At 41.9% G+C, this 576,716-nt stretch overlaps 3 protein-coding genes, 1 non-coding gene and 1 pseudogene across 9 annotated transcripts; 4 read left to right on the forward strand and 1 right to left on the reverse strand.

Annotated features, from left to right (window-relative positions):
- Positions 1-22,768: 22,768 nt before the first annotated feature.
- On the reverse strand, positions 22,769-22,841 carry TRNAG-ACC (transfer RNA glycine (anticodon ACC)). The gene has a single exon. It is a non-coding gene; the product is annotated as a tRNA-Gly (tRNA).
- Positions 22,842-35,427: 12,586 nt separating this feature from the next.
- LOC105070250 (large ribosomal subunit protein uL29 pseudogene) lies at positions 35,428-38,641 on the forward strand (annotated as a pseudogene).
- A 75,342-nt stretch (positions 38,642-113,983) lies between these two features.
- On the forward strand, positions 113,984-358,664 carry TIAM1 (TIAM Rac1 associated GEF 1). Of its 6 annotated transcripts, XM_074360724.1 has the most exons (28): positions 169,918-170,067; positions 174,651-174,826; positions 206,840-206,920; positions 220,806-220,983; positions 243,986-244,433; positions 248,838-249,010; positions 263,974-264,198; positions 266,118-266,303; positions 271,651-271,797; positions 274,165-274,239; positions 276,851-277,021; positions 283,127-283,231; positions 289,496-289,577; positions 296,520-296,606; positions 301,496-301,720; positions 315,516-315,619; positions 325,150-325,329; positions 326,643-326,711; positions 327,018-327,143; positions 332,007-332,115; positions 336,193-336,372; positions 336,465-336,583; positions 342,195-342,303; positions 346,364-346,422; positions 346,928-347,030; positions 349,884-349,971; positions 352,350-352,522; positions 356,211-358,664. In XM_074360724.1, the coding sequence occupies exons 4-28, from the start codon at positions 220,930-220,932 to the stop codon at positions 356,678-356,680; spliced, it is 3,867 nt and encodes a 1,288-aa protein (XP_074216825.1). In that variant the 5' UTR covers positions 169,918-170,067; positions 174,651-174,826; positions 206,840-206,920; positions 220,806-220,929; the 3' UTR covers positions 356,681-358,664. The 6 variants fall into 6 exon arrangements, with proteins under 6 accessions (XP_074216829.1, XP_074216825.1, XP_045373797.1 ...); XM_074360728.1 differs by lacking the exons at positions 169,918-170,067; positions 174,651-174,826; positions 206,840-206,920 and adding exons at positions 113,984-114,059; positions 115,028-115,194; XM_045517841.2 differs by lacking the exon at positions 206,840-206,920.
- Positions 358,665-524,253: 165,589 nt separating this feature from the next.
- Positions 524,254-525,207, forward strand: KRTAP11-1 (keratin associated protein 11-1). Its single transcript, XM_010956597.3, has one exon. It carries the CDS (start codon positions 524,321-524,323, stop codon positions 524,810-524,812), a length of 492 nt encoding a protein of 163 aa, XP_010954899.1. The 5' UTR covers positions 524,254-524,320; the 3' UTR covers positions 524,813-525,207.
- Positions 525,208-566,482: 41,275 nt separating this feature from the next.
- On the forward strand, positions 566,483-567,212 carry KRTAP7-1 (keratin associated protein 7-1). Its single transcript, XM_010956598.2, has one exon. It carries the CDS (start codon positions 566,556-566,558, stop codon positions 566,817-566,819), a length of 264 nt encoding a protein of 87 aa, XP_010954900.1. The 5' UTR covers positions 566,483-566,555; the 3' UTR covers positions 566,820-567,212.
- The last annotated feature ends 9,504 nt before the right edge of the window (positions 567,213-576,716 follow it).

Here is a 576,716-nt window from a genome sequence, read left to right on the forward strand (position 1 = left end):
GGCAATCAGATGGCCACTCTGAGGACTCATCTGAAGCTCACCTTGCAACAATGTTACCACCTTAAAAGGAGGGCCATGATGGCAGTAGCCCTCAGAGAGCGAGAGAAAGAATAATTTTTTTTGGGGGGGGTGGTTTGCAAGCAACAGAAACTCACTATATTATTTAAATATATTTTCAGCTGCTGTATCAGAGACCCAAGTATAAGAGGCATAATAAAACAAAGATTTATTTCTCTGACATGCAACAGTCTTAGTGTTAGGATACAAGGGTGTGTGTGTGTGTGTGTATTTTTTTTCGTATATATTCCCCTTCCAAGATGGTGGCTTGTAATAGGTTAAGAAATTGCTCTTTCTCCTGGGATGAAAAGCTTCACAAAGGAATGGCTCTCCATTGAGAAGCATGGGCAAGGTCTTGGCTGAGATGAGGTCATTTTTTGAAAGAGTGTCTTTTGGAAAATCTCTCAAACTTCACTCAACATTCCTGCCATACCCATTATGGAACTTGGTGGACACATCACCCAGAGGTCTACTATCCTAACCATTCTTCTCAAACTGATGTTTTAGAAACACTTCAGATCTTCAAAGCTCTTACTTCTCTTTTTGCTCCTCTATAATTCATTGCTTAAATATTTTTGAGTGCCCCAAATGTACCAAGTACTGTGCTAGGTGCTGGGATACAGGAGAGAACAAGATAGCTAAGGATCTGGATCCAGTGGAGTGCTGTGCTGGTGGTGGAGACCATAATTAACTGGGATTGCAGCCTCCTTTAATACAGGAGTTGGTGGGATCATGGTGGGGAGGAGATATGGGTATATAACCTTAACTGGATACAGGAGGTTTTCAGCATCTACAGGACTGTCTGCTGCAGTTGGAGTTTGGCAAGAGTCTATTGCACAAATGCGTTGGTTGCTAAGCTGTAATCTGGAGAATGGGTGGGAATTAGTCAAGTGAGGGGAAAGTTTGGGGGTGGGATGGAGGACTGGGGTGGGTTCTGGGCCAAAGGAGGAGACCCAGAAGTGAGAGAGCAAAATGAGATTTTTCTGTTTAGAAGGATGATTCCACAAAGTGGAGAGCAGGTTTCAGGAGGTGAGGCCTGGGATAGAAAGAGATGAGGCCTTTGATGTGGCCTGGGGAGAGAGGACTGGGAGGAGGGCATGGATTTGGGAGTTAGGCTAGAACAGATGGGAGAAGGAGGAGGGAGAAGTCAAGGGTGACTTTCCGTTTTCCAGTTTAGTTTCACCCTCTTTGACACAGGCAATTCTTTTTGCAGTTTCCTTTTGTTTTCAACTAGATAACTCTGGGATGGCTCAGGCCTCCCCAGCCCCTCAGGATGAAAGGGTCCACCAGGTCAGGCTGCAATGCATATTCACCCCAGCCTTTGTTCTTAAAGGTGGTGTCCAAAGCTCGTAAGGTGAGGGGGACTCACTGGCGGGTGTGGGGAAGAGATTTCATTAGTCTCTCCTGTCAGCGTCCCTTGTCCCTCACAACCTTGCGAAAGGTAAATCCGTTTCCAGATTTTACAGAAGAAACCGGGAGGTCTACGTGAACCTAGCACGAGTCGCGTACTGCCCAGTAGGTGAATGTGAGACTGTGATTTCAAGTGTACTTGCTGTACAAGGTGAGTCAGCCCGGTGAGTCTTGCACTCCCCAGGATCCGGTTAAGGCCACCGTGCCCGACCTGGAGCTTGGTTAGCGCCTAACACAGTCCCCACTCCCGCCTCCTCCCCAGCAGCATCCATAGGAAGGGATTACGTTAGCGTTTTTTTTTCCTAGTAAAAGTTCCTGTCTCCCCTTAGAGTCAGGCACACGCCTCCAAAGCCAGACCACGTGTCTCAGGTACAACTTTTTTTTTTTTTTTTCCGGTCTTCCCCTCCCCCGTTCCGTTCCCCTTTCCTCTCTGCCTTAGGTGGCAGGAAAATCCTTTACCTCCGACCAATCCCACTGATGCCGAGCCGCGCGCGCGCGCCAACTCAAGCTCCTTCTCTCTACGTCATTGGCCACCTCCACCTATGCACAGTGACAGGCAGTTTCGCGGGCCTATTGCGGGAGGAGGCGGAGGCCGCTCGGCCCTCCCAGAGCTGCTTTGTTAGGGGCTTCCTCGCTGTTCCCCAGCCTGTCGCGCCTCAGCTGCCTGCCCCTGCTCTCCTCAGCCCGCTCCGCCGGAGCCTCGTGGGAAAGCAGTCCCGGCGAGCGTGGTGCAGGCATCTCTTCAGCCGCGCGCCCAGGGTCGGGATGCAGCCCGTGTACCCAGCGTGCGCCTGTTGTCACTTTTGAGCCCAACTCTGAACGCCCCGCTCCTGTATCCGCCATCTCTGATTGGTCGGTCGGAGGCGGAGCGATTGTCAGGTGGCCCAATCAGAGCTCGGTTTCCCACGGGCTCCCTAGGCCCCGCCCCCGAGGCCGCCGGCCGAGGCACCCTGACAGCTCCCATTGGCAGACGGCGAGCGGGCCGGAGCGCTACCGGGCCGAGCAGCGCCGCCGCCGTCGGGCGCTCAGCTCTGCAGCGCCGCGAACGCCTCGGCGCCCGCAGCCCCTGGAGCCCGGCGGCCCCGCATTGTTTCTGGCCCCGTGGAGGAGATCCGGGACTAGCGTCGGGGGTGAGTACGGGTGGCCTAGGGAGCGCAGGCCGGCTGGTCGGAGCCGCCCCGAGGGACGGCGGTGAGGACGCCCGGAACCCTTCTGTCCGTGACGGGCACGTCCTGACCCCCGTCTCCCGCACACTGGGGCTCCCGGTGGGTCCTAGCTCCCCCCGATTGGGTTTTACTCGTATTGTTTTCTCGTTTCCACACTTGGGAGGTGGGGAGCTGGCGGGGGGAGGCAAGGGGACACATCTCTCGCTCGAGGGAGCAGTCGGGGAAGAGGAGAGCCAGTGGCGCCCGGGTGCCCGGCGCCGAATGGAAGTGACAGTGTCCAGGCGTTGGCATTTGGTCTTCCCGGCAGCAGGAGGTCAGCCGTGACCCGCGGTAGCCACGATACTTTGTATTTGTCGGCTGATTTTTATCAACTTCGGGGAGGGCGTGCATGTGCTTGCATGTGTGTCTGTGTGTCTCCATCCCTGACTTGGGCACCTCCAGGCCTGGGTTTTCGGCGATGCTGCCTGGGCGCTCACCTTGGCGATCGGTACCACGCTCGGGACAGGACACACGGAGGGGAGAGCCCGGGGGTCGGCACACAGGGCCAGAGACCCGCGGCAGACCTGGGAGAGGGCATTTAAAGCGGCCTCCTGCGCGCGCGCAGACAATGACTGGTCCCGGCTCGGGGTCCTGAGGGCCGTGTGTTGGGTCCCGCACCGGATCTGAATCCCGCCTCCCTTTCTCGTGGGCTCCGCGGCTCGGATGCTGCAGGGCCGAGCTGTTCATCGCCCCGCGGGAGACCCGCGTGGGGCCCGCTTTTGTTTACAGACCTAGCCATTGGGCGAGAGCTGCGCGTTGCGCTCCCCCAGCCCCGGCCGCGGCCGCGCGCCCCCTCCAATCTGGGAGAAGTTGGTGCGTGCTGTCAGGTGACGCCCCCTCCCCGGGCCTCCTGGCGTGATGCTGCAGGGAAAAGACGCCCAGACGGCGCCTTCGCGCCCAGTCTCCGCTGCCCTCGGCGCCCCCAGACCCCTCCACTCAGAGGCCCTCTCAGATTGGCGGCCGTCGGGGCGCTGACTGAGCCACTCTCACCTCCCTTCCAGTAACATCCTCTGGCCTTGTCCCCAGTCAGCCCAGGTTGATTCTGAGTCTGCCTTTTCCTGTGTTGGTAAGTCTTGGAGGACGTGCGCGAGCCCTTGGGGATGCTGGCCAGTCTCTGCCTGTTTCAGTGGTACCCACGCGGCCCCGCAGAGCAGCTGTGGGACATTCTTGAGTCAGAGCGATCAGGATCGGGTTACCCACGCGTGCTGACTTGGCGCCCACTTTGTTTGAGCTGGAGCAGAGGTTGAGAGCCTGGGCGCTAAGGTCAAACAAACCTGGCTTCCAGTGCCTGCTCAGCTTCACTCACGAGCTGGGTGATCTCTTCTGGGCCGAGCTGCTTAATCTCCCTGCGTCTCAGTTTCCGCATCTGTTAAGTGGGGATAACGAGTATCCCCATTTGTGGGGGTGCCGGTGGGAGTAAGGGTGAAAGGACAATATAAATCAACTGCTTAGCATAGTAACAGCCGCATATGAAACACTGGAATGTTTCCCTGTTAGAGAGACTCTGTTCCAGAGGATGGCCCCAACGTCTCTTCCCCTTTCTGCGGTTTTTCATTCTCCCAGCTCCAGTTTTATTTTAAAAAGCCCGAAGGTTTGCTGTTTTCAGCTGCAAACAGGGCTTGTTTTACTTGGCCTTAGGTTTGACTATACTTATCTAATCGCTTACAGCTCCTTTTTATGCATTTGAATTTCCACTAGGTTTTAGTTGTTTCTTCTTCCTTCCTTATTCCTTAAGGCTATGCTGAGACCGGGGCCTGGGTTTGGAGGAGGAAACCTCGTCCAGGTGGGAGGCGGTTGCCGGTGAACCAATGGCCGCCGTGCAAAGTGAATAATACCCGGATGGAGGGAGGTTTGAACAAAGAGTTACCTGGAGGCAAGGAGGGAACACTTCCTGGTAGAAGTGAAATCTGAGCTGTGCCTTGTAGCAGAAGTTTGGTAAATCGCTGGTTTCTAGAATATGATCTTTCGAACCCCACCGCCAGGGAGGTTGTCTTGGAGTGGTAAGCACCGAAGTTGCTAAGTAATTATCTTTGAATAGAAGAGAAATATACCTAAAGAGGAGGCTGTTGACTAACAAGGGAAGGTAGAAGAGGAGAATTGATTTCACTGAATATCTTCAAAATGCCATCAATGTGTTTTGACTTGTTTTTCCTTCGCTGCACCAGCTCAGTGCTGCTAATTTCCTTCAGGCAAAGGGAGAAACCAATTTTCTATAGGAAAAACAAAAACAAAAACAAGAAAAGCTCCTCAATAACCCATAATCAGAAGAATGAATAGTTTGGAAAAGACAATCTCAGGCTTGGCTACAGAATAAGATATTGGAAAACAAATGCTTACTGCTTCGACACCCTTTTGCCTGCAGGGGCAAATTACTGAGCTGGGTCCACTAACACATCCTTTGAATGTAGACCCCAGGGGACTTTACTGACCACGGCAAGCAAGCAAGGAAACAAATAAACACATGAAAACTAGGTGAGGGATTTGTAGTCTGTCCAGTGGGGGCAGAAGCCCACAGGGAGTGTTCCCCATATCCTCTGTTCCCCTGAGACTGCCTGGGTCACCCCAAGTGGAGGCTGACTCCTGAGGGCTATGGGGCGGATAGCATTACTGCTAGATGCCAATGAATAAATGTGATAACCTATTTAAAATTCCACTCCCAGAACGGATTCCGATCCTTCCTGCACTTGTTCTGGGAATTCTCTGGCCCTTAGGGATGCTTGAAGGCAGCTTTGCCCCCTGCTGCTGTCTGGGGATCAAATCAGTTGGGGGCCTAGACTTGAAAGGGAGCACGTGGTTAGGAAATCTCATTAGCTGACAATTTAACTCCACTCTAATGCGCATCTAAAGAGCCAGGACAAAGACTGCCCCCCCCACCCCACAGTTGTCTCTCCCCACTCCTCCCCTCCCCCTCTAAAGCCAGAAAGAAGTGGTACTGGCCCTGTCCCCTGACCCCCGTTCCCGCAGATTGGGCCAGCAGACGGAACCCCAGGCATTCTGGAGCGCCTGGGCAGGAGTTCCTCCCCCAAGGCTTTGCTGGGGTCTGCTAGGTTTGCATGTTAACACCTCCTTTCCTTTCCGCGAGGAGCTTGCTTACTTAAGCCTGAAAGGGAAGCATTTTGTGAGAAAGAACTTTAATGGATGCAGGTTCAAGTCTCTGCTTTCCCAAATGAGGAATGCAGGTAAGAGCCCAGGAATCATGTCCAGGCCTCACTTAGAAGTCAGTGATGGCAGGGAGCTTCTGCCTGAGACTACAGGAGGTGTGAGGGTGAGAAGGCAGAAAGAGAACTGGGGTTCCTGTGGGCCTTGTACCGGGAGTCCTGTGGGATTCCTGAATACTGCAGATTCAGGCTGTGGTTGAGCAAAATCCTTATTTTCACTGTGTCCAGGCATTTGGACTCCTGTATCTAAAGTATTGTTTCCCTGGGGATGTGTGTGTGTGTGTGTGTGTACATACATGCATATACACTATTTATTTTCCTTTCTAAATTAAGCAAATAGAGTGTATATTTATGAGTATGTCCCCCTCATTTTTTTCCCCTCAACATAGGACCAGAGAAAACAGATTTGCAAGGCCCCCAGCAAAGTTTTTCCACTTTTCAAAATTCTAAACTTCAGATCATTTCATCTTTAAATATTCAGTTTTATATAATTCATAATTCCTGTGTTAAAAATAATTCTCTGTCTTCATTGTAGGCCAAATCTCTTATTAAATTTTTTTAATTAAATAAAGGAGGTACTTAAAAATAAAGCAGTATTCAGCCAGGAACAGAGTTTTTTTTGAAAATGAAACAATGCTCTAGTGTAAAAGGTACAAAATATTAATAGTTAGGAGAGTTTTCCCCTTCCATCCCCTTCCCAACCTCCACACCCCTCCAGCATAAGACTTTCACTGTTCCGTGGTCTCCAGGGACCTCATTAAGAAATTCATAAAGGCCTGGACTGTGGATATGGAGAGTCCTCCTGGACTCGGGAGGTTCTTCTGGGAGGCCTTGGAGCTCTTTTGCTCGGTGGAGAGAGATTCCTCTCTCGCTGAGCTGAGGCTGAGCTCGGAGGCCTGCATTTGGCTGTAAGTGGGGTCTCAGTTCATTGAAACGACAGCAAAAAATAGCGGCATGATCTAAGAGCCGATCAATTGTGTGCATCCAGAGGATGTTGAACAAAGAGCGATGATTCAGTGCGGACCTCTGTGGGAGGAAGGCGCCTTCAGTTGAGCGCATCCTCAGTTTCCGAGGATGCCAAGGCCCTTTGAGTCTCTGTGCTGTCACAGAGTTTCCTTCTGTAAATAGAGACCTGGGTGTAGTTGCGGGGAGGGGGGTCTAGCGTTTTGGAGCCCAGCAAGACCGGTATAATATGAAAGGTACCACATGTGTTCTGGCTGGGCCACTTTCAATTCAGGAAGGAGGAGAAATGAAAGGGAGGGGGAAGTGTCTTTGGTTAAAAAACAAAACAAACCAACCCCCCCCCCCCACATTATTTAATTCCAGCTTCCGCCCCCTAGAGCAAGATTTTATTAAAGACCAAAGGATGAGGGTATAGGTATACAGGGGTGTGAGGAGATACGTGATTGGCAGACAGTGGACCTGGGACCAAGCTTGGCTTGGGATGGGCAGGGAGTGGATGGGAGATTAGACTAAGAAGAGTCAGTTGTTTTTCCTTAAAAATCCCAGACTTCTCTGTGGTCAAGGAGGAGACAGGATACCCTGCCTTAGTAATGGCTGGTCTCCTGCTTAGCCAACCGCTGTGCTCCTGGGTTGGGAGATGGTAACCTTGTAAACAGATCAACTCCAGTTCCTGCTCCTGGTTTCCTCTACCGAGGTGATCATGAGCCCTGGAAAGTCACCAGCTCAGCCTGGGGGAAGGGCACTCAAGGTGAGTCACAGACCTAGGGATCCTTGCTTTGGAGTTGCCAGGACCACGGAAATGGAGTGGATGAGATTTTTCACCCACTGATCGCTTTTCAGACAAGGGGCTGATAGTGAGCCTGAGGTCTGCAGGTTGAGTCTGTGGGACCCTCAAGAGGTGGTCTGCTTTGCCTCCCCTTTCTCGCAACCACCTTGGAGCCCCGCACCCAGGTCTGTGAGGGAGGGATGCCAGCCCCAAAGCCTGACCATCCCAGGGCTTCTCAGATTCTGAGGACAAGATCTCTTTGACCAAACTGTATCTCCTGTGGTGAGCGGGGAGTGTTTGGCTGAATTCCGGGCAAAAGATTTCTAGCAGGAAAGTCTAGGCAAGTCAAGAACTCATTAGCTAGTTCCCAGTTGACTTGAGGGCAGCGTTTTAGAGGCTCAGAACTGTGGGTTTGGCCTCGACATGACCTTCTGATGTGCATTTTGGCTTTTTTTGGACTTACTAGGAGCCTGACCCAACTAATATGTTAACTTTGGTCTTCTTATTTCTTTTTTTTTTCCAAAATATGCATCTCAACCTCTTCACACAAGGATGTCCTTGGAAAGTGGGAACCTGGGGTGGTGGCAAGTTCTTTATCATGACGCTGTAGCTCCTCAGATTCTGATAACCATGGGGTCCCTTTCCATGCCTGTAAGGCCCTTGGATCTCTGGGGTACCCTGGTTACTCCTGCTCATGCCTCTTTCCTAATTCTATCACTTGACATTCTCAAAGGTGCCCCAGTTTGCCTCCCTGGAATCCTGAGTCCCAAGGGTCAACACTGTCACCCTGATTATGTCTTAAATAACTGTGTATAGTACTTTCCTGATGGCAAATCCTGTTGTGTTCTGGGGGTGAGCAGCCTCTATCTTCACCTTTTTTTTTTTTTTTTGAATGTTATTTTATTAAAAAATTATTTTTCTTTTTCTTTGTGGGGAGGTAATTAGGTTCACTTTTTTATGTTTTAGAGGAGGTACTGGGTGATTGAACCCAGGACCTTGTGTATGCTAAGCATGCACTCTACCTCCCCACCCACCCTCTCCGGCTTTTGGTTTTTAAAGTGTGTTCAAGCTGTGCAGAGATTGCCACATGTGCCTTCTTTCATCTAAGATGTCTTAGGATCCCAAAGTTGTTAGGACTTTTGAATATTCTTGCCATGGTGAAGCTTTGACCTATGACACTTCTTAACTGTCTGCCACAGAGAGGGTAGGAGATCTGTCCGCATTTCTTGTTCTCTTGAGCATCTAACCTGCATTTCCAAGCTATCTTATGAGGGATGCAGTCTTTGGCCATAAAACTTGCGTCAGCTTTGTGTAATATATTTAAATCACTGTTTCGCTCAGTGGTGATGATCCACTTTAATATTTTTCCTGACATAAAGTATATTCTTATTTCACATGAATTCTGCAACTCCAGCAGTGCCATGTTTGATTTGTGTCTAAAAACAAAGTGCAAAGTAATAATTCCATGTAGTATTAACACACTGACAGAATGGATGGTATTATCGAGAGAAACACGTTCTGTCCTTGTTTTGTTTTCTTCCCGCCCACTCCTGTACTCTCCAGAAATAATCACTTTTGTTCATTTTTGTTTTTAGTTCTTCTGGTGATTGCCTTTATATCTCTAAATAAGATGCTTATGCCACTTTTATTTATTGGCTTTCTATTATGACAAATGATAATTTACCTTACTTGTTGCTTCTTCCTTCCTTCCTTCCTTCCTTTCTTCCTTCCTTCCTTCCTTCCAGATTTTTGATGATCATATTTATAGTGCAAACTTTCTGTTGCTTATATAGACTAACTTAGTTCCATCAACCATTGACAGTGACTTTGACCCCCCCCCTCCTTTGGAAGATGAGCATATCAGTGTCCTTAGCTGTCTTTCCTTTCAACTTTCCTTCATCTTATGCCTCCTGCTTCTGTCACCTGTCAGGGTTGGGGAGTTGGTGCTCTGTAAGCATGATGAAGTCTTGCTTCTGTGCCTTGTTTGTGTTTTGATAGCAGGTTTATTAAGATATTATTTACATACTGTACAATTCAGCTCTTGAAAGTGTACAATTCAGTGGTTTTCGGTAGATTTACAGAGTTGTGTAGCCATCGTCCTAATCAATTTTAGAATATTTTCATCACCTCCGAAAGAAACCCATACCCATATCACCCACTTCCCTTCGCCATCCATCCTGCTAGCCTCCAGAAACCACTAGTCTGTTTTCTGTCTCTACAGATTGACCTGTTCTGGGCATTAAATACGAATGGAATCGTATAACATGTGGTCTTCTCTGACTGTCTTCTTTCAGTTAGCATAATGTTTTCAAGGATCATCTGTGTTATAGCATGTCAGTACTTTTTTTATTGCTGAATAATATTTCATTGTATGGATAGACCACATTTTATTTATATCCATTCATCAGTTGTTGGGCATTTGGGTTGTTTCCACCTGTTGACTATTGTGAACGGTTACAGCTTAAACATTAGTGTATAGAGGGGAGAGTATAGCTCAGTGGTAGAATGTGTGCTTGCATGCTTGAGGTCCTGGGTTCAATCCCTAGTACCTCTATCAAAATAAATAAATAAACCTAATTACATCCCTCACCTCCCCCCCAAAATAAAAAAGGGATCATCTCAGTCCCTTAAAAAAAATAGTGTATAAATACCTATTTGAATTCTTGTTTTAAATTTGTTTTGGTATCTACCTTGGAGTGGAATTGCTGGAATTGCTGGGTCGTGTGGCAATTCTGTGTTTAATCTTCTGAGGACCTGCCAGAGTGTTTTCTAAAGTGGCTGCATCATTTTACATTCCCACCAGCAGTGAATGATGGTTCCAGTTCCCCCATAGCCCTGCCAGCATTTGTTACTACCTGTCTTTTTGGTTATAGCCATTCTGGTGGGTGAGAGAAGGTATCTCCTTTTGGTTTTGATTTGCATTTCCCATATACATAAAGATGCTGAGCATCTTTTCAAGTGTTCCTTGGCTAATTGTGTATTTTCTTTGGAGAACTGTCTATTCAGACCCTTTGCTCACTATTAAGTTGGGTTTCTGTCTCTTTATTAAATTATAAGGATGATTCTTTGTGTGTTCTAGATGTAAGCCCTTTATCAGATATATGATTTGCAAACATTTTCTCCACTCTGTGGGTCATATTTCACTTTCCTGATGGCATCCTTTACCTATCATTTGCTTTTGAAAAGCTGAAGATCAATTATTATGACTGTCAATAACTAAGTCCACTTTTCACTCCAAAGCCAGGTGGGATACTAGTTTTATGACTGCATGACTTAAGTTATAGACTAAGAAAAGAAGCACTGGAGACATTTTCTTTTAACTAATTAATTAATTAAATACTACAACTTAAAAAAAAAATTGAAGTGTAGTTAATTTACAGTGTCAATTTCTGGTGTACAGCATAATGTTTCAGTAATACATATATGTACATATATTCATTTTCATATTCTTTTTTATTATAGGTTACTACAAGACATTGAATATAGTACCCTATGTTATACAGAAGAAACCTGTTTATCTATTTTATATATACTGGTTAATGTTTGGAAATCTAGAACTCCCAATTTATTCCTTCTCACCTCCTTTCCCCCCCAGTAATTATAAGATTGCTTGCTATGTTTGTGAGTCTATTTCTGTTTTGTAAATAAGTTCATTGTCTTCTTTTCTCTTTTTTTTAGATTCCACATGTGAGTGGTATCAAATGGTATTTTTCTTTCTCTTTCTGGCTTCCTTCAGTTAGAATGATGATTACCAGGTCCATCTGTGTTGCTGCAAATGGCATTATTTTATTATTTTTATGGCTGAATAGTATTCCATTGTATAAATACCACAGCTTCTTTCTCCAGACACCTGTTGATGGACATTTAGGATGGTTCCATGTCTTGGTTGCTGTATATAGTGCTGCTGTGAACATTGGGGTGCATGTATCTTTTTGAATTAAGAGTTCCCTCTGGATATATACCCAGGAGTGGGATTGCCGAATCATATGGTAAGTCTACTTTTAGTTTTTTGAGGAATCTCCATACTGTTTTCCACAGTGGCTGCACCAAACTGCATTCCCACCAACGGTGTAGGAGGGTTCCCTTGTCTCCACACCCTCTCCAGCGTTTATAGTTTGTAGACTTTTTAATGATGGCCATTCTGACTGGGGTGAAGTGATACCTCATCGTAGTTTTGATTTGTGTTTCTCTGATAATTAGCGATATTGAGCATTTTTTTCATGCTTATTGGCTATTTGTATGTCTTTATTGGAGAATGCTTGTTTAGGTCTTCTGCCTATTTTTGGATTTTTTTTTTGTTGTTGTTATTAAGTTGTATAAACTGTTTATATATTTTGGAAATTAAACCTTTGTCAGTCTCATCATTTGCAAATGTTTTCTCCCATTCTGTAGGCTATGGAGACATTTTATTTTAAAGCTCTGATTTCACATTAAAAAAAAAAGAGCAATATTTCTTTTACTTTAAAAAGGCTGCATGAAAGACTCTATTTATTTACCAAAGCTGCAGAAGAGTGTATTTGCAAAGTAAGTTGAAAGGGAGCTATCTTTGGGTATCAGCTTTTGGGTGATACATTTTTGCTGATTGATGTATTATTTCTTTATTTATTTTTAAAATTTTGTTTTTTGATTGAAGTGTTGTTGATTTACAATGTTAGCTTCAGGACAGAGATTCTTAACTGGGACCAATTTTGGTCACCAGGTGACATCTGGAAATGTCTGGAGATATTTTTGGTTGTTACACTGGAGAAGTATCTAGCACGTACCTGGATACAGGGAGATATCTGGCATCTGGCTGGTAAGGCCAGGGATGTTGCTAAGATCCTGCAAGGCGCAGGGCAGTCCCCCAGACAAAGAATTATCTGGTCCATAGTCAGTAATGCTGAGTTTGAGAAACCCTGCATTCAGAAGACACAAACACTACTAGAGATCACATATTTGAGTTTCTTTACTTAGGAAAGGAGCTTATGTTTTCTAGATATTTGGAAATGAACTATCTGGAGGCATCAGATTATTTTGGGTATTTAAAACATTTTGGTTATTATTTTAGTAGGAATTAGATTAATAAATTATCTTTCTTTTTTAGGATAGAGAGTTAAAAAAAACTGGATAATAATTTCAGGCATTTTGGGCTTCTCAGTGCTTAAGCAAGTTCACCTAGTTAATGACTTCTGGATATTGCTAATAACTGTGTCATGAATTCTTCTGTGGTTCATACTATGGTAGGAAAAATATTTGCAAGCTGATCATTACAATGTTACTCCTCTTAAGCAGTTTATTGAGCATGAAAAATTTTTTAGAAGAAATGTTTCAAGTGCAGTGCAAGATCTACTGTGAGGATTTAGAAAAGTTTTATGAATGTTAGACTAATTATCTCACCTTGAAATCTCTGATTAGAAATTATTTCGATTCTGCAATTATGTCAATTGAACTTTAACATTTCATTGTGATTAAAAGAATTAAAACCTCATAACTATTGTTTTCACTTAACTACACAGTTTAACAATCTAATTATTTTAAAATAGATTTAAAAAATTCACCCGGTGGTTTCTTTCCTTTTTTTTTTTTTCTTTTCTCTAAAAGTTAATTGCTTTAATTTGGGGATTGAATGCTTTAAATGCCTGCAACCTTGGTCCTGTGAACTCTGTACCAATTATAGCAAACTAGTTAAATTACCTTAAAAAAAAAAGGTTTGTGGGAGCCTGTTGCCTGATTTCAACTCACTTTGAATAAGAAAGCCAAGTGACCTTCTCTTTCTTCGAGGAAATGGGGTCAAAACCAGATGGACTTCTTTTGTAGACGTTGCAGGTTAGTCTTATGAAACCTGGAGTCTTCTTGACAAAGACTTCAGAGATCCAAATGAACGGCCCATTCTTTAAACCAGGACTAGTTAACGTGGCTTATTTGAGTAAGGAGGGCCAAGATGATTTCTCTTCATTTTAATTGCAGTAATCCGTGTCTTCTGGGCCTATGACACAGCAGTTCTGAATCCCATCCAAGTCAGGAAAAGTGAATTTGTGGGCCTGCTAACAACTAGCAACTAGCAATGTAGAGTGTCTGGACTTTGTCACAGCACACAGGGCCAGCTCCTCCAACATTCTGGGGCCTGGCCTCAGCCAAGACAGCCTCGAGTTACACCTGCAGGCCTATACATACAGGTCTTTGGGGAGGCAGGTACCAAGGACATAAGATGTGGTCTTGGTTGCTGTGTTATGGTTGCTAGAAAACTATAATTTGCAAAAAAAAAAAAAAAAAAAGTAAAATGGAACTCTCTCAGGGAAATATTAAGGTACGGTTTTTCCATCTTGGAAAAGTTATTTGGTGGAATTCTCAAATGGAGAGCTTAATTAGGACGTGAGTCAAATTTGATAGTTTGATATACCCTGAGTGTTATAACTGACTTGAGGATGCTGTGAGAGTCATATTTTGAATTTCTTCCTTTAATTTGAATAAAATCTCTCTGACCTCTAGCAATGTTAAAATGGTTAATGGCCTTTGATTACCTGGACTCATTCTTCTCCATTTTTCTCAGACATTCTGTGTGTTTCCCCCCCCCCCCCGTGTGTGTGTCTGTGTGTGTGTGTGTCTATCTGAATGATTCTTCCCAAATAGCTCATCTTTAAAGTTTTTTTCTTTAATCATAAAGTATTTCTCTTAATTACATCAGGTACCAGTAGTAAATACAGCCAGATACCAACAATGAATATCTTTTAGTGTTGAAATTAAGGGGGAAATTTTATTTTCTCATGCATAATTTTCTTTAACTGAAGGATTTTTACTATGAGTAGGGGTTACTTTTATAATCGGAAAAATTTTATTAATTAAATACACATTCATCCTTGGGTAGGTGGTGACTAGTGGAAACTTAATCTCGCAAGTCATATTTTTTTGTTTGTTTGTTTTGCAATCCACTTACACATGGGGATTAATAGCAAAGTGTCCTCTTAAACAATAAGGACCACAGGAAGAATAAAGACTGTGTGGATTCTGGCCCTGGAATGAACAAAGATGAGAAAGCCCAAGGGGGCAGCCCAGAGGCCCAGGGATTAAATATCAATGGAAAGATTAGGCCCTTTGTTGACTGATCCTTTCTGATAAGATTGAACCTAGACCCTCAGTCATTAGAAAGTCGTTGACCTTGGAGGGCTGACTGCATTCCTTTCTTTTGCTTCTTTCCCTGTAGATAGTGGTCTTACATCCATAGTTCCAATCATGATCCGTGCCTCAGGACCTCAAGGTCGCCTCCTTGTTCGTGAACCATCCCATCTTCTCTGAAGGTCCTAAAACATTGATGAGTTTCAACTCATGCTTAATTCATGTCTATGTTCTTTTTCTAGGGCTGCTTCTAAAAGGTACCTCCCACTGGATGACCTAAGACAATAGAAATTTATTCTCCCATGGTTCTGGATGCTATAAATCCAAAATCAAAATGTTGGCAGGGCCATGCTCCCTCTGAAGGCTGTAAGGTAGAATCTTTTCTTGCCTCTTTCAGCTTCTGTTTCTGCTGGCCCTCAGCATTCCTGGTCTTGCGACACTATCAATCCAGCCTCTGCCTCCTTCTTCCCATGGCTGTCTTCTCTTGTGACTGTGAGTCTGTTTCCAAATCTCCTCCTCTCTCTTATCAAGACACCAGCTATTGGATGTAGGGCCCAGCCTAATTTTACATGACCTCATCTTGACTTTATATCTGCAAAGATTCAGTTTCCAAATAAGTTCAGATTCATAGTTCCTAGAGTTTAGGGCTAAAGCATATCTTTTTGGGGGACACAGTTCAACCTACAAGTGTGTCTAACCACTCCTGTGCAGACTGCCTGTTTGAATCACTTGAGAACTTATAATATGGATGTGTACTTACTGCTAAGAATTCTGACTTTCCTAAAGCTTAGCTCTGATATGCCCCTATTTGTTTTTGTTCTTTTAATGAGGGGAGGTAATGAGGTTTATTTATTTATTTACATTTGGAGGAGGTACTGGGGATTGAACCCAGGACCTTGTATGTGCTGAGCACGTGCTCTACCGCTTGACCTATACCCTCCTGCCATATCCTCCCCCACCCCGATATGTCACTATTTGTTTTAAACTTTAAAATGCTCTTTCCAGCCCTTTGGTCCCAGCCCTGCTTCCCCATTTCATCTCTCAGGACTCCTTTCTCAAATACTTAGAGCCAGTGAAGCGGGAGTCCCATTTACTCTGGAGTATATCTCATTTTCTCTCTTATTTTTTTGGCTAACACTGTCTCTAGATATGGACTGTACCCATTTTTTCTTGCCCTTCTTGGAGGTCTGGTTGAAATCAGCAATCCTTATGCAGTTTCCTTGATGTCCCAATGTTTAATGGCTCTTTTAGATGCGTTATCATAGTCAGCCTGTGTCTCTGTGAACTCTTTTCCTAGGATTGCAAACTCTTTTTTTTTCCTCCTGGGAAGTCTTGAGAAATTTAATGTTATTTTTGATCTCAGAGTCACTTCAAGAAGAGTCCTACTAAGGGCACTCTAGTCAAGAAAAATTGTGGCTTGGAAAGTTTCATGCTTAGCCCAAAGACACCAAGTGGAGAGGCCCAGCTGGAAATCTCATTAAGTCTTCAGGCACCAAATGGCAAGCAGTTGCCATGGTACTGGGGACTGGAAGTTATCACATACTCCCAATAGCAACTGGAGAGAAGCCCCAAAGACAGAACAGTTACCACGTTTTCCTGGGAAAATTTATGGATCCTGGGATCTACTGAGAGGACATGAGTTTGGGGTTGACCCTCGATGGCAAGCCCTTTGAGGGTAGCGTCTCAGCCAAATTTATCTTGGTTTTGCCCATGGTTACCCCTGTGGGGAGGGGAGCTCGAAATATGTTAGGATAAGCCTTCCCCCAGCTTCCAAATCAGCAGGCAGTATGTAAGCATGGTGCCCTGGCCGTTGCCGAGACGGTGGGCTATGGAGGGTGGCAGCTAGGGGATGAGAAGCCTAAGGTACAGAAGGTCTGTACTCCGGAGAGACGAGGGGCAGGCATATTCCCTAAAGGCCCACTGGCCAGAGGAAGGTGTCCTGGTCGCTGGTGAGCAGTCTTTAGCCAGGATGAATGTGATACAATAGCAGAAGCCAAAATTAGGCGTCACGCACTCTGAGGGCGAGGATGGGTGGGTGGTGGAGCTCTTACTTCAAGTTGCTGTAAGGAAATAGCATGGACTGGGTGGAGTAAACAGCAAACATTTACTTCTCATGGTTCTGAAGCCTGGAAGTCCTGAGATCAAATTGCCTGAAAGGCCAGGGTAGAGCCCTCTTCCAGGCTGTGGCTTCACACGGCCTTTCCTCGGTGCATGCACACACACACACTGACAGCTCGCATCTTGTCCTCTTCTGATAAGGTCATTAATTTCATCATGGGGGCTCCACCATCTTGACCTCATCTAATTGCCTCCCCAGGCCCTTCCCCTCATCACATTGGGGATTAGGGCTTCACCATATGAGTTTTTGGAGGATACAAACATTTAGTCCATGGTGGTGAGCAAGTAGCCAGGCACAGAGTTGGGAACCAGCAGATAAACAGGAACCAGGAAACAAAGAAAGGGTCAAAGAGCTTTGACCAATATGCTTTCTTTTGAGGGGGGTGATGGTGAGGTAATTCGGTTTATTTATTCATTTTTATTAAAGGTGCTAGAGCTTGAACTCAGGGCCTCCTGCATGCTGAATTTGCACTCTACCACTCGAGCTGTACGCTCCCCGGCCTCCCCCTAGTATGTCTTTAATTCCAAAGCGAGCTATTCTGTACCTGGGCTTTGTTGAGGATCACAGGGGCTTGGTGCTAGGCAGCCCAGGACCTAGCCTGCAGATGGATGGGGGAGGAATTTGTACCTGGATACTGAGAGTCTCTGGGTAGAAAATAAGGGAAGAGCCTGAGGGTGGTAGTGAGAGGTGGGGGCAGGTCATCCCACAATATAAACAGAGAGACAGAATAGGAAAGGGGATCTTCATGGAGGGTGGTCCCTTGATGGATGGTTTGTAGCATGTGGTGGGTGCAGGGTTGGGAGCAGAGCACATCACCGCAGAGAGAGGGATGATGGCCACTGACTCTAAGGAAAGTGAAATCTCAAATTGCTGACTGAGATCAGATAAGGTCCAGGCGTTCCCAGTCTGTTTGCTAGTCTGGGCAGCAGGTAGAGCTGGATAAACACAGGGCTTGTGCTGCAGCTTAGTCTTTACAAATGTATTTTTATTTACTGTATGTTTGTTGGGAGAACGATCAAGTGCATTTAAAAGAAGACATTCTCCATATCTACTCTATTTGCTTTTGGGTTTTCTCTGTTCTTTCTTATCTATATTTTCATGCCTTTTTTACACATTTGTAACTCTTGCATAGATACAGCTTTGTAGTTTGTTTCTTTTCACGTAACATTGCATCATCAATGCCCATGAAGTAGCCACATGGACAAATCTGGAAAGAAGAACCGTACTTACACACGGGTGTAAACTTGTAGGTCAGATGAACTGAGGATGACGTTTGTTGTCTGCAGTGAGTGTGGAGATGGATGGAAGTTCTGTTGAGCTGGAAGAACTGGCAAAATGTCCGGACCATTAAGAAAATGGATTTTGTGATTAGCTTTAAAACTAGGACAACCATCTAGTACTCCTGCAGATCAGAGTTTTAAAGTAACATATATCCCTTGGGTTGGATAGTCTTTGTTTTTGACGTCACATCCCTTCCTTAAATGCCTTTAAGTTCCAAATCAGTAGGGAGACCACATAAGAATTTGTATGGTATCTGTTTCAAAACATTAAAAAAATTTTTTTTATAAGTCAGTTGATATTAAGCTTTTGTCAACTAAAAAAAACAAACTTGTGATGGTCACATGTTCCAGTGAGCTGATCATTTACTTAACCATTCTCCTGTAATGTAATTGAATATTTATTGTTTCTTTTTCAGTCACTATTTTAAGATTCTTTTGAAGTTCTTGATATATATTTTGCCTTTCCTCTTTCTTTTAAAACTTGTTTTTTTCAGGATAAATTCTTAATGTGGTATCTATATTAAATACGACATTAAAAAATCTCTTGATGTGAATCGCCGAATTGCATTAAAAATTCTTGATCAGTTCATATATATGAGTGTATTGGCTTCACCACAGCCTAACCTGCGCTAGGTTTTAATTATTTAATTTTATTTTGTTACTGTTCATATAATAATAAAGAATGTCCCTTTCTTTGCTTTTCAGGTAGACTGAACTTTTGGGGTTTACTATCTTGAACATTTTTTCAAGCTTTCAGAAAACCCTGTTATTGGCTGTCTCTTAAATCCTTTACATTCCTTGGAGCAAAATAAGTTAACTAAAACAAGGAGCAACTTTCTTTGGATTTGTCATCTGTGAGATGATGAGGTTGAAGCAAGTTGTTCTGAGGGCCTTTCTAAAAGCTTCTCAGGTCCGTGTCTTTGGGTTTATGAACTCAAAGTTTAAAAGGCTAATGGGAGGCAGCATTAAGCGTTCTGATGTACAGGCTGGTGAAATGATCGTAGGTGACCTGTTGCAGCTGTTTTTGGTTTTTGTTTGTCTTTTGTTAATATATTTTAGTTTATAAAGCAGTTTGAGTTCCTTGCAAAATTGAGCAGAAAGTTCAGAGAGGTCCCATCTACTCCCTGTCCACACACAAACACAGCCTCCCCCACGATCAGCAACACCCCCCTCCTTCCGCCCGCCAGAGTGGTACCTTGGTTACAATCTATGCACCTGCACTGACACATCACCACCCAGAGTACATAGTTTACATTAGGGCTCACTCTTGGTTATTGTACATTCTCTGTGTTTGGATAAACATACAGTGACATGTATCTACCATTATAGTGCCTTATAGTAGTTCCAGTGCCCTAAAAATCCTCTGTGCTCTGCCTGTTCATCTCTGTTTTCCCCCAACGCCTGGCAACCATAGATCTTTTTGGCATCTCTGTAGATTTGCCTTTTCCAGTGTGTCACATAGTTGAATTGTGCCTGGTTTTGAGGAGGCTGACATCACTGTTCCCTCAAGAGTCTTTCCCCACCATTCCCTGCCCTTCTACTGTGATTGCCTCTAGCTTGGTATTTTAGAGCTGGAGGGATAGATAAGCCCCTCCCAGTCTAGGAATCTTCTCTGTGACACCTTGGCTGAGGAATGAGTCTTTGCTCAGTTCTCAAGGTGGAGCCGAGGGATGAACAGAAGACCCAGAGGCAGAGGGTCTGGGTTCCAGTCCTGGTGCTCACTTGGGTTAGCTAAGTCACTGGACCTTTCTGAGGCTGGCCCTCCCGACCCTCTGGGGAGTGATGATAGAGCAGTGCCTGTTCCCAGGTTGTAGGGGTGACACGAGATAAGTGTGGGCTTTGTTAACACCAAAGGAGGGTATGAAAGGCAGCTTGAAGAGGCTGACGCTGGACAGCCTGGTCCTTGGTTGAGCAAGTGAATTGTTACAAAGTTGTTCCTTGCAGGGAATAGAGGTCTTCCTGAAACTTCCTCCCATCGTGCTGACTCTGTCCTGTGGGGGCATCAAGTCAACCCCCTTTGCCCCACAACCACTTGCTGCTGGCTGTCACACCTCTGCCCCCCTCATCCCAGCAACTCCTTCCAAGCCAAGCTTCTCCGCTCCTTCATCTGTTCTTTGTATCACACGGATTCTTTCCTTTCTTTTTTTTTCAGACTCTAATACATTTTAATAGGAAGGTGGCAATTTAACTTAAAAAGCATGAAAACCCTTGCTTTCTTTTTGCAATTCATTTTGCTTTTTTAAAAATTGAAGTATAGTTGGTTTACAATATTGTGTTAGTTACAGGTATGTAGCAAAATGACTCAGTTTTATGTATACATATATTGTGTTCTCAGATCTTTTTCCATTATAGGTTATTATAAGATGTTGAATATAGTATCCTCTGCTATACAGCAAACCCTTATTGCTTGTCTATTTTATGTATAAGAGTTTGTATTTAGTCCCATATTCCTACTTTATCTGCCTCCCCCCACTTTGGTAACCATAAGTTTGTTTTCTATGTCTGTGGGTCTGTTCTGTTTTGTGTATAGATTCATTTGTATTATTTTTAAATTTCCATATGTAAATGATATCGTATAATATTTGTCTTTCCCTGTCTGACTCACTTCACTAAGTATAATATTCTCTAGGTCCATCCGTGTTTTTCTGCAAATGGTAATATTTCATTCTTTTTTACGGCCGAGTAATATTCCATTATGTATCTATACCACATCTTCTTAAACCAGTTGTCTGTTGATGGGCACTTGGGTTGTTTCCATCATGTGGATTCTTTAGTTCTATGAGTACCCAATTCAGCATTTCAAATTTTGCTGTAGGGAGGTTTTGTGGGCTGAATTCTGTCCCCCCAAATTCATATACTGAGGCCCTAATCCCAGAACCTCAGAATGTATTTGGAGATGGGGCCTTTAAAGAAGTGAGTGAGAAAGAGCTCATTAGGGTAGGCTTTGATCCAATCTGACCGGTGTCCTTATAAGAAGAGGAAATTTGGACACACAGAGGGCCACCAGACAGAGGGAAGGACATGTGAAGACACTGTAAGAAGGCAGCCATCTCCAGGCTGGGGAGAGAGGCCTCGGGAGAAAGCCACCCGTCAGCACCTTGATGACAGACTTCCCAGCCTCCAGAGCTGTGGGGAAACACATTTCTGTGGTTTCAGCCGCCAGTACCAGTCTGTGGTACTTTGTTATGGCTGCCCTAGCAAACCAGGATTAAATTCAGTTTTATCTCCCTCTTCCCACCTCTTTTCATCCTCAGTGTCTTCTTGCAGCCTCTGCTACACTTTTCTTATTGAACTGTTTTGGAGAATTAATGAGACTTGCAGGCAAATGCTGTCCTTCATCTTGTACTTTCTTCTGGGCAAAGAACGAGGAGTCCCTTTTTCACAAGTACACAATGAATAGTTTTATAAGTGGTGTTCATGACCATGACCATTAGACTGGCTCCCTTTTATAGATTCTTGTGCTGGGCCTTTTTCCTACTTTATCCGTCCCCATTAAGAAATCCTTGCAAGGTGGGGATTGTCATCCCATTTGACAGATGAGAAAGTGGGGAAGCAGGGAGAGTAGATGGCACGAGCAAGGCCATGCAGAGTGGGTTTTGTGGACCCACAGAAGCCACGCTTATCAGCTGATGACAGCGCTTGGGCAGTTATGGGGGCTGGGAGAGGCTGATTCCACTCCCCATCCCAGTAGTCACCCCCTTTCAAGGCTGCTGCATTCCCCAGCCCCCTTCTCATTTCATTCCCCTCCTTGGAGCAGCCCAGGGTGTCCACGTGACCCTGCTCCGCGGAGCAGACTGTTTATTGTGGCTTAACCCGCCCATGCTCCTTTCTCCTGTCGTTTAATGCAATCCAATAGCTCAGAGCACTCCGTCCGAGGGATTTTATTCAGGCAAGACCATTTAAGAATGGAAGAAATTTCCTGTTGAGCGATTTTATATATGTGGTGTGTGTGCGCTCGTGAAGGCAGATGGATGTTTAAGTGTGTGTGAGGCGAAGGACGGCAGACTCCGGAAGTCTGGGGACCACTTAGGGCTGTAACCCTCACTCCTGCACCAGCTGTCCAGCTCCTCTGGGCCTTCTGCCTTTCCCATTTACGGGGCCCTTTTACTGTTATGACACCTGTTTAAATCTGGTGTTTCCATTACGCGGAGGCATGGTAGGTGGCTGGAGCCGGCAGCCGGGCAGGGACCGTGTGTGCAGCTCTCGAGCTCAGGCAGCCACCCCTCCTCCCTTCAATTCTTGTGCAAAATCCATTTTTGGTGTTTTGTTTCAGTGTGAAAACTGTAAAAATATTTTCAGGGACCGCCCCCCCCCAACCTTCTTACTTATAGCTAAAATTTCAGCCTTTGATAATGGGGACATCTTTTGAAACAAAGAAAGCACTCATCCAAACATTTTGTAGTCACATTTCTTTTGGGGGAAAAAAAAGATGATTTTTGAAGCATAGTGTGTGGACGGTGTTCCATGAAATTCCATGACATTAAATTTGCATGGAGACAGCACTCTGTGTCACCTCCCTTAGGATTATTGACATCATCAGGCCAGGAGAGCTTTGCTGTAGACCGAGCGGCATCATCTCCAGTTAGCAGATAGGAAGCTATTTCCCAACATTTGTGTGTATAAGTGCTTATTTAAAAAAATATCAAAATTGGAAGGTAACGTACATGAAGCATACATTAAGTGTATAGCTTGATAAATTCTTTTTTTTTTTTTTCAAATGGAGATACTGGGGATTGAACCCAGGACCTTGTGCATGGTAGGCACGTACTCTATCACTGAGCTATACCCTCCCCCAGCTTGATGAATTCTTACAAACAACACACCCTTGTAACCAGTGTTCAGATCCGGAATCAGAACGTGCTGAAACCTTCCTTGCGCCCCTTCCTGTCAGCACCCGTTAAGAGCAGCCCCAATCCTGATTTCTGACGCCGCAGAATATAATAAAGTATGCCCGAAGAAGTCTTGCTTTCACTCTATCCCTGTTTACTCCATTTTTTCTTCATCCTCAGATAACTCTTGTTTTTTTTTTTGGTGAATTCTTGCAGATTTATATGCTTATGTAAATAAAGCTGTGTTTCTAATTTTTGCACTTTTCTAGAAGACGTCACCCCATCCTCACTGTTCTACACAGTTTAAAAAAAACTTTTTTGAAATTATTAAAAATTTTTTTTCTAATTTATAATTTTTTTCTTTTTTTAGAGGAAGCAGTTGGGTTCATTCATTTATTTTTTTTAGTGGAGGTACTGGGCATTGAACCCGTGACCTCGTGCATGCTAAGCAGGCACTCTACCACTGAGCTATACCTACTCCCCCTGTTTTCTATCTTGCTGTGTCTCTTCCCTCTGTCTCCCCACTGAATCCGGTTCCCCTGCCATGGCTCAGGCCCTGCATATTGGATTGAGTAGTGTCCCCCCAAAGCTCATGTCCACTGGAAACTCAGAATGTGTCCTTATTCGGAAACAGGGTCCTCACAGATGTAATTACTTAAGAGAAGGTCATACAGGAGTAGAGCGAGCCCTAACTTCAGTGTTTTCAGATTCAGAGACACAGACACAACGGGAGAAGGCTGGGACAGTGGAGGAAATTGGACTGATGTAACGACAAGGTGTGGATTGCCAGGCGCCACCAGAAGCTGGAAGAGACAAAGAAGGATCCTTTCCTAAAGCCTCCCAGGGGATCCCTTCACTGTGGACCTCTAACCTCAGAGCTGGGACAATTGGCCTCTATTATGTTAAGCCACCCGGTTTGTAGTACTTTGTTTTGGAAGCCCTCAGAAACTAATACATGCTCCTTGCCCTCTCTCCTGAACGCTTGCCTTCCCCTCCCTACCGTCTCATCTTTACACCCCAATGCATTTTCCCCGTGGAGTCAGCCACCCCCTTGATAACCTGTGGGATCATGTCACTCCTGGCTTAGAACCCGTCAGAGTCCCCATTGTCTACTGGATAAAGTCTAGGCTTCTTGGCCTGGTGTCTGTCCCCTGTGCTGTCCCTTCTACCCCACATCTTGCTCAGCCCAGTCTTGTCCACTCAACCTTGAGGTGGACGCAGATTGGCAGCTGCCAGTGAGATGGCTATGTTTGGATTAAAGGGCACTGGGATGACATTGAACTTGATGCATGTAGATGGCTCTTCTGGGCTCCAGTGGTCCATCACTGTCCGCATGACTCCCTTCATCAAAAGGTTCTTGCATTTAAATTACTCTCCTGCCTTCCAATGTGGTCCAGGTTTCAGCTTTTGCTGAGAAATTGACAAACACAGCTTACTCTTGTGTATGCAGACACTGGGGCCCCTTGGGAAGGGCAGTAACCCAGAGTGGGACAGTTTGGTTCACACTGTCTGCTTGGCCACTTACTAACAGAATGACCTTGAGTAATCTATTATCTTGCTCCATGCCTCAGTTTTCTCATCTGTCAGGTGGGGAGGGTAATAGTACCTGCCTCGTAGGGCTGTTGTGAGGAGTAGATAAGTTAATTCCTGTAGATGTTTCCACAGGGCCTGGCACCTGGTAAGAGCTCAAGAAGCTCTTTGCTTAGCCGAATGTCTCCCTTTCTGCTCTAGTCTTGGTTACTTTTTTAACCAACACAGGCACCGTCTTCTCTAGAAAGTCTTCTGGGACCTTCTCTGCTGGCGTAATGACCTGTTGTCTTCTATTTACCCATTTGTGTGCCTCCCTGTCGAGGCCCTGAAGTTCTTGAGGGCAGGACCATTCTAGGCCTCCGTCACCCCCATTCCTAGCACTGGGGCTGGCACCCTGGTAGGCCTTCAGTTGGGTGCTTGCTCGGGATAAGAAGGAATAATGAGTTGACTGTTCCCCCCCGCCCCTTCCACCCCGCCAAGTGTCACACAGTGGATTGTGCCAGGGCTGGACCTCAGCCTCTCCTGTCAGCTGAGAACCCTTGTCTGGGGGCTTTTCTGTGCCCACAGGAGGGGTGAGGAATAGCTGAGCTCTGTGGAGAAATCAAGGTGATGGGAAGGAGGAAAAGATCTGGATAGAGAACCAGCCTGTCTTAACAGTGAAAGGGACTTGCCACCATCCAGAGCTCCAGTGGGATCTGAGAGACCCGGGCCTTTTGATGCGCGAGCCACGCTCATTCCCAACCCCACAGGGCCTCAATGGGGCCGTCCTCCCACTGTAAAGCTCGAGGTCCATACCTTTCATGAATTTTAAGGAATCAGAGCTGAGTTTTTAAAATTGTGCCTTCCTTTCTTTCCTTCCTTCCTTGTTACTTTTTGATACAGGTACTGGGGATTGAACCCAGGGCCTCGTGCATGCTAAGCCCACACTCTACCACTGAGCTTTACTCTCTGCCCTGGGCTCATTTAGATATGCTTCCATTTTAAGGTGATATAAAAAAAAAATTGGGTCAACAAGAACTTCCTAGGTCAACTTAGGGCAACAAGGACCCTGAGGAAAGAAAACCTCAAGAATTGCAAATACTCTGACAGCCACTGTTCTTTTAGGATTCTTTGGGTGGTGAAGACTCAGTGACGGGCAGGCAGAAATTAAGATTGATGCTTAAGTGATGACTCTGGAAGCTTTGATTTGTCCTGGAACTTAGAACAGGCTGTTAGCGCAGGGGGCTCAGTTTCCTGTCGTTAGAGACACTTGCTTTCTCAATGCAGGCACTGAGACGCAGTGACTTTTTAAGGCCTGGCGATCCACAAAAGAAGCCCCACCCCGGCCAGTCTCTTGGGCTTAGAAGTTAATTGTGAGTTTGGACAGGTTTTGTTTCGGCCCCTACTGTGGTTTCTTGCAGCTAGGAGGTACTCAATAAACATCCTGTATTTTCTATTCTATTGAGGGGTGTTTGTTAGAATTTTGGATCTGAGGCTCAGGACCCTGGAGAGGTTCTCCTGATTCTAGGCAGCTATTTCTGACAGACCAAAGGGCACTTTTGCCTCTTGAAGGAAGGCTCTATGAAAGAAAAGTTCAGCGTGTCCTGTGATTAGGCATTTAAGAGATCAAGAATCCTTCATGCTTCAGAAATCCTTTATCTAACCTCATTTCTTCCTGGGCACACATTACAACCAGAGCATCTGTAGGTGTAATGCCCACTACAGTGGCCACTAGCCACGTGGGGCTACTGAGCCTTTGAGATGTGGCTGGTCTGAATTAGACTGTGCTATAAGCATAAGCTATACCCAAATTTCAAAACTTAGTGAAAAAGAGAAGCTAAGACACCTCATTAACAATTTTTTTGTATTGATTACATGTTGAAATAATATTGGTGATATACCAGGTTGAATAAACTGGGTTACTAATTTAACCTTTTCACTTTTTAAAAAATGCAGCTACTAGAAAACTTAGAGTTATGTTTTTTTATTGGATAGCCCTGTTCAAGAGACTGGCTGCTCACTTATCTTCCCAGGATAACCTGCTAGAGTGGGTGGAGTCTCTCTTATTTCAGGAATCTCTTCATTCTGACAGGCCCTCCAAAGCATGTTGGAAGCCAGAGTGTGGGCAAAATGACACATGGATGGGAGAGTGAGTTACGCACAGTGCATTTTCTTCACCAGCTCCCTGGAAGGACAGAGGAATTTTCTCTGCAGCAAATTTAATTTAAGCAGATTTCGATGATCAGGTAGACATGATCCCAGCACTTATTATGAGTAATAATAGCACTGCATATTTAATTGCCTGACTTCCTTTTAAAAGCTTAAGAATAAAGCAGAGTAGTCACAAACCCTAAAATAGTTTAAGACAAATTAATGAAGAGCGTAAGGAGGGGAGGTGCGGCTTTTCATAGTGAGATCTCGCACGTGGCTTTGCTGTATAAGTGATGGTCCATCAGTGTGGGGCTGTTTGGGTATGGGCATTCAGGACTGTGCCTGGTTTTTGCTGGTCCAGAGGGCTGTTTCTTCATCATCTCCACTCCTGCTCCGTAGCCAGAATGATTTGTGAGTCCTTGCATCATTAAACTGCTTGTAGAAGAATGAACTTCATGCCTGTTTGCATGGCTTGCCAGTTTCATATTTATTTCCTTTGCTGTTGGTTGCTGATTTGTTTTCCCTGACAGATGCCAACCAGAGTCCTTGCGATGAGAGATATTTTTAATTCCTGTCTGGTTGAACATAAAATGCATGTTCAGTTTGTGTGTGTTAATGGATAGAGTTAGTGGCTCATTAAAAAAAGCGGATTGTGCACTTTGCTTCTCTCCTGCTCTCTTCCCTCTGGGCCCGTCCTCTTCATTTCTTTCACCACCTCTCTTCCCATTTTCATCCCCCCCCCTTTTTCCTGGTAATATATAGGTCACGTGAGAAGTCCTAAAAAAATGTGTTCAGCAGGCCTGTCTGCACCACCCTCCTTTTTTTTTTTTTTTGAAACCAATAAAGCCTTGCCTTAACTGAGTGTCGCTTTATTTTATTTTATTTTACTTTTTATTTGACCACCTTTGCCCTTCCTCCTGCATGGCCTCCTCTCACTCGGGCAGCCCCAGGGCTGGAAGGCCCTCACGTGGTACCCAGCGGCTGGCTCGCAGCACAGACTTGCCTTGGACAAGGGCCAGACTCAGGGTTGGAGCTGGGCAAACACGCCTGCACCAGGGAGCTGATTGGAAGGAGGCCCAGGGTGGAGTACCCATGGGCTCAGTGGAAACCTGGTTTTACTTAAGATATTCCAAACAGTGAAGGGGGAGTAAACAGTCTGCTAATTAAATCTGGAGGTGGCAGTAAATTTGGAGGTGTTGCAAAGCCTTCTGCACACAGAGGACGTTGGGAAAACACAAAGCGCTGTAGAAAGGTGAGGCAAGGCTTGGGGAGATGAGATTTTGCCTGGAAAAGTACAAGCCGCCATCTGGAGAGAAATTAGCCATGGTAGCGTGCTCTGTGGGGCGTAAGTCAGTGGTGCTGGGATTGACTTGGATCCAGAACTGTTCAGTTCTGTTTCTTGTTCCTGATAGTCAGTAGTCATTGTTTATTTTTTTAACCCCTAAATTTATTACTCAGGAGTAAGCCAGATCCACTGGGTTTGTAAGGCTCAGCCTTAAAGGTGAACTGATTAGAAGTGTGTCCCTCCAAAATCATTTGTCCGTTTGCTCACATTTTCTTCGGCTCTGGACCCCAAGGGTGGCCAAGGGTCCCAGGATCTTAGAGGTTGGTTCTGGAAACTAGAGATGTGGCCAGCCAGCTGGTGCGGGCAGCTGCCTGCTCAGTGTGGACCAGGAGGCGCCCTGCTTCTGGGTGTGCGTCCACCAGGAGGGCTCCTGCCGTCGATCTCTGGGGTAGCCTACAGTTTATAGGTTTAGAGCTCTCCAGCCTTTGTGGCCCTGCTGCCTCTTTGAGCCCCATAATCACACAAAGATGCTTCAGTGCTCTGAGCCCGCTTCCATTTGCCAGTTTGAGAACCTACACTCTTATGATGGGAAACAGGATGGCCTCGAGGCTGAAGAGCAGCGATTTTTGGAGTTAGATGTCTGTTCAAGTCTCTGGGCAACCTTGGTCAAGTTGCTTCATTTCTCAGCCTCAGCTTTGTCTGTAACATGGCTCAGTAAAGCTAAAGAGATCTAGATAGGGAACTCTGCTTGGGAGTGAACTTCAGCTGCATGAACGTTAACTCTCCCTGAAATAAGTGTAGATCATATTCAGAACCTTTTCACTGTGAGTTCAGAGGGGACCCTCCCAGATGAGGTTGCCCTGGGAGGTGGCATTGACACTAGACAAGAACTTGGAGGAAAATGATGGTATCAGCCCCCGCAGAGCTGACCAGGGACAGAGGTTCACGTTTGAGTTTCCCGACGTGGTTGTTTGAATGCCGCATTCTCTTCTTGCCTTCTGACATGCTAGAGTAAATAAACATTTGTAGGGGGTTTACAGAAGCAATGATACGTCCTTACTTAAGCAAAGACGGTGACTGGTAAATGATGTGACGTTCTTGACCCAGGTGAGAGAAACTGACAGGGGCCACAGAGGGTCGAATCTTCCTGCTGACAGCATCTTGCATTGTCTCCTGTGGACACTCCCCTGCGGAGGAAGGGGCATGAGAGAGGCTTTCCGTGGAATTGAAGGAGGAAGGATGACTAGGTTGGAGGTGACAGACTTTAAGCTTATAAACACACATCTGTGCAGCTGCTTTGCAACGCCTGTCACTCTCTGTATTTGAGGAGGAACTGTTTAGGGGAGAAGAGCATTGCTGGATGGGTGACCTGATTTGTTTCCTTTGTTTCCTTCTGGCCCAAACTGGGCAGGTAGCCCTGACCCACAAGGTCTTAAACTGCCTGAAAGGAAATCCATTTGCTGATAGAGAAGATACACTTAGAGATAAAGAAGAGAATGTTTTGTTTACTGCTTCCCCTGCTGCTGGGCCCTGGCTTAGTCAGAGTATTAAAGAGCTGGTGACTGGACCACACTCCTCCTGTGTCTGAAATCTTACCCTTGGAACTCAAACCGGACCATAATTAGAGTGGTTATTGTTTTCTAATTGTTTTATCTGCATTCATTTTTCTCTCCCCAATCCAATGGGACTGAATTTTACTCATTGAGGACAGAGTTCATGACTCCCCTTTCCACCACAATTGGACTCAATAAATATCTGGCTGAAAGAGAAAGAAAAGTACCATATGATATCACTTTTATAGGGGATCTTAGAAAAAGACAAATGAACTTATTTACAAAACAGAAACAGACTCACAGACATAGAGAAAAAATTTATGGTTACCAGGGGGTAGAGGGGGTAGGAAGGGATAAATTGAAAGTTTGAAGTTTGTGGATACTAACTACTACATTATAAAATAGATATACTGTATAGCACAGGGAACTATGTTCAATATCTCCTGGTAACCTATAATGAAAAAGAATCTGAAAACGAATATATGTATGTATGTGTATGACTGAAACATTATGTTGTACACCAGAAATCGACACAACATTGCAAACTGGCTGTATTTCAATAAAAAAATGCAAAAAAAACCCCATAAAAATTAAATATCTGGCTGAAGGATTAAAGAGGGATTTCATTTCCATAATTTATATTCTTCCTCTTTCTTAAAAGGATGTGATGAATATAACTGAATTTTTATTTTGAGAAATATTTTAAATAAAAGTCATACACCTAGTGCATTGGTATTCCTGCTTACTCTGGAAGAAATATCTGTATCAATTGTCACTCTTCTCATCCCCCTTCAGTCCCTACTCTCATCTATTTCTCTCTGTGAATGAATGCCTGTTGGTGTTTAAGTACTGAGGTCTCATCCACCTCCTTGTGAGCTGGGATGTTTAGAATCATCCGTCTGGGGCTTCCCATCTCAGATGTATTAACACTGTAGTGTGTGTATCAGCAACAGCCTGCCAGACTGTTGAAGGAACAGACACGGAGCTTCCACTCTTGTTTCTGTTTGTGTAGGTAGAGGAGACATTTCCTTGGGGGAGACTTGACAACTTAAGAGGGTGGAGACTGGGACTTGGAAGTTATTGAGGAGATTCCAGTTCTGGGTTGGACTTGGTGACCTCTAAGATCCTTTCTGTATCTTCAGATTTTGTGATAAGTGGCAGGGTGGGGCGTGGTGGGGGTCTGTGGCTGACATGGATGATTTCAGCCCCATCCCTTACCTCTGGGAGTGTCAACACCTGGCCAGGAGTAGGTGGGAGAGTCAGCTCTGAGATACATCAGGGTGAAGGGGGAACTGGCAAAAGTGCCTCCTTGTTTCCCCTTGGACCTTCATGCTCTTTGAATGTCTTATTCATCTTTGTCTTGATCTTAGTAGATACTCAGTGTTTGTTATTTGAATAATAAATTGTCTGTAGCTTAAATTCCCTCTGCTGGGAGTCTTTAAGACCCTTTATTTTTAGAACTTTCCACTGCGCTTTATAAGTATGGCACAAACTTTCTAGAAAGTTGAGAGGCGGGAAACCTTCCCGAAGAGTCTAATAACCTGGGTTTCCCCCACCCTCCCTCTCCCCAACCTTGCTTTCTAGAAAATGCCTGTGTCAGCATGAATACGTTCCAGTGGGTGTGAGCAGTTTCAGTTCAAGGTGAGGCCAGGAAGCCTAGGCTGCTGGGTTAATAGGCAGGAAGTGTGAGGAATCTGGGGGGAGCTTATGGGTGTGTGGAGCTAGAGGCAGCTGCTGCCGGGGTGACTGTATCTGAGCAGGAGTGTGTCAGATGGATCCTCTGTGCCGGAGCCTCAGGGGTCTAGTCCTGAGTGGGTGACCTGGAGAGCTTTGGAAGTTCTTGAAAGCTTGACAGACGATTAGGATCAAGAAACATCGAGACGACAAGCTTTTGCGACTCTCACAGGGATACTGTGAAGGTCAAGTACATGATGAGCTATGTGACCCCAAACTCGCTGGAAGGATTCCCTTGTATGGAGCTCGAGGTCTGTGTGAGAGTTGGGAAGTTATCATATCATCTTAGAAGGAAGGGGAGTCATGGGACATTCCCCGGGGAACCTCCTCTCCAGGTGATATGCCTGGATTTCTCTATTCAGATTGACCTAAAAGGTTTAGAAGGTCATTAATTTGCCAATTGAACTCAGTGTATACAGCCCCTGACCAGAGACAAAATAGCTGCATGTAAACTGGCCTAGGAGTTTCCAGAAGTTTCTGCTGTGCAGTGTGCATTCATCAGAGCCAGTTGAAACAGGTGATTGGGCCTTTGGCCTCATTTGGTTACGCCGTCCGCTCTCCAGGCCTCCACCTGCTTCCCATCTTTCCCCTCAGTCTGCAGCTGTAGGTCTGCAGATCTAAGCCTGTTTGCTAACTCATCTACCCAGGCCCCGGGGTGCTGTGTGGGCATCACCTCTGCCAGCCAGGCCTTAAAGCTTGCATAGCACGGTGGGAAGTGCCCAGGTGATGAGGTCAGGTGGACCAGGTTCTGAGTTACCAGGTGAGAAGGTCAGGTAGGCAGGATCCAGTGTTCCTAGGGGATGAGGTCAGGTTAAGCCGGTTCAAACTGATCAAGTGATGAGACCAGGCAGACCAGGTTCCCTGGGAGAGCTACTTAACATCTTGCCTCCTCAGTTTCTGTCTTCACATGGAAGATGGGTGGTGATACGTGTCCCTGGTGTAGGGGTTAATAGCACAGCTCTGACTTCAAACTGCCTGGGTTTGAATTCTGGCCCCATCAACTACTAGTGGTGTGACTTCAGGCAGGTCACTTCATTCTGCCTCAGTTTGTTCATCTGTAAAATAGGCTTAAATAGTGTGTGTCTCGCCAGAATGTTGGGGGAAGTAAATGGCTTCTCCCATCTATGATAAAAGCCTAGTAGTGCAAGGTGGACACCAAGTGCCATGTAAGTTTTGGCTCTAATGAATGATCTAAAGGGGCATTACACAAATAAAATTAATATAAAACACTTGGGCAGAGTTTGGGCTCAGTACGCTTTACCTCATTTGCTGATTAACCTTGGCAGAGAGTAAACTCTGATTATATTTCCTGACTTCCCATTGGATCTTCCATTTTCTTGTTTCAAAGCTCTCGGGATCAAAATCATCATCAGCAACTGAAGGGAAATCTTGGTGCTCGTTGCCACCTAGCAAGGGAAGAGCACTGAGCTTCTGAGTTAGACAGGATGGACTTCTGGGTCCTGGTTCTGGTATTGGCTAGCCATGGAATTTGACCCTGAGTCTTAGTGTTTTTTCATCTGAGCAATGGGAATTAGGATGCTGGGAGGTGAATCCTGGCATATATTATTATCTCCACTTTATTAATGAGCACACAGGTTCAAAGATTTGCCCACAGTCACACAGTTAGTCTAGAAGCTCTTCACATTGTCCAGGATTGTCATAGAGTTTTTCATGCGATTGCTCTGAAATGATGGTCTTTTTTCCTTCATTTTCAAAGTCCAGACATCCTCCTTAAAAGAGTCTTAATTGAGTGGTTCATGTGACTTGTCCTCCGTTGAGAAGAATTTTCTGTTGCTTATAGAAATCCATTGTGTTCCTGTAGATCTCTCTTAATTGCACTATCTGGGATTTTTTCTGCAAAAGCATTTAACTATTCAGTTCATTAAGCTATATTTAACAAAAATTGCATCTAATAAAGTTTCAGGGCACCCTTTTTATGTCTTGGTGCTGTATCTCTGTTGTTTGGTAACATTTGTAGAGAGGAATTAAATATAACTTAGATTGTTTTATTTGATTTACTTCCCTTTGTAGGTACCTTTTGTAAGGTGTGAAAAGTTGCAAAGAGAAATCTCATTTTGCAGAGGAATTACTGCTGTTTAAAAACATGGTATTGGGTGCCGGGACAAAGCTGTTTAAAGCCTTGAATGATGACAGTCCATTGAAAATGATTGAGGATGTGCTAAGATTTGTTTTACAGATGGATGGTGAATTATAGCAGTTGCTCCTAAATTTAAACAATGGATTTTGTGGTTGTAGCTTAAAAATGTGTCACATTAATATACTGGGTAGTATTAATTTCTAGGATAGGGAAGCAAAATCTTAATTTGTTATTTAAATTGTTTGAAGTGAAAGAAACGTTCTAGTTATCACTATTTTCAGCTCTTGCTATGTTATTTCCAGTCATCCCATTTGGATAAAACTATTTGCAAAGGACTACTTTGGTTGAAAAAATGGGCTTTTCAGATGTTGCCGAACACTTGTGCTAGAAACATCCTTTTAGAGGACTGGTGGTCCAGTTCACTCACTGCCGATGGGGAGCCTGAGGCTCAGTAACCATGGCTTCTCTAGAATATGAACAAGTATGTTTAATAATTTCATAGTAGGGATATGTTTAATAATTTCTTAACATTGGGAGTTCTTGCTCACCTTTACTTTTTCTTTTTCTTTTTTTTGTAAACAACAGAAATTTATTTCTTACAGTTCTGGATTTGGAAATCCAAGGTCAGGGTGCCAGCATGGTCAGGTTAGAGTGAGGGTCCTCTTCCAGGATGCAGACTTCTCAGTGAGTTTTCACCCTCACCCTGCAGAAGCAGGTGAGGAATCTGGAGTGCTTCACCTTTACTTCTTAGAGGATCAATTGTGAATGTGTGTTTCACATCACATTTGTGATGTGAAAACCAAGGCTCAGAGAGGTTAAGTAATTTGCTCAAGGTAACACAGCTAGTGAGTGTTGAAGCCTTAGGTTTTCTGAAATTCTAGAATCTGATCTTTAAGAAAAATCCCAGAACCTTTTAATTTTTGGTAATTTAAACTAAGACATCCAGCTTGATATTTTGTCAACTTTTTGTTATTTCCAGTTATCTGGCCATAAAATAGAAAGTCTAGTTCGTACAGGGAACTATATTCAACATCTTATAGTAACCTATATGAAAAAGAATATGAAAATGAATATATGTATGTATATGTATGACTGAGACATTATGCTGTACACCAGAAATTGACACATTGTAAACTGACTATACTTAAATAATTTAATAAAAATTACATAAGAAAAAAAAAAGAAAGCCATCCTCATTAAGAATTTTAGGAGGAGGGATTCTTTTTAGAGAAAGTGGCAGAGTTGAGGTAATTAAGAGTAAATCTAGCAATCTATCCCTTCTTAAGAAGTTCAGGAAAAAGCAATCACAAAGCCACGTGATGTGTGAGCTCACGCACTTAGGGAAGGAGAGAAATTGAGCATGGATCATTTATTAAGCACCTGCTCTGTGGCAAGCTGTGTTCTTTCACTCATGCTGTGTATAAACCCCTGACATTAGTAAGGCATGGGTCCTTTCCAGGATTTACTGTCTCGTTATGAAGCAGGTGTTCCTTCACCTGTGGAAAAGGCGGCAGAAGCCTGGAGAGTTTTTAATTGGTCCAGTGCGGGGAGTTGGTGGGCGAAGCCAGTCTTGAATTCAGCTTCTGATGCCAAGAGCAGGGTTCTTTCTCCTACCCCACAGCTTATGTTACACAATGTTTCTTTATGTTTATATGCCATATAAATCTCCAGTCGGATGGCTGGGAAGTGCTTTTGGCTGGCTTTGTTGCTTCAGCTGTCTGGAAGGAATGGCTTTCATAAACACGGAGAGCGAACTGGATTTTCACTTTGGGATAATTCATATTACAGAAGTGGGAAAGGTCATTACCACGGGAATTCCATTAATCCCTGAAGCAGTGGGTCCTAAATGAGTTGGCCTGCCCTAGGATGGTCACATTTTTTTCACTGTTGGTATTAAATACCACAGACACTTTTTTAAAAGAAAAGTTCAATGAACGTAAATTTAAACTCAAAAAGAAGGGAAAAATAAAACGTTACCCATAAACTCATTATTCTTAAACAGCTATTGCTAGTGTTTCTGTTTTTAAAAAAAATTTTTGTGGTATTACACATAGCATAAAATTGACCATTTTACACATTTTTAAGTGTCCAGTTCAGTGATATTAAGTACATTCGCATTGCTGTACAGCTGTCACCAATATCCATCTCCAGAACTTTTTCATCTTCCCAAACTGAACTTCCATACCCATTAAACAACCACTCCCCCTTTCTCCCTTCCCCAATCCCTGACAACTGTTATTTTATTTTATGAGTTTGACTATTCTAGATACTTCATATAAGTAGAATCATAAACAGTATTGGTCCTTTTGTGACGGGCTAATTTCTTAGCATCATGTCCCCAAGTTTCATCTATGTTGTAGCAGGTCATAATTTCCTTCCTTGCTGAGGCTAAGTAATATTCCATTGTATGTGTATGCTATATTTTGTTTATCTCGTCATCTGATGATGGACACTTTCATCGTTTCCCTGTCTTGGCTGTTGTGAATAATGCTGGTATGAACTTAGGTGTACAAATATCTATCCGAGTCCCTGCTTTCTGTTCTTTTGAGTGTGTACCCGGGAGTGAATTAGTGGATCATTCATGATAATTCTGTATTTAAGTTTTTGAGGAACTGCCACACCGTTTTCCACAGTGGCTGCACCAGTGTACGTGCCCACCAGCAACGCACAAGGGTTCTGATTTCTCCCCATCCTTGCCATTACACGCTATTTTCTGTATTTTGATAATGGCCATCCTAATGGGTGTGAAGTGATACCTCATTGTAGCTTTGATGTGCATTTCCCTAGTGGTTAGTGATGTTGAGCATCTTTTCATGTGCTTGTTGTTCGTGTTCTACAATACTATTGTTATTATTTAACCATGTTATTGTTAGTATTTTCCTTCTGGTGTTTACCTTGGCGTCTGTTTTTCTTTTTTCTTTCCTGAATGTAATCATGGTGAACACAAAACTATGTTCAGAATATTCTATATTTTCCACCAACTATCTTCATCAACAGGTTTCGTGTGGCAGCAATGTGCGAAGGTATATCTCAAACCTACCCAATTGGTGCTATTTTTAGTGGTAATTTTCGCCACGGCAAATTCTTCTCCTTAGGAAACCCAGGAACACTGGGATGTTAGCAGCCATCTGTTGGTAATATTGCAGGGCCAGGCACACTGTGGATTTCAAATAGAAGGCTCTGGGGTTTATTATGAAGTGAAAGGAGTCTTAGGACCAGTTATAACTTTTCTGATGCCTGGAGGTTTGGAGACAGCCTGTCCATGATATGTATGATATGTAACTTGGACCCTCAATGAATGGGTTAATTGCATTGCTTTGATTCCTAAACAGAAAATAGTGTTTGTGGGATGAGCAGACCTTTCTCTCCCAAGGTGGTGTTCTAAACTTCCTTTTGTCTTTTATTTGGAATCTGGAGTGTTTTTCATAGAAACAATGACTTTCCCAGGCTGTCCCTGAGGACCATAGAACCCACATGTCTATTCACTGGAGCTGGCAAGGCATGCTGGGAAGATCAGACTGATGGAGTCTGCACTTGGCTTTGTCCCATGCCTCTGACTGCCCGTCCCGCTGAGCCCAAGTTTCCTAGTCCATACCATGGAAATAGGACCTGTCAGCATGTGTTGTTGTTCAAAAAAGAAGTGAACTGATTAATGAGTGTATTAGTTTCCTAAGCCACAAATTTGATGGCTTAAAATAGTGCTAATTTCCTTCCAGTTCTGGAAGCCAGAAGTCCAAAATCAGCCTCACTGGCTCAAAATCAAGATTGTCGGCAGGGGTACACTTCCTCCAAGACTCCAGGGGAGAATCTGTACTCTACCTCTTCCAGCTTCGGGTGGCTGCCCGCGTTCCTTGGCTTGTGGCCGCATCACTCCCGTCTGCCTCTGTGTGCCTTCTCCTCTTATATCTTTGAAATCTCCCTCTGCTTCCATTTTATTAGGATACTGGTGATTGCATTTTGATTAAGATCCTTAACTTATATCTTTTCCCATGTAGAGTAGTATTCATAGGTTTTGGGAATTAGGGTTTGGGAACATCTTGGGGGGGGGACCTTTTTTAGCCTTCCACAATGAGGAAAAATCGTAAGAGTATTCTCCACCAGAGGCTGTATGTGATTGTGATTGTCTTAGCTCCTTACACAGGTCACCTGCGATCACGTGGTGGAGCAGGGAAGAGTTACGGCCTTAACCCCTTCACTGTGAGTATGTGGGCGCCTGGCACGGTGCCTAGCAGAAGACAGGAGCCCAGTACATACCAATTTTTTATGTTTCTAAGAAGTTTCTGCTACACTGCCCTGACTTTCATTCAGTTTTATTTTAATGTCCTTTTGTCCATTTCTTCTTCTCCTTCATTTCCTCCTCCTCCCCCCTCTTCTCCTCCTCCCCCCCTTCTTCTTAATGCTGGATGAGCTTAGTTGGGTAGGCACCAAGAGCATACTGAGTTTTACACGGCTGGGACTTGGGATCAGGAGGTGAGAGGACAGGGTGCCACATATTGTGGGTTAATCACACGAGGGTGGTTTCTTCCCTTTGGGAGCCCATGGGGATGGTTCCCGTGGAGCCAGTGAAGACCCCTTGTGAGACACAAACCCCTGTCATTCCCAACATTTCTGAGTATGTTTTCACTGCCCAAGGGATCTTACGTTGGACCATGGTCATGACCGGGAGCCCTGCATTCTTTTCTGTTAATCACTTGCTCCATGGAAATCGTGACCAGCTCCAGTTTCGTCCTGTAGGAATGGGTGTTGCTGTCACTGTGTGCCTGAAAGTATGTGGTGGTGGACAGCTGATAGCCTGTGAAGCTGCTGATTTCACACTGCCCTCTCTGATTCTAAAAGAGGTTCCTTAGGTTAATTCAACAAGCATGTGTTTATCGGATACCAGACTCTGAAGGGCTTGTAGGACAGAGGGCCTAAGCTTAGTGGGTAGAGGTGGAATAAGGTATTGACTTAAAGCTACGGCAGTGGGTGCCAAGCTTGAAGGGACGTCAGAATTTGCTTTAACAAGAAGTCTTGTTACTTTCCCTCCAAGAAGGGGGTGGCAGCAACTTGTACAGCCATGACCAAGATTAAGGCTCGAGACCTTTGCATCAAGAAGAGGGAGCTGCTGAAACCCGTGGAGGACCTGAAGGTGTAGCTGTCCCAGCTGCGTGACACTAAAGTGACAGGCGGTGTGGCTTCTGAGCTCTCCAAGATCCGAGTTGTTCACAAATCCATTGCCTGTGTTCTCACCGTTATTAACCAGATTCAGAAAGAGAACCTCAGGAAGTTCTATGAAGACAAGAAGTACAAGCCCCTGGATCTGCAGCCCCGGGAAACGCGCGCCACGCGCCGCCAGCTCAGCAAGCAGCAAGAGAACCCGAAGACCCAAGGCTGAGAAGCAGCAGTGGAAGGAGCAGCTGGACCCACCGCCACGGTCTGCAGTCAAGGCCTGAGCATCCAGGCGCCAATAAAACAGACTGGGTGGGGGTGGGGTGGGGTGGGGTGGGGGAGGTGGGAGGAAGCCCTGTTAAAGCCCAGAGTTTCTGATTTAGCAGGTCTGCGGTGGAGGGCAAGGATTTTGATGTTGGTGCTGCTGGTCCAGGGACCACACTTTGAGAAGCGCTGTACCCGGGGCCTGGAGGACAGAGTATGTAACCCGACCTAGAGGTCAGAAGGGCTTCACAGAGGTGGGGGTGGTTCCAGCTGGCCTCGGAAGGATGGGTCGGATTTTCCTAGACGGGCAAAGGAAGATGGGGGCGTTTCAGGGAAATGAGGTGTGTCTGGCGGGGTGGGGGTTGGTGGTGGGTTGTGATTTTGGAGGGCTGGCCTGTAAGTGGAGAGTGAAGAAAGGGGCAAAGGTGGAGAATAAACTCTCCTGTGCCCATGGAGCCAGCGTCCACCCCTTGGAGGGTCTTTTGGTCTCGGGTTTCTGTAAAAGTGCCATCGCGTCTACGGAAATCTCAGGGTGCTCTTTGGCCAAGAGTTGCCAAACCCGGTGAGGCTGTTCCACCCACTTCTGTGTCGGAATCTCGAAATGGGTTTGGAAGCTGCTGTACGTGTGTGATAGGAGTAAAGAGGGTTGGAAGCAAGAAGAAATGTGGCTGCGTCTCGCTTTCCATCTCTCCCAACTTAGAACACAGGCTTTCCGGTGGAACAAAGTCGGCTTTGTCCTGGGGCCCCACCGGCTTCGGGCGCCAGGAGGCCTGCTTTTTGCGGAGAGAGGGCAGCTCAGCCACACGGGCAGGGACCAAACCCAGACCTACGGGCGCGGGCTCTGCAGTTCAAATCCTGAAGGATTTTAGGGCTGTGGTTGGATCAAGATTGAAATCAAAATGAATTTTTTACTTTCTTTCCACCTTGTAGCTTAACATTTTTAGCAGCCGTATTCCTGACCCTGAGCGTGGGTGGCTCACCTTTAGACTCCTAGAAACAGGAACCTAGAATTTGCATTCTCTCGTTCAACCAGTTTGGTTGGATAATTGCCTTTTCAGTTGAAAACAGTTTTTACTTTTAGTCCTGGGTTTGTATTACATTTTGAGGCAAACATCTTTGATTTTACAGTCAGTGAATCTATTCTTAATTTCAAGTCTTAGATCATGAGGTGGAGGGAATTTGGGATAAGGTGGGGGGGGGCGGTCAGAGCAGAAGTACAAGGGGATTTTTTTCTCCCGAGTAATGCCCCTTTGTTGCAGTCCTTTGGAGAAATGTGCTGGAACATTGGTTTTGCAAGTAAATTTGGTTTGATGTAAAGACAGCAACTGACAGGAGTGATTCCTATATGAGAGACTTCTTTAAAACAAATTCAGTTTCAGTTTTTTGACAAGGGTGTGTTCTAGTTTCCAAGGAGCTTATTTTGACAGTCTTGATTCTTTGCTAAAGAACACGGAAGAATGACTAGTGCTGAGAGGGTGGGAGTTTGGGTTATCGACCCTCCTGGTGGCTACACTGTAGTGATTAAGAGTCTATATTGTGGTGATGGATGCTAACCAGACTTATTGTGGTGAGCATTTGCAATGTATACATATATTGAATTAATATGTTGTATATTTAACTAATATAATAATGTTATGTTCAATTAAATCTCAATTAAAAAATGATTATGAATGTTTGCATTTTGCAAGATGGTAGCACTGAAACTCAAAAGGAATTTTGCTTAATGATGAACACAGGCATCTGAAATACTGAGAAAATTGACTAAGAGATTAATTCTCAGCTGCACGGTCTAGTGGGGGAAGAGCACAGAGCTCAGTTGCCTGAGCTTGAATACCAGCTCTAAGACCCTGAGAAGCCACTTGTCCAATGTTAAGTGACTTCTCAGGGTCTTAGTGTCCTCACCTGTAAAATGGGCATATTATATAGTTCATCTGTCTTACAGGGTCATTGTGAAGATTAAATGAGTTAATATCTGTGAGGAGCTTAAAGCAGTGCCTGGTGCATGGTACATGAGTATGTATGGAACATATATGTGTGCATGTGTGTAAATGTTTATTAAAATAAATCGCTTTCCACAGACTCACAGACATAGAGAACAAACTTATGATTACCAGAGCGGAAGGCGGTGGGAAGGGGTAAGTTGGGAGTTGGAGATTTGTAGATACTAACTACTGTATATAAAATAGATAAACAACAAGTTTATGCTGTACCAAGCACAGGGAACTATATTCAATATCTTATAGTAACCTATAATGAAAAGGGATATGAAAATGAAAAACAATCACTTTTTAGATAAGAATGATGTTGAAAAAAAATGTTAAACTTTACTGACTTTTTAGCACAGAGCTATTAGCCCTCTTGAAACCCTACATAGTCTTTAATGTTCAATTTCTAGTTCTAGAATGTTCTCATTTTCTCTGTGTTTAGAGAAGATTATCTTAGACTTTGGAAAAGAGAAGAAGGCACTGGGGGTTTTCCTCAGAATTTAGTCCCTGACTGAAGTTAAATAGTTTGAGGGAAAAAAAGAGCAGGAAGAGTCTTCTAGAGGGTTGGTTCTGTGGTTTATAACTGTGGGTTGTAAGGCATTTGCTGGTTTATTAAGGGCTGTCTTGATAACATTTAAAAATTGCAGTAAATGTATATAAAATAGATAAACAACTAGTTTATAATGTATAGCACAGGGAACTATATTCAATATCTTGTAATAACCTATAATGAAAAAGAATATGAAAATGAATATATGTATGTATATGTGTGACTGAAATATTATGCTGTACACCAGAATTTGACATAACATTGCAAACTGACTATACGTTAATAAAAAAAGAAAGGAAAAAAATTGCAGTAGAATAAAAAATTTCAGTGCACCTCACCTGATAAAGGTAGGTGTCATGTAGGACATTGTGTTACATACTTGTGGGCTAGGTTTATCATTGGACCGTAACTCACTGCCCTCCTTTGTATCACCTGCCAGGATAGTGTCTCTTGTCTGCCTCTGCCAGTCAGTTCCAAATACCTATCAGTTTCACATGGGCTCTCGAATTAGATTTTCTAAAAAATATTTTCCCCCTTGCCCTAGCAACCAGGTGTAAGCTTGGGGTTTTAATACTTTTGGAATTTTTTTTTAATATTAAACTTTTCCTCATGGCACTTTGGTGAATTTTGAGGTTGCACATGATCAGTCCAGGGTCGGGGAGGCCTGATCCAAGAGTTTTAGGGATGTCATGCACAACTGAGAGAAGCATGCTTTGGTGTCATAACTCTTTGTTAGGATCAATCAAACAGTTTTATAACTTTGACTCTATGCCAGACATACAGTCTTTATAAATATTACCTCATTTGATTTTTATAATAGTATGAACTAGATGATGCCATCATCATCACCCCCCATTTTACAGATAAGGAAAGCTGAGGCCCCGAGGGCATGACTTGGCCAAGGCTGGGTGACTGGTAACTGACAGAGCTGGGATCTGAGTTCAGGCATTCTGGCTATAGAGACAGTGTTGACAGTCACTCTGCTGCATTATAAAATAAAACTTTTGAATTTTATTTAAAGCTAGTAATTAAAAAAATTGAAGTATAGTTGATTTACAAAGCTAATAATTTTGATTGAGGCTTTCTACTCATTGCTAAGTGGCTTCAGAGTTCAAACCTTCAGTGCCATCCACCTGCTCAAGCCGGGTCCTAAGGTTGGTTCTTAGGGTTGCACTAACAAAGTCCTACAAACTGGATGACTTCAAAGAACTCAGATTTATTCTATCACAGTTCTGGAGGCTACAAATCCAAAATCAAGGTGTTGGCAGGGCCTGGCTCCTTCTGAAGGCTCTGGGGGGTAGTCTGTTCCTTTCCTCTCTCCTAGATTCAAGGTCGCTGAAAATCCTTGGTCTTCCTTGGCTTGTTGGCTTGTCACTCCAGTCTTTGCCTCTGTCAGGACACCAGTCATATTGGAGTAGGGGCCCACTCTGTTCCAGTGTATCCTCATTTTAACTGGTTACAGCTGCAATGACCCAACTGTAAAATGTACACGTTTGCCAGATAAGGTCACTGTTATGGGCTGGACTGTTTATCTGCGTCCCCCACCTTCACATGTTGAAGCCTCAGCCCTCAGTAGTACAGAATGTGACTGTATTTAGAGGTGGGACCTTTAAAGAAGCAATGAAATTAAAAATGAGGCCCTTAGAGTGGGCCCTAATCCAGTCTGACTGTTGTCTTTATGAGAAGAGGAAATTTGAACATGCACAGTGACATGCATGAACGTAGAGGGACCACATGAGGACACAGTGAGAAGGTGGCCGTCTCCCAGTCAAGGAGAGAGGTCTCAGGAGAATCCAGCCCTGCCAAAGCCTTGATGCCAGACTTCCAGCCTCCAGAGCTGTGGGACAATAAATGCAACTTGTTGAAGCCACCCAGTCTGTGGTACTTGGCTATGACAGCCCTAGCCGACAAATACAGTCACACCCACAGGAAACAGGCTTAGGACTTCAGCATAACCTTTCTAGGGGACACAACTGAACCCATAGCGTCAGGGTTTGATTTCACCTTTCAGGTTAGGAGGGCCTTCAATGACCATCCTCAAAGAATGCTGGTTCTGGTCTCGGGGTATATGGAAGGGCAGCTTTTCACATCGTTCCAGCCTGGGTACTAATAAACATGCCTCCTGCGGCTTGGGGAGGCCCCTAGAGGCGGAGCTCAGCGGCTGACTCATCCTCCAAGTCTGCGGCTTTGAGAAGCACATGGGAACTTGCTGGTAGCAAGGGTTGTCATTTTAGGTAGTGCGCCGCCTAGAGGAGAACAGCGCCGCCTTCACCACCAGGGAAGGGCCGCTGACTTCATCCCTTTTAGAGATGATCTTCCTCTGACAGCCCGGCCAAAGCACTGGGGGTGGGTCTGGCGAGCACTGCTCGCCCCTCCCCTCCTGCTGGCCACGCCCCTCCTGCTGGCCCCTCCCCTCATATGGCCCCGCCCCTCCTCTTCCCCTACCTCTCTGGACTCTCAGGTCCTCCAGGGGAATGGGAGAGGCACAGCTCCCCTGGGGAAAGGGATGAGGCATCGCTATGAGGCGCCAGGTTATTTTTGCTTCCTTCCTGGGTGTGGGTGTTTGTGTTAACAGCGGCGGAGGAGGCGCGGTGACGGGCGCTGGAACACTTGGGTGCTGGCGGAGCGGGTGGGAGGTGGCGCCTGTGCCAGGCAGGTGACTTGGCGTTCACGTGGCCCCGGGGGCTTTGCAGGGCTCTGGGCGAACCGGATTTGCTCCTCTGTGCTGGGGATCCCATTCGGTCCTCCATGTCATATGTGGGGGCGCTGCCTGACCGTGGAGTGGTGGCCCCTTAATGGTCCCTGCGGGGGACCCCCATCTCAGCAGGCAAACTTTGGTGGCATTTCTGAGGAATCGTTGTTCGGGGTGCTTTCCATCCCCCCTAATCTCCATCAAATATCCCCCTGGTGTGTTTAAACAAGAAAATCTTGGGGAAGACAGTGTGCTCGCTCCCACATCTCTGGGGTCCAGTCTCAACTCGGCGCTCACTCCGCTAGAAGTACGTGTATGCATTATGTTGGAGGGGGCAGGGTGAGTTATTAGCAGTTAGCCCAGTTTGCTAACTGTTCTGTGATGTGTCATACCCCGAATGCCAGTGGTGTCCCCGTTGCCCTTCTATGGGGACAATCTGGAACTGTCCCGGTGGGGGCAGTTGGAAAAGCCCCCGTGGGATATTGAAACCCAGGCGCTTGTTTATCCAGCCCAAGAAAAGATGCACAAGATTGCTAGTCTAGGGCTTTTCCCACATTCAGCCCTGTGTTAGTTTCCTGGGCTTCAGTAACAAAATCCTCCAAGCTGGGTGGCTTAAACAGCTTACAGATTTATTCTCATAGTTCAGGAGGCTAGGAGTCTGAAATCAAGATGTTGGCAGAGTCCTCTCTTCTGAAGGCCCTAAGGAAGACTCCTTCCTTGCTTCTTCCTAGCTCCTGGTGGCTCTCAGCAATTCTTAGATTTCCTCTGCTTGCAGCTGCATTGTTCCAGACTCTGCCTCCTTTTTCACATGCCCTTTCTTTGGGTCTGTCTCTGTCCCCAAATTTCCCTCTGCTTGTAAAGATATGAGCCATTGGAATAGGGCCCACCCTAATCCAGTGTGACCTTATCTTAATTCAATCATCCACAAAACCCCAATTTCCAAATAAAGTCACATTCCCAGGTTACTGGGGTTAGGACTTCAGCATATCTGGGGGGCCTATTTGACGGACACAGTTGGGCCTACAACACCCCCCGCCATGCCATTGCGTTGCCACTCTAAAATGCCTTCCTGTAGTATGATTAATGTTACAGGCACTGCTGCCGGCATCAATTTTATTATTGTCTTTCTGTTTCTTTCCCTCTTATTTGAGCTCAGAGTCATTCTTTTTATTAAGTGTTCCCTTCTGCCCTCCCCTGATAAATCTTTTTAGTCATTATTTGCTTTGTCAGCCTCTGATGACAGCACACTTCTATCTGGACATTTCTGTGCCTTTCCAGGGAGGTGCACACTCTCCTTCAATCCTGCAGAGCACTCACCATGGAGACAAACAGGTATTTGCCTGTGATCCGATTCCTGTCTCTCTGTCTCACTAAATTGCAAACCCCAACAAGACGGGGGATCATGACTTTAGCTCATAATTGATTGTGCCCCTGGTACCTAGCCCGAGGCTGAGCATATAGCTAGTGTTTTTAAATATTAGTCAAATGAAAAAGAAAACTTGCTTTTCTATTAATTATGGTTAGGGAGAAGTGTGAAGTAATTTTAAAGAGATACACTTGCCTCCCCCCAAAATTAAAAATAGGATTACCATATGATCCAGCAATTCCACTTCTGATATATATCCAAAAGTATTGAAAGCAGGGACTTGAAGAGGTATTTGTACACCCATGTTCATTGCAGCAACATTCACAATGGCCAAAAAAGTAGAAGCAACTCAAGTTAACATTGATGGATGAATGGATAAATGAAATGTGGCATATATATGCAATGGAATATTATTTAACTTTAAAAAAAGGAAGAAAATTCTGACACATGGATGAACCTTGAAGACATTACATTAAGTGAGATAATTCAATTACAAAGAGGAATTCTGTATGATCCCACTTATATGTGGTACCCAGAATACTCACATTCACAGACATAGAAAGTTGAGTGGTGGTGGCCAGGGGCTGGGAGGAGAGGAGAATGGGGAGCTCTTGTTTAATGGGGACAGAGTTTCAGTTTTACAAAAAGGAAAGAGTTCTGGAGATGGATGGGGTGATGGTTGCACAGCAATGTGAATGTACTTAATATCTCTGAGCTCTGCACTTAAAATTGGTTAAGATGATAAATGTTATATTCTGTGTAGTTCCACCCTCCTCCCCGAGACCAAGTGATATGGAAGGATGCAAAAAAAAAAAAAAAAGCCCCAAAAAACCCCCAAAACAAAAAACCAAACCCACATTTCTGTGCATGTGCTATGTGTGTGAAAGAGAGTGAGTGGGTTTGGAGAGTGTTACAGAGGAAAGGAGGGGAGAGGTGAAAGGGGAGGCAGCCTGGGGAGGGGAGAGGGGAAAGCATCTGAGTGGTTACCAGTGCATCTGAGTGGTTACCAGTGCCTAGGGCAGTAATCTGAGCTCTGTCTCCAGCTAGCTGTGGGATCTTGAACAAATCAGTCATTGCCTGTTGTGGGCATCAGCTTTGAAAGGGAGTGGGGATAGTAACCTGGGAAGATCTTTCCAGCTCAAAAGACTTCAGAGGTTTTTAGCATCTGACCAGGTAACGCTGATGCACTGATTTTTTTCCCTCCACGGTTCTCTGCAGTGTCTGTCCTCGGTGGGGACTCTCCCAATCCTGCTGGCTCCAGAGGGTCCCAGTTTGCAGGAATTATCTTCCAGTCAAGAATTCCCAGTCTTTTTAATGGCACCCGTTAATTTGGTTTAAAAAGAACACATGTATTTTTTTTTTTCTCTCAACCTCTCTGCTTCTATCCAGTTGCCAGGTCTCCTACTTTTAAAATTTCCTTGGCCCCTTATCTTTCTTTTAACATTTATATTTGGTCTTCTTGGCTTCTAATTATTCATGCTACTCATAGCAAATTGTGTGTATAGCTAAGCTTTTTTGCATGACTTAGATCATCAAATCCTTATGTCAACACTGAGGTAGATTCATGATCTCTGTTTTATGGACAAGGAAACTGAGTGGTTAAGTAGCTTGCTTGGCCTTGAGGTCACCCAGCTAGTCAGTGGTCTAGTTGTGTTTGAACCTTGTTTGTTCTGAGCTATGTACGCACCGTGGATACTGCTCTAGGCAAATGCAGTCCTTCTGTGTCCTAGGTCCCTTTATGGTAGGGACAATATCTTTTTTATTTTTGGTACTTCTGAGATCTCCAGTACCGGCCTGTCAGGGACTAATACAATTTTTTCGAAGGTACTCGCTCATTTGAGTGATGGTTCCTGTCTCTCTGTGTCAGGGAAGTCATATCTCTAGTGCTGAGCAGACACAGTAGTCAAGTTCTTAGCTTCTGGGGAGAAGAATTAGTTCCTCTACAAGTTTCCTTTATGGACTAAAGGGCAGTTATTAGCAAGTGTGGTGTCCTGTGAAAAATGCAGGCTAATTTAACATCTGAAAGGATGACTCCGGAGCTGAGCCTAGGAAAGCCCAACGGGGCTCCCGCGTTTCCCCTCCACCGCAGAACCTCCCAGCAGCCTTTTTCCGCACCCGGAGACCCACACATGCAGAACTAGCCTTAGGTCCACTGCTTTGAGCTAACAGGGAAGTAGGAGGTTTCCCAGCTCTGGAAGCTTACATGTTGCAGTCTTCTCAAAACTAGCAGAGAGAGGCTCTTGATCCTAGCTGTACATATTACTTCCATTTCTTAAGCCAGCATTTGGGAGCTTGGAGGGATGGGGTTTGCTCTCAGGGTGGCCTCCAGTAGGGAACTCGCATCATCAGAGCCACCTTCTTTTTGATAAAGTGGTAACCCATCCCTGGAAAGTATAAGGAGAGTGAGTTACCCCAAAGGAGTGGATTCTTTGCTCTCCGCTGACATACCCACTCTTCTGGATGTGCCTTTGCGTGTCCATGAAGATTAAATCAATCTGCTCCTTTGCCAGCAAATGTGGCTAATCTCAGGCTGATCAGTTTCCCCAGCAGGGCTGTTGTTCCTGTAGTTCTGGGTTGCCCCATAGTGCAATTGTAGGCAAGTGAGAACCTGTAACTCCCTTAGCAAGTCAAGACAGACAGCAGATCAACCATCAGCGTGCTCATACGTTGCTTGGAAAGGGGTCACGCTTCCTTTGGAAGATTCAGGCTCTTGTTTGCTGTTGGATTGGGCACAGGTCAAGAGGAGAGATGGTGAATCTTTTATCCATTTGCAAGGGATACCAGGTAAGCATTCGAGATCTGCTCTGGGAAAGTGGATGGGCTGATCCCAACTCTTCCATTGGAACACCTGCAGTACTTAGTGTACTGAGTCATCCTGAGAATTGTAAAGTTGGCAGGGGCCATAGTTCGCCCTCCCATTTGATAGTTGAGAAGACATCAGCTCTCTGGCAATTTGGCAATAAGTTCTTCCATGGAGTGGGCTGGAGTAAGATCTCTCCAAAGTTGTGCGCCACCTTTGCTAGAATGTCCTGGTCTGTAGTGGTCATGTCCTCAGCTGTGAGGTGACTGAGATGGAAAAATGGCCTTCTAGAAACTCGGGGCGGGGGACAAAGAAGAGGCATGTACATGAGATTCAAATAATACAGAAAGGACTAAGCTAGAAGTTCTTACACAGAGAGACCCTTGAGTCACCCTTTCACGTTGGCTTCATGCTCAGTGAATCTTGGTTTCTTGCGCGGAGTCTGGGTCCCTCCAGGGTGGTGTGTGGAGTTGCTCATCCAGAGGGTGTATTCACACCACCCGCACTCAGAGCAGGTGGTGCAGACCGATGGGGTGAGGGCAAGCCCTTGTGGTGAGAGCACTGGGAACAGGGGCTGCCTCTCTGTGGGGTGGGGTGGTGGGAGTTGGTCTGCCCCATCTTTGAAAGCTGAGTGGTAGACTTTGCCGTGTAATTGATTTCATTGCTTCCCTCCCGGAATGCATTTGATTAGGACCCAACTCTTGTACTCTGAGTGGACCACCGCTAGCAAAGCCTTTTGCAATGTTCATTTTGTCTTTTGAAGACTCAACTTGCAGGAGTTTGGTCCTGAGTTGTGAGCAGGTCTCCTGCCTTACAGGTGTTCATCGTTGTGGGTGGAACAGTGTACGGAGTGCCCTGTGGGGGCAGAAGGCCTGGTCAGTCCATTAACAGGAACAATTTTTGTGATTTGGGGTCATTCTCAGTGCCAGTTTTCTTGTCTATAAAACAGGTCGAGCACCCAGATGATCTCTAGCAAAGAACAGTTGTGACTGTAAGATTCCTGGACTTTCCTCTCTGAGATCTTCCTTTTCCTCTTCTACAATTTTCCCTGTCCCATTTTTCAATTGTTTCTTGCCAAGGCAAATTCAGCATCCTAACTCAGCGAAGAGGTTCGAATGTGAGGATTCCTCGCTTGACTGATTGCCTTTCCTTAAACTTCCTTTGCTCTCCCTCAACAGGAGAGGCTCCTGAATAGAAAAATGGCAGGCAGCCAAAGCTGGAGATTTCCGCCACCTGGATTAGAAATCCTTGAATAATTAAGATCCGAGTGTTAAGAGAAACTTTGAAATGCATTAGAGGGTGCACTCCAGGGTGAACCAGGAAACCAAAGACAGATGATGTAGGCAAAAACCATCTTAAGACAGCTTCTTGAATTGAGCAGAAGCTCCTCTCACCTGATCCATTATCTCAGTGTCACAGTTTTCCTCTTTCCTCCAGATGGAATCCTATCCCTAATTCTGTCTTCTGCCCTAGTGCTCGGTGCTGCCCCGGATGGGTGGTGGTGGTGGTGGTGGCAGAGGAAGAAATCAGTGCCTTTTTATTGCTTCCTGGCAGTGATAGTGGGTCCCGGAGTGTCTGGTATTTCTCCCTTTACTGTTCTCTTAAGACATGTCACCTGGTGGACTGGTTTGGTGACCTTATTAGAACCAGCACTATGGAGTCATTAATTCCGCAATTACATTCCTTGACACTGGAAATTTCCCATGAGCTCTCAATACAGCTAGGTGAAAGCTAGAAAATCTGGTGGAATGGGGAAGAGAGGGGAATAAAAACAGTGGTCGAAGCTGTGCCCACTCTTAGTGAGTCTTACTCCAGTTGAATTTTATCAGATAGCTGATAACCAGGGCACACCTATCCAAACAAGTGGCTTTTTTGTTACTGGTTCAAACCACTTAATGGATTTTGTGGATTCCAGTGAGAATGCTCTTTGTGTTGATGGAAAAACAGGTTGTCTTAGTCCATTTGGACTGCTCTGACGAAACACCAGAGACTGGGTGGCTTCAAAACAACAGAAATGTATTTGGAAGCTGGAAGTCCAAGTTTAGGGGCTGGCATGGTGCGGTGCTGGTGAGGGCCCTCTTCTGGGTTGGAGGCTGCCAGTGTCTTGCTGTGTTCTTTCCTGGTGGAAGGGCTGAGGGGGCTCTGTGGGGTCTCTCTTACAAGGGCACTAATCCCATTCATGAGAGCTCCACCCTTGTGACCTAAGCACCTTCCCAAGACCTCACCTCTCAATACCATCATCTTAGGCATTAGGAGGATTTCAATGTATGAATTTTGAGGGGACAGAAACATTCAGACCATAGCGCAGGTAGAGATGGAAGACCAAAGAAAGGTCTGGGCTCGGGCGACTTTGGCTGGGTAAAGTCAGACCCGGGTTTCATTTCCATTCCTTCTAGCTACAGAGTCACCTCGAAAGTGATTTTCTATTTCGATTTGACTCTTTTCATCCTGATTGACCTGTGCTCAGCTGCTAGCAGATTGTATTAAAAAAGATCAGGGCACCCTCCCGACCCCCAACAAGAAGTAGCCACCAAGCTTTTTTTTAAAGTACAGTTGATGTATAATATTATATAAATTACAGGTGTGTGATATTTGCAGTTATCAAAGTTTATACTCCATTTAAAGTTATTAAAAATACTGGCTGTATTCCCTGTGTGCAATGTATCCTTGTAGCTCATTTTATACCTAATAGTCTGTACCTCTTAACCCCCTCCCCCTATCCTTCCCCCTCCCCCTTCCCTTTCCCCACTGGTAACCACTAGTTTGTTCTCTGTATCTGTGAGTCTGCTTCTTTTTTGTTATATTCACAAGTTTGTTGTATTTTTTAGATATCACATATACGTGATATCATAGAGTATTTGTCTTTCTCTGTCTGACTTATTGCACTTAGCATAATGCCCTCCAAGGCCATCCATGTTGCTGCAAATGGCAAAATTTCATTTTTTATGGCTGAGTATTATTCTACTCTCTCTCTACACACACACACACATACACACACACACACACACACACACACACACAATGAATCTTCTTTATCCATTCATCTGTTGATGGACACTTAGGTTGCTTCCATATTTTTACAATTATAAATAATGCTGCTATGAACATTGGGGAACTTGTATCTTTTCGAATCGGTGTTTTTGTTTTTTTCAGATACATACCCAGGAGTGGAATTGCTGGATCTATTTTTAGTTTTTTGAGAAACCTCCATACTGTTTTCCATAGTAAATGGCCAGCACTCTTACGGAGGGGGCATGTTTCAGGGTCTCCAGGGGAAGCAGACTGTGTGTGGGGTGTGAGCCTGTCTCTGCCATGGTGGGGTTCGTGGTCCTGACCTTCGGGACTATATTAGAAGATCTTTCTTTAGCTGTGTCTTCCTCCTTCTGGGAAGAATGAAGAATGCGCATGGTGGCTGCTTCCAGCAGGAAGAGGGCAGGGAGGAAAAGGAGGCAAAAGAGAAAAAAACCTGAGAGATACCTGTGTATTTCTCACATTTCTCCGTCTTCTGCAAAGGCTTATTACTGGAGCTCACCTTTCCTGGGATGTTATTTATTACTTGTATTTGTAAAAGTGTCCTACATCCTCAGGCGAGTCAGGAATTTCAGTTTTCATTACAAGAGGGAGTGGAAGGAGGATGTGTTAGTTCTCCAGGGCCGCCGCAACAAAGTACCAAAACCAGATGGCTTAAAGCAACATTTATTCTCGCAGTCTGGAGGCTAGAATTCCAAAGTCGAGGTGTCAGTGGGGTTGGTTCCCTCTGGAGATTCTGTGGGAAAGTCTGTTCCATGCCTCTTCCCAGCTTTCGGTGGTTGCCAGCAATCCTGGGTGTTCTTGGGTCGTAGGCGCGCCACTCCAGCCTCTGCCTCCAACGTACATTTTTGGCACGTTCAACCCATAACCGAGGCTTTATGTGCTGAGTGTGATGTCAGCAGATGAAGCAGGAGGGCTTTGCTGGCTGAGGGTCCGCTACATGGCAGGCGCTGTGCTAGGTACTTCGGTTTCACCTGCTGCTTTGTGAGGGCAGCTCTGAAGGTAGGTGGTGTTTTTTCCATTTTGTAGATGAGGAAACTCTCAGAAGATCAGTCACTGGCCCGATCACTTAGAGCCCGGCAGGGAGAGCTGGGCTGGAATCCAGGTTTCTGACAGCAAGATGCTCTTTCCGTGTACTGTGCCCTTTCTTCTCTGCCGCTGCCTGTCTGTTAACGTACGTCACCCACACGTGGACGCACCTTCTTAGGACACTGGAGTAGCACTCGGGGCAGAAGGGAAGAGTGCATCTTTTGTTATTTGTAATTGATGTTCATCTTCCTCCACTAGTCTGAGAGTTCCTTAGTCTGTTACCTTTACGTCCTGGGAGAGAAAGATCCTTTTTCACTCAACTTATACTCTGCTTTCTTACTATCCCCCTACCCCTATTCAAATGCAAATGTCAATTAAATTTCTGATTACAGTTATGTGACAGTTTCAGACACAAACACACACACAGGTGTGGCCACCCAACTACTCCCCCAAAGCACTAGAGACTGAGTAATGGAGCCAAGATCTTGGCCCTTAGAGCAGCTATGGGTTTCCTTAAGGGAGAGAAAGGTGTCTTGGGGTCCTCTGCCTGGTGTTCTGACAGCCAGAAAGCCAGATGAGCTCTGTCCCCCAAATACCCTATCCCACCTACAGAGATGCTCCCTACTCTCTCTGGCTTCCTCAGAGCTGGTATCTTCTTATCTTCCTGTTGTTGTCTGAGAACTTGCTCAGTCCCCATGAAGTTTAACAGAGGGTGAGTCTAGACAGGTAAGAAGGTCCATTTCCCTATTCTGAATTGCCCTTCACTGAAATCCTGTATGATCATCTCAGAAAATCTTAAAAATGTTGCATAATCATTTACAATAGCCAAGACATGGAAGCAACCTAAATATCCATTGAATGATGACTGGATAAAGAAGATGAGGTGTAGAAATACACTGGAATATTACTCAACCATAAAAAAGAAAACATAATGCTATTTGCAGCAACATGGATGGACCTGGAGATTGTCATACTAAGTGAAGTAAGCTAGAAAGAGAAAGAAAAATACCATATGATATCACTTACATGTGGAATCTAAAAAATGAGACAAATGAAGTTATTTACAAAACAAAAACAGACTCAGACGTAGAAAACAAACTTATGATTACGGGGGGAGCAAGGGAAGAGGGTAGGGAGGGATAAATTGGGAGTTTGAGATTTGCAGATAAATACTACTATAAATAAAACAGATAAACAAGGTCCTACCATATAGCACAGGGAACTATATTCAGTACCTTGTAATAGCCTATAATGAAAAAGAATATGAAAAGGAATATCCACACACACGTTTATGTGTACAACTGAATCACTATGCTGTACACCAGAAATTAACACAGCATTGTAAATCGACTATATTTCAATTAAAAAAAATTGTGTAGATTCAAGACTGGCTTTCCTTCAGTGACACAACCACTTGAATTGGCTTGAAGGCATGATCTCCAAGGGCGGGCAGCTGCTGCTGAGGGCAGTTGGACATTGTTTATATTTGGGTCTGCGCTGTTGAGGGGTGGGTTTCCACCAGCCCCCAGAGCTGTTCACCAGGGCTTCACAGGCTGTCCTGGTCAGACACAGGGCAGATGGACTGTGTGCCAGATGATTAATTCTTAGAATCACATCACACCAACGTGGAGAACAGGGCTATGGGGAATGGTCTGTTGTAAGTAGATTACACAGTTTATTTTAGGGGAAATTTCTATCCAATTTATGTTGAAACTTGATAGCACATACTTTCCAAGCCCCCAGCTCTGCTTGTCTGGAACGCGCCCTTTCTAAACAGGCAGCTCTCCAAGCACAGCGGCCCGTGGGGTCACATCTGGACAGCACCCTGCCAGGTGGCTTTAATTCTGTTTTCTGTGTTTCTTTGGGCTGAGCTACCCCAAACCAGACCCTTGCACCATCATTTTCCTTAAACATTGTTTTCAAGGTAATTTTCTTTTGTTTATGTATATATTTGAATAGGTAATATATTCACGTAGTTCAAAATTAAAAATATACGAGTTTATAATAAAAAGTTTCTCTTCCATCTCTGTCCCCCAACTACCCTATTCCTCTACAGACAAGCTACTAATGTTTCCAGGTTCTTATGTGTCATTACAGATATATTACACGGAAATTACTACATATCTATGTGTGTATAACTATCAATATATGCCTATGTAGCTATATATCTTTTTTCCCCTTTTCCTTGCTGCCTTTTACACAAATGGTAACACTCCATACTTCCCATTCTGCATCTTTTTTCCCCTCGTTTAACACTGGATTTTAAAGATCTTATCAATACATAGCTTCTGCCTTCTTGCAGCTATTTGTTTTGATATTATTTCAAACTTACAGAAAAGTTGCAAAAATCATACAAGCTTTCATTATACCTTTTACCCAAATAGCCCAGTTATCTGCATTTTGCCCCATTTGCTTTTATAATTCTCTCACCATGTATATAAATATACATCCACACATTTATCCATATATAGATGGAAAAGTATATATACATTTGTCCATGTATATGGATAGTCTGTTCACATTTATCTATATATCTATCTCTCTCTCTATATATACACACACACACACCTGTTTTTCCTGATCCGTATGCGAGTAGAGTGCATTGGAAACATCGTGTCCCTTTGCTTTGAAAGTACTTCAGTGTGTCGTCTCTAAGAACACAGACACCCTCTTACATAAGCAGAGAACCTTTAATCACGTTTAACTGCTCTTTTCTCCAAGTCTGATTTTATGTTGATTGTGTGGGTAAGTGTTCTTGTTAATTTGGGGACCAACATGCTGTAACTTCTCTGTTGTAGGAGAGTAGGGGGGTAAAGCATGTCATTTCATACTGAGCCTAGGAGATGTTCTTTCTTGGACCTGTAGCCCTTCCCCGCTCTGGCCTTTCTGGTGGTTTTTGCTGGTCAGCCCTCCCTCTCTGCGGGCTCCGTATCTGCGGGTTCTGCACCCGCTGATTGAACCCCTTTGAGCTGCAACGGATGTGGATCGCGCGGATACGGAGGATTGACGATACTACGCCATTATACATAAAGGACTTGAGCACCGTGGATTTTGGTATCTGTAGGGGTTCCTAGGACCAGTCCGCCATGGCTATCGAGGGACAGCAGTACTTTCCTCGTCTTTGCTCCGGGACAACGAGCAGCCTTTATTGGGACCAGGAGGATGGAATGTCCCTCTTAAAGATGTGCCCCATCTCTCTCCTTCTTGGATCACTTGTAGCAGAAGATGGAGGCAGGAGGAGTGTCCTGGGGACGTTTTACGTTATTATTTAGTTGCAGTGTGCATTAGGAGCCTGTCAAAAGTACAGAAAAAATTAGACCTGCCCAATCTCTTCGAACAAGAAGTGTAATTCAGTTTAACAGGTGTTTGTGGAGCTGGCCACTCCGTGCCAGCTGAGCTGTCAGCCCTGGGTCCATACACCGGGCTCCTGCCCCCAGCTGGTGCAAAGGTCTCCACTGTCCCTTCTCCAGCTCCAGACCTTCACGCCCACGGCTGCTGGATTCGTTTTTCTAAAGCGCAGCTCCAGTGTGTCACTGCAAAATCACACTTCACTTAACCTTCCCTCGCCTGTCAGCCAAGGCAGGTGCCTCAGACTGGCATCAAGTCTCACCAGGTCTCACTGTTTAGTTTTCTTTTTTTTTGGTTGTTGTTTGTTTGTTTAACTCATGGGTTACCTGTACATACTCTGCCTTTCAGCCCAAATGGATACTAAACACTATTCCCAGAATTATTCTTACAGTTTTCTGTTTCTTTGCCTTTGCTTAAGCTGTTCCAGCTCTCTGAAAATGCCAATCCACCTAATTCTTCATCCGTCAAGAGCCGTTTCCAGTAGCAGCTCTCTCTTGACCCCTTTCTTGAAATTCTCAACTCAAGCTCTCTTCCTCTTTTAAAGCCTTCTATTATTTCGTGTCTTTTTTAAATCATTGGTTGGTTATGTGCCTTAGATGTTTGCGTATTTAGCCCTGTCACACCCCTGTCCCTCTGATTAGATTACAATTCTTCAAAAGGCTGAAATTCACCCTCCTTCCCACTCTCTGTCACTACCCCTGTTCCAGAAAGAATTCAAGGCTGTTGAATTTTCCACAGACCTGCACTGCACCTGGCATGTAGTTGGCGCTCAGATATTTGCAGGATTCAGCTTAATGAAAGGAAGAAGGTCACTGAGCGGTTTTGGTAAATTTACACTTGTAAATACTGGGGATGTCTGGGAGTGTGCATATATCCATTGCCAAACAACTTCGTTTAAAAATGTATACATATTAACTATTGACTTCATTAAAAACGCAACTTCATCTAAACACACCTTAAGGATCTTTATCTAGCCAAATTCAATTTTTTTTTTTTTTTTTTTGGCTGAGGGGTTAATTAGATTTATTTATTTATTTTTGGAGGAGGTACTGGGGTTTGGACCGAGGACCTTGTGCCTGTTAAGCATGCCCTCTGCCACTTGAGCTATACCCTCCCCTCCTCTAAAGCCAAATTTAATTCTTGTTTTCTCACTGAGCACATGTGCACTTATTTTAGAATCGGTATATATGTAATGTGACACATGGATATTTTTTCACTTAACATTTCATATATACACATATTAATTATTTTAAATGCTTGAGTAGTCTCAGGAAGCTAGTTCCTGAAGAATAAATCTACAGGCATATAGAAGAGATGTCTTCTGTCTCGTCAGATGGTGTTATCATTTGTTACATGTCTATTTTCTGAGGCTAGAAAGCCTTACGTGAAATTCATATCTTTAAGAAGATGATTTATGTACTATTATCTACTGCTTGTGCTTCTCACTCAGCTCCATTCCTGAAAAAATTGCCCTGAAATTTTTCCTTTCTCCAAGTCTTATAGATTCATGAGTCAGTTTATTTAAAGTCTAAATTCAGAGAAGACTTTCAGCAGCTGGTAGTCTATGAATTGCTAAAGCTGAAGAGAGAAATGTATAAGATCTTTCAAATCCTCGCTTTCATTGTGCTTCCCATGTGGCCTCAGAGCACCCATTTTCTACCTCTTGAATGTGTCTTGAAGGGTATCAGCTGCTTCACCTTCTGTTTGGATTTAGCTACAATCAGGGCACAGAGGAGGCAGAGTTGGGAAACAGATTGGTAATTGACAGGAAGACATTATGAAGGTTCTAGTCACGTGTCCTGTTACTGCCTTGCTGGGGATCTAGTCCCTACCATCTGACACATTCTCTTTCAGCATTAAGGAGTTGGTAGGATCTCAAACACTTAGTAGTGAACCTTGGTATAGGATTCTATCAGTGAGGATGTTTTTGATTGCTAGAAACAAGAGACCTAACTAAAAGTATCTTAAAACAATATGAGGGATAGTATCTTACATTGATGGTTCCAAGGTTAATTTGACAATTCATGGATGGCATCAGAATTGAGTTCTTTGGTCCCATTTTCTTGCTCCACTATCCTCAGTGTATCTGCTTGATCCTGGGGTGATTTCTACACAGTGGCAAGGATGGCATCTGGAGTTGGAACATTGTAAGTAAGTGCAACAGTACTTTGTAAAAAAAATGGCAGGCATTTCCTCCAGCTTGCCTTTTTTCCCCCATAGGCAATGAAAAGTCTTCCCAGAGCCACCAGGTGATGTCTCCTCTTGTTCTATTGGCTAGCGCTGGATCACATGGCTGGCTGTAACCCAATCACAGGCAAGAATGCCCCTGATTGGTTCATGTAAGGCCTAATGCGGGTTGGGGGAGGCAGTTCTCCAGTCCACTTGGCCTTGAGAATGTGCACCTGAACAGTGAGTATTCTGTTGGTAAGGAGGGCGGCACCCAGAAGTGGCTCTTGGGATGACAACTGTTGACATATTGTTAATTTTTAAAGATCGGTCTAGGCCTGCTGATGGCCTTCAAAAATTTCTTTTGTACACCAGAAACTAGCACAACATGGTAAATAACTATACTTCAATTAAAAAAAATTTTTATTCCTTGCCTTACCCAAGGGTGATGCTTGGATATTTTGAATTTCTGCATTACTGGGTATGATATCTTCCTGAAACCTTAGGCTATCTGTAAGAATTTTTTATGGCTATCAAACTACTTAATCATTTTACATGAGGTAGAGTTAGAGGGGCCCTCACAGTGACCCCACGTCATGCTAAGAGGGGGAGAATGACCTGCCTTTTTTTAGTTAACAGGAAGGATGACAAAAAAGGTGCATCAGATAATGGGCATCTGTGCATTGTGTAGGTTTTTTGTGCTTTTTGTTTTGTTTTGTTTTGTTTTCAATGGTGGGAAGAGACTTTAAAATAATGCAGATACAAATTCTTTGGGAAAAAATAGGAAAAGCAAACTTTTCTGAGTCCCTTAGAATTCTTTCCCTTTTTTCCCCCCATTAAGACAAACATTCACACAAGGCCCTGGATTAAAAAAAGTCTTCTTTTTCCCCTCAATCCTATTGGTTAATAAAATTGTTGAAAGGAAATTTCAGTGATCTGGAAACCTGATTTTTCTGGAAGCCGTCTTTGAGCCATTCCAGCATGGAAACAGCCATGCGTGCCGGGGGGCTGACCTCACAGCCCGTGGCTCTTCCCCTCTGAGCACTTTCCGCTGTGAGATGGATGAGGAGCTGACAGGCCGTCTCCGACTCAGGGCAGCATCTGTACTCAGGAGCAGATCCCTTGCAGGTGTGCGGTGTGCGTGGCCTCTTGGGGGTGGCTTCCCCACACCGGCTGTCATCGAACCAGGATGTCCCCTCAAGTCTGGCAAGCGGGGTCACCGCCTCTTTCCTCGGCACAGTTATTATTACCTTAGAGATGGATACGTACCCGGCGCCAACGGCAGTCTTGAAATCTGTGCTTGGCAGGAATTCTTTTTTGTTTATTATTTCTTTCCTGTCCATAAAAGGTATTTTTGCTGGTGAGGATGTAGAAATACAGGAGGGTGCAGGGAAGAAAACAAAAGTTGCCCAAATTCCACCACTCGCGAATAACTGCTGTTAACATTTCTGTCTTTTTACCATCTTTTACCTCCTGCATCTCTGTCCTTCCTCCTTTCTTTCTCCCTTTTTCTTTCTCTGTCAGCACTTAATGAGGATCGCACAGAATATGGATATAATTTTGTATTTTTACCCTAGTTAATACACTGTCTGGAGTCAGATTGGTTGGATTCAAGATCTCCTCTAAGCAATGTGTGACCTCTATGTGCCTCAGTTTGCTAATCTGTGAAAGGGGGCGAACGCTGTTGAGGGTGCATTGTGAAGATATCCATGGAGTGGTCAGTCTGGTGCCAGCGTTAATGTCACCTTATGTCTTGGTGACCAAACCCCTCACAGCTTTCCGCAGCCCCGACCCCTGATGCTGTACAGTAGGACTGAAAACCCTGGCTTCTGGCAAAGGGAAGCAGGACATCCTGGGCAGCTTAGAGCAGGGTTTCTCAACCTTGGTACTGTTGACCTTGCAGGTCCTAGGCCTTGCAAGGCTTTTCCCACTAGAGGCATTAGCACCCCTCCTCCAACTCCAGACATTGTCAAAATCGCCGTGGGTTGAGAACCACTTGACTACTAGACTACTCAGAATTTATTGCCCGTGGCCACCCGGAACAAAAGTGATGGGCGCCTTTGAGGGTCAGACACTGGCTTCTCCCACCTGCTTTCCCAGTCTCTGAATATCTGTCATGCATTTGGTTTGAAGGGTTGAAGCTGCAGGACCCAGCTGTCCTAGAACCCAAGGAAAGACCTGCCTGTGGCTGAGACACCATGTCACAGCCAGGGCCACTGCCTGTCCTTTCCTGCCCCAGATTGAGATGCCCATCAGGTGAAGGGGCCGCACCACAGGAAGGTCCCTGAGCAGCGATGTGACTCTCGTTCTGTCTCAGGCTGTGGGCAAGGCAGCGTCTCACAGTGTGCTTCTGCTCCAAGACTCCTCTAAATCAAAGACCACTGGGCTCTAATGGGCCTCAGGCCCCCCATGAGGAAGCACAGCCCAGCCCCTTCCCTTTTCCACCGAGAGCACGGGAACAGGAGCCCTCTGTGGGGCCAGGCTGCTGAGCTCAGTCACGAGGAGCAGTCAACTGTAACCTGCATGGTTCAAACACCGCCCCCAAGCCCTGGGCTGCAGTGAGGACACAGAGCATTTGTCAAACGTAAATGAGGTGCTTCGTAAATCTCTCAGCGGATGCTCCCTTGGCCCCTCTTGTCCTGACTCTGAAGGATGTCCTGGCCCAGCAGGACAGTCTTTTCACCTGCCTGTGGTTCTCCTCGGACTTAGTGGCAGGATGATGGTGGCACCGCTGGCCTCCAGGGGGCGGTGGGGAGTTTTCTGAGGCCACCGACCAGCTGGAAGAGGGCAAGGGTTTTCATTCTTTCCCAGAATGATTCAAAGTGGAAAATGGTGATGATCCAGTCTGGATGGCCAAGAGGCTCCCCATCCTCTTGTGTTGGCAGTGCAGCCAGGCGCCTCTCCACGCGCAGCCCAGGTGGTCCGGGGGTGAGACTCGTCCTGAGGTGTGGATCATCGGCAGGTAGAGGACTGGAGCTGATTTCCACGCGTTGATGCGCAGCTTATCCTGATGGCGTGACGAGGACGGCCCCTCAGGGTAAGCGAGTGAGAGCACCTGGAACCTACGTGTGCTTAGGCGGCAGCGCAGAGCTCAGAGGACTGGCTCTGGAGTGGGCTGTGACTTCCCCTCCCCGACAGTGTGACCTTGCATGGGGAGACTCACTCTCTTTGTGCCTCAGTTTCCTCATCTGCAAAATGGGGGTGATAGTAGCTCCTTCCCCTCAGGAGTGTTCTGAGAATTGAATGTGCTTAGATCCATATCTGGCCCATGGTTAGCAGTCAACTGTTGTTGAACTCTTGGCTCTGTGCTACCTCCCTGGGACACAAAATGTGCATCGTGTGCACTGGATAAAGGGCAGGCTGTCTTTGGGGCTGTGGGAGCTGCACAGGCCGACCTCAGCTTTGGCTCCAGACCACCGCAATAAAGTGAATATTGCAATACAGTGAGTCACGTGAATGTTTTTGTTTCCCAGGGACTAAAAAGAATGGTTATGCTCTACTGTAATCTAAGTGTGCAAGGTACATACCTTACGTCAAGAGTGCTTTTTTTGCTAAAAAATGCTAACCATCACCTGAGCCTTCAGTCGGATGTGTCGCACTAGTAACATCAAAGATCCATGATCACAGGTCACCATGATAAATATAAAAATGAAAAAGTTTGAAATATTGCAAGAATTACCAAAACGTGCTGCAGGGATGTGAAGTGAGCAAATGCTGTTGGAGTAACGCTGCCGATAGACTTGCTCGACCCGGGGTTGCCACAACGCTTCCATTTGTAAGAAATGCAGTGTCCGTTCAATGAAGCAAAGCACGGTAATACGGGGCGTTATTATAAAACGTCTGCACTGAGGCTTCTGGTGCAGCGGCGGCTGCTCGTCCAGTACAGAGAATAATGTCCTTAGAAGTTTGCGGCTCGAGGTGTGGAGAAAAGGGAACCCTCCTACACTGTTGGTGGGAACGTAATATAGTGCAGCTGCTATGGAAAACAGTATGGAGGTTCCTTAAAAAAATTAAAATAGAGTTGCCAAATGATCCAGCAATCCCACTCGTGGACGTGTATCTGGAGAAAACTGCAAGTTGAAAAGATACATGTAATGCAGTATTCACAGCAGAGCTATTTATAATAGCCAAGGCAGGGAAGCAACCTAAATGTCCATCAACAGATGAATGGAAAAGGAAGATGAGAGATATATACACAATGGAATCCTACTCAGCCATAAGAAGAATGAAATAATGCAATTTGTAGCAACGTGGGTGGACCTGGAGATTATCATACTAAGTGAAGTAAATCAGACAGAGAAAGACAAATACCATATGATATCACTTATATGTAGAATCTTAAAAAAAATGACAGAAATGAACTTATTTACAAAACAGAAACAGACTCACAGACATAGAAAACAAATTTACGGTTACCGAAGAGGAAAGGGGGTGAGGGAGGGGTAAATTAGGCATGTGGGATTAGCAGATACAAACTACTATATACAAAATGATAAATAACAAGGTCCTGCTGTATAGCACACGAAACTATATTCAATAACCCGTAGTAAACCATAATGGAAAAGAATATGTATGTATATAGATGTGTAACTGAATCACTATGCTGTATATCAGAAACTAACACAACATTGTAAATCAACTGTGCTTCAAGAAAAAACAAAAAGAACTGTCAAAAAAAAAAAAAAGAAGTTTGCAGCTCGAGGTCTAAATTTTGACTTGTAATTCCAGAGTTAGCCTTTTGGCTTCTCTCTGTCTCCCGTCTCCACACTCTCAGGCCAGAGTGATATTAAACATTTCCACTTTTTTGTCTCGAGATTGCCACCTGACTTTTATAGGCTCCTAGAAAATGCCTCAATGACTTGTACAGTGTTCACCCAACAGTTCAGCCTCTTGATATCTGCATCCCTGTCCGGTCTCTACCGTAAAGACGTGAGGATGAGGACAGCAGGGTCAGAGAACCACTTCCTGGGACCGGTTGGAATATGCATGGACTATGGAGTAAGGAGGGGGAAGCTTGGTGCCCTCGACTTGTTCCTAATTCTCTGTTCCTCTGTGGCTTTATTATCTCAAAGGAGGCCTTCATGGCACACAGCCTGCCTGGCCACTGTGGCCCCTTCTCTGTCTTAGAGATGTGGTGTTACCTGCAGGCTCTGCCCCTGGGCCACCATCCATGGCAGAAGAATGGAGTGTCATTGACCTGGCTGTGCCTGGGGACGCCTTGGATCCTGAGGATGCCATGGCTGGGGGCAGGGTCTTCCAAGTTCCGTAGAGTCCCCATCCTGGGTGAGTGGGAATCTGACATGTCAGGACGCACAGTGCTGTGGGCCTCGGGGCCTGGCTGGTAGCTCGGCCTTGAGTGGGTTTACCCATGAAGAAACTGGTGGATGAAGGATTTGGAACCCACACAGTATTTTGCTTCCCAGACTTTGGCAGATTCTTTCTCTCCGTTCCTCTCCTTGTTCACACTGGTTAGAAGAGCTGATACGCAAGTGAGATCCTTGTTCGGGCAGCTGGATTTGGAGACCACCCACAATGCTCACTGCATGGTGTTAATTCAGTAATCGGATACTGAAGTCTGCATGTCTTGGGCTCATACCTGTTGGGTACGTGCCCTTAGACGGAGCAGGGAGCAAAGCAGACACAGCCCCCCACCCCCCGCAGCCTCCCGCTCGAGTCCGTGGGGGTGATGGAGACTGACAGGTGGTTGGAGTTCAGCGTGCTCAGTGGGTTTCCCGACTCTTTTCTCAGCAATGATCAGGGGTCTGGAGCTCCTGGTTCACTTCCATTTTCCAAGACTGCCCTAGTTCTGCTTAGGAGTTCCCCGCCTGGACTCTGTGTTCCCACCTGCTGGGGACAAGGGACATTGTCTCTGGTTCTCTGTGCAGATCTGTCATGCTGCTCCTCGGCGGCGTGTGCAGACTCTCACAGCATTGACTAGAGTCACAGTTACCTCTCTGGTTCTTGACTGTGCAGTTCTCTGGAGAGCTGGTAGGGCCAGCCATGCTGCCGCCCTGGATGTCACATGAATCTTGGCCCCTCGAGATTCTGATTGTCCCAAAATGAATGGAAGAGGCTGTCACAGAGCAGCTGCTTCTGCACTGAGGCATCCACAAAGCGAGAAATGAGTCTCACCATGTTGAAACTGTGACATGTGTTTGAAAATAAAGTTTTAATTAGAAGGAGCATTTCTCAGCCTCAACCTGGTGCTGGCTGTTTTAACACTGAGCCTAAAATAAACCAGCTCCAACTTCTTGGCACAAGACCCACTCTGCCATTTACACACTGACTCTTTTGGGCGGAAGCATGTGGTGTAGTTGTGTGTGTGTCTTTTCAAGACCTCAGATTTCATAAAACAGAAGAGAGGAATGGTGTTTGCTCCCAGAGTGGTGGGGTCTGCAGCAGCATTTGGTTTGGACTTGATGGTTTTGGTCTACTTATCTTCACTTACGTTTATAAAACACCTCCTTCTCTCTAAACATAAGTCTAAGGACATGATAGAAGGAGCCAGCACGAGAGGCAGCGTGGCGTGGTGTGAGGCCAGGACCACAGCCTTGGAGTCAGATAGACCTGGGTTCACATCCTTCTTCCTTGACCAACGGCATGGCTTTGGGCAGGCCACTTAATCTCTGAACTTTGGACCCTCATTTTAATATTTGTATGACACCATCGTTACCAGTTTGACAGTGATGCTCATAGATAATATATGCACAGAGCCTGGTGCAGTAGTAGCTTGTTAAAAGGTATCCATTATTATTATAATTTAATGGTTGGCACCATCCTTACTTGCTCTGAGTCACTGCCAAGGTCTCCCACGATGTTTTCTGCATTAGGGTGGCCTTGCCTGGGGTGCTTCTGGTTGAGTTAAGGACTGACAAGCCTGCAATTAACTTGGCCAGATGCACTCAGGCTGGCAGGTGGGTGTGTCCCCGAATGTCAGCTTGCATGTTGCGTCACCCTTCTGTTGCATTTCTGTGCTCCCGCCTTGCGTTCTCTCCTCCCACCTCCCAGCAAAGCCATCACCAGACGGAAACAAAGCAGAATGGGTACAGCCTAAGGACTGAAAAACAAGCCCTTTCTGGATTTCCTCGTGCCAGGTGCATCCCAGGTGACTAGAAGGGTGGACCTTTTGGTTCATATGCAAGTCGAGGGGTGTGATTAGTGAGAAGTGCCCCATGGCTCTAGTTGGAGGTATCGACTGTGCCCTTCGGGTCTGGGTCGGAATTTATTGTTGAGCTGAGGAGGACACTGACGGTCATCCAAATTCCCTTTCTTCTTATGCAGAAACCCCTTCATGCAGGAACACCTGTGACCTACGGGCCTCTATCTGTCCCTCCAAATACCACTGGAGATCAAAATTCTGTCACTAAGCAGCCTCGTTCCATTTTGGCAGGGGTGTGTCTCTAATTTTAATTATATCCTCTTCCAATGCCTTCACCAGTCGGCACCTCAAGTATCTGAAGATCGTTGCTGTGTCTTCCCTTTCTCTCTCTCTTTCCAGGTTAAACGTTACCGTTTCCTGTAGCTCATTCCTGGGGCTTTGTTCTTAGACCACGCAGAGTTCTTCTGCTTTCTTTTCCGAGTCGTTCTGCAGACTGTCAACGACCTCCTTGGAGTAGGTTGTGTTTCCTAGAGCTGATCCCATTATTCCAGCTGTGTTTTGATCACAACCTTCATTTTTCTAGATCCCTTCTTAGCTTTTACAGCATGTAGTTTTTTTTTTTTTTCTTTCTTCTGCAGCCACATGACCCAGTTGTCTCCTTGACCTTTCAGTTATCTAGATGGTGTGGAACCACATGTGTACCCGTCTTCCCCACCAGTTCCTGTCTTGCTGATCGTATTTAAACTTAGGTTTCTTTACTTTCTTTCTTTCTTTCTTTTTTTTTATTGAAGTACAGTCAGTTACAATGTGTCAATTTCTGATGTACAGCAGAATGTCCCTGTCATGCATATACATATGTATTCATTTTCATATTCTTTTTCATTAAAGGTTATTATAAGATATTGAATATAATTCCCCATGTTATACAGAAGACATTTTTTTAAAATCTATTTTTATACATAAACTGGGATTTCTAATAGAAGTTTGTATGGACCTAGATTAAATTTTATCTTTAGTGTGTCTGGATCTTTCCATTGCCTCTGTCAGGTCAGTTAGTGAGGCGACAGCAAAGGTGTTCTTCTGTCCTTTAGTTGGGACATAGGACGGTTTCTTAAGAAGCCAGCCATTTCAAAGTACTCCCACCTCTTTAACTCTGATGTTCAGTGATACCAGCCACCACCAGCAAGTCTAGATTATTGGAAAGTACAAGGAAAGAAGAGACGAAGAGAAAAATTGGGTCTATCATGGGAAGTCGTGAGTTCCCAGAATTTTGTTTTGTTTTGTTTTATTCTATTCTATTCTAGTGGCAGCTCATTGGAGTCTACAGGTCAACAGACATTGCAGTAGATGTTGTGTCCACTTTCAAGTGGTTCTGCCTTGATACTTAAGTAGGCCTGTACTTCAGCCAGCCCTATGAATAAGCCTAAAATTGTCAGTTTCCCCCCAGCGTGGAAGAGCTGTTCCTCTTGGGCAGTTCGGTAGGTGACTAAGTGCTGTTTGGCTTGGAGGAGCCCAGGCCTCATCACTTTTACTGGCTCTCACTGGTAACCAACTGGGTTTTCTCTTCTACTTCACTTAAGATCGTCAACAAAGACTTTTACCTTATTTTTTCTTCTTCTTGTTGGATGCTTGACTTGCTATGAGAAATCAGAAGAGTGATTTTTATTGAAAGAAGGTAGGATTTGCTGTCACAAAATGTGGGTTGGACTCCTGGCTCCCCACCCAGTAGTCCTGGGACTGTGGCCAAGAGACAAAACCTTCCTGAGTCTCAGTAGCTCCCCTTGTACACGGAGAGCACAGGGGTGTCATGAGAATTCAGTGGTGGAACTCTGCGAAGGGCACTTTCGTGGTTTGAAAGGTGATAATTAATCACCCCCTTCTCTTCCCAGATTTCAGCGCCAATTGATGACTATAACCGAGAATTCAGACAGATGGGAGGTCAGGATACCAGCCTTATTACAGAAGGAGCCGGTGGGAGAACAGGCTTAGAGGTGAGGGCCAAATGGGCTTGCTCACCACCCTTCCCCATGCGCAGGGCTGGCCAACCCTGGGAACAGGGCAGAGGAGGAAAAGGTAAGTCTTGAAGGTGGTCGGCTCCAGAAGACAGAATCCAGAAGGCAACAGGCATCACGTGTTCAGTATCTTCTTCCAATTCACCAACCAGGGAAGCCCTTGTCTTTCCTGCGAGGAATGAGTTAGGGGTGTTGAAAGAGAAGTGGTGTTAGTTTCCTGGGGTAGCCATAACAAAGTGTCACAGACTGGGGAGCTTAAACAGCAGAAATGCCTTGTCTCACAGTTCTGGAGGCTGGAAGTCCAAGGTCAAGTTTCCTCCTGATGCTTGGAGGGACAATCTGTTCTATGCTTCCCCCCACCCCTCCCAGCTTCTGGCAGCTGGCTGGCAATCTTCAGCCTTTCTTGGCTTGGGGAATTGCCACCCCAATCTCTGCCTTCATCTTCACATGGTGTTCTCCCAGTGTGCTCCTCTGTGTCCAAATTTCCTGTTTATGAGGACACTGGTCATATTGGATTGGGGGCCACCCTCCTCTGGTATGACTTTATCCTAACTAATAACATCTGCAGTGACCCCATTCCAAATAAGACCACATTATGAGGTTTGGGGGGTTGAGACAGTGACATGTGAATTTGGGTGGGGGACATAATTCAACCCAGAGTTAGAGGTCTGCTTTTTTTCCTTCCAGGAGGATGGAAAAAGATTCTTCCCACCGTGAGGAGTAGTAGGTGTTAGTACACAGTAGGTGCTCAGTAGTTTTCTGTAATGGACTAAACTGTGGTCCCCCCACCCCCAAATTCGTATGTTGAACATGTGAATTCACCCCCACCCCGGCACCACCCCCGGTGACTACATTTGAATATAGGGCCTTTAAGGTGATAATTAAGGTTAAATGAGGTCAAAGAATAGGGCCCTGATCCCATAGGGAGAGTGTCCTTCTAAGAAGGGCAAGGGACACCAGAGTGCCTTCTCTCTTCTTTCACGCAGAGGAAAGGCCTTATGAGGACACAGTGAGAAGGTAGTTGGGCTACAAGCCCAGGAAGAAAGGTCTCCCCAGAAAGCAACCCTGCCAACACCTTGATCTTGGACTTCAGCCTCCAGAGCTGTGGGACAATAAATTCCTGTTGTTTAAGCCACCCAGTAGGTGGTGCTTTGTTATGGCCACCCAAGTGGACTAAGACATTCTCCTTCCTTCCTAAGATGCCAGCTGTGTGCAGTTCTGTTCACGGTAACGTTGGCCATTAAAAAAAAAAAAAAAAAAATATATATATATATATATATATATATAAGATTTTTTTTTATTTTTAAATTTTTCTAATGGAGGTTCTTGGGATGGAACCCAGGACCTTGCACATGCTAAGCATGCGCTCTATCACTGAGCTATACCCCCATCCACCCCTGCATTGGCCATCGTTGAGGTCAGGGTTGGTGAGCCTGCCTTTACTCTGACACAGAACAGGGTGGTAGCTTCTGGTCTGTGTTATTTCCAGTCTTCTGTCTTCACTTAGTGGATTGGATCGTGAAGGATGAGAAAGCTGAAGCAGTTTGCTCAAAGCCACTTTAGTAGATTAGGCAATGGAACCCGAGGGCGAATCCCAAGGCTGTCAGAGCTCGCTTGGGTAAATCCAGAGCAAATATACTTAATTCTTTATTTAAAAATGCAATTCACAGTGACATGGGAATGTCATTGAGTAGCAAAGAAATGAAATAAAGTGGGTCAGTGACACACTGCACTGTTTTATGATAAATGTAGGTTAACTGATTTAATGGAAAACCACAATCTAAGGGAAAGTGGACTTGAAAAGCTTAAGCCCTTGAAAAATCTCCAATTACCCAATTATGACTGGGAGAGAGTAAGTGCAGCTCTTTGAGGCTAAACCTTTCATCCACAAACACTTCTGCTCTGCCTTGCAGTTGAAACTGCTGCTTTAATTCAAAGTATTCTTATTGGATGGTGACTGTGTACCTGGGTTTGTGCTAGGCATTAAGCACTGAGAGATAAAATGTGTAGGTGCTGTTCTGAATTAGCAGAACGTTTAGTGGACAACAGCCACTAACTAAATGGACAGTGGCCACACAGCATTGCAGATGTTGCCTGAGAGGGCAGAGAGAGGTCATCACAGCACCCTGTGGGGGAACACTGGGGGCAGGGGGGCATCTCACATAGACCAAGGGCAGACATCAGGGATGGCTTTCCTAAAAGAGGCAGTTCTTGATCTGAGTTTTGGGTTACTCAGGCAAAGCTGAGTAATGGTGTCTCAGGCAGAGAAAAAAGTAAGTGTACCAACATGGACATAATGGGGGGGATAGCCTCCTGGAGGACTGTGTACACACAGATACTGCCTCTTTGTCTCCTTCTCCCCCTTCTTTTCCTTCCTCCTTCTATTACATCGTGGTGTTTTGGTAAAAAGACTTTAGGGGCGGATAAAAAGTCCTGATTTGTAGTGTTTGCCAATTTCCATGGTGTAAATATTCCCACTGTGGTAGATTCCAAGTTACCTAGATAATGTTGACTGGCCCAGAACATTTAAAAAACTTTAGCAATTGGTCATAAACCTGTACAATCTCACTCAGTAGACTACTGTCTCCCATCTATCCTCCATCATTCATACATCATCCACCCACTCACCCATCCATCCATCCATCCATCCATCCATCACTCATCCATCATCCATTGATCCACCTATTCATCTATCACCCATTCATCTATCTACTCATTTATTCATGCGTCTATCCTTTCATGATCTACTTATTATACATCCATCCACCTATCCATCCAGCATCCATCCATCCACCCATCTGTCCATCCATTTATCCAGTCTGTCCATCCATCCATCCATCCATCCGCAAGCATAGTTTTAACCAAACAGCATCATAGGAATAAATCATGTTAAAGATTTTAGAGTTCCTTTAGTCAATTCCTCTCATTTTATTTTATTTTTTTTTCTCTCATTTTATAGGCAAGAAAACATATCTAGAGAGAGGAAGTGACTTTCTTAAAGTCTATTTGTAGAACTGAGATTAGGAGTGTTGGCTTCAGAATTTAAGTCTGCAGCTGCCTCCCTTAAGGAAAGAAAACACAACCTCAAATATGGCTTGGTAATTCCTGAGTTGGAACAATGTGGAATTCATGTTGCACACACCACAGTTCTGTCAGTCTCTGCTTTTCTGTGACAGTCCTAATGCTTATGAAAGTGTTTTTGTTGTTCCTTGTCTCAATAGTTGCTGCTCCCAGCAGGCTCACAGTTTCCCTCGCAGGGGGTTGAAACTGTCCCTGTTGAAGTAACATTCTTCTCCCAGCTTGTAGCAGTGGGCTTCAGAATTTAATTTAGCAGTTGGCCCTTGATATTTGTTCAGTCTTGGATGTTTCTGGATTTCATTTCTCTCTCTCTCTTTCTCACTTTTGTGATACAGACATCTCTCCTTTGGGACTCCAGCTCAAGCCACTCACTAGTGGTGCTAACCAGCTGCTTCTTGGAAGCCCCATTTGTGTTGGGATGAGCTTCCTTGGAAGTAACTACAGATTTAAAATTTTCTTTTCTTCTTCCAGGACTTCTAGAGTGTGTCTCAGAGCTTTGGGGAGATGAATAATTGATACTGCTTTTGATGGTCTTTGTTTTTTTTTTTTTAACTGAAGTACAGTCAGTTTACAATGTTCTGTCAATTTCTGGTGTACAGCATAATGTTTCAGTTATAATATATGTACACATACTCACTTTCATATTCTTTTTCATTATAGGTTACTACCAGATATTGAATATAGTTCCCTGTGCTCTACAGTATAAACTTATTGTTTTGATGGTCTTTGTTTTTATCTATCTGTTTATTTATTCTTTACTGAAGTATAGTTGATGTACAATATTATATAAGTTTCAGGTGTACAACATAGTGATTCACAATTTTTAAAAGTTATATTCCATTTCTAGTTACTATAAAATTTGGGTGTATTCCTTGTTGGTCTTTAAATTGATGTCAACTCTGGGAGAGTGGGGGTGGCTCTTAATATCTGAGAAGCTTTATTTTGAGACTGCGGACAAATTAGCTGATGAATCAGATGTGCCAGAGGACTCTGTTTAAAACTAGCTTAAATGTTGTGATGCTGAGTGACAAGAGCAAGTTGCTGGGAGATGCCTTAGGGTGCTACTTCTGTTAAAAGTAAGTGCGCAAATTGGAGGTTACCCCTGGGGAATGAAAATGAGGGTAGTAATGACTTGAAGAGAAAACGTTCCACCTTTTAACTTCGTATGTTTCTGTATTGTTTACTTATTTTTTCTTTTTAATTATAAGCATGTAAGAAAGCAGCCTAAACAGAAAGCCTGGTTACATTTTAATAGGACTCATCTGGGTATGGGCAATCAACTTTCTAGTATCTTCTTAAGATAATTTGACATTTGCCAAATGTAAAGTCTATGTGTGTCTAGTTTATAAATTGTAATTTAGCAATTTTAGATACAGTTAATTTTGGCTGCTAGAAAATCATAAGATGTATTCAAACTTGCTCAGTAAGGGCAGAAATTTAAACTTAAACTTCACCGTGAATTCTCCCTTCACCTGATAATTTTTACCAATTGTTGCTTAATGAGATTAATCATCTCCTCGGTTGCACTGCCTGAGCTGGTCATTTTTCAGGACTTCTTACAGAGATTCTAAACTCTCCTGGTGATAACTCTGCGTGCTGACATGGGGCCATTACGTTTTTCCAGTGCTCCTTGACCGTGGTGCTCTCGGCTGCCTTGGATGAGGGGAGTCACTTGATTTCACTGTTTTTGCAGAAGATCATCATGTTCTGTGATCCCAGCAATCATGCCTTCCCTCCTCTTTCCCCTGAAATGAACTTTTCCCTGTACTTGACAATTCTGTCTTCATCTTTAGGATGTCCTCTGGTGTTCTGATCTCAAATTAGGAAAAATAAATTGAGTCCCATTCCTGGTGGCTCTGAACATTTGAAAAGGCAGGGAATGTCTGCATATTGTACAAGAAGTAGTCAGATCAGTTTGTCATAGGCTAAAATGGAAAAATAAATGTGACTGCTTATTCAGACATTTGCAAAACGATGCAGGCTGCCTCTCCCAACTGTTTTTTTTTTATTAAAACCATTTTCAGGAATGTGTGGAGTAGGTAAGTGATATGTTACTGGTACAAAGCACAATTGTGATTATATTAGCAGGGGATTGTGGTTCCTCTGTCTTCCAGTCTCTGCAAACCTCTTCTGAGTTATTAAGTTGGACTATATGAATCACGAAACTGAGCTACCAAAAGGGCAGTTTCATCCAATTCGACCTAAGGGAGCTTATTTTCTGAGTTGTAAGACATGGGAAATACGTGTCTACATACATGAGATGGACATGTTTTTAGGAAGCGCACATTTTTTTTTTTTTTCAGTTGAACCTGTCTCTAATGGTTAGTGTTCACTTGGTTGACACTTGTTGTTTCCTCACTACCTTTCAGAAAGTATCTGGAGCAAAATTGGTTGCCTGGCAACATGTTCTAGCCCAGGCGGGTTGGAGAATGGGTCAGTGATTAACAATTATGTACAATCAAGTTTAAAAATGTGTAGCAGCCTGCAGCATTAATGCTCTGACCACCAGGAAGCATCAGCGTTCTGCTGGCCTGGGTTTATGACTATTGTATGTGGATTTATTGCAGTTGTGATCTGGACCTCATGGTTGCAATTCAGAAAAATGTTGCTGTGGACCGAAATAGGCTTCTGGTGCCCCTCTGTCCATTGGTCCATTTTGCAGAAGCATCTGACACCCATCATTTGGTTGGCTGCTTCTCTAGACACTCATCCCTTTGAAAAGTGAAAAGAGAAAATGAAGAATTTGGATCTTTATGATTGTTGTCATCTCAACAAATTGGCCCCTATTAGTGAATCTGTAATTTGCCAGAGAACAAGTACACACGAAATGCGTGCTGACGGCTCCCTCACTCAACCCAAATCATTCTTTCAAGAGTTATGAATGCTGGGCAGACATTCTTCCTGAAGTGGCCCAAGCCCTTAATTGTTTCTTTTCCTTCCGTTCCAGCAAAAGAGAAGACACACTTTGTATAATCTGGTCCTCACTTAAATCTTTCTGTCAGCACAAATATCAGTGGGGTAAATCCTGCAAACAGCAGTAAAGCTAGGAGGTTTTTTTTTTCTTTTTTTTTAAATAACTCTGGCAAAGCTAATAAAAGCACATTTCATTGTGGAGAATCATTGAGTTTAATTGGCCAATCAATTTTTAGGCCTTTTCCATTTGTATTTTGTTTAATCAACAAAAATAAATCGCCCTGCCAACCTTGAAAGCTCCAAGTCGGAGAACAGTGGCAAATATTTTGTTGGCCCTGCCAAAAGTGCTTTCCAACAGAAATGTCTTAATTGAAGATGATTTATATTCAGAAGCAGGGACGTTTTATCATTTGTCTGAAGAAGGAAAAAGCTGTGTAAGCAAGTAGTATGCAACTGTTTTTTTTTTTTTTGGCATTGTTTTTGACATTTATCTACACTCTTTATCTTTCAGATGTTTATAGAAAAGTGACCGTCCCTGCCCTCCGTGTCGGTGATTCGGGCTCCATGTCCTCGTGTAGCTGTCAGATAGCCCCTGTACTCTTTGATGGGAGGTTTTTTGTTTTTTTTGTTTGGCTAAGGAGGGCTTCTAAAGCCTTTTCCCTGCTTCTGCAGGGTTTTGCTGACCCTGAACCCTGCTCTCTGGGCCTTTGGTGGGAAATGGCTGACATCTTAGTTGGGAGGCAGGCCCCACGAGCGTGCCCCAGGGATGTAGTTCCATCTTGCTTTGTTGGTAGGAAGACCTCCTTAGCCACACGGACCACGAGGTCTCAGGGGACACTAGACTGCTGTGATCTGGGCGGGTGATGACCTTCCCTGAGGGCTGCGGGAATCCACTTTTGGCTTTTGCTGCCTTCTCTGCACTCCAGGGAAGGGGGAGAGATGACAAGAAGTACCATTTACTTCCTGCCTCCACGGCGTGTTTTTGTTTCTCAGGACAACCCTGCGAGTGAGGTCGCTCGACCCCATGTGTCTGGTGAGGAAGCTGAGGTTCCAAGAACATCAGTAATGGTTTGTCTGGGGAGTGGCTGTGGTCGGAATCCTGTTCCGTCTGTGTCTGACTGTCTTCCATTTCACTGGTGCTGGAAGCCAGAAAAGATACCCCCCACCCCTCAATACACCAGTTTCACTGACCCGGGTTTCCCCTGCAGGGCTCCTGGGACGCAGGTGCTGTAGGGTGATGGTGGCCGATGGTCTGTGAGTGCCTGTTGTGTGCCTGGCATGTTTCCAAGAGCTTGTGGCATCCTCACTGTCCTATTAGCTGCAGCTGTTCTCATCTTACCAATGAGGAAACTGGGGCCCTCAGTGGTTGGGGGACTGGCAGGGCTCTGTGTGGGATGGAGGCTTTTGTCCCTGTTAGGTGACCTTGCTCAGGTGGCTGTCACTCCCTTTTGGCATCTGCCCTGGTGTGGAATTGGAGGTTGATTTTATAGGCTTCTGTTTGTGCCTGAGATCTCTGCATTAGTGGAGGAGGTGGAGAAGAGCTCTGATGTCAATTCTAAAACAGACCCGGGAAGGCATTTACTGGGTCTTAGAAACACTTTCTCAATGACAACCCACACAATGCTATGAGGTTCATACTGAATGGTATAGGGGGAAACTGTAACTCAGAGAGGGTGAACCACCTATCCTGGGTCACACAGCAGGTGAAGGGCAGGGCTGGGCTCAGGCCACGTGTCTGTAAGGTAAGAGCTGACTCCTCGGTAGGGGCTCGCACCTGCCCCCTCCCACCTGACCCCGGACGGGGCACCTGCTGACTTTCTTGTGGGATCAGCTCTGCTAGCCTCCTGCTCCCCGCTCCCCCGAAACCCCCCCGCTCGGCTGCCTGCACACTCTGCCTTGCCTCTGCGCCCCAAGCTTTTCAGAACAACAGGACGAGATTTTCCACGTCCCGGAACTGTTTTTGCTATTGCTTGTGGATCCGAGCACCTGCTGAGCTGATGAGCTTTTGCAATGTCACTTGACTGTTGGGAGGGAGCTGTGAGCGACTTGCAGGAACACACCGTCCCAGCTGCCTCCCTCGGGCAGGCGGTGGTGGGCGGCACGGAGGCGGTGGTTCCTCCCCCGGCCCCGCCCCCGGGAGAGGGCAGGAGGCGGTGTTCCTGGGCTGCGGGCGGTGGCGGGCGCGGCTGGCATGGGGTACCCATCGTCAGCCCAGCCGTCTCTCTTCCCCTGGGCAGATGGTGGCTGTTTTTGTGCTGTGTTTCTCTGACGGCTTTGGCTCTCCATTTTGGGGTCCACTTTTGAGAACACAAGTCTATTTTTGACCTTTTTCTTTCTAGATTTCTCTTTTTAGAGAATAGCCCATGTATACCAAATTCTGTATACAAATTCTGGATTTTCATGGGAACCTTTACACTTAGAGCCTCCTCGAACATATGCCTCATTCCCTGTACAAATGCCATGAAATCTCGCTTAAAAATTGTGTCTGCTCGCCCCCACCCCAATCTCACTGCCCAAATGAGAGTAAATATGGAAAATTAAATTTGTGATTCTCTGTCCATCCTCTCTTTTCATTGCTGTCAGAGGCTGGGCAGGGACATATATGACACGCTCAAAGAAGTGGCAGAAGAGAGTTTAATGAAGGTTGTCATGGAGCGGAGAAACAGAAAGGGGAGTAGGGCAGACTGGTGCAAAGGGAGGGGCCCTCTGTCTTAGTGCATTCAGACTGCTAGACGGGGTGACTTATACACAGGGTACATCTCTCACAGTTCTCAAGGCTGAGAAGGCCAAGGCCAAGGTGACGGTGGATTCAGTGTCTAAGGAGTGCTCACGTCTTGGTTTGTAAGATGGCTGTCTTCTCTGGTGTTGTCACATGGTGGACCCCGTGAGGGAGCTCTCCGGGGTCTCTTTTATAAGGGCACTAATGCCACTTGTGAGGGCCCCACCCTCGTGACCTGATCACCTCCTAAAGGCTACCTCCTGAGACTATCACCTTGGGGATTAGAGTCCAACATACAAATTTGAGGGGGCATAGTCTATGACACCCTCCAACCCCCAGAAGTAAGCGTAGAGGGAGAGGGTCGCCCGGAGAAGCTGGGACCTGTGGTGGAGAGACCCCCCCCAGGTGACCCTGCAGGCAGGAAGCAGAGGGATTCATGTTCCTTCCTCCCCTCCTCTCCTTCTACTCTCCTGGCTTCTACTGGTACTTCCCAAGGGGCCAGAGGGCAAAAGAGCCCAGCTGACACCGGCCTCAGAGGTCAGCCTCCCAGGACACAGATTCCAGTGAAAGAAGATGGGAAGTAGTCTGAAGGGCAGAGAATATTTTTTGCATCGCACTTCTGAGTCTTAAATCATTTTTATCCTGTAGGTGGCGCTTTCAAGAGTGCAAGAAGTCACTCTGTCATCCTAAAAGACTCTCCCCGGGGATTGAGCATCACGGGAAATTATGTAGCCAGAGCTGTGGAGGTTTTGTAATCCTGCTAGTGATTGGAAGCATCCTGTTCTTTTCAGATGCTTTTAAACTCAGTCTTTTATTTTTTTTCTATTTTATTTGTACGCCTGTTATTACAAAACCACTTTAAAAGGCTTCGTTATACCTCATGATGATGACTCAGTCTGCCTCAGTATCACAGGGGATTGCACATAAATTACTTCCATGGCATTGTGTTCAGAGATAGTTTTCCCCTATCTCATGATAGCTTGATGTATGGAAATGGGAATTTCTGGATTGTGCAAACAGAAAATTGTGTGGGGAAGCAATGGAGAAATGAAAAAGTGTTACGTAGTGTAAGGTGTTAGGAGGCAGTGGGTGTAACTGACATCACTGAGCTTGGATCCGGGAGGTCTGGAATCTGTTGCTGGCACCAGCTCACACTGGCTCTGTGACCTTGGACAGCACCTCTAGGCAAAAGCATTTCTCTTTGTAAGGTGGAATTCTCATTTACTAAAAAAGACCTCTCTCCTTAAGCAAGCTTTAGTCAGGCTCCTCTGAGTCCTGTTTTTGTCTTGACCTGGACCTTGGTCCCTGTCCTGTTTCTGGTGTCTGCCTAGCCCAATTGTAGCAGGAATCCTGCTAAGCCAGTTTAGAGAGAATCCCCCACCCTTGATATGTGATTGTCCCTGACATCCGATCACTTCACTAGGAATCCTGTTGTCTGTGTAATGACTCCTCTACCCTCAGTGTCTCCTCTTAGTAATTTTCTGTCCACTGATCGTCTCATTCTGCTTGTTCACTGTAAATGCCCAGGTGTCTTGGCTATATTTGGAGTTGAGCCCCATCTCTCTCCATTTTTGCAGTAGCTCTGAAAAAAAAGTCTTTCTTACCATTAAAAAACACATTTATTTATTTATTTACGTTATTTATTTTTATTTTTATTTTTATTTTTATTTTTATTTTTATTTTTATTTTTATTTTTATTTTTATTTTCTTTCTTACCATTTGAACAAGCATCAGAATAAATTTTTCTTTAACTTTACCCATCAGAAAACCTTGGAATTGTTTAGGATTCTCAAGGACCTCTGATCCAACCTCACCCAATGCCGAGAGCCATGTGGAGCCCCCCGTGAGAGGTCCAGCATCTCAGGGTAGCAAACGAAAAGCCCATTCACTCCCTCAGGGGCTGGTTCTCCGCCTTCATTTCAAGCTCAAATCTCCCCTCCCTTTTACGCACTGATCTCAATTCTGATCTCCCTTTCCTTGAAACCTGTTTCCTCCTTCATTAAGCAAATAATTGAGCTTCGTAAACTGTAGCCATTTTAATGAGGATAATTTTAAGCAGTGTCTACATTGCTCTTCTTGCGTTAACAGGACTCTGAGCATGCTTGAACTTATGTTGCCTTTACTCTGGGATATGGTGTCCAAGGCTGCATTAGGGTGGTGCTCTGGGGGTCTACTCTGTGTGGACTGTGTCTTTATTTTATAAACTCTTGGACTGCCCTGCTCCTTTGCTTCTAGTAAGTCCTTTGTTTTTTTCCTTTGCTCTTAGCTCTTGCTGAGATACAGTTGTTTGATACAATTTTATAAATGACGTGAAGTGCTTCTTTTTCTTTCATGGAGTAAAGTGCATCATGGGCTTTGTGAAAGCTGTGTATCACTCAGAAGTCTTTTTCTTTTCTCTTTTTCAAATTTCCAGATTGATGGCTATTTTTCAGATGTTAACATTATCAGAAGCCTGACCTCCACGTGGTATGTATGCTTTGAAGGACTTTCGAGGTGCATCAAGGGTATATAAATACATTACCTTTTTCATTTATTTGTTTATCATTTAGCCCTAAATCTCTGCCTGGTTTTTGTTGATTTTCAGCCCCATTCTTTCTGCGTCACCTCATTCATGGGTATATTTGGAAAGCAGTGACTTCCATAGCATCAAAACAACCAAAGTCATTTTCTTGGGGAAAGAATTTTAGGATGAGGGTTTAAAAAGAAAATCAGATTTAGTTATAAATCTTTCAGTGTGACTCTCTGAAAAGATAAGGATTCTTTTTGTTAAAACATCAACACAATACTATTATAACATGTAGAAAATGGGCACTAATTAATTTCTTAATATTACTGAATGTTCATGTCCAGATTTCCCTGATGATTTAAGAAACAGTTTTTCACAGTTAGTTAAAAATACTTCAGGGGAATCAAAGAATTTAAATAAAGTCCACACATTGCATTTGATTAATATGGTTCTTAGGTCTCTTTTAATATACAGGTTTCCTGTCCCTCTCCTGTTCTCTCTTGTGATATATTTGATGAAGAAGCTGGATCTTTTGTCCTGTGCAGTCCCCCAAAATGTAGATTTTCCTACCAACATTCCAGTATTGTCATTTAACATGTTTCATTGTCCCCCAAATGTCCTATAAACTAAAGGCTTAATCAGATTTAGGTTTAGATTTGGGGGCAAGAATATTTCATACGTGATAGCGTAACTTCCATCGGGTGATCTATTCTGTCTTTTTCTGAAACATTAGTACTGACAGGTGCTGTTAGTCTGACCATCTGTTACTAGGGTCACCATCAGCTTTTCCCCTCATGGTGGTAGGAGCCACTCATGACCAATAATGGGAACCTAGATTCATTCTTGATTTCAGGGTTACAAAAATGTCATAGTCTCATTCTGTCATTTCTTCTGCATGTACTAGCTGGAAAATTTCTGTAAAGAGGAACTTTATTTCAACCTTTTTTAAAAACAATTACCTTGAGGTATAGTTTGTATATAAAAGGCAGATTAGTGACCTGATTCTCTCCTTTTCTTTACCAGAATAATGATTTGGTTCTTTTCTTTCAAAGATGATCAGTGAGTTTTTTTTTTTTTTTTTAAAGATACTACGAACTCTTGAATTCCTAACATATTTGACATGCGGGTAAGGATTTGGTAAAAACACTAATAAAAAATAGCCTCTTTTTTAAAATGTCTAAATTCTACTTAATAAATACCTCTAGATAATAAGAGAAAGGAGGGAAGGAAAGATGTGGAATGAAAAAGAAGAGACTAAGAATCTCTAAGTATAATTGAAGGAGGTTGGAAGTAGGATAAAAAATAAAGATGCTAAAAGAAAGAGATGGAAGGAAAGGAAGAAGGAACCACCTCAGATGCAGACAAATAGGAAGGAATTAATTGACTCAACAGATGCTTTTTAACTTCCTACTCCCTGCCTGTCTCTGCTCTGGGCACTGAGGACAAAATTCCTGCCCTTGCAGAGCTTACATTCAAGCATGTGTGAAGTCTGAAGTAAATACCTATGTAGTATGTACAGCGTGTCAGATGGTGATTCATGCTGTGAGGAGAAACAGGGCAAGGAAAGGCGCTGGAGCATCCTGGGGGCAGGGTTAGGGGATAGGGCTGTGATTTCACAGGATGATCAGGGAGGCTCTCTCCCAGGAGACATCTGAGTAAGAGAGGAAGGAGGTGAGGGAGTGTTCTAGGTGCCTTTCTGGAGTGTTCCAGGCCAAGGGGAGAGACTTGCAAAGGCCCCGAGTTTCAGAGTGTCCAGATGGGTCCGGTGTGTTTGAAGAACGACAAGGAGGCCATTGTGGCTGTTGCAGTGGGAATGAGCAGGAAAGGACTGAAGGTCAGTGGTGGAGCGCATGGGGATCCAGACTGCATGGGGCTTCGCAGGCCATCACAAGGACTTAGGGGACCATCGAATGGAAATGACCTTACTTATTTTTTAACACGAGAATATACCGTTGGAGGTGGCAAGGGGAAACGGCGATCAAGGGCAGAATCAGTGAGAACAGTTAGGAAGTGACTGGAGTCTGGGTGATGGAACTGGTGAGAAACAGCCAACTTCTTGGTACATTTTGAAGGTGGAGCTTTGGAGATTGGCTGATGGCCAGGGTGTGAGGTGTGAAGGAGAAGGGGGTTCCAGGAAAGGGAAGAACCACGTGTATTTGGGGGATGTGAGCTGACAGTGGTGGACCCTGGCTGTTCCAGGCTCCCTGGACCCTTCCTTGTGCTTCAGCCCGTAGGAGGAGTCCAGTTTGGCGAGTGGGAAGGCTTGTCCACTGAGCGATTCATTCTCTCTCTCTTTTTTTTATTTTCAGTTTTAATATATTTTTCTTGAAGTATAGTCAGTTTACAATGTTGTGTCAATTTCTGGTGTACAGCACAATACTTCAGCCACATAGGAACATACATTCGTTCTCATACTCTTCTTCACCATAAGTTACCATAAAATATTGCATATGGTTCCCTGTGCTATAGAGTATAAACTTGTTTATCTATTTTATACATAATAGTTAGTATCTGCAAATCTCAAACTCCTAATTTATCCCTTCCTCTCCCTTCCCCCTACCCCATAACCATAAGTTTGTTTCCTATGTCTGTGAGTCTGTTTCTGTTTTGTAAATAAGTTCGTTTGTCTCTCTCTCTTTTTCTTTTTCTTCTTTTTTCTTTTCTTTTCTTTTTTTTTTTTGAGCGCTTCATTCTTGAGTGGTGTGTGAGTTGCTGGGCAGGTTCATTCCCTTGTAAACCCATCACTGCTTTCAATTTGGGGACCACAGCCTGCAGTCCTAGCCCTGGCCGAATGCCTGATACAAAAATGGCCAAGCAGCTTGGGGAGGTCACACCAAACCTCTAATGGACAGAAGAACAGACCCACCATAGAGTAGAAGCTGCTTCTGTGAGGGAGACAGACTTGTCTCCTTGAGAACAAAGGGTGTTGAGAACTGATTCCTACCCCGTGGATCTAGACTGGATTTTGGTCTTGGGTGTGAAGGACTGGGCTCGGTGTCTGGTGGGTGGTTTGGGGTCTCCCAGTTCCCTTTGCTTGTTCCTGCCGTTTCTTACAGGAGAGTCTTCCACTTGCCCTGCTGCACCCCTCCTCTCTGGCCCTCTGAGGACCAGAACAGGGGTAGGCAGATTACAGACCGTGGTTCTGTTTTCGTAAATAAATTTTTATGGGAACACAGCCACACCTGTTTGTTGACATATCATCTGCAGTTGCCGTAGTGTTGAAGCAGCAGAGTTCAGTAGTTGCCTGAACAAAGCCTGAAATATATACCCTTGGGCCCTTTACAGCAAGGAAGTTTGCTGACGTCTGGTCTGGAAGGCAAGGGGAGGATGGATAAGGCTTTAGCGTGTGGAGCAAACAAAAATATTCCTCGGCACTAAATGCCACTCAGCCTTGGTACCTGTGAATGTGAAATTCTGTGGCTCACAAATTGTGGCTTAAATCATTAAAATAATTTCATCTTTCTCTGTTCATTTTTCTACCTGTTGGTGACATCATCCTCATACTTGAATGGAAATAGAATTCAGCATGGATAGGTTCACATTAAATAATGGCTTCATTTTATGGGGCAGATAATAGACTATTCGTAATCCCCAAATTCAGCATTTGGGTCCTGATTGGCTATACCCTCTTCCGTAGATAGTGTAAACTTTTCTCTTCCATCCGTGTATTGCTATGTGGTTCGTTCTGCCTCTGTATGATGAAGAGTTCTCCATCCTTTCAGTGAATGTCTCGTGCTAAGGGTTTTCATAATAAGTTTTCCCCCTAAATGGAACTCAGCTAGTTTCATCTAAGCTGTTCATTCTGTCTGTTGGCTATATTGTGTGCTACATTATTACAGATAGCTTTGGAATTCTTTATGTAAAAAAAAAATAAAATAGATTTAAAATATAAAGGATTTTTCTTTTTTAATTACATCTTAATGTAATAAAAACCAGAGTGTAATTATTAAGAATGATGGAAGGAAAGAATTAAAATAATAAAATTGCTTAGCAAAGATCCTGGTTCGTAATGCATTCGGCAATAATTGGAATCATAATGTGTAATTAACAATCTTTCTTTGAAGTGTGAAGCTTAAGCTTGGGTGCGCAGGGGACCTCTTCAGATGTGGTGATGTCTGAACTGGTTCCTACAGTAGCACTTCTGCATCTGTGCACAGGTTGAGCATATTGCTACCTGCCTCATTAAGTGTTTTTTTTTCGTGGTAGAGAGAGATACTGTAAGAAGGGTAGGACAGAGATTCCTCTGATGCTTTACCAGACACCTACTGCTGCCCTGTTGATTAGGGAAGAGAGGAGAGGAGAAATGTCCTTAATCTGGGCAGTGGCTTTAGCTCAGACCACAGGTTAATTTCCTATGAGTTTCCTGGAGTTGATGTAGACCAGGGGGAGGACTTTTTTGCCCAGCATCAAGTGCGCCTGGGACTTACGCTTCAAACGGGCTGAGCAGCCTCCTTGGCTCATTTTCTAGACCCACCCCCTCATCTGGCCCCGAGGATCTTATTGCTGAGATGGCCAGGGATGATGAGTCCAAGAAAAATCACCACCAGGAAAAAGAGGGGAAGGGAACGGACTCCCAGGCTCGGAACCTGAGCCTCAGTTTCTCCCTGGCCACCTTGGGGCCTGTCGGTTTGAGAGGTCTGGGAGACCAGAACACACAAGGACTCAGATAAGAGCACTGGGAGAGAACCTTCCAGGCAGACTTCTTTGATTCGCTGCTCCTTTGGTTCAAGTGTTTCTTGCACGTGCCTGCTCCTTCTCAGAGAGGTGGTGATGGGAGGGGTGGGGGGCGCTGTTCATCTTCCCCTCGTGCTGAGTGCCTGTTGGGGGCAGTTTGCTCTGTCTGCAAAGAGGCTGAGGTCAAAACAGTTACACCCCAGCTTATCTTCTGAGAGTTGTATTGGGGGCGGGGGTCTGGGAAGGCAGCACTGCCCAGTACAGTTATTTGAAAGAGGCTACTGCTGTTCAGGAATTTTGGGCCTATTCTTTGAAAATAGCTTTCAGTGTCTTGAGTGTTTTCTTTGGAATAGCTTCATTGACAGCCGGTCTTCCTCTTTTTGGATGGCTTTGGTTTTTGGTAGAATTCTTTAAAAAATTTTTTTAAATTTATTATTGTATTATTTAGTTATTTTATTTGGGGGGGGCAAGATAATTGGGTTTATTCATTTTTAGAGGAGGTACTGGGGATTGAACCCATGACCTTGTGCATGCTAAGCATGCGCTCTACCACTTGAGATATACCAACCCCTTCTAGAATTCTTTTTTTTTTTAATTTAATTTTAGTTTTTTTGGGGGGAGGGGTAAAATTCAAATGTCACCTTTCCAGGCAAGCCTTCCCGAGAATTGAATACGAAATGGCAGCCCTTCACACACACCCTCCCTACCCCTTCATCACCTCCCGTTACACTACTCTGGTCTCATCCTAGAACGGGGGCCCTTGAAAATTTCTTACTCACTGGTATGTTCATTGCTTGTCCTTCTCAGGGTCACCCGTGGCCCGTGGCCTCCATCAGAGGTGCTCTCATTCAGAGACAAGTTTGCTAGGCAGGGTAGTTCTTCAGTTGGATAGCATTTTAAAAATAGTTTTCCAGGATGACTACATTGAGGGAGCAGTCGAGATTCAGAAATGTGTATTCTGATCTGCCTCGGTAATAAAAGCAAACCAAGACAGTTTTCCTAATCAAATCTTATGTGTTGGCGTGGTCTGGAGTGTGGTGTCTTAGATAGGGTGCAGGGTGTCTATCTAACGTGGCTTTAGACCTTCGTGGCCCCCCCACCTCCAACACCCCCAGCACAGTTTCACTTGGGTAACTAGGAGATTCACCTAGATTAGAGTCTCTCTACCTCACAGACACTTAGGACTGGGTACTTCCTGTGATGTAGGCTGACCTGAACTTTGTGGGATGTTTAGCAGCATCCTCTGCCACCCAGATGCCCCACTTGTGACAACCGAAGTGTCTGCAGACATTGCCAGTTGTCCCTGAGGAAGCGGAGTAAAACTGCCCTGGTTGAGAACCACTGGTCTAGTGATACACTCTCGCACCCAAGATTCTATCATTAACCTTTTACCCCATCCTTTATCATTTATCCATTTGTGTGGATCAAATTTGCCAATGTGTAAGAAAGCGCTTTGAAACAATGGCATATTGTTCAAATTTGGATTGTGTTGATGACTGAAGTTTTGTTTTGTAATCCACATTTTTGGTCTCAGTTTCTCTGTCATCATTGTCTCGAGTTTTTCACTTTTCTCCTTTGTCATTTATGAAATACTCTCCTCCACTCCCACTCCCTCCTTCCTTTACCCAACCAAGAAGGATGTCGTCCTTTGCTAATGCGTTGTGTGAGTTAGATACCAAAGACCACAGTCATGGCTGGAAGGAATCTTTAAAGATCTTTAGGCAAGAAATGTCCGATTAATGTCAACACCATCGTTGTCATCTTGTTCATTCCCGTTATTCTAAAGATGAAGAAAGGGACAGAGAGGGACAGGGATTCATGCAAGTTGTGGTTGCTGGCAGAGCGATGACTGTCTGGATGTTTCCGGGGAATTTTCTTACACTTTGTTGTTTTCTGTGTGGTTGATGCAGTGATCGGCAGAGTCCTCTGCGGGTTCTTACATCTCCTGTGACCTCCCTGCCGGAGCTTGAATATAAAGTGTTTCCGTTATAGGCTCGTGGAGGAACTGCTAACAAAAAGATGCTTTTAAAAAGATGATCAGGGAGGAGATTAGGGGAGTCAGAGGAAGGGAGGGACGTAGGAGTACAGAGCATAGACATTTAACAGAAATGGGGAAACTGTGCAAAACAATGCAAAGAAAATAAAAAGAGAAGAAAGGCGAAATCCCTGATTAAGAACCAAAGAATTCAATCAACAAATGCAATGTGTGGATCTTGTTTAGATGTTGATTTGAAGGGACCAACTCTGGAGTCAGTGTGTGTGTGTGTTGAAACAGGGTTGAATAGTTGAATTGGATTATGGGTACATGGTGATTATGTCCTCATAATACAAACTTCCATAGTAAAAAAGAAATGGAAAAATGATCAATTTCAGTAAATTGTAAACTTCTTTGTAATGACAAAAAATATAAATGAACAGTGTGAGATACTTGTTCATTTTAAAATCTTATCTTAAAGAGGCTCTTCTGAGCCCAGCAGACACTCTCCATGTTTGCCTGCCAAAGTCCCTTTGCCTGGAGTGACGGGCAGATGTAGGAAGAGGAGCTGGAGGAAACTTGTCCTCATCAGGAGGACAGGGAGGCTGCCTCTCTGGGTACCACTGGGTACCCCTCTCTGTGTGGACAGAGAACCTGCAGTGTCCCTGCAGGGGAGTTGCGATGCCCTTGGAAACGAAACACGAGGGCCTCCCTCCCTGACCATCCCTCCATCCTTTCTGCCCCCTCCCTGAAATGGTCTGTAGACCAACTTCTTTTTCCCACATATATTTTACTATTTAAATATTATATAAATAAGATATATTTTGTTGTAAAAACCATTTGGAGTGAAAATGAACGTTCCTGTCTTCCTTTCTTTCCCTCCCATGGATTTCATAGCCCTTTCCAAAAATACATAAATATTTATAATAAAGTGATGGTATCTTTTTATCTTCTTTTTTTGTTCTTACCACCATGTCAGAGTTTTATTTTATTTCTTTTATTTTTAATAATGCAAATAAAATGTTTAGGTAGTCACAGAAAGTTGAGAGTCCAGCCCAAAAGAGCTTCCTTTCCTCCACCCTAACTGCCTAATCAAATTTTGCCTATGTTCTCATAATGTCCTTGATAAGCAAAAGAAGCTAGTTCCGAATGATACATTGCATTTAGGTGTCATGTCTCTGAGCACCTGTTATGAGTGATGCCTTGTTCTAAACCCTGGGAATTTATCAACAAAAATTATAGACCAAAATCTGTCTTTGTGGAGCTTGCATTCTAGCAAGGGAGACAGAAAAACAATAAACATAACAAATACTCAATCTTGTAGGATGGTAGAAGAGGATAAATGCTGTAGATGAAAGTTTAGCACAGCGCAAGTTCCCTGTGGTGCGAGTTGAAATACGTTGGTCAGGAATGGCCTGATGAGAAGGGGCTTTAGGGCAAATACTGAAATGAAGTGTGGATATCAAGGAAGAACATTCAGGAAGAGATGGTAAGAGTCAGTGCCAAGGCTTTGGGGTGGGACTGTCCCAGTGTGTTTGAACAAGAAGGCCAGGCGGCCAGGTCATTCAGTTTTTGTAGGCCTGTTAATCTTGCCCCCATTTTTTGGACTTACTCCTTTTTTTTTTAAACTGCTATTATTTACTTATTTATTTTTTAATGGAGGCCCTGGGGATTGAGCCCAGGACCTCACGCATGCTAAGCATGCGCTCCAGCACTGAGCTCTACCCTCCCCACCACCCTTCCGATTGCTTTTTCACTCATGGAAATGTCTTCATTCTACTGCTGCCCTTCCAGCTCATGACTTTTCCTAAGCTCCAACTTTTCTTATCTTTCCTGACATCCTTCTGCTGAGGTTCTCTCTTGCCATGCTGTGTGAGATCTTGGACTCTGATTTTGTTTGTTCTCCTGGCCACTTCCTGTCTACTTCTTCCCTTCACCCTGGCCCATCTTCTTTCCTCCCTTACTTGTGGCTTTGCCTTTCTAGGAATCATTTGATGCGCTTAACAGTTAATTTAATCATGGGGAGCAACTTTGGGCAATAGGTACTGTTGTGTTCTCTGTTTTATGAATGAAGAAATTGAGGCCGGGAGAGAATACGGAATTTGGCCGTAGTCACACAGCTGGGAAGCGCTGGGGCTCAGCTCCTGGCCCCTTGCTTCTAGCATGTGCGCTCTCACCCACCACGTGATGGACACATGTCCACACCTGACCTCTCTACTGAGATTTAGCCCAGCCACTCTGGTTTCTGAGGGACTTGGAACAAATAACCACAGTCTTAGGGTCTTAAAACAACACAAGCTCACGATCTCACAGTCCGGTGAGTCAGGAGTCTGGGTGCACTTGAGTGGGTCTTACAAGGCTGTCATCAAGATGTTGGCCAGGCAGCATCCTCATCTGGAAGCTGGACTGAGGCAGAAACTGCCTCCAAGCTCATTCACGTTGTAGGCAGAATTCATTTACTTTCAGGTGTGGGACAGAGAAACCTGGATTCCTGCCGACTGCCAGCTGGAGGGCACTCTCAGTTCCTAGGGGCTGCCCATAGTCCTGGCCACATGGCCCCCTCCACAGGCAGTTCACAGCCTGGCAGTTTGCTTTTTAAAGGCCCAGCCTGCTGAGATGGACTCTTACATAATGAGATGTAGCCAGCGCAGTGACATCCCATCACCTTTGCTCTATTCCACTGGTTAAAGTCAAGTCACAGGTCCGACCCACAACTGAGGGGAGGGGGCTTGAACAAAGGCCAGGATCCTTGGGCCCCCTGAAGATGTCCCCTCCACCACAGGGCTCACTGATCTGCGAAATTCAGCCTGAAACCAGAACTCACCATTTTCCCTTCTTTAACTTCTGACATCTATGAGTGTTACCACTTTTGGTCTGAGTGTTAGCATTGATGCCTCTTTTTCTTCGTCATTTTCATTTCACTTGTTTTACCTTATTTTACATTCCACCTTTCACTTTTTAAGTCCTCTCCAATTTTCTTTGAAGTGTCCTTTGAAATCTGTCTTCTTATACACTGACTTGTGTCTCTGGGTCTCTGGGTCTCTCTGTCTGTCTATCTCTCTCTCTCTCTCTCTCACTCACACACACACACGCACACACACACACATGCTCTCTCTCTCTCTCTGGTATTGTGTTTCCCCTAGAGTCTGGTGTTAGTCTAATTGTCCAATCTTTTCTTGATGAGTAAGTTGCTTCACTACTTCGTTTTCGTCCTGTTGGCTCAGAGCATGTCTGTCCCTCCTGGACTGTCCCCAGCATCCCTCTTCCATTCTTCTCCAGCAGATTCCACCTCACCCCTCACCTCTCAGCCCTGAGCCTCCTCCATCACTCCTTTCTCTGAACCCCACTTAATGCCTGGTGCTTTCCACCCAGGCTTCCTGTTAGAATCAAGGTCACTTGAATTGGATTACTCAACCATGTATAGACTTGGCTGACTTCCCTATACAAGGTACATATATATTTTTTATTAAAGTAATGTTGGATGGATTATCTGAATTTAAAAATGCATGAAAAAAAGTATGATCTATTAAATCAAGCATGCGGTCTGTTTGGCAGTCTGAATCACCCGGTCGGCCCATCCCCTCGGCTGGCTCTGCCCGGGGTTGGGTACCCCGGATATCAGCAGGCGTGATTGATGGCCAGCGCCAGGATGCCTGTGGCCCAGGCGACTGGCCGCTCTTGCTGCTTGAGGCCTGATTAATGCTCACCTCAGAGCTACAAATCACCTCGTGGTATAACACAGATGACAAGGCCTGTCTTAGCTTGTGGGGCCCCAGCCCCATCCATCTTGCGTGAACTTTTTTCCTCTTAAATTCTCAGTTTGGCTTCTTAGCTTAATTGGCGTCTGGATGGATGAGGTGCTATTAAATGATGTCTGAGGCCCACAAGGACTGTTTTGATGGACTCTCAAAGAGGAAGAGGCCGTTGCCTCCCCCTGGCTTCTCTGTGGGTCAGCACTGTTCTTTGTTGGGGTCTTTTGGGTGCACGCTGTGTGCTCTGCACGGTCCTGCGCCCTGGGAAGCAAGATGCAGAGAGAAAGTACTGATTCTGCCTTGAAGAAATTTAGATCCGGGTGGGAAGCCGGGCACCCTTGAGAAAAAGCAGACTTCCTAACAGCAGAGTCAGAGGGAGAACTGTGGTGGTGACGTGGAACCTGCTTCCTGCAGGGTCAAGGAAACATTGGAGAAGTATCTTGGACTTGCTTCCGTGGAGGAGGAGAGAGGCTCTGTTGTTTGTGATGGGGAGGTTGGGAGAGGCCCCTTTGAAAGGACGTGATTTGGAGGCATTCCAGTTCTTCTGGGGGGTATGGAGTTACCTTTATATTCCGAGAAGAAGGGAGTTGAGTCCTGCTTCTGTCTAATAACAGTCACTGGGCTGAAGGGCAGCCGTGCTCCCCAGGGACCAGGGGGCCCTGCTTTCTGCAGCTGCAGTGTCCGTGGGCAGCTCCTTCCTTCATCCTGTAGATTTTGTGGGGAGGGAAGAGGCTGGGTGTGTGGTTGCTGCCTGATACCAGATTGGTTGCCCAAAGGGAGTCCCCAGGCTCCATGCACTTCCCTTCCTTTTCATAGCCTGCCAGATGCTTGCTTTTCTGCCTAATCCAATTATGCCTAGGCATGGGCATTTTTTGCTTAGTCTTGGTCAATTTCCAGGAAGCTTTTCCGGTGCTTTATCTAGCAGAGTGCCCTGATGCCAACCAAACCCAGTCTTACCCAAGAAAGAAAAGGGAGGCCCATCTACCTGCCTGTGATGATTGCCAGGCAGGTTCCTCTGTGGAAGTAGCTGGTGTTTTCTGCGCGGAAACTTTATGGAGGGAACTAGTAGTTAATTAAAAAGCAAAACAAAACAATAGCTACTATTATTTTTGAGTACTTACTATGTCTGGTTAATGATGTTGGAGTAACTCCTTAACATCATTGCTTTGTTAACTCTTCAGGACAGTCTGAATGGGAGGATGCTTTTAGCACATTTGCTATTGTAGATGGGGAAACTGAGGCTGGGAGAGGTCCAGTGCCTTGGTCACTGGGATTTTTAGGAGTGGAAGTCAGGGGACTCAGCTGAGTAGAGCTCTGGACTCTCTGACTCAAGAACTCAGACCCAGAATTTGGGTATCTGCCAGCCTGTCTGGTAGAGGTTGTCCATGCCTTCTGAGAGCTGCCACGGTTCTGAATGTGGAATCCTGAGCGATTCCACAGAGAAGCCTGTATCCTGAGTTCAGAAGTGGACTTGAGAATGAATGTTTGCAAACAGCTCGTTCTTTCTTCCTCCTTTTCCAATTATTTTCCAATGAAGTTAAGAAAAATTCTTCCCTCTTTCTCTACTTTCTCCATTTTTTCTGCCTTTTTTTTGATCATTTTCTCTCCCTATCCACCTTGCTTTTCTTTCTTACTATTATCCTGTTTAGGATCCAAAATGGCCTGAATATTTGTAGTTCATAAGGTTCAAGGTAGTATTGGTATCTTTAGTTTTTACATGAAATTCTTTTTTTAAAAATGTATTTCTATTGAAGTACAGTCAGTTTACAATGTTGTGTCAATTTCTGGTATACAGCACAATACTTCGGTCACATAGGAACATACATACATTCGTTCTCATATTCTTCACCATGGGTTACTACAAAATACTGCAAGATATTGAATATGGTTCCCTGTGCTATATAGTATAAATTTGTTGTTTATCTGTTTTATATATATATATATATATATATATATATATATATATATATATATTAGTTAGTATCTGCAAATCTCAAACTCCCAGTTTATCCTTTCCCACCTCCTTCTCCCCCTGGTAACTGTAAGTTTATTTTCTATGTCCTTACATGAAATTCTTAATAATTAAACAAGACCACCAGTCTTCCAAGAATGTCTCCAGCCACCCTGTTTTCTTCTGGTTCAATCTACTTTCTATTTAAGTACCATCTTTTATGCTGAATAAATGGCTTTCTTTCGAACTTTATTGTTTTGCTTTAATTTTACTGCAAAAATTGCAACTTTTCTGTTTTTGGCATTTGTTCATGTTGAAGATGTGCAGCAAACATCAGTTTGCAACATCAGTGCAACATCAGTTACATTTTGGATTGAAAGGGCCTTGTGGGCTGGCTGAGCGTGGCCGGGCTGCTGCCACGGGGCCTGTTACTGTAACGTGAGACCTTCCTTGGCTCATTTCCTGATTGTGGTGAACGAATATCTCCCGTTGGTATGCTGGGGATGCTCTATATTTCTCTTCTATTTCCTTTGCCTTCTCTGCATTTTCCTTATTATACTTCACCATTGCCTGGTCTGCACTCGGTGATACACAGAAACTTTTCCTTGATCACGTGGTCTTTGTCCACCATGAAAGCTAGTGTGTAAGTTTCCACTGGAGGCCCAGTGAGCTCGCTGGAAGTGAGCATTGGTGAGTCTTAGCACGGGACACGAGGAATTGCGCTTGGCTCCTCTGCCCTTGGAATGGGCGTCAGGGTCGTGAGGTGTGGTATAGCCAGAACTCACATACCAGTCTGCAGTGGATAACAGCACAAGAGGTTACTTATAATTTTCAGCTGCAGAAATTTTGGCTAAAGGCATAGTTAGTTTAGACAACATCCCCTGCCCCCAAACCACCCTCTCCAAAACCCAAACCAAAAAATGCAACTAACAAAACCCCAGTCTTTCCTTCATTTCTCTTTTCTCTGACTGCAGTCATTTCTCTGTGTCAGGTAGGGCTAACTAATAAAGTCAGTGATATATTCCAACTCGGGAAGGAATGGATGGTCATCTTAAATTAAGTCCTGGATTTTACAAGGATTTGGGATAGCCTAGGTCTCCTGTGACGAGAACATGCTTTGGATGTTGCCAGGAGTTTGAGTTCCTGAGATCTTTGCCGGGTAGGCTGCGGTGGGGCAGCGTTTGTGACAATAGCCAGAATTCCATGCAGTTGCTAAAGGTCTGAGTCTCTTTTGATTGAAATTATGGACAATTTCCAGAATGGCAAAGGGAAGCTTAACATCTCCTTGATCTTCCACATTATGTTCCACAACATTTGCATCTTAAATAAAGGAGTCTTTTGCAGTGAGCACTGCCTCTCCTTCAGCAAAACCAAAATGTAACATGAAAGAACTGTGGTTAAAGAACATTCTAGAAGACCCTTGTACTAACCAGAATGAGGCCTGTCATGGCATTACTGAATGTTAAAGCCGGCAGGAGCATAGTAATAAAATGAATTCAAATCTTTCATGTTGCAGATTAAGAAATGGAAGACCTGGATTAAGGGTTTTGCTCAAAGTCAAGATTCACTCATCACCATAGACCGTTTCTCACATTGACCTGTGACATTTGGTGTTGCATTCCATATGCCAGGTGACGTTTCCCACAGAAACATTACCTACATAGAATTGTCTGTAGCAAAAGCAGTAGTTGTGTCTGCCTTCTCTCATTCTTGGAAAGGGTTGCTGATATATATATTTTTAATTGTTAAACAACATTTAATTGAAGACTCCAGTTAATTTGGATATTAGATCATTATTTGAGATCCTGCTAAACAGTCCAGCTTCTTTTTCCTCAAGCTGAAAAATTTCACTTCAGTGCTTGTGGGGGATATAAATATGAAATTAATATTGTAGCAATTAGTCGTGTATTCTGAATTTTTTCCTTGTAAATTCCCAGAGCGTACGCGTGAAATTTCATTAGTCCAGATCCCTTATGCTTTCAAACCATCGTGGCGTTGTGGATATTTCTACCCCTCCTTTGAAATTTAATGCAACAAGGAATTTAGTAGAAATCTGCCTTTATTAATTTATTATTTGTAAGTCAGGAAGCTGTAAATTCCTCAGTTGCTGTTTTCCTGAGCTGATACAGGCTGACTCAGCGCCACACTTTTCAGTGACAGGAAAGCCGGTGCAAATTCTAAACGGTAGTGCCTCGACTTCAAAGAGCATATTCAAGTTGTTTGATAACTGCTGTTGTAATTTCCCTGGGGTAGCTTATCATTAATACTGTCCTTATAAATACAGGTCCCACTGCTGGGCGCTAAAGATGTTAGAATTGATTTTCATGAAGTTTTTCACTTAGTGAAATCTCATCAATCTCTCTCCTCCCGGCTGCTTTAATTTGAGACCGAGGAGGGTCTAGGCATGAACAGTTTACAGACTGTGGCTTTTACCTTTTGGGAGGCTACACTGCATGAAGTCCTGTTCTTATGAAATATGTTCTAAATGACATGCATGGCAACCAGGTCCGTCTGATGTTTTATATTACATAACAGGTCAGATTTATGTTGCCTGTCGTGAATTCCAGATCCCAATTTTTAGGGATTTGCAAGAGGGGTAGGCATACTGTTGGCCTATTGGAGAATGAAGACTTGGAAAGCCATAATAATTCAAAGGTCGTAAAAACCACGGCTGTAAAATATGATTCTTTTTGTCCCTAATCGGCATATCAGAAATGACACTTCAAAAGCTGAAAGAGATTCATGACTCGGACCATAGGCATCTCAGATCTGGGGATTTTATTCCAACGGTGATGGAGGGGAAATGAGATTATTTTATAAGACGGAATTTAAACTGGTCAAACAGGGCTTGATGGTCAACTAGGGCTTCAACACCAGATTTGCAAGGCGAGACAAGAGGGGCTAGAAGCAGGAGAGTGCGCTGGGGGAATGTTAACACTTAACTCTGCATGATTATTTTCTTAAAACCATTTTCCAAATAATCTGGCCCTTTATTAACGGATTAATAGACTCTGCCCAATTCTGAAAAGTGTTTTGAGCCATGGGAACATCTTTGTATCTCAAAGGTAATTGTCTTGTGGGAAACTTGCCCTCCCCTGCTCCCCATAGTTTTGTAATGTCTGAGGAGCTGGCCCTGATATGTCTGCTCATTTTCTTGCATGTTACTAACTAGAGGGTCTAATGATTTCTAATGACTGCAAGCCATTGGGGGATCTGACAGGCCTGGCCATGTCCCACATTGGGCTTTTGGTAACCCATTCCTTCCCGTCCTGCCTTTCTTTGTCTTTCAGAGCTAGAGCTGTGAAATGAAAGGTAAGCGCTCACTTTTTCTATTTTTTTAGGCAGGGATGCTTTCTGCCTAGATTGCTCCAAGGTTGTTAAAAGTTACTTTTAATCCTGGATAACATGTATGTATAGAGATATATTTGAATTTGGTATTTAATTATTGGCTTATTGAAACACTGGTAAAAAAAAACCTGACCGATCTCTGGGGACTTCTAGTCCTGGCTGTTTTCAGTATTTGCCTGGATGGCCTGGCATAGGGTGCCTCTCCTCTGGCCTGTTTTCCTGCATAACTCTTAATGAGGTTGTTACAGTGCAGAACTCCGGGGCCCTACCTTGACAAAGTCTCTCTCCTTGACCAAACTTTAGTCAAGCTCCTCTGAGCCCTGTTTTCAACTAGGCCTTAATCTTGGCCTTGTTGGTTCTCCTTTTGGCCCGCCCAACCCAGTCTTAGCAAAGAATCCTGCTACAGTATTTCCCATCCTTGATATCTGATCACTCTTGATATCTGGTCAGGTTCCTTATCCTCTACCTTTGATGTCTATATCCTGGGCCTGTCTTTAGCAAGAATCCTATTAGGCAAGTTTAGCAAGAATCCCCCTACTCTGATCTATCTATCTATCTATCTATCTATCTGTCTATCTATGAATTTTAACCCCCCTACTCTTGACGTTTTCCCTTAGTAATTTTATATCCACTGTGACCCCCTCACCCTGCTCCTTGGCTGTACATCCCCACTTGTCGTTGTACTCAGAGTTGAGCTTAATCTCTGTCCTCTATTACAATACCCTTATTACAATAGTCTTGAGTAAAGTCTTCCTTACTGCTGTAACAAGTGTCAGAATAACTTTCTTTAACAAGACTCTAGATTCTTACTTGTTAATGTCTGAGTTGGGACTCTGTGCATTAGCTTGGACCTAGTCTCCTTCCATACTGTGGCTCTGCCATCTGTAACATGTGCCTTCCACGGTCACCATCAAGTCAAGTCATGGAAAAGGAAAGAGTCTGAAGGCTTGTATGAAGGAGGGCACGTCTCTTCCTCTCATATTCCATTGGCTAGAATCAAGTCACATGGTCACATTTCTCTTCAAAGGAGCCTGGGAAATATAGGCCAGAGGAAAAGGGTTGGTTTTCAATAAATTGAAATAAATTGAAAACCAACCCATGAACCTGCATTTTAAACAGATATCACATGTCATTCTGATGTAGGGAGATACTTGGATCACACTTTGAGAAGTGCTGTACATAATTATTGCCAAGTGTTTTCCACTCCCTATGTTCCATGCTTCTGTGGTGCTGGGACTTTTTACATGGGAAAAAATGCAAGCAGGTCCTTCCAAAGTAAAAATGGAAGCTGAACAAACAAAATCATACTAGATTTTTCTGTCCATATTCTAGGTTTGGAATTGCATGTTGACCTGTTCGGATCAGCTGATTAAAAGGTCAGTGTTACCATCTCTCCTTCCCATTGCCCATAGTCATCTTGCTGCAGCTCTTCTGCTTTGGGAACACATCAGGATATTACTTACGGTGGTGCCTCATTACCTAATGAGGTGCTGGGTACCAGAGTGAAGAGCACAGGAAATAGGCTTATTTCCCTTAGCAACCAACTATAGTGGATGGTTTGCATCTTTTATTTGTCTCTGTAAACTCACTGAAGACATGAGGATTTTCCTGATCTCTTCTGCTTAGAATCACTGATCTGGGACCATGAAACCTCTGATCGTATCTGACTTGGTCATTTATGTTGTGATCTTTAAAAAGACCAACGATTTTGGTTTATTTTGTGTCAGGAGTGTTGCTAAAAGCAGACATGTGGCTGGGGAAGGACAGCGTAGTGGTCAGTTTTCCTGAACTCCATCAAGTTAGTGGAGTAAGAAGAAATATGTGGATCTGTGATCTGCATGAGATACGGTTTGAGCAAATTGCAGTTGTAAGGCGAAACTGGATTGTGAATACAGAAGCTCTGAATGAGACTTTTTTGGGTTTCCAGTTTCTGAAAACCATCAGTTGCTAAGCTACTGGCAGATGTGACAGAGGCTAGTGGCTACTTTTCTAGAATGAGTGAGTATAGTACTGATGCTGAATAATATTAACTAAAGTAGGATACTTACTGTATGAGGCCTTTGTTATTAGCTTGTTTCCTCATCCTGACCACAGAAGGTTTTCTCACCAGATGAAGGAAACTGAGGCTGAGGCCCCCAGAGGTTTGGTGATCGTGTGAGGTTAGATTGTGGGTCATCAAGACCTTATTGATAATCAGAAGCATAAGTAACCCATGGCTTTGTTCCTTCTCAGTCTGGTTTGTTTTACATTAACCATCATATTCTCGGACAACCAGTGGTTTTTGGAGAGCGCCGTCTCTTTCTTTTTACATATAGATTACATGGTATAGAAGACAGTGGTTCCATTTCCTTTCATGAAAATTATGGTTTCTGGGTTAGTATTCAATACTGCCAGCTTTTGGAGGCTGTGGGTAAAGTCAGCTCTATTTTTTACCAGCCTTTGATGGTGTACAGCATGCTCAGATACTATAGGAAGCTTATAAATATTAATGACTGGCCAACTATATGTTCTTTCAGGGGTCATTTTATAGAATGTTACCAGTCAGATGCACTTGAAAGCCAAGAATGCTTTTAAGGTTTCTGTTGTTCTTATGGAGTCAAGGGAAGATGGCATTGCAGCCAAGTCCAGTTTTAAGGGTTGTGCTGACCCCTTCTTGTCCAGCGGCTTCTGATGGGTTAGTGGAGATGGCAAACTACCCTTTCCTAATCCACAGCAGACATCACTAACCATCTACAGGTGAACACTACCAGCTGATCACAGTTAGCATGTTAGCTGTAACTCAGTTCTCAACCCCGCTTGACAGTTTACCTGCCTTTATTATCAAATAACTAAATGATTAATTTAGATCAGTAGTTCTCAACTGGGGATAAAGTTGCCCTCCAGGAGACATCTGGCAACAACTGGGGTTATTCTTGGTTGTCACAGCTACAGGGGTTGCTACCAGCATCCAGTGAGTAGGGGCAAGGGATGCTGCTAAACATCCCAGCAGTGCACTGAACCCCTCATGACAGAGAAGTAGCTAGCTTCAAGTGCCAACAGTGCCAGGGTGACAAAGCCCTGAGTTGACTTTCAGAGGGCTTCTGAATGGCTAATCAGGAGTAAGGAGTTGGATACAGAAGAGGGCTTGGGAGAGAGACCAGGATGTCTGGAAGAAAGGAGAGAAAGCATTTATAGCTCCATGCATAAGCTGAAGGTAGGTCTGTGCACAGATCTGTTCATTCCTGCAGTGCCCTGTTTGAGAAACACAACTTAGAGTGTCAACTCATGTATGCGTCGTTTGGTAACATGGTCATTTCTTGGACCCTTTGGTTGTCTGGTGTTAAAGGAGTTAGTAAAGGGTAGCTGGTGAGGGAAACTGATCGACTCATAAGCACCTGCGTATTCACTTTCAAAAGGCTGATCATTTATTAACAAAGCAGCCTGAGATCTGGACAAAGATCTATCCACATAAGGTCCATTCCAAGCTATTGGAAGCAATCTAACTGTCCCCAAACCAAGAAATGGTTACATGATGGCATATCCATATAACGTAATTTGAATATTTAAAAAATGACATGGGAACATTTTTAGGACACATTGCATCAAATATGTTAGATAAATAACTGTATATATAATATGATCTTGTCTGTTCACTAAAACTGGACTAGCAGGCTTACAGTTTCAACAGTGAAGGAATGTTTTCTCTATACTTTGATATGTTTTCCAGATTTTCTTTAAAGAAGACAGGTTGCTGTTGAGGTGAGAAAAAAGTAAATATTTTAGAGATAGCTACAAGTGATGATGTCTCTGTGTTTAAAAGAAATGCATTTATCTTTTGGGACAAGAGTCATTTATCACGTGGCGGCTATCTGCCAGAGACAGTGCTGGATACATCACAGGCTGATAAATGAATGGATACAGCCCACTAGGGGAGTAGGGGCTGAGGTAGGGATGGGAATCAAGTTATGTGGGACGACAGAGGGCAGAGTAGACAAGTTTCTTTATGGATATGAAGGAAGGCTTCACTGGAGGTGGCATGTGAGAAGGATCTTGACGGCAGGGTAGGAGTTTATGAGCCAAAGGTGGGCTGAGAAACAACAGGCCAGTTTTAAAATTGCTTCCTGAAAGGTGAATGGGAGTTGTTGGTCAGTTCTGTCCTGTAATCTGTAAATTGTGATGTGAATGAAAGTTATTATTATGCTTTGTAATAACATCATTATACATAGAAAATAAATTCTGGGTACCAAGGGGGAACAGGGTGATGGTGGAGGGAGAGATAGATTAGGAGTTTGGGATTAATAGATACAATTACTATACATAAAATAGATACACAACAAAGACCTACTATATAGCACAGGAAACTATTTAGTTTCTTGTAATGAGCTGTAATGGAAAAGAATCTGAAAAAGATATGTATGTATATGTATCACTGAATTGCTTTGCTATACACCTGAAATTAATGTTGTAAGTTGACTACACTTCAATAAAAAGTAAGAATTAAAAAAAAAAGTCATTATAATGCTACAGGTAGCAGAAATGTGTGACTCAGGGCTTTTTTTTTTCCCCTTCCTACTGGTCCTTTTTATATGATAGTCAGATCGATCATTTTCCATAAATTAATTACAATTTTGTTTGTATTACTTGGAAAGGCATTTTGTGGCTTAGAGGCACATATCTTCAGAGTAACTTTATATTCCTAGGTCCATAAAACAAGCCTTTTCAAACCTTGTTGTGTTACCGTGTTGCTTTAAACTCTAGGACTAAGAGCCTTTCAAAGGCTAACTTGAATGAAGTTGGGTATTGGTTTTAGACATTAAGACTGTTTGAAGTCTGAAATTGCTGCTGTGGAACATAGATTCCATTGTTCCTCTAAAAATAGCTTCAGTACAGGTAGTGGGGCCCAAAAGTTCTTGGTGTGAACCTTGGGGCTCGCTCTCAGTGAGGAAGTGAAGAGTTCATCTGCTCAGTCCCAAAGATCGTCTTACTGGTCTGTTTAGGTTGATCCAAACGTGAATAGATTATGAATTTAGAAAAAGAGGTAGATACATGCTGCCTGAGATTTTAACCATATATGTTATTCATTCCCCAACTGATGAATTAATGAATTTAGTAGTTGTTCATCTCATGCCTACTGTGTGCCCGACAAACTCTACTCCCCAGAAGAACTCAGACATTCTGAGAGGTCAAGCTGTTAACACAGATGCCTCAACAGCCCTGGCACCAGTGCTCTTGGCTTCATTCTGGAGAGTCGCTGCGGATCTGAAACAAGCCTACCCTGCCGTCTCCCCCGGATGCTGTGGAGTTTGGGAATCGGAAGAATGGAGACACTGTAACCACGATGGAAGTACATCATCTGAGGGCTGATGTTAGGGGTGGTAACCACCTGTTAGGAAGAGAGGAAATCCAAAGTCATTATAAGCACACGCCTGAATTGAAAGACTTTAGCAGTGTTGAGAAGAAATCTTTCCAGCTCCCAACTGTGGTCTTCACAGTATTAGAGCATAACAGAAAAACAGGTCACCATTTGTCATCAGGAAATGAATGGTTCTGCATTCAGTGAATTCTTTGCCATGTTCGTTTCAAATGGCAGGGCAGCATGTAATCTGTTTCAGCTCCCCTCCTCCTCCCTGGGAGACCTCAGGGCTCCTTTTGGGTTCCCTCTGCTGGCCATCGTAGGGCTCACCTCCTTTGTATCCAGTCTGTTAGAGGTCACTGTCCTGTGTTTCTGCTGTTCAGTGTCTGAGAACCATTGTTTCGTGTATTTTGTCCGTTTCTAAAAATTGTTTCAGTTGGGTGTATAAATCTGGCTCCTGTTACTTCATCTTGGCTGGATATCGAAGTTCCGCAATATATTTAACAGTGTGTTACGTTCCCTTTCAAAACAGACTTTAAGAAATTAAAAAAAAATTTGAACCTTCAGAAATATTAAGCTTCAGTTACACAGTAAATTCACGTGAAATACCGTGTTACCTGACAGTCTTTTTGATAATTGTTTCTGTGTATGAGCTTGGAGTTATGATAGATCAGCATATAAGTCAATTATCACCTTCATCTCAAAGCATAATTAAAACCTCTCTTCTCAGCCATCAGGAGATTGATCCCATTTTTCAAATTTGCTGCCTCTTCTTCATATGTTTAAAGAAATTGTTCTTAAAGAAAGGCTTGCGTTTCCCAGGTTTGGTGGGTATTGCCGCCACCTTGGACTAAAAGTGTGGATTGTACAACATAATTGCAGTTGAAACAGATACTGAAGTACTTGATCTGTTTGCAGAGGTTGTATTCACAAATGACATAACCGATGTGTGTGTTTTCTTTCTCTTTCTACCCGGTTTGCCCAGTCTAATCACCGGAATGCTGTTAATTTGGGATTAAAGTGCATTTTGGAAGATTGTGGCTTTTGAAGAGCACGGTGGTAAACTGAACTCTTCTGCAAAGCCCCTCGTGGTACCAGTAGCTATAAATGGCACCGTTCATCCCGGTGAAGTCTTTCGTACCTTTTAAAGGTCAGGATCAAATCTCCGAACCCTTGCCTGACTCCCTTGCTCTGAAGAGGTCTGGCTTCCAATTTCGCTGGTACTTATTGCTTCAATTACTTATTTACCTGCCTGAAGTCGTTTTTGAAATGAGGTGAGAGAGAGAATGGAAGGAGAACATAGAAGGCCTTTACTTCACTGTTGGATCGAGATGCCCACATGAATTTTGGTTTGTTTCATGTTTCCTTTGCGGGTTCACCTGGCATTTCTCTGAGTATCAGTAAAACAGAGCACGTCTCCCCCAGCGCCTCCTTATCGTCCATTCTGCCACCAGTGTCCCTTCCCAGCATGTTGGGCTGATCACTGTTGCTCCCTTTTGACAGGAGTTACTGCCTGCGCATTACAGACCAATCTCGGTGATGTGGTGTTCAAGGCCCCGAATTCTCTCCCACTTCTGTCTCCATCCCACGGGCGTTATGTTTGGCAGTTAGGGCCCTTGCCTTTGCTGGGACATGCTGTGTGTTGTAACACCACCGTGTATTTGCCTCCGTTGTTTCCCTGGAGGATCCTCCTCCCAGTCCCCGCCCCTCCCAGAACGTGCATGTTGGGACATCTTCCCAGTCTGCTTCTTCTCTGATCTGAATTCCTCTAACTCTCTCACAACCTGGCTTGAGGCTGTGTCTGGGAAGGTGACGGTCACTGTTACCAGGAAGGTCATGTCTAAACCTGAAGGTCAGATTCCCCGGGTCCTGCTCCTGGGTTTAGTACTGCCAGTCCTCCTTGTCATTGTGCAGGTGGGAGAGGAGGGGTGGCAGTAACCACGCTGAAGGGCAAAGTGGGGAGGGTACAGCTCAAGTGGTAGAGAGCATGCTTAGCATGCACGAGGCCCCAGGTTCAATCCCCAGTACCTCCTCTAAATGATAATAAACCTAATTACTCCCCCATTAAAACAAACAAACAAACCAACAAAACAAAACAAAACAACCCTGAAGGGCATTTGGGAAAATAAAATGATGTAGGCTTTACCACTGAGAAGTTGGGAGCAAAAGAGCAGCCAAGTATTCTCTGTCCATCTCCTCCTGTTTCTGGCTTTATTTCTTGTTGCCTGGAGCAACAGAGAAATGACAATGATTATGTAAAATGTGGAGAGCTTTTCACAAAGTGTGTGTGCGCGCGCGTGCTCGTGCGTGTGCGTGTGTGTGTGGCAGGGGATCTTGGATTTTTGACATTTTCACCCCATGTTTATGAAGGTTTCCAGATTTCACAGAGGTATAAACAAGAAAATAGTTGTCAGATTCCAGGTAACTCTGCACATCATGTTTCACTGCATTCTAGGGAGGTTAGCCACATGTGGGGGAAAGGACTTTCTTTATTTAAAAAGTAAAATAAATAAAAATATATCTAAGCAATCCTGAACACCTGTTAAGTGCCAGGCACCGTTCTTGGGCCTTTGAGATGCAAGAATGAATAAAACATAGCTTGCACCCCCAAAGGTCTCCGTCCCAGCTCAGCCGTTCTCACACTGTTGTTCCCAGACCACCAACATCAACACCAGCTGGGAAACTGTTAGGATGCACATTCCTGGGTCCTATCCCAGACCTACTGAATTGGGCACTCTGAGGGTTGGGCCTACAATGTGAATTTTAACAAGCCCTCCAGCGGGAGAGAGACTCTTTCAATACAGTCTGGTCGGAGCCACTGAACGCATGTTGAGTCTGTCGTGGGGAGGTGAGGTTGATGCCTTCGAAGAGTCAGGGAGGTCGTCAGATGAATGAAGTTCAAGTTAAGTCTTAATTGGTGAGTGGTTTTTCTTCAGGTGAATATGGACGAGAAGGAGAGCATTTTTAAGTCAAGAGAACCACGTGCAAAGTACAGAGCAATCAAAGGACTTGGTCACCTCTGGGGGTCATGATCATTATTGTCATTACGTTGTGATTTTTACTATTATTCCTATCGCGGGGTCACAAGAGGAGCTAAGCTGGCAAGATCAATGGCCAGATCCTGCTGAGAAGTTTGGCTTTTCTCCTGGAAAAAAACTGAATGGTTTTTCAGCAGTGAAGTGAAATAATATTGAATTTGCAATTCTGTTGGATGTACACAAAAAAACAGAGGCTTTCTTAAATTAGCAAAAAGTCTTTGTGATGTATTGAAAACCTAAGCTGAGAGTGAAGGAGGAAAAATAAAGAATTCAGAGTTTAATTTTTACTATTTATAATAATTTTTAAAGAATTAAAACAATTTAATAGACTATTTTTTTACAGCAGTTTTAGGTTTACCATGATATTGAGCAGAAGGTGTAGAGATTTCCCATCTACCCCTTGCCTCCACACATGCATACCCTCCCCCTTCATCAACATTCACAACCAGAGTGGTAATATTTGTTGGAGTTGGTGACCCTGCACTGACACATCATTATCCTCTAAAGCCCATAGTTTACATTGGGGTTCACTCTTGGTCTTGTATATTTTATGGGTTTTGACAAATTTATAATGACATGTATTTACCATTGTAATTATCATACAGTATAGTTTCGCTGCCCTAAAAATCCTCTGTGCTCCACCTGATTATCCAGCTCCCTCCCGCAAACTCCTGGCCACCAACGATTCTTTTACTTTCTCCATAATGTCTCTTTTTCCAGAATGTCATCTAGTTGGAACCGTATGGAATGTAGCCTTCTCAGATTGGCTTCTTTGATTTAGTGATGTGCATTTGAGGTTCCTCTATGTCATTTTGTGGCTTGATAGCTCATTTCTTTATAGCATTGAGTAATATTCCATTGTCTAAGGTACCACAGTTTATTTATCGATTCACCTACTTGGATAGGATATCTTGGTTGCTTCTTAGCTTTGGCAGTTATGTATGAAACTGTTATTGATATCTGAGTACAGGCTTTTGTGCGAATGTTAAGTTTTCAACTCCTTTGGGTAAATACAAAGGAGTGTGGTTGCTGGGTTGTATGGTAAGAATACATTTAGTTTTGTAAGAAACCACCAAAATGTCTTCTAAAGTGGTTGTACCATTTTGCATTCCCTGTAGCAACACATGAGCATTCCTGTTGCTCCACATCTTCGTCAGCATCTGGTGTTGTCAGTGTTCTGGATTTTGGCCATTCAGATAGGTAGTGGTATCTCATTGTTTTAGTTTGCCTTTCTCTGCTTATTTACCATCTGCGTGTCTTCTTTGGTGAGGTGTCTATGAAGGTCTTTGATGAATTTTTTAACTGGGTTGTTTGTGTTCTTGTCATTGAGTTTTAAGAGTTCTTTGTGTATTTTAGATAACAGTCCTTTATCAGGTGTCTTCTAGCTTGTGACTTGTCTTCTCATTCCCTTCAGATTGTCTTTGCAGAGCAGAAGTTGTAAATTTTAATGAAGTCCAGCTTATCAATTATATCTTTCATGGATCATGCTTCTGATGTTATATCTAAAAAGTCCTTGCCACATCCCAGGTCATCTAGGTTTTCTTCTACGTTATCTTTTATAGTTTTGTTTGTTAGTTTTCTGTTTTTACATTTTACATGCAGGTCTATGATCCATGTTGAGTCTATTTTTATAAAGGGCCTAAAGTCTGTGTCTAGATTCTTCTTTTTACATGTGGATGTCCAGTTGTTCCAGCACCATTTGTTGAAAAGACTATAGTTCTAATTTTAAACAATTTTAATTCTTAAAAAGATACAGAAAACATATAGAAAATTTAAAAATTAGAAAATACTGGAAGAAACAAATACTAACTCCTAGATCAAACTGTTGTAATTTGATGTCGTCTTTTCCCCCTCTTTGTCTTGTGTTTATTTTATATAGAATGAATAAAAGATAAATTTAAATTCTAGCTTGACATTTCCCCCCATTTCATGGGAAAAATGGTTGTGTTACAAATGTCCTTAAGTACTTTGTAAACATCTGTTTTAACAAATGTTTAACATTCCATGGAGTGGTGTACTGGGATTTACTTGAATCTTATTTACATGTATTGATTATGTCTCAGTTAGGGTTTGGTGAGTGTATTAGTCAGGGTTCTCCTGAGAAACAGAACAAACCAATAGAATATCTTTATCCATCTATCCATCTATCTACCTATCTACCCATCCATATGGGGGGAAGAGAGAGAGGAGGAAAGAGAAAGAAAGAAGAAAGAAAGAAAGAGTGGGAGAGAAACATTCAGGTTTATTATGGGAATTGGTTCCTGCAGTTGTGATTGCTGAGAAGTCCCATGATCTGCCCGCTACCTGCACACCAGAGACCAGGAAAGCCAGTCGTGTGGCTCAGTCTGAATCCGAAAGCCTGAGAACCAGGACTGCCAATGTCCTGGGGCAGAAGAAGATGAATGTCCCCGCCCAGAGAGAGAGAATTCATGCTCCCCCCACTTTTCTGTTCTCTTCGGTCCCTCAGTGAATTGGATGACACCCAACCACTTTAGTGAAAGCTAATCTCATCTATAGACACCTCACGGACTCACCCAGAAATAGTTTTACCAATTGTCTAGGCATCTTAGCTAGTCATGGAGACGCGTAAGGTGAAGCACCACAGTGGGAGGTGAGGAAGAGGGATTTCTCATGGGAAGTTGAGCCCAGGCCCTTGTGGGAGCCGGGAGAAGTCTGTGGAAGGCTCTTGTCTCTGCCTCTGGCTGCACATGTCGGGCCGAACAGCCGCAGGTTGGTGCTGGGAGAGCCAGGGCACACTGAAGCCCGAGTCTCTCCTCCCGCCTCCTGCCTCCATGACTCGGGGTGACTTGCAGAGAACCGCTCTGCCTCTGCCTTTGGAGCTGCACACGAGTCTGGCTCAGGAGCTAAAGGGGCTGTGGCCCCCATGCGGCACCGAATGGACTCACGACCCTGACCCCCACCCGCTTCTCCACTTGTGCTTCCAAATCCTGGGCCGGCTCCCCTCGTGGCCAATCCTAAACCAGTACCGCCCGGGAGAGGGGATTCTGGGAAATGTAGTTCCCGCTTCGCTACAATGACAGGGTGCAGACCCCCAGGGCTCATTTCACATTCTTATTCTATCGTGACTAAATACTGCAGAGGATGTCTTTATTTCCAAAACTTCCAAATTTTGGATCATGTCTTTAGAATAGATCCTCAGAAGAGGAAGCATTAGATCAAAGAGTCTAAACATTGTAAAAAGTTTATATGTTGCCTATTTACTTTACACTAAAAAGATTTTACCAGTGACACCACCAGGGCAGAATATGAAAATTCTTATTTTGTTGCACTGTGGTTAGTACTAAGCACTGTATTCGTTCTCCTTTAACATCTTGAGGTTTTCATTTGAATTGTTGATGCCTGTCCTTTAAGGTGAAGGTTGTGTTTTGTTTTGTTTTGTTTTGTTTTGTTTTGTTTTGTTTTTAATTAAGTTGGCTTGGCAGCAAGGAAACACTGGTAAAGTTTGTGAGCTTTGAACCTTGAGAGAATCACTTAATGGATATTATGAGTAACAGGTAAACCACCGTCTCCTATGGGGGAGTTGCTAATTGCAATAGCAATAAAATGAGGGCTAATCAGTTGTCACAGATACGGGAACAGGTATTAGCAATTGCTGTGAAAGTGAGAAGCTCATTTGGTGCAAAGTTCTCTGTAGTCGCACTCAGTTTCTATAGAGTATTTTGGATTAGTTTTTGCTTGCAAAGATCCAATTATTTGCTTTCTCTTTTTAAAAGTAACTGCCCCCATATGATTACTTTTTTTTTTTAACATTTTTTATTGATTTATAATCATTTTACAATGTTGTGTCAAATTCCAGTGTTCAGCACAATTTTTCAGTTATTCATGGACATATACACACTCATTGTCACATTTTTTTCTCTGAGTTATCATAACATTTTGTGTATATTTCCCGTGCTATACAGTGTAGTCTATTCTACAATTTTGAAATCCCAGTCTTTCCCTTCCCACCCTCCACCCCCCTGGTAACCACAAGTCTGTATTCTCTGTCTGTGAGTCTATTTCTGTCCTTTATTTACGCTTTGTTTTTGTTTGTTTGTTTGTTTTTGTTTTTTAGATTCCACATATGAGCGATCTCATATGGTATTTTTCTTTCTCTTTCTGGCTTACTTCACTTAGAATGACATTCTCCAGGAGCATCCATGTTGCTGCAAATGGCATTATGTTGTCGGTTTTTATGGCTGAGTAGTATTCCATTGTATAAATATACCACCTCTTCTTTATCCAGTCACCTGTTGATGGACATTTAGGCTGTTTCCATGTTTTGGCTATTGTAAATAGTGCTGCTATGAACATTGGGGTGCAGGTGTCATCCTGAAGTAGATTTCCTTCTGGATACAAGCCCAGGAGTGGGATTCCTGGGTCATACGGTAAGTCTATTCCTAGTCTTTTGAGGAATCTCCACACTGTTTTCCATAGTGGCTGCACCAAACTGCATTCCCACCAGCAGTGTAGGAGGGTTCCCCTTTCTCCACAGCCTCTCCAGCATTTGTCATTTGTGGATTTTTGAATGACGGCCATTCTGACTGGTGTGAGGTGATACCCCATTGTAGTTTTGATTTGCATTTCTCTGATAATTAGTGATATTGAGCATTTTTTCATGTGCTTTTTGATCATTTGTATGTCTTCCTTGGAGAATTGCTTGTTTAGGTCTTCTGCCCATTTTTGGATTGGATTGTTTATTTTTTTCTCCCATATGATTACTTTTAATTTTAATTCGTGACCTCTAATCCTAAAGATATAACCTGTCATTTTTGCTTCTCTCAGTGCTTGTCTTTTCCTGTAGAGTATCTGTCCCGTTGACCGCAGGCTCAAGCCATTACAAACCTCTCTTAACTTTGCAGACGACTTTTCTTCCTAGCTAATTTTCACTAGGGACTGGCATGAAAACCAAAACTTCATGAAAATCAAGGTGCAAAAAACACGTCGTCTATGACTCTTTGTAAAGCAGGATGTGTGGGCTCTCTGTGTTGTGGCTTTTGCCAAGATGGTTTCTCAAGGGATCTGAACAAGTGTCTGAATCAGATTATTAGACCAGATTCTACCGACTGCTGAGTTTTAAGTCCTATTTAGTGCTCCCTTTAAAGAATGGGACCACAGTTGTTTTTTCCTCCCCCCAAATCCCCCAATCAAGCAGTCAATCCACTGACCCAGTTTTAATATAAATCAAACTTCCGTTTTCATAAAGCATAAAATCTGAATATGTATGTTTTCTAACGCCAGCTAAAATGAGCTGAGATATGTCGACTTGTGATGGTGTGCTTAGTTCCATTGCAAACTGAATGATTCCGTGGAGTTCCCAGCCCGTGAAGGTAGCTGCTCATCTGGGGAGAGGAATGTGGTGTGGAGTTTCATCTCGACCCTGGCTGCCCAAAGCAGTCAAGAGTGGTCCCTGGGACCAGCATCGCACCTGTGTCATCTGGGAGCCTGTTAGAAATGCAGGATCTCAGGCCTCACCCAGGTGAACCAGAATCTGCATTTTCTGAAGATCCCTGGCTGCTTCTGGACCCAGTTCGGTCTGAGACGCTCTGTCCTGGAGAAAGCTGTCTGTCCTGCTGTGAGCCCATTGCCGGCTACCTTTGCAGCCTCCCACTTTCCTTCTGGCAGGGCTTTGTTCCAGGAACACTCCGACATGTGGCGTGGCTTCTACTTTATTGATCTGTATACTGATCAGGGCTGCTGAGATTTGTTAAAATTCTTGGAATTCCCTAGAAGCAGTCTCTTGGAGGGACTGACTGATTTCTCTATGAGTGAAGTCTGAGTGTGTCTCCTTTTTATCTGGGTCTGGGAGGGCCATGCAGGAGATTGTGGCTAGGGTAGGAGTTAGGAGGCTTGAGCTTGGATCTCTTTAAAAAAAAATTATTATATTGCTGTACACCTGAAACTAACAACATTGTAAATCAACTGTACTTCAATGAAAAAATTAAAAACATTTATAGTAAATTGTGATAAAATACACAGGACACAAAATTCATCATTTTAACCATTTCTAAGTGTACCGTTCAGTAGTGAGTACATTCACATTGCTGTGTAATCCATTTGTAGAATTATTTATATGTTGCAAAACTGAAACTGTACCCATTAAACAACAATTCCCCATTCTCCCCTCCCCCAGTCCCTGGCAACCACCAGTCTGTTTTCTGTTTCTATGGATTTAATAGAGTCTAGGTCCCTCATATAAGTGGAATCCTATAGTATTTGTCCTTTAGTGACTGGCTTCTTTCACTTAACATAATGTCTCGAGGTTCATCTTAGAGGGTTCCCTTCCTTTTTAAGGCTGAATAATACTCTCTTTTGTATATATGTCCCATTTTCATTAACCAGTTGTCCGTCCATGGATGCCTGGGTTGCTTCCATCTTCTGACTGTTGTGAATAACGTTGCCGTGATTGAGTTTGGACCTTAAGCTGCTACCAACTGGATATGAGATCTTAAATCACTAAATTTCTCTGTCCCAGTTTCCAATACTTTATTAATAAGAAACTCAAAGCAGATGCTTTCAAGCATTCTTTTAAGTTCTGGTTATAAGATACAAAATAAGATCAAATCTGTATCTATTAAAAATTTATCTGTTTTCTGAAGATTTCCATGGTTTCTGCTAAGGATACCATTTACCTTTGAGCAGACTTAGTTTTTGAATATCCTTGACAGCAGAACTTACACAACTTTTTCTTGGAGAACAGCTTTATTAAGATACAATTCACATACCATGTGGTTCACCATTTCAAGTGTACAAGCCAGTGATTTTTTTAGTATATTTTCAGGGTTGTGCAGTTATCACCACAATCAATTATAGAAGATATTTATCACCCCCAGAAGAAACCCTGTACCCAGCAGTCACTACCCCTTTCCCTCCAGATGTTGCCCTCACTCTACCCTAGACAGTCACTAATCTACTTTCTGCCTCTATAGATTTGCCTATTCTGGACATTTCATATAAATGGAATAAAAAATTTGTGGCCTTTTATGACTGGCTTCTTTCACTCAGCATAATCTTTGCGAAGTTTGCGTGTAACTTTCTAAGGTGTCAACTCATCTCACTGGTAAGGGATTTGTTTATCACCATCTGATTGCTCCTATTGCCAAGGGCCAGATGTAGGGCTGGGACCCAGAGATACGGCGGTAAATACCAGACACATCCCCTGGCTCTAAAGAGCTATTGATTTTGTGGGGAAGATGGGCATTGAGTGAATTTCTACATAGATATTAATCACAAAGTACTAATTTCTGTAATGGAGACACCTTGGTTGCTTTGAAAGTGTCTAACGAGCAGAAGATGAGGGAGCCCCCTCTGGCTTAATGCTCACATTTTCAGGATGGTTGCTGTCCACAGATCTCACAGTGGGATAGCCTCCAATCAGCGTCTATTAAGTGACTCTGTTGGCGATGATGATGTGGTAAAAAGTGAGACTCAGTTTGTGTCCTTGAGGAGCTCACCCTGTCATAGGACAGAGAGCCATCCATACTGATGGATGGTCCAGAGTCTGGACCATGGTGGTGGAGCATGGGTGGTTCTCTTTGAAGTATTCAAGGGAATCTTTAGGGAGTGACGACGATGCCTGATTGGGATTTTGATAGGTGAGTAAAAGTCTTAGGAAGCCACCATGCACATGGAGGGAAAGCAGTTTCTGGGTTGAGGTCCCGAGCAAAAGTGCAAAGGTCTCAGTTTGTTCATGGGGATGGGGATTCAAGGAGGCTGCTGTGACCACGGTGGGAGGAGCGGCCACAGGAACCAGGTGGGGAGGGCAGGTTACTTCCAGGTTGTAAAGCATCTTAAAGCAAAGGTTGGAAGCTTTATCTTACAGACTTCAGATTTTCATCTTTTAAGTCCAAGCACCCCCATCCCTATGTGGGGCGGTCACTGCATTCCCCTCCTAACTGTGACTCACCAGGAGTGGAAGTGGAGGTGGTGTGTCCTCTCGAGGCCTTTCTAGAGGGCACTAGAATCTTCTGGAGGGAGCTGTCTCCTCTGAAGTGTCAGTGCTGAAGGCATCAGAACTTTTTTAATCAGTAAATGATCAGGCAGTTCGTTTAGATTCACTGGGACATAGGAACATAAGAAATTCGGAGTTGGGCAAGAAGGAGCTGCAGGGTATAGTTTTTCTGGGTCCAAACTTGCAGGTGGAGCGGGCTGCTGTCATTATGGATAGTGCTTGTCATGGCTGGTAGATGTGGGACCGTGGACAAGTCTATCGTGGCTTTAGGGCCTATTTCATCATACATCACCCACCTTGATATCTAGGATTCTACAAGGTGACCAAAAATATGGCATGTAAGGTCCAGCAATTACCATTTCCAGGCAATCTAACCATCACTGTGTGTGTGCGTGCGTGCGTTGTGTGCATGTGCATGCATGTTTTAATTTCAATACAGTTGATTTACAGTATTATATTAGTTTCAGATATATACCATGTTGTATGTTTTTAAAACATTTTAAATTTAATTTTAATTTTTTTCACGCCTTTTTTTTCAGGAGTGGTGGTGGTGGTAATTAGGTTTCTTTTTTTTTTTTTAATTCACTCTTCTACTGAGCTATACCCTCTCCCTACCATGTCTGTTTTGATGCTTTATGACCCAAGACCATTTGTAGGTTTGTTCCTCTATTCATCCAGCATTACATTTAGCGTGTGCCCTCGCTCTAGTTCGTGTGCATTCAGAGACAGATGCATCCCCGACCCTGGAGTACCTAACATGGTAATCGGAGACATAGCCCAGGGTTACAGACTTAGAGTTCCAATGTCAGCAGGCCTCCCCAGCATGTGGGTTCCATGCTGTCGCATTGGCATTGATAATTAACATTGCCATCCTTGCTGCTCTCTGGGCCTGTGGAACTCTTATCACCAATAGCGTCTCTCATAACTTCTCTGGATTTTCAAAGGATGGCATCAGAGGTACCTGAGGCTGATCACAGTGGTCACAGCCACCAGGAGTAACCATCTTGTCCTTCCTCTCTTTCTGGGCCTCCGTCCGTCAGCCCCACTGCTCTCAGAAATGCTTAAAGGACTGTCTCACTCAAATCTTTATGATGAAAATAGCTCAGTCCTTGCCAGGAGGCACACTGCGTGCAGACATGCTGGAGAACAGCTCTCTGATCACTGAGATTTTGTAGTCTGAGAACTAAAATGTTGGATCCCCAAGACTGGCCAAGCCTTATGACACAGCTCCTTCAAGGTTTACCCTAAATAACCCTCCCCTACCCCATGATGTCCTCCCCATGATAGAGAACCAGTTACTGTATCACGGTACCCTGTTCATTATATAGTACGTGTCAGAATCTGAAATGATCTTGTTTATTTAGTAGTAACGATCTCTTCCCGCACTCTTACAAGTATTGACTCGCTGGATCCTGGCAACAGCCCCGTTGGGGTGAGGTTGGGGATTGAGCTTGTCTCGGGATTCCAGGAGAGGCAGTCTGGCTCCAGAGTCCAGCTCCTAGCCACTACGTGTGTGTTTCTTGTGTCTTTACCTATAAGAGTATCAGTTCTGTGGGGGTCATTTTTCTTGGTACCAAGAACATTGGTTCTTAGTAGGCTCTGGAGAGATGGTGAATGAATGAGTGAGTGATCAGTGTGCAGTCAGGGAGATTTCCTTGAGGCAGCCAGGCCTGTGCTGATGAGTCCAGGAGCAGCCAGGCAAAGGTGGGTGCAGGTGGAGGTGCAGGACATCCCCGGCAGCAGTCACGGATGGTGTGAGCTCAGGCAGGAAGGGGCCATGTGCTTTGGGGTTGCTGGAGAGGGACTTGAGAGCCTAGGCTGGAGAAGTAGGTAGATGGGCATCTCTAAAGAGGACTTTAGAGATATTCATGTTGAATCGCCAGTGGAATCTTTCTAAGTGTGACCAGGAAGCCAGCTTTGTTAGAACATGAGGGTACTTGTTAAAAATACACCCTCTGTTGCATCAGAGACTAGGGTGGCGGCATGCATAGGGGTCTGTATTCTAATGCTCTTGCCCGGTAACGCTTATACACACAGATGTGTAGGGACCACTGCTTTGAGAAACAAGACAACTGCTAATAATGTCTTAGCATTATTTTCATCTTTCAGCATTTCTTTGCAACTATCTCCCACCCCTACACCCAGTCTAAAATGAAGCTGTAAAGTAACATGCGTCTTTAGCATACTTTCCTTCTGGTCATCCTGTCTTAGTCAGCTCGGGCAGCTGTAACAAAAACATTGTAGCCTGGGTGGCTTCAACAACACGGCTGGGAAGTCCAAGGTTAAGGCACTGGTGGATTTGGTTTCTGGAGAGAGTCTTCTTCCTGGTTTGTAGAGGGACATCTTCTGCTGTATCCTCATATGAAAGAGAAATTCTCTTTCTTATATCTCTTCTTGTACGGCCACTAATCCCACTCATGAGGGCTCCACCCTTATGACCTGATCACCTCCCCAAAGTCCCCCTCCCAATACCATCACACTGGAGACTAGGGCTTCAACACATGAGTTTGGGGTAGGGGGTGGGTGGAACACAGGCATTCAGTCCACAGCAATCCTTTGTGTGTTTACGTTCTCTTGTCTGTGGGGCTGGTGCTTGTACACTGTACCAGTGTTCTAGGGCTGTTACAGTAAATCACCACCAACTTAGTGGCTTACAACAGAATTTCATTCCTTTTCATTTCTGGAAGCCAGAAGCCCAAAATCTAGGTGTTGGTAGGGCCATGGTTCTTCTGAAGGCTCCAGGGAAGGGTCCCCTTCTTAGCGTCTAGTGGCTCCTGGCAGTCTCTAGCATTGCTTGGCTTCTAGCTGCGTCAGCGAATCTCTGCCTCTGTCTTCACATGACCTTCTTCTCTTTATGTCTTCTCCTCTCCTGTTTTTAAATTGACGTATCGATTTACAATGTTGTGTTAGTTTCTGGTGTACAGCATTTTGATTCAGCTTTATATATATATTTTCTTTTTCATATTCTTTATCATTATAGGTTATTACAAGACCTTCTCTTCTTTCAGTGCCACCAGTCACTGGATTTGGGGCTCATTCTCATCCACTGTGACCTCATCTTATCTTCATTACATCTGCAAAGACCCTATTTCTAAATAAGACCACATTCTGGAGTTACATGGACATAACCAGGTGGACATGAATTTTCAGGGACACCATTTAACTAACTACTTAGAAGTTTGAGTTCTGAAGGCAATTCTACTTTGTCAAGCAAAGATTTGAGAAGTATAAACTTGGTCGAAAGCACCTCCACCAAATAATGGTAACAAGAACAAAACAGCAAGTCAGGCAGTCCTTTCAGTTCTAAATTGGTGCCTCATTTTGGACAATCTTGCATACTTTACTGAGAACCTATATTGAATTCATTTGTCTTCAGGGTCTTTAAGTTGACTTGCATACAGGATGCTGGAAACATCTTTCACAAATGTCCCTTAATAAGCCTCTCCAAAATAGTTTTTCACACTCAATTCCTGAAGATTTTGGGAGCCCATGTTCACTGGCATCCAGAGGGGGTGTCAGGAAAGTGGGAGGCTCTGGCCCCTGGGTCTGTCCTTGGGCACTGTGGCTGATGTCAGCATCCTGAACCATGCTTGCTGGCTTAAAGGAGTTTTGTTTTTCCTTTCAAATCCTGTTTTCTGTACCATGATATATTATTACGTGACAAAGGCAGGAGAATGCTTGTGGCCCAGTCTAATCCTTTTACCATGTTCTCAGGTAGCTCAGCCTCTCCTGATAGATATTTCTCCTAAAGTCGCCCCTTTTGAAAATTGCATAGTAGTTCCTTATAAGGATGTAACAGTTTAACTCATTTCCTCTGGCTCAATATTTAGTTTTCCAGTTTTTGGTTTTCTTAATTGTGGGGCTTATGAACTTCCTTATATATAAACCTTTGCATCTCTTCTTATATCTTTAAAAATTTTAGATGCAGATTTACCAGGTCCAAGGGTGTGAACCTTAAATACGTCTAATGCATTTTATTGCTGAATTAGTGTCCTGAGAGAGTGTTTTCAAGTGTTGTCATATGGAACGTATGTAATTGTCTTCACAGTTCCCTTAGAAGCACTGAGGAGGTTTATCTGTTCACAAAGGGTCAAGGTCTTCGGGAAGGTGGCACTTAGCTCAAGGTGGGTCTTCTTTTCTTTGAATACATGCTTCAAATGGCCCGTCTGACCTATAGGATACTATGTTTAGCGAAATCAGTTAGAGAAAGGCAAGTTCTGTGTGCTATCACTGATATATGGAATTTGAAGAATAAAAGGAATGAATAGAACGAAACAGAAACAGACTCACAGATATAGAGAGCAAGTGAGTGGGGAGAGCTCTGGGGGCGGGGTAAGATAGGGTTAGGGATTAAAAGGTCCAAACTACTATGTATAAAATAAATAAGATACAAGGGTATTTTGTACAGCACAGGGCATGCAGCCAATATTTTATAACTTTAAATGGAGTATAATCTATAAAAATATTGAATCACTATGTTGTACCTCTGAAACTGATATGATATTGGAAATCAACCATACTTTAATAAAAAAATTTAATCAGACAAAATAAAATAAAGCATCCCCCCCCCATTTTTATTCCTCCGTTGTTTAATGATGCATCACTTACTTCTTGGTCCTGGTGAACCTTTTCATCATTTTACTTTGCTTCCAATACATAGATTTCTTACGCATTCATGGACAGGTAACAGAATTAACAGTAATGATTCCAAGAATAATTCCCCATTGTTGAGTGCCATCCAGGTACTGGGTGCATTCATGAACGATCTCACTTAATCCTCATCGTGCAGAGGAGGACGGAGGAGGCCAGAGGTGTTTAGTGACTTGCTGGAGGCCTCAGACATGGTTGGGGCTGAGCTGGTTCCAGAGTGGGGGGCTGAGGGGTGGCTCCTGGCCAGGATGCCGTGGGGCGCTGGTCTGTGCTCTGGGCCCGGCCGGCCGTGTCTGGGGAAGACCGAGGGAGGGTGCAGAGAGCGGTATGCTTGTACCTTCAGCCGTGACTCAACTCAGTGGAGGAGCTGGGAGGCCAGGGACACAGCTGGGCTTCAAAGCCACCTGCGTGTGTAACCTTGATCCCCCTTTCTTTTGTTCAGCGGCAGGTAAAGAAGGGACAGTTCTCAGAGGCCTCGCCACGCAGCTGGCTGCGAAGGGCTGCCCTTTGAGACCGAGTCCTGTGCGGAGTCCTCAGTGCTGGCCAGCTGCCTTTCTTCTCTGGCGGTGTGTGTTTTCTCCGCGTTTTCTGGGGAGCTCCCACGAGAAGGTGGGTCTCAGTCTCCTTTTCATTTCGGGTGACCTCTCTCACTCCCTGGGCTTAAAGCTGGACTCTTGCTTGACTGGCCGCTCACATCTGCTGTGGAGATGACCTGAAAAGCCGCAGAGACCTCTTCTTTCATCTGGAGTCACGTGCTCTCCCTCGCTGGGGCCGCTGCTGGGCTTCTGTCCGCAGCCGCTGGGCCGGGGGAGGTGGACATCCCTGGATGTTCTTAAATCCATGCTGGTGGCCGGTGCCTAAACCGTAACTCCAGACCGCAGCTGTGTGGTCCCTGCGTGGATGCTGGAGAGCCTTTTCCGGCATGGCCCCTCTGCTCCTGTCTTGCTCTCCCACAATCTGTCTCAAAACAATAGCCAGAGGGCACCTTTTAGATCAGACAGTGTCACTCTGCTCAAAACCTTCCCGTGCTTTCCCGTGCACGCTGCCGCCCCCACCCCCACCCCCATCAAAACCAAAGTGTTTACAGTGGTTTCTGGGGCCCCAGTAGGAGCTGCCCCCTCCCCTCTGCTGTTCCCCTCTTACCTCCTCCCCTTGGCTGTGGCTCAGACGTACCAGGCAAACTCCAGCCTCAAAGCCCTCGTCCTGACCTCCCCCTCTGCCTGGAGCTCTCTTTCCCTGGGAGCCATGGGGGGTCCCCGCCACCCCTTCAGGTGTGGGTTCTAGCGTGTCTCCTTTTCAGTGAGACTGTCATCCCAGGTCACCCTTCTGAAAACCACCGTGAACACGTCCTCCACCTCCCTGACTCCGTAGGTAGAATGTGGCTGGGAGTGTCTGCAGCATCCGTGGGGACCGTAGGTGTGCTGACCTGCAGGTGTTCTGGGATGTCCTCGCCTCTTCTCTGCCTCCTTGGTGGCAAGAGGTTTCTTCTTGCACGTGGCAGCAGAATCCCTGTTACAGACCGTGCGTTTCATTTCTGTGATCTGTGGCAATTCAGCTCCAGATCAGGGTCTTTGCTTGCGTTCTGTTAAATGTTAATTTGATTCACTTTAGAGGCTGCTACCAGGTTCCTCAAATCGTCCGCCAAGTTCAGAAGCATCAGAAGATCCTTGCAGTTCTAGCCATGAAGCCCTCTTAGGCTATTATGTCTGTTTGTAGAATTTAACTGTCTAATTAGTGATGGATGGTGGTGAAACATGTATGAAATAAATCCTGAAGTGTATCTTGGCTTTATGGAAAATTCTAGGGCTCACAAACCAACAGAAGGTTAGTACTCCTTGGTTTGGGGGCCTAGATTTCAGATAGAACGTTTGTTTACAAATCCCCAATAGCTGTGAAAGTCCTCACTCTGCTCCAAGCAGCTGTTTGCAGGGGTCTGACGAGATTCCAAGGTGGAACAGAGGGTGCATTTGGACTCCCCACGCTTTCCCAGTGTTTTAATTGAATTTACTCATTTCTGATGTGGCTCTGTATCCAGTGATTGTTTACGGTGGGTGGAGCAGCAGAGTTGCTGCTGGGGATGCTGGGGATGATCACTGCGTTGAGTTCATAATTTGCTGGAGAAGACTGATGCAATGATCAATCATTATAACTTAAGCCTTAATCTGTGTCAAAATGTAAGCAGAGTGGGGTGAAAGCACTGAGCAGGGAACCACTTTTGTCCAGGGACTAAAGATCACTTTGTGGGATACACAGCCCTTGAGGTTCGGATCCTGCAGGGTGAATAGAAGATGAGCAAGAATTTGGGGTAGGAGGAGGCAGGGAAAGCGTGCAGGACTAGGGGAGCAGCACGAGGGCACTGGTGAAGCAGGAGGATGCTGGGCTTGAGGGGAGAGGAGGACTGGTCCCATGCGGTGGCAGGTGGGGTTTGTGAGGGACTATGTGGACGGGAAAAGGGAGAGTTCAGTGGGGGTCCTGTGGTGGAGCCCTTTTTAAAGGTAGCATGAAGGAGTTTGAATTGTACTAGCAGAAAATCAAAACCCACTGAAGAGTCTTTGGGGATGGGAGGATGACACCTACCATCTGTCTTGTAGAGAAATCCCTTGGGTGGCATCAGAAGGCCGGTTGGTTGGTGGAGCCAAACGCGGAAGAGACAATGTGAAGAAAGCATCCTGTTGGGTCACGGCCAGAAACAAAACAAGAGAGGCCAGTATTCTCCCCAAGTCACTCAGAGCTTAAAAGACCAAATTCCCTTCCCCAGCAGTAAAATGCACTCACGGGGACCTTGAAAGGAAAGCAATATGAAGAAAAGGGAAGGGATGCTGAGAGTCTAAACCCAGAAGAGGCAATGTCAGTCCCATCATCCCAACATGGGATGGAGGAGAGAACAGTCTGGGTACCGAGAACAGCAACCTGGGAGCAGGCAAAGTAGTGCATTTTAGTTGCATTGGTTTCTAACATCAGTAATTGATCACCCACGCGCCTGATTCCTGGATTAGAAACGGGAGGGAGGGTAGGGGCACACACCTCTCATTTTTACACACTAGTGTATGGGTTTTGAGGGAACATCTTGAATGGCTGTGATCGAAGAAAGTGGTTTGTTAACTAACTCAGTGGGTTTGCTTGATGGTGACTTAGTTTTCATCTTTGGGAGGAACACATGCTTCAGCAACAGCCGTGAATATGATTACTGATGCTGTTAATAAGATAATCAATACTGTAATATTACTGTCAATTCCAGCTAACTTTGCTAAAAATTCCCAGCCTTGTGCGAAGCGCACTGTAAAAGTGTCTTAGATGGAACGAGATCCTCTTTTACTGAGCTGAAGGGTAAGGAGACCTAAAACCGAGGCTCTCCCATGTGTTTTGTATCAGGTGCTAAGTTCACGTTAGTTTTAGTTTTACTGGTGGAGGGAGTCGCTCATTGCTGGAAGAATCACACAGAACATTCCCCATCTCTCTGGGGTGCACCTTTCCTCGTGCCTTCCTGCCTTCTCGGACCCGTCTGACCAGCTGACCACGTCGGGCTTTCTCGGAGCCACTCGCGGGAAGGCTTCTCAGAGGAGCTGGCTATTTCGAGTCAGGGCTTGCTTTCCCCTCCTCTTGTGGGCGGTGTCTGTCCGCCAGCACATTCCAGGACTGAGTTTGGATGATAGATTTGTTTGGACGTGACCTTTCCCAGTTCCTCTTCCCTGGATTTCTGCCTGCTGAGGAAATGATCCTCAGATCCCATCCATCTGCACTGGTGGCAACAGAAGAGAGGATTTCTCTTTCCTGTGGTCCAGGTCCAACTGCGCAGACACCTGTCCTTCAGAGGCTCGTATTGTTCTGGTTGGTATCCCCTCCCGCCGCAGAGACTTGTTATATCCTAGTTCTGGAAGTCATCAAGTTGGACGTGAGACGAGGAGGAGGCGGCGGAGGGTCCTCGGCTGACCTGGGAGGCTTTTATTGATTGCGCTCGGGACACATAGCAAGAGCTGTTTCTCCCACCTCCATCCCTCCGTAATTGGTCCTGCTAGGAAGCGTTTCCCATTTGCGGTTGATTTATCCTGAGAGCTTTTCATGTCCTTTGGGATGCTTCACTGTTGGATTTGAGAAGGAAAAGGACAGCTTCTCTTTCAAGTCTGATGAAAACCATCTGAGCCAAACATGTGGACACAGGCAGTAGATTTATGCTTTTCTTATGGACACTCAACTACTCCCCTGGCTGTTAAGGAAATCCACACGAGGAAGGGGGGCTGTACATCGGGATTCTCAGATCGTGCGTCCTCGTGTTACAAAGCAAATGAATCCTGACCATTTCTGAGGCTTGTCAAAGTTTTTCCTCCGCGGCTCTGGAATTTTCTCTCTTGTGCTTTCAGAGTGGCCAAATCCATGGGCTCCCGGGAGCTTCGCTCTGGAGAGATGGCTGATGTGGGGTGAAGTGTGGAGGTTGAGGAGCCAAACCATAACTCTTCTTTTAGGCCTTTGCCATCTGCCCAGTGTCTTGTTTGCAGTCTCCGTGAACTTGGAAGAAGGCTCCCTGAGCACTGCTCCCATCCATCCACCCCGGTCGTTCTGCGGATTTCCAGATGTTGAACTTGGGCAGGTGACGTAACCCCAGCTGGCGTTGCGGCGGGGGCCGGCCAAGTCACACTCCCGACTTTGGGACTGGATCTCCATCTCATCTGGAGGCAGGAACCCTGTGGGGGAGGCGGTGCCTGGTTTGTCTGTTTGCATGTTCTTTGCCTGGGCCTTCCCTGAAACTGAGCTCTGGCCCTGGTGTCAAGTATAAGCACGTGTGATGAGCAGATGCCAGCTCTACACAGTACGTTTCATTTCATCTGCTTATTTTGAAGAAGCAGGATGATAATCCGTGTTGTAATAGCCCTTTCTCAGGCGTACACAGACGGGGGCCTGATGGGAGGGGGGACGATGTCCTCTCCAATGAGATGGGTGAGGAAGGTACCACCCAGACACAGGACTGAAGAAGGAATATTATTATTCTGATGATCATCATTTTTTGTTTGTTTTTGTAATTAGGTTTATTTATTTATTTACATTTGGAGGAGGCACTGGGGACTGAACCAGGACCGCATGCATGCTAAGCATGCACTCTATCACTTGAGCTATACCCGCCCCCTGATCACCTTGTTTTTTGAAAAGAACGGATGCCACACACTTTCCAGTGCTGCCCAGTTCTGCGTTATGCACATACTTAGACGTGATACCCAGGAGTTGGCAAACCACAGGCTGCAGGCTAGATCTGACCGGTCACCTGTTTCTGTAAATAAAGTTTATTGGCACATGGCTCCACCCATTCAATTACTTCAGCGGCTGCTTTTGTGCTTTGTGTGGCAGGAATGACGGAAGGAGCTCGAAATAGTTCCTCCCTGGCTTCTTAAAGAAAGTTTGCTGATCTTTGCTTTCCATCCACCCTTACCTAGACAGAGAAATGTAGGACATCCCCTTTTATTTAAAATCTCTAGTTTTTAATATCTGCTGCTTTTTCTTATTATTATTTTCAGTTTAGCCCACAGCTCCTCCTCGTCCTTCTCCTCTTAGCTCTCGGATTATTTCAGGAGTTCCATTTTCGGTGGAATGCTGTTTCCCTCTTGAGGACGTTTGAAATTATGGGGTGAGGAGCTTTTACCACTGGGAGCCACCTCTGGTATTGCAGAGGCTGGGAGAGGTTCTCACTGATCCCCAGACTGCAGGACAGCCCCACCCGAAGTGCCAGAGCACAGTCACTTTGAGAATGACTTACTTAGTTTTTGGTTTTGTCCACAATTTAAAGTTTTTCACGGTGTCTTTGTAACATCTCCCAGTGATGAGATGGTCCTTAATACTTTACATTTCAGATGCTTTTATGCTCTTGTGTAAGTTACTGTCAGACACAGGAGACCGTTGGGTAACTTACCTGCCTGCTGATGATGTGGGGAACTCAGCTGGACTGCTGTCTCTCTCTGTTTTTGTTTTTTTTCTCTCTGTCTCTCTTATGAACACACGCCTACACCCTCCACGCCGCCTTCTGTCCACCCTAAAGACTCTGCTTCAGTCAATTCCCAGGACAGGATGTTCCTTTCATTTCCCTGTCTTGTGTAGTGCTGGAGAAATCTTGGATCTCATTCTCTCTCTCATAGGAATTACCAGCCTTTGTAAATCCTGCTTTAAAAAAAATAAAAAGTCTTCTTAACTCTTCACCCTCCTCCCCCCGCACCAAGCTGGCCCTCTTTGCTTCTGGGACCAGGCTTATAGCTCTCAGCCAACAGAAGCCAGCTGGGCTCCCCCTCTGATGAAGGAGGCCTGGATAGATGTGTCCTACAGCCCAGAGACAGCAGCAAGGCTCCCCGAGAGATGGAGAGAGGGGCAGGGGTGTGATTGTAGGAGGGAGGGGGTTAGCAGTGTCTCACAGAGTATCTTAGGGTGGAGTTTGGTGGTGGCCCACGTGTGGAACTAAGAGCGGAGGACCATCATGCTTGGTATCCGAGTAGCACAAAGTCAGTGCAGGGTGGCAGTGGACCGTGGAGCCTCCGTCATCCTAGAGAGATGTGGGAGCAGGAGCTGAAGCAGAGCTGGGCGGCCTGTGAGAGCCCAATTCTGAGACGTTCAGAGAGACCTAGGAAGGAGAAAGTCTGAGTTTCTGCCATTTGCGTGAAGGGTGATGGACATGGGTGGGTGAGGAAGCAATGTGTTTGAGACATCCTTAGGACCACCACCCTGCTGAAGTGTAGGGGACACTCGAGTAACACACACAGTGGGTCTCCTGTGGCCTAAAGCGTTGGTGTGCAAACTTTAGCATGTGTCAGAATCACCTGGAAGCCTTGTTCAGATGAAGATTGTCCCGCCCCTAGGGTTTCTAATTCAGTAGGTCTCCAGTGGGGGTTCAAGAATTTTCATTTTTAACAAGTTCCCAGGTGACGCTGATGCTGAAGTTCTGGGGACCACACTTGGAGAACCACTGGCCTAAGCATGGAAAAGCAACTGTGAAAGCCATCCACAACGTGGAACTAAGCCAAGACATGATTGTAAGATGGAGAGCCAAGCTGACTGTACCTCAAAAACAGTAATTTGGTCCCCATCAGGTGATCACTGTGTCTGAAGTTCTAAGTTCTAAGAAGGGTTAAGAGAGTTTAGCCAAAATGCGATTGAGCAATAAAACACACTGGTAGAGACTTTCATTAAAATCTAATTCCTCTGCATTTTGGGAGTTTATTCACTATAAACAGGAAGAGTGTTTCAGAACTGAGTTTTGGCTCTTTGTAATTTTGAATCCTTTTAGCTGACTCAGTAAAGAGAGCCCCTCATTTGAGCTTTTATTTATGAAAGAAGATAATTCAAGGGCCTGAGTGGCCACCTGCTTTCACTCTCTGGCTTTGTCTTCTCAATATCAGGGTGGCTGTTTGATGTCAGTGGGCCTACATTTTCACTTGACAAACTCTCGTTTCTCCTCTTTTTATTTTTGGTTGTAACAGATACTTGATATAAGATTTGTACACAAATGTGAAAATAATTAAAATGTAAACAAAGATGACAGATAGTCAGACACATAATAAACAGCATAACCGTGCGCTTCAGAAAAATCCTGACCGCTCAGGATTGATCTGGAACAAACTCTAGGTCTTTTTCTTTTTTTTTTTTCCCCTCATGGGCTGAAGATTATTTACTGGGAATTCAGAAAAACTGCATCCTTCACATGACCCTCAGTTCAATTTCCTTTGTACTTCATTTGGCTTCGTTGTGCTGCAAGTTTTCTGTATAATTTTAGAAATACACCTAATACGCATTTTGGCTAAGTACCAAGTGTTAAAGTCAGTTTTCATTTGAAGCAAATACTGCAGCTGAATATCACCATTAAAATTTGAATGCTAGGCCTCAAGGTCAAATAAAAAATTATCAAAACATTTTTAAATTACAATGACTAAAAATTGTAATTATTTTGTTAACATTTGGAATACTATAGGATTGTAATTTTTTAGTACTCTCAGCTACTCAGCACTACTAAAATGATCCCCAAGTTCAACTGAAACTGTAGGTCTTTAAAAGAACTGACATCTGTGCCCTAAGTTAGGATTTACTTTCTGTGAGGGGGAGATACAGCAAAACTGCCAGGAGCCTTTTAAAATGCAAAAGTGAGACTTCCTGAAGATCTCTTATTTACTTCTCTGTTCACATTAGGTGGATCTGTCATTCACTGAGTCCTTAAAAATCATGATGAGGATTGATTTGAGTGCAAGCAACTCATCTGAAAAGGAGGATATTGAAAACCTTGACCTTGAACTTGGAGCCTGCTTACCGGTGGCTCAAGACATTGACTTTCAGGTTTACCCTGGGTCCTGCCTCAGCCCCAGTGGTAGCCCTAGGGCTTGGGGCTGAATAAGACTCTGGGTCCTTCGGAGCTACATTTATTTACACATCGTTGGGATTTTGGCCAAAGTTTTCAGACTTCTCCATGTGTGGGTCTCACCATCTGTGAACCCCATTGATGGTGTGTAAATTAATAAAGTGCTCTGTGAGCCCAGGATGAGAGACTTTTGGGGTGCCAAGGGGAATCATAATAAATAATATTAAACAGCTCCAGGGATTTTAGCAATATTTACAATTTTGGCTTCACACACACAGGGATTTGGAATCGTTTTTTATAAAAGCGGCTTGAAAGTCATACATCAGGCTTCCTTTGTGTGATTGGCAACATTTCAGACACCACAAGGATTCCTGCTTCTCAGCCTTGTTTTGTGTGAACCCTGTCTGTATGGGCCAGAACTCTGCCCCCAACACAAGTCCTTCCTTTGCTGGTCATGCCTCTCTCCACCCCAGAGATGTCGGTAGTGGGTGACCATGAACGTGTCCTCCGGGGATGAGCGACAAGTAGGAAAAAGAATGGCGTAGCCAGTAGTTTCAGTGTTGTTGGGGTGGCTGGTGTTTTGATAGAATCATCTGCGGAACTTGAAAAACTCGTCCGGTGGCCCCGGGTTTTGCGAGTGACTGTGCACTATTTTGGGGAATTTGTTGATTTTTCAGGTGAAAGGTGAATGAGGGAGGGGCAGGGTGATACATTCCACTATGACTGTCATGTGTCTGCTCTGCTGGGGTTTTGTCCAGACCTTTAGATTGCTCAGTCTCAGTCTTTCACCTTCTATGACTCAAGGTCCTCCGTGAAGCACTCAGGCTAAGAAAAGTGTTTCTTTGGGCTGAGGACCCCCGTGTGGTCTAATCCTTTACTCTCCCTAGACTTGATAATATGTGGATTATTCTACAATTATAACAGCAGCTTCTTGTATCTTAGATTCATAAAGTTTGGGACATAGGTGCTCAATAAAAATGTATTGCATTAACAATAACAGTAATAATAGACAACCCTTGAAGGGTGCTTGCTAAATATCGGGCACTGTTCTGCACCTTTGACACATATTAACTTACGTAAATCCTCACGAGCATCCATCCTGTGGCAGGATCCTAATTATTATCTCCATTTCACAGGTGGAAACTGCCACTGAAAATTTAAGTAACTTGCCTGAGGTGATGTGGGTAGTAAATGGTGGGCTATGTATACAGGGAGATGCTACAGGGATTCAGTTCCTCCCATCAAATTCTTTGATCTTAATTGTGCTGCAGGCCCAGTACTAAACTTCCCACAAATCGAAGAGATTATAGAGATGCCTGGATTTTGTCTTAGAAACTGCTCAAGAATGCCAATATCAGAGACTGTAAAAGTTTCTTTAACAAGTTTAACTCTTAAGCCAGGGGCTCAATTTGTGTTACCTGACACTTTGAGGTGGGGTGAGGGTGGAGAATATGTATATATTATATATTATATAATATATTATAATTATATATGTATGTAAAGCAGTGTGATCTCCAAGGGGATTTACATGTCTGGGCACCTTCGAGAAGAGTCTAGGATGACAATCTTTTTGAGTACTCCCTGTGTTTTGAATTTCATAGGAGCTAATTCTTTAGACTTTTATAGCCAAACTAGTTGAGGTTCATTCAAGTTAAGTCTTGGGAGGACGGAGGTGAGTTTTGTGGGTGAGAGATTCTGCTGGTTTTGCTTTTCCTTAATCATCTTCAAATGTCCCTCTGTTACGTGTGTACTGGGGGGAGTGGGTTGGGGAGGGGCTATTAGTGGCACAGCAGAGCCAGGAGTTCAGCAGGGAACTGGTCCACGGTGGAATTAGGCTGAGGAAATTAACTGCCTTGGACTCCTTGAAGAGAGTATAAATTCTGGTGGGGACGCCCCCTTCCAGGCTGCTACTCCCAGGACTAGGGTGATGTGTTCTTAAAACTGTATCTGGAAGTTTTGAGGATCGATATTAGAAGTATTAGAATCTAGGAGGAAAAGGGAACTGCTAATATGGGCAAAGCCCTGCAAAACTAGCAATAAATGTGATAAATGACTTTTCTTTTTGACCTAAATTACAGGTTATAGACTCACAAGACTCACATTATTTTTCAGTAACACAGACGTCCTGTGTACCCATCACTCAGTGGTGACATCTTGCTTAGCTAAAGTGCATTATCAAAACTAGGAAATTGATATTGGCACCGTACAATTAACAAAACTACAGATCATACTGGAATTTCACTAGTTTTTACATGTACTTAGTTTTTCTTTCTTTCTTTATTTTTTGCCAGGACTTAGTGTATATAATTTGACCAGTGTTTCTTGACAGGCAGGAGGACCTTTGACTAAGACTGTATTCAATATTTTACAACAGACACATGCCTTTTAATTTAATGCTGTTCGCCTGTTTTTAACCTGGCAAAGGGATGAATGGAATGTGAATTTCAGCAGCCGGGTTATGGAAGTGAAACCAAGCCATTTGGTTATTTTCATTTATGACCTTGAACTCTTTGAAGGATGTTATCTCCATTTCTGTTGCCTTTACAGAGGGAGGAGGATATTTTCTAGAGAGAAAGGATAATTCAAGGTCTTGGTGTCGTACAAAGAGCTCTTGGAGGGAATGATAAACAGACATTGTTAACCCGGGAAGAACGGGGAGATTTTGATTAATCAGATAAAAGGTATGGGCTGATGGGACTCAAAGATCATGGATGCAATTTCATAGTAACTGTTAGAGTGGATTTACTTTTCAGATGACAGCGCTGGAGGAGTTGGGGCTACATGGCAGCTGCCTGGCTGACCGTGATTAATTGCTCCTGCCTCTGCAATCCCATCGTGCTTTGCTGAGGCTTCCAATTAGCCTCCGTCACTCTCTGCCCTGGAGCCGAGCTGTTTGTGGGGGCGCCTGTCTTCCCAGACGAGGGATGATTCTTTGAGGGCAGGGACTGTCTCATTCAGTTTTTGACTTTTCTCCTCTTCCCTTTCTCCTAGAATCGAGCAAGATGCTAGCACACAAAGGCTCTCTATTCCTGTGCCTCCAGATTATTCCTTATTCTAGCTTCACTTCTTTATGTATTTAACCAGGCATCTATCTGCATGTTATGTGTATTTTAAACCCATAAGGCTTAATCCATGATAGATTATTGTGTAATTTGGGGCCATCATGAGTCAGGCTGGCCTTGGTTCTCTTGGAACAGCATTAAACAGCCTGAAAGCTTAGTTGATTTTTGTCTACAGAAAAGCAGTGGAAAGTTCTTGTTGGTTGTTTTCCTTATAGCATAAAAGTTTTGAAAAAAAGATATTCATCTTTTCTGCTTAACTGTTAACACCTGGGAGAATTATTTAACATTTTTCTGACTCATGGCCGCCTTTTGGGGTTGGGCTTTTAAGGAGTTGGCAGTGGTCTGTGATTGTGGCCTCTCCAAATTGTCAGCGCTGCTGTGGGCCTTGTCTTCTCTGAGACCTACAGGAAAATAAGGTTTGCAGTCACCTTTTCTAGTAGAGCAGTAACAGGGAGGCAAAATAGTATGTCTTGGGGATTATATGGTTATAACGAAATGGAAAGAAGTTCTCAAATAAACTCATGGAAACACGGCGTTACTGAAGAGAGATGAGAAAATACTGTGGGTAGCCAAGGACGGCAGTAGAAAAATCAGGAAGGGATGCCATTCTTACATTTTTCAGAGGCCCGTGTAGTCTATAAATTTTGCTTTTCTCCACGAGACTCTGCTGTTCTCTTGCCTCTACTAGCAGACTGGCTTCCTTGATCTCTGGTTTCTCAGATTCTCAGATTTACTGCCTGCTGACTGGCTTTGACTTGGTACGATGTTGCAGCACCGCATGGTCTTTACCGTAGATAGCTGTCTTGGTCTCCCAGTGTCTCAATTCCAGATTTTTCAGTGAGAGTCTGTTTGGCACGTACGGAGTCCTGTATCCATCTCTGGTCTACCCAGCTGTTGCTGGGATGAAAGGGTCATATGTGCTTTGGATAGTCCCAGACACGTCCAGGCAGGCTCTCAGGAAGGCAGAGTTGGTGGGAGGCAGTGATTGGCATGGCTGTCATATCCCAATCAGGGAACAATTCCCCATTGTTTCTGTTTGGCTCTTGGTTGCATTAGAAAAGCAGAGCCCATTTCTTTTTTGGCTTTGTCTTAGCCTCCCACATTTCCCAGTTGGAATTTCAGGTCTAGGCAGCTGACCGAGGGACTGTTTGTAGGCAATGAAGAGGTGATTACTAACACTAGTTAATTCCAGGGGTGGTTGGATCCCTGGCATCACCAATCAGTACTTTTTAAGAAATACTTTAATTCATGCCTTTCAAATAAATTAATGCGTTTGAATTTATGTTTCTATTTGCACTTGTTTACTTTTGGAGTTCTTAACTTAGACTTAAAAAAAAATTCGTACTTGTGGTTCAAAGATTCCAATTTTATAGCCAAGAACTTCTGGTGCATGTTGAAGTCTTTGAATGACAAGGGTACAGTGACAGGATGACAAGAAGGAGAAGAGGGGTGCAGAAGATCTGAAGGCCTCATCTCCCCACTAACTAGCTGTGTCACCTTGGTAACTTAGTTCTTTGAAGCTCAGTTTCTTTATCTGTAGAATGGAGTAAGAAAAGCATCCATCTCATAATGTTGTTGAGAGGATTATTCAATATATTATCTCATTGAATTTTATGTCATTAAATTTTATATTGAATTTACTTTGAATTACATTGCATTTACATTGAATTTTATATCATCAAGTATTATATTATTTGAAGGACAATTTTCAGACACTCAAGATGTGGGAGTGAACAAAATACACTAAGATCTTACCCCCCTGGAACTTATATTTCAGTATGTGCTGTCATCCCTCTAATTTGTAAATCAAAGAAGCGTGGTATACTTACCTTTTTTCCAATTTTATCAAAATTTAGTTGTTTTTTTTTTTTAAAGATAAGGCCATATAACAGACAGATGGGCTTATTTGTCTTTTGAGAACCCAGGTATGGGAGTGTATGTGTGTGTAAGTACCATCAGGAGCCATCAAAACCCAGGAAAATGTCCACATGTTTTGAGAAAAGGTTTGTTTCTCAAGGCAAAAGTTAAATGAGTTTTATTTAAGTTAAGGGAATAAATCAAACTTGCAGGAGACCTTTATGAGCTGGTATCTTGGCTTTGATGACCCAGGGAAAGACATTTCTACTTGTGCAGGGGGGTAACTCACTTTGCTTTTATGAAACCAAAGTTGAAAATCTTAATGGGTTTTAATAACCCTAAAAGTCATATTGAAGCTTGGACAATTTCAGATAACACCTCTTTTTAATTGCTATGGGTTACTCATCTCTTGGGCTATAGCATATATCTCAGGAGAGAAAATCCTCCATTTTTCAAATTTTCACATTTTGCAACCTTTGTCATGAGACACAGAAACTTTTGGAGATGAGCTGTTTTAGATGGAAAGAAATTTCCCCCCACCCAGTGTATCCAAACAAGTCATCCTATGTGCCAAAGGAAGCAATTTCTTTTCTTTGCTTTGTGATTTGAAACAATAGTGTATTATATACAATGATTTAAGTTAGTTGACCTAAGCTTTAATTTCTTCTTTGTTTAGCATTTATAGATTGTTATTCACCCTAAATCCACTGCAGTTTGAAGTGGTACAAAGAATTTAACGATCCACTGGTTGAAATTTTAAAGAGAGAATTTATTCAAGCCAGTATAAAAAGGAATTTCATTGCTTTATAGATAAACTGTATGTATATCTGCCAATGTTGTGTCTAAAATATTAGAGGAAGATCTATAGTAATAGAAAGTTAGTACTTTTTTTTTTTTATCACACGGAGTATTAATGAGGCAAGCAGCCAATTCCATCTTGTGGAATTAACTTTGGCTTTGCTGGTTCTTTGTAGTTTCTGGCAAAGAGTGTCTTTAATTGTTTGAGAAAAGACAGAGCTTGGTGACAAGAGATATGGATGTTTACATCTCTGTCAATGACACAAGGTAAGTGATAAGTTCCATATTGTCATGTCCCACCAAGTAGTTCCCCCATGTGGCCAAGGCCCTTGTCATTATAATTGGTCATAATTTTTCTCCTTCACTGAGGGAACACCGAGTAGTTATCGGACCCAGGAACCATGAACATTGCTTTGAGGATGGTAGAGTTCTGCCTCGGCAGGATTTCAGGACTGATGACAATCCCCCCAGTTCCCCTTGTGCCCAGCTACATGCTTAGATGTTCAGATGTGAGAAAGAATAGAAAAGATGCGGGCTCCTTCCAAGGGTGACAGTAGCTTTCGTTCTTCAGTGGATTACCATCACGTGGTGCTTTATTTGAAAAATCCGCCGATTTCCATCAGTCGCGTAAACCATTACCCTTGTGTGGGAACCCGGCCAGGTCTCACGCAGGCCCACCTCCTCCATAGTTTATTCATCCAGAAGGATGGCGTCAAAAGTAAGATTGTTTAGAAATTTTCCAGGCCATCGTGAAAACAGGTGCTTCCTTTGTGAGTTCAAGTTAGTGAACTGATGTGGTCATTTCAACCCAATTTCAACCCTGGTTCTAAAGAACAAAGACATTTTCTCTGCCCTGAAGATTGACATTTGCTGGCAGAGATTAGGCACTTCCTGTGACCCTGGGTCCCATTCTGCTGGTGTAGCTGGAGCTGTGGAAGAGAAGGCGTGGCCTTGCATTGCAGTGGGCGGGGCTCCGCATCCGCTCGTATCTGCACAGAGGCAGGCTGCAGCTTGCTTAGATACTTATCAGGAACCTTCTGGTGCGTTTATTCTCTAAGTTAAAAGTGAAAAAGGCTGCCAGTCAATGACCAGTGGTGAAACCTGTTGCCTCTGCCCCTTCTGAGCTCCCTCTCCCGTCCTTTTTCCTTTAATTCTTTCACTTTCCCTGCCAGAAAGCAGCCCCGGCATCGTCACATTCTGACTCCGGGAGTGGAATGAAAGGGTTCCTTTCTGTATGGAGAGGTTGGTTTTACACAGAGCTGCCTTTGACGGGAAAGGCGTCCCTCAACAGATTTAGAACGTAAAGTGTTGGCACCAAGCCAGAGAGGACAGTCGTAAGTTGTAATTTGAACGAGGTTTCATCAAGTCTTTGTCATCTGGCGTGGAACATTGGGCATCCTGTGATACCCAGAGTTGCTTTTATGATTGTCATACTTTCAATTAGATTCACTGCTTTGAGATCTACAGTATGAGGTTAAGGTGTTCAGTTAACAGAATGTTCTGAAGAGTAGGAATAATGGTTCCAAATTGAGGCTAAGGAATGCTTTTAATTTATACACAGCTCTAGTTTTCCAAGTGGTGAGATGTCTTGCCAACCTTTTCTTTGTATAAACTTTTGCAAAGAGAAAAGGTGATGTGATTTCTGGTTCATTTAGACATTGATCTTTCTTGGCAGTTTTTAAATTTTTGGTTGGAAAAAAAGGGTGACCTGAAGCAAATCTGACAAAATGTAATGCTCATTTCGGGTCGCCAGGATAGAGATATTTGTATATTGATTTCCACTTTTCTGATTTTTTTTTTTTCCAGAAGAAAGGAAACAAATTGGGAGGGGAAGGGAGGAGAGAATGGAAGCAAGCAAACAAATTAAAGCATTTGTTTTAACAGCATTTGAGAAAAATTTATTTTTATTTTATTTTTATGTTTTAATGGAAATATAGTTAATGTACAATAGTACATAAGTTACATATGTACAATATAGTGATTCATAATGTTTAAAGGTTATACTCCATTTACAGTTACATAAAATATTGACTATATTCCCTGTGCTGTGCAATACAGCCCTGTAGCTTATTACATAATAGTCTGTGCCTCTTACTCCCCTACCCCTATCTTGCCCCTCCTCCCTTCCCTCTCCACACTGGTAACCACTAGTTTGTTCTTATATCTGTGAGTCTGTTTCTTTTTAGTTATATTCACCAGTTTGTTACAGTTTTTAGATTCCACATATAAATTATATCATATAGTATGTCTCTTTTTCTGTCTGACTTACTTCACTTAGTATAATACCCTCCAAGTCCATCTGTGTTGCTGCAAATAGCAAGATTTCATCCTTTTTTATGGCTGAGTAGTATTCCACATCTTCTTTATCCATTCATCTGTTGATGGACACTTAGGTTGTTTCCATACCTTGGCCATTGTAAATAGTGCTGCTATCTACATTGGGGTGCAGGTATCTTTTCAAATTAATGTTCTTGCTTTTTTGAATATGTATACCAGGAGTGGAATTGCTAGCTCATATGGTAGTTCTATTTTTAGTTTTTTGAGAAACCTCTGCATTGTTTCTCACAGTGGCTGCTCCAATTTACATTCCTACCAACAGTGTATGAGGGTTCCCTTTTCTCCACATCCCCATAACAGTGCTTTTTGATACAAAAAAGACCTGTGTAAGAACTTTGTCCTGTCTGTGTGGCTTTGGCCATGCCAACTTCTCTGCCCCAGTTTTTGTCACTTATTATATGACATTTATATATAAGCATGATAGTCCTTGGTTAAGAGATAATATTTCTTAAGAGCCAAACATGGCACCTAGTTCATAAAAGATACCTCAACAATCTTAGTTTCCATTCATTACCTTTTCAATGTAGCATCACAGATCTTTAGTTGAATTGAAAGCAGACCCTCATCTGCATGGTTTTCATATCGGTCATGGCTAAAATGTTGTTCACTTAGGTGAAGTGGATAGAAAAGGTTATTTCCACCTCTCTCCCTTTAGTTTGATCAGATTTATTGAGGACCAACTCAGAACCGGATACAGTGGGAGTAGGGTGGACTGAATCACTGCTTCTGTGGAGCTGATATTATGGGGGAACACAGATGGTAAAAAAAACAAGTGTCAGGTGGCAAAAATCGGTTGAAGACTAAAGCAGGTTAAGAGGACAGATGTCGAGCCATGGTGGGTATCTGTTTTAGGTAGGGGGACTGAGGGCTTCACTGAGGAGGTGTCATTGCAAGGTTTGCATGGACTGAGGGAACAAGCCTTGTAGAAATCTGGGGAAAGAACATTCCAGGCAGAGGGAAGGAACTAGGGAGAGGTTGAGGATCTACAAGAGGTTGTGTGGGGAAGGCAGGAAAGAGAAGGGAGTGAGTCCACGGGCTAAATCACCCGTAGGAGGGTCTTGCTTGGGTTTTATTTGCCCGCGGTTGGAAATGACATTCTTAAACCACAAAACCGGCCGCTCTGCTACTCTAAAGAGACTTTGTGAGATGTGTTTTGCAGAGAAGATGGAAAATAATAGTGTATCTGTTACTTTGATTACAGTTCCCATCATGTAATAATTAACTGCTAGCTGTAATTATAGGACTTCCTCTAATTTCGTTTAGCACCCTTGGGACCTCTATTAGCCTATATCTCAATCAATTTCGCAGCCATTAAGGGGGAAAAAGGCATATCCCTGTTGAATTTTAAATCTAGTGGGAGAATGTTCAGTCTCTTTGTTTGTACTCTGCTAGACTGTCTTATTTTTTCTTTCCGTTTGTACGGCTCCCCCCCGCGCCGGTCTCTCCTCCGGCGTGCTGATGCAGGCATGTAGCATGTCGCTTCCTAATTAGGATGTCCTTTCACAGATAGTTGTTAATGAATTCCATGCATCCCACGTCCTTTTGGTAACCTCTCAACAAAAATTTTCAGCTGACAACCAAGGGAACACGTGGTCCCCTCCCCACGATTGATGTCTTAGTCAATATTTATTCTCACGTCTAGCACCTTTAACTACTCTCGCATCCTCTACACAAGTTCATTTATGTAGAGAAATGTTATGTAGAGAAAAGTCCATTTATGTCGAGAAATGTAACCACCTCTGTCTTCTCATTTGAGTTGAACAGTAAGTTCTCCTGTCATAGGAAATTCAGGGAAGTTTCTCTCCTTTTGGCCTCTTTGGCATCATCGGGTGACTTGCAGTGTGTAGATAACCCCGGATTCTCTCTGCTGCTCTTGGGAAAGCCCTCCTTACTGTCACATCACTGCAGAGGTGTGCATCACCGTCCCAAATGGGTGGCTTCTCTCTGGAGGCAAATAGAGGTCTCTATGTCGGGCCGTTTGTTACATCACTATCCGTAGCCCCTTGAGAAGCAGGGCCATCTCCAGACAGCTCAGTCTTACTAGTTTTGAAATAAGGTCTGTAGCTTGTTGGTAGGAACTGGGATCATGCCACACCATAGAAGAAGCCAAGACTTAGGGACAAGCAAGGACGTGGAGGGAATGGTTGCCCAGTGTTGGTGGCCAAGTCATCATCAAAGGAAGCCCTGAATTTACTCGTGTGTTCCGACTAACGTGTGTGTGTGTGTGTGTGTGTGTGTGTGTGTAACTGAATAGAATTATTTTTTAGAGTGGTTTTAGATTCACAGCAAAGCTGAGCAGAAAGCACAGAGAGTTCCCACAGCCTTCTTGTCCCTGCATCTCAGCCCCAACCCCCAGCCTCTCATCATCATCAACATCCCTGCCAGAGTAGTACCTTTGTTAGAATCTGTGAACCTATGTCAACATGTAATTATCACCCAGAGTCTATAGTTACATTAGGGTTCACTCTTTCTGTTGTACATTCTGTGGGTTTTGACAAATATATCATGATATATATCCAGCATTATAGTATCATACAGAATGGTTTCACTGCCCTAAAAATCCTCTGTGCTCCACCTAATTATCCCTTCCTCCTCCTTATTCCCTGGCAACCACTGATCTTTTTATTGTCTGTAGTTTTGCCTTTTCAAGAATGCCATATAATTGGAATCATGCGGTATGTAGCCTTTTCAGATGGCTTCTTTCACTGAGTAATATGCATTTAAGGCAATTCCATGTCTTTTTGTGGTTTGATAGCTCATTTCTTTTTAGCGCTGAATAATATTCTATTGTATGATGTACCCTAGTTTATTTATCCAGTTCTAAAATGAAGAATGTCTTGGTTGTTTCCTGGTTTTGGCAGTTATGAATAAAGATGCTATAAACATTCATATGCAGATTTTTGTGTGTGGACATACTATGTATGGATATTTATTTATATTATATATATTTAAGGAAGTTTTATTTTTTCTGATTATAAAAAATATGTGCTCAATGGTAGACCATTTGGAAAATATAAAAAAAGAAGAAAAATTTAAAAATTCAGTACAAGTCTATTTATTAATTTAATGTAATAAAATACATGAAATTGGAGCTGTCTTGGAAAATGTAGGACATATGGTTATGATATCCTATAATAGTCAGTGGTAAAGACAGGAAAGATTTAGGGCGTTCTAACTGCTAGTTCTGTTTCCATGAAAATTGCCTCTTAAGTGACTTTTTATGATAATCAACCTTCAAGCAAACACTGTCAGCTTTGCAAAATAGCTAACTGAGGAGTCCCTTGAACAACTGACCTCCAAGGAGGTACTGAAATTCTGCCCTGAAAAAATCCAAATGTACATTAGTGCCGGGTGAGGGGAATCATTCGTGTGGAATCCAGTGGATCGGATGCGTGCATATTTTATGATGCCTGTTGTGACTGCTTCTGGTTCTAGGCGTGTTCACGTCTCCTGGGTACCTTCTGGCGGAGAGGTGGAGGATGCTGCGGGGGTGCAGTAATGCCTGAAGAGCAAGCCCAGAAGTGCTTATAAGTTGACCCAAGCATCTTGTCGCTTCTCATTGCTTGTTTTTAACAAGGCAAACGACCCATAACTCAAAAAGATCTTTTCATAATTTCTGTGAATGGAAGTATATGCCTAACAACTTAAAAAAAATTAGTTTTAAATATCTTTTTTTTTTTTTTTTGGTGGAAGAAAGCTGATCTCGGGCAGGAGTACAAATGAAGGCTCACAAAACCTACGTCTAAATATAGAAAAAGTTGTAAGTCAAGCTAATAAACTGTAAAATAAAAGATGGCTTATTCGCCTACTTTGACAAAGAAACTTTCATCATGACCTGGAAATCCGGATTCAGATTTAGAAAGATTAGACTTCTTGAAATATCACAAGGGAGCATAGAGGTAAAGGATGGCCAGCCCCCAGCCCATGGTCCATCCTTATCCTCCTGCCCCTGGCTCCATCTTGGACCATGGACCCTACAACCTACAGGAGCAAAGCCCACAAATGGCTGCCCTTGGGCACGAGTGCACAGCCTCTCCCCCAACCCACGGTAGGACGGAAGTAAGAGTCTCTGGAAGGGCCTGGCTGGGGGCACTAGGGCCAGGGTACCTGGGTGTGTTCTGGAGAGGGCCACGGCTGGCCTCTGTGTGCGGACATCTGCTCGTCTTCTGTGAAGGGCATGGCTGGTGTTGGGCCAGAGAAGTCCTTCTGATGAGAGTGCCCAGGTCTGGGCCCTTCTTTCCTGGTATGAGAGATGATTCTGGAAAAGGAATCTGGAGTCTTTGAGCTTTGGTTTTGCTCTTAGTAAACTTAGCCATTACTCTTACCTTAATGAAAGTAGAGTGAGAAGCATCCACTTTAAAGTATGTTGGGATTCAGCAGCATGCGGTTCAAAAGTTGTTTTTAAGAGGTGGTATCATCGTATTCTGGCATAGGTTCATTTAGAAAGCTCTAGGCTTGAACAAATAGTACCATATACATTTATGTAATTCCTCCCCCCCATCTTTTCACTTTTTAAGAACCATAATGAAGTTTTGCCTAAAAACTGACTCCTGCTGTTGGATCCCAGGAATCACAGTTTCCTTCTGAGCTAAAGTAACGATTCATCTCCTGGAATCTCCCAGGTGGTGTTCTTAACGCTCACAACATCTGTGACTGTGTAGATGTTCCCGTGTTCTAAATTCTTGCTTTGAAGAGGTTGCTCATGAGATGAGTTAATTTCCATACACAGGAAAGGTCAAAATCGAGGTCAAGTTTAAACTGGAAGGGGTGTTTCTAAAAGGTAGGATAGTGAAATTCTCACACATACTGATGAATCACTTGTCATTTTTGGTAATGATAATGTAAAGGTTTTACACACAGTTTATTAGCGAGGGTCTCAAAATACTTTAGGGATTTGTGGACAGTGAACAAAGTTGGAGTCCTGAGGTTCTGTTCTCCAGTTGACTCAAGCGTATTAAAGTAATGCTTTGTTTTTACATCACTAGCCATTTAATCAAGATGGAAAATATGATGTCCATTGGTTCCCGTATCTAGAGAGGTGTGTACCGAGGGTGAGAGGTATGACCTCCGCCCAAGGTCAGTATGCTCACTTACCTGTTCTCTCATTCTTGCTTTGGAAAGTCTGTGCTCTCTAGAAAAAATTTTCCAATAAGATTAAAAAAAAAAGTCTATTGAAGGTGAAGAAGCTCATACAGATAAAGAGATATGTTTCAGAGTTGTTTTTTTCCCCACTGTTGGAAATATTCCTGATCACTGAATGTAATGAAATAAATTTGACATGTCGGGTGTAGTATGTGGTTGGGGCGCAAAATAAAGAGCCCGAAACTCAGAGTGGAAGCCCGACGTTTATGGTTATAAATGTGTACTTTAGAAAGTGATTTATAAAGAGGAACACCAGTGCCAAAATAGATAAATTGAAGCTTGTTCTCATTTAAGTAGGTTAGACAGTTCATCAAATATTGCTTAAAATTTCTGTCTCTGAAGGTTGGAAATAAGAGATTAAATGTCAGTGGCCAAGGCAGGGGATTTTGGAAGCCCAGCTACCCGGCAGTTTAGATGGAGATGAAATGCAGTTGGGCCAAGTGAGTACGCCTGGTGCTTAGCACAGGGCCCGGAGACCTAATCTGATCTGCTGCCTCTTTTGTTTGTCCCTTAAGGTAGGAGTGGGTTTTACATTTTTAAATGGTTGAGAAAAAATCCTAAGAAGAGTAATACTTTGTGATATGAGAAAACCATATGAAATTCACGTTTCAGTGTCCATGGATACAAAGTTTTATTGGAACGTGGCCGTGGCCGTTTGTTCATGTATTGCCTCTGGCTGCTTTCACACTGCGGTGGCAGAGTTGAGTAGGTGTGACAGAGACCATATGGCCCGGAAAGCCTAAAATATTTACTATCTGTCCCTTTGCAGGAAACATTTGCTGAACCCTGGCTGAGTTAGATGCTGCTGGCAGCCTGTGCCCTCTCTTCCCTCCCTTTATCTTTTTTCTAATACATGAATGAATGAGTGTTTAATTATGTTGATCGGCAACACTTATATAGTGCTTACTGTTTTCCCATTCTTTTAGCCCATAATAACTCTGTGATGTGGGTACAATTATTATTCCCATTTTACAGATAAAGAAATGGAGGCGTAGAAAACACAGACGACTATACAAGTCAGCAATTGAGATGGACTTTTGTTGACTCTGATTTTCTTTTTGACAGAAGTAAGAAAATTTATTTTTTATTTTAATTGAAGTATAGTTGATTTACAGTGTTGTGCTAGTTTCAGGTGTACAGCAGAGTGATTTGGTTATACATATACATATATTATGTATATTTCATAATCTTTTCTATTATGGTTTATTACAGGATATGGAGTATAGTTCCCCATGCTGTATAGGTAGGACCTTGTTGTTTATCTCTTTTATGTGTAGTAGTGTGTATATGCTAATCCCACTCTCCTAATTTATCCTCCCCTCCTCCTTTCCCCTTTGGTAACCATAAGTTTATTTTCTATGTATTGACTCTGATTTTTATATTTAAAACAAACACAGACAGTCCTGAAGTACCAAATAAAATCTAGAATAACTCAAGGAAGTTAGAAAATTTAAAAACAATTTGGGCACCTTCCCTTTTGATGTTTGACACTTTTTTCATTTGATGATGTGTTTCTTTGATTACTTTTATTATTAAAGCCCCTTTGGTTGTTATGTATTTCCTTGAATATCCTAATTGTTTGATCCATTCTCTCAACTCAAAATTACTATGTGTCCATGCTGGCTAGACACTCTGGGGGCACATCTGTGAACACAACAGGATACTCGGCCCAGAGCGAGCTACAAGAATATGGTCGTCCTCCAGCAATTTGTATCACTTCCTAGATGTTCAGCTGCATAGGGTAATTTGGAAACAGCAGATCCCAGCAGATAGAGGTGCAGCTGTCAGATCAGGAAGCCTGTCTGTCCACTGGCCCAGATTGTTCTGATGATTTGTGGCATGACCTTGGAAACATCTTTACATTTTGCATTCCAGATTTTCATTCTGGAAAATACCAGCAAATTAAGCTGGTCTTAACAAAATCTGGTGCCCCCACATGATGTAATGAGTTCTGCTTTTTTATATTTCACATGCTTTCCTTGTTTACATGGATACAGGTTGTTGGTCTATAACTTGATGATGTAAATATATCCATAAAACATGGTGCACACAATCACATGTGGATACAAGAACTCTTGTTTCCCAAGGCATACCTGAACTGCCAGTGGGTAGGACAAGCTGAACTAGGTGGGGGTGCAGTGTGGACAAGTCCAGGGTCATTTGGGGGAATTTGCAAAAGCACATTTAGAGCGTGTTTGTAAGGCAGAGCGAGAAAACTATGGATGTGTGAAGAGGTGTGGGGACAGTGTTCACTTTATCCATTATTTTGAGTTCCTGGTGAGTTACATATAGCCCAGGGTCAGGCACAAATAGGTGTTCACTAAACATCATTCTACAAAGTCTTTGTACTGCCCAGTGGCCCTGGCACTTAGAGAATCACTGTATGTTTAGACTGAGGGAGCTAGGATTAAAACAGTTCATTCTAAGTGTTCTAAGTTTATAAAAAAGGTGATTATGTTTTATACTTTTTTTTAAATTGAAGCACAGTCACTTACAATGTGTCCATTCCTGGTGTACAGCACAATGTCCCAGTCATGCATATACATACATATATTTGTTTTCATATTCTTTTTATGTTTCATACTTCTTAAAGATGTGTATGATACTGAGAATTATGATTTAAACATATAGTCTACTATAATAGTTCACAGAGGTAAAAATGATTAATTTCCCATATTAAAGACACAGAAGCATAATTCTTAAACCAAAAATGTTGCATGGGTTGCTATTTTATGTTAGTTTGAACCATACACTTTATTAACTTTTAAGTTTATTTGCTGTGCTTTTTATAGCAAAGACCTTGACTTTTTATTTTCCCCCAACTTCACTGAGGTAAAATTAACAAATAAGAATTGTATACAGTTAAGGTATACAACATGATCATTTGATATATGTATGCATTGTGAAATGATTACCACACATCACCTAACAGAGTTATCTTTTAAAAATTTAAAAAATTTTTTTGTGGTGAGAATACTTAAAATCTGCTCTCTCAGCAAATTCCAAGTATAGAATACAGTGTTATTAGCTATAGTTACTGTGCTGTGTATTAGATATCCAGGTCTTAATCATACTATATGGCTGAAACTTTATACTCTTTGACCAGCATCTCCTCATTTTCCCCACCCCCTGCCCCAGGCAGCCATCATTCTACTCTGATTTTTATGAGTTTGACTCGTTTACATTCCACATAAGTGAGATCATGTGGTGTTTGTTTTTCTGTGTCTGGCTTATTTAACTTAGCATATAATCTCCTCCAGTTTCATCCATGTTGCACATGATAGAATTGCCTTCTTTTTTAAGGCTGGGTAATATTCATATGTATGTAAAATCTTATTTTCTCTATGCATTCACCTGTTGATGAACACTTTAGCTGTTCCATATTTCCATATCTTGGCTATTTTGAATAATGCTGCAATGAACATGGAGGTGTACTTATTTCTTCAAGATCCAGCTTTCATTTCCTTTGGATATATACCCAGAAGTGGGACTGCTGGATCATATGGTAGTTCTGTTATTTATTTATTTATTTATTTATTTATTTATTTATTTATTTATAGTGGGGAGGTAATTAAGTTTATTTGTTTGTTTGTTTGTTTATTTTAAAGGAAGTACAGGGGATGGAACCCAGGATCTCATGCATGCTAAGCATGTGCTCCATCACTGAGCTATACCCTCCCCCTCTATTTTTAATTTATCAAGAATCTCCACACTGTTTTCCATAATGGCTGTACAAATTCCCACGTGGTTTATAAGGATTTTCTTTTCTCTACATCCTTGCCAACACTTGTTATCTTTTGTCTTTTTGATAATAGCCATTCTAACAGGTGTGAGGTGATATCTCATTGTGGTTTTGATTTGCATTTCTCTGATAGTAATGTTGAGCACCTTTTCATATGCTTGTTGGCCCTGTGTATGTCTTCCTTTGAGAAATATCTATTTCAGGTCTTTTGTCCATTTTTCAATTGGCTTATCTCTCTGTTTTTTTTTTTTTGTTGTTGTTGTTGTTTGTTTGTTTTTTGCTATTGAGTTCTTTGAGTTTCTTGTGTATTTTAGATATTAACCTCTGGTCATGGCTTGAAAATATCTTCTCACACTTCCTAGGTTATCTCTTCACTTTGGTGATTGTTTCCTTTGCTGTGCAGAAGCTTTTTAGTTTGATGTAGACCCACTTGTTTATTTTTTCTTTAGTAGCTGTGTCAGATTCAAAAAATCATTGCTCAGAACAAGATAAAGAAGCTTTATTCCTATGTTTTCTTCTATGAGTTTTACAATTTCAGGACTTAGGTTTAAGTTGTTAATTTTGAGTTGATTTTTATATATAGTGTGAGGTAAGGGTCAGTTTCATTCTTCTGAATGTGGATATCCAGTTTCCCCAAAAACCATTTATTGAAGAGACTATCCTTTCCTTGTTGTATATTCTTGACTCATTTGTCATAAATTAATTCACCATATATGTGTAGGTTTATTTCTGGGCTCTCTGTTTTGTTCCCTTGGCTTATATCTCTATTTTTATGCACATACTGTACTGCTTAAATTACTGTAGCTTTGTAAAATATTTTAAATTCAGGAAGTGTGATGCCTCTAGTTTTGTTCTTCCAGCTCAAAATTGCTTTGGTTATTTGGGATCCTTTTTGGTTCCGTATGAATTTTAGTTTTTTTTTTTTTTTTTCCTATTTCTGTGAAAAATGCCACTGAAATTTTGAAAGAGACAGTGTTGAATCTGTACATCACTTTGAGTAGTTATGAGACATTTTAACAATATTAATTCTACCAATCCATGAACATGGGGTATCTTTCCATCTATTTGTTTCTTCAATTTCTTTCATTAATGTTTTATAGTCTTCAGTGTTCTGATCTTTCACCTCCTTAGTTAAATTTATTCCTAAGTATTTTTATTCTTTTTGATGGTATTATAAATGAGATTGTTTTCTTAATTTCTTTTTTGGATAGTTCATTGTTAGTGTATAGAAATACAACTGATTTTTGTATGTGTAATTTTAACAATTTTTTTGGTGGAGTCTTTAGGGTTTACTGTATATAAGATCTTGTCATCTGCAGAGACAATTTAACTTCTTCCTTGCTGATTTGGATACCTTTTATTTCTTTTTCTTACCTAATTGCTTTGGGTATGATTTCCAGTAATATGTTGATAGAAGTGGTGAGAGTGGGCATCTTTGTCTTAGAGTTGTCTAAAGTTGCTGATCTTAGAGGAAAAGTTTTCAGTTTTTCACCGTTGAGAATGATGTTAGTTGTGGGCTTGTATATCTTTCTATACTTACTTAAACTGTTGAAAGGTTTTATCATGAAAGGATGTCAAATTTTGTCAAATGCTTTTTCTGCATCCATTGAGATGATTGTATGTTTCTTCCCCTTCATTCTGTTACTGTGTTATAGCACACTTAATGTTTATATTGAACCATCCTTACATCCAAGGATAAATCCTAACTGATCATATTTTATGAGCCTTTTAATATGCTATTGAATTTGATTTGCTAGTATTTTGTTGAGGACTTTTACATCTATTTCATCAGGGATATTGGCCTGTAATTTTCTTTTCTTATAGTGTCCTCGTCTGGTTTTGGTATCAGGGTAATTCTGACCTCATGAGTTTGGAAGTGTTTCCTCCTCTTCAATTTTCTGGGAGAGTTTGGGATGGGTTGGCATTAATTCTTTAAATGTTTGGTAGAATTCACCAGTGAAGCCATAGGGAAAGACCTTGACTTTTATTATCTCATTTTACATATTATCAATTGACTGACAATTAAAAATTTGTTTTATACAATATAAAAAGAAAGAGCACAGATACTTCAAGTCTGTCTTACTCAGTATTCTACTTCTCACTGGCTACTCTTTCAGAGAACAGTGTCATTGGAGTTATTCTGTATTTGGGAATAAAGAGACCAAAGAGCTGTTAGGAAACCTCCTGACAGGCTTTATGATAATTTATTTTACTTGATTTTATGTCTTTAATGAGATACAGAGGAATCTGACAGCTAGTGGGCAGAAGTGTTGAGATTAGAGATTTTATGTATTTGATTTGCTGTTGTGACTTTGTCAAATATATAGTTAATCTCTCTGCTGTTGATTTCCTCCTGCCATTAGGTTGGTAGTAAACAGGGTGTAAGCCGGCCTAGTCACCTGTGCTTTTGGGCAGAGGTTTGCGAATTTCCTTGTGGTTTTTTTGTACAGAAACACAATTCACTGATGAGTGCTAAGACTTCTAGCCACAGGAGTCTCTGCTGTTTGTGTATGAGCTCACAGAAGTATTGCATGTGTGAGATGTTTACCATTTTGTTCCATTCCTTCTCTCTTTTAAATTTCTGATTCAGGAATTTCCACTTGGCCCAGTTTAAATGTCTCCTGCATAACTCTCTTCTCATAGTGTTTTACTGGTATGCTTGATATGATATTTGAAGACGGGGACTGTGTTATCTGTGTCCTCTCAAAAGGCTTGGTACATTACACATGAGAGCTCCTTGGTTTTGTTGTTAGTTTTACATATGTATGTATTTGTGGATTTATAAAGTTATTATTGGAGTGCTGCTTTATGCCAGGTCCTTGCTTAGCAGTTTATATGAGTTATTTCATTTATTTTTCACAACAACCCAGTAGGAGAGGCACTATAATTTCCCTCATTTTACATATAGGGAAACTGAGGCTTGGAGAAGTTAAATGGGGCACCCAAGGTCATTCAGCTTTTGAATGATGGGGTTGGGATTCAAACCTAGTTCTGATTCCAAAGCCCCTGTTCCTACCCATTCTGTTATAATGCAAGTGGTATTGAATTAAATATATAGACTGCTTTATGTTGTGTGTCTGTTAACTTTGGGATTTTGACCAACATTTTAATGAACTAGAAAAATTATGGTACCAAGTACATTCCTTTTCTTTATACCATGACTAGTAATGGGATTGATTACCTTCTAATGGACTTTTTCTTTTAAACAACTTTAGTTAGCTATAATTTACATACCATACAATTCATCCATTTAAAGTGTACACTCCAGTAGTGTTTAGTATATTCACAGAGTTTTACAACCATCCCTGTAATCATTTTTAGAACAAAAGAAACTCTGTACCGTTACCAGTCCTTCCTCATTTCTCCCCAACACTCCCCACCCGTCCCCAGCCCCAGGCAACCATTAACCTAATTTGTCTCCAGATTTGCCTGTTCTGGACATTTCATATAAATGGAATCATGCAATGTATGGTCTTTCGCATCTGGCTTTTTTCACTTCACATCATGTTTTCAAGTTTTATCCACATTGTGGCAAGTATCAGCACTTCATTTCTTTTTATTGCCAAATAATATCAACTTTGTCTGGACTTACATATTTTATTTATCCATTCATCAGTTGATGGACACTTGGGTTATTTCCACTCTTTTGCTATTGCAAATAGTGCTGGTGTGACTCATTCACATACAAGCTTTTGTGTGGACATATGTTATCATTTACCTAGAAATGAAACTGCAGGGTCATATGGTTACTCTAGGTTTACTGTTTTTAAGAACTACCAGACTGTTTTCCAAAGTACCTGCACCATTTTCTATTTGCATCAGTGACATATGAGGGTCCTTTATTTCCTTGCTAATACTTGTTATTATGTATTTTTTTGATTATAGGCATTCTTGTGGGTGTGAAGTGGTGTCTTATTGTGGTTTTAATTATTTTTGTCCCCTAATGGCTAATGCTGAGGGTGCATCTTTTCCTGTGTAACTGACTTGTAAATACAGATTTTTGTGTATATATTCTTTCTGAAGCAAGTCACACCTGTGCTGGTGTTGACATTTTCTCATCTCCTTTATTGTAATCAATTTGGAATTGTATCTAGAGTTGCAGCTAACTTATCTAAAGTCTCACCTTGGGTGATTCTTTGGCCAAGGGCATGGCACAGCGTTTTGGAAGCAGAAATTATTCATTAATTCATTCACATCAATCTATTGGCCAAATTATGTGGCTGAAAACGTGCATGGGAGAAGGAAGGGCTTCAGGGACTAGAGGAACCAACTAAAGATGAGCCTAAAACATTTAAAAGTCTGGAGGGTTAAAAGTTCAGGTGTCCTGGACAGAGAATGAGATACATGTGGGCTGGATTGGAGGCTGGTTGAAACACACTAAAAGAATGTTAATTAATGAATCAGCACCAAATTGGGAGGATGTCTGTAGTTTAAACCACAAATTGCTCAATACTTGAAGAATCACTGGCATGGTAACTTACATGGGATTCTCATTTCTTATATGAGAATACAGTTTCTTTGTTATCTAGGACTTATGTTTGTAAGTATCAGAAATCAGCTCAAGAACACAGAAGTTTTGTTTTGTTTTGTTGAGTTTATATTTGGTTTTTAAGGAGGTTGGCAGGAATTTTTTATAAAAATACAGAATATCTCCTGGACCGTTGGTAGTTATGTGTCTGTCTAGGGATTGTGCACACTGTGGAGGTCATCAGTATTCTGGATTCCCTGGCACACTTGGTTCCTCTTGTCTCTGCTAATCTGTCATTTTTTTCTCCTTTCCTGCAGCCTTTAATTATTTTTTTATTCCTCTTGTTCCTGAATTGACATGACCAAAAATGTGTCTGCCAACAGTTTCTGAACTTGAATATCACATCTGAATAGAAGAGTGTTCAGTAGGGTGTTCAGTACACACTCTGAATAATCTCAGCTGCCCCAGGTGGCAGGCAGAACCTGTGACATATTTAAAAAGCAGTATGCGATGTTCTGCAGAGAGTTTGGGGAAAGAAGAAAATAGATGAGACTTGTACACACATGGAACAGGGGAGGTAGGGCTTGCAGCAGTGCGTGTCCGTAAGCACGGTATGGTCATGAGAAATGAATGAATCCATTCGTGGGCTAAAGGATACGTTGTGTCCTGGTCCCCCTGGTCGTTCATCAGGTCAGCCCAGTGCTTGAGGACCACATCTACCTCCCTGTTCAGCATTGTAAAGAGAACTTTGAGAAAAGTAGTCAGAGGAGCAGAACTGAAATGATATTAGGAAACTTTGGTGGCAAAACCGTAAAAAGGGGACAAGACCACCTCCTTCTGCCATTTGAAAGCTTAGCATACAGAAAAGATAGAGATTTGGTCTCGTTTCTCCAGCAGATCGGTGTTACAGAGAGGCATCTTTTAAAATTCATCTAAGAAAAAAATGTCTAACTCTTAACAAACAGAGTAAGGAGTGGCCTACAGTTCTGAGTTTTCTGTTAGTTACCACGCATCCAGGATATTAGAGATGTAGATGGAGTTTGAGATTTCCTCTATACTTTTAATGCCTTTTGATCGTGGCATTAGCCAGCATTGAGGCACTACAATTGGGCCACATGGCAATGTAATATGTAGATGGTAGCTCTGGGAGATACAATACACACATATTTGGACCTATATTGTTTTCTATACCAACATCTCTCAGTGTTGCGAATGTGGAAAACGTTCTTTCTGTGCTATTTAAGACTTACTTTACATTTCAGTCAGTTCTCTTCATCACCCAGAAATCTTATAGTTGTCGTGTCCTCCTGCTGCTGCTGCGTGTGTGTTTGGGGGAACAGTAACTAATTCTGATGGTAGTCTAAGCAAAATGCAGTTAGGGAAATCTCGTGCCAAACACGCATCTGCTCTAATGTTTGCCTTCATTAGTGTGCATAATCGGGAGTTTGCTTTAAATACTGTACGACCTTTAGCGTGAAAAAGTGAAATAGAGAGAGAGATGCAGGAGGCATTGGAGTTTTGGGGAGAATCATTTTATGGTCATCACTATTACCATCCAAGACTCGTATGCATGTATGAGGTATGGCGCCTGAGCGTGCGTGCGTGTCTGCAGGCACGCGTGCGTGTGTGCATCCCTGCGGGCATCCCTGCGGGCTGCGCGTCTGAACTGTACGGGGGAAGCACCATTAAGGAAACAGAGAACAGGAGAACTAAGAAAACAAAGGGATGGATGTGGCATTACAATTTAGGAGACAGATAATTAAAATTCAACTATAAAACCGAAAGACACTTGGAGGATATAGATAGTAATATTGGGGCTATCATACAAAAGGGCTATCATTTCTTTCTATTCTTAGGAAAGAGATTTAGAAAATGAAGCAGAGTTTTTCTTTTTTCTTTTCTTCTTTTTTTATTATGTGGGTTATTTTGGAGCTAGAGGGTGTGTGAAACTTGAGATATTTAGTGTTTGGCTTTTTGGATATAAGGAGATAAATGCATGTTGTGAAAAACAAATCTTCACATATGTGATGAAAATAAAGTTACTTATTTTTCCTTTTATATATATGAGTGATTATGGTGGGAAATTTGAAAAAACAGAAACATATGAGGAAGGGGAAATAATTGCCTGTTTACTCACCAATAAAAATCATGCTCATACTGTGTTTTTTTCCTATTCTTGTTATTATTTTAACATACATATATATAATATGTACATACACATGGTATGTATTTTTTCACACAGTCACCTCAATTATCTGGATATAGATGGTGCTGTGTTAGTGACTTTCAGTATGTTGCTTTTAGAGCTGTTGCTTCTGTGACTGTGGCTTTCAGGGGACTGGGGGTGGGCAATAACTAGGGGGGATTGTAGGACCAAAGGAGAGGGTTTTATTTTAGAAAATAAGGGAGTACTTAACATATTTATGTAGCTGAATGTCTAAAGCCGATCATTTCCTTGAATTAGCTCGAGTTATTTCTGCCTGTTAGACTTTGCCTCAAACTTAACATCTCTCTGAATGAGCTGACTGTTCTCATCTCTGCCTCTCCTTTTCAAAAAAAAAAAAAAAAAAAATCCTGACACCATCCTGCTTCTCTGTGTTCCCGTCTTAATTCTGTTCTGCTCCCCATTGCATCCCCAGGGTTTTGCATAGTCCTTGTCACACATTAGATGCTCAAGAAATATTTATTATTATGAATGAAGTAAAGGTTGACTTCTATCTTTATGTCTTCTTGGTTTGTGGCATCTCTAGCTACCTAGTTTCTCCTCCTCCCCCTCTCTTTACTTCTCTTCCTTTCATTCCTTCTCTTCATCTCTGTGGCTACTGTCTCAGCTTAGACTTTTGCCCTCTCTTGCCAGGCTGATTTCCGTGGCTATTCTCCTAAAGCTCTCAGTGGTTCTCAACCTGGTTGGCCAAAGATACTCCCTTGAATTCCCAGAGCCTCCATGTTTCATATAGAGATTCAGTTCCAACCTTTTCAACTTACAGTGGTGGTGAGCAAAGGATGAGTCATAACCTGTACATTGATCAGAATAATGTAATAGAACCATGGACCGTTGGTTCTGAAGGATTTCTTCAAGTCCAGATGCTGAGAAAGCTAAGGAATCCCAGCCAGTGATTGCTGTGGTGTCTTTAGACCTTGGATGGCGAAACTGGATTATGTTTTCCTACATTTTTACTGGGAAAAAAGACCTGCTACCTTTAGGTACATTAGAATTTATGAGCAAGTGAACGCAGTGTGCCAGTGTGTGAGGGCTTTCTGGAGGATGAGGAGAGCTCCCTGTTGGACCACTGGGATGATTACTTGTCCACAGTCAGAGCACATATATATATTGACCCGGATTGTTTTGATTCTTCTTCTTTTGAGTTGTCTGCAGCTGAATTAATTAAATTTCAAGAATAGTCTATTGTTAGCTGAGTAAGCTCACCTTGGGAAGAACCCAAGGTCACAGAGGGCCGGATCTGCAAATACAGCAGTCACTGCATGACTCTGGGAACGTCTTTGGACTCAACTTGGTGAAGCTGGGTCCCTGGAGTGAATGAGTCTGGGAGCTCTTCCATGAGAGAACCCAGGGTCTGGGTCTTCAGAGGACCTGAGGAGTCTGAAGGACTTACCTTCTTTGTTTTGTTGCCTGATGAGATGGCAAGTAACGCTCCAAGTGAGGAATGTCGGTCAGGTGCTGGGGAATCCTTAACGATCATTCCACCTAGGCTGGTTAAACAGGAAAGCCCGAGTCCAAGTGGTTCAGCAGTTCAACGCTTTTCCCCCCACCTCCCCCACCTAGGGAAACCTTGCACTTGTTCCACTGTCACACTGGAAAAGTATTCTGAAGGGACGAAAACATACAGGAACAAATTGTCATCCAGGAACCCTAGAGTGTGTCTCACATCACATTTTCATCCCCGGTCCTTTCCCTCTGATGACCCTTTGGAAAACGATTGGGTGAATGACTCACCCTCCGTTGGCTGGACCCTCAGCTGTAAGATGAGGGGGAAGGGGAGGCACTAAATGAGCTCTCAGCCCCCCTCTTGCCGTTGCTTTCCGGGGGGCCGTGGAGCCAGACAGCAGCCGATCCTGGGGCCTGAGTGATAAGGCCAGCCGGCAGAGCTGGCCAGGGGTCCCAGGGCAAGTCAACTAATGACCTGCAGCATTTTCTTTTGCCGCAGCTTGACTACCCATATGTTTCCAATCACTGCTTCGTGTTAATAGAAACTAAATCTCTCCAAGCGCTTGTCTTGAAGTTATTGTTGGGGACTTTTGGTTAATGGTCAGAAAACAAATTTCTAGTGGTTTGGGCTGATAGCGGAACATGTTAATTCTGAAGACTCTGGCCCTCGTGTTGGCCTGTGTTACTGCTCTGTAGAGCCCTGTACGAGGGGGCCAGACTCAGATGACCCCGGACCAGGGAGGCTGTCTCGGTGGATGAGTGCCAGCGCGACCCAGGGTGACTGACGGCTGGCAGGCCACCCTCCAGGGCTTGTTGCTGTGGTCCAGTGTCGCCAGCTTTTTCTATTTTTAAAGAGGAGTTGGAACCCCTGATTTGCCTGTGATGTCTTTTCAGTTTTAAATGTTGGACCAAAAAGGGAAAAACATTTTTTTTTAAAAACAGTCCCACCGTCCAAACAAAATATGTCTGTAGGCCACACACACCCTCAGGCCACCCAGAGGCAATTTCTGAGCGTACAGAGCACAGTATTTCTTGTGCGTACTATTTCTTATTGGCAGTTTCAAACATTCACAAGTGGAGACTAGTATACTGAACCCCCATCTCTTGTGTTACCCAGCTTCAAAGATTAGCAGGTCACACACACACACACACACACACACACACACATCCACACACCTATCCTGGATTATTCTGATGTAAATCCCAGACACTATATTATCTCATCTGAAAATATATCAGTATGTGTTGCAAAAAGATAACATGAAAAACCATACTGCCTATAACTCCTTAATAATATCCAATATCTAGTCAGTTTTTAAATTTACGCTTCTGTCTCATGATTTTTTAATAGCATATCTTTTTCAGTCATGATCCATATCACCCATATGTTGCCACTGATGGATACATGTCTTAAGTGTCATTTAATTAGTAAGTTCCTCACTACTCTCTCTCTTTCTCTCTCTTGTCTTTTCTGCCTTTTACTTTATTTGTTGAAGTGACTTAAGTCTTTGACCCATCAAGTTTTCCATGTTCTGGATTTTGCTGATTGAATCCCTATGGATTTGTTCAAAATTTACATACTAATTTAGTATCTTTAGTTTTATAGTATAAAGGAGTCTAGATACCTGTATTTTTGGCAGTTTTGCCTGTTTTTTTTAGCAGTTTTTCTCCTGCTGCTGCATAGTTTAGACAAATTCCTGCTTTACAGGGTCTTTCTCCTGGAAATATGATACTATTAAATGTCCTTTTTTAAAAAAATTGAAGTTTAGTCAGTTTATAATGGGTCAATTTCTGGTGTCCAGCATATATTTCAGTCATACATGTACATACATGTGTTGGTTAATGTCTTTTTGCTTTTACAAATAAGAATATGGTGGGGATGATCAGATCTAAGATCATGTCAGCCTATAGCTGGCTTTGGGATCTGTTGATGAATTTATTTGAAGGCTGTATGCTTTCCTGAAATGCTCGGTGCTGCCTCGTGATGCAAAAACTTGGTTCCTATTTTTAGCTTTTCAAACTCCAGACAGCAAATAGGAAGCCTCCAGAATCATTTTGGAGTAGAATACTTTGGATTTGAAATCAAGGCACACACTGTGGCACTCTCATTAAAAATGGTATGTATGTAGTTCAGCTCAAGTGAAATAATTTGTTGAGCTACAAATAGTAATAAATTGCAAAAGTGATTCACCTGGATTTTTAGGAAAGGTTATTTGGAAACCTGAAAATCGGTTGTTTTGAAATAATTAAGCTATTTTAAGAATGAAGCCTAAGATACAAAGTAGGGAGTTATTAATACTAGTCTTAAATGTTTTCCCTTAAAATCTTTCATGAAGTTAAAATAATTGGTGAATTTCTTTTGTCAACGTACTGTCAGGTTGGTTCAGATTCCTTTAACGTAATACATAGAACTCAGTTTGAATTCAGAGAAAGGGTTTCAATATTAATTCTTTTAATATGAATCTTTATATGAAGTGTCTGTTATGACTGAGATGAGCCTCCTGTGGAAATTTATTGGTGGACTGTTTCGGGGTTTCAGCACATTGATTTGTTGAAACTTAGCATCTGATTTTGTTCTTTAGGTCTTCGTTTGTGGTCCACAAAGCTGTTCAGAGAATTCAAACAGCCAATGAAGTTATATTGATAATATGATGCCAAGTAAGATGTTATTTGAAGTAAAATATTATAATGGCCCATGAGGACGAGAAAATACCAACACACAAGGGCAAATGTGTACATAATGTGAACAGTGAGCTGACTTAAGGCTGCAGCGTGATAAATGATGGAATTACTAAACTGTGAAGAAACAGAACGTTGTCATCTCGGTTGAGAAACAGGAGAGTGTCTCTTGGTTGTCTGTTTTCTAGCCTCAGGAAGGATGCACGAGGTGCATTGGATTTTCTGGCGACCCTTAACTGCACTGTGTCTTTAGCAAGAAGAAACCATTCTTACCAAATTCATTGGGCGGGTAAGCTTGGGTTGAATACCAAGGTATTCAGGTTTAGTTGCTATGGAGATTTTTTCACAAAGAAAAAGAATTCGAAACCACTTAAAATGAGTAGCTAGCGAATTTTTAAAAAATGTATTATGTTATTTTGATCTGTCTGCCTGGTACGTCTAGTTCCATTCTGTTGACTAGGAAACTAAGTCTTAGTGCAACTCGATTTCAAATCTAGCCATTATGGACAAACCTGAAAATAGAAAAGTGATGTCCACACTCTTTTAAGCTCTGTGCTCTGTTTGCTGTTCACAATACTTATAACCCCAAATGCTGTCGTGTCTCTTTGTAAGGGGAGGGGTGGGTGGAGGTGAGGGTCATTGCTGAACTAACCTGAGCTACACCGTTGATGTCCTCTTTCCTTCCATCCTCCCTTTGCTCCTTCCTTCTCTTCTTTCTTTCCTTCATTTCTTGCTTGTCTGTCTACCTGCCTCCCTGCTTTGGATTACAGTTCTGTCTCCAGAGCCATACTTTAGGATCTGTTCAAATCTGAAGAGTTGTGAGTCATTTCCATATAGATTCTCCCGTGGTTCTTTGTATTCCTCTTTTGTATGCAGACTTGATCCCTGGCACACTTCTATTCAAGATTTCCACTTATTTAAAAGAGTACCCAAGCATCATCTTTTTAATAGTCTGTCTTCCAGGGAAACATACAGCTACTGTAGAGGAAGGCTGTCTCAAGGGTCCAACTTCAAGATGGTTATTGTGAAGCTGACATTGAGCTTTCTTTTGATGGGTGGCCTGGATTGATGGATGGAAGAAGAAGGGAGGTGCTATTGTGGGTTCATTGCATGCTGATCCCCAAACTCCGGAGTCCAGGGCTACGTGATTTTCGTCCTCTGTAAAGAGAGGAGTGTATTTCCTTTCATTCAGGACCTGCCTAAGTTAAGTGACGTCTACAGGGCCATTGGGAAGAATAAGATAACTAGTTTTCTGCCCTTTTTAGTGTGACAAACAAAGAGTTGCTTTTGATAATGGACAAAATCCAGCTTCAGGAAACTGTGCAATTTACTTTCTGTGTCCTTTGTCGAGCATCCCAAGGGAACACTATTCATGGCTGTGATATCCCACAGCAGGAGGCCTGGTAACTGGGGCAGCTCTCCCTGGATTGCTCCTTGGGTTCCACATTCACAGCGGGATCCTGTGATGCTGGGCAGCGCGGTTTGATTCAGGGAGTATGTATCAAGCACCTGTTAATGTTCTAGGGACTCTGAGAAGTGCTAGAGATAAAAGAATATGTGAGACACAAACGCTGCCCATCAGGTATTCACAGCCCAGTGTGTGAATCAGACACGTAATCACACACGTGGAGAACAGTGTGAGATGCAGGCAGAAGGAGACGTAGACACAGAGCCCAGAGTAGAGAAGTGCCCATCGTGTTGGGATTTCTTGGAGGGATCTTCTCTCTTCATGAGTGTTTGGAGACTGGATCCCAAATCCTCAAACTACAGTCTAAGGGCTAAATTCTGCTTGCTTCTTGTTTTTTAAGCCCCTTACATTTTATGGTTGGGGAAGAAAGTCGAAAGAAGACTAATAAATCATAATGTGAAAGTTACATGAAACTCACATTTCAGTGTCTAAGGTGAAAGCTTTATTGGAACAGAGCTGTGTTGTTTGTTTCCGTGTTGTCTGTGGTTGCTTTTACATTACAGTTTCTGAATTAAGTAGTCACCATGGAGAATGTATTGCGCACTGTGTTAGTCGGCCTGGCTGCTGTAACAGGGTACCGTGGGCGGGGTGATTTAAACAATATAAATTTTGTTTTCTCACAATTCTGGAGGTTAGAAGTCTGAGGTCAGGATGTTGACAGGCTCGATTCCTTCTGGGGCCTCTCTGCTCGACTTGTAGGGGCCATTTCCTCCCTGCGTCCTCACATGGTCTTCCCTCTGTAACTGTTTCTGTCTTAATCTTCTCTTCTTACGAGGACACCAGTCATACTGGATTAGGGTCCACCCAGATGAGCTTATTTTAATCTAACTACTTCCTTAAAGATATTATCTGCAACTACAATCGTATTCTGAAGGACTAGGGGTTAGGACTTCAATGTATAAATTTTGGCGGACCCAGTTCAGCCCATAATACCCATATTTCCCATCTGCTCTTCATAGAAAAAATTTGCCCACTCTGGCCCATTCCATTGCTCGACAATTTGGTGAGCTCCTTCCTTTCCCCTCCATCAGCATACCATTCTCTTCTCAATCTGTCCATCCATCCTTCCATCCCTTCATCTGTGGTTCTTGGTCACCATGGCATCAGCTGCTCCAGGACTTGTTTATGGAGAATACAGAACTCTCACCAACAATTCCCGTAGGTTGAGCTCTGCATTCCTCTTCATCCATGGCCGATGTTCCAGTATTTTCTCAGTTCCATTATTCCACTCTCAAACAGCTTCCTCCGCCCCTCAGCACTCAACTCCAGCAGCTGGTTACAAGGCCCACAGAGAGGGTATTCAGGAGAAACCTTAATTTTTTTTGTGTGTGTGGCCCATTGAAATGTAAAACAATGCAGGGCTGGGACCTCTGTGCAGTGAAGCTCAGCACGGAATTACTTAAGAAAGCTATTGGCTGGCACAACAAGGAACGCATTTTTACCTTTCTATAAAATGCTGAAATTATGTACTTTATTATCGAGATGATGAAGAGATGTATGAAGTCAGTGCAAAGGACTCCCACAGCCGTAAATTTTCTTCCCTGTTGTCATGGAGCTGTTTTGCTCTATGCTTTTCCTTGTGGTATTTCTTTCTTAAAATTGAATATTACTGATCTCATTTTAAGCAAAATGCTCAGGAAATATACAGGAAGAGGGCTTTTTTTTTCTTTCTTTCTTTCTGTGGTTCCACTGCATGTTGTGTGGTTTCAGAGGCACTTCCTTTGGTTGCCCCAAAGGTAGCGTTTCCTCAAAACCAGAGAGCTTTCTTTTGGAAGCATTCTAAGATAATAATCTGGATCTGGCAAAAACATCTCCAGCCACTGCTGCGTTTTCAGTTCTTGATGTGGGGTTGATCGCCATTCTCACAGAAGAGAGAAAAATCTCAGATATTCACTATGTGGTCATTCAACATTTGGAAAAGAAAAAAAAAACCCAGAGATTAAATACAGAAATCAGTAACAAATTCATCAGGGAGAAGACACATATATATAGGGTCCAGTTTTAAAAGAAAGAAAAAGAAAGCTTAGGGGCTCACACAATATGTTTTCAGGAGCATGTGGTGTGGCGGTGTACTGCGGCTCACAGGGCCAGATCTTTGCTTCTCACTCTAGTAAAACAGCAGTATTAACAATAAAACCATTAAAAAAAAATGTGAAATTGCAACCCCATTAGTTAGAACTTTGTGCTGCAAAGTTTAGAAACCCAAGATGATTTAAGGCCAAAATGGGAAAGTATTGGCCCCCTGTAAGGATCAGGATAAAGCCAGGCTTAGGGGACAGTTTGACCCGGGGACGTTAGCATGTTGGGCCTCTCTTTTATCGCTGTTTTTCCCTGAGTCCGATTAGCTTTTCTCAAGTCTAGCTTGAACCAGAGGCATGGCTGCCAGCAGCTCTAGGCTGACTTCCTCAGTTTTAAAAATTATTCTCAAGGAAGTTCTCCGATTGGCACACATAGATCATTAACCCACCTCTGGCCAATCACTGTGTCCAGGGGCTTGGGGTTAATGATGATCCCAGCCTGGGTCATGTGCTTATCTTTGTCTGGGGATGGTGGAAGTAGAAGGTATGGAGGTGCTGTGCAGAGAAAAATAGTAACAAATAAAAGAGGAAAGGCATGGTCCCCACCACCACTCCTAAGCAAAAAGAGACATCAGAGAACTTGATATTCCTATTCCATAGGCTGGAGACTAATCAGAAAATAAGGTAATTAATGCCCCTGAAATATAGGTAAGAAAGATAGAGTGCTCATTGCCCCAAGAGGTATTTATAGGTATTTCTTTAAAAATAAAAATGTACCATATTCATGGGTCATGACTCATCATGAGGACAAAGGCTAACACTCTTGGGTGGGTGGCTCGACTCTTTGGTCTCGATGTGGGATGAACACTGTACCTTTCCAACTCCCTTCTGGTGACCCTGGGTTGTAAGCATCAGATCCATAGCTCATCCTGTCCAGTGAGTCCAGAGAAGTGGGGGAGAGGGTGGGTGTGCTGAGCCCACTCTTATATGTTTCTTTCATCTTAAAGGAAAGTTATGGCAAGAGGTATACTCTTATGCTGGCCACATACAGAAACATGTATGTATATATATATATATATATATATATATATATATGTGTGTGTGTGTGTGTGTGTGTGTGGTTATATACATACATAAATATGTGTGTCATTTCTTTTGATCTATCTGCGTATCTACATGTCATCTATCAATCATCTAATCAGTCATCTTTCTGACAATCTTCCTTGAAGAAGAATCACCTGAATCTACAACCATGTGACCTACTATCAGTTTAACGGTTGGAGGAGAATGCCTTCATGCACTAAGTATCCCTTTAGAACAAGTATGTTATCTTAAATGTCGTTAACTGTTTTATTGAACTTCACAGAGATTGTATGAAGCACTGCTGCTCATATAGGATTTTATATCTATAGCCTACAGTTAGAAAGCTTGCGTATTGGGGAGGAGGTTAATATTTGGTGGGAAATATTTTTCTCCAAGGTAGGTAGTTTTCATGTGGATTTTATTAGGTCTTTTGAAATGGTGAAACATGCCACACATCCAGAATAGCACATAGAACTTGAATGGACAGCCTCCTGGCTGGTGTGGTCATCACCAGCTCAAGAAATGGAACATTGTCAGCCCCCCAGAAGGCCTCCCCTTCCATCCTCAATCACAGCCTCCTCCTGCCTCCTAAGGATAACAGCTGTGCTAGACTTTCATGGAATCATGTTTTTGTTTTTCTTCACAGTTTTATTACTCAAGTATGTATCACTGAGCACTTTAGTTTAGTTTTGCTTATTTTTGAATCTTAAATGAGTGGAATCAGCTTCATTTACTATTTTAGGTCTGGTTTCATTTGCTCACTTTTTAAAAAATGAGATTCATTTCTCTTGTGTCTACATAGATCTGGTTTGTCCATTGTCATTATGACACAATTTTGTTGTATGAATAGACTAGCTGATGTAGTCATTCTACCACTGATGAAGTTTGAGTTAGATCTAGCATTTGGCTATTATGAATAGTGCTGCAGACAACCTTGGGGGACATCTTCCCCAGTGCACATGTGCATGCATTTCTTGGGGTTTATCTCTAGGACTGGAGAGTCTTTATCATTGATGGATAAGGAATTGAGCCAGTTCCACTCTCCCTGAGAGGATAGAGGTGTTCCTATTGTTTCATGTCCTCAGGGACACCTGGCATTATCACTCATTTGAATTCTAACTATTCTGGTAATAAGCGTATTTCCTGGTTTTAATTTACATTTTCCTGATAGCTGATAAGGCTAAGCTCCTACTCACAGGTTTCTTGACCATTTGGAATATCCTGTTTTGTGGCCTGCCTCTTCAAGTCACTTATCATTTTTCTACTTGGTAGTCAGGTCTTTTTCTTATTGATTTATTGTATGTGTGTGTGTGTGTGTGTGTGTGTGTGTGTGTGTGTGTGTGTGTTAACATATTCTGGATAACATCCTTATGTTGGTTATATGAATTGCAAATATTGTCTCCTAGTGTGGCTTCTCTTTTATTCTCTTATTTATGAAAGAAAAAGAAAGAAAGAGAGAGAGAGAGAGAGAAGGAAAGAAAGAAAGAAAGAAAGAAAGAAAGAAAGAAAGAAAGAAAGAAAGAAAGAAAGAAAGAAAGAAAGAAAGAAAGGAAGAAAGAGAGAAAAGAAAGAAGTTTTTAATCCTGAATGTAATCGGGATTATTAGTTACATGCCTTTTATGTCTGTCCTATTTAAATAAAATCTCTTTGTGACCCAAAATTACCCATAGTTACCTGAGATACAGCATCTTATATAAACTGGTATTTTTATCCTTCCCAGATAACACCAGCGCATGAGAGTATTTTAATTCCTTTTACCCCATCTGGTTTATAGGATATTGTTCTGGTATAATTATGTTAAACCTCCTAAGACATTATTATTTTATCTGTCTCAAATGGCCTTTGTTTTTACTCAGTATGGAATTCGAGGCTGGCAGTTCTCTTCCTTGCCCACTTAGAAGATCCCCGTTCACCCTCTGCTGGCTTCAGTTGTCCTGTGAGAGGTCAGCTGCCAGCCCCGTGGATGCTCTGAAAACATCAGGCAGCCTCTTGCTGCCTGTCCGACTTTTCTCTCCATCTTTGGCTTTTGCAGTTCTACTGTGACATGTCAAGGTGTCAGTATCTTTTGATTTCTTCTGCTTGGGGTTCATAGGACTTCTTGAATCTGTGGGTCTGTGGACCTTGATTTTATGCATTTTGGGAAATTTCTAGTCTGCATCTCTTTTGCCCAGTTCACTTTTTTTCCTTCATATTGGACCTTTTTACTGTATTTTCTGTGTCTTTTACCTTGTCTTTCTCTATTTTTCATATTTTTGTCCCTCCATTCTGCCAACTAGTGTTGTGAAAAAGAAATACTATTTGCTCACTCAAAATGGTCTCTTTGGTCCTACTATGTGCTAAGCACTGTCCTAGGTGTTTGAGATACTTCAGTGAACAAAAGAGACAAAGTCCCTGTCTTTGGGAATTACCATTAAATAGTAAACAATTGTTTATTAATTGTAGTGGATTAATTATTATTAATATTTCTTCATTTTAATTCATTAAATTGAATGATATAGTATGTTAAGGAAAAGTAGAGCTGCTTTGGGAAGAGGGGCAGTTTGGTGGGGAAAAGTGGGCCTAATTAGGCTACAGTGGTCAGAAAGTACCATTTGAACGAAGACTTAAAGAATGTCAAGAGATTCGCTAATTGCATATCTGGAATGTTCCAGAAAGTGGGAGCATGTTTGGAAGGTTCAGGGAGCATCAAGGAGGGTAAAGTGGTACGAGTGAGGGGAGCTGGAGCAGGGGACGAGGTCGGAGAAGGAACGATGAGGCCCAAGCAAGACGTGACAGGCTTTGTAGGGCCCTCCCAGGAGTGTGGCTTTTACCCCTGGATTGAGCAGGGAAGGGATGTGGTCCCATTTTCACATTGAAAGTTTCCCTCTGGCTCCTAGGATGAGAATGGACTGTAGGTCGGCAAGTGTAGAAACAGGGAGACTTGTTGAGAGGCCGTGCTATGGTCCGGTAGGGAGTGGATGTGGCTCAGACTTTAGTGGCAGCGGTGGAGGTGCGGAGAATTGACTTAGATTTAGAGTAGAAAAAAGAGCGCATCTTCATGCCTACAAAAATGCTGCAGCAGAGCGAGAGAGTTTGAGGATGTAGAGGAGAGAGAGGGAAATTGCTGGAACATCGTCCTTGAGTGGAGGGTGGGGTTGCGTGGGGTCTAGTCACAGGTGGAGGAATTGGTCTTAGGTAGGATGTGATAGTTATCTAAGGTCACAAGCAGGAGGTTGGAGCATGTGGGTGCAGACAGATACGTGTTGGTGACTATGTGTAGCCTTCAAAGTGATGGGTCCTATGTGACCACTTCAATTTTCTCAGAGAAGTATGATGAAAAATCACCAGCTGAGAGAAAAGGTGGGGAGAAATTATTGGGCATCTGGGAAGAGAAGAATAGATGTGAACTTCATGAGTGGGTATGAGTGGACTGGGAATTTTGGTGTGAGATCACTGATTTCATTTAAAGGGACTTGACAGTAGTGGTCATGGGATTAAAATAAGACCAATAGATTGTTTGGGTTTTTAAAAAATTTTTCCTCAGAGTCAACTGTTTGGGTCTAGGCAGTTTGTTGGATTTAAGCAGGTTGATGTCTTTGCCAGGCAGATGTGACCAAGTAATAGAGGGACAAGGAAGTTCAGGAAGGGAAATTAATGATAAGCCAAGGAGGACTGTGAGGCAGCAGAGCTGTGAGGATCAGTGAAAGGTGGAGGGATGTTTGGGTTAGGGTCTGAGAGGGAACGGTCTGTCTAGACGGGAGGCCGTGAACTGAGGGTGGGGTGCATGGTGTTGGCTGTATGGAGGGTTTATTGGTATCTTTCCCCCTTTTGGTTAACAACTCTATGTATTTCAGATATTTAGCATGCAATGTCTTGAAAATTCTTAGTAGGTGTTATAAGTTGAAAAGCCCAAGTATTTGTGTATTATTGGAATAAACGTATATATCCCCCCATCTCCCCGACCCTGGTCCCTATTTCTCTTCTTGCTATTTGGGATTCTAAAAGGAAGTGGCAGAGGACTTTACTCTGTGTTTAGGAGAGATCTCAGGCCTGGGTGGTTTTGGTCATGCTTCTGGTCTTGGTTATCATCACAAGGGTGTAGTCCATTTAAGTCAACAGATATTTTTTGAGGGTTCACCATGTGCTAAATACTCTTCTAGGTACTCGAAATAGAGTTGGGAGCAAAGTAGATAAAAGTCCTTACTCTGGTGGAGCTGATATTTGGTTGAGGGTGGGGGGTGGGAGGGAGAAACAATAAATAAGACAAATAGTAATATAAGAAAATGTTTAGTGTGTGTATAAAGCGGGGGGCAACCTAAAGCAGGGAAGTGGGGAAGGAAGTGTGCCAGGGGAGAGAGGTGATGGTGGAGGGTTGGGGGAGTGGCTCAGAGGACCTAACTAGCAGGTACCTTGAACAAAGAGCTCAAATCTAAGGTCCATGTATGCCCAGAACAAAGGCAAGTCCCCACGGGAGCAAACAGCACAAGCTGGCACCATGTCCTTGTAAAAACAAAAATCCATGCTAATGCCAAAGCCAAGAGTATTGTTTTTGGTTATTGAAGTCGAATGAGTCAATAGACTCCCTGGATGTGGCAGTATCGTCTATGAGACCAGGGACATGGGCAGTTCGTTTGCAGCTCTATTTGATTTTTTGGGAGAGGAGGCTGTCTGGTGGGTGTTCCTTCAGGAGGCTGCTGACCTCAGACCTGGCCAACCTGACTAATTTTTGCCAATGGAAAGTTATGTGTGTAAAGGATTACAGCTGTTCTTTAACGGGCTGAGCTCATCTGTGGCTAGAAAGAAGAACAGAGGCTTTGGGAGGAGTGAGGAGTGTGAGTCATGGTCTCCAGCCTTAGCAAGGTGTGTGAATGCACTGAAGCTGAGATGGCTTATCTTGGTCACAACCAGCCCTCTGCGAGGATTCTCAGCCTGGAAGGTTAGCATTGCTGTGATCCAACGCTGAGAAATTCCTTTTCGTGGAAGCCAGGCAGCTGGGAGCAGAAGACTGAGCTTGGGTGTTTCAGGTGATCTGGGGAAACATTCATCAACCTGCTTGCGTGATCCTACCCCACACCGACCGGTTAGCGTGTGTAACTCTTGGTGCCTCCACCAAGAGCAGTGTGTCATCCTGTGAGTCACCTGCTGTGTTTTACTGGGAAGTCTGGGAGAGCGTGAGCTGGTTGAGCTCGAGCAAAATTCCGTTCAGTATGTATTTCTTGACTGTGAACCAAAATCACAAATAGGTTAGTATGAAATACCCACCCAGTGGTTACTTATCTCAGCCCAGATCTTGAACTTGGCTCTGGCAGGAGACCTTGGTTCTGCGAAAGGACCTGGTGAATATATTCGTGAATTTCCTGTTCACGCATGATGCATATTCTTTGACGATTGCCCAGTTTGATTTGCTCACCTTAGATAACCTTGCTCGGTCATCTTTCTCAGATGGTGTGATGACTACCTTCCAGGAGCTTCATGACAAGCCCTGAAATCTTGCCTTGGTTGCCTGCCTGCCACATTTGGCCTTGAAAGGGAGATGAGGTGCCCCGTGAGTAAGCGCGGGCTTCGGGAGTCAGACTCAGCCCTCTGGCTTTGTGAGCCCAGACCCTGTGAATGCTAATGGTGATGAGAACAATGAAAACAAATTCACTGCACGTGAGGATGCCCAGGTCAAAGATGATGACAAGGCCACAGGCCAGTTGGAGCAATGAGATCAGGGAGAGATAGGGTCCCAGCCTCAGTGAGACCAAGTTAGAATTTCAGACCTGCTTCCCATTTGTTGAGTAGCTTCAGGCAGTTCATGTAACCTCTCTGTGCCTCAGTCTCCTTATCTGTAAAATGGGTCTAGTCATGGTACTTTGTTGAACTGTCATGAGGACAAAGTACAAAAATAGATGAGCAGCCCCCAACCTTGTGCTTTTCACAAAGTGCTCGGGAAATATGGCCTCACAAGCGCAATACTGTTATAGCCTGTTTTACAGATGAGGGACAGAGGCTTTACAAAAATTAGGTGATAGGCTTGTGACTAGAAAAGGAATTCATGGCCAGTCTAGGTCTGTTAAATGGGATAAATGTATAAATCGTGGTCTGTTTAAATATGTGCCATTTCGTATTTTCAACTGGTAATTGGAGTTTGATTTATTTCCCCTCCTTATGGTTTTGGAGTCAGATCCCATCCTTTCTGGTTTCTTGATCTGCTTGGAAATTTGGGGTTGGGATGGGTTGGTGGACGTGGATCTACGGTGAGAGATGTTCCGTACAAGTGTGACACCTGGCACACTGTGGAAGCTCTTGGTGTGCCAAGGTGTGCCTCTTTTCATCTTTATAATCGCAAGAGATTTAATTTTACAGGTTAGACAATTCCATTTTATCACTTACAATTGGAGAAAAATGCTCTTTTAGGCGTGTGATTGGGATCATGGTCATGCAACAGGGAGAATGGGCACATTTTAAAGCTTGGTTAATGTGCTTAGATTAAAGTTTTGATTCCTTTTGTTTTTGGCAGCAGTAGTTTAAAAAGCTACACGTACCTGAGCCAGTAGGTTGAAAAATATGTCTTTTTTATCAATCAAAGGTTTTATGATGTGAGTTATTCAAATACAGTAATTACCTTGGTTGTCCATATGTAAATATTTTTGCTCTTTCTTCACCAACATAGCTCTTTCTCTATCTGAAGGCACAGGTTTGATGGCTTTGCCAATGGCCCAATGAATCTTTTTAGTCCTGTATTTCTTACAGTCATATATCAATTGATCTAAGAGACTCAACAGGTACTCCTATTTGCATCAGAACATGCAAGTCTCTTAGAAATCAGGACTGCAGTTTCTTTCTTTTTTTTTTTTAAGTATATATATTTTTTATTGAGGTATAGTCAGTTTACAATGTTGTGTCAATTTCTGGTGTACAGCACACTGCTTCAGTCATACATGAACATACATATATTCATTTTCATTTTCATATTCTTTTCCACTGTAAGTTACCACAAGATACTGAATATAGTTCCCTGTGAAAATATGTCTTTTTTGACTCTTTAAAAATTGTGGTAAAAATATATAACATAAAATTTGCCATTTCAACCATTTTTATTTGTATGAGTCAGTGACAGTAGTTACATTTACAGTGTAGTACAATGATCATCACTGTCTCTGTCCCAAACTTTTTCATCACCCCAAGAAACACTGTAACCATTAAGCAATAACTCCCCGGCCCTTCTGGTAACCTCTAATCTCCTCTTTATCTTGATGAATTTGCCTATTCTAGATATTTCATGTAAGTGGGATCATTTAGTAGCTGTCCTTTTGCATCTGACCTCATCACTTAGCATAATATTTCCAAGGTTTGTCCATATTGTAGCATGTATCAGAACTTCATTCCTTTTAATGGCTGAGTAATATTCCATTGTGTGGGTCAGACCAATTCTGTTTATCCTTTCACCTGTTGATGGACACCTGGGTTATTTTTCACTTTTTGTCTATTGTGAATAATGCTGCAATGAATGCTCATGTACAAGTGATAAGTGATGCTATTTTGTGGCATCTGTAGAGACATATTTTAATTTCTTGGGACTCTAGGAGTAGGGCTTTCCTAATTGGGGGAGTCCTTGTTTTTGGCCTGGGTGCCTGCATGACCCCCTGGCCATGTATGAATATATGAATGTGTCCCACATCTCTACCAGGCTTTCCCCGCAGTCTTGTTAAGTTTACCACTGTAATTTGTTTGCGAGGATGCTGGCTGTTGGTGAATCACATCGCCTTCAGCCATCCTGGCTTGACTACATCCTTGCATCCCAGGTCTCTGAGCCTCTTGTTTACTTGTCTGGGGATGAGCCAAGAAATTTCTCACGCACGCAGTTACTATGGCTTACTTACTAGTTTTAGATGGGATCAATTTGTTTCATTTTTTATTTACATATGCCTTTTGTAGTATGTTGAGGTACAGAATTATATATGCATATACTGCCTTTAATGTTTATTTTATGGAATTTTATTTAAGGAGGTAATAATTGAGTTGATGGAACATACAGCAGATTTGTTTCCATAGATCTGGCTTCTAGGCTGATTCTGCCATCATTTTATTCAGTGAGCCTGAACTAGTTACTTAACTCTTCTGATCTCAAATGAACAAGTGATTTGTAAGTGTCCTCTGCTCTTACCTATGTGAGGGTCTGTGACTCTGCATGTGTCTGTTGCCCTACCTTGGGCCATTTAAAATTTTGAGATCGAGGCTTGTTGTATTTCCTGATTGAAAATAATCTTTGCATGTTAGGTTTTTGTTTTCATTAGGGAAAATGGCACCATGTGCTCCTAGAGACCCTCAGATCGAATGCCCGTGTCCTTGGCAGGGGAAAGCAAGACAAGTTGGTTGTCATTAGCATGCTCCCCTGACATCAGAAGTCCCCTCATTTTAATTGATTGTGTCCCTGTCACTAGCAGAGAACTCTGTAAGGTGCCAGATGTTGGAAATGCACCTGTGGGTGTGGTCCTTTCCACTTCACCGTCGTACCCAAGTGCTAGGTGTGTCACTCCTGTCCGGGTTCACCTGGATATGTTTTGGTCCAGAAATGTGAAATGACAATCACTGATGTATTTTAATATAAATTAAAAATTAAAATTAAAAAAACTATTCTCACTCATGAGAAACAAAACCAAATACTGTTATACAGGTTGTCCTTGGTGAGTGCCACGGGCCAGCGTGGCTGACATGGCGACCCTCGCCAGAGGACTTGCGCTTTCCCACGATAGAGGCTCAGTGTGGAGAGTTAGGAGGTCTCTCTGTGGCCTGGGGGTCTTGGAAGGGGTCCCCTCGCTCAGCCGGCATATAACTAGTGTCTGAACTGCACTTTATTCATTACTAAAATAGCAATATCAACAGGAAAATGTCAAGAACATTGTAAATGCTAACGTAGTTTGAAATATAGGCTTGGCTTATTTCCTGGTTGGAAACCGTCTTTGCAGGTATAGCATCCTTCACTACTTAGGGAGAAGGTCGAGCGTGTGCCTGGACAAAGCCCGTTAACCCATTGTCAAAGGCATATATTTCAGCCTCCCGTTTTACTGATGGGGACACTAGATGGCTTGCCCTGAGTTATTCATCTGGTTGTTGGTGGAGCCTGGACTTGAACAAGGTCCTCTTACTTCATGTCCTTGCTTCTCCCGTGACCAAATGAGGTCTCCCCAACAGGAACGTTCCCTGAGCTGGCTGTTTCCAGAGGCTGCAGTACAGAGGACCGTAAGGCTATCCTGGCTACATGTTCTTTTGGGAAGAAGGCGGGACTAAAATTAGAACTTGACTTCTTATCTTTGTACATTCGTTGTTCAGCATGACCTAACTCTTAGTGCCAGTAATGATTATGATTGTTTATTGCTGCTGAGTGGAGAGGTGCCTGGAAGATCCCCCACCAGTGAAAACCCAGATGCTCTCTCCCCCGCGAACCACATGTACCTCTTGTGCAAGGTGCCCAGGACACATGGACGCGGGCCGCCGCCCGGTGTGTGTGGGCAGGACAGCATCTGGCCCCACGTGGTTGATTGCAAGTAGGTGCTAAGAGTTCACGGACTTTTCCTCTGTCTTCTTTGTTACCCTTACCCTCTGTTTGCCCTTCCTCCCCTTCACCCTTCCAGTCACCAGCCTGGGTTGGGTTATAAGTATGTGGGCCACCACTGAGGCCTGAAACTCTTGATCTTGGCTTGTGAGATAAAAGTTGTTCTGTAAGGAAATGTAATTTGAGGCAATGAAAGCCATGGGGGTTTTAAAATCATGGAAACATATAATTGAAAGATGGAGCTGGAAAAAATTAATTTGAACACCATCATTTAATGGTTGAGGAAATTGAAGGCTCCGGATTTTAAGGAACTTGCCACACACTTGGTCACCGCAGTGTGTGCTGGAGATGGCGTTGAAAGGCTATCAGAGTTTTCTTGGCCTCTTTTCAGCAGATACTGTATTTTCAGGAATATTTCTGCTTATTGTGTTTTCAGACAGAGAAATCTCTGTTAAGAGTCTCTAACTTTGGTTGATGAAGAATTTAATTTTAAGTCGCACAACATTCTTGCATCAAATCGAATTTAACGAGGGCTTTGCACACCAAGGCCTCGCCTGAAAGGATGAAACTTGTTTTTTTCTCAGGGAGAAGGAAGGCTTTGTCCTGGGTGAATCGAGGGTTTTCAAACACGTCAGTATTCCTGAGCAGATCCTCAGATCACCAACCACAGGAGTGGGTGGGATGGGTCCATATTTAGACTTTCAGTCAGTTTCAAATATAAGAGATTGATTTTGGCAATCAGTGGCAGCCAACTGCAAAATGTATTCATGAAAAAAGCTTCTGGATTTCCAGAGTGACATCCCAGGATTAACGGGATCTGTGTTTGGATCTGTAATTATGCTGGGGAATCATCTTTTTATTTGGATTCAGTTAATTTGACTGTGTTAATTAACACCCCTGTTGGGCTTCACCTCACTGCAGGAGGAGGGGGCACGTCCTCCCCAGCTTTGTTGCTGACAGTTGACATGGGTGATGGCAGTTGGTGTGAGTGCGTTTTACCTCATTCGTGAGACCCCTTCTCACGAGCTCCACGTGCAAGCTGGGAAACCAGCAGCAAGCTCGGGTGCAGGCGCAGGCATCCAATTTGCAGACCTTGTCAGCTGAGCTGATGGCAATGCTTTTGGGTTAAGCTGCCTCGCGATTCCTGATCTGCTTGGTTTTGCAGACCACTGAACAGAAATCCAGAGGGTTCTTGCTTAAGGAAGGCATTTGTGTAACTGAGAACACAATTTAAAAGGAATTTTAAAAGCTGTCTATTGTAGATCTAATATAGAAAACAGCAGGATAAAGACTATGTTAAAAGCTTTGGGGAAGATAAACTCTCCATAGTTTTTGTTTGTTTCTGAGTGTAAATTCAATGGACAAAGAGAAAGAACTTTCTCCCCCACGTGACAAATGTTGTTTTCCAACTTGCCTGTGTTTCTTTATTACACAGCCCTCTTAGGTCTGTTTAGCTAGTTCTTATGTAAATATCCATTGACAGTACAAATGCCTTATGAGGGTGTCGTGGTTTATAGTTTTCCAAAGTGTTTTATGTAAATCTTTTCCTCGGTGGGAGTGCGTGATTATGTCTGTAACTTGTATCCTTTAACATCGTCCCCAGGTTCATCCTGATCGTGGGAAATTGTTAAAAACAAAAGTCAGTTGTGCTCCCTCTACTGGCTTCATTTCTTTTTCTTTTTCTTCTTTTCTTTTTAACATTTTTTTAAAATTGAGTTACAGTCATTTTACAGTGTTGTGTGGCTTCATTTCTTTGGAGCAGAAATACTGTACGTTCGTGCCTAAGTTTATTGCTTTTTGGTTGGGCTCAGAATTGTGCTCACATTTTCCCTCCTAAATTCATATGACCTTTAAAAAGCAAAATGAATGGTTTTAAAACTGCAGGTTAAGAAGCAGGTCACTTAAGGAGGGATCAGTGTCATCCTCACCACCAGTTTGTCAAGTGGTGTGTGGAGGGGACCCCCAGCTTGGCACTCTTCCTTCTATTGTAGGGGTGAACGCTTTGGTGTAGAGATGTTCCTCTGTGTGGCAGTGGCCACTGCCTGGGCGCCTCCTGGGTGCTGACCTTGGCGAGCTTTCATCTGTGTCAGGTCTTCAGCAATCTGTCAGCCACTGAATGAGACTAGCAGGTTTTATGTGTGCTCACAGGTCATTCAGACTGTTGGACTCAGGTGCCCTGTGGATTCCTTTGGAAGCAACTCTAGGGAATTCTTTATTTCCTCGCTTGAGAAGTGGGCATTAAAGTGGGGGCTCTTTTGGTTTAATCCCACATGCATTTATTGAGAAACTACTCTCTGTTAGGCTTCAAAGGGGATTCAAGATGAGGAAAGCCACTGCCTCCTGGGAACCACCCCCACAAACCCAACCAAGAAACACTGAGCAATAGCAACAAAACTCTTCTTCTTCTTCAAGAGAAAAAAAAAACCATAGCAGTCCAGTTAAAAGAAATAGTGCTTACACAGAAGCAAATTAAATGTCCATCAACAGATGACTGGATAAGATGTGGTGTACGTGTGTATACACACACACACACACACACACACTCACACACACACTGGAATACTACTCAGCCATAAAAAAGAATAAAATAATGCCATTTGCAGCTTACGGATGGACCCGGAGACTGTCATTCAAAGTGAAGTAAGCAAGAAAGAGAAAGAAAAATACCATATGATATTGCTTAAATGTGGGATCTAAAAAAAAAGGGCAAAGTTTAAAATTGAACTTATGGGACAGATACTTGTGATAGACAATAATAAAAAGTAAATTTCAAAAAAAAAGGAAATAGTTCTTAGTTAATGATGAGATCAGAAAAACTGTAGAGAAGATGTCTCCACGTTGTAAGTCCTTCACCCCGACTGGTCGACTTTGTGATGCTTGCATTCTTTTTCCTGTAAGTGATTTGTAACTTTCTTTCTGATAAGCTGTAATGAGGTTAAACATCCTTCCTGTTCTCAATGGAGTGTCTCCAGCTAATGACTGTCGATGACTGATGTGGCTGTGATAAGCCCGCCTCTGTGTGTATTTCACTCCGCACACCATGCCTCCTTCCCCCAACCTTGCGATGACTCTAAAGCTCTACACATCTTCCACCCTTTTCTTGATCATCTTCATCCAATTTCAACATAAGTTGTTGGCTTAGTGTGTTGCATGGACCTGAGGTTGTGCCCCAAACTACTGACTGCTTTACTGCTTCTGACCCCAGTGCCCATTTTCTCCTGAGCCCACACAGATGGTTCACAGCCATCAGCTGCTGTACAGTGGAAAGGAAGGAGAAATGCTATCCTGTATTTTCATAAGTCCCTGGAGAGTCTCTTTAGAATGTTGATGATCATAGATGGAATAAATCAGTTAAATGACAGTTGATAGAGAAACTTCCATCTCAGAGTTTCTCACTAGCAGCACTGTTGGCATCTTGGCTACATAATTCTTTGTTGTAGGGGGCTTTCCTGAGCATTTTAGGATAGTTAGCAGCCTCTCTGACTACTTCATAATAGATGCTAATAGCACCCCCAAGTTGTGACGACAAAGAATGTCTCCAGAGACTGCTGTTGTGTTCCCTGGGGGCAAAGTCACCTCCTGTTAAGGACCAAGGCTCTATCCAAACATTCCTTTCTGTTTTCATTGGGCGCCTTCAGCCTTCAGCCTTCAGAAGTCTTCACGAGCACTCTTTCGTTTGTTTGCTTCATTCATTTATCAAATAGTTATTACATCTCTACTTATGCTGGCCTCTTTGCAAGGTACTGGGAATATAAAGCTGAACTAGGCATCTACTTTTTTTTTTTTAAACGGAAGTATAGTCAGTTACAATGTGTCGGTTTCTGGTTGAATCCATTTTGAATGTATCATAATTTCCACCATTTTGATTTTTATCATTATTATCTTGAAAAGTTCCCTTTTCTGAGGACTGCTCCCAGCCTATGACTCTGGCAGGCATGTGAACAATTAGGACTTCTTTAATAATAAATGTTGTGTTTCTATTTCTGTAGCCTGTTTGTTTGAAAAAAGCCCCTTGCAATGTGGGTCAGTATCCTTGGCTTTTGACACAGCTATTAACCTTGTAAAATGATAGTACTCTATTAATCTATCAATTTCATCCATGAATGCTTCATGCATTTCAGATATGGCCTCTGCTTGTCATTCCAGAAACCCTATTTTCTTACACTGTGATTTCTCTTATTCTCTTCAACCAGCCATCTGAGGCTTCATTTAATGTGTGGTCCTTGTTAGGTTTATTTAATGAAACTTTTGTTTGGGAACCAAGAGCAAGTCCAGCTGAAGGATACTCATTGGATTGCCTTTAGCATGTGTCCTTTAGAGTTTTTGGAAACTTATAAAAATAGCTCATGGGAAATCAAATTTACAGCAGTTATATTTCAAAGAGGAGGGAAAGAGGGATGTATTTCAGAGAGCAGTTTAAAGAAGGCTTCAACAATATTGGTAATTTAAATTTTTTATGTTTCGTGATGGATACTTGGGGGCTCATTATATAATTTTCAAATATATTTTTGTATATCTGAAATATTTTGTAATAACCTTTTTTTCAGTTCTTTTTTATTGAAATTTTGTTGATTTACAGTGTGTTAGTTTCTGGTGTACAGCATAGTGATTCAGTTATACGTATATATATTCTTTTTCATTATAGGTTGTTACAAGATATTGCATGTAGTCCCCTGTACTATACATTAGGACCTTGTTGTTTATCTGTTTTATATATAGAAGTTTGATCTGTAATAAGCTTTAAAGGAAAGATAGCTAGCTGCAAGTTTGTTGGTTTTTTTTTTTTCCTCCTGTCCTCCGTTATTTTAAACTAGATGTTTAGGAATTAGGTTTTCAGTTGCTGAACTACCCTGCCCCGGGGAAGAGGGGTTGCCGAGCAGTTATTTAAAATTTATAGCATGTTAAATTTGGTGAGAGGCACTGCTTTCTTGGCTTGTGCTAGTCGAATAATAATTTGACAGAAACTCAGGCTTTCTGCAGGGCGACCAGGTTCATCTGTAAAATGGTTAAGACCTGTTAGGAATTAATTTCCCCTAAGGATGCGAGGAGCTGAGCGCTGGGGAGTTGGTGGCCTTGCGAACGCCAAAGGAAAGAATTAAATTGGAGGAGGCGGAGAGGAGGGAGGCGCCGGTGGGCGGGGAGGAGCCACAAACCCTCTCCAGCACACCCAAACGACCAGATTCATCCTAGCACGAAACTTCACAAGTTACGCCCACTCCCACTGCCAGAAGCCGGGGAAGGCTGCTGCTTCCTTATTTCTGTTACTGGAAGTTTGAGAGATGGGAAGCTAGACGGGGGAAGCATGTGCGCCTCGCTGAGCACTGGTAAGCTTGAATTAAAAAAACCCCTTCTTTCCACCGGCGAATTTCTTTGTGCTGGATGGTGAGGGCCAGCCGCGACGGTGGCTTTGGACCGGGAGAGGCGGGATGAGAGCCCCGGGCTCCGCTGCTGCGGCGCGTGGACCTGTGCGCCCCGAGCACGCCGGCCCGGGATCGGCGGGCGCTGTGCCGGGGCTGCCCGGGGAAGCCACCCATGTGGGTCTGGCCCCTGGGGAAAGGGGTTTAGGCTTTGAAAGGGCTTCGCCTTTTTCCCCTTGCCTTCTGTAGCCTAGGATCGCACAGAATCCGGGATCGGGGAAGGAGATTGTGCACCAAAGATGCGCCCAATCCCCGCTGTCCTGCTGCGCGTTCAGTAACAACAGGTCAATGTCTTTAAAAGTGAACCCCATGAACGTCTTGGGATCTAAGTGACAAAAACTTCCGAAGGAATGTTCTGAAGCTGTGGCGCCCAGCAGGCTCCTGGATGGGAGTTCTGGAGTGAGGCATGGGGAAGTCTCCGCTTCTCATTAATTTTGTGTGGTTAAGTGAGTTCAGCTCAAGGCTTCCTGGTTATTGAGGTGTTATTTGTTTATGTGGATCTTTTTTTGTTGTTGTTGTTGCAAATGTTAGTGTTTCTATGGCAGCTGGTTTATCTTTAGACTGATTGCCTAAGTCAATTTCGGGTGGGGTGTGGAGAGGAACTTTGGGTGGAGGGTGGCACTGGGGTTGGGGTGATTGCAAAAGACACTTACTATGTCTCAGCAAATGGTTAACTTGGCCAAACTCAAACATTCTTTAGATTTTATTTGGAGCCCCTCAAGGAGCTTTCATTTGGCATGTGTGGTGTTTGCTCCCTGCAGAGGGGTTAGATGGAGTCTTTTGGGTTAACTATTACCTGTGTCATCTATGTTATATCTGATCAAAAGGTTAGTGCAGAGCAGTGGGAGCTGTGTGTGTGTGTGTGTGTGTGTGTGTAAGCTAATCCTTCATAAGAATTTTTAGAGAATTGTCTTACTTTTAGGGCAAGAAGTGAAAGTGAATAAATGTGTGGCTCTTATATTTACAGAAAATCAAATTTCATTTTAACCACTGTTTCTCCCAGTTCTGGGCTGGGTGCAATTACAAGGATGTTAGTAACCGATTCTGTCATCCTCCAATACTGGAATGGAAGAGCCTGGCTTTCCTCAGCCCACCTGCCACTTGAACTTCGGGGCTTAGGGCACAGGTTTCTGTGGCCACAGTTTCACTTAGTTTGTTTTCACCCTCCAGCTTCCCTGAAGTTAATGATAATGGAAGGAAAATGGAATTACTTTTAAACCAATCTAGACAAATCCCAAGGAAAAACATCAGGTTGCGCGGTCCAGGCTGTCACACTGCTGGAGCCCTGAGTTCTAGGTCTTTGTGGGCTCAGGAAAGAACATGGCAGGTAGATATGAACTTGGTGCTGATTCCTCCCACCCGCTGGGAACCTTTGGTAACTCACTCAACAGGAAAGACAAGCAGACCGGTTCTCGTGACAGTGCTGGTGAAACTGACTAATGGATCCTTGCTCATGGAGTTTTATGGAACAGTAATCCTCAGCTAGAGAAGGGCGAGTATGTTATGCATAAAGGTTTCTCGACACTGTTACATGGGACTGTTCAAAGACATCATCATGCAGACATTTGAAATTGGGTTAATTCTACTATATGACCTTGAAGGTGTTATAACTTTGGTGTCTCCTTTTTTTTTCTTATGGTCCCTTTACCTCTACTGTAAATAACCTGGTTTGGCTCTGGCTATTTGAAAGTTTTTAAAATTATAATTGCAAATTCAATTTGTTCAATGGAAATAGGACCATTAAGATGATCTTGTTTTAGTATCTCTTTTTTTTTAAAATAGGAATTTTCCTATTTTATGTAAGGTTTTAAATTTATTGATACAAAATTGCACTGAGCATCCTTTCATAATATTTTTAAAGACTGTATCATCTGTAGAAATGTTTTCATTCCTGGCTTGGTTATCTGTGCCTTTTTCTCTTTTCTTCTTGATCAGTTGTGCTAATGTATTACCAGTTTTATTGGTCTTTTGGAAGACCCCACTTTGGTTTTGTTTGTATTTTAAATGAAGCAAAAACAAACACTACTTCTTTTAAGTTGATATGCATTTAAAAAATTCTATCCTGTGGAACTCTGTCAAAAAAGATTTTAAGAGCCTTTAAAACTAAGGAACTGAGTCTCCTAGCTGTATGGCAGAAGACATTATGTATTTATCTTTATGGGAAAAACATCGACATAATGTTTTTCAGCTTTATTAAAATAAAACATACCTTGTGTTCTTGGGTATCACACACATTGGATTAAATTGTTCTAAGGTGGGTTTTGTATATTCACTGGGACACACCCTGTGAAATTGCTTTGGAAACATCTAACTGAAATTATATAAGACTTACTGGTAATTTAATGTGAACTGGAGGTGCTTTCAACCCACCTGACAATACAGATTTACTTTGTACCAAGGCAGAGCAAATTTGCTGTAATGATGGAGGAAGAATGTCTCATTTTGGTTCACATTCAATGCATGAGCCTTGGCATTTTAAAGTTTTCTCAGAAAAATCTTCCTGGGTATGTAGCAGTATAAAAACAAGAACTTTGGAGTCAGAAAGAGCTGAGTTGGAATTCCTGTTCTGTCACTTTTAGCTGTGGGGCCTCAGGAAAATTGCCTAACCTCTCTGAGCATGTATGTCCCCTCCTGTGAGATGGAAATCATGAAAACTGCTCTGGGGGTGCTGTTGTGATATTTCTGCATGAGTATTCATGTCAGGTACCTACCTTGTGGTTTGGCACAAAGTAGACACTTAATAAATCGTAGTACCTTGAGTGTTTCCCTCTCCTTCTCTTGTTCAACCTCACAGCTGTCTGTGTCTTCCTTCCAAAAATGTGAAAGGTTATTGCAACAGAATAAAACAAAGCCTCTTCTTTCAGTTGTTATCTCTTCACTATGGGCAGGTGGGATCACTAGCTTCCATAGCTTCAGCGTCTTCATCTTTATCCTAGTTGATTGGTAGTAAACTGGCTGTACATTTTTCCCCTCCACTTTTTTTTTGGGGGGGGGAGGGAGGATTAATTTTATTTATTTATTAAAAAATTTTTTGTCTTTAATGGAGGTACTGGGGATTGAACCCAGGACCTTGAGCACGCTAATAAGCACATGCTCTGCCACTGAGCTATTCCCTCCTTCCTCACCTCCACTTTTTATCTTACCTTCCTGGGATTGTTGTTTTTTCCCTTCAGTCCATCTCACCACCTTGAGGGTCTCACTGCTCTATTCTGATTCCCTCCTTCCCTCCCTGCCTCCCTCCCTCCCTCCCTTCCTTCCTTCTTCCCTTCCTTCCTTTTTTTTTTGCTGTCCTTAGGGTACAAATGAAATGGGTACAAAGCTTAATACTTGGCAGAAGCTGCCATGGAAGTTCCTGGGGTTGCTTCTGTGAAGGCAAAGTTTGTTAAATTTAGTTACTCCAGAGTTTAACTGGGAAGTAGGTGGTGCTGATGATTACTGTATCAATTTTGTATTGTCAGTGTATTTTCTGAGAATATTTTTCCAGAGCTTGGAGTTCCTCTGCGCTTTAGGGGGAAGGGTGGATTGTTTAACGCTATAGCTGACCTCGTAACCAAGAAGGGAAACAGGGAGCCTAGGGTGGAGGAGGTTGGTTGATTAATATTCCTGCACAAAGGTCTATAGCTTTACTGAAGTCAACCAGACTTAAGCTGTGTTCTCCCTGGGGTGTCTCAACTGAAAAGATCCTGGAGAATATTTGGAAAAAAATGGTTAAGATTTATTTAGGTGTCCAGTGTTGCAAAGGGCTGAACTGGGCACAGGAAAGGATCTGAGCTGGGAAAAGGCTTTATGGTATGGTGCCAGCATCCGTTCTGCGCGAGGAGTGAGACTTGGTTTATGTTTTGTGGAGTTATTTTCTAAGACGGCAGATTGATGAACTGGCTGCCCTGCGTCTGGCCTGTCCGCTGTGACCCCGAGCGCTGAGTAACAGCGCCAGGGCTGCTGTTTGTTTTAGTTGGTGATTTTATGAGCATGGAGAACAAGAGGACTGTAGTCTTCCTAAGTGTTTTGCAGCACCACTTCCCCAGTTTATTTTGATTCTCTTGCTTGAAAACAAAGTGTCAGCGTGGGGTTTACTGGTACGACTTTTGGGGGAAGAGATCATCACTTTTGGAAAGTTGTATTTGTTTAGTGATTAGGGGTGCATTTGTGAGATCTTGTACTGGATCCTAGAGCCTCGTGTGGTCCCTTGGAATTGTGTTTGCTAGTGTTCGGGAATTCCGACTTCCATAAATTGTGAGATTTGGGTGGGCAAGAATAACCATGGCCAAAGTGCTATCTTCAAAGCCATAATGCAATGAGGGCCTGGTAAGATGCTTCTTTTACTATTAAAATACGAATACTAATAAACACTGATGTATTGAGTGTCTGCAACATACGAAGTCCATTTCCGGTGTTATCTCACTAGTATTTCAGAGGATGATCTTGCAACCTCTAGAGGAATATAAAAAATGAGCGCAAAACCCATTATTTTCCTGTGTCTGCTCTTGTAGGCAGAACCACAGTGGACTGAAGCCCACCTTTCTAGACCCGAAAGCCAGGAGGAGGAGGAGGAGGGGTGGTACCATGGGATGTGCTGCTGACTCCTAGCCTGTCACCTGGGACGTGAGCTGCCCCTGCGGACGGCACATTTGGAGATCTTGAGAAGCTTCTTCTGTTTTGGGATGGGGTAAGTGGGGCATTTGCAGACGCTGGGAAATAAGGAGTCAAGCTTTTAAAGTCCTTGTTGCAGGATCCTGCCCAAAGCCTCCTGTTCTGGGAATACAGGAGATTCATTATTTGTGACTGTTGTTTCGGTGGGAAGAGGGATTCTGATTGTCCCCGCTCCCAATCTGAGGCTTTGAAATTGACTTCCTGGGAACCTTCTGTTGCTGAGGGTCCCTTTCTCCTTGGGTCATTGGCATGGACAGGCCAATCTTCTGGAATTGGTGAGGAGAGGGTTGTGGTGACCCCCACGTCAGGGCCCCCGTGAGCTGAGTGGGTCTGCCCCGGTGGACTACCACCAGTTGGCACACAGTCCTCATTCCTGGAGTCATGAGGAAGAAGATTCCCGTTGATTCTCAGATCATGTTGTTTTAGAGACTTTCCAGGGTAACCTTCCTACCTTTGTCTTCCTGGATTTTCTTTTGCCTGCCCTCCTGACACCGGATAAGGGGAAGCCTGGTATCAGAATGGGCTTTTTCTGGGGCACTCGGACATGAGATCATGTTACTTTTAACACAGAGGATGAGCCCTCGTCTAAACTGGGAAGTGGGTTTGGGTAGAGAGCAGTATTTCACTTGGGCATCGCTGCTGTGCTCAGATGGGGTGCCGTCATTGCTTGCTGGGCAAGGAGCTGCCCGTTGAAAGGATCCACTCGCAAAGGTGCACGATTTGCAGGCACCTGGAGAAGAGAAATCGGCTGCAGTGACCCCTTGCCTACCTCCCGTGTGTGGCACGAGGCTCTTCTTGGGAAAAGTCCAGTGAAAAAGGGCTTTGTGCTCTTTTGTTCCTTCTGCCACGTGGGGACAGTGACATGTGCCCTGAGCATCCCCGCTTCACTTCATTGGGAGAGAATGATTTAGACCCAAAGGGGCTTTATAACTCCACAGAGTTGAGTTATCCTCTTCAAGCTTGCCTTCCTCCCGCGAACAGAGCCACACAAGCCTTGTTAGTAGGTGAGAAGCTGCTGTATTATTGAACATTGATCAGATTTTGGTCGTTTGCTGGCTGGTCCAGAATTTGAACAAAATACCTGACTCCTGACTTGATGGAGAGGCAGAATCACAGATGCTTCCTGAGGCAGGAGCTCTGCAATTCAAACAGAGTTTCCTGTAGTGAGAACACTTAATGTGAGATCTCCCCTCTAATCAGATTTTTAAATGTATGATACAGGATTTGCATTAGCAGTAGGGATGGTATTTTACAGCTGAGCTCTAGAATTTACTCATCTGGCGTAACTGAAATTTTATACCTGTTGATTAGCAATTCCCCATTCCCCCTGCCCCCAGCCCCTGGAAGCCAGCATTCCATCCTTTGTTTTCATGAGTTTTGACGATTTTAGAGACTTCGGAGAAGTGGAATCATGCCACATTTGTCTTTCTGGGACTGGCTTATTTCACATAGCACAGTGTTCTTAAGTCAAGGGTCATCCGTGCTGTCGCAAATGGCAGGATTTCCTTTTTTTTTTTTTTTAAGGCTGAATAATATTCATCTCTGTGTGTGTGTGTGTGTGTGTGTGTGTGTGTCTGTACACACTGCATTTTTTTTCATCCCTCCATCGATGGACATTTAGGTGGTTCCTACATTTTGGCTACTGTGAATAATGATGCTGCAGTGAACATGGGAGTGCTAGTAACTCCATGAAATCCCTGCTTTTTTTTCTTTTGGATAAATACCCAGATGTGGGGTTGCTGGGTGATACGGGAGTTCTGTGTGTGACTTTCTCCCAAACCCCTTCACGGTTTGGCACTGGGATCCCTGCAGCTTGTGGTTTCCCACCGGCACTGCAGGCCCTGCTCTGCGGGCCTTGCTGTGACTTGTTCCTCCCGTCTTACCTGCTGCTCCTGGCGGCCTCGATCCCGGCGGGCAGCCGGGGCCACTCCTCTCTCCGCCTGCACACGGCAGTCTGGGGACCTTGATCTTTACATCCCATGGTACTCCTATAATTGGGTTTTGGATTTTTTTTAAGGGGTAAAGATAATATAAATGATAATAATACAATTGTAGATCATAAAAATGATCAGTCCCTTGTAGCGCAGTGCAAGGAGCCACGTTACCTTTCATGCACATAAGCCTCGCCCACCTGCTTTCCCCCGATGCAGCCAGCACCGCCTTCCCTTTGTTGGAAAGCTGGCTTCAGGAGTTGATCCCTCTTGGACTGAGGAATCCTTGCACCCCCAGAGCCGTCTTTAGCCAAGGCTAACCATCAAGAGGGCACAGGTATTTCAGGACAACTCTGAGGTGTCCCCCGTCCCGTCTCCAGAGAGCCCTTGTGGCTTCGTTCCCCACCCCACAACTGGTTTTCTCTGGAAGTGCATCCTAGTAAGTCACTTAAACGCCAGTTCTTGTCTCTGACTTAAGTAACTTGTTCCAAGCTGCAGAGTTAGAAAGTGGGGGAGCCAGGATGATCTGAACCCCCCTCACCTGACCTGCTGTGCTCTTAACCGGAATGCTCCCACGTGTTTCTCCAAGGCAGTGCTGCGTGTCCTTTTCTGTATATGTGCCTCATTGTGGATTACAGTGACTGCCACGGGGTGTTCTGTAAATGCTTGCTTAAAGTGGCTGAACCGCCCGGCTGACCTTTGCACTATCCCCAAACAGCCGCACTGAGTCCTGTCTCTGGGCAGGTGTCCACTCGGTTTCCTGCTGGATTGACCATCCCCCAGCTCTTTCAGAGTCGGCGCAAGCTCACCTCCCCCTCGCTGCCTTTCCAATCTGTTCCAGCCCAGAGTCATTTTTCCCCCTCAGAACCAATATTATTTGTCAAATGTTGCCTTTTATATCTTCTCTCCTCCCAGCTCGATGGTAAATCCTTGAGCACCGTGCTGGTGCCCAGAACCACATTGTAAGTGTTGGGTGATTTGATTCTTTAGGGATTCACCAAAACCTGGGCCGAGCTGTCCAAAGAAATGCCATGGTAGTTTCTGGGTTCTGTGAATGAATGGAAATAATGAGGTCTGGGAATAAAAGTGAAGAAATAAAAATAAAGTAAGTGAGGGGGCAAATCTTGAAATCGTTCTCCCATTTTTGGGTGAGCCCGTGTGTGTGCTTTCACGCTGCAGCTGTTCAAGTTGAATCACAGGGTGGATGTATCATCTCTTGGCTTCAAGCACAGTGGCTAACTGTCTCCTCCTCCGGGGGAATTTAAGCAGATTTATGTGATGAATAATGTGAATTCACTTCCAATGCTTGGGATGTTGTTTGACAAACTTCATGTAAATGGTAGTTGAATCATGTTGCGTCCCCCCCTCCCTCCCTAATTGGAAAGATAACAATGATGTCCCCCAGCAGAGTCTGTGTGTTGAGTTTTAGCCGATGGGCAGCCTCACCGTCCACAGTGACCTCTCCTTTTTGGCTGGCTCAGACGTGCTTTACCTCCTGCGTGTGAGTCCACCGTAAGGTCTTGGGCTGGAACTGAAGATGCTGAGGAACAGAGACCACATACATTGAGCACCTCCTGTGCGCCTGGCATTCTGCATGGTGCTCTCCAACAGAGTACGTGACTGAACCTCACACCCACCCAGGGACACATGCTGTCCTCTCCAAGTCCAGCTGATGAACCCACGTGACTTTACCAAAATCCTGCCACTGCGGTGACCCTGGACTTGAACTGTGCTTTATCTGGCTTGTAATCTCAGGACCAGTCTCAGGACCTTCCATTCCAGGTATAAACAGAGGTGTTGAGATGAGGATTCTAGAATTCTGAGACTCCTGGTTTGTTTCTCATCTCTACCTTTTCTACCTTGGCCAGTTCCCCTTGGTGTTTCACTGCTCATGAAGTTATCCAAGTCAGGATTGCCCGGCGTACCATGTTTAGTTTTGGGGGTGGGTGTGTAATATTTGAAAATTATTACAAAATTAGGGGTCTGACTTTATTTTTAGATGCCCACCTGCAGCTGAAACATATCAAGCCCGTTCTTTGCATACCCTCAGGAAAGTTAAATAATTTCATCCTCCTTTTTAAGAAGAAGGAGCCTGTCCGGGCACACTAAGGGCTTTCTTGTCCCTGTCTTGCTCTGCAGCACATGTAACCTGGGGTGTCGTTGCCTTGGGGTATAATGCAGCAGGACTCCCTGGAGTCTTCGGTTGTCCTGTTCCTCTCCTGCCCACATTGCATAAACATTGGCATGGCAGGGACAGATGGCCACTCCGGGGGCTCCTTTGATGTCACATTTGGTTGCCTGGGTGGGGGTTGGGGTGGTTGCTACCAGCCTCCATGGGAGGAGAGGCTGACTGGGAAATACCCACTTGACAGCAGGTAAACAAAAGCTTAACTCCGGGAAAGCTGGGTGCCCTGATACGTGTGCGGGCTGGGCGGTAATGGAGTCAGGTTTACATAAGTGTGTTTAGCTTGGGAAGAAGCCAGTCGGCCCTGAGCGTGGGCTTCGTTCTCTGCTCCTAACTGATGCTCCCTGGAGTCCGGTTTTATTATGAGAAAGTGAATGGACTGAGGTGGGGGTGGGCTGGTGACAAGAGAGATGGGATTGCAGATAATTACTTTCAGAGCTAGAGAAAGGTTCGTTCCAGAGGCCTGGGTTCTCTTTGCTGGAGGTGCAGGTGAAGCATCTGAAATCCCAGGAGAGTCAAGATGAGGTGGCGGGGGGCCCTGATCAGTGGGACTCCTTGCTGGTCAGACAGCATCAATCTGTGTAATGAGAACCAAAGGCTGTGATGGAGATGGGAAGTCTGGTAATGACTATCACCCAGACAGGAGGTCGTGAGGCAGCAGTATCCCATCTGGAAGAAAAATCAAGGGTTGACAGTCTGCGACAGTCCAATAGTTCTTTGTGGGTTTAGCTTTGGAAGGAATATGGGAGGTAATTGCAGTTGGCTGCATGCAAACCAAGCATGGAGTTCAATCCAAGTGGAAAAAGCAAAAGCCACAAGGGTTGATTGAAAGCTTTTCCTGGTCTAGCCTCTGGGTAATAACTGTTGATATATTTTTTTCCCCTCCTAATGCATTTACAGAAGTCCCAACAAACCACATTGAGATAATGTATTCAAGTTAACAGAGTGACATCTAGTTACTAGACTTCGTATTGATTGGGATGTGGGGAAGGGAGTTCGTTTATTTACTCATTTTTCCCCAAAGTCACTCATTGGGTGGCTCTGGGTCTTCTCTTCAGAGGTGTCCTGGGGGATTCATTGAGGTGTGAGCACAGCTCTCATGCCCTCAAGGAGCTTACCGTGTAGAAGGGAAGATATTGTCTAGAAGCTTGGTACATTCGAAGGGTCAGGACATTTTGCTGTTCAATGGTGACATGATTGGGAAAATCATTAATGATAATATTATTATTGATTCCTATTGCTTATGAAGAGCTTGCTCTCTGCCTGGCACAGGTTTAAACGCTTAACATGCAGTAAAACCTCTAATCTTCCCAATGGCCCAAGGAACTACTATCATCCTGGCTTTACAACTGAGGAAACTGAGGCAGGGAGATGTAAGGGGACACAGCCAGTGCACAGCAAGTTCAGGCCGACACACGGGCAGCCGGCACTCCCACGCCCCCCACGCCTCTGTGCCTCTTCCCAATTCTGATTCTCCTGTGAGGCTGGAACAGTCAGTGCATCTTCAGTGTTTATTTCTAAGAGTCAGGGGCAAACAGACAAAGTGGGCACTTAGTTTCTGCTCTACTCTTTCAATAGTTAGAGGAATCTAGCTTGTGCAGATGCCTGATGGACCATTTAGCCTTGAAAAGATCTAACCAACTGACCTTTTACGTCCTTGGAGGGTGATTTTTAATTATCATATGAATAGCGTGAATATGAGCGTGAAGAGTTTCCTTACTCAGTTCCTTCATGGTGGGTTCAAAGGTTTTCTTTAGGTGGTTCCAGTGTCAGTGTTGATACTGGTAGAAATTGTTTCCATCTAGAGCACAGTGATTTTTCTCTTTTAGTGAATGTTCTTCTTCTTTTTCTTTTTAATTAGATGAGGGAGGTAAGTAAACTTAGCTATTTGTGTTTAAACAAAATGATTCTCGTTATTTGCCACTTAGTGTTTATTCCATAAAATAAAAGAGAAGAGCGTGGGGTTAGAAGTCAAGAGACCCAAGTTTTCTTTTCCTTTTTTTTTTAATTTAATTGAGGTATAGTCAGTTTACAATGTGTCAGTTTCTGGTGTATAGCATAATGTTTCAGTCATCCATATACATACATATATTCTTTTTCATATTCTTTTTCATTATAGGTCATTACAAGGTATTGAATATAGTTCCCTGCGTTGTACAGAAGAAAACTTGTTGTTTATGTGTATTATAGATAAGTTTTCTTGACTTGAGTCCTTCCTAACTCTGGGACGTTAGGTGAGCCTGTTGCCTGGGACAGCAAATTATGTCCTTGGGGTCCTTGCGATGTACTGAAGTTTCTCTCCATATGGTAGAGCCTGTAATAGGGATGTTATGCATCAAGACTCCACTGCATTATTTATTTAAACGTGTTATTTTAGACCCAGATGCCACAGCTAAATTTTATGTTTTTGGTGTTATATTTTAAAATATTGGGTTATCATCTGGTTGTGTTTTCTTTTCTACTCCAGGAGTAGGGGATTTCATATAGGAAGCAAATGGAAACTAAAGAAGAGATAGGATCTGGAAGTAATTTTCAGCAGTAGAGAAATTAACCAAAATGTGAAAACACACCATTTTGTTGCTAGCCGGACAGACGGAACACAGGAGGACACACTTGCTTTTTCTCAGTATTGGATACATTATATGCATGGATTACTTCTTCATGGGGACTTTATGGTTAAAAGAAAGCAAAAAGCAGACCTGAATGTTAAATATTCCCCTCTTTTCAAGAGCACTTCAAGTTGGCATTTAAACTCTGCCTGCCTGTTATTTCTATGATTTGAGATCAGATTGAAATCCTGCAAGTGGGAACCATGGCTCAGGTGACCCCTGTCTGTTCACCCACCTGGCCTCCTCTCGGGGCCTCTTTTTAGCTCACCGACGGGAGTGGGTGTGAAGGCCCAGGAATACTCTGAATGTAATAAATCCAGGATGTGGGAAATTCGCCTGCGAAATGTCAGCCTTGAGTGGCCCTGTTGTAAGTGGCTGCATGTACGAATGTAAAGTGGAAGAAGGCCTTCTGAAGTGCCTTGGGATTTGACTGGGGCTTTTCAAGCCCGTTTGGTGTGGTGGAGGATTTCGGCTCTGAGTGGTATGCTCATGTGGGCTCTCGCATAGGGGGAATACATTTTGCTTCTAGAAATTGTTGAGAATGAACTTGGATTTTAGAGATCTTTGAGAAATGGTATCTTCTGGTGTCTCGTGTCTTGACACACGTGGATGCTTGGACATCATCTTGCCTCCCCTTTTCCCGGGGAGGCGTGCTGGCTGGTGATCCTGAGGGCCTGTTGTCTGTATTTGGAGGTGGTGGGCTCCCCTCTTCTAAAGAGACAGGTCTCTCTGACTTGAGATGCCCACCTTTCCCTGGGGATTGTTTAATAGTTAGTATGTGGATTTTGACACAACTGGTTGATGCATGCTTACTTTTCTAACTCATTTCTATACCTGTGTCCAGGAACTGTTATGACTCTTCGTTTTGAAATTTGTCATAATCTTGGTTGAACACTTGGTTGAATGTTCAAAATGCATTGAGCAATCAGTGATTTTTTTTTTAGCACCTGCTCTGTGCCTTACTCAGTGAGAGGCTCGTGGAATTCAGGTGTGGATTTGGCAGGTCTGGTAGGTCTCTTGAGTTAGTGGTACCCACTTGGGGAAAGGAGCTAAGTGAACTGATAACAAAGTTCTGCAGAGAGGTTTTATTAATAGGGCCAAAATAAAATATTCAAAACATATATTACATTTCAAAGTTTATAAATTCATTTGAAGTGCTTAGAGGAAAAAAAAACATTGTGTTGGAAATGGTTTCATGTGTGTGTAAAACTAAAAGCAGACTTCTCTGACAAATATAACTTCTCAAAAATATTCTTAGAAGGAGGGACTTTCTTCGAGAGTGTGAAGCCTATTTTGTCTTCAGCTCACTAAGGTTGCATTTCTTTCTCTTCCCCTAAGATGCTGTTAAAAACATACAAGCATCCACGCAGAAACCCTGCCCATGGATGTCTGTAGCAGCTTTATTCATAACTGCCCAAACTTGGAGGCAACCAAGATGTCCTTCAATAGGTGAATGGATAAATGAACTGTGGAAAATCCAGAAAATGGAATCATATTCAGTGCTAAAACCTATTGTTCAAGCCATGAGAGACATGGAGGAAACTTAAATGCATGTTACTAAGTGAAAAAAGCTAATCTAAGAAGTTGTATACTGTGTGATTCCAACTATATGACATGCTGGAAAAGGCAAAACTATGCAGACAGTAAAAGGACTGCTGGTTGCCAGAAGCTTGGGGGAGGGAGGCAGGGATGAAGAGGCAGAGCACAGGATTTTAAGGGCAGTGAAACTATTCTGTGTGATCATTATCATGGTAATTACATGTCATTAGACATTTGTTAAAACATACAGAATGTACACCACCAAGTGAGCCCCCTCATGTAAACTATGGATTTTGAGTGGTAATGTGTCAGTGTAGGTTAAGCAACTGTAACAAGTGTATCACTGTATGGGGGGTGTTGACAATGGAGGAAGCTATGTGTGTGTTTGGGGGGCTGCAGGAGACATGAGAACTCTGCGCTTTCTGCTCAATTTTGCTGTGATCCTTCAACTACTCTATATAATAAAATCTGTTAAAAAAAAAAAAGCAGCAGTGTATAAGCCTAAATTGACGGAAGAGCTGTGAATACTCTTCATGGTATCCAGTAAAATGTCTCTTGACCTACATAACTTCCCAGAGTCCTTTACTGCCCTTCCGCTTGGGCAGCGGTTGGCAGTCAGCATGGAGAACCCCTCATCAACCACGAGGCTCTGATATTCAGAGAACTGGGCTGTGATGACAATGGGGATTTCCCCTGGTGGCTTCCAGGTTAAGAAAGCATTGATTTCAAGTTCCTGTTCTCTTCCTTCTGATCACGTATCGTGCTGCTGTTGTTGGTCCTTAGGATGGAGTTTTTGATGCACTGATTCCTTTGGTGGATCCCACGTGAGCTAGCCTTGCCTGCGTGGGGCGGGGTTAGGGAGGAGGTGGGCTTTGATAGTATCTGAAAGTTCTGTGTCCTGGGGACCAGAAATAGCCAGATTCCACCGTGATGCTATTACCTTTCCCGTGGGGAGCTGCCGGGGGGGTTATGTGCACAGGGCACATACACAGAACTGAGCGAGTACAAAGACTTTTCTGGAAGTTTTCATCAGTATTTCCTTGCAGGTTGCCTTTGACTTTTTCGAAGTCATCATTCACGTCTTCAACACTCATTTACTGAGCACCTCACTTTGGGCCCCACCCACTCGCAGGTACCAAGGGCACAGAGGTGAGCAAGACCCAGAAGAACCTCTGCACGCGTGTGTGGACATTCTGGTGGCGAAAGATAGATGGTGATCAAGTAGTTAAAATGTGGAGCATGTTGGCAGGTGCTCATTGCCATGGAGACCCAGGAAGTGCTGGGGATTTGAACTTTTAAATAGAGGGGTTAGGAAGGCCCCACTGCCTGGATGACTTTGTAGCAAAGATGGCGAGAGGTCGATGGAGTGAGAGCTTTTGCTGGCAAGTGGGGGGTGATCAAGGTAGAGAGCAGAAGGCTGGGCCTGATGAATGGAGAAGCAGCATGGAGGCCACTGGGGCTTGGCTGGGGGGAGCAAGAGGGGAGACTCAAGGAGGTGAGGTCAAGAGGAGTGTGGTCAGGGGAGGAGCCAGTAAGGGCTTGGTGAGATGCGAGGCCTTTGGAGGGTTGTGGGTGGGAGACATAATGTGACTTAGGTTTTAATAGGCTCCTTCTGCCTGCAGTGTTGAGAGTAAGCTAGGCAGCCTTCTCGTTCTGACCCTGCGGCCAGGAATGCTTCTGTCTGAGCAGTAATTAGACTTTATGGCTCACACAGCTGGTGCTGTTGGGTCTTTATTAAAACGTTTCCCTCCGTGACTTCTGTAGGCTCAGATCTCTTTCTTTATAGTTGCTGAGTAGAGGACTTTTATCAGGCCCGGGTGGTTAACTGGTGAGTTCTGTGAGTTCAAGATGCCCGAGAAATGTGGGAAGACAATTTAGGGTTCTCTGCGGTTGGTGTTTCATCCACCTCCAAACCAGAACACTTCTCCTCCTACAGTGAGCTCTGTTTTGCTGCGAGAGCCCCTTTCTCACCTGAAATCGGGTTCGACTCTCCTTTCCGCTTCACACGCCCCTTGGGGGTTCAGCCTGCTCATCGTTGTGGTTCTAACAGAAGTGAACCATTGGTCGTGTGTGTTCACTTCTCCTCGGAGCCGCCTACATAATGGCCTGAACACAGCTGGCGGGTTCTCTGAGCCTTTCAAAAATCCCAGTCTGAATTCTTTGATATTTGACCCTTGTTAGCCCATTTTAAGTGGCACGTGGTAAACCTGCCCACAGATGTCCGTTTACTGGTGTACTTTGAGTGGAATAATAATGACTTTCACATCTGGTCCTCTTTTCATCTAGGGGATCTTAAAACCCCAAGTGTGCATGAATTAAACCTCATGTCACTTGAAGGTAGGGAACGGACGGAGGGGGACGGCTTTAATCACCACTGCAAAGAAGTTGGAGGGACAGCCTCTGGGCCCACGACGATAACAGGCATTTTGCCTTCTGCGAGTGCCTTTCATCTAGCGTCTTACATCGTGGGCAAGTATTACGTGGTGGGAAGTGTGTTACCGTGCACATCTACAGGCAGAGGGGTGTATCCTGGGCCATAGGGACTTGCCCTAGCTTTTCAGTGTTATCCTTTCAGAGGACTTCTTTCCTGAGTTCTTACGGCTTATTAAGGATTGTCTGGAGTCTCCTAGTGTGGACAGAATCATGCTATAGTTGGCTGATAAGGATGTTTGACTTTCTCTTCATCTTTCTGGTTTGGCGTTCCGATGGATAGGGAGGTCTTTTTTCCATTTCAGCTGCCTTCCAAGGCAGGTTGGTACAGGGTGGTTCTCATTAGGGGCTCCTTCACCTTAACCCTGTTCTTCCGCAAAGTTTCCCAAGTGAGTTGGGTCAACAGAAAGACAGGAGAGAGCCATGTCTTTCTCCAGAAGAAACTGCTTGAGTTCATTCCTGATAAATGAGGGCATTGATTTAAAAAAAATAGAACAGAATTAAAAAAAAAAACACACGGGAAAATGTTACGGTCATGCCATTGATAGGTGGAGAATTCAACTGCCAACCTGTGGGAGGGGAGTTAGGGATCTGGCTCTTGCCAAGATCAGAGTGTTTACGTTCACAGCCACAGTCCTTCTGCGGCTACAGCCAGGGGTCGTTTCTCAAGGAGATGCTGCATGGCTGTTGGGAAGGGCGAGCCTTGGCAGCTCAGGAGAAGGATGCAATGTGCACTGTCGGTTTGCAGAGAGATGAGCTTCTTTATTTTAAATAGAGTCTTCAGCTCTATTTTTTAAAATTCCCAAATGCCAGTGCAAAATATTTTACTGATTTTTATAATGTAATATTGCATATTTAAAGTTGCATGTGGAAATAAAACAAAATAATGGAAAAATGTTAAGAATATGGGTTCTTTGCATATATGGGAGCAGAGCACTTCTTTGACAAGCACACTCTGGGAAACAGTGGTAACCAGAGCTGGCTTCCTGTAGCCACAGGGCTGACTTCTCTGGTCACCAGGGCAGGGCATGCATGTTTGGGTTATCTTTACCTTTTCTATAAGTTGTACCAAACCATCTAATTATATTCTTTCCTTAGTACCATTCGTTTAAATAAAGTAATTTGGTACCCCCTCCATGCTGCCCCAAAATGCCCCTCTATGCAGCACCTCCAACTCACTGATTTTCCCAGTTTTGTTCCATCTTCCTGACTTAAAAGGTAGAAAGATAGCCATATTTCCACAGATAAAGGATCAATGTTTGTGTCATTTTAGACAAAGCCCCTTGTGAGTAAATTGCAAAAGCACACCCTGTGAGGATGTATGCCCCCATGATTGTGATCTAATACCATTGAGCTATCAAAAATACATGTGTTCTTTCATTTAATTGTGATCGTATTGGTGTGTTCTTCGTTTACTTTGGTGGAAGTGTAATGGAGGGATCATCTGTTCTTAATACGCGGTTGTGGGATTTCCTTGTGCTGTGGGAGCCCTAGTTGGCGAGGACATTCCTGGAACATTCCTTAAATACATAAATAACTGCAGCAGAGAAATGGCATAGAAATCCACTCGGTGTCTGGAAGCCAAAACAAGCAAAAAGTCTTTGCCTTCAGCAGGGACGTCACACTTTCAAGTTGGATCATTAATCCCTTGGCTTGTGGCAATGTCAGAGGCTCCACAGATGGACTCCTGGAATTCTGAGGTAGCTCTCTGAAAGGTAGAGACAGGGAAGGAGTCCAAGGGCAGCACACTGAGAATAAAACTCATAGTTCTACCATTTACTAGCTCTGTGTCCTTGGGATGCCACTTAAACTCTGTGTGCTTTGCATTCCTCCATTTATAAACTGGGGATAAGTGCATTCCTTCCAGAACTCTTAAGAAGATTAATATATTTCTCCAGTATCTAGAGTCATGGTCAGTCCCCCCAAATTGTCAACTTTATTGTCATTGTCATCATTTCTCTGCTCTTAGGCAGGAGTCAAATGAGTAATGTTGGAAGTTTGAAAAGATGTCTGTTTTTTTCTCCTACTAAACCTTTGTTGGCTTTAACCCTTTCTAAAGCCAGCTCACTCCATTTCCTGCCTGGGGAGCCCCACTGACTGCAGTAGACAGACATCATGAGATTTGCAATGATGACTGGGCCTCTGTTTTCTGTCTCCTTTCCTGGTATGTCTAGAGCACTACTTTTTCATGGCTTCTCTATGACTGTTCTCGTGTTTCGTAACTTTAGCAGTGAAGGTCAGAAGTGCACCTGGTACCCTCACATGAACTTTACCGGCAAACCTAAACTTTCTTGAAGATAAATTTGGCCAGCTGCTTCAAGGCTGAGGAGTTCATGCCTGGGCTGTGTGGGAGGACCAGTGAGCCATGCTTTGCTCTAATTATCAGGGATGGCTTACCACCCTTATGGAAATAGAAATAGAGGCGGACGTGTGAGACGCAAGTAATTTACCAAAGTCATTTGGTTTGGGACAGAGCATCGGCCAGTCACTGGTTCAGTCGAGTACAGGACAGCACTGAAAGTGGAGATTCATCTCACAGTGCAGTAGAGGTAATGGGAAAGTCACTGCATAGTGACAAAGAGCAAGGCAGCGACAGCAGTAGGAGGACATCTGGGAGAGGGCACGGTGTTGAGGCCAGGCAGGAGGGTCCAGGGGCCATATTGCCTGGATGTGCAACCAGCTCCATCACAGATGACTGGAGTGGCTGTGGGCAAATGACTGTCATTCTTGGGGTTTTAGTTCCTTCTTCTGTGAGATGGAGGATGGTGGTACCCACATCAGAATGCTATTGTGAGTTGTAAATGGATTCAAATGGGTCAGGACTTAGAGATGCGCCCCCCCCCCCAATGGCACACCTGCAATAAATGTGAGCTAAAACCATCCTCTTCCTCATGACACATGGAGCCTGAGTGATGGGCTCTGGTAGGGGAGGGGAGAAGGAGCAAGGAAGACTTGAGGGAAGTTGAGCTCCGAGCTGGCTTTTTCTTTCTCTTTTGTATGTAATATCTTAAAATGATCATGCACATTCATTATAGAAAAATCAGGACTTAGAGACAAACAAAAAGAGGACAATCTTGGCCTGCTTCCAGAGTTCCCAGCTCTTAACATCTAGTGCATTTCCTTCTCGACTTCTTTTTTCCTCCTCTGCTGAGTTGGTTTATGAAGGATGTCAGGGAGGGTTAATGTTTTCCTATGCTTAATTCCATCCTTTTGGTTACATCAGTGTGTTATGTAAGGAGCAATTTTTACTTGTTTTTAAAATTCTGTCATGAAATATTTAAAAAACACAGAAGAGCGTGGAGAATAACACACTCTAAGAGGGAAATGTCTAGACTGGGCTCAGATCGTGTGGAGAAGCCATCTTGTGATGTCAAGACACAGAAGAAATGTTCTGAACGGGAATCTAGGCTGAATCAGATTTTTTTCTGTCTAATAACATTGTCAAGATAATGATAAAATACTGTCAAAGAGATTTAGCTGCAGAACTTTTTTCTCCCAGTCTCAGAGCACGAAAGATTCATTTCCCAAGTATTAAATTTTCTTGGATGTAGCATGATGAAATTGGCAGGTTTTGCTGATCAGAGTTGGGAATAGAAAGTCTGCTTAGAACACTTGTTTTGGGTTCTTGGGTAGTTATTCTATGTCTGCAGAGTAGAGTCTCTCGACTGCCTGTTAACCGTTGATAATTCACTCTGACCTTAGAGCCTTAGGGGGTATGTCAAACGACTCACACTTCAATATCTGTTATTCTGAAAATCCCGTTTGAACTGTAGAATGAAATGCTCTCTCTGCAGAGACCTGGGAGCTGCCACTGCTCAAATTCTCGTTTAACTACAGCCCTGCCATTAGTTCTGTGACTGGGCATTAACCTAAAGAAAAATACCTTATTTCTGAAATCCTCTCTTGAGCTGGGTCAGTGGTTACGTGTTTTGGTTTCTCTGTGGGGTGGGAGCTGCTTAAGAAGGGGGATATGCCATCTAGTTGTCTGGTCAAGTTGGCACATGTAATCTGTCCTAAAATTGCAAAGTACCAGCTGAGTCAAACACAGTCTTTAAAGTGCTGTCAACCCACTTGAAATCCAGGACGTGGAGAGGACTGAGCCAGTGGGGATTTGAGAAGCTCTTCTCCCTGCCCAAGTTCTGAACCCACTGGAAGAGACAGACGAGTCAGCAGGTGGAGACCAAAAGCTCAGCTTCATTACTGAGAGCTGTGACATTGGAGGTCTTGGCTTAGAAGTAAGGCAGCTGCAAGATTCTTGGAATCCTTGATGGGAAGTGTTAGACGGACTTGCCCACCTATGCAGACATAGCACCAGACAACTGTAGGCATGCCTCCTACTGAAATTGTCTTCTAAAATTACCTACCACGTGATCCAGAGTGGATCAGACCTTGAATTTTATGTGGGCCTGGAAGATCTCAAACAGAAGGGCAGTGAGGGGCTTGAGCTGGGCATGCGTGGGTCACTACCTCGGAACAGCCGGGTGACTCTGTCTCCCTGGAGCAGTCAGTGAGAGCAGGGGGCTTTCTGTGATTCACGGTACCAGCTCTTCCCCTGGAAGGAAACCTCAGGCCCGGAACATGGCACGCGTGGTCCGTCAAGCTGTCATCGTTCCAGAACACAATTATTTGGTCACCTTTGATTTGATAAAAGTGAACCACTCAGAATCTTGGTTAGTTTTCAGTGGGAGGGCTGACTGTGCCCCAACCATAGGGTGAGGAGAAGGCCATCTTTGTGTTTTAATAGACACTCAGGTGTTTGCTCCACTTTGTGAAATGTGGACACCCCTTTTCATGCGAAAGTGGCTACACTTCACGATTGTCTATAAATCAGTGCAAACCTTGTCTTGAAGTGTTTTGGATGTTTAATTAGGAGCAAGCAATGATGAAGCAATGATTTTAAAAGTAACTATCTTAACTATTCTGTCCTTCTCTGTTGGACAGGAAGTATAGGTAGGTGACAATCTCCAGATATGCAGATTTTGGAATCCTAGTGTCGTAGCCCTGAGAATCCACAAAGGACAGTGGGGACCCTCTAGGTTTTTGTGGTTTTTTTTTCCATTTTTTAAAAATTGAAGTATAGTCTGTTAACAATATTGTGTCAATTTCTGGTGTATAGCATAATGTTTCAGTCATATATACACATACATATATTCTTTTTCATTATAGGTTACTACAAGCCATTGAATATAGTTCCCTGTGCTATACAGTATAAACTTGTTGTTTATCTATTTTATATGTAGTAGTTAGTACCTGCAAATCTCGAACTCCTGCTTTATCCCTTCTCACCCTCTTCCACCCCTGGTAACCATAAGTTTGTTTTCTAGGTCTGTGAGTCTGTTTCTGTTTTGTACGTAAGTTCATTTGTGTCTTTTTTTAAGATTCCACATATAAGTGATACCATATGATATTTTTTCTTTCTCTTTTTGGCTTACTTCACTTAGAATGATGATCTCCATGCCCATCCATGTTGCCGCAAATGGCATTATTCAATTTTTTATGGCTGAGTAGTATTCCATTGTATAAATATACCACACTTTCTTTATCCAATCATCTGTCAATGGACATTTAGGTTGTTCCCATGAGGGACCCTCTAGTAACCCCTTTTCCTAAATTAACACCCAGAATCTTAATGGTTATGGTTAATCACCCTTAGTAGCACTCGGTTTGTAGAATAAATGAATGAATGATATGTATAGTCTGCCGTGTTGCTACTCTGTGTTTTGTGATATAATTTCATGGCCATCTTGGCTGGGATGATCTGCTCTCCTGGCGTGTTAATTTTATTTATATATAAGGAAGCTTTATGGGGTTTTATTGCCAGGTTTGGTGACCCTCATGAAATGAATACATTTATATACAAAACGTCTATGAGTCCGACTCATTTGAAAAGCTGGTGAAAGCCATGGACTCTCTGCTTATACAAATGCAGATACGCCCATATATGTAATTTCATCTCCAATTCCAGAAGGTGCAAAGGCCTTTGAAAGTTCTCAGAGATCCTATGATGAGAACCTTTGTATTAAGTCAACCCCTAGGGCCTATGCAAAAATTGTTAAAGTGAGCAAGGCTGTGTGACCCCAGCACCTTAAAATCATGGATGTTTAAAAAAAAAACCCACAAATATCTTCATGTGGAAACTTGTAATTTCCATCTGGGCAGTGATTTTTAACTGAGGGTTAAGACCTTTTTGGGGTTTATAAAATAATTTTAGTGGTTTGGGGCCAACACTACCAAAGCAATGTAATGGAACAGAACAGAAAAGAAACCAAGCTATATGTCTATAAACTTGAGTTGAGATCAAAAATATGGGTCCCAGTTTGAGAAAACTGATGTCTGCCCTGTTTGTTTTACTGTATATTTAGGGCACTGGGAACAATTTAAAGAAATTCATGCTTTCTTTTCATGATCTGTTTTGACTATGTTGGCCCTTTTTATTACTTATAAAAAAGATCCAAGAGTCCACGGGTGCCACTAACATTTTAATATCTTAACATTCTATCCCAAGTCATCACTTACCCACAGTTGTGAAAATAAGCTTAAATCCTACTCTTGAAGGCTCTCCTGATTTTTTCTTTTTTATATTCAGTTTCTTTTCTCCCCCTTCCAGTTGAGTAAGGGTCAGTGTGATCCCTACCCCATCACCACTTAACTGCTTTTAGACAAGAGACCCAGTGTTCTCTAGACTCGGTTTCCTCATTTGTAAAATGATCCTGGTAATGATGATCTCTTACTACCAGGATTATTGAAAAGATTGTATGAGTTTACATATGAAAAGTGCATTGCATAAATCCTCAATAAGCATTAATCAGTATCCTTAGCAGTGGCTGAATTGTTTGTGTACCATAAAGGAATCACATTTTATACTTCCTTTAGAATTTCTCAGAATCAGTTCATTCTGGCTGCATTCACCAAGCAGATGAGCACTCTGGGCATGGTAATATTCTTGTTTTATAAGCATCTGCCTAATCTTTTTTTTTTTTTTAAATGTTGTCTATTTAACTCCTGATTTTTTTGAATAAATTATTTTGCCCCCACACGTCATAAATGACATTAAAAGAACAATCTTTCTTTCCCTTCTCTATATTGTGAACCAACATTCTGTTCACTTACAAATGTTGCAAATGTTGATTTTTTTTGGAACCCAGATGGGAATCTCCACGAAAACTCAGAATGCCATTGAAGCTCAATTGCCTGGATCTGTTATTAAAGTAAATGTGGTAAAAAAAAAAGTTCACAAAGAGAGCTAAGTGATTTTCCTGGTGGTATTCCCCCTCAAAAGTACTTTTTGTAAGTATTGTGTTAATCTGTAAGGAAAGAAGTTTATTGAATTTCCAGAATTATCAGGAATGCTCAAAAGTAAATATATGCTCCCAAATCAGTGTATTCAAATTCCTAGAAAAGATAATTTATGCAGGAGAACCTTGCTTCTCCACCACTCAGAGAATTGCAGGAAGATTTCAGTTTAAGCCTGTTGTATCTTATAAAATAATATATAGGACATACTCTATGCATATAAATATTCTTTTTGGCACCAGGCCAGTGAGTAGCTGCTATAATTTAAGTGTTGTGTGTGATGTGGGTTTGAGAAGATTGCTGAGCTGTCTCTCACAGGGCTGCCCTCCCTTCATTAAAAGGCCTTCTGACACTCCTCTCTGTACCATGCCCTGCCCCACTCACTCCTTCCATTTATATAATGTTTTCATATTTTCTTTTCTTCCTTTCACTCTCTCTACTATAAAAACTCTCCCTTAGGTAGGAACACAGTGTCTGGTGCCTGGCAGAATTCTATAGGAAAGGGGCACATGTCTTTGAGTCAGATGGACCTATGTTGGAATTCATACTCATCTATTTCAAGAACTTGGGCAACTTAGTTGACCTATAAGCTTCAGTTTGTTTCCTGTAAAAGGAGCCTTATTACCTGTGGATTCAGTGAACACTTCATGCTGCTTCATACGTCTTCATACCTCTCTGAAATGTATATATTTCTTGAGAAATAATTACGTATCAGCATCTAACAGTGGACTTTTTGATTATTATTCATTTGGGTAGGGAATGTCTCTTGTGAACAAGGAGAGTCTTTTTCAAACCCCTGCAATCTCGCTGTATCTCAGTTTTCCTACTGTTTGCAAGGGCCCTGACGTTACATGCTGAGTGGCAGATGCTCATGATAATCACTTTCGTTGGCCATCTTTTACCTTCCAAGCCTAGTGTGTGTCCTTTTGCATTTTATGGCATTTAAGCTTCGCTGCTCACTTGGGGGTGGGAGGGTAGGGGTGAGGTATTACTAGGAGGAATCATTTGAACTGATTTCTCATCATTTACAGATGAGAAATGGAGGTTTAGTGATGTGAGGAGACTCACCCAACAGGCTTTCTGGCCCTTGAGCCTAACTTCTCAATCACTGTTCAGCTCTCTCTCCCCACGAAGCGGCAGAGATAATTAGACTGCTGAGCAAAGAGTAGAGTGTCCCCCTCGCCTCCCCATTCAAGACTCTTTTTCCTGCCCCGATACACTCCAACATGGAGGAAATGGAACTGTTCTGAAATTGTCTCCTTGACCCGGGCTGCACAGACGTCCCCCCAGGCGGGAGGATGAGTCTTTTAAGAAATTGCTCACTAAGTTGGGTCAAAGGTAACGGTCAACCACCTCCCATAGCTGTTTGGTCCAGAATCTATATCCCAAGTCCCTGGGCATCTTGGTGGGCATTCTGGGAATGAATTCACTTCAATGTTGAAAGCTTTAGTCTTTTACTGGGTGGTGTCGTTGAAGAAAAAGCAATTTCTTAGTAATATGAACTGTTCCCTAGGTGGGGTCCTTCCCCTTTTTAGAAAACCGGCAGCTCCCTTCAGGGCCTCCTCGCTCGCTTTGGAGGGTATGCATTCCCCTGAGTGAGCAGTTTTTGATCCTGTTCCTCTTACTGCGTCAACAAAGAAGGGTCAGAAAACATTTACCGACAGTGAAGACACCAGACAAGGGAATCTGGGTTTTCCTCCTCGGTTTCAGCGTAAGCCCATTGGTTCATTGTTTACGTGTCGAGGGAGAGTCCTGCCAAGCCGGTGCAGGTGTTGCTGACTTGTTAAGACAAGTTGATTCTACTTTCTCTAAAGAAAAGTCGGAATGCAGTCCTTTGTCAGAGGGACCGCGTTGCGCTGGTCACTGAGCTGAATGTAAGTGTGTAAAAATGCAAATTGTGCTTTGCTGTGGAAATCCACATGTTGACATCCTGCCTTAAATAGATTTTTTTCAACTGACATGGTCCGTGCCATCCTCCTCCTCACATCCCGCGTCGTTGGGTAACCCTTCCTTTAGGGTCTGTGACTGTGACGGTGAGATCACCTTTGTCTGCTTTGTCATTTTGCTGTCACCGAATTGTTAGAAGAGAACGCCGTCACTGGGTGGCTCCACGTGGGAGTGGTTGAGTTCTAATTCTGAAAGGTAGCTGGTAAGTCTGGATTTTCAGAGTTAAGTATGTCTAGGTTGTGAGTCTGTGAAATGAATTTAACCTCTGTGATGGTAAATTTCAAAGACGTCTTTGGAGCGGGGAGCTTTGCGACCACCCAGAAGATTCTCACAAAAGTTCGTTAACCCAAGGCAGTTTTTCATCTAGATAGGCTGACTCCTTCAGTACATAACCCCACATTTCAGTGGCTTTATGCGCTCAGAGGTTTGCCCTTGTCGCGGTCTCCTGCAGGTTTTCTTTCTCTACCAGGTCATTCAGGGATCAAGGCTGCTCCACTTGCTTGACTCCTGGCTTCTCTGCACTTGGTGTGTAGGGAAGAGAAGAGGGGGCATCTGGAAGGTCTCAAGGGAAGTGTCAGGGGCGGATTCTCGAAGTGGCCAACATTATTTGAGTTCGTATTCCCTTGACCATGACCCAGGCACCCATGTAGTGGTGACTGGGCTGGGAAGCTTCAGTTCCTCACTTCCCAGGGGAAAAAGGAATCAATCTAATGTCTCCGACACAGTTGCGTTATCTAAACTTAATCTTAAAGGTTTCTGCAGGTGAAGTTTGTCTATTAAGAAGACTCTGACAGGGATTGACTTGGCAGCAAGGGATTTGATCTGAATTCTGAATTTATTTTTACCATGTTTATGAGCCTCCCACAAATGGGGAAGAAGGGAATTTTTTTTTTTTCCGAAGTGCTGCAGAGGGGTCTTTTCCTCTTGTCTGATGATGTATTTATAACCTGCCTGAAGATCCAGAATTAATGTCTGGTCATGCATGATGCATTCTAGTTGTAATCAAATTCAGGTTTTTCAGATGGTTCCTCTGTGGATCTGTGCTAACGTCAGAGATTCCCTGACGTTCATCTTTGTACCTTGCTTTGTCCCGAGTTTTCAGGGTTAGAAGGCCACATCGTCGGGTTTCCTCATTTGAGAAGCAGCTCTCTTGACTTTCAGGAAGATTCCAGCCTGACTTTCCTGTCCAGGAGTGTGGAATTCCAGCGATGTGATTTTTCCTCAGAAGAGATATTTCTCCCCCTATAAATTCCAAAGGTTTTCATCTTTAATAATAATTTTGGGAGCATTTAAAACATTTTATCCTTCCCCAGTCATCTTCAACAGAATACGCTGAGTGTAATTTAATCTTTCCCCAGGTTTTTCCCCTCCCAGGCTGAGATCTGGTCAAGTAGAGGTTATTGAGATTAGAAGGCTCGGAAAGGTGCCGCTTGGGAGCCACCAGCATCACGTCCTCAGGATTGCTTCATTTCCTCCTGTGACATCTCGTGTGGTTTTCTGTCCCTTCTTCCTCCTCCCATCTGACCACTAATCCCCCGAATTCTCTGCTGTTAGTTTATGATTGGCTGTCAAACCAGATAACTCAGCGTGTTCAGTTGAGAACTGATTGGTTTTAAATGAGGACTATGGCAGAGAGAGAGACTCCCACCATAGACCGAGTCAAGTTCAAACTCCTTCTCTTGGCGTCCACAGCCTTTGGCAGCTGCTAATCTGGCCCTAGCTGGTTACACAGATTGCAGCAACCCCACCCTGATCACCCCCACTGCACCCTCTTCCTGACCCACACCGAGTTATGATCCTCCTAGTCCTTATAATCGGAATAAATATCAATGAACAGTAAATGAGTACTTGCTATGTGCCGGGGTCTTTTGGAGAATATGGTAAAGCATTAAACCCTCCCAGAGACCAAGGCATATAAATATATTAAATACAAATCAAATTATCAAATATTTCAAATGAACATCATGTTTAATTAATAAATACTGTGACATATCACATACGTTAATAAGTTAATAATTAAGTGTAGGTTAAATATTAACTATATAGGCATATGGAATATATCAAAGCATTTGACGCTCTCAGGGACTAGTTGGGGAGTGTTAATGTCTCCCTTTTTTACAAAAAGGAAAGGAAATGCAGAGGTCAACTTGCCCCAGGTCACACCGCCAGGGGGCGTTAGAGCTACCCGCTGTGTGGTGCTGACTGTCTGAAGAAGCTAGACTCTCACCTGGTGAATTCCCCTCCCCAGCCCTTTCTTCTACTTGGTGGAGCCCCTATTCCTTCACATTGAACGGAGACTCTCCCTCTTCCTCTAACTTTCCCCCATCTCATACTGTCTCCTCCCTGAACAGGATGCAGTCTGGGCTCAGAAATGAGATCACTGCACATGCCATCTGTTTGCAAGCCCCTCTCCCTCTGCTAGAGTTGATCTCCTTGAGGGACCGGTCCTGGTTCCTTTGTTAAATGCTGGTGGAGCCGATCAGCATTAGAGATGACCACGTCAGCTCCTCGTTTTCCAGATGACAAAACCAAAGCCCAATGTGGTTCCATCACTGAGCTGTCTGGGGAGGATCTGGGACTAGAACCTATGTTTTCAGAGTCTGTGACAGCATAGACTTCAAAAGCAGAACCCTTGACAGTGGTTTTGGTCTTGTTCCTTAGTTCCTGGCTGTGTTCTGGATGGTGCACCCGGGGCTCTCAGATGCGACAGGTGTACATAACGTTCTGTGTCTAGAACGTGCGCTTGGAGTGTTGACAGCAGTTGGAGGAGTGGTTTGGCATGAAAAGTCAAAGCAGGGCCCTGAATTTACACACACCTGCTGACTGAGGGTTCAGATATTCTGCTGAGGACAGAAGAGCACGTGAACATGTGTGACTAAAGGGGTTTGGTTTGTTTGTTTGTTTTCCTAAGAGGAAACTAACAAATTTTATTCATTCTTTCATTAATTCTCATATTTAATGTAGTAAATCACTTGCTAAATTCTGTCTCCTAGTACAAATTATCCATAACTGTTCTGCACCTGTGTATGTAACTTAGAATACATAAACTACCAGGCTTAAATTTTTGTTTTTAATTTGAAATTGTCACAAGCTTGGGGAAGCATATGCTATGAAATTCTATATAGTATAAAGAATTTTGTTTCCTCTAAATCATTTGAGAATAAATTGCTATTACCCCAGGCATGAAAGTTTTTTTTTTTCCCCCTGTAAGCAAGGACACTCTCCCAAGCAACCACCCACAGGGCTGAAAATCATGACATGAGCTGACACATTGCTACCAGCTGCTCCTCACACTCTGTTCCACTCCTGTCATTTGTCCCGAGCACCATTTCAAATAACAGATGTTTCCAGTAGAGTCACGTGTTGCCTTGAGTTGTCCCGTGTCTTCAGATGCCTTCAGTCATGAACAGCTCCCCAGTCTTGGTTCTCATGACCTTGACTCTTTTGAAGAGCCCAGGCCAGTTACTTTGTTAAGTGTCCCTCAGTTGGGCTTTACCGGAGGCTTTCTCGAGATCGGATCCATGTTCTGCATCACTAAGTGGCAGACACACTAAATGGTAATGGTGTGTCCTTTGCTGGGAACGCCCAGTTCTGACCTGTCCCATGTCTGGATGCTGTTCCCTCACCTTGGTCTCTTGGTTAAGACGGCATCTTCCAGACTTCCCTGCTGGGAAGTTATTCTTTTCCTCTTTGTAATTAGGAAATGTTTTCTGGAGAGATACTTTGAAATGATGTAGAGCCCTTATTTCTCATCGGATTTTGAATGTATTTATTTATATTATTAGTATAGATTCATGGTTTATTATTTTAGTCAGTTTAGTCAATGGGTTATAATCTGTTAATAGTGGTATTTATTTTGAGACTCAGGTCTTTCCTGTTTGGACCTGTGGGGGTCCCTTCAAGCGGGCTCCTCTGTCCTCCCGTGTCCCCCATTCCTCACTCTGGCTGGACTCTGATGCACCCTGGATGCTCCCCTCTGTGAGTGCCCCCCACCCTGCCCTGCCCTGCCCTGCCCTGCTTGGGCTCTGACACCCCCATGCCGGGCTATTCCTGTGAGTGGACACCCTCCCCACTCTAGTTTTTAAAAAACTCAGATTTTAAGACAAAGTATATTTCAGTTTATCTTGGGGTCAGTATACCATAGACATTTTAATGAAGTTTTTAGGGGAGAATTGGTTTTGTTCCTAAAGTGAGGGGGGAAAAAAACCAAAACACGACGATGAGGCCTGTTTGTTATTTGTAGGCTGGTGGGAAGCTCGAGCTTCCAGGCCTCCAGGCACATTCTTATACAAAGTATTACAAGACTTAGGAGAAGTTCAGTCATGTCAAAAACTCAAATTTGAAAATGTCATCACTTTTCTTCCTTCACAACTGGGTGTTGATGAGACTTCCAAGGTGATTGGAGGGCAGCTTCTCAAGGAGACCTGTGGGTGAGGGAGAGCAGGGCAGCTCACGGAGAAACCTGCCAGCCCTGCTTCCAAGTGTTGTCCGTGGTTCTGGTTAACGGAACCTTTTAATCCTCTGCAGACCCAGAGGCTCCTTCATTACCACATCCTTTTCTATATAGTTTGCAGGAATTTGCCACTCTCAAAATCATCAACTTAAAGTCTCAGCTCCAAATTTTTAAAAAATTGAAATACAATTGATTTACAACGTTTCAGATCTACAGCAAAGTGATTCAGTTATATATTCTTTTTCAGATTCTTTCCCATTAAAGGTTACTACAAGATATTGAATATAGTTCCCTGTGCTCTACAGTAGAAACTTGTTATTAATCTATTTTATACATAGTAGTGTGTATCAGCTGATCTCAAACTCCTAATTTATCCCTCCCCACCTTTCCCCTTTGGTAACCACAACTTTGTTTTCTATGTCTATGAGTCTGTTTCTGTTTGTAAATAAGTTCATTTGTCTCATTTTTTTAGATTCCACATATAAGTGGTATCGTATGATAATTGTCTTTGACTTACTTCACTTAGTGTGATCTTCTCTAGGTCCATCCATGTCGCTACAAATGGTAATATTCCATTTGTTTTTATGGCTGAGTAATATTTGGCCTCTAAATTTAATTTTAAAAAATTGTTTATAGGTAGATTTTTTTTGAAAGTCAAGATTTTAGTGAGGCAATGATTATAATGAACACATTCAGATGCATATCCTTGTTAACACCCAAAATATGTAAAATTTATACCGTTTGTTTTATAAATATGACTTTGTGCATTTCGTTCTCTCTCTCATTTACACACATACACCCCAGTGTGATGAAAGATACTTATCGAAGACAGGAGTTGGGTAAATTTAGAAACTCAAAACATGTCAAGGATATACTATTCCAACTTGTATCAGAATTTCCTTGGAATGGAAAAGTCTCTTTCTCCCCTTGAATTTCAAGCAACCATACCAATATTAAAAAAAAAAAATCTTCACCATCATGTCATTTACATCACTCTTACCCATAACACATGGTCATTGTTTGGCTGAATTGAACTGGACCCCCGATTTTGAGGCTGATGGAATAGATTTCCTTTTTTTTTTTTTTAAATCATTATAAGAATGAGAGATTTAAAATTACTTGTACTCCATCTCATTCCAAAATAGTTTTGAGTGTTAAAGTCAACCCTAAAACTCACCCCAAAGCAAGGTGATACTGTAGAAAGAACACTTAAAAATTAGATATACTGGGGTGTAAATCCAGCTTCTCCAACTTATGAATACAATGGCTTCTTCAGGGTCTAAAGATCCTTGTGAGGCACTGGGCATTCAGAAATGATCATTATTGTCATTTGGTTGAAAGACTACCTCAAGGCATTCTTGGCAGAAGGAATAAGGCAGACATTCGGAGGAAGGAATTAAATGTTGAGTGATACTGAGTTAGTTCAGAAGAACTGGAGGGCAATGGCCCCACCTCTCAGGTGGCCAGAAGCTCAGCCCAGACTCAGATGCAAGAATCTCCTGATCGCTTCCCAGAAACCAAGAGCATTCGGAACTTAAGATGGGGATTGAATCAGTGTCTCCCAATTCCTTCTGGACCTTAAGCTTCCAAGATTTCATTTCCTTTCTTTCCTGGTCTCTTCCCTTCCCTTCTCTTTTTTCTCCCCTACCCCATCCTCTGTTTTCCTTCACTCCACGGACCGCTCTTAGTTCCATGGTTGCTGTTTTCCATTTTTCCTACTTCTGATGCTGAGATAGGAAACCTTTAGGTTGGCTTGGAGTTTCTGAGGCAATTGAAAGAAGGACTTCTTCTTTGTTTTAGGAGTAAGTAGAGTGTGTGAATACATCTGTAGTTTTCATGACAAGTTACAGGACGAAATTCTCAGGAGCCCAACCAAGCAAATGCCTAACATTTCATTGCTTTTGGTGAGCTGTACCTTGGGATAGAGTTTCAAATGTATTCACTATATAATTTGCTTTTGCCTTTATCTTAGTCGTTCTTCCCCAAAGAGTGTTTTTTTAAAGGTCTTTTTTTGTCTTAACAATTATAAATCATTTTGATGCTAATAACTGCGAAGGTAGTGCTTTCTCTGTAATCCCGAAGTTACTTAAAATCGATGGTGGATAGCATTGCGGGAGAGTTTTGCAAGATACTTGGCATCTCAACTATATGCTGAGTAACAATGTTTTTATTCTCTGAGCCTAATGTCCTGCCTGAAGAGCAGGGACAGATCAACTACATACGTCTGGTGTATTTTGATGGTTTTAACCTAGACTGTAATTCCTACCTGAGCTTCCTTTTTTAATGCTTTTTGGTCCCAACAGTGTCCTGATGTAATGCCCTTGTCTGTGTTCCATAGTTATGGGTTGTGTAATAGGAGAGCCTAGAGAGTGAGAAATTGAACCCAGGGTTTTTACTGTATAGTTTTAAATTCCGCTGTATTAATGTAGCTCTTGAGACCCTGTAGGAACAAGCCATTTGTTTCCAAGTCTTGGCTCATGGGGTCAGAGTCCTCTTCCCAGAGGACTCTTCCCAGTCCTACGTAGCTAAGCATGTAGTGTCTCGTACCTAATAGCTCTTGTTTACGCTTATTAACGAAAAGTGACTACGTCATATAATCTCGCTCTGTAGATGAACTTTGCTCTAAAATTTACAGTTCAAATCCATCCATAACTAGGGTTTATCTGCCCAAACATATGAGTCATACTTTTGGTGCTGGCTTTTTTTTTCTGAGTCAATTTGGCAGCAAACACATTTTATTATTGGCACCTCCACTGAAATAAACATGAGATAGCAGGCATTTGGTTTTCAGTCCTCTAAACTGTGACTTTTTAAATCTAAGTGGAATGTCTAAACTTTAGTGCATTTATATCTAGGAAGTCTGATTGGCTTTGTGCATTCCTGACAGGTTCTGGGGTACTAAATAATGTATTGCCATTGACAGTAATCTTTCCAAGATACTGAAATTTTTGTCTCTGGTTGTCTTTAATCAACATAGTTACTTATATTTAGAAGATGAATTTTCTGTCACTTTAATTTGGGTAACAATAATCTTTTTTAAAAAAATTTTTATTGGAGTGTAGTTGATTTACAATGTTAATTTCAGGTGTACAGCAAAGTGATTCAGTTATACACGTGCATACATATATATCTTCTCTTTTCAGATTCTTTTTCATTATATGTTATTACAAGAAATTGAATATAGTTCGCTGTGCTATATAGTAGGTCTCTGTTGTTTACTTATTTTATATATAGTCATAGAATAACAATAATTTTTTCAAAAAGCTTGCAAAGACGTAAAAGAACGAGAGAACTGGTGTGTTATTTTACAAGGTGATGCTGTTTGAGTTGTCACTTCTCACCCTTGCACTGTGTCCCTGAAGAGGGACACCGGCTGCCTCCCATGACTGTTGTCATGTGCCTTCCCTTTCTGCACCACGTGAAGGCTTCGTGTGTTTTCACTGTAAGTAATAGGGAAACAGAATTCATAAATTCAGGCACTGACTTCACTGATTTTCTTTTTCATACTTGCTCTTTTGGGAAAGCTTCTGAGTGTGGTGCAAGAGCCTAGAGATGGTGACTGCTAGCCGATATTTAGATGTAATGAAAGATCCCACATGTTTTCACCCCCGAGGTATCATTTATTAATATCACTTCTGTGGCTCAGACAGCGAGAGGACTGTGTGGTTTCCAACGGATTGCTCCGTTTACTCTTATTATTCCCATTTTACTGAGGAAGAAACTGAGTCTTCGTGATATGACATAACTTTTCCACTAATTTCGATATTAAGCAGCAGAAGCAAAATTCCCACCCGATTCTGTCTGGCTCCTCTCTCCATTCTCCGCTCACTAATCTCTTAGTCCCAGTCACTTATGAAATAATGACATGTAGCTGAGTTTGAGAGGAGTCTGGTCTGGGAACAGCCTGATTTTGGCTGATGCTGCCAGGTGTCTTTCACAGTTGCTCAAGACCTGTTCATTATCTGTTTCAGATTTCATTTTGAGATTAATTAATTAACCCTTAAGGGCTTTTCCCATTGTGTCAAGTTCAAACAAAAGAAGCTGACAAACTCCCATTATAAATTGGAGATACGTAACAAACAAACCGCACAAGCCCCAACAAGAACTCAGTCGGCAGGTTTGGCTTTCGCTCCCCTGAAGCCTGGGCCAATGTCAGCAGTTAATTGCGTTCTCAGAAATACCATGGAAGCAGGGGAGGAGGGTGTTGGGGTGGTCACATGGCCAGGTTTACGCCATAAAAATCGGGGCTGTATTTTCCTTCACTTTGAAAAGCACGCAGGAGATTTAGTTTTGATTGCGTCCCAGAGGGAGATACCGAAGTCTTTCTGAGAATTAAATATGCACAACATATTACAAATTAATTGTGAGCAGTTCATTGCTATGTCTTAAAGATTGGGGGATTGTTGTTGCTTTTGTTTTAATGAGTGGGAAGAAACTGCTAATGAGATACATTACACTCCAAATCGAAGTGTTGTTACTGTATAAAATCACCTGTAAAACCTGTGTTCCTTTTCACTGCGCTTCCTTCCTCTGGTAGATTTATTTAACACAGCGTAAGGTATTTGTTTCTGCTCATTTATACTAGAATATACTAGAACTTATAAAAATGGGCTTGGGGGGGCGTATATACCATTATCCTCTTTATTTTTTTAAAGCCTGTATTCCAGTTATCACGTATACACGTAGACATGTATGCATATGCACACCAGCCCTCACACACGTGTGTGTGCACCCTTAAGTGGCTCTGAGCTGATCCATGCCCAGGGAGTAAGAAGCCTGGGAGCCAAGGATAATGCTGCATCCATACTATCTTTCTCCTGGTCTGTGTTGTCCTTGTATGGCTGATGGAAGGATCTGGATGAGGGCAGATAGAAAATTAGAGAGGGAAGATTACCAGATGAGGATAGTGCCAGTGATTTTTTTTTTTTCACTGAAGTATAGTCAGTTTACAATGTTGTATCAATTTCCAGTGTACAGCACAGTGCTTCAGTCATACAGGAACATACATATTTTCGTTTTCATATTCTTTTTCCTGGTGATGGTCTTGGTACTTGGAATTGCCAGTTAAGTGAACACCTTGATTACTTGGCTCTTTCTTCTGAATCTTAACATAGATGAGTAAATTTCCTTAGATGAATTCCTATGATAGTAACCCAGGAAATACTCACTTGCTCACAGGTTGTTAATAGATATTCTGCAAAATAAGATTGCATGATTATGAAAGTTTGGGAAACACTGAGTTCAATAAAGTCAAATTCATTTGTTGAATGGGTGAGTTGGAGTTCTTAACTTTGACCATAAAATGCATACTTTTTGGAGCATCTATGAATGTTTCCTGTATATCTTCAGAATGTGTACAAATATCGGAAGACATCATGGAGCTGAGAAATGAGTACATGTTTGAAGGATGTAGACCAGGGTTCCGATGATGCTCAAGCCACTCTGTCATCCACTAGACAACAGACCTGCCACTTAGAAAGAGAAACAAGCATAAGAGTAATATACATACCCTTCCTCCAGGTTGCTGTGGTCATTAAATAATCTAATGTATGTAGAAGTGATTTTCAAATTTTGAAGCATTCTGCAAGTATTAGTTATTAATAAACCCTCTAATTTTTTTATTGTGGTGTAATATACATAATGTAAAATTGACTGTTTTAACCATTTTTAGGTGTACAGGTCAATGGCATCAAATATGTTCACATTGTTTTGAAACCATTGCCACCATCCATCTCCAGAACTTTTCTGTCTTCCCGAATTGAAACTCTGTACCCATTAAATTACTAACTCCCCCGTCCCCCAACCCCTAGCAACCACCACGCTACTTTCTCTCTCTGTGACTATCCTAGGTACTGCATATAAGGGGAAATCATACAATATTTGTCCTTATTTCACTTAGTATAATGTCTTCAAGAATGTCTTCTAAGTTTCACAATGTGATATTTTAATTTAACTTCTTAATTCACTTACCCCTGGTGCCGTTCTTTTAATACATAACATGATGAGAAAAGAATGAACAAACTCCCCGTGTTCCTCTAGAATAGTAAATGGGCTGTGCACCACGATTTTAGGAGGAGGGCTGTTAAGGATGTGCCTTTAAGAAAAGCTGGTCAAGAATCTAGTCCAACCTCCAAGGAGTCCAGAGGTACAAATTTCCAGTTATAAGATAGGTAAGTACTAAGGATGTAACGTACCTTTTGATAAATATAATTAACACAGTTGTACATTATATCAGAAGGTTGTTAAGATGTAAATCCTAAGAGTTCTTATCACAAGAAAACTTTTTTCTCTAATTCTTTAATTTTGTGTCTATATGAGATGATCGATGTTCTCTGAACATACTGTGGTGATCATTTCATGATGTATGTAAGTCAAACCATTATGCTGTACACCTTAAAACTTATACATACAGTGCTGTGTGTCAATTATATCCTAATAAAACTGGAAGAAAAAACGAATTTTAAAAAAGTTAAAAAGAAGGAATCTGCACAGGGAACTATATTCAATATCTTGTAGTAACCTTTAATGAAAAAGAATAGGAAAATGAATATATGTATATATATGCATAACTGGGACATTATGCTGTACACCAGAAATTGGCACATTGGAACTGACTATATTTCAATTAAAAAAAAAAAAAGAAGGAATCTAGTCCATCCTCACACTAGAACTAAGGTGACCCGGGCTCTCCTTGACAAAAGAGACCTGTTTTGTTTCTTCTTAAATCAGTATTTGAAATAGAAGAGACATGAGTTTCAACGCCTAAGTTATCTTCGTCATGTAGATGACTTATGCACAGGAAAGATTTTTTAAAATTTCGTATTTCATTGTTTTTACCTGTCTTAAAATAGTGGCTCTTGACTTGGGGCTTTTTGGGGGAAATCCTCTGTAACTTTTAGGATGACAGTTATCCATTTCAAAATTAAATAGCCTAAAACTGGAAGTGAACTGTCCTCGTTTATTTAAATAAGGCCTTTGAAATGTGTGTGTTTTCATTGGGATGAACATTCTCCTCTACATCATGATTTTATAGCAAGATTATTTTCAAATAACCATTATTAATTTTCAAAAGTAGAAATGTTTGCTTTTCTAAGTGTTTTTCAGTATTCTGATTATAGATTAAATGATTCCAAAATGATCATCATATTTTTTCCTGAGTAATCATAGCACTTGTTTTTAAAAAATCATAGTCAAATTTAACTGCCATCTTGTCCTGTGCTGTATATTCTTATAATCTAAATACATTTTTTTTTTAACTTTTGACCTGTTAAGGTCATATATTTCATTGTAAAAAGTATTAGCTTATCGGCCCACTCTTGGCAAAAACGTTTTCGTTAAACTGTACCTTTCATTTTTCATAGTGTTTTCAGAGCCCATCATAGACACCTAGCTGCTCTTGGGTCTTATACTGCGTTTTGGGGTCCTTGTCTGACCTTACCATCACCCTCCCCCGCCCCCTGCTCCAAGGTCCTTAAGACCCTTTAAAGAGCCTTGAGCCTTCCCCATCTCAGCCTCCCTGTGGAATCTTGGACTGAGCCATGCAGAGAAGGTGCTCAGCACAGACTGAAGTTGAATCGGGTTGAGCTGAATTGAGATTGAGGTCTGGAGGCAATAATTGGAGGGATTTTTTCTTTTTTTTTAGATGAAAATCAGCATCAGGATCTTATTTACCTTCATGGAGAACCACACTGCGCTGGTACAGCACAGATGGCAGCCTGTTCCTGTGAGTGTGGGGACGGAGTGAGAGGAACAGAACGAAACAGGTGGCTCCAGAGCTGGCACCCCGGTGCCGACAGGAGTCCAGGCCGCGCGCAGTCCCAGCGTCCTCGTGCCTGCGCGTGTGAGCCGTTGGCAGGACTAGAAGGCGGATGTTATTTTGATCCCGGAGTTCTATTTAGTGAATACACTTGATTAATCCCCTTCTTTCTTCTCACGGATGCCGTTTTGAATGGAAAATCACTACTGGAAAAACAAACCCCTGCATCCATGATGTACCCAGTACCCCCCCCCCCCCGCCCCCATTATATACCACACCCATCATTGGGCTCCTTTCTCTGCAGAGCCCAGCGTTTTGAAAGTGCTTACTCGGAGCTGAATTTTACTAAGGAGGAATCAGAAGCCATTGAGAAGCTAAGTGATCTGCCCAAGTTAACAAGCTTTCCTGTTGCTCCCGGAGGGATACCCATTGCCTACCTACTGGGCATGTTCTTTGGTTTGGTCCCTGAGAATTCAAGCTCCCTGCCCTGTAGAGAAGCAGAATTAGCACTCCTAAGCCAAGTGTCTCAGCTTGTTTTCTGTCAAAGGTGAATATTTTCAGAAAGGGGCACACTTAGGGCTTAGGAGGGCTGCGGTGACCCCTGAACCTCCCGAGGGTTGGTTTGGTTTGGTTTAAGTGTGGACTTGTCAGTTCCCACTAGCTGGGAGGAATTGCATTCCCAAAGTGCTTCATTAGTCATGAGCAGGGTGCAGGAGGGTGTCGAACAATCACTCTGACCCTGCCCCTCGATCGCTGGGCTTTCAAGCTCAATGTTAAGCCCAGCTGCAACAGAATTGAAGGCTTGCTGGGGACACCCCCCACCCCCAACCTGCTGTGTGCTTGAAGTCTTGGCTCAGAGGTGGGAGAGGGTGGTAATTTCAGATCCAAGGCTAGAGCAGAAATGTCGCTGCAGGGAAGCTTCTGTACCTAGGATACGTCATTTGTGTATGTGTGTGAGGGCTGGGGGAGGATTCAGGCGGGGGCTTGTGTACTTGTGTTTTCCAATCTGCAAATATGTTTTTTTTTTTAAGTTGAAGTATAGTCAGTTACAATGTGTCAATTTCTGGTGTACAGCATCATGTCCCAGTCATACATATATATACATATATTTGTTTTCATATTCTTTTTCATTAAAGGTTATTACAAGATATTGAATATAGTTCCCTGTGCTATACAGAAGAAATTTGTTTTTTATCTATTTTTATATATAGTAGTAAAGAAGAAAAATGAAGACACTAATGAACTCATCTATAAAACAGAAACAGACTCAAAGACATAGTAAACAATCTTATGATTACCCAGGGAAAGGGGATGAGAAGGGATAAATTTGGGAGTTCGAGGTTTGCAGATATGTTTTGATACTTTTCCATATTGAAGTAAAAGAGAGCCACCACTCTTGGTGATGTTGGCTTCTAGGAGACATGAGCTTGGAGAAATGCAGTTGTCTAGAAATACAGGGCACAAGGAACATCATGAAAGTCAGGCCATTGGTCTCAGTGACCCCTTCATGCCCTGAATCCTGGGATAAGTGTTACCAGGAACACCCCAAGTAGACCTTCTTTTCAGAGCTCAAATCAGGTGGACTTGTGGGCTGGTAGTCAGCCTAGAACACCTGCTCGGTATTCTGTTGTAGATGTTCTGTGTGGAAATGCATTTTATTCTTTTTGTTCCTTTGGCTGGTTGATATTGATACCATTACTAGGTCCTGGAGAAAAAGTCTACTGGGACATGTGATGGTTAATTTTATATGTTAACTTGGCCAGACTGTGATGCCCAGTAAGTTGGCTAAACACCCATCTAGATGTTGCTGTGAGGTGTTTTTTAGATGTGATTAGCATTTATATCAGACAGTGAGTAAAGCAGATTACTCTCCTCACCCAGTCACTTGAAGGCCTTGAAAGGAGACTGAGGTCCTCTAGAAGGAAGTGATTCCACGCTAGAGGCCTTTGGACTCAAGACAGCAGCATCAGCTCTTTCCCGGGTCTCCAGTCTGCTGGTTTGCCCTGCAGATGGTGGCTTTGCCAGGCCCTACAATCTTATGAGCCAATTTCTTGAAATACTTATCCATCCATCCATCCATCCATCCATCCATCTGTCCATCCATGCATCTGTCCATGCATGTCCTGCTGTTGGTTTAGTTTCTTTGGAGAACCTTGACTAATACAGGGGCCATGTGCCATGGAAACTGATAAAAAGTCATGAGCTATGTATGGTCCCTTCCTTCATGGAACTTGTGATCCTACCAGAGGAGATACAAGTATTCAAATAAGTGGTAGCTGTGGGGATTCAGAAGGGAGTTGTGATGAAGAATATCTTGGAAGAAAAGACCTTTGCAATTTTTTTCAATAAAACTCTACAACATAAAAAGAGAATTAATTTCTAACCAGTCCATGTGCCATTTTATTTTGAGGGGGAAGGTGCGTATTTCATCTTAGAAAATCATACACATTTAAAATTTAATTTCCTTGTCAACTGCCCCAACACCCTTGCTCTCCCTAATCTCCTGAGTAAATCTTTGAGTAAAACTGATTTTTCAGAAGGACGTTGCTTTAGTCCTGTGACTCTGGTCTCTGCTGGATATGCCACGGCTGTTTGTATGTCATTTAGTGGTGCAGGGATTGAAGTTGTGACATTTTTGAAGGACACTGAATGCATCTTGAATGTGCATTAGTTTGGGTTTGCAGTGATGTATGCATTGAGTGGTTTGGGCAGAAAATTGAGAGATATTAGTGATGGGGATTAAAGGCAAAGAGACTTGGATTAAAAGGGTAAGAATAGAGGGACAGGATAGATACAGAAGATTCTTCAGGGACCTGGGAGAAAGGATAGGGGAAGAAGGGGAAGACACAAGGAAGGAAATTAACATTCGCGAAGCCCTAACTAAATGCCAAGGAAGAGTATCTTCACACGTTGTCTTGTTTGGTCTCCAGCACAAACCTACAAGGTAGATTATTTTTACTGTTGGAGAAGGTGGTCCACAGGGATGTTAAGTAACTCGCTCAAGTTCACAGGGACATTAAATGGCAGACAAAGGCTAGCTCTGACTGAATCTAAACTCTGTTACATTTATAAATCTTGCTTCCTTCTGGGAGAGATCATAATGTAGAAAGTTTTGACCCTAAATGGGGTGTCAGAGTTGAGCTATCAACAGCATAGCCCTACAGAGGTGTCCAGAGAAGGAGAGAAAGAGGGATTTGTGCTGAAGACTGAGACTTAGGTGATGACAGTGTGGAAGGAAGTAAATACATTTGTTAAAGAGAAAAGTACTCCATGTGGAGAGTTAGGTAGAAGACTGTGGACAGAAACGACTGTTGGGCTGAGAGGTGTATCTGTGAAGTCTAAGGGCGTGGAATCCAAGGGAAGGGAGCATTATTCTGGAGGGAGGCAGAGCAGCAGAGTCAGATGCTGATCGGAGGTCTTGGCCACAGGAGGGCTCCTTTTGACACCAGTTTACCAGTGGGTTTCTGGATTGGAAGCTGGCGAGAAAGAGAGAGAGGATTTCTTCCAGAAGATGATACATTTTCTTCCCACCTACGAGGATCAAAATTTTATTTCAAAAATATTTCTCCGACATTTATGTTTATTAAAAATCAGCATAAACAAAACCTGTGCAAAAAATATCCCAAATCACATATCATCGAAAATATTTTTTAAGATTTTTCTTTACATGTTGTTGTTAGCCTTTATTCTTCCAGGCTGTATAAACTGAAACTTCTTGACTTCTCGTCCTGGTGGGTCTGAGATTACACACACTGATAGTTGGAAAGGTATTTTTGCTTACTGCATCTTGGCCAATCCTTGTGTTGCCTGGCAGTGGCTAGGGATGAGGAAGTTGCAAAAATGAGCCCTTCCTTTTTTATATCATTTTCTTTTTCTATACGACATTGCTTCATTAACTACTGGTGAAGGGATATTGATTGCTGTCTTGATTGCAAAAACACAATTTAGTGGCTCCTAGTGAGAGCTAATGCTATCAGTAGATAATTTCAAGCAGCCTAAAGTTTTCAGCATGTGTCTACTGACCTGGTCTTCTGAGTGGTGGTATTAATCCCTTCTTGAAGATTCTGGGAGATTTTGACATTGCTATGATGTTGCTTTACAATGAGGCTGAGATGTAGGTAAAGTTAATGAGGCATTCCTATGAGTTTTCCACTCACTGTCTTTCCCGATTTTTTCTTAGTTTCCAGATCGGCTTTTTATGTCCTAGAACAGTGGTCTTCAATACTGGATATACGTGCAACATAATGTCCTTAGGGTGTGGGAAGGAAAGTTAAGAATTTATATTTCTCTCTACATTGTACGTTTCAATTTCTGTGTATTTCTGTTCATTTCAAATAAATTATGCACATTCTAAATACCCACATATATTGAAAATATGCATAATTTATTTGAACAATAGCCCATGTATGTAACTTGTACGTTACTTAAATTCATTCTGGTTTGGGTGGGCGTGCTTGGAACTATTTTATCGAGTGGGGAGCCCCATAAAGCCATTTGCACACTCGTGCCCTGGACAGGAGTGTGCTCATTCACTGTGGGAAGAAGGCAGGGCCTGGTGTCTGTCTCACTCGCCTTGTGTGTGGTCTCACCGATATTACTTGGCAATGAATGTCAAGCTTTTTAAGCTGGTTGCTGTCATACAAGGAACAGATTTGCTTTGTGATTTTGTGTATCGGTTTTTCTGCGCGGGGACTTTGATGTATCACTGTTTCAGAAATGTTCCCATGGCTTCCCAGGAACCGTCTTTATGTTGAAAGAGGCTGGTTATCCTTTTATGACTTCAGGGAGGGGTGTATGTGCTTTGTTTGATTTTTTTTTTCTTCTGCTTTTAAAAGTCCAGTGTGCAATGACTTTGGGTGCTTTTTATTTCTCTCCAACTTTGTTATTTGGCTGGGATGGGGATGAGTGTTAGGTTGTTACTCAGCCAAAAAGATTTTAAAGTAAGAACTGGTTTTCTATCTTGCATTTCTGGGATTCGTCTCAATGGAACTTTCTGCCTCAATCGAACCACCCACTTACTGTAAAACGAATCCCCTCAGAGAGAATCTCATGGTGGTTCTTATTCTGATACTTACGGATATTGAGTTACCAAGTTAAAGACACGTGGAGTTCTTTTCAAGTACAAGGAGCACAGAAACTTCTGGACCATCAGTCTCCTAATTTTAAAGAGAATAGATGGCCAGAAATGTCGGATTGAGTCCTTGTGGTCCCATAGTCCATGTCTTTGCTGCATCTCTGTGTCCCCATGGCCACGTGCCCCACTCCCAGCCACCCCTGTCCCGGTCACTCACAGAGCATAACTAACTCAGCGCATCGCCTGAGATCTCCCTGGTGTGCCCGGCTGTCAGCTTATCGTTTCACCCACTCACGTACGGAAAGGTGAAGTGATTGTCCTTAAACGCTACATTTCTTTGAAGTGGTATCAAGCACACTTATTTCTACTTTCCGGGTGCATTCCACTGTGATCTGTGCAGCTGTGCAACATCAGCCTTGCCGTCCGTGGTCTTGTTTAAATTATTAACCCAGCCTCAAGGCGTGAGTTAGGAGCAGAGTGGCTGTTCCTGTGGCCCTAGGGAGCTTTGGGGGCTGAACTCTAATCTGATTTACCTTTTAACTTTGTGGCACCAAACCTGAGGCATCGTGCTTTTATTTTTGGGTTAAATTGTGGATGCTGTTCAATCCATTTGTTATTCCAGGTATTGGCTTAGTCAATAAAAGTGTAGCTGAGATAGTGTTTTCAACTTGTGGCTCTCACAAGTTATCAGATGCGCGCGCGCGTGTGTATTTAAAGTTCTTTGATTATACAATGGAATTGGCCAATATTTGTGTCTCCATTTTGATATTCTTCTTGATCTAAGCATTTTGTGAGGATGTTTCCTTCCTTCCTTCCTTCCTTCCTTCCTTCCTTCCTTCCTTCCTTCCTTCCTTCCTTCCTTCCTTCCTTCCTCCTTCCTTCCCTCCCTCCCTCCCTCCTTTCCTGAGATACTGTGTTCCAACTTTGGTTCTTTTGTGCTGAGGCCTTGTGTTAAATGGACACCAGATTTCCAGTAAGATCGCTGCTGGTGAATTTTGGCCCCTCAAACATACAACTTTTGAATTGGATGCCCCCTCTGAACTCACAAGTGGCAGGTGTTATTGTCACTGTCTGTTTTGTCAGTTACTCAGCTAGAAATGTCAGAGGCGTTTCTCCCCCTCTTTTTCTCCTTCCCTCCTCATTTCTCACAGGCATTCAGGTGGCTGTCAAGTCCTGGTGACTTTGCCTTTCTTATTGTTCCAAGGCTCTTACTGTCCAAGTTAAGGCCACCTTATCTCCTCCAGGCGCTGCCTGATGGGTTGGTTGCAAAAAGCTTCCACCTCCTCTCTCACGTTACGCAGGGGCGAGGGCTGGGGTGGATGGAGACCATGTCTGTTGATGTAACGCCCTTAATCCAGTACCGTCCAGTTTCTCTGTGTGGTGTCTGTAATCCCAGCCCATCTTTCACCTCCAGCTCCTTTCCAAGCCTGCACTTCTCCACAACGTTGGACTAGTGCTTTCATTCCTCAGAACCTTTGTTCTTTTCTTGGAATGTTCTTTTTTTTTTCTCCCTGCAAACACCTTCCTATCCCTGTTCACTTCCTCCCATCCCTACAAGCCCAGCCACATTCTGTGAGCCCTTCAGGACTAGGTTTGACTGATCGCTTCCCCTGGCAGAACGGTTCTGTTTCTTCCCATTGTTCATGATTGAGAATGCCAGGTTAGCCTTTCAGCCTTATCTCATTGTGGATATGTGACCACAGTTTTCTCAGATTACCAGCATCATGAGAAAACGGTCTACTTCCTCATCCCATACCTAAACTAGATTCCCAATAAATGTTGGTTGAATTGCACTGACTAGATAACAATCAGGAAAGTTCTATGTAGACATTCTGCTTTACCCAAGTCACTCACAAGCAATTTTTAGAGAGCGATAACTATTTAAAAATCTATTTCTATATATTCTGTTTTTTATTACATGCTAACAACTATAAGACACACCACTTTTTTATGTACCACTAAGCAAGAGGGAAAATGGTGCCAACGAAACCACACTCCACCACGGTGCTTGTAAGACATACTAATTTCAAAGATGTTCAACATGAAAAATGTGTTTCTTAGAGCCAATAAAAATAAAGAATTGTGTTTTACCATGAAGAGCTGGTAGTCTTAAATGTATAACCCAAAACAATTTGAATCGATTTGCAAATACAAAGTTGAGGTCGTTTTAAAAGATTTTTTTCATTTTAAAATGAGGAGAGAGTAAAAGGAGCATTTTTCAGCACCCAGAGGTTGGCTGGGGAAGCACTGTTCTGTCACTGTTTTATGACTGTGCCTCAGTCTCTTCTCTTTGAGAAGATGAGGCCTTAGACGTAAAGAATCACCCCATTTTGAAAATCCTTGGGAGGAAGTTCTTTAAAATTTTTGTAAAAATTATTTTATTTGACTTTAATGTGGAAGATTCTTTGTTGCCCTGAAATTTGATTAACATCCTATCTTCCTACCTAAGCACATACCAAGACCGAGGTCCCTAATGTCTTGCGAGCAGTGGTCTTAGCCGGGGCCCTGTTACAGCTTCGCCTTTTGTGTAGGGCAGCTGTGGTTTTCAGCCATCATGCTTGCTCATTGACTTCTGGTTATTCAGTTAAGTTGCTGATCAGATATTCACACGTCTGTACAAGCTTAACATCTCTAGCTTCTCTTCCTTCCTCTCCATTCTTAGTATCTGGATTGCCCAATTCTCTCTTTAACCGTTTCCTTCTAGAGACTTTCGCCATCCTGTACACACCTTCTGCAAGTACCAGAGCGGCAGGAACAGAACAAAGGAGGAAGTGGCAGGTCCCCAGGGGAGGTCATTATTTCTGATGGCCCTTCAGCCTCAGAGCGTGAGGGACCCGTAGAGTGGATTTGGTGCGCCCCAGCCTGCTGGCCTCTCCAGAGGGGCTTGTGACTGCTCCTCTGTCCTCTGACGAAGGCAGCCCCAGACCTCGTCGCTGGCAGGCAGAGCTGCCACACCGGCCACCTGCACGGATGGCCTCACCCCAGGGAGCTCTTCCCAGATTCACAGGTGGCCTCCCACTGTTTGTGGGAAAGGCAGCTCCGGGCCAGGGAGCGGTGTCTTGTGTGGTGGTGAGGGAAAGAAGTCGCCGGGGTGACCAAGTCCTGCTCTGTTTCCTGATGAAGAACGGGGACTCCTTGACATCCTGACTGTGTTTTGGGCTGGAAGACTTCCCTCTCGGCTGCACGGTGAGAGAGCAGGTGAAGGGGGAGGCCAGGTGTCGGGGTTGCAGACCGTCATGGAGATTGCAGGTGTGGTTACATACTTGCAGGTCACTTGGGCGAGCCTGGAGAAGGTCTTGGAGGCGGGAGGCAGCTCCTGAGTGTGAGGGGCCCTTTTCTTGACAGCTTACCGAAGGCCAAGGCCATGTCCTTCAGCATGGAGACGCCCCTGTCTCCATTCAAGGCTCAACCTCAGACTTGGAAAGCCGGGGGGAATTAAAACCAAATTCCCTTCCTTGAGTTCAGTCGTGGACAGTGAGAGAGCGGCTGCCCCACCCACTGTGCGTGGTGTCTCAGGAGGCGAGGCTCCTCCTGTGCCCGGTGAGGGGAGGGGAGTCCCATCTGCCGAAGGGAAGAGGCTGGGTGGCTCCATTCTGGTAAGACGCTGTTCGGTAACATGACTTAATGTGGACATCTCTTCTAAACTAATGCACTGATAGATTTTCTGGAGGATTCTTCTGAAGTACAGTTTGAAGACTAGACACACTCTTATGTTGCACGGGGGCTAAGGAAGCAGTTTCACCGGAGTGCCATCCCCTCCCCCGTCCTCTGCGTGCGCCTCCATAACCCAGTTCTCTCACTGGGAACCCGCGTTAAGCCACAACGTGGTGAAGTCATGAAGGACAGACTTCAGCATCAGACGTAGTCGGCTCCATTCCATTTTCTTTTGGAATCTAATGTTCCATTCTCTCTTACAATGACTCAGACTTGAACTTGAGAATTTAGGAGCCAGGAGCCCGGAGTTGAGCACTCACGCCGTGTGGTCACTCATCTTGGAATGCTGGGTGGAATTCTCAAGTGTTCAGTAGCTTCGTGGCTTCTTAGGAGGAATGATGCTGCTTAGAATTTTGAAACACTACGTGATTCTCATGGTCTGTTCTGAAAAAAAACCCCTACTAAATCCATTTCAGCACATTGGGGCTTCGTTGGAGCCCTTGTAGAGCCAGGCTGTGGGGGTGTTTGGGAGACCTGACGGCCAGCTGTGTAATGCAGCCCTTTGGGGCTGGTGGCTTCCAAACTCCCTTGGATGAAGCTGAGAGGGAGCTTTGTAGCGGGTGATGCAATGTTGGAGTTGTGCGCTTTGGTGTTTGCCAGTGTCCGAGTGTGGTTTCAGGACAATAAATACGAAGAACCTTGGGAAACTTAAAGAGTAGTATTTTGGCCTAAAGCCACTAACATGATGCCAGCCAGTTAGTAAGCATCCCAGAATGGTAGATCTCCCTGAGTTGGGGGTGGAACACGTCACTTCACTCTGAAGTGCACTGACTTGGCGCCTACGAAACACAGTACTGTCTGTCCCAGCTGAACCTGTTGGCTAAGTATTGCCAAAGATTCACTGTTCTAAAATTAAAGTTATCATTTTAGTAGAAATTTCTCAACTTATTTTGCTGGCTCAAAAATATCGATTCCATGAGCATGTTTCCCCCCTTAGTTACCTCAGGATGCATTTGGATATGCTAAGAAGTTGCATTGCTCAAAAGTAGGGCAGCCTTTGGATACGGGAACTTTTAGGAATTTTATTTGGCTGATTTGGGTGTCTATTTTTACTGGCCTTAAAAACACAGTTGGGTGAAAGCCATTTCATCCGTGTTTTGTGGAGTAGGACTTTGGAAGCCCTGGAACACTCATCCATCTGTGTGGAGGGCTCTGTTTTTCACGGAGCATCCTGGTCCTGCCCCGGAACCTCGGTGGTCCTGTGGTTCACCTGCGGGGGCGGGTGAGCACCTCTTCTCTGTGCAGGGGCCCTTGTCACAGTCTGCTTTTACACAAACCAGACAAGCTCACTCCTGGTGGAACCGTTCCTTTGTGCCAGATAAGGTATTGTGACCCAGCTACACTTGGGCACTGAGCCAGAGAGCTCCCTCTTACCCAAGCTCACCAACCCCCCAACCAAGTGGTGACCCAGCACTCTGTGGAGAGCAAACAAATATGAAGGGAGATTTTCCTGGAGGGTATGCAGCCTCTCTGTTCTTCAGCAGAATCGTACCACCTCAGACCTTCTGTCCCCAAGTTGTGATTTTTAAAAAATAAATGATCGAGGCAAGAAACATCCATGTGAAATTTGTCACTGAGCCCATGTGAAAGGATGTGGTCACAACATTGCTCACTGCATCACAGTGGCCTCAAAGGACCACTAGTGGAAGTTCCTATCTGATCGTAGTACCGAGGACATTTGTCCTTCTGAGCAATGGATTAAGACATTTGAATTTTACAGCTGCTCCAGTTCCCTTATTTGAATTGGCTGTTACAAAAGCTTACTGTCAAACTGAGCCAGCTGGGCAGATTGACAGGCTCTGTATTGTTGCTCCGCCTTCACTTTGTCTTAACCTTTGGGTTCCTTTTATTTTTCCAATAATAATTACTTCTATTCTATTTTAGATTGTGTGTCTTTGGAAACCACTCCCGTGTCCTTTCTTGAATAAAACAATGGTTAAAAACATAAATAAAGAAAATGACTGAAGAATTTTCTTTAACCTTAATTTCTGAACCATTTACAAATTTCCAATGTCCTAGATTCTCCCATGCATCCATCGACCCATCCATCCATCCTTCCATGCAATGCTGATTTTTGGACTAAGTGTGAATACTAAAATCTAAATTCTGTTGGTGTTCATTGCGTATAGAAAATGTTTAGGGTTTCTGACTTGTTCAGGATTTTGATCTAACGCTACTACTACTCTCACCCTGCCCCCTTTAAAGTTCAGGGTAAGGGAACTTTTCTGATTCTCATTAATTCACTAATTATGAAACACTTTTGGGCACTAAATTATGATGAACAGAATGGACGTGCTTCTGTCGTCTTGTATGGTTTATATTGTTTCGTGTTGATTTTACAACTTCCGTCTTCTGACAGCCTTTCAGGTAGGTGTGAAGTCGAGTAGATAGTATCACATCTTTATTTTTTCTAAGTTTCAGAATGGGTAGCTTACGTCTCTGTACACTTTGATTACTTGAACTTTCAAGCACTTAAAAGTGACAGGATTCCCGTTGTGAATGTTTTTTGAAGGTGAAAAAGAAAGTTCTGGTGTGGCAGGCTTTTCAGGAAGAGCCATGGATTAGCTGCTGTGGACACAGTATTTCTGACAGTTGTTATGTTTTCATTTGGCATCAGACTGTCGGGTTGGAGTGACGGGATTTCTGGGTTCTGTCTATTTTTGAGGTATTTGAAGTCTGGGACTAGTTGTAGTAATTCCTTCCCCAATGCCCGCAGCACACACGCTTCCCTGTGAGAACTGGTTATTTGACATCTGATGCAGAAATTGACTATATGAGCTGAGATGAATCAGAGTGAGACTGAAAAACTTGGCACATTTTTCATTCATTTCACCCGGGGTCATCTTAATGTGATACACGCAGCCCAACTGGTCCTGCCAGATTTCGTCAGCATGGTTTGTGTGTGTGCGTGAGCTGTGGCAGACTGGCTCGATCACATCTTCCAGGTGGATTAATTAATCGCCTATTGGTGTTCCACGATTCATTTAAGGTGACCAGTTTCATCCAACTTAGAACATAGACCCAGTTTCAGTGGGTACCATGTTTTAAAGAAGCTCCCATTAACAGTGGCCTTTCTGGAGCATGTGCCTTATGGTTTACAAATGTTGAATAATAATGGAAATAATTGCTAGACTTTAATTGAGAAGTGACCAAGGTGTAGGCATGAAGCTAAGCATGTAACATAGATGGTCTCATTTCATGCTCATATCAACCGAATGGTTTAGGAATTCTTATCTCCTAGGGGTACAGTGGTATTCAGAGTTTGCCTCAAATCATCCTGCAGATAAGTGGCAAAGATGAGATTTGACCTGGTTACGTGCAGTGGGACTCCAGGCTCGAACTCCCAACACCGAGTTTGGTGCTTAGCTGCCTCCCGTTGAAACTGAAGTCTTTGCAGCTCTTGAAGAAACCCTGGAGTCCTGGTGGTTCTTGGGTTGCCATGACATCTGCTCACAAGTCCGTGGTGGAGTTAACCCACCCTCTATGAGCGCTTGATGCATGGAGAGTACTTGACGGCACGTTGCAACCGTAGGGTATTTGCTGATTGCAAAAGAAGTGTGGGTCTCCATCATGGGTCAGTTCCATAGGCAGGGTCACAGATAAAAAAAATTTTTCCGCCAAAATCAGAAAAAAATTATACCAAATAGACTGGATTTTGTTTTCCTGCATGTTTTATAAATAATGCCCTGTAACTTTCACCTCCGTCCCCATATAGTTTCTCTGCTCAGGGATTAGAAGAATATAATAGAGGAAACTTTTAATTCTGGTAGATAGAAGATGTACTGTTTTTTTAAGTATAAAAAATGCATTATCAGCCTCCGTTGTGCAGGTGGAGGGCAGCCGCCTGCAGGACCGGATTGCCAGCAAGAATCCGGCCTTGCAAATTATTGGCAGCTGGCATGGTAATGAGTCCATTTCAATATAAATGGGCTGTTGCTTATTAATTTCTGCCAGTTCCTAAGCAATTCAGGGACTGCTTTGGAAATTTGAAAATCTGCAGAGAGCAGCTTAAGGAGGATGTCTGGGAAAAGAGAGGGATCGGGGTAGCAGTGGGGGAATAATGGAAAGGACACGTATTGGAGGATAGTCATGGGGTATTGCTGAGAACTCGTGCTCCTCCCCTGGCCAGCCTGAGTCACCAAGTTCACAGTTAAAGGGCACGTTTTCCAAGACAGGGAGAAGTGTAACTTGGCTTATTGTGCTGTTCCCTCTGGATGTATATATTCATTTATTTACCGCCCTGATGTGGTCGCCTTCCACAACATAGGCAGTTTTCTCCGTGGTCCTGCTCAAAGTGCTTGTCATCCTGGGTTCCCACCCTGCTGAGCCGACCAGCTCTAGGGGGCAGCCGTGGGCAGCGCACAGAGGGATGACCAGCAGGAGAGGAGGGAGGGACAGCCACCCCAAGGAAGCCTCAGGTCTCTCTCCTTTCTGCTATCTCACCTTAGAAGGCAGCCGTAAAAAAAAAAAAAAAGAGAGAGAGAGAGAGACCATTAATAGTTCTTGTCCGGGGAGCTGTCCTTGTCAATTTATTTTCCGTGTTAAATAACAGTCTGGATGTTTTACCTGCATTCTTTCCTAGGCTCATTCTGCAAGAGTTTCCTCTTATTTTACAAATGTGTATGTGATGACAAGGTCTGTGTATTTGATTTGGGCTCTTGTTTCACTGTCTTTTAGAATTTTCTTCAACTTCTGTGATAAAGAGAATAGCCGAGGCTCCCTTGTTTCCTTTCATTCATCTCCGTTTGTTGAGACTTGGTAAAGATTAAGACGGAACCATGACATCATGCCACAGTAACCGGTTTCTGTTTTCCAATAACTTCATCTATAGAGATAGGTTAAAATGATAAAATAACTTGCCATAAATGTAAATATGTTTTTATTGATATATTTTATTATGCCTGTCATTTTATACCTATAGCTAAATGCTACATTGTTTGATTTGGGGTGTGATATTACACACAAAATGGATGTTGGAGAACTGATGAAAATGGGCTTGACAGAAGAAATCCTATTTCCTGGGTTCTGGCTGACCATTTTTTTCTCCTTTTCTGTCCTCTCCAGATTTCTGGTGCATTTTTATAGACTCAGATGAGACTGTGAACGCCATGCCGAGGGGCAGGTGCTGACGCGTTTCCCAGCCCGGGTCACTGTTCATCCTGACACCCTTTCCAATCTCAGTATCTAAATGCCACAGTGCTCTTGGGGCAAGTTGGGCTGGGAACCATTGTTGCCTTGTAAGGTAAGTTGCGTATGTGTATCTGAGCCTGTATGTATCCCCTTGAATTAATGGTATTGCTTCAGAGATGATGAGACAGATACATTTTAGTATAATTGGAACTGCTGTGTTGTAGGTAGCTTGTGGGAAAAAGAATTTGGAGATACTTTTTTGGATTAAGGTTACACCCATCTAACAATTCAAAAGTGTTAGCATTAAAACAAAACAAAAAGAAAAGAAAAAGAAAAAGCAGGTACTTATCTTTCTCCCCTGTGAATTGCCCTCAGGATCTTTTAAATTTATTCCTGAGCTTTACCATCTTTATATGGGATTATGTTTGAGAAAGGCAAACCTAGCTTCAAAATCTGACTTTAAAAGGATGCTATATTTTATTTCTGGTTTGGATGATCCTTAAAAAGCAAAATAAATACAGTCAACATAATGATCCTTCTAAATCAAAGATCATCTTTTATTTGTTGCAAAACTTTCCTGTTTAGTCTCCTGTGTTAGGGGTATTTGTGTGCAACTTGGCAAAATGCTGCTCATGGGTTTGTAAAGATTTAGTGAAAAGTTTCAGAACTTTGTCTCAGTTTAATCTTAGCTCTCCAACCCCCCCCCCAACCCTGTCTTCAGGCTCAGCCTCCAGTAGGGAAAAAAACAGGCTTGAAACCAAGACCTCCCACTAGAATCTAATTTTAAATTTGCAATCTGTTGTCTTGTGATTTTTGCTTCAAATTTAACTTTGAAATAAATACATTTCATCCTTTCTCCTGCAGTTTTGGAGGTCTGTTTTCAAGTCATAGAAGGGTAATCATTATGTTTATTTTAATAAGTTTTTAAATACCTCGGAGGGGGGTGAAAAATTTTATTATTGATATTATAATCCATATGTGTCATGAAATGCCTTATGCTTGGATTTCACGATGCCCTTCCCAACAACAGAGAAACCTGGCTTTCATAGTTAACTTTTGACTTCACTATGATGTGAGTTGGGTCTTCTTGTGCCCACTAATGGGCTCTAATGTTTTATGGTTTTGAAATACCCTCGTTCTAAGGCAGTCTGAGTGATGGGCAGTCCCGCTGAGAAGAGCTGCACTAAAACTGCAGTTTATTTAGATGGCCAGTTTACTAACGAGTAAAGTGTGGTCCCTGCCACTGGTTGATTATTAGAAGATGGGAAAAGAGGGTCTACACAAAGCAAGACAAGTGTGTCAGTGTACAGGTAACTGTGCCACAGTCATAGCGAGGAGGGCCAGCGCCGGGCCAGTGGGACGGAGGGAAAGAGTGATTCCATCCAAGCCGGGTAATATTTTCTTTATCTTAGGTCTTTCTCCCCGGCCATCTGTTTTAAGTTTGGGTTTGGTGCTGTTTTGTTGTAGCTGTCAGCACAGTGCCCACATCCTCACTCTCTTCAATTACCCAGGAAACCTAGGGACTTAAAACATTTTTTTTTCTTTCCTGAAAATGAATTACAGGTTTAGTGTAGTGACTTTAGAAAACATGAAAAAACAAAGTATAATTTGGAAAATTAAAATTACCCATAATCACTCTATCTAGAATAGTAACTTTTAAAATTTTTACACAGGTCTTTATTCTCTCTCTTTTAGTGTGTATGTGTAAAAGAGAGAAAGTGAATTATTATTAATATTCTTAAATTTTGAATTTCCTCAAAGCCAGTGTCTTGAATGGGCATCTCAAACATAAGTTTTGAGAATAAGAAGAGTTTTGTTCCAGAGGTGTTTGAGCTGAGTTGTAGAATGATCTTTTTGATTATCTACTCCTGGACAGGGCAAGCCCTGGCAGGCTGACCCACAAGGCTGGGCTTTGATCATGTGAAGCTTTCCTGTTCTTCAGCTGAAGGGTGGGGCATTCTGCCGACTGTTTGGAGTACTGCTTGAAATTCTGGTCTCCTCTAGGGAATTAGACATCCTATACCATAAAAATATTTTAAACTCCATAGTCCTCAAGGTGATGAGGTTATTTCCAGTTCCCCTTTATTTTCTTTCTCTCCCCTGTTCCCCTCTGAACAATCTGTAGTTATAGGAGTTGTTGGTTTTTGTTTTTTTTTGTTTGTTTGTTTGTTTGTTTTGTTCTCTCTGCCCAGAGACTTTGACCATGGGTGTCTTTCCACTAACTGGAATGCTTTCTCATGTAGTACTGAGAAAATCTACCATCAGCATGGTTGAAAAATGCAACTTACATGTTATAGCTTGTATCATACAGGCTTTACCTTTTTAATTTGTGTTCTGTTTCTCCACTCATGTATAATAATTGATGTTTACAATGACCTTGCATAGACATTGCAAGCAGTTCAATTTTTCATTTATTTCAAGAGTGTTGACCATCACTCAGAGTGCACGGATATAATAGCTGCTTTAGAAGTCTTCATTTGATAATTCCCATGAATTATCATCTGGGTCGCCTTGGGGTGGGCATCTTTGATCGTCTTTTCCTTTGAGAGCTGGTTAGATTTTCCTGGTTCTTTGGAATGCACTGCAGACATTTTGAATATTATGTTGAGAGACTCTAGATCCTGTTGAAATCATCTGGAAAATGCTGGATTTTCTTTTTTAAAGTCTTAGCAAGCGATCAACCTGGCAGGTTCAGATTGCAAGTGGTGTTGGACATCCTGTGGGTGGTGGTTTTCAAGTCAGTTCAGTTTTCAAAGCCTTTGCTCCCCTGCTGTGGGTTTGTCCCGCACATATGGCACCTGAGGGTCAGACCAGGAGATGGGCTGTAGTTTATAGAATAATTCAGTTCTCTCTGTCTTGCTTTGGGTCCGTCCTACGCATGTGCCTGGAACTTGTGGAGATTTATACAGAGCATCAGGTGATTTGTTGCTTCCAGTTCTCTTTTCTCTGAGATCCCCCTCACTCTGGCTTGTGGGGGTCATGCTTCTTGGTCTCTCTGGCCAGAATGACAGGGTGTGTCTTGGGAGTTTTTCCTGCCTGTGCCACAGCTGCCCTGTGTGCTCTTCCTCTGTGCAAGGCTGGAAGATAAATTGGAATAAGAGAAGCAAAAACGGGGAACTCACTCTTGTTAGAATGGCTTCTTCCAGCTTTGACTCCCACCCCCGACCCACCTGCTTTTGCTTACTCTTAGGAATCCCTAGGCAGTTGCTTTTCACTTTGGTCCAGAGTTTTTATTATTTATTTGTGGGGGAAAGATCGGCCATGGTGCCTTACTCCATCTTGGCTGGCACCAGACACTAGCATTTCTGTTTTGTTCACTATTTTATTAAGACAGAAGCCCCTATATATGTTCATATATGACTGAAAAATTGTGCTGTACACCAGAATTTGACACAACATTGTAAACTGACTATAACAAACAAAAAAAGAAGACAGAAGCCCTACCGCTGGTTAATCAGCCCTACTTTCCTATTTAATCTCACTTTCGACTGTTGTTTTGTGTTTGCTTTGTATTTCCTGATAATATTATGCTGAGTAATGCCCAATGCCTGCTTAATTTTTGTTGCCTAATTTGTTGAAAAAGAAGATTAAAAAACCATTTAATTTTGAAGAATTTTCACTTTTATTTATTTTATGAAAGAACTGCATTTTATCTTTATTTAAAAATTTTTTTTATTAAAAAACATTTTTTGTTTAATGGAGGTGCTGGGGATTGAACCCATGACCTCGTACATCTTAAGCATGCGCTCTACCACTGAGCTATACCCTCCCGCCCCAGAAGAATCTTCACTTTTAAACAAAAAGTTCATTTAACCAGAATATTCCAGTTAGTTAAGACCTTATTTTAACGTTCCATTTCTAAATAATTATACATTCACAAGAAATCATACACGATAAAGCAGATCCTTCACCCAGTTTCCCTTAATAGTTGCATCGTACATAATTGCAGTAAACTACCAAAGCCAGGAGTTTGACCCTTTTCCAATGTGTGTGAATAGTTCTACATCTTTTTATCACATAAGGCTCAGTAGGCAATCAGTCTGTAAAATCAGCCCCTGAGGAAGGACCGCCTCCCTGATGTATGTGTGAACCACCCAAATGACTGTACTTATCCATAGGTTTCCTTAAGATCTCTTTTAACTCTTTCACTGTGTATTTAACTTGATGGAATTTAAAGGAGGTTACTATGATTACTATAATCATATATATAATTTAACTCATCACTTAAAGAGAAAGGCCATGGTGTTGGGAAGAATGGGAAAGTCACACCCTCTCTGGTGTCCTTGGTCTCTGGCCCTGAGGATCTCTTGATTTTCTGACCCCTTACTGCTTTCAGATGACCCCCTGCCCATCATGCCATGTCTCCTTGTCCCCATCTTCTCTGGGTCGTCTTTGGCTCAGCATCTCTGCAGTGTCTACCCTGACAAGTAGGGGTACCTCCTCAACTCTGAACCCCTTTCCTAAGCTTCTGCAGGAATAGCTCCAAAAAGAGGAGGAGAGTGGGAACTGAGGGCAGGAATTAAGCGGAATGAGACAGGAGGAGGGCCTTACTTCTCTGCCCAGGTATTTAGGGGTGGGGAGTACAGTGGAGCAGGGCAAGCCAAACCCCTCAACTCAGTTCATGCATCAGGGAAATCCCAAACCCAGTGGTCTGGAATGAGGCTCCTGCACAGCTCTGCAGATTGCAGGGCCCAGGGAGCACCAGTGGGCAGACTGGAAACCAGTATGTTTTCCAGACACTCTGAAGTAGAAGAGTTGGCATATTTAAGACCAATGTGCATTTTTGCTAGTTCACATTGGGCTAACGTTCTCGCCTGCTTTCTTATTGTAGTTGTATGAGGTTGAGTTTTTGCAGTCTAGATTAAAGTTTATTTTGTCATTCATTCATTCATTCAGTCTTTTTCTCCTGAGTACCTACTCCCTTTCAGGCGATGTTCTGGGTGCTGAGGGTAAAATGCAGCAAAAAACAAGACAAGCAGAACTTTCAGCCCTCCTGAAGCTTAGGTTTGGTTGGGGAAGGATAGAGAATAGAAAAGATGAATAAGTGAAGTATATTGTTTGTCACAATTGTGATAAATGCTAAGGAAGAGGGGAGGAAAAACAAAGAAGAGGGATAAGACATGAGTTTGGGAGGGGAGGGTTGTCATTTTGGATAGACATTCCAGGAAAGGCCTCGCTGGAAAAGTGACATTTGAGTTAAGATCTCAACAAACTGGAAAGAGTGAGCCAGGTAGATGCCTGAAGGCAGGAGGGTGGCAGGCAGAGGCCAGAGCATGATCAAAGGCCCTGAGGCAGGCCAGGAAGCCAGAACTGAGATCATTGGATAGAAAGTATAAGACTTGAGGTTTAAATTTGACGAGTTGTTCCTATGCCACAATCTTGCCCACTTACCTCCTGCTTAATACCTCTCCCACTAACTCCCCCCAAAAAGTGCAAGCTCTCTGGGCCACTAACATTCTACATAAGTAAGTCATAGTCTGAAATGAAGAATGTAATGAGGTTAAAACTGGTACTATCTTCCAGCTTGAGCTGAGTGCCTTTATTCTCATGCTCTGCTTTTCAATTTCTAGCCCAGTTTTTGCATTTTGGCGTGTCTTCCTCCCCCTTAATCTTTCATCTCTTACCTAGTGACTGTGTGATGGTTATGTTGGTGAAGGACTGATTGCTCACCTTTTGCATTTGTTACTAAACCATGTGAACATTTATTGATTCCTTTTCATGAGTAGGACACTTCCAGTCTCTGTAGAGGCTACAAAATATAGTGAAAGCCACTTTCTGCCCCAAAGTTGCTTCTAGACTCACAGGAACAAACAAAGGCTTGTGAAAATATAAAACATAAACCTGGTATTTTGTTTTAATAAAAATAAATGATAAAGATTAGGTAGGAGAGAACAGGGAGAAATTAAGATGATGGAAATAACTGGTATTTTTACATTCGTACGTAAAAAGGATTAGGACTTTCAATTCACCAGTGTTCTGGGGGTGGCTGGTGGGACAGGGTTTGTCCCTGAAAGGAGAGAGTGTGTCTATTGTATGCAAGGAACAATTTTAATTTTTCATACCCGTGTTATTTCAGGGCCCCCCACTGACCCCACATGGGCCTTCATGGTTCTCGCTGACCTTTTGGGAAAAGCTTTCAAATTAAGGGGTGTTGCAGCAGTCCCTAGAAATATTTTTCTCCTAACTTGAGTTGCTTCAGACTTCCTGCTGACTCTGCTTGGATCATCCCCTGAGAATTTCTCTTGGTAGGATTTAAGAGATTTGGCATTCATCTCTAAATTCTAGTTCTGAAGATAAAAATGGCTTCTTTCCTACCTTGGCTGGCTGAAAAGAATCTTGCTACTAAAAATGCTATTAATATAACGGATCCTTCAGAATGATGCATGGATGCTGTAATTCTCTAAGGTTGGGGCCATTTCCTTTAAGAAACCTCTCACGAGGCTTTTAACTTGATTAGTTTTCTGTTGGCAGGAACAGGCCTAACTAGAAATTTGTTGTTGAGAACATGCCTGTCAATTCATATTTGCAAACTTCTGGAATATACGAGAGAGGAGGGGACATCCTAGCGTATCTGAGGTGACAGTTTTGCCTTTTTTCACTTCAATTTCTTTCACCATCATCCTTTCCCTCTTAAATTTAAATCTGTGTGATTCTTTAAAGGCAGCTGTGGCTAACACTTGTTCTAAGCTTTTAATTAGTTATTGGCAAATAGAGGTACCTAGACTCATCCAGACATCTTAATGTACACTTAAACAATTCAAGAAGTCTAAGAAATTGGTCATGGCCTTTGGTGTTACAGAGATGCTTATTTATTTTTTCTACTTACAAATACGCAGCTCATGATATTCTTAGGGATATAGATCACATACATGGTCATGCATGGAGAGGCGATCTTTCTATTTTCCCTATACTGAATTGAGTCTCTGTGTTTTTCTTGCTTCTTAAAGTCGCCAGCCAGAGGGATGTGAACTTGCTGCTTTGAAGTACACTAGCAACTAGTAAAAAGGAGATTCTCTTCCTTGGAAACTTCGCTCTGAGAATCATATGATGTGTGACCTGGTAGGGAATATTCCAGTATGGGAAGAGCTTAACATCTGGTGTCTGTATGAGTTACCTCTGAACTCATCGGAACATTCAATGGAGGTTTTTCCCTTCCTGTTGCCACAAATTTTATTTCAGTTAGGATGTGCTTGTGAGAGTTTAAGCAACGTTTGAGACTGAACAGTGGGATTATAGAGTGATTGTGGATCGATGTGAAGGTATGTTATATTGCAGGGTGTTTCAAACTGTATGCAATGGTCACGGTAAAATTTGCTCCTTGTTTCCCTCTGGTGTCTTTGGCTTTTTTGTTTATTGTGTGACTTGCCTGGCTGGAAGATCAGTTTCATGAGAGTGGGGACTGTGTCCCTTTTGTTCTCTGGCTTCTAGAGCATGGGACGTGCTCGGTATATATTTTCTGAACGAATGACTTATGTAGAGTTGAAAGAAACAGCTCAGGGATGTGCCCAGTTACTGTTTTCCTCCGTTCCTTTCTGGCCATTTTCACATGTGTACCTTAAGTGTATACAATTTGAATGGTCTAGAGAAACCTCATTGCAGAGCAAGGAGAGTCAGGCTACATAGAGTCACACTTGTCAAGCTTTGAGGATTTTTGTATTTCCCACTGTGGGTCACCATCCTCAGACCAGTAAGAGCAACTGAAAAAATGTTAAAGAGGGACTTAAATTAACCTAGGTAGCCCCAAAAGGCTGAATCACATTGAGTGATTTCATAATGTGAATTTCTGTTTGCAGGGCACTCTGTACCAGATTAATGTTCTCAGGTTGGATTTGCTCCCAGAAATAAACCCATTAAATAAATCCATTAGTTTGCTGCTCAGCAGAGAGTGGAGTTTCTATTTTGTTTTGCCACCCTCCCTCCCACATCACACCCCCTCCCCAGACCCCCAAATCAAGGTTTTCAGAATGCTGTGGAATTTAAGGTAAAAGCCCCTTTTCTTCTTGCCTTGGGTTTATTAAGAAGAGTTGATTGGATTTACATCTTCAGCTTTAACATTTTTGATTGGTTTTGAAGTGTAGATGGAGTTAGAATGAAACCAAAAACCATTGGGAGGAGGGAGGTTATCAAAGGCACTTATGAGTTTTGCTCGGTTTTTTAAAATATGTGATTTCAAAGAGAAAGTTACTCATTTGGCAGACACCTAGGTTTGTACTTTTTAGAGTTTTCCATTTATGGATAGGAGTAGAACTTTAAATATCCTACTATAGAGTTTTGGAAGAAAGAGAAGGGTTGCCAGCTCTAAGAAAGCAACACTGTGGCTTGCGTGGTGGGCAGATACCCTCCGGGCAGAGACAATGTAATTCTCTCGTGATCTTATATATGCTTGTATTTCACATCCCCGCAGGAGTAATCTCAGTAGACGATGTTAGTTCGCACCTGCTACTGCGCAAGAGCCCAAGTACCTTCCAGGTGCACATAGTCAGATGCGCGGTTACCTGCCAAGCTGTCTGCCCACCCTGCGTGCTCAGCTCTTTCTGTTAACTGCATACCCACTGGTGACTCAGTGATCCCCTCCTTTTTTTTTTTTTTTCCCCCTTTGCGACAGACCATAAAACCATGGGAAACGCAGAAAGTCAAAATGTAGTGCACGAGTTTTATGGAGAAAAGCATGCCAGCCTGGGGCGCAAGCACACGTCGCGCTCCCTGCGCCTCTCGCACAAGGCGCGGCGGACCAGGCACGCCTCCTCGGGGAAGGCGATCCACAGGAACTCCGAAGTGAGCACCCGGTCCAGCAGCACTCCCAGCATCCCCCAGTCCCTGGCCGAAAATGGCCTGGAGCCCTTCTCCCAGGAAGGCACCCTAGAGGACTTCGGGAGCCCCATTTGGGTGGACCGAGTGGATATGGGCTTGAGACCCGTGTCTTACACCGATTCTTCCGTCACTCCCAGCGTAGACAGCAGCATCGTCCTCACGGCAGCCTCTGTGCAGAGCATGCCAGACTCGGAGGAGAGCAGGCTTTACGGGGATGACGCTACATACTTGGCTGCGGGAGGCAGGAGGCAGCATCCCTGTACACCCAATGGGCCCACTTTCATGGAGACCGCGAGCTTTAAGAAGAAACGCTCCAAATCTGCAGACATCTGGCGGGAGGACAGCCTGGAATTCTCACTCTCTGATCTGAGCCAAGAACATTTAACAAGCAACGAAGAAATCTTGGGTTCCGCCGAGGAGAAAGACTGTGAGGAGGCTCGGGGGATGGAAGCCCGGGCGAGTCCGCGGCAGCTCAGTGCCTGTCAGCGTGCCAATTCGCTGGGGGACTTGTACGCTCAGAAGAACTCAGGGGTGGCGGCGAACGGGGGGCCGAGGAGCAAATTTACAGGCTGTTGTCGGAATTTGGTGTCTGACATTCCCGATCTTGCAAACCATAAGATGCCACCAGCTGCCGCTGAAGAGGCTCTTCCGTACAGTAATTATAACACACTTCCCTGTAGGAAATCTCACTGTCTTTCCGAAGGTGCCGCCAACCCGCAAATTAGCCATAGCAACAGCATGCAAGGCAGAAGAGCAAAAACAACTCAGGTAAAGTGACTGAAATCTGTTTCGGTATTTTGGAAACGGTGCATGACTTTTAAGTGCATGATTTTGCTCTTAGAGGTTTCCCATCTTTTAGCCGGGTTTTACCCCGTGTGCTGGGTTGGGGCTGCGGCTGATGCTGGAGGATTCATCTTTCTGCTTTGCCCCTCTTACAGCTCTGTGGTTAAGGGGTGGGGATTAAGGTGAAAGTGTGTGTGTGTGTGTGTGTGTGTGTGTGTGTGTGTGTGTGTGTGGTGTGACAGGAGTGGGGATAAAGCTAATAACTTCATATTGGGAAGCTGCCTGTCCGACTCAGCCCTTCAGCAGCATCTTGCTTATTCTAAGCTTCCGTTCTAACGTGGTCCTATCCGTGGACAGATGGGGATGGTGGGGTGTGGACTCTTGGCGCTTATTTCTTCGGCGCCACAGGTGGGAAGAGGTTAGTCGGCAGCCCGTTGGAGGAGGCATTTTTGATTCAGGGCGGGCTCTGGTCATATGTCAGCTTCTCTCAGGGGTTGGCAGGCTGACTGCCTTACCAGGAGCCATTTCAATTTCCTGTTTCTTGAAATGCCGGCCAGCCCTCTCTCTGGAGGGAGGTGTTGTGGAAGGAATAACATGGGTGGGTTCCAGTTCGTCCTTTGCAGCCAACTAGTTCTTGACCTTGGGCAAACCCTGACTTCTAGTTGCTCTTCTGAACAATGAGGGAAAGATGCTCGATTTGCTTGCTACGGGGTCTAGGTTATGAGAGCCTGGGTATGAAAACATTTTTTTCGAAGCTTTAAAACGAGTCTTACTAACGAAAGGAGGACCCGTTCCCTTAATTAGTCATGGTAATTAACATGAGGATGGTAAGGCAAGTCGTCCTGCTTGCCTTGGTCCTTTGCTGGTCCTGCTGTTCCCTGTAGTGAAGTTCCAGGAGTCCTGGCCTGTGTTGAGGATGGGTTGGTAGTTTGCAGGATGGTGTTTCTGATCAGGGATCCAGACGGGGCCCACTTGCCTTGGAAGGTGTCTCAGCCACCCTGGTGACCAGTGACCACCACCGAGGTCAGCTGGAAAACAGCAGGTGCACTCCGACCTGGCCAGCAGGGCTCGGTGTTGCACCTTCTGGTCTTGTTTCAGTGCAAGTCAAATGGGGATTTCAAGGGTAAATTCGCTTGGGAAGGGTGTCTAAATAGAATGGGCAGATGGTGGAGCACCTGGGGAGGGGGCAAAGAAAACTGGCACTAGACCTTCTGTGTTCCTGCCCGAGAGCAGGGTTTTTCAAATTTACAAAAAAAATTTTTTCAGTTTTCAAAAATCTCAGGTTTCTCATTTTATTTTGGAATTTTAAATTTCCATATACAAGTCATCTGGGGATACAGTTTTTTTTTTCTTTTCACTCTAGCTTTCTGTATTAGAATCATCAGATTTTACTGTGTATTCCTCTGGGTTTCTGTAGGTTAAAGGAGCCTGTGTTTGACCTTTTACTTTGCTTTTTAAACACGTATTTTAATTGTGGTAAAAGTACACATAACATTTACCATCTTGTTCATTTTTTTTTTAAAGTGCAGTTGAGGGGTGTTACGAACAGTCACTGTGTTGGGCGGCCACGACCATCCGTCATCTGCAGAACGCTTTTCATCTTGTAGAACTGAAGCTCTGTACCCATTAAACGATCCTCCCATACCCCCTCTCCCCAGCCCTTGGCCAGCACCATTCCACTTTCTGTCTCAAAGAGTGGGACCACTCTGGAGACCTCATCTAAGTGGACTCATGCCATATTTGTCTTTTTGTGACTGGCTTCTTATACTTACGTTGATTCCTCCAGGTTCACATGTTGTAGCATGTGGCAGAAGTCCCTTCCCTTTTTAAGGCTGAATAATCTTCCCATGTATGGATAAAACGACTCCCCCACCCCGCCCCACACCCCCCACGCCTCCCATGCCTCCTACTTCATCCATTGGAGGACAGGTTTTGCTGATGGTGTCCAAGCCAGGACCTGGCTCACCTCTTCTTACCTGAGTAACTTTGGGCAACATTTTTAAGTCTCTTGAAGCCTTAATTTCTTCATCTGTCCAATGGGGATAATAATACGTTTTTTTGAGAAAATGGAAGCTGCCAGCAGGGGAGACTCTGTAAGCTGCTGTGGTTTTCATTATTATTAATGGTGTTAGTTGAGGACCCAGGGTAATTTGGTGTTTTTATATCAAATTTTGTGTTTTAGAAACATAATTACTAAAAAGGCTGATTTCTGTGATTTTCAGAAGGTGAGCTTGAATATTGCATCTAGAAGCCTGACTTGAATTTTTACCCATCTCTTTTCTGAAGCGAGATTATAAGGTTAGAAATGACTGAATAACCCCCCTCTGTGGTCCCTCTGCCTGCTCTGTGCGGACTCTTCCTGCACTGGCAACCTGACCTGTCAGGATGCGGGTGAGGTCGGTGACCTATCAAAGGGTCATCTGAAAGGCACTGCAGGCTGTGTCTTGAGGATGTCGCCAGATTGGCATTACAGGCCCGATTCAAAGAGCTGGTTTACTGGCCCTCGCAAGTTAGAGCAGGGTACATTGATACAGACTGTTGGAAAAGCAGCCTTGCCTGTGGCTGGCACTTTCACCTGGCACAGTGCTAAGTTGGCACACATTCTGTGTAAGAGTTGACAGGGGTAGCCCCGGGGTACCCTGGCTCCCTGTCTCCACATCCCCAGCACTGGGGACAGCTGGCTCTCTGCTCCTCCCAGCCCCTAACTCACCCATGGGGGTGTGAGCCTTTGAGTCATGGCTACCCCCAGAAGAGGGGCAACGCTGGTACCCCTGAAAGTTCTCATGTGTAATTGTTGTATGACATTTCCATTCTTTGGCTTGTCACCTTCCAACATGGTTAATGTATGGGAGTGAGATCATCTCAATGTGGTGCCTCATAAAGCACCGTGGTAGCTTAATGTAATGCAAAGTGCAACGCAGGAGGAATCTTAAGAAGTTCATTTGCATCCCGGCTCACTCCTTACTGACTGGTGACCTTGGGCAAGTCACTCCATCGCAGACCGCTTCTCTGTCCAGGGTGAGTGACACCAGCCTCTGTCAGGGCCATTAAGAGAACCACATGGGATTCCATGTGTAGAAGCCTTTTGCAGAGTCTGTAAAGTGAACGGAAGTATTATTTTTGTCTCGATTTTACATGTTGAGCGAGGATCTTTAATGACTTGAAACAAACCCCAGAATTATGCACAACACTACCCATCCACCCACGCTTCCTAGTCTAAGTTTGGCGTGTTCATCCAACGCGATTTCTTGAGAACCCACTATGTTCCAAACAGTGTATTTTAAGAGGCAGTGGGTGTGAAGGCTTCCTTGAAAAGATTTTTTTTTTTTTTTAAATTTTGGTAGAAGTTTCTGACCCAGGGGACCTCTGCAGCGAGTTGGGACCGTGGATGTGAGAGTCTCCTCGTCTGCCCTGGTGATGCAGTCGAATTTGTAACAGCCCTGTCAGCAGTGTCACTCCCCAGAAAAGAGTTCCTGGCAGGCAGCTGGCCCAAAGGCACGGCCTTTGGGCCTGGGAGACAATATATTGTATCTGAAATAACATGAACAACATCTTTTTATTTGAAAATGATCAAAAAAGAGTTTTTGGCCATTCTTCCTATTTTTTGTGTTTGTTCAGGAGTTGGACATGTTACTGAAACAGGAAGGCACCAGAATTCACATTTAGGTTTTAAAAAGTGACACGTTTTATGTGTCTGCCACACAGTCAGTGCTGAGGAATTCTGTGTGTTAAATTCAGTATGTTTAAGTGTGTGTGTGTGCACTGTGCATGCAGTTTCATCTTGTGAGTCAGTCTGGTCGTCATCTGTGGGGAGGGTTTACCTGTATCTCTTAAAGCCGAGTTTTCTTGTATTGACTTCTATCAAATACCGAGTAGATTGCCCCTTGATTTTTTTTTTTTTTTTGGTGAGCGGGGGAGGGACAGGTAATTAATTTTATTTATTTACTTATTCACTTTTTTAAATGGAGGCACTGGGGATTGAACCCAGGACCTTGTGTGTGCTAAGCCCGCTCTCTACCACTGAGCTGTATCCTCCACCCTGACCTTTGATTTAATTGATAACCTCATTGGGTGTTTTTGGCCTGAACTTTATTCTCTCAGTCTTCCCATGGTTAATGGACAGAGGAGGGGGCAGCCTGGTTTCATGCAAAGAAGAGGTTCTGAAGTCCAGCAGGTCTGAGCTTGCAAGTTTGGACGCCGTTACTTGTTGGCTGTGTAACCTTGGAAGGGTCTCAGTGACTCTTGAATGAAGTTAATGTCAGGGTTCCACACAGGCAGGAATGTAAATCTCCTGGCACAGTATTGCATGTGATAGGTGCTCTGTAAATAATGTGATGGTGAAGTTTGTCTTAATATTCTGGAGCTCAGGTCTTCCGTGTCTCTAAGACCACCAGCAGGTGAGGTGGAGAGAGAAAAGTACCACCTGATGGAGGGTCTTGGAGCCAAGTCCTATATCTCAAAGGGAAGCTTTGGCTCAGAGCGTTTGTGCATAACTTGTGAGGAGAGCTTCATTCATCCACCTGGAGATAAACAAAAGGGAGCCTCTGTGCTGAGACTGTCTCAGGGGATCGCCGCCAGAGGCCCTCTCCGAGCTCCTCTCGGGGATGCGGTGCTGGTGATGAAGTTGGTGTGTTGGTCTAGTTTCTGACGCCTTCCTCACGCTGTAGCACAGAGTGGGACGGAGGGAAGGCCGAGCTCCGGGCCCCCAGGGGCCACTGCGGGGATTCATTTCAGCCTGATTTCCAGTTGCCAGCTCACCCATCATCTCTCTCTCCAACCCCATCGCTTTTCAGGGATTAGCTGGCAAGGTCTCACAAATGGATTAAAATCCAGGTCTTCTGATCCACAGGCGAGAGTTCATTCTTCAGAAGCAAACCCACATCACACTACCTGCCCATGTTCAAACAGGTTTCAGTTCATGTGCCCTCAGATTTTAACATCAAAACCCTCAATTCTGGTACAGAAGCCAACAAAAGAAAAACAAAGGTTAATGGAAAAAAATAGTAACTGGCCACTACTGTGGCCCGAAACAGTGGCTCCCGAAAGATGTGACCAGAGACAACTTTAGAAGGTGTCATTCCTGGTGACTCTCTTGCTTAAATGAGTAAGTGACAGAGTTGGTGATTTCAGCGAGATAAAGGGGGCAGCCTTGTCAGAAGATCGTGAGTTCCTACAAAAACTGTGTTGAGTTTTAAAATTTTGTTTTGTTTTACACTTGGCTTAAATGGCTCAGGGGTAAGTATGTTCCCTGAGCTGAGAACAGACATCAGCATCCCAGAACTTCTTAACCTTTGATCACAGATTCCTTTGAGAGCCAGATGAAAAACGTGGATCCTTTAGGATCAACACCTTTTAGGGACCACCCTTCTGCCTATCATGCAGGGGATCCTTGGGTCCTCCAAGGTCCATCGAGAAACCTCTGGTTAAAACCTCAGGTTAATTCGTCATGAAACAAAATATTTTCATATAAAATCCACTTCTAAAAATAACATCTCTTCCTTCCCTTCTCCTGTTTGATTCTTCTTTTTTGCTTTCCTTTTGATCTTTCTTTTTCTGGCATGTAACTTAAGCAATGAGATACTTGTTTTGAAGACCAGCCCATCCATTTTCAACATGAATATCTATCTCTTTTGCCAAGAACTTTTAGGGAGGGAGAGGGTGAGTAGGTGGCTGAGAGATGGCTTATATCAGCGATTCTCAGACTCGTCTATACTCTTAAAAAGTGTTACAGTTGCTGAAGGGCTTCTGTTCATGTGGGTTACATCTATAAATATTTATCACATGAGAAATTGAGACAGAAATATGAAAAAATGCTTGCTAATTCATCTTAAAATAACATCAACAAATCTATTACATGTTCACATAAATAAGTTTATTTTTAAAAATTTATTTTCTAAAATTAAAAAAAAAGAGTGAGAAGAACTTTATTTTTTTTCAAATCTCTACAATTTCTGGCTTCCCAGAAGACCCTAAAGTCTCATATCGGCTTCTGCATTCACTCCCTTGCGGTAAGCTGTTTTGGCTGGACTGTAGGAGGCAAACCTGGATCGAACAGGTGGTTGGAAAAAGGAGGGCCTTAGGGCCCCCTGAAATTAATTAAGGACCCCTGGTCCACACTTGGAGAGCTGCTCATTTATGTTAATACAGGTTGGAGAAATTTCAAGCCTTTGAAAATCACATGCTGAGTTTAGTGCATAAAGAGAGGAGAGTCTGTGCCCCTTGGTGCACATTGTGTCCCACAGTAATGTGTGATGCGGGTTTCCTAGCATGACTGAGGAGGGCAAAGGACTGGGAGCGGGAGTGGAACCTCCCCTCCCCAGCCAGCCTGCTGTGCAGCCCTGAGAGCATCTCCCCAGGAGGCCAGGGCCCAACTTAGGAAACTCCCAAGGCTTTTCACTCTGCCACTGGGGCCCGTGGACAGAATATCTAGTCTGGGCCATGAAACAGCCCAATATGTCTTTCTCACTTTCTCAACTTTTCAAAAGCTTAAAGAAAAAACCATGTGGATGAATTCTGGTTGTCTCCGTAAAAGACGTAATAAACCTGGATGGCTCGAGGGTTGCAGCCAGGCTTTCCAGTCGGGACTCTTCTGTGACTTCATCAGGAGTTGAGTGTGAGCGGAGCCTGGAAATGACTAGAACGTTAAATCAAATGGAAATGTATTCCCTGAGGCATGGTTTTCTTGTTTTGAGAGGAGGGTGGAAAATGAGCAGCCGTTAAGTTGTTCAACAATGTTTGGTGTTTTTTTTTTGGAGTGCCTACGCCATGCCAGGCACTATTCTTGGCACTTGGGATGCGTCAGGAAAAGATCTCTGAGCTCAGGGAGCTGGTTGGGTTGAGGTGGGTGTGGGTGTGCAGAAACACTTAGCACCACAAGCACGTGGCCTGCTGCGGGGGAGAGCGAGTTGAGGAAGATCAGCTGGTCAGGTTGGTCCCCTGGAGAGGGCAGACTTGAGTCAGGATTTGAAGGGGAGATGGGAGTGGCCCTCTATGGTTGAGATGCAGTAGAGTAGTTGGCATGGCGATTCGAGGAAGACACGAGAAGGCTTCCAGCTTAGGGAAGAGGGACTTGAACTGAGCCTTGAAGGATCAGGATTCCTGGAAGCAAGGAAAGTTGGGAACATACACTGAAATGAGTTCTTCAGTTTCACTGGTGACTGGGTGCATCCGAAGAGCCAGTGCTCAGGCTGGTATTCAGGGACAGCTTGATGGACAGTCTCAGGAGCCCTCCACCCAGCTCCTGGGAGACCTGACCCCACAGTGATGTGCAGGAGGGACTGATGGAAGGAAGGGAGCTGGGGAGTTTGTCACTGAACTGGGGATGTGGCACTCAGAAAAGCAGAACAGGGACCAGGGGGTGTGATCTATCCTGAGGAAGGGTGACAACAGGTTTGAGGCACGCACCTAGGAAAACAGATGAAAGGAGAGAAGATGATTCATTAACTCAGACCCTGAGTGCTCTCCAGTCTGGAGTAACCTGAAGCCACATTTCAAGCATTTGCCAACTTCCTTCCGAGTCCCCTTTTAGTAACAGTCAGAACTTCAGTTCCAAGGTTATAATTGAAAGAGAGCTTGAGTCACTCCCATTGGGAATCATTAGAGGGGATGGAACTGGGTGTCTGAAACTTAAAAGGGCATGGAGATTTTGCCTCGGAAAAGGAAGAAGAGGGAAATAGAGCCAGTTTCTAGAAATGCTCAGAACGAGCTGGGCCACGTACAGAGGAGCTAAGAGTGGGAGGCCCCGGAGGCAGAATTTACAAACTTCAGAATCAAAAATTCAAAAAGACACTGGACATTTGTGCAGAGAGAGAGGGGAAACAGAAAAGCCGTGCCATGATGGAAACTGATCCTGTGATATGTCTGTAAATCAAGAATGGCGATTATTAGCAGCGGTGCCCAGCAGCTCCTCAGTTTCAGCAAGAAAACATTCTTTTCTTAATTCATCGTGCAGTTTTGTGAATGTGAAAATAATTAAAAAAATAATTGCCTTGGCTCACACCAGCCTTGGTCTGCCTCTCTGCTTTTGCCACGAGACCTTGTTTTTCCCAAGTTCCTGGATGATGACCTTTCTTCCATGTTAGAGCAAAAAGGTAGTGAGTGAGGTCAAGTGGTGTCTTCTCTCCTGGGGCTGAGATGTAAGAAAGGCTGAGGATGGGCATGACTGTCATTACAAGTAACACTCATGAACAGGTACTGTGGGCTCGGCACAGTTCTAGAAATCTGTGTTGAGTTACTTCAGTCTCATAGCATCTTATCAAAGTAGACATTGTTGCTACCCGCCTTATGCAGATGAGGAAACCGAGGCACAGACTGGTTCACAATAACTTGCCTAGAGCTGCCATTTGCTGTCCTGAGACTGCCGAGGAGTGTGTTGAGCATACAGAGAGGGGAACATTGGGAACCAAAGACAGTCTTCGTGTGTGTGCATGCACTGGGGAGGCAGACACTTAGAACTTGCAGATGAGAAGAAGATGATAAACCTGAGGGAGAACAGTTTAGAATTTAACAAGGCAGAAATGATTCCAGTTCAAGGCTTCTGCAGGTCAGAATCTCCTCGCCCTGCTGGAATTCAGTGCCCTCTCCTCTGCAGTATTTACCTTCTCTGTACAGGTATGTTTCAACAAAGCTGAATTCATCAGGGAAATTAGACAAAGTGAACAGCATAGCAGCTTCTAATCGCATTCGACTTGGAACTAACTACAAGTGGCCAGTTGATCCCACTGGTCCCCGAATTGTCCCAGGGCCCTTGAACTTTGTGGCTAACTACCATTTCAAAATTGTGTTCATATATCATGTGCACAGCAAACCTGTTCCTCAGGCCATTTCTATAAGTCCCCCATGGAAACATCTTGAGCCTTGGTACCATGTGTCCTCAGCCCACATTCGGGCTGGGTGATCCCCTGGTTTTCAAGGCACTGAAAACAGGCTTTGAATTTGCTTCTTGCCTCCTCCGTTTTAGACCAGAGCTCATTTCAGCATTTGTTGCCCAGCTAAAATGACTAAGAAAACTCTTGCCTGGCAGCTGTTGAATGTTCTGGGCAACAGCTGGCCACTTGTGCATCCGATAGGAAAGTGCATACGTTCATGCTGGGAAACTGCCAATGCAATGGAAACTGGTGAGTGCTCTAAAAATCTGGCTTGGGAGGATTTGTCCAGAGAGAGCAGGGTTTCAGAGCATCTTCTAGCCCATGAATGTTGTTTATAATCGGAAGCCTCTTCAGTGGAGTGGTTCAAACCTGGGGAGTTTATTTTGAGCTGTTTTCAGGAAATCTCTGGCCGGATCATGCGCCATGTTGGGAGTTATTCCTCTGTCTAGTGAGGATCTTACCATTTCCCTTGCTCTCCTCTGACTTTTGGTGTGAGTTTCAGTATTTGGTTAAATATACTAGGACTGGTCACATGCTAAGACGTCTAACTAGATAAGATGGAACATACTTTGAAGACTGCTGGGTTCTTGGGGGGCTCTTCCCTGGGGTTGGTCATCTGGGTTTCTTGCTGCTGCAAGAGTGGGGTGGTTCACAGGGGCTCTGAGTGTGGGGCAAATCAGATTTCTCAGGTGTGATGTGTCCTTGAGGTGGAGGTGGGCAGGAGGAGGAGCCCTTCGGAAAGATGCACCAGGAATGTTTGAATCCTAGTGATGCTGTCTTTCTTCTGAGCTGTTGGAAACCCCATCACAATGGTATGCACCCTGGCATTTGTGAAGGATGGGCAGTGAGGATGCAGCCTCAGAGCGGGCTTTCAGTGTGTGAGCCTAGAGCCTCTGCGTCAGTGTATCTGGCTTTGGTTTGTTCTAGAGATTCTGAGACCTGTAAACTTGTATTTCTCCTGTGGCACTTAGGCATCTGGATAAGAAAGCCCTGCTGTGGATGACTCTTTCCTGCTCTAAAGATGGGGGTGGCTGGTGTAGAGAACATGGAGTCCCTATTGACCACTCGGGGGTTGAGTGATGACCTCTGGCTGGGTGGACATCATTTCCCAGGATGCTGAAGCGCAGGTTCCTGAGTATCTGGGACATCCCAAGCTTCATGACCAAATAGGGGCTGGGTCTGGGCAGCCGGGATCTGTTTCCCAACAGGCTGGGTCACGTGTCAGTGTTGGGTGCTGTGCATCCCTGAGCCTGCTCGACCACTTGTGGAGACGAGGCAGAGCCAGCTTGGGTCACAGATGGGGAGCATTCCCCAATGGTTACGCTGGGTTGTGTGCTCCAGAAGCATGCTGGCTCAGCTGGGGCCAGCGGGCCTGGAACCTGGAGGAGTCACTTCTTTGCTCAGTTTAGTGGCCGTCCCAGAGTTGAACACACACAGCCTGGGCCATCGTGAGGTTGTGACGTCATTTGGCATGAACAGATGTTCAGGTCCGACAAAGAGGTGAGTGTCTATTGAGGCCTTAACCCTTAGGTTCAGGAGGGACGTCAGGGCATTCTGTAAAGGGGGTCATGCTCTGTGGGGATGGATTGGACAGTTCAGAGACATGCCTTCCGGTCTCTGCCTCTGCTTCTCTCATCTTCTTTCATGTGCTCCTCCCCCTTGCCACTGCTTTTGAGTGTGAGCTCTTTGCCAGGAAAGTCAAGGCAAAGAGATGAACAATCATTCAGCGTTGACTGAGTTGACTGTGTAGGCGTTGACTACCGAGACGGGTCTGATCGGGCGCTGCATGCCGCTGAGCCTTCACGTTAAGAGTGGAGAAGGTGGCGGGAAGCTCGGGTTCCAACCTCCGGTTTGCCACCCACCAGGCTTGGGACTTGCTGGGGCCTCAGCAGCCCCAGGCATTAACCAAGGGGATGGCTGTGTAAGGTTCCTTCCGGTTCTAGAGTGCCTGGAGTCCATTCCCTCCTTCTTTGTTCTGAAGTCTTTCTCTTGTGAACTCAGGAGGCTCCCCATGTAGCTTATCTGCCCCTGTCTTACAGGGAAGCAGCTTGCCTTTCTTCATTTTGGAGGCGAGTTTGTAGCTGGTTTTGTCACTTCTTCCAGAGAAAGACTGAGATGTGAAAATGAATCCAGATGTTGGGGAAATTCACACAGACTTCTCATCTCCCGCTACCCGTGGTTACTGAATAATCAGTCATGGCCAGATTTAGGTAAATGTCCCTACCAAGGAGAAGCGTGGGTTGATGACGACGGTCTCTTGTTTGTACCAAGGATTTTTACTTACTGGATCTGGGTCCTCGATGACCATCTATGTCAGGTTAACAGGCAGAACAGCTGGTAGCAAGGTGGCGGCATCAGTCGTCGTCAGTCACAGGGTCTATGTCTGAGCCGCATCTGTGGTTTCTTTGATTCCCTTAAGTCCCTCTAAATCCCAGGGGTCTAAACTCCATTGTAAAGGCAGTTGATTCTGAGAAATTTGCTTAACCATTTCCTGCTACTGTCTTCCTCCTTACTTCCCACTTGTTCTTCCTTCCTTCCTTCCTTCCTTCCTTCCTTCCTTCCTTTCTTCCTTTCTTCCTTTCTTCCTTTCTCTAATATACTTTTAATTTTAGAACAGCTTTAGAGCACCCTTCAATAGCTCAGCTGGTAGAGTACAGGGCTGTAGAGGTGATTAGAACAGCTTTAGAAGAACATAAATGTTGCAAAGATAGCAGAGAAAGTTCCCGTATGTCTGGCACCCAGTTAACCTCGAGCACCCGGCTGAGGTAGTATTTGCCAGGTTTCTCCCCTACCAAGCTACTCTTTTTCTAACTCTTTGTGCAGTGTACTCTTTGTGGAGTTTTTTTTTTTAAGGTGTACAATGTGATGAATTAGTATGTATATTTTGTGAACTGTTTACCACAGTCTAGTTAATTAACACATTCGTTATTCACACAATTACCTTTTTCTTTCTTTCTTTCTTTCTTTCTTTTTTTTTTTTTTTTGGCGATGAGAACACTTACAATCTACTTTCCTAGCAAATTTCAAGTGTACAATACAGTGTAATTAACTAGAGTCATCATGCTGTATGTCAGGTCCCCAGAACTTACTCATCTGTAACTGGAAATTTGTACACTTTGACCAACGTCTGTCTCCCTGTTTCCCCCAAGCCACCAGCGTCTGACAACCACCATTCTGCTCTCTGGCTCTGTGACTTTGACATTCTTACATTCCACAGAGAAGTGAAATCATACAGCGTTTGTCTTTCTGTCTCCTTTGCTGGTTTCCATGTCTGGCTATGCCCATCTTTTAGTGTCTCACTTAGTATCTATTTTGTGATGAAGGTGAACTCTGAAAGCTGTAACTTAGAATTGACTGAGTTAGATGTGCAGAGATGCGGGCACAACACCTATTCAGATCTCGTGCAGATCAAAATTAGCTTGTGGCTTGGTTCATTCTGCTCCGTTGCCTCTCAGCAAAGATTTGAGCACAAAGCACTCATTTTTGTGGCGATCGGAATATCCTGTTAGGTTTTACATTTTCAAACCATAATTAACTGTTTATGAGACTAAAGTGGTTAAGCCCCCAGACTTTGCCATCCTCGTCCTACGTCAGACTCACGTTCTCATTCTCTTCCTTTGAGAAAAACAGTCTAATTTCTTTTCCATTAAGACTGTTGAGCTGTTCTGTCCTATACTGCGGTCATTATCCTCCCTTGATTACTACCATGATTTAATTATTGTTTACGGAAATGCCTTCAGCACTTTAGGGTAATTAAGATTCTGATTTAAGAACAGACCTGTCTGTGTCCCGGAAACGTTCACTGTGAGAGCAGGGGCAGTGCTTTGAAAGTTCCCAATGTTTTTAAACTGGGAATTGATACCCCCGGCATCTTGGCAGTTGCCCCAAGCCGTCTCTTGGCCCAGGGGCAGTGAGTAGCTTGCTTCGGGCTCCTAGCATCCCGGCTTTGAAAGGGCAAGGTAATTGGAGAGCCTGCGTCGGAGCTGTGGGCCCCAATGTGGAGTGAGAGGCTGCTTGTTTTGAAGAAGTGAAGCTGATTGGAGCATGAGGACTGGTCCCTGCTCCTGGGCGGTGGGTCCTTGCTGGGTGAGTGGGTGAGGTGGTGTACTACGTCTCTTTTTTGTCACCAGATTATAAAATAGACTCCTAACTAGGCCCTTTATTTTTGAAAAAAGGTGTCAGCTATAAAGACCTCTATATCCCTTGGAACCCCCTACCTCCAGAACAACTAGCTAATTACCCTGCAGAATTTCCCGGAGCTCCAGGCAGGCTGATGAGGGTGAGGGCGCTGAGCTCACTCAGCAGGGCAGTGGGAGAATCTCAATAGCTGATTTGCCAATGACTTAATTATCTAAGTCAGATAAATAATAAGTTCTTTGAAATGTTCCTTGTTGTCTTGGGTTTTGTTTTTTTATTATTTCTTAAGCATTCCAAATTGTTTGCGTTCATACTGGGGTGGCTCGGGTTTTACTGAGCTGCTCTGCAGGCAAATTGGGTTTGAGCAGGTCAGGGGGCTGAGGAGTAATTGGTCCAGGAGAGCAATGCCCTGTGGGACACCTGTAGCTACACAGCCCCTGGCTGGACTGACAGGAGCGCCTGGGTTACTTCTCTGTGTGATGCATGTCTTCTTTTTTCTCCCTTTCGGCTCCCAAGGATGTTAATGCAGGTGAGGGTAGCGAGTTTGCCGACAGTGGGATCGAAGGAGCCACCACCGACACGGACCTCCTGTCCAGGCGATCCAATGCCACCAACTCCAGCTACTCGCCCCCCACCGGCCGCGCCTTTGTGGGCAGCGACAGTGGCAGCAGCTCCACCGGGGATGCAGCCCGCCAGGGGGTATACGAGAACTTCCGACGGGAGCTGGAGATGAGCACCACCAACAGCGAGAGCCTGGAGGAGGCGGGCTCCGCACACAGCGACGAGCAGAGCAGCGGCACCCTGAGCTCCCCGGGCCAGTCCGACATCCTGCTCACGGCCGCGCAGGGCACGGTGCGCAAGGCAGGCGCCCTGGCCGTCAAGAACTTCCTGGTGCACAAGAAGAACAAGAAGGTGGAGTCGGCCACCCGGAGGAAGTGGAAGCACTACTGGGTGTCCTTGAAAGGTAAGAGAGGGAGCGTCCTGGCATCTTTCCTGCAGTGCTGGATACACCCTGTGCTCCACGGGGCACCTGTGCAAATGATGTTTTTTAATTACATGAAATTTCCATTTTATGCTAATTTCAAAAATGTTATTCCATTGATGGTAAGAATACTTAACATGAGAGCTACCCTCTTCAAACCTTTTTAGGTGACAGGACAATACTGTTGACTAGCCAGGGCTTTAGCACATCTCTAGGACGTGATCGTCTTCCATAACAGAAACTTTTTTGATTAGTAACTCCCCATTTCTCTTTCCCACCAGTGTTGTTCTATTTCTTTTACGTTTTTACAGTTAAGCTGTTGGACCCTCTCGTGTTTAGTTTTCTCATGAATACAGCTGGTTCTGATGACAGTTTCAAAGGATTGAGTTCCAAAAACATTTTTTGGGGGGAAATCATTCAAAACATATGCCCCCAAAGTGACTGTTTTGGAGGGAAAACTACTAGTTTGAATCCTTTGAAACTGTCATTTTTGGAGTAAAAAATGATGGAATGCTGCTAATTTCATAGGGTTCAACCCAGTGTGCTTAAGGGAGTGGCTAAACCAGCACATGTTTGTGAAAAATCACTGTTTTATAGTCACACTTTGAATATTTGACTATTCTGGCTTCTGTGGAAAACCTCAGGAAGTATTGGTATTAAACTTCCAATTTTATTTTTCTGTGCTAAATTACATACCATATTACAGTCTATATAAAATGTGTATGAAATTTTGAACCCAGATGTGAAATAGGAACTTTAAATTTGAGCAAATTCTGTCAGTTTCCACACATGCCTGGCACACTTTGCTTGTTTTCCAAGAACTGGGAAAAGGCTGTTTGATGTAGTGGTTCTGTCTGAGGACCACAGCTCTCCTGTGGGAGCCTGTTGGAGAATCACCGCTGTTCTTTCTCACGCGGGACCTGCCTTGGCTTAATTTGAGTCACCACAGGTCGTGTCTGAAGGGCCCTCCCTGCTCATGGCCGCTGCTCTGCTGGGGGTGGGGTGGGAAGAGGTGAGATGAAGGGTGAGGCCGCTTCTCCCCCCTCACACTCCTCCCCCAGGGTCCACACCACTGGACACTGCAGCCTCCGTGCCCTGGACAGCTCGTCGTGCCCTGCATTTTATTAATCCGTGCTTTTTTAGCAGCGTGATCGGAAGCCCCGAGGCACAACACCACGGCCCCCCGGAGGTGCTTTCTGGGTTACAAGCATACCTGCTGATTCTCACGGTTTAGTGACGGGGCCCTGTGTGAGTCCCTGTATTAGGGCTGCTGTAGCAAATTACTGCAGACTGAGGGGCTTAAACAGAAGTTTATTTTCTCACAGTCCTGGAGCCTAGAAGTCCAAGATCAAGGTGTCAGCAGGTTTGCTGTTTTCTGAGGCTTCTCTCCTGGACTTGGGGACAGCTGTCTTCTTCCAGTATCTTCACGTGGTCCTCCTTCGTACCCAGATTCTGTGCCCAGACTCCCATTTCTGTAAGGACAGTAGTCATATTGGACGAGGGCCCACTCTATAACCTCACTTTATTTTCATTACATCTTTAAAGACCCTGTCTCCAAAGACAGCTGTATTCTGAGGCCCTGGGTGACGACTTCAGCCTAGGAATTCGGGGGAATGGAATTCAGCCCATGACAATCCCTGAGTCTGTGGTATAAACAAGCTTCGCAGGGGATTGATCCACTGAGGTTGAGAATAACCATGTTAGAGGCATAGAATAAAAATAATTGTTTTACTTGGGACATGGAAGCAGGGGCTGTTTTGTTTCTGCTGTTCTTTCAGAGAATAAATGATCCAGGAAGCCTGGGTGTGGGCATTCAGGAGCACAGCTCACAAGCCCATTAGCGGAGGGAGCCTTCACTTTCTTGGTGACCTAGATCCGAGTGACACAATGTGTCAGGATCCAGGCCCAGAACACAGAGCCGCCGAGTCCTTTGCGTCTTGCTCCTGATGGGTTCCATTATATATTGACAGGCTCGAGGCTTGTCCTTGTCACTCAAAGGCAGGGCTTGCCGCTGATTTGGGCTTGGAGATTGAGAAATGAAAAGCAGAGTACCTGGGAACCGTGGGGTAGAGAATTCTCCAAAGATTCTTTCCCTTTCGACAGAGTAATTAATTTTTTAAAAAGACCTCATTTAGAAGGAGTCTCTGGAGTGTCTCCATCAACAACTGAAAAGCGTATAGATCATGGTCAAGTGTAGACGAAGGTAAAAGGGCTGTTACCACGGGGCACGCGTTTCCAGACTTGCTGCTTCTCGTTAGTCTTAAAATTGGAATGTGTAGATGATGGAGTAAAAGCTACTTTTTAACCACCCACTCTCATGGGTGATTGTAAACCAAAGCTGAAAAATGATAAAAACGGCAGTTTGGGAGGATCCTAAAATGTTCAACGTGTGCTCACACCAGAATGTGTGGACACCCCGTGTTCATATCCACAAGCTTCATTCTCTGTTCTCAAACTATGGTAAAGCTGTGTTGGTCCTTTTCTGTGAAAACTGTATTCATCATTAGTGTCGTATTTAGTCCTAAGGATTATTTAGAGCAGGGTTTTTTAACAGAGGGACTCTTGGCATTTTCCAGATCGTTCTTTGTTGTGAGGCCTGTCCTGGGCCTTGTGGGATGTTTGCCACTATCCCTCTCCACCATCTACTGGATGCCAGTAACACCTCCAGTTCCCCACCCCCACGTTGTGACAACCAGAAGTGTCTCCAGACTTTGCCACATGTCCCCTGGGGGGCAAAATTACCTCACCTGGGGAACCTGAGATTTGGAGGCAAATAACCTCTCCTTTCCACTTCTTTTCTTTTTCTATTTATCTTTGAATCCATGCTAGCATGAGACATGGAGACAGGATGTATAGATGATTCTGAACGTGACCTATGTGTGCCTGTCAAAACTTGAGATCTTCAAAATAGCAGGGATTATGAGAAAAATAGGGTCCGGGTGGACAACTCAGTGGGCATGTTATTAAATTGTGTGTATGCAACTTATACACCCAAAACTTAAAAACAAAACCCAAACCCTACTAACAATACATAGTTAACATCTTAATTTCCAACAGTAGATGCCACAGAAAACAGAGGGCTTTACCTTTAAGGAAAAAAAATGAATATAACTTGAATGGATAGAAGGGAGAACTGAAACTCTGGAATTACGGAGACAAGAACAACAGCTATAAAGTCATGACGTGCAGTAGGACTTCCAGGCAGAGCGTGTGGTCAGACTGTACCAAGGGAAACGTTGTGAAATGACTGGGCTTTGCGTGCCAGTCTGCATGTCCAGCTGCACAGCGTGTTGGGGGATGTTGCGTTTAGCAGCTATTACATGCTCACGTGAAATATTACGTACTAGGAAAAATTGCCTTGGTGCTCATGTGACTTCTCCATTGAGCCCCATTGCTCTGCATCACTGATCACAGATTTGTTTCATGGAAGTTCATACGGCAGCTGAATAGGTCGTGCTTTGAAGGGCTTTGTAATTCACACAAACGGTGGCCCTTGCTTGTGGTAAGGAAGGTGCTGAAGCCTGACTGAGTGGCTTACGTTGAAGTTAAAGAGTCGTAACATTGGGCCCCGACTTCCCCTGAAATTGGATTCGATTACTTGAGAGCAAGTGCTCAGTGAGTAATTACTAATAAAGTGAGCTTCACAAGCAGGTGATGATGGAGGGTCTTTACTGAACCCACCTTGCCGCAAATCTGCAAAAGATTTCAATTGCTACCATCTCATTAGTTTCACAGTGTAATTCAGTGTGGACCTGGCCTCTGGCTCCCCTCGGGTCTTCATGTGTGTGCCATGCATTTCTCCTTCCAGGATGTGGTTGACTTCCAGGAAAACATTCTATAGAAAAGATCTGAGACCAAAAATCTAGCATTTGTTTCCTTATCCTGAAAGCACATAAAGCCAGTGTTATGTTTTGTTTTCTCCAGGGGCACAGGCAAGAAACCTAGTACCTTGTGTTTCCTGGTTGCCTAACACATGAGATGTATTGGGAAGGGGCTCCGGGGTGGGGGGCAGTACTGACTGCCAGTCCCCACTCAGCACTGTTGCATTTGGGCCCGCAGAGCTGAACTACAGCGACCACTGGCCAAAGGAGACAGTAAGACCCCCTTATGCCTATGAAGATACCTGTAACGAAACATTCTAAAACAGAAAGTAAGGGTCTTAGAGAACTTGAGGGCATGCATGATGAAACTGTGATTTAAGCATCCCTGCCTTTGGCTAAGCCCATCCAAGACCAAGCACAAGCATGGCCCTATTCTCTTTACTTCCTGGGTTTCACGCTAATTTCCAGCCCTCTCATGGTCTCAGGGCAGAAGTGACAGTTTGCATTATAGACTTTTGGTTTCCTGAGCACCAAATACTCACGCAGACCCGTTCTTGTTCCTCAGGGTGCACGCTCTTTTTCTACGAGAGTGACGGCAGGTCCGGCATAGACCACAACAGCATCCCCAAGCACGCCGTCTGGGTTGAGAACAGCATCGTGCAGGCCGTGCCGGAGCACCCCAAGAAGGACTTCGTCTTCTGCCTCAGCAACTCCCTGGGCGATGCCTTCCTCTTTCAGGTTTGTTGGGTTCTCCTTTGGCAGGGCATTTCAAATTTCTTACAGATACCTTCCCTTCCTGCCTGTGTACCTCACCATTTTACTGGTGGGTTCTGTCTTTTGCACATTGTAGAGACATAAACAAGGAGTGACAAAACAAACATCGACACTGAATTCCAGGAATGACTGAACTCATGCAGAGGCTTCCACGGTGAAACGCGAGGAGGGGGTGGGTTGAAGGATTTTTTGCGCTGTAGTCTCAATATCATTTGTATAGCACTTTAGAGAAAGGGTTATGAATTCCTTAATCTGGGCGTGACGTGAGCTGTCAAAATTTTTGATCATAATACGTTCTCTTCTAATATTACTCATAAAGGAAAATCATGACATCTCAGAAATGACTGACTATACCTAGTTTTTCTTCCTCATCTTGTAAGAATTTTGTACCTAATGTTCTTGAAGTTTGACTGTTAATTGTATTAAAAAAATACTAACCTGCTAATCATTTCAAGGTTAACATTTGCTTTTATAGGGGATCCTTTGAGTTCAGTCAGGTGTGATAAAGTTTTTGTGGTGTTTGTTAGTTAGTTAAGCTTTCTTCATTTACTCCCGTAATACAGGAATTCCTCAAGCCTTTGTTCCATACTTCCTTTGTGCTATGCACAGTGATACTGAGAATCCCAAGAAGATTTTGACCCAGTTCATACTCTTAAAATTGTTCATATTTCATATGGCAGACAGACACTGGGATGGATCTTTGTAATGTGGTGAACCTTGACAGTGAATATTCAAGGAAGAGTAGGAATGAATTGAGTGAAGTTGACAGTGAGAATATTCCATGCAGAAGAGAGAGTTGGATTAAAGGCATGGAAGCGAGTAACAGGTTATTTCACCATGTGTCTGGGTTTGGCCCCTACAATGACTTCCATTTGGGCAATTAAAGTAAAAAATATAAAGTGGTAAATTTTGTTTGTGAATAGACAAAAACCACCTGTTTTTTTTTTCTTTTTTTTAAATCTCTGATGCAAAACACACATAAGGAAGAGTGCACAAAATATGAATGTATTGCTCAGTGAAGTGTCCCTGAGTCATCACCACCCAGGACAAGAAACAGAAGGTTCTAGCACCCTTCAACCTTACACGCACACATACAACTTCCTAGTTGAATAGAGTGAACGTGTATTTTATCATCCAAGCCAGGACTCTTTTGTTCATCTGGGAATGTCTTCATTTCACCTTCATTTTTGAAGGCTGGTTTTGCTGAATATAGAAGTCTTGATTGACAATCTTATTTCAGTGCTTTGAAAATATGACTGTATCGCCATCTGGCCCCCACAGATTCTAATGAGAAATCAGCTGTTGATCTTATGACGATCTCTTGTATCGATGAGTTGTTTTGCTTTGGGGATTTTGTCTTGTTTTGAAACAGTTTGATTATGATATGTTTAAATATTGATTTCTTCCAGTTTATTCTACCTGGTTTTCATTGAGCTTTTTTGGGTGTATAGATGTATGTGTGTTTGAATCACATTTGGAAAGTTTTTAGCTGTTATTTCTTCAAATATTCTTCCTGTCCATTTCTCTCTTCTCCTTTTGGGACACACATTATGTTTAAGTTAGCATGCTTGGTGGTGTCTCATAGTCTCTGATAATCTGTTCATCTTTCTTTGTTTGTTTTTGTTTTGTTCCTTAGACTGGATAGTCTCGATTGACCTACTTGAAGTTCATTGATTTTTTTTTTTTTTTGCCAGTTCAAATCTGCTCTTGAGCCCCTCTGATGGATTTTTCACTTTAGTTAGTCTACATTTTTAACTTCAGAGTTGTATTTGGTTCTTTCGAAAGAAAGACTAATTTTTATTTCACTATTGATATTCTCTAATGATTGGAGAGATTACCTTGAGTGCTCAGAAATGATAACTCTCTTACTCTTTCCCAAGGACCTCTGTATGTACCTTTTCAACACTCAGGCAGTTAGTTTATAACTCTGTCGTCGCCTTCACCTCTGCTTGCACAGAGCCTCAAGGTCAGCCAGAGGGGTGAGCACAGGGCCTTTTGGGGTTTTCTGAGCATTTGTACAGTTCTGTGCATGTATGTAGCCTTCTAGATTCTAATGACTATGTATATCTTTTGAGTATCTTATTCCCCAGCTTTTCCTAAAATTTCTCAGCTTCTTTTTTGCCCTAGCTGTCACCACAACCTCAAGCAGCTGTGATATTAAACAGTTGTCACTGATTGTTTTTTCACAAACACCCCTGGAGTTAAAGGTTGTGTGCATGAATAAGTTCTGAGTCAGGTCAAATAATAACAGTTTTCTGTGGGTGGTGTCTTGGGGGAGCTCCAAACCCATTCTGCTCCCTTCAGTGGCTGTTAGACTGCTGGTTTTCACATGATTGTGGAGATAGGGAGATAAAGATGGGAACACAGTGCATTAAAATATCCCCGTAATTGATATTCTTACTGAGATTCAGCCATTTTTGCCCCCAATGAATGCAACTCAGATTGTTGCAAGACTTAATTCCCAGAATCCTGAAAAAGTTAATCTTGACAGTTTTTGCCAGTGTTAATGTTTTCATGGAAGATCAGCTCTTTGAGGTTCTTGTTCTCCTATTGCTGCTGATGGATTCACCAAAACACTTTAGCGACTAGACAACTTTGAGAGTTATAGCAGCACTGTTAACAATTATGCCAGGATGATAGGTATAGGTTTCAGTAGCCCCAGGCTAACTGGGATGGATGGATGGCAACCTTTCCATATGTACTTTTGAGTTGACCCCAGCTTTGGGGGATCCTGAGCAGTGTTGGTGTGAGTACTCTTATAACTGTGTTCAGGGTATATTTTTCCAGATTTCTTTTGGAATATACCTAGGAGTGGCATTGCTAGGCCATGGGATATATGCATACATTCAAGTTTGCTAGATACTGTCAGTTTCCAAAATGACTGAAATAATGTATGCTCCCATCAGCATCCTAGGAGAATTCCAGTTGTTCCTCATCCTTGCCCACACGTGTTATTGTCAGATTTTTTTTAAAGCTTTTAGTGTGAAGTTGAGCACATTTTTAGGGGTTTAATGACCTTTCACTATCATCTTTTGTGAAGTTTTCATTTCAGTCTCACACCTGCTTTTCCATTGGGTTGTCTCTCTTCTTTTGATGGTTCATAGCAGTTCTTAACATATTTTGTATATCACTTCTTTGTTGATTATATGCATTGCAAATATCTTTTTCTACTCTGTGGCTTGGCTTGCTTTCTACTCTCTTAAAGGTATTCTGTTATACTGAAACTTTTAAGTTTTAATGTAGTCTCATTTCTTAAGTCTTCCCTAATGGGTAGTGCTTTGTGTGTTCTAGTAAGAAATCTACATGCTGTGTATCATGGAAATATCCTTCTTTATAACTTATAAACCATTGCCTTTCTGAATCTGGTATAGCTTTTTATTAATTAATTGGATATCTTGCAAATGAGAAAATGCCTGATGACTCTAACAGTAACAACAAAAATAATATTACTGTGATATCAGCAGTTGTCTTTTACTGAATCCTTATTGTATACCACCATCTTGAAGGTGTTTTACAGTGAGAGTCCACTTAATTCTTACAGCAATCGTTTGGTTGGATGGTGTGTCCAAATTTTAACCAATTGATGTGGACTGTGATCCCTCTTGGTGAAGCTGAAGCTTACAAAGGCTAATATTTGAATGCCAGGTCACACAGTTACTGAGTGTTGGGGTTGGATTCAAACCAAGCCTCTCTTTCTCTAAAGCCCCTTATTGTCTCAGTATATTATTTCTCCCATTACTATTACTGTTTACCCTAAGAGGAACATGGGCAAGAGTCAGTGATTACAGTAAAAAGTGACTTTTTCTCATCCTTAGAATGAAGCCACTTGCTGGGAATATTTTGACATTGTAACTTGAGTTTGGTCATTCTGGCCTCATTACACAGGTTAGATGATAATCTGATTGATTTCAGGACGTTCTTCCTTTTTACCTACATCTCTGATGTGAATTCCTTTTGAAAGGACTTTCCTGGCCGTAAAATTGCTAATAGACTCTGAATACCCAAGAGGTCACATTGAATAAAATTCTTTTGTGGCAACATAGGACCTTATTCATGAAAACATCTGTGTCCTCTTGTTTTGGTGAAATTTTTATGCTCCTTACGTGGGACAGAGCACAAAATGAACCTTTTCAGAGGAAATTACTGCTCTTTGGGATCCACAAGGGCATTTTTCTACCTTCTACTTATTGTAATTCACATGACTCCGGAGGGGCTGAATTTGAAAGGAACCTGTGTGTGTCGGGGGTGAGGTTAAAGCGAGGGAGATCAAGCACAATTATGGAAATAATTTGTAGGTTATTCCAGCCCCAGGGCTCAGTTCAGTGCACGCAGTTTCCAGAGCCCGTGTGCTGCTGATCTGATGCTGTTATTCAGATTTGCCCATGGAACGGAGATTTGTGTTACCAGCAAAAGTAGAAAAGGGGTTTTGTGTGCAGGATGGGGGTGGAAATAGGCATGAATGTTAGAGCAGCTTATATAGAAGAAGTGCTATGCTGCCTGCAAAGGGAGGCTATACCCCCTCCATTTAAACTATTTTAATGAGAGTTCTCCCTTCCAACTGGAAGCCAGAAATAGCACCTATCACCTACAAAGTACAATTTCCTCTTGGCCCTTTCTTCATCCATTACTGGAGGATGTTACATACAATTCCAAAAAGCTCAGTGACTTTCATGGTAACATATCCTAATACTAGTTTCGAACTCCTATATAAATGCCCTGGGAACATCATTAGCAGGCAGAGTAAGAACGATGCCCGATTGGGTAGGAAATCACATGCAGTTGTATATCTAAGGAAGGGTAGCAAATATAATCTCTAAGGGATCATTGCCTTTCCAAGAAATTTTCTGATCGTTTAGAATGGCACTTGTGTGAGGGGCTAGCAGGCATATTTTTAAAAGACTCTTTCAAAAACAAAATAGTATTTCCACTTTTGTGTTGAATTAGGGATTAGATGTGAGAATGCAAGTCAAGTGTCTGACGGACAGCAAATGCCCAATAAATGTTACAATAATCACTTTCATTGTAAAGAAAACGAGACAGTTCCTTGTGTTCCTCTCACGTAAGTATCTTTATGGAAGTCGCATGTGGATTCTCTGTGAAATGTCTAAGGCTTTGAGTTTTATCAGGCTCTGGAGTGTCATCTTGTCTGGTTCTGTGTGTCAGACTCCACGAAGGTCACTGGCACATGCCCTGGACAGAGGCAGCTGGCTTAGGAGAAAATCTGGAAATCACCTTTCACAAGGTGCATGAAGTGGACTCAGAAGAGAGGACTTTAGAGGGGATTTAGCATGTTGGACTCGAGATTAACATCCAGCCTCCCTCTCAAGGTGGGCACCGTCTCTGCAGACCCTTGACAGCCAGGAACCTGCCCACTTCCATCCATGGGACGCTCCCAGCTCTTGAACCATCTGCTTTGCTTGTTAGCTCCAAGTTCTAGAGAGTTCTTCAGCATGCTGAGATACTAGATTCTTTCGGGTGACTTTTGCCATTTCCCTTTGTTTCCATATTCTCCCCCAGAGTTTCAGGTAAGCCTTTTCTGGTTTTTCGTTCTCATAACCTTCTAAATACTTGCAAACAGCTCTCATCGCCCTCCTGCCATGTCTCCTGTTGAGGTTTCCCTGAGACTTCGGAGCCAGGCTCGCTGTGACCCACTTCCTTTGCCAGACATTCTGACGTTCTCCCGTTCTCCCCGGTAATCGTGTTCCAGAACCCGACACCCTGCCATCGTGAGGTCCGCTCTGTGCCACCTGCGTTTCAGTTCCTGCTCCTCTCACTTCCTCCACACTGCTGGTGCCAATTCCTTAATTCATCAGCAACCACAGCCGACTCTTGACTCATACCACGCTTCTGGGGTTTCAAACCGTCAGCGTCAGCTCTTACCCAGCGAGGCCTTCTCCATCTTATTAAAATAGGTTTTTCAAAAACTCCAAATGCAGAATTTAAATTTACCTCTTTGCAGTTTTAACTTTGTGGGTTTTGTCCTTCCAATGAACTAGTTGAAATCCAGGATCTTCCGTGGTGTTCATATCCCTCTTAACTTCATGGTACCTGCAGGTGTGAAGAACTGAATTGTTTGGTCTTTGTTTTTCTTTGTTGGTTCAAGTATTAACTTCGTCTCTAACCAAGTCCTTTCCCCATCATTGTAGATCATTTCCCTGCCTCTAGCCAGCCGCTTTAGAAATATTTACCTTTGGTTTTGGCGTAGATTAGTTGCAAAGAAGGGTCACCTCTAGGATATGTGGAACCCCAGGCAAAAAATTTTAATCTATATAAAGAATTGGACTCAACTCAGATCAGCTTGTCAGCACCATTTGGAGGCTCAATGTCATGCAATCCAGTGAGAGAAATAGCAGGTGTGACCCACTAGCTGTAGACTCGTGTCCATGAGCTCCCTAGGGCATCCTATTGATGCCCCACTTGGGATAGAGAGTCATAGAGCTCCCTGAAGGGGAGAAAGTGAACGGGGTCCTTCCTGCACCCTGCCCTTTCCAGGCACCAGAGGGGACCTCTATGGATGCTGAAGTGCAAAATGAATACTCAGGGCTGGTCATCGTTTACAGTGTGTGCCCTACTATTAGTGTGTTCAGAGGTTTCTCCCTGTATGTTACAAGCACAGGGCAGAGGTAATTGTGGCTGAGCTAGATTTTAGCGTGTAATTTGTATGCTATTATGCATCGTCCAAATTATATGTTACAAACTGTATTCGTCTTCCTTTTCATATTTTAAATTTGTGTCAAGTCAATATAAGCACCTAGTTTTAAAGAATTCAATTAACCTTAAACGACTTAAAGTGAAATTCTCTTCCCATCTTTCCGTACCCTCTCCTTCCAGCCTCACTCCCTGAGAAAAACTGTACTCAACTATTTTAGCTGTGTTTTTTGTTTGTTTTTTCTTCCATAACCCTCATTTCTCATTAATATGCTTATACTGTTTTTTAATTGACTTTATTTTTTTAACATTTTTTATTGATTTATAATCATTTTACAATATTGTGTCAAATTCCATTGTAGAGCACAATTTTTCAGTTATACATAAACATATATATATTCATTGTCAACATTTTTTCTCTGTGAGCTACTGTAAGATCTTGTGTATATTTCCCTGTGCTATACAGTATACTCTTGTTTATCTGTTCTACAATTTTGAAATCCCGTCTATCCCTTCCCACCCTCTACCCCCCTGACAACCACAAGTTTGTATTCTATGTCTGTGAGTCTATTTCTGTTTTGTATTTATGCTTTTTTTTTTTTTTTTTAGATTCCACATATGAGCGATCTCATATGGTATTTTTCTTTCTCTTTCTGGCTTACTTCACTTAGAATGACATTCTCCAGGAACATCCATGTTGCTGCAAATGGCGTTATGTTGTCGGTTTTTATGGCTGAGTAGTATTCCATTGTATAAATATACCACATCTTCTTTATCCAGTCATCCGTTGATGGACATTACTGATTTTCGGTTATGACAGATGAATACTTTAGCCTTATTGTATACCAGCTCTCCTTTCCTCATCTTCTGTATAGTTACGTGAAACTTTAGCACTAAATAAGTAGTCCCTGTTATGCTGTCATGGTGTTACCCTGCTGTATGTCCATTTAAATAGGATTGGTTGCTGAGCAGAGTAGTGTACTCTCATTTTATTTCCTTTCTGGAACAACTTTCGTTCTTTGCCTGTAGTTAATGAGTATCTTTAAAACTTTTTTTTTCTTGTTTGATTTGCTTATTTCTGGTTACTTCACAGTATTTTCTAAATCTCCAATTTATTAGGTAGTTGATCAGTAAGTACTGTTTTTCTCCCCTGGAGCCTGCCCTCCCCTGGGCCTTTATCCTCCTGCTCCAATCTTGTTTCTCTCTAGGCTTCGTGCAGAACAGACACCCTAGGTTATCCTTTTACCACCCAATTAGATTTCTGGATTGCAAGCAACCTTTTGCCTTAGTAGATACCTTCATTTTCATAAAAACAATTTATAGTAACTTCCTTCAAAATGATTCATATTTAAAAATATGAATTTTTTTACTTGAATAATATTTGAGTAATTTAGAATTTTGGTTTACTTGCTCACTTATTTTCTGATACCATTCTCATTTCAGATTTGTCATCTGTGCTTTTTTTTTTTCTGTCTTTTGAAGCTTTAGGATCATTTCCTTATCTCTAGTTTTTGATTCCTAAAAGTTCTCTCTTTCTCTCTCTTTCTCTTGTTCTCTTTCTCCCTTATTCTCTTTCTCCTTTCCTTCCTCCTCCCTCCCTCCCTTCCATCCTTCCTTCCCCCTTCTCTCTCTTTCTCCCTCCTTTCTATCTTATTATTCCTTTTTTGTTGTAACCTGTGCATTTATTTGTTTGTTTGTTTACAGCCCTAGATTCTCTTGTGTGTGAGTATATTGTAGATTTTCCTGGAAGTTTTTTGGACTCCACACATTGCTTCTCTTCTCTTCTGATGCACTTCCTTCCATGTGCTTTGGTCTCAGCCCTTCACGCTGGAGGCTCTCATCAAATGTCTGGTGATCCTTAGATGTCCTATCATGTTGAAGTACAAGATACCAAAGAAGTGCTTGGATAGCATCAGTGCACATTATCATCTACTGGTGGCTCCTGCAGCATAAACAGATGGGAAGGCCTTTTGCGAAGGGAATTCAGTTGACGATAATAGTTGGCCGGTTCTGGGGTCTACTCAGCTTTGCCAGGGAAGCTTCTGGCCATTGCCACTCACTGGGAAGTTTTCACTGTTCCCCTGTTTGCAGCATACAGTTCCTCCTTCTTTTGTGTCTGGCTTCCTGGAGTCAGGAGTCCCTCTTCTTCCCTAAAGAATTCACCTTGGATGGGTGAGAGGATGGGAAAGTGAGAGTGGGAGGGGTGCCCCGTTACGTGCCTTCCTCCAGTGGATGAGGGAGCCCCAGATTATAAATAAAGGGTAATATCTATAATTCTCTTTATAGGTATTAGCAGTGACAGTTTAATTAAGCCTTGTAAGAATAAAACTCTAAAATATGTTAAACAGAGAACCAGTGAGAAAAGATTTTTCAGGAATTCACACAGGAACTTCATTTCTAACTAGCCTCTTAAAAAATACATAACTCTATTTTCCTTTTCGTTCTTTTAAAATGGAAAAAAGAAGTGCACCCTACTTTGCAATTATTCTTGCACTTCCATAAACTCAAATTATGTGAAATTTTAGTTTCCTAGATCTGGCCTATATTGTCTAGTTTTTTAAAATTGTTTAAAATGAATTTCCCTTTTCCTTCTGCTCATGTAAACCACTGATTATCTGAAATGGCTGAGCATCCTCCCTTCAGCTGGATAATTGAAGCTGGATCTATTTCAATACATGGTGAAGCCCTGAGCTTCATCTTAACTCTGCACTCCAAGGCGCTCTCGTGGAAAAGGCAGTTTTTGCTGATTACATTCCTCTGTTGGCAAGAACCCTGCTTATTCCCTTCACTGAACTTTATCCAGTATCTAAAGCATCCCCAGCAGGCAAAGGAAAAAGCACACCATTTACTCTCCCTACCTGTCAGCTGCCGTTTGTTTAATGGAAGGTGATGAAGGTTGAAGAAGTTGAGAGGGTACCACTGGGTGGTCTCTCCCTCCTACCTTTTTGACCACTGGATTCTGATGAAGAGCCCTTGAGTAGACCTGGTGTCCCTAATTAAACTTGCCTGGATCAAGAAGGTGATGCCAGGTTAGCGGTTTTGAAAAGCTTTTTCTAGCATGTCAGGGTTTAAATCCTGGAGTGGCCACACTGGAAAACCTTGGATCAGGTTAGTGGTCTGCGGTGATCGGCTCTGAAGTGTTAAGCCTGTAAACGTATGTGAACTGTCTCAACAGTTTTCTCTGTTTAACTTGCTGTTGATACAGTCGGCACGGTCTCTGTCCACCCCTCTCATCCACATGTAGCCCTGGGTATGCCACTGCCAAAGGACAAACTCTGCTGAAATTTAGTGCATTTAGTGTATTGTGCTTCTTAGAAATTGATTTGTCTTAATGATAGAGAATGGCAGAGACCACTGTTTTATTTAGACAGGACAGCAGGAGTGAAAATTCCCTCTAATGGAACTGCCTTCAGTCTCTGACAGGTTTGAAAAGAGTTTGGAGGCTTGAGTGTACTGAATGGTTGAAAGGGCTGATGGCTAAATATTTCATAAAGCTGCAATCACACTTTTCTAAACATCTTTCTCTAGATTATAGGGCTTGGCATGCCCCCCCCCCTTTTTAATTTTGTCTTATTTAAAAATTTTAAAGTTGTGATAAAATATACAGAACATACCAACTTAACTGTTTTTAAGTGCAGAGTTCAGTGGCTTTAAGTACATTCACAATGTTGTACAGCTGTCATCACCATCCATCACCAGAAATCTTTTCATCTTGCAGAACTTGAGACTCTGCACCCACTGAACCCTAACTCCCCATTCTCCCCTTTCCCCAGCCTCTGGCAACCACCATCTTCCTTTCTTTTAAATAAATAAATTCTAGGATAGCTATTTTGTTAGGATTACATATATACCTTTGAAAGGATGTTTAGCTTCCACAACTGGTATATGTCTGTCATTTCTACCCCTTAACTGGGAGGCAAACATAAACTCTCTGACATCAAAATGGAGTGTGTTGCCCTTGACGGAGAGTTTGATGGAGACCTTCCCAGGTGGAAGGAAGGAGGGGCTCTCTTTTCATTAAGTGAAGAGAGCAAAAGGCCCTTGTTCTCCAGAACCTGTCAGACTGTGGCTCCTCTTGGAGGTTAACAGTGTAACATACAGAGTTTTATTTAAAAAGCATCAGTTATTTTGAAATGAAATTCTTATTTTGCTAATGTATCAGTCAGGTTGGGTTAGGTTATGCTGCAGTAAGGAGCAACCCTCACATCTCCTTGGCTTAAACCTACCTCTTCATTCCTGCCATATGTCTGATGAATGTTGGCTGTGAAGCTGATCTCATCCTGGACACTTAGGGACCACGAAGGCTGACAGAAGCTCTATCTTGCCATGTGCTTTCACAGGACAAGAATAGGAGGAGTCAGGCTCTTGTTTAGTGACACGTGTCACTTCTACTCGAATTCATTGGCTACAGCCAAGTGACATGGCCATGTCTAACTTCAGAGGGATCAGGAAAATTCCATCCTCCTGTGTCCCTAACGAGAGCTTAAAATGAGTACACAACACTAAAGAACCCACAGCTAGACTTTTAGAGCAGTTGACGAAGACTGGGGATTTAGGAGCATAGCATATTACAAAATTTCTTTGAAAAGTGTAGGATTGGTGGAGATTGGAGTTTGTAATAAATTATCTTGTAATCCCTTATTTTACTGGGCTTTAGTTTCTTCATCTGTGAAATGGTCACCTGGACCCCCCTCTCAATGAGTATATTTATTTAAAATGTGAAATTTGTAGCTTGTACTTGGCAGAGTTTGTATTAAGAGTTTAAGCTCTTTCTGTTCCTCAGATGTTATGTCAGGGTGGTAGGTGTTTCCTTTTCCCCCTCGGGGTTGGGGGTGAGGAGTGGAGGCAGAGATGAGTGAGGATCCTCTTGGGGAGTAGATACTGACCTCCCGCTGAGCGTTGACACACCAGCTGTTTATACGGGAGACATATCCTCTCTTCAGTGACACATGCTACCTCTGCATGGATTTCATCCAAAACATTCCCACGGGGTGAAACACCAGCTCCCCTCCATCTAAAAGCTCCTTGTTTCCACTGAGTTGTATACAAAGGGGAAAGCATATTTTGGCTTGAGGGACTAGCTGTTTATCAGATGCTGCCAGGCTCTTTGGAGGACAACGGAGTGATGCTGAGAACGCCCTGCTGTTGGGAACTTCCATTACAGCCTTCCAGGGACATGGAAAATAGACTCTGAAGTATAATATTTTTAGGATAGTTATAGAAAAATTATACTTGAATATTATGTAATATATCAAGGATCTTTTAAAAACTTTCTATTAAAGTATAAAATATGTGCACAAAAAGTATGCGTTTTGATGGTGTTTCACAGACTGGGCACCCCACCTGTTATACACTCATATAGCCAGCACCCAGATCAAGACGCAGGACATGGCCAGCAACCCAGAGACACCCCTGTGCTTCCTTCCAGATGCTACCCCCCGACCCCGTTCCCACCAAACAGCTCTTCTGACTTCTAACAGTGCACATGCGTTTTGCCTGTGTTTGTACTTTACATAAATAGAGCCCTGTAGTCTATTCTCTTGGGTGTCTGGCTTCTTGTCCGCCATGTTATGTGTGTGAGATTGAGCCATCTTACAATGTATAGTAACCGGTCTTTCGTTCTCCTAGATGTGTAGTATTTCACTGTGTGATTATACACTTTATATTCTTCCATTCTTTTTTTTTCCCCTAGTTTTTTTTTTTTTTTTTTTAATGGAGGTACAGGAGATTGAACCCAGGACCTCGTGCATGCTAAGCACACACTATACCAATGAGCTATTCGCACCCTCCACCATTCATCCATTCTACTGTTGACAGGTATTGGGATAGTTTCTAGCTTTGTCCATTACAAACTATTCTGCTGTGAACTTCGGGGTACATATATTTTGGTGAGTATTTTGGTGAGCATAGGAATGCATTTCTGCTGGGTATATACCCATGAGTGCATTTTGGGCATCATAAGGTGTGTATATGTTCAACTTTAGTAGGAATTACCAAATACCTTTCCAAGGGAGCTATACCAGGGTACTCTCTGGCAGCACTCAAGAATTCTGGTTGCTCCATGTCTTCACCAACATAGGGTGTTTTTTTTCTAAGAAGTTTTTCTCTTAGGAAAGAATTCTTACTTGGTTGTTTTCCCATCTGAGCTGATTCCTTCTCTAATAAATAAAAAAAGAAGGAAAAAACAACCCACCTAGCAAAATATGCATGGAGGTTGAAGCACCAGGAGACCCTACCAGCAAACATTTTGGTTGTACTAGGCAGGAATAAGCATGGTGGTTTTCTATGTGGGAGAATCTTAAACTCTGTGTTTTTCTTTAAAGTGATAATATAAAGGCAAAATGTAAGGCAATCACTTTCCAAGAGGAGTTTAAATATTAAACATTTTACGCTGAATCTTTAACTCTTAAAGGATGGGTTGGGGGTGGGTGAAATAGAGTAAGATGGTCAGGGATACAGGCTTCCAGCTATAAGATGATTAAGTCCTAGGTACATAATGAAAAAGAAAAAAAGAGAGAATCCTCATATACAGACATGTGCATTTTTTTCCTAAATTTCTCTACCTTTGACTTCCAGTGTCTTTATCTCTTCTTCTTTTTCCACTCAGTCCTCACAGAATGATTCCATTTGTTTTATTGGGTGCTACTTCTACTGTTTCTTTATGAGAATTTCTAGCTTATTGAAAAGTCTTCTTTAGACACAGGCAAATACTTCATTGTAAATCTAACAACTGCCGGATTGTCTAGGTGTGTCTGCTGGCAGACACCATTTGTAATATTTGATGCAGTTTCCTTTGTGGAACACAAAACTGATGAGATTCAGAAATAGTATAGACACCTGCGGTGGTGCCTTGACTTAAATGTCAGTTATGACCTGTTTGTAGAATTTTGTTTGCAAGTCATCGTTCAAATGAGTCCGGAAACTTAAGAGGATGCATCAGAGGGAAAAGAATACACCAGTGTTTTGTGTATGAAAAGTGATGTTGTCAGCTACTTTAATATTGAGGTTGCCAAATAGACCCTTTGTTCCGTGGAGCTAACTTCTGAGTGTTTATTAAACTTCTCTGGGCTTAAGGGGATAGTCATTGATTGAGTTCCTAAAGAATTAGTCATAGCACATTGTTACACATGAGCTGTCTCCTCAAACTGTTTCTCCACCTTCCATGTTCAGAGCACCCGGAGTCACAGCAAGCTCACTTTGAAGTCACCTGCCCATTGGCGGTGTCGTCCAACATTGTGTTCACACCCCCTCTGACTTGGTCATTCTTAGTGGCTGGAGTGCTGCTGGGTGATCGCTGTTTCTAGATGCTTCCCTGTGTCCCCTGGGGCAGTGCTGCTTCTGGCTGCCTTGAACCACTTTCCCAGCCCTCATGGTGTCACGGCTGCTTGTCTTTGGCGCGGGCCCTGAGGATGGAGGTCACTGCAGCTCACGGGGGCAGGGTTGTTGCATCTTCTTTGGCCAGTAATATCCCTCGGCCTCATTCCCCCCTTGGAACTGACCAGAACTTTCTGAAAACTGGCCTTTGCTTCACAGCAACCCTCTTAACTAGAAACTAAGCTCTATAGGATTATCACATACATGAGTGTTTTAGTTCGGGCTGCTGTAACGAACTACCATAGACCGGGTGGCTTTTAAACATTCTGGAGATTGGAAGTCTCAGATCAGGGTGGGAGCATGGTTGGGTTTTGGTTGTCTGTCTCCTTGCTGTGTCCTCACATGGCAGAAGGGAGCCCCCGGGGCCTCCTCGTCCCCTTACACATCCCTCGGTGAATCCTTGGTGATGATTTTGGCAACTTCAGAACTTTGGGAATAAATGGCAATTCTCATGGTCCAAAAAAAAAAAAAAAAGCTTGTTGACCTCTTTTTATAAGGGCACTAATCCCCTGTATAAAGGCTCCACCCTCATGACCTAATTACCTCCCCAAACCCATCTCCTAATACCATCACACTGGGGGTTAGGTTTCCAACATTTGAATTTGGGGGGAACACAGACATTGGGTCCATTGCAACAAGTGAGTTCAATAAGTACACTGGGTTAGCAGACATGGCGGCTTCATTTCCGACAGCCCTTGTGGGCTGGAGGTTGGGTGGTGTCTGACCTAAGACTAACTTATTTTATCTGTTCTCTGAAGGAGGAGGTCAGAAAGGTTAGCCTGCCCCATGGGGTATCTAGACCTGCCTCCTTGACTCTCGGCCATTGCTTGTCTGGAAATGCACTGGTTCATCTCCTAAGAAGTGCCTGTGTCTTCTTCGCCCCAACTCCCTGCTCCCCCTGACAGACCACCAGCCAGACGGAGCTGGAGAACTGGATCACCGCCATCCACTCTGCCTGTGCAGCCGCTGTCGCAAGACACCACCACAAAGAAGACACGCTCCGACTCCTGAAGTCAGAAATCAAAAAACTGGAACAAAAGATTGACATGGATGAAAAGATGAAGAAAATGGGTGAGATGCAGCTGTCTTCAGTCACCGATTCAAAGAAGAAGAAAACTATTTTAGATCAGGTAATTGTTCTTCTGTGTTGAGATGTGGGCAAAATCCTTAGGTCTTATTTAAAGTTTTTCTGCTGCCTCGGAATCGAGAAACGTCGGTTATCTTGTTGTCAGCTGTCATCCAGGCTGCTAAAATCTTTATTGTGACTGTCAGTTTTCCTCACCCATTGTTCACAGTTGATTGTTTTGAGCTAAAGGGAACAATATTACACTGAATGAAAGATGGAAATCTAATAGAGGTGGCCCTCGCTCCCACCAATGGCACGTTATTCTTGGGGGATCTGTGTAATTGGAAACTCTGCAGTTTCATCCCCCACGTTACCAGGTTGACTTGGTGCTCAGCTATGGTGGGGATTCATTTCTGACTCCTCAATACATTTAGACTTCTAAATTTAGAAAAGGAGGAGAGTGTTTTAAGAAATACATGTGTAATTTCTGTATATGAGCATAAGTATATTTCATGCTAAAAAGGAAGGATTTACTGAGATAACAGAGGACATTTTTGCCTTCTATTTAATTGTTTTAAAGTCAGTGATAGCTATCTAGTACCGCTTTGAAACTTTGCCTAATATGAAGGAAATCGTTATGTGAGTAAATGCTATTTAAATAATCAAACAGTTGATGACATGGACCAGCATGTGATCTTCCATATTTCTCTCTGTCTATTCTTTCCGTCTATTACCTGGTACTGTATTTTTGTTTTTTTTTTAACAGAGGTGAAATTCACATAACGCAAATCTAACCATTTTAAAGTGTATATAATTCAGTGATAATTAGTGCATTCAGAGTGTTGAGTAACCACAACCTCTGTCTAGTTCCAAAACACTGTCATTCGCCTCAAAAGGAAACCCCGTACCTGTTGAACAGCTGCTCCCCTCTGCCCCTGGTGTTCCGTCTCTGTGGATTTACCAGTTACGGATGCTTCATACAGATGGGATTGCCCAATATGTGACCTTTTGTGTCTGACCTCTTTCAGTTGGCATAATGTTTTGAAGATTGATCCACATTGTAGCGTATGTACTTCATTCCCTTTATGGCTGAATGTTATTCTGTGGTGTGTATACACCCCAGGCTGTTTATCCCCCATCCATCCGCTGGTAGACATTTGGGCTGTTTCCATTTGGCTCTTGTGAATAGTGCTGTGCATAGGTGTGTACACTAGCACTGTATTTTAAGTTGAAGTGAGAAGGTAGATAACCAACCATTAATCAATGTCCACAGCACAGCTAACATCTCTGAGCCTTCACTACATGCCAGGCCCTGTACCAAGTCTTATTCTTGCATTATCTTGTTCAACTGTCATATCAGCCTCAGGAGATGGGTATTGTTTTGCCTCTTTGAAAACTGTGGAACTATCTCAGAGGTATCCTCTGGTTGGAACTGTGTATTCCAGAGTCTGGCTCTCCTCCATCTAAGTGTTTTCCACTTCCCACCCCGTACGTGCTTCCACCCACCTCCTCCCCAAAGCTCTTGGCTTATTTTCCTCTGATTTTTAAGTCACTTTTCTTCTTCTCTGCCTTCCTATGAAAAGCTTCTTCCTGGTAAGTCATATAATTTTCCAGTGCTGGATAGCCTCCATTTTTCACTTCTTCTGCCATGGCTCTGTGGTCCAGACCCCATAGCTGGTGGCCCTGTCATGCCCACAAACATGAAATCCATCATATGGAGACACAGAGCAATGAAGGATATCCTTTCTATTTCTCATACCGAATGTATGACTATAGATCTCTGCAGAAAAACATGTAAACTATGGAAACAGTAAGACTTAACCTGCTGTTACCTAAGAAACTCAGGGTCCCTGTTGTTTACCCCTTAGGATTAAAATGAATACCTTTACAACACATAGATTTGTAACATTTGTGTAGGATGAAGTTCTTAACGTTTGTCTTCTCTTTCCTCCCCTTTCTTTTCCCATATTTTCACCCCTGTAGATCTTCGTTTGGGAGCAAAACCTGGAACAGTTCCAAATGGACCTATTTCGTTACCGCTGCTATTTAGCTAGTCTCCAGGGTGGGGAGCTGCCGAACCCTAAAAGGCTACTTGCTTTTGCAAGTCGGCCAACGAAAGTGGCAATGGGCCGCCTTGGAATCTTTTCTGTGTCATCTTTTCATGCCCTGGTGAGTAGAAGCTAAGGTATTTTTTGAGAAACATTCATCTTGACTGTTAATCCTGGGCACAACTTGACAAGAGTCTCTGAAGTGCTTTTCTGGTTTACTGCTCTGTGTGGATTTCTGATTTGTCCTCCCTCAGCTGTGGATGCAAATCTTCATTTGAATCTATTCTGAAATTTATTACTTAAGTCTCTCTTGATGGGCCCTCAATTATTGTGCAAAGAAAATATGAGTGGTATTACCTTCAGAGATCTTTGCATGTAGTGCTTGTGGATAACTCACGTGATTTTTAGACAGTGTCATCTTTTCCACACCCAGAGACATTTTTATATTAACCTTATGGAAGTGGTAAGTGGAAAGCTAGCTCTCTCGTACATAAAATGTGTTTTCTTTCTCTCTCACTTGCCCATGTGAAAACACCTTCACTGTGTATTTGAACATAGATCCCTTTCGAAATCTCCCTTTTCGCTATTTTTCAATCATAGTTTTGGTGGCCATAAATACCGGATGCGTTGCAGGATGGCCAAGATCTTCCATGTTAATCAGCCCCACATACGTAGTTACTTGGGGAAGAGAATTTTCCGCTGACCTCCGGAGCGGCAGATTGTATAGTTGTGCTGTGTGCTTGCAATCTGTAATTTCAAGTACTTGCTAAATTGCGAACAGCTCAATGTACTTTGGGCTCCTTTCTTCTTAAAAATTGCTGTGTGAGTAACACGGTTTTAGCCTATCCAAATCAACACCCACTTAAAATGTACTGCACCTTAGCACATTTGCTGTGGAATTAAATATTAAGTCCCAGATCCCAGAAACTGCTTTGGAGAACCTTAGCTGTGCGGCAATTGGCTCGCCCTGTCAGCTGTACCCTTCAATTGAATTCAGAGCTGTAATTCAGTCAGAGGCGTTTGTGTTCTTTATAAATAGATTAGCATCATCATTCAGATAATTAGGGTAGATTTACATTTTTAAAGAAGTCTTAAACCAATTTCTGGAGTTATTAAAACTGGCATCCTGATTTGTTCTACTAATTACAGCTCAGCTCTTGGTCTCCCTGGCTACCACCTCTCCGTATAGCTATTAAGTCCTAATTTTTTTTTTTTTTTTTAATGGGGATGGGTCAAAGTGCTGTGATGAATAAATCTTGCAAATGGTTTTCAGTTTGTGGCTCTTGGGTTATTTGAGACCTGGACACCACTTTGTAACTTAACCAAATCTCAGTTTGCCTGTTCTGCAAAAAAAAAAAAAAAAAATTCTTATTTACCATATTATGAGAATGTCATAAATTGAGGAAACTTTTTATTAAATTTTTGTTTGTTTGTTTTTGTGGTAGTGGGGTACTTAGGTTTTTATTTTTACAGGAGGTACCAGGGATTGAACCCAGGGCCTTGGATATGCTAAGTATGCACTCTACCACTTGAATTATACCCTCCCCGCAAGGAAGCATTTTTATTAAGGGAGCTTATGATACCCACGATGTGGCATCAGTATTAATACTTAATCCTAAGCCACCCAAGTGGCTCTTTCCTTCTCCTGGAATTGATAGACTTTGGAGAAAATAATTTTGCTGTCTCCCTAAAACTTCTATGCCTTAATTATTTTCTGCAAAGCCATTGGAGCTAACCTCTCTGAGACAAGGAAGTAAAAGCCACTGAACTACCCATCCATAATTTGTCTCCAGAGTGTCTAATTTCCTCTATCTTCAATATCTGTGATTTGTGCGTACTTTTCTTTTGATGGGCAAGCTGTTAAAACCCGGCCAGCTGAAGATTGGGGGTGGGAGGGTAAGTAACTCTTAGGTTTTTCTGGTCAGTGATTTTAAAGAAGACTGTTTAATTCCATACATGCAACTCTCTGTTCCTTTGTTAGTTTTTTGCTAGCTGCACCAGTGTCGCCCATCTGGCTGTCTGTATGTCCTTGCAAACTTCTCTTTTCCATGAGGGGTTTCAATCAGACAGATCAAGTTCAGCCTGTTGGGTATCTGTTCCTGTTTGTTGCTCTGTCTCCTATAGAAGATTCTGGGCAGGGAATTTTTACAGTCTGATTTATTGGATACTAATTTTTTCCTCCTATCCTTGTCATTTGACCCCAGAGAAATTTTTTCCCCCTTAGGATTGAAACATTCTTCAATCTAGCCTTTGTCCAGACTTTTTTTTCCCTTCTTTTAAGTGGGGGGCATGGGAGGAGGAGGAGGTGTGAGGGCAACAGGGCTAGGGGAGGAGATCTGAGCTACAGTTTAAGTACCATTCACCAGGAGGGCTTCCCATAATGCTCAGTGATTTGCAGTAATTAACTGAAGGGTCCCCGCTGTACTCTTTGAAAGAAGGTTATCATTGTTCTTGTTTGCACAGATGAGCAGAATGATAGAGTAATCAGGTTCCGGCCACAAAGGGAGACATTGTGTGGGCAAAGATCATTGAGAAACTCTAGAGCTCTTGGCCAGCAGTTCTTTTGCCAGCTTTTTTTTCCCTTCCCTTTGCTCATTTTGAGCCATTATTGTCTTGGGGGTAGCAGTTACTTTTGCAGTTTACAAGGCCCCCAGCAGTTTAGAATCGTTGCTATAAGAACCTTAAATGAACAGCTCATTTGTTAAACAGAGTAAACTAACTGGTCAGCTGGTAACTGAGAATATTTATGGCTGTTTGAGTTTCTCTTCTGAACTCTTGTTTTTCTCAAATTATAAACTAAAGAGGTACTGTTTAATTGGCGTAACCATGTTATGTGGGCCCTCTGCTTCTGCTTTTTGATGTTTGTTTATTTATTCAATACATGTGGTGCTTGGCACATGTCAGTTACTGTCCTCTGATTAGGGTTATAGCAGCAAATGGCCCCAGAGTTCCTGTCCTGTTGGGGCTTATGTTCTTGTGGGAGAGATGGAAAATAAATGAGTAAGCCATCAGATAAACACAGTAAGTACAGATTTTGATGTGTGCTGTGATACACACACACACACACACACACACACACACACACACACACACACACGGTTGACCCCTTTTTTCCCCAGGTTTTCTGTCTGGGGAGTCAACCAACTGAGGATTGAAAATATTAAAAAAAAAAATAGATTCCAGAAAGTTCCCAGAAGCAAAACTTGAATTTGCCCAATGAATTCCATAGTATTTACATGGTACTTACAACTATGTACATACAGTTTACATTGTATTAGGTAGTAAAAGTAATTAGAGGTGATTTAAAGTACACAGGGGGATGTGTGTAGGTTATATGCAAATGCGACTTGAGCGTGGGAGGATTTTTGGTATCCTTGGGGGTCCTGGAACCAATTCTCCATGGGTACTGAAGGACGGCGCAGTGTGTGTTTGTGCACGTGCGTGCACGCGCATCTGCCTTTCTGTCTGTAGCTGTTTATAAATAAGAGACCCCATGGATGTTTTTTCTCTAGAATTTTTACCGTTAGCATTATTTATTCAGTGGTTTTTAGCCTCATTTTGGCTAAGATAGACTTAACTGGTATTGACATAGTTACGTGAGCATCTATGTATGTCAGCATATGATAATTTATTCCTTTTACAACCTTTGTTTACCTTTAGCTTAGAAAGTGGTGGAAATGGAGAAGAGAAAATGTTTACGTGTTTAATGTAAACATGTGCCTTTTGCTGTGTGACTCTGTTCCCCACAGCACCTTGAGTATAATTGTAGGTTAGCGCTCTTTCTGGGAGAGCGTTCCCATCATTGTCGTGGATGCCACCTTTTCACCTGCCCTGATCTGGGTTGTTCTTATGCGCTAAGCTGAGAAAATACGAGACCTCTTAGCTCCCTCCTCTTATTTGCTTTGAGGAAACCTCCCCCCTAACACCCTCACAGAGAAGCTGTTTTGATTCCTGTTCTAAGTGGGCGTGGGGGTCTTGGCCAGTCTGTTCAGAGGGCTTCCAGGCAGTTTACCCTGTTGATACTGAAAACCCCAGGGCTGCGCACCTTGTAACCAACGTGCTGACTGCTGGGGAAGCTCCGTGTGTTACCCAACAGCATTCATCCCCAAGGATGCTGCCAGTTGGCAACCGTCACTTTGGGAGCTGCCCGTGTGGGAATCTGTGACAAGTAAGTTCTGAGACATGTACCTCCAGCAACAAAGAGCAGGCGGGAAGTTTCGTTTCTAGTCTGGCTGTACCTCCTGGCACGCCCTCTTTTTGAAAGGAGAGCCCGTGGGTGGCCTATTGAGACCTCCTGGCAGAGGTTCCCTCAAGTTCCTGCGACTTTGCTTACAAGCCACAGGATAAAGTTCGAGCCTGAGTGATTGCCTGGGAAGAGCTTTATGGAGTCTTCACAGATTCCGCACAGACTTGAGCAGCTAGCGCAGTGGCAGATTTAGATTTGGCGTGTTCCCTTTTGAAATATTTGTCTGGGTTGCTGGCACCTTGCAAATATCTCAACAGAGTGTCACTTCCTTTTTTTTAAACAAAATAAAGCTTATATTCCCCTTCCACCTAACCATACGGTATGCAAGGCTAGTACGGTGGTCTCACTATCCTCGTGGACCTGGGTCCCTTCCATCCAGTAGTTCTGCCATCCTTAAAAGGCTTCTACACAGGTGTCCTAGACTAGCTAACATGTGGCCCTTCCTGTCATCAGGATGGAGGAAAGTGAACGATAATCGAAAACTCCCTCTTTTCAAGGACCAGTCCTGGAAATTGCAAATAACCCTTCTACTTACTTCCCATTGACCAGAACTTTATCAGAAGCCCATTCCCTGCTACAAGGAAGATAAGTCATCTTTTGGCTAGATGCTCAGTGACATCTGACTAGGGCAGAAGGCAGAATGATATTGAGGGACAGCTACCACTTGCTTAATAAGGAAAGTGATTTTGTGTAATTCTGAGAAAACTAAATAGAAGAGATTGGTAAAATTAGATTTAAAATGGAATCACAGGAACCAACATGTGCTGTTTTCACAATTTTTGCCGACACTTAGGCACCGTTTTTTTTTTTTTTTTTTTTTTTTTTTTTTTTTTTTTTGTTAGAGTGGAGAAACAGCACTGTACCATTTGGAGAGACTCTCAAGAAAGTATGGTTAATTTAACTTGATGCTAGGGTTCAAGTGGGTGACCAGAAGCTCATCTAGTTCTTGGAAACATAGAATACACTTTATTTCTATTTTATGTATTTTTACTGATGATTTCAGACAGTGATTGAGTTTGCCAACCTTTTGTTTATATTGTGAATCCAGGAAGGGCGCTCAAAGTCCCCATAGGTCTAAGTCATGCATGAGGCGCTTTGGGTGGTGGGGTCAGTGTTGGCAGGCGTGAGGGAGGGGGAGTGGTCACTGGAGGGTGGGACCTGAAGGAACAGGTGAGCAGTCCTGACACATCCCTCTTGGTGATGCTCCCTTTGCCATCCTCAGGTGGCCGCACGCACTGGTGAAACTGGAGTCAGAAGACGTACTCAGGCCATGTCCAGATCTGCAAGCAAGCGAAGGAGCAGGTTTTCTTCTCTTTGGGGTCTGGACACTACCTCCAAAAAGAAGCAGGGACGCCCAAGCATCAATCAGGTGGGTTCCAGGGTGGACGAGAAAGCAGATGTAGTTGCCTCCGTGGACACCTCACTTTGGGATGGACGTGCGTGGGTGTGTGTGGTCCCTTGATTGACACTGAGTATGATTTCACATCAACTAGCTGACACAAAGAATTGAGTTATGTTAGATGCTTTTACTAGCTCACGAATGCCCATAACATTGAACTCTGCTGTTAGTCTCCCACCAAGCTCCAGCCTCTCACCTGCATCCTTTTCAAACCCTGGTTAATTATAGATGCACTGAAAGTGCACATCTTCCTCAGTCTTCAGAGAAAAAGTAGCACTTGTGGATGAAGCCAGGTGGGCACCTGACCAGTCTTCTAAGCTGCCCCTGGAGCTGGATCAAAGGCAGCCTTCCGGGATATCTGATTGTTTTTTGGCCCTTGACTTTTGGGGGTTGACATCAAATAGGCAGTTCTTCTCCCTGCCTGTGTGAGGAACCCGGAATCGGACAGCACTCACTCCCTGCCATGACTCTCTGCTACTCAGGTCCCAGGGCTTCAGGGGATCTCAGTGCATCCTGAATGGCATCACCTAGGATGCAGCATCATTGGTCCTCTGATAACCAAATGCTCCGGCCTCATTACCTGGACTTCTTTATTAGCTGGGGCCACTTTCCTCCTGGAGTCACTTCTGGGAAACTCTCTTTCCACTGTCATTGTCATCCTTCTTCCTCGGCTTTGAAAAACAGGTGGGTCCGGAACTGCTTCAGATATTAGGGACTGAAAGAAAATGGATATTTGTCTTTCAGGAGGAAGAGAATGTCCAATCCCTGGGCTGCAGTGGCTGGAAAATGAGGTGTTGAGCATTTTGAGGTCATGACTAGGGTTGCCAGTTTGACCTGTTCACTCTGAGCCTTAAGCAAAGTGAGAAGCAGTCCATTGACTGATTCAATAACAAGATGTCCCGTTGTTTGTTCTGACCCATTCCAGCCATTTGTGTCCTTAAGAACTGGCATTTAAAAGGGAAATGAATCCTGAAGGCTGATGTACTAAGTTCTTAGCTGACCCCCAAACTCATTATTTAAACCCTGTCTGGACCCCTAATGGAATGTGCAGGAGACCCAGTGAGCAGATGGAAAGGGGGCCCGAGCCTGCGCAGTCATGTTTGTCCTGTGGCCTCTGGTGGCAGTAGAGCGACGTGTTGCCACCTGGGGTTTTGCTTCCATGTAAATCTGAAGGAGAAATTGTTTAGAGGAAAGTCAGTATTTCATCAGAAAAATCACACGAGAGACTAGATGTCTCTTGATTAAACCTGCCAAAGGAGGACATTAACCATCAGCGTTTCTCCCCTTCTTCTGGGAGGTGGTGGTGTCATTTGTGTGCCTCCTCTGTCCCTGCAGATGACTCAGATCATGGCTATATATGCATGTCAGGACTTCACAGTTGGCAACTCGGGTTGAATTTCTCTTCTATCAGAAGCTTTAGTTCAGCCGTGGGGTTCTGCTTTATGGGTGCAGGTTATGGTCCATTGCTGCTGAAATATATGACCGAACTTAAATGAATCCAAGAGAACGTTTTAACTAATTTCTTTAAATCAAAGGACCATATAATGTCTTATAAGCAACACTTGTTATTCTCTGTTATAGTAAGAGTTTAAAAAAAAAAACTTCTTATTTAGCTATACGCATACCAATAGAAATTTACTGTTAATTCAGTACATACAATAAACATACAATAGAGATTGTATGTTTCTATATATCTTGGTGCGAAGGCTTTTTCTTAGTTTGTGTATATTATCCTGACAGTATATGCTTGGTTTAGAGACAATATATAAAATTTCTCATGTCTACATGTTTAGGTTTTCACCACCTAGTGGCATTGGTAACCTGCTGTGATTTTAACCATCTTTAAGTTTGCAGGACTCATTAAATTTCAAGGGATAGACAAGTTTCTATTTTTTTAATAAAAAGCTTTTCCGTGGTTTTGTGATACAATAATTACACATGTATGTTCTCAGGTTCTGAGGATTAAAAAGTAAACTAATTATTATTGATAATTAGCTGATTAGGTGTATGATGCCACAACAGAAATTCTTCATTGTGAATGAATCTAGTTCATTGCTTTTGCAAGTTTATTTTGTTTCAATTTAGATAAATTATCCAGATTGAAAAGCCAACTTTAAAAAAAAAATTATCCAAGATGTGGGAAGTGATTTAGATAGCGAAAATGTTTTTCATGGTCTGCTACTATAAATTGTTTTACCTGCTTTAGAATTTGAGGTAAGATTATCTCAAACGTTCATAATGTTTTTTAATAGCCTGTTTGTTTTCCATCCCCCTTCCCATGCTTCATTTGCCCTTTTGCCTAGATTTCTTTTTAAGATGATACTTTTGTATGTGCAGGTGTTCGGTGAGGGAACTGAGGCTGAAAAGAAATCTTTAGAGGGAATATTTGATGACACTGTTCCAGATGGCAAGGTAAAAATAAACACGTGTTCCTTTTATAAAAGTACCACAAATGCATCCACATTCACAATGCAGTGGTTTCTTGGGATCCTAAAATTAAGTAGACCCAGTATTAAAAGCAGAAATGATCAGTCCTTTAAAATTATGTAACAGGTTGACAAGAGATGGAGAAGCATTATATGTTTGAAACTTGATAGTGATAAGAACATTCTTCTGCTGACATCACATTTTCAATAGTTATCATTTGAATGTTTGAGTTTCCATCTAGAATGTGAAAGAACATTGGGGTTCTGGGTAGCTGAGGATTTTATGCCACTGTCAGTTCCTTTCATATATAACTTCCTTCTCCAGAGGTGAGTTCTAACCGCCCTCCCTCTCTACCCACAGTGCTGTTTTGCTTCGATTAATTTCGAAGAACTATTCTTTTTCACCATAAGCTGCTACAAGATATTGAATATAGTTCCCTGTTCTATACACACAATTGACACAACATTGTAAACTGACTATACCTCAGTAAAAAAAAAAAGGTAAAAGTATGGGGGAAAAAAGAACTATTATGATAGGATGCTCTTTGAAAAATAAAAAAATGCATTTGCCTCCCAAGACAAGTATTCAATTAAAGATTCACAGACTTGGTTCAACCTTGTGCTTGGATTTAAAAGGAGCTTTCAAACTGCTCTGATTGAGGACCCATAAAGAATATTGATTTTTTTTTTTTCTAGGCCACTTTTTTCAGCCTCTAAATAAATGGACCTTCCTTGTTTTAAAGACCCTTATGGTGATACCAGCAGCCTCTTTGTTTGGGGGGTTCTGATATTGATAATGTGACCTTGGTATGATCCTCTGGTTCTCAGAATCAATATGACAGAGTTTAGCTCTCGGTTGCCATGCAACCAAGCAGTGGCTCGCCCCACGTTTTAGACGGAGCTGAGCCTCCGAAACCAGAGTGCAGTGGGGGGAGTTCTGGCTATCAGGGGGATGGGGTGGGAGGAGTCGTCGTGTACAGGCCTTTTCTCCGTCTGATACCTAAACTATTCCTGGGTTATGTCATTGTGGATACAAAGGCAGCCGTCCTTGGAAATACCCATCCATGGCCCTCTCTTTGAGCATCTGTCTGTTTCTGATGAAATCTGATGAAATTAAATTGCTGTCCCTCTGTGCCGATCCAAGCTTAGTTTCTGATGTTCATGTAGCCATTTCTGAAGTTAGCAAATTCATCTTACATACCATTATCAGTATACTTTTAACATGAGCATGTCTAGATCCTGGAAACTGCACAAGTTTTTCCCTTGGATTTCTGTGTCAGTTTTTTGTTTTTCCATTTTTCCAAGATTCCTCTCTATCCCACTGCTTGGCTGGAATGCCTTGTTCTCAAAGAGCAGTTTAGATGCAACACTTGGGTTTCTCTAGTACTAAGGGCACTTATTTAACGGGGCACGTGGGGACAGAGTGGGAAGATTCCAATGATAGTTAACGGGATTTAGGCAAGTTGATTGTGCTTTGACAATTCCTTCCCTGGGGTTCAATTTATCCATGAAAGCTACACCATCAAAGGCAGAGCTGAAATTGTCTTTTCAATTGAATTTTGTTTAGTAGCCTTTACGAAAGTGTTTCCCCCATTCTGGAATCTGTTCTGTTTTTTTCTTTCTAGACTTCCTGTGGAAATTTGTTTCTTCTTGTAATTTGCTGATAGCAGCAAATCCTCAGTAACCTGCGGATACCTATATACCAATCGGTGGCCTGGTTATAGTCCAATAATCGGGGCTTATTACTTACCACATATTAAGCATCAGTATTGTTTTTACATTGCTGAAACCTAATGTAATTATTTTTTGCTTATTACAGAGAGATTAGGCTCCTAATATGTCATCAACTTATGGAGTGTTTTTTTGCTTTAGCTGCTTAGCTGGCTTAGATATAACCCAGCTGCTGACTGCATACACAGGATGCAGTTTCTCCCATTCTTAGAAACTTGATGCTACTCCCTGATCTTCAGGGAGAGTGATACAGAGGATGGAGTGATGGCAACAGCCTCAGGAGGTGTAAAGCTCATCCTTGAAGTTCTCTGAACCTCATCTGGGAAGTGGAGCTGCCTCCCTCCCAGAGTTGTGCTGGAGGTCAAATGTGAGCCCCTCAAAAGATGCTGCTTGTAAATAGGCAGGGCTAGAGCACCAGCTTTTCTTTAAAAATTTGCTTTGTTGCCTTTGAAACGTGTAACTCACGTGGCTGGTAGTCTGGTCGTAGGAATTCTCAGCTCTGAATTTGAAATGGGTTTATGGAAGAACTCATAGCAATAAGCTGAGCTGGATGGATGGCCCGTTTCCTTCTTTCTTTCTTCCTAATTTTGATACCCACTCATTCATGCAGTGCCCACCCGAGGAAGCGTGGATCAGGTGTGAGGTCTGCCTCGAATCTGAGAACTCCACCTCTCCCCCACCCCCAGGAAAGCTCCTTTCTCTACAACGTCTTCCTCTCCCTGGGGAGTCCCCTCTGTCCTTCACCACTGCAGCCACGTCTGCCCGGGGCCCTTTTCCTAGGAACGGATAATCCTTGTGCCCCATCTGGGGAGCTAGGATCCTGAGAGACTGACTTGCTGCTCTGCTAACTTTATTTCTTATCCCAGAGGGAGAAAGAAATGGTCTTACCCAGCGTCCACCAGCACAACCCTGACTGTGACATTTGGGTCCACGAGTACTGCACTCCATCCTGGTTCTGTCTGCCAAATAATCAGCCAGCCCTGACCGTCGTCCGGCCTGGGGACACGGCCCGGGACACCCTGGAGCTGATCTGCAAGGTATGAGGCTACTGGGGGTTGCTCTCTTGAGAGAACAAGGAGAGATGGAGGAAGCCCCGGACCCTCAGAAGCGTGAGGCGCAGGAAGGTGCTTTAAGGCCTACCTCCGTTTCATTTCAGAGCAGCTTCGGATTCCTTTGTGATGATATGCATAGTACACGTTAGTGAATTCTTCAGTGCTGGCAGGAGAGAGATTCTTTTAAGTTCCTTCTTTTAACATGTGTACTTGATAGATTTGTAATAAGCCTAGTATATGCTCATTGCAGAAATTTGAGAAAATTTAGGTAAAGACCAAAGCAGAAAATTAAGGCCACCCTTACTCACAAAATCCAGAAATAACCTCGGTGAACATTTTGGTGTTTGTGCCTGCATTCTGGCTTCTACACGCACACATGTATGTGTATCTAATGGCATCATATCATGTGCACTGTTTGTAACCTGCTCTTTGACAGTAACTGATACACCATGGGCATCTTTAGAGTAGGGAAAAACTGAAATAAATATGAATTTGACCTCCATGATGGGAAATTCATCTTCCTATGAACACACAGTTAGCCTCTTTTTTTTTTTAGTGACAGATGATTGAGCTCACTTCCTCTACTTTTACCTTAAGCTGTAGAAACTTGATCTTTTTCAAGGTAAGCCCAGTTTCTTTTTCTTTCTCCCTCCCTGAAGGATGGCTGGATGAATTGGATGGCCTTGAGCAAGGAAAGGGAAAGAGGAGAGGGGCTTTCCTTACTGTTTTTACTTTTGCATAATTAGTTGCACTAAAGTCTTATTTAGTAGTCAGATCAGGTCTGAGAGAGAACTGATACTTCCCCATTGTACAGACAGAGAAGGTGAGGCTCAGAGAGTGAGCCTTGAGCTCACAGCACTGTCACAGTCACTTTCAAAGGAGGTTCTGAAGCCACATCTGGGCTTTGTGCCAAGCGGGTGGTTACAGCAGCTGTCAGTCATCAGGAAGGCCGGTCCGTAAGGGGTGGGAGGATCTAGAAAATATTCTTAGGGGTGTGAAATGGTCTTCTCTGGGGAGGATGGAAACCGAAGGGAAAGTGGAAACCTTTTCGGTCACAATTTTATCCTAGAAGAAGCTGGATGAATGCGATGATGTTTTTGGACCTCCTCATTTGACACAGTGGTTTATAAAGATGGAGTAACTTTCACTACCTCAGCAAGTATCTCAGTTCTGTAATCCTGCAATCAGCAATTTTTGTACTTTTTTTTTTTTAAACGGATCACTAGGACTTTTGTAAGGGAAAAATATGGCTTCATATGAAGGAGAAATGGAACACCCTGGCTCAGATAAGCCTATTGGGTGGTCCTCTGTGGAGGAAAGGGAGAAGGGCATTTGTTTCAGGACAAAGCTAGACTCAGCCCCCACGTAGGTGTTAAAAATAAGTGAGACACTGTTGCGTGCTTTGACTCCTTCACGTACACGAGTTCTAGCTTTTTAAAGATAATGGTATTTCTGTTCACATTTTTCATTTTAATTACTTAACAGATTTGGTCTATTGAGGATTACTGCATTCTTTTATTTATAGATTAGCGTGATTCTTTACAGACCCATTAATATTCTGCAGAGCTGTGGGAGTTATTCTCAGAACTGCAGCTGAAGGTGTCAGAAGTAGGACTCTGGCCTTTTTTCTTTTAATAAGCCAGACTCCAGAGGGTCCCTCCAAGGGGGAGCATTGCTTTGGAGCCTCCTGGGAACATCGGCTTTAGACCCCATCACGAATCGGAGGGTCAGTCAGAGTTAAGCAGTAAACTCTGGGGGCAAATTGAACAGTGAGTGGGGAAAAGAGTGATGTTAGGTACTTTTCAAGCTATTGCTTTGGTAGAAACTAAGAGACTGAGGGAGATATAATATTGTCACTGCAACTTAGAGACCATCTTTAGATCATGAGTTAGACCAGTTCCCCTATAAAGTGTCCCTTTCTGTCTCTTGACAGGTGTTTGATGGCGTTGTTAAGACACACATCCCTTTCTCTAATAATAAAAGGTCACCCCACCTAACTTTCCCTGGATCCTCAGGTCCCTCCCTCCCAAACATAGAAATAAAGACAAAACCAATATGGTGTGGAACAAGCTTCCACTTCTTGAGTTTAAAAACAGAAAACTTGTGTATGCACTTTAAGAAATTGATGGTCTCGAGAAGAGCGCCCATGTAGGATAAATTATACAGTGTGCTCAGAGCCAGGTGCCTTCTAAAGCTTGCTGCTTCTTTGGAAAACACTTTATTGTAATTAGTGGAGCTGATTTTATTCTTAGGAGGGAAAGAGATAATGGGGGAAACAGTGCCACATGTTATTAATGATCTAATTAATGTTGAGTGTTATTTTTTCCCCCCTCCTTTGGAGGAGGGACTGAAAACAAAGGTGATTGTCAGAATGTCTGTCTTTTATTTCTTATTGTCTTTCTCAACGTTGGTGATGGGTGCTTTCCTTAATATTTAATAATGGATCTCTTTCTTCTGTCTCCTGCATTCAGCTCATTCTCTTTCCTATTCTGTCTGATCCACATCATTTCACATCAGTTTGTCATCTGCCATCCGAGCCACAAGTCGAGTTCTGGTACAGTAACTGTTTCAAGCTCTCCATTTCATGGACAATTCATGTTATGAATGTTATGAAAATGATTGTTGCTTAACATAGCAGGTAACCATGTTGGCCTGTGGGTCTTAGATACTTTCTGATCATTGCAATTACTAAAATAATTGCCAAAAAAATTCATTCATTCCTACTCAGTTATAATTCACGTGTGACCATGGGCGTATATCCATGCCTTCCCTATGTAGGCCTCTGGCCTTGGGAGTTCTAATAACTGTGGGCATTCAAAAAAAAAAAGGTCACTTTGAACGGGAGGATAAATAGCTTTGGAAATTCTGCGGTAGCACTTTGTGTGTGTGTGTGTTTGTGTGTGTGCGTGGGTGTCTGTATGTAGTAACTGCCTGCATTTGTGTTTCCAAGTTCGACTGACATGCAAGAATATGAAGAGAATGGATGAGCAAAGCATGGTGGACTTGAAGGTCACGTTATTTTCTGCTGTGATTGGCTCAGACTATTTATTGAGAAGACCTACATTATGTTTTGCTGTTTCATCCTTTGAAGTAGTCATAATTAAGAGGCAAGTTTCAGAAAACACGCCAACCAAACTAAATGATACTCGCTGTATGGCATCATTTGTGGCTACATTGTCTCAAAATGAGTCACGTGCTCTTTCAAGCAACTTAAGTCAATGAACACTGGAAGACAGGTTCGGACTGCTGAGGAGTTTCCTACCTGAGTTTCTCTTGGGATAGGGAATTTCCTCTTGAACATTTGGCAAGTCTAAAGCAGGCCAAATATTTAGAATCCCTGTGTTAAAATATGCATTAGTACTTGGAATTCTTCTTGCCCACAGATGCATTGTGAACATGATGTTCAATCTGCCTTAATATTGACTTGCAGATATTGGAGGAGCGTGAAACTCTTGAGAGTTCTAATGAACGATTTAGTTAGTTCATTAGGATTTTCCCTTTATGTTAGACCAGCCATGACTAATGAGAACTCATAATTGAAAAACATTTACCAAAATGATAAGACACACTGGTATACGGGTCCAGAGTTCCATTTTTAGGGTAACTATTTGCTGACCAAACCACGGACTCCCAGGTTACAAGTAAGATCATTATACTTTTTATGTTTAGTGTACGTGCTCATTTTTATTTTTTAAAGTTACTAAGACATTATTGTAACTTAACGAAGCTTGAAAAACGTGGTGGGGGGCGGGGTGGCAAGAACCACCTTTATCACCACTGTTCTGGTCTCTTTGCTTTGTTAAACTCTTCAAGTGAGGTACCTTAACAATGGTGTTGTTTAACGCTCTCTGTGCATCTGCATAGATGTTTTCAGCGCAGTCGCTTTTAAGGGGCGAGGATCCCCAGGCTTCATCAGGACCACCCTAAGTTCTTGGTGCCTGACAGTGGGCCGCCTCTCTCTCACTCCGAGGTTCCAGGAACCAGGAGCTTCTTAGATGAGGTTGCTCTGTGGGTCTGGTTTCCAGAAGACTCTGTAAGTGGCAGCCCCCTTGGGAGTGGCCACCGGGTGTTTATTAATAATGACAGTCAGGTTTCCGAGTGGATTTGTCCCTGTCAACCAAGACCCCATGACGTTTCACTTCTCTTTCCCTCCCACTTCAGTCGGAAACAGATGGTGAACCAAAATATTTTGCTTCTAGTTTTAAAGACTTTAGTGAGGACCCAGGGTCGGTGGGAGCCCTGGCAGCTTCTGTCTCTGTGAGGGAGCCTTTCCTGCTTATCATTGTGCCCTGGGGATGATTATTTTGTGGTGGTTTGTTGGTCTTAGTGGCTCTGACAAGCAGTAGGTAGCACACTTGGGAAGTTTTCTGTTTCTGTTTCCCTGGCTTAGCCATCCACCCTGAGTGTTTGACGTCAACGTTCTGCATCCCGCAGACAACGAACGTTTGGTCTTTAGGACCCATGGCGAAAGCCCAAAAGCCAGGTGTACAGGAAGGTGCTGGCTCGGGGGTGCCTGTGTTCAGATCACAGGCTGCAAACCCTCACGTCCCTCGGGAGAGGATGCACGTTGGAGGGTCCCGAGGATCACCACAGGAAACCTCCTCATCGTTCTGCTAGGTGTTTAGAACAAGCTCACATCTACTATCCGGAAGCGTGCTTTTCTATAATGCGAGATCCCTGTCTTGCATGAACATTTATTTAAAAAGCAAGATCACCACTGTCCCCACCTCCCACGTTCTGCCCCTTCCCCGTAGCCACACTCCCCACCCCACCGAACATTGCATTTATAGTTTATTAATTTCCCTCTTCGCAGTGAAGTGCTGCCCACTTAAGAGTTTGTTAGATGTAACTGAATGACTATTATTGGAGTAATTATTGGAATGTTCTTAGTTTGGCCTTAACATTTGGGGGGGAGGGTAAGTAGAAAGAGTATTAAACTAGTGAAAAACTAACTTCACTTATTTTGAAATAATTCTCGTCTGTTGAGCTTTTGATGTGAAGAGATTTTTATATGTATGAAAAAGCTTCAGACTTACCAAAGAGTAGGGAACGGTGTCCTGAACTCCGGCACTGAGGTTCCATAATTACCAAATTAGGTTTCATCCATTTACTAACTTGTTTCCACCCGCAGCTCTGGGTGATTTTGGAAGCAGATTCCAGGCATACCTTTACGTGCTAGTACTTTAAGATAAATCTCTCAAAGATAAGGATGCTTTAAAAAAAAAAAAAAGACTTGATAAGAACATTTTCTCTCTAGCTGGGCATTTTCATGTTGCCATGTAACTTTTCAAAATCTTTTTTTTTTTTTTTTTTTCCTTTTCCTCGAAGCTAATTTAAGAATGACTTTCTAGATAGAAAAAAGCATTTGACCCATCCTGACCAGTGGAGAAGGCCTGGAGATTTCAATCCTTATCTGCTTTAGAATTGTTTTCTTTGGGCGAGTCATTCAGTGTGTTTCCAAAGTTGGACACGTGCCCGTCTGCCCTGCCCCCGGAGGGAGTCTCACTTGGGGTGTATATAAATAAGACCGAGATCCAAATGCCTTATCGTCACGCCGACTCTTTTGCAAATGAACTGTTAACAACTGTCCCGATGTCCCCATGTGGTTAAAAAAACAGCTTTGCCCAGGCACAGCTTTTCTCTGTCACTGTAAATCCTTCCTTGGCTTTCTTGTCATTTTTCTTCTCTAATCACCTATGGATGTTTGAAATTACGTGTAAGGGCCTTTTGGATCTGAGAGGTTTCATTGCAAAGCCAGTGTAAAAGAGCCGGATGGACCAGATAAGCAGAAGTGAAGATGTGACTGTCTTGTTCCTACCGATCATAAGATACCCACGGGATATTATTGTTCAGTGACATGATGTTCAATGACAGTTATTTTAAAGTTTGGGTTTTGGATGTCAACCTTTTAAGAAGCATAGAAATTTTACACTCCCCATCCCCCCAGCCCCCTCCAGTAACAAAGCTCCATTATTCTGAGGAATACGTGACAGTAAGTCAGTGGAGAACTCATTACGTCTATTTACTACTGAACAGACATTTTCTTGTCTTTTCTTTTCCTTTTTTTTTTTTTTTTTTTTTGCATCGCAGACACATCAGCTGGATCATTCCGCTCATTACCTGCGCCTGAAATTTCTAATAGAAAACAAAATGCAGCACTACGTCCCAAAGCCCGAGGAGGACATTTACGAGCTGGTAATGTTTATGACTGTCATCCAAGTACATTCTGCAGGAGATTATTTTTAAATTAAATATGTGTGCTCATGCTAATTGTGGTTGGTGGAGTGGAATGAATTCTAAAATAAATGAGCCTCAGCCAGAGCTCTTAAGTTGGTGGAGATGGCCTTACATATCACAATATTTCTACAGAGCGGAAATGCCACCTTAGTTTATGCAGGGGATGAGGCTGTGCTATCATGACAAATTGAAATCCAGAACTGACTCTCAGATAGAATTTTTGCTATTATTCTTAGCTTCCCCTGCGGCTTTGATGGTCTTTTGTTTTAAGCGGGTGACTCAAGGGTGAGCTGGCTGTTCTCATATAGAGTTCGAACTCCAATTTTGTGTGACTTCCTCCTGCATGTTGAAATTGATGGGTCAAAATCCTGTTGAGTGAAAAAGCTGACATCTAATTATATGTCCTGGCCTTTTGGAATTAAATTTATATAGATTCTTGGGCACACTGATGTAGGTTCAGTTTTTGTTACGGGACTTGGGTTTTGAACTAGAGCTGGATTTTTATATTGGCTCTATTGCTTACTAATTATGTGGTCTTGGCAAAAAAAAAAAAAAAAGAGGAGATGATACTTTTTAGGATTTTGCAAAGATCAGTGATAATGGTTCATGTAGTAGATGCTCAGTAAATTGTTGTCATGGTAACATGGTAAAACAATGAGGAGTTCCTTTTTTGTTCGCCAAGGGGTACATTTTTCAGTTCCAGGAAAGAAACATTTTGGGAGCAAGGCTCCTCTGTCTTGGAGTTTGTTCTCCTTTCTCTGCACTTGGTCATTCCTCTGGGGGCCACCGAGCTGCTTGCCACGGATATGTGAATGATAACAGTATGACTTCAGACCATGTTTCACCGCAGAAAACAGCACTGAAAATTTAAACCCAAATAGTCTCTTTTTGAAAAAGGGGAAGCGTGATTTAAAAATTTAGTAGGGAATTTAGTTCCAAATCAACTCTTTTGAGGTTGGCTTTATCTACAATAAAACTCACCAATTTTGAGCACACAATTTGATAAGTTTTGACAAAGGTAGTTGTTTCCACCACTGCAGTCATAATTTGGAACATTTCTGTCATCTTGAAAACGTCCCTCGTTTCCCTCTATGTGTTTTTATTGAATATAAGAGAGAGTGTGCTTTGGTAACACTTACCATGTCACGAAGTGGAAGAACAAAAAGACCAATTTCAACCATCACTTGAGTCAGTGAAGTGTTAACAGAGGAAGGCACTTGTAACAGCGGCTGGTTTCCTTTTTCTCTGGCGTGGGGAAAGCCCTGACTTTGTGCTCTCTGAGTAGAGGAAAGAAAATCTTTTTTTTTTTACTTTTTTTTTTTTTTTTTACTTAAAAAAAGGAAGCAGTTTGCTGCTAACACTGGAATAGCTATTAGAGCAAGTATTTTGCATCTTGGGGTAAATGAATCTTATATATCCTAAATGACAGGGGTCACACCTAACCAGCTTCCATGTCCTTCATGTCTTATAGCAGATGCGTAAGCCATATCTTTTGAAATGATACTGACTCACTTATTATTTTTAAGTCTTGGCCATTGGTGTGGTCTCATCCGATAGAGGAGACTAAGGTGTGCGAAGCTTACTCTGTTTGTATCTACACTGGCTGTATCCATGTTATAATTACAATTTAAAAAAAAGAATCTAAAATACAGGGAGATCGTGGCATTCTTTCTTGCCATGTTGCAGAACTTCTCCAGCTTCAAGATTCCTAAGGAAGTAAATGTCATTGCCTTTCTCACTTCATTGTTCAGATTGTAAACGAGTATTGCTCACCGGCACCTCTATTTTTACCAAGAATTTTAAACTTTGTTTTTAGAATTCCTTTGGCAGTCTGGTGAAGCCTCTAGATCCCATCTCAGAATAATATTTTCAGTTGCATGGAATAGAATATATAGGATTACTGTGGCCTAACTGTGTTGAAATAGTGATCAAAAATATTTTTAAGGGATGAGGGCATAGCTCAGTGGTAGAGCACATGCTTAGCATGCACAAGGTCCTGGATTCAATACCCAGTACCTCCATTAAAATTCAAAACAAAACAAAACAAAACGCCTAGCTACTTCTCCCTCCCAAAAAAGAAAAATTATATATATATACGAAATATGAAAGCTTTGTGGGGGAGGGTATAGCTCAAGTGGTAGAGTGTTATGCATAGCTTATACAAGGTCCTGGGTTTAATCTCCAGTACCTCCTATAAAAATAAATAAATAAGTCAACCTAATTACTTCCCCCCAATAAATAAATAAAAAGTACAATACATAAACAAACATTTTCTTAATTATAGAAAATATATGTGCTTACTTACTGACTCATTAAATAGTAAGACCCAGCCGTGTCTGATACCTGCCACTGTTTTGAGTAGGGATGAGCATAAATAATATTTTGAGATATTAGCATTAGCTAGAATGTGATATGAAAGTAACTGTGGTTTCTGTGTGTGACAGGGTCACAGGCACTGCTCGTATTGCTGTGTTTGTTGCCCACATTCATTTATGATTGAAGGAAATGCTAAGTTTCAGTCACTGGTTAGTAAATATGAGAATGTTGGGTTTTCTCACCATCCCAGGTCACAGACCCCTTAAATTCTATACATATACAGCCCTGGTTTCCGATCCTTACTTGAGGCCATCAAACTGGGTGAGGTGTCATTCCAGGGCAGGGTGTTTCTGGATACACAGTGTTCCTGGATGCTTTTTCGAGATTTTACAGATATTTGATTTATTGTCCCTTACTGAACAAGCATCCGACTATTCATGGCTAATTGGTTTCCATAGCCCACCTCCATTTTATTTTTGATGGACTGTGGAAGCTTACAGATGTTTCAAGTCCTATCCTTAAAAATGGCTCATTCACAGATGACTATCCCAAACCATTTTATTCTCTGCTATTGTTTGGACAAATATTCTTGAGTCATAAGGTCCGTAGTTAATAGTAAAAGTGTGTATCATATTTTTTTTTTTTTGCAGGAATCTAGTGTGTTACTTGATGGGGCCAGTGATTCTTTTGCTTATGAATGACCGTGAATAGTTAGCCATCTACTTACCTGCTTCGTTGATTATGCTTTAATATAAAACATAAGTTTATATGAAAAGAAAAGTTTGGTTCTCTTTCAAGATAAGCTGGTTATTGAGTCCAATCCATGGAATGATCATGAAAATAGAGGCACTGGGTTTTTTAAAAACCCCATATTAAAAATGGTTTTTCTTAAAGTGACAGGTGGGATTAAAGAGTTTGCAGAAATACTGATCGATTGCTGTATTCATTCATTCATCCAGCAAAATTTATTTAGCACTTATTGTGTGCGTGGCACCATTCTAACTGTTCTGGACACTGAGAGGCACAGAAAAATCCCTGCTTTACGGAAAATACATTCAAGTGTGTGGAGACAGATTTAAAACGTGTACATTTTAAAAAAATGAAAACAAAGAAATGTGTGATATTTCAAGGGATGTTAAGAGCTTGGGAAGAAAAGTTAGGACAAACAGATAGAGAAAAACAGACATCTAACAGCGATTGTGCTGTTCCCTTAGATGTGAGGTTTGAACAGGGTGGTGACTGAGGTGAGTCACAGAGGTATTTTGGAGGGAAGTGTTCTTGGCTGAGATAACAAAGCCAGGTGAGGCCCTGGCAGGGGCAGGGAGGCAGCGGTGGAGGTGGTTTGCCCCTGTCATGGGGAGGGTAAGTGCGGAGGTGGTATGGGGAGGTGGTTGCAGGAGATGGAGGGCAGGACCGTTGGTCTTGTTGGGCCCAAATGAGAAGGGAAATCCCAAGAGAAGAAGGACATGGCTTCTGTCTTATAGGCTCACTGTGGCTTATGTGTGGCCAGTGAACCTTAGGGCATTAGGGCAGGAGCTGGGAAAGCAGGCAGGAGGCCAATGAGCTGTAGTCCAGGCAATGGGTGATGGTGGCTGGGACCAGGCATCTAAAGGAGACATGGTAAGAAATTACCGTGATTTTGTGATATCTCAAGTGCTGGGGTAATCAGATTGTTTCTTAAAGTCTGATGGTCTTTAATCTGGTTTTTGAAAAGGGGGAAAATACGCAACCTTCTTGATGTAATAAAATAAAGGGAATATGTATGTGTGTGATTCTTCTTTTTTAGAAATATGTTTAAAAACTACACAATTTCAGGATTTCTGGTTTCAGATATTGTGATTATATCAAAAATATATTTCAAAGTGCTGATCCTACTTGAAATTTTACATATTTTATTAGAGCCTTTCACTAAACCCAATTTTTGTTCAACCAGCCTAAGGGCCATGACCAAGGGGTCCTGTCTGTATTATACTGTTGTTTTCTGAGACTGGTTGGAAAACACACACACACACACACACACACACACACACACACACACACACACACACACACACACACACACAGACTTTTACACCCATTACAAAGAAGAGGAGGAGGTAATATAATGAAAGAACAGGAAAGATTATTTACAAAGCTAAATTCCCACTGAATCGATGGGAAACCATTTGGAACTTTCTGGAGATGATTAGAACAAATGGTGGTATACTGCCACCTAGTGGTGGATGAGTTTGGCTTGAAAGGAAATTGAAAAATAAAACTAAGTTTCAAAGTAAGTTGAAGTCAATACATGTCGTAACATTTTATTGAGCATTCGGTGACATTACAAAACATGTCATAAAATGTATTCTATTTGGTATGTATAATTTTGGTGACTGTATTTTCTGAACTAAAGATCAGTAATTAGATCTGCTTTCTTCTGACTGCAGAATTTATTTGTGTGAAAATTTTTCTGAAGTATAGAAACACTTTAAGTTATGCCCTTAGCACATTGCACTTGGTGGCAGTTGCATTAAATTGGGGTGTTGTAGATGATCTGGGCTGTGGGGTCGGCGCTCCTAGCCCACCCCCCTCACCCCCCTTGGCTTTCTTTTGCAGCAGGAAACATTACCTGTTTTCCAGGCTTCTGAATTCTAAGCATTATGCTTGCCTCTCCCACCTGTCAACTGCGCTAAGACAGTGAAGAGAAAGAAACCTACATTTGTTTCTTACTTGTCAGAATGCAGTTATTTCAGGACAAATGACTGTGTGGTCAGAGATGGGAGCAAGTTGAAATAATTGCTGAATCCTCTCTTTAGTGCTGAAGGACAGCTTTCTGTTTTTGACTTTGCCTTGAAGTAGATTTTTCATTTTGAAATTAAATGACAATTTTTAAATTCCATATGAGCCTTTGACACATTTATTTGTTTTGGATTTTTTATCACAAATTTGGGAAACGGCTTACTTACCTAAGAAGAGCGGTTTGGTACCCTTTGCTGTGGTCCCTCTAAGTTCCACCAGGGGGCGGTCTGGGAGGCATTATTAGTGGAGAGAACTTCAGTGCTGAAGCCACTGAGATCTAGGTTCAAATCCAGCTCTGCCCATGCTTGCCTCTGACCTTATGAAAGTACTTTTTCTGTGGCCTTTTCTTTTTCGTTTGTAAGATGGGGATCATGTTTGTCTCATAGAGGGCGTAGGAGGGGCAAAGATACATGGTAAAACCTTCATAAGTTATGGTCCATGACGATACCAGGTCCAGACGTACAAACATGAAGTATCAATTAAGTGATTAATTGAAATAAAGTTTCTCTGTGAACCACCAGTTTCCCTCACCTCTTTTTCTGTGTTTCCTTGGGTTTCCCAGAGTTGATTGATTTATGTACTTAAGTCTTCTAGCTAATTTGATATAATTTGGGGGCTCAAAGGGAATACCCTCATTTATATAATTTGTTGCCTGTCTCAATGCTGTAACTTTTCTCTATGTATTTGTACTACTGTGGACTTTTTGAGCAAAAATGGTATCTGGACAGAAGAGAACGGAAGCACAGAGATTACTCCTATTTCTCTGGGTCCCATATCAAGACCCTTACAACCTCTTCCTGAGGTTAATAATCTTTTCCCCCCTGTACTGGAGATTTTTGATTACTTTAGCATTAATTTTCAGGTCTGTGACATGTATAGGGTGGGAAAAGACATACAGAGTGATGTTGAGGAATTGTTTAGAAGCCAGAACTGTAGCTAAATTTGGGAATATGAGTTCTAAGTTTCCACTCTGAGTCTTAATGGGGTCAGCACAAGACAAATCCTGGGATGTGATGAGCATTTGATTTCAAGTACCAATTGTGAAAAAATAGATTTACAAATTGATGACCATGCCTCATAAGTTATTTATGATGAAGTCCTAATTAGACTTCTCTTTGTCATTTTCAGCTGTACAAAGAAATTGAAATCTGTCCAAAAGTCACTCAGCACATCCAGATTGAGAAGTCAGATACAGCCAGTGATAATTATGGTATGTTTACTTTTCTTTGATCTTGGGTGTTCTTCAAGTTAAAACAATTCCTGTGTAAACATGTACTTACTTACAATTCAATAAAATGCCTTGGAGGCCTATTTAAAACAGATAGCCCATCTGGCTTCTGTGCTCTGCACAACAGCCAAACTTGGGGAAAAAAGAGATATTTACCAGGGCATGACCAAGATTGTAGCTTTAAATATCATAACTTTGATCATTAGGGGAGGGTGTCTACTGTCTTCAAAAAGAAATAGATACATTGGGAGTAGACTTTTATATGATGATGTGCCCTGGTGATGAGGAAATGATCCTTTCACACCTCTGTGTCCCAAATATATGTAATATTCTCCCTTCCCCCACAAATGATGTTAAAAGGACTTCTTTTGGTGTGTGTTGGGGTCTCCAGGCCCATCCCTAGGCTCCCCGATTCACTAAGAGGGTCCACCAGACTCAGTTCCCTGTTGTATTCATGACCATGATTTGTTACAGCAAAATTATACAAAACAGCATCAGTAAAAGGGAGAGGCACGTGGCGTGAAGTCCAAGGAAACCAGGTGCAAGCTTCCAGAAGTCCTGCCCCGGTCCCACAGGATGTCCACAAGTCCCCCAGCCACGAGCTGGGATGATGTGTGTGAAATTTTGTCTAGTAGGAAGTTTGTCAGTGATTCGGTGCCCGGGGCTTTTATTGGGAGACTGGTCACGTTGGTACCCTCCGCCCAGTGTGTACCGAACCTCCCAGACTCCCAGGAGGAAAGCAGGTGTTCAGCATCAACCACACTGTGTACAAATTTTAGACACAATGTGCCACATTTGTGTAGTGGGAACCCTCCCAAAATCCAAGTTCCCAGATGCCAGCCAGGAGCCAGACTTGTAAGCAGGCCTTTCAAAGAATAGCAGTCAGGCCTGCTATGTTAACAGTTTTCACACAGTTGTCTGCATTCCCTTGTAGTTAAATATATAATCCCTTCCATATATTTAAGGCTGGTCTTCTTAGCACTACACTGTATGACTTGGATAGTAATAGAGTTGACGGTTGAGTAAAAGACATAGGGAAATCTGTCCTGGATTGGGGCTCCATCAGTCAGAGGTGGCGAGGTTAGCTGAGTCAGTGACAGTCACCAAAGCTCAGGGGCTCACAACAGCGAAATCCTTTCTCGTATTCGCCATGCCTCCTCCCTGGGCTGGCTGGGACTCTTTCTGTATGTTGCCCTCACTCTAGGACAGAGGCCTGGGGCAGCTGCCACCTGGGACATTGTCTGTCTCTTGGCAAAGGGGGAAGAGAAGAGGTGGTGAATCGGGTGCTGGCTCACTCCCAATTCACTTGTACAAGCAAGTCGCCTGGATGGGGGCCAGAGAAGTGTAGTCCTACTATGTGCCAGAAAGAGGAGAGTTAGAAAACCTGGTGAAAAGATAGAAAGGCCACTCCCTTGCCAGTGCTCTCTGAATGAACTTACGAGGCTTCTGTGCATTTGATAATCTTTAAGCCCCTTTCTGGGCTGCAGCATCTTCGATTCCTTCCGCAGCCTCTCCCGCAGGCCACCAGTCTGTGTCTCGGAGCACTTCCTGGAGTGCTTTGGCCCCATGATGGGAACCTAATTTTGAACCCTGGCCACTTGCATTACACCTTCACGCTGTTTACTTCTTGACCTTACGGTGAAAGACATCAGATAGCCAGCGGATGTTCTGGATGGCAAGGGATAGACGTGTGTGAGAGGCATATTGTGCAGCAGAGGCCTGGCCTCAGTAACTAAGCAGTAACTGGCAGCAGCGCTGTAAACAAGCATCTGCGTCCCCCGCCAAGTGAAAGGCACCACGACAGTCACTCTTTTCTCTTTGGTTTACTCAATTTCTCTTGAGTAACGGTAAAAATGTAGCAAGAAGCAAGAGAGGGCTGAATTTTGAAAGCTCTTGGAGTCAGATTCCAAGATTGGTTGGTTTTTGGACTCAGAAGCTCGGCATAAAACCGCTATACTTTCTTATACTTTTTTATTAAAGTGACCGAGTGCTCACGGGGCCTGTTTACATTTCCGCACTGAAGGTGTGGACGCGTCGGCCTCGAAGGTCTCGTCAGCAGTGCTTCTCACGCTACCTGACGCGCAGAAGCAGGGCGCTGGGGGGTTTGTTTTCATTTCAGATCTGTCCTGGACCACCACTGCTTTTGTAAACTACGGAAGCCCTTGCTTGTGTCAGCATAGGACGACTAGGTTCTCAGTGCAGAGTCTTGATTTCTGTCCATCCATGGCTGTCAGTAGCAAACTGTCTGTAGCTCCTGGACCTCGCTTTGGAAAGCCTGCCATCCAAGGCTAATAACCTCCGCTAAACCATCCCTTCTCAGCGCCCAGTTGGCAGAAGATGTTCTCACAGCACATTGAGAAGTTCGAGTCTCCCAGTCCTAGAAGACAGGGTTGCATCTGACCTGAAAAGCCACCAAGCCTTCTAAAATCAGCCCATCTTGCTCTCTTGTTAGTCCCGAAGTGTGGCTTCCTGCTGTGCACAGGGTTCAATGTAAAAGTTCCTAGCACATGTCAACACACACACACACACACACACACACACACACACAATCTAATGAGAAACCAAATGCTGCCTTCTGTGGTAGGACACTTTAGGGAGGAAATATGACTTAATAATCCTGCTGACTAAACCAATGGAAAGATTTAACACTGGCTTGATTTCTCTGTCTTGCCCCTCCCTCCACCTCAGCCCTCAGGACTCTGACCTTGTTGTTGAAATTAGTTCAAATAGTTTTGTAATAGGCTAAGCATGACCCTGATCCCCTAGGCTGTCTCGAGGTGGAAGAACGCATCATTTCAGCAACTGAGCACTCCTTCCTCTCTGGGGGCTTCTTATCCTGGTATCTTTCTGGTCTTGGGTCCCCTTGATGTCAGAGATGTCTGTCCTTTTCTCTCTCTCGGTTTCACAGTATCCTGGACTTGGGTTTTGAGTCCTTCTGTTTTGTTTATCCTGCTGTCATGGTTTGTCTTTGGCCATGAATCTCAGTATGAGGGATCTTCTGGTTATTTAGCATATGAGTTTGTCTTCTTGGTTTCTTAGTTTTAATCACTTCCTTCATTTTCTTTCTTTATTTTAAAATATATTTTTATTGAAGTATAATCAGTTTACAATGTTGTGTCAATTTCTGGCGTACAGCACAGCACTTCAGTCATATAGGAACATACATATATTCATTTTCATATTCTTTTTCACTAAAAGTTACTGCAAGATATTGAATATGGTTCCCTGTGCTATACAGTATAAATTTTTTCTTTATCTATTTTATATATATTAGTTAGCATCTACAAATCTCTAACTCCAATTTATCCCTTCCCGCCCGCTTCCCCCACTGGTAACACTTCCTTCATTTTCAAGATCATATGCCACTCACGGTGGCTCCTGGTCTTTGCAACTATAAGCCTTCTGATGGGGTGGATATATTGAGTTTATATTGAATATCTCTCTCTGCCCTCTATTGGCAGTCAATTTGGACTGTATTACATTTGTTTGCTGGAAATTAGATTGTTGCTGTCCTATTTAAAGGAAAAAAAAATTCTGACTTGAATGGTTATCAAAAAGTCTACAAAGAAATGCTGGAGACAGTGTGGAGAAAAGGGAACCCTCCTGCACCATTGGTGGCAATGTAAATTGGTATAGCCACTATGGAAGACAGTATAGAGGTTCCTTAAAAGACTAAAAATAGAGCTACGACAGGATCCAGCAACCCCACTCCTGGGTGTATACTGGAAAAAAAGAAAACTCCAATTCAGAAAGATACATGTACCCCAGTGTTTGTAACAGCACTGTTTACAATAGCCAAGACATGGATACCATGGAATATTATTATTATTTGCTCGTGGAAAAGGATGAAATATTGTCATTTGCAGCAACGTGGATGGACCTAGAGAATATTATGCTTAGTGAAATAAGTCAGACAGAGAAAGACAAATACTATATGATATTGCTTATTTGTAGAATCTAAAAAGTAATACAAATGAATTTATATACAAAACAGAAACAGACTAAGACATAGAAAACAAAGGGTTACCAAACGGAAAGGGGAGATGGATAAATTAGGGACATGAGATTAACAGATACAAACTACTACATATAAAATAGATAAGCAACAAGAATTTACTGTATAAGACAGAGAATTATTTCCAGTATCTTGAAACACATACAATGGAATGTAAGCTGTAAAAAAAAAAACAACCGTGACTCACTAAGCTATACATCTGAAACTAATGCAACATTGTCGTTCAACTGTACTTCAGCTAAAAAAATCCTGACTTTGCTGATTCACTGAGATCATTGTGCTCTTCGTTAACCTTAAAATAATCCAGCTGTAGGATGTTTTCTTTATGTTTCCCACACTACCTGATGTGCAGAGGATGTCCTAGACTGTCACATCTAGGAGGTGTTATAATCCCCACCTTCCCCCAAGGGTGCAAATTACTGGCGTCTTGAAATGGAGGCTGCTCCTTGGGACTCTTGACGCCCTTGGTAGTGTATGCTGCACCGCCGAGTGGGGAGGGCTGTCTTTCTGAACAGACAGGAGCTCCTGTTTGCCTGATCCCTAAATTTGTCCTCCAGTGTGAAATCCAGAGCAAAGCCAAGTGCTGTTTACATTTGCAAATTGTTGGCTTCCATGTATGTGATCTTCCCAAAGGACCTTATTGCCGTCATCCTTTTTCAGTCCTCTTTCCTACCATGGAGATTTCCCCACCAATTTGTAGAGCTTAATCTGTTTCTCAGATCCATTCTTGGTACCCAGTTGCCCAGTGCAGATTTCCTGGGCACTGGCAGCCTTCAGACAGGATGGCTCCCCACCATCTACCCCACTCCCATTATTACCTTTTTTTAAAAAAACTTTTTGTTTATTTGTTTTTAGGGGGAGAAGAGACAATCCAGTTTATTTATTATTTGTTTGTTTGTTTGTTTTTTAATGGAGGTGCCAGGACCTCGTGCATGCTAAGCACACATCCTACCACTGAGTTATATCCTCTCCCTCATTATTACCTTTTGATCGTTAAACAGGAGCACCAAGTAAAGAAGGAACGCAGCAATTGAATACCTGCCTAGCCATCACCACTGCCCTTGGTTTAAGGTGACTTGCGGTAGGCTCGTAGCACATCACCTCTCCTGGCATCTTCCATTCAGGCGAGCTCTTCCGCTGGCCCCCAGCAGTGTGTTCATTTTATTTTTGAATTAAAAAAAAAAAAAAACAGACTTTAAAAACTTTGGTCTCAGAACTTCATAAAATGGGAACGTTTTAGAAAGGAAACGCTGGTTGTTGTTGATAGTATAAATGGTTGTATTAAAAAGAACATCACACTGTTTAATCTTTGCACAGGTGAAGGTGAAAGAGTGAGTCGACTACAGCCTTATGGGGGTAAAACACTGACTTAGGAACAGTACAGCTGGCTGTCCTCATGAAATGTGTTTCCTCTCCACTCCCGCCAAATAGCACTTCTCCTTGAACGACATGTACGGGACAAAGTAGGCATGGAAATGGTACATACATAATCCGTTTTAAAATGGGAAGTGCCTGTATTTTAATGAATTCTCTCCATCCTTTCCTTCGATGTAGTCCTTGATTCTGTATCAATTCTAACAGATAAAAGAAAAAAGAATCTCGCCTGAAATGCAGGTAAATACACCTGTGTTAAGGCTCGTGTCCCTTAAATGGCTCGTGTCTAAAGTGATTTTTATTTGAGCAGGGCTCCTTGAAGAGTTATCTGAAAGCTACAAGCTGCTTATAGAATGGAATTTAAAATACGAGAATAAAATAAAGCCTTTGGAAAGTCCTCCGGGGGTGGCCTTGTGTTGTTCCCTGTCTGGGGGAGTTAACGATACCCTGGTGGGCGATGGCAGTTGGCAGTTTTGCTTACGTGTGGGTATCTATTTCCTGGTCCTGTGAATGACTCAGGAAAACACATGTTCATTATGACACAGCCTAAGAAGTCTTAATGAATCCCTGGGCCCCAGTCCTGTCATTAATTATTGGGGTTTTTTGTTAGTTGCCTAACCACTGTTTCTTCCTCTGTCTTTTTTCCTTTGCCTAAGCCTTATCTCTCTCCCAGAGCTGAAATTGTATTAAATCTTTTATAATTGCATTCATTCCCTTTGTCCTTTTAGGAGTATCCGCCAAGATATTTTATCCTGAGGGAAAGTAGGTATTGATTGTGGGCATTCCACTAACTGATCAGGAAAGAGTTTTCTATGAGACTGTCTAGAAGCAGAGGTGACCAGGGCTTGTAGCCATAGGATTGGGAGCATTTAGGACCTTGGGACCTTTTTTTTTCTAAAGGATGTAGCACCAAGATTAACTGACTAACGGCTTTGAGTTCTGGAAGCCTGGACAAGTATAAGATAATCTTATGATCAGACACTCGGGGAATGTGCAGTCCAGTCAGTTTCAAACATGAAAAACCATTTGTGAAGTGAGTTGCTCCTTATGCCTGTTTGCAGAGTTTTACTAAACTAAAGCAGGGTCCACACAGCAGCAATGTACAAGGATGAACACACACCATACACAGTTGTTCTGCTGTGACATATCCTAGGGCACGGATTTGCTCAACAAAGTCAGCGGGACCCACTTGAGATAAGCTCATTGTTTCTGTTTTGTGCTGAGGAGGAAACTTAAAAAAAGCAAAACTATGGCATTTACTAGCAAACAAGGTAAAACAAAGTAACTTCCTTCCGTTTGAGTTGAGAGGTAGGTTGTAGTGAAGATAGATGCACCTGGAAATGTTCATTTTTACAGGTGGTGACTTCCTTTAGCATGATCTAAAAAAAATGTTATTCTGCTTTGTAAAACAATATGAACAAGGAAAATCCATAACCCAAAACAACAAACATGCCTGGTTCACAGCAGGTACTTCCGATCATTCGCTCAGCACTCAGGAGGTGTGAGCCTCACCGCGCTGTCTCTGTGTTTCCTAGGGTTTTCACTTTCTTCTGTGGAAGAAGATGGTGTCCGAAGGCTCTACGTGAACAGTGTGAAGGAAACTGGCTTAGCTTCCAAGAAAGGTCGGTCACTAAGTGTCTTGTCTGTCTATCTTAAATTCCCTTTCATCTTTCTCTAGTTGGTGGGTGAGAAGGATATGCCCAAAGGGTTCATCTGTAAAGACCATTTAAATGTTGTCTTATTGAAAACCCTTCCACGGAATGTGCATATTATTTCCATAAATTCAGTTGTGCAGGGAACGTTGCCTTCTTGAATTTTAAATCTGATTCTGAGCCCATTTCCATGGGGCTGGTGGGAAATTTCCTTCTAATGGTAGATGGTTGTCTTTGTCCTTCCCTGCCTTCTGAGGTGGAATGGGGGTCCTGGGGGTCCGCCTGGAGCAGAACATTCCAGAAGACCCCTCTGTGCTTTGGTCAAAGGTGACAGTGGCCTTTGCCTTCACCTGCGAAGCCCCTCATGTTCTGTTGCTGCCATGGATGGAGGGATCCAGGGCTTCAGGATTCAGACTTCTGCCCCGCCCCTGAGGGCTCTTCTCCGCCACCCCTGCCCGCGGCCCTGCCGTCTAGGCTGTTTGTGCAACCTCAGCTCTCCATCACTTTTCGACTCCAAGAATCCTTTCAACCTAGATTTTTTGCCTCCTATGTTAGTTTCCTAGGGCTGCATTCAGAAATCACCACAAACTGGGTGTTTAAAAACCACAGGAATGTACACAGATCAGGAGGCTAGAAGCTTGAAATCAAGGTATTGGCTGGCTTGTTTCCTTCTGGAGCCTCTGCCGGGAGGATCTGTCTCCTGGTTCCTTCCCGAGTCTGCTGGCTGCTGGTAGCCCTTGGCACCCTTGGCTTGTAGCCTCATCACTCTAATTTCTGCCTCTGTCCTCATGTGGCGTCATTTCCTGTGCATCTCTCTGTGTCTTCACATGGCCTTACTCCAAGAACACCAGCCACTGGATTTAGGACCCACTCTAATCCAGTATGACTTCATCCTGACTTAATTACCTCTGCAAAGACCCTATTTCCAAATAAGGTCACGTTCTGATGTTCTGGGTGGATGTGAATTTTGGGGGGACACTAGTCAAGTCGTCATACTCACTGTAAACAAATTGGGCAGGAAAGTAAGGTTTAAAATCCACCTTCATTTCATTTCATTCTTGCTGTAGAACGTTTAGCTTCCTCCAGGCAAAATAGCGCTCACTGAAGGCAGAAGTCTAAGCTGTCTCGGCCAGTCGTGCTTGGATGCAGTCTGCCTGTGTCTGTTCCACTGAGGACGGCTGAATGGAGCCGCGGGAAAAGGATGGAGTGTCTGCCCACCTTTCCTCCCTCCTTCCGGTTCTGGCGCAGCTTAGTCCTGGGTGTTCATGGCTTGCAAGCTCCCTGTGCAGCTTACCCTTTGCCCTGTGCTGTAAGCACTGGGGCGTTGCTGCCCACAAGCTTGGCTCTGCAAAGACATGGCGAAGGTGTGACAGACGGGAACTGAAGTCCCAGTAATTTATCCATCGCTAGCTGTCATGGAGGAGGACTTCCCTTCATTTTTCCTTCCATATTTTCGAGGCCAAAGGCGACCTGGAGGCCAGAGTTCGACGCACTCACTAAGTGTATCTCAGCTAAGAGCAGAGGTGACGGGGTTTATTCCCCTTTAAGGCCCAAACTGATTTTTATCTCTTTCAGTGAGTGTGCCGGGTGGCGTGGTGCGGAGGTGGGGGAATACGCGGCCCTGCTTTTAGTCACATCCTGTTTTAGTCCTTTGAATCCAAGAACCCTGGTGTTAGATAAAAACAGTTGTCTGCTCCAACCCCCTTGCCCCACAGCGCGCTGTTCCCTCCAGGTGCGGCCGTCATGCCCGTTCGTCCTCCTAGGGGGCAAACACTGTCAGGCTGTCAGGGGAGATATTGGGGTATTTGATGTTAAATGTAGCCTCTACACGAAGCCCTCCTGATGCTGGAGAGCTCACTGGGGACCGGACTGCCTCTTTGCAGACATCTCAGATTAGAAGACATCCTCCTCGTTCAGCTTTTGGTCACTGTTTTGCTTTCTTCTTTAATTAATTAATTGATTAACTTTGGGGGGGCTGGGGGAGGTGGTTAGGTTTATTTATCTTTAGGGAGGTACTGGGGATTGAATCCAGGACCTTGTGCATGCTAAGCATGCGCTCTACGCCTTGAGCTATACCCTCCCCCGGCTTCCTTCTTTATAGCTATCCGTTGATATGCATCATGCTACAACTGCCAAGTCTTTTCCACATTTGACGCTCCCAGATCCTTCAACAAGTCATTAGAATGTAGAATCCAACTCCGGTGACTGCCCTCTGGACACAGTCCAGATGCCAGTGTTCCTTAAAATGACCAGAATGTGGTGCCACCAAGGGGAGTCTGGTGAGATGCAGCCTAATTAGAATGGAACATCCTGTTGGCATTAACTGACCCTGCACCTTACTGCTTTCTGTGAGCCACCTTCGGCTTTTGGCCTGTGGCAGTTTCACTCCCATGTTCCTGCTGTCCCTGCCCCTGCTCGCAGTTGCATCTCATGTTGGCTGTCCTTGTGGAAGGGACCCTTTGAACCAAAGTGTGTTACTTTGCACTTACCTCTCTGTCCGTCCTGGGCATGTTTGTTTTGGCCCAGTACTCTGCTCTTGGAGTTACATCAGGCGTCTTCTTTGCTGTCATCTAGGTGTCTTCCTGTGGCTGCACAGGGCAGAGCCCAGTGGAGAAAACCACGTGCCACATTTCTCTAGATAGCTTGGATACTTCACGATTTTTACCGTGGGCAGGTGGGGATTATTTTTGAGTAGGCTGAAATTTTTTTTAAAAGTTATCTTCTTCTACCAAGTATTAATAGTGAGAGTTAACATCTGTTGAATGTCTTCAACATGCCAAGTGCTGTGCGAAGACTTTTACATGGATCATTTCATTTAATCTCATTTAGCTCAGTCCCCTGTTACATATGAGGAAACTGAGGCTGGGAGAGATTGAATAATAAACAGTGGGGGGGTTGTGACAGAAGGACCCAGTGAGGCACTGCATCACCGCCCCCCCCCCCCCCCCCGCAGTGCTGAGACTCCTCCTCTCACTCGCTGATACTGAGAAGCACTCACTCGGGTGGCCCCTGTGTTGGTTTCCTAGAGGTTGCCATAACAAAGAACCACAAACCAGGTGGCTTAAAAAGCAGAATTGTATTCCCACTGTTCTGCAGGGCAGAGTCTGAAGCCAACGCGTCTGTAGAGCTGTGGTCCCTGTAAAGGCTCTGGGGAAGGAGCCTGCCTGGCCTCTTCCAGCATCTGGTGGCTCCAAGCATTCATCAGCTTGAGGCCACATCCCTCCAAGCTCAGTCTTCGTCTTCACATGCTGTCTCCTTTCTGTGTCCCTCGTCTGTGTGTCTCCTACAGGGACACTTGTCAGTGGGTTTAGGACCCATTGGACGATCCAGCATGATCTTATCTCAAGATCCTTTGCTAAATTATAACTGCAAAGGTCCTGATTCTAAATCGGGCCATGTTCCCAGGTTCTGGGACATGGACATACCCTATTAGGGACCACCATTCAACCGACTACACCCTCTTGTTTAACCAGTCATAATAAACCTGGAAATTCTTAAAAAAAAAAAAAAACCTACAAAACTTGCAGATGTTTTTAGTTTTTCAGTCTTTTCTTCTTTTTTTCCATTCTATTACCTCCTCTAACATCTAACTGAGTCTTCTCCAAGAGAAAACTTAAAAAACAGCAGTTACTTTTCCCAGTGGAAATTTTGTATCTGCAATTCAAATGTGATGACACCAAACTCTCTCACCTAAAAAATGGAACAGTTGGCTTCCCAGAAGTCAGCCTCCGACGCGGAGAAAAGCCTTCTCGTTCCATTGCCTTCCCACCCATGATGTTCCTGGGAGTATTTTATGATAGAAAGTTGATGTCAAGGATTTTGAAAGCTAAGTAAGAAAAGCTGGCCCGCGGGTGTTACTTGGTGAAGCTGGGACGTGAAAAGTTCTCTGTGGGATCATTTTTCTGCAGAATCAGAGGCAAGATGTGCAGATGCCTGAGGGGCTGCGTGGCCTCACATTTTGAGGTTCATCCTTTGTGCCCTTCGGTCACTCCCTTCTACAAGTCTGTTTTTCCACATTAGTCTAGAAAATAAGAATCAGACTCCTCTTCTCTTCTTCCCTAACCTCTCCCGTTCTCAAGCTGCTGGAATGTTCTTCTCATGTCAGGTGGAACTGCCCCGGGTTGGTCACGGCTTCCTGTTCTCTGAGGTCGGATCAGGCTGCTTCACGGCTGCTGCTCTGGGTCCCAAAATTTGGCAAGTCCTCAGTGCACTTTGCAAAAGTAGCAGAACCTTTGGAGACCTTCAAAAGATCATTTACCCTGAGGTCCTAATCTAGATTCAAAAAGGCGGGGGTGGCAAAAATGATTGCATTTGGTTCTATAAACTGTCGTCTCTAAATGTGTTTGCAATGGGATAACTGTCAGGGGTTGTAGCCGGAGGAAACTTGCATTTTGGTTTTGTAGAAATGATTGTTGGACACTGCTGTGTCACACGTGTACCCTGTCACATGAGCATGTACAAAACAGAGATTGCTGTAATCAGGGAGCATTTCCATCTTTTCCCCTCGAAATTATAGGACGATAGCTTTAGCATTTAGAATTAGCATTTGCGAGGAGAAATCGGCAGATGCCAAGAGCACATAGATTCCAGAAGGAGTAAATTTGTTTCATTGGTGTATTCAGGACCAGAGAGGTGTGCCGTGACATCCGAGTCCAAGTCTAGAATCTTCTGACACCGAAGCCCACCGTGATCACCCGCTGATCCCTTTGAGCACTGCAGCCTGGCTGCAGCAGCACCTGTAACAAGAGCGCTCCATGTGCCCTTTAGAAGCAGGCCTCCAAAAAGCTGTGATCTGATTCGATGCTGCCACTGCTTTTATGTGTGTGCAAAATTAAACATTTTCCATCTCGCCTTGGCAGGCCTGAAAGCGGGAGACGAGATTCTCGAGATCAATCATCGCGCTGCCGGCACCCTGAACTCAGCCGTGCTCAAAGAGTTCCTCACGCAGCCGTCCCTGGGCCTTCTGGTGAGGACCCACCCCGAGCTGGAGGCGGGAGCCGAGCTGCTGGAGAGCCCACCCCACCGGCTGGACGGGCCCGCCGACCTCAGCGAGAGCCCCCTCGCCTTTCTCACCAGCAACACAGGTACGGCTGGACACGGGGCTGCCCCCGGGCTGGGCCCAGGTCTGCAGGCACCCGGGCAGCCGCCCAGGCCACTTGCCTGTTTCCGTGGGCTTCCTGCGTCTGGCTATGGGAGTAAGCTGAGCCGGTTACTGAGCTTCTTGTGGAATGGCAAAGGGGTTGGGAAATTTTGTGCTGGTGGAAATTGCTGTTTTGCTGTAGATCCACCTGTCATGTGGACGTCTTTGTCATGCTGCTGCTGTTTCTCATCTGGGAGAAAGATAGATGGATAGAGGCCACTGTCCCTTGGCTATGGACAGAGATTTCGAGACACAGGTGTGCCAGGAATCACTTAAGATGCTGGGGTTCTTGGTCTTACCCTTGCCTTCCACATCACCAAAACCAGCCGACCCTACTTTTCCTTGCGTAAGAGGAGGATGGGAGGTGAGATGCCCAGAGCAGAAATGTGCCCCAGAGCTGGTGTTTGGTTTACTTTTCTCTTGGGCTCCTCTGCCCTAGTGTCTGAACGTGAGCCCGTTGGCGGAAACCCCTGCCCTGCCCCATCTGCTGCTTTTCCTGTTTACACCTTTCCTCCTGCTCCCTCTAAAAGCAGCTCCTTCTAAGCAGCAGCTTGAATGCTACCTGCCCTGGGAGGCCTTCCCGGGACCCCACTGAGCTCCATCCTCCATCCTCGTCATGCGGGCCCTGCTCCGGTTGACTGTTCGTCCTTGCTTGTGTCTCTCCTGAATTTGTTTCCTGGGACTGCGCTCAGGTCTTACACAGGCACCCAGTCTTGTTCAGCAGGAGGATTAGGAACTGAGCCCACTCGTGAATAGCGTATTGCCGTCTCTTATCTCACTATGCCCTGCTTCTAGAGTTGGCGTTGATTTAGCTCGTTGGGGTTTGAGATTTATCTTCTTTTTAAAACTTGGGTTGAAAAAAAAGTCTTCAGTTTCAACATCTGAGCGTAGGTACCTGGAGTATTCTTGTTTTTCAGCGTCCCTTCTGAAGCTTGGCTCGGTAAGAATGGATCACAAGCAGATGCCTTGTGACAGTTTATCTTTTTTTTGTGGCCCCCTGGAAGAATTCAACAAGTTGAGGCTTCAGAGAATCGATCACACTTCGTTACTATTGATTTTTGACTCATTTTGTTGTTGCAATACCCACATGCCCGTCACATATTTGGAAGACGACTCCAGTGAACTGTGTTCCCTTAAAAACAGGGAATGGGTACTGTGAAGGCTCTTCTTTTATGTCACCACAAGGTGGCAGGCTCGATCCCATAAAACTCAGTTCACATTTATTTCTGTAAAATGACTTTGATTGAAGCAAAGTCTTAGATTAGGTTATTTAAAGGATTTTATAAGGTCTAGTTGTTTATGCTTCAAATGACAGTGTGTGCTTACCCCCAAAACAAAACAAAACAGTGTGCGCTCAACCTTTTTTGGATCCCCCCCCCCCCGCCCCCCAGCCCTTCCTGTGGGTTATGGATAAGAAGCAGGGGTTGGCAAACTAAGACCCACCAGCCAAATCCAGCCCATGGCCTGTTTTTGTAAATAAAGCTTTATTGGAGCACAGTCACACCCTTTCATTTATGTTTTGTCTCTGGCTACTGCCCCATTGCAATGGCAGAGCTGAGGAGTTATGACTGGGACGCATGGTCTGCAAAGATGAAAATGTTTACTCTCTAGCCCTTTACAGACCCCTGATAGAAAGTGTGATTGAAATTGCTCACGATTTGTTCCTTTAAAGACAATCACTGTATTGGTGTATTTCTTCTTTTTTTAAAAAAAGATTTTTGTGTGTGTATGTGTACAGCTGGCACATTTTTAAGGCTTTTTATTAATTTTTTTAATTTAAAAATGTGTTTGTACATAGGTGTCTGTGTTAGAAATATGGGAGTACAGCCCTGTTCTGTCAGCAGCCGACCTTACATCCTACTGTGTGTGTCTCCTGCAGATTACACACCTTTGAAATCTGCGTGGCACATCCACTGAACCTACTGTTGCTTAAAGCACATTTAAACTTTTATTTTGGAATCATCCTTAGAAGACTGATTTATTTATTTACATCACAACTTGAAGCTGACATTCCTTAAGTATTTACTCTGTGCTAGGCTTTGAGCTGGATGCTGCGGGTTATCATGGTGACTGTGACATGATTCCATCCTCCAACTTACATTTTAGTGGTGGAGTCTTCTGTTTTTTAATTGCTTCACTGTTTAATATTGTGCAGTGATCAAAAACCCTTCAGAACAAATCTTGCTCAGTCAAGTTCGTTAATCAAACTGGTTTAAGAATACAGCCTGGAAGTCAAGCCACAGCGTAGGTTTTCTGTAAGGTTGCTAAGTTGGTTTCAACGTGAATAAGTTCCAGCAGAATTCGCAAATGCTCTAGGCGGCAGCAGCAGCCCGGTCAGATTGGCTGGAGGGAGAGCAGGCACTCGGGCTCCCCTCCTGGGCCGCGGCCTCTCTGCCTTCTGGTTGCTACCACTTCCTGGTCCCCGTTGAACAGTGAAAGATGAAAGGGGATGCAAGTAAACAGGATAAAATAACCTGGAAGATGATTCCATAATGAGACAGAGATAAAGCAGGTTGCACCGACAGCTGCAGTGAAAATAGAAAACAACTGAGAAAATGTGTACAACGGGCAGGCTGGACGAGAGCCTTAGCCTAAATATAGAGGTAACTACAAAGGAGAAGCATCTCAAGTGACAGATTTGAGGGTTGATGCAGGGGATCATCTTAGGGTGGTCATAGTGGGTATTAGGCAACCTTGACGGAGGATCGTGTGGTGACCACGTGCACCCGGCTGGTGCCTGTCTGCAGGAGGCTGGCCCTGAGGCTTGCCCCATCTTACAAGTCCAAGCGTGCGAGCTTGCGCCGATCCTGCCCTGAGAACCCTGATTGAAATATGTGATTAGCTATTGGAGCTGAATTATTTCCCAACACTTTTTCATGAAAAGGTTTGTTTCTACTCTGTAGAAGCACCACTGCCCAGTGGCTGAGAGTGGGCTCTGGAACCAGGTTCCTTGGCAGTGAGTTTGTTTTTGGTTGTTTCTTTTTTGGTTTTTTTTTTTTTTAGTTTTTTATTGATGTATAGTTGATTTACAATGTTAGTTTCAGGTGTACAGCGAAGTGATTCGGTTATACATATATACGTATACATGTATGTTTTTTCTTTTCAGATTCTTTTTCATTACAGGTTATTACAAGAAATTGAATCTAGTTCCCTGTGCTGTACAGTAGGTCCTTGTTGTTTATCTATTTTATGTATAGTAATGTGTGTCTGTTAATCCCCAACCCCTAATTTATCCCTCCCTGCCCTTTCCCCTTCCTAGGAAGCATAGCTTGTTTTCTCTGTGAGTCTGTTTTTGGTTTGTAAATAGAATTTGTATTTTTTTTTTTTTTTTTAGATTCCACATGTAAGTGATAACATAAATTTGTCTTTCTCTGTCTGACTTAATTCACTTAGGATGATAATCCATCCATGTTGCTGCGAAGGCAGTATTTTATTCTTTTTTATGGCTGAGAGTCCTGTTTTTCAGTTTATTAGCTTCATGACTTTGAACAGATTATGCTTAATCTCTCTGTGTCCCATTTCTCGAGCATAAAATGGGGATAATACCTGGCTACTCTCAAGCTAGGTGGTTGTGAGGAATAATTGAGTTATAAAAGTAAAGTATTTAGAATAGGTCCTAGGAGGCGCTCGGTAAATGTCAGGCATCTAATGCACAGCCTGCCTTGGGGACGGGAAGGTCCTCTGGTTTGTAACTCAGTTTGGATCTCCTCACTGCCCTCTACGCCACCTCAATCTGCGCCAGGCAGATTGTCTGATAACTAAGTCTATGAAGTATACTTAAAACAGTTTCCTTTCCCAGGTGGGAAGAAGTGAGTTCTGCAGTCTAGAAGGCTGAGACCCTGGGGGCCTTTTCAGAGATCCCAGTTCTCTTGGTCTGGGGTCAGGCCTGGGTGTGCACATGTTGGGTGGCTGCTTAAAAATCCTTAGGTGATTCTAATGTGCAGCTAAGGTTGGAGGCTTGGTCATTGACCCTCTTTTTTCGTCCTGGTGGAATGGTGAGATGGTTGGAGTGTTATGGTCACACACAAACCATCTACAGCGAGATTTGTGGATAACACTTTGTGCTTTGCTTCACTGAGGTTTTTGTGATGAAAAGCTGTTAGGTGATCTGGAGTTCCTTCTCCATCCTCTTCCTCTGTATGAGAAGGAAGCATGGTGACTGGGTTGCTGTGTTGGCTTAGAAAGAGGAGGAGACCCCACCCTAAGTGTTCTCTCCAAGACTCAGTTTCCCATTCTTGGCCACCCTCCATCCATGAGTCCTTGTTAAAATCTGGGGCTACTTTCGTCCTTTTTTTCCCCAATAGTTGTTTTGTTACATACTGGGAAGAAAATGAGGGAAGGATGTGCATACACAAAGATCATTCCTTCAGTGGCTGTTACTGTAGAAAGAACCTTGAAGTCAAGGGGAAGCTGGAGTAGGAAGTTGCAAAACTCTGCTTCTGTGAAGTCTCCAAAAAGCCTGTCTAATGTTCCTGTGTGATTTATTTTGAATGCCGATCTCATCTGGTGCTACTAACTTTTGGTCCAGATAATTCTTTGCTGTGGGGGCTGTCCTGTGCATCAATGTCAGAGCAGTATTCCTGCAGACCCCTCTAAGCTGGTCGTCGGAACCCCTCCCCCAAGCTGTGTCCATCAAAAATAACCTTCAGACATCGCCCAGTGTCCCCTGAGGGGCAGAATCTTCCCTGGTTTAAGCCACTGGCCTGGTTTATTAGAGTGAATGCCCCCACCACCCAGTTAGGGAAATATTACGGTGAACAAACATCAATATAGGAAAGCAATTCTAGATCTAAAATAATTTAAAAAATAAAAGTTTTATAAAATAAAACCCCCAATTTTATGCCAGTGAGAAGAATCATAATTCCAGTGGCATCCCTGGGGTCTTTCCAAGGCTTCAGAACACCTGCTTGTCTCCCTCATTTTAAGTCGTCATTAAGGTTCATGTGCATTTGACTTCTGTGGTGGAGACGGCTCTGTTTCACCTTCCCTAAAATTCAACTTGACCAGTTGGGGTGAAGCAGGTGCCTTTGGTTAGCTCAGCAGTTAGTTCACGGTATTACAAGGAAAGCTCAGTGAACTGAGGTTGCCTCTGATTTGCAAAGTGGTCCTTCCAGAAGTCAAGCTGGGAGAGCAAAGTGGCCGTGGCTCACACCAGCCCGTATGCGTTAAAGACAATTAGACCAGCCTTGGGTTTGGAGAGCCAGCCCACATCTGTCTGATGCCGAGTGGAGGATTGCGGTGTGTAGTGAGTACAGCTCGCCCTCCGGCATGAAGTCAGTTCAGCAGTGTGGGTTGTGTGTAACAGGACAGGCTTCTGTGACCACCAGGAGAGTCTAGGCATCTTGGTCAGAGTGAGGAGTCCTTAAGCCCTTAAGCTCTCAACAGCCTTTGATTTTTGCAGTACCGGCTTCCCTGCGGCGCCCTGGGAAATGCAGGGCTCTGTTTCGGGCTGATGTTCCCTGCAGATGGTCTGGAGCTCCGTTCTGCAAACAGCAGACAACTAGGCAGCAGGGAGGAGCAGCAAAGAAGGAGGAACCGCACAGATTTATCTTCCTGCAAACAAATATGGTCCCTTTCTCCAGATTGTCTGGGGTCTCCCAGATACCCGCGGCATGCGGTCTTCTGTTTGTCGATAAAACTTGGAGCCGTGTGTGTTTTGTAAACTGTCTGTGCAAGATGCTTATTGTCACACAGCACATGGCCTGCTTCCGCCCGCCCTGCTGGGAAGATCCCAGCGCCTTGTTCTGATTTCCAGCTGGATTTGATTAATGACATCCATCAACTCCTGTGCGTGAGAAAAAAACACTGTTTCAGAGGTTGAGCCTCCATTTGTGTATTTTAAAGAACGTGCGTGGATTAGGTACTATCTGACTTTCACAGCAGGCCGACGGGATCAGGAAAAACTACCTACAGTTTTTATGGATTAAAAATTTTTTCTCTGTAGGGAAACAGACGCTGGGGTTTTGTGAAATTTGGTTGGAAAGAAGTTATTATTTGTCTACCAAGTTAAAGTTGTAGTGTTTTTCCTTTTTTAAAAATAGTGTTTTTTTAGCTCTCCACAAACAATTTTTTTTCCTTTATAATTGTTTTGATTTTGGTTTTTTAGCTTGGGGGAGGGTCGAGTTTTTATGTGATCTTAAATATTATGAGTGTTTCTGTGGAATTCTTATACTCACATGACAGTAAACTGGCTGAAAAGCAAAATAAACTAGTCTGATAATTGGATTCCAGCTAAATGTCTTGATTGGCCATATCTAATCTGTTTTTGCTCCCTTCCCCTTAAACGTTTGTTTTTTTTCACTCAGGGATTTAAACTCAGGTGTTAATAAGGACTTTTAAAAAAATTAATTATAACTGGTTCCTTTTTGGAAATGTTTGAGTTGGAAATTCTGCTAGTTTAACATACATTGTTAATATATCTGATAAGACAAATAATTGTTTTTTCTTCCTCCATTAAATTTAAGTCCCAAATGGGCTTGGATGGAGCCTGAGTGAATGCACCTTATCCAAGTAAATCACAGATAAATCAAAACATAAGCTTGTATTCATGTGTTTGTACATTGTTGTCTATCCAGCTAATGGCAAGTGGGACGTACTTCTGCAAAGGGTTCCTCAGTCCCCAAAGCAGTATCATGATGTGAGGAGCATTTTAAGAAGCAGAGGAAAGATCACACCTCCTCACAGCAATGACTGTTATTTATGGCAGCTTTGAGATCGCCTGTCGCTCCTGTCCTGCTGGGCCTCAGCCCCGCTTCCTCGTTTTCTGAGGCTGCCCAGCCCCCTGCTTTTTTTTAAAATTAAGGTGTAATTGAATATGATGTTATATTAGTTTCAGGTGTACAACATGATTTGCTATTTGTGTATATTGTGAAATGAACACAATAAATCTGATTAACGTCTGTCACCACATATAGTTAAAATTTGTGTGTGTGATGAAAACTTTCAAGATTTATTTTCTTAGCAACTTGCCATTTTTTAAAAATTTAAAATTTTTAAATTTTTTAATTGAAGTGTAATCAGTTTACAATGTTGCATCAACTTCTTAGCCATTTTCAAATACACGATATAGTGTAAATATAGTCACCATGCCATATGCTGCATCTCCGTGACTTATTCCTTTTATAACTTGAAATTTGTACCTTTCGACCCCCTTCAGCCATTTCACCCACCTGCCTCCCACCCTCCACCCATCTGTTCTTATGAGTTCAGTTTTTGGTTTGTTTTCTCAGATTCCGTGTTAAGTGAGATCATGGGGCGCTTGCCTTTTCCTGTCTTTTCCTTGCCTTTTCACTTGGCATAATGCCCTCAAGGTCCATCCATTTTGTTGCAAATGGTAAGATCTCCTTTGTTTTTATGGCTGAATAACAGACTCCGTTCATCCTTTGTCTCCTTCGTTCTGGCCCCGCTCCCTCTCCGAGCTGCCGGGTGGTTACTGGGCACCTCCTCTTTGCCAGGTGGTGTGCTAAGTGCTAGGCTTAGAGTGGAGAGGTGGGACCGGCAGCTCCCCTGCTCAGATACTTCTCCAACCACCTCCCAGCCTTGTCTTTGGCTTTCTTGGGCCATCTGTGTGTGTACTGGTGAGTAAATGGGGACAGCTACCTCCACCACAAAGATTATTCCTTCAGTATCTGTTGTTGGAGGAAAGTCTCTTGAAGTGAAGGAAGCTTGAAGTTAAGGAAAATAAAATTGTGTTTGTATGGGGTTGCCAAGAAAGTTGACGGTGTTGTTATATATGCTTCTTAAGCTGGGAAGTATGCTGAGCAGGCCTTGGAGTACAGGAGCAAGAACAAGACTTCTCCTGATTGGGTTCCCTGTTCCTGTCATGCTGGTGTCTCTCTTCAGCTCTCTTGAAGGGCATCATTCTCAATTCCTGCCTCTCTGGCTTTCTCTGATCACTGTATTCCCCCTAACCATGTATTGGTTATCTACTGCTGCGTAACAAACCACTCGAAACACCATTTAATTTGCTCACTGTCTATGCTCAGCAGTTTGGGTTGGGCTCAACTGAGTGGCTGTTCTGCTGTCCTTGTCTCAATCACTCATGTCACCTGGGTGTGACTGGGGCTGGTTTAAATGGCCTCACTCACATATTTCATGACTGGTTGGCTGGACCCCTTTCTCCTTGAGGTCTCTTATCCTCAAGAAGGGTTTCATTGCAAGGTGGGTTCCTGGAAGGGCCAGACCAGAAACTGCAAGGCCACTTGAATGAAGCGTTAGGTCAGAATTCACATATCTCCACTTGTGGCCAAAGCAAGTTACAAAGTCAGCCCAAATTCATGGGGTAGGGAAATAGACACACAGATCTGTGCTTAAAGGGGTGGGAGGAAACATCACTGTCATCTTTGCCAACCGCTTTCACAGCTGCATTGCTCTTTCCCTTTCTCTCCTATTTTATTAATTTTTACCATCAATTAAGGGCAGAAGCATGGCTAACAGGGTAAGAAAGAATATATACTTTAGAATCAGATATACCCACAGTTATTGGTTCATAGGTTTTCTTTTATATTCTAGATATTAATATTTTTGCCAGTTATGTGTGTTGCATATAACTTTTCTCAGTCTAGAATGTGTCTTGTTGTATTTAGGGTGCCCCTGGATCAAGAAAGTTTTCAATTTTAGTAAAATCTGATTTTCTATCTCACATGGTTTGTGCTTTTTCTATCTTGTTTAAGAAATTCTTCTCTCTCCCCTGAGTAACATGCATTTTCTTCGATACTTCTTGCTGAAAGATTTATAGTTTGGACCTTTCACTCTCTGGTTTATACCTCCCTGGTATTGATTTTTGTGAATGGTGTGAGTTAGGGTCCAACATTTTATTTTCCCATGTGGGTAATCTGCTGCCCCAGCCACGTTGTCAGATGTTCCATTCTTTTCCCCCAGATCGGCAATGACACATCTGCTGTACATGATACTTCCATACACGGGTGGGGCTGCTTCTGGGACTCCGTTCTGTCAGCCTGTCTTCCTGCTAATTCTGCCCTGCTTTATATTACTGCAACTTTGAATACATTTTGATATCTGTTAGAGAAAGTATCCCAATCTTGTTTGCCTTCTCTAAAACTGTCTTTGGTGTTATTGGCCTTTTGCTCTTTCATAACAATTTTAGTTCCAAAAATAATGCTGCTGGTGTGGTCTGTCTGAATTCAGATTCTTTGGTATTTGCTGAGATTTATATTATGGCTTCATACGTGGCCTGTTTGCATCAGTTGCTGATCCTGGGGCGGGGTATATTCACAAATCTTGTGAATAGGGTTTGACATAGATTCATGGATCAGGCTGAATAATTCGTGATGTTTACATCTTCTACACATTCTGACTAGATCTGTTTTGTCTGGCATTTGTAGAGCTTTCTTGACGTTTGCCTAAAATATTTTCCATCTCTTTACTTATAATCTTCTGTGTCTTTGTATTTAGGTCTGTTTCTTGCAAATAGCATATATGTGGGGCTTTGGATGACATTGCTTTGTTTTTTTATCTAAACATGAAGTTTAAATATCGAGTTTAGTCTACATTCCATTTACTTAGAAGAGCCATGTATTTTGGCTCATTTCTGTCATCATATTTTGCTGTCTTGGTGTTGTTTGTCCTTCCTGCCCTTTCCTGCCCTCTTGGGTTGAATTTCTAAATTCCACTTTCCCCTTTAAACTCACACAGTCAAATTCTGTTCTTTCAGTGGCTGCCTTTAAAATTTTAACATGATTCCTAACAAAACAAAGACCAAATTCTTTTTATTTTCCTCTTGAAACTTCAAAGGACCATGAAGTGATTTAAATACATTCGCCCCTACCATTGTTTTAGTTTCATCTTGTGTTTTTGTAACCTCCAAATGCCTTTTGGGGGAGTAAGTGGAGTGTTTTATACACTAAGACTTGCCTGTGTGTATATCAGCTCTTTATTTTATCATTTCACCTTATATACCAGTGTGTGTGTATATATGTGTGTGTGTGTATTTTTTTCCCACCTAAAGTCCATCCTTTAGAGATTATTTTTTAGTGAGGTTCTGTAGGTAGTAAACTTTCTCATTCTTTGTTAAATGATTTTTAATATATTCTTCTTGAATACTATGGCTTGAAGTACAATTCTATATTGATAATTGAATTGTCAGCATTTGAGGATTTCTGTGCTCTTGTGAAGTGATGTCTTCAGCTAAGTCTTCCAATCTTTCTTCCACCTTTATTCTTATCCATTGTGTGTTTAATTTCAGTGGTTATAGTTCTCATCCCTAAAAATTTTAATTTACCTTTTTTTTTTGAAAAAGGGTCTCTTTTCTTGTTCCTTTTGAAACTCATGCTTACTTGACTTTATCCTATAATTGTGATGTTGTTCCTTGAGAATCTGGTCCTGCTGCTTGCTGTGGCTGCTGCTTCTCCCTCACCAGGACTTGGTTCTCCTTGTGTTTTGTAATAATGAATTACAGGTTCTTGTTTGACAGGCTCACCTCTGACCATTAATATGATACCATCACTAAGGGTGAATCCCACCCAAGCAGACTTGTTTTGGCTTCTGCCAGATGCCCTTGGAATGCAATTTTAGAATGACTTTAAGGCAGTTTTTCATCCTGAGTACCATGGACTGAATGTTTGTGTTCTGCCAAAATTCCTATGTTGAAGCCCTTACCCGATGTGAGGGTCATTAGGAGTCGGGGCTTTGGAGAGCTGGTTAGGTTTAGATGATGTTATGAGCATGGCACTTCCATAGTGGGATTAATGTCCTTATAAGAAGAGGAGGAGAGACCAGGGCTCAACTCCTGTCACCTTGCACACACAAAGAGAGGTCACATGGGTACCCAGCCAGATGGCAGCCGTCTGCAAGCCAGGGAAAGTGCTCACCAAAAAGTGTCTGCTGGCACCTTGATCTTTGACTTCCAGCTTAAGAACTGAGAGAAGTAAGTGTCCCTTGTTTAAGCCACCGAGTCTGCAGTCTTTGTTACAGCAGCTCAAGCAGACTGAGACATTGGCGTCTCGATGCAGTATTTAGGGTAATTTGATTCTTAAACACCCATGAGGCCAGCCTGTGGTTATGATCTCCAAGAAGAAACCCTTCTTCCTTGCCCTCTCCTATCCCAGAGTACAGGCAGAATTAAATAAGCTTCCTTTTCTTTTCTTTTTTTCCTCTTTTGCCAGTGAGTACTTAAAAAAAATATATCTTTTACAAATCTTTTTAGGGTGAGGGTGCATCCCTTCAGGGGAACCACATGAATGTGAGACATTCTGTTCTGATTCTCCAGCTTGTACTGACCCAACACCTATTTTCTGTCTCACAGCTTCACACTTAAAGCCAAAGTGTCCAGGGCTGTGGTTCCCAAGCTCAGGTGGTTCTGCTGTTGGGATATGTGTGGTACGTTTTTGAATGTCCCAGTGACTGGGACATGCTGAAGGTACTTGGTGCCCAGGGTCCCAGGAAGGCCAGTGCCAGGTGTACCTGCCAAACGTACCATTTTCCTCTCAGACATCGTCCTCTCCAGACACCAAGAGGTTCCCGTTCCCTTTGGGAAACACCGCTCCAGGGTTTGGGGTTTGGAGACTCAGCACTGCCATGGCTTTGGGACTGGCCCGTCACTCCCACTTCCTTTGTCTTCTTCATTTTGGGTTCTGGGGATTTCTTGGAGCTCAGCTTTATGTTTAAAAAGGATTTTGTTCTCTTTTACTTAGCATTTTTAAGTGTTTTGTAGAATTAGGGTTTGTTTTGTTTTTTGCTTCCTTTTCAGGATACCTGGTTCATAGGATTGTTAACAATGAAAATGCTTTCATTTGTTTTTCTACTGTTTTGTGAGCATCTCTATTATGATATGCAGTGGAGATACACAGGGTCACAGCGTTTGGCAGTATGGTCTGGGGTCACCATTCTGCAGACTGTGGCATGAAGGTGTCCTTGTGTGTGGTACAGCCTGGCCGCCTGCTTAGTGCTCAGAGAGCCGTGGTTTCTGCCATCTTGGAGTTTAGTGCTTGTAGGAAGGGTCCCTCCTCCTCCACATTGGGAATCAGCACTTCCCCTACTACTGGCCCCAGCATCTGGGTCATTGCCCCCACTTCAACTGTTCAGTCCCTTTTTTTTTCCTCTAGAAGTGACAGTGTGACATTGTTTGTGTCCACCAAGTGAACCAGGCTTCTTTCTCTGACTGCTACCACCATGCTATCCAGTGAACAAGTAATTAAAAGAACTATAAGGAAATTGTAGCACCAGAGCAAGAGGGGGAAACAGACAAACCTACGAATCACATAAAGTGCATTTGCTTCATTGGTCCTTCATCCCAGGGGAGGAGAGGAGCCCTGGAGCAGGGTTTACTCAGAGGCTGGCTTCTTCCCTTCATTTCCCAACCAACCTAGAATTTGAACAGAAAGTGATGCCAACAGTTTATGACTGTAATGGTGTCACTGGAGTGAGGTGGCCTCTTTGCAGACTGACATGTTCATCCAGAGTCTGGAAGCGGCTCCCTCCACTCCTGTTTCTTCTCTTTTTTTCCTTCTCTCTCATCTAGTTACACTGACGGTGCCGTAGTCCCTAGTCCAGTGCCTGGCATAGTCTAAGATAATGGTAATCAGACCACTGTCTAACCAGATGAGCTAGATGTCTGTAAATGTCCTAAAGACTTGTTATTCAAAGTGTGGTCCGTGGACCTGCAGTACTTGATTGACATCATCTTGGAGCTTGTAAGAAATGCAGAATTGTTAAGTCTAATTCCATAGCTTTTGAATCTGAATCTGTATAACATGACCCCTCAGGCAGTTCAGATGCTCTTTAAATTTAAGAAGCCCTCCAGAGGAAAGTGATTTTAATATTCTTTTCCCTAGTGCGGGGAGTCACCCTAGCCAACCAGTGTAGTAGGGACTCTGTAAAATAGGAAAGAAAGTTGCCTGCACTTTTGCGTAGAATGTGGTGGGATAGTGGGTGTTGTGAGATGTTTAAAGTTTTCCAGGTAATCTATATGAAACAGTTATTTTTTAAAAATATTATCAAATTGGCTTATTCAGTTATTTTAGCAATTAAGTAATTGATGTAGCAATTAATTTGTTGACTATAAATCAAATCAACTAAGTTAATTTTGTTTAAATTTTATTGTATATATTATAAATCACTGGGACTGCTGTGGCAGGACACCACAGACTGGGTGGCTTAAACAACACACACTTATTTCTCAGTTTCGGAGGCCAGGAAGTCCAAGGTCATTCGCTCTGTGTCCTCACATGAGGGACTGTCGGGGGAGGGGAGCTCTGGTGTCTCTCCCTCCTCTTATAATGACACTAAGCCCACTCTTGAGACCTCATCTAAACCTAATTATCTCCCAAAGGCCTCATCTCGAAATACAGTCACTCTGGGGGCTGGGGCTTCAGCATATGAAATTGTCGGAGGATGGAGGGGAAGACAAACATTCAGTCCATAGCAATTATTATATATTATAAAATATATATTATGAATAATAAAATATACTCTATTTTAAAATAACAATAGTGGTAACAATAAAAACAACAAAAACTTAACTTTTTTTCCCTATTTTTTCCCCAAGTACTGGGAGTTGAACCCAGGACCTCATGCATGCCAAGCACATGCTTCACCACTGAGCTATGTCCCCCATCCCAAAACTAACATTTACTGAACTGAGATCATGGAGCATATACTTGGAGGGTCTAACAATATATGTGCGCATCATGAACTTGACCGCCATACTCCCTTGCACCAGTGTGGCTTTTAGCAGTTACAGTACGTTCTGACCCACGTTTCCTTCCCATTTCCTCTCGCAGGGCACAGCCTCTGCAGCGAGCAGGGCAGCAGTGCCGAGACCGCTCCGGAGGAGCCCGAGGGGCCAGACTTGGAATCCTCAGATGAGACTGATCACAGCAGCAAGGTGAGAGATTTCCATTTTCACATCCTCTGTCTTGAACCACCAAAGAACGTCACCTCTCCAGTTGTATGTGGTTAGAAGGCCCCTCCACAGGACCAAAGTGTTTTTACTTCTGAGATGTCACTAACTAGGATATGAAATCCAAATTAGAGCCTTGAGAACAAACCCATGTGTGAGGACACAGGGCAGAGATCCCTCTTGATGAGTTTAAGTCTAATTCTACCCTGTTTCCTTCTTATGCCTCCACTTGTGTGTGACGAAATGGCATCCAAAATGTGTACCGTGGGGTCAGTTTTACTTTCCTGCAACTCATGGTTTCTCTAATGAACTCCTTTAGCTCTTGAAAAGGTGAGCATCTTTTACATTAAAAGGAAGGAAACAATCTTTTTATTAATTCAAACTCTGTTTCTCAGCTGGTTGCGCACTGTAACAAAGGTCTTATTCTGACACTTGGATGCAATTTGTGAATTTGTTTTCTATAATTCATCATGCTTTTATCTCCCTTCCTAAAGAGTCCATGTGTCAATAAACTCTTCTCATCATAGTCTCCAAAGTGTAACAATTTTAAAACTCAGTTACCTATATCCAAAGACTCCTCCCCAGTGGAAACAGGTGTGTGTGTGATTATGTTCCTGTATTTATTCATCTGTTTTTTTCAGAATGTTGTGAACATATTTATGTTGGTCGCTGTACCTATCTCCCATTCTTTTGTGACATTTACCTGTCACGTAACCTGAGCATATCATATAACTTTAAATTACACCTTTGTTTTCTCATCTACAGTATCAGGGTGATTCTTGACCTTGTCCAGTGACTGGATGATTGGGTGGGTCAAGTAATATAATGGATATTGATAATGAAAAGATGCTTTTCAATTATGAATGATTATTTTAAAAACCTGCATTCCTACATGTGTACTTTTTTGTCTGTTTTTGTCTTTATGTATCTTTGTAGGACTTTTTTTTTTAATTGAAGTATATAGTCAGTTACAATATGTCAATTTCCAGTGCACAGCATAATGTTTCAGCGTAGGACTTTCTTGACTGCATATGGGTGACTATCTTCAGCATCTTTCTACCCATATGTTTCTCTTTTGCCATCTTGGGATCGTCATTCTCAGTGTCTAAGTTGAGCACAGTATAAAATTTAGTATTTGAAAATAACTTTAATGTTTAGAAATGTAATATTTATAGACTAACAGGTTTTATGTTGTTGGTTATGAGTTAAACAGCTAAAAAATGGAAATATACATGTTTCACTTAAAGCCAAAAAAGACAGACAAAAGCTTGCTTAAAGTTACCTTTTATTTTTAAGGACTTTTACCTACCTAGGTAAGATATTTTGAAGGGTATTTATTAAATTGTTCTGTTACAGACACTGAAAATGTTAATTCTCAGTTTCTAATTTGATTTGGGAATACAGTTATTTTTCCTGGATCTAAGACGTTTATTTCTGAATACTTGGTCATTTGGATCATTTTTACCTCATTGCAATAGCCCAGTGTTCTCCTCCCCTTGTGGATTTTGAGAGATTGTTTCCGTTTTAAATATAGTGAGTCATGAGGTCCTCAACAGGATCCTCTATAATATTAGGTTCTGGCAGCCGAGAGGAAGGAAGAGGCTCCAGGGTTTTGCTGACTTACCCCAGGTGCCTGTCTGACTTCATGGCTCTTTCTCCAGAGAATTAGATGCTGAAACATGCCTGGAACAGACAGGGTCACGTGTAAGAACAGGCGACGCTGTTCCTGGATTTCACTGTAGAAATGCACGCTGGGCTCTCATAAAAGACAATTTCTTCGCAGTTATTGACAACAAGTTTGGGTGATGGATGATCTGAATATTGTTCAACTCATTGACACCATAGGTTCATAGTCCTTTTTTCTAGGTTGAATGTAGGGAGCACTGTGTGATTCTGTACCTGAAAATACTCTTAATGTTGGTTTGATTCAGATTTTATCTTCTTTATTTGAACTATTTTGTAATGTAACCCAAGTTACTTAGATAAAATAGTCTATAATGAGTTAAATTTCTCACTTAAGATATTTGAAAGCAAAAACCTGGGCAAATGGTTCTTGGAAATCGGGTCCTACTGTGTGTTATTAGTAGTAAATGAGATCTAATTCTTATGTAGTGTCATATATCTTGAGTGCTGTTCCATATTAACTCATCTCATCCTCACAGTATTCCTGAGAGAGATACTGTTATTCCGCATATTTTATAGATGACCATATTGGAACAGAGAGGTCAAGCAACTCGCTGAAGGTCACACAGCTCTGAGATAGCAAAATGAAGCTCTGTGTTAACTGCTTTGCTAAAACTACCTTCTCACCAGATTGTTAAGGTCTGGTATTAAATACCAGGTTTCAAAAAAAGGAAGGAATTAATTAATTAGTGGTACTACAAGCCAATTTAGATATACTGTTGAACCTTGGGGTTGAACTGCGAGGGTCTGCTTATTGGTGGATTTTTTTTTCCATAGTGGATCCTACTGTACTACCGATCTGTGGTTGGTTGAATTTGAGTATATATAGAGGGCAGACTATAAGTCACATACAGATTTTTGACTGCACAGATGATCTGCACACCTAACCTTGAGTTGCTCAAGGATCAAGTGTATATACTCATTAGCCACTTAAATATCTTCCTAATGCTTAAGCCTTGTGTGTGCATTTAAAAGAATGATTTAAAGTAAGAACAAGCATATATCTTAAGCTCCTTGATTAAGGTTAAATGTTTTTTGATGTGGCTTCTTTATCCATGTATACTTTTTCTTGGGAATAAACCGACCATTAATATTTAAATTGTAATTTACCTAAAAATGGAAGGATATTTTAGCCTTAATTTGAATGCACTGGGCTGCATGTAGAATGTGAAAAGAAATAAGTAACCAAACAAGTGAATAAATGAAATGAAACAAGTAATCTTTTTTTTTTTTTTTCATTCTGGCTGAATACGTGAGGGCTGTTGAATTTTTGTTTAATATTTTTGCTGTTCTTCTGAAATGAATTGTTTTATGAAATATTGGACAGGATAAAGAGGGCACATGTTGGGAGTTTTATGTGTTTTAAAAATTTTTTTTAGATAGCAGTTTTTGCTGCCAGTGGTCTTTGGGGCTGAGGAAGTAGATAATTTCGAGTTTGCTGCTGAGCGGTGGTGGCACTGGAATGTCACATCCACGGAATGGGGGCTGGGACTTTCACACCACAGGGGCAGTCTGGCATACTTTCTCTTTTGTAAGCCGCCTCCTTCCTCTTGTGACTGTGGGTGACAACCTCAAAGAGCCACCTCCCCCCCACCCCCACTTGTTTCCCTGCTTCTAATGGAAAACTCTTCTCTCTGAAAATGAATGCTAATTAGCTCTGGGCAGTCCTGTCCTGCATTCCAGACCCCCTGGCAACTGTGATTTTGTTTTCCATTTAGCCAAAGTATTAGAATAATTTTCAGAGCCTTTCCAATTGGAAAGCCTTTTTAAAAAATCCAAATTGTTATTGTCTCAGACGCGTCTGCTTTTGTTAAGAAAGCATTGGGAGGGAAATGTGAACATATAAACTGTTAAAAACAATTTGCTTTTTCGTGCCCGCTCCCGACTGTGTGAGAGGTGTCTTCAAAGTTGTAGGAGCCTGCGGGTTTAGTAATCCTGTGCAGTGCAGGGGGCTGGCCAATCAGCTGATCTTGGTCCGCAGAGCAGAGCCGCTCACATCCCGGGGAGGCGTTTTGTTGCATTGTTTTCTTGCCTCTTGGCTCTCTCCCTTCCTGAAAGTTCTGTTTTGCCAGGTGAACTCAAAGCATGAGTTCTCGTCCACGGGTTAGCCTTTGACACCCTCACAGAGGGCACTGACGGGAGGTGGGAGCCGCTCTCGGGGTCGCACGGGCGCTGTCCATTTTGCATGGAGATGCAGCCGGAGGTCTCCGTGGCAGGACCGGCATGGGCTGTCTGGACGAGAGGATGCTCTCTCGGGAGCCAGAAGGCATTTGGTGCTCTCCGAGTATTTTAAGAAACTTCTGTTTCTGTGCCGAGCACGTCAGGAGGTAGAATTGTCATGAGAATACACGCCTGATGATGTCTGCACTGTGGAAAATAAAGCGCAAGCCCAGGACTGAAAACAATGGCAAGTCTGGGGATTCTGTCTATCGGTCGCTTCGCGTGGTGAGCACTGTTTGAATTCTATCTTGCTTGCCTTGTGTATGTGACGACTTTCTAGCTGGCTTGTTTCCCAGTTCAGATGATGGTGGTTATGCTTGCCCCGTGTCCCCGTATTGCATCCTTCTGCCCTCCAGATTCCCTTGTTGATAAAGAATGTGTACTTTAGCTTGGGGGTGGGGCGTCGCTAACTGGTATGAAGTCAAGTTTGCCTGGAATCTTTATAAGTATCTATTTTTTCATTAAAATTTTTTAAATTGAAGTATGGTTGATTGACAATGTTGTGTTAGTTTCAGGTGTCCAGCAAAGTGATTCAGTTGTACTTAAATATCCTTTCTCAGATTCTTTTCCATTATAGGTTATTACAAGATATTGAATACAGTTCCCTGTGCTGTACAGTAGGTCCTTGTTGTTTACCTATTTTTTTAGCTTTTAAATGGCAGGAAGATGGATGGCTACAATTTTTCAAATTAAGCGTCTCTTGACTTTTTCCCCCTTTCTTCTGGTTGGTGGGATTGTGAACGTGTTTGTGTTATATGTGTGATGAGTCTCTCCACCCACACCTCCAATCAGGTAGCCTGTGTTCAGCAAGCATTTTTGGGAGGAGGATGTTCTACTTGCCTCCTATAAAGTTTTAAGTGCTTCTGACTTTATTTCTGCTTGCTTGAGAAGGAGGTGGATTTAGAAGTGTTGGCTCAAGGGATGTGTTAATGATGTAATGTCCACTGACCTATATTGTGCATGACAACTCCTGTGATAATTGTTGACTCTCTAAGGAGAAAAATTTTTAGTGGGTTAATGGGGAGGCATAACTTAAAATCAAATTAAAACTTTTAAGAGTTTAATATTAATTTCAGAGTCTGCCAACTGTTAGATTTTGTGTCATTTAATGAAATTCAAACTCGGACAGTGAATACACTTGATTTACTCAAATAAGCCTTTATCCTCCCTGGGGTGTTTCTTCATCAAAGTTTGCTCGAAAGGAGACCCAGAAGATGACAGAGAACTCTAAGGATTATCATTGTATATGATGGTTCTGAAATTATGGAGTGTGTTACTTTGGTGTCTGTCTCCAAAAAAGGCTTAAATAAGGACAATAAGATTTTAGGCCAGTCTGGCCCCTTTTAAATCCGTGGGAAGTGTTAAAACAGTCAGACTCCAAGGACAGTTTTAGAACTCTGAACTCGTCTCGAGATAGAAGTTGCCTTTAGTGGTTGCATAACAGGAAGAGCGTTAACAGCTGGGTAGCTTGAAGTGCTAGTGTGTACTTAAAAGCCTTCTCCCCTCCTTTTGTACTTTCTTTTCATCTTCCACAGGAGGAAAGCGATATTCTAAACATTGCGCTTCGTGTCGACCTCAGGAAAGTAGCCCATTTCCTCCCGCAGTTGTCCCGTTGATCTCTGGATGTGGGCGGGTCATTCTTCGTCCTGACAGTGGAACAGCTCTGCTACCTGTGAATGGGTTTAGCAGCTCTGAAATGCCCATAAGTGCTTTCCATTTCCAGGGTGACTGATGGCTGTGCTCAAGGGGGGAGAGCTTTGTACTTCTTCCCATGGAGAGATTGGGTCTGTCTTCTCCTTCTCCGCAGTCCTTCACTGCTTGTGCCAGTTCCAGGAAACTTGGCTTTTAGAAGTTGGTGGAGAATCTCTCATGGTAGCTCCCTTCCTGGGTACTTCTGGCTACACTACTTGATGTGTAAATGACCAGGATGCCACGTGACACTCAGTGATGGAGTGAGGAAGGCACTGCCCTTACCTCTTCCTATATCCAGTGTCATGGCTCAGCCATACAGAGGAGGTCCTGATGGAATTGATGCAAAGGCGTTTGCTCACAGGATGGGGGCAGGGGGACTTAAAAACTGGGCCAAAACATGCAAAATCTCTAGATTAAAATTCTAAAGACGACCTGCTTTTCATACTTGCTTCTAAGGACATTTGAGAGGTAATATTTCAGTAAAACAAAATTCTCAAACTTGATGAGGTCCTTTTAAGTTAATCGTTCCCGGACAAAAGTTTCATGAAGACCCTTATAAATAACACCCCTTAACAATATACACAGTATAACTGGTTATTCTGTATGTTTTTATTTAAGTCAATTTATTTTATTAAATTTGTTTATTTATTTATTTAAATAATGTATAATTGACAGTAAAAGAAAATTATGTCCATTTTGACCCAGTTCCCTGTTTTTTGTTTTTTTTCTTTTAATGAGCAGGTGGTAATTGGGTTTATTCATTTATTTCTATTTGGAGGAGGTGCTGGGGGTTGAACCTGGGACCTCGTTCATCTCAAGCATGTGCTCTACCACTTGAGCTATACTCTCCCCCTGACCCATTTCCTTGTGATAAAAGAGTTTATACATTGAATCAGAGAACAGGGTTGCTGGTAGAGAAATTGCTTTGTCCCCTTGTCAACTTCAGAGACCACCTGGCTGAATCTATCCCAGCTTTGAAATGCATCTTGTAAGGAAGGGGTGCCTGAGGCTCTGAACTCTCAGAAGAGGACTCAAGGAAACTTTTAGGTGTCCCCTGGGATGCTAAAGATATTTCCTAATATAATCCAGGACCTGGTTCAGGAGGGGTGTGCCAGGACGAAGATGAGGGACGTAGCTGTTTGAGGTGAGGTTGGGTAAGAGATGGCTCGGTTTAAAGTCCTAGCCCACACCCCACTAACCTGAGCTTTCCCAGTGGGCCTGCTTGAAACTCAGGATACCAAACCTCCAAGGTGAAGGACTTAACGCAGGCAAAGCCAAGAACCCTACTTACACTCTTAAAATGGAGACATCAGAGTATTTATGGTGAAACAGAGGGGATGAAAACCCAGAAACTGCATCCCACGCCTTTCATCATTATAACCAGATACTGCCATAATGGCAGCAAGTCAGTGTGGTGTGAATTGGGAGCACAAAGGGAAGTGTCTTTTAAATTTCCTGCCATTGATGTGTGTCAGAGTCCCAAGGTTATAACTTAGCTTTTCTTCAAGTATGAGGCATCCTTGGTATAATCAGTGAGGACATTGGATTTCACATGGCAATTTGTCTAAATGATAAAACTACAGACACATCTACTATGTCTCAGACGGGAAGGCAGTGATGGATTTATGTATCCTGAGTAATAGCCATGATGTTAATTTGCATGTAAATGACAAGCAGCTATAGTTATTGTCAGGACATTTAGAAAAGCATTGTGTAATTGAAGGTGCCAGTTATACATTTGTTGTGTTACTGAGTGACAAATCAAAGTGACAAAGGAGATTTTGGGATTAGCTGGAGGGTAGAGCACTTAAGCTGTCAGCTATTATCACTGTCTTTCCATGGAGTTTTCATTTTGGTGAGGTGCCCCACCCCCCTCCATAATGTCTGTGTTATAATGCAATTGCCTGTTATGGTTATCATCAGATCATCTAAAAGATATGTGGACATTTTTGTTAAAATGGATCTACTTGTTCCTTTTTAAGTATTAAGACAAAGCCGTATTTAACTGTATAGTTAATGATGACATTGAGTTAGTAAAACCCTAATGTAACTAAATAAAATAGTTTAGTTTATTTCTACTGAAACAAACTTTGATTACAAACAAGTAGTCTTTCTTTTTTAACAGCCTTATTGAGATAGAAATCACATACCATACAGTTCAGACCATTTTGGTGAGCTTTTCATCAGTCACCAAAAGGAGTCTTCTTTGTGGGGCTATTCTGCGTCTGGCATACCAGTTCCATAGGGAACATTTAACAGTGCCCCTGACAGGTGACTAACACATCCTGACACATAAGACCCGGGTTAGTGCTAGCAAGAAATAAGTTGTGTAACCATAAGAGAATTGGATTAATAATTATGTGGATTTGGGTCCTGGCTCTTCTCTTTCCTGTCATGACATTGCTGCTGCTAATGCATCCTTGATAGGTTCTGATTTCCCATGTCCTTGTCCTGTCTTTATTTCTGGCTTCTTTCCCTTTGGGATACGCTAATGAGGGAAAAACATGTTAATGTTAGCTGCCTTCCTCTGTGTTTAAGAATTACCCTGCTGGAATACACTTGGTTTGTCTCCTCTGCCCTCCACAAAATGCCAGCCTTGACTTTCAGCTCTGTGCACCAACAGTTGGTTTTGGAAAGCTGTTCATCTCAGGATGTTTGCTCTCAGGAGTGAGGAGGTAGGTGATAGAAGAAGTAATTCTTTATTTGCATAGGTCTGTATTGGAAATACCATATTGGGAATACTTTGCCTAGGGGTGAATTAGACAATAGAACAGGGAAGAGACGTACAAGAAGGCAGCCAGTCCCTTCAGGGAGCTATGCATCAAACATTTGTAGAGTGGTGCATTTGAACAAATATCAATAAACTAGATTTTGTGCTACAGAATAGCCTTTGGAGTAATTTTGTAGAGAGCTTTAAAAAATTCTAACACTTGCACATCCCATTCCAGAATTCCGACTGAATTGCTCTGGAGGGGGCACTGGATATCGGGAGGTTTACAAACTCCCGCAGGTGATTCCTATATGCAGCCAGGGTGGAGAACTGCTGATTCCCCGGTGTTTTCAGCAGTCCGTCTATAGCCCTTGTTTTGGAGAGCTGTTTTGCATAACTAGACAAGCTGGAATTTTAGAATTCTAGAATCCCCAAATTCTACCTGAATCACCCTGGACAGAGATTGGGTGAGGACTGAGTTCTATTGAGGTCTTGTTTGGGGCCCAATGCCCCTTATTTTTAGCTGGAGAAGGGAGGTGATGATGGGTGGTGGTAGTGGAATCTATCTGTCTTGGAGAAGCTGGAGAGAGAGAAATTTTGTTTTTTAAAAAATGGGTATCTGTTGCTATCTAAAAAGTTGCCTTGGTGTCAATTTTTAACAGAGACAGGAAGAATCTTAGCTTGTAAAATCATCTTCCAGCTGTGCAAAGTAAGTATGTATAGTGCATTGAAATAAGAGCCTGATAATTAGCCTTGTATTTTGGGTGGAACGCACTTGGCTGTATCTCCGTCTCCTCATTGGTGAGCTTCTTGCAAAATGGTTAAGGACACAGGCTTTGAGCTACACTGCCTGTTTCAAATCTGAGCTGTGCAATCTTGAATGAGTTACTTGACATCTCTGGGCCTCCGTTGTCTCTGCTGTTAAATATGAATGATAACAGCCCTTACTTACCCTATGGAAGGATTAAATACATCAGACCAGTCTGGCATGCCGTGATCACTCAGTATACATCAGCAGTCATTGTTATGGTTGTTTTGAGCATTCAGTGAGCTCTCAGATGTGTGGAGCAATGTAGGGAAATGAGAGATGTGATTCGTGCGTGGCAGTTCATTAACCAGGAGGAACATCTGCAGGAGGGGCAGATGTCAGGCAAGTCTCTCTAGTGAGGGATAACTTCATCTGCCCTGCCTTTTCTACTGTGCTCTGAAGAGCACAGAACAGGTGGCCGCATTTTGCCGCAGTCTGCATGAGATGAACCCCTCTGACCCGAGCCCGTCCCCCCAGGACTCCGCGGGACCTCAGTTGGCCACCATGAGACAGCTCACGGATGCCGATAAGCTGCGCAAGGTGGTCTGTGAGCTCCTGGAGACGGAGCGCACCTACGTGAAGGTACGTCTTCTCCTGCCCTCCCTCCCTGCATCCTTCCTCCCGTCCTTCTGAAGGATGAACTTGTGTGTTTATCCTGATTTTGGCTAACAGTAAAGCCAAATCATGCTAATGAAGAGTATCTTGGTCTCTCCTATGGAATTTGGCTTTAATTCTGAATGTTTCAATCTCCTTTTGTGTTTTAAGGAAGCACAGCTATTCTTGTAACAATTGATTGATATAAATAACTGATCAGTTGACTCAGAAAGGGGATGATGGTGACTATTAAGTGAGCCTTCTGACTTTTCTAAAAATGTTGTTTAGTTAACACTAAAGTTGCATTCGTTTTTGGCAAATTTAAGTAGCAGCATCGTCAAAATTACCTTTGAGTTTAGGAAGAAGGATATTAGGTCTGTTTTGTGTTATCTGTTCTGAATTTAGTTATATTTCTGTGGCTATATAATTTATTCCCATATAATTTATAATATATACAACTGTAGTTTAAAAATGATTAAAGAAGACCATTTCAAAGTGATACAAATTTTATTTAAAACTTTATTCATGAAGTGGACAGTCTCCTTTTGTAGAACTGTGAAATGGGGCTGGAGGCAAGAAGCTTTTATAGGATAAAGAATAAAGAATAAGGAAGGGACAAACAGAAAATGTCTGATTGGCTGCGGCCACACAGTCAACCTTGTTGGGGTGAGAAAGCTCCGAGTTGGCTCGGCATTTGGAAATTGGCTGCCTGGATATATTATGCTTCTGGTCAAGTGGTATGTTGACAGGGACCCAGAAGATCTCTAAATTTAGGCTTGCGGACGTAGGACCATGAGTGACTCCATCTTGGGCCTCGACAGTTATTGCAATACTGTATAATTTATAATATATTCTATAACTCTCTAACTCCTCTAACTATAATAGTTGTAGGATTATATACTTCTTTAACTGTATAATTTAGTTATGGAGAGTTATATGTTAGAACAGTATGATCTGTTTTTAATGATATGTTTTGGTCTTGAAGTCAGAGGTCAGCAAGTTATGGCCCTTGAGCCACATCCAGCTCACTGCCTGTTTTTACAGATAAAGTTTTATTGGAACACAGCCATGCACATGCATTCATGTGTGACTTAGGTAGCAGCAGAGTTAAATAGTTGTGACAGAGAACATATGGCCTGCAAAGTCTGAAATATTTTGAGAAAACGTTGGCTCGCTTCTGCTTCAGTGGACCTTAATGACCTAAAGATTGGAATGTTAGCATTTGCGAAATAATTTTTTTTTTCCTTTACATTCTTTATAGACTTTTAGATGGGCTAATCAGATATCCTTTCAACCCTTAGGACTTAAACTGTCTCATGGAGAGATACCTAAAACCTCTTCAGAAAGAAACTTTTCTCACCCAAGATGAGGTATGGTGGAATCGTCTGAACATGGTGAGGGTCACACCGCAGCTGGACTTGGTGAAGAGGAAGGAGCGGGGAGCACACACGATACTGAGAGCGTTTAGAATTCACTGAATTGGAGTAAATAGGTCAAAGTATTGCATGTGGAGCTCTTGCGTGCGCTCCAAGAGTAAGGAGCCGCCCCACCCTCTGGTGGTGGGATCATTACCTTAAGTGCTAAGTATGGATAGAAAAAGTTTGAAATCAGAAGCAAATAAAGGCTCTGCGCACTTGTGAAATATGGGGTTGATGAAATTCTTTTCCATTTTCCAGCTTGATGTGCTCTTTGGAAATTTAACTGAAATGGTAGAGTTTCAAGTCGAATTCCTTAAGACTCTAGAAGATGGAGTGAGATTGGTACCTGATTTGGAAAAACTTGAGAAAGTTGATCAATTTAAGGTATGTCTCATCCTCAAATGAGGTAAAGCTGCCTACTCATGTCAGGGGTGGGCTGTCCTGTAGGTCAAGTCGAATCCTGATAACATCTCAGGAGGCATTGTTGCCATGGTGTTGAGTCTTCATTGGACTGGCAGTGGGGTCGGTTCCTAAGGGGAGTCTGGGAGGGGAACTGACTATGTCTCGCTTGTCTGGCTAAGGTAAAAAACCAGTACCATCGAGTTGCATTAAACTGGTGTGTCTGTTGGCTTCTACTTTGGAAGATGTACCAACCTTTTGTTCTACTCATGTAGGGGACTTTGATACTTGCTATTCACAAATAAGACTAGCACTCTTGGTTTTCCAGTAAACAGATTAATGTATCTTGTTCTGGGAAACTGGACAATGGAAATACTTATGGTTATCCAGGAGGAAGACGGTTTTCCAGCGCACAGGGTCCTTGCACCCTTAATGAGGGTTTATGGCTAGTACCTTCGTGAGGATGCTTACAGCTTATTTCCTCCTCCTTGGCTGGCTTTCCCTTGTGCAGAGATTTCCTGTTTCCAGTCAACAAAGCTCATCGATTCATGCACAATGGTGTTGGCTTACCTGTCATCCTCATGTACTTTTAAAAAACAGATTAATTGAGGTATAATTGACATATAATACACTGCATTTATTTTAAAGTGTACAGCTTGATGAATTTTGACATATGTGTACACCTGTGAAACCGTCACCACAATCAAGATAATGAACATAATTACCACCTCCAAACGTTTTTCCTGTTCTTTTGTGATTTTTGTTTCCTTCCTGTTACGTCCTCTTAGCCACAGGCAACCATGTCTGCTTTCTGTTAACCACAGATTAGTTTTCACTCTGGAATTTCACATAAATGGAATCATACAACATTTACTCTTTTTTATGTGGCATCTTTTACTGCAAAATTATCCTGAGTTCCATCCATGTTGTGGCATGTATCCATAATTCATACTTTTTAAATCACTGAGTAGTATTACTTTGTGTGAATGTACTACACTTTGTGATCCTTTCACTTTTCTTGGTCATTTGGGTTGTTTCCAGCTTTTGGTAATTGCAAGTAAACCTGCTGTGAATATTTGTGTACAAGTTTTAGTATAAATATATGCTTTCATTTCTCTTGGGTAAGTACTTAGGAATGGAATGGTTGGATCATATGGTAAGTGTGTGTCTAACTTTTGAAGAAGCTGCTGAACTATTTTGCAAAGTGGTTGTACTGTGTACAGTCCCACCAGCTGCTCCTCCTCGCTCTTACAGTGAGGTCAGTTCATTAGTTTTAGACACTCTGATGGGTGTGTGGTGGCACCTCATTGTGTCTTGAATTTGAATTTCTCTACTGACATGATGATGAATATCTTTTTATGTGCTAATTTGCTTTCAATATATCCTCTTTGGTGAAGTGTCTGTTCAAATCATTTGCCCATTTATTGTATTAGGTTATTTGCTTTCTTATTATTGAGTTTTGAGACTGCTTCGGAAATTTTGTATGTAAGTCCTTTACCAGATATGTGATTGTAAATGTTTCCCTCTTGTCATACAGTGTCTCTCAAAAGGCAGAAATTTTTAGTGTTAATGAAATCCAATTTTCTCAGATTTTTTCTTTTTTGGGTCATACTTTTGAAATTTTGGGGGGGTCATAGCTATGAAATCTTTGCCTTAACCAAGGTCATAAAGATTTTCTTCTGTGTTTTCCCCTAGATGTTCTGTAATTTGGGGATTTCTATTTAGGTCTCTGATCTGGTGTGATGTATGAATCCAAGTCTATCTTTTTGCATATGAATAATTTTTCTAGCACTATTTTTTGGGGAGTTTTTTTGGGGAGGTAGTTAGGTTTATTTATTTATGTATTTACATATTTATGTATTTATTTTTTGAGGAAGTACTGGGGATTGAACCCAGGATCTTGTGTGTGCTAAGCATGCGCTCTACCACTTGAGCTATACCCTTCCCCTCTCTAGCACTATTTTTGAAATGACTATCCTTCGGTTCTTTTCTACTAAATTCCTTTTGCACTTGTGTTGAACTTGGGTTCAGTTGTCCGTATAGCTGTGGGCTCCCTGCCCCCTTGCACTTTGACACTAGTTCTATCTAACGCTTGCAGAAACCTGGCTGTGATGTTGGTACGTATACAGGTTTGTAGGAGCCGAGGTGAAGACTGCCCCTTCAATATGGTTTTGTGTGTGTGTGTGTGATCTCTGTACAGTCCCTCTCTGCAACAGGAGCTATTTAGAATGCACACACACATTCATACACATAAGCATATGAACATATATTCATATGTAGTTCCCTATTTTTATTTGAATATAATTCCGAACTTACAGGAAGGTTGCAATAGTACAGAGTCCCAGACATCCTTTACCCAGGTTTTCCAAACATTAACATTTGACCGCAGCTGCTTTACCCTGTCTCTCCCTCCCTATTTCCTATGTGTATTTGTGTGTATAGAATATATTTTTCCCCTGAACGATTTAAGAGTAAGTTGCAGGCGTGATACCCCTTTGGCCCTAACTACTGCATATAGCTCATTTTTTGTGTGTTTAGAAATTGTTTGGGTTAATTCATTTGTACCCTCTTCAGGGTGGTTGGCCATACTCTCCACTTGAAATACAGTTTGGTTCATTGGCAAATGAATTAATAGGTCAGTAGAACACTGTGATAAGGGCCAGTAGTTTGTCAGTTAATCAAAAAAGTTGATTAATGTGAAGCACAATGAAAATGCATTCAGACCTTAAAACACTTGGGTTTGGGGTTTTTTTGTTGTTTTTTTTTTTTGTTGTTGTTGTTTTTGTTTTTTTTTTGTTTTTTGGCGACAGTTCTTTTTTTTTTAACTGAAGTATAGTTGATTTACAATGTTGTGTTAGTTTCAGGTGTACAAGAAAGTGATTTAGTTATACCTGTTTTATATACAGTATTGTGTATCTGTTAGTCCCAAACTCCTAATTTATCCCTCCTTGCCTTTCCCCTTTGGTAACCATAAGTCTAGAATACTTGGTTTTAATCTAAAATGTCTGAAAACATTCATTTTATTCATTGAGTAGGCTTTCGCTATGGGGCCAGTTCTTGGAGTTTAGAATCGGATGATCACTTTAGGAGAATTTCATTATCAGAACTGTGGTGTGAGCATGACTGTATTATAAGCAGAGTTTTTCTAGGGAGGGATTGGTGTATGATCCTTTTAGCACATTCACTCTGAGCAGCCACATTTTAAGCCTCTTCCCCGACCTTCACATCACTGGTTTATTGCATAACCTGACAATCTCCGTGCCACCTGTAAGGCATGACAGCTGTGCACCTGGAATATTCACAGCCCTGGGGCTGCTCTCCAGCACCTCTGAGTTGGCCTCGGACAGTCAGTGTTCACTCCTAAACCTGTGACTGCTGGTTTCTGCCATTGCTGCTTCCTTTAAATCCTGATTGTATATTTGCTAAAAATATAAAACCTTGTTAAAATGTTCAAATTGTGTCATAGACAGCACTAATTCTCAGACAGTATTAGGAAAAAAATTGGTTCTGAGGCCAAGTAAGTTTTGATAAAATTTCCCCCTTGGAAATCTGCAATGTCCATCAGCAAGTAAGAGGCTCCATGAGGTCCTACAGCAGAGAAACACAGAGGAAATGCAGTCTGTGTATAAACTCCTCGTGTGGTGCACACTTTGTGCTCTGAGATCATTTTTTAAGGCGGGAAGAACAAATGAATACTTTAATGTTCTGTGTTTGCTGTGTAGGAAGTGCTTAGTAAACACTAAGTTAAGTAGATAAGTGACTTGATAGGGCTAAAGTGAAGGGTTGCATTTAGAGCTTTTTCTTCTACAACTTTTCTTTCTTGATTCTTGCTTGTGGCTCAGAGGATCACTGTCCCTGCAAAGTCTGACTGCCCCTCCCGATGCCCTTTCCATCCAGGGGGTGAGGCTTGGGGAGGGATGAGGCTTGAAAAGTAAAGGAAAAAACATGCAGGAAATGAATTTAGGCCTCTAATTACCAGGTATGTGTGGTTCATATAAACCTTTTTTTGTGTTTGTTTTTATTTATAGTCTCCTAGCATTTGTTCATTTAATAAATTGTTCATTTTATAAATTATACTTTGTGGAACCCAACTGATCACTCAACCAAAATCTTTTTTTTTCTTTTCTTTTTTTGGCTTGGAACCTAACTTTTAAATTCTAAACCTAAATACGCAATACCTCTTTTTGAACTAGACTAGATCAATGGGAAACCCAAAGAAGGTGTTTTTCTGAGGCCTGTTTCATACATGTGTAGAAGTTGTGTAGGATAAAAGGTATCTTACCTCAGGCATGTTAAATCCCTAGTAGGGAAGGCTTCCACCTCGGCTTGAGCCTTTGGGGGCAGAGGGTGTGGGGTGGGAGGTGACACCCGATTCCTGTTCCTGTTCTGACCTGCTCCTGCCAGAAGAGGGCGTGGCGTTGGAGAGGGTGCAGGCAGTGATGAGGGAAATGTGTTTTCTATTTTGGGGGTCATATGCATTTCCTGCCTTTATTTGGCTTGTCATTTCCATCTCCCAGCAGAAACTAATGAGAGAATTCAGGAGATTTCTGTCTTTTCCAAAATGCCGTGTCTGCTTTCTCATTAGCATTCACACATCCCAGATAGGGCATTGAAAGACACAAGCCTGGAAAACCAGTGACACCTTGACTGTAATTACTGAGAAAGCCAAATCCAGCATCTACTGCACAAACATGTGAGGCCATCAGTGGCAAAGACAGGCTGTGACAGGTGTGAATAATGCTGATTTGTGGGGAGGGTCAGGCAGACGGGAGCTCCCGGCTACATCCTGCTTATATTTTTGGATGGGGAGGAGCACGAACTAACTGTACTGTTTTTCATTAAATCCAGAAAGTGCTGTTCTCTCTGGGGGGATCCTTTCTGTATTATGCTGACCGCTTCAAGCTCTACAGTGCCTTCTGCGCCAGCCACACGAAGGTCCCCAAGGTCCTGGTGAAAGGTGAGGCCTGGGAGGACTGGGCAGCAGTGGGCATGTGAATTGTCAGTTCACCTTTGTGTGGTGGACTGTTTTGGGGGGCTTTTGGTCAGAAATCTGAGTCATTGTTGTGCCAGATAGATGTTCCAGCAAGCAACAAATAAGGGTACAGTTGTCCTTTGGTATCCACGGGAGATTGGTTCCCGGACCTTCCATGGGTACCAAAATTCGAAGATGCTCAAGTCCCTTATATAAAATGCATAGTGTTTGCATATAACCTACGTACATCCTCCTGTACACTCTAAATCAACTCTAGATTACTTATAATACCTAATACAATATAAGTGCCATGTAAATGCTTTGTTAGTGTGCAGAAGATTCAAGTTTTGCATTTTGGAATTTTCTGGAATTTTTTCCCCGGATATTTTCTATCCATGGTTGGTTGAATCCACAGTACAGAACCTGTGGATATGGAACCTGCGGATACGGAGGGCCAACAGTACTGAGAAATGAAGAGCATTAACATCTTGAATTACCAGTTTTGTCAATTTTCTTATAATGAAAGTTTCCACTCCAATCCTTGGGGCCACAATTGATGAGTCATTTTGCAATTATGCAAAAACATAGGGGGTTTAGCAATTCCCTGCTTTATTTCTATTTTTTATTAATTTCATCATAATCTACCACACTTCACACACCTTTTTGTGGACTTTCATCTTTCCCTCACCCATTTTTGTTCCCAGGTGTGTGATCATAGTCACCACCATCACTGCTAAAACTGTTTCAATTATTCACAAAAATCACTCAAGTTGCAATTATATCTTGTGCCGAACAGAGTAGAATTTTTGTACTGACCAGCTCCTTTTCCCAAGTGTTCTGGAGGGGATGACAGAGTGTTCTGAGTCTCCAGAAAGTTGTCTTCCTTCCATGGTTCTGCATGTGGCTGTTGAGGACAAGTTAAAGGATTAGAAAGACATTTACTTGGTAAACTGTAGGACCAATAGGAAGTTCCATTTCAGTGAATCTCTGGAAATCAGCCTGCTCTTCCTTGACACTTTACTGTGGCTGCCATGTAAATAGCTGCTGAATATATAAGTCATTTACTTATATTTATGTCTGCTGCCAAAGAGAACGAGCTTGCCTTAATTCAAAACCTGTTATAAGAAGTATTAGTAGAACACAGGTCTCTGGATTACAGAAGATCCTGCCCCAGATAATGCCATACTTAATGATAATGATAGTCTATGCAAAAGAGTCCTAGTTTAGCACAGAAATTTAAAGGGAACCTGGGAATTTCCTTGCCCTGCTGCATGGCCCCATCTGTGGTTTTACACACGTTGTGTTGGTCTTATGCGTCTCGGCTCTCTGTGTGTCTTCTCACATTATGAGAGTGTTAACATAACAATTTTAGAGCATTTTGCTCTGTGGTAAAATTATGTACTCATCACAGTCCTTAGAGCAATTTGTGTTATTTTTAATCACTCGATTAGATTAAACTCTGCCCCTGTAGATTTTTCTTAATTTCGAAAACATTCTTTTTTGCACCTGAAAAATATTATCGTATCATTCAAAACCATCCCTTAAAACATTACATATGACCCACATTTTTCTAATGGACAAACATGCCAAGCGGATGAAGAGAACTCTGAGAACAAAAAGCACGTCTGTGATTCCTAAAAGACCACAGCGAGATTGCCTGGGGGTGACACTTCAGCTCACAGAGAACTGAGACCCATGCCCTCTTCTGCCCCGATGTGAAATGTAGATGATGGGTGGTACGCTCATAGCCATGTTTGTGGACTTGAGGATTTTAGGGGGAATCCCTAGACCCCCTGTGGACGTGGACCAAGACTTGGGATGTCCACGGAAGCCATAGTTTCCTCACGCATCAGCTCTGGGCCTGGATGCACCGCCCAGGCACGTGGGCCCCTCCTCAGCGACCTCATCCCCAGTCCTCTTTCTCTTTATGGATGTGGTGGCCGGACCCGTGGAGTGTGAGTCCTCTTAATGGGGCTTAAAAGGGATGAAAAGACAGTGGTTTTGACGAGGCCTTCCCCCCATGGTTGCTGGTTTCCCTAACCCGACAAAGATGGAGGAATGATTTTACAATTTCATGACACCCTTTTACAACACCCTCACCTCTTAGCTCACGTTCCTAATCACTGGAGATGGAAATACATTTTTGTTAGAAGCTTTAAAAAAAAAAGTTTGCCTACCGTTAAGTCACTTTGATATACTGTCCTTTCCACTTCCCATTTTTTTTGCCCTCACTCCAGTCTCTCTCTTCGCCATTTCTTTGCACCTAAAAGACATAAGCCGTGTCTTCCTAATTTTCCACTGGCAGGTGCCTTTCTGCTTGTCTGGAGACGCACAACTTCCCAGGGCGGCTCCTCAGCCCAGCTGGGACGCAGGTAACAGCCCGGCTGGTGAGGAAAGTGCCTCCTGAGTTAACTTAGGCCCAATATATGTTTCCTTCTGAGATAAATCATAATAGCTGCAGCACTGAACTGACACAGAACAGAACCTAAAAGGCGTTCCCTGCGGGAGATGCGGCCTTGCTCCACTTACCAGAGCTGCAGGGTGCTGCTGCTTCTGCTTCCCTGCCTTCTCTCCAAAGAGGCTCTCCCAGCAAGGAAAAGCTTGAAAGTTTAGAAAAACCAGTGTGAGGAGTGTTTTAAAACGTAGGCTTTCTTGTTGTTCAGATATGGTGAGGCCAACAGATTGGGAGATGATTGCCATCAAAAAGATAGCTTGTTACTCACGATTCAAGAGGAGGGGGCATGCCATGCCCTTCAGGGCCACATGGGGAAGCACCAGGGTCGACCAGGGGGCAGAGGGCATGAGCAGAAAAGGTGGGCAAGAGCCTTTTCTGTGGTTTCTGCAGGAAGGAAGAGGTGAGGCAGGGTGAACAGGCCTAGAATTGGCCCGTCTGAAGAATCTCAGCAGGCTCTGGGGTAAAGGGGCTGTCCTGAGTTGTCTGGTACCTGGCCCTGGGGTGATTAGGGCAGGGGGAATATTGGACCAGAGTATAAGTGTCTAATGGAAGAGAGATGGGGGCAGGTGGCTCTGGATTGATTGGTTTGCATGTGAAAGGTGTGTTCCTAGGTGAGTCCTGTACCGTCTCTAGGAATTGGCCAGCTCTGGGATGGGCAGTCTCCCTGTTACTGAACCAAACTTGGGTCCACTTGCCTGTGTGCAGGGAAGCCTGTCTACTAACGCCAGATTGTGGTGAAAGAAAGTGCAGTGTTTAATGCAGGACACCGAGCAAGGAGTCAGGGCAGTTGGTGCTCAAAGGGCTTTCTGGGAAAGGTTTTCAAGGACAGGGTGAGGGAGGCGGGTTGAGGGATGTGCAGTCTGCTCACAGACTTTCTTCTGATTGGTTGGTGGGAGGTAACCTGCAGTCAATATCATCAACCTTCTGGTTCCAACCAGTCTGGGGTCTGTGTGCTTGTGGGCAGCATACAGTTAACTTCTGCCACCTGGCGGGGGTTGCAGTACTGCAGAACAGCGCAAAGGGTCCAGCTCAGAATACTGAAGAAGAACAAAAGGTCCCAGACTCTGTTTAATGGATCAACTATTATTTTGTCTTGCTTGACTGTTTTCCCTTCTTTCTGCATTTTCTCACTTTTCTGATTAAAGATACTCTTTGGAACTTGGGAAAGCCTAGGAGACTAAGGTTTTTCCACAGTGAAGAGGCAGGCGGAGGACATGGGGTGGGGTGGTTGAGGGGTGAATCTGCCCCACAGGGTCCTGCACAGTTATATCTCCAGGATCGGGAAAGCCCCAGGCGTCAACATACCAGAACAAGAAGACGTTCTTAACACAAGGACAATAAACAGAAGCCCCTGAAAATCTCTGTGTGTAGGATTTACAGACCCTGTTACCCCTTACCTCATCGGGAACCCCCCCCCCCCAATAAATAAATAAGTAAATGTAACCGACAGGCCCTTCCAGGTGTCCCTCTGAGCCCTCCTTCCCTCCTCTGACCACTCACTGTACCCTCAGCCCTGCGAAAAGGCACCTTGGAATGAGTGAGTGAGGTGCTAAGAAGGGAGTCCCTGGGCCGTTCCGCCCCGACACCCTGTGTTCAAACTCTTCCAGCCAAGACGGACACGGCTTTCAAGGCGTTCTTAGATGCCCAGAACCCGAAGCAGCAGCACTCGTCCACTCTGGAGTCTTACCTCATCAAGCCCATCCAGAGGATCCTCAAGTACCCACTGCTGCTGAAGGAGCTTTTTGCCCTGACGGACGCGGAGAGCGAGGAGCACTACCACCTGGACGGTGAGCCGCCGGCCGCGCCTGCCCCTCGCGCTCCTTGCCCCCCTAGTCTCCGCGTCACCTTTTTGTCTGTTCCGTGACCTGTTTCCCTCTAGTGGCCATCAAGACAATGAATAAGGTTGCAAGTCACATCAATGAAATGCAGAAGATCCATGAGGAGTTCGGGGCTGTGTTTGACCAGCTGATTGCTGAACAGACGGGTGAGAAAAAAGAGGTAAGGACCCCCCACCCTCTCCCCGTTCTTCCCAGCGTATCTGTCAGTAGAGCTGGATTTCTCTCTCTCTGTCTCTCTCTCTCTCTGTGTGTGTGTGTGTGTGTGTGTGTGTGTGTGTGTTGAAGGTTATTTGTAAGTACAGTAGTTAGGACGATAGTGTTTTTGTTGGTGGCACTTTTATCTTTACCCAAGGCTATGATGTGAGCTTTCTTCCTCAGCTGAACTATTTCTTAATATGGGAAATGTGTCCTGACTGCAGCCCTTCACCCTGGAGACCTCTGGTTTTGTTTTGTGTTAAATGAGAGAGTGAATTTCCACGACCGTAACTTGGGCTGTTTCTTTAAACACCCATTAAAGGCCAAGGCTGTATCCCCAGAGATTAGGATAACTGGCATGTAGCAGGTGCTCAATAAATATTCACTGATTGAATGAAAGTTTCAAATGAATCTGAATCTTTCCTTTTTTTAAGTTGCTGCCTGCAAATCTACTTAGAAGGAATAGTCACAGGAACAGATATACTTGAGAAAAACGTAGCATGAACTATGAGTTGTGCCTGAATCATTGAGAAGAGCTTGCGTGAATAAAAATGCTGCGAATACTGAGATGAGTCAGATGGAGATGATATGTAATGATGTTCATCAAATGCCTCTGCACCTCCTGATTCGATTGGAATGTTGTTCTCGTTTTGCTTTCTGCCTCAAAGAAGAAGACAAGCTGGGAGGGATCTAGGAAGAAAATCTCTCTTGCTGTGATTAGAAGGAGGGAGGGGGAAAGGCAGTGGGTGGGGATGGGGCAGGGAGCAGGGCTTGGCTCTTTAGGCAAGAGAAAACAGCCTTACGTTCAGAGATGTAAAGTGTTATTATCCAGGTTCACGCTTATGTCCTCAGTGAAACAAAACACATTTTTGGACTATTAAGAGATGTAAAAGTGAACATATATAAGGAATTTATTTCACTCATCTGTTGTGGGGGAACCTGGCGGGTGGTGTAACAGTTCATTGGAAACTGTCGAAATAGCACAGGTCTGTGTATGTAGTGAAGAAATGTTGAGATGATTTGTGAATGGAGATAAATTGGACATTACAGGGTTGGACTCTGATAGTCCAGGGTGTGCTGTAGAGGGTGCATAGTTTTCCACTGAAACAAAATTAATTTTTTCTACATGATATTTCAGGCAGGGCATGAGAATGTTCTCAGTCTACCAGGTAGATAATTTAATCTATTCGAGTAGAAAAGATGGACACTGCTACTTTGAATTTAGTCTCATTTTCTTGTAAAACTTTTGTAGTAAGAAAACCATACCATGTTTATTAAAGAAAAGGGCACCGTACCGAAGAAGGCAAGAAGAAAATTATCTACAATCTCAAAACGCAAAACTTATGTTTTGATGGTTGGGTGTTTAATTTTTTTTTAAATTATATATATTCTTTGCTTGGATTGAATATTGAGTATAGTTTTTTTCTATTTTCTTGAATATTGTGGAAGCTATTTTGTACTTTGATTTCTTTTATATTGAACAAAGAATTATTTAATTTTCATGTTATTTTAAATTATTCAAAAGTATCATTGTGTAATATTTTATTGTGTGGCTGAACAATGATTTCCTTAATTCCTATTATCAGGCAATTCTTTTCATTTATTGACTACAGTGAATAACACTGCAAACGTTTTTGATCATAAGGCTTCCTCTGTGCTTGATGTATTTTAATTTATTTCATTTTGACAAAGGGTGAATTTTTTGAGGTCATGGAAATGAACATTTTCATTGTATTTCATTACATTTTTCATTATATTCCAAACTGATTTCTGGATTTTAATCATCTTGAGGGCAAAGGACCATTATGCTAAGGACTAGAAGGTGATATAGATCGCAGATTGCAAATAACTTAGAAAAAAATTTGAATGTGATTCAAAAGTCAGAGACTATAAAAGGGGATATGGCTTTGGTGAAACTGCCTGTCCTCTAAAGTAAAATTCTGACAACCAAGTGAGAAATCTTTCCAGCGAGGAACAAAGAGATATAGTTCTATACAAAGCAGTCTCTTCTGAGCAAGGATCTTGTTAGGGTTAAAAAAAAAAAAGTACGAAAGATGGAAGGAGGGACATTTGACTACATAGCAGTATTACAGAATAGGCCATATCAGTGTTAGGACATCCAAAGACCACAAAAATGTAGGCTTGGAGAAGATGCCAAAGGGACCAATGGAAGATCATGCTTCAGCACTCTAGGAAGGATAAGAAAGAGATGGCACCCCCTAAAAAAAGGGACCTGAGGTGTCATAGCCAAAGACAAGTGCTTACTCAAGGACAATGACTCAGGTTCTACTTGATCTCTTTTTTCTCCTTTGTGGAGAATAGTCTTCAAACTGGAAAGGATAGAGTGGTCTTGATTCCACAAAAATAAAACTGTAGGGAGAATGGTTCCTGGGGAAATAGTGTGCTCTGTGCCATGATCAGTTGTAATTCTGCATTGCCACTCACAGCAGAGTGTTGGAACAGCCGTGGAAACTTAGGGAGGCAGACATTCAGACATACACAAGTTACTTCCTGATTTTCACAAAGGTGATTCCTGATCATTAAGTAACCTTTTAATGATAATATCCAGAAAAATCCTAGTCTGGCTCTGTGAGCAGTTTGTAAACAGCTAGGAATGGGACACTTGTCAGTATCTGCTGGGAATGGTCAGCCTAGACTGAAATGGTGACATCCCGGGACACAGGGTACCTGATGTTGTCACCAGCCAGCTTTCCTCAGGAGGTCCCTGGAGGCAGATGTGTTCACAGAGAACGAAACAGACAAAGAAATAGTTTTATGATGGAGGTGGGGCTTCATCCCCTACCCCCAGTTAAACTCTGGTGAGTGACCCACATAGAACATCCCTTTTGCTCAGGTTGGAGGAAGGAAAAGCCGAAGAGGGCATTTCCCCTTAGAAGCAGTGGTCAGAAAACCTGGCTCAGCAGGGCATCCCAGTCCTTGCTGGAGCAGAGGCTCCTTAGTGGAACTTAGTCTTAGGGTTTTGATGGAAGGCGACCAATGGAAGGCCAGGGTAGAGGCTGCTGGCTGGAGGGAGCAGCCCTGACCCCCTTATTACATTTACAAGTGGAAACTTGTCGAGAGAGAACCATTTGCATTGGTACTGTATCAGCCCATTTTGAGCGGGTAACAAAGATCTCAGAATCTTAGTGTTCGTGACAACAAATATTTATTTCCCTCCCAGTGTGTGGGCCAGCTGAGCTTTGGCTTGTCTTGGTGCGCTTCAGAGCTTAGGGCTCAGAGGGTTATATGTCTCTTCCTTCTAGGATCCAGACTGAAGCAGCAGTGGCTGTCTTGGGCATGTCCTTCCCATGGTTGGAAGGCAGATGCTCAGGAGGGCTGGTGGAGACTTACCATGCCAAGTTCAAGGCCCAGCCTATATGGCCAAGCCCAGAGTCTTCAGAGCTTGGCGTAGTCTAGTGGAAGGCACTAGAAAATTACATGGCAGAAGGTGCAAATATATAATTCATTAGAGGGAAGGAGTCGAATTTGGCCAGTGATCTACCCCAGTGACCTTTAATCACTCTTAAAGACATTCCCCCCTAAGGCTGTGGCCCAGAATGGTGCCCAGGAATTTGACTTATGTGTATAAGCAGTCCCTTCTGTGGGTGTTTGGAGCATGAGTAGTGGAGACTGTCCTGGGAGTTTGGTTGACTAGTTGCCTAATGTGTACAAAGTAATATAGTTGCTTGATGTTTTTAACCACTGACTGTACCACTAATAATATGGCTCAATAATAATTAGAGTAATTACTATTAGTATCATGATCCCAGTTATTATAGTGGCAGTAATACCGCTGTGTTCTGTACTGCTGGAGCCCCGGCTCCACACTGTAACCTGGCTTGGTGGCTTGAGAAAAGGGCAATGCCAAACCACACTGTGTTCCGGGGAGGGCTGCTCAGTTGCTGCTGTATCTAGATACCCAGCCAGATCAAAAGCAGCAAAATAAAATGGAGCCATTTGTTCTTGTGAAGCCCAACGTCAAGTTTTCAACTATTCAAAATGCTGCCTTCCTATTCACGACAGCCAAGACTGGAAGCAATCTAAATGTCCATCGACAGATGATTGGATAAAGAAGTTGTGGTATATGTATACAATGGAATACTACTCAGCCATAAAAAAGAGTGAAATAATGCCATTTGCAGCAACACGGAGGTACCTAGAGATTGTCATACTAAGTGAAGTAAGTCAGACAGAGAAAGACAAATATCACATATCGCTTATATGTGGAATTGAAAAAAATGAGACAAATTAACTTATTTACGAAAGGAGAAACAGACTCACAGACATAGAAAGTAAACTTAAAGTTACCAAAGGGGTAAAAGGGTGAGGAGTGATAAACTAATTGTTTGATATTAGCAGATACAAACTACTGCACATAAAATAGATAAATAACAAGGTCCTACAGTATAGCGCAGGGAACTATATTCAATATCTTGTAGTGACCTATAATGAAAAAGAGTATGTGTATATGGGTGATGGAATCTCTGTGCTGTACACTAGAAACTAACACAACATTGTAAATCAAAAACTGCAATATAAATAAACAAACAAACAAACAAATAAATAAATAATAAATGTTTTATAAAGGCCAACAAACACCCCAAAATGATGCCTTAAGGGAGAAGGAATCAGGCTTGGTTTCTGTGGCCGCAGAGTAGAAGCAAGAGGCTGATGGGCAAGGGCTTCAGGGAGGCATATTCGGGGAAGACCCTCCTGCCAATCTGTGGTTTACCAATAGGAAGGACCATGGGCCCTGATTGCTGTGGAGCCTTGTGCTCTAACATGTTTGCACAGGGAGCACATTGAGGGACCAGATGATCTTCCCAGCTGTGATTACGCTGCTGAGTAGGTGGGAGGGTGGCATTTTGGTAAACTTGGAAGTGGATCAAGGACTCCAGTGAGAAAGGCAAACATGACTATTGTGAGGCGGGAACCGGCAGAATCTCAGGATCATCGCATCACGATGGCTCCACAGGGAGCAAAGGAACTTGTCCGTCTAAGATGGGTTCTAGCATTTGACTTGAGGGGGCAGGACTGGACCTCAGGGTTTCTAAGGATCCCAGAGCTCACCCTGCGCATGCTTGGAGGGCAGTCTTCAAACTCCTCTGTCGGCTTCTTTTTCCTCCTCTAAAGTGAGATGAAATCTTTAAAATGAGTTGGAAGAATAAGAAATAATTGATTCCACTGCTTCCCAGAAGACTCTGGCTCCAAAGGGATTTAAACTCACAGGTGGAAATGGCTACAGTTCCCTGGGGTAGATCTCTGCCGTTGATGGCCGTTTGTCCCCCCTGAGAAACTGTCTCTATTTGAACACAAAACTCCAATTGGGTAGATCAGTTTTCACAGATTTACTACGTGCGAATTTTGGAACCCCGATTGTTACCTTTTTGCCAGCTTATTCTTGAAATTCTGGTAGAAAAACACAAGATAAAGGAAGAAAAGATGACCAGGTGTGTTTAGAGACAATATTTTCATGAAGTAGGATTGACATCAGCCTGTTGAATTTTCAAACGTCACGAAAATCTGAGTGCTTCTAACAACCACCCAGTAAGCTTTACCCTGTCCCTGGTTTTCAGGTTGCAGATCTGAGCATGGGGGACCTACTTTTGCACACCACCGTGATCTGGCCAAACCCACCAGCCTCGCTGGGAAAGTGGAAAAAGGAACCAGAATTGGCAGCTTTTGGTATGTATCAGGGTTTGGAGGGGAAGAAGGAGGCTGGCTTATTTTTCAAAATAAGTTAACATTTATTTTCCAAGACACAGTTTATTAAAGTAGAGTTAATCACACTTATCTGCATTGTCTTCCTGCCGTAGCCACCAACATGTCACAGGTACTAAATTAAACCTTCCGGCTAAGTGTGACCTGTGTGGCCACCCAGCTACATTGGAGGGAGAGATTGGGTGTTCAAGTCGACCCCAGGTATAGACATACAGGCAGGAAAAGATTTTTTTTTTTTTTTACGTTGCTGTTGCTGCTGCTGCTGCTCTGAATATCTTTTCAAAGCAATGAGTTAATAAAAAGCCAAGGAAAAATCAAGTGAAAAATCAAGACAAAGCGGTTTCTGAGACCCACAATCTAGTGTCTTTTATTCTTTCCCCAACTCTGCATTGTTGTATGTTGTGATGCCAGGATTCAGGACATGGTTCTCAGCTCACCTGTTGTGGCAACACTGGGTGCCTCGATCAGTTACGAGGTACTTCTCCATCACATCGTGGCTGATACTAGCAAAAGTAGAGATGTTCATGAATGATTCATTTTTCAGTAAAACAGTTCTGATGGCTGCAGTTGGTGCAATTAGAAACCTCACGTGGTTGTACTGGAAAATGCTTTTTGAGAGAGAAAAACTATGGGTTAGCGCACTGGGCATAATTCAGGCAGTACAGCTCACTGTTTTGTGTAAAGCTTGTACAGCATGCGGTGTTATAAACGATCAACCACCATCCATGGTCAACGGCCATGCTTTTGTTTTACCGTGTCTTTTCCTGGCCTCCCTGTCAAAGATGCATGGGCAGGAACACAGCATAAAGGAAGTCTAGGGTTTCTAATCTCCTTCCTTTTACCTTATTTTTCCAGGCGAGGGGGTGGGGAAAGGGGGATGTGGCTTACTGCTGCTTTAACTGAACCCTCTTTTTCTTTACGATGTGAACAAAGCATTCCCAAATGGAACATCCTAGTGATGTTAAAATCAGAGCACTTAATACAAAGATTTATTGGACTTCCTAATTAGATCACTCAGCCTTATTGAAAACCTTCGTGATATTCCTAAAAATTTCAAAGAGCCACTGTAGCTGTTGGTGCTGTTTCATTAAAAATAACAAAAAAGCATATGAGTGTGAAAGAAAAACATGACTAAATATGACATACAGAGGAGTACTGGGGGGTTTTTCCATGTCGGTGTTTTTTGATAGGAGTAGGTGTTTTGGAAAGGGGGAGGGATATAATTTCAAGTTTGTTTGTTTGTTTTTTCCATCATTACCAGTTGTGTTACTTATTGCAGTTTCTTCTTGGAGAGGTCTGGGAGCTTGCTGAGGCTTCTTGGCAGGTCATTGGTGAGGTGTAGGATTCTGAAGGAATTAACCAAATCATCTGCCTCCCGTTTCTGCCTCCAGGCTAGAGATGAACAGTTCCAGTGGTCACCGTTGGCATTTTTCCTGTCTATGTCCTGAATTGTACAGATGTCCAGTTGTTAGAAAGAAACAGATTTAGAATAAGAAAATCATTGGAGTGGGGGAATGTAGGGGGTTGGCAAACTTACTCTGTAAAGGGCCATGTAGTCAGTATTTTAGGCTTCCCGGACCAAGAGGCCATATGTAGCCAGGCGCAGCCTGTGTAAACAAATGAGCAGTGGTACTGGTGGCTGTACGGAACAGGTGTCGGACCTGAGTTTGCCAGACTGTGGAAGGAAGGGTTCACGAATATGTCAGTTTTGAGGTTTGGGGCTTTAGGTGCCGCTTGGTGCACAGGCTCAGCAGGGGGCAGTGTGTGTGCTCCCTGCCCCGCAGGGTGTTTACCAGAGGGAGGCACAGGGTGGGTGTCCGGTTGTGGATGGAAGCTGCCTCCTCCGGTCCCACTGCCAGCAAACCCCGCAGGGACCACGGTTAGCAAGGGAAGACTGCCCAAGACTCACAGGAGGAAGGAAGCAAGCACCTTATCCTCTCCTGAGTCACAGCAGAGAAGGCGGAAGGATTACAATCGATTATGAGTGAAGGCAGACTGTTGTCATCATAATGAGCTTATTTATGGATTCCCAGTCCTTAAAAGGTGGCAGTTTGGGTGAGATTTTTAAGCAGCAAGGCAGAACTCACAGAGACTTAGAATTGCGTTTTGAAACAAAAAGAGTTGCTGCGAAGGAAGTTAATTACATCAAACAGGCAGCTTTGGGGCTAAGACATGTTTGTCTTCTGTTTCCCGTTTAAACGTCTGATCTCAGGAAATAGTGCAGCTTTCTTCTGAAACTAAGTTGACCGGCTGCCAACCCAGCACCTTGCTGTTTTCATTCCCAGGATGACTCCTATGTACTTGGTGTTGACGATCATCACCTTTAAAAGAATGAAAGACATAGTTTGTTTAGGCCTTCAGGCTGGCGAGGGCAGCCAGGAGTTTTGGAGATCAAGGCCATGTCTGAAGGGACTGACAGCACTTGGAGTCAGTTGAGTGAGAGGAGCCCCTGGGATCAGGGAGGAATTAAGGCAAAAGTGTTCAGAGCCCAGGCTGAGGGTCACTTTGGCTCCCACACTGTGACCCAAGATGGTTGAGGTAAACCAGTGCAGACCAGTAGCCTTCTTGGGGTCACGGCTACACGCTTGCTGAGCTGTGGTCCCAATGGGATGGTGGGTCTTCTGAGACTCAGATTACTGGACACCGTCACCCTTTCCCAGCATGGGGCTCTCTCACTTTCAAAGGGCCCTGCTGTCCTGGCCACTGTGATTTCTGAAGGCTTCATGGCAAGGACAGAGGGCCTGCTCAGGTGGTGATGTCCCGCCTCCACGCAGAGCGGTGTGGCCTCTGAGGGTCAGAGGGAACCTCACAGGCTGTCCTCTGGGATTCTTAAGAGGTCAGATGCTTTAAGTTGTGAAGGGCTGGGGACAGTCCAGACCCAATGACTGGGGGTCAGTTTCTTTGTATCCTAAGGCTTCTTTTCTTGCAGTGGAGATTAGAGCGATCTTACCCAAAAGGAGACTGACCCATCGTAAGTAGGATAAAAAGTGAACCAGGCACGTTGGATTGCTCTCCAGAGGGCCTGGGAGCCTGTCCCTGAGAACTCTCTGAAGCTTTGCTCCCTTTGTAATTCTGTGCCTGGTATACCAGATGTGCCCCGTCCAGCTGCTGTGTGACTGACGGCGTCCCTGTTATGCCTTGGGGTCACAGTGTGAAGGGAGATGGAGACGCCCATACAAGGAGCCAAGGATGGGCTGGGGTCCCCCTTCTTACTGTTCTGGGCGCCAATTCTTCTTTCTCCTCCAGGAGTCAGAATCGCTGAGTGTTAAACATGCTTGGCATTGTTTAAGGAATTCAGTGAACCATTATGCATAACGCCATTGTATCTCCCCCTGCCCCTAAAGAATATAAGAATAAAACTACATACTTCAATTATAAAAAAGATTTTATCAATAGACGCAGGGGGAAAAAAAGAACAAAACTGTATACTCCCTGCTTCTAAATAGCTTAATTGTGATTCATCCTGTTTGGAACATTCTACTTCTTCCAAACAGGATGAATCACAATTAAGTAGAGTAACATTCTACTTCCTAAACTAATTTTCATTTCAGTCAAAATGATGAATTCTATTCCCTGAGTTAATGAACTTTCTCTGTGGGTGTGATCTTAGCTTAATTTGCATAAATGTAGATTAAGCATCATTATTGCTATTACTGACGTTTGTACTGTTCGTTCAGCTGCTGAACTAGTCTATTTTTGTTAAATGTGTACAAGCTGAAGTTTTAAGCTTGAAGTGATACCATAGTTAAAAATACTATATTTTACCCAAAAGTTTCCAGCAGGGCAGGAAGCATTATTTCCATTGATTTAGGCTTTGGGTGTTTATCTGGAACCTGGAAAATTTTGTCTCAGTAGATTTTTGCATCTCTCAGATGTGACGAGTGAGTGGAGGACGCGGTGGAGCTGGTACCTGGGACTCTCTGTCCTCTTCATAACTGTAGTGTTTGTCACCACAAGTTATTGAAGTAAAGGGGAAAACCCAACACATTATGTGCCATAACAACCTTTATTTTATTTTTTCCAGTCTTCAAAACTGCTGTGGTCCTTGTATATAAAGATGGTTCCAAACAGAAGAAGAAACTGGTAAGACTTCTTATTTCACTCCATAGTTTGAAAACATCTCCCTTTCTATCTGCTTCTCAGTTATATCTGCCTAATTATAATTCTGCACCTCTGTCAAGCATGAATCTTTTATGATTTTTTTTAAAAGTGTTGCCAAGGGCAACCAATCCTGCTTCCTGCAGCAGGCTAACGTTTAGAGCGTGAAAGTCAATAGCTGTTACGCCTATCATGGCCAGAGCCTTCTTAACACTGTTTTTTTTCCTTTCCCTGTTCTTCCTGTTCTGTTCTTGTTTTGGGATCCCTTTTCTCCTCTTTCCTTTGTCTCTCTTTTGCCTGAATTTGGTTAGCAGGCTTATTGTACACCCTTAGCATTTTTACCACTTGGCCTCTTGCTTTCTGCTGGGGCAACAACAGTGCAGGCATGGGAGCAGAACTGGGTTCCAGCATCACTGGTTTAGAAAGTGTGGGGGTTCCGTCCAGGCTGAGCAGATAGTTCTCATGCACCTAGTTCCTTCTCTTCCTGCAGGTAGGATCTCACAGGCTTTCAATTTACGAGGACTGGGACCCCTTTCGATTTCGACACATGATTCCTACCGAAGCTTTGCAGGTTCGAGCTTTGGCAAGTGCAGGTAAACTCTGAAGCGTGCTGGGTACATATTTCTGTGGGTGTATGAATTGTGTTTCTGAATCCACGCTCTTGGTCTAGCCACCTTATCTTTTTCCTTCTTTGCTTAACTCTCCTTTCCCTCAGCCTCTCCATTGCCTCTTATCTACCCAGACATTTATTAAATACTTGAGCTAACTACTGTATATAACATAAACAAGAAGATTCTACTGTATAGCGCAGAACTATATTCGATATCTTGTAATAGACTATGATGAAAAAGAATTTGGAAAGGAATATATATTATATATATATATACACACATGTATGTAACTGAATCACTTGCTGTACACCAGAAATTAACACAACATTATAAATTGATTGGAAAAAATACAGAAAGGTTGGGTGGAAATATAACTACTTCCCACCTAAGTAAATAAATAAATAAATACATAAATAAATAATTGAATGAATGAACTAAGTGAATGAAGGTAAATTGCCTTTAATATTGTACCCAGGAGCTCTAGTCATTCTGTTCTATATATTAGTAATATTACAGTGACTCACATCTAAGTAGCAATGAGTCTTGTACTTCTGGAAAGAATCTTTGAGCCCATGAACAGACAAAGCATATGTAAATAACTCACTTGCCTTTTAACTAGTAGATGCAAAAGAACATTGAATACATTCTTTTTTTTTTCTGAAGCATTATAAATCCGTATCTTTATATAAGGGTGAAGGCTTTTGAAATGTCAATTCTTTTTCTCCAACCCAAATAGCAGTGAAACAAGTGGTTGAGTAGTAATGGATGTACTTGATAATATTAATTAGATGAGGCTTTAGCACTTGAGGCGAGAAGTGATCATCAGCACGGTATTGACTAAGAAGAGCAACATTTCTATGACTCGGAGGCACCATCCAGGGGTTCTCCTGGACACACCGTGGGAGGAGCAGCTTTGTGGTCAATTGGAAACTCTCAGGACACACTATTCTGTGTCCCACGTGGACAGCAGGTGCGGCTTTCTGGTAGTAAAGGGAGGCTGTGGGAGTGGACCTCTGCCGGCGTGCAGTGGATCTGAATTTCTGTTTCGTGCTTCTGGCATCTCACATGAGCGTTAAGTACTTTGTGTCTGATGGATGTGACACATCTTTTACCTGTTTTCATTTGTCACCTCCCTGAGCCATAAAATTGGCTCTAATCCTCATAAAACCAGCTCTTCCCTAATCCAGTATCATGAAGTGACATGAAGATTGGCAGTGTTTGATAAACCTTCAGTTACTCACCCGAGTTAAACGAGATGCCGCTTCCTTCACGGTCGTTATGTGTTGTAGGAGGGAAACTCCAGTGCACAAACTATGTCTAGGAAATGTACTGGAGATGATTATTTGCCTTAAGAAAGTTTGTGTCTAATCTTCTGGCACAGAGATTTACCCTCATGCCTTTTTACTTATGGTTTGATTTGTAGAATTGATTCGCACATAAATTTTCAGGAACCTATCAATCATAGATCTACAAATAGCTGTCATAGTATTTTGAGGTTTGGGCACTTAAATCCTAGTGTTGTCTTACTTTGCAGTCTTAGGTTGTGAATGGTCTCGTTCATAGGTTTCCTTGTGCCTGGTTGATAAATGGGAAAGCTTATGCTAATGGAAGACTGCAAAGGCTTCTCAGCCAGGACTTTTGCCTTCATGGAGAACAAAAATACATGAAGAATATAACTTTGGAAAACAAAGCCATCTTTGTGAATATGACATTCCATGCTCACCCTCGGTTTTTCACTCAAATCCACTTTAACATTGTCAGGATAGAAGTTTATTTCAATGGAGAGACTAGCCAACATGTCCCTTGTTATGAAATAAAGTCTAGTGGATGTGAGACTCAGAAGGTGAACATTTCTAGATTTTTCTCTTAGTTTGGGAAAACTTGTGAAACTTTCTGCATAGGGGTCCTGGTTGGGGCTGAAGAATGTGGGCACAGTGCATGTTTGTGGCCCAGGTTTTGAACCACTAGGTAAGGATGAGACCTCACAATGTGCAGTCTTGATGTTTGCAGGAAATTGGTTCTTTCATAAACAGTAATAATGAATAACATGACTTAAAATAATATGATGTTCAGGCAGCAGAAGACTTAGACATTACTTCTAAATAAAATGGATTCTCACCTTCTTGGGGTACCATTTTTTTATTGAAGTGTAGTCACTTTACAATGTTGTGTCAATTTCTGGTGTACAGCAGAATGTTTCAGTCGTCCACGTCCATACATGTATTTGTTTTCAGATTCCTCTTCACTATAGGTTATTACAAGATATTGAAAATAGTTCCCTGTTCAGTGTACCGTTTTTGCTTTACTCAGATTGGGCTGGGAAGGCTGAGAAGGAGGAGCCCCGTTTGTTTCCAGGACTTGCTGGTCCCGGGCACTTGGCCTGGTCGCTCAGGGGGAGGGCTATCCCGCAGGTGACAAGGGCCTGCCTTTTTATATCACTGACCTGGTGCAGTCGGCATTGGAATCTCGGGCTCTGTCTGTCTAGTCCAGTTATAGCCAAAACAGCTAATCGCTTAATTGAAATGATTCAACCAAATGGGCTGTGCAGCTAAAAACGGTCAATTCTGCAATCCATATGATTGACTGATTGTCCTTTTAGACCTTTGAGAAGGAGATTTTAACAACTGGAAATTTTCCAGGCGTTCTTTTTCTTTGTACCCATTAAGCTATCAAGCACTTTGTCTCTTGAGATTACCCAGATAGGCGTGAAGTTCCTTCGGTCTTATGCAGCCCTGCATGATTTAATCTTACACTTACATGGAAAATGCTTTTGCAAAAATGAAAATAAATCTCTTTGAAACATACTCTAATTCATACTTGTTTTAATTTCTCTAGATGCAGAAGCAAATGCCATGTGTGAAATTGTCCACGTAAAGTCGGAGTCTGAAGGGAGGCCAGAGAGGGTCTTCCACCTGTGCTGCAGGTGAGTCTGGAGCCGTGGAGTGTGGACCGTGCCGCCCCGAGGGAAGGGTTGTGACTGTGCTCAGCGTCCCACAACCCCCTCTGGGTTTCTACAGACTGGCTTGTGCATCCTTAGATGCTACATCCTTTTCTTGTACACTTGAGAAATTATTTCACCCTTATTAAGTAAGAGTTATTGGATAAATTAAACTGATTTCATCAGAATGTAGGCAGTCACCTGGTTAATTTATTATCTTTCTAAGAGGAAATCGGAGTTTTCATATATATTCAACATACAAATGAGAGATTTTTTTCCCAGATGTACATTTGGTGGGTTAGAAGGACCTGGTTGTCTTACAATATTTTGCATTGGTGTTTGGATCCATTGTTTATACTGTACATCCCTGAGGTGCAGCAGGTGGAGAGTCAGCTGGGAGGAGGCTGACAGTGTGCGCCACTGCCGCTGGGCCCCCTCGTCACGTACAGAAACTTCAGCCCAGAGAGGCTGGCTCACGTTCCTTGGGTTCGCCCACAGATCTTGAGCAGAAGCGGAGATTATAATGTGGGCTCCTACTTATTTCTTTGTGTTCACGCCCTCCCCTCCCTTCCCTCTCCCCTCCCCCTTCTCTTCCTCCTCCTCTTTGGGCTCTGTTTTGACGATTTGAGGTCTTTTCTCAAATGCAGCCAATTCTCTTTCTCTCTTTGGTGTTTTTGCCTAAAAATACCAACCTGGGCAGTCTCAACAGCCAGCGATCTGATACACTTGCCTTTAAAGATGATCTGTATGCAATTATGCATTAATTTCATCATAAGTGCTCAGTAATGTATTCAATACTTACCCAATACCCCACACCATGGGTAGTATCCTACCAGTTGCCCACAAAAAAACCCAAAAACAGCAACAAACAACTCAACAGAATCAGTACTTTATGGTTGTTAGCAATACTCTGTGATGTTTTTGCTGGCACGTTCACCATGAACTGTGCTAAGCACCTTACATGCAGTATTTCCCTTAGTCAGACTGAGGTACAATTACTCCCTTTTACAAATGGTGCATCAAGGCTCATAGAGGGTGCTTTGCTTTTAAAACCTTATAGCCAATGAACATTGAGCTCAAACTTAGCAGGTTTGACACTCAGTAGGTTTGACTTCAAAGCCCACGTTTTGTGTTTCTGCATCTCCTCTTTGTGTTGGGTGACAGAGATCAATCAAGGCAGATCCCAAGAAGCTATCAGAACCAGAATTGGAATTTTTTTTTTCAGATAATCTACATGTTATTTGAGCACCATCTTTACTATCTATTTAGGCTAATCCACTTGTGGTTTTGTTGGTAAATCCGCAGGGTCCAATGAGCTTGTCCTTTGAGATGCCATATTCATTGTTAATAAGGGAAACCAGTACCTGGGTAAAGATACTGAGAACGTAACAAGAAAAATAACCCCGACCTAAGAAGCACTTCTTTTTTCCCTTTTTCTCCCTCCCTCCCTTCCTTCCTCTCTCTCTCTTTCTTTCTTTCTTTTTCTTTCTTTCTTTCTGTCTCTCTTTCTCTTTCTTTCTTTCCCTTCCTCCCTTCCTTCCTCCCTTCCTTCCTCCCTTCCTTCCTCCTTTCCTTCCTCCCTTCCTTCTCCCTCCCCTCCTTCCCTTTCTTTCTTTCTTTCTTTCTTTCTTTCTTTCTTTCTTTCTTTCTTTCTCTCTTTCTCTCTTTCTCTCTTTCTCTCTCTCTCTCTTTCTCTCTTTCTCTCTTTCTTTCTTTCTTTCTTTCCTTCTTTCTTTTCTTTCTTTCTTTCTTTCTTTCTTTCTTTCTTTCTTTCTTTCTCTTTCTTTCTTTTCTTTCTTTTCTTTCTTTTCTTTCTTTCTTTTCTTTCTCTTTCTTTCTCTTTCTTTTCTTAATTAGGACTTGGGAAGCTTTTCCAGTTCTTAACAGTGTAGCTTTAATATTTACATGTTGAGATGTGTCCTGAGAGGCATTGATATTTAACAGAAGGCCAAATCTAGAGGAGGCTAAAGACGTTGGACATCAGTTTTTAGGTGCGCCACAGAGCCTCGACAATCTTGTGGTTCCTTTGTCTGTAAGACATTTTAGAATGAAAAGCTCTACCTTAAGTACCAAGAGCAGAATCTGGCAACTCTGCGGTGCAGAATCTGTATCTCCATCAATTTGTTCATTAATGGGCTGCTCTGTCCCAGACCGACTGCAGGAGATGAACCACAAAGCATAAAGGGAAAGGAATATGCGTTCTTTATCCCCAGCGATGAAAACACTGCTCAGCAGTGAAGTTGGAGTGGTGGCCTCAGTTTTTAACCTTTGGTCTCCTGAGGTATTTGTTTGGCCGCACCTGGTATCAGAAGTTCGCCGTGTGTTGAGAATTGTTTCTCTAACACGTGTCCATCTTTCCATAGCTCCCCAGAGAGCCGAAAGGATTTCCTGAAGGCTGTGCACTCCATCCTGCGTGACAAGCACAGAAGACAGCTCCTCAAGACTGAGAGCCTTCCCTCGTCCCAGCAATATGTCCCTTTTGGAGGAAAACGATTGTGTGCACTGAAAGGGGCCAGGCCAGCCATGAGCAGGGCAGGTACTGTGGGGATTCAGACGTTCAAGATCCCCGTCACCCCTACTCCACTGTAGGACTTGAGTGAGCTGACGTCCCTGTGGGGCGACAGTTAGATGTAGCCTCGTGGGGCGATAGTTAGATGAAGCCTCGTGGGGGGCTGACGTTGGAGTAGGTTCTTCCCTGGTGTGAGGGTCCCTTGCCTCCCTCCCATTGTCTACTCCTTTTTCCCTCCCTCAAGCTTTCCCTTCGCTGTTCACCTCCTTGTGGCTGGTGAGCTCCGTTCTCATTCGCCAAGCCAGGAAGGGAATGCCTTCTTTCTCTGGAGGGGCTGTCTTAGCCTGCTTGCCAAATGAGAGTCGCTGCTTTGCATGATAGCCAGCTTTGTCCAGCAAAAAGCGGTGTGTGATGTCTCAGCATCCTGAGAACATGGTGGCTTTGTGCTCCAGAAACACAGCAATGCCTGTTCTCAGTAAGGAGGCCATGTTTGGTAGACCAGATGATACATCTGATTTTACCCATATCATGTGCCTGCAACTTTGTTTTTACTTTCAGTGTTAATCTGGGGAGGCCTTGAGCTGCTATTAGAAAAGAAGAATCTAGAATTTAAATGGTCCCACAGTAAACATTCTTTTAGGACTCATTCTATCACCTTGGAGCAGTTAAAGATCAGTACTACCAACTGTAGATGGCATTAAAATCTATCTAGGAAGGAAGATATTTTTATTATAACACTTAGGTATTAATGACATCAAGATATTAACATTTTTATTACTCCTTTATTAAAAGGCAGTCTAGAATTTTGCAGGGAAGATTCCCATAAAAAAAGCTTCCTTTGCATTTGCCAAAAAGGCTTCTGACCTCTGTTTCAATTAATTTTCCACCTGTTCTCAGTTTTGTTGAGGAGGCATGTGGGGAACTGTGAATGGTTGAAGGGTTTCATAGATACAACCTACCTAGCTTGACAGGGTATATTACACTCTTTAAGTATCTTAAGTTTAACTAATGTTAATTAACTAATTAAGTTTAATTAGTATTACCTAATAATCTCTTCTCCAATCAGTTGATAACTGTTTATTGAAAACATAGTAAGGTGAACACCCAGCACTTTTCTGGGTTCACCAATGTATCTAAGTGTCTTGCACACCTCCCTGTCCACAGTTTCTCATGGGTTTCTCATGTAAAAAGCTTTGCTGATCCCTTTAGAGCTCACAGCAGAGAATTTCACCTTGGGATTGTTTCACCCGTTCCTTTTACTCACCAGGGATATTTAATTAGGATTGAGAATAGGTATCCCAACCTCAGGAAACCCCAGCTGTCATTGGGCAGGTTTTAGTTGCTAATCAATGAACCTAAAGTCAGAGCTGCATTCACGTTGAAACAAGCATTTTCAGTCTGTAGAACATTCAGAAGTTTTGCCACTGAGATCCCTTTAGAAAGAAAAGAAACAAAGTTGCTACAACCTATATCATCATCATGAACACCAAGAGAGAAAGCCTGTTGGCTTTGGCTGATTGGAAGATTTTTTTGCCTGATGGTTCATTTTTGGCTGAAGAAAGTCTTTATCACTCTGCTGTTGAAGCTCCTTCCCATGATCAGGCTCTTCATGTTACATGATTTAAAAATGGTGCTTGAGTGGGTCAGCATGGCACTAGCTAATCAGTCTTAACAACGAACAATGGCAATACTCAAAGATTGTCCCCTGGAACCCCATAAAGCTGGCTGGGTTATTAAGTTTACTTTTAAAAAAGGATAGATTCTATGCTTCATTATTCATTATCATGAATACCCAGCTAGTTTATTTCTCCTTCTGCTCTATTTGAATAGGACAGCAAAGGCAAATATCCTGCTGCACTTGGTCTAAAAGTGCTGTATGTCTGCGGTAACTCAATTACATATTTTTTTTGTTACATTTTCTTATGAAAATTTTCAGAAACATAGAACAAGTTTTATTTGTGGACATTCATACCTACCATTAACATTTTTCTATATTTTCGTTATGACATATCTACTCATCTACCATCCATCAAGTCATCTTACTTTTGACCTACTTCAAGAATACAGATATTAGCATATTGTATCACTAAATACTTCAAATTGCAGATCAGTGACAAATATTTCTAATAGTCCAATTCTGAACTGAAGTGGTTCTAATAGAGTGATTGGAGAGAGCCAGGCTCCACTAAGGTGATGTTGAGATAGAACTGAACAGGAAGTTTTGCTTCTTCCTAATGGAGGAGTGGTCTTAGGTTTTTTGGGGTTTTTTTTCCTATTCTTTCTTTTTTCTCCCCATTTTTCCTGGAAATGATTTTCATTCCCCTTCTTGAATGAGAGTGGTGTCCATTTACTCCATGTCTTAAGATGACAGAACACTCAGGAATGATGATGGAAGCCCAGGGATCTGAGACAGAGGATGGTCAGAATGGGAGCCAGTTTAGACCATCGTCCAGCTCACTGATCTTGTATCTGCTGGATGTGAAGTCAAGGTTACATTTGGCAGGAATTAAAAATAGTCATCTTACTTCTAGCAGCACTGAAGCAATTTAACAGGCTTTCGGGCTTAGGTTTCAGGCAAGCAGCTCCTCACTGGTGTCTAGACTCCTCCCTCCCACTGGAAAGCCCATGGTGCATTTCACTATCCAGCGAGAAGTGGCAGCATTTCCACGTGTGGTTAGCGAACGTGTGTGTGGTGGGATCGTTTGCTTTACTGGGTGGTGTCTTTTGTTTGTTTGTTTGTTTGTTTGTTTGTTTTTTAATAATTCTGGTTCCCTGGAGGGCAGTAAGGTGAAAATGAATTCAGAGATTTGTTTTTCTTAACTGTTAGTCACTTTATCTAGCACGTTGCCAATAGCTGCCTGGGGGTCGTATTATTTATTTCTCCTTCCACTCAGGCATCGGTATTTTAATTGCTTTGTAAAAGAGGAACTGGTGATACACGGAACAGAGTCAGGAGGGACTAAGGCTCACGTTTGCTGAGCCTCCCAGCTCATGTGGGGCTTTGTCAGAAAGAGGACTTGATATCTCTGAGACCCACTCTTTTCTGCTGATTCTCCAAAAATGATGCTGTGCCCTTAATGTAACTGCAGATCCTCAAGAAATGTTACATTCAGTTTTCCAGAAAGCCGTATAACTTGGACCAGTGTTTTTCCTTCCTTGATACTTCTTCTGGTGACTTCTACAAAGGACAGTGAAACTCTAAAATCATCCCGCATCCTTACTAAATACCTATTCCAGCTAATTGACTCTCGACCAGCTCCTCGGGATCTTCGGAGCACTGTGCCTTGGGCCACGGTCAGAACTGAGGGCGCTAGGTCATCCCGAGATCAGTGGTTGACTTGACAGCAGCAGGAATCTGCATTACCTGTCTCCCAGGTGCACAGGGCAGAGAAGTTGATTATTTCAGACGGAGTTGAATCCCCCTTTCCCTATAACCTACAACCCATCCATGTCCCCCCACCCTACCCCCACCCCCCGCCTACTTGCCCGTCCATTAGTGGCTGTAACATCCTCTTAGTCCAGACATCTGTGTGAGGTAAAGATTCCGAGACAGACTGATAAAATCCAGACTTTGATGTCCCAAGTGACATCTAGGCACTAAAATGCATATCCGTTTAGTCTTTATTTTCCTTTTCTTTTATTTGCTTTCTGGATTTTCATCTCACGTAAAGCCTGTGGGGGTTTTATTTTTTTATATTTTTGTGTGTGTGTGCAGTGTCCGCCCCAAGCAAGTCTCTTGGGAGGAGGAGGCGGCGACTGGCTCGAAACAGGTTTACCATTGATTCCGATGCCATCTCCGCCAGCAGCCCGGAGAGAGAGTCCCAGCAGCCGCCCGGTGGCGGGGACACTGACCGATGGGTAGAGGAACAGTTTGATCTTGCTCAGTATGAGGAGCAAGATGACATCAAGGAGACAGACATCCTCAGTGACGATGATGAGTTCTGTGAGTCGGCGAAGGGCGCCGCCGCCGACGGAGACCTGCGGGAGCGGCTTCAGGCCGCCTCCATCAGCCAGCGGGAGAGAGGCCGCAGAGCCCCGGACAGTCACGCGTCCCGCCTGGCGCAGCTCAAGAAGCAAGCCGCCCTGCCGGGCATCAATGGAGGCCTGGAGAGCACGAGCGAGGAGGTCATTTGGGTTAGGCGTGAAGACTTTGCCCCCTCCCGGAAACTGAACACTGAGATCTGACGGTGTCACGGTCCCCTTAGAGCCTGTGTAGATACGCCTCCCGCGCGGCCCTCGCTCCTCCCCGGCCCCGGCCCCTGGGATGGGGGAGAGCGCTCCCCCAAGTCGCACTGTTGCACACACCGTTCTGGCAGCTGGCTTTGTTCCGAAGCCTCCTAGCCACCCAACTTCGTCATTTCTAACGTCAGAGAGAATTGTTCAAGAATCGCAAATAAGCTTGAGTCCTATCTCCTGTAGATTACTAAGGGCTTTTATTTATTCTCAATTAATCAGGGCCTGAAGAATTAAAAAAGAAAGACAAAGAAAAAATAAAAGCGATCCTATAGCACTGGAAAGCGAATTACCCCCAGGAGTTTAAGTATATACAACAGATTAGCTTAAGGGATAGCACACGAAAAAATAATAAAGACTATCTGAAATCAATCCAGGAGCCATCTCCTAGTTGGGGAAACAAAACAAAACAAAGCAACTGTACAGCTTGCAGTGTTCTCTTTTCTCTCTTAAATGTCTGAGAATATCTGTGTATTTTAAGAATGTGTGAGGAGAGGGTGGAGATTTATGTTTCGATGAGCCTTTTTTCGTTTTGTTTTTTTTTTCTCTTCTGTTTCGGTCTATGGCTGGTCTTACTCGATGTCAGTGTTCGGAAGTTCTAGTTTTGCATAGAATTATAAAGATGCCAAACTCTTTGAAAAGAGATCCAAATTTATCACTTAAAAAAAAAAACACTATTTTTTGTATTTTACCTGAGATGCTGGGGCACAAACAGAGGAGACTTTTACAGTGTTAGTGTAACTCTGAGTCTAAAAAATGAGGATTTTACCTTTTACAGAGAGAGTGAGGCATGGTGATTTTATATTTATATATGAAAGGCCAACAAAATACTTAGGAGAAACTTTTTTTCCCAAGAAGCAGTTTTTTTTTTGTTTGTTTGTTTTTAATGTTTGAATCTCTGAGATGGGAGCTTGGTTGGATTAAACATGACACTGGAATGGGCAGTGTGTGTGTCTGTTGCACATGGCGGGGGAGGGGGACTCTGTCTCATGAGAGTGAGACATTGCCATGACGATCATTGGTCTTCCCATCAAAGTTACATCTTCATCCATAGGTTACATGTCCCTTCCCTGGCAGTCCATAACTGAATCTCTTAACAAAACAACCTCTTCAAAAACATTTCTTGTGTTTAACACTTTCTTCATGCCGACAAACAGGGTAAGCATGCTAAAGATCTAACGTTCTAAACAGATTTCCAAATAGGAAGAACAAAAACAACTTAAAGCACTTTCAAATTTTTTTTAAAGGTTTATAGCTTTTCTCTTTTTTTCCCATTTCACAATGTCCACTTCCTAAGAAAGGGTTAAATAATATGAAAACTTTCTTTTTGGGGAAAATATCTATTTGGTGTTTGACACATCAGTAGGTACTTTAAAGACCTGAATTTTATAGTAGCTTTAGGAATTATATTTTATAAAAATCAGTTCTGACTTTATATTTCCAGACAATAGAGAGTTCAGAACGTCATGCTCTTGTGCCCCTGCTTGCTTTAGCTTTACCTGCTTTTCCTTCCTCTGTTCCTCCCCTTTCGGGTTTCCAGGGCTTTGAGCTTGATCTTTTGAGAGTTTTATTCTATTAAATTTTTGCTATATCTTCTGATTTTCTTAAAAAGCTTTAGAATGGTTTCTATACCCTTTGTATCACTGCATTGTTCCATATCATCTCCAGTTCGATTGTGTCTGGATGGAAAACCGAAGCAGCGGCTTCTAATAGTCACATTTACGAGTCCCAGTGCAACGGGTTCGTCTGAAAAGGCTGGAAAGTCTGGTGCTTGGAGAGGGTGCCATTGTCTCTTGTATATAAGGTCATGACGTGTCTATGTCAAAAGTTCTTATATATTTCTTTTATAAGCTGAAAGAAGGTCTATTTTTATGTTTTTAGGTCTATGAATGGAACGTTGTAAATGCCTGTCAAACAATAAAAACATTGAAAAGTGTCTGGACAGTCCTGTACCTTTTTAGTGGGAGGATGGGTAGGAACTGTTGGTGGGAACAAAGTATGTGGGAGAAAATTCCTGGGAATGCCCTTTTTTTCTCCATAAATAATTATCGTGATCATCAAAAGAAAATTGACTTGGTAGAGGCTGAAGTTCTGTTTGGTTTGGTTTGGTTTGGTTTTCCCTTAATGGAGGCACTCGGGGTTGAACCTAGGACCTCATGTATGCCAAACAAGCATGCTGTCTACCACTGAGCTATACCCCTATCTCCTGAAGTTTTTTTTTTTTTTAAATTGAGGTGTATTTGACACATGTTAGTTTCAAGTACAAAACATAATGTATATATTGCAAAATGATCACCACCATAAGTCTAGTTAACATTTGTCACCATACATAGTTATCAGGAATTTTTTCTTCCTGTGATGAGAACCTTCCAGATCCATTCTTCTAGCTAATTTCAAATAATATGCAATACAGTATTATGAGCTACAGTCACCAGGCTGTACATTTCATCTCCATGACGGGTTTACTTTGAAACTGCAGATTTGTACCTCTTGCTGTCCTTCACCCCTTTTGCTCATCCCCCACCCAGCTCAGGCAACCACCAGTCTGTTCTCTATATCCACAAGCTCAGTGTCTTTTGTTTTTTGTTTGTTTTTTAGAGTACACATGTAAGTGGGAGCATACGGTAGGTATTTATCTTTTGCTGTTGGTAGAGCTTGAAGCTTTAACAACAACAACAACAACAACAAAAGACATTATAGTTTCTCGGCATCTTGGTCTACTGATTGGAGTACAGGAAATAGCACAGATGTGAATCTGTACCCATACTGAGCACTCTTTTCCAGTCTCCTGCCCCCTCCTGGTGGGAGCAGGCTGAGGGTTGTCAGAGGAAGTACTGGGGTGTGAAATGCAGAGCTTAGACTGGCCTGGGAAGTAAGCTCTTGAATCCAGGGTCTGCCTCCATATTTGTCCCTGAGAGTCTTGCTGCCTGCAGACTCACAGAAAGGGTAGATGCAGTCTTGGGCTGCCTTACCCTTTTAGTGTCCCCTTCTTACACCTCTCCAACCTAACTTGGACTGAGCCTTCCCCAGTCACAGTTGACCCCACCCACAACTGCCCTCCAGGTGAACAAGCTTTCTCATCCTGCACTCCCCAGACTGGGAAAGTTCTATCGAGTGCCTTGCTCCTCAGTGTGGTTCATGGACTAACAGCATCGACATCAGATCTTAGGAGTTTGTTAGGGATGCAGAAACTAGGGTTCCACCCAGACCTACAGGAACCTGCGTTTCAACAAGATCCCCAGCTGATTCATCTGCGCGTTCAAGGTTGGGAAGTGTTGATTTGGTGGTCTCTGAACTCTTTGATGTTGAACGATGATTTGGAACAAGTACCTTTTTAAGTACATTCAGGCTCTGCTACACCAGTATGTACATTTGGAAATACAGAAAGATTTCTTTATGTATCCATTGTATTCCTTTGGGGAGATGAGTGAAGCCAGCTGAGGAAATAATCCCAACATTTTGCACCCAGTATAAGTCAGATTTAGGCACTTGGGGCTGCTTTCCTGTCCAATTTCTGAATCTGTCAGTGTGGAGAAATTGAGTGCTTGAAGTCAAGCGTACAGAAATAACCGTGCCTTTTTACCTGAACTTAATTTCTTTTCCGGGCTTGCATCCCATCGGGCTGGCAGAAAATGCCCTCAGTTCACCCTTCTCTCGCTGGTTGTCAAGATTTGGGGGTAATTGGGGGGTCCTCCCTCCAGTCTCAGAGTCCATAAGTCCACTGAGGTCGCTATAGCTATGACCATTGTCCTTGTCATTGGGGGATGTCCTTGTCAATGTCCGTGGGCTCGCTCAAGTTTGATGGTGGGCTCTCCAGTGTTTCCTTCTGCCCAGCTCAGCTCTCCCACCTCTGCAACCAGGTCCCCTGGCATTTTGTGTCCTCCCTGGGGTGTTGCCAAGGATGCCTTGCCCAATTGTCACTCCTTCCATCCTTCAGACCTCTCCCTTCTGCCTGCATCCCCAGCCAGTGCATATGACTTTCTGTGTGTGGGTGAGTGTGGGTCACGGGGGTGGGGAGCAGAGTAGGCAAGCCCTTATTTTTACCCCAGAGTTTTTGTTGATACTCAAATTTTACCCAAGTCTTCCAGGCACTTTCTGCTTTTCGTCTGGCTACAAACCTATCCTGGAGTAAGGAATCCCTGTGACTGTCCCTTCTTAGAAGAGAGGTAAGTATTGGGCAGGTAGGGAAGAGGGAGCAATGAAAATACAGGGAGAATAATAATAATAAAAATACTCAAAATATTCAGCCACTCATTTATAAAATGTGTGCGATCAGAACTGCAGTATCACATTCTCCACAGGATTCTCTAAATCAAAGATGCCATTGTTTGTAGAAAAACCAAGGAATACTCAAAAGACAAATTGTGAATGCGGAGCTCTGTAAACCCCATCTGCACACGGAGGCTGTTGGTAAATTACCAGCTTCTACTGCCTGAAGCAGAGGTGGAAACCTCCCCAAAACATGTCCCTGGATCACTCTGTTTACCTTGTCCTCCCTGTTATAACCTGCTCCTCCTGATACCAATAGAATGTCTTTATTAAATACCACTCGTCTACAATAGGTTACTCTGGTCTATCCCACCATTTCTACAGTATGAAGCAACTTGTAGCCTATAAGTTATCCTGTTGAGTTAAGGCAGTGTCTGCCGTCACCCGTGTCTGCCACCTCAACCATGTGCTCAGTGCAAAATGATGGATGGACAAGTCCTCGTCACCGCTTTTAACGGCAGACTCAGTGTGGGCTGGTGGTTTCTGACTGGTGGGCAGTAGGTCCTCTGCTGTTGTCTAGTGGTTTGGGATTATTATCCACATGCACACGTAGAATTATCTGAACCGTCAACCGCTCCCAGGTAGGGGAGGCATGATCCTCTTTGTAAAACCTAAATCCATGGTCCTTAATATTTGAAAACTCAGGAGCCACTATAGAATATGACCCTATTTTCCATATTTCAATGTGCTCCACCCCCAAGCCAAACCAAAATGAGTTTTTAAGCCAGTGGGACCCTAACAGAGTTGCAGTCGTCTTTCTGAGCCTCATCTCCATCCTTTTTGGCTTCAGGACTTGGTCTGTTTTTCTGAGAGTCATTTGAGTCTTCCTGGTCTGTTCCCAGGAGCTCCTTCTTCGTTTCTGATTTCGGTGTCTTCATCTTAAACAGGACATCCTGTGTTCTGTTGTGTTCTGCTCTGTGCTTGTGTTTTCTGCCTAGTGTCATTGTCTTGAGGTTTAGACATGAAGGGTTGGTTGATTATTACACCTTCACTTTCAATCAAGATGTTACCATTTTGGCTTACTCTTTCCTGACTGCTCCTTGAATACACGCACGTGTGCAAACACACACACGGTGGGTGCGTACTATTTTATAATTAACTCATTATTTTATTAACCTGATTTTTAGCCTTTATGATGCAAATCATGGGATGTTTTTCTATGACATTATGAATAGGTCTATGTCACTCTAAGTCATAACTACATCGTAATCCATCTTAATATACGGACCGTAATTCACCATAACTCACACATCCAATTCCCTGCTGCTGGACATTAAGAATTCTACTGCTTACCATTACAAAAAAACACTGTGAACATGCATATTGTATATTCTTTGTGCATGGGTCCAATTAAATCCTTAGAGCCTGGTCACAGAAATGAATTTGGGTGTATTTATAATGCATCTTAAACATTTTGAAGCACATTTTTAAGTTGTAGGATACCATGCTCCTGTTTTGACTTCTGGTGAGTGACCAGGATCCTATTTCCTGTCCAGTGTCTTTACTTTGTCCCAGACATGCCTGTGGCTTTGCCGTGGGAATCTGGCTTTTTCACCTGAGCTTGTATTTAGACTCCTGGGCTGGATGTGCTTGGTGAGCTGGGCCTTCTCTCTGCTCCATCCTCGTCCATCCGGTCCACACTCAGTTTTACTGGGATGTTTGGCCATTAGTCTACGGGATTTGGGGTATTTATGAGACACAAGTTGAACGTCAATGCCTTCTTCCTTTCAAAACCCCAGGGATTTTAAGTGTCCTTCACCCCATACATGCTGCTGCTTGTTTTGCCTCCAGATTTAAATGAAAACAGAGCTTTTATAGTAGTGATAAAATCAGCTTTATATCACAGGCATGCTTGGGCAATCCAGTCCTCTTCCCAGCGTATACTAGTAAAGGGAATGACACTTGAGAGGAAGAATAAGGGTTTACAGACCTTTTCTTTTAGGTTTAAATAAGACTTAATAGTGGAAACAGAGATGCCACAGAATCAAGTTCTGGCTCAACTGGATCATAATCTAACAATTCATTAATAAAATCTAGCAGATGGGGAAGTGATTACGACTCTAAGAACAGGATTACTTAGTCTTGGGAATGAATAGAAAATCAAGCGAGGCATGGTTGGTGGGTGAAGTTTCTGTTCACTTGCAACGAATCATGATGTCTGATTAAAAGCCATTATGGAACAAGAGAGCTTTTTATAGACCAGGGAAAAGGACAATGGCTGGTGGATTTTTCAATAAACCTTTCAAGTCTCAGAGAGACAGAGAAAGATGAATCAGATACAACTAAGCAAGGCATCCCTTGAACCCAAAAGTGATTTTCCAGGGGGTTCAAGGAAGCAAACAGGTTAAGAGGAATCCACACCCAAACAGTCCTTCCTGAATTTTACCCACCTAGGACTGTGCTTGCGGCGGGCATGTAACTCCCTCCCCCCTCCCCTTTCACAATCGTATGTCCACCACCACAGAGAGACCTGGTGGCTTGAATGGCAGACGTCAATTTCTCACAGTTAGGGAGGCTGGAAATACCACATCAAGGTCCCAGCAGACTGAGTTCCTGATGACAGCCTGTGTCCAGGCTTGTAGACAGCTGCCTTCTCTCTGTGTTCTCCACGCCGCTCTCTCTCTCATGTTAAGGGCATTAACTGCCTCATAAATATCTTCCGCTCATGCACTAATCTAAACCTTATCACCCCTCAAAAGCCTCACCTCCTAAAACCATCACATTGGGTGTTGGGACCCCAACATATGAATTTTGAGGGGAAGACACAAACATTCAGTCTACAACACATGATGGCCTCAGGGTTTCAAAGCACATGTGGGCCAATCCCCAGAGCACAAGCCATTTTCAAGCCTCTTCTGACCCAAGTTTGCTTATATCCCATTGGCTAAATTTAGCAAGTCAGGTAGCCAATCCCAGAGGCAGGTTGGGAAGGAAGTGCCTGAGGGTCTGGGCCCACGGAGGTATGACTCATTTGAGACCATTACTGGAACCATCTACTGTAAGCAGAAATGGCATCCTTTGCAATGATTTAAATTAATAATGGAAAACATTTAGGTGTCAATGAGGGTACAGAGTTTTCAAAAACTATTTTGGGGGACCTTCTGAGAAAAAATGGAAAATTATTGCCTGAGAAATTGGGATTATTTTAGAGGGCAGTCAACACCTTCCCACTCAGCCCAAGTGGATGGAAACTGCTGGGCTTTGGCATGGGTGCCTGTGTGCTGAACCCTGACATTTTCGTCTGCCAGCTGTGTGATCCTGGGCAAGACACCAGACCCTTCTGAGTCTCTTTCCTCTCCTCTAAGGTGGGTTAACAATACCTACATCATCATGTGACTCAATTAATGGTCCTTTCCTGCTTTCTCCCGCCCCTGACCCCCCAGGACCAGGAGGCAGTGGGGCCTCAACCTCATGGACAGCTCAGTGAGATGATGAGATGATGCCAAGTTTGCTCTGGAAATTTCGGGCTTTGGTTTTGGCCAATCAAGTGAAAATTGAACGTGGGTCTATTCAGGGAAGCAGCTGGAAAATACTTTATTCTTAATAGAATTAGTAAAGTTATTCATCACCCCAGTAAATATACAAAAGTAAATTTAGAATTGGTAGTGATATAAGTGATTAGAATAAGAAAGTTTTTACATAGAACTTTAAAAAAAATGGGAAAGCTACCTCGAAAGTGAACTTAATTTATGTACTTAATTTTTAAAACAAAAAAGGAGGCTTTGATCAAAATGGCAATTTGTAGATGTGTCCTATGTCACTTACATATTACTCAGTAATTCACATTTGGATGTCTCAGTCTGATGCACCCTGATTTTAAAATTAAAAAAAGAATGAAAACCCACTGCACAGTCTGTCTTAGCTAAGATAGGAAATATTTACTAAAATCTGTTTTCTGCTTGAATTTTATATCACTCACGTATCTTTACACATATAAAGAAATCAAAAACACAAATATGCGTAGAATTCTATCAGCTGTTTTTTGTTGTTTCCTTCCTTTTCTTACTAAATCTTATCCAGGACACATGCAATTTCTCTTAATTGAAATCACATCATTGACTCGATTTTTATAAGGAACACACTGGAGAGTTCTACCATCGTTTTATTAATACTTCACTTTTATTTATTGATGCATCACCTTTTTTCCCCCCCAAATCTTCAATCAGCTGATAGTTCTTGAAATTATTATTTTTTAATTGATATTTGAGTTTTAAGAATTGCAATTGACTTATTTTCTTCTGCTCATTTTTCTTAATAACCTGAAAAATTTGGTATGGGTTTTATTTAAGAAGAGCTGTCTCTGACGCTCTACACCCTCCAGCAGCATCACTAATCCTGGGAGGGGCGTCACAGGGCTGTCATTTCCCATTTCTTCAGAGAAATTTCAACCTAGATAGAAAAATGCTCTTTTTTTTGAGACAGCAGGAAAGTGGGGAATCGTTCCATCTTGACTAAGCATCCGCCCTCGTTACAAAACTTGGGGTGAGGCAGCTCTGAAGAGGAGGGACAAGGGCGAGTTCCTGGGTCTTTCAGAAGGAGCAGCAGTGATGGTTGTGTGCAGACAGTGAAGGGACCCGGCAAGTGGACGCCTTCCCTAAACCCCTCCTCATACCCCCTCCCACCGCGATTCCCTGTCGTGCCCTGTAGGACACTTTCTCTCTGGGTTTCCTGCAGTTCCGGAAGAGGCCACCCTTCCTCCAGAGAAAGCACATCACAGCTTAATGTGCACGCAGACATCTTCTGGTAGTAACAAGAGAAATGTTATCAGAAATTCTCACCCATCGGCGGCACTCAACCCTGAACAACTTTGGAAACAGATTGATGCCAGGACACACCGCAGACCGAGAGAATCACAATCTCTGGGTTGCAACCAGTGCATCAGTGTATTTTCTTTAAATGCTAGGCTGTGTAAAACCGCAGCTTTTATTCACTTGTTATGAGTATTAGAGAGGCCCAGAGCTTTTTTCAGTTTTTCAAAAAGCCTAATGAAATGATACATCAGCTTTCAAAACAGTCTGAGATAAATTCAAACACTACATGTCCTCACTTTGAACCTGGGCTCATACTAACTCGGTGCAACCACCCTGGTACACACATGCTGGTTAGAATGATCAATGTATTTCCCTATCTGTGATATATACTTACGCAATTAAATACATTGATTAATAAAAGCAATTTGATGGCCAAAAGGAAATCCTGAAAATTCTGAGCTGTCCAGAGTTAGGAAAAATCCACCAGAGGGGTGGCATTGGTGATAGAAACTTTGGAGTCATGCTATGCTTCAGTCGTTTAAACTCCACAGCAAGATGGACTAGACTAGAAATTAAGAGACACTGAAGCTGGCTGTTGAGATTCTGTTCTGTGTTTACTGTAACTAAAGGATGACCTGCCTGCAACCCCAGGGAGAGCTTCCGAACCGCCAAAGGGCGGAGGAGACACGCTGAACTGGATGACCCTCACAGCCAGATGAAACTTGTGCATCCAGGTAGGGTACCTTTCTGTTTTATTATTTATTTATTTTTTTATGGACACACCATACCTGCCCTCAAATACATGCTGAAAAATAAGGGCCTCAAATTTGATCATTTTGGATGTTTGGATTGTTCGTTTTTGACTAATTGTAAGTAAAACACTGTGATATGATCCTCACCTCTGAAGGAGTTTCATTAGGCATTTGCATCCTTTTTGAACATGACAAAGCACCTTGTTTTATGTTATTCTGTCTGACCCTTACAAAGTCCTGTGAGATGGATTGGACAGATAATCTTATTGCTATATCAGAGGTGAGAAAAGAAGGCTCATTGTGACTTGCACACTGTAGCAGCTTTTCTATTAAGTGTTAATGACCAGGATTAGACCCCCACAAGGAGGGACAGACTGGCAAATCCACGCATTTCCAGCCAGAAATCCGTTGCTTGGCTATACTAACAATGCTAGAATTACAAGGATCAAGACAACGATCCTGCTTCTTTGAAAAAGAACAAACGGAATGTTCTAGCCTCTAAAAGTCTCCAATGGTATTTCCTTTATGGGTTTATCTCGTTCAAAAGGATGATAACAGGACAAGGCCTGTATTAACTGCCACGTTAAAAGCTTTTTTTACGAAAGCAGCTTTGACGGTCCCGCGTGTACACCACTGCCCCCTGCTGGAGGCCTGCCGGATGGTCTCAAGTTTTTCTTCTGCAGGACTGACACAGGAAGGCACTTAACATTGATTTTAGCAACTAGGCTGTGAGTTTGAGGGAGAGAGGTGGCGGGAGGTGAGTAGGGAGCTGGAATCTGCCCCAAGCTCGTCTTTTAGCCTAAAGGAGAGCTGTGGCCTCGGAAGGGGGAGCTGCTGCTCTGGGTTGGAATCAGGAGGCATCAGTATATTTAAAAACATTCAGGCGATTCTAAGGCGTCATAGAGGTGTGAACTACAAGTCTGTATCAACCACTTCAGCATTTTCTCCTTGTCTGTTGTATAATGAGATTGAAAATTCTTGGATCTAATTTACATTGGCAATTCATATATCTAACTGACTCAAACTTCTGCAGTGAAAAGAGGGACAATGTTTTTCATCTTAATAAAGTGATAAAGAGTATAAATATAATAGAAAGTTGGTGGCTAGTGCTGTTTATTGAACTTTTTTTTTTTTTTTTTTTTTTTTTTTTTCAGATCTAAGGCCTTGCTTGAGTAAGGAGAGTGTGGGAAGACCGTGTTCCAATTCTCTTTTCATCTCCACCGCAGCCTCCCGAGGGGGCCCTCTGGCTGGCGTAGGGCACGACCATGGCCCGCGTGAGGACGCCTCTCTGGTGCCCCCTGGTCATGGATCAATGACGTGCTCCGTATTACTCCGGAATCGGAGCGGAGTGGACAAGGGACTCCTGTAGGCCATCTCTTCCAACCCTCTCTCCTTGTACAGATGAGGAATTGAGGCCGCACGCGGTGAAGTGGATTTCCCAGCTCACACACGTGGGAACTGGGTTAAGTGGGGTTTAGCAGGGGTGAGGTGATCAGGGATAGGAGAGTGAGACTCAGGCCCTCCTAGGAGGAACCAAGGCTTGGCGAAGAGAATCAGCTAGTGATGCTGATGGTGATGGTGAGTGAGAACAGTTGCTGGGAGCCAGCCACACCCAAGGCTCTCAGGTGATGGTTGGTGCCACTCCCTGAGCCTGAAAGTCTGGAAGGTTCTTTGAGCTGCAGACTTAACAAGTCCCTCAAGCTGTTCCCCAAACTGAAATCACTATTTCCAGCCTGACTTGACCTTCCTTCATCACTTTTTATCTAGTAGACGGGCTATTGGTCTCCTATTGGGCTGATGAAGCCAGACAACTAGTCATACTTCTGTCATCCAATCCATTACTGAATCCTTCTCTTGAATTTTGAAAAAAATAACTGATTTACCTACTCAGATACCACTTCCTACATCAGCATCTTCCATATGAGGCTCTGCTTCCAAACAGAATCTGCTGCTGTGCCGGCCATCAGGGCCCACAACCCCACCAGCTCATCAGTTCTACTTAGATTTGCTTGACCTACAACAAAGCAACTGTTTTTTTGTTTTTTTTTTTTTTTTTTGGCAAATCAAGAAAGTGAAAAGACAACCTACAGGATGGGAGAAAATATTTGCAAATCATATGTTTGACAAATGTTTAATAACCGGAATATGAAAATAAAACCCTACAACTCAACAACAACAACAAAAACCCAATGAAAAAGTGGGCAAAGGACTTGAATAGACATTTCTCCAAAAAAGGTATACAAATGGCCAATTAGCACAGGAAGAGATGCTCAACATTGTCAGTCATTAGGGAAATGCAAATCAAAATCATAACAAGATAGGACTTCACACCTGCTAGGAGGGTGATAATCAGAAAGCAGAAACTAACAAGTTTTGCCAAGGATGTGGATAAATTGAAACAGTTGTATGTTGTGGGTAAGAATGTTAAATGGTGCAAAGGGTGTGAAAAATAGTTTGGCAGTTCCTCAAAAAATTAAATATAGAATTCCCATGTGACCCAGCAATTCCTCTCCTAAGTATATACCCCAAATAATTGAAAACAGGGACTGAAGCAGGTAATTGCACACCATTGTTCACTGCAGCATTATTCACAATAGCCAGAAGGTGGCAACAGTCCGTGTCCATCAACAGATGAATGGGTAAGCAACATGTACACACCAGAATGCTACTAATGGCTGGAATGTTATTCATCCATAGACAGGAAAACAGTTTTGATGCACACTACAACACGGGTGAACGGGTGAACCCTGAAAACGATATGCTAAGTGAAATAAGCCAGACGCAGAAGGTCTAATATTGTATGATTCCACTTATATGAAAAATCTAGATCAGGCAAATTCATGGAGATAGAAAGGTTAGAGTTTCCCAGGGGTGGGGCAAGGGGAAGCAAGGAGGGGATCGGGGAGTTACTGTTTATCGGGTTCAGCGTTTCTGTTTAGGGTGATGAAAAGGTTTGGAAATACACAGTGGTGATGGTGGCACAAAATTGGGGAATGTAATTAACGCTACTTCGAGGTTGTTAAAATGATTTACTTTCCCACAATAAAAGAAATGGCAAATAAATGTATATCTTGGGTTTTTTGAAAGAGTAAATGTAAAAACAGAAGAGCTAATACATGGCTGTTGGCTGTACAATCTAGTTAACCGTAGCTGTGCTGTACTCAGTGATGGACACAGGAAGGGCAAAGCCTTGCCAAGCTTTCCCTATCTGCCTATGGCTTCATGAGCTCTCTCTTGGAGTCCTGAGAAAAAACCCCAAACAGACGTTACTCTGCCCATTTTACAGGTGGGAAAACAGAATGTGAAGCCTTAGCCCAAAGTTACCTGTTTATATAAACCCAGGTTTCAAATCTAACTGGCTCCCAGTGGAGCCCAAGGGAGCTATCGTGACCTCATGGCGACCGCGGATATTCTGCCGCTTCCTGCTACCTTGGAACAGTAAATTTACTCTTTACTCCTGACTTATATTTTGGAAAAGTTGCTTCACCATATGAGGATGCATTTGAGCCGGCTTCCTGTAATTTAACCGGGGGATCAGGACACCTATCTAAGTCAGCTTTCTCATTGGATTTGCTGGAAATCATCACCCTCCGGGCGCTGACTCTGAGTTGAGTTTGCTAGTTTATGGGGTTCATTTTGGTGCACAATGGCAGATTCATTACATTTTGAATGCAGTTCTTTTCCGATGTAGTAATTCATCCATCTTTAAAATTTGACTTTGTTGAGAAAGTGCCTGAATTTCCTCCATGTGACCAGAAGAGGTCGCTCTTTCACTATGAATATTTTGTTGGTACACGGCAACTCAGGACTATTGCTCTAACCAAAAATCATCCTTCTCATTCTCTGTCTCTCTTTGTCCCTTCTTTCTTCCTTCCCTTCCTCCCTCCACCTCTCCCTTTTTTTAATCTCCCTCCATTATTTCAATCAGTCAGCATCAGCTGTGATAGCAGGAGAGTGATGTTTCTGCTCACCGCGTTCTCTAAACATCCGTTCACCCTTTGCCTGCTGGATACAATTCCCCTGAATGACAAACTCCCGGAGTAAATGAGCCAAATGGCAAAGATATTTAACCTTCCAGTTTACTAGCTCTTAAGGATGGAAATAGACGTTCATTCTTGTGTGTAGATAAACAGTTGAACAGCCAAGTAGCTGGCTGAGGTTCAGTGTTCCTTTTCCCCCACTGTCCTGGCCCCAGAGAGGGTAGTGTGGGAGCTGTTTAGAAAAACCCATTGTCAAATCTGGGAAGCCTGAGATTTTGACATTTGATAGGTAAAACTCATTTACTGCCCGGAGACTAGCTTTCCAGAAGTTCTTTTCTTAAACAATTGACAGGAAATTTAGGCTTTTTTTTTTTTTTTTTTTTTTTTTTAACTGATCACTAATAAATGATTTTAGAAAAAATACTTATTTTTCATGTTTTCACCCAGGGTTTCTATCTTCTCTTTTCCAGCTCGCCACCTGTGTTATTCAAGAGAAGTATCCATCTTTTTAATTGAGAGTTTTAACAATCAAAATAACATTTTATCAGTTAGAAAAAGTTGATTAAATATTAAAAAAAAAAGAACTTTGGAGCCTGAGAAATAAAAAAGCCAGGGTGTGTGTGTGTATGTGTTGAGGGGTGGGAAAGGTGCATGGCAAATACAATGTCTTCCCTATTTTAAATTACCTTGATGTGAGATTGAGGCGATCTAAAGCTCCAATGAAATGCTGCCTGTCAGAAGTGCCGTGTCCCCAGCTTGGTTAGTGGACCTTTGATGGACTTAGTCTTTGTGTCTTGGACTCCACAGTTCTTAATGACCTGAAATGTCTTGGGGCGGTGGGGGGGGGGTTGGTTAGGAGGGAGACAAGCTTCCCTGTTCCAGGTTGTGCTTCTCACACAGGCTGTTTAAACCAGTGAGAGGAGGGTGGTAGGAGGCTGCGCACCAAACTGGTTTCAACAGGTTTTAATTTTTCCATTGCTTGTGTGACCTTGATCCAGTCTCTTACTCTGCCCAGTTTTCAGCTGCCTGAGTCACAAAATAAGGTATGGAATTACGTCATCTGCTAGATTTTTTCAAATGCCAGTTGAGTATTCTTACTGCCTTAATCTTTGAGGCACCGTGATCTGACTCTGATTTACCATCCCAATTGTATTCATCAGGGTTTGCCGGAGGAATGGGACTAATAACTATATATATATAGAGAGAGATTTCCCACACAGTTATGAAGGCGAGATGTCCTATGGTATGTTGTTCCTGGAGATCCAGGAGAGCCGCTGGTATAATTCAGCTCAAGTTCAAAGACCAGAGAACCAGGAGCACTGATGTCCAAGGGCAGGAGAAGACGGATGTCCGGCTCAAGCAGACACACTGAAATTTCCCTTCCTCTGCCTTTTTGTTTTATTCAGCAGATTAGACGATGCCACCTACCCTGGGGAGGACCACCTGCTACACTCAGTTCACCAGTTCCCATGCTAATCTCTTCTAGAAACACAGACACACCCAGAAACAGGGTTTTACCGGCTGTATTCCGGCATCCCTTAGCCCATTGAGGTGGACACATCAAATTAACTATCACACCAAACAACCGCCTCACATTACAGTAAAGGCAGAGATAATAATCAGTAATTACAACATTTTTCCCCCTGTGAGCTCATAAAATAATTCACATTATTTAAAACCTTTTATCCTGAAGTTCTTTACACCTATGCCTTTATAATCTGATTGCAAACTATATACATCCTCTCTCACCTCAAATAAAGCAGCAACCAGCATAATTAAAATAAAAATACAGCTTCACAAAGGTAGAGGGAAGACGGAAATTCGTTTCTTTTTTTTCCTTCCTACTCATTCCTATGTGCTGTTATGCCTCTAGGACTGGAGAATCCGCGCTGACCGAATGCCCCTGCACAAAAGTGGAACTGAATCTGCTTTAAAGACCAAGGTATGTGAATTACTTCAGATGGATCAATGTACATTTATTCACATGTGAAACACCTATTAAGGGAGAACATGAAAGAAAAAAAGACACAATTGTTGCCATTGAGAGCTTACTGATCAAATGTACCATATTACAGTTCAACAGCCCTAACACTCAAACCAACTAAAGAGAGGCAACTTTATATAAAAGCAATACAATATGTATTTATTATAGAACATCTAGCTAACATCTATCAATCTATCTATTTAAGAGAAGCATTCCAACATTCCTTCCTCTCTCAATCCCAAGAAATAACAGCACCAGGCCAGCAGAGCTAGAGCCTACAGCTTCCCAGGCCTGCTGGCCCTGCCGGAAATGGACTTTTAGCGGAAACCACAGAGAAGCAAAGCTGGAGTGAGAAGTTACGGATTCCAGGCTAGCAGTAATTACAATATTTGTATTTGTGGAAAACCTTTCCCAGCACTCCAAGACCTTATTTGGACAGGAATGAGGAAAGGAAAGAGGAAACAATAAAATGCATGAAGATGAACACAACTTTGGGGCCCAACGTTTTGGGTTTCAGTCTCAGTTCTTCCATTTATGATCTAAGTGGGAAAGCTTTTAAAATTCTTTTCGCCATCATTTTCTCATCTCAAGAAATGGGATAAAAAGAACACTTGCCTCATGGGATCGTTGAGAAGAGTAAATTATTTCAGTGTATATGTTTGTGTTTAATAAGGTGACAGCTGTCACCACAACGACTATTCCTGCCAAATTTTACCTGTGTTTTTTAGGAGACCAGCTTCTTCCTTTCCTAATCACGACCCATCAACACGTGTGAGGGACGTTCATTTTTGTGGAACACATTGTTCTGGCCCCAGGTTCCTGCCTGGTAGTATTTACCATCAAATTGAAAAGTAAGCTCAACATATTAGTAAAATCTAAACAAACAGTCTGAGACGGGGCCGGTGCAGGAATGTGTTTCAGAGGTCACAGGTCATACTTTTGGATGCCTCCCCCTCCGTGGCTGTTTGGCTGATACCCCTTCAGAGAGTGGGAACCATCACGGCCGGGGTGAAGAAGAGCTGGGGTAAACCAACACACAGGCTTCATAGGCTGAAAACCACACAAGACAGGAAAAGATAATTACAGTGTATGGTACACTGTGTATAATTATAAAGCACATCTTATATAATACATATTATAGTACATGCATCTGATAAAGGATTATGATGTATGATTTACAAGTCAATAAGAGGAAAAACTCAAAAAATGGATAAAATTTTAAATAGGTAATTCACAAAAGATGGCCGCTAGATGCCTAGTAAACATGAAAGGATGTTCAGCCTCCCTAGGAATTAAGGCTGCACAAAATAATTCCACAGTGAGATAATATTTTACACCATCAGTTAAGCAAAAAAAAAAAAAAAAAAAAATGAAGACTGATAACACCAAGGGTTGGCAAGGATCTGGAGAAATGGGAATTATCAGTCATGCCTGGTGGGATTGCGTCCCTAGTGACTTTAGAGAAAAATCTGTCACGATTTAGCGAAGTTAAGAATCTTGTGATCTTCAACACAGTCATTGCACTTCTAGGCGGGGATGATATCCGACATTCTTAACATCCCAGAGGGCAAGCCATCCACCAATCAGAATCTGCACCTTCTCCAATCAGAACGGAGGCTTCCTGAACCCAATGGGCATATGTGTATTGCTAAAATCATGCTGAGTATCAACACCTCACTTCTAGGAATATTCCTGAGAAACCTCACACCTTGACTACACAGAGAGGTAAGTGTGTAAGTGTGTAAGAATGCTTATTGCAATAATGTTTGGGGGAAAAGGTAATAAAACAGTCTCATTGTCCAGAAGCAAGAGTGGATAAATACATACTGGTCTGTTTTCTAACAGAATAATATACAGCAGTGAAAAGTGGATAAATTTCAAAAACCTGAAGTTTAGGGAAACAGCATTGACAGAGGATGTGTCCTGTAAGATTCTGTTTACATAAAGTTTGAAAACAACACAGTACTATGTTTACATGAAAGAATAGTGGAAAGCACGCTTGGGAATGGCCATCAACATTCAGAGTATTGATTATTCCTGAGGAAGGAGAGGAGGGAGAAGGAGGAAGAGGGGGAGGGGCTGCAATCTGATGACTTTTTTCTTGAAAAAGATGAGGGGCAAGCCTGGAAAACTGTTAGGATTCTAATGATCCAGTGAACCCAGGTGTTCTTATGCCATTCTTTTTATTCTGTGTGATGGAAATATTTTACAGAGCAAATTAAGAAAATCAATATAAAAAGATGATCAGCTGAGGGCCAGTTTTCATTGGTCTGTGGCAAGTGGCTTCAGCAATGCTGGGTTCTTTCTCGCTTTTAACCTGTGCCCTTCAGGAGAGTTTCTTCCCCTTTCCACCCTGACTCCCACCTGCCCCGCAGGTCAGAGCCCCTTTGCCTTTGCTGGATTCACTGGGAGTTTGAGGCTGGAATGCCGTTTTGTGGCTCTTCAGTCTCTAGGTTTGCGTCTCCTCCTGTCCCTCTCAGAGACGTAGGTTATCAGATGGTGCTGTGCTTGAACTTGGGACCGCCTTACAGACGGCTCCGAGACATTGGTTATCACAGCAGTCTTCATCAACTTGAAGTGTCCACCTTTCCTCCTCGGTCAGCCCTCAGAAACCTGCCTTGAAAGCAAATGGTGTCTTTCCTCGGCATCTTACCTAGGAAGCCCTGCAGTGCCCGTGGACTGACCTCCCTCTGGTGGACGTTGCCCACCTAAGATTCATGACCCCACCTGAAAAACTGAGGCTTTGGAGGAAGGGACTGAACACAGGTGCTTCAGTTAAAAAGGCAAGTACATCTGACAAGGTACATGTAAATGCTCCAAGGTGTTGCATAAACACACTCTTGTCTTCCAGAGATGACCCGCTTCGGGGTGCTTTCTGCTCTACCATTTAATCTACTCTGCCCTTTCCTTTGACCTGCGGTAGACTTAGCAGTGCTCCCAACCAATCAGAAAGGACCAACTGAAGTTCATTTCTTGAATGATGACAATTTAGGAATTCTTGCTTTTGGGTGGTTGGAAATGGATGCAAATCGATCCCAGAGTTTCTGACTGGAGGAGGCAAATTTGAAAAATTGACATTTCTATTTGGGAAGCCTCTCAAGCCTTCCCCAGCTCCTGGGGTGAGGTGAGGGAGCTGTGTGTGGCTGGCGCAGTGTGGTCCAGCAGACCAAACTGGGCGCTAGTCAGATCTGTTTTTGAACCTGGCAGTGTGGTCTTGGGTGGTTTATCTTACCTCTGAGATCTTCGATGCCCTCAATTACCAAGTGAGGGAGGGGATGCCTTCCATGAAGGAGCTGCGTCAGCATTACGTAAGACGATGGATGTAAGGCAGCCTGTGTAGTACGTGGTACCCAGCTCATCCCTCCTGTCCCTTCCCCCCGCCAAGCACAGACGCGCCATATCCCCGAGGTCCTGCAGTTTTTATTCCCTTCCTCACTCACATCCAAATCTGCTCATAGGAAGGTTTTAGGTCGGGACAGGTGGCAGGAGGTAGCGGAGGTGGGCAGGGAAGGAGGCTGTGAGGACCCTTCACAGTCACGGTGAGTTACTGCTGGGTGTTGCCCGGTTACCCAGGGTTCACAAAAGTTAATCTCTAATTGTAAAATCAAAGGCTTTTTTGCTCCAGTTTCTGGAATGGTGGGAGCTGGGGACGGAGGGCTTTCCCAGCTCTGGGATCACATCCCCCTCTGTTTCCTTTGTCACCTACACCTGTACTTAACTGTGTCCCAAAAGAGAAGCCTTCCAGACCTTTTTTTTTTTTTTTAAATCAACTTGGGAGATAGCTGAATGGAGGCGAAGCTTCATTGTTCTCCTATTGAGGTAAAAACAAAAACAAAGACAAAAACAAAGAAATTCTCAGATTCACCAGTTGTGCTGCAATGGAATGAGTCCTGTTTTGGAACAAGAACTGGTTGGTCTGTCCACTTTCCTGAGCCTCAGTTTCCTCATTGGTAACAAGGCAGGGCATCATTCTGTCCCAGTTTACCAGTGGGGATACTGAATGAGAAAGCAGATGAAAAAGCACTTACAAATTGTGAAGTGCTGAAGTCTCAAACATCATCGATACCTTTGCCTGCAGCCTGGACAGACACTGCCTCCAGGAAGAGGAGTGAGAACGGGTCACTGTTTCCAGTGCGACAAGAAGCAAGGCCCTTACCTAGTTAATTTCGTGTTCAGTACATTCTGCTCTTTTTTCATGTCAACAAAGCTATTATTTTGTACAGCACTTCCCTGAAGCCTAGAAGAATGGTTTAGAGATGCTGACAGGAGTCAAATTTAATCACCGACTTTGAGCCGAAAAGATGGGGTAATTCAGTGACTAATTGGTCAGAACTGGGATGAAGTCATAGAAAACTGTGTCACAAGATAAAATGAAGGTTTTGATTTGTTCTTTCATTTTTTTCTTGGTTTAATTTTAAGAACACAAAATGATAGGAATTATTAATCAAATGAGCATTGGCTTTCAGGCTGTTCTCCTAGAAAGCCTCAGTTATCACGGATGTTCTTAGGGTCTCGGGTGTTTTGGGTCCAAATTTGTCAGTTGTAAGTGAAAGAAGGTTAATCAACTCAAATTAATGAAAAAAGGACATGTTTACCCCACTCAAACTGGAAAGCTCAGGGGTAGACAAGTTGGATGTGGGGGCTCCCAGGATGTCTCGGGGCTTGACCCAGTTCCCTTTCCCTCAGTCCATCTCTTTTCTGTGCTGATTCATCTCCGCCCACGTCCCTCTGTGGTCCAAAGTTGGCTCCTAGCAGGCCTGTCCAACCCTCATTGCATCAAAAGGCAGACAGTTGCTTTAGACACTGTCTTACCCCGTTCCTTACAAGCAGACAGTGAGAAATCGTGTGTGATACCCTTGTCAGGGCCTCCAGGGAAACTCAGGTCCCCGTAAGAATGCACAGCTCATCAACCTGCTGTTCCTGTTAGCATCTGCATGTAGACTTGCGTGTTTCATTGATAGTAAGTTTAATTCCCTCCCGTTCCAGGCTGGTCACCATTTCCTAAAGAGTGGCTCGTTTCACCAGGATGACTCACAGCTCCCGTGTCTGCGCCGGGGGATGTGGGGCCCCGTGGCTGAGGTGCTGGTCAAGTGCACGTCATTGTCACTCAGCCACTTAGTGCGGGGCCCCTGCGCTGGCGGTGGCTGTCACTCCTTGTTGCTGCTTCTCCCAGCACCTGGTGGTTCTGCGGTAATTCCAAGAGCACCCGGAAAGCTCTAGGCGCTCCTTGAAAATTGAGGTGCCAAGTGATATTACTCTGTGACTAGAAAGGAAGGCGAATAATGAGACTGATCCTCATGCCTCCCACCCTGCCCCCACCCCTGGGAATCAGCCCCTTCGTCACAGTGGATCAAAAGCTTCACCCTTGTGTCAGGAGCATTTGGGTGAGTGAGGTCCCGTGGCGAGGGCTTTGCACAGTCCTGTTCATGCACAGTGAGCCCAGAACAGTGACGAGGAATTAGAGTCCCCTCAGCTGTGCTGGCGCGTCTGTGCTGTGCTCCCAGGAGAACCTTAGGGTCGTGGTTGCGTCTTCCTGCCATCATGTCGCCCAAGTTCAAGTTATTAAACCTGCAGTGCCCTGTTTCTTCCCCATGGGATGCAGAAGTCTCATGAGCTGTCCCTCGGTTGTCTCTGCCTCCCTGCTTATCACCACCCATGGGATGATCCTTTGAACACCTGTACACATGTCATTCCTCAGCAGATAACCTCTCCCTGCTCACCTCAAAGCCTCCAAATGACGGCCCAACTTTACAGCCTGGCTCTGAAAACCCTCCTGGGTCTGGGACTTACTTATATCTTTTTCTTTTCAGCTTATTCTTCTCTTCCACAGGATTTGACTCTTTCTGCTACTTTGAATGCCCTTTGCTAAGTGTGCATCCACTTTCTGATTTGTGTAGCAGGTGACAAGACTTCTTTCCCCAGACCGAGGGGTAGATCAAATGCACTATTTCCTAGAAAGAGTCCAGGACAGTGCCTGGCACATTCATGTGACGTCCAAGTGATGGTTGTTCTTATTAGAATCTCTCCTTCGTGGCTCAGCCTGAGAGCTGTTTCCTTTCTGATGCTGCCCCGACCTCAGCCCTGGGGGATTTTTCCTTCCACTGAAATCCTGAAGTATTCAGTCTCCATATCATAATTTGGTAGGATGTAAAACTTAGCGTGTACTTGGAGTTTATGTCAAGTGCAACTGTATGTGCCTGGCTTGCTAAGCGTCAGATACCCTTGCATTTTGCCTTTTGTGTTTTCTTTTCAGTATGTCTCAGACTCCAACTTCCTCTGTGGCAAGGGTGCTCCGGGCAGCTGCCTGTGGGCTAGAAGCCCTGGCTCCCCTCCTCCCCAGCACAGAGCAGGACCATGGCTGTGCACACAGCCTTGGGGACTGCTGTTGTGCTTATGGAAGCAAGAGCCACCGCAGGTCCAGGGCTCATGTTATGCAGAGATGGCCCAGTGGCCAAGAAGGGACAAGATGGAGGCACAGCCTAGATTTCCTGGTGAAAAGTTGTCTTAAATATTTGGCAGAGGCCCTGAATGCAGTTGCTAACAAGCTAGGCCAGGAGGGTTTTCAGGCCCCCAGCCCCCGCCCGGGTCTGTCCAGCAAAGGCAGCCCTACAGACAGAGGGTCGGCTGGGTTTGGATTTGGAGCTGACCAAGACCAGACTCACAGGGCACTGCTCTGTTCTGAGTCTGCCACTTCAGAGCTGAGATGAAGGGCCGTACCTGGGCTGTGAGATCTGGCTCCCTGGGGCTGCCCAGAGGGGCCAGGTAACACACCTTGGGTGCCCTTGGACCAACAGGAGGCAGCAGCAGGAACGGCCTGCAGGTACACGGTTTTCCTTCCCGCCTCATTTGGTTCTTGGGTCCCGACTTCCATGCAGCTTCTGGAGACCATCCCAGGATGGGGCAGAATGTACGTATGGGTAAGGGTCCTCCTCCTGTTTGCTATGTTTCCTACTCTGCCATCCATCCCCCTCCCTATGGCTTCCAATACACATGATCCCCAAGTAACATTTCGCCCAAGTGTTTGTTTCCTAGGGAACCCTGCCAAGAAAATTTCACTCTGTCATCTTTCTCTTCTCTCCTCTGTTCTCCTCTATCCCTTATTTTGTTTCAAATAAGATCATAGAGAGTCGTTTTTCTGGGGGAGGAGTCCCAACATTCCTTCATCTTTGGGGCTCACACCCTAAGGCATCATGGGGGCTGTAGCCTTCTGAGTGGAATTCAGGACACTGAGCTTAATAAAATACATGTGGGTGCATCTCAATTCTAAGTAATCCCTTGTATGAAAATTTATATTTGCCCAGAAGATTAATTGGAAGAGTCATTATTTTTATAAGAGTTTCATATAAGCTTCTATCACATAGAAACAATGATTTGATTAATTCATTTTCAACTGGCAAGGAACTTTGAAGTTGTAATCCTGGTGTAAGAGGCCACCAGGAGGCTGGCCATTGCTGAGGGCAGCTGCTCCGAAGAGAAGGCATGTCCCCTCTTCCGACTCTTCCCGGGAAGATGGGGGTTGTGTCGGCTTTCCTTTGCTCCCTCATTGCCTCCGTAGTGGGAGCAATGCTGGATACTCTCAAAACCCTCCATTTCAGCCACTCGGGTCCTTCACAAAGGTCTGACATGGCTACATAGCCGTGTGTGTGTGTTTGTGTGTGTCTGTATGTGTGTTCTCTGTGTGTGTGTTTCTGTGTGTGTGTGTCTCTGTGTGTGCGTGTGTTCTCTGTGTGTGTGTTCTCTGTGTGTGTTGTGGGTGGGGTGGGAGGTAGAATAATGGCGCCCAAAATGTCTATGCTTGAGTCCCTGGAACCCGTGAATAGGTAACCTTATGTGGCAAAAGGGGCTTTGTAGGTGTGATTAGTCAAAGATCTTATGATGGGAAGACTGTCTGGGATTACTCAGGTGGGCCCTTTATATACAAACTATGTAACCACAGGTGTCCTCATGAGAGGGAGGCAGGAAGGGCAGAGTCAGAGGGATTTGGTGATGCTATTCTGCTGGCTTTGAAGATGGAGGAAGGGGCCATGAGTCAGTGAACGCAGGCCACCTTTTAGAAGCTGGGAAAGACGAGGAAACAGGTTTCTCCCTAAGCCTCCGGAATGAACATGCCCAGCTTCAGAAGCTCCCTGTGCCCTGTAAATTTGGAGATGGAGTAGAGGCAGGTCAAGACTGTACCAAATGCTTACTAGCTCCCATCACAAACAAGGGAAGGAAATCATTTTCAAAGCAGCACATTTACCTCATTTTTATTCATCCACGAAACATCTCCCTCTTGTGTCCTGTCAGCCTTGTGGTCCCGTTGGCCTCAGTGCTTTATCACATCCTAGGGCCTCACTAGGGACTAAATGGGAGGCCAGGAGCCTTGGGCACCCCCTAGAGGGCAAAGTGTGTATGACCAGCTATGCTAAGAGCCTCAAGAGACTCCTGGAATTTCAGAAGATGAGAGGACCCCAGGGGAGGGATGCATCAGGAGGTTAGTGAGTCACAGAGCCTTCCATGAAGGAAGGGAATAATCTCTGCTCAGAGGACAGGGGAGCGTAACTGAGCAGAGAGGAGGGTGTGTCACAGACAGGAAAGTGAGAGTCTGGAGAGTTGCAGGGTCCTGGTCCTAAACTGTTTCGACCTGACTTTGCAAATGCAGCTCTGCTTGTCTGATTTGAGTCTTTCTGAAGAGATGCTGGCATTTAGAGGGCAGTGTTGCCGCTGAGGTTCTTAGAGGGAGTAAGAGTGACGATGCTGAGAAATCGGGGAAGCCCAGGACGTGCAAGCGCTCTTAATCCTTTTTAGTTGGAGGCCCCCGGGGAAATGCAGCTGTCTCTGGCCCTTAACTCACCTGCAGATTAAGTGGACAGATGTTAATTGAATAATGAAACATCTGCAAGGTGATGAGGACGGCGGTAGTTTACTATGATTGCACCAGCCGTGTGCAAAGATGAAAACCAGCAGCACGAGATAGAGCAGATGGGCTTCGATCCCAGGAATTTACTACCTGAGCAGTCTGCAGTGAAGCCTGCTCCTAGTAGTGACAGGGTATACTACATATGTTATATATATAATATATAAAACATATGTTATATATAGGATATACTATATATATTAACATTAGATTTTTCTTTTAAAAGACTTGAATTAAACACCAATAAATCTGAGTGTAGCAGTGACTGAGTATAAATGGTCATGGTCTTAGGTACAATATTCAGTAAGTGGTTAATTAAGACTCTATACAGAGAGTTTCCCTAAGTGCAAGATGCCACAAACTATGGATATATCTTGGAGTAGAGAGTCCTGGATGACACTTCAGATTACAGAACAGTAATTGTTACAGATTGATCTAGATCAGATTATTCTAGAACAATCTCCTGTAAATATTTTGCTTAGAATGTGTGTGAGCCCACTATTAGAATCTCACTCTTCTGTGTCTGGCACATTTTCTAGTTTTCTTGGGTTTCCTATTGAACTAAAATCTTTTTCAGTAGGTGATACAGTTTGGGCTGTCATGAGCCATGACCATTTTAGGTGGGATTAGCTGATGATGGCAAACTGGTAAGGGAAGACCACACCCTGCAAACACATGTGACAGGAGTCACAGGCATCCAGGAGAGAGGGACCCCTGGAGCTGAGCCCAGTGTTAGCGATGATGTGAGAAGGGGTGGCTGGGGCCCCACCTAATCTGTGAAGGCTTGAATGGTTTATCATTTCGGGTACTTGGGTTGCTGGCAACAGATACTGACAGTAGCTAATAAAAAAGGGGAAATAAATAAATGTATTGGGAGGATACGAGATGGCCCACAGACCTGAAGGGAAGGCGGACAAATGAGCCATAAGCCGGACAAGAGCCCGGGGAGAGCTAGGAAATAGTGGGTGGTGTCTGTGGGGCATCGTTGGGATGACTCTCTTCCAATTGCTTTCTTTTTTTGAATGTCTTTGTGTAAAATCTGAATCTGTGGTGGGAATGTGGAGGACCTGGCCTTCGTTTATCTCCCCTTGGTCAGGGACGGAAGGGCACTTTGAGTGATAAACAGCTCCATCAAAACCATCAGCCTCGGGTAATCTCTCTCCTTAGGGAGGAGAGAAGGCAAGGGATTGATCCCAAAATCAGTGAGAAGAGTTTCGGGTTGCCAGCAATCACAGCCTTCACCTCCCGACAGCTAGAATCTCTCTCATGTTTCAGGATGGGAGGACAGATTTGTCTACTCACTTCCATCATAAACTTCAAGGTTTCTGAACACATTTGTCAAGGCTTAAACACGAGGGTGCTTGCAAGCTGGGTAATCAACACTGGAGCAGAGGGACAATCAGCGGAGGCTGTGATGACTCTGATTCATGACTTTATTTTCATCCTGAAGCACAAAAAGGTAAATGACATCTCATATAACAAGTTCCACGTTTCTAAGAGAAACTTATATGTAATGTACACAGAGGCAATGTATTGTGGTGAGAAAAGCCTGGGTTTTTGAGGGACAGAGGTTTATCAAGTTGAGTTTATTTTTTTTGAGGGGCAAGTCTTTCTCTTACAATATGGAAATAACAATATCTTTCTTAGAAGGTTTGTGTAAGGTGTGTGAAGTTCTTGGTATACATTAAGCCCTTAATAAATGTCAGCTTCCTTCTTTCCCACTGTGCGTTTGTGTATACGTTTCTGTTTTTATATGACTCAAATGTAAAACTGTAGTTTTCCTTTCCCTCTAATGACCTGAAAAGCATCTCTCCTCCCTCCAATTTTATTTTTCTGCTTTGGAGCTGATGTTGGCAGCCGGAGCCGGTAGCAGACTAGGCTGTGTCTATTCCAAGGTCTGTATTACAAAGGCACAATTGTCTTTCCCTTAATTGTTGAGGAGGCTATTTATATACCTTGTTGTCTTAAACATCTCATACAGAGACCGTCAGCTATAGCTTAAAGGCAAAATAAAATCCTCTGTGGGTTTAAGTTGTGCCTAGAAGCAAAATCATCTAGCTATGAGTGCTTGGTTGGGCAAAGTAAAAGAAATGTTTCAGAACACCTAAATTGCACCAAATGGTAATTGTATGTGATTCATTGCAATTTAAGTATTCTAAAATATTTCCTTTTATTTGCTCAACCAATTTCTCACATTGAAATGCCTTGATGGGGTGAATCTTTCACATTTTTAAATGAGGTTGAAAGTAAAAATTGGCATCAAGATAAATAAGAAGCTGTTTTAGGGAAGCATTTAGAGGGAGAAGAAGAAGAAGAAAATAATCTTGGAGCATGTAGAAGGAGGAGTGAACCATTTTGGAAGATACAGTAAACAAAGTCCAGCCCTCCGCCCCAGCCCATGGGAGAAATTAACCCAGGGTGTGGAGAACTGTCTGCAATGTCAGAATAGAATTTGAATTCCAGCCTTGCCTTTTCCTAGTAGCTGTTTGACTTTGGAAATATTTCTCAGCCTCTCTGATTTTCATTGTTCTCATCTGTAAAATGAAGCTAAATAATAACTCCTTTGGCAGGGTTATTGTGAGGATTCAATGAGAAGGTGAAGAACATCGGAGTGATTGGAAGATACAAAACATTGATAAATGATGTCACGTTACTAGCTTAATGTATTGACTGAAATACATGTTCTAAAACATAGATGACAATGTGCATTCATTAAGTGTATACCTTAAGATTGTGCTTTGGTTTGTGATGGATAATCTTATCAATTCTCACATGCCAAAGCTGAACTTTGATGTGATATAGCATAGGTGAAAAGACCCGGACTCTGAGGGCGGGCAGATTTCAATCTCTTCTGCTTGGGTGCTGAGAAATTCGGCCCGGTCACTTCAGCTGCTGAATCTCAGTGTATTTATCCACACAGTGGGGTAACAGAACTCATCTCTTGGAGTTTGAAGGAGAGTTTGATTATTTCCTAATCAATGAAAATTGCCTGAGTATACAGAGTGTGCAATAAACACTAGTTCTTTACCCCCGTGGTCTTACTCTGAGACAATCATAACCCTGCTATTCCTCATAGTCACCCCAGAGCATGGACAGCTGAGAGAATCTCAGAGTCTCAGAAGGGGTTTAGAACATATCATAAGGGAATCATATAATATGCAATTGAAAAGTGAATCTGGAGTTTAGACACTGCTGATTGATGGGCCAATGCCCTCTGAAGCATCCCTCCTTAAGTAAATTGCTAGTTAATTTCTGTAGTAACTAGGCCTTCACTGGGAATGGAGAGGCCATTCCGTTTACAGTTAATTGTCAGGACGTTCTCTGGATTGAACCGAAATCTCCTCTTGGCAATTTTCCCTCAGTAGCCAAAGATCCATCTCCTGAGGACCCTCACTGCCCTCTGTGGATTTCTAGTCTGCTCTCAGAGAGTAGTACTTGCCTGTAGCAAGACCTTATTGACTGTTTCCTGAATGAATGAATGAATGAATGAGACAAGAAGTGAGAACCGTCTAACAGTATTAATGCTTTTCTGTCTGCCCTGAGGAAGTGAGCACATTTTCTGTTGCATTAAATTATATCATATCATTCTTGGTACAATAAGGAAAGTAGAATTATTATGAGTTTTGTAGAATAGGATTCATTATAGGAATAAGGCCTTACAGAATTATGGAAGAAGCTGGAGAAGTAAGGGTTTCAAAAGGAGGGGTTGGAGGATCAGAGACACGCCACTAATCAGGCCTTTGGAAACACCAGCTCAAGTTGACCGGGGCAGGGCTCACAAGGAATATGAGAAGGCAGGGACGTCACCTGAGGAGTGAACCTGGAAGGGGACCTGGTGGAGGAGTCTAAGGAAGGCTGTCACCTCTGTGTCTGGTTGTCAGCCTGGAAAGGTTGTTGGTCAGTGTATTAGTCAGGGTTTTCCAAAGACAGAACCAATGGGATATATATACTGATATACATATTAATGTATTTATATGTAAAGATATATATGTGTCTCTATATGTGTATATATGTGTGTCTATACTATATATATATGTGTATATATATATGATTTATTACAAGGAATTGGCTAACATGATCATGGACACTGGGAAGGCTAAAATCAGCACTGTAGGCCAGCAGGCTTGAGACCCAGGAGAGCTGATGATGCAGGTCCAGTCCTAAGAGTCTCTGCTGGAGAATTTCCTTTTCCTACAAGAGGCCAGTCTTTTTCTTCTATGCAGGCCCTCAACTGATAAGATGAGGCCCACTCATATTATAAAGGGCAATCTGCTTTACCCAGTATTCACTGATTTAAATGTTAATCACCAGGAATAGACTTGCAGACATTGTAAATAATCTTATGGTTACCTGGGGAAAGGGAGTGGGAAGGATAAATTTGGGAGTTCAAGATTTGCAAATATTAACTACTATATATAAAAATAGATAAAAACAAATTTCTTATGTATAGCACAGGGAACTATATTCAATATCTTGTGATAACCAGTAATGAAAAAGACTCTGAAAATGAATATATGTATGTATATGCATGATTGGGACATTATGCTGTACACCAGAAATTGACACATTGTAACTGCCTATACATCAATAAAATAAATAAATAAATGTTAATCCCATCCAAGAAACACCCCCTCGGTTGACACATAAAATTCATCATCTCAGTCAGCAAGGCTGGCAGTTAAGAAGAGTTGGATACAAAGGGAAGAAGAACAAAGATAAGAGCAAGAAATCTGCCAGCACTTCTGCCTCTATTCCTCATTGTCTAACTATGATGCTCTTCAAAGAATAATAGATACTGTTCACTTTGTCTTCCAAATCTTAGTCACGTTTCCCAGAAGGGAATTCTGGGACTTACAGTGCCAGTAGACAAGCTGACATAGTATAAAACCAGGGCATTCCACTCCCAATCAACTCAGCATCAGTATTCACCTTTCTAACCTGCATTTAACTTTCTAAGATGAAGCAACGATCCTCAAACAACCTAAAACATGCTACCTTTATCTTCCCAAAAGGGTACAGGCTCATTTGCCACTAAATCCATTTCCAGGTGATGTTATTCCTCTTCAAGCTGCATCATATTCTTCCTTTAATACCTTGTAACTTAAATACTGAGACTTTTTGTTTCCTAATTAAGTTCCTAAATTAGTGAAACATATGTCTACTCCCATGATCCAGGAATTTTACACCTAGATATTTCCCTAGGAGAACTGAAAATATATATCAAAAAAAAGAGAATTTGTATGTGAGAGTTCTTAGCAGCTTTATTCATAATGACAAAAAAAAACCTTGAAAATAACCCAAATGCTCATTAGGTGACTGGATAAACAAATCGTGTCATGTTCATAAAATACAATAAATGGAACAAACTACTGACACACAAAACAATATAAATGAGTCTTAAAAACATGATACTGAGTGAATGAAGCCAGACGCCAACAAGTGTATGCTGCATGGATTCATTTACACACACAAAACTAACCTTTGATGATAGAAATCACAAGTGTTTGCTTGGGGCTGGGGAGTGACTGGGAAGAGGCATAAGAAAAATTTCTGGGTGATAGAATATTCTATTTGTTGGTAAGAGTACAGGTTACACGGGTGTATACATTTGTTGAAACTAATCAGACTACACTTGCGATGTACACTTTGTATGTTGTACTGCATGTAAATTATATTTTAGTAAAAAGGAGTAGATAAAAGTTCACGTAGCTGGTGTGAGGAGGAGACTCAGAGAGAAAGTGTATATGATTTGGATGCTGGTGGGGGCTGGAGATACGTCTCTCCAGCCTTGTTCACTGCATTTTGCTCTTCTTACCCCAAGAATGCCCAATGTGGCATCCTAGCTGCTTTGCTGTGGTGTCCGGGCGGTGAGCAGAGAGAGCCCCAGATTCTGGAGCTCCCTGTGTGTGTGGAGCAGGAAGAAGCCACTGAGAGTTGCCTAATACCTTTTTGTCTGCACCTGCCCCTATCCAAGGTGTGCTGGGGCATTCTGGGACAGAGCTCGTGAACCTGAAAAGACGTAGAGTTGGGTGTGGAGGAGTCAGCCATGGATGCTGACTCTAGTCACCTCTTCTACCTGACGAGGGACAATGCAAGCTCCACCCACTATCATGAATCATTCTCAGGGAGAAAGGAGTTGATATGACTGAGTTTAAATCTTGAATTGCTACCTTAAAAAAATCACAGTGATGGAATTTAGCTTGAGTGGCAAGATTAGGTGTTTCAACTGCCAAAGAGAAACGGGCTGTCAGGAGCCAAGATCATTTCAGTTAAAGAGAAATGAGTAAAATTATGTTTCTGCTTCTCTGAGTGGTTTACTCATTGCCCTTGGATGGAGATGGCTCAAACCTGGTCCACTGTAGACTTTCTGGGTCACTTAAAAGACTCTTCCTCTCTCTTTCCTCCACCCAAATAAGCTTGAAAAACTTAAGGCTATAGATGTGAAGGTAAGTCCTACATCCCCTACCAGGGGCGATGTGGGCTCAGCTGAGGTAGCAGGGAAGAGCCCCAGACATCAAATGTATAGGTTTACCAAAACTGAAATGCACTGCCATTTAGAAATATGAAATTACCCATGAAAAATAATTCTTGGCATTGCAGACTGAAAGATGACTTCCATTAATTTGAGAATGAGTGCCATCATGCCATCACTGGGCATTGCGATCACTGGCCACTTTATCTGACTTCATCCTTTTGTGACATCTCACAGTGGAAACACACAGGTCTATAAACACTAAAAGTCTCCAACAAAGAGGCCTATTTCCCTCTGGGATTTCTTAACCTTTAAACCACAGGTGAACACTAGGAGTTCATAAATTCTGGAAGATTTTATGCCAATTATGTTTATGTACATTTTCAGGGGAAAGAGTTCATAGCTTCAGGCAGACTCTCCAGCAATCCCAGACCCAAAGAAGGTTAAGACCCATGGTTTCAGACCAGTGTTGGGGAGAGACCTTATGAATTCTGAGGAGCCTGGCTCCAGGCCAAGATATCCTGTGTGTGATCCTTCGTGTCTGACCCCAGGCAACTGCAAAGCTTTTCCTGGTAGGTTCTGCGGGGAGGACTGCCGTCCCCACACCAGCCTTGGTGCACAGTTGGTGCACTGATGTCCCTGGAGGGAGCTGCAGTCAAGGACTCAGGCCTCCCTGACTCCTGCAGCCCTCACCCCACCAGCCACGCTCATTTGTAGATCTGCATTTGAGCCCAGGCACCTGCACTCGGAGGCCTCCTTATCTAGGGTCTGGACTGGGATGTTTTCCAGGCACCTTCACCGAGACTGGAGCCCTGTCTTGAGGGCCTTGACTCCAAAGATCTTCGCTGTTCTGCACTCTGACTCATGACCTTCCACTCCCAGCCCATCCCTCCTCCCTCATCCGAGGAGAAAAGCAGAACAAGGAGGAGCACCGTTCTTTCCCTCCACCTCTTGCCTTTACTCTTGCAGTGAGTGGATAAAAGAAGACCTGGATGTTCCTTTTTATTTGGCTCCTTGTCTTAAGTGACCACCTTGACACCTGGCAGTTTGGCACAAACCGAGGGCTCCACGAGGTCCCTACTTCAGAAAGCCACATTTTCCTAGAAGTCATCATTTAGGAGATCTCTGCGCAGAGCACCCGAATATCTTTAGACCGAGGTCTCCTATGGTCCTGGTGAATTCCAGGGAGCCCTGAATGACCCTTGTCCTCAAGAGTTCAGGTATACCCCTCAGTTGGCCAACAGTCTGATTTTGGTTCTATTCAGCCATTGGGAAACTGGTGAAGGTATTCTGTCAAATTCTGCCTTTTTTCGCTGAATATTCCTGCCACCATGGTCCCCTGTGGCCTGGAGTGTGACTCAGACCATTGAACTTTTACTACGGCAGAAACCTGACCATCAGAGCAGATGCCAACCACAGCAGCAGACTCAGCTGGGAGGGCAGCCCCGCCGTGCCAGCCTTAGGGACCTCACCCGTGCGCCTACACACATGCTCAGGCTTATGTGAATTTATTATTTCACTCAGCAGCGTTTACTGCCCTGCTCCACGTTCCACAATTATCTCTGGACAGGGACCCCTTCCTCCAGTGTGACTGAGTTGGATGGGAAGAGGACGGGAGGGAATTAACATTTGTTGAGCAGTGACCTTCAAGACCTGTGTCAAGCACTCTCATAAACCTTATCCCACGAAATCCTTCCACTGGTGCCACTTTGAAGGAGGGGCCGTGGACCCAGGGAGAGGTGAGGCAAACGTTCCAAGGTGACACGTGGCACAGTTGGGATGTGACTGCTCAACCTGCGTACTTCGCGCCCACTGCAGGGTTTCCTTGGACCGTGAGGTCAGCTCGGCCTAACTTGCTGTCGTCTATGGAAGTCATTCATCATGTGATATGACTATTACATTTATGTTTGTCCTAGTCTTCACAAGCTGCCTTAACAGGGCTCCACAGACTGGCTTGAATGGCAAAGATTTGTTTTTGCACAGCTCTGGAGGCTGGAAGTCCAGGATCAAGGTGGTGGCAGATTTGGCTCCTCCTGAGCTCTCCCTCCTTGGCTTGCAGAGGGTCATGCTCTCACCGCATCCTCACGTGGTCTTCGCTCTGCACACGTGCATCCCCGATGTCTCTCTGTGGGTCCAAATTTGCTTTTCTTATAGGACGCCAGTCAGACTGGATTAGGGCCCACCTTCACAGCTTCATTGAACTTCTCACCTCTTTAAGGGCCCTGTCTCCAAATACAGTCACAGTCTAAGGTACTGGAGTTAGGGCTTCAACTTATGAATTTTTTATAGGGGGCACAGTAGAGCTGATAACTGTATTTATACTGCCAGAGCCAGGCTGTGGGTGGTGGAGGACCAAGGATCCCTGGGCACAGAGGATCCCTGAAGAAAACAGTAAATTCCTGCTGTTCCCTTCCATACAAACTTTTTACACTGGGAAATTCAATTAGAATTGACAAACGGGGAAGAGTAGAAAGGTATATTTTTAGAAGAATAAATGGCAACTGATGGAACCCCTTCCTTCTTTCCTCCATCCCCTCTGAGATGCTTACCTAATGATCACACATTCATTCATTTATTCAAACATCACTTACCTGGTCCGTGCCTCTGTACTGAGGCACCTTGCTAGACACTGAGGGTACACCAGCATTGCTACTCTTTGCACGGGGCTTCCCTTCCCATGAGGGAGACAAAGGGGGACAGACGCCATGATTACGCTCTGGGACAAGCACTGTGGATGGGTGCGGCATGTGTCTGAGGCCGGTGGGTGGGTGTGGTTTCATAAGGTGGTAACATTCAGTCAGAGACATGAACAGTGAGAAGGTGCTGCCTCCTGGTAAGATGATGGAAGAGGTTTCCAGACAGAAGAAACCTCTTAGCAAGTGCCCAGCCTTTCAGCAAGAAAGGAATATTCCAGGAACCGCGACCAGGGTGGGAGCGCAGAGTCAGGTTGGGGAGAAAAGCAGGAGAGAGTGCCTTCAAACTGTTGGCTGTGGCAAGAGAATCCCAATCCGGGGACTATAACCCTTTGACAAAACCCACGCAAGAGGCGAGCCCCAGGGAGAGCCGGTGCACGTTGGACCTTGCTCGTGCAGCAGGATTTGAAGGAAGTACTGAGGGGTGTCCTCATCCAGAGATCCAGCTTTCACAATCCTCAGAGTCGGTTTGTAGAGCCTGCCATTCTACCACTAGAGCATCCTATATCTTTCAAGTACCTTTGCTTTGTCTGGGAGGAGGCTCCTGTTTGAGTGCAGATAACCCTGGCAGCCTGTCTCATTAGACCTACTGACAGGCTGACAGCTGGAGGGGAGCAGCTTGTTGGAGAATGACACATGTCCTGGGCGCTGTCTGCTCTCTACCGCTGAAACTCGCCTCCGGAACAGCGTCACCCATTCTTTCCCTTGACTGTCCCTGACTCCCCATCCCACCCTGTCACCTCCCCTCAGTCTGGAGACCTTTCCCCACTGTCCCAGACTGTCCCAGTCTGTCCCCCCTCACTTCTGGAGCTCGTCAGCCTTGCACACAGCTGGGACACGGAGTGCACACATTGGCGCTGGTTTCTGTCTCTGATTTCTCACCTTGAGAACCTCCTGATGAGGACCCCAAATCTTAAACCATCTGCTCTCTCCATACTGACTGTGGTTTCTGGGACTCGCTGAAGAAAATCTCACATCTTGCTGATTGGCTGTGAGATCCCCCGCCTGCGGTGGGGAAACATCTCCGCCAGCTGGACCACTGCCCTTTTCCTGAACTCTACTGCATTGTTTAACACATTTCTCTTCTTTAGGCTTCTTGCATACATGCTGGGAAATAACCCACGCTTTGGAATTATAGTTCTGGGTTGCAAACCCTGTTCTGCCTCTTTACTGACAGCTGTGTGGTCTTGGTCGTGTTATTTAACTTCCCTGAGCTCCCGTTTCTTTCTCTCTCAAACCGGTTTAATAAAACCTGTTCACTGTGCTAAACGTGAATGAGGTCAACTGTTCAGTGTTTAGTGTGGTGAGTAGACTGGTGATAGATGACGGACAACGTAGATTCCGTTCCTTTCCCCGTCTCGATGTGCCAGGAGCAGATGCCACGTCAGTGAAGCATCCAGATTCCCCAGGAGCTTCGTGCAGCCTCTTTAGGGGAAGCCAGGCCAAGTCCCAGCTGTGGATCCCCAGTGATCGCCAAGATCAGAGGCAAAGGCCTCATGGGCTTCTTCCTTCATCAGCCCTGCTCTGCAGAGCGCTGTCCTATCTCCAATCATGACAAATCATGTAGCATCCTCCTAAATTCAAAGAGCACTGATAAATTTGCCTCTCTTTTCATCCAAGGCCAGAGTTCACATTGAATGTAATCAGGAGGGAAGTGAAAACAGGAATCAGGAAACTGCAAGATACCTGTGCGACAACCAATAAATACATTTCAGTACAACTCCACTGCCTGGAGAGGAAACACAGCAGCAGAGCCAGGACAGCCGTCAGAAAAGAACAAATAATGAATGACAATGAATCGGAAATGATTCCAGGGGAATCAGGTTGCTGGTAACCCCCAGGCTGGAAGAATTCATTTAAAGGACATTTCTCCACTTCTCCTGAGTAGGTATCAAAGATAAAAGACAATTAAAACACTGTAGGCAGTCTTTTATGATAGCTACGTGGTTCATTTTAAATTGCTTTTTAACGGAGGGAGGGAGGAGGCTGAAGAGAAAGCTGGAAAGTGACTTACGTTAGGCACATAACTCTGTCGTACCTACTGTGTGCCTCGAGTTACTTCCAGGGGAGCACATCTGAAAGGGTAGCAGATGGACGCCCGTGAGCTTCGCTGCTGCAGTCAGGAGACATTGGAAAATGGGAAACGGGAAAGAGCTGTGGATGGCAGGGGAAAACGGGCGAGAAGTTTTGAATCAGATTTCTGGTGAAAGAATGATCTTTGTTTGTTTCTTAAGCGAAGGAGAAAAAAAAAAAATCCTTCTCACACTTCTGGCAGAAAACATTTTAAGAAAGTCATTTTCAGGTAGCTTTATGAGAGCCAGAGAAGTTAGGCTGAGTATGTGTTTGTAACAGAGGAGGAATATATGGTGATGATGACAGTGTGGAGACAGTCATTTTCATTGACGGAGTTCTTGGTACATGCCAGACACTTAGCTCCACGCATTTCCTCGAATGATTCATTTCATCTTTACAAGACATTCTTAGAGACTCAGACCCCTAATCTCTTCATCTATAACTTCCCACTGAACCTCATTAGATCTTGGTTTTCTCATCTGAAAAATGAGGGCAGTAATCTTTGCTTCTAAAGTTGTCATGAGGATTGCATGAGACTGGACAGAAAGCCCCTCGGCACAGTGTCCGTTACAGAGTCAGCATTCAATGAAAGCTGCATTCACTTTGATGACTTTTACAGGAAAATGTCCTTCACCTTGTGTCCAAGGGCTTCCATGACCTGCCCCAGCCTGTGTGCAGTTGTGTTTGTCACTCCTCCCGGGAGGCTGCGTCACACCAGGTGGCTTCTCCAGCTGTATTCAGCTGTTACTGGTACAGCCTGTGTTCCCTCCTCCAGCCTCAGTCTCTTAGGCTTGAAGGTGACATCGGCTATTACCTAGAAGAGTCTGGGGAGATGGTATCGGCTCCCTGACATTCATCACACCACGTGAATAGGGGAGACCCTAGCCTGCGCCTGAGGGAAGCCCCCAGTCACTCTGACAAGTCCTGGAGCTATAATATCCTTTCCCACAGTCTCCTGCTTTCTCTGCCTTCAACTCCTTGGTGACTAACACCACAAAAGCAGAAGAAGGAACAGTTTCAGATGCATTTCTATTTTAGTGAGTGTTCTCCAGAGAAAAAGACCAACGATGTGTATATACACACACACACACACACATATATATACAGACACACACACATATCTATATATCTCTATATATAGAGAATATATACATATATTCTGTCTCTCGACATATACATATAATACATATTTATATTTATTTTTTATAAGGAATTGGCTCACAGGATTATGGAATCTGACAAGTCCCAAGATCTTCAGGATGAGACAGCAAGAACCAGTGGGGCCAATTTTGTAGTTCTCACCTTCTCTCCTTTCACACAACACAACCAATTTTGTAGTTCTTGTCCACATGCCAGCAGGCTCAGAACCCAGAGCCAGTGTTTCAGTTTAAGTCGAAAGGCAGGAATTAAAAATTCAATGTCTCCATTCAAATGCAGCCAGGAAGGCAGGTGTTCTCTCTCACTTGAAGGAGGTCAGCCTTTTTGTTCTGGTCAGGCCTTCAACTTGGATGGGATGAGGCCTGCCTGGAGGAGGGAGGCCGTCTGCTTTACTCCATCCGCTGATGAAAATGTTCCTCTCACCCCACACACCTGCACAGAAACACCCAGGATAATGTTTAACCACATATCTGACACCCTGGGTAGCTCGGTCAATCTGACACGTACAATTAATCATCATAATTTCTATTCTTGTCTCTTTGCAAGCCTTCATCCTGCCAGTAAAATGGCATTTTGCTTCAAGGTCCCAAGTTATTTAAATGTCACCCACCAATGGGGGTGAGCTTTTCTAAGGAGAGGGAGGGAGGGAAGGGAGGAAGGAATGGCAGAGTGATGAGGAGTCATTGTTATGACTAAGAGCGATTGCTGTAATTTTGTTAAACCTAGCTCATTGGGAAGGAGTAACAAGGAGAAGGCTGGATTCCGCTAGAGGTAAAGATACCAGAGCGGAGGATGGGTACATGTCTGCTGGTCAGCCCCTCGAGAGTCTGTTCCTCACGCTTCCTTATTTATTTTTTTATTTTTAAAAAATCACGCTTCCTTATCAGTAATACTCGGTCTGCATGGCATCAGGCCTCTGTGATCCTTTTTTTTTCCCTAGATAGTTGCAATATATATAGCTTTTTTTTTTTTTTAACTTTATTTTACTTTTTGGGGGTGGGAGGAGGTAATTAGGTTTATTTATTTATTTTTTTTTAGTGGAGGTACTGGGGGTTGAACCCAGGACCTCTTGCATGCTAGGCACAAACTCTACCACTGAGCTGTATCTTCCCCACCTAGGACTCTGTGATCTTAATTTGTTACTTTTTCTCAACCTACTCCAAACAGGCTCCTTTCAGGGTGACCTCTGTCCTTTCACGTACGCTGTTTGTGTCTCCATCTCTCATCCCTCCGAGGGGTGGCTCAGGTCCCTTCTCCTCCGTGGTGTGTTCTGTGGCTCCCCCAGCCCTCAGCGTCTCCTCTTTACTCGGCTTTCTCCTCTTCTAGACTTTTCTGCACACCGACTGCTGTCATTTGGGCAGATAAACCTGCGCGACCTCCTGTTATTTAAAGGCTGTTTCTTCCCCTTCTCCCCCCGTTGGCGGAGTAAACAATCTCAAGACGAAGCTTTGTTTCTTGCTTATCTCCTTCAGCACCTACAGGAGTCCTGGGAACAGAGTCGCTCAGTAGGTACCTACCAGTTTTATAACAAGTGACTCTGAGATGCAAGTCAGACCACAGCACTCTCTGGTCTAAGTGACTTTCCACCTCACTCACAGGAAAAGCCAAAGCTGTACAGCAGTTGGCAGGAGGCAGCTTGATCTCCTCTCTGGTCCCCTCTGATGTTGTCTCCCGCAAATTTCCCCCTTGTTCAGCCGCTGGAGCATTGCCTAGTACAATCTGTGACTGCCCCTTCCAGGAAGACTGCTCAAGTATTGGGGTTCCTTCATAATGTAAGGGCAAATTCAAGTAAAAGTAAGATGCTTAATTCTCCCTCATTTTCCTCAGAGCATTTCCTTTAGAAAACTCATAAATTCTTTCTCTGTCTCTTTGAAATGTATGTAAATCTTTTTAACAGTTACATAAGCCTCTTGTCAGCTTTATGGCCCAGGAATGTTTCTCAAGTGCCCCGTCTCCTAATTTCTGTGAGAGGGGCGGAGCCTAATTTTGGCAGGTGGCTGACTCTGAGACTACGTTCTGTCATAAAGATGTGAGAAGTTTATATTTTCTCTGGATAAAGGCAATTTAGCAAACACAGATGGCTACGTCAGTTACCAGGTGAATCTGGGACGACCTCTGTGTGATGAGTGGTGTTGTCAGGTCCTCTGACAGCAGACTAGCTATTGTTCATCTGGAGACGAAGCAAGGGTGAAATCCTTGATCTTTCATTGCACGATGGGAGTAGGTTTAACTTTTTCTTTTCCTTCCTGGAAAGGACTTCCCTATACTATAAGCTCTTTCTTCCAGGCAGCACTAATCTCCACTGATCAGCCTTCATAAAAGGAACTCCATCCTCAAAGTCTACCAGGCATTTTTTCTTTTTTTTGCTATGGGAACTCTTTAGTTTGGATTCTCCCCAAAGCAGATCCTTGGACAAGGGCTTGAGTATAAGTAGTTTACTTGGCAGGGGAGGGGAACACTGATAGAGGACTAGGAGATTGAGAATGGGAAAGAGGGTGGCCGATCATGGGTGAATTATTAAGTCAGTTGTAGTGGGGGATGGGAGCTGAATCTCATGTGGAAACTCAAGGAACTGTGTGAAACACACACATCAGAAGGACATCACGGAGGGGCCAGGGAGCTGGGGCACTTTTTAACTCCTAAGAGTCAGTGATTAAAGGCTGCTGAAAGAGGGGTGGGCAATCAATTCTTGGCACTTTCAGCCAGTCTCTCTCCTGAGCAAAGCTGCCTTCAGTGGTTCAGCAAAGCCGGCAGTGATACAGATTCCAACTGTGGGAGGACGGCCCACAGTGGAGATCTGAGCAGCAAAGGCAGTCACCACAGCATCTGCAGCAGGAGCCCGAGGTAGCATGAGGAGTTTCTTACACCAATAACCAACCATCAGAAAGGGAAATTAAGAAAGCAATCCCATTTATAATTGCACCAAAAAGAATCAAATACCTTTATAGGAATCAATTTAACTAAGGAAGTGAAAGACTCGTACATTAAAAACTATAAGACATTGATGAAATAAATGGAGGATGACACTAATAAGTGGAAAGATATTCCATGCTCATGGATTGGAAGAATTAATATTGTTAAAACGTCCATACTGCCCAAAGCAATCTACAAATTCAATGTACTTTTTCTTTAAGATTCTAATGGCATTTTTCACATAAATAGAACATACAGGTCTAAAATTTGCATGAAACCACAAAAGACTCCAAATAGCCAAAGCAATCTTGAGTAAGAATAAAGCTGGAGTTATCAAACTCCCTGATTTCAAACTGTATCACAAAGCTATAGTAATCAAAACAGTATGGTATTGGCATGAAAGCAGACACATATTATTTAAATGCAAGAGAATGCCCACAAATAAACCTGTGCATATATGATCAAATAATTTATGGCAATGGATCCAAGGATATACAAAGGGGGAAATGACACTGTCTTCAATAAATGGTGTTGGGGAAACTGAACAGTCACATATGAAAGAATGAAACTGGACCATATCTTACACTATAAACAAAAACTAATTCAAAATGGATAAAGACTTGAACAAGTTTATGTTCAAACTTCCAGAAACCGAAAAACTTCTAGAAGAAACATAGGCAGTCAGCTCCTTGACATCGGTCTTGGCAATGATTTTTTTTTGGATTTGACACTAAAACCAAAGGCAACAAAAGCAAAAATAAACAAAAGAGACTACATCAAACTAAAAACTTCTCTGCAGCAAAGGAAATCATCAATAAAATGAAAAGGCAACCTATGGTATGGCAGAAAGTATTTGTAAATCATATATCTGATAAGGAGTTAATATCCACGCTATATGAAAAACTCATACTACTTAACAACAAACAATCTGATGCAAACATGAGCAGAGGATCTGAGTAGACATTTTTCCAAAGAAGATAGACAGGTGGGCCAACAGGTATGTGAAAAGGCACCAACATCACTAATCATCAGAGAAATGCAAATCAAAACCACAATGAGATATCACCTCATACCTGTTACAATAGGTATTATCAAAAAGACAAGAAATACCAAGTTCTGGTGAAGATGTGGAGATAAGGGAATCGTGTTCACTGTTGGTGGGAATGTAAACAGGGGCAGCCACTGTGGAAAACAGTATGGAGTTTCCTCAAAAATTAAAAATTGTATTACTATACTAGCAAGTCCATTTAGTACTTATCTGAAAGAAACGAAAACGTTAACTCAGAAAGATACATGCACCTCCATGTTCTCTGCAGCATTATTTACAATACCCAGGACATGAGAGCAACTTCGGTGTCCATGGATAGATGAATGGATAAAGAAATTGTGATATATATATATATGTATATATACTATGGAATATTGTTCAGTCATAAAAGGAAGGCAATTGTGCCATTTGCCACCATATGGATGAAACTTGAGGGCTAAGTGAAAGAAGTCAGCAGAGGAAGACAAATACTGTATGATCTCACTTATATGTGGAATCTGAAAAAAAAAAAAAAAATCAACCCAAACCCTTATAGATACAAAGAACAGATTGGTTGTTGCCAGAGTCAGGGGTGGGTGGCTGGTGAAATGGGCCAAAATGGTCAAAAGGCACAAACGTACAGCTGAAAAATAAACAAGTGCTGGGGCTATAATGTACAACATGGGGACTATAGTTAGTAACACTGTATTGTATATTTAGAAGTTTCTTAGAGAATGTATCTTAAAAGCTCTCATCACAAGAAAAAAATTATAGCTATGCGTGGTGATGGATGTTAACTAGATTTGTGGTGATCATTTCACAATATATACAAATATCGAAGTATTATTGTTGTACATGTGAAACTAATATAATGTTGCATGTCAATTATATGTCAACAAACAAACAACTCTGCTTCTTTGTTTTTGGAGTCCAGTGGGACTCGTGGATGCAAGCCGGGTTAGCGATCAGAGCTAGGTGATCGCCTTTGTAGGCCTGTCCCTCAGGCATCAGCCATGAAAGTTGGGGCTCTGGATGTGTGGACAAGCTCCTTCTAGGGAGAAACCGATGGCTTGATTTTATTGTCGGAGGGAGTCAGAGGGAGAAGGCACGGGGTTGCTCACCAGTTCTTTCAGGCTCCAGGGGAGGATGGCCGTCAGCAGCCGGACGGATGCTCCTTAGAAAACGGCACCCTTAGGCAGCAGCTTGTACAGTGCGCAGCCCAACGCCCTCCAGGGAAAGACTGGGAGATGGGAGTTTCCCGCTCCCTCTATGCTGAGTCCTGGGGGAACAAGTGCTCAGGCTCCGTTTAAGAGCTGCCTCTTTGTTTGCCATAGTCCTGTGGACTCAAGAACACAGGTACCGTTGGCTTTCACAGCTCAATATTTTCTGGCCCCATTTCTCAAGCGGGACCCTTAAAAGTTGGGATGCTGGATGTTCGGTCCGAACTCTTCACTCCTCAGGAAGAAGCTGGGAGCCACGCGTCCTCTTCGGTGGTGTGGCGCTGTGCTCGGGTGGGACTTACGGCACAAGCGTGTGGCCGCCTCTCCACTCCACCTTGCTGTGGGTTTTTCCTCATTCACCTGATGTGTAGGAGCCACTCAGCTTGTCTCTGGATTTCTTTCAGAGGGGACTTCTCCTTGTGAGGCTGTACATTCAGGAGGAAAAGTCAGGAGCCTCCTATGTTGCCATCTTGCCCTGGAGTCTCTCAGTTTTCCACTCTAATTTTATTTTTTAAGCAAGTGGAGGTACATGGTTTTTTTTTTTTTTTTCCTTTTAAATGGCGATGCTGGGGATTGAACCCAGGGCCTCACGCATGCTAACCACGGGCTTTACCCCTGAGCTATCACCCTCCCACCCCCCGCCCCGCTCCGCTCCGACTCTAGAACTTCCGGACTTATATATTTGCTTTTCCCTCTTAATTGTACATTTCTTACACCATCGATGCAACAAGGATCTTGATTTTAATCTCACTGAGAGTAAGTGGATGCTGCTTCCAGTTTGCACTTGCTAATTTTAGCCCTTTGAATTTCAGCCAAGTGGGAAGGAATCGCCAATCAGCAACCAGATCAAAATTCAAAATGAGGAAGCTCACCCACAGAGGGAGAACGGGAGCGCGGTCATTCCTCCACTGCAGTAATGAAATGTCTCTTGCTTTTACCCATGTTCATACAACACCTACAAAAATGTAACAGAGAGAGTGGCGCGATGGGAGACCTTGATGATCTTGATATAAATGGCTAAGTAAGGGTGATTCCAGCTCCTTATCATGAACGTGTTAGTGGGCTTCCTTTTTAAAAAGAAAGTATCATATCTGATTATTTTTTAGTTTTTTTTAATGTTATAACTTCATATTTCTAGAAATAATATATAGTTTAATTAAGGTTTCCTTAGAGATCAGGATGATAGAGTCCCAGAAATTGGAAAACATCTTTTAAATTTATTTTTTACCTCTTTGCTGGTTGTGTTACGAATTTAGTAAGGCAGAGGGTTGTCTGCTTTGTCACATGGCTGTGTGATTGGATGGGTGGAGCCAGTGCCTGAATGCTAATGTCTTTAGAAGAGCCTTTCATAAAAAAAGAAGAAAAAGAAGATGACAATGAAGAATATGGTATTATTTTGCAACCACTCTATCCTTGCTCATAATAACATTTTCTATATAAAGATTTAACAATGGAAAAAATCTTGCAGTAAGAGCTAGAAGCCATCAAAATTTTCAGAAACAACATGGAGCAAAAGGGTGTAAGTAATATGAGCTAGTAAACAAAACTTTGCTGTTGGTTTTCTTTTTTTCTCTCTTTAAAAATATAAATTTCATCCTATGTTGATGTGAACTATGTTTTGTTGGGTTTGTACAATAAGTGTTAGCCTTTCCCTTCCCTTGAACTAACAAAAATGAAGGGAATGAACTCATGGGATCGGGAAGGGCAGTTCCTATTTACAATCATATCTTTAGCTCCAAGCATAGTACCTGAGATACATTAAGTGGGCATTAAATATTTGCAATATGAACAAATAAGTAAAATTCAGAGATGCTGGGAAGGGACTTTAATGAAAGAACAATTCCAGCTGATGAAATTGGAGGTGATTGACGTTGTGATGTCTGATTATAGATTTTTAAACATGAAGGTCAAAGAAAGAGGGTTTTGAAGATAGCATAGTCATCCTGTGAAATCCAAACTGCACAGAAATCAAGTGAAAACATTTCTAAATAGTATCAAGAATTATCCTAAAGTTCTACACAATTACAATGGGTGAGTTTTTTTTCATGCAAGTTAATCTACACAATGAGAAATGTGCACCTCTGTGTGGTTTGCCCCACCCTTCACTTGAGGGTAAATAAAAGTCCTAGGACAGTTGGTGACAGTCATACTCAGGAAACCTGCCCTTGACATCCAGACAACTCTGCAGGTCCTAACACCACAAGATACCATGGCAACTACGATGGAGCTGGGGCTGTGGCTATGGATGCTGCAGTGGCCTAGGCTGTGGCTATGGCTGTGGATGCACTAGGCCACGGGGCTACTGATGGAGGCTACAGATACGGCTGCTGCTGCCCATCGTGCTGTGGAGGAAGGATAAGGATCCTCCAGCTTCTACGGAAGAGTGAATTCATTCTTCTAACCTTTGGAATCATCATATCCTCCTGACTTAGTTCTGCTTTCAGGTCCTTTTATCCCCTGTGTCAGTTGTGTAGCTGCTTTCTTGATAAACCATATAAACCAGCAGAGGCTGACATGTGAGCTCTTCAAAATCAAGAATCCATTTGCGCAGCAAACGCCAGAAGCAGCAACAGCAGGAAGGGAATGACCTGGAATCTCACCTTTCAAGCTGCTCTCCCCCACTTCCCTTTCAACAGACTGAGGTGTTACCAACTCTCACATTTCAATTAACTGATGTCAATAGTAGAGCAAACAGTCTCATTTCTATTAATTTATTTTGCAGAACTAGATCTAAGCTCCCTGGGGACACCTACTAGGCTTGCTTATTCATCACTGTGTGCTCTGTGGCCGTGACAGTATCTGGCACATCTAAGGCAGTCAGAGAATGTTTGCTGGTTAAAAAACATGTTCATGGTTTTTATAATATACAAGCTATTTTTAATTTGCCCAATAGTTACCTGGAACCTCATATTCATTTTGGAATCATGATGTTTGATCACTCACCCTATTTCTCCTACACACACACACACACACACACACACACACACACATACACACACACATTATGATTGAACATCTCCCCCTGGGGTATAATTTCTATTTGTTCCAGGAGCTTAAAAATACCCCAACATTTCCATAGTTGAGGAGCACTCTCTATATATACCTCCTTACAGAGTCAGGCAGAATACTTTGCAATTTGTCAAAATACATAAGTTAAAAATTGTTGCTGTTGAGGCAAGACATAGGGTGGGGAAATATCTGCAACATATGTAACTGGCAAATGTGTGCTCATGGGAACCCACCCAAATGTTTATCAACAGCAGAATGGAAAAATAAATTGTAGTATATTCTTACAATGGAATACTACACAGCAATGGCAATCACCAATTCAGAGTGACATCTAGAGGTTGCTGCACGTCCTGGAGCTCCGTGCAACCATCTGGATAAACCTCACAACCACAATGTAGGGTGAGAGAACCCAGCCATAACAGAATGCGATATAAGCCTATTTATTTATGTTTCTAGATAGAAGAATCTAGAACATAGGGTTAGCAGTCAGGATAGTGGTTACCTCTGAGGAGGTAGTATCTGAGAAAGAGCCTGAGGTCAGGGGTGTGGTGCATCTGAGGTGCTGGAAATATTGCATTTTTGACCCATGTGTTTTGCAATGTCATTGGGCTAACTTATTTTTTTTGTGTGTATATTTTTCTGCATGTATATTCTAATTAAAAACAGTTTCAAATTGATAACACTGTATGATTTAAACAGAGTCCTCTAAGAACAGATAGTTCAAATTATTTACCAAACTTATTTTTAGGTACTTAACTTGTATCCATACAGACTAGGAAATATGGGAGTTTCAGATGAATAGCACATTGCTTTTAGTGTTAAGACACTCAAAATCTAATCATCTCTAGGAGGGAGACATGAGAAGGGGGTGATGAGTTTCTGCTCTAAAATCTAGGAGAGAATTAGGGAAGTTTTTCCTGATTACCCAACTGATGCTCCAACATTAGGTTATCTATACGTTATTAGAATCTGTAGTCTCAGAACTAATCACACCTGAAGGAATAAGACAAAAAGCTGAACAGTAACCACAAAGAAAATGAAGTGAAGCCCCTGAATTAAAAAAAAACTTGCTTACCTATTGGTTTCTCTTTTTAGTTTATATTGCAAGTACGTTCTGCTCAATGAATGCTGACTATATTTGCCATATAAAGGCATGCATTAGTGTTCTGCTGGTGATAAAAGTTGGGAATGGGTATTATTAGCAGAGAAAAAAATCTAAAAAATAATTCTAGAAAGAAGAGTAATAGGACTTCATTTGGAATTTTGATGTGTAAAAGTTGTTCTCGAATGATTTTTGAAAATTATGTAGTGGGCTCATTATTCTTTGATATTGTGTTAGAAAAATTGTTATCCTGATGTGAAAGATACCAACATATTAGATAAAATGGTGTTTGCCATTCCTTGAATTAATTTGTTTACTCTATTAGAGAGGTTTGGAAAAGTAAAGCTGTAATGTTCTTGTGTTACTGAAAGGTATTTCAGTTAGGTAACAGTATTAATGATTTCCACATAAAGCCTTCACTATTTCAACGGTGTGCCTGATGGGTTTGGGATAGCTGATCTGAGCTTTAACAAAATTGATGTGGCTATCAACATTCCTTATGCTGTTGAGTATGTCTGAAAAACGTATATGGGAAAACAATGGCTTGGTAACCAAGAGTTACTCCCGAGGGCTGTTGAACTTGGAGATCGGCACAAATCTTGGCCAGGCAGGTGCTTTTATGACCCCACTGCTGACTAGTATCTTCTACTTGACAGAAAAAATATACCATACATGAACCTCTCACTAAATTCAACTTTCCCTGAATGGTTGCTGAGATTTATCTCACATAAGATGGATTAAACTTTCAAGGCTTAGGAGAAACTGCACATTCATTTCCAGCTCACCAGCTAAGTAGTATGCCAAGCTCATGTCATACTTGAAAGGAAGGCTTCAAAGATCTGATGCCCCCAGAAGGGGCAGCATCCATGCCACCACTCAAGGCTAAGGCTGAGGCTTTAAAACCACCTTTTCATGCTCAAATCCAAATTAGCATTAACCATCTAGGCTATCATAAATTTCAGACCATCTGTTAGGAATAATTTTTCAGCGTTGCTTGAGAACTAGTGTTTCTCATTAAATGCTGGCTGACTACTATCTAGAAATGGTTAGAAGTAGTAAAAAAAGAGAAACTATACATTCTGTAAATGCCTTGATTTATTGGTTATTTTCTTATCTATTTGGACTATAAGTGATAAACTTATAATTAGAGAAGAAAACGTTTACTAGGTTCTCTCTAATGTCAAATTTATGGTAAGACCATTAAATCCCAGTTGACTTCAAATCAAGCAATATTTGTATTTATGACTGGGAAGAGTGTATTAGGCAGGACAGCTAGACTATGCTGCAGTAACAAATATACCCTCAACTCTCAGTGGCTTAATCCAGTAGGGTTTATTTATGAGTTTTGTCTCTGTATTATACAGGTCAGGCAGCTCTCCTTGTGGTTTCCTGAGTGGCTTAGGGATCTGAGCCTCTTCCATCCTGTATCTAATTGTCCTAGTCATGCTGAAGGGAGAGGAGAGAACATAAGAAATCATACCTGCTCTTAACTGCTCTGGATGGGATGTAACATATCAACTCTGTTCCTTTTCCCATTGATGTGCACTCAGCCATATGTCTCTGTGTGCCCAGCATAGGGTGAATCAGTGGTCTCTGCTATGACTGCTTTCCTCAGCCAGAACAAGATTGTTTTGCACATCTCAGGGGCCCTTTGCTTCACTTTAATTTGTTGGTTTCACCCAAATGTAAACGTGATGGCAAAATCTTGGGTTCTGTTGCTCAAACTTAGGTCCAGCTTGGTTTCACTTACTTCTTTAATGTGCATTTCTTAGATGTCCTTATTCTTTGATCCAAGTCAGTTTGGCTCAATTCATTGACTCAAGTCAATGAAAAAAATAAAATAGCAATATGGGGCCAAATATAGTTTTATGGTGTGTGTTGGAGTTGACTTTCAGTGTTAGCTACCATTCAATCATTCATTCAAATATTATTGAACACTGACATATTCTAGACACTGTGCAAAGCATATGGGAAGTGGTTATTGGAACTCCCTGCTCCTAAGTAGACTGCAATCTAAAGAAAGTAAAACTTAAAGAGGTTTAGCAACTTAACTGATTTTAAACCCAGATCCAGTCAAATTACAGTGCTAGAATTTGAAACCAAGTCAGTGTCACCAAAACCCATGGTCCTGACTTTTATCCCCTACTTCCTCTGTGATAGACAGACTTTCTACAGTGGCCTCCACAAAAATGTTCTTCCCTGAATCCATGGAAGCTGCTGAGAATATGAAGCCATATCACTCCCATGATTGTGTTATGTTGTGACATGGTTAACCTCATGATTATTTGAGTGGGCTTGACTAATCCCATGACTCCTGGAAAGCAGAGAGGTTTCCTGACTGGTAGCAGAAGAGGAAGTCTGAGACTCAAAGCATGAAAGAGATTCAACACACAGTCCCTGGCTTTTGAGATGCAGGGGGCCACATGTGAAGCACTGGGGGCACCCACTAAGAGCAGAGAGCGGCCCTTAATTAACAGCCAGCCAGGAAACGGGCGCCTCGGACCTACAGCCACCACCTGAATGAGCTTGGGATTCGATTCATCTCCAGAGCCTCCAGACTACAGCTCAACCTGGCTGACTTTGGTCTTGTGAAATCTAAGTAGAGAATCCGGTCAAGCTCACTGGATTTCTGACATACAGAGTTGTGAGATAATAAAATGTGTTGTTAAACTGCTAAAATTGGAGCAATTTGTTATACAGTAATAGAAAACTAATGTATCCGCTCAGATTTCAAAAAAAAATCCATCAGTCTACCTTCCTTGGCTAATCTGATCCGTCGATTGTGAATCAAAAGTGCTGCCCTATCTTCTACTGAAATTTCTTCACGTTCCCCTAACGTTAGCATGAGAAAATTTCATGGAAACCAATTCCAGCTCCACTTCAGAGACATATTTGAATGACTCTTTATTCTCAGTGAGGCACTTTCAGACATATTTCTCTTTGGGGGAACCTGGAATGGTGTCTCTGAGCCCATTTGCCAGCTAGGAAACAGAGCTCAGAGGTCAGAAGACTTGTGTAATGGTACCTAGAAAACTAGTGGTAGATCTGGGTTGTTTCAATGTGCTTTTATTTGTTAAAAAGTATCTTCTTCCCTTTAGGAAGCATGATTCCTAAATCTTACTCTTTGGGGCAAAATTTCCTCTTAAGGTAGATTTAATGTCTGAGGCAGTCGTGACATTTACATAGGGAAATTTTTATAGTTTGTTTTTCTACTCTCACTTTTAGACACATTTCATTATCCCAGCCTCTTGGATTTTGCCAGCAAAATGTCTTTTAGTGACCTCAGTGATATTCTCTTGATTTGTTTAAACCATGCCATTTCCACTTCAGTGGTGCTCCAACTGGTTGGCATTTGATAGAGCCTCACATCCATTGTTATATGAATAGACGTTGAAAATCATTTTGATGTAGGAAAAGAAAGCAACTAAGTTTAGGTTACTAAAGAAAACTCAAACCGAACTCTTTGACCCTGAGCCCCAAAGAGCACAGTATAAATGCTGGGCAAACTATTTTTGTCTTCTGCTTTATAAATGAGTTCTTTTCTTTTTCTGTTGACTACTGTCTGGCACAGCTGCTGTCTTCAGAGCATAAAAAAGATGGGAATCATGAAAACAAGGAAATAAAACTTTGCCCGAAACACCTTGGCCTGTGAATCATAGTCAGTCTCCTCTGAAGCCTGTGTATAGACACTAAGTCATTTATGAATGAAGAATCCTAGGTTAGTGATGGCACCAACAAAAGCAGTTAAGACAGGTGGATTCTATTTCTGGTTCCAAAATGATGATAAAATGAGAGAAGTCGCTTTAACTTTTTTCAGTATCTCTACTTGTGAAATGAGAAGAAAATAAGAAAATCCTTTTTTTTTTTTTTTTTTTTTTTTGGAAGATGATATAAAGACCTGCTTAACCTCCCATCTTTGCAGCCTTCTCATTCTCACAGCTGGATTCTCTTAGCTTCTCCCTTGCATTCAACCCTGGATACCAGCTCTGAAATCCATGCTCTTTCTTGATAGGAGGAACCCAAACAGTAGCTCATGTGGCTCAGTTTTGATACTGCCCCACTTGGAGTTTTGAACCCTGGTTGGGTTTTGGCTTAGTTCTTAGTCATCCAACCCTTTCCTATAACCACATGCTAGTAACTGGATCCCCAGCCCATGTTCATACATCTGAGCCTCCCTCCTGGTTTTCAATGCTCTGTCCCACCTCTTGCTTCCAAGGCTGAGGGTCTACAGATGACTCTTTTGATCATCCTGCCAAATTTCAGCCAGAATATTCATGTTTCAGCTCTCTCCATCTATCTTTTCCATCAATACTTGAGAACTAATTCTTAAAGATCATTCTTTAAAAATGTTATTAAGTATTGAGATAAAAATACTTATAAAATATACACAAAACATAAAGACTAACAACACAAGATTGAAGTAATCTGCCCAGTTACCACCACCAAAAATAATGACTGCTATCTTTGAAGTCCCTGTCCCAGCCCTATCCCACTCTGCTCAGAGAAAACCACTGAAATTTATGTTTATCATTCTCTCTCTCTCTGTTTCTCTTTTTCTCTCTGTTTAGTTTTCCCAGATGGTAATTCCCTAAATAATATATTGTTCTGTGTTGCATGTTTTTGAACTTAATATAAGCAAAAATAGTTTATGTCTTATGCTACTTGCTTTTTTAGTTCAACATTATGTTCCTGAGATTTATCTATGTTTTTACATATACAGGTAATTCATTAATTTTCACAAGAATACAGTGTTTCCTTGTAAAGACTATCATGTAGTTTATCTCTTCTACAATTGAGGAACATTTGGGTTTTTTTTTCTATTTTTCTTTGTATGACAAAAAATGCTGTTATGGATATGCACTTGTCTTCTAGGGGTCCTTGCTAGGTGATGCAATTTTCAAAGATGCGGTTTCAAAGTTTTCAGAGATAAAGTCTTAATTTATAATCCCACCAGAGGAGTAACCCCACATCTTTGCCAGCTTTAGATTTTGCCAGGATTCTTAACCTTTGCCAATTTGGAAGTTGTATATGTACTACCTCATTGTGGTTTGAATTTTCATTTTCTTGATGACTAACAAGGCTGAAATCTTGCTTATATTTGTTTGGACCTTTGGATATACTCTTCCCTGAAGAGCTGTTCAAATACTTTGTTTCAGTTTTCTATCCGTCCTTTGTTTTTCCTTGCTGATTCATAGAGGTTCTTTATATACTCTAGATACTATTCCCTTGTTAATAATACATATGGCAAACATGTTCTACCAGTTTGTAGCTTACATTTTTACTTTTTTTTTTATATTTTTTGGTGAATAAAGGGTCTTATTTTTGCTTTAGCTAATTTACCCATATCTTCTTCTATTATTCATAGTTTTTGTATCTTGCTTAAGAAATTTTTCCTTATCCCTAATGTTACAAAAATGTTGTCCTTTGTTATGCCTAGAAAGTTCATAGTTTTGTTCTTCATATTTAGGTCTCTAGTCCACCTGGATTTTCTTCTTTATTATTATTATTTTTTGCATGAGGTAAAGTAGGGCTTTGATTTCGTTTTTCCACAGCAATAACAATTATTTCAGATATGTGTATTAAAAGTCTATTCTTCCCCACTGTGCAATGCCTACCCTGCCATAAATCAAATTTCAGGTCTGTTTTGAACTCTCTAATATGTTTTATTCATCTATTTGCCTTTCCCTATGACAAAATGGTAGTATCATAATTGTCAAAGCTTTATAAGAATTTTTAAAATCTGATAAAGCAAGTTTCACTAACTTTTTATTCTTTTATAATGTCTTGGTTATTCCTGGCCCTAGGATTTTCCATATATATTTTGAAATTTTCTTTTGATAAGTTGCATATTTGACATTTTTTAGGAATTTACTAAGTCACCCACTTTTATAAATATGTTTCATGTACTTGAGAAGAATGTGTATTCTGAGGACATAGTATATTAGATAATGTATATGATACAATATTTTGTGTATTGTTTGAATCTATATCCTTACCAATTTTTTTTTGTGTTTGACTTATTCTTGGGAAAAGTATGCTAAAATATTGCACTATAATTGCATATTTTCCCTATATTCCTGTCCATTTTTGCTTTAAATGCTTTAAAGCTATGTTACTTAGTGTTTTGTTGCATCTCAAACCTTCTTTGACATTGATACCTGGGAGAATTGAGTAAATACATATGGCTAGATTAGAGTTAATTTTCAATGAACAACTTTAGCTCTGCCAAAGATCTTTCTATTGTCTAGGAATGTATATTAATATGTGTTTTAGGTTTACAAATAAAAGAAAGCATTAGATGAGTGGAATGTGTAAATAATGCCAGCAGCATGTATGCAAATTATTAGCTTTGGTGGTTTTTTTTTGTTTTTTGTTTTGGTGGTGAGGAAGTTGAGTTTGTATTCCTTTTGTTGGAGTCATTAAATATATTTCGTATCGTTTCTTTTCATATGTGGTGCATTAACTTGTTCATGACTCTCTGAGCCTTTTTGTCCCTCAAGAGGAAAAATGTGATGCTGGAGGCCATGAGTCAGCGATGGGAGGAAGATGAGGGAAGGAGCCACAGAAAAGGACCCACTTGGTTAATGTCTTATTAGTCTGAAGAGTCCTGTCAGCATCTTCCTTCCCCTTTGTAGTTTCTTGGCTCCTTAAGGAGGCAGGAAGGAGATGGGCTTTTAGAAAGTTTCACTTTCAAGGGAAATACTGCTGCCCCAGTTTCAACTGCCACACAAGAAACCATTAACTAACATTATAGCATGTGCATGTGAATAACATTAAACATTGGATACCTCAACCAGCGTTTTTGAAATCTGTTTCGTGGCACCACTTTATAAAATTCAGGTTCCCTTTAATCCTAAACATATTCAGAATATGATAGCAATTACCCATCATTTTTAGAGATATGCAAGAACAATATGTTTTTGAACTGACAGAGCCTCGTTTCTTTTGAAGTGCTTTATCAGGAATTAAAATGAGGAAGTGTGCTGAGAATATGCAAATACATTCAAGTGCACACAATTAAAACCCTGAGATGCATTTGATGATAAATCACTTCACTGTGGTTGCAAGCATTCGCAATAGGAATTCAAATTGATAATTATGATTCTCAGACTAGCTAACAGTTTTCCATTTTTATCTGCTATTTGAAATAAGAAGAGAAATATAGTACCTTAAAACCAATCTCGAACAAGCAGATTGCATTTCAAATATATGGGAACTTTTTTTTAAAATTGAAGTATAGTCAGTTTACAATGTGGTGTCAATTTCTGGTGTACAGCTAATGTTTCAGTCATACACATACGTACATATATTCTTTTTCATATTCTTTTTCATCACAGGTTACTACAAGATATCGAATATAGTTCCCTGTACTATACAGTATAAACTTGCTGTTTATTTTACATATAGTAGTTAGTATCTGCAAATCTCCAACTCCCAAATTATCCCTTCCCACCCTCTTCTCCTGGTAACCATACGTTTGTTTTTTATGATTGTGAGTCTGTTTCTGTTTTGTAAATAAGTTCATTTGTGTCTTTTTCCTTTAAATTCCATGTATAAGTGATATCAAATGATATATATTTTTTTCTCTTTCTGCCTTACTTCATTTAGAATCTGGATGAAGAAGTTGTTATAGACGGGAGCTTTTTCTTTTCTCTGGTTGTCTTATGTAAAAGAACCTTGAGAAAACCACAGGTAGAGAAAAAAAAAAAAAAAAGCTGGTTCCAGCCCTACCTCCCACTCCCAGCTTCAGAATAAATCTCAAAAGCTGGTTCCAGTTCCCAAATTATCCCCAGTACAGGCCTAACAAATGAGGGCAGGTGTGCCATGCGCCCACTACAAGGCAAATGTGTTGTACTGGAATTTAAGCTGCCTTCTAACCAGTCCCTTCCCTCAGCAAGCCCTGAACTGATGGACCAACTTGACGGTGGGAGAGTGTGTGGGGCTGGGTTAGAGGAGGACTGCTGTGATTTCTTCATTCAGACATTCATCATCAGCTGGGCCAGTTCTGCTCCGCTTTTGGTTGCTTCTTCAGCTTGGAGGGATGAGTCCACCTGAGCAGACAGCCTTCCGCGTTGGCAATCGTGTGGATTGCAGTTGTGATGACTTGGCGCAGGTTTGGGAGGGCTAGAGCAGATGTTAGGGTCTTTGGGAACTTGCTGGAGTGCCGGCTTGATGAAGGGAAATCAATCCATTTCCTCCTGGCAGAGGATCTCCCCTAAAGTCACAACTGTTCTGCCTCTCTTACCTGAATTTTTTGTCTGCCTGGCCCAAGCTTATTTTAATTATTTTCAAAAGTGTTTATTTTAAAGTGTAGGTTTTATTATTCTGGTATGATGAGGTCAACAGATCAGGAGGTGACTGCCATTGAAAAGACCACCTGTTGCTCATAGTTCCCGAGAGGAGGGGGCCCCACAGGGCTAAAGGGGGAAGTAACAGGGTCAGCCTGGAGGCAGAAGGAGCAGGAGGAGAGCATGGACAAGAGATTTCCTTGTGGCTTCTGCAGGGAGGAACGGTGAGGCAGGGTGAGCAGGCTGAGGATTGGCTAGTTGAATAATTTCAGTGGGCTCTGGGGCATAGGGGCTTCCTGAGTTGTTTGGTACCTGGCCCTGGTGTGATTAGGGCAGGGGGAGAGTGCCCCAGAATGTCAGAACCTGAAAAAAGGGGTGGTTGGGAGTATGAGATCAATTGGTTGGTTTGCCAAAGAAAGGCATGTTTGCAGGGTGAGTCTTTTAGTATCTTTAGGAATTTCCCTGGGAGAGGCAGTGCTTCCAGGGTCAGTAAGACCCCGAGATGTCAAAGTATCAGATTCACATATTTAACAGCATTGTAATAAACAAATGTCTCCTTTCCTGTGGGTACTCCTCAAGGCTTTGCACAATTCTCTGAGTGACAGGTCCCTAGGTAGTCCCATGACCCAGATGAGAGAGCCCAGGTGGACTGACAGAACATCTAGCAGAAGTCGGGCTCACCTTCCTCCCTCCCAGCACCTTCTGAGGGTGGAAAGGATGTGTTCTGCCGTGGACTTTTCTTAAGACCTCACTTAACCTCTCTGAATTTCATCTGTGACACATGAATGAGAGCAGTCGTCTTATCGATGGAGGAAGAACTGGGAAGCAGACAAGAAAAAAAGATTTCAAGCACATATACTGTTCTGTACAAGCGTGATTCATGATTACTTAGTAGAGAAAAGAAGCTGAAACCTTGAAAGGAGCATAAACTAAAATGGAAACCAGACACTACCAACAATGAAATAGAATCAGTCTTTTTAAAGTTTGATTCAAAGCTTACATATTGAGCACAGGCTCCATCTGGCATCCCTAAACTGGGAGTTTTGGCTCTGAGTTGAGGTAATTCAGAGAATCTGGCAATCCTGGAACTCGCTGTTGAGATGTTGGCTAAGTCCGTTGCAATTCTTAATCGAATCATCGCAGCACAATATCTGTGCCTGCTTGTCTATTTCTTTTGAAGTAAGATTTAGGAAATTTCCCTTTAGGGCACTAAGCATTTCAGGTTTCCTCAAAACAGTTTCTGCAAAGCTGTTTTGATTTATGTCTGGGACAAAGTCCTAGAGAGATCTTGATTGTACTGTTTGCCAATCCGGTTAAAATGAATTTTTTCTCTTTGACTGTCTGGGGAGTCTACCCGTAAGCTCTGTTTATTTCCTTATGTGCCTGGTGCATAACTGGTGAGTAACTGCCCAGAGTCCCAGATTTTAAGATAGAAGGTGGTGAGACTTTTTTTGGGATGACTGCAGTTCTCAAGAAGCAAATATAAACAAGGCACAGAAGAGATGATTACATTTGTGTTTTGAGGACCCCAGCAAGCAGACACAGTTGCAATCTAGAATCAGCGGGAAAGAAAAGAGACGTATGGGTTTATAAAGCAGGATTAAAAACGGAGTTGCCTGAATAAAAGGCAGGAATCTGGGGTCTCGTGTGTTGAAATGCCAGCTCTGCTGAAGATGGGCGTGTTGTTTCCATTCATTATTTGAAAAGTAGAAGGAGCCATCTCATTGTTTAAGAAGGCCAAAGGGCACTAGCCAGCTGATGACACTGAAACCCTCAAAGGTTTCAGATTTCTCTAGAAATGCAAAACAATGCCCTTTAATGGTGACAGTGAAATAGCTATGATGGCCAATGAGCATGTTTTAGAAATACATGAGGAACCGTAATCTCTGGAACAATGTCTCTCAGTGGAAGGTATAATTCTCGGTAAATAGGAAAACTAAAGACATCAAAACCAGTGATGAAATTTACTTTGCCTGAGGACGAGAAAAGAACCATTCGCAAATGAAGATTAAAAACCTCATACCCTCTCTCTGGAAATGTTCCCCAGTCCCCACACAGTAGATCTTAGGTTGTGTGGAGTTCTCGGTCATTACACAAGGCATTTAAATGATTAGTTTCCCAGTATGTGCCTCACGTGTCTGCAAATGTCCTTAGTTTTCGTAAGACTTTGGACACCCTGAATTAAGCAAGTATTTGATGGGGGGCAGTTTCAGGTCTCGTGAGGGATTTGAGGTCCTATTTATTTTTAGAGCCTATGGAAGCTCATATAGACCAGGTCCTGGGGTGGGTGTTGGTATAGAGGTTGTATCTCTGGGTTTAATATCAGATCCAGCTCTCAGCAGATGCAGGACATGTGGGCTCTCAAAGAATATTCTTTTTTTTCCCCATGAAAAGATTTTTTTTTTTAATTGAAGTATAGTCAGTTTACAATGTGTCAATTTCTGGTGTACAGCATAATGTTTCAGTCATACATATACGTTCATATATTCCTTTTCATATTCTTTTTCATTATAGGTCACTACAGGATATTGAATAAATTTCCTGTGCTATACAGTAGAAACTTGTTTATCTTATGTATATTTGTTAATGTCTGCAAACTTGAACTCCCAATTTATCCCTTTCTACCTTCTCCTCCCTTGGTAACCATGTTTGCTTTCTATGTCTGTGAGTCTGTTTCTGTTTCGTAAATAAGTTCATTTGTGTCATTTTCTTAGATTCCACATATAAGTGATATCATATGGTATTGTTCTTTCTCTTTCTGACTTACTTCACATAGAATGACAATGTCCAGGTCCATCCATGTTGCTGCAAATGGCATTATTTTATTCTTTTTTATGGCTGAGTAGTATTCCATTGTATAAGTATACCACAACTTCTTTATCCAATCATCTGTCACTGGACATTTAGGTTGTTCCATGTCTTGGCTATTGTAATGTATATTATTTTCAGATTCTTTTCCATCATATGTTATTATAAGAAATTGAATATAGTTCCTTGTGCTATATACAGTAGGTCCTTGTTGTTTATCTGTTTTATATACAGTAACGTGTGTCTGCTAATTGCTGACCCCTAATTATCCCTCCTCGCCCTTTCCCCTTTTGTAACCGTAGTTTATTTTCTATTTCCATGAGTCTGTTTTTGGTTTATAAATAGAATTTATATCTTTTTTTTTAGGATTCCACATATAAATTGTATCATATGATATTTATCTTTCTCTGCCTGACTTATTTCACTTAATAAGATAATCTCTAGGTCCATCCATGTTGCTGCAAATTCTGTTGCTGCATAATTCTGTTTTATGGCTATTATTCCATTGTGTATATATACCATATCTTCTTTATCCATTCATCTGTTGAAGGACATTTAGGTTGCTTCCATGTCTTGGCTATTGTAAATAGTGCTGCTATGAACATCAGGGTGCATGTGTCTTTTCGAGTCAGAATTTTCTAGGGATGTATATGCAGGATCATATCTAGTTTTAGTGTTTTAAGGACCTCCATACTGTTATCCATAGTCTATAGAAAGTCCTGCTAAGAAAAAATCTTTAGTTGATCTAAATGCTGTGCTTAGTGACGTAGTTGATTTACCATGTGGCTGAATTATATTTTGGTGTAAGCTCCTGACTTCATCAAGGATGAGTAACGAATAGCTTGAGAACCTAAATTTTAAGTAGCCCTGCTATAGGGGATATAAAACAGATATAATGACTCTTGCTCCTGGGAACTTTCATTCTAGTTGAAGAAATATAATATGATATTTTAAAACAAGGACAGCAAAAACTGGATCCCAAGATGATAAGTGTGCAGCTCAGTAAAAAGAATAAAGGAAGTAAAATGACTCCAAACTTTTAATCCAATGCTCTGATTTTTGCAGATCAAGAAACAAAGGCTATTTTAAGCAAGTCTTAATAATGTAAAATGCTTCCATGAAACAAAAAATAGAAATATAGTTTAAAATACGACCAGATGTTAGCCATGATGTGAACATTCACAACACTTACAGGTGAGTATGGGTACCACAAGACAACTTTTCTCATCCATCTTTACCTGTAGATTGAATCATATCCAAATTTTGCATGATGATATATGACAATCAGGATATAAGTGATTTAAAAGTGTACTTTTGCAGTCTATACATAATTGCTCTACTTAAAAATTCTAATTTATCTCTTACTAAATAAAACAGTTGCAGATACTTAAGTAAGCACTTTCTGAGTGGCTGTATTTGAAGGGCTTTTAAAGGTAAATAATATACAGCAAGGCTTTCAAACATTCGTTTGTTGATTACAAATACAATTTTAGGTAGCCTGACGGTCGTCATTTTTTTCAGGGGGGAAATATTGTCAACAATAGTAGACTTAGCTGAGCCAGACATTATGCCAAGAGTAGAACTGATTAGAGGTATTGGGTTCAAAGTGCCAGATTTCTGAAATAGTCACTTCCTACAGACAGATGAGTTAAATCAGCAGATTGCTATGGCAATAGAAAAAGAAATGAACATATCTTTAGGAACAAAATAAATGATCTGGCAGTACCAATTCATGCTGTCACAGGGAAAGGAGAAAGAAAAAATCTCTACTCCAAGACGAAGTCAACGCTTTTGTGGTTCATGTGCTTCCTGACAAAATATTTGATCTGCTCGGGCACACACGAGAGGGGCACAGCTGGCAAGAGAGAGAGACAGATTCTAGCGCAGAAATGTTACAACACACTTTTCAAATGTGTTATAGAAAAACCATCTGATTTACAATTCTGGCCTTCATTAGCTCCATCCCCGTCACTGAACTAAGGGAACACACACTAGAACTCACACATCAAAATGAAATCGTAAGGAAACCTAAACAAAATGTAAACAAAAAAAATATATCCTGAAAAATTAGCAAGCCCACTGTCACGGTGAGCAAATGTTGGGTTATTTTTCCCAAAATCTGTTGCTTTGTTCAATTGTACTTTGAAATATTTATTAAAAAAATTTTTTTTGGCCCTTTAGATATTCTTTGGAAGAAGTCTAATTAACAATGAACAGAGCAGATGAAGAAGGTTTTGTGGGGATCAAGGTGGAGAGATACACAAGCTTATTTGTTGCAATGATCTTTACCGATTGGGGATGAACTGTGCATAGATGAATCCTGTGTGTGTGACTGTTTCTTTTTCTTTTTTGGTGCTTTTGAATCCCCTTCAAGATGAGAGGGCATCTGGAGGCCTTTCTCTTCAGACTCTTACAAGGTTAATGTAGACACAATGCAGAAACTTGTATGAACTTCACTCTTTTTATGAACTATATTGTGCCCCCTCCAGATTCATGCACTAAAGCCCTCGCCTCTGATGTGACTGTACTTGGAGAGGGGGCCTTTGGGGAGGCAATTAAAGTTAAATGAGGTCATTGGGTGTGGTCTTAATCCAATAGGCCAGGTGTCCTTATAAAAAGAGAGAACGACACCAGGGGTGTGCTCACACAGAGAAAAGGCCATGTGAGGACACAGCAAGAAATTCACCACCGACAATTTAAGGAGGGAGGCCTTGTGAGAAACCAAGCCTGCTGACACCTTGATCTTGGACTTCCAGCCTCCAGAACTGTGAGAAAATAAAGCTCTGTTGTTTAAGCCGCTCAGTCTGTGGTGCGTGGCCACAGTAATCCTAGCAGACTAAAATAACTCTAGAGCTGTCTACTCAGAGTGTGTTTGTGGACCAGGGCCAGGCTATGAGGTGATGTTAGCAGCCCACGGGGAGTAAGGACTAAAATTGAGAGTAAGATTAAGAAACTTAAAAAAAAAATTGACAGATTTGTTTTATGACTCTTGATGCTGATAATATAATCTTGGGGCTATTATTCTTTTTAAAAATTTCACTTTCTTCACAATTCACTTTTATTCTATTTTACAAAATTACCACTCTGTGATGTACTGGAAACATCCACCCTTCATCCTACAGTCACATGTGGAAGGAAACTAGTTCCCTCACTTCCCCTCTGTTTTGGGTCTGAGACAGCAATTAGATCCTGTAATCTCTAACTGATGTAGGTCCCAGAAATGAGAGCAAGACTGACCAGCATTTTCCCCACTCAGATTTTCATTGAGCAACAGCCCAGAATTTGATGATCATATATCTTGTATTAAACTGTCTCTTCTTTTTGCTCAAAGTGTGAATAAGATGCTGGTTGGTTTCCTTTGAGGCCAGATATTTTGAGGCTTCTCTTAGTCTCAAAGTAGCAACAAAACTGAATTCAATGGAAGAATTCCTTATGGGGTTATTTCAAGCCACAAGGAGAGGGAAGCTTTGACAGGGATTGGGTTCAGCTGCACATATCCCCCCCCCCCAAAAAAAAACCCAAATAACAAGGACATATAAGATAAGTGTAATTATTCTCTCATGTAACAAAGAAGTCTTGGTAAATAGTCCATAGCTGGTAGAGCAGTTCAAGGATGTCAAGTTCAGTATATGTAATTTTGGGGCTTTCTCTCACAGTTAGTTGTAATATGACTATTGCAGCTTCAGCCATGATACCTGCTTTTCAGGCAGGAGAAAAGTGGAAAGTCTGAGGGGTAAACATGATGTGTGCCAACTGATTCTACCCCTACTTAAAGATGCTCACTGGAAGCTCCACATGAGGACTTCTACTTGTCATTGGCAACAACAGTTGTCACATTGCTATTTCTATCAACAATTGATGCTGGGAAACGGAGGGGCTTCTGTTTCACTTTGTTTTTAGCTGGGCTGGTTGGTTTCTGTGTGTAAAGAAGAGGAGAACAGCAACTGAGAAGGAAGTCAGCACTCTCTGCTGCAGATTAAGAGTGCATTTTCCAATTCAAGAAAGGAAAAGCTTAACTGAGTTGTTAAGGAGAGAAATTCTCCTTACCTGGTTACCATTAGATAGGGTATTAGATACGGTGATTTGGATCAAAAGAGGAGAGTCAATATAAGTTTCTTCATAGAAATGCAGCCTCAGCAGGAAGGGTTCTGGAAATTCCATATTTTGATTTAAGTTTTTGCCATAATGTACCTAGGTGCAGTTTTCTTTATGTGTGTTTTGCGTGTGGTACACAGAGCTTTTGAGTCTGTGAATTAGTGTCTTTCATCAGTACTAGGAAATTATCATGCATAATTTATTCAAATATTTCTGATATTCATTCTCTCTTCCCTTTCCTCCTCGGACCCTATTTATACATGTTTTATACATGTTTCAGGCCTTTTGACCTTGTTCCATAAAACTGTTCCACTCTTAAAGTATTTTCTGTTTTTATTTTCTTCTTCTCATGCTTCAGTATGGTTATTCTTCTACTGAGCAGTATCTTTCTGTTCATTAATTCTTTCTGCTATTTATCTAATCTCATGTTAACTCTATTTCTTTAGTTATTAATTTCAGCAAGTGCATTTTTTATTTCTAAAAATTTTTTTTCCTTAATAAGCTTCACTTCTCTGATGAAATTCTTCATCTTGTCATCTAAATTTTTGAACATATCACAGTTATTTTAAAGACATAATGAGCTGTGGGTGTGTTTCTAGTGTCTATTTTATCTCTTTTTTACAATCACTTGATTCCATTTCTTGGCAGGCCTGGAACTTTTCGATTGTCATATACTACATATAAGAAAACTATAGAGGTTTGGATGATCTTTCTTCTTCAGAGAGAACTTACCTTTCATCCTTCCAATATGCAAGTACAGTAGAAACAGGTAATTGTGATCCAGATCAGTCAGCTTGACCCAGGTTGGCCTAACTCTGGTTACCCTCACTCCTAAGGGTGTAGACTTTCAGAGTCATGCAGCTTTGAACTCCATAGTTTGTCCTTATAGCTGTTTTGAAACAGACAAAGTCCTGTTTAGTTTTTAGGACTCTTAATTCCCAGTTTATGTTGGCTCTTTAGTTTCTTTTTCCATGTAACTGAGAAACTGGCCAACACCTGGAAGAGAAATGTGGCAGAAAGTATGATCACATAGGTGCCTTTCCTTTCTCTCTAGATCTTGATCCCTCAAGTCTTTGCTGCCTTGCTTGATCTCTCATGATTTAAAGAGCTATTTTTTTTTAACATTTTTTATTGATTTATAATCATTTTACAATGTTGTGTCAAATTCTAGTGTAGAGCACAATTTTTCAGTTATACATGAACACATATATATTCATTGTCACATTTTTTTCTCTGTGAGCTACCATAAGATCTTGTATATATTTCCCTGTGCTATACAGTATAATCTTGTTTATCAATTCTACAGTTTTGAAATCCTGTCTATCCCTTCCCATCCTCTGTCCCCTTGGCAACCACAAGTTTGTATTCTATGTCTAAGAGTCTATTTCTGTTTTGTATTTATGCTTTTTTGTTTGTTTGTTTGTTTTTGTTTTTTTTAGATTCCACATATGAGTGATCTCATATGGTATTTTTCTTTCTCTTTCTGGCTTACTTCACTTAGAGTGACATTCTCCAGGAGCATCCATGTTGCTGCAAATGGCATTATGTTGTCAGTTTTTGTGTCTGAGTAGTATTCCATTGTATAAATATACCACTTCTTCTTTATCCAGTCATCCGTTGATGGACATTTATGTTGTTTCCAAATCTTGGCTATTGTAAATAGTGCTGCTATGAACATTGGGGTGCAGGTGTCATCCTGAAGTAGGGTTCCTTCTGGGTATACATCCAGGAGCGGGATTCCTGGGTCATACGGTAAGTCTATTTCTAGTCTTTTGAGGAATCTCTATACTGTTTTCCATAGTGGCTTCACCAAACTGCATTCCCACCAGCAGTGTAGGAGGGTTCCCCTTCCTCCACAGCCTCTCCAGCATTTGTCATTTGTGGATTTTTGAATGATGGCCATTCTGACTGGTGTGAGGTGACACCTCATTGTAGTTTTGATTTGCATTTCTCTGATAATTAGTGATATTGAGCATTTTTTCATGTGCCTATTGATCATTTGTATGTCTTCCTTGGAGAATTGCTTGTTTAGGTCTTTTGCCCATTTTTGGATTGGGTTGTTTGGTTGTTTCTTATTAAGTCGTATGAGCTGCTTATATATTCTGGAGATCAAGCCTTTGTCGGTTTCATTTGCAAAAATTTTCTCCCATTCCGTAGGTTGTCTTTTTGTTTTACTTATGGTTTTCTTTGCTGTGCAGAAGCTTGTAAGTTTCATTAGGCCCCATTTGTTTATTCTTGCTTTTATTTCTATTGCTTGAGTAGACTGTTCTAGGAGAACATTTTTGAGATGTATGTCAGATAATGTTTTGCCTATATTTTCTTCTAGGAGGTTTATTGTATCTTGTCTTATGTTTAAGTCTTTGATCCATTTTGAGTTTATTTTTGTGTATGGTGTAAGGGAGTGTTCTAGCATCATTGCTTTACATGCTGCTGTCCAGTTTTCCCATCACCATTTGCTGAAGAGACTGTCTTTATTCCATTGTATATTCTTGCCTCCTTTGTTAAAGATTAGTTGACCAAAAGTGTGTGGGTTCATTTCTGGGCTCTCTATTCTGTTCCATTGGTCTATATGTCTGTTTTTGTACCAATACCATGCTGTCTTGATGACTGTACCTCTATAGTGTTGTCTGAAGTTTGGGAGAGTTATTCCTCCAACCTCTTTCTTTCTCTTCAGTAATGCTTTGACAGTTCTAGGTCTTTGATGGTTCCATATAAATTTTATTATGATTTGTTCTAGTTCTGTGAAATATGTCCTGGGTAATTTGATAGGGATTGCATTAAGTCTATAGATTGCCTTGGGCAGTGTGACCATTTTAACAATATTGATTCTTCCAATCCAAAAGCATGGAATATCTTTCCATTTTTTAAAGTCTTCTCTAATTTCCTTCATCAATGGTTTATAGTTTTCTGTGTATAATTCTTTCACCTCCTTGGTTAGATTTATTCCTAGATATTTTACTACTTTGGGTGCTATTTTAAAGGGGATTGTTTCTTTACTTTCTTTTTCTGTTGATTCATTGTTAGTGTAAAGAAATGCAACTGATTTTTGAACATTAATCTTGTAACCTGCTACCTTCCTGAATTCTTCGATCAGCTCTAGTAGTTTTTGTGTGGACCTTTTAGGGTTTTCTATATAGAGTAACATGTCGTCGGCATATAGTGACACTTTTACCTCTTCTTTTCCAATTTGGATCTCTTTGATTTCTCTCTCTTGCCTGATTGCTGTGGCTAGGACTTCCAAGACTATGTTGAATAGGAGTGGTGATAGTGGGCATTCTTGTCTTGTCCCAGATTTTAGTGGGAAGCTTTTGAGTTTTTCACCATTGAGTACTATGCTGGCTGTAGGTTTGTCATATATAGCTTTTATTATGTTGAGATATGTTCCCTCTATACCCACTTTGGTGAGAGATTTTATCATAAATGGGTGTTGATAAAGATCTACTTTAAACAAAAAGTTCAGCTTTTGTAGTTTTCACAAGGAGAAGATGGTGTAATGCAAGCTATGCCATCAAAGATGCAAGTTGAAGTTTCACAATTTCATTTCGCTTTTTCTGTGGTAAACAGGCACTTGTCCTTTGAATAACTCAATTGCAGAAAACACATTTTAAAGTACCTTGAAGGTGCACAGAAGTCTCTCTCACCAGGCTTAAGATGGAGAAAGCCACACCCCATAGTGCTCTCCCCATGGTGGGGGAGGGTACTCAACTAAGCGTGGTAAGCAGCTCTTGCCAAAGAAGTCTTTCTTCTAAATTGTCAGTCTCTTTAACATTTTCAGTTCTTGAAATTGGTCTTGGAACAGGTGTTCAATTCTTATTGTAAATTTCCTTTGTGGACATCTGAGTCTCACTGTTATAAGAATTGTTCAGTGGTGCCCAAGTCAATATGAAGAGAACAGAAGCCCCATTCTAATGTCCTGTTGCAACTAACCTGAAAACATTCACTTCTACCTGGGACTAAAATAAAAATAAGGATTAAACATTAAGAAAAATTGTTTCTCCTTTTGAAATACATGAACACATGTTCCTAGGGCCTCAAACTCAGCCTACTCTTTTGAGGAATGGTAGTTCAGAAACATTATTGATTAAATAGGTTTTTCTGGGCCTGCCTAGGAGTCTGACTTTCATTCATAATATTTTTTTACTATGGGAAAATGCTTCATAACACAGCCAATTTATAAATACAATCCAGAACATAGTCCAAGAGATAGGTGTGGGTTACCTTTGTTAAACCTATTAATTCAGAAAGTTTTTAATTTGGAAAAGGGAATTGGACCTCTTTGGAGAAAATTGTGCATTTTTTGAAGTCATTTTTTCCTTTTTTACAGTCACTCAAATAAGGAATTTGGGAGCACTGCCTTCCTTTAGCTGCACCTATATAAGTGACGTAAAAAGAAAAGAAAAGTGCCTTTTAAAAATGTGTTTCCTGCAGACTTCTGGAGCTGATACAAAGAAACAGAAAATATCTTCTGATAGTATGATGGTTAATTTTATGCGTCAACTTGACTGGTTACGGGGTGTCTAGATTACTTTTGTCTGTGAGGGTGTTTCCAGATGAAATCAGCATTTGAATCAGTGGACTCAGTAGGGCAAATGGCCCTTCCTGATGTGGGGGAGCGTTATGCAATCCACTGAGGGTCTGCATAGAAAAAAATGTGGAGGAAGGAGGAAGTTGTCCCTTTTTTTCCTGCCTCACTGCTTAAGCTGGGACATCTCATCTTATCTTCACCTGCCCTCAGACTCGAATTGATTCCCAAGGCTCCCCTGGTTCTCAGGTCTTCAGATTTGGCTTTCCTGGGTCTCCTGCTTGTAAATGGCAGATGGTGAGATTTCTCAGCCTCATAATCACATGAGCCAATTCCTTATAATAAACTCGTCTCTCTCTCTCTGTGTATGTATGTCATCTAACTTTACATATAAAGCTCTCCCTATATAAAGTTGTATGTTCATATATATCTATGCAAAAGAATCCATTGGTTTTGTTTCTCTGGAGAACCCAGACTAAGGTGCTGTGCAGGCCAGTGGTTTTGTGTTTGACCACATACACAGTCATGGCTGAAACCCGGAAGTCATCTGGGAAGCATCAGACTTCCTCGGGCTTCTGGGTTCTGATGTGACCGACTGCATAGATGAGTGAGTCCTGAAACTACACTCACTTTTTAAAGACAATTTATACTGGTGCTATTTGAGTCCAGTGGGAGCTGTTGTTGTAGCCATGTCAGGCTGATGGAAGATCACTTCGCCACATGCCCTGGATATGGCAGGAATGGGGCAAATCAGAGCCGATTATATGTATAAACAGCTGGCCAGGGCTGCTGTCCCAGAGAAACGTATTGTCTCACAGTTCTGGAGGCTAGAAGTCTGAGATCCAGGTCTTAGCAGCGTTGCTTCCTTTGGAAGTCAGTACGGGAGACTCTGTTCCAGGCCTCTCTTCCAGGTTCTCGTGGTTTCTTGGCCACCTGTGGTTTTCCTTGGCTTGTAGGTCCATCACCTGATTGCTGCTTCCATCTTCTTGTGGCCTTCTCTCTCTCTCTCTGTGTGTGTGTGTGTGTGTGTGTGTGTGTGTGTGTGTGTGTCCTAATCTCCCCTTTCTAAGGACACCAGCCACGCTGGATTAGGGGTCCACCCTACTCCAGTATGACCTCCTCCCAACTAATTACATCTGCAATGACCTTGCCACCAAGTCAGGTCACGTTCTGAGATATCGGGGAATAGGAGGTTAATGTGTGAACTTGGGGGGCACATAATTCAGCCTATAACACTTTTGCTCACTTGAGAGTCTCAGATACTCTGCCCCTAACCTCCAGCACCTCATTAGTGAGAGTGAAGACTCTGATATAGCACTTCACTTAAGTAGCTATTATGAGTCACTCTAGGATGAGAGGTTAGTTAACAGGCTTTTCTGGTAGCAGGAGGGTTAATCTATTATGCAGTGACACGATCTTGAAGGCCACAGTTTCCTGGAATGGGGGACCCGCTGCTGGAACCCTTTATTAGGTGTGCACAATTGTGTTGATTGATCTCCTGTTTTTAGAAACCAGCATTTTACAGCCATTCATTTCAATCTGGTAATCAGGCTGATTAAACCTTGACAAGCACAAAGAAGGGAAAAATGAAATAATAACGCTTCTGCTAAATTTTAACTGGAGACGAAAGCTGACAGCCCTAAGAGTGAGAAATGACGGGTGTTTAAAAAAAAAAATTTGAAAAAAACAATGGGCATCTGGAGGGTACTTGTTAAAATAATTTGTGATAATTCTTTGAATCTCAAATCATCGCTGATTTTTTTAGCTTGATTAACATGACTAAAGTGCCTTATAGTAACACATGAGGTGTTGGTTTTGATTGTTGTTTTTCTATCTTTTTGAGTTTCAGTGCCTCACCTCTGAGTTTAGATGACTTTCTTATCACTTCACTCTCCTCTGGTGGCTCTCAAATGGGGACACTTTGGCCCCCAGGGGATATTTGGCACTGTCTGGAGACATTTTTAGTTGTCACACTTGGGCAGAGAATGCTACTGGATCCTCTGGGTGCAGGCCAGAGATGCTGCTCACTCTCCCACCACGCACAGACCACCACCCATAGCAGGGAATTATCCAGCTCAAAGTATCAGTGATGCTGAGGGTGGGAAATCATGAATTTTTCCTACATGGTTCTAGACTGGGGAGTCCCCATTCTGGTATTTAACTGTTCAAACTGTAACCCAGATGTCACCCAAGATTCACTCTGTGCTTGGAGAGAAGATAACATTATATTTGGGTCAAGCCAGTCTTCCGAGGGAGATCCAATGTCCTCCTCAAGATTTTTGCAAATGACAAGGAGCTCCCGTGCTCAAGGTCACTCAGGCTTGGCCTTCTGCTCCCAGGAAATTCACAGTTTAACCCCATCTTCCTTCCTAATGGTATTCTCTCTCCGCTCACCTTCAAACCAACTGTGGAACTTGACCTCCCTGACTTTATATGTTCACAAAATCCTTCTCAAATGAGGCATCAGTGTAAGACTCTGCTGATGGTTTCTTTCTGGCGGTGAGATAGATTTTGTGAGAGGGTATTATATTTTTCAGAGTTACAAAGTAACAGAGGACAGGCTATTAAAATATCTTTAGTCATCCCTGCGCGTTGCTTTGCTGTCTTTGTTCTCTCCTACAATTCTGTTCAGCAGTTTTACAGGCCCTCAACCCTCCGGCACCCCAGTGAAACCCAATTCCTCAGTGCTTGATTGTGCATGGTTATTTAGAATTCCAGGTCCAGCTTGCTCCAAGCCTTCCTTTGTATAACTGGGACTCATAACTGAGCTCCACCCTGCTGTGGACCATCCCCTCCAGGTCCCGTGTTAACTCACACAGAGATCAGATGAAGTTCTGATGTTCTGATTTCCTCCTTTCCTGCTCCTCAAACCAGTCTCTAGAGGAGAATATAGAGAATCATGTTCCCATTCAAAGGATGCTGTAGCCCCGCTTCTCCAGACTCCTCTTAGAAATCGGACTTGACTTTTCTACCGTTCCTCTGTTTTTCCCTTGTTTGCAAAACTGTTTGACCCTGGTCATGTCACTCAATTTAGAAGCAGAGAAAGTGGAGCCTAAAGGAATCCTGGAGCACAACTGCTTTAAAGCTTTCATTTTAGAATGAAGAGAATTGTTCAGGATTAACCCAAGGTTAATTAAGGGTATTCGGCACCTGAATCCAGGCGCCCGTTTCCTGGCATTCTCAACACCAATGACTGGGATGAAAAGACCTAAGTCCTAGTTCTTAAGGAAATCTCTTTATTGAGCCTCAGTCTCCTTGTCAAAAAAATAGAAGAGTTAAACGAGATGGTCTCTAAGGTTCTTTTCAACGCAAGCAATCATGTAATTATCAAATGTTGCTTGGAGACTCTCTGAACACCCCTAAATTAACAAAAACACTTTTCCAACCACATTGGAAAAGCTTCACTTTTTCACCCATGTGACATTTTAAAAGAGACATAGCAGTATAATGGGTAAGAGCACAGACACCAAACCTAGAATGTCTGGATGAGAATCCAGGCTCAGCTTCTTACTAGATAGGCTGTGTGATCTTGGGCAAGCCACTTAACCTCTCTGTTCTCTTGTTTCATCCCCTTTAAAAAGGGGGATTATAATCATAACACCTATTCTAAAATAGTTTTGGGGAGTAAATGAGTTCATAAAAGCACTTAAAACAGTAACCGGCATATTGTAAGCACCATGTTAAGTGCTGATGCTTTTTATTTCTGATACCTGCAATTAGTCTGCAGTGGATCATGAAATAAAATAATTAGCCTAGACTAGGAAGATTACAGGGATACGCTCTCTATCTTACATCCACTTTCCCCCCCTGCATTTTAAGAACCAAAGAGAAATTGAGCCAATGCATAAGAGAATCTCACAGTATTATCTTTAGGCTCTTAGGAGAAACTTTAAATCATACTCACACTTGAGATAACAAATTCTTCATGTCATGAGAACATATCAGCTACTGAGGGTGGGCTGAGAACATCAAGATTGTGCCATGTAAGCACTTTGCCTTGCGCTGCCGGGTGAAGTTCTTTGTAATGTACTACAGACAATTTATATTTTCCGCAAAAATTCAGAGGAAGGCCAAATGCTTGCAAATGGGGCTTGATAGCATTGGGTTTTTTTTTTTTTTTTTGAATGTAATTTTTCTCATCCTTGCAGTCAGAAGGGATGTGTTTAGCTCTGGGAGCCCCCACCTGTATTGAAGTTAAATTATTTTTAATTAGCCTCAAATTATTTTCCTGGGAGGTCTTAGATTTTAGGATTCCTCCTCTCTATTTGGGAGCATCCAGTCAGAGCTACAGATCCAACCTTGGACAAGAGTTTATCCCAAAGTCATTTGGTCTTAGAACGTTTGCCAAATGAGATGCAAAGGTATTCACAGCTTGAGGAAGGTTCTGGAACAGAAGTCCCCCAGCAAGAGCCCTGCCTGATCCAACACCTGGTGAGGGTGTTCGTCAGATATGACGACAGAGGTGCCCGTGTCTTCCCTTCTTCCTTCTGCCTCTTGGAGTTGAGACCTGAGAGGGGCAGCTGTGGGGAGGGGAGCGCTTACCATCAGCAGCTCAGCCTCTGCCAGCAAATCAGAGGGTGAGTGTGCAGGCACAGTGGATGACAGGTGCAGAGTCACCAGGCGGGCAGGAAAGGAGGGTTTCAGGTCTCCTTTGGGGCCCTTGTTGACAAGGAAGGACAGCCAAGTCACAAGGCGTCACCTGTTATGCCGAGACAATTTATCCATAAATCAGTCTCCAGTGTGGGTGGGGTATCAGGTAGGAAAACATGCCAGGCCACAGGGGCTGCTCGTTGCTGTGCCAAGTATGAATCTGTGGCTTGAAAAGAAAAATCCAAGGAGGCAGAGAAATGTCAGAGCAAGAACAAGGTGGCTCAGAAAGAGGTCCGGGCTTCCAAATTCTTCTGAGGACTCCTCTTGCAAACGTTCTCTTTGCTGTGTTAACTGGTAGAGCGCCTGTCTTTCTTTCCTAGGCTAATGGTTTCATCTCCCGGTAGATCAATGTTCCATCTCTCCCATGGGGGCTTAGAGGCTGCACATCCTGGGCCCCCTTCCCCTCAACGCTCACATTTTCTCTAGCTTGGACCCTGAACTTGATCTTGGACCTTCTTTTGCAATGGCATTCAGGGGTCATTGTGATTCTGTAGAAATGTCAAGTCCCAAAAGGTAATCCACTGGCCTAGAGTGACCCTCCCAGGAACCTCCCAGAAAGAAATTGCTTTCTTAAACTTCAATTCCATGAGAGTTTCCAAGGCTTTCCTGGGGAGACTGGTCTTGGGCTGAGGCATCAGGAATCAGACTCAAAATAAGGGAGAGCCATGAAACAATGCAACGTACAAGGCCTGCCGGAAATGGAAACCTGAGGCAGAAGAAAAGGAAGCCAAGCAGGGCAGGAAGCTGATTTGAAGACTCGAAGGAGGTTACTGGGTGAAGGAGCTTGAAGGACCCAGGCGTTTCTGGACCTCTTGATTCTCCAGCAGATATGCAGACAGAAGTCGTGTCCCACTCCCTGGGTCCCCCGGCTGAAGGGCATGATGATAATAGATTCCTTCCCTTCTGGAGAATATGGCACCCAACTCTCCTTGACTCCACCCTTGCCTCCCTGACAACTCCCTACGCTCCAGTCCCTCCAACTCCGTGGAGACTTCCAGGTGGTCTGTCACCACCCTGAGGCACCCGCCATGCCCAGCGGCCCCTTGCACTGTGCCTGGCGTAAAGTAGCACTATTTGCTTGTTACGTGAAATAAAAACAAAGTTCTTTCAACTGCCCCTGAAAATTGAGACCTAAACCAGCTTAACTAATAACAGAGCAATTCACTTTAAAATCCACATTTTCCTTTGAAACTCTGTGGTATTTTTAAGGGGCAAGGAAGAGAGAAAAGACTAAAACCCTGTTGAACGCCTGATGCAGTGCAAAGCGCTTTTACACATGTTGTTTCACTTAATCCTAAATTTAACATCTGGTAATTATTTGCCCCATTTTATAAACCAAAAACAGAAACACAAGAGCGGAAGTAGCATGCCCAAGTAAGTCATGGAGCTCCATTTCCAACTTAACTCCTGCTGACTCCACAGACGGAGCTTCGCCATTTCCTCACACCGTCTTGTATGATGAAGAGCTTTCAGTGTATGATTTATTAAATCCCCAATTAGACTCTTCTCTGTAACTGGGTAGATCCTAATTTCCGTCTTGTAAGACCTGGTTTTAAGCATGAGAAACTTACTATGTGTGCACAATATATAAAAAAGATAAATGCATCTACTGAAATTCATGCCTAAAATCACAAAGTGAGGGCGCTTCCTAAATGAAATTCTTTTTCTTTCTTTCTTTCTTTCTTTCTTTCTTTCTTTCTTTCTTTCTTTCTTTCTTTCTTTCTTTCTTTCTTTCTTTCTTTCTTTCTTTCTTTCCTTCTTTCCTTCCTTCCTTCCTTCCTTCCTTCCTTCCTTCCTTTCTTTCTTTCTTTCTTTCTTTCTTTCTTTCTTTCTTTCTTTCTTTCTTTCTTTCTTTCTTTCTTTCTTTCTTTCTTTCTTTCTTTCTTTCTTTCTTTCTTTCTTTCTTTCTTTTTTTAAGTTTTCTCTAAGTTAAAAGTAGAGGAAAAGGGAGGATCTTAGTGGTAGACCATTCCACTGAGAAGCGTGATTTGTCTTCATTCGTATTCCAATTTTGAGTATGCAAATTGTATGCACTATTCCTTTCTCTTATTTAGACCAGTGGCAAATTATAATTCACTCCCACTGAGGGAACGCCATTGAAAATGAAAAAAGCCTAATCTTTAAAATTAGCCAGACTTCCTTTGATTTGGGTGGGAGTGTAGGAGCCTGCCTGAATGCATGGGGTCAGCTAAAGGACTTTTCAAAGTTTTTTCTAGTCTAGGAGCCATTTAATTATTCTGGCTTTTTTTCTGATTTTTTCCCCCTCCTATTTTAATATTTCTAAAACTAGGAAACACTTTACTATTGATACAGATGTTTAAGGTTTTGATGTTTCGTTTTAAAAAAAATATTTGATTTATTTATTATTTTATTATTATTTATTTTGGTAGGGGGGAGGTAACTAGGTTTATTTATTTTTAGAAGAGGTGCTGCTGATTAAACCAGGACCTTGTGCATGCTAAGCATGCGCTCTACCACTTGAGCTGTACCCTCCCCCAGTATTTCTTTATTTTATCTCATATTTTGGGTTGTGTCTCACAATTGATGGTATCTTTGAATTGAGTGGATCTAGGAATCTTTGTCAGGAAGTTTAGGAGCTCTTCTGATTCCCTTTAACTCTCTCCCCCATAAGAAATGGGGGGCTGACTGGAGTCCAAGCTACTCTGATAATATTTCCTTCTAAATTTTCTCCTGGTTTGGTAATGTCACAACCCTCTATCATCTGTCAGTTCCATATCCATAAAATATGGTGATAACTTGCTGTTCCTTACATTTTGGGATACTTTTCCTTTGTTTACTTATGTAGGATTTATATAATTTGGAATCTTCTGATGTAAGCATGAAGAATCCAAATGCCAGGATGTAGAGGTGAGCCACACAGCATCTGGGAGCTCTCAAAGACCAGACAGGTGGCCCCAAGCACGAACATCTCCAAATGAGTGCCAGCCTGACTCCCCCTGGTGGTCATGGAGGCTAAATCAGGAGGCTGAAAGTTGTGATGGGATACGGGTTTTTGTTTCCTCCTGATGCGAGCCTGGCTGAGCTCCTTCACCTGAGAGCTATGCCAAGTTTGGTCTTCCCCCAGCTCCCTGAGAGGGACTTTGTGACAACCATAGACTCCTTCCATTTCTATGACCAAGACTGATCTTTGCTTCCTTGTGTGACTACTGAACCCCAAAGGGTCAAGGGATCCTGGTAATGTCTTCATGATGCTTACATGCAATAGGTTTATTTATCCCTTATCTTTTCTTCCTATCATCACTGCCCTGTTTTCGCAGTGTCCTATTCGAATGCTCTTGCACTGTGCCTGATTAGCTGAGCTGCTATGTATTCAATATAGTTTACTTTTTACCATGTCTGTAGGATACACCCTCTACCTGGTCAACATCTCCAACTGCCAAGAACTTAAGCAATGCCATTTACAATACAGCTGTACACAGATTGACAGCATGTTGACGATGGATGACATTGGCTGTGGTCAGGCCTTTCAGCTACAGGCCTGTAAAGGTAGTACTTCCATAGTTTAAGGGGAATGCCTGAAAATGGCTAAGGCCCCTTCCATAGCTCTACTGTTAGTGAATTGGTTGAGTGGATCTGCTCTGGGGTCCTAGCCCAAGCCAAGCCCCCCTATCTCAGCCAGGAATTTCCTGTTCCGATTGGATTCACGCAGCCAGTAATGAAACAGATGGCAAGACTAGAAAAGCACAAGCTTTATTCAATGGCCAAAGAATGGGGAAGTGGGAACCTAGTTTGCAAATCAACTTCTCAACCCAGTTTGGGTGGAGACACCAAATATATAGGAAGGTCAAGATAAAAAGGAGGGAACTGGAGAGGGAAGACTTTTCATGAGTTATCTGAGAACTGGGGTGTGGTTTGGACCCAGAACTGATACAACACTCCTTTTCAGTCCTTGGATGGGCTTTTCAGGTTGTTGTCATGGCAACTGTCAACTGTCAACTGTCATGGTGCCAGTGGGTGTGTCATTTAGCATGCTAATATATTACAATGAGCATATAATGAGGCTCAAGGTTTACTGGAAGTCAAGTCTTCTACCATCTTGGGCCTAGTTGATTCTAACCAGTTCTTGTGTTTTTTTCTCTTTGCACCTTCCTCCTGAAACCTGGATAAGAGTAATTGGTTTCTATTCGAGTGAGGGGCAGGGGTATGATTCTGTGGCAATGGCCTTGGTAACACTACCAAAACACAACAGATTATTCTGCTACTCCCACACTCTATGTAAAAAGAAGACAAGAAATTTCAGGAGAGTTCATTCAAGGGGAGAATTATAGCAGGGGGTTTCATGAAAGTAGTGGGATACTGACCTAGCAGAGAGACTTAGGGAGGGAGGCAGCGCTCCCCATAGCTCGGCGAATGAGGACCAGGGCTTCAAGGTAAACTCTCAGAGTCCGAGTATACCCCCTAGAGGGGAGGCTGCCTGCCTGGCTGGAGACTTGCTTGGCTGAGGAAATCCACATGTCCTTCCTAGCGCAGGGGTGGTGAGAGTGAGATCCTTCTTGGGAGAACCTGACAGTGTTCCCCAGAGTTTGGACATATCCAGGAATGTATGAGCTTATACTTCTTGACTTTGTAACTGTGCAGGGAGTAGGCTGATAGGAGCAGTCCGTGATGTCTGGAAGGCTAGAGAAGGCAGTGAGGAAGGCTACACTCACACGTTTTCATATGGTACAAATGTGAACGTTTCCATGGGCCAAATGGAATCATGGGCGGTAACCTGGTAAAAAAAAAAAGTCTCAAAGGTACAAGGCACAAGAGCTGTTTGGTGGTCAGGGAATTCCAGCAGTAGCAGTTGTGTGGATGGACCACCAGTACAGGAGTAGGGGCTGCAGCTGTGGCCAAAATCATCAGGAGAGCAGATCACCCCCAGGGCAGTTTCCCATGGGCTTTGGGAAACCCTTCCATGGACCCCAAGCAAGAGCCACTATGTGGACCTCTGCCCAAGGGGAAACACACCAGCACCCTGGATGACAGACTTGCATCTCTTTTACTGCTTCTATCTGCTCGAATCTGGAGGAAGAGGGAGCGGGATGGGGAGGGAGGAAGAGGAGTGTGGATGGTGCATGGCCCCAGGGCCTCAAGGGCCAGGCTTGTGCCGTGAAATAGACCTGAGATCGAAGCTTACAGTAAATGAGTGAGTCAGGTCTGCCGGGATCATCTTATAAGGAGGCTCCTCTAAGTACTGAAACTGACCAAAGAGCTCCATTTATCTGTCTGAGACGTTAACAAGAAGTGGGAACAGAGCTTGGGTGAGGCATGTTGGAAGTAAGTGACTGGAGGAAAATAAAGCCTATTCCTGATTGAATCTCAGCTGTTCAGAAAGCTGGTTACTCAGCTTTGGTCCCACATGAAGACGTTCAGGAGAAGCTGCCAACATGCATTGCATTGCTTTCCTGGGTTGTACCCACTGTTAAGGGCTTGGGGGGCTGGGTTTTAATTCAAGGGCTCCTTTCCTTTACTGGTAGGACATTATTAAGCTTTCTGAGAATGAAGAATTGAATTATGAAATAATTAAGAAATTATTATAAAATAAAATAAAGATTATAATAGTAACAGCTAATAATTGACAATAACAGGAGGAGACATATTTGGCGTCTGCAGTGGGGTGGAGAAGGGGACAGATTCTACCAGCGTCTGGTGAGTAGAGGCCAGGGATGCTGTTTAACATCCTGCAACGCCCAGGAGCGTCCCCTCAATAAAATGCCAGGGGTGCTGAGGCTGAGAAAGCCCGGGTTAAGCCCTCAACCCATTGTCACAGGAATGTAGCAATCTATAGATCTTAAAACAACCTTTTAAATTTTGCATGGTTTTAGGTTAACAGAAAAGTTACAAATACAGTGCAGGGAGTTCCCATATACCCTGCACCCAGTATCTGTCTCTTGTGTTAGAATGGTACGTTTGCCACAACTGATGAATCCATATTGATCCTTTGTTATTAACCAATGTCCGTGCTTTCTTCAGATTCCCTTAGTTTCCACCGATGTCTCTTTTCTCATCCAGGATCCCCATGTTACATTTAGTTGTCATGTCTCCTTAAGCTGCTTAGATGATGCCAGTTTTTCAGGCTTTTCTTGGTTTTGATGGCATTGACGACTTTGAGGAGTGCTGGTCAGGTATTTTGTAGAATGTCTTTTAGTTTAGGTTTGTCTGATGCTTTTCCCTTGACACGTTAATGGGCCTTTTGAAGGGAGAATACAGAGGTAAAAAAATGTTATTCTCATATTTACATATCAGAAGTATGCGCTATTAACATGACTTGTCACTTAGACGTTAACCTCATCACCTGGCTGAGCTAGCATTTGTTGGTAAAGTTACTCTCTCTCCACTCCCTTCTGTACTCTATTCTTTGGTTAGAATTTACTACGTGCAGCCTACACGTGAGGAGAGGGTAATTATGCTCCATCTTCTTGCTGAGGGAGTAGCTATGTATTTGGATTTTTAAGCCCTAGAGATTGGCTTATCAATCATTTATTTATATTAGTCTAGAGGATCGAACTGTGACCCCTCAAAAGATATGTCTACATTCCAGCCCTTGCAACCTGTGAGTGGCACCTTATTTGGGAAAAGCGTCTCTGCAGATGTAATTAAATAAGGATCTCGAGATGAGATCCCCCTGATTTATCTGGATGGGTCCTAAATCCAAGGACAAGTGTTCTTATAAGAGAGAGAAGAGAAGACAACAGAGGGGAAGGTCATGTGAAGATGAGGCTGAGTGATGGAGCCAAGATCAAGGATGGTCCAGAGCCACCAGAAGCTAAAAGAGGCAAAGAAAAGATTCTCCCAAAGCTCCCATCGTGGAACATTGCCCTGCTGATACCTTGACCTCAGACTTCTGGTCTTCAGAACTTTAGAAATTTCTGTTGTTTTAAGCCACCCACCTTCTCGTCGCCTGTGACCCCACAGCCTTAGGAAACGGATACAATCAGTACGGGCCACAGATACTTACGTTCTTTATATACGGGCTTTTTGTATATAATCCCACGCAATGTTATTTTTATATATGAGCATATTTTTATAATCCAGTAGCACATTATTCATTTCATTGCTTAAATTGTTCCAGCTCTGGCCACTGCGGGTTCTTTCAGTTGACAGCAGTCATTTTCCCCAGGCATCCCTACCTCCCACCCTGGCTGTTTGTTGCAGGACCTTTGAACACCCCTCTCTGAGACCCAGGGCCTGACTCTGCTTGGCAGAGCCTCTGAGTCAGTTCTTTCTGGAGCCAGACCCCCTCCAAATCCTACACCAGAAAGTGACCTTTAACGTTTTATCACACTTAATCAGTCTGGCACCCATCAGTACACCCAGGAGTTTAAGCTCTGCTTTCCAGAAGGCTTGCCAGTGGAGAAAAGAATTAAGCAAGAATGTTGGCACTGTGCAGGGTTTTCTATGCCCCTCATTTTCTTTTTACTTGTTTTAGTGATATCCGTGCATTGCATTCATGAGAGGAGACAGAAGCAGAAACATCCTTTCAGACGGCTTCAGAGTTGGCCTCCTTAACTGATACATTTTCACTAGGAGGTAAAGTCAAGTCTTCTGCTGGCAAATTAGAAATTCCAGATACTTTATGATTCGCCAGGGTGTCTTTAGCTCACCGAAATGAGAGCCAGCATCTTAGCTTCCCAGAGGAACCTGAAGACTTGAGGATTACAAAGGCCATTGCTCTCCAGATGCAATATGAAGAAATGAAAACTCTTTTTTCATAATTGGAGACTTTCTCCGTCAGCCGGAGAGGACTCGCTAGCCAGTCGCTACTTATCTTGCAGAATGATTGTCTTTCTCTCCTTCACGGCAGACCAATCTGCTCTGAGAACTACAGTGATGAAAAGAGTGGGGATGATTGAGGGAGGATGAGAAAACTCAGTTTCTGCTCCAGCAGACCTGCACGCCCTTCAGATTTCCCATGTTCGTAAAGGCTCCTTGAAGCTGAGTTGTCACCTTTGGTCACTTCATTTTTTTCCCTCCTCCCTCTCTTTTCTTCCTCCTCCTTCACTCTTCCCCTGCCCCATCCAAACACCAGGTACAGCCCATCTTTTCTTAAGTCTCTTACGTCTACCTGGTAACTTTGCTTCTCACAGCCATCACCCTCATTCAGACTCTCATCCCTTTATTTCTGGAATATTGCAAGACTTTGAACTTAATTACCCATCTTCAGCCTCTCCACCGTGTTCCCTGATGGGCACTAGTGAAAAACATGGTCCTAAACCCAACTCTGTGCCTTGTCATTCCTCACATCATTATTCTTTAATGTTTCCTCAATATCCAAACATGAGGGGCCACACTCTTCAGTGCTACTTTTAAGCTCTCTCAGGTCCCAGATTAGCAAGGCTGTCCGGCTGTAATTCCCGTAACTCAAAACTGGCATGAAACTTTTGAGCTTGCTGAGCTCGTTCTCAGCTCTGGACAGATGCATTTTCCTGCCTATGATAATTTTCTCCCATTCTTCCCTTTGTCTCAAATGCCCTTTCTTTTTCTTTCCACTATGTAATCCATAATTTAAATCCCCTGCCCTAAACATGAGCTCCTCTCTTATGGTTCTACATGCTATCCCAGCTTCAAGTGATGGCTTCCAGCTTTTAAATTCGTCTGTTTTCATCAGCCAGTCCAATATTTTCCAAACTGAGTTCTGCAGAAGCGGGCTATGGCGGTGCTTTTCAAACTTTGGCATGCCTCAGAATTACCTGGAAGGCTTGTTAAACAGAGATTGCCAGCCCCACTTCCCCACGCCACCACCCCAGCTGCCAGAATGTCTGAATCAGGAGCTCTGTGGTGGTGCAGAACAGGCACAACTTTAATGAGATCCAGGTGCTTTGTTTTTCAAAGATTTTTTAAAAAATTGAAGTATAGTCAGTTTACAATGTTGTGTCAATTTCTAGTGTGCAACATAATGTTTCAGTCATGCATATGCATACATACATTCATTTTCATATTCTTTTTCATTGTGTGTTACTACAAGATATTGGATATAGTTACTTGTTGTTCATCTATTTTATATATAGTAGTTAGTATCTGTAAATCTCCAACTCCCATTTTATCCCTTCCCACCCTCTCCCCTGACCCAGTAACCATCGGTTTGTTTTCTATGTCTGTGAGTCTGTTTCTGTTTAGTAAATAAGTACATTTGTCTTTTTTTTTTTTTTTTAAGATTCCACATATAAGTGATATTATATGGTGTTTTTCTTTCCCTTTCTGGCTTACTTCACTTAGAGTGACAATCTCTAGGTCTATCCATGTTGCTGCAAATGGTGTTATTTCATTCTTTTTTATGGCTGAGTAGTATTCTATTATATAAATATACAACAACTTCCTATCCAGTCATCTGTCAATGGACATTTAGATTGTTTCCAAATCTTGGCTATTGTAAATAGTGCTGCTATGAACATTGGGGTGCCTGCATCTTTTAAAATTAAAGTTCCCTCTAGATACATGCCCAAAAGTGGGATTGCTGGATCAGATGGTAACTCTATTTTTAGTTTTTTGAGGAATCTCCATACTGTTTTCCATAACAGCTTCACCAAACTACATTTCCACCAACAGTATAGGAGGGTTCCCTTTTTGCCACACTCTCTCCAGCATTTATTGTTTGTGGACTCTTGAATGGTGGTGATACCTCATTGTAGTTTTGATTTCCATTTCTCTGATAATAAGTGATATTGAGCATTTTTTTTTCACCTATTAAGATCCAGGTGCCTTGGATGCTGTTGGTCTGGGGACCACACTTAGAGAAACACTGTGATTCCTAAGGCTTTGCAATGTTCATGTTCATCAGCACCTTCTGGGATGCTGGTAAAAAGGTAGATTCAGGGCACACAGATTTGGGGTCTGATGAGGTGGGTCTGGGTGGGTCTGATTTTTTAAAAAAATCAAGCCCAGGTTAATTGTGATTCAGGTGGTCCTCATGTCTGCCTGAGAAGTTTTGCTCTGGAAAATGCAGGTGTTTTCGTTTCTGAGAATAGTGTCGATCCCTTTTGGGATCGCATCCTGTGGCCCTTGTCTCTGAGTGTCTGGCCCGCTGTTCCAGCTGGAGTGAGCCTTTTGGGAGAAGTTTCTTTCCATTCTCAGCCTCTAGCACAGTTATTCCTGTGAGGGAGAATACTCAGAACAAATATTGTGGATATCACCCGGTTAGAAAAAGATAATTCTTGTGAATTACTAAATCCTATGAATTCCTTTGATACACTGTGAAAGTGAGTACTGAATTGTGCGGCTGGGAGGGCTTGGGCTGGGCTCTGTGAAGAGGACTCAGGCCGTTTTGAATTTCCTGGGTCTGCCTCCGCTTTCCTCCCTGTGGGCACCTGAAAGCCAAGCCTCATTTTTCTCTATTGCTCGAGGTGAGAATTCAATCATCATGTTTAAGGTGTCTTCTGATTTCTGAGTTAAAACGAAGCTGCTTTGTCCTGTACTTTCAGATAGTTTCTCATGAATGATTCACTTTAACAAGTGAGTCCAGATGTCACTTCCATTTCAACTTGGAGAATAAAAAAGATTGAGGGCATAGAGTAAGCGAGAAGATGATTTTTTAGTTCTGTCTTGACTGATTGTTTAATGTTTCAACAAGGACAATGTGCCTGGGAGGAAGGGAGCATAGGAGGGAGGTGGGCAGGATGCGGGGGGCGCCACGTGGATTTTCCTGGGGACTCTGCGTGGTGTATGACTTTCTGTCTATCACGTGGAACAGTATGGAAAGGTATCTCCATTGCTTAATGAGAGAAGCTAGGAGAAGAGGTTAGGGAGCCACCACCTTCACAAGAAAAATCAGAATTAAAAAAATCGCATGTTTAGATTAAAACAGCTTTTTTCTTTCTTTCTTTTTTTTTTTTAAATTTTTTATTGATTTATAATCATTTTACAATGTTGTGTCAAATTCCAGTGTAGAGCACAATTTTTCAGTTATACATGAACATATATATTCATTGTCACATTTTTTTCTCTGTGAGCTACCATAAGATCTTGTATATATTTCCCTGTGCTATACAGTATACTCTTGTTTATCTGTTCTACAATTTTGAAATCCCAGTCTATCTCTTCCCACCCCCCACCCCCTTGGCAACCACAAGTTTGTATTCTATGTCTGTGAGTGTGTTTCTGTTTTGTATTTATGCTTTGGGTTTTTTTTTTTAGATTCCACATATGAGCGATCTCATATGGTATTTTTCTTTCTCTTTCAGGCTTACTTCACTTAGAATGACATTCTCCAGGAGCATCCATGTTGCTGCAAATGGCATTATGTTGTTGGTTTTTATGGCTGAGTAGTATTCCATTGTATAAATATACCACTCCTTCTTTATCCAGTCATCTGTTGATGGACATTTAGGCTGTTTCCATGTCTTGGCTATTGTAAATAGTGCTAAAACAGCTTTTTTCTAAACTTATTTGATCACTATTAGCACTCCCCTGGACAGTGTTTCCTAGAACACCTGGTAGAAAGTGTTTGTATGGATATCTATCTATCTATCCATCTATCTATCTATCTATCTGAATTTCTGTGTCATAGTAATAGAAATGTGCCAGAACTTTTAACCCATCATTTTAATTATTTGAAAGGAATTATAGAAGTGGGAACATTCCCTGGTATATAGGATGATTCTAGAATATTCTGATACTCCTCAGGACTATCACAGTGTTTTAAAATTCAAATCCAAAGTAGTTTTAAGAAATGCAATTAAATAAATATTTATTAATTTGACCTAGAAAATAGCTTTTTTTTTTTAAAAAAAAACTGAATTTTATTTTAAGTAAATTCCAAATTTTAGAGGTAGAGAGATGCTTATAGTGTAAACTGAGGTAACTTGTGTAAGTGGAAACGTCCTGAATATTTGATGATAGGAAAAGGTGAGGAAAGAAAGTACAACTATATAACAGAATATAACACAAATACTAAAAAGAAGGAGAATTATTGATATGGTGACCTGGAGGAGTGTCTCTTAGACATTGTTGAGCTGAAAAAAAGCAAGTTACAAAGTAATGTGTGCCATATGATCACAATTTTGAAAAAAACAAAAACAAAACAAAAAAGCAAAACTATATGTGAATAAACGTGTTTTGATGTGTTTAAGCATCAAAAAATAACATAAAAGAATACTTCAAAATGTTGGCACCGGTCGGTCATCTAGGAAGCGGCAGGAATGAGTTCCTTTCTTCAGTTTTTCCTTTAATGTCTTTGTGTTGTTTGCTTGAGGACACTGGCTCTATATTGCTTCTGTAGATAAATGGAAAATTCAATAAGGTATTTCTTATAAAAAGCACTCAAAAAAGGGAGGCCTCAAAGTGTTCCAAAAATTTTTGTTAGAGAAAACTACCAGTCTTTTCCTCCCCTTTCAGGGAGTGGCGGTGAGCCTGTCAACCGTGGAGCAAACGAGAACTTGGGAAGATCTTGAGCGCACTTGGCGTGTCCTCAGGTACTGAACGTTCTTCCCTGCGATGCTGTTGAAATGATTAGCCTGCAGGAAAAAGTAGGGACTTTCAAGCCAAGGTGAACTTCACTGAACTGCTGCTTCAATTATACCTAAACATTTGCTCGAAGTGTTCTGAATCTTGAGATCCAAATTGTCCAATGAGAAGGTCCCATATGAGGGCAATTTTATCATGCAACCAGTCTACTAATGAGCGTTACTGTGTGAGTCCCAGAGGGAACCCAAAGCAGTGCTCTGAACGTTGTCCTTGGTCTCTAGGGGTTTATCATGGAGACAAAGAGAAAAATCTAAATGCACAGAAAAATTAGAGAATGTACTGAGGCCAAAACTAATCTACCTGTGCAGTGCCCACCTTCAGTGCTGTAGACATGCAAAGAATGAACAAATGCATGAAGGCTACCAGATTCTGATAAACTCCACAATGACAAGGTTTGCATAACTAGAAATAAGTAAAATATAAAATAACATAAAAATTCAAGTCTCTGCAAAATACCACTATTACATCAAGGGAAAAACCAGAATATTCTGGGCTTAGAATTTTTTTTTTTTGAAATTGTGCTAATGGACAGCATATGCCCTTTAACCTCCTCCTTGAATCAGCTGTGATCATGAAGGTGGCTGGCTGGCCAAGGTAGCTGAGCCTTTGGATTATTGAGGATTTACTCAGTTTCTTCTATGGGCTCTGAAGGGGAAGGGGTCACTTTTGTAAAACTATGAATGAGAACACTGCTCCAAATACTGGTTAAGGAACTGCAATGGTTTTTCCCAGCAATGTTTGCATCTTCAGTGGAGCTGTCAGACATCATCTCAAGAGCCTGGTGCGCTTGCCTTCTTTTCTGGGCAGCCTTCCAGCCAGAGGAGGTATTAAAACATTTTGTGCTTAGCTCTTTGGATACGAGAGGTCTCCCTGCCGAGGTCTTCTATGTCTGAACTGCTTCCTGAATGTTGTGATTACCTACAGCACCATTATTATACAGGTACTCATATAGTCTCCATCTGCAAGATGCTTTATAATGGTGTTCACTTATTATTTATTAGATGTTAATGCCTAATTACAGGATGCCTTTGCCATGCCTTGGAAAGGTTGTCTGGGTATGCTTGGCTTCTGGGATGGGGTACCTAGCCCCTTCCCCACTACTTGCTGGATGAATGAGGGCTCACGGCTGTCAGCTCATCAGCCCAGCTTTGTGTGTCTGTGCCTCGAGGATAGGAAACCAGGTGAATCCTAACCTGATCCAGGGCCGTATTCCGCCCTATGGTGCAGGTTACCATTTCTGCTATGAAGATTGGGTACTTATTATTTTTCTCAGTGGCAAGGACCACCTCCTTCCCCTGGATCTGATAAATGTTTATCATTTCAGTCACTAGGAAATAATTCCCCTGTCAAAGGCATATGGTTAGTTTAAACAGTATTTTTAAAAAAATATCGTGGAATTACATGTTCATTGTAGACAAATTGGAAAAATGCAAATAAGCAAAAGGAGGAGGCACTGAGGCATAATTACCGTGGGCGTGTGCGCGTGCGTTCTCATCCAGCACGTGTCCGTGTCCGTTTCCGTGTTACAGCGTTCCTTTGTGGGAAAGGGGTTTTGTTGTAACAAGAGTCAATATGTGTTTCCTGGACTCATTCAGTTTAATGATCCTTGACTTTAAGGAGCAGGTTTCATAAAATAAATCACATATTTCAGCCAAAAAACACAGTGCAGGTACTTATCATACTGTAATGTACATTGTGTCGATGAATATATGTCTTTCCAAAATGGGGTCTTTTTTTTCTCCCCAAACAAAAACCATTCTTTTTGGCATGACTCATCAGGACTTCGTAATCCAGGAGAGCAACTGAGTAAGCAACATATTCCTTAAAGTTTCCAAAGTATTCCAAAGAAGTTCAGAAATACAGTTTGAGTTTCTTTTCCATTATAAAAGAGAAGCAATTAGGAACCAGATGGCTGTAGATTTTGGTGAACCTTGGCACTGTGATGGTCCCTCAAGGAGTCTAGAGGCTTGTAGCCCAAAGCAGAAGCCAATGTGTTGGCTTCACATAATGGTATTATCGATCAGCCTTCCATATCTGGACTGGTTAGGAGTTGACAGAGATATCGCTGCCCTGACCATCTCATTGTTGTCTCATTGTTAACGAGGGACGCTCCAGGTCTGAATCTTTGCCCTGTTGCTGTGGCGTTAAAGCTGAAGGCTCTGCACACCCCTCTTCATGCACTTCACCATTGGGGTGAACATGGACATTTAGGTCTTTCCTCCTGTCACTGGGACCAAATCCTCTGCTCTCTACTGTTCTCCCAAACTGCCATGCTCAGGGGGACTGGAGTGCTGGCAGCACGTGGCTGTGGAAGGGATGTAAGGAGCTGACCTCAATGTCCTTCTCATTGGTTTCAGTTATGAAAGAACTTGAAGAACATGCAGAAGTGGAGTAAAGTGTTATTTCTGTATCAGATGGAAATATGATATATGTTCCTAGAATTATAATATTTCATTCTGCATTGCAATATGCTTCCTCTCTTGTGTAATCATGGTATCTGTGTTTTTTGGGCAATTCCTTGAATGAGGGGAGGCACATCCAAAAAGGATGTTAGCCTCACATCTGAAAACCGTCCCTATTTTGAGGAGAGCTAAGATCAGTGGAAGCAGGACCCTGGTTCTATGGAGCTTGTTTCAGGGTGTTCTTCTGCCACTCCCTTGCTGCTAGGGAATGGGTATTTGACCAAAGCTAAGCCCACTGTATTCCTATCTTGGACTTTGACTTGAGCGCAGTGGTGCAAAGAAGCGACGGCCATTCTCAAATTTGTCTTGTAGTGGCAGTGGCTTCCGCTATCTAGTGGCAGTGGGGCCAGAGGTGGTGCTGGAATAATGAAGCCACAAGGGGGTCCTACACAGAGTCCCATTGTCATGATTTTGGCTGTGTTCTGGCTTCCCTTTATTTGCCCGCTTCCTGTGCTTGGTTGGTTAGCTTTGCCTGAATCCTGTGATCTCTGCCACATCCTTTGGATAAATTGCTCCTTGCCTTCGAGTAATCAGAGTGGGTTTCCATGACATGGAACCAAAAACCCTGGGTTCTTGGGCCCAGGACGTTGACTACAAAGTTAGTAGAGTTTATTTGACCCAGTACCTCTTTATAACAATAGAAGAAAGTTTTCTTTGCACTTGGGAGTGGGACTTTTTGTTGGCTAACATATATATTCTGAGTCAAGTCTTTGAAGTACAGAGACTTTCAGCCACTGTGTTTCTGTTATTCTAAAGCTTCATGCTCTTAGTGGCTAATTGCACATCCCATACAAATGCCGATGCTACAGACTTCCTCTGAATTCTTATTGCAGTGGGCTCTGCTAATGCCTTTTGTAGATAACCCCACTGCAATTGCCCGTGAATTCACGCTGTGATGAGAGAAATTCTGTAAATATTCTTGGCTTTAGGAGAGAAAATAATAACTTCTAGGGGAGAAATAGCCAAAGACCATCTTCACCGTTACTTTGGATGTGTATTCTTTGTCTTATCCCCAAATGTTCACCCAGATTGAGCAGCTAAAGTCCATCTCCATTGCTTCCCTAGGAATTTGTTGTTTGCTTCATGCATATTTACAAATGGATTTTAGTCACTTGTCACTTTTGAACTGTTTTCACAGTGCTCATTTCACATGACGGAGTCTCACTCAGTGAATGGATATTATTTTGGTCTATGGGACCCAAATCTCTGGTTTGGTCTTTAGGAACAGTGAGTGTGTTTATTGTATTTCATCTGTGTATGTTGACTTCTTTATGCTTTGCATAGTGATCTGTGCATGCGAGTGCTGATTTAAATTAATATTGCAGCATGAAATGAAAAAGTAAGCTCCCTGAATAAATAAAACATTTATTCCATCACTGCTGATGGTGGCGTCTTACAAGGTGCTAGGCTCTTTGAGGAGAGCAGAAGCTGACGTACACTCTGCCCTTGAGGGATTATCTGTTTAATTAGGGGAAGTCACAGTTTCATTGGGGAATCTTACACTCTGATGGTGATTTTGCGTTGGTAGTCAACCACAAGTATGAGCTCCTTACTGGCTTACGAGTTCTTGACAAATCTTTGGAAGTATTTGGAGGTGAAGCAGTCATATTCTTTAACAAAGTTCAGGTTTTTATTTTTTGTAAGGGAGAGGGAGGTAATTGAGTTTATTTATTTATTTTTTATTTTGTTTTGTGTTTAATGGAGGTACTGGGGATTGAACCCCGGACCTTGTGCATGCTAAGCATGTGCTCTACTGCTGAGCTATATCTTCCCCACTCCAAATCCTTTAAAGAATTCAGCTCTCTAGTACACAAGTCCCTGCTATCTCTACACTAATATTCTAAGGCCAACTTCTAATCTATTTTTATAGTGACATATAACAGGATAAGCATAAGATTTTGAAACTCGGAGGCCTGAAAGAGAATAAAAATAGACAGGATGTCAGAACAGTTTAGACTTGGAATGAAGCACAGATTATCTGGCCCAATCCCGTTGGTTTACCAGGTATCCAAAGAGATTCAACTTTTAGATCATTTGTTTATGAGAAATAATGAAGGCAACTTCCTTGATTTTTTTTTTTCTCCTTCCATCTCCTCTCCATATTTTATTCTTCTGGAGAAGAGACCCCTGGGGTTTTTTCATTTTGAGTTATAGGCAGAGATGCTAATGCTAACTTGGAAACATCTACCATAGTTTTAGGAAGTGAGTTGGGACACAAACTACCCCTTACTACTGATGCATCCCCCTCGCCCATGGCCTTCTTAATGATTATAAAGCAGTGTTGACAAACTTTTTCTGCAAAGGGTCATAATGAATATTTCAGGCTTTGTGCACCCTTTGGTCTCTGCCCAGCTACTCCACTCTGCCATTATCATGTGCAAGCAGCCATGGACGATACAAATGAGTGTGGCGGGTTCCATTAAACTGTTTATGGAAACTGAAACTTGAATTTCATGTAATTTTCACATGTCAGGAAATGCTATTTTTCTTTTAATTCTTTCTCAATATTTAAACACAAAGTCATGCTTAGCTCACAGGTGGTACAAAAACAGGCAGCAGTCAGATTTGGCTGGTGGCCCACAATTGGCCTATTCCTGATGTGGGGAATCCTTATGGAATGTTCCTTATGTACATCCCGATGAATCGCGTTAGAATCGGTGCTCAGAGAAACTCAACATAAGGAGGGGACATAATCTTCTCAGCCCTAGTTATGATCTCAGAATTTTAGAATTATTTTCTTTATCTCTACATTTCGAGGTGATCCGGTGGTGGCCCAGAGAGATTAAAAAAACTGCCCAGTGTGCCCTGGCTTCTTATGTCAACTGTCAGCCTCTCTTTCTTATGCTCTTTCGTGTACCCCGTTCTTCTGGACTGTGCCCCATATTTATTTCTCTATTTAAAAAAATCTTTTCTTTTTTAGAGACAGAGACATCTACTGTATTTTTTTAAAAATTGAAATAGAATTGACATATAGTATTGTATAAGTTTAAGGTGCACAACATGTTGATTTGATACAATTTATATATGTCAGTATGATTACCTACCATTGCTAGAAGAGACAGAATGAACAGCTCTCTCAAGTTACACAGTTTTCATTTCTTTTCTGTGATGGGAGTAATTAAGATCTAGTTTCTTAGTAACTTTGAAGCTGATAATACAGGATTATTGACTATAATCACTATGTGTACATTAACCCTCCATGACTTATTTATCTACCAATTTCCAGTTTATACACTTAATAAGATATCCCCAGTCCTCCACCCCTAGTCTCTGGGAACTCCCTTTCTACTCTCTGTTCTTATGATTTCAGCGTTTTTAGATTCCACATGTAAGTGGTATCATACAGTGTCTGTCATTCTCTGTCTGACTTAGCCCACTTAGCATAATGCCCTCAAGGTCTATCCACATTATTGAAAATGGGAAGATTTCCTTTTTTTCTTCTGGCTGAATAATATCCCACCATATGTATTAAAAATATTTTCTTTATTTTCCTTTCTCCTTGTCTTGAGATTCTCCTTGGGTGATGTCTGCCAGCATTTGGGGGAAGGCAGATGCCTGATTGTCTCCTGACCCCCTCAATCAGCCAGGAAGCTTCCCAGGGGAGAACTGTGGGTGAAACTGCATATAAAGAGGTGAGCTACTTGTTGGGAGGGCTTCAAACTGCTGAGTCATTGCTGTGTCATCATTTATAGGTTACTGTTTCTGTTACAAGTCAAATATGAGGGTGTGTGAATTTAGGTACAATTTATAACATCTCATTCAGTGATACATTTGCCAATAGCTTTATACAGGGTGGATCAAAGCAGAGGACAGAAGCCTAGAGACTGAAAAGAAAAATGAGATTAAGATTTCATTACGGTCCCAGATTTCAGCCACGCATCAAAGGTTGTTCTGTTGACTTGTTTTAAGAACATGCTTAAATGGGTTATTATATAATTTATTTCCCAGAGTGAAGATTTTAAATGCTGATAAACTGGAGACATTATGAGAAAATCGATTTTTTGGGGGGTATCCATCCTGAGATAAAAAAATGCAAAGGTAAATTTAAATGTGTTGGGAAAATAGTATTTCTTTTACTAGGACTCTTTCCTGTTTTAGTTTTGGTTGAGATTCCCAGATAATGTGCCAACTATTCCCATATTCCAAAGTGAGAAACTGGGCTTCCTAATTGAGACTTGCAAAGGAGGTAGTCAAAAATCCTCTTTTGTGACTCTCAGCTGGCCCCCTACCCCAGGCTATGAAAGAGATCATGGTGTGTGAGAAAAGAGCCTGGAGTCTGGGGCCAGGATTTATTTGGGAAAAGCTGGAATTTGAGTTTCACGTTCACCTAAGTTTCCTACTCCTCTCCCTCACTCTCTCACCTCCCAACATGGAAGGGGTTCTCCTGTCTCCAGGCAAGACAGAGGGCTTCAAGGAGGTGCAGAGCTTGAGCTATGAGTCCTGTGGTTTATAACATATGCCTACAAAAAAGTCTTCTTGGGTGGGAGACTGGCTGGACTGGCCCGTGGCAGCGGAGGACAGAGCTGTGTTTGGGAGGTGATATGCTCTCTCTGATGGTGGGTCAGAAGTTCCTGTCACCTGGGGCCAGATGAAGGCCACTGTGAGAGCAACAGCTTGGGGTGGTTCTACATCCTTCCCTGAGGGCTTCTGGGAGAAGTAGGAAAGTGGCAACAAGAAGGGGTTGGAGATGTCAAGACTGATGTAGGAATCCTAAGCTATTAGCAAGAAGATAAACTGACCCTCATCAAGGCAATGGCAGGCAAGAGATTTCCAAATTGGAGGTGCTGTCTAAAGAGCCCACAAACCATCTTACAGCAGAATTGATTTTAAACACCAGCTAGAAACAAAACAAGATTACACGAGTGCCACTTAAGTGGTTTCTTTCCTATCTTCTTACTTTTTCTCCTTTCCTTTGCTCCAGTCCTGGAGGACTAGTTAGAAGCCATAGCTGAGAGGGTGGGGGTATTCAAGGCTGAGACCCTTTCTCCCTTCACTTTTGAATGAACTCGAGTCTTAGCTTTGCCTAGCCACAACATACCCAGAGCTCTTGTTGCATAAACTTGTGAGAGAAACTGTAAGAAAGATTTTACAAGTGACGAGGGAAGTTGAAGACAGTCCTAGCAAGGCTTTGGGTGAGAAGACATCACGATGGGAAAATTCTACACATGAACATTTTTGTAACAAAGAGTGAAAAAATTACTTAGAAGACTAAGTATGGGATTATTGCTATTGAGAAAAGAAAGAAGAAATTCTCCTTGAGGGTGTGAGAAAAAATCCCTGGAGATCAATGAGAAAGTGGGTAGTTTAGATACACTTATTTCATGGTTAATTTTTAATTATTTGGATTCAAAATTTGAGTTTTAAAAGGAGGAATAAAATGCAATGTGTTAAAATGTGAAAAAAAAAAAGCTTTAAAGTTAGTAGTGTAGGGTGATAGAAATGAACTTTCCTGTACATTTTAGCTGCTGTACACAATTTTTAGAATAAAAAATTGAGCATCTATCATATAAACTCATATAATTTTTGATTATTATGAATAATCAAATCCCACAGAATATATAAAATTTAGTTGATAAATAAAATGTAACCTGTACTTTCAATGGACTTCTTTGCTTCAACTCCTCAGAAGAAATAATGCTAAGCAATTGAATATTGCCTTGTGACTTTCTTGAATGTGAATTGTTTCTTTCAAGTCCTGTCCGTGTCTCCCTCAGTTCACTGGATTCTTCTGGATTTTATAGAGCACACACTGATCACCTGTAATATGGGTTGGCAAACTTTTTCTGTAAGGGTCAGATAGTAAATGCTTTAGGCTTTGTGGGCCATTAGATCTCTGTTGCAACCACTCAACTCTGCCTTGTGGCACAAAAGTAGCCACAGACGCCGTGCAAATGAATAAGCACGTCTGGGTACCTTTTACACCTTCTTTATGGACACCAAACACACATTTCATAATTTTCATGTGTCGTGAAATAGTGTTCTTCTTTTGATTTTTTTCAACCATTTAAAAATGTAAAAGCTATTCTTAGCTCTCTAGTTGTACAAAAACAGGTAGTGGGCTGGATCTGGCCCATGGGCTATAGTTTGCCAAGCTCTGACTGGGAAACAAGAAGGAAAAAAAAAAGTGGATTTTTATCAAGAAATTGCTTTAAAAATTAATTTTTTGTCCCTCAAGTGGGCAAATTTTACCCCTGACAAGGGAGAATTATTTTTTTAACATGGCTATGGTAGTAATAAGAACAGTTAATACTTCTTAGTAATTTCTATATGCCTGATGCCTTTTGAAGTACTTTACTTTTATTTACTGACTTAATTCTCACAATAAAGCAGAGACAAGTACTCATTACCATACTTACATGACAGACAAGGAAACTGAGGCATGGAAAGTTTAAATGATTTGTCCAAATTCTCGGTATTAGTGAAAATAGTAGGGCCAGGATGCACACCCAAGCGGTCTCCTTCCAGCATGGGTGCGCTTAACGACAATGCTAGTTTCTCACGTATGTGCGTGAAACACACCCACTGGGTGCGTCACACACCCAGTGACGCCTGCCATGTTGTTTTTCTGCTGGAGTGTTCTCCGCAAGGTCTACATAACTTAGCAGGCTGTTCGCATTTAGAACCTGCCTTTGAGGTGGTCTCCAAAGTCAGAAGGATGAAAGAATGCTGAGCAATCTTTTATTTCAAGTCAAAACATATTTTAAAAAATTCTTGAATAACTTGATTTTAGCAGGAAATTGATCATCACAGGAAGGCTTCCAAAATTTTTTAAAAAATGGGAGTGTTGAAAGAAAGCTTTATTTGACTGATTAGTTGATTGATACCAAAGATAGGGCAGGCTTCAAGACTTTGCATGTGTATTATTAGAATTAACAATAAAAAGTGCAGTTGAAGTGAAACCACTGGGGACTTGGTGGGTCTGATTGTCCTTGGGGAACTCAATAGGCCCCCCAACCAGCAGAGTGTGTTACTTTCAAATCTAATGTGTAAGTCATTAAGTAATCAAAATGAGGATGATAGACCATAGGAGAAAACTGGTCATCAAGGACCCCAGGTCTATGAAAACTTTCTCAGAAATGTGGCCGATTGCAGTCTCTGAAACAAGTTATGTCTCATGTGAATGGGTAAGTGTTTGTTGGGGAAGGCCCACTCTTCATTTGTGTGGAGAAGACGAAACGAATCCTATAAAAGCCTGTGGATTCTGCTGAATTCTAGCTGTACCACTTTTGTATTTAACACTTGGCAAGTTCCTTTCCCTCTCTAGCTCCAAAAAAAAAAATGAGTGTGATAATATTACTGAATTCACAGGCTTGTTGGAAAGAGTAAAGGCAATAATGCACATGCATTGCAAACTCTGAAAGAACCATATATATACACATATATTAGTCTCTTAATAAAGTCAGTGGAAAAAGACATCAAGCTATACCTTTTGGTTCAAATGTAATGGAACTCTACTGTTGCCTGCGTCAGCAAATTCAGATAAGACATTTGCTGTTTATTTATTTAAAAAGAGCTGGAAGGCAACTAATAGTATAATTTATTTATTTTTTTTGATTAAAATATAGTTGATTTACAATGTTGTGTTAGTTTCAGGTGTACAGTGAAGTAATTCAGTTATACATATAGATACATATATTGTGTGTGTATATATATATAGTGTATGTGTGTGTATATATATGTATATATGTACATATATATGTATCTATATATATGTGTGTGTGTATATGTATATTCAGTAACTTGTAACAACCTGTAATGGAAAAGAATCTGAAAAAGAATATATATATATTTTAAGTTTTTAAGCTTTTAAGTTTAATTTGTTTATTTTTGCCTTTTTCCATTACTCTAGGAGATGAATCAAAAAAAAATATTGCTGTAGTTTATGTCAAAGAGTGTTCTGCCTATGTTTTCCTCTAGGAGTTTAATAGTATCTGGTTTTACGTTTAGGTCTTTAATCCATTTTGAGTTTATTTTTGCACATGGTGTTAGAGAATGTTCTAATATCATTCTTTTACATGTAGCTCTCCAGTGTTCCCGGCATTGCTTATTGAAGAGACTGTCTTTTCTCCATTGATTATCCATGCCTCTTTTGTCATAGATTAATTGGTCATACATATGTGGGTTTATTTCTGGGCTCTCTATTCTGTTTCTTTGATCTATATGTCTGTTTTTGTGCCAGTACCATACTGTTTTGATCACTGTAGCTTTGTAGTATATTTTGAAGTCAAGGGTCATGATTCTTCAGCTATTTGGGTTCTTTTGTGTTTCCATACAAATTAAAACTGTTTTTTTGTTGTTGTTCTAGTTCTGTGAAAAATTCCATCAGTTGTTTGATGGAGAGTGCACTGAGTCTGTAGGTTGCCCTGGTAGTATGGTCATTTTAACAATACTGATTCTTTCCATTCAGCAACATCATGTATCTTTCCATCTGAGTTGTCTTCAATTTCTTTCATCAGTGTCTTACAGTTTTCAGACTACAGGTTTTTTGCCTCCTTGGATAGGTTTATTCCTAGATATTTTATTCTTTTTGATGTGATGATAAATAGGGTTGTTTCCTAAATTTCTCTTTATGATATTTTGTTGTTAGTGTATAGAAATGCCACAGATTTCTGTATATTAATTTTGTATCCTGCAACTTTACTGAGTTCATTGATGAACTCTAGTAGTTTTCTGATGGTGTTTTTAGGATTTTCTATGTATGGTATCATGTCAGCTGCAAACAGTGATAGTTCTACTTCTTCCTTTCCAATTTGGGTTCCTTTTACCTTTTTCTCCTCTGATTGCTGTGGTTGGGTAATAATATACTTTCTATTGCAAATAGTTTCTGAGATCTGTGAAAATACAGAGTTGGTGTCACCTCAGAAATGGTTTAGGGGATAGATTTTATGAAAATATTTGTTTTACATCCCTTAATGAGAAACATTTTCCCAGTTTTGATCTAAACTTTTTACTTTTAAAAATAAACTCAATTGCCAGTTAGAAATGTGTGCGTGGCCTCTTAAGGAAGAGGCATACTAGTTGATAAAAACGTCAACATTTTTGATAGTTCTTAACCAGGATTAACATTCATGAATAAATCAATGTTTTATCCTTTTGTTTTGTGTCATTTAAAGCTGTCAGTGTTATTCCTTGCAAGGTTATTAGCTCACTCTGCTATCATCCAAAATTAAATTATGACTTTATTCGAAATTATCTTATTTTAAATCAGATAAAAGGTGCCTTCTTTGTGATTTCAAGATGAATAGGGTGTAAATGGGCTTTGTGTTGACTGGAAATGTAGCTCTGCGGGGGCAAGGATCTTGCCGAGTGATTTCTGCTACGTGTAAGCATGTGCAGAACAGAAAGAGAAATACGTTGCCATCTGTATGTCTTAGCTCAGACTACCATAAAAAAATGCCGGAGACTGGATGGTTAAACCACGGGCATTGATTCCTCATGGTTCTGGAGGCTGTGAAGTCCAAGATCAAGGTGCCGGCCAATTTGGTTCCAGTTTAGGGCTCTCTTGCTGGCTTGTGTGTAGTTGTCTTCTTGGTGGGTCCTTACATGGTGGGGGAGAGAAAGGGAGAGAGAAGGAGAAAAAGAAGAGAGAAGAGAGGGAGCAAACGACTCTGCTCTGTTCCCGTTAGGGCACTAATTTCATCCACAGGTCTAATTACTTCCAAAGGCTGCACCTCCTAATACCATCACATTGGGAGTTAGAGTTTCAACATATGAATTTTAGGGGGAGCACGAATCAGTCCATCGCATGGTAGAGACAACTATTCTGATGGATTTGTTCCTGTTTGCTTTGGAGACAAAACATAAACAATTAATTATTCAAAAGCTAGCCAAACAGTCACTACAAATTGAACTGATGTGGAAGATCTAAATAGACTTTCATTCATGACTTTTGAGGACTAAGCAGAGTGGTCATAGGACCCTCCTGGTACAGGATGATCTGGGTAAGAAATAGCTTGTGAATACTTGTAAAAATCTCATTTCACTAAATTTGAGTGATATGAAAGTAGCTTTGTTATATTCCAATTATATTTAAATGGAATGTATGGAAGCACCGAGGTGGTGTTATTTACTTGATTTAGTTTATCTAAATAAAGCAGGCATTCTGCTTCTATGTCCTGGTTTTGCTATTTCTTCCTTCTTTTTTAAAAATCTTTTTTCTTCATCTTCCTTCCTCTGTACCATATTGAGGTACCTGCCTTGGAGATATTCTATCCCTGACCCCTCGTTCTGGCAATTTCTTCACTCTCGTTTCTTTTAAACTTTCTTTACTCCTCTGAGACCCTAATATAGCAATACTGTAGAGTAGAAAGCACTAATTCTGAACCGTGACAGTGTTTTCATCAAGCAGATCGACTGCTGTGTGGATGGGGACTTGTGAACACATCTGTTCTACAAGATTTTTCATTTAATATAATTTTCTGAAACCACATCAGCAAAGTACTGTTAGGATAAGCCGTCCCCACAGATGTGGATATAGTTTTGCTAATCAGAATTCTAAATTAAAACGCTATATAATCATGGGATTCTACTTGTATTATTTGCCACCCTCCATATATGAAGGTAAACTCTGAGCTAGTGTTATTTAGATGTGGATTTCATGTTTTGTCCTCACCTAGTCATGGGGCTGAGCCTCTGTGGAGTTGCTGTGTCCCTTGGATCATTTGACACACAGTGACAAGGCTATTGGTCTTGCTTAGGAGGAAAATTTGTGGAAGAACAAGTTTCTTCATGTCAAAATAACTATTAACTGGTTCTTCAGAAATTATACCCATTTAACCTCATGTGATAAAGTTATAATGGAGTTTGCAAGATCCAAAAGCATGTATAGTATTGCTCTGATGGTTTGCCACGGGTTGGCTTGATTGGAGAAGTTAACATTATTCCTTGAATAATACTCCTTATTTCTTTTCCAAAGTCTTATGAAGTGCATCTGAGAGCAAAGACACCAAGACAACTGTCTCTTTGACCCTGGATTTCAGACGAGTGACACTCAAAAGGGATTGCAGTATTTTATGTCTGTCTGTAACTAGCTTCAGGAAGGCTTCCCATGAGAAGACATTTGGCTGTAGGTGGGCAGTCACTGAAATCTTTAGGATGAATTTTAACCATGTTAGTTTAGATCAGTGGTTTTTAATTGGCGGCATTTTTGCGCTTCTTTCCTGCAACCAAGGAACATTTGGCAATGTATAGAGGCATTTTGGCTGCTAGAACTTGGTGGAGGTATTGTTTCTAGTGAGCGGAAGCCAAGGATACTGTGAAACATCCCACTGTGCACAGGACAACCCCCCACAACAAAGAATGATCTGACCCTAAATGCCAATAGTGCTGAGACTGAGAAACCCTGGTTTCAATAAGCAGTATGTTTGGACCTTAGCAGTTAAAAGGCTGAATGAGTATGGCAGTCTATACTGTGAACTATAATGCAGCTACCAAAGAGTGAGTTAGAGCTATGTGTCTTAATTTGTAGACGTGGTAATGATGTATTAAGTGGATAAAAGCAAGTTACAAGTGATAATAATAATAATTATTGTTATTATAGCCAATCTTTACTGAGAAGTTACTCTTGGTCAGTCATTGTGGTAAATGCTTTAATTACATCATCCCATTAAATTCTTCCAACAATATGGAATAAGAATTATTAGTAATCCTGCCTTATAAATGACACTGAGGCATGGAGAAGTTAGATGAAGTTGCCTAAAATCACACAGACGGTAAGGACCTGAGAGCTCACCTATATTGTCACCTCATACATATGCATGCAAACAGTGATCTGCTACTAAAGATTTTATAAGAAGCAATGGTCTTGCCTCTACCCTTTTCTAACCAGGGGTTCCATTCCCCAGAGAAAAGCCCTTTTCATCATTTTTGTTTTAGTTCTGTTTCTTAACTTTCCAACTCAAGACAATTCCTTGATTAAAAAAATTAGGTGCAATTTATTGATTTACTTCTCTGCTGATGATAAACTTTTTCCTCACTTACGTCACGTGATCCTTCCTTCCCTTTCTCTCTTTTTAAAATATTGTACTGCTATTGATCATCCTTGCAACTTTAAATAACAGCGAGGTATTTCATTTTTTTCATTCCCTAATTTTTCTCACAACTTCCCTCTCTCTATATTCTCTACGTGAACATTCCCTCCTTGTTCCCTCCTTTCCTCTAACCATTCCAGGCTCTTTAACATTTGTGTAGTTCTGTGAACATCATCAAATATTCTGTGCTTCTCTTGCAGTTGGTGTGAAAAGTTGAAAACCACTAGCTGGAGTTTACACAGCTGTGAGGTTGGGTTATTCCTGGATCACGTGGGGACTAGATTGCATTTCTTTCCCTCCAGGCCCAATGTCTCCAGCCTTGGGTGGAAGTGGGCAACCCAGGTATGGGTGCCAATGAATGCTGTTGCTCTGAGTAAAGACCATAGCAAATCCCCTCTTTTCAGCCCATTTCTCATTCCTGTTCACTCTGCACCCAGTTTTCCAGTCTCCTGGATGCCAAAGAGCCCATCTTCTCCAACTTCATCTATAGTCTCATCATGGACCTAATGCTTTTAAAAACTCTATTGGAATAAGTATTTTTTTTTGCTTTGACTAATATTTTACTTTATTTGTTCACATTTTAATTATTTTAATGAATAACAAAGCACAGATAAGACAGCCTACGTCATAACCTCCCAGAGGGGAGTTTGAATGTCTTTTTTCCCCTATGATTTGTGAGCACAGCATGGCCTCTTTTAACACTTTGAAGAGTCAGTTCCTCAGGGTCCTTTTGACCTTTGAAGAAGCCTCCTTGGAGAGCTGACAGCCTCACTTCTAAGATTGCCGCTCTTGGCAACCGTTAAATTGAAAGCTAGAGTGTTTCCTTAAGATAGCGACGTGTCTCTTCAGTGCTTTCCCAGGTGAAGGGAATCTGACTCTGTATAGGAAGTCTGTATGGTGAGAGATGTGGAGTCCACTGAGCATCAGTCCTGACCTGGGACCAGTCTGCATTTAACCCATGCCACGCACTGAGAAGCGGGAGGAAATCACACTGCAAAGAGACTCCTTGGGGCTTTCACCAGTCTAACTCTCAACAATAGACAGGGGGTCTGAGACATTCCTGTAGGGCTCTGGGGAAGGGGGCTTGAAAGTTCAGCTGTTCTAAAGTTGGTGGTTGTAGCCATGGGAAGGGATTTAAACTGGCCAGGGAGATGTTTCTGTTCCAAATATCTCCCAAATAATCCCCTCTAATGATTCATAGATGTTCTATCATAATTCTGATATCAGCCAGCCTGGAATAAACTTGACTGAATGAATTTACTTTCTACCTAGGAAGACTTTCAAGAAGTCACCTAATGTATAGGAACTCTTTCTTTCCTGCAGGGAAGAAATGGACAAATGGATCTTTAGGGGATAGTGGTGGCTTGCCTACCAGTTTATTTATCTAGACAACACATAGAAACATATCACAAACAAACAAACACACAAACAATGGAGAGACTTGAAAATGGAATGCACATGATGGGCTGTGACCGTGTGGGGCTCGCTCTTCTGTGAGGGGTCTCAGTCTTGGGAGCAGCAGAAGAGGGACTCTTGCTGAGCTCCTGGAGGAGGGCCAGCTGCCGACTTGGGGAGCTGGGAACCCTCCAGAAAGACTGACAGATACATGAGGGCCAGGTCTTCATTAGAAACTTCAGCAAAGGAGAGTTTACTGCACCTTGTGTTCAGTTACTGCTTGAAATGCAACCCTGGAGTATTATTCCATCCATGGAACTTTCCAGAGCAGCACTTATGGACCAAGACATCCTATCTTACTTTCCCTCCACATTTTCTCTTTTCTGAAGTTGCCATCCTTCAGGGGTATTTTGGAACACAAACTCCAGTCACTAAAATCCTCTAGTGACAAGAAGAGGGGGAAAAAGCAAATATCTCTTACTTTTCAATCTTAGATTTTAGCATCATCTAATTAAAAGACCCCTGTCTTTTAAAAACCACTCCTCTCATGTTCAAGGCTTAAAGTCCTTTTCTGAGGCACCTAGGAAAGGAATTTTGATAGAGGCTTAGAGTAGATAGTTACCCTAATCTCAGTGAACAGCCAAAGGAGAGTTTATGAACTTTAACTCAAATCAAGGCCTCCTGATTCCACCTCTGACCAGCCTGCCCACATCCCAGAGCAATAATTTCCTGACTTGGCTACATATTAGAATGACTCATGATATTGGGGGAAAAAAAGAATATACCTAAGACCCAGACCTACTAAATCAGAATCTCCAGCATATGGGGCCCAGGAATCTGCATGCTCTCTCAAACTCCCCAAATGATTCTGGAGTGGGATACCTGTGGAGGTATATGCAGGGAACTGTCTTAAGTTATATTAATCCCTTCTAGCAATCTGTTAATAAGTCTTCTAATATATAGATACAGTTTGATGAGTTTTTGAATTTTATTTACTCTAAGCATGAGGACTGGCTACATAACTTGCAGTGCCCCATACAAAATGAACATATGGAGATTTTTGTTTAAAAAATTATTGACTTTCAAGTTAGGGACAGCAAAGCACTAGACAGGTATGGGGCCTGGTGAGATATGCAGGTTGCAAACCTATGAATCCAGCCTTGCTCAGCCTTTATTAGCTGGCAGGGATGATAGGAGACAGGAAGGCTGGGATTAACAACATTTCTAAAGTTTGATTAGTAGAGAGACTAGAAGGTGAAGATTATTTATTCAGGGGCCATTTCTTTGGAAAAAGCTCCCTAAATGAGAGGTGAAATGTATTTGGCCAAACCAGGCTGCTGTGCAGAGCTGGGTAGGTTTTCTCTGCATAGGTTGAGAGAGCTTTAGCCTGTGTGATGTCATCCTCTTGTGTATGCAGTGCACGACCTGCACAACCATATGTGGCAATCCCGGGTAAAGATAGATACTGATCAGAAACCTGTAGAACATGGCTGGGAAAAAATGCATGCACATCTCTGATCAAGGTCTAGATTTATTGATTATCTACATAATAAGTCCTTATTTACTTACCTCTGGACTAGATAATTGACTAAGACTCTGTTGAAAATGATTACTTCTCCTTCAAACTTGTTATTTTAAAATCTGACCAGATATCTAATAAAAGCCTGGAAATCACAGGAGTAGAGAGGTTAAGATGGAGACACTTCTCCAATTTTTTTAAGGAATTTTCTGAAATCTAAAGAAGATTCAGCCTTGTGCTCAAGATGTTTTGGAAAATGCCTCCCTGCTAATGATACCAATTAACCTTCACATGACACTTTCAGGATTTGTTTCTCATACATCATCTTATTTAACTTTATCTGTATACAGCTTTGTCATGATCTCCTTTTGGTAGTTGGACAAACTGAGGCTCAGAGAGGTCAAGAGTTTAAGTGGTGTCTTCAAGGGTTCTGAGCAAACAGGTCACAGAGTTGGGATAGGAGCTGAGACCCTCTGATACCAGATCCCACTTTTTTTCCATTTTAGAGATTCTAGGTTTTGCCTCATTAGGAGTAGTTATCCAATCCACCTTAAAATATCAAATCAATCATAAGGAAATTTACAGGACCTCAGGAGAAAATCCCTTGCCATGAAAAGAGTTTTTTTAGATCTTATCCAGAATGGTGGATCTCAATTCTTACAAACTAATTTATCCTTATTTATGAACTTTCAGGCATAATTCTCTCATACTATGTACAAATGGAGTTTACTCAATGTCTTACTCAATGCAAGCTGCTGTAACAAAATACCATAGACCATGTGATTTAAACAATAGACACTGTTTAAGAAGAAGAGAGATATTTCTCTGTCCTCCTCTCCTTATAGGGGTATTCATCCCATCACAAGGTCCCACACTCATGACCTCATCTAAACCTAATTACCTCCCAGTGACCCAACCTTCAAATGCCACCATATCAAGAATTAGGGCTTCAACATATGAATTTTGGGGGACACAAAACATTTGGCTCATAACAATTCACAAAAAGTCATTCTTCTAATTCCAAAATTGCCTTATCTGCATAATTTTTGCTTATATTTATTGAGAGCTAACTGTATACCAGATGTCTTTCCTAAGTACTTCAGACACACATGTCATTTACTCTCCATGATGATGCTATGAAGTACCCACCATTATTACCCCCCTTGTGTGAATAAGAGCATGGAGGCACACAGATTAAGTGACTCGTCTAAAGTCATACAGCTAGTAAGGGGTTTAACCAGGACTGGTACACAGGCAGCTGAGTTTTAAAAGTATATAGCATGTATCCAGAAAAAAACACTAATTCAAAAAAGATACATGCACCCCAGTGTTTATAGCAGCACTGTTTACAATAGCCAAGACATGGAAGTAACCTAAATGTCCAGCAGATGACTGGATAAGGAAGTTGTTATACACACACACACACACACACAATGGAATACTACTCAGCCATAAAAAGAATAAAATAACACAATTTTCAGCAACATTAATGGACCTGGAGATTGTCAAAGTGGAATAAGCCAGAAAAAGAAAGAAAAATACCATATGATATCACTTACATGTGGAATCTAAAAATAATGACACAAATGAGTTTATTTACAAAACAGAAACAGACTCACAGCCATAGAAAACAAACTTTTGGTTACTAGGGGGGAATGTGGGGGTGAGGGAAGGATAAATTGGGAGTCTTGGATTAGCAGATACAAACTACTATATATAAAATAGATAAACCACAAAGCCATACTGTATAGCACAGAGAGCTCTATTCAGTACCTTCTAGTAACCTATAATGAAAAAGGATATGAAAAAGAATATATAATTATGTGTGTGTGTATAACTGAATCACTATGTTGTACATCAGAGACTAACACAACATCATAAATCAACTGTACTTCAATGAAAAAGCATATATATTAATACTACTTCAAGAATTATAGTTGATAAAGACAGTCACTTCACAGTTCAAATTTCAGTTTTAAAGGAAAAAAAGTGGTGAGTCTCAATGTTGGCTGATCAGAATCATCTTGGTAGTTTTAAAAAGTATCACTGCTTGGGTCTTACCTGAGAGTAAATCAGATTCTTTGGTGTCTTAACCCTCACTTTTTAAAGTATGAAATTTAAATTATTGGAATAGCTGTTGGATTCATTGGATGTCTAAACACCTGATGTTTTATGCCCCATTTCATCCCCTTTAAATATACCTGGGCTGATCACATGGTCATCCATAAGAAGAATGTAAAAATCACCCGGACGTACCTGTACCTCATTTCCAGGATCCCTCTAAGCTAGTGCATCTCTAATCTGGATATGGATACATGTATGCAGATCATCTGGGCATTTTATTAAAATTCAGATTTTGATTATGGAGATGTGGGGTAGAGCCTGGGATTCTACATTTCCTAGATAATTCCAGTGCTGTTGGAATTCACAGCAAACTTTCAACCAATTTTTTATTTTCTACTTCTGGTTTTTGGTTTTTGTGTTTCATCAGTCCCCCATTTTCCCCCTTCCTTTGGTTCCGCACATTAACTTCCATTCCCCCTCTATTCTGTTTTTTGTTGAATATGTTTAGATTTGCTATCCATGCAATACTTTCATAGCACATACATTCTAGTATAATCCTCTGGTTCTAAGAGCACACCAGGTATATTAGTCACCTCACCTCATGGCCATCTTGGACACTATTAAATCCCAGCCAGTCCTGCTTTTCATTAAATGTCTCCAGTAAGGGAGAAGGATGGCCCAGCCAGAGCAGATGGGGACACAGATGTACTTCTTCATGCTGGTGATAAGATTTTTATCTTTATCTACATCAATATTATTGACCCTGGCTGCACATTTAAAATCACCTGGGGGATATTTTAAAAATATCTGATGCCTAAGAGCCATCAGTAGATTCTGAAACAACTGGTCTCAGATGAGGGCCTGGACATTGGTGTTTTTAATAAGCTGTCCAGGCAATTTTATTGTATGCTCAGGGTTGAGAATCACTGATCTATGCAAAGGCTTAAGAAACTACTGAATGTTTTGACTTAATTGACAATGTGTCAGTCAGCTATTGCTGTGTAACAGACAACCACAAAAATCCCACAATAATAAGCAAAGTCTATTCATGCATCTCTGAGGGAGACTGGACAGCCCTGATTCCAATGTGGTTGGCTGGGTGGAGCTTCAGGCCATGGGCTTAATTCATCCTGGGTTCATGTGACTCTCAATCTTTTGGGACCAACAGGCTATTCGGGGCATGTTCTCTTCCTAGGAATGATAAAATTGCAAGGCAAGTGAGTAGAAACTTGTGATGTCTCTTAAGGCCTAGGCAAGTACCGTCACACTTTCACTTCTGCTCATGTTCCACAAGCCAAAGCAAGACACATGGCCAAGCCCTACATCAACAGGCTTTGGAATATAATGGAACTTTTAAGCTGCTTTCCTTGGCCATGCTACTCACTGGGGCTGTACTGAGCAGAGTTACAACTGAGAGTTACTCTCTCATGCTGCAATTCCCTCCCAGACTTAACAAGAGTCCAGGAATGTAATTATTGTTTCCTCCAACTAGTGAACCTTGTAATTTAAAAATAATCTCCCAAATCAGGGGGTGAGTATAGCTCAGTGGTAGAGCACATCCTTAGTATGCACAAGGTCCTAGGTTCAATCCCCAGTACTTCTATTTGAAAGAAAAAAAAATCTTCCAAATCACCGTCTTTCTGTAGCCATGTATTCACCCTCCTTTTTAAAAAAAGACATTTATGTTAAATTAACTCTCTGTTGGTGTTGTGCAAAGTCATATTGAATCCTGAAGCAAAAACAAAAACAAAAACAAAAACAGAAACAAAAAAACCCAGTAACACTCACCTTGTTTTTATTTAAACTTAGGATACTTTGTTTATCATGAACTTTTGGTATTACTTTCCATTTTTTAAAGTATTGCATTAAAATGTGATTTATTTTGATTCCTGAGTTTTGGGCTCCCTCTTGATTCTGGCCCTGCTCTTCATCAATGTATGTCTGGATGAACTGTGGCCTCCAGGGATCTGACCTTCATCTCTTCTCCTGAGAATGTCACTAGGGGTACCCAAGAGCTTTCTTTCTATCCCAGCTGTTTCCTTAAACAGTTCTTTTAGAACAAAACTCTGAGGTCTTTTCATTTGCTGAGGAAATATACCCATGTGATGCGGCCTCTGTTTCTGTGTGGAGATTAGATGGGACACCCTTCTTCATTCACTGCAAGGCTGACCTCCAGAAGTTCTGGTGTGAGCCTGGCCCTATCTCCCAGCAGTGTGTGAACTCAGGGATCTGGAGAACTCAGCAGTCGGCTAAAAGAATTCTTCCTTTGTCCCTCCACAGGGCACTGGGCAGATGGTAGGTAGAAATTAAACACAGTAGTAACTTAGGTATCTAATTATTCCCTGAGGCAAATATGTAAATCAAGCAGGCTGATAATACTGGGTTATATATATATATATATATATATATATATAAACTCTTTACTCTTAATTTTAAGAAATATACATAGAGAAAAAGGTCATCATATTAGTAACCCTTGGAACTTGGAAAGGTGACTCTGGGATAAATGAAGCCATGTGGTATAATCACACCACATGGATTTTGAAGTCAGAAAGTCAAGAGTTGGCATCTTGGATCAATCTAGTAGCAGATGTGTGACTTAGAGAAAATTTCTTAACCTCTCTGAATCTTGTTAGTAAGAATAATGGTCTTTCTCTTTTGAGGTAGAGGAATATATATATATATATATAGCTCATGGCATATAACAGAGCTTAAGAAATGACAGGTGAGAGGTACCTGTTTTTAACCTAGAAAAAAAATGTTGATTTAAGCATCAGTGCTTTTTAAATGTGTAACCCTTTAGATAGAAAATCTAAAAAATTTATTGCACATTCACTTGCTTTCTTCCCTGGAATAGCCTGAGTTGACTTTATCTCAATGCACCAAGGCCAGTAACAGGCGAAGCTGTCCCTGGGCTCTGATGAAATGCGGAAGTGCCTCAGGACCTATTGATTCATGAAGGCCAGTTTGTCCTTGCGTACATCGCTTAGGGTGTCAGTGTGCTGGTCTGCTTTTTATGCTTTCTGGGTTTTTTCCCTTGCTGTCGCAAGTTTGCTGTCACTTGTCCTTATGATACTATTTGTCTTTTTTTATTTGTGAGTCCTGACTTGTGGTAGGCTTATAAACCAGGTGGCTAGCTTAATAAAAATAGTGGGCACATAAAAAGCATTATGAGGCTATGAGTCAGGACCAAGGGAATCCCCTGTGTGTCATGCCTGCACTTTGTGGCATCTGTTTTACAAGGACTTTGCTTCTTGGCTAAGTCCTCAGTAGATAAAGTTGTCCATTATCTGGATTTTGGAAGATGGAATTACAACATTTCATATTTCTTTGAATGGAGGGAAAGGCCTAAATATTTTCTCAGTGAGGAGGATGTTTGCTTCCTGAGAGCCAGTATTCTGTTTTGTGTGACTTGATGCCTTTCACGATGCCCAGCGAATTCAGTAGTCCTCATAGTTGCTAAATAAACAGTGGCTGCATTTAATTTGATTTCATATAATATACTTGACTAGAAAAAAGTAAACGCCTTCAAACCATATTGACAGAGAGTTAAAAGAAAAACTCATAGATGTTTGAAGGGGACTTGCTTCTCTTTTTGAAAAAATTAAAAAATGGTTTAAGAAAAACTCTTGTTTATGCAGTGGCATTTAAGGGCACAGAGATGCCATCTCTTAACCAAGGGGCTCAGTTCACTGCTGACTGTATTGATTGTGTGGAAATGCCTCGGGCCCAGGAAACTTTGAGAGAGAGCAATGAGTAGGTCATACATGCTGGCCTTAAATTATCTTATCTGTGTAGGTCAGGTGAGCAAAAGTGAAGTGAGCTATTGGGTTAGCTTGGAATTGAGGTGAAATTCTGTGACTAACTATATATCTAGAGAAATCTTACTCCTGGAAAAGAAAGATGGCTATGGATGTTCCCAAATGGAGACATTTAAATGTCCACCAGTGGTGGGATGAATAACTCATGCTGTATTCATGCAATGGAAGGCTATTTAGTTGTGAGTGTTACCTATGGATGATTGACATTCAGGACAGAATGTTGAAAAGTAGAGGATGTTCTCTGTGCTTGCATTTATATCAAGATAACAGACAGGCATGTGGAACTATATTTTATGGCAAGTTGTCCTCATGGAGCACAGGGACTATCAGTCAGGGAACCTATGATCTGCTTGTGGTCACCAACAACCCGACGCTTCAGTGCTCAAAATAATAGTTTTATTTCTCTGCTCTCACACTGATGTCTCATTTTAGGATCCAGTGGGTAGAGAGCCACTATCCAGAACATTGGCGGACACGGACAGAAAAAGAGAACATGCATACATACTACACTGACTTTTAAAGTGTCCACCCCATCTCTTCTGACCACATTTCATTTGCCAGAAACGTGACATGGCCAAACCACCTTCAAATGTGTGGGCAAGGGCAACTCTACCACGTGGCCAGAAGGAGAGAGTTGGAATAATTATAAACAAATCTAATGACCACCAAAGTTATGTTCTACATAAAAATCAGGGTACCTTCGAAAGACTGGAAGGCAAATGCAGTTTGGGAGGGACATATGAGGTATGTTAATGTGCTCTTTCTTGCCTGGTTCATAAGTTTACAGATATGAGTATTCTTTAAATCGTACATACATATTTTCTTATACTCCTTGTTTGCTATATTTCATAGTAAAAAAAATACAAAAGAAGAACCCTTTAAAATATAGATATCATACATGGTACTCTAGTTACAGAAAATATTTGGAAGGGTTTAAGATATATTGTCAACTCTTTTAGAGGGAGGAGAGATTGGGAGAGATGAGAAAGAAAATTGTACATCTCATTTTATGCCATTCTGTTTACATTTCTTTCTTATAATGTAATTGGTTTGCATATATAATGAAAGGTTAATTTTTTTAAAAAGTACTAAAAAATCAAGACAGAGAATAAAAAATGCTGTTGGCTTCAGTATGAGACATGTGTGTTGCTCCCCAACTCTGGATGAAGACCAGCATTGGAAGAAGAGGGGAGAAGGCATGAAAAGTGTTTCTCAACGTGGACTAGAAGGAGTGGACAGTCCTCAAAGTGGATGGAGAGGAAGGACCATGAGCACACTATCCCAAAGAGGTGTGGATGTCACTGGACCAGAGTGTGGACCTCTGGGTGGCCCATCACTGGGGGTCATGGTCTAACAGCTCAGAACCTCCCAAGACGACAAGAAGCAGAGGGTGGAGGACTCAGTCAATTTGTGTGAGGACTTGGGGTCTGAAAGGACAGGGTCCTCCCAGCCACGGTGGAACTGAGCCAGACCAACTGGAAATTTCCCAGGAACTGGGCACAGGGGGGTAGTGGGTATACTGCACATGTGATTAAAATTTAATTACATAAAAAATAGCATTGAAACTGTCTTTGTTCTTGGTTGCTGTGTACATCTATTTATTTTGAGGAAAATTAGGAAGAAAACCCTTCATTTATATATTGCAATTCAAACCCCAAATATGGAGAATGTGACATTTGAATTATTCCTGAGGACTGCATAGGTTTTATTTTAGAGGAACGAGGTGGGGTGTTCTAATCAAGAAAATGTGGAGACACGGCATTGGGGTGTGTAATAGAAACAGGGAATTCACTTCAGCTGGCTTTGGAGGGCTTAAAGAGAAGCAGAAAAAAGACAATTTGGATACATATATTAGTTTTCTGTGGCTTCTGGGACAAATTACCACAAACTAGGTGCTTTAAAACAACAGAAGTTTATCGTCTCACAGTCCTGGAGACTGGAAGTTCAATTTTAATTTCGCTGGGCTGAAATCAAGGTGTCGGCGTGGGCTGTGCTCCCTCCAGAGGGGGACAGAGAGTCTGTTCCTTGTCTCTTCCAGCTTTTAGGGGTGGCTGGAATTCTTTCGGTTATGCCCGCATCCCTCCAATCTCTGCCTCCGTCTTCCATCACCTTCTCCTCTCCGTGTGTCAGATCTCCCTCTGCCTCCCTCTGAAAAAGGACACTTGTGGTTGCCTTTAGAGTCCACCTGGATAATTCAGGTTAATCTCATGTCAATCTTCTTAATGTAATCACACTTGCAAAGATCATTTTTCCTTATAAGGTAACGTTTGTAAGTTCCAGGAATTAGGACCCGATTATCTCTGGCCATTTTTCAGCCTGCTAGAATCCAGGTCATAAAAATTAGTCCTTGAGGTTTCCATGCCTAGAAAACAAAGATTTGGGCAGTGCTGGGATTTATGGACAATATTGTCTGGTAAGTAAATCTTGCGGCATCCAGGTGTTTCTTCTTGGTTTATTGTGCCTGACTGTGTTTTTGTGCAAAAACAGGCATGTGGCCCTGGGACGCTGTAATCCCTTCAAGTCACTCCATACTTGAGAAAGAGTTTTTATTTGATAACTTCTGGTACTATCATTATTCCTTGGGAAAATAGGATGGGGGCCATTTGTATCAGACTCATTTGGGAGCCAGCTGGTGCGTACATTTAAACAAAAGGGCACAAATCTTTTCTGAGTTCAGATTCCTTGTAAGTAAGCATTAAGCGTATTCATTAGAATTATAATTGCCTTCATCAGCAGAGCTGCATGAGTTGACGTGGGATCACTGGGGATGTCCTGGTGTTCGTATTCCATTTATTTCTGTCCCAGTTGGAATCTGTAGTGCAAATCACAAATAAGAAGAAAAAACAATTTTTACTAAATGTGTTAGTATGAGAAGAAAGTTAAGTATTGTCAAAGAGAATCGAACTGTAAGCAGGAACAAGTGATATATTTCTTTTCAAATCAATTTTTGATTCAGTACAATTTGTTGCCTCTTGTATGATTGTTTCTGATGCCTCAATCTTCATCCTTTATGGAAATAATTTTCTTCATGTCTCAGTAAAGTCTTCTTTAAACTCTTAAAAATTAAGAAAAATTTGTCTTTTTAAAACTTGAGATATAGCTGCTGTACAATATTATATGTTAGAGGTGTACAACACAGTGGTTCATAATATTTAAAGGTTATACTCCATTTATAGCTATTATAAAATATTGCTTATATTTCCTGTGTTGTATAATGTATCCTTGTAGCTTATTTCACACCTAATGATTTGTACCATCTACTCCCCTTCCCTTATGTTGATTTCTATCATATGCCTCTTGTAAGCCATGTCCTTAGTCAAAAAAGATAAATTTCCTTTCATTTATGTGGCTCATGTTTGTGGTTATGATGTTTTGTTTTAAAAGTCCTGCTACTACCTCTACTGCAAACCACCCCCACCTCATGCCCACCTTCTCTGTTGCTAACCAAACAGTATTTTGCACAAGTCTCTGCACTTTATGTGCTTTAGGAGAGCAAGCTTTAGATGAACCATAAGGAGTGAATGATGATTGGTCTAAGCCAGTCAAGGAGAGGATCTGTACTCCTTGCCGGTGACTGGCTCAGCCAAGGTCCTGTGATGTAATTCTGGGCAGTGTGGTACAAAGGGATGTCTGTGGAGGAGATTCTGAAAAAATGCTTTTGTCATACTCAAAAATAAACGGTCATGAAGTAACAGCTGTTTTCTGCTGCTGACATTTTCGCTTCTGCATGTGATGCTTGGAACCATGACAGCCATCTTGGGGTAATCAAGGGAATTAACATGAGGAGCGCATGTGAAGGGTGGCTAAGAGGAAAGACAGAAGGAACCCTGTGTCCTTCACGAGCTCATTCGAATGCCTAATTGACTAACCCTGCAACCTTCTCATCTCAGGACCTTCTGTTACATGAGATAACGAATCCTCTTAAGTCCCTTTGTGCGTGTGTGTCCACCTGCGCATGTCTTTGTTTGGGTTTACTTGCAGATAAAAGCTTCCTAATGGATACATACCATAAACCATCAATTCTGATCCATTAGCTGGAGGGAAGGAAGCTTTGAACTTACTGGACACATCAGAAGCCAAGGAGGAAGCTTGTGCTTTAGAATGGAAAGTCCAGAGCAGTGTTTTCCAAAATTTGGTATATATTTGAATGACCTGGGGATTTTAGTAAAGTGCGGATCTGACTGATTAGTTCTGGGCTGGGACCCTACCTCCTACACTTCCCATAGGGTTCCAGGAGACACTGCTGCCACTGGCCCATACACCCAATTCCAGGCACTGAAGGCTACAAACTAATGCAACCTGACTCCCCTCCAACAGGGCGACCTTTGGGGTCAGGCCACCAAACTTTGCACCAATGACTATTACGGAAAAAAAAAAAAACCTTTTCTGTAGAAAGTTTGAGACTGAGTTCTCTAAGGTAAAGTACTGTGGAAATGCTATTTGACTCATAGAATGGAAATCTGAAAAGTCTCATTTTGATTTCACACCATCTTACATCTGTGACAGAGACAAACTTCTCACCTCTAGAAAAGAGAAAGATTTTTAAAAAAGCAACATTCTTTTCCTTCCATGCCACAGAATGCAGTAAGAAATGGCTGATCACACCTCAGCAATTGAGTGTAAATGTTTAGACAGCTAGAGCAAACCTAGGATAATGGATGTTTCAACTCCAAGAAAATATGTTGTCACCTAAACTCAGAGATAATGCCACCATCAGTCCCCAAGTGGCAGTGCCTTTTCTGGGTACTGGTGAAGGAATGGCACAAAATTGTTTCATATGAAATCTGACTTGTCTCATAAAAGTTATGAGGGAAACCCTTCAGAGAGTTTGGGGTTTTAGAGCACAAGTCACCTGTCTTCCTTGTATTGGTGACATTACAATAAATGCTGCATTTTTCTTCACCGAAAAAAAAAAAAAGTTATGAGGGGATTAGGCTGGTAACTAAAGATGCTGCTTTCAAGGAAAATGAAACTTATTTGTCCATATGAATGTTGAAATTACGACTTTAATCTCAGGCACACTATGATTCAACTCAATTACATCCCTTTATGTAATCATGATTTCACTGAACAAATATTGAAAACCTACTATGCAGCAGGTACCATGCTAGGTACAAGAGAATTAGTTGTAAAAACACAAGGTCTCTAATCTCTAGGAAATTAAATACAAACAATAAAAAAAGCTGATGTGAAGGGATGTATAAGTTGTAGCAGAGCCATTTAAGGCTTCCATGGCCACAGGAAGTATTCCACAAGGAAGCGATGTTTGAGCTGTGATTTGAAAAATGAGTGGAGCATGGCAGGGAGGCTAGGGTGGGAACAGGGTTGGAGGAAATCATTGTAGGAAAGGTGCAAATTGGGTGCAAAGGCACATAGGCATGTGAGAAGCCGTGTGCGGGAAATAGGAAGAAAAGATCAAGTAAATGAGAAATTTACCTGAAATTCATACAAGTACATAGTTTTACTGCTTCTATAATTTCTATAATTTCGTGTCTAGAGAAAAATGTTTAGTGATAGGCAGACTAAAAACTGCATTTAAAACCAACTGATTGGCTTGTGGGATGTTCCTTGAACATATTGGATGAGTTCTCTTCTGGGGCATGTAGGAACTGTAAACTGTGGGACAGTCGGGAGAGACGGAAGGTCTGGGTTTCTGGAGCGTACCTGCCTCACCGAAAGACACTCAATGGAAATGAAAATTAAACTCCTTCTCTCCATTCCATAGCTCACAAGACATCTGTGGCAGGATTTGGCCCCTGCTCATGTTTTGACTCCTCTATTGGCTTAATATTGTTTTAAGGAAGAATATTCTGATGAATTCTTATTGATTTATAATTTTTTTAAGGCTAGGATCATTAGGGGGGCTTCAGTGAGAACTGGGAGACTTATTTTAAATTGGGGTCTAGAGATAAAAGTTGACTGATAAGAAATCTTAAAATTGCATTGGAATCAGCAGATTGGCACAGGGTATCATGGCTTCCCCAGAATTTAAATGAAAATTGTTATCCTCTACCTGCTTTGAAGTGAATTTAATAACCAGGTTTTCATAACTGGAGTCACTTAGTAAAGTCAGAAAGTGCTTTTGTCTCAGAATGTTTCACTGTTTCCCTGGCAATATACAGGGTTTCATAGTTCTTGGCATCTGACTGCTCTACCAATGTCAGTCATGGAGAAGAGACCCAAGTGCCAAAGGATGTAGTAGGTTCAAAATCCTTCAGTGCATTAGATCTATGTCAATAAATGCTGAGAGTTCATCAGGAAAACACAGGGATGGACCTTCTAGGAAAACACTCTTTGGATTAAGAGAAATATACACACTCCATCCACCCCACTCTACCACTTGTTACCACAAGTGATGTATATGTAGGATTTGAATCTGGGAGAAATTGTGAAAGGTACCGGAAAGAGTTCGTTTCTCTTTCTCATTAACTTTGTTGAAAATATCTGTTAGAATACAGTCATATCTGAGCTCCTGTGAAGTTGTAGGCACTAGGATTTTAATTAAGTCTAGCAGGATTCCACTATCCCAATCAGTCTTTGTTTTCTCTGAAGTTACCCAAGAAACACACAGGGCCACTCGCCACACACACACACACACACAAATCCCTGCACTGTTATAGAGTAGGGTTGTCAAATATAGCAAATTAAAATATAGGACATCCAGTTAATTTTGAGTTTCAGATAATAATAACTAAGTTTTTAGAATAAGTAGGTTCCACATATTATATGAAATACCATTAGATACTGTATCTTTGATTTCTCCTACAATGTTCTTGTATTCCACGGAGATCTACCTAAGAGAAGGAGCTTTAAAATTGTACCAGGAAGTCATTCCTCCTATTTAGGAACCTTCTGTGTTCTAGAGGGGCCATTATGGAGGAAAGAGTTGACCTGACTTGTAGAAAGTGAAGAGTCAGTAATTAGGAAGGTTTCACGACCTCCTGTATTAGGGAAGAAGAGCAGCAGAAAATTTAGCTTCCGAGCCCAATTAAAAAAAAAAAAAAGATGTTAGAAGCTACTGTTTTGCAGTTTGTGGCATTAACAATTTTATAAGGTTTCAAAAATTTTTGTGATTTCCCATCTCTTTTTAGTAAACTCTGTCTGCTTTCCTAGAGCAACTGGCAGTGAAACCCTTAAAAAAATTGAAGAGTGGGTTTCTGGTTCAGGAAATCTGGCAAAATAAATGATCTAAAACTCTGCTGCCTCAACGGTCAGAAGTGTGGAGTGACATCTAATACACGTCAGTCTAAAGTACAGTTGAGCAAAGAAAGAAAAGAAAAACCCAGGTGTTGGAAACTAAGCCAAAGGAAAAATAAGAGCAGAAATCATGTGAGGTGATGTTCTGACTGGCTGGGGCTGTCAGTCTTGATGTTGGGGGTTGGATTTTAACGTTTGTGAGGAGAAAGAGGGTAAGTCTTGTCCCTGTGAGAGGTGGGTCTTGGTACTTGCACATTTGCCTTAAATTGGACACTTGAAGAGTGGCACCCATCTGTGGATCAGAAAATAGTTGCCCACTGAAACAGGAAGAAGATAGAGTATTTTCCCTTTTCTTGCTGGACTCTTGGGGAGAATTGAAGCTGTAGGTGTCACCCTCAATAATTTTGTGGTTTGAATTTTACAAACGGTGTGGTCTGAGACGTCAGTTCTTTCACCACAAGAGTAGATTTTGGTAAATATCAAAACAATCTCTTTCACACTACTCATTCATATTTTAATAATTTCAGAATATGAAAGGCCCTTTTAGGTATGCTACAAAACACTTTGGCCATAACAAGAACTGATTAAATTTAGTTCCATAAAAATATAAGAAATTATTGCTTAGCAAAACCACCATGAGCAAAGTCAAAAGATATGATAATTTTAGAAAGCTACTTACAGCTCATTTGTCAGCCAAGAGGTTAATTCCCAAAGACAGGAAGAAGCCTAGATCAAAATAAAAGAACTATGCTTATGTTTTCTTCCAAGAGTTTTGCAGTGTTAGTTCTTACATTTAAGTCATTGATGCATTATGAGTTAATTTTTGCATACGATGTGAGGTAAGAATCTAACTTTACTATTTTGCATGTGAATATCCACTTGTCACAACATCATTTGTTAAAAAGATTATTTTTCCCCCATTAAATTTTCTTGACATCCTTATCAAAAATTAGTTGACTATAAATGTAAGCATTTATTTATGGATTCTTAATTTAATCGAATTGGTCTATATATCTATCCTTATGCTAGTACCACACAATCTTGATTACAGTAGGTTTGTAGTAAGTTTTGAAATCAAGAAGTAGGAGTCCTCCAACTTTGCTCTTTTTTCCCAAGATTGTTTTGGCTCTTCTGAGTCCCTTGCATTTCTATACACATTTAGGACAGATTTGTCAATTTCTGCAAAACAGACAGCAAAGCGTTTGGTAGAAGTTATGTTGAATCAGTAGATTAATACTGCTATCTTAACAATAATAAGTCTTTTAATTCATGATCATGGGATGTCTTTTCATTTATTTGGGCCTTTAAATTCTGTCAACAGTGTTTTTTAGTTTTCAGTATATAGGTTTTGTTCTCCTTTTGTAAAATTTATTTCTAAGCATTTTATTCTTTTTTGATGCTATTATAAATGGAGTTGTTTTCTTACTTTCTTTTTCTTAATAACAATTTTCTTAATTTTTCATTGTTAGTGTATGTAAATTCAATTGACTTTTGCATATTGACCATTATCCTGCAACCTTGTTCAACTCATTAATAGCTCTACTAGTTCTTTGTGGATTTCTTAGAATTTTCCATATCCAAGGTTATGGAACTGCAAATAGAGATAGTTTTACTTCTTCCTTTTCAATCTGGATGTTTTTAATTTTTTTCTTTGGCCAATTGCCTTGTCTAAAATCTCCAGTGTAATGTTCTCTAGAATGTCAAGAACAGATATCCTTGTCTTATTCCTAATATCAGGGAGAAATCTTTCATCTCTATCTGTTAAGTATGATATTAATTTTGATTTTTTTGTAGATGACTTATTAGGTGAGAACATTTCCTTGTATTCCTAGTTTTTGAGTGTTTTTTTTTAATCATAAAAAATTGTTAGATTTTGTCAAATGCTTTTTCTGTACCTATTGGGATGATCATATGGTTTTTGTCCTTTATTCTATTTATTTAGTATATTACATTGATTAATTTTTGCATGTTGAACCAACCTTGAATTTCTACATAAATCTCTGTTGGCCATGTTGTATAATCCTTTCAAATGTTACTGAATTCAGTTTGCTGGCATTTTGTTGAGAATTTTTGCATCTATATTCATTAGGGATAGTGGTCTTTAGTTTTCTTGTAGTACTTTTGTCAGGTTTTGGTATTGGGATAATACTGGCCTCATAGAATGAGATGGGAAGTGTTTCCTTCACTTTTGTTCTTTGTAAGAAATTTGTTAAGGATTGGTATTAATTCTTCTTAAACATGTGGTAGAATTCACCCATGAGCCTGGGCTTTTCTTTTAGGGAATTATTTTGATTACTAATTAAATTTTTTTTATTGTCTATACATTTATTCAGATTTTCTATTTATTTTTGACTCAGTTTTGATATTTTGTGTCTGTCTAGACATTTTTCTATTTCATTAGGTCATCTAATTTGTTGGCATGTAATTGTGATTAGTGTCTTACAGATACAGATAGTTGGAAAGTGTTGCTTAAGGTGTAGTAGTAAAACATGTGAGGAAAATGTTATGGATTAGGGGAATATAAAAAAGAACTTGCTAGAATTAATTTGTCCAAGAGAGATAAAGGAAGAAGTGTAACTGTAATATTTCAGAGCATTTTGGGATTGACATGGGGCTCACACGCAGTTGGCATGCACTAGTACAGGCATAAGAGTTATTCACCATATGTACCCACTGGAATTGAGTTCACTTCCATTCTGGTTGTTTGGTTCCTGAGATACACCAATATTAATATTTAGAATATAACTCTTGGATAAATAGTAGAAGTAAATGTAGGATAATTAGAATAACAGAAGTGTTTCTGTAGTAGAATTCCTGTTTCTAAAGTATGTGATGTGAAGAACAAGACATTATAAGTTATGTACTGGACAAAATGAGATAATGCAAGACAACATTTGACCATTGATAGTTGTAAGTGGGAAAAGCCATAGCTAGAAACTGGGGCAGTAAAGGACATTTAGAATAGGTGGGCTTGTTAAAGGGGAAAATAAACAGTGACTAGAAAATTGAATCTTCTAAAACTTCAAAGAAATAAATGTAAGAAGGCAAATTAGTACAGCGTAGATATGACAGAGATAGTGGTGTTCATTCATATTTTATGCGTGGATGAGCTTCCCCCCAGATAGGCTAGCCTTTGTGTGGGACACTTAGAATCGTAGAACATAAGAGTTGGAGGGGACACTTGGGGTCACATAATCCCTCCATCGCAGATGAACAATGTTTGGTTATGGTTATAAATGCCAACTCATGACTTCCAAACTCTTCCATGTTGTGTGAAGCGACATGCTTCTGGTTCTTACCTGTGGTTGAAGCTGCTATTAGACTTTATGCTTTATTTTCAACATTTCTTAGGTCTTTCTAAGGGAAAAGTTATCTTTTCTGTGATTTCTATATCTAAGTATTCTATTTAGGATTAAGATATTGATTATTTTGTTAGGATGAATTTAAGAAAGCTTGGAAGATGATCCCAAAGCACGTTGTGATTGGTCTACTTCCTACGACAGCTTTCATTATCCTGGATCTTAAAAAACTAAACTACTGCATATGACTGAATTGTCTCAGGAATCAAATTTTATATCTTTAATTATTGTACCTTTCAGTTTTAACCATCTTGAACATTATCTACTTGAGTGTATTATACTTCTCAGCCTTGTCGAACAGAATATATAGAATGTAGTTTTACCTTTTTTCAGAATGCTTTTATGATTATCTTTTAAAAACTTCTGTGTTCATGCCACTTAAAGATTGTAGAATATTCAATTCCATGGAAATTTATAATTTACCTAGTAGTTGTTCCATTGTTTGATGATAAGTCTATTTCAACATTTTTTCCTTTTTATGAGTGCTATATGATGAGCACCTTTATACAAGCTATTATTAAGAACGTACATTATTTGGTATCATATAAAATCTAGTGCCTTCAGGGCCACCACAGAATATTGGGTTACTTGGCATTAGACTAAAAGGCGTAGTCAGTTATACTTTTGATTCTCATAATCTCTTGTTTTAATTTTTTTCTCTTCTTCCTTGATGTCGGATTATTCATTACTTCAAGTGTGCCTGCTTTATTCACATTTTATCCCCTCAACCTATTTTTCCTTGCTTCTAATCAGCTATAAAAAGGAAAACCAGGTAACTGGATGTGCTATCCTTATATACGAAGAAAAGTAAGTACAAAGTATGTACCTCGTGGGAGAGAAGTATCCAAATTTTATTAAATAGGATTATTTACTCCAATTAGATAATTTTGTTTGAACAAAAATTCAGTTTTCTTGGCTGAAGTTATTGTTATTTTACTAAATTGAACAAAGATAATAAATTATCTAAAGATAATAAAAGAGGGTTTCTTTTGAGGCATGTCCCAGGTAACAACAAAGTCCATTGAGATTTGTGAGTGAGGGAAAATGTCTTATTTTTATGAATGGATGAAGTGGCGTAAGTTCAGGAGAGTTTAGGAAGATGGCAAGCATTAGAATTTATGGATTTGAGGAAATGGGATGATCTGCTTGGTTGCACTCGGGCACAACTCACTCCCTAGACATATAAACTGCCACCAGATTTAACGTATTGTCGAACGGTCATTTCGTCTAGGGTTCCGTGACATTTGTTCCAGGACACATGGTCCGCTACCTGATCTATCTGGCATGTGATAAATTATCCACCATGGCTGCTAATGCTAACTGCTGAATATCAAAGCTTATGAGCCTGCTTCCACTTCCTAGGTGATTATCCCAGCAGTTCACAAGGGAAACTACAAGTGTACAAAGCATTTTACATGACTTGGAACTTGTTTGCGAAAGCCCCAGGGTGGTGTTTTTGAAGTCGATTTGGCTGAATACAGGTCAGAGGATTGCCAAATGTAAATTTGAAGATAGGATACTAGGGGGTTCTCAAATGGCTAAGGGTGCACAGAAAGTTTTTCCATGAGAAACCAGGATCGTCCTTTAGAAGAGGGGTGGGAGGCAGGCTGGATGCCAGAGAGTTTATACGAAGGCTGTCTCTTGTCTTCAACAGGCCCTCTGTTTGCTGACCACTGTATTTTTATCATTAGATAGATGCACTTAAGTTCATTTGGGCAGAAATCTGAGGTAAATGATGACAGAACTGAGTGGAAATGATGAGAAATGTTACATAATATGAGATGACTGACTTGGGAATGTTTTATTACCTGTAATCTAACACACACACACACACACACACACACACACACGCACACGCACACGCACATGCACACACACACACTAAACCAGAGGATCTGAGCTTTAATTCTGACTACAGCAATCATTAGCTCTTTGCCCTTAAGTCTTAAGCTCTTAACTTTTCTGGTTCTTATCTATGATGAATATTGAAATGTATTCTCTTTAACAGTTTAGTTCATAATAGATTGGAAGCTGTATATTGACTAAGGGTATAGGTGAAGTTATTAAAACAGAGGTGTTATTGGACTTGCTTTAAAATTTATGGAAGAGCTTTGATTTCTCCAGATATCATTTGACAAAATTTCACAGTGGAATACTCACTAGGGTGACAGATTGCCAGTCCAACAAAACACAATAATCAAATATTCATTGTTGACCTTATATTCATCCTTTTCTTTTTCACTCCTGTATAAAATAATCATATTTACAGATTCACTTATCTTAGTGCCCATACACTTAAGTCCTATGTTGATATTAAAGCCTGTTTTCATTTACATTTACATTATTTTGAATTCTACTATTCATGTTACTTTAAAAATATCTACTTTTATAACTTAAAGGAAACTCCTTTGGACGAATGGTTCACATTCATTAATTGAAGGAAAAATAAACCTGGTGGTAACAACAACAAAAGGAAATTTACCAAAGAGTGAAACACACAGCTAGTCTCCATAGCTGAGATAAACTGCATCTTATTAGCTAAATCTAATCTGAGACAAAATGATCTGGACCTTTGAGAAGTTGGACAATTAAGAAATTGATGGGATGTTTGCAGAAGTCATAACTGAATTTACATCTCAAAAAGGTGATGTGAAATCACAGACATAGCCTAAAGAGTGGGATGATCAGATTTGCATATGGAAATGATGACTTGAGCAACAAAGTGGGGAGTATTTTAGCAGGAGGTGGTGGGCAGATTAGGTGTGGAAACGCAGGAGACAAAGAGAAATGAGGAAGAATGGGTCTAGCCTGGGGAGCCCTGAAGCCAGGTAGAAGGTAACCACTGCTTCTCTTCCTATGGTCTAACCAAGTCCTGGTTATTATTAGACCTGCTCAGAACACACGTTTCCACCAATTAGCCTAATGACTTTAAAAATTTAAAAAACAATTTTATTGAAGTATATTTAGTTTACAATGTTGTGTTAATTTCTGGTGTACAGCATAGTGATTCAGTGATACATGTATTATATGTATATTCCTGTTCATATTCTTTTTCATTATAGGCCATTATGAAGTATTGAATATACTTTCCCTGTGCTATATAGTAAGACTTTGTTGTTTATGTATTTTATATACAATAGTTAGTATCTGCAAGTCCTGAACTCCCAATTTATCCATCTCACCGCCTTTCACTCCTGGTAACCATAAGTTTGTCTTCTATGTCTATGAGTTTGTCTCTGTTTTGTAAATAAGTTAATTTATGTCCTTTATTTTTTATTTTTTTAGATTCCACATATCAGTGATGCCTAATGCCTTTTTTTTTTAAATAGGACATTTTTCCATGGAATTTTTTTGTGGATATAATGTGAAGTTAGCTCTAACTTGCCTGAAATATGCTTTCTGGAAGTACCAATTGAGCTGTTGCAAGTTTCTGTACAAGCCATACTCTTCTTTTACCCACAGGAAGGACTGACGGGGGTAAACTGAGGGAGTCTAGAACCAGATAATTGGAATGGAAATCTCAGCTCTGCTACTTACATACTCTGTCCCCCTGTGAATGTTATTCTCTCCTGGCCTCAGTTTCCTCATTGTGCACTTCACAGGGCAGTTGGCAAAGATTAAATGACAGATGCTGAGTGCAGAGTCTGGCACACTATTAGGGTTTTGTGAACATTAGATATGATTATTGTTGTGATAATGCTCACCTCCCTTGCCTCCTTAGGTCTCATGACAGTTCCAGATGCATATAGTACCATATAGAACCTTACCCATAAGTGTGAAGTCAGAGTTGGGATGCATGGAACAAGGTAGGGTAGTATGTTATGGGTTTGATACTGATGGTCTGGGATGCCTCCCCTCTGGACCAGATTCCAGATGGGATGCTTCTTCCATAGGTTTGTGGTGGACCCACACTGCACTGCGGCAGAGGTGACATCAAGATTCCACATTCATTGCAGGTGGACTGCAGGTTGAGGGGTTTGATTTGGGCAGTCAGTTTGCTTAGCTTTACAAGTATCACTCCATGAAAAACAATGTCTATTGTTGATTATTTTAGATGAATATATTTTTGTTTAGCTTTTGATCTGTGAGATTACAAAAGAGGCTGTAATTTGTTCATGTGGTTACATTAAATAGTGATAATGAATGGAAAAAACCAGGCACCTCATTTTCCCTGTAAGCATGATTGGAGATTGGTTGATTTTAATCTTACCTGAGTATTTTAATCTCCATCAATCCCCCTCCGAATCTCCTTCAAATAAAGGAGAAATAAAGTTCCTGATAGGAATAGGAGAGTGAGTACACTAAGAATATATCCTTATGATCTTTATGTTTAGATAAGTAAAGGATGGGACATAAGACAGAGCCTCAATATATTCCAGTCACAACGGGTTAAAGACCTGCTTTTTATTGTTTGTTCTTTGTTCATGACCTTGTGACTGAGATTAAAGGGTCAGCAAATGCCAAGGGTGATGTTTGAGAGGGTTGAGCTGCCAAGGAGTGTGGTGGTGTTTCTCTTCACACGGGTGCAGCCCCTCTTGGCCTTTGCCAGCTGTTTTGCTGATGTTTTTCTCATGAAAAACAAAAAAACAAGCCTGACTCTTAGAATGAAAAATGTGAATATACAACATCATTGATAGCTCAGTGAGAAAGGGAAATCATTTGAGAAAATTCCAGAAGAACAAATGGCCTCAGATGTATTCTAATCACATTGTGGAAAAGAGAGAACTGGAGATTTAGAATAATGATTCTTACCCTGGGTACACCTCAGAATCATCTAGGAGCTTGTACAGAATGCCAGTCCTGGGTCCACATTCCTGTGCAATGAAATCAGATTTTCTGGGATCAAGGGGTGGGGATGGGAGGACCAGGCAGAGGAACTGGGCAACAGTATTTTGTTAAAAGCTTCCCAGGTCTTTCTAATGTAACCAGGGTTGGGTACCATTCCTATATAAGAATCCATATGGAAATAGTGAAGACGTGATAATAGAGCATTGAGAATACTGAGGTCTCCAAAATATGGGAGGAGGCAGTGCTAGGCATCCTGGAAATCAAATTCTCATTCAGCTGATTGTTAGATGAATTACTTTGGGAAATTACCCAACATCTGTTAGCCTCAATTTCCTCATCCGTAAAATGATAATAATTGGCGTACTAATGCCTCTCCATCAGGTTTTTGGAGCCTTCCATGAGATGTGGCCAGGGAAAGTCTCTGTTCTCAGCCTCATTCTCATGGCGAGGCAGGATCCTGTCATTTTCAGTACTGTGTTGTACACCGCAAAGCAAATCTAAAGTCACATAGCATTAGCGAGGAGGAGTGATTCTGCTGAAAGCATCACCAGTGTTACGAAAACACGCTTTCACTGCACCTCACACAACAAAACTCAATACTAACCCTTACATGATCTCTCTGACTTCTTCCAAATCTCACAGCTGCCTCATCTCCTTGAATATCATCCCTCCAGCAGATTCCAGCATTTTCCAAAGCCTCCTGTATATATGTTACCTGCTCCTCTCTGCAAACTCCTTGTGCAGTGTTATATGGTTTGCTGGAATAAAATAAAATGTGGGGTACAACTTGAGAAAGTGACCTGCCTGGAAGTCTCCTCCTTCTGGGGGAAAAAGAGGCACAGAGAACACATTTTCCTGTAGGGTATGGTATCTCAACAGTGGCACCACTGACATTTTGGATTAAAGAAAGTCTTTGTTTTGAGGGGGTATTTGTATTAATTTATTAGTGTATTTGTATTAGTTTTCTGTTGCTGTGTATTTGTGTTAGTTTTCTATTGCTGCATAACAAGTTAGCATAAACCTAGTGGCTTAAGACCACGTGTATGTATTTATTTATTTTAGTTCTTATTTTTTTATTGAAGTGTAGTAGATTTACAACATTAGTTTCAGGTGTATAGCAAAGTGATTCAGTTATACATATACATACACACACATATATGTTTTCAGTTTCTTTTCCATTATAGCTCATTACAAGAAATTGAATATAGTTCCCTGTGCTATACAGTAGGACGTTACTGTTTATTTATTTTATATGTAGTAATGTGTGTCTACTAATCTCAAACTCCTAATCTATCCCTCCCCCACCCTTCTCCCCTCTGGTAACCACAGCTAGTTTTCTGTGTCCATGAGTCTATTTCTGTTAAAACCACATGCATTTGTTATCTCACAGTTTCCATGGGTCAGAAGTCCGTGTACAGCATAGCTGGCATCTCCACTCGGGGTCTCTGCTCACGTTCTCACAAGGCTGAAATCAAAGTGTTGCTTGTTGCCTACCTCTCATCTGAGGCTTGGGGTCTTCTTTACGGTTGTAGGAAAGGGATTTCCATTTGCTTCGTGGCCGTTAAATGAGGGTTGCTCTCATCTTCTAGAGACCCCTCCCATAGGCAGTTCATAACAAGGCTGTTTGTTTCTTCAAGGCCAGTAGGACCATGTCAGTTTCTGCTTCTTGTTTCTTTTAAGGGTCACCTGATTAGGTGAGGCCCACACAGGATATTCTTCCTTTTGCTTAATTCAAAGTCAATTGATTAGGGATCTTACAGCTGCAAAATTCCTTTTGCTATATAAAGTAACATAATCACAGGATCAATATCCCATCATATTGGCAGATTCTCTCCATACTCAAGGGGAGTGGACTATGCAGAGCAGATGGGAACCTTGGCTGCTGCCTATTACAGTGTTATAATTATAGGATGTTTAGCAGCATCCTCAACCTCTACCCTCTAGATGTCAGAAGCAAATCTTACACCTTCCCAAGTTGTGACAACCCAAAACATTTCCAGACATTGCCAAATGTCCCCTAGGAAACAAAATCACCCAGATTGGGAACCACTGATGTAGGGTCTTTGGCTGGCTAGATAAGTGAAGGACTGTAAAAACTCTAAAAAGAGGATATCGCAAAGTTTTCTCCTTCATCAACCCTGGATTAGACTAGCAAAGTGAATTTTATGGCTTGAAACAAGATGTAGATGGAATTTTGTTTTCTTGAAGCATTCATGGCATGGACAAGCCTCAGAATCTCTTGTATGTCAGCCTAGTGGGGTGGGGTGATGTCCCAGTACAAACAAGGACAGATGTGGTATGCAGGGCATGGAAGAGACTCCAAGATCTCAGGAAATCAGCACCACAAGACACTGGCCAAAGCAAGAGGAACGAGACCTTGGGTCTTACCAACCACCAAATCCAGCCACAAATGCCAGCAAGAGGAGCACAACCAGGTGGACAAGGGCCATCAGCCCAGATCATAGGAGCTGGAAGACTCCTTTACCCCACTGACAACCAGTCACATGAGCCACCCACCATCAGGAGAGAAATGCTGAGAGACAAGGCACCACAGCTAATGAAGAGGCTATTTAATGATCCTATTTAAACCAAAGCTTTGATGGGGATTTGACCTTCAGTGGACTAGACTAAAAAGAGACCATTCAACCAGAAAAAGATCAAACTGTTGATTGGCTGTTCTAATTTGTGCACCTGTGTGCACACTAACACCTTGTAGCAGTAAAGATGTAGAACTTTTAGCAAAGAAATAAAGTTCATGTATTTTCTCTGAAGTTTTACATGCAGTGTGAGTAAATTGTGACCCTGCAACAGCATCCTAGGGCTGGTTAGAAGAAAAATTCTGTAAATAATAATTCTGTAAACATTACATAAGAAACATTTTCTGAATAAATCATGGAGAGGTAATACTTACTGAAATCTGACACAATTGCTTATATTAATCAGGAATGCTTTTGGCTGCAAATAACAGAAAACATACTACCAATGACTCCTAACTGGTGGTTTCCCACTTTTCTTGCATCAGAATCACCTGGAGGACTTGTTAAAGCATAGCTTGCTGGGCTCTATCTTTAGAATCTCTCATTCCGTAGGTCTGGGGTGGTGCCCAAGGGTTTGCTTTTCTAGCAAGTTCCCAGATGATGCTGATGCCGGTCCAGGTGCCTGAACCACTGGCTTACATCACAAGACATTCATTTTCTAATAAACAAGAAGTCTGGAGACAAGTGGTTCCTAGAGTTGTTTTATCAGCCCAGTAATACATCAGGGACCCAGCTTCCTTCTGTGCTTTGAATCCACCATGCTTAACGTGGTGGCTTTTGTTTCATGCATGTTCTGTGGTGGTTACAACACAGCTGCTGCTGTGCTGGTCATCACATCCCCACACAGCCATCAAAGGTAGGAGCAGAGGAGGGAAAGCGGAAAGGCTCATAAGTATTTTTCAGACAGGTGCCCTGGATACATGTGTAACTGGAGATGACTGATGAGACCATTTAGGGACTGGCAAGTGATCATGTGTTGGATATGTTTTCCTTGGCTCTGTTGGGTCCCTTCTAGGTTCTTCCGGCTTGTCTAAGAAATAAATTGACATGAGATGAATCAGTAGGAGAAAATCAAATTTAATTTCATGTGTTCTGGAACCCCACATAGATGAGAGATTCATAGATCCCAGATACGTGAAAGTTTCAAGGACAGAAAGGCAAAATAAAGTATATATGCCAACCTGAGCCGAGGAATGGGAGAGGGGCCTGGGGACCAAGGACAGAATGGTCACCCACAGGACAATGAAAAGAAGAGGGTGTCAGCCACAGGGGGCTGAAGAGGGACTCGAGGAGGTGAGCTGCCCAACTGGAAAAATGCATGAGGAGCTGACATGGAGCAAAATAGCACTTTGTTGCAGTACAAGCGGGTGGCTCTTGTGGTGGGCAGCAGCAGTGGTGGCGGCGGCGCTCAGCACATTCTTCTAGTTCAACAAGATGACGCCGTCCGTGTGGCGCGCTTGTCCTACTGTTATCTACTTTGCCTGCACATGCGCATTGTTCATTTCTTTGTTCCTAAGGCTTACATAACGCTACTAGCGCATGCGTGCCTTTCCTTCTTTATTTATAAGGCTTACATAACTGGCACATGCATATGTTTACTCCTTACCAGGTGCAAGCTATTGTGAACTTTGGCCTGGGGTCCACGGCTTGTTCACTTAAGGCTGGGCCCCATGGCCTACTCACTTAAGGCTGCCGACAAGAGGGGATGTTTGGTAATGACATATTTGCCATGTCACATAGATGGGGCCACTTAGATAAAATTTATCTCTGGTAATTGTGCTTTTTCGGGAAAAATCCCCAATTTAAATTTTACTGGTTTAAGGAAAGGCAATAATTTCTCCTGAGCACACAGGTTCTCCATTGCCTTTAGCTCAGAATAATCCACAGGCCAAAGGGACACATTTTGGGGAGGCCAGTTCTGAACTCCTGAAGCAAAAAGAGCAGCCCTGGTTACTCCTGCCACTATCTTGGATTTATAAACTATTGATACCCTTGAAGTAGGTTCCTCCTCCTCTTGAGCTGACCCTGTCAATATCTTCCCATAGTTGGAGTCTGAATCTTTTTAATGTAGCCTTGAGAACATCCTTGAAATGCTGTTTCTGTCCTTATCGTGAACAGACATTGATTAAGTTGGGAACATAAAATCTCTTTGAGAAAACCTCTCAATAAATACACTAAATTTTATCATGTACCACATCTTAATATCTCATGGTTTTTAATCAGAAATCGTCTTTGGCTTGCTTTTAGTTTTGCTTCTGATTTTTCTTATCAGGACACTGTAAACATTTTTCTTTTAATCTGATCAAAACCGACTAAGTTGGAAATCATAAGTGATTCTTGTTTTTGTATTTTTGGAATGCCACATAAAATGCTTTCATTTGAGTAAACTGTGTTGTAAGCAGAATGCTATAGTCCAAGGAGATAAGTCTGATTGAAAGGGAAGCAAATATATGGCCTACAGACTCTACCACTTTTCTTTTTTAATTTAAGTCTGGTTGATCTACAATGTTGTGTTAGTTTCCGGTGCACTGTGGAGTGACTCAGCTGTACACATACGTACTATACATACACATATATATTCTTTTTCAGGTTCTTTTCCATTATGGGTTATTACAAGATTTTGAATATAGGTCTCTGTTAGACTCTATCATTTTATTAAAAGGCAAATTGAACTGTTCCTTTAAGATTCTGATTAATTCATAGGCTTCTGTTCAAAAATTTCAAGGGGAAATGTGGTTTTGGGTTGGGTGTTTTGCTCCCTAGTTTGAGTTGCTGCCAGCTGGAGAAAGCACTGCCCCAGCAGTTTGCAGTCAAACTGGAAACACAGGATCTATGGATTCTCCTGGGAAGGTGTTCTCTTGAAATTCCCAGGAGTCAGTGTGCACTGCACCTGAAAGAGGAGCAGGTACATCTGGCTGGAACTAGTGTGCGTGTCATTGCCGGCAGGTTGGCCCAGAGCTGAGAACTCTGAGCTCCTTGGGTGTTCATGTGGGGCCCCTGAGGGGTGGGCCCTGGCATCGTCTGGGGGCCGCCAAGGCAGGAACCGTACTTAATCCCACGGAGACTTCTGTTCTCTTAGAAACCTTGCTACCAACTTTTCTCTATAGGACCCATAGGGGCTCCTATATGAGGGGAGAAGAGGCTGGTTCTGAAAATGGATTGGAAACCTGGCTTCTTATTTCTGGTTGAAGTTTTGACACTCGGTGACCACCCAGTGCCACTCAAAAACAAATCACATTTTTCCCTTTGATGAAATGTGGTTTTGTTAGCTCCTGTGTACTTTGAAAGAGTGGTTAAAGACATTACAGATGGAAACTACAGGGATGAGGACAAAAAGCCCCAAACTGATAGGTTTGTAGAGAAACTGAGCCTGGGAAACTTATGAAAAGAAGTAGAAAGGGAAGTGGAGAGAGTGGTCCAAGGGAGTTCAGGAGAAATAAGCCTAAAGCAGTGTCCCTTCCAAACCATATTTTGTGGAATCAGAATCCCAGGGGTGCTTGTTTAAACCAAACCAAATCAAACCAAACCAAAAGAAAACAAAACACAAAACCACAAAAAAATTTTAACACCATCTCAGATACACTGGATCAGAATGTGGGGGTTGGAGTGCGAGGTGTTATGGACTGAATTACGTCCTCTCAAAATTCATACACTGAAGCCCTGACCCCTAGGACCTCAGAATCTGACCATATTTGGAATTAGGGTTTTTGAACAGTTCATGAAGTTAAGATAAAGCCCATTAGGGTGGGCCCTCGTCCGATCTGACTGTTGTCATTATAAGATGAGGAAATTTGAACACACAAGTCAGAGACACCAGGGATGCGTGAATGCAGAAGAAAGACAACATGAGGACACAGGGAGAAGGCGGCCGTTCACAAGCCAAGAGGGAGGCCAGCACTGTGTGTGATCTTGGACTTCCAGCCTTCACAATGGTGAAAAAATAAACTTCTATTATTTAAGCCACCCAGGTGGTGCTGCTTTGTTACGGCAGCCCTAGCGAACGGATGTAGGTGGAATACGCATTTTTAGGATGCTCCGCAAGGAATTTTTATGTACACTAAGATGGAAGGATCACCACTTTAGGGTTTGGAAAAATGAATCTTGGTTGAACCCCATTGGTTTTACAAATTTGCTTGAGCAGAAGATTGAAAGGATCATCCTGAGGAATAAAAAGGTAAAGAGGAGTGAGGAGATCCAAGCGCTCAAATCCCTGATGAGTAAGTGCAGAATGTGTGGCCAGGGCTACGGGAGTTTTGTCTGGACTTCAGGGCCAAGAGGAACCAGGATTCCCAGCTGAGGCCAGGTCCTGGCACAATACGGAGGGGCTGGGCCGCCAGGGACTTGGCCAACCTCCTACACTCAACCAGATGGACTCAATGCTGCCTTCTTCACCCTCAAAAATCAACAATCAAAGTTGTCCTTGAAAGTAAATGGACTTGCTCACATCACGTTGCACCGGGTCTGGACCAGGATGAGACAAGCAGATGATTAGGGCATGAAATGTAAGGAGGCACGTTTGTGGAAGGGCTGATTCTACTTGTGCATGAGCGCTAGGAGCACGGGGCACAGAATCTAAGGAGGCATTCGCTCTCAGCTCCTGGCAGTGCGGGTGAGCACAAGGATGACCTTGCCTCCTTGAGTTTCAGGCCTCAGTCACCTGTTTTTCTCAGCCTGGTCCAGGCCTTGGTGCTATATGATATGAAATAGACATTTTCCCTCTAAAGATACCCTCTGCCATTTGTTTATTTTTATAGATGAGGAAGGCAATGTTCTGGTAGGTCTGGGAGCAGGGACACCATGTCCCTGGAAGCTGTCCCTTAGTGTTGTGTCAGGGCCTGGCATCTGCTTAATTCCTGGTTCTTCTTGGGAGCTGAAGGCCAAACAAAACAGCGTGTTTATTGACTGTGGTCAGGTTGAGTGAGGGTTTGGGGACACGTGGGGACAGTTCCTTACCCTTTATATTTGCTTTGTCTAACAGCATCTCTGCCATTTTGCCAGGTGCACTTAAGGAAGGACAAACAAAAGCTGGCAATTGTTTTTGTGGAGTTTCCTGTTGGCTGGGGTTTGTTTCTCCTGCAGAGAGAGGTCTAAGTCTGAGGATTATCCAGTCTTGGCACCAATCCCCAGGACTTGTCCAAGTTCATCTCATTGGTTCTCAATATCAAATCCAATGGTAAATGATCATAGACTTTTAGGGACTTTAAGGATAATTGAGTGGAACCCTTTATCTGACAGATGAGAAAGCTGAGACCTACAGAAGGGGACTGACCGATCAAGACATCAGAGAGCCATGCTGGAAAAGAGGAGCTAGCAACTATGTTTAGGCACTTAATGCCGAGTTCTCCCTCCCATAGTAGACTGAGTTAGACCATGCTGGCAGCCAGGTCATGCCTTAATGGGTCTACTTGGCTTTCTTACATGCTAAGGTCCAGACAGAAGGACATGCCTCCTTGATAGATCCCAGATCTACATGCCCCCTCATAGGATGAGCTTCTGAAGTTCAGCTGAGCAAGTCGATGTTTGACTTACCTCTCCAGCTGTCACTAAACAGGTGATTTCTTCTCAAGAACAAGTGAATATGATTTTGTGTTAAAAAAAATAAATAAAAGAATTGCCCTAGAGTATTGCCTTAAAGTATTGTGACTGGAAACTCAGTATTGTGCTAGAGCCAGGGTTTTGTCCCCTCCTGTGGACAAGGAATCTATGAACCTGCTGAAATTGTGTGGACAGTTTTGTGTGTTCTGCAGGTTGGGGTTCTGTGTGGTTAATTTTATGTGTCAACTTGACTGGGCTAAGGGGTGTCCAGGCAGCTATGATGAAACATTATTCCTGTGTGTGTCTGCGAGGGAGTCTGTGGAAAAGATTAGTACTTGAATCTGTAGACTGAGCGAAGACCAGGTCTCACCAAGGTGGGCGTGTGTCATCCAATGCACTGAAAGTTGGACAAGAACAAAAAGGTGGCCTGTGGGATTCTCGGCCTCCATGATTGCATGAGCTAATCCCTCATAATAAATCTCTTTCTATACATCTGGGTATGTTCTATTGGTTCTGTTTCTCTGGATAGAACCTGTTTCTATTACAGGTTCTTTATTTCATCATCACCATTTCTTTCCTCTTCACCAGCATCTGGTGGGAAGTGCACCTTCCACATGGTGACGCTGCCAAATCATGCCATGGGTGGCAATCAGAGGCAAAATAGATTTATTTTCTTGTAGGTGCTTCAGTCTGAGGAAGGTGCCACTCCCCTCCATGCTCCCAGAATGGGGACCCGAGTAAGAACCCCTGAACTTGAAATGAGGCTTACTCACCATCCTGAGCCTCAGCCACCAAGGGCAAGGGGAGGATGGTCCTAGGGGTGCAGTGAAACAGAAAATGGGGAAAATTTGACCAGGGGACAAGGTCTTCCTGGTGCCCATCCAAGGTGACCTTGGCTCTGATGGATTGAAAGTCAACCAGTTGGGAAGAATAAGGAAAATTCTGCAATATTTTCTGAAAGCTGAGTGTGTTTGTAACCAGCTTTGAGCAAGACTGAATTATTTGTCATGAGGAAAACTGTATTTTATGGTGTTTAGGAGTGGGGAGAGGTAACTTTGAGCAACTTATCTAATATCTGTGTACCTTTGATTTCTTGTCTGTTAAAAAATAGCAGTTATAGCACCCACACCTCATTCAGTAGTTCTGAGGCTTCAGTGAGTCACAGCTATGCCTGGCACATAGTAAACTAACAAATATTAGCGATTAAATCGCAAGGGACAATGCTGTATATGCATTGATCCTGGAAAGGTTGGTCATAAGCTTTCTAATAATATACAGTCTTGTCAAGTACAATACTGTCCTTAGGGTTGCCACCTCAAGATTTTAAGTTAAATTATGTGATTTTTGTGCTTCAGGAAGGAAGCTTGGTTTGGTGTACCCAAAAATTCTTGCTCTGAGTAGCAAGAGCATTAGGAAAGAAGCCCATTGTATGGATCAATTGCATTGCTTTGTTTTTGTAACCTGGATCCTCCTGAAATAAGGAAGTCAGTTGTCGAATGTAGTGCTTATTTCAGAGCTGGTTAAAGTGTTATTTCTCAATCAAGTTCTGCCCACATTGCTGCAACCACCCTACTCTCGGGGACAATTATTCATCTTGCTATTGTTTCAGCCGGTGCCAATGCCCTGTGGGCGTCCATCACTGTAGTATCGCCTCCTTCATCCTCCATAGAACTTCTTGGTTCCCATTCTTCCTTCCCAACCCCCAATTACCAACTGGGGATGCAGTTAATTAAGTTTGTCCTTTGGAAAATCTCAGAGGTCAAAAGATTTCACCTGTTCTTTCTCCCCTCCATGCAAGTATGAGACCCAAGCTGCCAGGTTTTAGAAAGCTGAGGCATTTCAAATCAGATCACCTACCCCTTAAATGTCAAAACCAGCAGCAGTGTTTACAATTCTGTACAACAGATATTTTCTTGCAACACCAAGAGTAAGTTTCAGGGCATTATGTATCCACTACCAGGTGAGAAGTTTAAAAGACTATATTTAGTTCTCTATGTACAAATAACAGGAAAATTCTTTTTTATTTTCACACTAGAGTTTTAAAACTGGATTGTTTTGTTAATGCTTATAAAACTCAATGATATGTTTCCTTTGGTGTTTAGCTTAATTTCAAGACCTGTACAATGAATTCAGTGTTCCATAGTTTGTTTTTTATATAACATGCTTATTAATTTCTCCCATTGGCTTTAGGCATGAGGAAAGTCAAGAAGTTTCTGAGCTTTGAGGAGATACATGTCTTTTCCAACGCTGCCTCTGGTTAACTGGTAGCATTTGTGTAACGAATAAATTCTTACACCATTTTGTTCATCAGTATTGACCTAAGGAGAACATTTAAATTTTATTTAGTGATTCTGTGCATCATGTATGTTGTTGGGAGGGAGAACAGCTAGGGCCAGAAATAGGACATATATCCAGTCTGCCATTCTTTAACGAGAATTCTCTTTATTTTTCCTTTCAGAAGTGAGCTTCAGTTTCAAATTGTACAGTCTTTGGGGGAAAGCTATTGGTGGATAGGTGTTTAGAAAAAGCCATTTCCAAGGGCTCTCATAATAATGGTATTTACCCTAATGTCCAAGGGGGAGTGGGAATTTTAAAAGATTGAAACAAGATGGGTCAAAGGAGGTTGGAGGTAGCCTCCATTTTCCAGCTAAGAACAGGCTGAGAGACTCCATTCATGAGTGTCTTCCAAGAAAACTAGCTTAGATACAGCCATGCAAGTGATGTTAACACTTGACGTGGAGAAGGGTGTAACTGGTTGTAAAAGGAACACAGGATTTTCAAAGGAAAGTAGTCCTCTGGCTCTCCCTAAACACAGTGAAGAGTAAATTTTCACATCTACTTGACTTAGTTTCTAGCCGAAGACATATCCCAAGAGTAAAGTACAAACCACCCCAGTGTGCCTGCAGTAGTTTTAGCTCTGTAAGTCCCACATCCTGGAAACTCCTTGGTCCTGAGGGAGCCAGGACAATTGGTCACCCTTTTGGTGGAACCATTCCACCTATTTTCATTTTATGGAGGTAACTGGAGAACAGATGCCCAAAGTTGCCTTTACGATGTGCTTTCCATGAATGTTTCCTTGGTTTTCCACCCAGTGAGGGGAAGATCAGTTTATATTCACAAAATCTGTTTCAAACTCTGTAGCTTGAAATGGGGAAGCTTGACTATGAGTTATGCTTACTCTTATTGGTTGTTAGGTATTTGGGAATGTCTCTTCATTTTTCACATCTCTTATTTTACTTGGAATTCCATTTTTTCCCATAATGCCGTTGACTTTTCAGTTAAATGTCTGAGCGTTTGTCAAAGGTTGCTATTGGGCTGTACCCCCCAGGACTGCAAGCCATATTCTTGCCCAGCCTCAAGATTTAAGAAAGGACTGAGTCAGCGACAAAGACATCAATGGTTGAATGGATAGGGGCGTCTTAAGGGTCTGAAACAAGGTCTTGGGACTGATGCAGGAAAAACAGATGTGGGGCATGAGGAGGGCCATATCCCAGGCTTTGGTTGAGCCCCTGGCAGGTGCCCTGCCAAGTGTGGGTCCTTGGCTTTGCACAGGAAAGAATTCAAGAGTGAGCCACAGTTGAGTAAAGGTAGATTTATTTAGAGAGATATATCAAAAGGCAAGAGAAAGGCCATGAGGTGTGGGGGGTAGGTGCTCAGATTAGAGTAAAAGTTGGTACACACTCCATAGACAGAGTGCAGGTCGTCTCCAAATGGAGAGAGAGAGAGGGAGAGGGAGAGGGAGAGGGAGAGAGACACAGAGAGAGAGAGGCCAAGACGGGCAGTATTGCCTGTTTTTATGGGCTTTGGTAGCTTTATATGGAAGTAAGTGGAAGGACCAGTCTAACTAGTCAGGGGAAGGGGCTGGGATTCCCAGGAAGTTGGCCATTTCCCACTCTTTGACCTTTTGTGGCTAGCCTTGGGACTGTCATGGCGCCTGTGGGCATGTTATTCACCATGTTAATACATTACAGTGGGCGTATAATGAAGCTCAAGGTCTGCTACAAGTTAAATCTGCCACCATCTTGAGCCTCAAGGCCTACTGGAGGTTGAACCTTTCACTATTTTGATGTTAGTTACTGTAGCATTCCTTGAATTGCTGTGCCCTGCCCTCTTCGTGTCCCAGAAGGCACCCCACAGTGTGCAGTAGGCAGGCCATGGCTGTGGTCTTTGCTTCCAGGGGAAGAAGGAGATAACCAGTTATAGGAGGAATTGATGTCAGGTTGGCTTCTCAGTTGCCAGGGAAACCAGCAGAGGGGCGTGTCCCTTTGGTAAGTTATCATAGTGGAGGTAGTTCTGATCTAAAGATTAGAACAGTCACTAGCTGGATTCAGGGACAAGTACACAGACATTTACTGATTAGGCTCTATGATGAAGAGGAAAGGTCAGTCAGGTAAGGATGGTGTAGGCAAGGCAGGAACGAGCAGGGGATGCACAGAGAGCACGAGAACAGCCATCTTGGATGGCCTGATCATACAGTTGCCAACACCAGAGTCTGTGGCAGAAGTAGTGATGTTTGCAAACTAGCAGTTAGGGAACACTCCAGATAATCTGACTTATATAAGCTTAAACAGTAAGGATGTTTACTGAGCTGTGAGCAGTCCACAGGCACGGCAGGATTTAGGTTAGAGCATTCTGTGTTCAACAGTGTCACCAAACACAAGGCTCTCTCAGTCTGTCCTCATTGCCATTTGAAGACTTAGCATCCTTCTAAACCTTGCTCCCTCTCTTGCTGAGGCAATTGGGGCTAAATGCTACATCATTCATTTCCTCAGGGGACACACAGAGAAAAAGCTCTTCAATTGGGGGTGAGGTCAGCTCAGGCCAGGGACCCACTCCTGACCCCAAAATTATTGCCAAGAGAATATCGTGTGCTTCTTGTTTGGGCTGTTTCACATTCCAAAGAGACTGGGTTTCCACAATTGGTTTAAACCATTATTTGAAGTTTGAGTAAGAGAGCATCAGAGTCACCCGGAGGGCTTTTTGAAACAATCTGCTGGAATTCACTCCTAGAGCCTCTGATTCAGTAAGACTGGGTGGGAGCCAGCTAATAATTTGCATTTCTGAGCACTTTTAGGTGGTGCTAGTGCTGTTAGCATTGGCCCACGTTTTGAGAACAATTGGTATAAATACTTAGGATCTATCTCTGAAGCTAATTTCAATTCCTCAAATAAACTTTGCGGCTACAATTGGAATGGACTTTGAATAGTCTCACTTCTCCTTCTGAAATCTTTTCAGCTTTTTTCTTCTACCATCTCCTGCTTCCCAGCGACTTTTCTGTCCTGATTCCTGCACTCTGGATCCACAAAGCCCTCCTCTTGATAGTTTCTCATTGGGATAACACTTCTTGCCACCACCTGCTGTGTCCAGGTCAGCCTTTCCGGGTGGCGTTCTGTGCTCCAAAATGGTCTTCTTTTCTTTTATCCTTGGCCTCTCTCCAATGTAAAAGTTTATTCCTTCCTTTGAAGATTTCAGTTCTTAGATTGTTATGTGACTGCTGCCGGAGGATGCAACCAGTGTTCCAGGTTCTTGTCCCATCCCAGAAAGAATTCAGAGACATGATGTAGTGGTTAAAAAAGTAAAGTAAAAATTTATTAAAGGATGGATAGTACACTCTCAAGGGGAGAGCGGGCAGGCTCAGGTGAGCAGCTGCCCTGTGTTTCTTTGGAAAGTTAGTTACATAACGTGTAAAAATGATGGGCAGAATAGTCACTGGGGAGGGAACGGTTTGGGGTTGTATTCCCTGATTATCATCCCAACTCCACCTTTCCGAAGGGAGGAGGGATTTTTGTCTTTATTTAGTCTGGATTGGAAGTGTCATGGCATTGGTTCATGATGGGTACTTCTAATCTGCAAGGCTAATTTTATTGAAATGAGGGCATAATGAGCAAAAGGTTACATTTGGACACTGGAAATTCCTGCCTTTTCTCACCTTTCTTTGTCTGTCTCCAGGCCACTCATCACCCCAAAAGGTGTGACTACTTATCAGTCCAGAGTTTCCTGATTTTCTTTCTCTGCTCAGGGACCCCAGGTGCTTACATGATGTGTGGTTTCTTGCATTTGGTCTGTGCCCTTCCTTTCTGCCCAATTCCTGTCATTTGTTCTGTGTCCCCCTTTCTCTACTCATATCTAGCTATCTGCCTGCTCTAACATGACTGTCCTTCTCATGATACAGTTGCATTTTTATAAGAAAATAATGTCAACTCAAATGACTCTCTAGTTACAGACATGTATAAATGATAAATTTCAAGTAAGTAGTCCTTCCTTGGCCATTTCTAGACATTCTGTTTACTCCACTTCACATGAGGCAGATAATGATTCCTAAAATCTAGAAGGTGAAAGACTCAACTTATAGCAATATTTTAGAATATAAAATCTAGATTTAATAACCCATTTTCTAGTCTTCTGGATTGTAAACCTAAAACCACCCAAAGGGCCAGCTGGAGAGTCAGAACTTCTGAGACACATACTGCTAAATTGTGATCTAGTAATTTACATATTTTGGCTTTTTTTTTTAAAAAGAGAAATTCATTTTGAGAGTATGTAAAACACATGCTGTGCAGTGTAAACGATACTCTAAATCTTACTGATCCTCACCTTTATAGGAAGTAGTTTAAGTGATGACGAATTCTAACAGCCCATATGCACATAAGGCTTTCAAAATAAGCATTTTACTATGGAATATAGTTTAGAAAACAAAGTTTTACATCCTTCTTGTGCTTTCTAATGTAAAATTCATATGCTTTGCTATGCTAAACCTAGTTTGAAATACAGAAATGTTGAGAACAGATGGCAGCGTGAAAATTTTGATGAATAACCTAATTCTTTTAAATGAAAATCTCACAAGCAAATTTTCTTGTCTTCTAAGAAGAAACATAGTATTTATGATGAATCAATCAATACTGTACTGAAAATGTAGCATGTAGATCTCAACACTGTATTAAGTGCTATAGAGCAAATGAAAAAGGGTAAAATATACACCTTATACTAAATTGTTCCAAACTGGAAAGTGAACTTATAAGTACCCATTTTCTAGCTTCTCTATGGTTGGAATATAGCCCCTGAGTACAGTTTCATTTCTATTCAATAATCATTTATTAAGAGGTTTCCATTGCCAGGCACTTCTAGGTTTGAATGCTGAGCTTCCTACTATAAGTGCAGTTAGCTTTTTTTTTTTTTAAATAAACATTTACATTTTAAGCTATCTGAAATTAAGCTTATGTGAGATAAGAAAATGTGACCTAAGAAAACAAAATTCCTTTTTTAAAATGCTTGTCAGTTAAGCCAATACCATCTCTTTTTTTTTTTTTTTTTTTTTTTTTTGAGCAGTCCATCCTTTCCCTACTATTTGAACTGCCTCTTTGATCATTTCCTCAGTTATCACTGGTCCTGGCATCTGCTACTGGATTCTAATATGTTTTATTGTTCTGTCTGGCTATTTTTATGGTACACGGTTTTCATCACTCCTTTTTCTGATTTAAGTTGGAATTTGGGGAGGACTGGGTTACACTTATAAATCAATTGGGAGAGAACTGATATTATCACTGACTTTTTATGATCATGTGTAAGGTGAATGGCTTTAACCAGAAATTTATGAGTTTTATACACCACTTACATTTCATGTTAAGTGTATGAGTATGCTTTTATGGATGTTTTCTAACTGCTTATTTTTGGTTGATGAGAAAACACTTGATGTTTGTATTTTCACCTGCAAGCAATCATTTTACTAAAGTATTATATTTCTAATAGTTTTTCAATATAATCCTTTGGTTTTTCCAGGAAAAGAATGATTTCTTTTGAACATAGCAATAATTTTGCCTCCAAGATTACAAAAATGTCATAATTTCTCTCTTCTATTGTTGGAACCACTCAACTGGGTTCCACTTTCCCCCAAATTAGGCAGAAACTAATTCCTTTGCAGGAGGGGTGACCCTCTGCTTTCAGATTAGTCCAATTATTGGTTAAGCTCGCCACATTGGTGCAAACTGAGGGCTCACACGGGATCTCCATGCTGTGATTTCTCTATTGGCTCCTGCAGCTTTTCCGCTTCTGCCGTTCTTTAAGAGAAAACAGATTCTAAGTAGATGGTTTGCCTTTGCTTCCATTTTCTATTTGCATGTGCAGATGCTGCTCTTTTAGACGGAGCACCCCTTCCTGCTCTCCACTTCACGGTTGGACGATATCATGATGAGGAATCAGGGGCAGAGGAAACAGCAAGACACGATGTCCTCTGTACTGCTGCTGCCCTTTTCCCATGGTCTTCATCTCTCCCTTTAGTGTGAATGTTGCTGAGAGCAGGTTTTTGTCTCTTGCAAAAAAGAATTCAAGAGCAAGTCACAGTAAAGGGAAAGTAGGTTTATTTAAGGAGATACACACTGCATAGACAGACTGTGGTCCATCTTACTCAGAAGGGAGAGCAGCTTAGGAGATGCACATTCCACAGGCAGAATGGGGACCATCTTAAAAGGCAAGAGGAAGACAGAGAGAGAGAGGTGCAACATTGTTAGTTTTTATGGGCTGGGTAATTCTATATGCTAATGGGTGGGAGGATTATTGCAACTATTTGGGGAAGGGGCAGGGATTTCCAGGAATTGGGCCCTTGCCCACTTTTTGACCTTTTTTGGTCAACCTAGGAACTGTCATGATGCCTGTGGGAATGCCATGAAGCTCAAGGTCTACTGAAAGTCAAATCTTCTGCCATTTTGGTTCTAACCAGTTTGTCCTGTTCTCAGTTACTGTGTCATTCCTCCAGTGGTTGTGCCCTGCTCCCTTCACTCCTGCCTCATGAAGAACTTCTTTTGTTATTTTTTACATCAATGAGTTTCTGAGATTCTGTTGGTCTGAGAGTATCTTTGTTACAGTTTCATTTTTGAAAGAGACCTTTGCTGTTAACAGAGTTATTTCAACAAATTAAAAATCATTCCAATACTACTCAGCCATAAACACATAACATAACGCCAAAACGACAACACAACGCCATTTGCAGCAACATGGATGCTCCTGGAGAATGTCATTCTAAGTGAAGTAAGCCAGAAAGAGAAAGAAAAATACCATTTGAGATCGCTCATATGTGGAATCTAAAAAAAACAAAAACAAAAACAAACAAAGCATAAATACAAAACAGAAACAGACTCATAGACATAGAATACAAACTTCTGGTTGCCAAGGGGGCGGAGGGTGGGAAGGGATAGAAGGGATTTCAAAATTGTAGAATAGATAAACAAGATTATACTGTATAGCACAGGGAAATATACACAAGATCTTATGGTGTATATGTATATCTTATGGTAGCTCACAGAGAAAAAAAATGTGACAATGAATATATACATGTGCATGTATAACTGAAAAATTGTGCTCTACACTGGAATTTGACACAGCATTGTAAAATGATTATAAATCAATAAAAAAATAATATTTAGTCATTAGTACATTTAAAAGTACATTTTCAAAAAAAAATAAAGATCATTCCATTGTTTTCTGTTTTCCATTGTTTCTGATGAGAAATGAGTGATTATTCTTACTGCAGTTTCCTTGATACATGAGGCTTTTGTTTTCAGGCTGCTTTTAAGATTTCCTCTGTTTTTGGTATTCAGCAGTTTGACCATAATGTACCTCTTTTCGTTTGTTTTTAAAATTCACTTTAGGGTTTGTCACATTCTTGAATCTGTCAGTTGGTGAATTTCATCAATTTTGGAAAATTCTTGGCTATTATGTCTTCAAAATTCCCTTGCATCTCATTTTCTCTCTCTTTTCTTCTATAAGACCAATTACATGTATGTTAGCTCGTTCAGTATTTTCATCTCAGATCTGTGATTTTTTTGTTTGTTTGTTTTCATTCTTTTTCCTCTTGTGTTTCAGTCTGGAAAATTTCTATTGGCTTGTTTTAAGTTCACTGACCCTTTTTTTTGCCCTGCCCAGTCTTCTACTAAGCCCACCTAATGAATCCCCACTTGATCCTTTTTTATGCTTAAGGTCTCCACTGTTCCTTTAAATTATTTAATTCATTTAAAATGTTTTATAATTATTTACTATAATATTTTAAAATGACTCCATCATCTGGGTCATCCTTGGGTCTGATTCTATTGACTTTTTTTCATTTTTAAAATTCTTAATAGGCTTTATTTTTTTAAGAGTTGTTTTAGTTCACAGAAAAATTGAGTAGAAAGTACAGGGTTCCCATACTCTCCCTGTTCTCCACCCGCCCCCCCCCCCAACATACAAACTCCCCAACTATCAACATCCCACACCACAGTGGTACCTTTGTTATAACTGATGAAATTACTATCACCCAAAGTCCATAGTTTACATGAGGGCTCACTCTTACTGTTGCATATTCTGTAGGTTTCGACAAATGTATAATGACATTTATCCCCAGTTGTAATATCACATACAGGACAGTTTCATTGCCCTAACAATTCTCAGTGCTCTGCCTGTTCATCCCTCCTTCCCCTTGGCCCTGGTAACCACTGATGTTTTATGTTTTATTTACCTTTTCTAGAATGTCATATACTTGGAATCATACAGTATGTAGCCTTTTCAGTTTGGCTTCTTTCAGCTAGTAATATGCATTTAAGTTTCCTCCATGTCTTTTCATGGCTTGATAGTTCATTTCTTTTTTAGCCCTAAATATTTATTCTGTGGCCTGGATGTACCATGGTTTATTTATCCATTCATCCACTGAAGGACATTCTGGTTGCTTCCACATTTTAGCAATTATGAACAAAGTTGCTATAAAAATCTCTGTGCAGATTTTTGTGTGGACATACGTTTTCAGCTCATTTGGGTAAGTGCCAAGAGGCACAATTGCTGGAGTGTTTGGTAAGAGTATGTTTGATTTTGTAGGAAACCACCAAACTGTCTTCCAAAGTAGCTGTACCATTTTGCATTCCCACCAGCACTAAACGAGGGTTCCTGTTGCTCTATATCCTTGTTAACACTTGGTGTTATCAATGTCCTGGATTTTGGTCCTTCTAATAGATATTGTTTTAATTCGTAATTCCCTAATGACATGTGATGTTGAACTTCTTTTCATATGCTTGTTTGCCATCTGAGGTATTTGTTCAGGTCTTTTGCCCATTTTTAATTGGGTATTTCATTTTCTAATTGTTGAGCTTTAAAAATTCTTTGTACAGTTTGGATAACTGTGCTTTATCAGATATGTCTTTTGCAAATATTTTCTCCCAGTCTTTGGGAATATTTTGAGAATCTCCCACTTATTCTCTTGACATTGTCTCTCACAAAACAGAAGATTTTAATTTTAATGAAGTTCATCTTATCAATTTCATCCCTTTCATGAATTGTGCCAATGATGCTGTATCTAAAAAGTCATTGTCAGAGTCACAGTCACCAAGATTTTCTCCTATGTTATCTTCTAGGAGGTTTTAAATTTTGTGTTTATATTTAGGTCTGTGATCCATTTGAAGTTAATTTTTGTGAAGGGTGTTGGATTTATGTCTAGATTCCTTTTTTTTTTTAAAATAGTGGATGTCCAGTTGTTCCAGCACCATTTATTGAAGAGATAATCTTTGCTCTGCTATATTGCCATTGCTGATTGTCAAAAATCAGTTGACTATTGTGGGGGTCTATTTCTGGGCTCTCTGTTCTGTTCCATTGATCTATTTGACTGTTCTTTCAGTTATAATCATGCTGTCTTGATTACTATAGCTTTATTCTATTGAATATTTTTGTCTTCATTATGGGTCATGTTTTCTTGCTTCTTTACCTATCTCATAACATTTTATAGCATTATAGACATAGTGTATAAAAGTGTAGTAGAAACAGAAGTAAATATTTGTGAACTCAGAAAAGACTTGCCCCCTTTTTTAGGCGGCTAGGGTGAGAAATCCAATGTATTCAAACAAATCAGGAATTGGGCTCAGTAATGAATTGGTTGATGCTTTAGTTAGTTTCAATTAGCCTATGGTTTAAATACCCTTAACTAGGACTTTGCTAACTGACCACATAAGACTAATGGTCTCTCTCTTTCCTTTCCTATCCCTAGATTCTTTGTGCTGCTACTTACTCAGCTAAAGCTCTATGGGAGAGAGAGAATTGGCAGGTGAGGAGGACTAACTCTTTATTTGGGGGTCCTCCAGATTTAAATCTTCATGCTAGCCCACATGAGTCTGTAAAAAGTTAATCTGATTTTCTTTCCTGTCCTAACTCTCCTTGCTATTGCAGACTCATTCCTCTAATTGCCATGCTCCAAGTCTTAGGGTTTGGAGAGGCCACCAATCTTTGCTAACTCAGAAAGAGCTCCTTATTTTTTGAATTTAATTCAATTGGACTTTATATCTGCTGTTCTCTGATGGCTTCGAAGACTACTATGACTTTTTAGTTTATCTGGTATTTTCTCATCATTATGGTGGGAGCACAGTTTGTTTGCCACCTCTTACCTTTTAATTGGAATTTTATGCTATAGAGTTTTTCCCCCTAACTTTATTGGGATATTATTGACATACAACACACATAAATTTAAGATATACAATGTGATGATTTGATACAAATATATATTGTGAAATGATTACCACAATAAAGTTAGTTAATATCTCCATTTTCTCATGCAATTACCTCTTCTGTGATAATAGTGCATAAGGTCTACTCTCTTAACAGTTTTTCAATATATAGTACAATATAGAGTACTGTTAATTATAGCCACCATGCTGTACATTAGATCATCACAATTTATTCATCTTACAGCTGGAAATTTGTACTTCTAAAAAATGTCCTCATTTACCCCACCCCCAGCCCCTGGCAACCACCATTCTATTCTGTTTCTATGAGTTTGGCTTTTTTAGATTCCACGTATAAGTGAGAATATACAGTATTTGTTGTTCTATGTCTGATTTACTTCACTTAGCAAAATGCCCTCAAGGTCCATCCATGTTACTGCAAATGGTAGAACTTCCTTTTTTTTTAATGGCAAAATAACATTTCATTGTACATATACAGCACATCTGCTTTATCCATTCATTGGTTGATGGATATTTAGGTTGTGTCCCTAAACTGTAAATGATGCTGCAATGAACATGGGGATACAGATATATCTTTGAGATAGTGATTTTATTTTCTTCAGAAATATCCCTTGAGATGGGATTGCTGGATCATATGGTAGTTCTATGTTTAATTTTGTGAGAAACCTCCATACTGATTTCTATAGTGGCTGCACCAATTGACATTCCCACCAACAATGCACAAGGGCTCCCTTTTCTCCACATCCTTGCCAGCACCTGTTGTATCTTGTCTTTTTGATGATTGCCATTCTGACAGGTCTGAGGTACCTCATTGTGGTTTTGCTTTGCATCTCCCTGGTGTTTAACGATGTTGAACATGTTTTCATGTGCCTATTGGCCATCTATCTGTATGTCTTCTTCAGAAAAATATTTATTTCCTTAATCCATGAAGCCAACAAATAGTTTAATGTGGCTCTTTTGGCCACATTATTTCTTTCTGTTCTTTTTTCCCCTTTCTGGTGTCCTGGACCCCTTTAAAATAGTTTAGTTGGGAGGGAGGTGAAAGACATGTTTAATGAGACATGAAGACTGGATATCTAAATGGAGATGTTCTCTATGTAGTTAAAAATGTGAAATGTAAGCATAAGTGATATTTCAGGACTGGAGAAGATGATGTGAGAGTCATCCAGTTAGCTATAGCTGTAGGAGCAGATAAATTTATTGAAGGCATATGTATGAAGGGCTATTTGTTCTGACAGACATATAGACAAAAGAATGTGTATAAAGGGAAAACAAAATCCTGGAAGATAAGTGAGGAAGGAGTATAGAGTATGTGTAGGAATATAAAAGTTAGGAAGAGAAATAAAAAAGGGCAGAAATAAATTAAAAATGCACAGTTTGGTGAAGGTGAAAAGAAAATCTTGAGTAAAAAATTAAGCAATAGAGTTGAGTCCTTCAGAAGATTAGAGGAGAGTGATGATTCAAGAAGGAATATTAAGTTTTAAAACAAATCAATTATTGTTCTCCAGTAATGATGAACAGGGTAATTTGGATTAAACCTCCCACTAAGAACAACTAGAAATTATGAACAAAATGTTAAAAAATGGTTTATCTGTTTAATATCATTACAGAAACACTGAGTTGACTCACTCAGAAAGGTGAACTTGGCATTAGGGCTGTGGTGAACTTGGCATTAGGGCTGTTTTTTGGCATCTGCTAATTCTGGAAGAAATAATTGAGAAGTTGAGAGACTGGGCAGAAATTTAAAAAGCCATTTGTAGCCAGGGACAAGAAAATTAAAGTCCAGGACCTTCTAGTAGGACAGGGTAAATTTTCTTATTTTTGGTTGAGAACCCAAATGATTACACTCTGGGAGTCAGAAAGGATTGGAAGTCAACCAGCCCTTGAAGGGACTGAAGTCACATTTTAAGTTTTCTCAATTCCTGAAATTGAATGCGAGGCAATTCCATATGGAAACAAATGAACCACACAGAAAATTTACAACTGCAAAACACAAAGTGAAGTATGGAGAGTTAAAATTAGGAAATAGAAAAGAGAGTATAAACAACACTCTGAGAAAAATGATTTGGGGGCCCCAGAGCACTGAGGAGAGATAACAGTCAGAAGCAGTGTGTGATAGGAGCGAATCTGAAGAGTTCTCTAAAGTTAGTGAAACATATTGTCACACATTCAATCATCTTTACAGACCCCACGCAGGAGAATAACAAACAAACCGACATAGGCTTGTCGTAATAAAACATCTGAAACCCCAAAATAAAGAAAAAATAATAAAAGCATCCAGAGGAGAAAAAGGCAAACTACTTTCAAGGGAACAGCTATTACAGTGACAAGCTGAATTCAGAAGAGAAACAATGAAAGCAGGAAGGTAATGAGATGTTATCTCTAAAGCGTTCACAGTAAGTAATTACTGCCGAGAATGCTATACTCAATGAAAATACCTTCCAAAAATAGATAAACAGTATTTTCAGACAAGTGAAAACTGGGAGAATTTATCACCTGTAATCTACACCAACAGCAGCAGGAACATTATTCAGGCTTGAAGTTTGAGATATAGAAAGGAGTAAGGTACAATGAAAATGAGGAAAAGATGAACAGATTTAAGTGAATAATGACTAAATGAAAAATAATAGTGGAGCCTTATGAGAAAATAGGACCATATAGTATCAATGGAAGGGGAATGAGTGAAATTAAAATCTTCCAAGTTCTTAGCATTGACCTGGAAAAGAGAAAAAGTGCCAAGTAACATTAGACTTTGACAACTTGAGGATGAGTACTGCTGTCTTTAATGAAGCCACCAAAAGAATTGTAAGGGCAGATATTACCACTAGAAAATAGTGAGAAAAAATGGAATAATAGAAGTACTTTATCCAAAAAAAAAAAGCAGAAAAAAAAGAATAAATGAGACAAATAGAAGGGACTGAGTATGATAATAAATATAACCCCAAATCTATCACTAATTATATTAACTGTAAAGGAACTAATTCTCCAATTAGAACCCAAAGTTTATCAAATGTGACAAAAAGTTAATTATATGTAGTTTATAAGAAATGCATCAAAAGTGTAAGATTAAAAGTGAGAAAAGATGAGATAAGGTATAGCATGCAAACACTAACCAAAAGAAAGCTTGTGTACACACCTGTTTACACACCACATACATTTTTGACCCAGAGATCCCATTACTAGTTACTTAACCCAAGAAAAATGGAACATGAGTGCACATTTATGTACAAGAATATACAGAGCAGTATGACCCATAGAGGCTTAAAAGTGGAAATAATCCAAGTTGCCGTTAAGTGGTAAGTGAATAATCAAATCACCACAGTACTTCTGTACTGTGGAATATTGTTCAGAAGTAAAAAGCAGAGAAATATTGATGCATGCACATGGATAGATCTCAAAAATATTGTGTTTAGTGAAAGAAGCCAAACACAACCGACTACATATTCTTTCATTTACTTGCGACTCTAGGAAGGGCAAGGCTAGAGTAATACCAAAATTAAGATATTTCATAAAGAAGCTAAAAAACAAGAATGGCGGAAGAAATTTACTGAACAAGTAACTGACAAAGGGCTTGTATCCAGATTGTATAAGGAACCACCAGAAATCAATAAGGAAAAGATAACAGAAAAATAACCAAGAAGGTTGAACAGGCATATTGCAAAAGAAGATATCCGATGGCCAATAAACGTACACAAAAAGTGCTTTGCCTTATTATTTATCAGGAAATTGCAAATTAAATGCACAGTGAGGTACAATGTGCACCCCAAAGTGGTTAAACTTGCAATGACTGACAGTTGCAAATTCTGGAAAGTCCCTGGAACAGCAAGAACTTTCGTCTATTGCTGGTGAAATAGACATTAGCACAATTGCTAATTATCTACTAGTGTTACTATATGTACACTCCACGGTCTTGATATTTTACTCCTAGCTGTCCAACAGATAGGTGTGTCTGTGTGCATTAAGAGACTGTAAAAGAATGTTCCTAGCAACATTGTTTATTATAGTTAAAACTGGAAAGATCCTAAACATACGTCAATAGTAACATGAGTAAATAAAATTTCAGAATAGCCAGTCATACAATGCAAGTACCTGTACAACAAAAATAAATGAACTACTATTGCGTGCAATGGCATGGGTGACTATTCATCAGAATTTTGAGTGATGGAAGCCAGACAATTGCACAATAAGGCAGAAACATGATTGCGTTTATAAAAACCTGAGAAACAGGGAAAACTCAACTCCAGTGTTAGGCATAATGATAAAGAACATTTTGAAGGCGAGAGAAGCCTTAGTGATTGAGAAGAAACAGGAGGGAAGGCTCCTGGGGTGCTGACAATATTCAATTTCCTGTTCTGGAAGGTGGTACACAGGTGCTTTCTTTGTGATAAATTACTGATGTTTTTGTTTCATGCAGTTTTCTGTTTGTGTGTTATACTTTCCAATAAAATGAGGAGAAGATGTAAAGCGGTCATAGTGATCTTCAAGAGAACAGTTTCAGCAACATTACTGAGACAGGTTAACGTGGGGAAGGCTTGGCAGGATGTAGAAACGACAGTTAACAAATTACTTTCATTGGTGTTTGGCAGCAAAAGCAAAGGACAGAAAATAAAATTTGCTATTTTCATTATTCTGGTACATTTTAGCTGTTAGTTAAATCTTTTTTTTTCTTTTTTTGGTTCAAGAGTAGAAAGACATAAATCTGCTCTTTTATTTCCCGATGCTTTTCCATAAAATTCTGATAGTGTTGGTTCCTTATCTTTATTTGAATGTCTATTCAAATAGCACTAACATTTGATTTTGGGAGAAACAGATCTTGTCTTATAAAAAGCTGCTTTTGTAATTTTGCTCATTTCATTTGACATCTGGGATTGAAAATCAAAGGAAGGCAGGAGATGTCTCAGCTATACAAAAGGAAGCTACTTGGTCGAATTTTTCCATTTTCCCTTTGTGGGTTGCTGAAAAGACTTCATGTTCCAAGTGTGCACAGGACTCTCTGTGGCTGAGGAAACTTTGCCGTATCCTATGGCCCCTGACAGCACCTCAGCCCAACTGACTGTTTAAAACAACCCGTGTGCTGATAACAAGAGAAACTGGATGGAAGGGTGCCAACTGCTGTTAGGATTCTTATCACACTGTATTATGGGATCTGCTTCCGTATTTAAGTCTCAAAAAATAAAATAAAATGAGTGTTAAAACTGGTAGTGCAGCAGTTTCTCTCAGAAAGAGTTCTATTCTGGCTTGGAGATTACAAACAAAATGGATTAAGAAACAGAAGAGAAACTTCACAGATAAAGCCAGAAAAGAATTGGGCCAGGAATGGAGTGTATTTCTGCTGCCTTGATAGAAGAATTGTTTTACTCAAAGTCCTCTTGGTTGGAAGTAACTATCATTACTATGACTTTACCTTTTGGATCATAGAGGCAAGAAATATTAAGAGATATGCAAAATCCAATCAATTTTCATTGTGGCCCTAACTAGCCAGAATTTCATCTGACCAAACATCCAAATCAGATGACTAGATTAAGAATTATACCAATGATCAAGAAAGGTTGCTACTGAATTTATTATAAGAACATTAATATTAAAAATTTAATTTATTTCATTATTTCCTACTAAAAAACACTGAAACCACCTCAAGCAATTTGGGGTTCCCATTTAAGCAGATGGAAGTGGGAAATTCACTCTAAATTAGAACTCAGAATTCACTTACTATTTAATTCATATGCAACTTTTTAAAGACAAAGTTCAGTGATCTTAAGCAAATCCATGCAACAACAAAGCACCTGTATAGCTAAGTGTTCTGTTTCAAACATCAAGCATCTTGAAGATAGGAACAGAACTTCCTTCAAAAGCATAGCGCAGATATAATCATGAAAATTCTTAATACACTCATTTTAAATAAGTGATGATATATTTCTATCTTTAATTTTATTATTATTAAAGATAGAAACATACCTTTGATTTCCAATTTGCTTTTGCATTATTTAGACCCCTGGTGACTTCTGTGCTGCACTTCTAAGGACTGATTTTATATTGTCATTTTAGGGACTCTCACTTCTTTGCTTACATCTAGCTTGTCTATGTCTGCCTTAAGGCACAATCATGGTTTTAACCATTATCCGGGATGTGCTGTTTTGTTAGAGAAGAATCTTGCATTGTCTTGCATTGTGAAAAATATTGCATTGCACTGCATATTGGAACAAAGAGGGACCTACTGTAGTTTCAAGTGTTATTGGGGTATGAGCCAATTTTGTTTACATATTAGCAATTAAATTTCCTCTGTTTATAATCATAATTATTCAGTGACTCAGTTTTAACTGTTCTGAGGTTAGTTGACTAGATACTCTCCTGTGAATGAGTAGCTCTAGATTTTAGGGCCCTAAATGAAACATCAAGTGTGTTATAAAGTAACCAGCCTACTCAGGATCGCCTTGGTTTAAAGAGGAGACACACTGGCATTAAAGGAGTACATTAGCTTGCTTGCATTAACGGTTGTTCTCCATTCTATATCCCTCCCAGTACCCACTCCCTTTGTCTTGCTCTAGGTTGGGAATTTGTTCTATTCCACCCCTTGACTCTGGGCTCAGCACGTGACTTGCCTTGGACAATGGTATGTTAACAAATGCGACCCCCCAAAGCAGAGGCCAAGTTTGTGCTGTTTTTGCTTATTCTCTTGCTCCTCTGTGATAGTTATGAGAAGATGTCTGGCTGGCCTGCTGAAAGAAAAGACACATAGAGCAGAGCTGAGTTGTGCCAGGCACCCCAGCCATCCTAGATCAGCCAACAACCAGCTGCTCCCAAACTTGAGAGTAAGCCTAGCTGAGGCCAAAACTGCTCAGTTGAATCCAACCTGAATCAACAACACAGGCTTGTAGGTGAAATAAATGTTTATGAAATAAATGTTTATAAATGTTTATATACCATGATTATAGATAACTGAAGGTGGTACTGTTAACATCTATGTTTTTGGCTGAATTGGTGATGAAACACTTCCCAAAGTCATTCATTTTACTTAATTGATGGTCAGAGTTGGTGAGTAGGGAATTTCAACACATTTGAAACTTGATCACTTGGAAATACAGGGATGTAAGGCGGAGGGGCTTATTTAGCCCCTTCTCACCTGCAGCTGAGTCCTGGATTCAGGGGGCAACAGGTGTAGAGTCAGGTGACGAGGGACTCGTGACCAAAGCTATAGCTTGGGGACAGCAATTTCCTCCACACAGACTCTGACGTAGACTCCTTCGTCAGCCGAGGGGCATGGAGAGGTTGAATGTGGCTGTTCCTCTTTTGTGTTCCATGTGCTCTACCCTTTGATGACTGGTCAGATACGTCCTCACTTAATGGAAAGAGAAAACCACCAGGAAAAACTTCTCACCTTAAGAAGTGTCTATCATTCTAGTTGCTAAATAATTATTTCATCTTGTTCAGTGAGTTATGGGGGAACCTCAGATTATATACATTCTAAGATTTCTGACTTTAAGTCAGACAGAGAAAGACAGACACTATGATATCACTTATATGTAGAATCTAAAAAATACAACAAACTAGTGAATAAAACAAACAAACAAACAAACAAACAAAAATCCAGACTCACAGATATAAAGAACAAACAAGTGATTATCAGTGGGGAGAGGGAAGGAAGGAGGAGCAATATAGGGATGGGGAAAAGAAGGGTTATTATGGGATTATATGAAATCATGTGTGTGAAATTTCTGAAAATTGTAAAGCAATTTAAAGAATCTTTCATTCAATTAAAAAAAAGACAAAGATTTCTGACTTTAAGAACAATGTTTAATTCCACCTTGATGCTTCGACAGTGTAATATGGAACACAATGCAAATGTTGTTTCTATAAGTGGATTCTTATTTAATAATAATAATAATAATATATTTTCTTTTTTTATAGATTAGCATTATGAAGCTCCATGTACTCATCTGAGTTAACATTATTAGGGAGAAAGGAAAAGCAAAAGCTTTAAATAACCCTGAGAAATATTGTTTGGGAGGTTCTGCTCACAAATCACGTTATTTCACAAGATTCTGGGAAGCTTCATTGCTCCCTGCTGCAACTGGGCCATTTTGCAGCATGGTTTTGAGGTGACTCACCTGAAAAATTGAGCTAAAAGCAGACTGAATAAGACGGCTTGCCCAAATGACAGATGTGATATTTGAGACTCACTAAGAGTACAATTCTTAAAGGCGTTCTGTTCTCTTTACCCCTCTCTTTGCTTTTCTCAAGGCTGATCCACTTGGAAAATTTTGGGATTTCTAGCTCATTGGTTAGTTTGACAGTATTCATATTATGACCTTCGCGTCAGTAATAAGGGCTGTGGTAATTTGCACAAGACACCACTTCTATCTCAAATCATCTTAGAAATAACGGAAGAAAATACAAAATAACAGGAAGCAGACATCACTATTTGCAAATTATGGAAAGGAGTTGCTAAAAAAAAACTGGGAACAGTGAATAATTTCTTTTACATTTAATGCAGATTTTTTCAAAATGAAGCAAGTCAAGGAGGACACAGAGTTGACTGATGCTTTCAGAGATGCTCCACTGGTGGCTAGTCTGGAGGGCGGGCCCTGCAGGCCATGGTGGACCTCAGAGAAAGCCCAGGGTGACTACCCGATGCCTGTTCCTGGATGTGAATCCAGAGCAGATGGAAGCACTGTATTAGGAGACCTTAAAGTTCACGTAGGATTCACATCAAGAAGAAAGCTGGCAGTGAGGTGAGATTTCTTCGAGACATGCTTAGTTTTCTGTCTGATGTGGTAAATCAGCAGCAACCTGGGGAAGCAGATTGGATAAGATTTTCCATGAACCTGGCATTACAAGTGAACTGAAGAGAAGAAAAAACCAAAAGCCGATCTTTAGTAGAGTGGGTCACCAGAAAGAATTCTTTCTCCAATTCCTCCATCTCTGGGACAGCCAGCTACACATGCAACCTTGCTGCTTAAGGTCTACAAAGAAAATTTTAAGAGAAATGTAAAAGTCAGTGAGGGGGAACCTAAGGGTATAAGCCAACCTCATTAAATATGGATGTACCACAGCGGAACAGCTCAGTGTGGGACAAAGCAAATAGTCTGTGTCCTGAAAGGAAGATGATGCAGAAGTCTTATTTCTAATAATAATAATAACCATAGGAAAGAGAACAAATTTCGAATAGGCTCTTTGTGCTTTCAGTGAAACTCTGGAAAATATGGAGCTGAAGCATGAGATAATAAAATAAGAGACAGAGGTAAACGAGGAGCTAGCTAGGAGACAGAGAGCATAGAAATTCAACCTGAGTTGGATGAGGTAGGGAAAGAAGAATGGGAACTAAAAAGTAATAGCCCATTTAAAATCTGCATGAGAACGACTAAAATTTGCATTAGAAGGATTAAAATCAAAAAGCTTTTTCTATGATGCAAGGAATCCTAATGTGGAAGACAAATTTGAGAAGCTTTTCCAGAATTCAGATGACGAGGATAAAAGGATGAAATTGATGAGAAAGAGGATGATATACATGGTCCATGTATCCTGGGGATGTAACAGAAGGATGGTGGTGTCTTGAATGACCTTACATTCTGAGTCTTCCTCTGAAATACTGACTGCAAGAATAAATGGGTCTAGACTTTCAGACTTTTGAGGAAGAAATATTCCTTAGAATTTTTTACCTGATTATTCATTTACATAAGAATGCAATTGAAGTGCATGTTCAGATATTGTCTAAAAAAGTATTCTACTAATAATATACTCATTTTAAGCCATGAGAGATTTAAAGAAATTTATTTTATTTTAATTTTCTGGGGTTGGGGAGGTAATTAGGTTTATTTTTATTTGTTTATTTATTTTTAACAGAGGTACTGGGGATTGAACACAGGACCTCGTGCATGCTAAGCACACACTCTACCACTGAGGCATACTCTCCTCTCCATGAGAGATTTTTTAAAATGATAAAAAAGAAAGCAAAATCCAAATTTAGAATGGGGCTGTTTTATTAAAAAAATAACTAATAGTAAATATTGAAAAAATCTGAAATAAAATGGAATCTAAAGGATTATTCTGATTATAGTATAAAATCAATTGAATAGGTCATAAATAGTATTGAAAGGCGATAAAAAATAAAAAAAAAGTCATACTAACAAAAAACAGAACATAGGAGGTCAAGGTAGGGTACAGGTAGAAATAAATGTTTTTAAGTTACATGGAAGAGAATAAATAGATATGCCTTTTCTGACATAATTAAAAAAATATAGTTACGTGTGACTTTTTTTCATTGTGAGATAAAACATTCTATTAGAATGGTGCACACAATGGATGTGTAGAAATTCGTGCGTAATTACAAAGTGACAGCAGTATAGCTACCACTGAAGTGAAGAAAGAGCCTTATCCCAGCTTCCCAGAAACCTTCTTTGTTCCTCTCTGATCACAGTTCCATCCTTCCCCACTAATTGCCCCCGGTCCTAACTTCTGTTGCCTTTGGATAACAATATGGTTTGCCTTTGCCTGCTTTTAAACTTAATATAGAATATATACATTATTTTCTGTTTTGCTTTTATGGTTCAACAGTTTGTATCATTCAGGTTTGTTGATACAGTTTAGTTTATTTGCTTTTATTACTTTATACAAGTTTATTGTCATTTATACACTTTACTAATATTTTCTACTATTGATGAACTTTTGAGTTATTTGCAGTTCTTAGCTTGTATAGAGGCATGTCTTTAAATATTTTACAAGGTGATGACATACAGAATTGAAAACAAGATGCATGGTTGAAAAAATAAATTGAACATAATTTATACCTCAAAATAATGGTAAAAAGAAAACAGCAAGGAAGCTTAAAATAGGAGCCTTAAAATGGGATAAAAGTAAATGCAATTACATGGAATAACTGTGACTATGGTATCCTTTATTAAAAGGTTTTGACTTAGGACTGGGCCAAAGCAATATCTGAGTGAGAGCTTCTTACCATGGATAATCAGAAAATGAAACAATTCTGAAAGGTTAAAGGTGAAAGGGTAGGAAAATCTACATAAACAAAAAACAAACAAAACAACTGGAGTTACAGCAGTAACATTAAACAACTAGGAGACATCATTGTTAAAATAAAAAACAAGTGGAGACCAGCTTTGCAAATTCCCTGGGCAGACAAAACCAGTTTAGTCATACAAATGAAGTTTAATTTAGCTTACTTTGCAAGACTAACTTGACCTGGGGCATTTCTTGCTACGCTTCCGGAAATCAAAAGCAAAACTTGAACTGTTTCCCAAGGTTGACATGACGTAACCATTAACCAAATGCCTATTTAAGAAAATTCTAATATTGTAACCAATCCCTGTGAAGAATGTAAACTTACTATAGAAGCTGCTTGATAACAATATACCCCTGAGCCTCACTCTGTGTTTTGGTTTGAGTGCTCCTGGTTTGAAAACTTTTTGGTGTGTGCACAATAAAAGTTTGCTAATTATTGCTTTGGTGATTCATTGGTTTTACTTCTGTTATTTCTGAACGTTTGACTCCATGTAATCATTAAATAGGACAAAGAAGGTCCATGATATTTTTAAAAAGTGCAGTACATTTTTATGCTCCAAACTAAAAAACAGCATATATTTAAAAAGCAAAGTGTTAGAAGTTCAAGAACAACTTAAAAATACAATAGAACTGACAGAATTTAATATGACTTTTTCAGTATTTGACAGATAAAATAGGAAATAAATAAATGCCAAAGACATATCTGAATAATATAATAAATGCAGATGATTTATTAGATATATATTGAGCTATTTTTCTATAAAAAAGGATAAGAATAAAAGATAGTACACAGCTAAAGAATTAGATAAAAAATAACAAATTGGAACTTTAAAGGAGAATGGAGAAATTATGAAAAAATTAATGAAGTTAGAAAACACAAAGAAAATAATTGATGCCTAGATAAAAAAGGGAATGACAGATATTAAAAAATTAAAAATTATAAGCAAATGTTATTTACAGCTCTACCCTAAATAATTTTAAAATCTAAAAAAATGGAGGACTAGGAGGGAATATAAATTATAAAAAGGGTTTCAATAAGAGGGAAAAATAAAATCTCAGCATATGAACAAATGATTGAGCTAAATATTGAAAATGTTTGTCAAAAATTACTTCCTGAAAATGCTTTGGGACCAGAATACTGAGCTGGTAGGCCCTCTCACTCTGTTAAGGACAAGTAAGAACACAGATCAGTGTTGTGACCAATGAATGACCTGTGTCATGGCACACAAAGGGCTGACATTATTTTACAAACTAGTGTTACCCAAACTTGGTTATGAAACTACAAAACAGAAAGCCAAAACCCAATCTCATTTATAAACATAGTCTCAACATGAACTTATAGCAAGTTAAATTCTAGAAAGATGATAGAGTTACATGTTCAAGATTTATTACAAAACTAGTAGGAAATATGGATGAACATTTTGGAGTGTGGAAGGTCTGTTTAAACATAAGAATAAAGGTAGAAACTAGAAAAAATAGTTCATAAATGAATATCGACAATACAATAATCCAAATTAAATATAAGAGCCAAAGAGGAAAAAAAAATCACAAACCTCTGTCAAAGAGCTTATATGCTGAATATGTAAAGGGCTATTATAAACTAAAAAATGAATGCCTTAATAGAAAATTGGGCACAGATGCAAGCAGACAATTCACCAAAAGCTAATGAACTGTACCAATAAACAAATAACTCGGCTTCTTCAGTAATTAAAGCATTAGCAATTCAAACAGCTGCTTGGTATCAAGCTATGATCACTCCACTTTGACCTTGTGGAAGTCCAAAGATACAAGGTCTTAATGTATTCCTAGGACTTATATTCGCCTGTCACCCCTGAATCTGGGTCCCTATTTCCAGGAATTGTTTTGGGAATTATCCAATGCATGCTGATTTTGTCAACATTGAGTTGGCCAGATGTGAAACACACACACAGATACACACACACACACACAAGGTATGAAGCATTGACAGGTATCAGAGGGAGGAAGCGAGTAGAGGGCTTTATATAGCAACATTTGACAATTTCAAATGGGAAAACAGATACTCACTTCACACCACCGCCTTTGGAGGAATTTTTGTGGTATTGTTCAGGGAGACGCCTCAGCCTTGCAGTACTGGATTGGCTCATTGCTGTCTCTCCCACCTGTGCTCTCTGTGGCTTCTCTCTCCCTTCTCTCTACACCTTCCCCTTCCCTCCCCAGCAGTTTCTCTGGTGCAGGTGGCAGAGCAGTTCCACATTCTGTTGCCTTGGCATCTGCTGACAATAGTCATCTCTAATGCCATGAGCCTATCAAAGCAGTTTTGCAAACAAGACATTTCTTTAAGGTCTCTACCAATATTTCTTAGGGACATTTGTTTGTTTTTCACTGTCATTGGAATTAGCATGGATGAGTTTGAAAATCCCCAAGTCAAGAATTACTTTTTTTTACCACTTCAGAAATCCTCTTTCAGAGCTTTACATTCTCAAGTTTAGAAGGACCACCTTTACCCCGTCACGTGGTGACCAGTGACAACCTGGTGAGCCGTTCTTGGCTACAGCTATGAAGACTATCATAGTCCCAAAGCACTTTAATTATAGCTAGTAGGGAGTCTGAGGGGTTTGTGTTGGAATCTTGAGTCCCACTCATGATCTACAAGTGTAGAACTGTAACTGGTAAGAATTCCAAGTCATTTGGGCTCTGTATTTCATTAATTGCATGCTATTTAAATATAGGTAAAAAGTTATATGTGGTTAAGAATCGACTATAATTTTAAATAAATTGTAAATTTTTATTTGGGAAAAATCAGATCCCTACAAAGCCTTGACTTAAATAAAAGAGAAAGAGGAATGGGGAATAATTATTTAGTGAGTATCTAAGGGTCCCCTTACACAGACTCTATATGGCCGGTCCTATCATCATTTCCATTTACAGATAAGGATAGAGGCTTAGGGAGGTGAATGCTCATGGTCACATAGCTGGTTAAGTCCTAGAGCCTAGTTTTCATGTGTAATCTTCACAGGAAACTGACATAATAAATGTGTTTTGCTTGCTTAATCTAAATTACATAAATTACCTCAATAATTGGGTTTTCTGTAATGGAAATCTGGTAAGACTTTTGAGAAGCTTGAATTTGCAGCATTTTTCCAGTAGTTCTGTTGTTCTCCTGAGTGTGCTGGTTACCCTTCCTTGATTTAAAAGTTTTTTTAATAATTTCCGTGGTTATAAAAAATTTTTTTTCATTCTTTCCTTGTTGCTAACTTGTAGTCCCAGTATGCCTATTATAGCCAAGACATTGACATTCACTGCTGGATCATTGCAGTTAAGGCACTCTCTTAATTGGAAGGGGGTGAATGTTAATCATTTAAATTATTATTATGATATTTTCAGTGCCAAGAGTGCCCAGAAGGTTTTTTAATATGGAAATCCACCAAATGATAACAGGAAAAAATTTACTCTTCCCTGTGTAGTTATAATTTAAAGGTGAAAATAAGTCCAATGCAGCTAAATAAAATTAATAGTTGGTGTCAAACATTGTAACTTTATGAGCTATGAATAATGTCTTTCTCTAGAGTCTTCTAAGATGTTTGTAGGAAATTAAAAGTACAGCATAGATACTTCATCATCACTTTGTACAATTTAGAATTTAGTTTTTCAGTTTTAATACCCTCTAACATAAGAACAAACCTAATAGGATTAACTCTTAATTTACTTACCCCTAAGACATGAAGATCATTGCTGCAACTTTAGGAAGTATAAAATCAACGTTAAATTTGGGCAGGTGGCTGAAGACCAGGAGGATTTTTCGTCTGTAATTCTATTGGGCCAGATCCCAGTGGGTCATTTGAAAGTGGCAAACTCTCTTATTCCCAGATCCCAGAGCCAAGAATTTCCTTTATGTCTCTCCCTGTTTGGCCCCTCCCTGCACTTAGCTGTGAATGACATTTCCCATTCCTCAAGAAGCAAACTTGAGTCAGCAATCGCCCACGTTGAGTTTTGGAAATTCTCCAGAACATCACGCTACTTTAGTACCTTTTGGAAGCTTAGGATAGTCATCTCTCCTTGCTTTAAAATAACTGGGATAAAAACTGCTTGTAAGGCTCAATGACAGCCTGCCTCCTTGTAGAGCCTATTATGTGTGAATCACAAAGCATTCTGCAAACCATAACTCAGTTCTTGCAGCTGCCTGGGGTGGGAGCAGATCCCATTAACACTGTTTTACAGATGATCAGGCTGGGGGAGTTTCAATGAGCAGCCTCTCGTTAGGCAATGAGTCAGTGGGAAAGTGGGTGGGTGGCTGGGTGGGGGCTCCTGGAAATTTTGACATGCATCTTGAATGTGATGCATTAATAAAGGTGGGGAATTAATAAATAAATGAGCAAGGTAAATGGAGATCTATTTGAAGAACTGTTTTGCAATGAGCATTAATTGTTCTAATGAATTATTTAAATGGTGTCTTGGCTGAAATGAATCTGAAATTGCAGTATGTTTTTTCCTGGCAGCTCACTGAGGCATAAGATTTTTTAGGCAAACTGACTTTTGAATCTAGCACTGAAGTAGGTGTAAATGGAAGATTGCAAGACTACGACTAGGGCAATTTTTGGTGGCTCCTGATACATGACTTCAGTTACTACAGAGGAAGACATTTAAACTATGCAACAGTAGGAAGTACAGTGGGAGATGCAAAAAATAATTTCAATCGATTGAGTGTAATATCTAAGTATGCAACAGTGAACAATTAAAAAGTTGGAAGCTGCTTTACACAGAGGTCATTCAGTCAGTCCAACTTCTGCTACTCTTAAAACATTCCACTTAAGAAAGAATCCTATTTGCTAAAAGTACTTGAAGAAGCAGAACTTCACTAAGTAATGTTAGAAATGGTCTGTTAATGACATGTGTACCTCTATCTGCTGCCTGAGAAATGATTCAATCATTGAGTGAGGTAGATCAGTTATCCAGATTGGGCCTGGGGTCTGCACTTTGATTAGAGCTGCCAGAGGACCAGGCTCTACCTCTTGGTTTTGCCTGTTGAGCCTTTTGATTTTGTTAGTTTACTTGGGTTGGTGGCTCTGGAGAACCGAGTTAAGTTAGCCGAACTCTAAAGAGACTGATGTATAAACAAGAGTGGACATTTAATTCACATTGAAATCCAATTAGCTTATTTGTGCTGGATACTTACTTAGTGAATTGTATTTCTAGTAGGCTAGGCCAACTGGGAAACCAAATTGATATCAGAATTCTACTTGAAGATTCTAGTTCGAGAGCTGGATAATCTTAATGACATATTCATTATGTGTGAAGGAGATGCATTTGCCCAGTGGACAGTGAGAACATCTGCTTGGCTCATCAGATACCCTGCAGGCCTCTGCCCTTCTGCAAAGATGACATTACCCTTGACATGCTTCCATTAATGGGACTGCAGGTTCTCTAATGATAATTATCATTTGCCTGGGTATTGAGATGTAGAAGACAATCTAGTCTGGGAAAAAAATCCATTTAGAAGCCATCTTTTCAAAAGTTGATTATTTCTGATGATGTATGCATATTTCATTCATTTTTATCTCTTTCATTTCAGATTGATTCTCATTAGCTTCTATTACCATGCCCATCTTCTGATTTATAGCTCCAGATTCTGGGATGGCACTAAATTCAGGACTACAATTCTTCTTTTTTTTTTCCCAGTGCAGTATTCAGCTTATTCCATGCCATCTAAAAATCGTATAGCACAAATTTATATTTACATGCATTACATATAAGACCCATCTTTATTTATTTTTAAAGTATTAAAAAAATTGAAGTATAGTTAGTTTACAATGTTATGTTAATTTCAAACATACAGCAAAGTGATTCAGTTGTATGCATGTATGTATGTATGTATGTATGTATGTATGTATGTATCCTTTTCCATTATAGGTTATTATAAGATATTGACTATAATTCCCTGTGCAATACAGTAGGTCCTTGTTATTTACCTATTTCGGACTACTACTATTCTTTTTTTTTTTTTAACTTTTTTTTAATTGACTTAGAGTCATTTTACAATGTTGTGTCAAATTCCAGTGTAGAGCACAATTTTTCAGTTATACATGAACATACATATATTCAATGTCACATTTTTTTTTTGCTGTGAGCTACCACAAGATCTTGTATATATTTCCCTGTGCTATACAGTATAATCTTGTTTATCTATTCTGCATATGCCTGTCAGTATCTACAAATTTTGAACTCCCAGTCTGTCCCTTCCCACCCTCCTCCCTTGGCAACCACAAGTTTGTATTCTATGTCTATGAGTTTTTATTCATAAATTACATATAACATAATTTCATCCCTCAAATTGCATATTAATCATTCTTTTTAGCTCTTCCTAGCTTTTTGTTGTTGTTGTTTTTCCCTTTGGTGCTCATTTTCTATTTCTTTTTTTTGAAACACTTCGGTTTTTTGGTACCTCTCTTATAATAATATCTAAATCTGAAAGCTTCAGAACCAAAAGTGATTTTTTTATTATGGCTCTCACGGTGGATTTCTGGGCAAAGAAAAAGAATTTGGTGGCTCTGTTGGTATAATGAGGGGAAAAAGGAGACTGAAGTTAAGGGATGAAGTGAAAGATGAAATTCAGTATCAGGCCCAGTTGAGTTTTTTCTTGTAGGGTCATGTTATCAACCTTTAGTTCTTTTGTTACTCAGCAAAAGCAATTTCTGGCTTTAGGGTCACCTCATAGTTCAATATCAAAAATAACCATGGTCAGAAAGGCACAGACTAAGAAATGTTCTGTGATTCTTCTAAGAAGACTGGCCCTTTGCCTTAAGCTGTGACCTTCCTGACCTTGGCTAAGTTGTCTGCAGGGAAAGACACATCATCTTAAAACACAAAAGATGTTTGTGTTCAGATTCACCCTGACCCTAAATAAAGAGACACCCAGAAGAAGCCAACTCTTAGAATGTAAAGTTGAGGCAGAAGGTAGAAGGCAGTCTAGCAGTTGGAAACAATTCACCCTTCTCAGCATTACTACTGTTATTGGATATCCTTCCACTATTAATTACACCTTCAGAATTTTCAATCCACAACAAATAGCAAAAAAAAAAAATTCCATCTAAAATATAAGACTGCATAGTCTTTAAAGGGCTGGCTGAGACTGGTAGAGTTCTCAGTTTCCAGTACCTCCTGGGGCTCCCATATGTCTCACTATTCCCTCTGTTGTAGAACTCATATGTTGCCCATAGATTGTGGAGTTTCATAGTGTTTAATGCGAAATAAAATCAGAGGAAAAGATTACTACTGAGAGGCTGAGGCTACTTAAAAGTACTGGGAATTATCTTTAGCCAGATACATTGCATTTGGGGCACAGACCTGCAGGTAAGTTGATGGTACCCCAAGTCAGAGTCTTATCAGATTGGAGAGTTTTGAGGGAGCTGTTGAGATCATCACATTGGTACTAATTCTTGTAAGAAGCCCCTTCACAGAGGATTCACAGGGGATAATGAGCTGTCTGCCTACTTTGAATATTTCTAATAATATAAGACTTGAAATTTAGATTTTTCTCTGAGGGTCCTCTAAGTCCATGTTAGGGATTTCTGGTTCTGGTATCCTGGCAACTCAGGGAACACAATAATTTTAATCTCATGTTCATATTATATTTTCAGTCCTACATTCTCACCTAGAATTTTGCCACTGCTTCACCAAGAAGTAAAATATACTTTACTTCACCTTCCTTCAGACGTGGGCCTTTGTGATACCTTGAAACAGAGTATGGCCACAGTGATGATGAGTGATTCTGGAGCCTAGGTCAGGAAAAGCAATAAGGCTTCTGCCTAATTCTCCCTTTTGGGGATCTCACTCTTGGAACCAGCCCCTATGTTGGAGAAGCCCTGTGCACGTGAGGGGGCCAGGCATAGGTATCCCGACTGATAGCAGGTCTCCACTGACAGACACATGGACAAATGATACTTCAGGCACCACAGCCCCCAGGTTCCCCCGCCCCTCCGTGCAGCCTGCAGCAGAGAGAAACCAGTCGTGATGTTCTTTGTCCAGATTCCTGAACCACAGAACCCATGGGCATAATAAATGGTTGTTTTGTCTGCTAAATTTTAGGGTAATTTATTACAAAGTAACAAGTAATTGATGGGGAGAAGATGGAATGGGGCTTTTGGATTATATACGTATGTGTGAGTGGGGTGTTGTTAAATGGTGACTTTCTCTGAATTAAAATGAGTTAAACTTTAAAAAATATTTACTAAACCACTTTAAATATTTATTACTTATGAAGAAGAATACGCAAATGAATATATGTATATATAAAAATGGCTGGGACATTAAACACAGCTAGAATGTAAGCAGATTTTTAAATTTTTTCCAAGTAATGTTAGTCACGCTGATTTGTTTCCTTTACCTAGGCTAGTCCTAAGAGTTGATGCCCCAAACACTAAAAGGTTGAAAGATGGGACACCAGAAGTTGACACATTGTAACTGACTATACTTCAAAAAATGTATTATTTAGGTATCTATTAAACCAACTTATTAAACCATAAACCACTTAAATATTTATTAAACCATTGCCATGATTTTTATCCTGATACTTTTTGCCATACTTTCGTGTTAAATTCATTATTCAACTAATACTTTTATTTATATTAATTCCCTTTTTAAACCAAAAAAAAACTTGCTTAAGCTTCATCCTATGTAACAATGCCCATAAATTATGGCTTGTATAACCTAGACATATTTTATTAATACATTTAAAAATAGATACATGACTACTAAAACTAAAAAGTTTTTGACCACTTACTGCCTAAAATTATCTCCCATCGCGTAGTTAGCGTATATCTCATGTTGAAAAAAATATCCTTCATGTTGGAAAACAACTGTGACATCAAATTGACAGTGAGATCTTTCAGTCTTTTAGTGTTTGGGGTATCAACTCTTAGGACTAGCCTAGGTAGAGGAACCAAACCAGCATGATTGACATTATTTGGAAGAAATTTAAAAATCTGCTTGCATTCTAGCTGTGTTTAAGGACTGTCTTATTTGGTCATTTCAGAAATTGCTTTAAAAATGCAAATATTCCTTGTTTGATGCTCAGTTTGTGTACAAGACATTTCTTTGGCTTGTATGGATAGAGGCATGTACGTACCTTGGAGGATTTGAACAAGGGGTTCGAAGGACTACTTTCCTTAACTCTTTCAAATGGAAAGTGTTTGGAATCTGGTGTCTTACTCGGAGTTCACTAAAAGCAGAACTCCTGACAGTTTGGGAATTTTATTTCAGGGAAGGCAACAAAGGAGAAGTGACATGAAGGAGAGGGGAAGAGGGGAAGGCCACCCCAGAGGCTTAACTGAGTCAGCCTCCATCACAAGCACCTCGTGCACGGTTCCACAGGACTTTGTGAAATTGTTTCTACCAAAGCGGGAAGCACTCATTCATGGCTTTGCACTTCCCATTGCTCAAGCGAGGCCCCATTTCTGGGCAGTGAATATAGGAAAGCAGAGTCAGTTATTGTGGATGTCCCTTGCTGTGGCATCAGAGAAAACCTAGAACAGGAAGTAAGAAGGAAGGTGACTGGTCCCCATATGAAGGAAGCAGTGTCTGGATGCCCCACCATGAAGCTGGCGTAAGCCTGTGCAAAGAGGAGGCAGTAAGAGACAGGATGAGGCAATTGTGAACTAGTGCACAAGCATGTCTGATACACTTGGCAAAGACGCTCCCTCTCTGAGATTCAGTTTCTCATCAGTCAGATGAGAGAATTCGGTTTAAGGACTTTAAGATCCAGTTCTGACAGTCTAATCACTAACCTGAGATAGTGCCGGTCTAATGCTCCACTCCGAACCCCCCAGAGAGGCGGGCCAGACCAAGAAGGCTTGTGTTCTGAAAGGGCACAAGCACAGATCAGCTAGGTGATGCGAAGACAAGACTTCCCGTCTCCTACACAGCTCCCAGCATCCTTACCCTGCTGGGTACCAAGTAAGCCCTGAATAATTCTGAATCAAGGAAGGGTCATACATCTTGAGTGACTTGGGGCCTTCTCTCTCAGGCCCCGTACATAAACGTTACTCATGTCTGCTCACAAGTGGGTTCAAGTCTAATTACTTGAAAGACCGGAGCACATGCCAGCCACACCTGGGATGTCCTGCGGGAGAGTTTGTGGTGTTTCCAAAACTTGGGATTCTGCTCACCTTTATTGACAGCACGCTAATTTGGATCCTCAATTAAGGTTCCCATGAAAAAATATGTGAATTTGAAAACAGGCACCAGGAAAAAGAGAATGGTGGTTCAGATGAGGATTTTTCCATCTTGACATTCTCCTCGGGGGGTTTCTTTTCCTACAGGTCCTGGAGCTGGTGATCGCTGTATCAAGTCCTGAAAGTAGCAACCATTTTGCTGGTCTTTGTTGCTTCTTTTCCCTTCTGCTTTCTGCCCTGTAGTGCCCTCTAGCCCCAAAGAGTCGAACCTCCTTATGATGGATGCTTTTGGAAAAGAGCTTGGAAAATGAATTTCAGTTCGGTTTTGTGGGGCAAATCACTCCGCCTTTGGGGGTTTATCGTGTCTTGGTTAATAAGGATTCTGGAGATTCAGCCCAGAGGTCTGTGTGGGGGAAAAAGACGGCAGAACAATTCAGCCAAGATATATTTAATTTTTAAAGCAGCCGTTATGTTCTGTACTTATGTGTTTGAATTCCCTTTTTCTATTTTTTGAGAGATAATGAATAGCTTCCATTTGAGAGTCTGAGCATCCTGAAAAAGGGCAGAATGACAAAAATCTCATTTGATGTTTATTAATTTTTCAGGGAGTTCGCTCTTCCTGCATTGGATGAGACGAAGTGATTTTTTTTTTGAACCGGCGTTGGTCAACAATTATTACCAACTTGGTGATAAAAAGTATCCTTCCCGCATCTCAAACCTTCGGCCTCCCACGCACGCTTAATTCCTTTTACTCTCAAACACTTGGCCTTGTAAGTGATTTCTGTGATTCAGTTTCGAGTGAATGAACTGCTCATTTCCAGTCTGCGGTAATTATTGCATAAGGCTCAGATTGTTCTATAGAAACTAGGGCCAATTACCCATCAAAGGATGGAGATAATGCTCAGTACTTCTCTAATCTCTCCTTGTCTGTCCTCATCACTCCCACCTCTAACTTCACGCCCTGCAGACACGAGAATAATCTTCACACACCTTTTCGCTGAGTTGAAGTCTCCTATCGCAGATATCTACGTCCTGATAGCCGCTGGCAGTGTAATTTTTCCTCACATTCCAATGAAAGGATGATTTATTGATTTCATTTAACCACATAAGAGACTTAGGATTGTGTAGAGTTTGTTCAAGCTTCACATGGCTGTCAGTGAGTGATTATTTACTTTTGCATCTTACAGTCGATCCAAATGAAGAGTCTAGGTGTTTGCTCTTAAGTATGGAATGTCCAAGAGTATTAAGCAGCTTTCCTAACTCTACATTGGATAGTTTAAGACACCAGTCTTTTCTGTTTCCCAGAAAGCCAGCCATTTTGCAGGTGCTAAACAGAAAGCACTCTGTTGAGTAGATTCCTTAGATTTAATTGCTCAGAGAATCTATTGATTTTGCTTAGTTCGTGGCTGGAAGAAAACTACAAAATCTCATCTTAAAGTGAGTTCAAAGTTTGTGAATCCTGTTTTTTCTCAGAAAGGTCTTGCCACCCAGATCTGAAAAATCAATCCACTTCTCTGTTGTTTGCTAAGAATTAACTGTGTGCGTCGCCATTGTAAGTAATTTTAATTTCAAATTGTAGCTCCAAGCTGTTGAAGGCTCTCTGTCTCTTCCTGCTTTGTTGTAGGGACCTTGCATTTTATTCTAGTGAAGTAAAAATTGTCAAAGGAATATGGGATGAAAAAGCACATGAAGTGTAAAGGCAGCGGCCCTTGTAACTTCCTATTTTAAACTTTCATTTATTTTTATTGTTGTTACTTGATGGAGCTGGAATAGAAATAAAGACTGCTGTCTTTGCAGTGTCATCAATGGAACATTGATTGATTGATTTTTTTTTTAAATAAATTTTTGCTTGAACTTTAATGAGGGCATCTCACCATGTTTAAATATTCCCAGCGCAGGTCGACAGCTCATGACAGTTTTATTTGCATCTCAGTTTACTCAAATATAAGCTGCATGACCTTGGCTAGCCATTCAGACTCGCTGAACTTCAGTTTCTTCATGTGACATGATACCTAGTCCAGAGGGTTGCTGGAAGCATTCAGTTGTGATGGTGTATGTAAAGCCTCTAACTCAAAGCCTGGAAGAGGCTCAACGAATGTTCACTTTCTTTCCTTTCGAAGCAGATGAAAGACATTTTCTAGAATTTTTTGTTTGTAACTTTTAAATTTCAGTGGAAAAGAGGAATCAAGGCAGAATAATGATCTATAAAAATCTCTGCTATTCCAGAAATACGGCAGTGGGCACTGAAAACTCCTCCCAGGTCACTGCTACTGACTTCGCCCTTTCACTTTGGTCACTTGTCATTCACATGCTGAGGTCCTTCTTCACAGCAGCCTATGAATCCATGGCTCCTGGAAGCCTGTAAACTGCTCATTCATTTTCAAACAAGCAAGCCAGCCCTGGGGACCAGGGACTCTGCCCTTCAAACACCAGCTGGGACATTCCCCACGGTGGGAAGTGCAGAGTCACAACATTGCGGAAAGTAGTCATCTCGTTAATTTTTCTCCATACCTGAGAACACGCTGCGAGTCACCGAGGGAGAGGCGGTCTGATCCCTGGGAATCTCAATACTGCCCACAGCACAGCGTCATCTTGTGGGGCATGTTATTAGCCTCCAATTAGAGCCGTGGGGAGCTCCCAACATGGCTTCAATGGAATGAATAGAGATGAATGAAGCATTTTACAAAAGGACCTCTGCTGAGTTCCAACATCAAGCTGTTTGCTTTGTGGATGTTTAAAATGTAGTCTACTGTAGCCCTCAAATATACGGAAATCCATTTTTGTCTATTTATTTTTAACCCCCGCGTAAGCTAGTTTATGAGATGAGTCAGATCTTATAGCTGTTTTGATGTAGAAATATCACCGACCACTCAAGCTTTGTTGAAGTGAATTATTTTGCTGCAATTGAAATGGTTGTGTACGGGAGGATCGAAAGGATTCGCCATTCTGGTGTTCAGAATTGACTATATCGTAGTGAGATGAAGAAAAGGAGAATGATATCCTTCTATGGTTTCCCCGAGAATAAAAAGAATAATTAAATTTTACAGCACCCTGTTTACACATCCATTCATTGTGAAATATTGGTTAAGGGCCTGTTTCCTCCCACCCTCTCCTCCCCTTATCCTTGATGGAGACAGTGACGTAGACGGGCCTTGGTTTGTCTATGATAAAAGTGCATCCTCTCTATAAGTATTTGTGTGAAAATAGAAGTCTTTTGAATATACTGAGCATCTTGGGAGAAAGGCACTGTACCCTTTCAAATTAGCATTATAATAATTTTAAAAATTAACTAAGCCTGTTCCACTGGCATATTGATGAGTCATTCTTATCCACTGTTCCCAGATTAAAAATTTTAAGAATAAAGCTCATTCAGTTTATTTAGAAAGAGACTTGGCTACAAGTGCCGTCCCACCTAATCAGCTTCCGATTCACTTTGCTGCTTGAACATAAAGGGTGAGTCCCACTGCCCTTTGACATTCCTGGGAGAATCTTGCTCCGATCACCTGATTGATTTTTCTAAGCCAGACTGTACTCTGGATATGTCTTTGTGCCCTTTTCCCTGACAGGTGTTGTCATTGTCATCTTGAAGCATGTTGAAGGAAGTTCCTTGTCCATTAGAAGCCCCGTTAGATATGGAAGAGTGATTGATTAAGTTACACCTAAAACATACTAAGTACCGACAAAACCCACACAGGGTGTGGGTGTGTAATTAGTCCTGGTCAGAAGGGAGAGATGGTAGGAAGGGGGCATGTTTGACGTTACTGTCAGATTGACACTCATTGTATCCAAGCAAGATGAATGAGAGATGAATTGTGGGCTCTGATGACCAATAGCTTTGAAGCTGTCAACCAACCTTCTTCATCCTGGGACTAAGTACAGTATGGAAGCCTTATGATTTAGTTACCAAACTACTAAACTTCCTTTATGAGGTTGAAGTCTTCTCAAGAGGCAATTAACCTGGAGAGTCACAAGATGTTCTAAGGCAAGCTGGTCTGAGCCAAAGAAGCCAGGAGGACCAGGGTGGGAGCCCCACCCACCAGCAAGGGTATATAAAGACTCAGGAGCCTGAGGTGGCATTCGCAATCCAGGAGCTAGCTTCAGCGAGTTACCCACATCTGTCTGTCTGGCAACATGTCCTACAACTGCTCCACAAGGAATTGCTCTTCCAGGCTGATTGGGGGACAATACACTGTCCCCGTGACCCCTGTTGTCACAGCTTCTACCCAGGATGCTGACTGCCTGAGTGGCATCCATTTGCCCAGCTCCTTCCAAACTGGCTCCTGGCTCCTGGACCACTGTCAGGAGATCTGCTGTGAGCCCACTGTTTGCCAGCCAACGTGTTACCAGCAAACTTCTTGTGTTTCCAGCCCTGTCCAGGTGACCTGCTCTCGACAAACCAACTGTGTCTCTAATCCCTGCTCAACTGCCTACAGCCGGCCGCTCTCCTTTGTCTCCAGTGGCTGTCGGCCCCTGGGCGGCATCTCTACTGTGTGCCAACCAGTGAGAAGCGTCTCCACTGTCTGCCGGCCAGTGGGAGGAGTCTCCACCATCTGCCAGCCAGCCTGCGGGGTCTCCAGGACGTACCAGCAATCTTGCGTGTCCAGCTGCCGAAGAACTTGCTAAGTGTGCAGGAGCCAGTGAGCGAATCAAGCCTCTATGACCTGTCAGCTGTGTTTCCAGGATCTTCCAACATGCTGTCTGTCCCTGAAGAATTCTTCATTGCTGACTGCTATTCTAACTGCCTGATTGCTGGCTGCCAGCCCTGAATAAGCTGCCTTTGGCCATCTAAGAGTTTCCTGGCCAGCACCAATCTTATTTTAAGGGTTTGATCACCGGTGGCACGTATACCTCTGGATGTTTCCAGAAATTTACCACCCACGCGCAAGTCTCTAATGGTTTTGGCACGTCTTGACCTTTCTGCTTTGTCTGGCTTCTGGCTTCTGTTTTTGTGCCTCTGAAAAAGGGAACTTGTCTCACTCTGTGTTTCTCAATAAACCTTCATTGCTTGGCATTGCAAATGTGTGTCTCAATAGAGTTCTTTATTTGTAAGAATTTTTGCTATCTATAAATCATCCTTTGCTGATCAGGGTCTGATATTTTATTTTCTGAGCATGGAGTATGGGTTCAGTCATGGTGTTTTATTACAAGCAAGGGATCATCTTATATTTTACCTGGTTAGAGAGTCTTTAAACCTGTAGTCAAGTGGAGTGGCTAGTCCTCTACTTTTCCCCCATTTTTTTATGGGCTTACAGAATAATGACCATGTAAGACAAAAAAAAAGTTATCTGAGAAACCAAGTTGTTTGGGGAATTGTACAGTGTACGAGGCAGTGGATTCAGTTAGAGAGGTTCAGAGTCTTACTTCATCAGAGGACCACAGTGGAAAACTTTGCAGAGGTTCCCTCCGTGATCAGATGAGATGCAGGGAGAAGGAGGAAGGATGGGGAAGTGGTTTCCAGGCCCTGAGATTCGTGGCATCCGAAGGGGTGGCTGTAGCTTTATATTTCCCTCACTTGCTCCTGCCAATTGGTAGACCCCCAGATATGTTCAGAGTAAACCAAAGTTCCGTGTTTTAGTCAATCTGGGCAGAAGAGACTTAAAAACAAATTTCAAACACATGTTGGTTAATTTTAATACCTAGGGCCTTATTTCATGCTTGCTTTCCCCTGTAACACAGGTAAAACAAGCCATCTGGACTGGTGGTCGAAATGCTAACACCTTTTGCCTGTTTTTTTTTTTTTTTTTTTAGAAAATGAGAACTGACTGCCAATTGGTGTCCTTTTTCCCTCATTCAGTTATGACCAGAAACAAACCTCTGTGTTTCCTTTTCATAGTTGCTCAAGGGGAAACAGAAAAGGAAGTTTTTTTTGTTTGTTTTTTCACAGAAAGCGGAGACACAGGTAGTGTGCTTGCCAGGAGCAATGGGAGCTTTTTCTCATAACAGAGGTGCTTAGTGCCTTGTGAAGAATCCGATCATGGATTTTTGTCAGCACAGAATGGTTTTCTTATTTCACTAATGGTTTTTCAGAGAGGCAAAATGTATGGATAATTTCTGGACAGTAAACTTTCATTTCTCCCTATTCTTGACTCAACTCTTGGAATAAATGATCCCTCTAATCAAAGAAATGTTAGCATGTATGACTCACAGTAAACTCATGGCTTCTATTATACATCCGTTTCATAGCTCTTCTTTTTAAAAATAATATGCTGGCTTTCAAAAATGCCCTGGTTTATTCTACAACATAAATCACGAGAGGACCCCTAGATGGCCCCTTCAAACCTGGTGTTTACATGACTCTTATAACTGTTTATTTCAGTTACTTCACATACGATTTAGAAAATAGAAAGTTTCTCAGAGGCTGACAAATCACTAATTTTTTTGTATTCTTTAGCTTTCTAGGTTTCAGTAAAAAATGATAAGAACAGAGATACCTTCTCTTTCTTTCTATTTAGATGGCTAATCTTCTCTGATGTATGAGATCGAAGCAATGGTAATATGTAATAACGCAGGTTTTTATGGGCTGATATGAGCAAAGCCTTTGCTGGGGCTATTTACTGTGATGGTGGGAACACCCAAGGATGCTGTAGCTCTCCTGCCGAGCTACTTCCATGCTCTTATGGCTGTTTGGGGAAACATCTCTTTTGTTATTAGAGCGATTCTGTTTGTACTTGAGCTTTGAAACTTTTCTCCATTCTTTGCTTTATTTCATAATACATTGTAAAGTTTCAAAGTTTGTCTTTGAAGACAGTCTTTTAAAAGATAGGAGAATGATGATTTATTTCTCTTCTTGGTCTAGGACCTAGAAATCATCTTGTATGTAAGCTATTGTGGGGAAGCAGTTTAAGGGAGTTTGGTTCAAATCCTGGTTTCTGCCCCTTGGCTACAGCTCTGTTAAGCTCCCTAAACCTTAGCTCATCTGTAAAACAAAGATAATAATAGCATCTTATACCTTGTTTTCAGGAATAAACCCAGATAACATGTGTGCATCCCAGGTACCAGCTGAGGCACCCTGTCATTTGATAACAAAGCAGAATTGGCTTTCTCCAGTTCCCTTCCCTCTCTGGTGGAGGTCCTGGCTACTCTCAGGACCACTGAGGAATCTGAGAGGGGAGAGGTTGGAGGATGGTGACTTTCCAAATCTTTCTTGGTTTGGAATTTTTACTTTAGAAGAATTAGTTCCTTTTACAGGTCTTCTTCCTATTCTCTACTCTGTTTCTGTTCAGACTATAATGATTCAGACATAGTAGCACTATTTCTTTCTCTTGATTTCCACAAAGTCCACTTTACACAGGCATTTGTGTATTTAACAGACTTTACTGAAAATCTGGGTACAAGAGTGACATTTATATTCTAGTGATGAAAACAACTTTAAAGTAAATTTTGTTTTATTTTTCCCATCCTTATATTTTTTATATTAAAATATTTTTTCATCTTTTTATTGAAGTATCATCAGTTTACAGCATTGTGCCAGTTTCTGGTGCAGAGCATGTTTCAGTCATGCACATACATACATATATTTGTTTTCATATTCTTTTTCATTATAAGTTACTACAAGGTATTGAATATAGTTCCTTCTGTTATACAGTATAAACTTGTTTTTTATCTATTTTACATATAGTAGTTAGTATCTGGAGGAAATCTCAAACTCCCAATTTATCCCTGCCCACCCCCTTTCCCCTCCCCATAACCATAAGTTTGTTTTCTATGTCTGTGAGTCTGTTTCTATTTTGTAAATAAGTTCATTTGTGTTTTTTTAAGGCACCACATATAAGTGATGTCATATGGTGTTTTTTCTTTCTTTTTCTGGCTTAGTTCACTTAGAATGACAATCTCCAGTTCCATTCATGCTACTGCAAATGACATTATCTTATTCTTTTTTATGGCTGAGTAGTATTCCATTGTAGAAATATACCACAACTTCTTTATCCAGTCATCATTTAGGTTGTTTCCATGTCTTGGCTATAGCAACACTATTCACAATAAAGTAAATTTTAGACACAAAGAAGGCCATTGTCTCTGGGACATTATCATATTCAGCTCAAAACCAAATTTCTCCCTCCTTCCCATCCTTCCTTCCATTCTTCCTTCCTCCCTCCCTTCCACCCACAAACACTAGAGGACTGGTAATGTTCTAGTTTGTATGCCAGGTGCTGGCTATGTGGTTTACTCCTGCTGTCATGGAGCTCTAACTTAGTTATGTAGCACAAAATATCTTCTAGACCTTGTATATTTTCTTCTATATCTTCTATTAGGGATTCCACGTGATTTGCCTTTTTCTTACAAATGCTCATTAAGTGCTTACCAAGGTGTTATGTCCCCTAAGTTCTCTGAAAAAGGTAGATTTTTCTTATATGATGCTTATTTATAATACAACTATGATAAAAGCTGAAAATATAACCAACCTCTGGGATATTGTCTTTAAATCTGGCAGATAGAAAGCTTGTGAGACTCAATAGAATGTACTGTTAATGACTGAATGGTGGAAATGAATGATGGACACATTGGGTTACAGACCCAGACCAGTGCCCTCTAAAACTGCATTCTGCCTTCAGAGAAGGTGGGCTCTGCACTTTGAACTTAGCCTTGGTAAATATCTGCTTCGTCTCTTTATATTTTTAGTAAGCTACAGTTCATGCTTCAGAATTTATAAATGGCCCAATATCTGTAGGACTTTGTGTTAGCTTTTGTGAATCTGAGGTCTTTTTTGACTAAGATCTCTAGATCCAACTTCTTTCATATACTTCCTTTTCCTCTATTTCACTGCTTACTGGGCATTTCCAGAAAGATGTCTTATAATAAAATTCAAAGAAATTTTCAGAATTCAAATGAGCCATAGTATAATACATTAATCAGGGATAAGATTTGTACTCCACATTTGAGATTATAAAACAATTAAGATTAAGGACCAGCTCCCATTAGCACAGGCAAGAACCTGTTATAAGCAAACATATTTGCTTTGTGTAAGTCATTCTATGCTTTACTATAAAAATGGATGATAGAAGTGACAATCTAGTGTAAAAATTGTGCTAATGATAGGCTAGTACCTATAAAAAAGACAGGTGATTACTCTGGAGCAGAGTTGGGTGTGGTCAAGGGCAAGATTTGTTTAGATATGTGTAAGTTTCATAGCCATATGCTTACAACTATAATTTATTTCTAGATAAATTTATTTCGGAATTTATTATTGGAATTCCTACATTAAAAAGTGACTCTATCATTTTGGGCCTGAAAGTCAAACCCCCTGCACTACCTTTTCCCTCCATTTAAGCATTTTAATGCAACTCTTCTTAGGAACACATCAGTTGCATAATGGCAGAGAAGACTGTTTTACTAAGACGAAATACTCTTTTGCCAAAGCTTCTAATCATACTGATTTTTACCTCTTGATTAATGCTGCTACCATCTTCCAAGTCACCTGGGATTGAAATTCTGTCATCATTTTTTTACTTCTCTTCCCCCTAACTTCACACATTTAATTCCTTCTACCATAACAATTCTGTCTTTCTCTTAGCATTTTCTCTAGCCTTACCTTCTATGGGAACTCATTGCCTTATACTAGAGCATTGCAATTAGCTTGTAAGTGAGCTAAGTGTCTTCCTTTTATGCATAGCACTCCCAGATCTATTGTTTTTCACCTCCTAGGGCTGCTGTAACTAAGGATCACAAACTGGGTGGCTTAAATAACAGAAATTTAATGTCCCAAAGTTCTGAAGGCTGCAGTCTGAGATCAAGGTGTTACTGAGATCTGTTCCTTCTGAGGACTCTGAGGGAGAAACTGTTCCATGACTCACCCAGAACTTCGGGTGGTTTGCTGACAATTTGGGGCATTCCTTGGCTTGTAGAAGCATCGCTCTGACCTCTGCCTTCATCTTTACATGACATTCTCCCTGTGTGTGTGCTCATGTCTGTGTCCAAATTTCCCCTTTTTATAAAGACACCAGTCATATTGAACTAGTGACATACCTTACTCAGGTATGATCTCATCTTTACAAATTCTACCTGCAAAAAACTTATTTCCAAACAATGTCACAATATGAAATACTGGGGTTAGAACTTCAACATATGAATTCTAGGGAGGCACAATCCAACCCATAACACTAAAGCCACAAATCTGATAATGTCAGTTTTCCACTCAGAAATGTCAAGACACATTCATTACCTGATGAATGCTATTGAGACTTCTTGGCCTGGTACTCACAGTTCCCAGAAGATTATTATTAAATGCATGTTCAGTAAATATAAGGAGAAGATAATTTTTGAGTTTTTAGATTCTTATTTATTTCTATAATTCAAACTGTAATTAATAATTGAGGTACTATATTTAGCCAGGTTCTCCAGAGAAATAGAATCAATAAGGTGTGTGTGTGTGTGTGTGTGTGTGTGTGTGTGTGTAGAGTTAGACAGACACAGAGAGAGAGAGGGATTGTTTTATTATAAGGAATTGTCTCATGGGTTTGCAGAGACTGGTAAGTCCAAAATTTGCAAGGTGGACCATCAGGCTGGATATAGAGGGAGAGTAGGTGCTACAGCTCAAGTCCAAGGGCTCTCTGTTGGCAGAATTCCCTCTAGCTTAGGGGAGGTCCATCTTTCATTCTAATCAGCCTTCAACTGATTGGGTGACCCACTCATGCTATGGAGAGTAATCTGCTTTGCTCAAGGTACACCAATTTAAATGTTAATCTCATCCAAAACACCCTCACAGAAGCATCCAGAATAATGTTGTGACCAAATATCTGGGCACACTGGTCCAGCCAAGTTGATACATAAACTTAATCACATCACATGCATCTTAAAATCTTTTGGAAGAAATAGATGAGGGTATTAATCCTAAAGAAAAGAAATCATTTTTCTTTTTTTCCAGTTTTATTATGTAGAATTATTACAGTTTGATTGTGCACATACACATTATATTGCATGTAAATACATATAAACAGTATACTGTACTTTTTTTAGTTTTCATATATGTAATAATTATTGTTTCTAAGAATAGATTAGATCTTAAGCTTTTTAAACTTACATAGTTATCAAAGGTGTAAAGCCAACCACAAAATAGGAATCAACAGAATGTGGTAATCCAATCATAAAGGACAGTCAAATGCGCTTACACATATTTAAGAAATCAAAATAATAATTAGCTCATTTGTGCCATTATTATTGTTATTATTTTTTAGATTCTTCATATAAATGATGTCGTATGGCATTTTTCTTTCTCTTTCTGGCCCACTTCAGTTTGAATGACGGTGTTCAGATCCATCCATATTGCTGCAAACGGCATTATTGTATACTTTTTTATGGCTGATAGTGTTCCATTGTATATATGTGCCATATCTTTATCCAGTCATCTGTTGATGAACATTTGGGTTGTTTCCATGTCTTGGCTATCATAAATAGTGCTGCTATGAGCATTGGGGTACATGTATCTTTCTGAATTTTATTTTTCTCTGAATATATGCCCAGGACTGGGAAGAAATCATTTTTCAAAAAAGATTGTAGTGATTTTCTCATAGAAAAGTTGTAACCAAACTGTTTTGGATTTTTTGTAAAGGTAGGTATGGAAACATCCTACATTTTACGGATTTGGGGAGCTTAACTGGGCTAATTGCAAGGGCAAGTCTGTTTGTTCATTGCTGTATTTTCCCAGAATTCTTCTTTTGTCGAAGGCAGGCTTGGTGAACAGGTATAGCCATTGTCTATGTTACTATATATTTTTTACTGATCATATTCATTCAACTACACATTTATGAAAAGGTAAAAGGTTGCTGAGGACCAGAAATCACATTAAGAAATAATGTGTTTCATAATCCGTGCATCCTTCTGTTTTCCATAGAGGATGAAATGTGGAAATAAAACTCACTATTATAAAGTGAAGAAACTTTATCTTAAAACTTACTCCCTGGGTAAAAGTTACAGTTATAAATCCCAGGATTCAAATTTTCAAATTGATTTGATTAAAATAAGGAAGTAACTCAATTTTTCTGGTAGCTCTTGCCAAGATATTAACTCATTGACTCTTCCCACATGTCAGCATATAATTCTGGAAAATTTCTTTTGTAAGGAAAAGCCTGAAAATGTTCTGAAAAGCATATGTAATGCTCTTCTGGAAATCAGAAATTTGGAATAGAGGCAGCACTGTTTTGGAAAAATCACAAGACTTGGAGCTGGGTCTAGTGATGGATTCCATTCTACCATATTGACAGAAAGTTATGCTGTTTGATCTCTCAGAGGCTCTGTTCTTCATGTGTAAAATGGGTATAGTAATGCTGACTTCAAATGTTAACTAAGGTAATGCTCATTGCTGTAAAGATAAACTGCATAGTTTATAAACAGCTTAACACAGTAGGAGTTTATTTCCTGCTTAGATCTAGTCTTGAGTGGGTGTCACTGAGTGATGGGTGGCTCTTCTCCAGCAGATGATTTGGAAACAGAAACTTTCTATCCTGTACCTTTTTTTGTGTGTGTTTTATTTTTTGTTTTTTAAATTTTTATTTATTTTTAATTGAAGTATAGTCAGTTTACAATGTTGTATTAATTTCCGGTGTACAGCATAGTGTCCTGCACCTTTTCTAGCTTTAACACAAGGCTTCTAATGTGGCTACAGAAGGGCAAGGAGTGTGGGGATCACATGAGGGGAGGGTTTTGGAGCCTGCCTTGAAAGTCGCACACATTGTTTCTGCCCCCATTTCATTGGCAAGTTTCCAGTCATATGGCTTCACTTAAATGCAAAGCATTGGTTCACATATTGTAGATGCAGGCAAAGGAGGAAGAGAAAATGAGTCTGGTGAACAGCAAGCTTGTATCTGCAATGATTCATAATGTGGTTTTAAGAACGAAAGAACATACTGCAAAAGTTTGACTCATAGTGGGCACTCTGAACGTGGTGGATGAATCTGAATGAGATTTCTAGTTCTGTCTGTTCACCAAGTAGCCCTGTTTTATTCCATTTGGGCACTAAACTGACATATTCAGGGGTTACTCACAGCATTTAAGGATCTATCTTTCTAGGAGGAGTTATTTTTCAAACTGAAAGGAAAATACTTCTGGAAAGTTGAGATGTAAATGATTCTGGTGATGCCTACAAAGACTGAGAATAATTTAGATATTTGTAACTTGAAGTAAAATGGGAATTGATCAGGCAACATCTCCATAATTGAACCATAGGCACATAATGTTATATTTCCATCTAGTAAGGGTAAGCCACACAGTATCATCTTAATGATGAAATCCTCCATTCTGACCTCTATTTTTCATTGTGTAGCAATATCTTTTGTAAGATATTGGTGCTGGAAGAGACTTTAGAGATTAATTTATACAACGATCTGATTTAAAGGATGAGGAAATAGAACAGGGGTGATTTGTTTGCCCAATAAACATAGTCAGTGATGGAACCACTAAATGGTGTCTGAGTGCTGTTTCTATAAATATGCAGCAGCACTATTCAGATACGGTGGCTCCTTATCCGTTCTCATTTCTTGATGAGTTATTTTGCACTTAGTCTGTCCTGGAGCATCACACGCTATGTCAACCACTGTTAGACTCTATACTCTTTGATAAGGGCCCCATACATCTTCCTCATTCAGTAAAAAATGATTCATAGTTTACGTGAAATTCAAATGTAACTGGGAGTCATTTATTTCTATTTGTTTGTTATGGCAATCCTATGCTGGGTGCACTTAGGCAACTGCTCTTTACTCTAGAGGACTTAGCCAGCCATCTAACCACAGAGAACTAGCCAGCTCCTCCTGATGTCTGTCCTGTCCTGGATGCATGTGCCCCCCCCCCCCAGTCCTCAGGGGCACGTGATGGTGCAGTGAGGTTAAGCTGGCACACAGCTCATCACCTGCAAATGGGTAGGCTCTTCTAGTGGGAGATGCCGTATCTCACAATCAGTCTCTAGTTCTCTTTATCACCTTAGGATATCTTCCCTACTCTCATCCTCTGCTGTGTCTACTACTGTTAGCCTTGGTCTTTTAAAATAAATTTTTTTTTTACTATAAATATGTCCCTGTTGAGACAAGTATTGGGGACAAACTTATACTAAAAATGTGTTGTTTACCTTTTAAATTCAAATGTAACTGAGATTCTGTATTTTATCTGTGAAGTTCTGCAGAAATCTAGTTTGGTGCTATATTAATTTTGGAATGGAGAGGAGGAGTTCAATAGGGTAGATGTTTGAGAAGTTCAAATCCAATTCATTTTTACATGATTTGTGTCCTCCTCTCAGATTTAAAAAAATTGAAGTATAGTTCATTTACAATATTGTGTTAGTTTCGATTATACAGAATCACTATCCTCTCAGATTTTTAATATTGCTATTATATTAATAATTGCTGTGAATCTCTGCTAGAGAGATATAGTATTCAAATGTTTCTCTCTCTCTCTCTCTTTAACCATGGTACCCTTTTACCTTGGAGCACATAGTGGGACTAGCATTCTGTGAAAAGCATTCTGGAGAACACTGAGGAAGAGCTGTGCTAGCTGACCCAGAGAAACCAGCATTCAAGATGGATTCCACTCTCTCTCTAAGTAAGATAAGAATGAGAAGGCCAAGACAGTTCCATGAATATTAAGAAAAATAGAAATATCCATATGACTTGCATGAGAACAAGAGCAGCACAATTCTGATGGATCATGGAATTGTTTCATCTTCTGTGTTCTGTAGTATGAAAGTTCAGACAGGCTGGCTGACCCAATTCTTCTCCGATTGAAGGTTAAGTCTGCCAGCTCCCAGTGTTCCATATGTACTGCAAAACTAACATGTCTAGGCCATGTTTTATATGAGTGGCTCTCAACAAAATTATTTGAGGCTGCCCATATCTCTGGTGAAATAGTAATTGAAAAGGCAAACTACGCTTACTAGTGAATAGTGCTGACTGAGCTGTGTAATATTTCCATGGGTGGTTTGGGCCTTTCAAAGTGAGTTGTGACATTTGAAGGCCAAATAAACCCACTGCAAAACAGACAAAAATCTTTGGCATTTTAGAATAGTTTTCTGATTTTTCTTTTTCTCCCTAGAGAACTTGTTTCTGTGTAGCACCTATCAAGCGAGTGATTTTTCAAAGCTGCTGACTGGACTCTTCAAGGGCATTGGAAAGATTGGTGGTTTAGAATTATGATTAGATTCTCCTTCTATTCTTTTCTTTCTTTTGTTATAATTTGATGGCTTTCCTTGCTCATTGTATCACCCAATTTTGCATATCACCCAGAGAAGAAATGCATATGATGGCCTCAGGTGACATCATATTGAAAAGGGCGTTTCTGGTAACTCTTGCAGGGTAATTTACACATTTAAAATCAGGGGACATTGAAACAAGTGGTGTTGGGTGGGGTAGAGTGAAGGGAGAAAAAAGGAGGGTAGCTCCCCATAGATTAAGCTGTAAGGCCCAAATTGTGGAGATATGAATGCTTATGATGAGTTCAAAAAAAACAGTGAGTTCCAGTGTGGCTCCAAAAATTATTATTAAGGTTAGGCATGGAACACAAAGCGTGACTCAGTAATCCCTTTCTTGAGTATCTCGAATATCAGGTGACGAGCTTAGCCTTTTAGGGTGAGTAAGAAGGAGCCCTGAAATTGTGTAAGAATTCTCTTTACCTGATAACCAGAGAAACCTGCGATGATAAACGCTTGAGGTGAGCTCAAAAGTAACTGGTGCTCAAAGGTGACTTTCAAGTTTCTATTTTGGAAGATCAGTGGATAGTGATGTCCTTACCCATGAGAGGGCATACAGTAGAAGGATAAATGAGGTGGACCACAGATAATAATTTTCCTTTAGAGACTACTGCATTTGAGACATCTGCAGAACATCAGGTGGGTGTGATCCCATAGCAATTGAATCTTCAGGTATAGGCTGTGTTATTTTAACATGGATTTTTCTGTAGATAAAAGGATAGATTTGATTAAACTGATTGAGATTCACATGGTGACTCTCTCAAGTTCCGTATATGTCTATGGATGACTTGTATCCAGAAATAAATTTACATGATTTTTCTTACGAATCATTGGTAGGCTTTGGATACTGTGGATAATACAAAATATTAGGTTAACAGTGGCCTGGCGGTAATACACATCCAAGGAACAAACTAATAAAGTCATATCAACAAAGAGTAGTCCCTTGCTAAATATCAGAGTTGCATGAAATTAAGTTTAGTGCTACCCACTGACTTCGAAAATATAGTATATTTTATATGATTTGTTGAGTGTGCTTTAATTCCTTTGCAAAGTAGGTGCATTTCTTAATGAGCCAGAAAATGTTAAGATTAGAAAAAAGGATTTTTCCAAACAATTACTATGCATGTTGAGAGGGAAGGTCCTTAGGTGATGTCACACTTCTTAATGAGGAAAAGGCTACAGCTGTCTTTAGGCGGAAGGAGACATCAAAATCCAGGCATTAATTTTCCCCTTTACACCTTATCTTTCTCTCCTGACACAGACAGCCACAGTTCTTTCTCTGGGAACTTGCTCTTTGAATCGTAAGGGAGCTATAACCCATGAAGAGCGGGCCTTGGAGGTCTGCTGTAAAGGAAAATGTGGGCACAATGTCTTCCATTGGTTTTGAGTTTGAAAGCTCAACTCTGAGGTCTATGGCTACAGTTGTATCTACTGGCCGTAGTGCTTTCTTCTGAAACCGTGGCTGTTGAAGAATTTTCGAGCACATGCTGAATCTTCACACTTTTCTTTGCTTATACCTTGGAATCCAGATTTCTGCAATGTTGTTTCATTTATCTTTGTGCTTCAGTGCTGAGAATCCAGATGATAGTCACCCAGAATGTAGTTTGCATAATGAAAGAGAAAACAATTTTCCCCAATATTTAAAAAAATCAGCATTTTCCTCTTCTCTTTTTATCTTTTTTTTTTTGCTTTCTCAGTTTCTGTGAATATTTTTCTGCTTCTTGATAAAAGTAATGATTCCAGCTCAGTTGACATGGTTGGCACATCACGTCATCTATCTGAATTGTTCTATTTAATGCACATAATGACTGCCACTTGCACAAAGAAAAACTGTTTTCTTTTTTCCCTTGAAGCAAGCTCAAAATAGTTACTCTGTTGAGAGCGTGTTGACTCAACATGTTAGAACAGTTTTATATGGAGCTCTAGTTCTATGAATTATCAAAAATAAATAATCCTCTCTCTTGTCCTTGTCCCTCAAAAAAAAAATTCCAGATAGAATAAATTTGAAAAATACTGGATGAGTGAAAGTAAAGTTTCTTTGGTTTCTTTACTGTAGATTTTATCTGAGCTTCTAATATTCTGGTATACATCATGACTCTCTGAGAGTGGAATGCATCCCAAACACTTTCCTCCCTTAGGATATCACCAAGGACCAGAGCCCTGTTAAACACACTCTCTAAAACCATGCATTAGGGGATATATACCCAATTGAACATGGATAATTTTGGTTAAAATGTGGCTTTCTATGTTAGATATCTATTTTTTTTTTTGAGTTTTTAAGGTGTATCCAGTCTCAATATTTTAAAGAGTTCTATAAGGAAGTAGGTTTTTCAAATTTCAGGGTTCAATCTTACCAGCTCTCTTCCTTACTCACCAGAGCAGTAACAGTTTCTCACAGTGGGATTTGCCATCAGGATCTTTTATCTGAGCTCATATAAGTACCATAGTTTTAGGCGATTGACACAAATATGTGTATATGTGCATATGTGTATGAGCATGTGTGTGTGTGTTTGTGTGTGTACCCAACCAATTTTAATCCTAGGCTCTTTTAATTAGATTTCATATAGGCTATAATCCTACCCGACACAAAAATGAGATTAGTACCTTGAGGGAAAAAAAGGCAATATCAAATTTCCTAAAAGTTTATGCTAAATAGATAAGTAGTTAGAAGAATAATATATTTCAGTAGACATGAATGCAATTGATGTTTATACAAAATCCAAAATAGGAAAGGATTTAAGAAAATATGACAAAATTTGGGCAAGTATGATACGTACACTGTTTAAAATATGTAGGCTCCTTCTCAGTATTTCCCTCATGTACTCTTGTGTATCTGAATTGACACCATCTTGACCTTGGCCCTTATTAGCTCACGCCTGACTGTTATTAACAGCTAGTTAATAGGTTTCACTAATTATAACCTCTTATCCAAATTAGTATTCTTATTGCACTATTGTGATCTCATAATCAAACTTTATTAGTTCCTAATCATTTATTAAAGCCATCAAGGTGTAATGGGCAGGACATTGTATTTGGAGTGAAAAAGTCATGCTTTTGACAGCCACTCATGAGCTCTGCAACCTTGAGCAGGTCACTTCACATCTAGAGGTGGGACTATTTCTGTCTATAAAATTCATATTATAACCCTCGCTGCCTAATTCATAAGTTAGCTGTGGGATTCAAATAACACATAAAGGGACTTAGTAAACTTTGAAACAAAACATACATAGAAAGTACTACTTTTGTTCCACAAAGTCCATATTTCTTAGGCTGGTGGCGGATGACTTAGCAGGCCCACAGATACATTCCCAGTATGCTGACCACTTGCTTGTATGAATAGGATACTTCATCTGAAATAAAAAGTCATCTGTGAAGGCCCTGGGCTCTCGTACCTAAGCATCTTTACTAGTTCCTGTTCCTTCTCCTGCTGAATATCCTCCCATCCCTCAGAGTGGGTGGCAGTGTTCTACCTCCATGATGTCTTCTACATTACTTTCTTAGGGTTGCTGTAACAAATTGCTATACAGTGGATGGCTTATGACAACGGAAATTTATCTCATAGTTATGGGGCCAGAAGTCTGAAATCAAAGGGCCCAGGGCCCCACTCCCTGATCCAGGGAAGATTCTTTCCTTGCCTCTTTCGGGTGGACCTGGTGGTCCTTAGCTTGTGGCAGCATCCCTCCAGTCTCTCCCTCCGTCTTCACATGACCTTCTCCTGTGTTTCTGTGTCTTCTTTTCTGTCTCTTATAAGGATATTTGTCATTGGATTTAAGGCCTGCTCTAAATCCAGGAGGCTCTCATCTCAAGATCCTTAACTTGGTTACATCTGCAAAGACCCTATTTTCAAATAAGGGCCACATTTATGGGTCCCTGGGGGCCAGGACTTGGACATATATTTGGGGGCTACTATTCAACCCACCACACCTTCCCAGGCCATACCAATCTGATTTATTTGGCTAGTATTACAGCTAAGGTTATATCTCATGTATAAGATATATCAGAGGAAATTTTTAATAAAGCCATTTGTGGAATCTGTTGGCAGAGAGCGTAGAACAAGCTGAAGATAAAAACAACATCTCTAATCTCCCCAAACAGATACCATTGATGGTGATGTGCATGTTCTTCACATTTCTAAGTGATGACCATTTTCACCAACAGGACTATCAACCCGGCCAAAACTCGGTTGTAAGCTTTTCCTGGTAAACCTCCTTTCCCTCCAGGTGTATGATTTTGTGTGTTCTACAAGAGAAAAAGAAAAAAAAAGAAACTCTCTGCGTTCATATGTTATGAACTTAGTTTTATAAAAGAAAAATAACAGTTTAAAATTCTTTTAAAATCCAAGTTGCCAGGCACAGTTTTTGATTGCAGTGATTGCTACTTAGGGAAGGGAAGGCCTGCCCCCTGGCCAGGATGCATGCTTTCTGGATTTTTAATTTAACTACAAAGATGTATAATTTAATATGGTTTACGGTATGAACTTTTTTTTTCTTGTTTTTCTTCAAATGTTAAACAGTTATCTCAGCACCACTACTTGACTAATGTTCTCCTTTTATTGCTGATTTATGATTTCATATTTGTAATGTATTAAATTCTTAAATACACAAGAGTATATTTATGTTTTGAGGCTCATAATTTTCAATAGTGTAATAATGAATCTTTTCTGTGTCTTCCCCTGGTCTTTAGCTAACATTAAAATATGATGATCAGCATTTTAAAAATCATTAAAAATTTTTATGTAATTAAAACATGCAAATTAAACAATTAAATAGTACCGGGTAACTTTTAATATAGAGCAAAAATTCTATTCCCGACTCTTCCTCAGTCTTGTTCCCGCAAAGCAGGCCCCTTACTTTATTTTAGATTGCTTCTTTAGTAGTTGCTTCTATACTCTTAATTAGGATAGTAAACTGCTTTATGATGGACGAAGAAGCTCTCTTTACACAATGCACTCCCTGATAACTCCCCATCATGTTCTCCCTATTTTGTTATTCAGCTATTATTGGACTAATCAATAATCACTTTCATTTTATTAAGGCTACACAGTTAGTTACTTTGTAGAGCCAAGGAGCACACTGTGACTATATTGGCTTTCTTAAATAGCTTTCTATTTTTCCTATACTTTCTAATAATACTATTTTTTCTTACACTATTTGCCTTTTTCTATCTTAATTCGTTTTAGTGTCAGTTTTTCCTAGAAACTTTGGCGTTGCCTGGTTTTTGTTGCCTCCTGCCAGAGATCTTATTTTCTGTCTTCTGTCTTTCTAAACTGATGCTTGACTGTCTTCCTAGGATTCCATTTCTCTATTGTTCTGGGTTGAATCTGTAGTTTGACAGATCCCATGTCTCCCACTCTTTGGTTAAATTCTTGTTTTGTTGGAGCACGTTCTCAAGACAATCTCTAAGAGGGTGTAATAAACTTCCTGAACCATTGGATGCATCTGAAAATGTCTTCTGTTTTATTCTTGAATTATAGTTAAACTAGATATCAAATACTAGGTTGAAAACAACTTTCTATATCAACATAGACATTTTTCCTTCCTGTTTTCAGCTCCTTGTGTTTTTGATGTAATATCTTTTGTCAGACTGGTTCTCTTTCTGTTGTACTTACAAAGCACAAAGTTATTTAAATTTTGTTTCTTTGTATGCAGTTAGCCTTAGGATTATGAAATTTCACAGGGATGTATGTAGAAGTTCCAATATTAAAACATGGCCCTCTGATTCTTTGACAATTTTCCTGTTGAGAGAGGGGGTCCATTTTCCCTCCTCTTGAATCTGGGTAGGCTTGTTGACTGCCTTGACAGCTGAAGTCTGCAGGAAGCCACGCGAGGCGCCTTCTGAGACAGGTTATAAAAGACCTTTCTCTTTCATCCTGGAACTCGTGCTCCCTAGAAACTCCGTCTTGGGATTTCCTCTCTCAGAACCTAGCTTTCTTGTTGTAAAAAATCAAGACCCTGTGCAGAAGACATATGTAGGTGACCTACAGATAGCCTGAGCTAAGATCAGTCTTTAAATCATCCCAACCCAACTGCCAACACATGAGTGGAGAAGCCTTCAGACGATTCCAGCCTCCAGCAGTTTGGGTCACTCCCGGCTGTTCTCATCTTCCCAGCTGAGGCTCCGGACATTGTAGCAGAGTCAAGCCATCTCCTCTGTACTCCGCCTGAATTCCTGACCCACAGTGCCATGAGCATAATAAAAAGTGGCTCAGGTTTTATGCCGCTGACTTTTGGATGGTTTGCTGCATATTACAGATAACTGAAAACACTGGCTATGGTCGTTCTTTATTCATCATCTGAAAACTTCTCCATGCATGTGTTTGGCACTTGGGATGTTATTCAGAATATTTCGCAATCAAATGCTCTGCCTTCTTAACATTCTACAAAGCAGAGAAGCATCCTCAATTTTATGCTCTTCATGAACTTAACATTGCTCCACTCTTCTCCATCAGTTATGCAATCTTCCAGAAATTTGTTGAGATATTTTGTCCTTTGATGGCCCCTGAGAACTTGTTCTGCATTATTGAAGATCCATTATTGCAATCCATTATTGTGGGTCAGTGGCTATTCTATTTCCTTACTAACATTTTTAATGGACTCTCAGAAGAGAAAGGATATAAATTAATGTGGTACATATATTATCTTGGATCTCTTAAAGACTGCATAACAGACAGCACCATGTTGGTAATTATGGCTGACTTTTAGTTGGTTATTGATATCCATTCTCCACTTTTTCTATCTCAGTAGAATTTTAGCTGGCATGGGGCTACTCAGCTGAAGCCTTCACTTCCCAGCATCCCTTGCAGCTAAGTGCAGCCATGTGACTAAGTACTGACCAATGGGATGCAAGTGGAAGTCATGTGCCTTCTTAAAAGCATTGGGTGTGTTCTCCTCTGGCAAGTTTCTTATTTTCTGAGATGTGGCAATAGTTAGGAGCAGCTAGCTTAAACCTCCATGTGGAATCTATCTTTTGAGGAGGGGAGAACTTTCTGCCAACACTGCCTACATTTGTACTATTACATGAGAGAAGAATAAACTTTTGCCTTTTGAAGTCATACTCGTTTGGACTCTGTCACAGCAGCTGAAAAAAATAACTCATGTTATAAATATATAAAACTCACCAACACACTGTTTTGTGACTACAATTTAGGTGCAAAATTTAAGATAATAATTATAATAATATTTACAGTATTGATGATGGCTAGCCCTTATTTAGAACTTACCATGAGTCAGCACTGTTCTAAGAGTTTAATGGATCAACTCAACTCACTTAATCCTCACAACAGCCCTACCCTATGAAATAACACTATAATTGTTCCCACTATGCAGATCAAAAATTTGCAAAGATGGTTAAATAACTTTCTCAAACCCACCTGACTAGTGTGGGAAAATTAAGTTCAATATAAGCAATCTGGATCCAGAGCCCAAACTGTCAATCACATTGACATAGTGTTTATTATTTGTGCGATGCTTTGTGGTGTCTGGCCTTTATAGATTGGATATATATGCAGTCAGGAGCTGCTTACCACATGTTACAGTCACATGTTAATTTGAAGCCATTAGGGATGAAGGAAGATTGAAATACAGGAAGATATATGCCAACCATGTAAAACAAGTGATAATAGAGGTTAATGAATAAGAATGTACTTGATTTACCAAAATTATTCCAGTGAGAGGTGAATTGCAAGTTTATACTATCCATTGACTTTTTAAATGCAAATTTCATTGAAATATGGCGAAAGCAAAAAAGTATACATAAGTATGGCAACAAAGTCAATTTTTTTCACAAAGTGACACACTCATGTAATCTCTACCCAAACCAAACATGAAACAGCATGGTCAGCCCCCAAAGGATCCCCATGTTCCTTTTCAGTAACTACACATTGCTTTTTGAAGGGACATCCCTAATTTACTCGGTCAGTAGTTGAAATTCTTTCAGGATGTGCATTTGTATAGACCCTTCCTGGGTATGTTTGCTATCCATCCATCCATCCATCCATCTATCCATCCATCATCTATTATCTATTTATCCATCCATTTTCTCTCTCTCTCTCTTTGCCTCTTTAAACAGATGGATGTTCCAAATAAACAGATGTGGATGCTGAGAAAGAATGGTCTCAAGTAAATTCTCATTTTTTTGATGCCCGAGAGAAGAACTCTGGCAATCTCTTGGTTCAACACACCTCATCTCCATCTCCTGATCCATGAGCCAAACTTCATATTCTGGGAATTTCCATTTAGCTTTTGCAATACAGTTCTCACTTTGGTTCTTCCATCTTGGATTTTTTTCCGTGGTGATGCTTATAGGCCTGGCCATGTTAACTCAGCAAATTTTGGATTCTTCCACAGTATTGGGTTTGGTGGCTTTAGTTCCAGTGAGTATGGCCTTGGATAGGTGCATTATGGTTCCCCTCACAACACACACACACACACACACACACAGAATGGCAGTGCTATGTCAAGGAGGATTTGGCTCTGGCTGAGGATGTGACAGTTACTAAAAATTGAAGATTCAACTGAATTTCAGCCAGCAGTATCTACCAAGCCACACTTTGGATTTTAGGGATTACAGATATAGACAAATTTGTACTATTATTTTATGTTTCTCAAGCTTCAATAATCATTTCTTAGCTAATGACAAACTGCTGTCTTGATTTCTCCAATGCAGCAGATATCATCTGCAGCTGTCAGAATTCCAGATTTTATTTATTCACGACTGAGCTCTGTGTATGTTGATTAAGGAGTTCACTTTTCTGGAAGGAAACTCTGAACATAGCACCTTCTTCTCCTCTACTTAAATAAACATACTGACTTCATCAAACTCAAAAAGATAATCGTATATCTCTATTCAGTTGGTTTCCTTTAGCAGATGTTGTGTTTTCTGTGTAGGAGTCTGAAATACGTGATGAGAAGCTACTAACTAGAACTTTGGAAGAAGTTTTTCTTTCTCTCTTTTCTCCTCCAGCTGTACTGGGTTATCATTGACACATAACATTGTGCAAGTTTAAGGTGGATAAGCACTGATTTGATGATACATTTACAAATTGCAAAATGATCACCACCATGGTATTAGCTACCAAGGAAAAGAGGTTTCTAATTGCAACCATGGTCTCTTGCTCAGTCTCTCTATGGCATTTCAGACATTATGTGTAAGTTCCAGGCCCTTACCATGGCCTCAATAGGCATGGTGGGGAAGCTTCGAATCTGGTCCTGCCCCAAACTGTCATGGTAGGGAAGAGAAATAACTGTGGTTTCTCCTGGAGGCCTAGGAAGGTCAAAAGGGGGCATGGCTTATCTTTCCTTATGGACCCACTTATTACTCATTTCTAAGTTTTCATACCAGAATGCTGAGGCTGACATTCCCCCCTAAAAGAAACTTAAAATAAATGGTTTCCCTCTCAATCAACAACTTAGTTGACTTACATATCAGGATTATTGGGGATTTTGCTGTAGAAAGTTTCTATTCTGTTCCTGCCCCAAACTTGAAACTACAAATTTCATGGTCAATGGGCTTGGGTGTAAGAGGTCAGCTAACCACTCAATCCTTTAGGTCTGGGGTCACTGAGCCCTTTCAACAGTCTGTGACATTAGGAACTTCAAGTCCATTCACTTTAAATGGAGATTGTTTTGAAACCAACATTGTGTTCAGTATTTAGCACTCATTAAATTTTTTTTTCTTATGTTTGGGTCTTTGGCCCCCATTTTTGTTTTAAGACTTGATTGGATGCAACTAATTTGTTTTGAGTCTAACTCTCCCTGGATCCCTTTTGTATTCTTCCTTTCGGCCAGCTCACAGCCAATAGATTATAAAGTGCTGTTGATTGCATTCCACATATTTTTTCAGACTTTGTCTCTTTAATTCCAAAACTAACGTCCACCTAAAAAGAGGCTGCCAGGAGCTCAGCTCCGTGTTCTATTCTTATCAATTAACTGGGCTTCAAGATGCCATTATCTCACTGTGTCATATGACTCTTGCTTTCAAACTTTATTTTAGGAAACTTATTCTATGTGTGTATAGTTTTTGAAACTAGTTCATTAACTCACACCATTTTGAACAAGCATGGTATATTTATATATATATGTTTATATCTTATGTACATATTTGTGTGTGTGTGTGCATATATATGTATGCATATATATGAAGGAGAGGAAGATAAAAGGATTTAAAATAAGAGAAGCTAAGTTTTTTGTCAGAGGATTACAACAGGCAGACAGTAGATCTAATGCGGCTGATATGTTTGTTTTTTGGTCTGTCCATTTGTTTTAAATTTCGATTTCAAAAATCAAGATCCAAGCATTTGGATAGAGTATGTTTCCCCTGTTGTCCTGATCCCTCAAGCTTTGATTGTCATTCATCTACCATGATTCAGATATTTATATTTTTGCATAACTCTTACAGGTTTTTGAGTTTACCATCACTATTTTAAACTAATAAAATAAGAAAACATTTTTATTTTTAAAAATATTGAAGCCGAAATTTCAGAATTCATTGTAATTTATTTTATCATATCATATTTTCGATCTGTTATGGTCCATTCATCTCCATGCAAAAATAGGGACGCACTGTTACTAATTTTTTTTCAGTTTTCAACCTCTGCATTTTGAGAAGACTTCTCAAGCTTATGTTTCATATTACAGACTTACTTTCCTGTACCATTAATTCTGCTCTTTATTCAATGTGATAAAATGATAAACCTTACTACTCCATTTCTGTGATAATATTTTATTATTTTTGGGAAACTTTTCACCACAACTTACATCTCCAGAAAGCTCCCCATTCATCTCACTTTGTCTTTTTATTTTATTGTCATCTTTTTATTTCTTATTTAATTTTATTTTATTGAGGTCACAATGTATGCATTCTTTACAATGGTCTTTTTCCTACAATGAATTATTTGAAAAATGCTTTTCATTCTCTTCTTGCGTGAAGTAGTTTCTTTTCATTTACTGCAGAATTCTTTCCCAGGCAGTAAAAATAATTTCATTTTGTGTTGATATTTCAGCCCAGTTTTCAAGACCAGCTGTGTTTCATCCGCTTATTTATAGTAAATTCACAATAAACTTTTTGCCCTAAGCTTAGACAACAGTTACCATATATAACTTTTCAGAATTCAAATTTTATTTATGTAAAGAACAAAATTCACTATACGTTGACTAAGGATTTTTTTTCTTTTTAAATTTAGCATGTATCTATCTCCTCTTTTCTACTTTTTTGAGTTTTGTGAATGTTTTTGTTTCTCCAATAAACATGCTTACTCCAACAATGCCACCCTGGGTTTGCATATAATGTGATGTATTTCTCACTTGGGTAAATTTTGTGAGAGTTTTGGAAGCAAATGATTAACCACATCTCTTTCCCCCACCACAGTATTTAGAGTCAGTTTCAGAAAATAAACATAGGTTGCCAACAGATGGCAATTCAAACAAAAATATCAGCTTGGTTACTTACAATCTAATTAGAAAATGCAGCCTACCCACATCTGGACTCTAATGTTTCTCTCCATCCGCCCCCAATTAGTGCTTCTCACCTGGTCACACGTAAGGGCCAGACAACTGCAAGGTACTGCATTGGGGCGTGTGGAGGACCATGTGGCAAAGGAGAAGAATGATGTATGTTCTAAGACAGAGCTCAGAAGGAATTGATTCTCTCCTGCACAGGCTCTTCTCCTAGTAGCATCGATAAAATAACCAAAGAGAATGAATGAGCCTGAAAGTGTCATTCCTATACCTGTTCCTTCCAAGGAGTGAAAGTTCTACTAAATTTTTAAGGAAACAGGAGGATTGGGGATAATTACTCTCCCTCATTTCATAATCAATCATTTATTTTTAATTAGTAATGGTGTTATTGAGTGACACCCTGCAGCAGAGAAAGCCCGCCAGTGTCCTCTTGAGTGTATCTCATGGAAGGACATTTGTCACACAATGTGTGTTTGTGTGCACACGCGCGCATGCATGTGTGTGTGATATGATTACCATATTTCAAGTTTGTGAGACGACAGTTTTTTTCTGAGTCAATTTTTTTCCTTCTAGCTCCAAAGCATACCTAATTCCATCTTCAAGTTGTAGAGCTGCACTAGTAGAATATGTAAACAAGGACCATGTAAAATCGTTGCCGTATTTCAGCTGGTTATATTGTATTTATTTTACATTGAGCTGTAAAAGAAACGTTTTAAACCACAAAATCTGAGTTGTGAGAGACCTTGTATGTAACGTAGCTTTTCCCTTCCCACCTCCTTTAATATTCAAATCCCTTCAACAGCATTCAAGTCATTGTCCATTCTCTTCTTCAATATCCTTCACTCTCAAACAACAAACGTGGTCTACTTTGTCTGTAGTTGCCTGCAATGATTTCTAAAGCTATTATCTGGGAGTAATTATAATGGCTATTCAAATATTTGGAGTTAACTATTATTTCTTCCTTGTTTTTAAAGCCTGAGCTCAGCAGTCCAAGTCCCTTAGTCTTTCTGCACATAATGTGCTTTCAAACCCTCTGTCCTTCTGCACCACATTAGCATTCATTTATTTTCCTCTTAAAGTGTAATTCCAAGAACTCACTGTAGCGCTACAGCTATTATCTGACAAGAACATAGTACGATTTTGTACATTGTGATTTTACTAATAAAACCTGAGAGAATGAAATAACAAAACCTTTAAAGACCACTTCTCTTTTCACTCTCTTCACATTATAAAATCTATCATTAAAGCCTAGCTAACTAAATAAAAGTTTCATTTATTTTTTGGCCATTGTATTATAGTATCATTATAATATTAATTATTATATCAAATAATAATAGCATTAAATTTTCCCCAGTAATCAAACTTAATACATCTTATAATTTTAAATGTTAAGAATTCTTAATTTTGGGTAATTCATATCTAATTTAATATGATGACAATTTATCAGAGAGTAACTGTTTAGGTTATACCTTATCTCATTCTCTCAAACCTTTAATATGAGATTTCAAGACTCATTTTTTTTTTATCCTTGGGGCTTCAATACATAATGCAAATGGGATTTTATTCAACAGATTATAAAACTCACTCTTAGTTGTAGGAGTACTTGCATTAATTAGCCATAGTTGATAACAATAAACTATGCTTTACTGTTTATGAAACATATTTCATCCCCATCACCTCAAATGCCAAATTGTCCTTTTAAAATATTAAGGATTTTTATTTCTATTTTAGAGATGAGTAAACAGTCACTAGTAAGTGTCTGAGTTAGGAAGACTAGAACCCCTGCTCATTCAGGCTAAATACTGTGCTTTTCCTTTTGCCATTGAGACCTCTTTAGACTGTGGATTTGAATTCGTTAATCTATTAGTAATATCTTTGGCGGGGTTAGCTGCAGGTCATGTGGCCCCGGCCCCTCCTGGGCTGCAGTGGGCTCTGATGACCTTGAGTCTCAAGTCACGGACGGGAGCCTGTTGGACTAGTTAGGGTGCTTTGGCTGTGTGGCGCTTCTGCAACAGCATTTTCTGAACTGGCTAAGTTTCAGAGATCAATTTTTAGTTAATGGTTGCTGTCAGTACATTAGCTGCATGCACAGTTTTTAAGAATCCAGCTTGTCTTTATCCAGAAATTATCTCCTTAAATATTGAATGACCAAGGACAAGATTTTCTAAATTTTCAGAGGTGCCTGTTTATTTTTCTCTGTTTGCTCTGTTTAAAGGAGGTAAAGATTTTCTGCTTTTGTTTTCCAATAAATAGTCACAACTGGTAAAACAACTGTGGCGTTCACATCTTTTCACTTATTTAAATTGTGTCAGTGGTGTACCTTCAGCCTGCCAATTGCAGGCAGCTCAAGGAATCATCTTCGTATCTATTGTCTTCAAAGCATTTACTCTTAGCTGACAATAATGAGCAGTGTGCTGAATGTATATACCTTATGTAAGTGATCAAGCCTTTGCTAAAATGTGATGGTGCATATTCATTCTTAACTCCATTGGGTGAGATCTTGAATTCATCTCAGACCAAGATTCAGTCTCAAGATTTTCAGTGGGTTTTGGTGGAAGTAATTAGGTTTATTTATTTTTTTTAGAGGAGGTACTGGGGATTGAACCCACTTGAGTTATACCCTCCCCCCAGTCTCAAGATTTTTAATTCTCAAAGTGTGGAAGCCAGCATGTTATTTTAAATGTCACCATTCTTCATTAGCCAAGTTTTGACTAGACTAATACCGTTTCCGCCCAAGTGGGGCTGGGAGAGAATATCGAATATTGCAGATTCTCTCCCACAAGGAGCCTCCACTTCACTGTAGATGGAATAGTACCCAGGGAGCGATTTATGGCATTCTTAAAGGCCTCTTGAAAGAAGTGAAATTTCCACTTTCTGAAATTCTTCCCTTCTTCTGTGACTGAACTTTCATCAATTAAAGATTGATGGTCTTATAAATTAATTTAATAATACTGACTTATTCAGATTCTTCCACCTATTCTCTAAACCCCACATCCTGCTGTTTATACCTGACTGGGGTTGTTTGGCCCTGAGAGAATGAAAATTTGATGAGAAAAGACAGATGCAATTTTAGAGTATGGTGTTAAGTATTAAAATGAATGGGACTCACAGTGCCTTGAAGCTTCCTTGGCAGACAAAATATACATTTATTAATATGGTAGTAAAAAACTCGCTGACTTAAACTTCTGTTAATCTCAGTTATGATTCTTACTAGAGACAGAGGAATTTATTTATTTAGTTTTTATTCCTTAGTGAGTCAAAAAGTAATGCACTTTGCTAATGTAAAATACAGCCCACCTAAATAAAACCAAATTTTGTCCAGGACCAATTCTGCAAATGGATTCTGCTTCCACAATTCTGAATGTTAGATGGAACACAGTCTTTCTTTAATAATACCTGATGAGTTTCATTTTATACAGGTACAATCTTACGAAGATGATGAAATTAATAGTAGAGAAAGAGTGAATCAAACCTTCATGCAGTGTTTGCTAAAACTCTAGCTTCAGCAGAATCTGTATGAATACCGAAGTCGACAAATGATACTGTGATTTAGTGTGATTCTTCTGGAATTAATTGTAACACATTGTAACCAGGCTCCTGTGCATCAGCTGCTCTTACCCAGGGCTGACTTAATGCCAGTCATATCACCCCAAATTTCAATGTCAAGGCATTTGGTGAGAATGAAGAAGAAGGGATTATCTTGTACACGTTGCAATTAAAGTTCCTGAAACCCCTCTTTCCATCGTTCCCTCCTCTGGAGTTCCACCCCACTTCGAATCTACCACTTGATTTCTTCTCATTTGCATTGTTTTCACCTTTTCGTTTCCTACTTTCCATCCTTCTCTGCCTCCTCTTTGCCTTCCTCTCCAGACATGCTTGTTCCAACCCTCCTCGTTCCTTCTGGGCAATTTCCTCTACGACATGTCCTGTTATCCCTGTTGTTAGAGGTAAGGTAATTTATAATTCTCTCAGTTTCCCAAAGTTTCACCCACATGTCTCACCCGGCTCAGCACAGCAGCAATCATTCGATGTTATCTGCTGTGAGAGAGTTCAGCTGGTCGGGATGGTGGGCTGATTTCCTCCTGTTGTATAACTCACCTTCATTGGAACTTTGGCAAACCCACAGCAAGGTAGGTCTAAGTGAACTGTCTCCAGTTCTTCCATTAAGGACCTCATGATCTAATTCAGGTCATTCAAGTCTAAATTTAGGTAAAAAATAAAAGGGATATATTTTTCTAAAGTGGGTCAAAGAGCTAGCCAAAATGACTTCCGATAGGCTGATCCATTTACTTTCTTAGAAGAAATGGCATCTAACTGAATTGGGACTAAAACGGGAGTATCTCAAAGGCAGAGATGATTTTAGAGAAGGGGCCATTCCAGGAAGAAGGGTCAACAAGAAGTAAATTTTTAGAATAGGAATCAGCAATGCATATATGGAAATGGTGACAATTCTTGTTGCCCAGTGTACAGAGAAGAAGAGGATTAGTGGATGGAATGTTTGGGGACAGACTGTGGAGGAGCTTAGCAGCTAATGAGAGGTTTGGACTTAGCAATGGAGACCCAATGACAGCTGCTGAAGAGGCAAATAACAAAATGGTGCAGGACTTTACGAAGACACATTTGAAGAACTGCAAAATGGGTAGGAAGAAGAAAGAGTCTTGAAGCAGAGATATTAGAAGCCATTGTGATATTGCAGGAAAGACATACAATTTTTAATCATTTTTGACCATGGTATTTCTTCACCAAAAGTGAAGAAGAAAGATTTTCTTTTCTTTCTTTTTTCTTCCAAACTGATCTAGAACTCACACATTTTGGCTTGCTGTTTGAACAGATGTGATGGTTCATTCATTAATATCTCCCTGAAGTTCAAGCATTCACTTGGAAAGATGTTTTAGAAGTTTCATATTCCCTTGAAAGGAAGTAAAAGGACAAGATTGCAGTATCTCTTGGAATAGTGTTTTTGAAAGTGAATGAATGACTTGAAGAGTACATGGCACTTATACAAAAGAATAACCTATTATCCCGCTGTCAACCTCTTAATCAATTTTTCTATTAAGAGATGACATCCAGAAGAGTGTTTCTGAGAATATCAGAAAATTAAATGAAAAACCTTTTCTCTTCATGTAGATGTTAAAACATATCACGCCACATGATTATGCCCATGTAAGTTCCTGTTGAACTTTCCACTAATGGTAGGGAAAATTTCAATGTGCACAGCAGGTTTCTATAACTCAGGGGCTGTGATAACTTTGGGGGACTGTTAGTTAGATTAAGTTTTATTCATATATTTGTGAAATAAAGCCATTGCAAAATAAACTCTGTTAAACTAAAAAAAAATTCTCATAGGGTTCATTATTCATTGTTAGAAATGAATATACTTTAAGAAAATGTAATCTTCCATTTAATAGTAAACTACTAATGTGAATTTCTCACACTTAGCAGAAGATATCCTACAAAACACATCCCTGTTCTTTAGTACAGGGGTTTAATGGCACTCTCTTAAAGTCATAGGACTGCCATTTTGTCTCTATCTTTCAAAGTTATAGATACAAAAAATTATGAATGAATTAGAGTTCTCCTTTTGGTGCCTAATATCCTGTTTCCTTCTAAAATGTTTTTTTTTTTCACTTTCTTCTTGTAAATTATAAACATGAATGTACCTCTTTTTTTTGTACACTGTTTTCATCTACATCTGTCTTAGCTTTAATATTTTAATAGGAGTAATATATTAAGGTTGAGTCAGAATAAAAGTACTTATTTAAATCAGATTCAAATCCTGTGAATCCTACTACAGTATAAAAATTTAGAATTATGTAATTTTCATCTGTTACTTTATTGATGATGAAGCCAATAAGCTAATAGATATTTATGAATTCTCAATACTTAGGGCAAATGAAAAAGGAGAGATGGAACTCTGAGAAGGCAATGGGTTCAACATGGAAGCAACCTAAATGTCCATCGACAGATGACTGGATAAAGAAGACGTGGTGTATATATATACGATGGAATACTACTCAGCCATAAAAAAGAATGAAACAATGCCATTTGCAGCAACATGAATGGACCTAGAGATTATCACACTCAGTGAAGTAAGTCAGACAAAGACAAATACCATACAATATCACATATATTGAATATAAAAAAATGATACAAATGAACTTATGTACAAAATAGACACTTGCAGACATAGAAAACAAATTTATGGTTACCAAAGGGCAAAGAGAGGGAGGGATAAATTAGGAGTTTGGGATTAGCAGATATGAAATACTATATATAAAATAGGTAAACAACAAGGTCCTACTGTATAGCACAGGGGACTATAGTCAATTTCTTGTAATACTATGTAGTGAAAAAGAATCTGAAAAGAAAAAAATATATATGGATATGTATGTATAACTGAACACTTTGCTGTACACCTGAAACATTGTAAATCAACTACACTTCAATAAAAAATTAAGAAAATACAGTATATGATAGGTAGAGCTATTATTTTTATTAAATTTTAACATGAAAAATTTCAAACTTAAACAAAACAAGAGATAACTCCTAGAAACATTCTTCCTACCATCATCAGCATCACCAACAATGATCAGTCCTTGCCTGTATTGTTTGGCCTAACTTCACTCATTTTTTCACTTGTGTATTTAAAAATACACCTTGAATGTCATTTTACTATAAATAGCTGATATTTCCTTATCTCCTTCCAGCATGTTGCGAACCACTAGGATCTGTAATTTCCGTGCCTGAGTGCTTTTCTCTGGAACTGCAGAGAATTGTTGAGCTCTGGCACAGAGCAGGTTGGAAATGCCAAGGAACCAACATGGCAGGCATAGCCCCCAGCCAACAGTATGAGGGAATCGGTGCATGACAACCCCAGCTTTCTCAGCTCTCAGAGAGTTAATTCTTAGGTTTGAGTTTTGCACTAGCTCCCAGATGGCTTAATACTGTTTTATGTATTGTCTTCCTTCTTTCTCTGTTCTTTCTTCCTTCTTTCTCCCTTCCCTGCTTCCCTATCGATATTATATGCACTTCCCAAATGAACTACTTGTCCTCAAACCTTATCTCATCTGCTGCTTCCGGAGTAACACTGAGATGTTTAGGACAGGAAATAGTCCTAGGAAGCAGATCATCAAGTAGGGATTCTGCATCACTAACTAGTCTGATGGCAAAAAAGCTTTACTGTTGATGAGAAGTGGAATGAGATAACCCATCCTTGATGTGGCTGATCGCTTCCCTGTACTTCATTTAACTTGTTTCTGTGTATCCTTTATACACTCCAAAATGGTAGCTCTAAAGTAGTGTCTCTAAACTGGGATGGCTTGGACCCCCTCTGGAGACAGCTTTGATCATCATGACTCAAAGAAGGGTGTGCTACTGGTGTCTAGTATGTAGGGTCCCAGATGCTGCTGGAAAAACATACGTTGCTCAGAGCAGCCCCCACACGAAGAACGATTGGGCCTCAAATGTCGATAGCACCAAGGCTGAGGAATCCTGATTCAGAGGCTTGGTGAGATTTAGGCTGCTCCTTTTTTTCTTTCCCCTCTCCTTCTCTCTCCTCTCCTTCCCCTCCCTCCTCTCCCTTCTTCTCCCCGTCCCCCCCCCACCCCCGGCTGTCACACAGATGTCTCAGGTGCATATTGTACATTTCCTGCTTCCCACCTGGAATTGGTCATATCCCTAAGGAGTTCTTTGCTTTTGATACAAAGATGCTAAAAGCACACAGTCTGAGTGCTGTTTGTCCTCATTGCTACGAGCTGTCATTGTAAACAATTTTAGTAGCTAGAACCAGGAAATCTGTGCTTTTATTAAGGAGAAAAATATGTAATGGATTTTTTCCTTATATTTCCAATTAAATTTAAAGAGTTTTATTTAACTTCTTTGACTTTAAGCTTTCCCCCCTCCTTAAGCTAGTTTATTATTTACATTATCTTATACCTATAATAGTTTCAAAATAACAAAACAAATATTATTACTAGCAATAAGATTACTGAATACAATTTTAAGTTTTTTTTAAAAAAATTTTCTTTTCATTTTAGGATATTATCTCTGCAGGGATGCACAGCCCAAATTCTGTATGTTAGAATCATTTGAACTAATTCTTATGCCACCAACATGACATTTAGTTAGATTCATTTGCTTCACATTGCTTTCAATTTTCAGATGCCTTTTTCTTTCCTTTTAATTTTTAAAGTTTATTAAAAGAGTTATATGATTTCAAAGTCAAAAATATAAAATGAGATATATCCTATCGCCTCCATCCTGCTCTCCTTGCACCTATTGGTAACGATTTTTATACATTTTTGATTTATGTTTACACTTTTTCTTTTAAAAGTTGTAAGCAAATATGGATCAATGCTTGTATATCCCTCTGTCTTACCCAGGGGATAGTATGATGCAAATACTTTGCATTGTGCCATTTTTGCTTAGTAAATTCTGAATATAAATCCCTGTGGGTACACAGAGATCTTTCCCTGTTCACTTTAGAGTTGGTTACTAACAAGTTGTGAGGATGGAGGATAGCTTACTCAGTCTGTCTACTATTGGTAGATGTGTGGGTTGTTTTCAAATGTTTACCTTTACAAATAGCGATACAATGAGTAACTTGTGCACATGTCATTTCCAATTTTTGTCATTGCATCATTGGGTTAGATACTCAGAACGAAATCTCTGAGTCAAAAAGTAAATGCATATGAAATTTTGCAAGACAGTGTCAAATTGCCCTTTATGGGAGTTGTGCCATTTTCCTTTTCTGATGATGACTTTATGAGTAATTCACAATATTAAACAAGTACTTCTATGAAAGTTGTGCAATGAAAGAAGCTATTTTCCTATTCCCTTCATGTGTGCGCATCAGTTCAGTTTTATTTAGATACCATTGTTACCCAACTTATTTTTGCTTTTTGAGGGAGTCCAGCGTCTCTCACCATCCTTAACTCCTTGCCTGACGCTAGAACCCAGCCTTAGGGAACACACGAATCCCTATCTTCTACTCCTTCTTTCTGAGCCACTGTTTCCTGCTGAAAAGTTCAATAAAATCATAATACAAAATACAGATTCATGTGATCAGACTCAAGCTTTAACCTTGATTTTGTTCTAAAATATTGTTTTACTTGATTCTTACTTATTCTAGCATTTACCCTTGAATTTACATATTTTTATTGAAGTAGAGTCAGTTTACAATGTTATGTCAATTTCTGGTGTACAGTATAATGCTTCAATCATACACATACATACATATATTCATTTTCATATTCTCTTTCACCATAAGTTACTACAAGATATTGAATATGGTTCCCTGTGCTCTACAGTATGAACCTGTTGTTTACCCATTTCCATCACTTACTCTTATCATACCCCTGGACCACTTGGGTTCAACGCCTAGCTCTGACACTTAAGAACCATGGGACCTTGGGTAAATTACTTCTCTTCTCTTCCTCAGTGTCCTCAGTTGTAATGTGGGACTAATAATAGTAGGTAATCCTTAGAGATTTTGTAAAAATTACAAGAAATAATGTAGGTAAAACACTTACAGGAGTGCCAGACATATTAAGTATTAAATAAACAATAATTTTTGTTGCTATTCTTATTGGTGCTAATTATAATATTAGTAATATCCAGTCTGTCAGAAGAGTCTTTCTTGGGTCTACAGAAGCCCTACTGATGTTCCAAATGCAGTAGAAGGATGATATTTGTGTCCAGAAAGAAAAAGTATAATTTTTAGAACTTACAATATCCAGGTCTTAATCTTGACTAATGGTCACAATTTTAGTTTTTTTCACTACTGTCTACTTCTTTTCTTCCTACCCAGTGAAATAGTGACATTGAGAGTTTTCACTTCCTTGCTTAAGGGAATAATCTGAATTTTATAGGCTTTTAGAAGATGCCTCAAAGGGTTTTAAAATATTAATCCAATGCTCAGACTCTTTGTGTTGGAATAGTTCTATTTTCTATCTGTGCCATAAGAGAGTGCTCAGAAAAGAAAAGATGAAAATAGCTTATAGCTAAAAAACATTTGGGCAACTTGCCTGGGACTAGTTAAAAATAAGTATGGTTTTATTGGTGAGGAGATGTCTCAGTTCTCTGTTAGACCTGGGAAGGCAGCTAGGTTCTCCAGGCTTAATACGAATACTTTGTTTCTCTGTGGGTTCTTTAACCCAACTCTGTTATTTCAAAGATAAAGCTTTTTTGTGTGTGTGCTCTTAACTGGACTTTTATTTTCATTTTTATTTCATGGTTATTATCATGGCATCCTTCACCACAGCTTCTCCTCACTGTTTTCATGAATCTCAAGTTTCCAGTATGACTCCCACTCACCCACTCTCAACCCAGGCAAGGAGGTCAGGGGGTTTCCCTCCTAACGGCTCTGGGGGTTCTTAGGTATTAGGCATAGCTCATACCCATCACCTTTATTTTCCCCTATCTCCCACGAATTTCCAAAAGTCCATGACTGTTTTAATCTTCATATTTTCAATGGTGACTAGGAAAGTCCTTTTAACATAAAGGATGTGGAATAGATATTTGTTGACTCTCTGAATAAATACATTTAATGATGTTATTTCTCTTGAATCATAAGGCCAAAACTTTTTTTTAGGATCTTTTTTTCTGTGGTACTTTAAGATCTCTCCTCATTCACTGCTGGTTTTGATGTTATCTCCAAGTTTTCTGAATTTCGAAGTTCAGTTTTATAGCGGGCATTAAGCCTGGTGTAGGAAAAATTCTGATTTTAATACAACTGTTGTTCACTGACAAAGGAGTGTTCTGTTGATTCATATACAAAGAAATACATAGAACACAAGGCCAGTCACTGCCAAGGTGATTTAGGCTTCACTGTTTCATTAAATTCGGGAGTCCTGATAATGGTTTTAAAATGAACGAATGAATGAATGAATGAAACCAGTTTGTTTCTCTGCTTGGGAAATGGGGGAAATAGACATTCTTGGACTAACTGTGCCAATAGGCATCTCTCAGTTCTTACTTAAAGCCCGGGTTATATTCCTCTCTGATAAAACTGAGGAATGGAACAATATAGGAAGAAGGGGTGGACAAAGGTCCCATTAGAATAATTGTTCTAGGACCATTTCTGCTCTGACCAGTGGAAACACAGCTGAGTTAGCTTAAAGGTATTTAATGAGGGTTGATGAACTGGTTTCTGGGAGCTAACAATTCCTGGTACCACTCTGTGGGCCCCTCTCTGCATCATTCCTGAGAAGATACTGGGACAAAGAGAGCAGGGGTGATTCAGAGTTAGGTGACTCCTGCATGTGATGCCAGAATTGGAGGCAGCCCGAGTCCCCGGCTCCTCTGGCAGTGCCTGTGCTGATGACGGCCTGCAGAGGGCAGCAGGCTCTAGGACACGGCTCCCGAGACAGTTCAAGGTTGGTATTGCCTGTTTGGCTGCTATCAAAAGGCTACCATGTATAGCTGAAAAATTGTGCTCTACACTGGAATTTGACACAACATTGTAAAATGATTATAAATCAATACAAAATGTTAAAAAGGCTACCATACTGGTTTCATTCAGATTTTCTTTTTTTTTCACTTTATTGATAAGTCAATTAGCACCAGTTCATTAAACAAAAGCTTATTATTAAAAAATGCATCCTTTTGTGTCATATCAGTGTCTCAAAGCCTGAAGTTTACAATCCTTTTCTCATCCTCTGCCTTTTCCTCCACTGACCCTTTGGTCTGTTATTCCTTCGCTCACTTCTCTTGGATCTCTTCTACTCACCTTTAAGAATCAGCTCACTTGTGTCTTACTCCAGGAAGCCTCCCAGGACTTCCACAGTCTTGTTTAGTGCCATTCTCTCTCTCTCTCTATAAATATATATGTATATGTATATCTTTAGCTCTAAATATGTATGTGTATATATGTGTGTATGTGTATATATATATATATATATATATATATGTAGCATTTTCTCTTTCTACTTCTTGCTTCTCAGTCTCTTGGGGCTTTCCTAAGGTCCCTTTCCAGCCTCCTTTTCTATTTCCTTGTAAATATCATTCAATAATATGGCTTAAAATTTTGCCTCAAGGAAGATGAAGACTCATATATAGTTTTTATACTGCCTTATTACTTACCATTATAGGGTCAGAATTTGGCCATGTCATTAAATATTCTTCATAAATATAACTTGCAGTGGCTGCATAGTGCTTACAAGAACCATTTTAAAAAGGCCCTGCCAGAATTGAGTTCCAGGAAAAATGTCTATAAATGGATTTTAGGGGGAGCCAGCATAATATAGTGAAAATTACTCTGGAAAGGCTATTGCATCAAAATTACAGACTCAACACAGGCGCCTACCTCCTGCTCCTTCTTCACATCCCTAAAAGTGATAGAAGAGATAATTTCTTTTTTTTTCCCTAAAGAACAAATCATAACAATCTTGGGGAGAAAGAAAACAACTGCTATTAGAGGAGAGCGGAAATAAGAAATCTCTTAAAGACAGAAAGCAGAGAGGACTGGTCACACGCAGGACTGCTGAAGCAGGTGGGAGCAGTTTTGAAAGCCTGGTGCCACGACGTGGGGAACAGTACTGAGAAGCAACTCACTGAGCTGGTATAAAGCCCTTCTTTCTTGCGCCAAGCAGGGTGCAGAAGAGTAATTCCCCTCAAGTTTGAAGCAGTGAGTAGAGAGCAAAGAGGCAGTGCCTCTTGGTGGCTGGTGACAGCAGAGATGATTTGAGATGCACTTTGGAGCCTATCGGATCAGTGACAGATTGCATCCGTGCCTGTGTGAGTGTGTGTGTGTGTGCTTTTGTGAGCAGGCTGTGTTAGTGTTCTCTTGCTGTGTAACAATATCACTATAAACTTAGTGGTTTAAAACAGCACCCCCGCATATTATTCTGATTTCTGTGGGTTGGGATTCTGGGCACAGCTTTGCTGTTACAATGTCCTGTAATATAATTACAGAAGTGACATCCTGTCACTGTCATCATGCTCTATTTATGATAAGCAAGTCACTGGTCCTACGTATACTCAGGAGAAGTATTTCTCAAAGGTCTGAATCCTGGAAGGCAGGGGTCATGGGGGCCAGCTTAGGTTTGCTCATCATAGGAGATAAAGTGCAGAAAAAGAATCATTTTTTTTCCCTCTGAGAAATTGATTGGATTTGAGTCTGTAATAGACAAGGACACAAAGCTGCTTGATTTTAGGCTGAGATCAACACTGATGGTGTAACATGGGATATTTCACCTTCTCCCCTGAGTCTCACTTTTCTCATGATGAATCAAAGAAAAAGTTGGATTAACGTTTTCTCCAGCCCTAACATTGAGGATTTCTTTATACGCGCACACACAAAACATATATAACGTGTAAAAATACATAACATAAAACATATACATATAAAAAACATATATACATACATTCATATCACAAATAGCAAAAACTAATGCTTGATCCTCTACCTTTTAAGCTATCTTTTTTTTCATCATTTTTCTTTCCTTCCTTGATCATCATCTGGGAAGGCTAGTCTATGTTTATTAATTTAAAAAAAAATCATTGGTGCAATTCTTAATCACTTGTGCAGATCTTCCCCTTTCTTTTATTGATTTTTTTTTTCCCTCAAAGGTCATCAGTGAACAAATTCAGTGAGGGAATCCCAACCAACATCCTCTTTGACTCTTTCTGGCGTTAGTACCATCAACTTTCCTGACCTTACAAGTTCCCACTTGTTACGGCACCTGTTGGTTTTATCTTGACTTCTCTGTGACCCCATGACCCTTATTTACTGACACCACTGACCCCTGCTGTTCCTCACACCCTTAAAAGTGGGTGTCCCCAGTGTTCTGCTCTCAGTCCTTTTCTTTTAACAGCATTGCTTGAAGCGCTCCTTTAAGAAAGATGAAGACTCAATCATTATATTTAGCTTTTTTTCCCCTTCTAAGCTGTTTTCCTTTATTTCATAATGTTTATAATCTCTTTGGCACACGTGACCCCTCAAAGGTAAAGCCCTCCTCCTGAAGTCGCTGCCATTCGCCATCACCAGGCGCACCTTTTACCTGGGTGCCAGGAGGGGCTCTCTGGGTTCCTTTCTTTCTTTGGATGACATTGCTAAGTAAGTCCTGTGCATTTTTCCTCCGTAATGGCACTCAAATCTATCTCCTTATTCCCATTTTTATTGCCCCAAGCTTAACTCAGAGGCTCGATTATTATTTTGAATTGACAATTCTAATAGTATATTAATAGGTGTCACTCCCTCCGTAGCTTCCCCACAATCCATTATTCACACTAAGCCAGTTCTAATCACATCATTTCCTCAATTAAATCCTTTGGTAGCGGCTCTTTATCTCTTCCCACACCTGCCCAGCATGCCAGGCTGTCCCTCCTCTATCTCTGGCATCCTTTTACTAGAAGTTTCCTCTTCACTTCCCTCCAGGTGCACATTCCTCCGTCTAAACGGATCAGCTCACAAATCCCTCAACAAACCCCGGGTGCTCCTGCTCTGCCCTTGCCAATGGCGTTGCTGCAGCCACAGGACCTTTTTATCTTCACCTGTTCAAGTCACACTCATCTTTCATGGCGCACCCATTCGTTCATCTATTTATTCATTTAAGAGATTGAGAGATATTTATTGAGCTCCAACTCCATATTAGTCAGGCACAAACAAGACAGACAAGGTGCCTACCATCAGGGGAGACAGACAGCGAGAAAGATGGTCACTGTGTCTGGATCAGAGGGAGGGAGAGAACACAGTACGAAGTGCGGTTGGGAAATTGGACAGGAACCAGGCCATGTAAGAAGCTTGAATCTTTATTTTTTTCTAAGAGCAATAGGAAGTCATGGAAGGCTTTCTAAGTAGGTAGGGCAAAACACACTTTATTTTGAAAAGGTCATAGCTGATGTGGAGGGAGAGAAAAGGCAGGAAAAGAGAAACCAGAGAGGAGGCGATGGCAGTGGTCCTGGGTGGGGACAGTGTTGGTTTGATTGGATGGTAGCAGTGACAATGGAGCAATGTGCGCAGACTTGAGATGCATTTTGGAGGCACTGCTGACTGGACCTGACGACAGACCAGATAAAGGAATTATATGAAAAAAGGAATGAAGTTTTTGTCTTGAGCAATTAGATGGCAGTGTTATTTACTAAGGTGGGAAAGGCTAGGGGAGGAATCGGTGTGTGAGAGAAAACTAGGCGCCCAAGTTTTGACATGTTAAAAATTGTCCGGACACAAACGTTCATGGCGGCATGAATCATAACAGCCAAATACTGGAAACAACCTAAATGTGCATCAGCTGATGAGTGGATAAGCAAAGCATGGCACATCCATACAATGAAATGCTATCGGCAGTTAAAAGGGATGAAGTGCCTTTTCCTCAATTAGATTACACAGTGACTAGGCAGATATGGAGGGAAGAAGAGAAAGAAAAGTAATGAAAACTATCTAGTGATCTATAACCATGCACAGATTGATAGCCAATGAATTGCCCAGAAAATTATGGACTTAAAAGTGTCCAGTATCAGAACCATTTTAAATTATGTTACATAAAGGCTTTAAAAATTCTTTTTACTTGTTTTTATGTAATTATCTAAATTTTGGAAAATGTGTTTAGAAACATTGTTAAATTGTGTTTTAGGAATTACTGGAGTCTGTGTAAGGAGTATAAAGTCCCCACGGGGGTCATTAATGCCGTCCTGCAACATCACGGATTCCCTCCTTCTGCATTCACAGCAGCATTGCCGGCCATGACCTGTGAAGTCAGGTAGGGTCGTGGAGTGGGCAGTGTGCAAGCGACACACGACAATTGGTAGAAGTTTTTGGGAGCTAGTGTGTGATCTGCCACCTGCTCTTCCCCTACCAGTAATATTTCAGATCATGAAAACTCTGTCAGCTTAAATCTTTGAATGAGAATGTCATTCATCTAAGACACCCACCAACCCAGGGGGGGATGTGCAGTGTGAGCATGAAATAAACCTCTGATTCTTCCAAGCATTTAGATTTTGAGTTGTTTGTTATAGCAGCGAAAACTAGCCTTTTCTTACTGATATGTTCAAGAAAGGAACAAAATGATCTGAAACACTTTATAAGCTGAAGCCCTTTAAAGTCTCAGGAACAGCAAAGGCAGTAGAGCAAAACAGCCAAAGCATGGCCTTGAGCTACACCGTGTGATCTGGAGCTTGATTCTGCTGATTATTAACTGTGTGACTTTGTGAAGATCTCTTAAACTTTCTGGCTTCAGTTTTCTTACTAGAAAAATCATAACACGCACCTTGTAAGATCATTACAAACATTAAACGAATTAACATTTGTTATGTGCTAGACAAAGAATACAAACTTGTGGTTGCCAAGGGGGCGGGAGGTGGGAAGGGATAGACTGGGAGTTCGAAATTTGTAGATACTGACAGGCATATGCAGAATAGATAAACAAAATTATACTGTACAGCACAGGGAAATATATACAAGATCTTGTGGTAGCTCATAGCGAAAAAAATGTGACAATGAACATATGTATGTTCATGTATAACTGAAAAATTATGCTCTGCAGTGGAATTTGACACAACATTGTAAAATGACTATAACTCAATAAAAAATGTTTAAAAAATGTGTTATGTGCTTAGAAAAGTGCATAGTAAGTCCTCTAACTATATATATATATATATATATATATATACACGATACATGGTAAAATACACAAACAAGTATATATATAATATATAGTAAAATATATAAATAAGCAGTACATATAAAGTGTTTAGAGCAGAAACCTAGCAGTGAGCCCCCCATGAATATTTATTATTACTAATATTTAAAATAAAAAATATTGAATAACAAATACTTGGCTGAGCATTTTTTCTGAGAAAGTTTAAAAGGAGATAGGAAGATAAAAAAACAAGCAAAAGAGCTTTTTTTTTTTTTTAAATGGGGGGTGACAAATTTATAGACCAGTTCAGATGGGTTTTACCTCTGGGAAGATGCCTGGACACACTCCTGTTACTTCCCTTTGTGTTCAGGTATGTCCTGAGAAAATAAACAGAGCACAGGGGAATGGAAAAGACAGAGTAAGGTTTTTTCTTTAATTATCTTTATCACCCAGAAAGAAAGGAAATAGGCCACCTGTGACTGACACTGAACATGCCTGTCAAAGAGAGATAAGCAGCTCAGGGCAGTTTCACACAGCCAAGCAAAGCAGATTCCTTGAAATCTCACGAAAGACTGGTCCAGAATTTATCAGGATGATTTATTCATGAAATACTCATGAAATACTTTAAATACTCATTATAAATATAGATTTCTAGGATCTCTTGGTGGTAGTGGGAGAGGAGACCCCTGGAAATGTGAATTTCAAACACATTTTTAGGGTGTTCTTCTGCCTGTTTGCATTTGAGAACCCCGACTCCAGCCCTGTGGTTCTGACGGAGTAACGGAAATACCACTGCCACCTGATGGCAGCCGGTCCAAATTACAGGTGAGAATGTCATTGCAAGGTAGAATCAGCAGTTCAATTTTTCAAGTAACCACGTCACAATTAACTGAGAGCAGTCACTCTGCCCTCTGCCACTCACATTTTTTTCAGTTGTGTATACATATGTACATATATATATAATTTTCGTATAATTGTATGTACATATATATAATTTTTTCTTGACATAGTTGATTTACAATGTTGTGTTAGTTTCTGGTGTACAGCATGGTGATTCAGGTATACGTATATAGATCCTTTTCCATTATAGGTTATTACAAGCTATTGCATATACTTCTCTGTGCTACACAGTAGAACCTTGTTGTTTATTTATTCTATGTAGAGTAGTTCATAACTGCTAATCCCAAACTCCCAATTTACCCCCCAGGGTCACTGGACCTCGGCCTCACCCATCCTTCTGTTTGTCCCCACCACATGGGTCACCCGTCATTGGGCACCCAGGTGCAAACCTGCTTCCTGCTGTCGGCCGTCCCTTTCTTGCCCAGCCCTGGACGTCTTTGCTCCCACTACCTTTGTGAGAGGCAGAGGGGAATCCTAGCAGGGTCTTCGAGGAGGGGCAGGGGACTGGTTCTAGACAATAGGCAGAACCCATGCTCACAGCCACACAGGAGTAGGCAACCTCTGCCTATCCCAACCCTGGAGTGTGGCCAAGATCTGGCCGAGCAGCACCCACCTGGGGAAGACTGCAAAGGTCTCTGTGCACAGGGCTCTGAGGGGTTTCCGCGGAAGCTGCCCAGCCACACCCTCAGAGGGTGAGGAGGTGGCCTGTCTCTGCAGCTGTGCAGCCAGCACCCTGGGTTGGCCTCGATCAGCCTGAGCCCGAGCCTGAGCCAGAGGAAGGCACCAAAGGCTCTCCCAGCAGATCCGGTCATACTTCTTTGCTTTAAGCTTTAGCCAACTAGTGACAAGTAAAACCAGATAATGCCCATGTGTTTTGGAACATTAATGTAAGATTGTTATATGAAATATATTGGGGAACTACATTAAACTTTTAAACTAAAAAAATGTCCAAACTTAAGTAATATGATCCGTGGGAAGTTCTTCTGTCAGACAGCATGAGAGAGGCATAATTTTAACAAAGCGAGTGATGTCTGAAATAATGAGTTTTGCCTGTTGGGCTCTATGCTCATCCATTAAGGGTTAGGGGCGGGGTGATAAGCAAAAGGAGTTGGTATCTGGGAAGTTTTCTTTTTTCTACTTTCAGAAAATCCAGGCTCTATAAAAACAATTCTTTCCTAAACATTTGAATTGGAATAGTCTTAGCTTTGCTGAGCACAAATTATTTCTAGCTTGCCTTTGTCATGAGAAGTGGCCACTCAGAGCACAATGGGAGCAGAAGTGCTGCATTTTTAAATGTAACTGATATTTTGTAATGGGTCATGATAGCCAGGCTTGTTTTACCAGGAGTCAGTAAGGACCAAGCATGGTAGAACATGACTTTAAACTGGGCACCATTCCACTCAGCCCCAGTGTGGCAACTCCACAACAAGACAGCTTGGCAATGTTCAAGATGATTTACAATCAGAAGTTGTATATCCTCTGCGAGAAAAAAAGAAGTGTTAACAAGGAGAATGCTTATAAATGAAATACATGAAAATTACTACTAGGTTATCCATAACCATCCTATTATTTAGTGTTCTTGCAGCCTCTGTGGAAAGACTTGTTCTGATGGCTTTCTGTAGTAATGCTTTAAAATTTAAAAAAAAAAATTATTGAGGTGAAATTCACATAACATAAAATGAACTGCTTTAAAGTGAACCGTTCAGTGGTATTTAGGGCATCACGATGTTTTGCAACCACTGCCTCTAGTTCCAAATAATTTTCTTTACTCCAAAAGAAACTCCATACTCATTAAATAGTTGGGATACCAACGTTTTTGAATGACATAGGGAGAGAATTTCGAGAAGCTATAAAAGTGTTTACATGGTCGCCAAAGCTTTTTTGGTTTAGCTATGTCATTTGGGAGGAGTTTATAATCAGAGGATTTAAAGAGCCTCACATGATGCAATCACAACAGTGGTTAAATCATGGAACACTGATGAAAAGAATTCAATTATGTGTCAAGGATGGACACCAGCTTTGAAGATGGGGCACATTGCTTTGCAAACAGAAAAGCCCACAAAAACATGGGCAATGAGTCTGTGGGCTCCTTTGTATGCATTTTATTTGTAATAATAAAATTATCTATGCAAATTAGTTGGAAGATGTCTAGGCAAGCGTGTCATGCCCACCAGCTTGAGGTATAAAAAGCCCCGTGCAGGAGAACTTCACTCACTCTTGCGTAACTTGCTTTTCGCAATCTCTCCAAATCCATCTCAACCCCTGCCACCATGACTCGTTTCTTCTGCTGTGGAAGCTACTTCCCGGGTTATCCTTGCTATGGGACCAACTTCCATAGGACCTTCAGAGCCACCCCCCTGAACTGCCTTGTGCCCCTGGGCTCCCCACTGAACTACGATTGTGGACGCAATGGCTACAGCTCCCTGGGCTACAGCTTTGGTGGCAGCAACATCGGCAACCTGGGCTGCGGCTATGGTGGCAGCTTCTGCAGGCCATGGGGCTCCGGCTCTGGCTTTGGCTACAGCACCTACTGATGGACCAATGGCCCCAGGCGACCCCAGGACTCTTCAATCAGTTCTCTGAACACAGAACTGCCTGGAAAACAATGACTGTCTTTCTGTTTCTAGATGTGTTTGAGAGATATATCTTCCATCTTCTTGCTGACTTCTTACTGAGATCCTGGTCTTGGACGATGCTGAACAAGTCACCCAGGCATCAGATGCAGAACTGGCACTCAGCTACAGCCAAAGCCAGATGCGTTTCTCCGATACACCCGAATCTTACCAATGATGCAAGTAGTTTGTCTCTTACAGTTGTTCTGCCTGTGTATTATTAAATTCTATATCAGGGTCAATGCATTACAAATTAGGTGTGAGTGGGAAGGGCTTTTTCTGTTAGTCTCAATAAATCTAATTCATTCAGCACAATTTTTTTGTTTGTTCTGGTTGTTTATTTTACTGTACTTTTTTTTTCTTTGCCTTTGAACTCATCAGCCATTTTCATTCTATAATGGTGAACTTTAATCACATCTTATTTTGATTTCAGACTGTACACCAGGATAGGGTGATACCTAACAATTTTGTTCCTTTGTGGTGAGAATTCAATTTTTAAAAATGTTCCTTAGAAATGTCCTAAATCTGATCAAATACAGATGACCTTTAAACAGTGGAAGAATTGATTTGTATATAATTTATATTCGATCCTCTGTATGTGAGGTTCCTCTGAATCTGTGGATTCTACCAACCTTGGATTGTGTAGCACTGTAGTATTTGCTACCATAAATATCCACATATAAGTGGACTCTTGCAGTTCAGACATGCAGTGTCCAAGAGTCAACTGTGTAATTCTCCAAGGAAGAAATACAAATGATCAACAGGCACATGAAAAAATGCTCAGTATCACTAATTATCAGAGAAATGCAAATCAAAACTACAATGAGGTAACACCTCACACCAGTCAGAATGGCCATCTTTAAAATGTCCACAAACAATAAATGCTGGAGAGGCTGTGGAGAGAAGGGAACCCTCCTACACAGCTGGTGGGAATGCAGTTTGGTGCAGCCATTGTGGAAAACAGTATGGAGATTCCTCAAAAGACTAGGAATAGACTTACCATATGACCCAGGAATCCCGCTCCTGGGCATATATCCAGAAGAAACCCAACTTCAAAAAGACACCTGCACCCCAATATTCATAGCAGCACTATTTACAATAGCCAAGACATGGAAACAGCCTAAATGTCCATCAACAGATGACTGGATAAAGAAGATGTGGTATATTTATGAATGTTAAAATTTTTCTTTTCTTCTTTCATTAGTGAGACAATTCCATTTTGTTTTTTCCCCTTTACCTGCTGTTTATAGAATTCAGTTCTAGAGGATTGAGATTTGAACCTCATAAACTGTTGTAAAAAAAATCTGACAAAATGGACTTGTTATGAAAACCTATTTTTAGGGCTTCCTAAGATTAGATTTGGTGAACAACAGGAAGCCAACAGCAAAAGTCACATAGTATTGTTTTCCCTTTTTGGTTGGTGGTTTTATTTTTGCTACCTTCTTTGCCTCTGATTATATATGTAGCTGTATTAAAAATGAAGCATTTATTCTTTGGAATATAGTTACCATCAAAATCACTTGAAATGATATGCAGTCTACACTTAGAAAATGTTTCTTGTCTTGCTTACTAAGAAACCTCTATTTTATCAAAGCAAAATGCTTTGTTTGAATTATATTGCATTCAATCTTGTGTCGAGTATTTATCGCACCCCTGCCTGTCTCAGAGAAGGTGCTCAATAATTGTGCACTGACTTACTAAATCTCTGCTTCATGGGTACAAAATATTGTATAGTCCAATGTAAAGTTCATTCATGTATGTACAAAGTTATTGGGCTCTGGCCATTGTGTTAAAAATTTGGGGGCTGTAAAAACCTGGAACAGAGTCTCTGGCCTGAGAAGCTGACTATTTTCAAGAGATACTCATTCAACAGATACTCACCAAGAAGCTAGGACACCTAGCATTGTCCTAAAATTTGGGAACAGAGGGATAAATAAAATGCAATTCTGGCTTTCAAGAGTTAAATATACTTTATTCAATATTTAAAGGAAATTTTATAATCTCTTATCTTATTCCAATTAATGTGCTATAAATGATTATCCAAAGATAGATATCCCACACTCATTTCCTTCCAAGGACCCAAAATAAGAGACAGCCTATAATAAGATTCATATATGTATAACCCTTGATTTGGGTATAGGCACTTTTCTCATGATTAGATTAACATTTAGCATTTTTGGGTAGAAATGCCATAGAAGTAATGCTGTAAACTTCTCAGTGTCTTGTATCAGGAGGCACATTATGTTGATTTATGTAAATTATGTGAGTGTTAACATTGATCACTTGATGAAAGTAAGGTCCTTCAAGTTTCTTCACTGCAGAGCTGCTATTTCTCCCTTTGTAATTAATAACTGAATTGTGTTGACACTTTGACAGTAAGTGAATATTCTGCTCCTTATCAAGCTTTACCCACTATTTTAAGATCCATTCACAATTTTCTAATTTTTAGACATCCTTTTACTTTTATTAGTTGGCATTCTACCGTAAGAAAGAAATTTCTCTTCTCACGTGTTTTTTGTGTGCTTATTTATTTGTATCAATATTTATTCTTATTTTACTCAATGTGTTACCATCCATTAATAACATTATTAATTTTGATGTTCAAATTTTCCCAGATTTGGACCGTGGGGACACCTTCATGCTGCTCCTTTGTCCTTTAGAAATGACCCCCTAGCCATTTGATCAATGCTTTACTTTCTGGCTAAATAAGATAGTCCAAGTTCATCTTGAGTTTTTCTGCTCCCGTCACGGAGTCAGTGATTTCTCCCAGGAATTCTAGATCCCTAAAGTGAAGACTGGTACTTAGAAACCAAAATATAGGTGCTAAGTACGCTCACTGCTATGGTATCGTTGCTATATGTGCTAATTTCTGTCCTATCATATACTGTAACCATCATTGCTCTGATTGTCTGTCATTCTCTCAGATTTGCTAGTGACACACTGACAAGCTGCACTGGAGCTCTGGGTACAGGGGAAAAGCTCAGTGACAGGCAGAACGCACTTTAGGTTAAGAGATGGGTGGCTGACCTTTAGGCTGAGTGGGGTCCCCAAACGCCAGGGTGTAAAGGTCTGAAGTTTTGCTCTAAAGTTCAAGTGACACCACAAGTGGCCCCAGTGCTCTTCTTCAACTAGGTTTTCATTTAACCGCCTTATCTCTTTTTCAGCACCAACCCTGGTACTTTTCTTAGTGTTATAGGTTCCAATTCTCCCTGGGAATTTGAAAGGAAGACCAGTTTACTGTTGCTTGTAGCCCCCTCCTCTCATAGTTTCTATCATGACTCCCTCCTTCCTTCTTTCTGTTTTCCTGTCATCTCCTTTCCGTCATCCAGAAATTTAGTTAATCTCTCCTCAGTTGATATTGTCCCTAAAATTCTCCCTGTCACTGTTGGCTTCCAGCCTTTGTTAAAATTTAATGGATTCTGAGGAAAGGGAGGGGAAAAATCTATTTGGTCTATCTGCCATCTTGAACCTAAAAAATATAAGGACCTTAAAGAGGGACAAGAAGAGATTAAGAACAGCAACAACTTATCTCTTTTTCTCTTGCAGCAGTTATGTGACGCATACAGCAATAGATAATTTCACTGTTTATTTGTATAACTTTTTTTTTGAGGTAGATTAAATTATCTACTGTATTACAGAAGACGAAGTCAATATTGGAAAGTTAAATAATTTGTTGGAGGCTGTATCATTCATTTATAAAGAAAAATGCCAAGCTATAGTCAGCCAAGGATGGTCTGTGTCTAAATCCATCCCTCCACGCTAAAACGAGTTACACAGCATTTTTAAAGTTATAGAACTCTTTTCCAGAAATATCCCTACTTAATGTCACTTCTTATGCCATTAATAATTATACCTTATATTTACATATTGGTTTATGGTTTATAATTTATAGAATAAGTCCATAGAATTTTATTTAATTCTGACAATTATCTTGGGAGACAAGTACCATGAGGAAATTGATGGAAATTAAGTAATTTTCCCAAGTGAGCAAATATCTACCAAAGGAGAAAGCTGAGTCTTGAACAAAGGTATCAAGCTGAGGTCTTCTGATTCCTTCCACGCCCAGGGTTCTACCACTGATAACAGAGACAAAACACTCATTATGTGCTTACTGATTTGACCCTGTGGTTAGCAAGACCCTCTAGTATTTTCATAAGCTTGCAAATAAATTTTAATAATTACTAGGCTCCACTCTTGATCTTGATACCAAGTCCTTAGATTTTCCCATCTCATTACCTCTAAGAAATGGTGGCAGATCTTCCCTCCTAATTGCTGCCTCAGTTAGTTAGTACCCTTATCATGTCTTGCCTGGGTTACTACACCAACTGCCTATCTGGTCTGCCAGGCTGCCTCCAACCCATCTTCTGTACCGCAGACGTAATCATCTCTCAAGATACAAATCTAATAGCATGACTTTCTTTCACAAACTCTGTTTATTTTGCGGTTACTTACAGATTTCAGGATAAAGATAAGTTAGTGGCTTACAAGACTACCAATTTCTCCAATCTCACTTCCTACTTCTTCAGAACAAACTTCCCTAAAGTTCTCTCTCTCTTTTTTCTCTCCAAGCACTCGGATCCCAGACTGGAACATGTGTAGAAGCAGTCATTCAGCTGGGGTCAGGTGGAAGGGAATCTCTAGGAACACTCACTCCCATTTCTCAGCCTGTTTTCCAGAGCCGGTTTCAAGGTAAAGGAGACCTACCATGCTTCTTTGCTGCCTTCTGCCCTCTTTTTCATCTAGTGAACACCTAATGACCTTCAAAAGGCCATCTTCTACCCCAGGGGGCCTCCCTTGTTGCAATTTAGAACCTTCATCTCTATTTACTTTAATAAGAGGGTGTTCACACTGCTCTGCCCATCAACCAGGACCACCAGGAACACACCTGTAGTTAAACAAAGTTGGGCTTATTAATTTATTACAACAATGGAAATTACACAACACGAGAACGGGCAGGATGTCTCAATAAAAGAGTGTGGGAGGGGCTAGTTCTAGGATTTGGGCTTGAAGTAGTTGATTTTGGAGAGGATTAAAGGAGGCAGGGGTCTCTTCTGGATTGGGTACCATCTGTGACAAATGTCCACAAAGTTAATGGCTTAAAACAATACAGATTCATTCTTTTACAATTTTGGTGGTTAGAAGTTGAAAGTGGGTTTTACTGAGCTCAAATCAAGGTGTTGGTGTCACTGTATTCATTGTGGAGGCTTTGGAGGAGAATCTGTTCCCTTGTTTTTCCAGATTCAAGAGGCCGTCCCGACTCCTTGGTTCGTGTCTTCTTCCTTCATCTTCAAAGACAGTCGCATAGCGTCTTCAAATCTCTCTCCCTGATTCTGACTCTGACCCTCCTACCATCCTCTTTCACTTTAAGGAGACTTTTGATTGTGTTAGGCCCACCCAGATAATCCAGAATAATCTCCCTTCCTCTAGGCCTGTGGATTAGCAACCTCAATGCCCCCTTACCACAAAGTATGACATACTCACAGGTTCTGGAAACTAGACCATTAGTCTGCCTCCCACAGGCACTGCCAGGAAACAGGCCCAGCTCCATGACTGGGTAGTTAGCAGCTTTTATTGAGAAAGTGGAACAAGGCTAAAGTTGTCATTGATAGAGAGGCAGAAGTCACCGAGGGCGATGCTTAGTCATTTTGTGGTTTGAATAGTGTTCTTGTTTTCATGTGTTCCCGGATATGACTACAGACCAGTCTTGCTTTTGCCTCACTCCATCATTGTCACAGACTGACCTTGTCTGATTTGATGTTCTGAAGATTGTGTGTGGGATGTAGGGAACGCTCTGACTTACCATTAGTGCTTTCAGGGCTGCTGTTTATCTTTCTCACCATCATTAATTGACAGGTCTGATTGTCTCACAGTAAGGTTTCTGAGGACAAGCGTCATGCTTTATTCAATGTTCTATCACCAGTGCTGTAGCCCAGACACTTGATAAACATTTGTTGATTTTATATAATTATTTAAAGCCTTAGAGAAAAAGCCTACTCCCTTGCTACTTAAAACATGGTTAGCAGATAAGAAACATGGGCATTGCCTGGGAGCTTGTTCAAAATGCAGAATCTTGGGCCTCTTCTCTTTCAAATTGTACTCTGCACATTGACAAGATTCCCAGGTGATTTGTGTGCCCATAAAATTCGAACACTGACACAGTCTTGCTGATTCTATTCCAAAGGAAATAGAGAGGGAGACATGGCTCACTGTTGATTTTTAAAGTGTTGATGCAATGATATTAACATTTTCAGCAGAAAAGGAAAGTTTAAAAATTATTTTCCTATACTTTTGTTCTATTTTTTATTGCTATTTACAGAAAAACTAGTTTATTTATTCATTTTTTTTCCCATTTCCATTGAGGATAGAGGAAAAGCATTTAAAATTGTAACAGGAGAGATTTTTATTGGATAAATGGAGATATTTCTTGTTTCTAAGGCCTGCCAGGCAGGGACCACTGTGGATGCTCTATGAGACTCCTGAATATGTTGAGTATATTTGTCACTAAAAATATCCTGTTATTTCTCAGACACTAGTTCCTTTTCACTGACTTGTCTATGAGGCTCCTGACCTTACCTTTGACAATTATATTTGTACTACAGTGTCCTGTGCCTTTTTCTTCCCTTTCCAATCATCCTCTCCTCTTAGTGATCTGCTTTACGAATATGCCTCATTATTTCCATCTTAAGGTTTCTATGTCCTATGTATTCGGTTGCAACTACAGAAATTTCAAGACTTTCCTAATGAACAACCTTAGATTGTAAGATAAAGAAATCTTTGGGACATGGATCCTAATGTTTTAAATTTAAATTTACTCATGTTTATATTTAGTTTTTGGTCAGCCAAGACTTTGAAGAAATGATGCTTTCGGTAGATTGAACTTGCCATCATTTGTTGTTTGGCTGTAATATGAAACGTCATTTTCAAGGTCATCAGAAGAACAAGACCTCAGACCTTCCAAAGGGAAACCAGTGAGAAAATAAGTTGAAATGTTGTTTCCACTCATCAGCAAGTCTGCCTTGGCACTGAGGTAGCGCAATGGAACAGTTTCTCACCCTTTATCCTTTTCAATAACTTAGCTTGCAGATTGGTGCTGTGCTTTGATTTTATACACATTTCTAGTTTCTGGCTCTAACTCTCCCTTTGTGTCACAAGAAGTAGACCTCAGCTCCTGTTTTGCATCACAAGGAATAGGGGGTAGATGCTGAAAAGGACCCTTCAGATCCTACCAGTAACTGAAAGCTCGCGGCAAAAAGAATTTTTTTCCAATTTCCTTAGAATTGCTTTTTCCTGTTGATGCTGAAACACACATGAGATGTTTCTGACCAGAGTCAGTGAGCCTATTATGCATCTAGGCAAGAAAACCACATGGGTTCTACATCAAATAGCAAGCTTCATTAATTAGGTGCTTGCTCTGATAATTAACCAAGGAGCCTCACAAATGTAGCTTAACCTCAAAAGTGCTGAGATAGCGAGGTATGGAAATTGTGTCTCAAGTTAGTTCCAAGACTTGGTCAGCAAGTTCTGCCCCGTTGTGTGACACTTTTGGGGCATAATGCTTGGCAATCGTATCTGACTGCCTGTGATCTTGACATTAGACCAGTGCTTTTGACCTTGGCTGTGTGGATATTTTGGGCTGGATTTTTGTTGTTGTTGTTGTTATTGGGGGAGGCTGTTCTGTACATTCTAGGATGTTTGGCAGCATCCCTGACCTCTACCATTAGAGACCAAGCAGTAGGCCCCAGTCATGACAAGCAAAATTGTCTCCCGACATTGACAAACACCCCTTGGAGAGCAAAGTCGCCCCCATGATGACAAACTCCATCAACTCTAGTAATTAAGCCTCACTAAGAAGGTGTCTCCTTTTTCTCCTTCACCGTTTTACACTCATCCCATTTTAAGTTGGGTGTTTTCCTAAAGAGGACACCTTTTCAGATATCCTGAAATTGAACAGAGAATGAGAATTTTTTAAGGAGTGACCCAAACTCCACCTTTACTGGAATCACTGGAGCTGCTTATTTAAAATGCAGATTCCCGGGCCCCAGCCCAGACCCAGGGAGATCAGAATCTTTAGGAACAGAGCTCAGAAATATGCATTTTAAACAAGTATCCAAGGAAATTCTTGCACAGACTAAACTTTTGAAACTATTGCAGTGGAACCCCATGTGGGCCATGCAACATTTCTCTCCTGCGATTCTGTCACTGCATTTTGTGTTTTAAAGGGATGGCAGCTGGGAGCTCATTAGTGTGTCTTAGCAGGGGTGTGTAACACAATGAACAAAAGCTCTCTATGTAGTCTTTTGCTTTATTGATCAAATCCAGTGGGAGAGGGTTGAATTGCAATCTTAGCTCATCAGAGATTTTGATGTTGGAATCATACAGTGGCTAAAGGTGAGCCCCAGGAAGTCAACTTACCTCATTTTATAGTCAAATGACTTGGAGCCCAGACAAGTGATTTGCCTAAATTCTTTTTTTTTTTTTTTTGCCTAAATTCTTATAGTGAATGAGTTGCCAAATTAGGTTAAGAATATTCTTTCATTCATTCACTTGTTCAACTGCTGTTTATTAAAAATCTACATTTTGCCCAGTTGTGAGCTAGACACTGAGGAATCAAGGCTGATTTAAGACATCATTTTTGCTCTCCTAGATACAAGCATGTTGGTGAGGCAGGTATTAATCACATAAGTCAAGGTTAAAGGACAACAAATACAAGGGAGACGGTGGTGGTTACGATACTGCAGGTGGACTTTAGCTACTCAGGGGCTGCAGAAAGTCCCCGCAAAGGAAGTGACTGGACTGGTAGCTGAAGGTTGGTGGGAGCTGAGGAGGAGAGAAGAAGAAAGATAATTCCATGCAGAAAAAACAGCAAGTGGCAAGGCTTGAGCATGAGAAGATGCAGGATGCATTTGAAAAACTGAGACAGTGAGTGATTCTTAAGCAGAGTGACCTGGGAACTTTTAGGTCTGCTTAAAAGATTAAAAAATAAATCTATCCAAAAAGCAATGGAAAGCTATTGAAATATTTTTAACGTGTGTGTCTGAGTGTGTGTTTGTGTGTGTATGATAATCAGATCTGTGTTTTGTAAACACGTTGGCAGTGAGAAACAGATTGTAAGGAGGGAAACTGTCATCTTGATTAGTTCTGCAGTCACCACAGCAGTGTAGGTGCATAAATCAGTCGCTTGAATTAGGTAGTGTGGCAGGCTGAATAGGGAGCCCCCAAAGCTGTCCACTCTGAATGCCTGGAACCCATGAATATGTTGCATTGCTTGGTGAAAGGCACTTGGCCGAGTGATTAAGATTTTGATCTGGAGAGAAGAGCCTGGTTAATTTAGGTGGGCTCAGTCACAAGGGTCCTTATCAGAGGCAGTCAGGAGGGTCAGAGTCAGTAGCAGATGTGACAGAATTAAGAGATTGGAGTGATGAAAGGAAGTGGCCACAGCCCAAGACTGCAAGCCACCTCTAGAAGCTGAAAAAAGCAGAAAAGAGATTCTCCAGAAGGAAACTCCAGAAGGAACTAGCCAAGGCGACACCTTAATTTCAGACTTCTGACAGTTGGAATTGTCTGATGATAAATTTGTGTCTTTTTAAGTCACCAAATTTGCAGCAATTTGTAGCGATAGGCAGCAATGAGAAGTAAACAGAGTAATGCAGCGGAGATGGGTAGGAATTAATGGATTCGGGAGACTCTTAGTAGGTGGCAGGACTTGAGTTTGCAAATGCAGGGGTGTCGAGGGTGATTCCTAGGGATTGATTCTTACCATACAGATGGTACCATCTCACCGCATGGGTGCCAGTCTTGATTTCATATCAAAAACCAGAT

Source organism: Camelus bactrianus, chromosome 1 (assembly GCF_048773025.1).
Source record: "Camelus bactrianus isolate YW-2024 breed Bactrian camel chromosome 1, ASM4877302v1, whole genome shotgun sequence".
Taxonomy (NCBI): Eukaryota; Metazoa; Chordata; class Mammalia; order Artiodactyla; family Camelidae; genus Camelus; species Camelus bactrianus.

Bases quoted from the DNA above. Each gene is read 5' to 3' on its own strand.
- TIAM1 (XM_010956596.3), top strand. From the start codon at position 229,488: ATGGGAAACGCAGAAAGTCAAAATGTAGTGCACGAGTTTTATGGAGAA. The intron at 271,798-274,164 runs GTGGGTTCCAGG...TTGTATGTGCAG, and splicing joins GACGCCCAAGCATCAATCAG to GTGTTCGGTGAGGGAACTGA. The intron at 283,232-289,495 runs GTAATGTTTATG...TGTCATTTTCAG, and splicing joins AGGAGGACATTTACGAGCTG to CTGTACAAAGAAATTGAAAT.
- KRTAP11-1 (XM_010956597.3), top strand. From the start codon at position 524,321: ATGTCCTACAACTGCTCCACAAGGAATTGCTCTTCCAGGCTGATTGGG.
- KRTAP7-1 (XM_010956598.2), top strand. From the start codon at position 566,556: ATGACTCGTTTCTTCTGCTGTGGAAGCTACTTCCCGGGTTATCCTTGC.